Here is a 483044-nt window from a genome sequence, read left to right as displayed (position 1 = left end):
TAAAGAGTCTAATAATTGTGAACAACTACATCAACTTAGGTCAGATTGCAATATCAAGTCATCGGTCTTTATTTTCTTGATTGTTTTTCCCCACTTAGTTATAAGAGGAATTTAAATTGCTTACAGTAAGAAGGTACAATAATACCTCAAATAATGAACTCAAAACAAAAACGGAGAGACCAAATAACAAAAAAGCAAGAAAGGGGGAAAATAACAACCAAGACAGAAACACAAGTTAGGTAGTTGGTCCAGAATGATGCCTAAAGCAACCCCGGTCCACCCAGGTATGGCCATTTCCAGACAGAACGAGACTGAACAGTCTGAACTGCTCACCTCAGCCTTTCTAGAGTAACACTTCTCAGTCTGTTGCTAGTCAATTTGACGCTTGTCCCCCTGACTGGTTTCCTGTTTATTGCCTCAGTGATAAGGTTGCATGTGTGTCCCCTCCAAATCTCATATTGAAATGTGATCCCCAATGTTGCAAGTGGGACCTAGTGAGAGGTGTTTGGGTCATGGGGGCAGATTCTTCATGAGGGGCTTGGTGCCCTCCTCAGAGTAATGGGTGAGTTTTCGCTCTGAGTTCATTCAAGAGCTGGTTGTTTAAGAGTGTGCATAGGGGCCAGGCACAGTGATTCGTGCCTGTAATCCTAGCACTTGGGGAGGCCAAGGCAGGTGGATCACTCAAGCCTAAGAGTCTGAGACCAGCCTGGCCAACATGGCAAAACCCTGTCTCTACAAAAAATACAAAAATTAGCCAGGCATGGTGGCTGATGCCTGTCATCCCAGCTACTTGGGAGGCTGAGGCAGGAGGATTACTGGATCCTGGGAGGCAGAGGTTGCAGTGAGCCAAGATCGGGCCACTATACTCCAGCCTGGATAACAGTCTCAAATCAAAAAAAAAAAAAAAAAAGGAAGAAGAAGCAGAAAAAGAAGAAGAGTGTGTGGCAACTCTCCCTAGCTCTTTCTTGCTACCTCTCTCGCCACTCACTCTGTGGGCTCTCCCTTTGCCCTCCACAGTGAGTGTAGACTTTCTGAAACCCTTACCAGAAGCTGGGCAGATGTTGGTGCCATGCATGTACAGCTGCAGAACTGTGAGCAAAAGTAAACCTCCTTTCTTTATAAATTATCCAGCTTCAGGTAGTTCTTTATAGCAATGGGAAAAATTCACTAAGCTTACTCCTCAGACCTAAAAACACTTGGTATGCATTCTGAAACATAATGTCCAGGTTATTCACACAAATAGATAAGCACATGGGAAAGTTTTACTCCACTCATTAATGAAGGAACTAGCAGAAAGACAAAGCCAGTTCCATGAGGATGAAAGAAACCTGGTTTATATGGTCAGTGGAAAAAGCACGCTGAAATAAGAGTTACAAGTCAGATACAATACTAATTAATTTCCTACAAGGCAACAAAATGAGAATCTTTGGGATTATCTTCTCTGCTGGACAAAAAAAAAAAAAGTCCCTTTTCAATTTAATGCAACTTAATCTTTAACTTTTCAGAGCTGTAAAACAAATGGGCGCGAATTAATTCTGAGTACTCAGTCAAAGAAAATTACATTCCGTAAGAGTCAGAATACCCTGAGACAGGCTTATTAGAAAGTGCTCTAGCATGGTATTAAAATGTCAGGTAATGATCTTTTTGCTTCGTTCCCAAGTTTTAGAGAATTTTCCTAAACCGTTTCTATTTTTTAACTTCAGTCACATGACCCACTTTGCCTCCGACACCACCACCATGGGTAAAACCCCAGAAACATCTTCCCACAAACACGCATTGCAACTGGGACATATCCATGAGGTTTTCTCTGGCCATCCTGATGAACTCTCTCTTTGATGGCCTAGCTTTCTTTGATGAATAGTAGGATACCAGTTCATGGATGAAGGAGAAATGTTTGGATTCTGCAGACCAAAGGATAGCAAACCTTAGTATGCATAAAATCCTCTGGGGAATTCTGATTCCTTAAACTTGGAGTGGGATTCTGTCTGCAGAGTACCTTCAAAACTCAGCTGTTCCAGCTGGTGCCAACCTGTGAACTTTCCACCTTGTGCCAGAATCTGCTATTGCCCAAACCACTTACCAGTTTTCTTTCAGTAATCTTTCTGAAGGAGCCAGGACAATGGGGCCTGCTGTTTAGTTCATTTCTTTATTATTTTCAGCCTTTAAAATACATTTTCCGCCCGGGCGCCGTGGCTCACGCCTGTAATCCCAGCACTTTGGGAGGCCAAGGTGGGCGGATCACAAGATCAGGAGATTGAGACCATCCTGGCTAACATGGTGAAACCCCGTCTCTACTAAAAATGCAAAAAATTAGCCAGGCGTGGTGGTGGGTGCCTGTAGTCCCAGTTACTCGGGAGGCTGAGGCAGGAGAATGGCGTGAACCCGGGAGGCAGAGTTTGCAGTGAGCCGAGATCACGCCACTGCACTCCGGCCTGGGCGACAGGGCGCGACTCCGTCTCAAAAAAAAAAAAATATATATATATATACACACACACACACACACACACACACACACACACACACACGCACACATTTATTTATTTATTTTTGTTTTCCATCTCTTGCAATGAATTTGTTTCCCTTTTACTTTTTGCTTCTTTTTGTTTAAATTTTCAGGTATTTAGCTCCCCTTTTATATTATTTTTAAATTTTTTATTACCTGTTTCAGGGTGTTCCTCCAGAAGCAAAGAGCAAAATTTTACTGTTGTGATGTACTGATTCTAACTAATTGTAATTTTTCATTTCATGCATTTAATAATTGTCTCTTCATTTTAAGACTTTTAGTAAAAATGTCATTTTTAAAGAAAAAAAATCACCCCCAAGTGATTCTAGGTCTTGTCTTTTTTACTTTCTAGTCCATAAATTCCCCAACTTCTGCTTCCTTTCACTACTGATTCATTTCACATGTTGGTTCATGAGAATTGGCAATAGGATAATGGATTTATAAACACATATATGACATGAGTATGTTCTTCCCCAACCCCACCCTGCTAGGAGGGCTCACCACTAAGATGCCTTTACCTCCCTTCCAGTCAACTCCAGGAACTAAGTAGGAATCCTTCGTTTTGGCACAGCAGAGGAGGATGCAATTGGGGGTTCACAGGAAGAGGCGACAAAGCCTGATACCTGGGGCTGGGAAGGGAGATGGAAATGTCCTGAGACTCTACCCCTGCAGTGGGGTTTGGGGTCTACATATGGCACACAGTCAAGGCCCTACATGCCCACTGAGTCCCCAGTGGACTGGGGGGCCTGGGGAGGGTGAGTCTGTCGCACAATGCAGCTGCAGAGAGGGCATGCTTCTCTGGAGGGCTGGGAGCCAGCGGCGAGAAACAGCTCTGAGTGTGGCCACCATTATGGAACCAGGAAGCCACAGCCCAGGTGGGAACATCTTGGACTCAGAACCACCTCCTTGAACCAAGCTGAAAATTCTTATTTGACCCTGTGGAGATGAGGAAAGAACCCCAAAAATGCCTGGGGTTGAATACCCTACTGCCAGGTAGGGGAAATCTTAAAAGAAGTCATCACATGGAGAGAAAAAATTTACAGAGAGGAAATTTAAAATATATATCATTGACAGCAGGGGCTCTGGGGCTAGATAGCTCTGAGATGAAATCCTGGATTTTTAGCTGTGTGACCTTGGGCCAGTTACTTGATCTAACTATACCTCAGTTTTCTCATCTCTAAAATGAGAATAGTGATAGTCCTGATCTCAGAAGATTGCTGTGAAGTTTGAATAACTTAACCTCAGCAAAGCATTAAAATCAGCCCTGGCACATATCAACTGCTACATAGGTTTTTGCTAATGTTATCATTCTAAAACCCGAATGATGATATAGGCTGGATGTGGTGACTAACATCCTGTAATCCTAGCACTTTGGGAGGCCAAGGCAGGAAGATTGCTTGAACTCAGGAGTTCGAGACTAGCCTGGATAACATGGCAACACCCTGTCCCTAAAATTAAAAAAAAAAAAAAAAAAAGAAGAAGAAGAAGAAAAGAAAAGAAAATTAATGCTGACGTAGTTTGGATATTTATCCCACCCAGATACCATGTCAAATTGTAATCCCCAGTGTTGGAGGTAGGGTCTGGTGAGAGGAGATTGGATCGTGGGAGCGGGTTTCTCCTGAATGGTTTAGCACCATCCACTTGATGCTACCTTCCAGACAGTGATGAGTTCTCTCAAGATCCAGTTGTTTAAAAGCGTGTGGTGCCTCCCTCCACCTTGCTACTGCTTTCGCCATGTGATGTGCTTGCTCCTCTTTGGCTTTCCACCATGGCTGTAAACTTCCTGAAGCCTCCCCAGAAGCCGAGCAGACATCGGCACATGCTTCCTAGAAAGCCTGCAGAACCGTGAGCCAATTAAACCTCTTTTCCTTATCAATTACCCAGCCTCAGGTATTTCTTTACAGCCATGCAAGAATGGCCTAATACAAAAACTCAGCGGTAAAAGTCACAGCTGCTACATTTACAGGGTTCACCGATGAACGACTTCCTCAAGAACAATTTTACCCATCAGCAAAGGCATTTTACTTCCTGTTTCTGAATTTGTTCTTTGAAAGAAAGTTGAGATCCTAAGATTAAAGCTTGTTTCCGTAAAGTTGCTGTGGGGTCAGTGGTAGAGGTTGGGGTTGGCAGAGGGATTTAGACCAAGTATGCCGCGTCCTAGGAACTTAAGAACTGAGAAATGAAATAAGAATATGACGATATGCAATCATATATAATAAATATATGTCCCACTGTCTCTGTCATCATTGTATTGATGATTCATTTATTTATTTAAAGTACCTGTGCAGTTTAATTCATTTTTTAACATTTTATATTGTGCAAAAAAATACATGTTCCAGGGTATTAATAGAAAATGTAAAAAATTCAGAGAAGCCTGAAGGAGGTTGGGCACAGTGGCTCACACCTGTAATCCCAGCACTTTGGGAGGTCGAGGCAGGTGGATCACCTGAGTTCAGGAGTTCGAGACCAGCCTGACCAGCATGGTGAAACCCCGTCTCTACCAAAAATACAAAGAAAAATGCCAGGCGTGAAGGTGTGTGCCTGTAGTCCCAGCTACTCGGGAGGCTGATGGAGGAGAATTGCTTGAACTTGGGAGGCAGAGGCTGCAGTGAACCAAGATGAGGTCACTGTACTCTGGGGGACAGAGTGAGACTCTGTCTTAAAAAAGAGAGAGAGAAGGAGAGAGAGAAGCCTGAAGGAGAAAGAAATACCAACCACAACCCCACCACCTGGAAATAACCTCCAAAGTCCTTTTGTTTTGTTTTGCTTTGTTTTCTTTTTTTTTTTGAGATGGAGTCTTGCTCTGTTGCCCAGGCTAGAGTGCAGTGGTGCGATCTCGGCTCACTGCAAGCTCTGCCTCCTGGGTCCACACCATTCTCCTGCCTCAGCCTCCCAAGTAGCTGGGACTACAGGTAGGCCACCATGCCCAGCTAATTTTTTGTATTTTTAGTAGAGACGGGGTTTCACCATGTCAGCCAGGATGGTCTTGATCTCCTGACCTCATGATCCACCCACCTCAGCCTCCCAAAGTGCTGGGATTACAGGCGTGAGCCACCGTGCCCAGCTCAAAGTCCATTTTTACAAAGGAAGTATTCCTTCCTTTGCTCTTTGAAGACTGTTTTCCTTCTACTGTGTTCAAGAGTGGTGTGAGATAGGCGGGTGCTGCTGAGAGAAAGATAAAGGACTCCTGCCCAGTGGGCAGAGATGAAGAGATGAGATGGCCACATGACCTGTCAGTAGCTGAGCTTATCTCTCTGATCTACATTGTGTGGGCCACAGACAGCATTTTCTGGACATGTCTTTGCTAAATCTGAAGGATAAAGATTGAATTTCCAACGAATTTTAGCCTCTGGCCCAGGTTTCTGAACATAAAAACTGGAGATAGAGATATCAGGCCCTCTGCAAAGCTCATTCAAAACCTGGAATGGATGAGCTGATCACCAGAAGAAAGGAAAAAACACTCTTGAGTTTCCCTATCCAATTAGAGTTTGGATCAGAATTCAGACTTCTGGGCACAGTTACAGCCCAAGAACATGGATCCAGCTCACCCTCCATTGGCCCAGATGTGCACCCTTGAGGCTGCATCCTTTCTAAGAAGTAACTTTTTTTCTAATTGGGAAAAAGATGAGTGTCTTAATTGAAGCCATATCTTAGACACAGGGAGTTGGAGGCAGGTAATTTATTTGGAAGATGATCCCAGGAAGCAGGAGTGAGGGTGTGTGGAATGTGAGACAAGAGGGAAAAAAGGCTAACTCGAGGCTGTGTTATGGAGATTATTGCTGCTGTAAGCAAGCAGGGCTTGATCCTACGATGACCTCCAGAGAAGTATACAAATGCCTCCTAGGACCATCCATCTAAAAGACTGGAGGCTAGGATCTTTACTGCACCTTCCTGTTCCTGTTAATTGAGGGTGGTTCCTAAGGCTCAACTTCAGGCCAAGCTTACAAGAAAGCCCAGTGGACTCCCTGAGCATTAGAGAAAGCCCTAGATTATAAAGAGGGAAGACATAGGGGACATACTTGTAAACCAAAAGTAAAACTGTAAGCCTCCAGTCAGGCACAATAGCTCATGTCTGTAATCCCAGCACTTTGGGAGGCCAAGGCAGGCAGATCACTTGAGGTCAGGAGTTCAAGACCAGCCTGGCCAACATGGAAAAAACCTGTCTCTACTAAAAATACAAAAAGTAGCCGGGTGTGTTGGCTTACACCTGTAGTCCCAGTTATTCTAGAGGCTGAGTCAGGAGAATTCCTCGAACCTAGGAGGCAGAGGTTGCAGTGAGCCCAGATTACACTACTGCACTCCAGCCTGGGTGACAAAGTGAGATTCAAAAAAAAAAAAAAAAATGTAAGCCCTTCAACCACCTGAATGGATCCCTCCTCTTGGTCAAGGGCATTCTAAAGTTAACCTGAAACACTAGTTCAGGCCATGATGAGAAATAGGGGTCAGATATGCCTTATTATACCCTCCTCCTTTGGAATTCAGGCACAGCTGACTAGAATTAACATTAAAACAGAGACCTTAAGACTGATAGAACACACTCCTTAATTCTGATAAGAAACATTTACAATCTATTCTCTCTGAAGCCTGCTACATGAAGGCTTCAACTGCATAATAAGAGCCTTGGTGTCCACAGCCCCTTCTCTTAGCCCAGACACTCCATTTTATGGATTCCAGGTCTTGAGATAAACTCTTTCAATCAATTACCAATCAGAAAATCTTTGACTCTATCTATGACCTGGAAGCTCCCCCATCCAGCCTGCCCTGCTTCACATTGTCCCACCTTTCCGGACTGAACCAATGTATATCTTACGTGTATTGATTAATGTCTTATGTCTCCCTATAATGTATAAAATCAAGCTGTAGCGTGACCGCCTTGGGCATATGTTCTCAGAACCTCCTGAGGCTGTCATAGGCATGTCCTTAACTTTGGCAAAATAAACTTCTAAATTGATTGAGACTTGTCTCGGATACTTTTTGGTTTACACTCTTAAAGTGACAAGGTGTCAGGGTGGAGGGTTCTGGACCCTTTCAGGGCTCTCCGTGGCAGCTGCAGCTGAAGGTGGGGAGGGGCTGAGGGGATGTGATGTGGGGCACCAACCATGCCTGCTTCAGGCTGACTGCAGCCCTGTCCTGTTCTGAAGTTTCTGACCCCAGCTTCAGGCCCATTTCACATATAAGGCAATCAGGTCCAGAGAATTTGAAAAGTTTGCCAATTTTGTACCACCAGGAAGTGAGATAAAAGACTAAACCTGTATCTTCTGCTGCCTGGCACAGGACAGCGAACCTTTGGCTCCAAGCCCTACTCATGATAGGAGTACACCAAGATCATCCCCTCTTTTTCCTATAAAAACTTCTACTTTCTTGACAGCCTGGGGCAGCCTGACACTTCCACTGTGGATCCCTGGTGCTGCTGAGAGGCAGTGTGTGCAGTCTGGGTTAAGCACCTGAGCTCTAGTTCCTGGCTTCTTCACTGCCTAGACATGGGACCTTGGGCTAGTCTTTCTGTCTCAGGTTCTTCAACTATAAAATGAGGTAATCATAGTACCTAATTCATAGCACTGATTGAGGATTAAATGAGTCAATGCTTGTAAAGCACTTAAAATGCTGTCCTGTATTTATAAAGCACTCAACAAATTCATTCAGTTCCCATTCAACACATATTTATTGAGCACCTACTTTATAACAGGCATTATTCTAAGTTCTCGAGATGCAGCAAATGAACAGACAAAGCCCTTTCTCATTCCTTTCTTAGACCAGTGTTTCTCCAACTTGAGTGTTCATCAGAATTACCTCAAGGGCTTATTAAAACACTGGTTAATAAGTCCTGCCTCCAGGGCTGAGCTTCTGATTCCATAGGTATGTGAGACTGAGAATTTGCATTTCTTACAAGTTTCCAGGCAATGCTGATGTTGCTGGCCCAGCTACGACACTTCAAGAATCGTTGTATAGATTTAGTTTCCAGAGTGGGGAAAGCAAAAATAAGCAAATATAGCACTTGTCAGATAGCAGTTAGTGATGTGGAGGAAAACACAGACGAAAAAAGGAGGGTGTGGGTTCGTGCTTCTATAGGGGTAAGGGAAGATTTCTCTGACAAGGTAGCATTTGAGGGAGGCCAAAAGGAAGTTAATGAACAAGTCAGGCACTCCAAAGGGAGGGAATCCGAGGCAGAGGCAAAGGAAAAGCAAGAGCAAAGGCCCTGAGGCAGGAGCCTGCATTGGGAAGTCAGGGCCACTGCCAGCCAAGAAGACACCTTGATGTCAACCATGCTAGCAGCACAACATGGTAAGTACAGCCCGGGGAGAATTTCAGCTCTCCCTGCTCCTTGTCCGAGCACTTCCTGCAGGGCACAATCTACACAACAGAGTGTAGTTGCTTTGGGAGGGTTCAGAGAACAGCAAGGAGGTCTAAGTGGCTGGAGCTGAGTCAGGTGAAGAGTAATAGGACATGAGGTGAATCTGTAGGGTCTGTTAGGGTGGATGAAATGGGAGCCATGAGAGGGCTGTGAGCAGAGAAGGTACATGACCCAACTCCAAGTCATTCAGCCTGCTAGGTGGAAAACGGACTATTGGAAGGCAAAGGTGGGAGCAGACCAATCACTGAGGAGGCTGTAAATACTAGTTTGGTAGAAGTATTACTGCAAGGAGTGGCTTTCCATAATAAGCCTCGTAGTGCCCAGCTTAGTAGGGTGGCAGTTGTAAGAAATTCTTGTTTCTCTTCCCTCATCTAACTACTACGCATTGCGTCAACCACTATACATTGCATTTTTCCATTATATTATTTAAAGTTTCAAGAACCCTATGAGCTAAGTATCATCAATAGAGAGGAAGAAACTGTGGCCCAGAGAGATGAAGTACATTTCTCAAATTCTCACATCGAGGTCTCTTGGTCCCCAAAGATGGGCTTACAAGTCCTCGTACTGCCTCTTAGGTAATAGCTGAAGCATTGCAATTAACTAATAAATAATTTTTTTTTTTTTTTTTTTTGAGACAGAGTCTTGCTCTGTCACCCAGGCTGGAGTACAGTGGCGCGATCTCAGCTCACTGCAAGCTCCGCCTCCCGGGTTCACGCCATTCTCCTGCCTCAGCCTCCCGAGTAGCTGGGACTACAGGTGCCCACCACCACGCCCGGCTAATTTTTTGTATTTTCAGTAGAAACAGGGTTTCACCGTGTTAGTCAGGATGGTCTCGATCTCCTGACCTCGTGATCTGCCCGCCTTGGCCTCCCAAAGTGCTGGGATTACAGGCATGAGCCACCGAGCCTGGCCTGAATAATTTTTATTAATATGAATTGGATCCAATTCAAGGTTGTCCCTACAATAATGCCATTCTTACTCACTTTCTCCTATGTTTTGGGGAGCTAGAGAGGACTGGAGTTGAGCCAATGAGCTAGAAATTTCATCTACCCCTGGTAAACTGAGGGAACCTTCATTTGCGAGGTTTTCTGGGGAGACTGAAAATGAAGTTTAAGAAGCACTGTAGAGAAGTGTCCAGGTTACTACTGATGAATAATAAACCACTCCACAATGTAAATGCTTAAAATAACCATTTTATTTTGCTCATGATTCTGTGGATCCAAAATTCAGGAAGGGCTTAACTGTCAGTTTTCTCTCTCAGAATCTCTGATGCAATTACAGTCAGATGTTAGGGGTGGTCACTGAAGGGCTCCACCAGGCTGGGCATCCAAAATGCCTCACTCCTCCCATGGCCAGCAGTGAATCTTCCTTGTTGCTGGGAGCTCGGCTCGGTGTTTACTGGAGTGCCTACACATGGTCTCTCCAGCTTGATGATCTCAGGATGGTGGAACTTTCATAGTAGCAGCTTTCCATAGAGTGAGCGTCCTGAGAGAATCATCCAATGACCTTTTGTGATGTACCCTCAGAAATCATAGGGTATTACTTCTGCCACATTATCTGTCAAACATGAGCCAACATTCTTAGAGTCACAGGGGAGATAGACCCCATCTTCTACTGGAGGGTGTGTCAAAGAATTTGCAGATATGTCCTAAAACCTCCACCAAGAAGCTGTCATCTGGCCTTATTCATCAAGCATCTGCCTAACTCATTCCCCTTACTAGCAAGAGGGTAAATTGCTACAATGCCCATAGGGGCCAACTGGAAATATTTATCAAAATTACAAATGCATATATTCTTAGACTGAGCAAGTCCACTTCTGGTAATTTATCCTACAGATATAGTCAACCCAAATCACTACAGGTTATCTTCAACACTGTAGAAATGTTCAGATGTAGGGCCAATATTTTCAATAAAAAAAGATAGGGCCATTTTCACAATTTAGGGAGACCACAAAATTACTAAGTATATTATATAATGCTAATAATTATTACTCATCCAGAATTATTATAATGCACCCAGCATGCTATCTCCTTTACATTGATTATGTCTAATCCTTCTACAATTCTCTAGGAGTAATTGTTTCTGTTTCTCTGGAGGTTTGGTGACTTGCCCTAGGCCATACAGCTGATACATAGGAGGCCCAAAATTCAAATTCAGTTCTTCTTGATTCTTTGTCCTGCTGTAGCTCATAGTAGCATCATCAGTCTTTAACGTTGTCTGCTTTTACTTGAGAATCTCTAATCTCTCTGCATTTCCAAACCACTACACAATATAAGAGACTACTTCATTACAAGTTGTTTCCTGTCTGAAGTAACAGGTAAAGATGTAAAGATGATTCCACACAATTCTTTGAACGAGAAAGACTTTGAGATTTATATTTGTACTGAACATTTCCGTAGAAATGGAAATTATCCTTGCAGTGTGTAAATAGAAAAAGCTTCAGTTTACATATCTTGTCAATAAATTCCCAGAAGTTGAATCTCAGCACAGTTTTTCCTCATCACTACACTTGACAACATTGTTCAAGGACACCTGGAAGATTTGAGAAGAATAGAGGTTAATATTTATCAGGAATTGCCCTTTCCTGTCCTAAAAAAGGGGATGGGAGAGTGGACATAGATGATGAGCAAAAATATTTTGTCTTATCAAGTTAGCCAACATCCTAGCCACTCCCTGATTCTTCACATATGCCATTGGAGGGAGTTGTCCATGGAAGAGGCTGCTCCATCCCAGTACTTTACACACACATATACACACACATGCACACGTAGGCAAATACATACTCTTTGCATCTGAAAGTTACCTCTGCTTTTTTCACTGAAATATAAGTGCTCAGAAAATCCTCCATCTTAGCAAACTCTCTCCTTTTTTCTAAAGCTAAATGGATTGCTCACCTGCTCAGACCTTTCTCATTACTCCACAGTGCTCATTGAAACAAATTCAAACTCCTTCCATGAATAAAAGAAATAAATAACTTCCTTATTTGGAAGTTCTTATTAGGAAGCATCACTCACTCTCCTCAACTTTCTTTCCCTCTGCCTCAGCCCAGTCTCTGATACTTTTTCGTAAACCAGATCCACTCCTCTTACTGTGCTTTTTGTGTGCTGCTCCCCGCAGATTCTGTTCTCTTTACTCTCCTCCACCTTTCCTAGGTCTACCTATCCTTCCGGGTCTAAGTCTAAAGGCAGCTCTTCCAAGAGACTGCCTGTAGCACTCTAGCCTATTATACGTCTCCCTTCCCCAGTGACCTGTAGCACTTAGGGGCTTTATGATCCAACTTCATATTTGATTGCCTAGGACCAACAGTTCTAAAATGTTAGTATGCATCAGAATCACTTGGAGCCCTTTAAACAGATTGTTTAGATCCCTGTCAGTGTTTCTCATTCAGCAGATCTGAGATGGGGCCCAAGAAATTGCATTTCTTTTTTTTTTTTTTTAATTATACTTTAAGTTCTAGGGTACATGTGCACAACGTGCAGGTTTGCGTTTCTTACAAGTTCCCACGTGCCGCCGATGCTGCGGTCTGGGGTCTAGAGTGTGAGAAGGACGGGTGCAGCAGAACAAGCACACTGCTTGCTAGCTCTTTGAACCTGGGCAAGTTCCTTAACTTCTCTGTGCCTCGGCTTCTTCATCTGCAGTAATATTGCTTCAAAGGACTGTTGTAAGAAACTGAAATAATGTATTTCAAAGCTTAGTACAGTTCTGAGTGCATAGTAGAAAACCAATAGATGGCAGTTTTTTTTTCTAGCAGAGAAAAAACAGAACTTCCTGGGGGTTACATATACAACAAAAGTAACACCCAGACTATGGCTTCACAAAGCTCTGGGCTGGGTTTATTGGCAGGACTGCCACATCTTTTACCAGGGAGGGCCGGGGAGAAAGCCACACAAATCTTTATTCACATATTTAAGTCTTAATCTGGGAGGGGCGAATGAGAATAACATTTCCCATGCTTATAAGGCCCCTCCCAACCCTAAACAGCTGTGATTGATTCAACTTTCAGCTCAGAATAGCTAAATTTCCCAGCTGATTATTCTGTAGAAATACTATTTTTACTTTACTGTAAATTCTAATAACTATTACAAAAGACAAAATATCCTATCGTTTTTCCCAAATTGTCTTACCTTGGCTCTTCATAAGAAAAAAAAAAAAAGGAAAACCAAAAAGAGAATCTTAATAAAACCTTAAAGAATAATTTATAATTGCAAAGCCAGTTCAGACTACCTTTGTTGGAAAGAATATGTGAAAAGAATGCCAGCGTTTGTAAAATTCTGACCTGTGAGGAGATGCAGCGTCTGTGCACCTAGTCCAATCAGAGGAAAGGGAGCAAGAAGGACAGAGGAGTTGGCATCCAGCTTGGTCAGACTCTGCCTTACTTGCCCCCAGCATGCACAGAATTGAAGGCTGTCCTCTGGTTCCACAGAGCCAATGCTTGGTCAATACCCTAGCTTTGGCAGCTGCCATCCTGAGCCTGAACTTTTCCTGGGATCCTCTGGGAACCCAGGAGCCAACAGGAGCAAAACCAGAAAGTCTGTTATGTCCTCCAAAGCCCTCTCTTCACTGCTTCCTCTGCCAATCCAGATCTGAGTCTCACACTTCTTTGTAGACTTAGTATCTCATACATGGCACTTGGGGCATGACAGGTGCTCAAGAAGTGCTGATGTGGTTAGTCAGGGCATTAAACAAAGTAATTGTTGAAAGCTCTTTCTATCTGATATGATGGTCATAGTAAATTCAGGCAACACTTTTAGTCATAAGAAATCAGTGTGTCAATACTGCAGAATGAACATTCTAATACAGTTGTGTATTCAATGATTGCTTCTTTGTTGTGTAATGCATATTATAATTTCAAAATATATCTGAGATATTTGATTTTAATTGTATAATGTTAATTTATAGTCCGTGAATGCATTTGTCTAAGAATCTGTGAATGAAAGGGGCTCATCTCAAGGAAAGAACAGAATATTTCATTCTTCAAATTCTATCTGAATCAAAATGGCAAAAATATGAAATTTTTAAATGCATACTTTGTACCCTGAATATATACAAAACATAAAAATATAAAGAGTGAAAATAATTTTTTAAAAAGTGTGTAAATAGGCATCAAATTTGCCTGGTTGTGTTGTTTTTCTTCATACCTGTATCAGTTAGGTGTGATGATCAGAGAAGCAGAACCACTAGGAAAAATATAAATAATAAAGACTTTAATAATAATAAAGGCTTTACACAATCATGAGAGCTGGTTACACATTTATACAATCATGAGAGCTGGTTACACATTTATGTAAGACTGTTGTATCTGCATCTGGTACTGCAGACCAAGTCAGCAGGGCTGGACGTGGTGAAGGAAAGATGGACGTGAGGTGGGAGAGAGCAGGACCAGCTGGAACATGTGAGGCTGAGCCAGAACCCAGGAGGATGGATGGAGCCAGGTCAGCCTCTTACCATCTCCCAGTCTTCAATGATGCAAGTGACCTGCAGGCGAAGCTGGTGCCCTCCATCACAGAGGCAAACACACACCTGACCCAGGAGTTGAAGAAGCCAAAGAAAGAGATTCAGTAGAATGAAGGAACTGTGGGCCCTGTTGCTGCCCAGCAAACGATCAACAGCAAACATGAGCTGCCAGTGTCCCACAACAACCTTCCAAGTGTTAAAGACCTCAGTCACAGGCTCACTCCTGCTTGCCAGTTCTCACGCAAAATGTCTCACGAGGCCCACACTGGAGGAAGAGCACGCAGGGAAGGGAATTCTGGAAAACATAGTTCCGACTTAGATGAGTTGACACGATATGAATCCACCACAACATCAGGGTAGCTAAAACCCCTCTAGCTGTATGGCCAGAAGTCAGATTCTCCTGCACTGGGTGAGCTGCCTTGCTCTAGCTCAGAGAGGTTCTAGGCTTGAGAATCAGGCGGACAAGCTGGCAATCAACCCTGACTCTCAGTTCATTTTTCTCCACTGAGGAGAAGAGGAGCGGAGTTCAAATGGCAGCCTTATATATTTTGGCACCCATAACTCAATTCAGAGGGTTTTAGTGCCAATTAGAAAAGTGAGATGACTAAGGATAGATTTCTGATGACTAGTGCTTCAGAGCAAATTGAGGAATACAACCTAGAGACGAAATTTAGAGATGGAAATAAGACTGCTTAAACACCCCCTGGTGTGTGTGAAAAGATGTAGATTCCGTCCTATCATGGAGGGTCTGGGAAAAATCCCAAAATTTTACATTTCAGCTAATACCCAAAGACATTCTCATGCAGGTGGGCCTTGGGTTCACACTCAAGAAAGACTTCTCTAGAGGCCTGTACATAAGATAAATTCCCGAATCAACCCTGTCTGCAAAAGCTGGCAACTGTGGGCTATTTAATTCAGCTGAGGGAACATCAGAGAACATCTTTGTAGGAAGACAGCAGTGGGAAATAAAAATCTGCTATTTATTTCATCATGATGTTCTACAGGTTATTTTCGAATTCTGTTTATTAAGGGTTCATAAATGTTGCTCTGTTAATAAAAATCTTGATGGTAGCCAAATCGCATCCTTCACTGCCTCAGCTCACACACCTGTGCCGCCTCAAAGCCGCCCAAAATGTGCTAGCGCCACCTAGAGGCCTCAGGAGCACAGGCTGGGTACAGAGCCGGGCGTCCCAAATGCGCACCTGTGGATGCCAGAACGTGATGAGAGCAGAGACAGTGGCAAGTAAGAAACTAAACTGGGAACAGACAGTGGTTTGAATTTCATTTTTTTTAGTCATGACTAACTATCAGAACTTCCTGTGGTCCCTTCCCTGACTGCTTGCGAGAACAGACAGATCGTGGACTTTGGGATTTGGCCGACTTGGTCTAAAGCTCTGCTCTACCACCTAAAAGCTAAACGGATTAGGCTCATTTTGTGCCTGACCTCACATCTTGTTGGCTCACCGGCTTCAGGCAGGGCTCATCTCAGCTGCGGTGTTTCCACCCCAAGGCTTCTCTTCTCCAAGACGGGGAGGCTTGGGACAACTGTGGGAACCTATGAGTCATTCACACCCAGGCACACACCCCCGTGGTAAGGTTAGCCATGGGGACCCAGCCCCAGTCACAAATCCTTCACCCTCCTCTCCCAGGTGGACAATTCTGAGGAACATTCTACCCAGCTCCTTAGACGTTTCCAGGAGAAAGCAGAGGAAGCTCTTATTGCCCACAGCAACGACCAATTCAAGACAGTCCCCCCCACCACCGTGTTAGTTTGTCCTCTCTCCATTTGCATTCCCTGAGATCCCGTGCCAAAGTAAACCACCTGCACGTAGCCCTTGTCTCAGGTTCTGCTTTCTCAGGGAACTCAGGCTGAGACAAGGTATAACCTTAGGCAATTCATTTATCCTTGCAAGTCTGTTTTCTTAGTTGCAATATGTTTCTCACAGGGATATTGTTAAAATTAAGCTAAATCCTGTACATAAGGCACTTTTCCTGGTGCCTGATCCATGACAGAATCCCCTTTTATGGGAGTCTGTCTTCTATCTGGTAGGGGCAATCTCTTTTTAAAGCTTAGCCATCATCAGCAGCATCACCTTCTCCACCATCATCATTACTACCATCACAACCATCACCTCCTCCCCCCATGCCATGTCACCGTTACCACTACCTCCAAGACTAACACTAACACTTCTTCACCACCACCACCATAACCATCACCATCACTACCACCCCACAACATTGTAACTATTACTGTCATCACAATCACTACCATCACTACCACTGTCACCTCCACCACCACCACTCCCATATTCACCACTGCTACCAACACCATCCTTACCACACCACTCCTCATGCCACCATTACCTCCATTACCACCATCACCGACCACCACTTCCATCACCATCACCACCTCCATCACCATGATCTCCACCACACCACAGTTATCTTCGCCATCACTATCATCATCTAACTAACTAGTCATTGGACAGGACTGCTCTAGCCCAGGTTGAGTCAATTCTCTTTAGCTAGAGAAAATACTAGACATATCTCACTCTGTTGCAACTGTATGTTAGGCCATTCTTGCATTGCTATAAAGTACCTGAAGCTGAGTAATTTATAAAGAAAAGAGGTTTAATTGACTCACAGTTATGCAGGCTCTACAAGCATGATGCCAGCATCTTCTCAGCTTCTGGGAAGCCTCAGGGATCTTTTACTCAGAGCAGAAAGTGAAGAGGGAGCAGGCACATCACATGGCCAGAGAAGAGCAAGAGAGAGAAAGAGTAGGTAGTAGTGCCACACACTTCTAAACAATCAGATATCATGTGAACTCACTCATCACCAAGGCGACTGTGCTAAGCCATTCATGAGTGACCCACTTCCATGATCTGCCTTTCACCAGGCCCCACCTCCAACACTGGGGATTACATTCCAACATGAGATTTGGCAGTGACACACATCCAAGCCATATCAATCTGCCTCCGCGAAATCTAAACACTAATGTCAAATGTCTCCGGCTAAACTTAACATTGATCAGAATGCTTTGACTAATTAAAATCTTGCAACGAAGTTATCGTTTTCTATAATATGTCTATAATACATTCCTGTACCTTTCTAGGAGTCAAAGTACAAGTATATGTTAAATAATGATAACAAATAACAAATAAAATAAATAACAAATAAAAAATAACAAATAAAAATAAACATATAAGCTGTAGAAACCTTACAAATAAGTTTCTTTTTTCATTTAATGAATACTTTAGGACTACTATGTGGTAAGCATCTTCTAGGCACTAAAAAATAATGACAAGGCCTTTCTCTTTGCAGGCCTTTCTCTCAGAGAATTTTCTGGCAAATAAATAGAGAATTACAATGAAGTGTGGCCAGTTCCGTCATCGGGGAGTGCAAGGAGACCCTCATGCAGTCGGAGATGAGGAGTGCTCTAGGAAGCTTCCTGAAAGAGCTGACTAAAGAAAGAGAAGTCAGCCAAGTGGAATTGGGAAGAGGCATTAACAAACACTCCAAGGAGCAGAAACAGCATAGGCAGAGTCCCCAGTATGAGAGAATGCATGGCTTCCTAGAACCACAAGTAACTGACTACAGCTGCACTATGGCACACAAGGGGGCAAGTCAGGAGAGATGGCAGAAGAGAAACAAGCTGCGAACAGATCCTGAAGGGAGTGTATGAAACATCAAGGAGTTTAGACTCAGTTTTTCTACATAAATAGGCTCCCTAAAAACTTTTTTTTTTCCTTGAGAAGACAGCCTTGGAACAAAGCTAACTCAAATCAAATAAATGCTCCACAAAGGGAGGAAATGTTTTCTGGGAGATTTTTATCCACAACAGAGTGTGGGGTTTGAAGGGTGTTAATATCTATTGTAGGGCTCCTTCCCACATATCTGGGGCTGAAACATGCTGAAGTCACCCCCTTATGTGGGCAGGCAGGTGCGTGAATTCCTATAAATGTCTGACCACCGTGTCCAGGGTTTCCTGACAACCTCCTTCCTCCGCATGCCCCGAAGCAAAGGCAGCCAGACCTTTGGCCCTTACTGCCTCCTGGATAAATATCAAGGCTCATCAGCCCTGACTTTGAAATCATCTAAGGAAAGCAGTACTGCTAAGACTAAACCCAACCAGTGTTTCCAGGCCACTAATGTGAAAGCTCCTTACACACAAGAGTAGCAACTCTTTTTTGGATCTGCCGTGTTTAACCCAGCGTACAGCTGGTAGTAAACAGTCAATAAATGTATATTCAATGACCGAATTTAACACTAATATAGTGTCAAAGTCAGCACGGCTGTACTTGATAAATAAATGCTTCAGTATCTGTAAGCCAAAAGAAAGCCTCTCTGATATTAGCCTTTTCCACTCATCAGGAATTAGTGGCTCAAAAGAATAATTTTTTAAAATACTCTCCTAAATCTTCTCCTTCACCTTTTATCTTCTTTAGATAAACAGGTCATGATAGAGTAGAAATGTTCTTCTCAGTAAACGGAAAAAGAGAAACTAGGAAATACAAAGAGCCTGGGAGGACTGAGCCTTCCTAGGAGCCCTGGATGCCAATATATACTTTTTCCTTTTTATAAAAAGACTCCTTAGTACAAAACTAACACAAAATCAATGCTTCATAGACTACATTTGTCATCCTTTCCTGGAATGAAGGCTCTGAACTGTTTTATTAGAAACTAATTTACAGGAAGATATTAGTCACCACAAAGATTAAAGAGAGAAAAAACTAAAATGTTGGTGTCTACCTGAAAGTTCTGAACTTTGCCCCCCTGTAAGAATGAATGATGATAACAACTTTGGTAGATGGTGTTTTCCAAAGATGGCTGCAGCAAAAAAATCTCTCATTCCACCCGCTCTTTTACCTTGCCACACCCCCATCTAGATGGGGTGTCTATGTCCCCTTGCCTTTTAACTTACTTATAACCAATAGAATGTGGTGGAACCAACATAATGTGACTTTCCAGGCTAGATCATAAAAGGCCATGTGTCTTCTACCTTGTTCTCTGGGACACTTCCACACCATCAAACCAGAAGCCCAAGTCAGGCTGCCAGGCTCTGTCACAAAGCCAGACCACATGGAGAGACCATGTGGCACTCTGGTCAGTGGTCTTGGTCTGTGAGTCTTCCCAGCCCCGGTACCATGCACAGGAGAAAACAAGCTTCAGATGATTCTAGCTGCCAGCTGTTGTACCACCCCCAGCCTTTATTTAGTCTTCTAAGTTGAGGCTTCAGACTGTGTGGTGCGTGGACGCACTCCCTCTGCTGTGCCCTTTCCAAAGTGCTGGCCCACGGAATCCATGAGCATAATGAAATAGTGGTTGTTTTATGCCACTAACTTTGGGGTGGTTGGTTTGTTTGTTTGGAGACAGGGTCTGGTTCTGTCAAGGCTGGAGTGCAGTGGCACAATCTCAGCTCACTTCAACTCGACCTCCTGGGCTCAAGCAATCCTCTTACCTCAGCCGCCTGAGTAACCGGGACTACAAGCAGACACCATTGTGCCTGGCTAATTTTTTTGTACTTCTTTTAGAGACAGGGTTTCACCACATTGCACATTTTAGAGTAGAAAGTTTTTAACTGGCAGCTGGCTAAGAAGCCAGTGGGGGAATTCTGTCCTTGCATAGGCTGACCAAGCCTGTGGAGGAACACAATTTCAGTAGTATCTTAATCAGCTCCGGCTGCCATAACAAAATACCAAAGACCAAGGGACCTAAACAACATAATTCATTTCCTCATAGTTCTGGAGGCTGGAAATCTAAAATAAGAGTGCCAGCATTTCCAGGTTCTGGCGAGGGCTCTCTTCCTGGTCTGTGGATGACTGTCTTCTTACCATGCCCTCCCATGGCAGAGACCAGAGAGAGGAAGCAAGCTCTCTGGTATCTTTTCTTAGAAGGGCACTAATCCCATCGATAAGGGACCCACACCCACGGCCTCATCTAAATCTAATTGCCTCCTATAGGCTTATCTCCAAATAGCATCACATTGGGGGTTAGGGCTTCAAAATATGAATTTTGTTGGGACACAATTCAGTAATCCATGAACAATCCATAAACACAGCAAGTAGTTTAAGGATTATTCATAAAATCTTGAAAGTCTGATTGTGGATGCTCAAGACAGGTGTCTCTGTGGAAGGTCTACCAGAGTATCCAGTAGCACCTCCAACCTTAGGCCAGCTCTGTGACATTTACCACAACAGAATCTGTCCATTGTTAAGCACTCAGAGCTGCTTGTCAACATGTCCTCTTTCTGCAGCCTGGGAACCCTCCCCTGCCAAGAGCTGAGACACACCAGGAGAGGGACGAGTTTGAGAAGACACTGGTCTGCACACACCCTTGCTCAGGAATCCCCTTGCTGTTGATTGTTAAAATACTTGGCCCTTCCTACAAATGGATTTATAGTTGGAAGCAGGAAGCATAGTTTGGAAATTCAGGCTTGGAGAAGACTTAATGGGAACAGCACTGTCTCGGTATCCTCCCTGGTAAGTGGGAGGGAGATCTGCAGGCTTCTCTCCTCCTCAACTCCCTTAGAATTTCAGCCACTCAATCTCCATCAGACTGCGGGGTCCCCGAGCCATTTCCTACAAGTTGGTGAAAAAACAGTGATGTTCAAATTGATTGGGCACACAGATGACATATACACATATATATGTTTGTATACTCACACACATATACACACACAGAAAGAGGCAACATTCATTCTGCAGAATGATGTGGAAGGACCAGGAAAGAAAACAAGCCTAGCCCCATGCCCAACTTCCCACTATTTAGGTATCAGGGCCACACTCTGCCCAACCCCAGGAAGCACAATTACTATCAGAGTTCAGGGCTTCTCAAACTCGAACATGTCCACAAATCACCTGGAGATACTAATTGTAATTAAAGGCTGATTGTGATTCAGTAGGTCTGGGGTGGAGCCAGCAAGTCTGCAGTTCTGACAAGCTCCCAGGTGATGCTAAGGGGCCACACACAAGTAGCCAGATCATAATGCGCATGCCTGGTGCCCCTGGAATTGGGCAGTGCACAGCCTCAGAGGCTGTGGTCAGCAGCCCTGGAAGGCATGTATATCTGCGCCTCCAATCTGTCTGCACCAGCTATGACTGCCTTGCCATCCTTTCCCTCTCCTCCCTACAGGCCGCAGCAATAAGACCTTCACTCCAGCTATCCAAAACATTAGGCCCAGGATTTTCATTCCATTGCATCAATCCCCAGGGAAGCTCTAGGCTGAGTCCTAGTCGTAAACAATCCATCACAAACTAACCATGTAACTTGGACAAGTCACTAAACTTATTGGAGAAGTGTTCTCATCTTTCAATGAATAGGAATACATATGTATACATGTCCATCCATTCAATAAATATTTATTGAGACCCACATATGCCAGGCCCTTAACTGATAGATATCCCAGGTTTTGTAAAGCTCAGAGTACATGAAACTACCTAAAAAGCAGAAAGTACTTCCCATAGAAAGACTTGGTCATAAATGTTCATAGCAGCTTTATTGCTTTTTATTTGTTAAGTGACAAAAAATTATATGCGTAACGTACAACATGATATTTCAATATATGTATAAATTACAGAATGGCTAAGTCAAGGTAATAAATATATGCAGCTTTATTCTCAATAGCCAAAAACTAGAAAAAATCCGAATGTCCAAAGACAAGTGAATGGATAAATAAACTGTGGTATAGCCATACAATGAAAGACTACTCAGCAAAAAGAGAATTCATTACTGATACATACAACAACATGACTAAATCGCAAAAATATTCTGAGCAAAAGAAGTCAGACACTAGAGAGTAAATACTGTGACTCTGCATTTCTAACTTTAGGAAATACAAAACTAACATATAATGACAAAAAGCAGGTTCATGCTTACCTCGAGTTGAGAGGGCACAGACATTGATTTTGAAGGGGCACAGAGTTTTCAGAGTAATGGTGCTCACATGGGTGCATAAATTTGTCAAAACTCGTTGAACTGTATGCTTAAAACGTGTACATTTCATTGTTTGTACATTTTACTTTAACAAAATTGATATTTTAATATTAAAAAGTCACAGGAAGGACTGCATAAATATTACTTATTATTCATATCGCTATTCTTATTCTTTTTTAAATTGCTGCCCGAGCGCTGGTAATTTATTATTTCATTCAACAAATATTCAAAATTTAATGGGCCAGGCACTGGGGATTAAAACAAAATGTCCAAGACAGGTCACACTGTGGTGAGCAAGACATTCAGCAGCCAACAGTTAAAAGCATCATTTGATGATTGCTAAGAGACAGAAGGCAGAGGCTGGGAGGAGCACTATCTAAATCAGCTTGGGGAGTCTAACACAGTGTTCCAGAAGAAGGGAGGCTTGAGTTGAGTCCCAGAGGCAGAATAAGAGCAAAGCAGCAGAGGAAGAGATGGACGTTTCAGACTCACTAGAGGCAGGAGTGTTGAGGTCCGTGTATCGGGAGGATTGGAATTCACCGGGTGTGGCTGTGGAAAGAGATGGAAAATAAGACTTTAGAGTGGGGGTCCTCACATTTAGCTGCTTTAGAACTACCGAGGAATCTGGTCATACATAAGTTTCTGGGCTCCATCCCAGAGTGTCTGGGTCAGTAGGGTTGGGCAGGGCCTGGAAATCTGCATTTCTGAGGTTCTGACAGATGATGCCGATGCTGCTGGTGCAGAGACCACTTTGAGAACTCCTGCACTAGATTTAGAAGAGGGTCACAGGAAGCTCAAGGCCCATTCCCAGCCAAGCCTCTTCACGGCCTTGAAATTCAGCACTCAGGGGAAGAGTGGATCATGCTAATGACAGTAAGACAGGGGTGAGTTTAGTTCCCTCCCTGTGGTTCCCATCTCTGCTGCACTGGGCCCCTGGCCTTGAAGCTTTCTTCCTTCTTAATCTCTCTTCTGTGACCCTTCAGGCCATTCTTTGGTCCAGCCGTGTGTGTGAGCACTGCCTCTCCAGGCTTTGCCATTGCTCGCAGCTTGGAAGGAGACAAGGCTTTTACGAGTTGTCTCATCCCAGGTGGATAATCCTCGAGGTCTCCCACGCTCCCTTCCAGACTCCATTCCTGACTTCTCATAAAAACTGTTAACTCCCAGTGGCCTTTTTTCCTTCTCATATAACAAAACCATGAAACAATCTCCCCATCACAAACACTGCCCTGTAACCCCCTACATGTGAAGAGGAAAAAATAACTGTTGGTCCTTGGTTTCTTGGTTATATTGGCTCACTTACTCTGATAAGGGACCAATTTTTTATGTCATTGACAGATTTGGGACATTAGAATTAGAAATGAGAGAGAATGGAGTCATAGGTTTTAGGAAAGAGAAAAAAAATAAAGAGAAATGAGAGAGAAGATCCTAGTAAAAGAGAACACAAGATAAGCTTTGTTTCTAACAGATACAATAACCTTGGCCCATTTGAAATTTAAGTTCAACCACATAAAACTGCCATTTTTGTAGATTAAAAACAGTGGAATATTTGCAAATTCATATGATTCAATGTAACTATATATTCTAATTATATTAAATATGTCCAATTTTACATGTATCTCAATTATTTAGAATATCTTAATTATATTTTAAATTACATATCTTAATTTTATATACTAATTGTATATTTTTATAGATATTGATTATATATATATATATATTTTTTTTTTTGAGACAGTTTCATTCTTGTTGCCCAGGCTAGAGTGCATGGCGTGATCTCAGCTCACCACAACCTCTGCTTCCCGGGTTCAAGCGATTCTCCTCCCTCAGCCTCCTGAGCAACTGGGATTACAAGCATGCGCCACCACCCCGGCTAATTTTTGTATTTTTAGTTGAGACGGGGTTTCTCCATGGTCTTGAACTCCTGACCTCCAGTGATTCGCCCACCTCGGCCTCCCCAAGTTATGGGATTACAGGTGTGAGCCCCCGCACCTGGTCGATTATATATCTTAATAGTATTATCCTCTGATTTTAAATACATTTTGACTATATATTTTATTTTATATCCTATACAATCATATAGGATATACATATCAATATATTAGGATATATTAGCTATATTGAGGGTTTTATATATACAAAATCTTCAAATTATGCATCTCGTAATTAAATAAGCTAATTATATATATATAAACCCAATGATAGATCTTCTAATTTGAAACCTATTTTAATTATATGTGTATACATCTGTATATGTATAGATAGATACACATTAGGATATATGTAAAATTACAGTATATTAGAAGATATGTGCACACATTTGTGCCCACTGAATTCAAACACTGGCCTGTAATAAAATCAGGATTATTATTGTTGGTCTTTTGTGGTTGCAATGCAGAAGTATGTGAATTTCTAAGAGCATACCACCACCTTGTGTGTTTTTGTGGAAATACATGTGAGCATTATAACATCTTGCCTTCAAAGGGATTTGCAGTCATTTATGTATTTATGTATATGTATGTTCTTAAATTTTTTTCAGAGACAGGGTCTTGCTCTGTTACCCAGGCTGGAGTGCAGTGACACAGTCATAGCTCACTGCAGCTTCCAAGTCCTGGGCTCAAGTGATCCTCTTGCCTTAGTCTCTGAGTAGCTAGGACTACAGGTGCATGCCACCATGCCCAGCTAAGTTTTTTAAATTTTTTTTTGAGAGATGGGATCTTGCTATGTTGCCCAGGCTAGTCTCAAACTCCTGGCCTCACAATTCTCCTACCTCAACCTCTGAAAGTGCTGGGACTACAGGTGCAAGCCACTGCATCCAGTCTACAGTCACTCATTTAATAAATATTTAGTTAAGATCTACTGTGATCCTTGCACTGGGATAGATGCAGGGCACAATGATTTCCAGTCTGGGAACTTTTCATGGCAAATTATCTCCACCCTCCAGGCAAAGAATGTAAACGTAAGAAGTAGGCTGGAGATAGGAACTGAGTTGAAGAGTAAATGTCTCACATATCTGGGCCAACCACTGCTCAGTTCTAGATAGTTGCTCCAAGAAGGGAGTATGGGCCCTGTACTTGTTTCCAAGAGAAACCAAAAATTCAAACATTAATGTGAAAATCCCTGATTTTTAAATAACAACTTATTCTAATTATTTCTAAATGGCATGAGCCAATGTCATGCATCTGTGGGCTACATTTAGCTCACATCCTGCCAAATTTGAACCCATGGGTTGCATTTTTTATAGTCTGTACTATAGCCTGTACTGCACAAACTTTTTATAGTTTGTACATATACAGACATATACACTTATAATTAAAACCCATGGATTCCCTTTCTATCATTTTAGTGTGGCTTCACAAATGAGAAGAGGTATATGCTGACACCTGGATATCCAATGGTGAGCAAGAACTCAAAAACAGACAGTCTTCTCATAAGGCCAATTTGACCTACAAAAATGGCAATTTCCTAATGCATACATTCAACCTAATATTTAGAAAGAGAATGTTTTAGACACATAATAAGCATGTCACTATAGCATACCCACTCTGGAATACTTCTGAGAGTCTGCCAGTCTTGACTGACAGATTTTTGCAAACCATCTCTATTTTTGCAATTCATTGCAAGAATAGAGATTGGGTGATAAAGAGGAACTAAAACAAGTCAAGCAGTCATAATAATCCCCTTACCAAAGAGTTCAGCATCTCCTTAATCACATGTCAGCATTCAAGGTAGATGTTTAATTGTTAGAGGGAAAAAGTGCTCTAACATAGAGATCAACTACATCCCACACAGTGTTGATGACTGGTTTACCTATTCACTGTGACAGGATAATTTAGAACTAACAAAACCAAATTAGAACCCACAAGATGACTAAAATTAGTAAGATTGACAGTATGAAGTGTTGGTGAGGATGTGGAGCACCTGGAATGCTCATACATTGCTGATGGGTGTGTAAACTAGTTAAACCACTTGGGAAAAATCGTTTGGTAGTATCTTATAAAGCTGAACGTTCCCAAAGCTTCCTATTCAGCAATTCCACCCCAAGAAAAATGAGGACATATTTCCACTAAAAGACATGCATAAAAATGTTCTTAGCAACTTTATTCATAGTAGCACAAAACCGGAAACAATCAAATGTTCATCAAGAATAGAATAAATAGCTGGGCACGGTGGCTCACACCTGTAATCCCAGCACTTTGGGAGGCCGAGGCAGGCAGATCACCTGAAGCTGGGAGTTCAGCCTAGCCAATATGGTGAAACTCCATCTCTACTAAAAAATACAAAAAATAGCTGGGGGTTGTGGCATACGCTTGTATTCCCGGCTACTTGGGAGGCTGAGGTAGGAGAATCACTTGAACCCAGGAGGCGGAGGTTGTGGTGAGCTGAGATCACACCACTGAACTCCAGCCTAGGCAACAGGGTGAGACTCTGTCTGTAAAAAAAAAAAAAAAAAAAAAAAAAAAGAATAGAATAAATTATGCCATACTTATATGCAATGGAATATCATACAGCAATTTTTTAAAAGGAGTGAAACATTGACAGTTAATACATTCAAAAACATGGATAAATCTCAAAGATACATTTTAAAAGTCAGACTAATATAGTACATATTATAACTGTGTGATTCTAACTGTATGAAATTTAAGACTAGGTAAAACTAATCTACGGTGACAGAAGTTAGAATTGTGGTTATTTCTGGTTAGAGGGTGGTATTGCATAGGAGGTGACCCAAAGGAGCCTTCTGGAATGTTGGAAATACTTTCTAATTTAGGTATGGTTAAATACATGTACACAAATGTAAAAATGTATTGAGATATACAAGTGAGACTTGTGTACTTTGCTGAATGATTACTATAATTAATTTTTTAAAGATTAAACAGCTCTCTCCTCCCGCCGCCCAAGATGCCGAAAGGAAAGAAGGCCAAGGGAAAGAAGGTGGCTCCGGCCCCTGCTGTCGTGAAAAAGCAGGAGGCCAAGAAAGTGGTGAATCCCCTGTTTGAGAAAAGACCTAAGAATTTTGGCATTGGACAGGACATCCAGCCCAAAAGAGACCTCACCCGCTTTGTGAAATGGCCTCGCTATATCAGGTTGCAGTGGCAGAGAGCCATCCTCTATAAGCGGCTGAAAGTGCCTCCTGCTATTAACCAGTTCACCCAGGCCCTGGACCGCCAAACAGCTACTCAGCTGCTTAAGCTGGCCCACAAGTACAGACCAGAGACAAAACAAGAGAAGAAGCAGAGGCTGTTGGCCCAGGCCAAGAAGAAAGCTGCTGGCAAAGGGGATGTCCCCACTAAAAGACCACCTGTCCTTCAAGCAGGAGTTAACACCGTCACCACCTTGGTGGAGAACAAGAAGGCTCAGCTGGTGGTGATTGCACATGACGTGGATCCCATCGAGCTGGTTGTCTTCTTGCCTGCCCTGTGTCGTAAAATGGGGGTCCCTTACTGCATTATCAAGGGGAAGGCCAGACTGGGCCGTCTAGTCCACAGGAAGACCTGCACCACTGTCGCCTTCACACAGGTGAACTCGGAAGACAAAGGCGCTTTGGCTAAGCTGGTGGAAGCTATCAGGACCAATTACAACGACAGATATGATGAGATCCGCCGTCACTGGGGCGGCAATGTCCTGGGTCCCAAGTCTGTGGCTCGTATCGCCAAGCTCGAAAAGGCAAAGGCTAAAGAACTTGCCACTAAGCTGGGTTAAACGTACACTGTTGAGTTTTCTGTACATAAAAATAATTAAAATTCAAATTTTCCTTCAAAAAAAAATAAAGTACAAATATAAAAAATGTAAAAAGCTTAAGAACAACAACAACCAAAAAAAAAACCATAATGTGGAAATTCGGGATTGCATCCAGAGACTGTGTAGATGGAATGGAAGTCTGAGCTGGTGGAACTGCTCTCAAGACAGGCCTAGTTTTATTTTGAGCTGAAAAGGTTCCTGCCTAAGTAGTAGCCATCCTGTTGATGTTTTAAATTCTACTCACACTAATATGGTTCCGTGCCTGGGAAAAATTGTGTATGAACCAACACAATTTCCACTTGTGTAACAGGAATATCTGCTGCAGCAAAATTTCTTTTGAAAAGGGAGAAAACAATCTTATTTTCTATTTCTACTGAATAAACCAGCTTGCAATCATCCGAAGAGAATAAACTTCCTTAATTTGATGTCATTATACATTGAATCTTTGGGAATTTGTGAAGTGGAAGCACTTTCAAGCTGCTGCTCTGGAAGAGGACTATGAGTACTATTTTAGCCATCAGCCATGCAAAAATACATTCAAATCACACCCCTAGAATTCCCAAGTCTCAAACTATTAAAGCATCAGCTTGAAGTCCAGGAGCTTGTCATCTAAATCAGATTCAGGTGAAGATGAGATGCCTTGGTGTGGTTCATTTGGGTGCAGCTCCTTAAATATTACTCCTTTTGATTAGAGCACTGTTAAAGAGACAATCTGCACGCTCCCCCACCCACCCACACACACACCTAACACACAGTGATAAGACGCATAAGATGATCCCCATAGGAAAATCGTACTCAAAAGGTAGGAAGAAGCAAGCACACTGCAATAATTTAGAAAAATTCTGAAATACAGTTTGGTATATGCTTCCAGTTCCTTATCAAGATTCAGTCCTACTGTCTGGGAGTTGTTCTCTGTGAATTTCAAATTCCAAAACACATCTGGCTTAAGGATGCAGTAAAGGATTGTGAAGCTGCAGAGACTGTAAGAAAAAGATGTGATAAACACTCCCATTGCCTATCAATGACTGAGCTCTTCAGAGGATGCTATTGTTGCTTCTGTTTCCCAAGATGATCAGAGTTCAGGAAGTGGAATTCCAAGCAGCTCAGAGGTAAATGAGATAAAGGCTAAATGGTTCTGTAACCATTTCTTCTGCCCCTGCCCTGACAGATTATCCCAAAAGAACACAGTCATGAAGAGTAAAGTGCACAGTTAAGTGTTGTAGGACATAACTTTGTCAAATACTTCATATGTGCCGGGTGTTGTGCTAAAGGCTTTACTGGCATTATCTCATTCAATCCTTCTAAAACCTTATGAGGTAGTTACTAATCTACCTATTTTACAGATGAGAAAATTGAGGCTTAGAGAAGTTAATCAGTGTGCTGAACGTTTGCAAAGTTAGAAAATGGTAACAAAATTGTGAAATGACTTTCTCCATCAATTTGCTTGTTTTCACCATTATAGTGGACATGAAAAAATTTTAATCTCTATGTCAGCAGTCCCCAACCTTTTTAGCATCAGGGACCAGTTCCATGAGAGACCATTTTTCCACAGACTGTGGGGATGGGGAGGGGATGATTCGAGCACATTACATTCATTGTGCACTTTCTTACTACTATTATTACATTGTAATATATGATGAAATAATTATATAATTCACATAATGCAGAATATGTGGGAGCCCTGAGCTTGTTTTCCTGCAACTAGATGGTCCCATCTGGGGGTGATGGAAGACAGTAACACCCGAAGTGTGTTATTTATGTCCAGACTTCTCCATAATCTCATCATGGTTTCTGTCACTACAAAAAAACCTGCTTCACAAAGATAGGACGTTGGAAATGGAAGCAGGCTTTTCAGTGCTTTTGTGGCAATCTCAGGCTACCACTTTGACTTTAATCCAGAACATAGGAAGACTTGAAGTTGTTTCAAACATACTTTTAAGGCCACCATCATTTGCAATCTCAAGCAGTTGATCCTCTTTTAGCACAAAGTTGATTTACCTGGCTTATTCACTAATGGGTTGCAGATCCACTCCTCCCTAGTTTGGGGCTCTTTTGTGGTTGGGAAGTAATGCTCAAACTCTTTTGAAAACTGAAATGGGTGATCACGCACCAGCTGGGAGAAAGAAGACCCTGGCTCAGTCTCTTTCAAAATCTCTGCTAATGTTTGAAACATGTCAAAAATCCCAGTGTTCACTTGTCACCCCCATAATTCCAGCTTGGCTTTGAATGCAGCCACTTTATCTGCTGACTTGAACACAGTTGTTGTTCTCCTGTGAAGTGACAGGTTGAGTTCGTTGAGCAGGTTGAATACGTCACACAAGGAAGCAAGTTTTGAGACCCATTCTGTGTCACCGAAATGCGCTGCCAATGGTGACCGTTTTTCTAAAAGAAATCTCTGGAGCGGCTCGTAACTCAAAAACTCTGGCCAGTGATCTACCTTTAGAAAGCCATCCCACTTCTGTGTATAAGAGAAGACGTGTGTGCTCTGTGTCCATCTTCTCACAGAGCTGAGTGAACAGATGTGAGTTAAGGGTATGTACTTCAATGTGGTTGATAATTTTAATCACATTCTGCAAAACGTTAAGTTCAGGTGACATTTTTCAGCTAGCCAGCATTTTTCTATGGATGACACACTGCATAGACTCACATTCACAAGAGACCTCTTTGACCCAAGCAGTGAAACCAGAAAGCCGTCTAGTCATGGCAGCCACTATATCCTTGCATAAACTGATACAAAATGACCAATTCAGTTTCCTGATATGTAATCATTCAAAGACTTGAATAGTTCTGCAGTTGTGGTATTGGCTGGCAACAAAAGTACCCAAAACATATCCTTATGCACATCCTCTTAAAAAATATATCACACGAAAACAAATATTGTTGCCTTGTTGTCAACATCAGTAGACTTGTCAACCTGGATTGTGTACTACAGTGACTCATTAATCCTCTCTAACAATCGTGCCTCAATACCCTCTGCTATTTCACCAATGCCTCTAGTTATGGAACCAAACAAAAGAAGAACACATGCCAGCTTTTAAACTGCAGCCCCTCCTAAAAGTTCATGACAAATGTCCTTAGCAGCAGGCAGGATCAGCCCTTTTCAACAGTAAGGGGCTTCTTAGCTTTAGCAATGTGGTTAGCCACTAAGAATGACGCTCTGTCTCAGTGCAGACACATTTGATGAAGTGTGGCCTTCAATAATTGCTTCTGTTCTTCAGGTTCGCTTTTTTTTCTTTGGAAAAACTCGAAAGGCTTGTGTTTTAATGCAGGGTGCTTGGTCTCCATGTGGCAAAGCAGTTTTGAAGGTTTTATGTCTTCACTGGATAACCGGTCGCCATACAATATACAACGTGGGCTTGGAGAACGTGAATTACCTGTTGCAATGAACTCATAATTTAAGTAGGACTCGTGGTATTTTTTAAATGCAGCTTTCTTTCTGTTTGCAGTCTTAGAGTATTCCGTTGTGTCATCATTGGGTCTTTCCCCTTTTCAAGTAAGTTTTCCAGTGACATTTGTTTTTTACTCATTTTGGTTTGGGTTAACTTGTGGGCTTACCAAAACTGTGACTGAGACAAGTGTGTAGTGTGGGAAAGAGGACTGCAGGCCACGCACTCCACGTGAGGACTAAAGTAAGTACGGGATTCTGACTTAAAGCCTGCCACCAGATGCAACTGTACAATTGAAGTACATCAACTCAGTTACTACTATAAAGCCTGCCACAAGATGCAACTGTACAATTGAAGTACATCAACTCAGTTATCACTATAAAGCCTGCCACCAGATGCAACTGTACAATTGAAGTACATCAACTCAGTTATCACTATAAAGCCTGCCACCAGATGCAGCTTAATTGGCACTTGCCGCTCACTGATAGGGTTTTGATATGAGTCTACAAGCAATGTATTATGGTCTCTGTGCAGTCAAACCTCTCTGCTAGTGTTAATCTGTATTTGCAGTCCCAGCATTAGCATCACTGCCTCAGGTCCACCTCAGATCATCAGGCATTAGATTCTCATAAGGAGCACGCAGCCTAGATCCCTCGCATGCACAGTTCACAGCCGGTTTTGCACTACTATGAGAATCTAATGCCATGGCTGATCTGACTGGAGGCAGAGCCCAGGCAGTAATATGAGTGATGGGGAGCAGCTGTAAATAGAGATGAAGCTTCGCTCACTTGCCCACCACTCACCTCCTGCTGTGCAACCTTGTTTCTAACAGGACAGAGACAATATCAGTCTATAGCCCAGGGATTGGGGACCCCTGATCTACTTTGTCCAGTGAAAACTGAAAGTGTAAAATTGGCGAACTGTATCAATGTCAATTTTCTGGTCATGATGTTGTACTAGAGTTATGCAAGATATTGCTACTGAGAGAAACTAAAGGGCATTTGAGATTTCTGTATTATTTCTTACAATAGCATGTTAAGTTACAATGATCTCAAAATAGAAAGTTTAATCAGAAAGAAAACTAAAACCGTCCTCCAAAGATAGTATCTCCAGACTTATTTTATACCTTTTTGAGGGACAATGCAATACTTTGGACAATGCAACAAGAAAACTGAAGGCTAAATTAATAATTATTATTTCACAATTACTTTATCCATTTAGGCATTTCATCTTTCTTCTGTTGTCCTGTTATTTTTGTATTTTTTAATTGTAGCTTGGAATTATTGAGTAATGATGAAATAATTCACAGAATGATAAAATAGCAAAATATTTTAACATGTACAGAAAGATCCGAAAAGATAGCTTAGATTATAAAGGGATCCAATGGGCTCATATGGTAATCGTAAGATAGAATGAGCCTTATTACACATATATGAAAATTTATAAATATATAATTTATACATTTAATACATAAATACATTTATAAATATATATAATTTATAAATAAAAATTTTATCTTGATCCTTTGAAAGATCTCTAATAAAGAACAAAAGTCATTGAAATACCAATCCTTACAAATATTTAGAACCCCTCTACAAAGAAACTCAAATTAAAATTGAGAGTAGCAGTCCACAGTGGTGTACTGAGAATTAAGATAGAAATCCAAACCGTTAGCAGAGCCTACAAGGCCCTACATGGTCTCATGCCTGACACCCCCACCTTCTAAGCCTCTTCCTGCATTTCACTGTCTCTGCTCCAGCCACACTGGCCTCTGTTCCACGTTCAGTATTGCCACGGACCACTGCACAAGCAGGGGAAATCTTTGCTGAGCCCCTAGTTCAGGTCAGTTTCCTTTTCATAAGCTCTTACAAAACTGTTGATTACCTTTGGAGTACTCATCTACATTTGTAATGATTCACTCACTAGTGGCCTTTATTGATTGATTAATGCCTGTGTCCTCTCAGTAGGCCAAAAGCCCCATGAGAGGTGGGCCTGTTTTCACACCACCGTATCCACAAATGTCAGCATTTACCTTCTCTCCTTCTTGAGACTGCTCTAAAATTATGTAAAGGAATTAAAGCACCAAGAAGGGATCAAAATAACAGGATGTGAGCCCAACATAGCCTGTAGATGTGCAATGTTGTCGCTTAGAACTTAGAAAAACATTTCACTGGCTGGGCACCGTGGCTTACAATTGTAATCCCAGCACTTTGGGAGGCCGAGGTGGGTGGATCACCTGAGGTCCGGAGTTTGAGACCAGCCTGACCAACATGGTGAAACCCCATCTCTACTAAATAAAAAATAAAAAAAAAAATTAGCTGGGTGTGGTGCTGCATGCCTGTAATCCCAGCTACTTGGGAGGCTGAGGTAGGAGAATTGCTTGAACCCAGGAGGTGGAGGTTTCAGTGAGCCAAGATTTTGCCATTGCACCCCAGCCTGGACAATAAGAGTGAAAACTCCATCTAAAAAAAAAAAGAAAAGAAAAAAAGGAAAATATTTCACTTTACTTAAAAATCAGTAATTTTTACACCAAGATTTAAATTTCTGGCTTCTCTTGATTTTATATATATATATATAATTTATATATATATATATTGGACCCACGTTCCCTTGAACTGTCTAGAGCTAGCAGTAACTGCCCCAACTCACTTCTTCCTAAAATTTGCTTCTCAAATTTGCTCCATACCTTGCCTCAGGGATGGTGCTGTTATCTCCAAAGAGCCCCACAGAGGCCTGGACCTGAAAATTACTGTGCTCTTCAGGGATTATGGTAGATATTTATTTATTTATTTGAGATGGAGTTTCGCTCTTGTTGCCCAGGCTGGAGTGCAATGGCATGATCTTGGCTCACTGCAACCTCCGCCTCCTGGGTTCAAGCAATTCTCCTGCCTCAGACTCCTGAGTAGCTGGGATTACAGGTGCCCACCACCATGCCCGGCTAATTTTTTGTGTTTTTAGTAGAGACGAGGTTTCACCATGTTGGCCAGGCTGGTCTCAAACTCCTGACTTTAGGTGATCCACACGCCTCAGCCTCCCAAAGTGTTGGAATTACAACCTCTGCCTCCCTGGTTCAAGCAATTCTCCTGCCTTAGCCTCCCAAGCAACCGGGATTACAGGCATCCACCACCACATCTGGCTAATATTTTGGATTTTTAGTAGAGTTGAGGTTTCGCCATGTTGGCCAGGCTGAACTCCTGACCTCAGATGATCCACCCGCCTCGGCCTCCCAAAGTGCTGGGATCACAGCTGTGAGCCACCATGCCCAGCCATGGTAGATATCTTAAATGTTTGCTGAAAGGATAAAGTTGTGAAGACAAGCCCCTATGAGGTAACACCTAGCTGCAGTGCCACATACGAACACAAGGTGACAGTGTGCTCTCAGGAATCGGCAGAAACCCAGCACAGCTGGTGATGATCTGTAGTAAAAAGGATGACTTGTCCCACCCAACTGCCAGAGAGGGCAACTACCAAAGACTAACAGCAACATAGCATGTGTCCTAGAGGGTCACCGGGGAAAAACTAAGAAGGAAGGAAGCTTCAAGGCCAGGTACCCAGCACAGCAGAGACGGGACTGCTGGGAGGGAACTAAATTTACCCCGGTCTTTGCTGTTCTTAGCATGATCCACTCTTACCCTGATCGCTGAATTTCAAGGCCATGAAGCCATGGTCAAGAGACTTGACTGGGAATGGGCCTTGAGCTTTCAGTGACTCCCTTCTAAATCTAGAGCAGTGGTTCTCAAAGTGTGGTCTCTGCACCAGCAGCATCAGCATCACTTGTCAGAATCTGCAGAAATGCAGATTCCCAGGCCCCGCCCACCCCTACTGACCCAGACACTCTGGGACGGAGCCCAGAAACTTATGTATGACCGGATCCCTGGGTGGTTCCAAAGCAGCTAAATGTGAGGACCACTGCTCTAAAGTCTCATTTTCCATCTCTTCCCACAGCCATACCCGGTGAATTCCAATCCTCCCAATACACAGACCTCAACACTCCTGCCTCTAGTGAGTCTGAAAAGTCCATCTCTTCCTCTGCTGCTTTGCTCTTATTCTGCCTTTGGGACTCAACTCAAGCCTCCCTTCTTCTGGAACACTGTGTTAGACTCCCCAAGCTGATTTAGATAGTGCTCCTCCCAGCCTCTGCCTTCTCTCTCTTAGCAATCATCAAATGATGCTTTTAACTGTTGGCTGCTGAATGCCTTGCTCACCACAGTGTGAGCTGTCTTGGACATTCCAGTGCCTGGCCAACAGAATTTCGCATATTTATTTAATGAAATAATAAACTACCATCATTTGGTTGGCAGCTTTAAAAAGGGTAATAACATCTTTTTCACCTACAGTAGAATTTTATATACACACATATCCTAACTTAACTTTATATACATATTTAAAATATATAGAATTAAATATAATATTAATAGGTTCTATATATAATTACATGCAGATTATAAGCTCCCTGCAAGTCTAAATTTCAAAACTATGCTCTGCTGTTTCTGACATTTGTAGGACGGGCCAAGGAATTCAACAATCAATAGCAAGAGCCATTTAACCGAATGGAAAAAAAAAAAAACCAACAAGGAGCTTCCTGAGCAGGGGTGCCCTCTCAATGTCTGTCTCCAGGTCTCATCCCTCTCTATGTCTGTCTCAGCTCTCAGTGGGGGAGGGCTCCCAAGCTGCAGGATGATGACATGTTGACTATGCAGCTCTGAGTGCTTAACACTGGATAAATTCCACTGTCACAGAGCTGGCCTAAGGCGAAGGTGGTACTGCACATTCTGGCAGGCATTCCACAAAGGCACCTGTAGTGAGTCTCCACCACCAAGTTCTCAGAGTTTTTTGGATAATTCATGATCACAGAATACAAGGTCAATATATAAATGTCAATGCTATTTGCATATACTAGCAACAGTTGGAAATTAAATAAGCAATACCATTTACAACAGCATCAAAAATATCAACTGCTTAGAAATAAATCTGTCCAAAGATATGCAAGGCTTGTGCATGTGAAAACTACAAAACTGCTGAGAGAAATTAAAGAAGTTCTGAAGAAATGGAGAAATTGACTGTGCTCATGGATTGGAAGACTCAATTTTGTTGAGACTGCAAATATTAATACTTTGAAGTTTCAATTTGCTTTACCCCTGCCTTGTCTTACTGTCTTCTATTTGTCTTTGTATTGTCAATGTCTAGCTCTGTGCCAGGTACAAAGTAGTCTGGTGTTCACTGAATACATGAACAAGGAATAAGGATTCAATTCCTTATACAGAATATATTAATAAATATAGGAAGAGATCTCAAGTACCTGAGAGTGCAATAAAAGGCTTCCTTCAAGATACATTAGGAATTCTATAAGCTGTGATGGGAGCAGAAACAGAAGTCCTGTGATGAGTAAAACTGTATTTATCTGCTATAGCTTGGGGGTCAGTTTGTGCAAAACAGTGATTGAAACACATATGGTCTGAACTCATGTACTGAAGGACTTTCTCACATTAGATATATTTAAGTAGCGGAGTTGACTTGTTCAACATTTTAAAATATTTGTTGAACACCTGCTCTGGAACAAGGCTTGCACTCAACGCTGGGATCAAAGTGGTAAAGACAGGAACCATCCCTGCTTCAGCTATAAAACTGTAGTTGCTAACTTTGAGAACCATCTTTATTCTAGGCACAAAATCAAATTCTGTGTGTCTTTGTAACAGCCTGATGAGATCGTTGTTATTAAGAAATTCACTAAATGTGAAGAAACAGACTTAAAGAAACTAAGAAATTAGAGTCCCATTTTAAATGCAGGCCAAATGACTGAAAAAAATAGTATAATTAACAAAAAATTAAAAGTACACACTTAAAATGTAGTTTGATGAGTTTTGACAAACGTATACATTTTGACACCACCATTGAGATATAAAACATTCTCATCCTTCGAAACGATTCCTTTAATTCCCTTCCCAACCACTGATCTGCTTTCTAACATCGTAGTGTTTTCTAGTGTTTCTTATAGATGGAATTATACATTGTGTACTCAATTCTTCTTTGACTCAGCATGAATTTGGTGGTGCCCATCACTAATTCATTTTTATTACTGCTGAATTCAGACCTTTAGGGGAGAGAAGACATAAATCAAATAATCACCTAATTAAGTAATTACATCATCATAAAGTTAACCTAAGTACAACTGAAAATACATTACCTTGTTTGTTAACAATGCAATCAATATGACCTTGGTGTACAGTGTGGGGGGGCTATAGGGTCATGATTGAGCTTGTGGGAAATAAATGAAAATAAATGTTAGCGAAGAGTGACTCGAAAGAACCTCTGTCCTCACAGTAATTTTTTTAATGTGTCAGACGCTGGTGGGAGGCACTCTTCCTTAGCTCTTTACGCCCATCCCTTACACTTAACAGAGGAAAGGATCTGTGAGGCTGGTAACCCTTTCCTGCCCACTGTCGACGGCAACACCCTCTCCCTGCACCGCCACCGCCACACAGACGGCGGTGTGTGGGCAGCTCGGACGTGGCACCTGCCCTCAGCCGCCCAATCCCGGGCGCCGCGACGGTCATGTGCACAGCCACAGGCCTTTTTGCCCCGCCCCCGCGGCCCCGCTCTTGCGCGGGCCCGGCCCCGCCCACACCCCGCGCAGTCCCGCGAGCCTGGCCTCGGCCGCCCCAGCTTCTAAGGAGCTCGCGAGGGCCAGGCTGCGCCTGCGTGGGGCGGCTGGTGGGCGGGGCGAGGGCCGCTAGGGCCGCGAAGGGCTGCGACCGGGTCTGCACTGAGGGGCGCGGCGTCGCGGTGGGCCCCAGCCCGGCAACGGGAAGGCGAGCTCTCCTCCCCTCACCGCCCAAAGTAAACTTTGTCGCTCCTTCCGCGGCGCTCCCGAGTCCTCGCCGCCGCCGGGCCGCCGCGGTCCGCGAAGAGCTGTCCTGCGTCAGGGCCTCGTTCCCGGCCCCGGCGCGGGGTCTCTGCGCCATGGACGCCACGGCGCTGGAGCGGGACGCCGTGCAGTTCGCCCGTCTAGCGGTGCAGCGCGACCACGAAGGCCGCTACTCCGAGGCGGTGTTTTACTACAAGGTAGGGCCGGGCCCACCGCTTTGGTCGGAGTTGCTCAGTCCGGAGTCCGGCTTGGGCCTGCGGCCGAGGGGCGGGGTCCAGGTGCCGAGGGAGCGGTCCCGGCTTTCCTTATCCCTCATTCGCTTCCCGGCCCTCCTCTTGTTGGGAGCGGCGAGCCAGACTGCAGAGGCCCACGCTGAGGCTGCGGAGTGGGGGGACTGGGTCGCGGCTTGCAGCCACCGCTTCTCCAGCTGTAGTCCTGACTGGCAGATGCCCACGGTTGAGCCGCTTTGGGGGGCAGGTGTTAGATGTGGGTAGTTAGTAGCCAATTCTTTCTGTCACGTGGCTTTGATTTACAGCTAGCGGGAAATGGCCTGTGATATATATCAAAATAATGCATGCTTGTTAAATTTAAAAAGAAAAACCATTTATCATATCATTTGATATACAGTCTTGCGTCCTTAGTGATCTGATATTTTCTGAGAAATCTGTTCTTAGGCCGTTTTGTTCAGTGCTAACACCATAGAATGCGCTTACACTATCCTGAATGGTACAGCCTACTCCACACCCAGGCTGTATGGCGTAGCCTGTTGCTCCTAGGTTACAGGCCTGCGCAGCATGTTACTGTACTCAATGGTGTGTGCAGTTACATGCAATGGTATTTGTGCATCTAAACATAGAAAAGGTACAGTAAACATGCAGCATAAAAGATAAAAAATACTACACCAGTTGTGGGGCACTTCCCCACGAAAGGAGCTTGCAAGACTGGAAGTTGCTCTGAGTTGGTGAGTAGTGGTGAGTGAATATGAAGGCCTAGGACATTCCCTGCTCTACTCTACTGTAGCCTTTGTAAGCAGTGTACCCTTAGCCTACGCTAAATTTTTTAAAATTTTCTTTCTTCAATAAAAAAATTAACCTTAGCTTACTGTAACCATTTTACTTTATAAACTTTTGAATTTTCTTTTTAACTTTTTTGTAATAGCTTAAAACGAACTTATTGTACAGCAATAGAAACTTTTTTTATATATCTTTATTTGGTAAGTTTTTTGTTTCTTTTTTTTTTTTTTTAACTCTTTAGTTAAAAACTAAGGTACACATTAGCCTAGGCATACACCGGGTCAGGATCATCAATATTACTGTCTTCCATCTCCAATCTTGTCCCACTGTGAGATCTTCAGGGACAATAACAGGAATGAAACTGCCATATCCTATGATAACAGTGTCTCCTGAAATATCTCCTGAAGGACATGCCAGAGACTGTTTTATAGTTAACTTTTTTTATAATAGGAGTACACTAACAATACATAGTATAGCATAGTAAATACATAAACCAGTAACATAGTTGTTGATTATCAAGTATTATGTACTCTACATAGTTGTATGTGGTAGACTTTTACACCACTGGCACCCTAGTAGGTTTGTTTATACCAGCATCACCACAAACATCTGAGTAAAGTGTTGTGCTATGACGTTTTGACCGCTATGACATGACCAGGCAGTAGGAATTTTTCAACTCCGTTATAATCTTATGGGACCACTATCATATATTAAGTCTGTTGTTGACTGAAATGTTATTTGGTGGGTGACTGTATATTTTTGTGTGTGGTTTTTTTTGGGGTTTTTTTTTTTTTTTGCGTATGTGTATATACTTTTTTTTTTTTTTTACAAACTGGTTTATACTGTTTTTAGTAATAACTACACAGTAGTTCATTATGTGGGTGTACCATATTTTGTTTTTTTTAAGAGACAGGGTCTTGCCCTGTCACCCAGGCTGGAGGGCAGTGGCCCAGTAATAATAGCTCATTGCAGCCTCAAACTGCAAAACTCAAAATAATCCTCCTGCCTCAGTCTCCCAGTTAGTGGGACTACAGGTGGACACAACCACACCTGGCTAATTTTTTTTTTTTTTTTTTTTTTTTTTTTTTGTAGAAATGGAGTCTCTCTGTGTTGCCCAGGCTGGTTTCGAACTCCTGGGTAAAGCGTTCTTCCCGCCTTAGTTTCCCAAAATGCTGGGATTACAGGCGTGAGCCTCCGTGCCTGTCCAATTTACTATAATTAATTTACAGACTCTTGGGCATTCAGTTCATTTGTTTTTCAACATCATAAGTAACGATGTAGTTCATATCCTTATAATTAATTCTTATGACTAGTGCAAATTTTTGCCTGAATTTTCTTTTGGATAAATTACCGGGGGCAGAATTGCTAAATCAAAGGGTATGAGCTTCTACAGTCCACTCTCTTCTCTCCAATTCTGAGGATTTGCAAATATACCCCTCCAGCTCTAGCTAGATTTGGAGGGAGCTGTGTCCTCATGATATTGTCACCTCTTCTTTTAGAAAGCGTATCAGACTTTGATAATACTGTACAGTACTAGTAATTTTTTTCATAAGTGTATGTGCTGTCAATAAAGTATGGTTTCAGATTAATATTTTGTTGCTTTTATTTTATAATCTATTTTTTCCTTTTTTCTGAGACAGAGTTTTTGCTCTTGTTGCTCAGGCAGGAGTGCAGTAGCGCCATCTCAACTCACTGCAACCTCCACCTACCGGGTTCAAGCGATTCTCCTGCCTCAGCGTCCTGAGTAACTGAGATTAAAGGCATGCACCACCTAATTTTGTGTTTTTGGTAGAGACCGAGTTTCTCCATGTTGGTCAGGCTGATCTCGAACTCCTGACCTCAGGTGATCCGCCAGCCTCGGCCTCCCAAAGTGCTGGGATTATAGGCGTGAGCCACCGCCCCTGGCCTATTTTTTTCTTTTTTTATTGATATGTAACGTACATAGTTTCAGGGTACATGTAATTTAATACATTAATATAATTTTTAAGATAAATCAGCATACTTGGGATAGCCATCACCTTAACTACTTCGCAGCTGAACTGTGCAGCAATTATTACTGAATATTATCACTTTAATATTTATGCCAGGAACATTTGAATTTAGCTATTTTGAAATGTACAATCAAATATTAAAACTCTGGTCACTCTCCAATCTAACAGTAGGTCTCATTCTATTATAATCTGCTTTATATTTAAAGAGTTTTGGTGCATTTCAGAATCCTTTCTTTTAGACTTTTTTGACAATTTCACAAGGCATTGTTTAAGAGAAAAATTGTGTGTGTTTTGTGAAATAGCTTTGACAAATAACAGGTTAAAATAGTGCTATATAAAAACAGATCTTATTAAAGCAAAAGAAACTACTGTGCACTGCCCCTTGTTTTCCTGTAGGCTTACATATATGTCACTTAGGAAGAAGTTTTCATCCTTGAGAAAGCCAAAAAAAGTGTTTGTACTTCTAGAAATTATTTATATAAGCTTCATCAGTTTAGTATTTAGTGTTTTCTGCCCAGTCCTCTCTATAAGCTATTTCTTTCTTGTCACTTTTGAATGTAAATGAAATGAGTAAAATAAAATTGGCACCAGCAGTTTTTTAAATTGGCTTTATTTTTTTTTTTTTAGAGACAGGGTCTCATTATGTCACCCACGCTGGCGGGCAGTGGTGAGATCATAGCTTACTTTAGCCCATTCCTGGGCTAAAGCAATCCTCCATGCTTAGCCTCCTGAGGAGCTGGGACCACAGGTGTGCACCACCATACCAGGCTCTTTTTTTTTTTTCCAGAGATGGGGATTTCACTATGTTGCCCAGTTAGTCTTAAACTCCTGGCCTCAAGCAGTTCTCCTGCCTCAGACTCCTAAGTAAAAAAAGGCTTTTTTTTTTTTTAAAGCAAAATAATTATTTGGAAATTAATAATCACATACAAGATAACTGAAGGGGCAATATGTGTGTATTATCTACTTATATAATTTACATGTATCAAAAACATTCCATTTATTGGATTTAAGTATAGCTATAATGTATTTAGATAATGATGGCATTTAAGATATATTTAATATTTACATGTAAAGTTATACTTTCCTCCTCCGAAATATCTGAGTTACGGAATCTGAGGAAGTCATATCTTTTCTACCCCACTGCCTTTAGGCTGAATTTTCATTGTGGTTAAAACTGTACTTTTTTCTTCATTCCGTCTTTCCTTCCTTCCTTCCTTCCTTCCTTTTTTTTTTTTTTTTTTTTTTTTTGGACAGTGTCTTATTCTGTCGCCCATGCTGGAGTGCAGTGACTCAATCACAGCTCACTGCAGCCTCCACCTCCCGCCTCAGCCCCCTGAGTGGCTGGGACTACTTTGTAGAGACAGGGTTTCACCATGTTACCCAGGCTGAAAACTGCACTTTTCTTAACTTAATTTTGTTAGGTTCAGTTAAACAACTCCTGCTCAAATAACTGGATTCAAAAAGTGATGTTCAGTAGATGGCATCTTTGGAAACAGGCATGATGACCCATGAAGTGTACATGCTTGGGTTACTGCAGAGAAGGTGCTGTTACTTGTAGAAATTTCTCTTTGCTTTTTTAGGTGATAGCATTGGTAACCTTCCTGGAATGGTGATGAGGAGAATGGAAACACCTCCTTCTAGCCGTAGCATAACTGGCTATGGAAGTTATGGAATAACTGGAAGAAGAATCCAGATTTTCTTAATTAAAATAAGTTTAATTTACACAACTAAAATCTGCTTTAAAATGTGTCTGTCATCCTTTGTCAGTATTTTCTGTGGAGAAAACTGTTAACCTTTTACTGTGAGATAGTTAACCTTTATAATCTCTTGTAATGTTTTCTTGGTGATTTTGTTTTAGCAGTTATTACTCGTTTTAGTGCTTTGAATGCTCAATTCACATTTTTTTTTAGTGTGAATTACTTGCAATCAGTTCACGTTTTCAAGGTGTATGATTTTAAATCTAATCTATTGCATAAGGAAAAAGGAAAACAAAACATGTAAACTATAGCTATTCTAAAGAAGTGTTTATAATCAATTCCTCATGCGTGAATTCATAGATTTTCAATGACATGTTAAAATTGAGAGAGAGCCTGGATAGCTCCTACGGTAGAGCATCAGACTTTTAATGTGATGGTCCAGGGTTCAAGTTCCTGTTTGGACGTGTCCTGTGGCTTTTAGCACCTAATTCTGACTCCATCTTTGAAAAAGCAAAAAAAAAAAAAAAAAAAAAAAAAGTATCATTTGGACCAGGTGTGGTGGCTTGTGCCTGTAATCCCAGCACTTTGGGAGGCCGAGTTGGGCAGATCACTTAAGGCCAGGAGTTCAAGACCAGCCTGGTCAACATGGCAGAACCCAATCTCTACTAAAAATACAAAAATTAGCCAGATGTGGTGGTGTACACCTATAGTCCCAGCTACTCGGGAGGCTGAGGCACAAGAATCACTTCAACCTGGGAGGTGGAGGTTGCAGTGAGCTGATTGCGCCACTGCACTCCAGCCTGGGTGACAGAGTGAAACTCTATCTCAAAAAAGAAAAGAGAAAGAAAATCGAGAACATTGAATACTGAAGAAAACATTGGAAGATTGTATAACTATTTTATGAAAAAAATTACTGTTAATATTTTAAAGACTTTCTTGTTTTGTCATTCATGGAAACCAATATTGAATGAGAATGTGGTAAAGAAAATTCAAGTTGTAATACATCTATTGCATTCCTTTGAATTCTTTCATTTTTAGGAAGCTGCACAAGCCTTAATTTATGCTGAGATGGCAGGATCAAGCCTAGAAAATATTCAAGAAAAAATAACTGAGTATCTGGAAAGAGTTCAAGCTCTACACTCTGCAGGTTAGTAAAGGACTAAAATTGTCACTCTTTCTTTTTCTTTTCTCCCATCATGTCTTTCCCCCTATGTTTGTTTCTCTTCATTTTTATCTTTGAATCTTGATGCTCACTCTGTTGCTGCTTACTCCACTTTTGGTAATCACCTCTTTAAAAATCATTTAGAAATAAGTCATAGATCTTTGAAGAGGAACCTTATAGATAATATAGTCCAGTTTCCTAATTTCCCAGAGTGCAGAGATGGTGAATTATCTATGTTCAAACAATTTATCATTGGCAAAGTTAGGATTAGAATTCAGTTAAAGTCTGCTTTTAAAATATCTGTCTCCTGTCTCTTCTTTATAAAATTAAGTGACTGTTCCTCTTCAGTGTTTGCAGACTTCAGCAGGAGGTTCACAGTGTCTTCTCTGTCGGTGTCTTCTACTTTCAAACCTTTGCTAAACTCTTTTAAAGCATATTTTGGAAAAGTCACATGTAAGCAGAGACTTGGAACTACTTGTATTTGTTTTTGTAAACGGCACAACAGGTACAATAATAGAAGTATACATAGTCTTAATGGCCACAGTTTTGTTAGAGGTAACTGATGTTGACATTGTATTTACAAATACATTGATTTCTCTAGGGGCTCTTTTTAACCCTCTTTTTCTGTTGCTGCATGATAAAGCCACAAGCAGAAGAATATTTATTCTCATGGACTTTGTGCTACTTTTTACCTCTCATTCTGAGTAGATATGAGCAATTACAACAACATCATTGGGATAAAGTAGATTTAATCATTGGATTCCTTGTTACGACAGTTCCCTTAAAAACAAGGCAGTTTACTTTAATACAGTGCCCGGAAATTGCATGTATTGAAAAGTGTACTGCCTGTGTTATTGGAACCTCACTTGAAACAAAGTGTTGATTCATGTATTCAAAATACCATACAAAATTCAAAGGAACTTTCTTTTCCCAGCCAAGTAAATGAAGTTCTTAAATTTAACTGCCCAATAATTAGGAACTTTGTTTCAAAACCAGTGTTTTCAAATAAAATTATCTTTGAAGTAGGGAAGGTAGTCTTTCATGTTTACTTCCATGATCTCCCTGTTTTTTCATAGATAGTTTTCTTCATTTCAACAACTATGTATTGAATACATGTTTTGGCTATATGGTAAGTACAGGGTAATAGATGAGTGACAGTCCATGCCCTACTTCATCAGGTGTGGAGAGAGAACAGTATCAGCATTGCACTATCATGGAAACCCCTTTCTGAAGCATGCTAAACTAAATGTTAAAGCAGAATGCTCTAGAAAGGGGAGATCGTATGGTGATATTATTCCAGGAGTAGAATCTCTGGCAGCCAAAGGTGTATTTCCATCTTTCTCTTCCGTATGTACACACAGTCAAGCGCATTTATGCCATAGGCTCTTGATTCCAGTAAGATTGCTCTTTAAACCGTTGAAATCCTTGTGACAATTGGAAAAAATAAATATGAATCATTTTTTTCTAAGGAATTTTAAAAGTTATTCTTACTTTGTATTAAATACAGCTAAGCCTAAAAACTTACATGTGATTTTTGGGAAATAAATTCTAAACATTGATATATATGTGATATTCAGACATCAAATGAGACACCCCAATCTTTTGAAGAATAAAGACTTGCCAGTGAAATAAAATTCAAAAAGGATTTTTTTTTTTTTTTTTTTTTTGAGATGGAGTGTCGCTCTGTCACCCAGGCTGGAGTGCAGTGGCGTGATCTCAGCTCACTGCCAAGTTCTGCCTCCAGGGTTCATGCCATTCTCCTGCCTCAGCCTCCCCAGTAGCTGGGACTTCAGGTGCCTGCCACCACACCCAGCTAATTTTTTGTATTTTTAGTGGAGATAGGGTTTCACCATGTTAGCCAGGATGGTCTTGATCTGACCTCATGAGCCACCCGTCTTAGCCTCCCAAAGTGCTGGGATTACTGGTGTGAGCCACCGTGCCTGGCCTTAAAAAGGACTTTTAAAACATAACATAGCTTGTTTTACTAACTTCTTTCTGCTTTTGTTGAAGAAATGGAGTATAATCTCTAGACAATTAAAGGATTTTCTTATTTAATTATTATTTTAAGCAGAAAAGTCCTTTTTCAAATAAAAATCCTGTTAGGAGCCCTAAGTTTTAAAACAAGGTAGTCTGCTGACAGTTAAGAGACTCCTGAGAGAGAGTTGATTTTGGGGTGGGGAAAGGTAATTTCCCCGTAATTTTAAACATAATTTAAAATTAACCAGTGTAGGCCGGCACAGTGGCTTATGCCTGTAATCCCAACACTTTGGGAAGCTGAGGCAGGAGAATCACTTGAATCTAGGAGTTCAAGATCAGCCTAGACAACATAGACCTCATCCCTACAAAAAATCAAAAATTAGCTGGGCATGGTGGTGTGTGCCTGTAGTCCCAGCTCCTCGGAGGCTGAGGCAGGAAGACTGCTTGAGCCCAGGAGGTCAAGGCTGCACTGACCCATGATTGCACCCCTGCCCTCAGCCTGGATGACAGAGTAAGACCCTGTCTCGAAAAATAAAAAGTAAAATTAACCATCGTAGTACAGAGTTCAAGAGTTGGAATTAAAAGATCCATGTTGAGTCTTTACCCTTTCACTTGTAGCTGTGAAATCTTAGACCAGATCAGTGCTTCTCAGTAGGAAGCGATTTGCCCCCCAGGGGACATTTGGCAATTTCTGGAGAAGTTTTTGGTTTTCACGCTGCTGGGTGGCAAGGAATATGCTTCTGGGATTTAGTCGGGTAGAGGCCGGGGATGTTGCTAAAAAGTCTCCACAACAAAGAATTATCCAGCCCAAAATGTCAATAATGCCAGGCTGAGAAACACTGGGATAGATATTTCAACATTTTTGAGCTTTGGTATCTTTTTCATGAATGGAATTAGTATATACTTCAGAGAGGCATTTAAGAAGGCTAAAGTTTTGAAAACATCAGCACAAACTGGGCACAGTGGTGAGTGCCTGTAGTTCCAGCTACTTGGGAGGCTAAGGCAGAAGGGTCACTTGAGCCCAGGAGTTTAAGAGTTTAAGACCAGCCTGGGCCACCTAGTGAGACCATGTATCTTTTAAAAAAAAAAAAAAAAATCATGTACCTTTAAAGAACTAACAAAATCTCAGACTTTTCTTAAATAGCAAGTTTAGCAAGATATAATTTCCATACCATAAAATTCACCCGCTTAAAGTATATAATTCAGGTGTTTTTAGCCTATTCCCAGAGTTGTGCAGTCATCCCCGCTATCTAATTTTAGAATGTTTTCATCGCCCCGAGAGAAACCTCTTAACCGTTAGCAGTCAATCCCCATTCCTCCCTCCCCCTTGCCACCACTAATCTTGCTGTTTCTATGGATTTGCCTCTTCTGGATATTTCATACAAATGGAATCATCCAATGTATGGCCCTTTTGCCATCTGGCTTCTTTCACTGAGTTTGATGTTTGCAGGATTTATCCATGTCGTAGGTTGTATCAGTACTTCGTTGCTTTTTATGGCTGAGAAATATTTCATTGTATTGATGTGCTGCATTTTTTTATCCATTCATTAGTTCTTGGAGACATTTGGGTTGTTAACACCTTTTGGCTATTGTAAATAATGCAGTTAAGAACATTCATGTGCATGCAGTGGCTCATGCCTGTAATCCCAGCACTTTGGGAGGCCGAGGCAGACAGATCAGTTGAGGCCAGCAGTTTGAGACTAGCCTGACCAACAGGGTGAAACCCCGTATCTACTAAAAATACAAAAATTAGCCGGGCGTGGTGGTGCACACATGTAGTCCCAACTACTTGGGAGGCTGAGGCACAAGAATTGCTTGAAAACCCAGGAAGTAGAGCCGAGATGGCTCCACTGCACTCTAGCCTGGGTGACAGAGTGAGATTCTGCCTAAAAAAAAAAAAAAAAAAAAAAATTCATGTACAGATTTTTGCATAGACATGTTTTCTCAGTTATTTTTGGAATTCCACCCGGAAGTGGAACTGCTGTGTCATAGGATGTACCTCCATGTTTAACTTTTTTAAGAACTGCCAAATTGTTTTTCAGAATGGCTACACTATTTTACAATTAGCTACACCATTTTACAGTTCCACCGGTGGTGTATCTGGGTTCCAAGTCCTTCACATTCTCATTAACACTTGTTATTGTCTTTTTTTATTTTAGCCATCCTATTGGGCATAAGATGTCATCTCAGTGTAGTTGTGTTTTGCATTTTTTGATGACTAACGTTCAGCAATTTCTTATGTGCCGTTTGACCTTTTGAATGCCGTCTTTGGAGAAATGTCTATTCAGATCCTTTGCCCATTTTTTAACTGGGTTGTCTTTATTGTTGAGTTGTAAGAGATCTTTATATATTCTGGATTCATGTTTCTTATAGATACGATTTTTTTTAATTAAAAACAAATGAAAATATTATTGCAAAGAGAAGTGAAAATATATAACTTATTCTAGGCTCAGGGTAAATAGAAAAACCAGGAACTTTATCATCAGAGCCTAGTATATTACACAGTTTTGTCTGTACAGAAAAAATGTTTTAATTGCCTTAAAATAGATTTCTTACTATTTAGCAATTTCCAAATTTTTGTTTTGTCTTTTGAGGTAGAGGAGCATATGAGGAGAACTCTTACGTTTTAATTTTTAAGTGAAGAGAGTGCCAGTGGGAGAGAGAAATTCAAGCAAATAATTTTTTAAATAAGTAGTGTATTTTTTAATATTCTTTGTCTCTGATGTCTATTGTGTGATAAATAATTGCAGAGTTTTTTTCTTAGACCTTGAGATTAAAAAGAGAAGGGAGGAAGGCTGGGCATGGTGTCTCACACCTGTAATCCCATGACTTTGGGAGGCCGAAATTGGCAGATTGTTTGAACTTAGGAGTTCAAGACCAACCTGGGCAACATGGCAAAACTCCATCTCTACAAAAAAAAAAAAGAAAAGAAAAATTAGCCAGGCATGGTGGTATGCACCTGTAGTCCCAGCTACTCAGGAGGCTGAAGTGGGAGAATCTCTTGAGCCCGAGGAGGTAGAGGCTGCAGTAAGCTGTGAATTGTGCCACCACACTCTAGCCTGGGCAACAGAGCAAGATCCTGTCTCAAAAAAAAAAAAAAAAAAAAAGGAGGAAATTTGTCCTTTTTTAAGGATTTTATTTTAACCTTGCTAAGTTTTTTAAATGAAGAATTACAGAGTTTTGTAAATAATATCTTAAATAGTGAAAATAGTGTGTTTTCTGGCTGTGTTTAGATAATAATCCTTCTGTGTATGCTTTTTTTCTATTCTAGTTCAGTCAAAGAGTGCTGATCCTTTGAAGTCAAAGCATCAGTTGGACTTAGAGCGTGCTCATTTCCTTGTTACACAAGCTTTTGATGAAGATGAAAAAGAGAATGTTGAAGATGCTATAGAATTGTACACAGAAGCTGTGGATCTCTGTCTGAAAACAGTATGTATAGCTATAGATTACATTTGATGAGTTATGTGAAGACATTTCTTCTCTTGCTAGTGAATTTTACATAACACCTTGAATAAAACAATTTTAACAGAATAAAAAAAATTTTATTATAAATGTAACTAAACTACTCAATAAAAGATGATGAGTAGAAAGTTAATAATGGGTTTTTACATCTTATTAAAATTTTGACAGTATTGAGTCTTAAATTACAAGAACTATTTTTAACCTTTCTATTCTAACAACTAAGATAAACTTACAGAAAGAGTTCACTGTCACAAATCTATTAATTTAGAATAAACTTCCCCTTTTTTCAGTTTGATGCACTTTTTAAAAAATAAGCTAGTGGTTTGGATGAGCCTTATTTATTTGCAGTGTAAAATCTGTATGCTGAGTGGTTTTTACTGCTCCCTGCTGAGCCTTGGTTGGGACTCTTAGCTTCAAGGGACATCTAGTGCATAAAAGAGCAGTGTATTTGACAGGAGGAGGAGGTAAAGTAGTTGAGACTGGTGTCCCCAGTGTCTTTCAGAGGACTGGCTTTTTGGCAGAGTCTTTTGCTCAGAGAAACCATCTGGCCTGATTTCTGTAGGTGCCTTGAGACTGTAAATAAGTGCTAGTCTTCCGAGGTTCCTGCCACTCAGCCTTCCACAGCACTATGGTCAAACAGTTCTGGTCCAGTTAGCACTTGTCCACATTAAGTGGTTTTAAAGTTCACCTCAGTGACAGATTTTCAACACATTTTTAAATGATACCTTTAAGGATGAAAATTAATGTCATCTTTGTTTATTCTCAATTTCAACAAGTGTAATATGCCTTGTAAATTTTTTGCTTAGAAATACAGATCAAGCAAATTGAAAAATATGCTTTAAAATGTCTGTCTCTTTCTCTTAAGTCTTATGAAACTGCTGATAAAGCCCTGCAAAATAAACTGAAACAGTTGGCTCGACAGGCACTAGACAGGTGGGTTTGATCACTCAAGTTCTAATCCATGGATGGCACTTAGTATTATTTAAACAGATTTATCTAAATGTATTGTAAAGGTTGCAGTAACAAACCTCCATCTTTTAACTGTCATCTGAAACAAATCTACTTTCTACTTCTTAGTGAATTTACCTCCTCTCTCTAGTTCCCTGCTTTAAACTCAAGAAATAAATCAATAAATGTTTTTAGTTTTAGTTTAGAACAGAAAAAACTGTGATATTTGAAATGGAGGACCTCCTTTCTGTTATGTAATATCAGACTTTCAAAGAGAACTTCCAGAGAGCCTTCCATGTCTGCTAAAAATAGAAAACATGAGCATGAACTTGCTTTCAGCCATGTACATACGTCAGGTTATACAATGTGTGTAGTTTTTTTCACCTCTTAGCTGAGAGGTCAACTTTTCAATGAAGCCTGCCCTAACCATTGTTTAAAATTGAATCTCCCCCAGCAGTTGCAACCTGACTATTGTAGTATTTTTCCCATAGCTCTTATTTTCTAAGGTCTGTGAGATTTACTAGCTTATTATGTTTGTTGTTAATGTGTGTGTCACCTCCAGCCTTCATCCCCCAATTGTTAAGCTCTATGAGGGCAGAGATTTTTGTCTGTTTTAAACAGGTGTCTGTTGTAACCAAGTACCTAGCAGAGTGCCTGATATGTAATATGTGCTCAGTAGATATTTGCTAAAAAATGAATGAGTTTGCGTAAGCAAATTATATATCTTGAAAAAGTGTTGTAGACACACAAAAAATAAAAGGGTGGAAATTGCTTTTATACCTGTAGCATGAATTGTCTCCTTTTGAGGCTCTGACCTGATAGATAACTGTACCACCCCAAGCCCTTCTTTTTTTAACTGAAGTAAAATAGTCATCCCTCCTTTTCATTATCATCTACTAACCTTGAGTTTGTTTCCTCAGATTCATGAAGATATGAGCACTTGACACACAATTGTCTTCTCTATCTTGACTTCTTTCATCTGTCAGAATCATAAGTGACTTTATTACCTGTGTGGCTAACCCATCCAATATTCTCGAGTGCACCCTAAGCAAAGGGTGGGTGAGATAGCCATGGGCTCCTATGAGGATCTTTTGAAACTTACGGATCCACTTTCTAGGAAAATGCATATGAAATTTTTTCGCATATAATTTCAGAGTGTTCTCAAGAATCCTGAAGCTCATATATGCACCTCAGGTTAAGAACTTCTATTTTTTAGCTTGTTCTTTGACAGAACAAAGTCAAAATTCTGTTGCATATCATGTAAGGCTGTCTGTGATCTAGCCCCTGGTTTCCTCTCTAGTCTCATCTCCTGCTGCCTCTCATTTGCACTTCTCACAGGGGCAACATTCATTCTTTTGAAATTACCTGGCTGGGCACGGTGGCTTACGCGTGTAATCCCAGCACTTTGGGAGGCCAAGGTGGGCAAATCACCTGAGGTCAGGTGTTCGAGACCAGCCTGGCCAACATGGCAAAACCGTGTCTCTACTAAAAACACAAAAATTAGCCAGGTGTGGTGGTGGGCACCTATAATCCCAGCTACTCAGAAGGCTGAGGCAGGAGAATCACTTGACTTGGGAGGCAGAGGTTGCAGTGAGCCAAGATGGTGCCACTACACTCCAGCCTGGGCAACAGGGTGAGACTCCATCTCAAAAAAAAAAAATTTAAAAAAGAAATTACCTTAACTCATTATGCTGTTTCATACTTCTGCACATTTGTACATGTTCTTCTGTCTACTTAGAATGCTTCCTCACTGCCCAGGTGAACAACTCTGCAGCTCACGCATCGCTTCAGAGAACCCTTCTCCAACTCCTCCCCACTTGGCAGTTCATTAAGTGAATAACTTCTGTTGTACTTTGATTTGCATGTAATACTTTCATCCTCACATCTTTTATTTTTGATGCAATTGTCTGTCTTTCTCTACAAAACTATGAGTACCTTAAGGGTAGGGATTGTTTTATACATTCTTTTATACCACTTACCTTACCTTGTATAGTGTCTGATTATATAATAACTGCTCAATTAATGTTGTCAGTAGAATATTGTTTGTAAAAAATGCTTCTCTTTGGAAGTAGCTAAAGTGGTGAAATGTTGATTAGTATGTAAGAATTTTATGTACTAATTTTACGTTAGGGATGCTTGACTGGTTCTTCAAGTAAATGTTGTGTCCTGAAAAGCTTAAATGTGAGTAGAAAAGCTAGAACAGTTGTTTGTTCCTCTCTGTTATAGAGCAGAAGCACTGAGTGAGCCTTTGACCAAGCCAGTTTGCAAAATCAGGTCAACAAATGTTAAGCCAAAGCCACCTCCAGTGAGAGCACATTTTCCCCTGGGAGCTAATCCCTTCCTCGAAAGACCTCAGTCATTCATAAGTCCACAGTCATGTGATGCACAAGGACAGAGATACACAGCAGAAGAAATAGAAGTACTCAGGTAAATAAGTTTACAATTATTTGTAATGAAGAATTTTATTAACGTCTGCAGAATTTTATTTTCATTAGGTTTGCTGAATTGTATTCAGATTTTTCCTATAGTGTATTGTGCTATTATTATGTAATTATACCATCATGTAGTCACAACTTGAAATAGTTAAAATTTTAGTTCTGATATATTTTATTTTCATTTGTATTTTTTGAGACGGAGTCTCACTCTGTTGTTCAGGCTGGAGTGCGGTGGTGTGATCTCGGCGCACTGCAACCTCTGCCTCCTGGGCTCAAGCAATTCTCCTGCCTCAGCCTCCCAAGTAGCTGGGACTACAGGTGTGTGCCACCACACCTGACTAATTTTTTTTTTTTTTTTTTTGTAGAGACAGGGTTTTATCATGTTGGCCAGGCTGCTGTCGAACTCCTGACCTCAGGTGATTCGCCTCCCTCAGCCTCCCAAAGTGCTGGGATTACAGGCGTGAGCCATGTGCCCAACTTTAGTTCCAATATATTTTCATATTAACGTTTTTGCTAAACATAATACACTTTGCTGAAAATCCTAGCATTCTGTGAAATTGAGCCACTAGAGGTTAAGGAGCAAAATGTGCTATAGCAGACCACTCTTAATCTAAGGAACTTTGTAACCAGAGTCCTAATGGGGGAAAGATGTTACTTTGAAATAGGAGTCTAGGTGGTGTGCTGGCAGCTCACTCCTGCAATCCCAGCATTTTGGGAGGCAGAGGGAGCAGATCACTTGAGCTCAGGAGTTCGAGACCAGCCTGGGCAACATGCCAAAACCCCATCTCTACTAAAAATACAAAAAATAGCTGGGTATGATGGTGTGCGCCTGTAATCCCAGCTACTTGCGAGGGTCACTTGAGCCCAGGGGGTGGAGATTGCAAAGCTGAGATCACGCCACTGCGCTCCAGCCTGGGCAACAGAGGGCGATCCTGTCTCAAAGAAAAAAAAATGCATATATATGTGTGTGTTTGTGTGTGTGTATATAAAGTTTTGCTTTAAAAGGTTTTACATGCACCAAAAAGAAAAAAAGAATATATGACAGAAACCTCATTGCAAAGCCTAAACTATGTACCATATGGCTCTTTACAGAAAACATTTGCCAACCCCTCATCTAGGCAGCCAGCTTAGTGTGTCTGAAAGCAGTCTCAGAGGATATTAAAAATGTAAAACACGGCTACTCTGGGCACACTGCCTATGGGGTAGCCCTGCTCCACAAGGAGCAGTACAAAAAAAAATGAAATGTAAAACACAATAATGTGGAAATTCTTGATTGCTCTCTGAACCAGTGTAGATAGGGTAAGTCTCTGAGCCAGGGTGACTTTTTTAAAGTGAGCACTGCAGAAAGTTCAGTCTGCTTAGGGCTGTGTAAGTCACGTAGGTGTTCATCTTTTTATTTTCTAACATTGAGCTGAAAGGGCTTCTGCCTAGGTAGCAGCCATCTGAGAGCATTCTTCTTTCCTTTCCTGCTGAAGATTTTAATTGTACTCCTGCTAATCTGTCCCTTTGTCTACGAAAAATTGCCTGTGCACCAATACAACAGTGCAGGACAAAGAAGCATAGTTTTGAAGCTAAAAACTAAATTAATAACAGTCCAACACTTTTCCATATGCCACCTTCACGTTTGAAATTCCGTACTACACCAAAACAACTCTGTATTCCACCTAACAAAATGCAGCTAGCCTTCATGCGAGTGAAAAGTTTTCATCATCTTTCCAAAATAAGGCTGTACATAGTCTCAACAACCATTTCATCTATTCCTGGCTATATTAAGTAGTCCTCAGATTTCCTGACTATTGTTACCTAAAGACTAAATTCTGAAGTTACTCTCTGCAACTTCTTGTAAATAGAATAAGGGAGAGAAATAAATACAAAAAGGAAATAGTTAATATAGATAAACAAGAATATACACAAAACAAGGAGAATGCAAAGCTACTACAAACCTTATTTCTTTAATTTGTCAGTAGACCATAGCTGATATCTATGACACTTCCTTCTTCCGCTACCCATTTCATATCCTCCTAATCAGAAAATGTGAAGAGCATATATTTCAGAATTGTAAATGTCATGTTTTTTTATTCCAAAATAACTTAAGCAATTTATTCCTCCCTTTAGGCTTAGGATAGAATTGGTTTTGTGTCTTGGTGTCAAGGACACTTTCATTACCTCTTGAATAGTCTTGTCTTCTTGTGGGTATTAGCCTTAAAAGAATATTCTTACTGATTTGAATTATTTTCTGATATTCAATTGTGTTATGAAAATATTGTCCAAAGATATATCAACAACATGAAGTTGTCAGTTTAATTTTAATATAGTATCATACCTTGTCATTTGAATTTTAAAGAGTTGAAATAAGATTGGCAATTAAGGTAAACTTGAACATTTAGGGGTTTTTTTCTCGTGTTTGATAGGACAACATCAAAAATAAATGGTATAGAATATGTTCCTTTCATGAATGTTGACCTGAGAGAACGTTTTGCCTATCCAATGCCTTTCTGGTAAGTAAGCACTGTTGCAGTTTTTAATTCCAATATTTTGACTTTTCAGTACTTTGACGTTCAATTTAATAGCCTTGAAATTAAAAATTTTAATTAACAAATTTGTTGGAATAGAGGAGTGGCTGTGGGAAAGGGGTAGGGCAACATAGCAAGAGCAGTTTTGATAATTATCCAGTCATGAGGACATGAGGATCTCCTTTTGCCTAATATTATTTCTGTAGTGTCTAGCACAGTACCTGCTGTAAAGTAAGCACTCAGTAAATATTTGTCCAAGCAGTGGTTGAATCACAACAGAAATTCTAACACTCAGTAAAGAAACTGAATGGAAAAGGGAAATGGAATGACATCATTGTTTACTAAGAAGATCCAATTCAAGCAAAGGCTATTTATGAGAGGATTAGTTAGCACAGCCTTCCAGGACAACGGCAGCTTATGTCTACAACCTTAAAAATATTACTTGGTTCAGGACTCCGAGCTTCTAGTCATCATAAGGAAATCAACAGTCAAAGATGTACATAATAAGGACACTCGTCAAAGCATCTGTTATAGCAAAAAATTATTGAAATAGACTAGCAATATGGGAATGATTAAATAATGGTACATCTATACAGTCAAATATTATACTACTCAAAATAAGTCTTTAAAACTGTAGGAAAAAATGTTCCCATTACAGAAATTAAAAAGAAAATTATATAATATCCCAATTTTTTTTCTTTTTTTTTTTTCTTTTTTTTTGAGATAGGGTCTTACTCCCGTTGCCTAGGCTGGAGTGCAAAGATGTGATCATGACTCACTGCAGCCTTGACTTCTCAGGCTCAGATGATTCTCCCACCTCATCCTCCTAAATAGCTGGGACCACGGGCACACACCACCACGCCCTGCTAATTTTTGTATTTTTGGTAGAAACGAGATTTCACCATTCAGCTAGGCTGGTCTTGAACTCCTGACTTCAAGTGATCCATCTGCCTCGGCCTCCCAAAGTGCTGGGATTACAGATTTGAGCCACTGTGCCTGACCCTTATTTTTCTTTTCGTGTATTTATAGATGCATAGAAAAAAATGATATGGAGAAATATACCCAAATATTTACAGTGGTTATGTCTAGGTAACAAAATTGTATGATTTAACTTCTTTTAGTACTTTTTTATTTTTCAGAATTTCTCCAATGAGCGTGTTTATTATTAGAAAAAAAAAAAAAGCTGGATGCTTACTATATAGAATATGAAGGCTCTGTGAAGAACAAAAGGGCTGCTGTTTATTTTCTACTGTTTTGCTGTTCTTGAATGACCAAGGGTTAGGTATCACAAAGCCAGTTAACATATTTTTTTCACTCAGGCAGCTGTGTGATGCTAGTAACTGATTGGGATCAAAGGAATTTTTATATCGGAGAAACTTTGCAGCATTAATGTTCAGGGCAAGATTCTAGAGCCAGACATTCTAGTCTCAAATCTTGTGTAACACTGGGCAATTTGTTAAATCTGTCTCAGTTTCTTGCCTGTAAAATGGGGATAATAATAGAAACTGCCTCATAATGGTACTGTGAGTTAATAAAATGTAAAACCCTGAGAATGGTGCTGTTATGTAGCAAGCACTATATAATAAAGGTTAACTGCTAGAAAAATCATTTTGTTACTTAGTTATGTAACAATTTGGCTGTATATTTCAAATACTTTAATGTTTTTTATACCTCTTTGACCAGTAATTTTACTTCAGGAATCCAGTTGTAAGGAGCTATTTAGAGATATACTCAAAAATTCGTATGAAAGTGATTTATCATTGTTGTTACAATTGTGAAAATGAATCAGTTGTTCTAGTATCTCCTTGACAATATTCAAATAGAGATGTAAACTTATCATTTCTTTTTGCAACAAATTAAGGTAAATCATATTTGTAATGCTTATACAATGCAGTGTCCGTAAGAAAAATGTTATGTAGCCATAAACAATCAAGTTTTCAAGGAATGTGATAATACAGGAAAATGCATATAATTGGAAAAGTAAAATATGTAGCCATACAGACTGCCTTAATTTAGGTAGAGCACTTGTCACAGTTGGAATTTTTCTTTTTTTTCTTTAAGGTGTTTACTTGCTTAATGCTTGTCTACTATTCTGGCATATAAACTTCATAAGAACAGAGACCATGTCTGTTTTAATTAAGTTGCACCCCAGTGCCTACCACAGTATCTGGTGTATAGTAGATACTCAATAAATAGTTCTTGAAGTAGTTAAATTGGGAGAAAAACAAGAATAAATACTAAAATTACTATTCTAAGTGGCAAGATATTTTCTTATTTTTTAGATTATTTTACTGTAGGAATAATCAGAAGAAAAAGCAACAGTAAATGTTTTTAAGTTGGGATAACAGATTGTCAGGAAAAGGCTCCAGAATTTATTAATGGTTTTCTTGCACTAGAGAGATTGAATTATTTTTTTAAAATTGTTTCTATTCTGGTCATGGATTTTAAAATTATAAAATAATCATTATTGAATAAATATTTTAATTGTAAAATTTTTTTATTTTTTGAGATGGAGTCTCACTCTGTCACTCAGGCTAGAGTGCAGTGGTGCAATCTCAGCTCACTGCAACCTCTGCCTCCCAGGTTCAAGAGATTATCCTGCCTCAGCCTCCCAAGGAACTGGGATTACAGGCGCCCACCACACACCTGACTAATTTTGTATTTTTGGTAGAGAATGGGTTTCACCATGTTGTCTAGACTGGTCTCGAACTCCTCACCTCAAGTGATCTGCCCACCTCAGCCTCCCTAAGTGCTGGGATTACAGGCATGAGCCACCGCACCTGGCTGTAAAATATTTTAATATCTTTAAGTTCTAAGGTAAAAAAACCTTGAATTTAATAATCCTCTGGTGACTTGAGAGAACAAATATTATGGAATCTTGGATTTATGCTGAAATATGATTCATATGACAGGTTAATAATAGATTATGAATTTGAATTTGCCTTAATTTTTTCTCCTCAAAATTTTTGACAGCTGTCTTCAAACTCTTCTGAATTCAGTTAGCTCACTTTCTGTTTACGGTTAGCTCCTGATATACAGGTACCAAAATGTTACCTGGAATACTAGTGGTTCTGTGAGATGATAATAAAAAATGTTTGAGATATGTTATATGCCATATTCTACTCTAAGACATTACAATAAACATTGGCTTATTAAAAGTCTAGAGGTGCCCTTCAATGAAAAAACTAATACTTTAACCAGGAGTTTGTAGGTCATACTTGACCACAAAATCCTCTTTTCTCCCAGTATCTGTCAGCATTCTTTGAAGAAAAAAAAAGTTATGTCTATGCCAGTTTGCATATTATATGCTTTCTATTACTAAGAGATCTTTTGAAAACCAAGGATTTGTTGCTCCTGCTCTAGAAAGGGTTTGGGGATGGTTGGGCCTGGTGGCTCATGTCTGTAATACCAGGACTCTGGTATTTACTTCAGAAAGGCTGGTATCAGCTTTGGCTGGAGGATCGTTTAAGCACAGAAGTCGTAGACCAGCCTGGGCAACATATGGAGACCTCAACTGTTTAAAAAAAAAAAAAAAAAAAAAAAGATTTAGGGAAGGGGGGAAAGGTAGATGTTTCCCCTTGGTGTACACGTCAGTTTTAGAGAAATACTGTAACACACAGTGAGTAGAGGGTAATGGGTAAGAATGGTGGATTTGGCACCAGAGACCTGGATTCAGATGCCAGTTCTGCTATTTCTTAGGTGTCTGACCTTGGTAAGTCATTAATCACTTTAAGCTATTTCCAAAAATAATTCCTTTAATAGAATTGTTTTAAGAATTAAGTAGATTGTGTATATCTGGCATGTGGTTAGTATTCATTCACTAAATTAGCTGCACTCATTATTAGCCTTGCCAATTGGAGTTTGTAAAGAACCAGCTTTGAATCTTTAGCTTCCTAGGTCCTTTTGAATGAATCAGCTTGTACTGTTGTTAATGGTTTCATTTTATTGCTGAATTTCTTAAATACAGTTATGCTAAATTTAAAAAATTACATTCTTAAATATAAATGAATATAAGATGTTCTTCTGTTTTCAATTATTTAGGTATATTTTTTGATTGGAGGAGATGATCAGGTTGACTGGACTCTATAAAGAGCCAGATTTGACCAGAAGGTTATTTTAGGATGATATAGTACTGCTATAATCACTAGACCAAAAAAAAAAAAAATCTCTAGGAAATTTAATTTTGACTTTGAGTCATCTTTTAAGATTAATTTTTTTATTTTAATTTTTATTATTACCTCAGTGATAGATGGGGCAAGCTACCGTTATCACCTAAACAGAAAACTACATTTTCCAAGTGGGTACGACCAGAAGACCTCACCAACAATCCTACAATGATATATACTGTGTCCAGTTTTAGCATAAAGCAGGTGAGCATTTATTTTGTATGATTTTATAGAAAAGTCAGCATTTTAAAGTAATTTGTGTATAGATTTGAGTTTTTTCTTAGATTTTTATTATATATTCAGGCACACAAGTGTAATTGGAAAAATTGTTCATTCTACACATTTTGACTGAAACATGCTGAGATAATATAAGTATAAATCACTGTTTTGAGTGATTACAGATTTTTATGTGGACCCTGTTTATCATTGTGTACCTGTAAATGCAAAACTTGAGAATCTGAATTTCACCTTTGATAAAGGATAGCAATAGAAGGATATTTAATTATTTGAGTAATTATTCAAAATCAATTTTTTTGAAATACATTATTTAATTTTTTGTAGGATTTATTAGAATAAAATGTATGAGTCGGCAGTATCGTGTTTCTATTTGTTACTTTCCTGTTCAAATAATAGCCAAGAAAATATTTAGTACACATTGTAACACTATTCAAAATAACAAAAACATGGAATCAACCTAAATGCCCATCAGTGACAAATTGGATGAAGAAAATGTGGTACATATACACCATGGAATACTATGCAGCCATAAGAGAACGAGATGTCTTTTGTAGGAACATGGATGGAGCTGGAGGCCATTATCCTTAGCACACTAACGCAGAACAGAAAACCAAATACTGAATGTTCTCACTTATAAGTGGGAGCTAAATTATGAGAACAGCTTAAAAGAAAGGAACAGCAGACTGGGTTCTACTTGAGCGTGGAGGATAGGAGGAGGGAGAGGAGCAGAAAAAATAACTGTTGGGTACTGGGCTAATAGCTGGGTGTTGAGATAATATGTACAACAAACACCTGTGACACAAGTTCACCTGTTACCTTCTACGTGTACTCTGAACCTAAAGTAAAAGTTTTAAAAAAAGATATTTAGTATAAAAAGTAGGTACTTGGGGCAATGTACATATATTGCGGTAATGTCAAAATCACATGAATGAATATGAATATGTTAATTATTATTAACAGACAATAGTATCGGATTGCTCCTTTGTGGCATCACTGGCCATCAGTGCTGCTTATGAAAGACGTTTTAATAAGAAGTTAATTACCAGGTAAAAATGTGTCTCTACCTCTTTTTGTGTTGTAATTGTCCCTTAACTAGAAATTTAAAACTTAAGCCTTATCTGTATAGAAAGGGGAGAGGGCATATTGTTCAGAATATGGCCCTTCTGTAGAAATTAAGCAGATGATTTATGAATGTGGAAAGATAGGCTAAAACAGTCTAAGAACCTATACACATGTAGTTAATATATATGGAATTAATATGTTTTGAAATGAAATTGATCAGAGTAAAATCATGTCATATTCATAATACTTTATAGTTGGACTGTTAAGTGAAGTAGTCACTAGCCACATGTGGCTATAGACATTTGAAATGGATTAGTCTGAATTAAGATGAGATGTACTGCAAGTGTAAAATGCATGAGATTTTGAAAACTTAGAACAAAAAAATGCAAAATTGCAAAATATCTCAAATTTTTGTGTTGATTATATGTTAAAATCATATTTTGATTTGTGATTAAATAAAACATTAAAATTGGTTTTACTTTTTTTTTTCTTTTTCTTTTTTTTTTTGAGACGGAGTTTCGCTCTCGTTGCCCAGGCTGGAGTGCAATGGCACGATCTCGGCTCACCACAACCTCCGCCTACTGGGTTCAAGCGATTCTCCTACCTCAGCCTCCTGAGTAGCCGGGACTACGTTTTACCTTTTTAACTTTTAATGTGGTTACTGGAAAATATAACATATTTCTGTTGGCTTGAACTGCTTTAGAATGTATTAAAATGTTTCAGAAATAATTTTTCAGTTTTTAAAAGATACATTAACTTAAAATCGTTCATTGCAAAAATTAAGCATTATAATTTTTTCATTCAACTTTTCCTGAGTGGTTTTTGTGTGTTAAGTGCTAAGAGTACAAAGATGAATTAGATGCAGTCCTTAGTTTCAACTATTTGCCATATAAGTGGTCCAAATGTATTTTAAAAGAAAATTGATACTGATAGTTATTGAAGTATGTTATTGTATAATTTTATGTAACTTTATGTCAAGTTGTATCTACTTGTCTTAGTTGTGGTTAATTGAAGCCGTGTTTACTTCTTAGGGCCAGTGATAAAAGATTATTTTAACTGGCTTAAATATATACACTTAATAGATGATTTATTAGGGTATATAAGTTAACATTGAGCACTTTTCAGAATATTTTGAAATTTATGTCCACTTTGTGATCTCAGAAAATTATTTACTAACAGTAAATAAGCACTTTGATTAGGGTGTAGTTCATTTTCTAGGCCTATTGTAGGAAAATATTCTCCTGTTTGTTTTTATGAAATTGCCAAGATGGTAGTATATGCCTGAATGAAATGTCCTGTATAGTAGTTGATATTGAATGCTAATGTTGGTATTTTAATATTTATTTTTCTTACAAAAGCATAATTTACCCTCAAAACAAGGATGGCGAACCAGAGTACAATCCATGTGGGAAGTACATGGTAAAACTTCACCTCAATGGTGTCCCAAGAAAGGTGAATAATTTCTCTCCCCACTCCCATCCCTTGTCTCTATCCCTTCCCTACCTTTTAATCTTGAGTGAAATCATTAAGAAATGTCATCTATTTAAACACTTTAAAAGTTAGAGTCTGTCATATTATATATTACGACCAGTAGCATCATGTGTTAATAATTAAAAATTAATTAAAACCATGGCAAGTATAAACTTGTTTTTTAAATGGTTTCGAGAAAATGTATACAGTTTCAAAAAGTAACATTGAACTAAGGATTGCTAATGCTTAAAATAAATTTTCATCTGATAGTTCATGTGATTGTTATCAGACAAACTAAATCTGTTAGATCAGAAGAGTGTATATGTAGTCATAACTTGAGATGTAACAAGCCTTTGAAATTATTTCCTTTTAAATATATATGCATAATTTTAATTTACACTAATTCCTTTAAGGAAGGACTCTGAACTCTGTTACAAGGGCCTTGCATTGTTAAGGTTCTCCACTACCTGTCCATGCTGAGATCCGTGCAGCAACATCAGCATCACCTGGGAGCTTGTTAGTTTTTCAGAATTTCAGGCTTCGCCCCAGACTTACTGAATCAGAATCTGCATTTCACCTAGATCCCCTGGTGATCCAGTCTGAAAATCATTGCTCTGTAGTTCAGTAATACTCAAATTTTAGTATGCACAGAATCACCTGGCAGGTGATTATCTGTTATTAAAACACAGGTTTCTGGACCTCATGCCCAGAGTTTCTGATTCAGGAGGTCTGAGATGAGATCAAAATTTGCATTTCTAACAAGATCCCAGGTGATGCTGATGTTGTTGACTAGAACACTCTCTGAGAGCCATTTTACCTGATTACTTAAAAAGTAAAGAAAATTATTGAGAATAATTTTACTGAACTATAATTCTTGAACTCTAGTTTAAAGAATCTTTAAAGATGTATTGCATAATCTTCCTATTGGTATTAAATCAAAATTCTTCTTATCCTCATATCTCATAGGTCACTTTTTTTTTTTTTTGAGACGGGGTCTCACTCTGTCACCCAGGCTGGAGTGCGGTGGCACAATCTTAGCTCATTGCAGCCTCTGCCTCCTGGGTTCCAGTGATTCTCCTGCCTCAGCCTCCCGAGTAGCTGGGATTACAGGCACCCACCACCACTCCCAGCTAATTTTTTGTCTTTTTAGTAGAGACGGGGTTTCACCATGTTAGGCAGGATGATCTTGATCTCCTGGCCTCGTGATCCACCCACCTCGGCCTCCCAAAGTGCTGGGATTACAGGCGTGAGCCACCGCGCCCAGCCTCAGATCACTTTTTAATATGAATTAGATACTGTATCCGTGATTACTTCCTCTGTTATTTATGTGTATTTTCTAGCGGTAATGTTCTACTTTTACAACTACACATGAGTCTTTTTACAGGTTTAGGATAAAATGATAATAGTACTGTTATTTAATAGTGAGGCCCTTTTGTAATTATTTTAAATGTACATTTCTAGAATATCTCATATAGGTTGAGTATCCCTTATCCGAAATGCTTGGGACCAGAAGTGTTTTGCATTTTGGATTTTAACAGATTTTTGAATATTTGCAGAATACCTACAGGTTGAACATCTCTAATCTGAAAATCCAAAACACTCCAGTAAATATTTCCTTTGAGCATCATGTCAGTGATCAAGAAGTTTTGGATTTTGGAGCATTTCAAATTTTAGATTTTTTATTTCAGATGCTCAACCTTTTAATTTCAGTGACAGTTACATGACATTTAATCAGTTGATTCAAGGTTATCTGACAGATCAGCTTATAAAATTGAAGAAAGATATCATATTAAAAAGAACATTTTATAATTGGTATGATTCTAGAAACATTACCTTAATAGCTGTCGGCATATTGTGCCTTATATTTTATCAGTATGAAAGATGTGTTCTTGTTTCTTGATAGAAAGGATTTTAAGATATTTTGTGCACCTAACAAGGTTAATGTTCTTTTTCTCCAGGTGATAATTGATGACCAGTTACCTGTTGATCACAAGGGAGAATTGCTCTGTTCTTATTCCAACAACAAAAGTGAATTATGGGTTTCTCTCATAGAAAAAGCATACATGAAAGTCATGGGAGGATATGATTTTCCAGGATCTAACTCCGTAAGTAATAGATAAGACAATCCAGACATAGATTTATGCTATCTAACGTAACTATTTTAAATTTGAAAAATTCTAGATGGTCTTTTTGTTCGTAGGGAAAGAGATCAGATTATCAGCCCCTGAAGAAGGATGACCAGTCCCCATATTATGGGGATATATGTATATTTTCTTGTGTATCTGGGAAAGCCTAAACCGTGTCTGCTTTTATGTTGGGATACAAGGCCAATTATAGATACAGTGTACCTTTCCATTGCAGTCTGTTTAGATCAAATGGATGTGTCATATTGTCATGTATATTTTTATTTGTAATTCAGATTCAAAGAGTTACTTGTTTTATCCAACCTTAACAGAACTTAACCTGTAAGATTGAGATGTCTGCCAGTGACCTTTTGTTGCATGAGGTCAACTAGACTTGAGCCAGAAGGAAATTAGTCAGATTGGCATGACTTTAAATTCTTACAATAACCAGCCTGTGGCCTTAGAAAATGTATTTAACCTTTCTTAGCCTCTTCATGTATCCATAATATAAGGATAATATCCACCTCTTGTCTTAAAGTCGTAAAGATGAAAATTGCATCTTTATTCCAACAGTAAAATGAAGTAACGTATGCAAATCACCCATCATTTGTAAGTGATTAGTTTCCCTGCCAAACCAGGTGTCCTTGACTTGTCCGGTTCTTTTTTTTATGCCCAGTTCTAATGCTAGGCAAAGAATATGTAGGTCATAATTAAATGCAATAGGATGTTACAGTTTTTCTCTTCCCAGCCTATACTTTGAGTTGCTCTATCCTTCACATACTTTTAGTTTAGCTTTCTAATCGTTGCTTACTCAGTGAAGTTTAGATAGAGAAAGAATGGGAATGTATGTAAAACATGAGAAGCATCATTGCAAGAACTCACTAAAGGACTCGTGACTGCATCATTGAAGGAGTTTTTTCTGTTACGTGTCTTTTTATCATATTCACCTGTAAAATAGTTTTTTATGCAGGAAAAGCAACAAAGATTGTAGGGAAAAATACATATGTTCAAATTCAGGTAGGAATTTGAGTTAAATAAGAAATATATTACTGGTCGAAAACATCTACCTTCTGATTTATTTCTACCAAAATCATCGTGCCAAATCAGCGAGATATAATAGCTGCTCTGGGGATTTAAGAACTTGAAAATGACACTGGCAGTCCTGAAATGTGTTTCTGTTGCAGAATATTGATCTTCATGCACTGACTGGCTGGATACCAGAAAGAATTGCTATGCATTCAGATAGCCAAACTTTCAGTAAGGATAATTCTTTCAGAATGCTTTATCAAAGGTAAACATTTTTCTTTGTTTTATGTGTGTGGTAAATGTGGCGGTTTAAAAACATCGTGCCAGCTGGGCGTGGTGGGTCACACCTGTAATCCCAGCACTTTGAGAGGCCAAGGCGGGCGGATCACCTGAAGTCGGGAGTTTGAGACCAGACTGACCAACATGGAGAAACCCCATCTCTACTAAAAATATAAAATTAGCCAGGTTTGGTGGTGGCACCTGTAATCCCAGCTACTCAGGAGGCTGAGGCAGGAGAATCGCTTGAACCCAGGAGGCAGAGGTTGTGGTGAGCAGAGATCGCGCCATTGCACCCCAGCCTGGGCAATAAGAGCAAAATTCCATCTGAAAAATAAATAAAAATTTAAAAAATAAAAACATCACGGCTTATTTAGAATAGAGATTGCAGAAGCTGCTGTTTTTAGTTATTAAGGAAATTGTTTTTAAAATAGACTTCACATTTTGTACTTCCTATAGTCAGTCCTCAGTTATCTTCCCTTAATAGTTATAGTTAATCCAAATTGTAGATAGTCCAAAATATTTGGATATGTAATATGGAAAAATTATTTTAGATTTACTAATTAGTTACCAAGTTGAGGGAAAGTGAGAAAAGAGAAGTCTGAGAAGTTAAGCCTTAAATGGATAATCCGTATCCATTTAAGGGACTGGAAATTTGTCTAAACAGTAATACCCGTTCGGTTGCAAAACTAGAAAGCTCAGTACCTTATTGGGAAATGCCTTTGGTATTTCATGTCTTTATTTTTTATTGTAAACCACTTGAAATTTAGCATTTGTTTTCCTTCTTTGGTAGGTTTCTACTTTGGAATTAAGTTGCCAGAAACTTAAAAAAAAGAGAAATGTGATCATTTATTTTACATACTGTGCATTAGAAATGTACTTTTTGAAAATTCTTTGGGGGTGGGAACAGCCCATTTTCATGTAAGCCATTAGACTAAAAGATAAAATGGTGTGATCTTAGTATTACAAACATGTTTTACTTTAATTAATTGTCTTTGGGGTTCATTCCAGATTTCACAAAGGAGATGTCCTCATCACTGCGTCAACTGGAATGATGACAGAAGCTGAAGGAGAGAAGTGGGGTCTGGTTCCCACACATGCATATGCTGTTTTGGACATTAGAGAGTTCAAGGTTTTGCCTTAAATTTTTTTCTTTTATTTTTCCTGTTGGACAAGACATTGCAGGGATCCCAGATAATTTATCAGACTTTTGAATACTGACAAATCAAGGTTAAAGTGGAGTTTATAAACCATTTCACCTACTACATTAAACAACTTGATCTCTACCATTGGGAATTATGAAATTAAAAGGTGGGAAAGGAAATCACAGGGATGGCACAGATACTGATGACAGAACAGAAACGCTGTTACACCTCTTTGTCTTTTCCATAAAACCAGCAGTTTTGAGGTGGAATATATAGCTCCCAAGATTCCACACTGCGTCTTGGTGTTTGGATCAATCACATTGTTAAGCTCTAAAGCAGTGGTCGCCAACCTTTTTGACATCAGGGATCCGTTTTGTGGAAGACAGTTTTTCCACAGACGGAGGGGTGGGTGGGAGCATGGTTTTAGGATAAAACTGTTTATCTCAGATCATCAGGCATTAGATTCTCATAAGGAGAACACAGCCTAGCTCCCTCACATGCACAGTTCACAATAGGGTTCACACTCCTGTGAGAATCTAATGCCACACTGATCTGACAGGAGGCAGAGCTCAGGCTGTAATGCTCACTTGCCCACTGCTCACCTCCTGCTGTGCGGCCCAGTTCCTAAGAGGCCATGGACCAGTACCCATAGTAGACACTAAATAAATACTTATGAAAGTGGGCCAGGCATGGTGGCTTATATTTGTAATCCCAATACTTTGGTAAGCTGATACAGAAGGATTTCTTGAGGCCAGGAGTTGAAGACCAGCCTGGGCAACATAGTAAGACCCCATCTCTCCAAAAAATTTAAAAATTAGCTGGGCATGGTGGCATATGTCTGTAATTCCAGCTGCTGAAGAGACTGAGGTGGGAAGATTGCTTGAGCACAGAAGATCAAGGCTGTGTTGAGCCTTGATCACACCACTGCACTTCAGCCAGAGTGATAGAGACCCTGTCTGAAAAAATAAAAAAATTGTGAAAGAGGAAGAAAATAGGAAGATAGCTGGGCATAAGATACATGCCATTGTGTTTGTGTGAGCAGGTATTTTTCTTCCTAGAAGCCCTTGCATGCTGTCAGGCCTTTCAGACAGACCCTGTTTCTGCAATATCTGGTTAGAATATTTGACTTCATTACTTCTGAGGTTGTTGTTATTTTTAACTGAAAAATGGATTGGTTCTATGGATTAGAAAATACAAAGATTATTAAAGAAATACTATTTCTTAATGAAGGACCCTTAATACCAGAACGAATAGAAGTAGTGATCAGTCAGCAATAACAGAACACTACTATGTGTTAATTAGAGTTGTTTGCTTATGTATGGCACATGGAATTACAGTCACGTGTTGCTTAATGATGAGTATACATTCTTTTTTTTTTTTTTTTTTTTTTTTTGGAGACGGAGTCTCGCTCTGTCGCCCGGGCTGGAGTGCAGTGGCCGGATCTCAGCTCACTGCAAGCTCCGCCTCCCGGGTTCACGCCATTCTCCTGCCTCAGCCTCCCGAGTAGATGGGACTACAGGCGCCCGCCACCTCGCCCGGCTAGTTTTTTGTATTTTTTAGTAGAGACGGGGTTTCACGGTGTTAGCCAGGATGGTCTCGATCTCCTGCCCTCGTGATCCGCCCGTCTCGGCCTCCCAAAGTGCTGGGATTACAGGCTTGAGCCACCGTGCCCGGCCGCAATGATGAGTATACATTCTAAGGAATGCATCGTTAGGTGATTTTGTTGTGGCATGAATTTCATAAAATGTGCTTACACAAACCTAGATGGTACAGCCTGCTCTACACCCAAGCTCTGTGGTATAGCCTAGTACTCCTAGACTGCAAACCTGTACAGCATGTTATTGTATTGAATGGTGTAGACAATTGTAACAGCTTGGTATTTGTATATCTAAACATAGAAAAATCACAGTAAAAAGACAGTATATAAGATTTTGTTAAATGATACACCTGTATAGGGCACTTACATGAATGGAGCTTGCAGGACTGGAAGTTGCTTTGGGTGAGTGAGTGACTGGTGAGTGAATGGGAAAGCCTAGGACATTGTTGTACACTCCTGTAGACTTTATGAACACTGGACATGTAGACTTTATAAAAATATTTTTTTCTTCAATAATGAATTGTTCTAAGCCAAATTCATCAGTGGTGGTTGTATACCAACTTTAGTGATACAAATGTTATTAATAAGTTCTGATTAACCCACTACCATCGGAGCAGCCCAATAAATTAACCTTGGCTTACTGTAATTTTTTACTTTATAAACTTTAAATTTTTTTTAACTTTCTGGCTCTGTAATAACAACTAGCTGAAAACACAATCACATTGTAGAGCTGTACACAAATACTTCACATGAGCTTTTTTCTGTTAATTTTTTTTTTAAGGCTGTTTTGTTAAAATCTGAAACATAAACACAGACATTAGCCTAGGCCCACATGGGGGCAGGATCATCAGGATGTCACTTGGCAATAGAAGTTTTTCAGCTCCATTATAATCTTATGGAACCACTATGATATATGTAGTTCATCATTGTCTAACATTTCATTATATGGTGCATGACTGTATATGAATTATGAGGACGGTAGGGATGTATTGCACCATTATAAAATTTATAGTCTTGGAACTTTACAAATTAGCTGGTCAGTGTTGGACCCCCCAGCCATACTCTGTAGAATTGTTTCTTTAAAAGTGGCATAAAAATTGACCACTTAAAGCAAAAAATATAAACATTATATGAAATTAGGTACACCAGTAAGGTTGGGTTTTTTTAGAATTGTAATTTGCCACAAATACCAGTCAAAACATTTTAAGTGGCTGGGCACCATGTCTCACCACCTGTAATCCTAGCACTTTGGGAGGCTGAGGCGAGAGGATTGCTTGAGGCCACGAGTTCAAGACCAGCCTGAGCAACATAGCAAGACCCCATCTCTGTAATAAATAATTTTTTAAAAATTAGCTGGGCATGGTGGTACATGCCTGTAGTCCCAGCTACTTGGGAGGCTGAGGTAGGAGGATCACTTGAGCCAAAGGCTGCAGTGAGCCAAGATCACACCATTGCACTCCAGCCTGGTTGGCACAGTGACACCCTGCCTCAAAAAATGTATATTTAAAGGTTTTCTCCAGTACTGTTTTATTTAGATATATATTCAAGGAGTTTCCTAGGTGCATTATTTTTGTTTTTTAGTTTTTGCTACTTACCTTTTGAAGTGTTTGTTTAATTCTGACTTCTTTTTTTTTGTTTTTTTTTTGTTTTTTTTTTTAAAGATGGAGTCTCGCTCTGTTGCCCAGGCTGGAGTGCAGTGGCGTGGTCTCGGCTCATTGCAAGCTCCGCCTCCCAGTTTCATGCCATTCTCCTGCCTCAGCCTCCCGAGTAGCTGGGACTACAGGCACCCGCCACCATGCCCGGCCAATTTTTTGTGTTTTTAGTAGAGACAGGGTTTCACCATGTTAGCCAGGATAGTCTCGATCTCCTGACCTTGTGATCCTCCCGCCTCAGCCTCCCAAAGTGCTGGGATTACAGGTGGGAGCCACCGTGCCTGGCCAGTTCCGACTTCTGTTTTAAAATATTTCCATATTTGATTCAAGCATTTATCTCTAGGACCTCTTTTTTGCAGAAAGACCTAATCTTGTACTATGACAGCTCTGCTTAGTATTATATCATTGGTGACTTTCTTCACTTAAGAGATTTTCAATATTTATTAATATTTGCATAAAAGTGCTATCATTTTTGTTTGACTACCTCTAACCTGCTTGTGTATTCCAAGGCCTTCATTTTAGTCTCAGCAATTCTCTCTTTGGGTCATTTTTGTGTCTTTGAGGTGATGTTTCATAAATAGTCTACTATGGAAGTACAGCTCCACATCAGGGTGCTGACTTCAGTTCAGACAAGTGTTATAGAATTTCTGAAGCTGTCCAAGTCTTTTCCTTTGCTGCCACTTGGAAATAACTTTAGAAATTGGATGTTTCAGCAAAATCAAATTCTTTTTTTTTTTTTTTAAGTTCTCTAGCATTCCTTCTTTTTAGGGCTGGTTCTCTACCGATCCCAACAAAATCTACAGCCATATCTTGGTGTCCTTGAATATCACTGATGCTGGGAGTCTGTCTCTGAAAAGCTTAGCAGCAATTTGCTCTCCTTTGTGCTCCTCTTTTAGGAAGTGTTAAGAGTCCTGAAATGAAGCAGATTACCTGCTTATGGAGAATTAAATTTTTTGAAAAGAAAGGAATTAGAGTTAACGTGTGGTGAGACACATATGGTGTAGAAGATATTGATGAAAGAAATTGTATTAATGAAGCTTCTAGGGAATATAGCCTAAGAGGAATGAGTCTTATGTCCAGAAATCACGTACATCTACCCCCAGCCACAATTTGTCACCATTTAAAATAGCAAAAGGAATGTGTTGTGGTGGTTGTTTAGATGTCTCCCAAACAGTTTGATTTATGATATCATTTTAAAAAGTACACAATTTCCTAAGGTGACTGCTTTTAGTAAGACAAATACTATTTTTGATTTACCACCTCTTTTGTTTTCCTGAATCAATGTATTCAATTCTGTAGACATGCCTGGTATTGACTGAGCATTTACCTTTACACTCTGTTCCATAAATCAGTGGAAAATCTGAAGAGGGATGATAGTGTTACCATTTCAAGGAGTTAATTATTTCATTGGGGAGACAAGATGACTACATTTGTAGGAAACAATATAAGATAGGATACTATTTGTTTTAAACTAATGTAATACAGATTGTTAGCACTATGAAGTTTGGAGAAGAGAAAAAAGAAATTACTAAATGCTAGGTACTTTATGTTAATTCCATTTGATCTTCACAGCCATCTTCTAGGGACACATCATAATCTTCATTTTACATATGAGTCAATCAGTGTTCAGAGAGGGTAAATGACCCACCCAAATAACTGAAATTTGGTCCCATTTTATTCTGACCCCAAAGTCCATGTTCTTTTCTCTTTTCTTCACCGTATCTATCTGCACTGAGAAGAAAGGATAGCTAAAGGGATCAAAGAGGGCCTTTCAGAAAAAGGGAACAGCATGAGCAAATGCCTCTAGAGGCAAAATTGAATAAAGATTTTATTGCATTCTGAAAGGAAAAACTAGATTAGAGCCAAAGATACATGGAGTATACATACTGGAAAATAAAGTCGGGCCAGAGTAGAGTGAGCTTTGAAAAGGCAGAAAATACTTCATGCTCTAAGGCAGTACTGTCTATTAGAACTCCTGCAATGATGGAAATGTTCTTCATCTGGGCTGCCCAATGAATTTGCTATTAGCTACCTGTGGTCATTTAACATTTGAAATGTGGCTGCTGTGACTAAGAAACTGATTTATGAATTTTATATAATTTTAACTACATGCAGTGAAAGACTACACTATTAGCTCTAGGGAGTCGGTAGCCATTTACAGTTTTTGATTGATGTATGACCTGGTAAAAGTGTTAAAAATACTAATTTCAAGTTGATTTGAAGGGAAAAGAATTGATAAGTACTCAGTTCATCCTCTAATAAGAGAACTAATACGATAAAAACTGTTTTGCAACTTAATGTTATCTCCTGTTTCTTTTGTACATAGGGGCTGCGATTTATCCAGTTGAAAAATCCTTGGAGTCATTTACGTTGGAAAGGAAGATACAGTGAAAATGATATAAAAAACTGGACTCCAGAGTTGCAAAAGTATTTAAACTTTGATCCCCGAACAGCTCAGAAAATAGACAACGGTAAATATATCTTTTTAATTTTAATACCATTTATTCTTCAAAAAACAAAAAAAATATGTTTCAACAAGGTGAAAGATATGTAACTGACTTAAAATCATTTAGCATTAAGATTTTTTTAGATTAACAAAGATATTAATTTTCAGGAATATTTTGGATTTCCTGGGATGATCTGTGCCAGTATTATGATGTGATTTATTTGAGTTGGAATCCAGGTCTTTTTAAAGAATCAACGTGTATTCACAGGTAACTTTTTGCGCATTGCAGAGTATGCTTTAAAATAGCATCCACTTTCTTCACGTAAAAACATAATGGTGCCAGGCGCGGTGGCTCATTCCTGTAATCCCAGCACTTTGGGAGGCCAAGGTGGGCGGATTGGTTGAGCTCAGGAGTTCTAGACCAGGTTGGGCAACATGGCAAAACCTCATCTCTACAAAAAATACAAGAACTAGCCGGGCATTGTGGTGCACACCTGTAGTCCCAGCTATTCAGGAGGCTGAGGTCAGCAGGTCGCTCAAGCCTGGGAGGTGGAGGTTGCAGTGAGCCAAGATCACGCCACTGCGCTCCAGCCTGGACAACAGAGCAAGACTCTGTCTCAAAAAAATAAATAAAAAACGGAATGGTTAATTTAGGAAGACTAGCATTCCATCTCTTTTTGTCATGCCCACACTGACTATCTTGTTAATAGTTGTTTTCTTTCCATGCTTCCTGGTTGTGCCAAAAAATTTAAAAACAGTAAAACAAAACCAAAAACTCAGATAGCTTAATTCACTTTTTGAAATAGTGTTATATTTTAGCTCTATGAGAAATTTAATTACAACCTTCTTTGTTGACTTTATCTTTTAGTACTTGGGATGCTAAGCAAGGACCTGTGAAAGATGCCTATAGCCTGGCCAACAACCCCCAGTACAAACTGGAGGTGCAGTGTCCACAGGGGGGCGCTGCAGTTTGGGTTTTGCTTAGTAGACACATAACAGACAAGGTACTGATACCCTTCTAATGATATCCCATACAGAAATTTTTTAAATATAGTTAGAACATTGTGAAAGACATACGTAAACACCAGCCTGTTTAATTAGGTGCCCAGAGAATAGTGTTTTCTCCGACAAATGAATATTTTCCTCTAAGGAAATTTGTATTTTATAATTATACACTTAAATCTTGTTCAAAAGTCATCTCTGAAGAAAACTATGAGGGAGTTTGTGCTTTTTAAAAGTGAGGGTTTGGGGGTTGATCATGTATAGTTTACATCTTAATATTAACATTGAAATATGCTGAAGGGAGTTTGGAAATGTTAAATCATTAGTCTTGATTCTGTAAAGGTTAACCATAATCTTAATAGCCTCCGAATCTTATTTACTATATTACTTCATACATTGTGGTCATCTGTTAAAATGACAATTTAATTCAGAAAAACAATGTTTCTTATAGCACTAAATAGCTGAGAAAAATGCTCTTAAAATTAGAGGTATTTTAACTTTAAAGAGCATTTTTTGTGGAGAGATTTAAAAAGAAAATAAATAGCATTTTCAACCCATTTTCTAACCACATTGGATTCTTTGTGATTTTAGGATGATTTTGCGAATAATCGAGAATTTATCACAATGGTTGTCTACAAGACTGATGGGAAAAAAGTTTATTACCCAGGTATGTTTAGTAGCCCAGCAAACATTAAAATAAACATACATAAGATTTTATTTATATGATTAAGTTGAAAAATGACACATTTTATGTAGATAATATAGAGAAATAATTATGTTGATAGACTCATAGAAACCACTCAAGCAGATGAGTATTTACACTGTTCTGTGTTTTGTTTTGATTTAATTTAGAGACTCCAAGGGGGGGATTTCCATATTCTCACACATGGCTGTCAGAATTTTATTTCTGAAACTTAAGTGATGTCTTTAATCAAAAGTATTCTGTAGTTTTCCCTGAACTCCTGGATAAAATCTAAGCTCTTTAGCATGATATATAAGGCTTTTTATATTCCAGCCTTAATCTACCTGCCCGCCTTTATTTCATGCCCCAGCTTCTCACAGTTGAGATAGTTGCTACTCCAGAATACACCGTGCCCTTGTTACCTTTTTTCACATGGTTTCTTCTCTCAGGAATCTCTCCTCCCACCTTTTACCCACATATTCCTGTCTCCCTATTTGGCTTCATGCGCGTAGTTAAGGTCCAGCCCAAATACCATTCCTTCCACTGGGCACCTGAGATATTTAACACATTGTATTGAAACCACTTTGCTTTCACATTTTTAAAAAATGTGTATCACTTAGTGAGATAAACTGTCCTAAGGCTGTGGAGAATAGTGATGAACTAAACAGGATTGTTTTCATAGAGCTTATGTTCTAGTTGGGGAGACAGTTAGTAAGCAAAACATCAAGTATTGATACACATATGTAAAAAAGGGGTATGTGAGTGAGTGGGTTGGTTGCTTTTGGTGGGTGGTCATAGAAGACCTCTTTGAGCGGGATTGAGAAGAGCTATGAATAACAAAAAAAGGAACCAGTTGTGCAAAGAAATCAAGGGAAAAGCACTACAGGCAGAGGGAACAGCAAGTACAAGGACCTTACAGTGAGAAAAGATGGTGTCTTTTTGGAACAGAGAACAGGCCAATTGCCTGGGTAGGTGTGGTATCAAAAGAAGTCAGATTTGCAGAGGTCAGATCACATGAGGTTCTGTACACCACTGGCAGGGGTTCGGAGGGTCTTTGGCTTGTCATAATCAGGAAAATGGCGTTTCCTGGCTCCAAATGGAGATGCCAGTTAGGCTGTTGGATTTTTGAATCAAGTTCTGGAGTAAGGGTAGAGATACAGATAGGGGAGTCAGGAGCATATAGATGGAATTTGAAGATGGGACTGTATAAATCACCTGTGAAGAGACTGGTGGGTACAGAGATTAACACGCAGGATCTGACCTTGGACTCTCAGACACCTTGAGGTTGAGCAGAGGAAAAGGTACCACAAAAGAATTCGAACAGAGGGCCTGATGAAACAGTGAGGTTTCACATAACCAAAGCAAAGAACATTTTTCAGGAGAGAAAGAAAGGAAAACTGCATCTATTGATGTTTGAGAAATCAAATGAGATTAGGTGAGAGAAGAAACTATTGTGGGAACTAGATGATAAGAACTTATGAACACAAAGAAAGAAACAACAGACACTGAGGTCTACTTGAAGTAGGGGGAGGGTGGGAGGAAGGAGAAGAATAGAAAAGATAACTATTGGGTCCTGGCTTAATACCCAGGTGATGAAATAATATGTACAACAAACCCCCATGACACGTGTTTACCTTTGTAACAAACATTCACATGTACCCCTAAACCTAAAATAAAAATTAAAGAGAAGAAACTATTGGACTTAGCATTGTGGCAGTCATTGTTGACCTTGATAAGAACAGGCTTAGTGGAGAGGTGGAGATAGAAGACCAATTGGATTGGTTTTAAAAGAGACTATGATGTAAGGAAGCAATTGTTGACAGTTCTTGCAAGAAAGTTGTGCAGAGAAATGGGCAGTGATAGGAAGATGTGATCAGAAGTGGTTTAAGCCTTACTTTGTTTAATCATAGAGAAGTATGGCATTCTTCCCTATTACACTGTGTTGGTGGCAGGCACTGAGTCATACTAGTCAATATCCCTAGGTACTGGAATGGGCATGGCACATAGTCGGTCCAGTGACAACTGTCAAGTTACACTAGCCAAGCTTTCCTTTTTTTAAAATAATGCTCCATCTTATGTAGAGTGATTGTGCCTTTTCAGAATACTTTCATGTTTATCATTTTATTTTAATTAGAACACTCTGCAGTAAATAGGACAGGCCTTGTTCCCCATTTGACAGAAGAGTAAACTGAAACATGAAAAGATTAAAAACCTTGTTCAAGATCCACATATGTGCCAATTCTTTACTCTTCTCACTAGATCACACCACCCCTAATCATTAGAGACTTATGACTTATTTGAGATACTAAAATGTTTAGTTTTTCTGATAGGTCCCATTATAAATATTCAGCATTCCATCGATCTTAACATATAGTAATTGACATGCATAAAATTTTATTGTATCAGGCTTGACTGATGGGACTATCAAAGAAAAATAGGCAGCATTCTTTGTAATAACAAAATATTGAAAACAATCTGAATATCCAGATTTTCTTTTTTTTTTTTTTTTTTTTTTTTTGAATATCCAGATTTTCTAAACCAGTTGGGGTGTAGATAAAATGTCATATTCATGTGATGGAATATTATACAGGCAGTTATAAGAAATAAACTATCTGTGTAGAACAACATAGCTCTTTTTAAAATGTTGAGTGAAAAATGAAAGATATAAGACATACACTATTTTTTGATATATACACTTATACCAGAAACAGTTATTTGTTCATTCACTTTTAGGAGTGGGTACATTTGTATTCAAGTCTAAAAAGATGTTCACCAAATCCATCAGTAGAGGGGAATAAGATAAGGGTCATAGTTAAAAGAGACATTGTTTTATGAAAAAGCTAGAATGACCAAAAAAAAAGTTAATTTAAACCTGAGTAGTGGGGAATATATATTTTTACATACTTCTTTGTATTATTTTTAATTTCATCTCAAAAGAAAAAAAAATCCTGAGTTTAAAATCCTCTATGGGAGAAAAATGCAACATAGAACAAATAGTAGGAATTACTGAAATGCAACACAGAGCAAATAGCAAGTACTGTTATATCTCATTGAAAGTATTCAAAAAGATTATTTTTGCTTATTAGGAACTGTTTAATTTTAAAGGTTTTAAGTGAAATTATAATTCACTAATATCATTATGTTTTAAGGAGAGAATCAGTTAAGGAGATGTCCATCCAAGTAATTATTTTTCCTACATCAACCATAAAACTTCAAAAACTAAAGAAAGAAAAGTCTCCTTTTCTCTAAGCCTACTTGTTTGTTTGCAGCTGACCCACCTCCATACATTGATGGAATTCGAATTAACAGCCCTCATTATTTGACTAAGATAAAGCTGACCACACCTGGCACCCATACCTTTACATTAGTGGTTTCTCAATATGAAAAACAGAACACAATCCATTACACAGTTCGGGTAAGTAAAACCAACACACAGTGACAAAACACAGTAATATAAAGACGTAATGTGCTCCGCTTTGTAAGTGGGATTATCTGGAGAAAATTTATTTCTGAAAATGTATTGCTCTCTATTTTTGTGCTTATTTTAATAGTAAATTACGCCTTCTGTAGAAAATAATACATTTGAAAAGAAATGTTTTTATTCTGAAAGAACATTTTTATTTTCATAGTAATAGTTTAGCCCCACGGTAATATAGTATGTTGGACTAATACATTTCTTTTTCTTTCTTTTTTATTTTATTTTTTTTTTTTTTTGAGACAGAGTCTTGCTCTGTCACCCAGGCTGGAGTGAGTGCATTAGTGCAATCTCAGCTCACTGCAGCCTCCACCTCCCGGGCTCAAGTAATTCTCCTGCCTCAGCCTCCTGGGTAGCTGGGACTACAGGTGCTGCCACCACGCCCAACTATTGTATTTTTTGTAGAGATGGGATGTCACCATGTTGGCCAGGCTGATCTCGAACTCCTAACCTCAAGTGATTCACCCACCTTGGCCTCCCAAAGTGCTGGGATTACTGGTGTCAGCCACTGCACCCAGCCAATACATTTCATTTTAAAGCAAGCAATAAAAACTTATTTAGCCTGTTTAATATTTGTATTGACTTGAAGAAGACTTTGAACTTAGTGAAAGAGAATCAGTCACTAGAAACATACTGCTCTGATCTAGTTGGGAAGGTCATTGTAATTTTCTTCTATATAGATTTGTTTGCTCTAGATAAGCAGCTCAATTTGAGTAGATTTTTAGTGATGAAAGGGACATTGGGAGCTGCTGCCACTGCTTCATTTTTCAGATGCAGAAACCACGGCCTGGAAAAATTGTAATTTGTCCTGAGTCATACACAGTTAGTAGCAAAGAAAGCCAAGACCACACCCCTAGCTTCTCAGTTCCCAGCTCATTAAACCTGACCTGATACTAGGCTGCCTGTAGAATCATGACTTGTATATGCCAACTGATTTTTTTAGTCTTCCAGTATATTCATGTATCACTTTGATGTTCTTGTAAGTGTAAAATTTATCAATACAGTCTTTTTTTTAATCTAGGTATATTCAGCATGCAGTTTTACTTTTTCAAAGATTCCTTCACCATACACCTTATCAAAACGGGTGAGAAGATTCATTTGGTTGTAATCTCAGCATTCTTTTAGAATTTTTAAATTCGCTTTCCCATTTCTCTCATTTTATTCTTTATATTTAGCAATTTATTATGAAATAAAGACATTCTAAGGCTTCACAGGAATATATGGGAAACGTAAGTGGCCTTCAATTTGGGTCGGAATACAAGATCTTCAGTGAGCAACGTCTGTGAAAAGAAAATTCAGAGAAAGAAGATGAATGCAAACTTTGGTTGTTAGAGAAGGCTGTGTGGATGAACCTTAAAAGTAGAATTTGAGATTAACTGCAGGGTAGGCTAGATGTGTAGAGGAAGATTCTATGGAAAATGCCTTGTAGAAAGAACAACTTGATTAGCGGCTAAGAGATGAAAATAGGGATTAGTGTAACAAAGCAGCCTGGCTGTCACCAGCAAATAAAGATGGGGGAGAGGAGTTGGAGCCACAGAGTAGGAAATTGCCCTTTTTTTTTTTTTTTTTGGAGATGGAGTTTTGTCTTCAAGTGGAATTGAAGAATGAAATTTTGTTAACACTGAAACTTTGTTTTTATTAGATTAATGGAAAGTGGAGTGGTCAGAGTGCTGGGGGATGTGGAAATTTCCAAGAGACTCACAAAAATAACCCCATCTACCAATTCCATATAGAAAAGACTGGGCCATTACTGATTGAGCTACGAGGACCAAGGTTTGTGATGAGTAACTTTCTTAAATTAATGATGTTCTATTAAAAATGAACATAGTGTAACAAAAAAGTTTAAAAACCTAAGCATATATGGACATTGGATTTATAACAATGGCGTTATAATGGAGTGAGGAAAGGACAGTCTTTTCAATAAATGGTATGGAATAATTGAGTATCCATGTGTAAAAAGGGCAATTAGAACCCTGTTTCACATAAAATTCCAGGTGGATTACAAACCTAAATGTGAAAGGCAAAACAATACAGCATCTAGACAATAATGCAGGAAATGTTTTAACCTCAAGAAAGGAAAGATTTCTTAAGACAAAGAGCATGTTAAAATATTTGTAAATATGCTACTTTGATAAGAAAAAAATCTGCAGTTTTTAAAAAATAAAAACATGTCATAAAGGGGGCAATCCAGATGGCCAGTAAACCATTGTAATAGCCAGAAATTGGAAACAAATGTTCATTGACATTTACGATTATAATATAGTCATACAATAGAGTCCTGATATAACAATGGAAATAAATTACAGCTATACACAACATAACGGATAAGTCATAATGGATACGTCTTAAAAGCCATATGTACAGAATATATACCATGTGATTCTACTTCCGTGAAGTCAAGAACAGGCAAAACTAAAAGACTGTCATTTAAGGATGCACACTAAGGTTGTAAAACTATAAAGCAGAGTGAGAGAGTTAGTACTATAAAAGCTCTGTGAGGGGACAGGAGTTGCAGTTAGGAATATACAGGGAATTCTGTGGTGCTGAGAGGATTTGTTGATCTGGGTGGTGGTTACCCAGGAAAGGACAGTCTTTTCAATAAATGGTATGGACAGCCAACAGACACATGAAAAAATGCTCATCATCACTGGCCATCAGAGAAATGCAAATCAAAACCACAATGAGATACCATCTCACACCAGTTAGAATGGCGATCATTAAAAAGTCAGGAAACAACAGGTGCTGGAGAGGATGTGGAGAAATAGGAACACTTTTACACTGTTGGTGGGATTGTAAACTAGTTCAACCATTATGGAAAACAGTATGGCGATACCTCAAGGATCTAGAACTAGATATACCATATGACCCAGCCATCCCATTACTGGGTATATACCCAAAGGATTATAAATTATGCTGCTATAAAGACACATGCACACGTATGTTTATTGCGGCACTATTCACAATAGCAAAGACTTGGAATCAACCCAAATGTCCATCAGTGACAGATTGGATTAAGAAAATGTGGCACATATATACCATGGAATACTATGCAGCCATAAAAAAGGATGAGTTTGTGTCCTTTGTAGGGACATGGATGCAGCTGGAAACCATCATTCTTAGCAAACTATCACAAGAACAGAAAACCAAACACCACATGTTCTCACTCATAGGTGGGAACTGAACAATGAGATCACTTGGACTCAGGAAGGGGAACATCACACACCGGGGCCTATCATGGGGAGGGGGGAGGGGGGAGGGATTGCATTGGGAGTTATACCTGATGTAAATGACGAGTTGATGGGTGCTGACGAGTTGATGGGTGCAGCACACCAACATGGCACAAGTATACATATGTAACAAACCTGCACGTTATGCACATGTACCCTAGAACTTAAAGTATAATAATAATAAATTTAAAAAAAAAAAAGGGAAGTAGATGGACATACATCATAATGCTATCATTGACTTTTTACTTAATTATACTATATACATCAAAAAAATAAATAAATAAATGGTATGTAATAATTGAGTATCCACGTGTAAAAAGGGTAATTAGAACCCTGTTTCACATCAATTTGCAGGGAGGAGACAGATGGGGAAGCTGAGGCGTTTATTCACTTTGCAAATGATTTATTAAGCTGTATACATGTTTTACTTAAGTGTTATATTTCATAGTTTTAAAAGGTTTAAAAAACATAGAGAATACAGCCTGGGCATGGTGGCTCACACCTGTAATCCCAGCACTTTGGAAGGCCAAGACAGGAGGATTGAGTTCAGGAGTTCAAGACCAGCCTGAGCAACATGGCAAGACCTCATTTCTGCAAAAATTTTTTGAAAAATTTAGCCAGGCATGGTGGCATGTGCTTGTATAATCCCAGCTACTTGAGAGGCTGAGGTGGAAGGATGGCTTGAGCCCAGGAGGCAGAGGTTGCAGTGATCCCAGATGATGCGATGCCACTGCACTCCAGCCTGGTTGACAGAGCAAGACCCTGTCTCATACAACAACCACCAAAAAAAAAAAAAAAAACCAATACAAATAAAAACAAAACTACCTTCTAAATAGGATTGGGCTTAATTTTGCTTTTCTTACAAACTAATCCAGCAGCAGTTAATAACCCAAAATATGAAGATAGAATTAAACTGTTTTTCCACAAGAAAGTCATTTTAAAAACCCCTACCAGTTTGATAGGTGAAATAGGTAAATAAACCTACTTGCTCTTTTGTACTTAATTTCTAGATGGATTGAACATGTAACAATGTTTGTTACAATATTGTTTATTTATTGCCTATTCATGTTTCTTGCCCATAGAGTTATCTTTTTTTTTAATTGTAAGCATGAATAAGATAAGGGTATTAACTCCTTCACATATTTGCAGATATTTTTCTCAGATTGTCATTTTTCTCCCACATAGAAAAGCATTTCATTTTAAAATAATGAAATCTGTCTTCTGGTTTCCTTTTGCTGTGGACAGGAACTTTCACCACATTATCAAATTAATTTTCACCATATTCTGATTATTTTATGGTTTAATTTTTTTGCATTTAAAAAATTCATATGAATATATTTTTATATTTGGTATAAAATACAATTTAACAGTTTTTTTCTAAATTTTGTGTTACCTCATCACCATCTAAATGAATCTTTCTTTACTGATTTGGGATGCCATGTTTATCGTATGCTAAATACTTCTGTAAATTCAGATTTTGTTTCAGGGCTTCCTTTCCCATAGGCCTTCCCATTTGTTACAATAACAATTTTTTTCTTTCTTTTTTTTTTTTTTTTGAGACAGAGTCTCACTCTGTCACCAGGCTGGAGTGCAGTGGTGCAATCTTGGCTCACTGCAACGTCCGCCTGCTGGGTTCAAGCGATTCTCCTGCCTCAGCCTCCCAAGTAGCTGAGACTACAGGTGCGCACCACCATGCCCAGCTAATTTTTGTATTTTTGGTAGAGATGGGATTTCACTGTGTTGGCCAGGATGGTCTTGATCTCTTGACCTTGTGATCCACCCACCTCTGCCTCCCAAAGTGCTGGGATTACAGGCGTGAGCCACCACGCCCAGCCAATGACAATATTTTTAATTATTCCCTGTGGCCAGGCACAGTGGCTCAAGGCTGTAATCCCAGCACTTTGGGAGGCCAAGGCAGGAGGATAGCTTGAGCCCAGAAATTCCAGACCAGCCTGGGCAGCATAAGGCGACCCCCTGTCTCCAAAAAAAAAAATTTAAGAAATTAGCCAGATATGGTGGTACATACCCATAGTCCCAGGTCCTGAGGAGGCTAAGGTGGGAGAATCGCAAGTCCAGGAGGGCAAGGCTGCAGTGAGCCATGATTGCTCCACTGTACTCCAGCGTGGGTGACAGTGAGACCCTGTCTCAGGAAAAAAAAAAAAAAAAAGGTCGGGTGCAGTGGCTCACGCCTGTAAACCCAGTATTTTGGAAGGCTGAGGCTGGCGGATCAACTGAGGTCAAGTTTGAGACCAGCCTGGCCAACATGATGAAACTCTGTCACTATTAAAAATACAAAAAAATTTAGCCAGGTGCAGTGGCATACCCCTGTAGTCCCAGCTACTCAGAAGGCTGAGGCAGGAGAATCACTTGAACCCAGGAGGCGGAGGTTGCAGTGAGCCAAGATCGCGCCTCTGCACTCCAGCCTGGGCAGCAGAGCGAGACTCCGTCTCAAAAAAATAAAATATTTCCCGGGGAGCCCATGGTAAAAATACAGTCTCTCTTAAAGTAAGTTTAATCCAGTGTTAATTTTTAAGGCTTCAACTGAAATATATAAATGGTGTGTTACATGATCACAAATAGAGTGCATGTGTTTCTACTGAAACTTCAGAAACATAATATGACATCGACACTTCAGATATAGTTATTTTAAATCACATGCTTGAGACTATATATTAATACAGTAATTCTGTTCATTTTAAATGCTAGGCAATATAGCGTTGGATTTGAGGTTGTAACCGTTTCTACTGTAGGAGATCCTGGTCCCCATGGCTTTCTGAGGAAATCTAGTGGTGACTATAGGTAATGTTGGCATTTTTGTTGTATCTATTTTATACTTTACTTTTTGTGGCATCATCTTCTATAAACTTTATTCTCATTTTCTCTAAATATAGGTGTGGGTTTTGCTACCTGGAATTAGAAAATATACCTTCTGGGATCTTCAATATCATTCCTAGCACCTTTTTGCCTAAACAAGAAGGACCTTTCTTCTTGGACTTTAATAGCATTATCCCCATCAAGATCACACAACTTCAGTGATGGAGAAATCTCGTTACTGGCTTTTATACTTAACCAAACATCAGTTCTTCAAATAAGGACACAAATCTTCAGGACAGTAAGCAGAACAATCAGAATGAAATTAAATATCTAAAAACACATTACAGTGGTATCTGGTGCTTGTCAGGGTGTTTGGTAAGAACTGTATATAGTCAGAATTACCTAAATCACCTAGAGGTACCGTTTACATGGTTTTGTGTATATAGAGTTGGCTAGCATTTTAGGGGCCATTTTGTATAAAAAGTGCATATGATTAAGATTAGACTTAGTCATCACTGTGAGATGCCTTTGCTAAGAGGATAAAGGAACTGAGACCAGATGAGAAAAAGGATATAGATTCCTTGAGTGGAATAGTGGGCTAGATTAATATACTGAAATATTTCCATTGTTTCCCTTTTTTGCAGAGCATGTGGACATTAAACCTGCTTGATTCTACTATACATCTTGGGCAACTAATTACCAAATGAATTGTGCCACCATAATTGATTTTAATTTTGCATTATTATTTTAAAATGTTGCCCAGTTATGAAAGAATAAAGCTTTTAAATATAGACTACCTTAGCATGAAGATGCTCATGCCTAAGAACAAAAATTGTTGAGATTATCTCCCATTCAATCATGTAGCAAGAACTTAGAGAAATTCGCTACTGCGGTTTTTATTTTTAAAAAATAGTAATTGAGATATTGAAGACATTACAATTTAGTTTGTATCGTCTTTTTTTAAATGGCTGTATCGTTCAGTGCTCTTGTGGCAGTGGCACTTTGAAGAAAATAGAGAATTTAATATATGGTGATTGGGATGTGTAGCATTCAGAAAAAGTGAATTGCCAAGATACTGGTGTCATGTAAATTCCCAGTTTACATAAAAACCCATCAGGATAGAATGATGCTCAATATTTTAAAATTCTAAAAATAGGGTGGGATTTTTCATTGTCTCTACTTTATAATTGTCAGAACTTATTTTGTATTGCTACTACCTTAAATTGAAATAAAATGTTTATACTTATGGATATTGCATAGTTTAACTTAGATTTATTCAAAGATTTCATCTGTCATGTTTCATGTAAATGACGATAGATTATTTGCATGAAAATATATATTTCAACAAAAATCTGTTCTTTTACAGAATAGTGGTAGATTATTACACTAATGAGATTTCATTTTGGTAAATACTTCATGCTTTCAGTTTTAGCCTATTAATTTTAGGTGGACTAATTTAACTAGTTTTCTGTTACTCTTTAAAAAGAAAAAATCCAGAACATAAGAACTATATTATAAACACATGATTTGAACCTGTTGTGGTAAAGATCTTGTACAGGATGCAAACTGAAAACCTAATCCATCAAATGTATTAGAAGAGACCTATATATGAACAACTTAACTGTGGCACTGATATTTCTATGATAGAGCTCTAAAACATGCCACCAGTGTTTGAATAAGGGAAAGATTAATTTTGGCTGGACCAATATAAAAAATTGTACTTGAAGAATTGATACTTTAACTTGGACCTTGAAGGAAAGGCTTCAAAAGACAGACTACTGACCATTATTGAGTGTTTACTATGTACCCAATGTGTATATTTTCCTTTTTACTCTTCCCAATAGCTGAATAAAGTATAGATACTATTATTTGTACTTCTTACAATTGAGGAAAGAAGCCTAAGAGATTAAGGTATTTGCCCCAGGTTTACAAGCCTTCTTCCCTGAGCCCTGATTGACCTGCTGTGTGTGTCTAATGACACCCACAGACACAGCCATCTAGTCGAGGGAGGGACAAGATCCAGACCTGTTATAGAGGGAGGAAAAACAATCCAGGCCCTTCAGAGGTTCTAAGTAACAGACAGACTAGTCAGGAGTTGTTAGAGAGGATGACTCAGGTTTCTAATTCAGCACATGGACAGATGCTCATAGCTTCACCGAAGGTAAGTTTTGACACATTAAATTGCCCAGAAAATCCAGATCTGGAATCAACGTGGCGTAGTAAGCAAGATCACCCAAAAAGTCAGGAGTCACATGTGAACTAAAGATGGTTAAGAACTGATTTGGGGGAAGCTTTTTAGAAAGTATTTCTAATTTTTAGAAAAAAATACATAGACTAACAGGAGATACAAGAAAACAAGGGGGTTGGAGGGGGATTTAAGAAGCCTAATGAACAGAATTCCCAGAAGAGTATAATTAAATGTCAAATGTGGTGGAGATAAAGAGGCCACAGTGACAGCAGTGGGGGCAGACTACGTAAAACTAGAGATTTGACTAGGTGATAGTGTGACAAGGGAGCCCTGGTCAAAAGGTGGTCTGCATCCCTTTCTGGTGTAGGAGACAGGTAGGCTGATGGGAAAGGGGATTGAGGCAGGAAACAAGAGAGAGTTTTAATGCCCAAATAAGGAATACTCTAGTGCTACTGACTGCCTAGGCTTTGTCTTTTGTAAAGACAAGGGAAAGAAAGCCCCAATGTTAGAAAATTCCATCCCACTTTCCTTCTCTGCAAGTACTTAGAAATTTCTAGTTATTAGATTGTATAACTTGACTCTGCCGTAAAAACTTTATCCTAGTTTGGGCTATTTTCCAGATGGTGTTTTTTCTAGGCGGAAAAAGAATTGCCTCAGTTGCAGGGAAGTTTTTGCTAATGGTAAGTCAAGCAAGTCTCAGTGTCTTTACTACAGGTTAAAGGGTGTGAGGAGATTTTATGAGAACTGAATGAACCCTGAAGGTCACTAGTCAAATTCAGGTATGCTGTTAAGTGTTCTTGTTTGAGACCAAATTACAAGACTGGCCAATTTTTGTATTCTTGGTAGAAACTGGGTTTCACCATGTTGCCCAGGCTGGTCTCAAACTCCTGGGCTCAAGTGATCCACCAACCTCAGCCTCCCAAAGTACTGTGATTACAGGCATGAACCCTCGGGCCTGGCCGGCTGTTTAATGTTCTTAAATAGCACAAGGGACTTCTATGAACTTTCCTAGATGAAATATTAACTTCTAGGTAAAACACCTTTTGATACTGCAAAGGGTTATTTCTGAAACTTAAACCTTATGATTGGCCAACCAAGAATTTTTCTCCACAGCATGCTTTAATAATGAAACGCAGATTAAGAGTCCAGCATTGTAACATTTCCACAGAGAAAGGATCCATCTGATTCTCAACTCTGAATGCACATTTGAATTCCCTCGGGGAGCTTTTAAAAGTAATGCCCAAGTGTACCCCCCAGTTAATTAAATAATTCTCTGGGGATGAGAGCTGACAGCAACACTTAAGCTTCCTAGGAGACTGCATGCAGTGTGCAGCCGAGGCCCACTCCTCCAGCTTCACCACCTCGTCTTTATTTTACTTATCTGCCACTGTGTTTCCTCACTGCCCGCAGCTTTAGTAGCAGCAAAAGTAGAATTCAAACCTTGGTAATCAAGGCTTAAATTATTACTATTCATGACCTTAATTGAAAATGATGACTGGTGAGCACAGCACTCCATGCTCTTCCTTATGGCAGAAGGGTTGCCTAGAAGATTTGGGCAATACTGGGAGTTATTTAAAGTCACAGAAAGTAGAAACTTTTCTCAAGCTGTTTTTATTACACTCAGTGTATTAAGACAAGTACAAAATAACCTTGTAATTAAGATACTGTATCAGTCAAAAAAGAAGTCACTATTGTATGAAGAGATTTACAAATGACTAAAATATACAGGCTGTGACAGAATTAACAGTTTGAAAGAGGGTTACTTTTTTCTTTTAGAAATGCTAAATTTTCTTAACAAGACAAAAATACAGTGCTCTAAATATGCATTACCATGAAAACATTAAAGAAAAGCAGTCTTAACACTTACTACTATTAACAGCCTTTGCCAACACATGCCTGCCTACTCCCTTTCCTAACTTTAAAGAACAGTTTCCTCTAAGGAATACTAGTGCAGCATAACCCTTAAATAATTTCATTTATTTTTAACGTTACAACCTACAGAGAAATTAACATCTTGTCAATCTAATAACAGTGGCAACCATTCTTCACATGCACTTCTCTTAGAATAAATCCCCTTGGCTGGCAGGATAAGGCTTATGCTGTAGAACCTTCTCCCCCACAGCCACAAATCCCCTTCTGTAAGTCCCTCCTACCCTCATCCCCCCCGGCATTCACCTTTCCCACCCCAAAAAGTGCAGCTCATGGTAGCCTTTCTCGAAAATGGTTTCAATGGGTATCCCAGAATACACGCTTTTTTAAAAGCCCCCCTCTGAACACCAGAGGCAGTGAACATGAATTGTGTTCTTGGATTTTTTTTTTTTTTAAGCCTCCACTGGGTCAAAAATATGTGCTCTTAATGCTTGAGTTTTTGCTTTGTGTGTGGGTTTTCTTTTTCGTTTAGATATCATGGAATAAAGTGGAGAGGACATCTCCATTTTCCCATACAAATTGAAGGGTGAGAAGAGAAAGAGAAGCAAGCTGTTGCCCCCACTTTGGCCTGGCTTCCCAGCCATCTTCCCAGCTCTGGTTCTCTCATAGGAACTAGTTATTGCTTCCACAATGCCATTACACGGAATGTTCCACAAAGGCTGTGAACCTGGTCACAGTCTACCCGCAGCAACAACTCTGCTCTGAAAAACCAGCCCAAGAGCTCTTACCCAGAAGAACAATCTTTAGCCCTCAAGGTCACTGAAACTTCATTAGAGCAGTTTAGAGTAGACGTGTAAGATTTGGCATATATTAAATGATTATTGGCACAATGTTCTCCAGTTCCATGTATAAATGTTGATATGCACATGGGCCAGGGCCCAGGATGAATCAGCCAATCTGCACCATTTTTATGTCAGCAATAATTCCATCTCTTCCCTTTGAGCACTGGAGGGAGAGCTGCTTCATCCGGTTCTCCAAGGCCTGGCCCTCGGGGGAGGTGTTGCTTTGGCTCTTACTGCTGCCACCACCGCCACTGCTATTGCTGAGGCCCCGGTTGTTGTTGGCTTTGTCACTTGTTTTATTCTCTGCCCCTTCTGCCCTGTCTCCTGTAGAAATACAAAGATTATCAAAAGTGAGTATTAACAATTCTAAGTCACTTGAGCGCAAACCAATCAGCTAACAGCCCTGTAGAATTCCCACTGTTGCCTACCGTGCCTATCAGAGAGGTTCTCAGTACATAGTCATTTACTGCTTTTATTGCTTGTGATGTTTTATATATTCCTTAGCTATAGAGATGAAATTTGCCACATGGACTTTATAGCTGAGAAACAAACCTCTCTGCTATGTGCTTGCCAAGGAGACTGTTCTGATGTGAGACACAGGACCTAAGCTCTACTTTATAGAAGCTGAGTGGAGCCAGGAGCTCCCCAGAACAGCACTTGGAAACAACCTCAGTGATCAATACTGACAACGCAACCACAGAGACCTGGTAATGCAGCATGGGGTCCCTGAGACCTGGCAGAGGTATGGAACGGCACAACAGTCAGGCTACAGAGGCAGTGCGGCATCTGGGACAGGGTGAGAAGGCTGCTACTCACCTCGTTCTACTTCACATTCAGGGGAGGAGGCCCCGCTGCATTCACTTCGAGGGCCCAACACTGGGAACATCATCCCAAACTCTGACAGGGACACAGGGCTGGGCAGATCCAGGCTGCCAGGCCTCACAACCGCAGGGAACTGGTCAGGCATCTCAGACGGGCTTGTTGGTCCTGAACTAAAGCTGGACACAGACTGGGTTTCCGAGTCATCTTCAGACACAAAGTTGCTACAGCTGTCATCTTCAAAGGCCTCCGAGGCCACTAAGTTGAGAGAGAACACCAGTCACATGGGTTCTGTCACCTCCTCAAATACCACAAGTGCTTGCTGCTGGCAGGCAGCTAGACACAGTATGGGGACTGCAGAATCTCTACCTCTGCCTAATGAAGGAATGTGACTTCCCAAGCCTGAATGGCCAGCCTCTAAAGCAGCTGGAAGAGAAGCAGCTGGCAGCTGGATCCCATGGATATTAAGCGCCCTTCCAATAACCTTATAACCCTGCCAAGACATCAGTGTCACCAGACATTACCTAAAAATGGAAAATTAATTCAGCCACAAATTAGGACCTTTACTCCACCTCCGTCCCCCAAACAGATCCTCATGTGCACAGGAAGAGGTTCTGGTCCTCTGTAACATATCCCAAACAAAGCCAGCTGGACTCAGGCTTCTTTCTTAGGGCAATAGAAGCAAGAGCTGCTAGAAGAAACAGGCCAGCATGGAGTATCTGCTGGGACCTTTGTTATCTTCCAGGTAACTTCTGATCTCATAAAGAACACACTCACAGTCTACCCACATCACCATTTTCTGCAAAAGAACAGAAATCCTTTACAATGCTCCGTAGCCACATTATTTGGTAGACCAAAATAACAAGGCGCAGACACATGTTATTCCCATGGTTTCAAAGCCTCTTTGGCCTTTAGCGGTTTTCCCTCAGCCTGCCCACAATCCCACTCCTTATTAGAACTTTCCCCTCTTCTCTTTAAAAACAGCCTTGTAGCATTCCGTAAAGGTTTCTTACAAATGATAAGTACTGTAATGTTGGGGACAGAAAATAGGCTCAGACCTGAATTGAATCCCTAACTCCAAGACTTGCTGTGTGACCTTGATCAAGTTACTTTAACCTCTGTAAGCGTCATGATCCTCTCCATGCAGGGTTTGAGATGATGTATATGTTAAAGTAACTCATACATAATAGTTGTTCAAATGATAGTTTCCTTTCCTTTACCTTGAACCTAGCACTTAAATAGTTGTTGAAGGAATTAAAGAACTCCTGAGGAAGGAGCTTGGGAAAGAGCCAACAGGGATTATTCCACAGGTAAGGAAAAGAAAGGAAGTGTGCAAAGACAGTGTTGGGTGGGTTTTCTTGATGAGCATGACAGACTTCAACCAAGTCAAACTTCTATCAGTTTTCCAGGGGGTGGCCCTGGGAAAAGAGGTCTCTATGATCAGATGCCAGTGAGAGCCACCATTTACTGAGTGCCTCTTGGGTGTCAGGATCTGAACCACCACCCTACACAATGCATAGTATACAGTAGATACCATCATGCTCTCCATTTTACAGGTGAAGAAACTGAAATACAGAGTTGGGCCCTTGCCCACATTATGCACTAGTAATGATGTAAAGGCAGATTTGAATCAAATCTGATTCCAGAGGTCCCTATCTTAGACAGCTCTTCTTTCCTGCAGGACTTCTCAGCCTTGAATGTTCTAATGTGTACTTTGACTTTCAAAGAGGAGTGAAGGTGTAATGTTCCCAATTTATTTGACCACAGAATCCTGACTTCGAGGAACACTTAGTACCATCTTGATGAACACAGTGTTCCATAAAACATGGGAAGCCACCAGAAACAGCCCTCAGGCCTGCCCAACTCTGAGACCTTTCAGTGATGGCCAGAGAAAGTGAGGACTCTGGGAAACAAATCACACAGTCTGGTATCTCCCCATGTACCCAGTGGAGCCCCTGACTTACCAGAAATGGCATCAGGCTCAGGTTTGCTCCCTGGCAGATCCTCCACAGATGTGCTGCTGCCCTCAGCCCCAACACCGCATCCCCGAGGCCCCATGGCACTGGAGCGCCGCCGCTCGTGGATCTCATCTGAGATCATCTCCAGGTTCTTCAGGGCCATCTTGTATTCGCCTTTTGCCAAGGTCAATTTGGCCTGCAGGTCGTCCACAGTCTTTTTCAGTTGCTGGTCGAGAGAACAGGAGACTAAGTGAAGACTACCCTGTTAGCCTTAAGATGCTTTCTGAATGACAGGTTCAAGTACATTTTCTGCCCATCATTCTACTTCAAGGAATGTTCGAAGACATGACTGAAGACCTGATTACCATTATAACTGCTATTCATTCACCAGACAAAATCAGCCACTACCATCCCCAGATACCATCCAGGTGACAAGCTCTGATACCCCACAACTCTCACTGGTGGAATAAACCCCCATCAGGGAAGCAAAAATGGGCAAACACACCCAAGTCCCACAGTCTAGACATCTGGTTCCCAGTACAGTGGTTCTCGAACTTGCATCAAAATCCCCTTGAGTGTTAAGACTCAGCTCACTGGACTCCAACCTCTGAGTTTCTGATTCAATCTGTCTAGAGTGGGACCTGGTCTATCAGGTCTCCAGGTGATAGTGATGCTGCTAGTCCTAAGAGCATGCTGTGAGAACCACTGGCCTCGTACAACAGAGAAAGTGACTGAACAGCAGTTACAGAGGTTCAGAGACGAATGAAGACCCAACCAAGACAATTTTGAGGTCTGAAAACTCAGTAAAGCATGTGTCTCTCCACTTTCCCCTTATAGCAAGTGGCCCATTTGATATTCTGCTGCCCCAGAAAAGTGAAGCTTTGAGTGTAGAAAAATCCCATCAGTGACAAAAGCCCAAAGCTACACATACCTCAAGCTGCACGTAGTACTTTGCCTTGAGTTCAAAATAAGGCCTGCAGAAGACAGGAAGGAAAACCATCAGAGTAATATAATACAGTAACCACAGTCAACTCCACAAGATGAAAAAGAGGCATCAGCTACCACTGGCCAGGTCATCCTTCCAATATTTAGTAAATTCTAACAAGGCCATGACATGTGAGTGATGCTCCTAGCTTTGGAGACTGATTGACAGACACCAGATAGAACAACTGGGCTCACCCAGTGCTATACTGACAGGAGGCCCATCTCAAGACACGGGGAAGCCACACACACATATCTTGGGGACTCTGCAACCTAGGTCATATTCCTCCTGTGTGGGAAGGCTGTTCAGGGCCACACGGGTTATACCCAGCAGTAAGGGTGGCCTGGATCTACTCTCCTAACGAAGTTGATTCCCCAGGGATGAAAAGCAGATGAGGCTGGAGAAGGGCTGCTTAAACCTTCTCCTCTACTGAAGTCAACTGGGGAAGAGAGAGAAGCACCACACCTCCCTCACAGCACAGCAAGGCCACCACTAGGAGGGGGTCTCAGGTTGGTCCTCCTGAACCTGTCCAAAGACTGGAGTTGTTAGTTGGCCAACTCAGCCACATAATGGGCACAAGAAATGCCAGTATTCTAGCAGTTCCCTTGGTTCTGGATCAGCCAAAAGAGCTTGGCTCTTTTTTAGGAACTTTGGTGCCTGAACATTAAGAGTAGATCATTGCTTTATTCTTGAGCTGTTCAGCCTCCATGAAGCTCTCAAGTCCTGCATCCTGAGGATCCAGATGGATGACAAGGACACAGGACTGCCATTGGTAGGTATGAAAATCCTGAAACTTGGGGAGAGAGTGGGGTGTATAAGTTCTCTCGTGACCAAAAGGAGCAGACAGGAGCACAAGGTGAGGAGTATGTGTGTGAATGGGCATCGGAGGGCACAGGGAAGATGTCCCAGCAAAAGCAACACGAGCATCCATGCAAGGGAGTGTGGCTGGAAACTCAGGGTGGGCATGGAGGTGGCCTGGAAGCCACTCCATGGAATGCACAGATGTATATTTTATCCTTTGGGCAGACAGGAGCCGCCCAAGACTATGATCTGTCCCTATACTCTTCTTGGAGTCTGAGAAGGCTGGCAAAGTACAATCACAAGATTTATTTTCTTAAACAGGTTAATGGATGATATGTGATGTGTGTGCAGTGGGAGTTAGTGGTCTTTTGAGAAAAGACCCACCATATTCACAACAAAGGAAGCAGCATCAAAGGCTGCTCCTCAACCTTCTTGGGTGTTGCCATATGGATGATGCCTGGGCTTGCCCAGAGCAGGCACAGGTCCTACAGCAACCCTTACCACCTCGTGCCTCCCCTGCAGAAAAATGCCGTATACACGTCTGCTACTTAGCTCTCAAGAGATCAGCCCCTGACACACCAAAAACCAAACCAAAACAAAAACACACTAGTCAATTAAGTGCAATAATAAATGGTTAAATGCTATTCCTCTGCACGTATGTGTACATATGTATGTTGGAAGAGTGTGAGCAGAAACCAAAGAAAAGTCAAGCCTGGAAGAAGGTACTGGGGAGTAGTACAGAGCCTAGGAGGACCAGACTCTTCCTTGCCCCCCTCTCTTCCTCACTGAATTGTCACCATTCCCTCACTTGCATGAGAACTGGGCATCTGCCAAGCTTCCAACTGCCCGGCCCCTCCTGGCTGGGGCTGTGACCATGCCTGGAAGACAGGCCTTCAGTAGCCCTGCACAGCCCGCTCTGGGTCTACCTTTGGCTGTTAAGTCTAGGTCATCATAAGTCGTCCTCCTTTTGCTAGGAGGCCCAGGAACTGGGAATGAAGCGGGGGCTTGTCCCCAAGAGAGGGTACACAGTTGTGCCTGCCCACCATTATCAATGTTGTATAAAAACATACAGGGCTGTAGTGAGAAGAGATTGGGGGGAAAAAAAAATACTAAAGCCAGTCTTATAGCATTTTATCAGCTCTTGATCACAGGAAACATGCATTGTGAACACAGCTCATCCCTATTACACTGACAGATAAATTGAGGGATAGGGCCTTGTCCACACTATCAACCACAGACCCAAGGGTACAGCGTGAATTTACCAAATCCCAGCCAGTGGGCCATTTAATAATGTGCCTTTGAAATTCCTTTTTCTGTGTTTCCTAACTCAATCATATCTAGAGCAGCCCACCCCTTAGCATCCTCTGCCTCGGGGGGTCATAGAATATTAGGGGGCAAGAGAGCCTGAGCAGGGGCTCTGGTGAGGCCCCAGGGTCTACATCAAAGGACTACTCAGGGTGGTCCTTGAGTGCGTGACATACAAAAGGCTGAGCAGATGCAGACGGATAGCCGCACGGCCCAGGGAAGGCCGTGTCCAGACTTACTTGGACTTGTTGATGGCTCTTTTGAGTTTCTTCTCCAATTGTCGCATGCGGCCCATGGCGGCGTTGTACCTGGCTGCTGTCTCCTTATGCACCAGCTCGCTCCTGGTCTTGGTCTGCTCCGCCTCCATGACCTTCAAACAACAGCAGAGTTCAGCCCAGTCCAGCCCAGAACAGCCCCTGCTTGGAATATTACATCATTTTTCAAAAAATGTTCTTTGGCCGGGTGTGGTGACTCACACGTGTAATCCCAGCACTTTGGGAGGCCAAGGTGGGTGGATCACGAGGTCAGGAGATCAGGACCATCCTAGTCAACCTGGTGAAACCCATCGCTACTAAAAATACAAAAATCAGCTAGGCCTGGTGGAGTGCTCCTGTAGTCCCTGCTACTCAGGAGGCTAAGGCAGAAGAATCACTTGAACCCGGAGGCGGAGGGTGCAGTGAGCTATCATGCCACTGCACCTGGGCGACAGAGACTGTCTCAAAAATAAAAATACTCTGGGCAGTGCGCAGTGGCTCACGCCTGTAATCATAGCCCTTTGGCAGGCTGAGGCGGGTGGATCACCTGAGGTCAGGAGTTTGAGACCAGCCTGGCCAACATGGTGAAACCCCGTCTCTACTAAAAATACAAAAATTAGCTGGGCATGGTGGCGTGTGCCTGTAGTCCCAGCTCCTTGAAAGGCTGAGGCAGGAGAATCACTTGAACCCAGGAGATGAAGGTTGCAGTGAGCCGAGATGGCGCCACTGCACTCCATCCTGGGCGACAGAGCAAGACTCTTATCTCAAAATATATATATACATATAAATATCGATATCTATATCTAGATATATATTTGAGCAAATCAGTGGTCAGACTAAGAATAAACCAGCTTCCCAATAGTGGTTTTCTTTTCCTAGTGATCTATTTTGAAAAGATCTTGTGAGGCAAGATTAAATAGCTAAATTGGCTGTGGCAATGACTGAGAAAATGGAAAAACAAAAAAAATTTTGAACTATTTTCTTTTCTTTCTTTTTTTTTTTTTTTTTTTGAGACAGAGTCTCGCTTAGTCGCCCAGGCTGGAGTGCAATGGCGCGATCTCGGCTCACTGCAAGCTCCGCCTCCCGGGTTCACGCCATTCTCCTGCCTCAGCCTCCCGAGTAGCTGGGACTACAGGCGCCCGCCGCCTCGCCCGGCTAGTTTTTTGCATTTTTAGTAGAGACGGGGTTTCACCGTGTTAGCCAGGATGTTCTCGATCTCCTGACCTCGTGATCCGCCCGCCTCGGCCTCCCAAAGTGCTGGGATTACAGGCGTGAGCCACCGCGCCCGGCCTGAACTATTTTCTGATTCAACAGATGTCCACTTTCTTAGGTTCCTGGATCTAAGTAGCCACCTAGAGCTCCTCCCGTTCACACCTTGGGGCAGGGGCCTGATGGGCAGGCAAATGGCCAGACAGCAGCAGTGGGAACCTGAGACGGGGAACCTAATGAGGAGACCACCAAAACCAAGAACTAGCAAACCAGGCACGACGGCACTCAAGCCAGCAAAGCAGCCATGACTTCCGTTGTTTGGTCCTTTCCCAAATATTCTAAACTAGTTGGCTGTGCACAGAAGAACTCAGGATCCAGAAGGGGCAAACTTTACATTTAAGCAATTAAAACCCAGTCATTCACATCAGATTTTGAGGTACACAAACATTTGTGAGCAGAAGACGAGTCAGAGTTCTGGTGGGAAATTCTGGTGGGAACACTGTTAAGTCTGTTGAAAAAAATGAGTTACAAAACCAATACTCAAGGGCCCTCAATGGCCAAAAAAAAAAAAAAAAAAAAAAAAAAGCAGCTCACAGGCCCAGTCCCACAGACATGGGCAATGTTAGTTCTCTCCTTGCTTACCTAAAGAAAAACACCAGAACAAGGCCTGCCTTGAAGAAAGGAGGGAAACAAACCGCAGTTCAGGCCACATAAGCAGCTTGCGATTTCTTTCCCGGTCTTCTTCCTACCACTCCCAGTGTTATAAAATAAACCAGAGAGACAGTAGAGGTTAGGCTAAAGGATTCCTCTCTATTCTCTGGTGAGCGTCCGAGAGGAGCCCAGAGGGCTCATGGTCACTAGTCGACCCCGTAGAACAATTTTAGGAAGGTACCACCACGTCTTTAGTTCACAGTTAAAAGAGAAGGCCACAGAAGAAAGCTGCCAGTGTTCTACCACCTCCTCCAGTCAACAGCCACAATCAGCCCTAGGATAGTTTACTTATAATAAGGATTTTTAAAGGTACCATGAAAAATTATGAAAGACTTTTATATGGGCATTAAAAATTACAGGGTGTCCTGTCTAGGGCACCCTTCCAGGCTATCTCTGACTTTGTCTCGAAGCTATTTTACAACCCTGTAAGTTGTAGAAAACTGACAGTAATACAAATGGGTTTTTTTCCCCAGAGAAATGAAGATAAACTGTGTCCCAGATGCACTGGATTACTGACTGCCCTGTAATAGTCCATTTTGTATCTGTTGGTAATTCATTTCAGCATTCTTGGTTTTCTATGAGTTTGTATTTTTTTGAATTCAAGAATTATAACATCTCATTAGATCCCTCCTTATTTAATAGAAAATATTTGACACGAGAACATTTTATATTTGTATCCCAATTATGCTTTTACCTTCTTAAAAATATCTTTTAACAAAGGCTTCAGTGCTTCAGATAATTTTTAAAAACCACAGAATAAAAGAGAAGAAAAATAGGAGGGAACTGAGCTAAACTGGCATGAGGTGACATGCTTGCTCACATGACTTCTAGACCAAGACCAAAGGGCTAAGAGAATCCTTTCCCTTTGCTTCCAAAACCAGATATTTCACAAGGAAACAAAATGCACTAAAAATATCTCATGCTTGATACTTGGGGAAACAGCGGTAAACTTAAGGATTTACTGGTATAACCTTTATGAAAACTCAAACCTTCAGGTTCATCAAAGACAACATGTTGGGGGTGACTGTTTTATTACAAAAGGATCCAATGAAAGGTTCACCTTTAAGGAGCTGTCAGAATGCATTTTCAATAGACTTGTAGAAGCTGTAATTTGAGGCTCCTGTACAGAAAGAGTCCCCTGTGAGAAGCAAGGTTCTTGCCATCTGCACACAGGCCCTCATTCTGTCTTGGCCTCTAGGCTGCAAGCAGAAGCACAGGCTTTCTACGATAAAACACTCGGAAAGCTCCGAGCACACGGCAGTATTGGCAGTGAAAACTGAAGAAGTGGCCAGCATGTCACTCTCCCCCGCTTCACCCTACTACCACATCCTGCCCCTATCGCCCCACTTCTCATGTATATACAAAACCTCCAGTGAAGCCAGGTGTGATGGGGCTCATGCCTGGAATCCCAGCACTTTGGGAGGCCAGGGCGGGCAGATCACTTGAGGTCAGGAGTTCGAGACCAGCCTGGCCAACGTGGTGAAACCCCGTCTCTACTAAAAATACAAAAATTAGCTGGGTGTGGTGGTGGGTGCCTGTAGTCCCAGCTCCTCAGAAGGCTGAGGCAGGAGAAAAGCTTGAACCTGGGAGGCGGAGGATGCAATCAGTCAAGATGGTGCCGCTGCACTCCAGCCTGAGCGACAGGGCGAGACTCCATCCCTCTCTCTCACACACACCCTCCAGCTCTTGGAAGAGACCTCCACACAACTCAGCTTCCCGCCTTGAGGAAGAAGGTCACTGAGCATGTCGCCTTGGTTACCTCTCCTAGGTAATCAAGGAGTTTCTCCATCTACAGCCTAGCATCAGGCATAAGCTGTGTGCAGTGATGTGGGTCGGGTGTGGTGGGATAAGGAAGGAGGAGGGCAGCTGAGGGGTAGGAGTGGCAAACTGCACCCCGCACTCCGGAGCAGTCAGATGCTGAAGATCAACGGACCACAGAGATACTGCTCAGCCCCGGACCCTGCTCATGTCAGTTCACAGAAGATAGCAAACAGCCAGCACCTTCCTGCATGGGCACCACTGGGCACTGAATGGGTGTTTCAGTCTGGCTTAGCACAGCCTCTGTGGGGTCCCACACCAGCAGAATGGCCCAACCTGCTTAGTAGACATTCATCAGGCACAGCTCCTCAGCCTCCCATTATGGCTTTCTCGACTCTCCAATCTCCAAGACCTTTGTACCCTCAGTTACACTCCCAACATGTCTTCCAACATCATAGAGCTGCAGTCAGGGGCCTCCTTGCCCAGGGAGGCAATCTCACTGTCTGCTCAGAACCTCCATTCTGACTGTTTCAGACTGTTTTCTGATTCTTACTGCGTCCTTGGGCAATGAGACCTAAGAAGGCGCTGCTTCCCACTGTGTGGAAGGGAGGTGGTTCATACCCACCACCGTCAGGGAGGCTGTCCTGAGCAGCTCCTCACCTGCCATCCCAGGCTCATATCCACTGTGGACCAGAAGAAGGGCTGGCCCTGCGTCGTGTCCTCTCCAGCAACTGCCTGCCGCCAGTTCAGAAACAGTTCGTACCTCTCATTTCCAAGTCACATTTCCCGCTTCCACTGTCTGAGCTCTTTCAGCAGACATCAGAAAAGCCAGTTTCTCCCTCCCAGAATGCCAGCCCTCCTCTCTCAGAGGATGAAAAGCTATCACCTTCCCCTAAAGGCTACTTCAAGGCCAAAACAGCCATGGCTGAAGGGGCCTATGCGGCCCAAGCTCCCTAGCTGGGGAGCAGCAGGGACCCCGGGCCCTGTGCCCCAAGGAAGGCTGCTCAACTGCAGGCTTGGCAGCTCTGCCACAGGCTACTTGTACTTTCCAGAGTCCTCATCAACCCCAGCACAGAGCAGAAAACTGATCCTTTGTCTCTGTCTGTGGCACTGCATGTGGCCTAACAGAGCACATCAGGGCTCCTGCCACCTCCTAGTACATCTGCTTCAGCCACGGCTCCAAGTGTGGCTGCCTCATGTCACCCCAGGAAATGTGAGAGGCCGCACAGATAGTCTTGGGCACGTTACGTGGGAACCCCAGTGTCCCACTGTGCCTGGAGGGATCGTGTAGTCCAAGCCACTGCCATTTCTTCAAAGACAGTCCTGGGCCTTTCTGAGCACAGAATTTTCCTTTAGTAGACCCTAAAGCAATACTTTGGAAGAAGAGGGTGAGATGAAGCTCCCTTGCTCTAAAGAAACAAGCATCCTAGAGTACCCAGAAGGCAGACAAGGGAGGAGACATTCTCTAGCCCTTTCATCATACAGCTTTCAGCTGGCTGAGCATGCCAGGCCTGTGAAGCTCTAGGAGGGGTCAACACGAGCACCACTGGGGGAAATGCTAAGTCCAGAGAGTTCCCAGTTACTCGACACTGTTTCAAAGCCAACCATGCAAGTGTGTGTCCTGGAGAAAGAATTATGTTCTGCATCATCCATCACAGTCGGAAAGCCTGCTCTGTATTCTGAACTTCTGAGTGGCACAGGGACATGATGGGGGAAAGCTTCGCCACAGGCTTTGTCTCTTGCTGGTGTCTGTTTTTAACTGTTCAATGAGGGGCATTTCCAGCCTATGCAACTGTGAAGGGATCTGGGAAAAGGAACATCAGCTCCAAGGTGGAAATCCTGGCATGTGACCCAAAACACCTGCCAATCTGCAGAGGTTGCCCCCAAGCCCAAGAAAACCAAAAGGGCCCTTTCCTTCAGTGGCCACAGAGAAGGCACGTATCAGCTGACCCTCCCGGGGCCCTATGGAGTCCTCATGACCTCAGGAGTACAGGGCCATCTTGTACAGTCCCACAGGTCTTACACTGCACAACTCCAAAAAGCGCTATTCCCGAAGTCTGTGGTGTGAACGGATGCCCTGAGTTACACACTGTGGAGGCCTTGGGGACACCACTCCTTGGGAGGCCACCCACCATCTTTTGGGGCCTTAGCACTTAAAAATGAGAGATACACAAAGCAGAAGCATGGTTTATCTTTAAAGAACAGATTAAATGACTTCTGAAATGCTTGCTTATAGGCTGACATGGGTCTCCAGCTGGGGTGGACGAAGGGCGAAAAGGAAAAGTGACCGTTCAGCTAATTTCTTGGAAGACACTACCTTACATTTTGTCCTTTTCATATCATTTGGACTTTGGCTTGTGAACTTCCAATATTTCCAGCCACCCCTTCCATTTTTCTCAAGATGACCCAAAAAAGCTGTTTCCAGCCCATGTCTAGCTCCGTGAGCATTACACCCACTAGGGGGCAGGAGGCACGCAAAGCAAAGCACAGCCAAGAGTCTCAGGCTGCAGACAGAGGTGCATAAAGTCAATGTGGATTTGACTCTTGAAGTCATTTGTGTGTCAAGCTTTCTATTTAAGGAAGCACAAGGCCACCTTTAATTATCAGATCCCCCAGGACTTGAGCCACTGCGACAGGTGACATTTAAAAGGGAAATCCTGTTGGCATTAACCTGCTGACTTTTCTATTCCAGCCCCCTAGACGGCTTTCTTAAGGAGTCACCAAGACCTCTTGCAACCCCCTGTCTGCTCTGTACAGGGTCTTATTGGAGCTGCTGAAGCCACAGGTCAGCTCACCCACCCTGCAGCAAACCAGTCCTACACTGGTTTTCCAGGCACTGGGGATCTAGACAGAGAATGCAGAGGGGCACAATGGACCCAGGCTGGTGTGGGGGGGACACCAGGAACAGGAGCCTGGGCAGCCCAGGAGCCAAGCCTGGAAGGGCAAAGAGGTATCCAGGAACAGGCTGCATGACTTGTAAGAAACCCGATAGAGTTAGGCAGGGGTAAGCAAGTACTGCTGAGCCAAGACTGTCCCTAGCTGCTATGGTCTGAACATTTGTGTCCTCTCAAAATTCTTACGTTGAAACTGATCCCCAGTGTGAGGGTATTTGGAGGTAGGGCCTTTGGGAAGTGATGAGGTAATGAGGGTGGAACCCTCATGAATGAGATGAGTGACCTTATAAGCTCATGTACCCCTTCCACCGTGTTAGGACATGGAAAAGACGGTCATCTGTGAACCAAGAAACAGGCCCTCATGAGACACTGAATCTACCAATGTCGTGATCTTGCACTTCTCATCCTCCAGAACTGTGAAAAATAAATTTCTATTGTTTACAAACCACCCTGCTTATGGTATTTTGTTTAGTATTTTGTCTTGGCCTGAGCAGACTAAGGCACTGCCATTTTTGGCTCTGAGTAATGCAGCCAGAGAGGTGGTCATGGGAGCCGGTAAAGAACCCAATATAATGGCATAAAACCCAGCCAGCCAAGCCGCGGGTAAGGATCTCACGCCGTCCGCTTCCTTCGTGCCTGTCAACTCCCTGAATCCCAGCCCAGAAGGCCTGTCCTGAGTACACACCTGATTCTGGTCTAATCTGCCATGACCCCTGCCTTCCTCCGACAGCACATACCCGAAGTGCAGCCCCCGTGTAGGGCTGTTCATCAAGGTCTCCCCATCACAGATTCTAAACCCCGCCAGTATGCTGGGGTTCCGTGGGAGCAGACCCCGGAAAACAACCAGGTCCCTCTGGAAGCCCGAGTCCACAGTCAACACCCTTTGGGGATGACCCAAACCAGACAAACCTCAGGCAACATAAGGGAAAGAACAGCTCTTGCTGTCACGGAGAGACACTGTGACTCATTCTGGAGCACTGGCTTCGTACCAAGTGCAGCCAAGAGACCACACGAAGATGACAACCTGTGATGTTCAGAGTGTTTTCAGGCAGCACGCCTGGGAGTCGAGTCTGTTACCTCCGTTCGGGGGAAGCCAGCGCGCATGCACGTGCACACCCCCACAGCACACCCGGCCATGACTCATACCCTCTGAGTGGCGTGATTCAGCATCTCCTGCCAGGCGGAGTCGAACTGCCGCTTGTCATCCTCCAGCAGCCGCTGCTCGGCCAGGGAGATGGTCTCCTTGGCAGCACGGAGCACCTCGGTGGCCCTCTGGAAGTCCTGAGTGGCTTTCTGAGCTTCCAGCTGAGCCTGTGTGAGAAAGAATCCTCATGAGGCCTCAGGAAATGGCGGGGACTCCCCACGGTCCATTTTACCTTTCAAAAAATAAGCATCCCAAGGACCAGGACAAGCTCATCTCTGCCTCTTCACTCCCGGCACCCACAGGTCCTCAGAGATGCCAGACAGGGCAATGGACCCCTGATGGGGGAGTGAGCGCCAAATCAGTGAGCGGACAGTTTCCACAGTTCTGGGCCCAATGGATGAGATACACACGTCAGCCCTTGGCCAGAATCGGACATGGCAAACCAGCCCATGGTGGGACAGGTACAGCCAACCCCACGGCCTTTCTCAGAAGCTCTGCCTCACTAATGAGGTCAAGGTGGATACAGTAGTCCTGTCACCGTCCCTGCCCAGATCTGTGGCTCAATTCATGGCAAGTCAGAACCAGAACCCCGGAGATCATGGTCCAAAGACTTCACTCTGTAGCTGAGAGGACACGGCCTTTCCTGAGATCACACAGCTGACTAGAAGCAGAACTGTGCCAGACTCCGGGCAGTAGGAGCTCCAGCCCAGCACTGCCCCTCTGCCAGAGAGGCCCCCACTCAACTCACACCCACTGACTCCAGCGACAGGCCAAGTGTGGCACCAGGCAGGCAAAGAGAAGGACCTCATTAATTAAAACAACATGGTCCCTGCTTTCAAGGAGCATCAGGTGGGAGAAGCAATACCACCTGTCGCTGACCACATGTCTAGAGCTGCCACCACGACATGCGTCTACTGATTGTTCAAAATGTGATTAATCCCGGCCGGTTGCAGTGGCTCACACCTGTAATCCCCAGCACTGTGGGAGGCGGGCAGATCACTTGAGGTCAGGAATTGAAGACCAGCCTGGCCAACATGGTGAAACCCTGTCTCTACTAAAAATACAAAAATTAGCCAGGCATGGTGGCAGGTGCCTATAATCCCAGCTACTTGGGAGGCTGAGGCAGAAGAATCACTTGAACTTAGGAGAAGGAGACTGCACTGAGCTGAGATTGCACCACTGCACTCCAGCCTGGGTGACAAGAGTGAGACTCCATCTCAAAAAAGTGATTAATCCCAATTGAATGTAAGACATCCCTAATCTTAAAGACTTAGGACACACACAAAAAAAAGAATGTTAAATATCTCAATAATTTTTATTACATGATGAAATATTTTGGATATACTAAATTAAATAAAATATATTATTAAAATTAATTTCAAGTGGGTGCAATGGATCCCACCTATATCCCAGCCAAGGCAGGAGGACCACTTGAGGCCAGGTATTCAAGACCAGCCTGGGAAACACAGCAAGACCCCACTTCTGGAAAAAATTAAAAACTTATCCGAGCATGGTGGCACATGGCTGCATTCCCTGTTCCTTGGGAGGCTGAGGCAGGAGGATCACTTGAGGTTACAGTGAACTATGATTATGCCGCTGCACTCCAGCCCGGGTAACACAATGAGACCCTGCTTCTTAAATAAATAAAATTTAAAAATTAAATTCACAGGCTGGGCACACTGGCTCAAACCTGTAACCCCAGCACTTTGGGAGGCCAAGGCAGGAGGATCACAAGGTCAGGAGTTTGAAACCAGCCTGGCCAACATGGCAAAACCCTATCTCTACTAAAGATACAAAACTTAGCCGGGTGTGGTGGCACACGCCTGTAGTCCCAGCTACTCGGAAGGCTGAGGCAGAAGAATCGTTTGAACCTGAGGGTGGAGGTTGCAGTGAGCTGAGATCGCGCCATTGCACTCCAGCCTGGGTGACAAGAGCGAAACTCTGACTCAAAAAAAAAAAAAAAACAAATTTAACTTCACCATTTCATCTTTCCTCATTTTTCCTTTTTTACTGTGACCACTGGGAAACTTACAATTATATAGGTGATTCCAATTCTATTTCTTGTGGACAGTGGATACCTTTACCCCAAGATGGGCCAGGTGATGGCAATTGTGTGACTGCATGAGAAATCAGCACTGAAACATCACAGTCACCACTCTACAGGCTCCCCTTGAATTCCCCAGCAGAGCACAAGCCACAAGCCCACTTCTGCCAAAAGCTGGCCTCTGCAGCGTCCCACCACTCTCCCTTGGTTAACCACGACCCCAAGTCAGTTACATAAGCCCTGGTGGGACATCCCTAGGGCAGCCCCTGGGACATGGGAAGAGGGAAACTACAGGGACCCCACCCTTCCCCAAGCAATTCTCACATGACTTTGAGGAAGTCTTCAGAAACCACAGGCTCGGGACGCTTTGTGAAAAAGGTTAAAGGAGGGGGAACAAAAAAATCATAGACTCAGAGAACGCCAGCCGCCCAGGAAAAGAACCGCTTTCCGGAGCACTCCATGATTGTGTACTGCATACCAGACCCAGACCCAGCCCTCCAAGCAATGACAATCAGATGGGGAGCTGAACCAAGCATGGAGTGGATGCTCAGAAGTCCGTAATACAACACTATATGTGAGAGTGCCACAGCAGCGGGGGAAGTATGGTAAGGGAATGTGAAGGAGAAATTATTTCCAGTACAGAGAACCGAGGAAGGCCTCTTAAAGGAAGATGATCCTGAACTGAGGACTGAAGGACAAAGATGATTTGAAAACACGGGCTGATGGGGTGGGAGGCAGAAGGAAGGATTTGAGACTCTAAAGACATATTACAAAACAGAGTGCCTGTAGGAGATTTGATGATACCTCAGATCAAATTTTTTAAAAGGACTCGAGTGAAGACCTTGAATGAATGCCAGGCAAGAGAGGAGAGGGGAGGGGAGGGGAGGGGAGAGGAGAAAGAAAGAAAAGGAAAAGAAAAGAGAAAGAAAAGGAAAAGAAAAGAAAGAAAGAGAAAGAAAAGGAAGGAAGGAAGGAAAGAAAGAAAGAAAAAAGAAAGGAAAGAGGAAAGGAAGGAAAGAAAGGAAAGGAAAAAAGCAATGAAAAAGGAAAAAGGAAAGGGAAGAAAGGAAAGGGAAGGGAAGGAAAAAGGGAAGTGGGAAGGGAAGGGAAGGGAGAAAGACAGACCTGGGACTGGGTAATTTATAAAGAAAAGAGGTTTAATTGGCTCACGGTTCAGCAGGCTGTACAGGAAGCGTGATGCTGGTATCTGCTCGGTTTCTGGGGAGGCCTCAGGACACTTACAATCATGGCAGAAGGCAAAGTGGGAGCAAAGCATCTCACACAGTGCCTGGACTTGGGTCCAGGGTCGGGGGAAAAGTGCTACACACTTTTTTTTTTTGAGATTGAATCTCACTCTATCACCCAGGCTGGAGTGTAGTGGTGCGATCTTGGCTCAATGAAACCTCTGCCTCCTGGGTTCAGATAATTCTCCTGCCTCAGCCTCCTGAATAGCTGGGACTACAGGTCCACGCCACCACCACTGGACAGTCACCCTGCCAGGAATACATGGCAAGAGCAGCTAAGACACCAATAATATTTTTTGTATTTTTGGTAGAGTCAGGGTTTTGCCATGTTGGCCAAGCTGATCTCAAACTCCTGACCTCAGATGATCTATCTGCCTCGGCCTCCCAAAGTGCTGGGATTACAGGATTACAAGTGTGAGCCACCGCACCCAGTCGCTACACACTTTTAAACCCGATCTGATGAGAACTCACTGTCAAAACAACAGTACCAAGGAGGGTGGTGCTAAACCATTCATGAGAAACAGCCTCCATGATTAAATCACCTCCCACCAAGCCCCACCTCCAACATCGGTGATTACAATTCGACATGAGATTTGGGAGGGGGCACAGACCCAAACCATATCAGGAGGTAATTAGGGTTAGATGAGGTCCTGAGGGTGGGACCCTCATGAGGGGATCAGTGACCTTGTAAGAAGGGGGAAGAGAGAGAGAGATCTCGCTCTGGTTCACTGAGGAAGCACCATGCTGTCAAAGGTCTCCTAGGGAAGATTCTGCAAAGGAGGAGGGTATCAGGCAGCAGGCCAGGCCAAGACAGGAAGCACCGAAGAGTTTACACACTTATCTAACTGAGGAAAGTTTAACTGTGACATTGCTTCTCAGTGTCATCACAAAACACAGGACTTCTAAAGTCAGAAACCAACTGTATTTACAAAATTTACTAAATTTAGAAACCAATTTTGTATGATGGTGAGAACCAGATAGCCAGAGAGAGCTGGCTATCTGGTTCTCACCATCATACAAAAGATGACACCTAGAAATCTTTGGTGCAACTGATAACAGTTTACCTTCAAATAGTAACAAAGGCCCCAGGCCCTGGTATTTAATACACTGTTTGAATAGGGCTGTATGCTCCCAGGTCCTGTGATGTGCACAAGTCATGCAGTGATTCACTCACAGCTCACAGAGAAACCCAATGAGCCAGCAGAAGAAGTGAGGCCCTGCTTATGATAGTACTAAAGAGGAAAATGTTAGCAGAGCTTGGTTTGAGGTATAAGATGCAACACAGAAACAAATGTTAAATACCTTCATGACTTACAGACACTAACAGCTTTCATGGGAAGAGCTCCATGGAGAGAATTTTAAAAGGCAGCTTATGGGCTGGGCGCGGTAACTCACACCTGTAATCCCACCACTTTGGAAGGCCAAGGCGGGTGGATCACTTGAGGCCAGGAGTTCAAGACCAGCCCGGCCAACATGGTGAAACCCCGTCTCTACCTAAATACAAAAATTAGCTGGGCATGGTGGTGGATGCCTGTACTCCTAGTGACTTGGGAGACTGACGCAAGGGAATCACTTGAACCCAGGAGGTGGAGGTTGCAGTGAGCTGAGATCATGCCACTGCACTACAGCCTGGGCGACAGAGTAAGACTCTGTCTCCAAAAAAAAAAAAAAAAAAAAAAGGCTGCTATGAATGAATGTAGACACTGGCCCAGGCCAACTGTGACTGTGAAGCACTCAGAAATGTGGAAATGTATTGAGCATTCCACAAAGGGTCATCAGCAAAGGAGGTGGCGGGTGGAGAAGCCTGGCATTGTTGAGAAGGGAGAGAGGCTGCGGTCACGCCCCTCTGACTCAACTTCCACTGTTGCCCACAATGGCTCTCAGGGAGGAACAAGAGCATCTGCACATTCGCATTGGCTACAACAAAGGTCCAAGACAGGAGGAAGTTTACAGACCTCCCAGTTCAAGCCCCTCATTTTTCAAAGGAGAGCCCAGAATAGGTGATGTCACACAGCTGTTTAGTGGCCCCCCAGAGCCAGGAAGTCAAAGCCCCTGACCCCTAGTCTGGAGCTATTTCAGCTCAACCATGCAGTGTCCACCCCCCGGAGTAACTCATTAACACAGTCGCTGGACAGTTGGACAGTCTCCCTGCCAGCAATACATGACAAGAGCAGCTGCTGGGGCACCAAAGACAAGATGGAAACTCCACTGTGCACAGGATTGCTACCTCCTGCCTGCGGCTCCCATCCTGAAGCCTCACGCGGGTCCAACTGACAGGCCCGTGGTTAGCTCCAGCAACTGCAAAGGAGGCGACTGCCCAAAGTCATACTCTAGCAGGTGGTAGCTCCAAGTCAGGGAGAGAGCCCTCAAGACCAGACCAACCTAGTACCTAACTACTAACTAACCTGTAAGTCTGGATACAGATAATTACAAAGGAGAAAATAATCACAGCAGTTACTGCTTTAGCATTTATTCTGAATCAGATAATGTGTATAAGGTGTTCTGAATATAGTACATCATTAGCAAAGTCTCAAAATATATAGCATATATAGTACATATATATTATATAGTATATAGATATAGTACATCATTTAAGTCTCCAAATAACCCTACAGGCCTAACCCAGAGCTTTCATTCTAATTTTTTTTTTTTTTTTTTTTTTTTTTTTTTTTTTTTCCTGGAGATGGAGTTTTCCTCTTGCCACCCAGGCTGGAGTGCAACAGTGCAATCTCGGCTCACTGCAATCTCTGCCTCCTGGGTTCAAATGATTCCCCTGCCTCAATCTCCCGAGTAGCTTAGATTACAGGTGCCCGCCACCATGCCCGGCTAATTTTTGTATTTTTAGCAGAGATGGGGTTTCCATGTTGGCCAGGCTGGTCTCGAACTCCTGACCTCAGGTGATCCACCCGCCTTGGCCTCTCAAAGTGCTGGGATTACAGGCGTGAGCCACCGCGCCCAGCCTCATTCTAACTTTGATTAAACACCACTTGCTGGTGCTGCAAACTCCTGACAAAGAAGTACTAGTCAAGGAAGCACAGCCTTAGCTCTCCACACAAATCAAGGACACAGTGGCCACTGTCACACATGTCGGAACAGGCAGGGAGGTTTGCAGGGTATAAGATTTGCAGAGACCGCCAAGGAGGAGCAGAGGAGAAGCGAGGAGAAGCGAGGGGGAGAAGGCCCGCTGCTGTAGGAGCTGGACTCATCCACAACCAGAGTCCGGAAAATGGGGTCCTGAGAAGCTGATCCTGAAAACCCTCACGCCTGCCTGAGCTTAGCCTCCTACCCCCACCACACATTCTCACCTGCTCTGAGGAACAACTTGGACCCCATTCACAGGGGAGCCAGGAGGATGAATGAGATGCAGAGAGGCACGGGACAGGCAAAATTTCCCCACCCAGAGGCACAGGCATCCGACTGCCTTCCCCACTCCCCTTTCTAAATGCCTTTAGTACTTAAAATCCAAAAGGACTCTGGGGTTTACTTGGGAATGGTTGGGCTCAGTATGCATATACCCCCCAGCACTTGGCCAAAGCAATGATGGAGCAAAAGAAGCTTCTGGAACCCCCTGGACACCTGGGCGTGGATTGGGAAGAAGGAGTGCCCCACTTTCTTCTAGAGAAAGTTGGAAAGATACCAGCCCGGGGCAAAGCAGGTGCTGTGTGAGATGAGCAGTGACCCTGGAGGCACCGGGCGGCAGAACCCGCAGGAGAGGGAAGCCCCAGCCAAATGACAGGTGGGCCAGCTTCTACCCCTCGTGCTTCGTGCTGCTTCGTGCTTCGCTGGAGGAATCTCACCCCCACAGGCCCCGGGGCAAGGCCCCTGCTGGATGTGGGCAACTACTTGGTAGGAAGTCTCTGTCCTTTTTAACTTGATACTGTTTTGTCCTTGCCTCTTTACAGTGAATGTCACAGGCACTGCTGGAAAGAACCCCTCCCCCGGCTAGGAGCTTATGAAGAAAAGCATCAGAGGCCTTTCCAACCCAACCAAGGAAGATCAAAAACCTTTGAAAACATGGTCAGTAACCCCTGGGGGGTCTCAGTGAGGGAGGGATGGGCAGGACAAACATGAAAATGGACAAGAGACAAGGATGTCTGCTCTCAGCTGTATTAAAGCCATGGTTTCCTGCCTATATTCTGAGGAATCCCAGGGACCTGGCAGTTCATGGACTGCCTGAGTCCTTCCAGCCTGCAAGCTGCCCATCCTGAACTCCTCCTTCAACTCCTGAATGATGCTTCGTTGAAGAGGACCAGAGATAGAATCTGGCCATTCTGATAGCACCGTTTTACCTCTGAGGATGTCTGGCATATATTTTAATCCAAATTATCCCAGAACAAAGTTTCATTTGAAAACATTTTCTGGGGAGAATTCCATTAAGCCCATTTAGTTCCTTGATTTTTTTCACACCCAGGTGCTTCTAATTTTTCAGCTTATTTAGTCAAAATTATTCTCCTGAAGATTGGTTCCTTTCTATTTCAAATAAACAGATTTGATTGAATAAACAGTTTCATCCATATCAAATTTTACTAAATGTAGCTTGTGGCATGGAGTTTTTCATTGTTTCTATCAAAATTTTGCTGAGTCAGTTTCTTAAAGATCTAAACATTTGGCTGGGCGTGGTGGCTCATGCCTGTAATCCCAGCACTTTGGGAGGCTGAGGCGGGCAGATCACCTGAGGTCGGGAGTTCAAGACCAGCTTGGCCAACATGGCGAAACCCCATCTCTACTAAAAATAGAAAAAATTAGCTGGGCCTGGTGGCAGGTGCCTATAATCCCAGCTACTCAGGGGGCTGAGGCAGGAGAATCATTTGAACCTGGGAGGTGGAGGTTGCAGTGAGCTGAGATCGCACCACTGCACTCCAGCCTAGGCGACAAGAGCAAAACTCTGTCTCAGGGGGAAAAAAAAAAATCTAAAAGTTTGTCAAACATAGGGGACATCATTTTTTCTCAGTCCCAAAAGTTACCATGTACATTGAGTCACTATCAGTTTAATCGTGTTATTTCTCCCAACAATGTATATTACAAAGAAAACAAGAAATCCATGGTATGTATCTACCCTTAGAGAGATGAGAAAACCGTGGGCAGTCTTAAGAGAGACAGTGCCTGCAGCCGTACCGTGGACAGACTACAGAGCCCTTTAATATGTCAGAGCAGCAAGAGAGCTTTGCAGGGCTAGAAACATTGAGGTCAAACGGTTTTGTTCTGGCCTGAGCTTAAAGGTGAACTTTAAAAATGTAAAAGCTTCTACTTGCTTCAAAATACAGCAAGGAGTAACAAGGGAGAGCTGGGGGTGGGGAAAAAGATGAAATAGGATTGCCCCAAGGTAGGTAATTGTAGAAGCTCGATGATGAACATCGGAGGTTCCATCACTTTGTTCTCTATTTTGCATATATTTGAAAGTTTTGACCCCAGCTTCCGGCAGGACAGTCCCTACTGCCAACAGTCATCCAGACTAACCAGGGGTGAGTCTGACACAAGCGTTTCAGTTGGGGGCATCAGGGAAGGTTCTTCAAGCACTGAGCCCACCTCTGCTTATCTTCAGTACTAGATACCAGCCTGCAGTTCGCATCCAGACACAGCGTGTTCATACACACCACCCAAAGGGCTTCCCATTGCACTCATGCAGCACGATTCCTCTGCCTTAAGCTGGCACTGTTTATTACCCTACAGAATCTCCCTAATTCATGTAAAAGCTGGCAGGAGGAGGGTCTCAGACCTTCTGTTTTCACCGGGCACTACTTAGCCTGAGTCAGTGTGCCTAGGCTAGTCAGCCGGCTGATGTCTATCGCCCGTCCTCACACTTCCATCCTTTCACAATGAACAAGCAGCTTACAGGGCCTGCCAGCTACACGCAGCAGGCCTCCAGGAACGACACATCCCAAATCAAATCCTTCCTGTTGCTGCAGCAACACCACAGATGCCAGGCTCTTCCTGCCCACCCTAGCCAGAAGGGCACACCCACATTCCTCCTCATCCTCCTCCCGCTTTCACCTCCTTCACGCTGTAGCAGTGTGCCACCACTGGCTAGAGCACCGGCTGGCCAGGTGTGAGGTAGGGGCCTGAGCCGGGGGGAGACAGCAGTACCCCCGGAAAAAAGCAGAGAAAGGAAAAAAACCCCACAACAGCACCCCAGGGTACCACCACCAAACCTAGACTCCTAACCCACAGAACCAAATAACAGGGTTTTTGTGCTCAGGGAGATGGAGACAATGTAGACCAATTGTTTTATTTTCTAGGAGAAAATGTAAGAGTCTCACAAATAAATTGGCCTGCTCAAAGCATGGAGCCTGGATATTCTACCAACCCCAATCCAAGCTGCCCTCCCTGCCAGCCAGCCACACAGCCATCCCCCACATCACACTCTCACACTCTCTCTGTCCCCAAAACACACACGCAGCATGCCCCGCCTCTTAATTCTTCAAATGTGTGCAAACTCAGAGAGCTCCTTCGTTGCGGTGGGTTTCCCTGAGGTCAGCAGGGCTGTATCTTCCTCCCTGCACGTCCACTCACAATTATCTTCCATCTCTGCCTTTGTCTCCCACCTATACTGTCATTCCCAGGACCCACGAAACACTAGCGTATCTTAGACACACACACACCAATCAGGGAAGTTATTTCATCTTCCACTGGGACGCGCAGTGCAGACCCAGGCCACGAACATGGTCATTGCCTGATATTGTGAGGGAGTGGAGAGCCCTGCTTTACGCCGCAGGGCAGCAGAGAACTGGAATACAGAATGCGGGGAAAGTCCATGTGCTCTGTAATTATGCCTCAGGACATTCCTTTGCAGTGAATGAGTAGCTGCTGGTTTCCAATCACAAGGGCGGAGCATAGGAGTAGAGAGGTGGGTGTATAAAGAACTGGGATGCCAGAAGAGGAAAGAGCACCTCCCTCCCGTAAGCTATAGCTATAGTTAATTTTTGTATTTTTAGTAGAAACAGGGTTTCACCATGTTGGCCAGGCTGGTCAGGAGTGAAACACGGTGCCCCAAAAACAAAACACACACTTTGATGCTGTGCACAAAACTGGCATTGATTTGACCACGACAATTGGACCAGTGACAACGGGGCCACTATGAGGCTGTGGTCTGTGTCAAGAGAACCAGGAAGAACAGAGTATATCCCTGGCACCAACAATAACCATCGTCTCGGGCCTACAACCTTGAACAAGGACCTGAAGGCATCGGATTCCTTTGGCAGAGCTCTGATCCCCCGACTCCTACCTCTCTCCGTCCTCTCCGGTGAAAGAACCAGGTGGTCAGTTGCTCCCTCCCTCAGTCCTGCCTCTACAGGTACACGCTTCTCTGCCTGGGGGTTGCTAGCAGAACACCAGCTCTTCCAGTGACTGCTCCCCAGAGATGGTTCCACCCGCACCTTGTGGACAAACAAGTCCCTTGTAGCTCTCCAATCTTCACACACCGTAATGGCAACAAAAGAAACATTTTGGGCAGGGCGCAGCAGCTCACGCCTGTAATCCCAGCACCTTGGGAGGCTGAGGCGGGTGGACTACCTGAGATCAGGAGGTTGAGATCAGCCTGGCCAACATGGTGAAACCCTGTTTCTATTAAAAATACAAAAATTAGCCAGGCGTGGCGGTACGCCCCTGTAATCCCAGCTACTCGGGAAGTTGAGGCTGGAGAATCGCTTGAACTCGGGAGGCGGAGGTTGCAGTGAGCCGAGATTGTGCCATTGCACTCCAGCCTGAGGTGACAAGAGCGAAACAGGGTCCCCTCCCCCCCAAAAAAACACATTTTGATGCCTTGCACAATACTGGCATTGATTTGACCAGGACAATTGGGCCACTATGAGGCCATATTCTGTGTCGAGAGAACCAGGAAGAACAGAATACATCCCTGGTACCAACAATAACCACTGTCTTGGGTCTACAACCTTGAACAAGTCACTAAACTTTTCAGATTGGAACGCCAAGGCCTCTGCTAACTCCAAGGAAGCCTCAGTTACAGTACTGAAAATATATAACTACAGCAGGGACCCACGAGGAAAGTTCTGTAATGCAGTATCTGGCTTAAACAACATATGCAAATTGTGAGCCAGCAGGTTAGTTAACCACAAGCTATTTTGCTTTTACTATGTTCTTTAGTGCTGTGCAAGTCTGCAAATTTTCCATAATAAAAAAGTTTACGAAATTGCCTCTCAATACATTTCTTAATCAGCTGTTGCTTTGCTATTTATCTACCACACAGTTCTTTCTTTAAACTCGAAATTATGTCACCAGGTTAAGCAAAAGCATAATTTGAGGGAAAGGGGGAGGTCCACACTATTTATCAAGACAAAAAATAACCATGGTTTCTAGTCAAATGTTTTAAACCAATCACAACAAAACTTTTTTAAAACAGCTGGGGAAATCTGAAAAAGGCCTGGATACTAGATGATATTTAAAAACTAATTTTGTTAGGTGTAAAAACGTGACCTTTCAAAGGTTCTTATCTGTTGGAGATAAATATCTAAATATTTAGGTGTGCAGTGATAAATCTATGAACAGCTTTAAAAGAATCAAGGAAAAAACTAGAGGGGGAGGGTGGACGAAACCTGACTGGCAAGAGGTTAACAATTGTTGATGCTGGTGATGGGCACGTGTGGTCCACTGATGATTCTACTTTTGCAGAAATTCCATAATAAAAAGTTGTAAAGAAATATTTTTTGAAGGCATTGGTTCATCAGTTATCACTTTTGCTCTTTACCTTCCACATAATCACAAAACTCAAGAAAATGCTTACTAAAAGAATAGGGAAAACCCAAAATGTTTGTCAATGGTTGTCCTCATTAAAGGCAACGTTTCAAATAAACAAGCAAACAAATAGAACTAAAACAAGACTGGGTGCGGTGACTCACGCCTGTCATCTCAGCACTTTGGGAGGCTGAGGTGGGTGGATCACATGAGGCCAGAAGTTCGAGACCAGCCCAGCCACCATGGCAAAACCCCGTCTCTACTAAAAAATACAAAAATTAGCTGTGTGTGGTCCGAGCTACTCAGGTGACTGAGGCACGACAATCCCTTGAACTCAGGAGAGGGAGGTTGCAGTAAGCTGAGACTGCACCACTGCACTCCAGCCTGAGCAACAGAGCAAGACCCTGTCCCAAAAAAAGAAAAAGAAGTATCTAAGATTGGCAATGAGAGGAGGTAAAGAGTCAAAATGTTACCCAAACAAGAGACAGGTTTACAAGACTGAGCTGCTCATGGTCCCTCAAAGCCCACATTACCCACACACAATCTTTTAAGATGTAAAGGAAACGAAGGGGCCCAGCAATATCCCCAGTGGCCTGTTAGTGGCCACACCACTCCAGTTATCCAAAAGTTCTCATCTCTAATCTCAGTCTCTTCTGCAATGATTTAAAGCTCTCAACTCTTTGTCCCTGGCAGAGACAGAAAAACAACAAAACGTGCCCACTTACAATTACAAAGCACTACATCAGAAGAGAGCACTTTCAAGGAGAGCTGACCCCAAACTGCAGGCACCTGGATAAGCCCTGTCCCTCCCCACACTCCACCTCTACTGCCCTGATGGAGGGAGGATAAAGGAGCCAGGACAGGGGTGTTTATGAAATTCCTACTATATGCCAGGTGTGAACCCATGGAGTCTAGCCCATAGCCCTGCTGGAAGTATTGTCAGACCCATTTTACACCCAAAGAAACTGGTGAAGGCACTGGTCCAAGGTCATAAGGCTAGAAAGGAAGGAGACTAGGACTCATACCCAGGTCTCCCACTCTGACCACCCAGAGAGAAGCAGCACCAATGCAGGGCCCCATATTATCTCCCCTCTCCGGTGGTGTATTATCTATTAAGCTTGACATTTCAGTGAACCAGCTGCTCCTTTGGCCGTGCTTAAGTAAGCTTCACTGAAGCTGACAAGACTGACTCTGTAGACTGCAGATCCTGATAAGAAGCCACAGTTTGATAAACTCTCTCCATGCCACCATCTGCACACCCACTTTGCCAAGCCCTCTCTCCATAGGGCATCCAAAGGCCTCACAATCCCTGTTCAACCCCTCCTTACCCCCCTAGTTCTGGAAGCCTCTGCAGATGTATCCAGCGTGGGTTCTTACCTGGATTATTTGCAAAGCTTTCTCGCCACCTGTGCACTTGGCTGGAAGTGCCACATGTCAAACTTTCATAAGCTAATCCTGGGCTCTGCTCATCTCTATTTGGAGACTGCTTTCCAACACACTTGAAATAAATGGGTTCAAAGTCATTAACATTCCTCATGCCTCAGACAAAAATACTCAAAACAAATGATGGAGGGGAGTTTTCTGTCAATGGCCCCTTCCCTCCCAGCTAGGATCTACAAAAGGAGCCTCTTAATTGGAGAGCTTCTCCATATTGGCCAGGATCGGTGTTTCGCCAGCCAGTACCTCACACAAACCACTTGGCCTCAGTCCCAAGGGATGCCATTTAACAGAAGCAGAGGACACACCCACTCTAGACAAAGTGACTTCGGTTAAGACCAACTCACTCTGCAACTCAGAAGCCCAGAGCTTTCTACTCTTGGCCTATAAGCCTGGAAGAGACCCAAAAAAGGTATGTGAATGGAGAGGAGAGAAGGACAACTCAAACCCAGCGACACCAGCACACACTGGACGGCCAAATGCCTGGTGAGTCCCCAGACCCAGGACCTTTGGAGTTAAGATGCTGCAGCAAAAAATCTGGTAACCCACAGCGCCCTCCTTTATGCATAGTACATAGAATTTCTATGATCTCGTCACAGCAGCATCGCCCCTTGGGTCCTGGAAAGTCTTATGAGAGCCAAAACTGTGTTACTGAATTTAATTCTCATATTCTAGCATAGTGGCTGGTATACTGCAAATGTTTAAGAAATATCTGTATAATTAAGGTACCTAGCTGTGGTAGAAATGATAATCCACAAACAACTCCCTTATGAGCAATCGTTATTCATGCATTTGTGACTTTTTTTTCTCCTGTGACTCCTGCAATTAGATAAATGTCTATCTGGACATGTTTATCCTTGAAAATGGCCATTTGGGGTGACGGAAAAACTCACCTGAATAATCAAACTGTATACAGTAAGTCGTGTCATATGAACGCCATTCTCTCAAGATCTAACTGATTCCCCCTCTTCGCTCAACCTCACCCCTTCCAAGCTGGGTGATACATAACCCAGATCCCAATGGGGCGTCAGGAAATTAAGCCTGGGAAAAAATTCACCCTCTCTGACTTCATAGGACCAAGTTTCTGTACTTCTTTTGTCAGTTTGCCATGTTATAAAATAGTATATGTAAAAAAGTACTTTGAAACCTGCCCAACACTATGAACATATCAGGAACACATCTCATGAATTACTTTACTATTCACTTGGTCTTCTCAACAAGACCGCAAACTCTTTGAAGGCACCGTGAGTCCCCACCACCAGTATGGTGGAGAAGTCACACTTAGAAACAGGTGCTCTGCCAAGCCCTCCAGTAGCCAGGAACATTGGCTCTCCTCTTTCCACCTCAGCATTTCAGACTTCCCTGGGTCATTCAGTACTGTTTGTTGCCTGGTACACTTAAGCACAGCCAAAGGAGTAACTGGTTCACTGAAACGTCAAACCCCTACCTCCAATCTAACTTTGCTTCTGGATCTGCATAACTTGGCTTAATTTTAACTATTGCCTGCAAGATCTGCAAAGGAATTCAAGGTCAGAGGGACACAGGTGAAAATGAGGGCCTAATATAAACATGAGTTAGCACAACATACCTTTCTGGTAAGCATAGCATACGAAAATCTGAGGGATCTATTATCATGCAAGTGCAAAGACACTCAGCATATGGCCTCAGCCGGAGCAGGCTGTCAGAAACAGCATCAGAGCACAAGGGCACACACAGCCAGGGGCCCCTCTGGCTGCCAGAGGCCAGACCACTTCAGGCCACCCAGGGGTCTGTGGAAGGATGGGAATGGCCAAGAGATGGGGCCAAGACAGCAGCTCCGCCCCCACCTGGGGAGGCAGAATTGGCACAATCTGGTGTGGCAGGGGCTCTCCATGTGAGCCCAGGTTCCTGGCAGCTCTCCTTTCCACCTGGTATTGCCAAGCAAAGCAGGTCTGAGGAACTCAGGGGCCTTCTCCCAGCTCTAAATGGCTGGGAACAAACTGCAGCCAATGGAACTGAGAATGAAAACGGATAAGATATCCACACAGAGGAATCCAAATGTCTCAGGGCTGAATGACTACACCTTAAGTCTTTGTAATTCTGTCAATTCCAAACATTCCTTTATTTGTTTTGTTTCTGAGACAAGGCCTCACTCTGTCGCCCAGGCTGGAGTACAGTGGCACAATCACGGCTACGTGCAGCTTCAACCTCCCAGGCTCCGGAGATTCTACCACCTTAGCCTCCCAGGTAGCTGGGACTACAGGAGCACACCACCATGTCCAGTTAATTTTTTGTATAGATGGGGTTTTGCCACGTTGCCCAGGCTGGTCTTGAACTCCTAGGCTCAGCTTCCCAAAGTGCTGAGATCACAGGCATGAGCCACCATGCCGGGCCTCAAGCATTCCTCTTTATAGCAAGTACTCATTTTTCACCTTTACTTTGCACCACACAACATGAAGATGCGGAAAGGATAAGATGCAATTTCTGCTCTCAAGGAGCTCACAGTTCCAGGGCAGGCTTCTTAACCCATGGTTTAAAGGTTAGGAACACAGATCAAGACTCAGGCTTCTAGACTCATTAGCTGTGTGACCCTGAGCACTTTCTTACTTCTCTGTGCCTCAGTTTCCTCACCTGTAAAACACAGATAATAACAGAACCTAGCTCATGGGGTTGCTGCGAGGAATAAGTGAGTTGATACATATAAAGTGCTGAGAAAAGGCACGCAGTAAGCAGTACAGAGTGTCAACTGTCATAAGAAAGCATTATGTAGCATGAGCTTGTGCATATTAACCCACATGACATGCATATTTAAAGGAACGCGATATATACCGTGAAGTTATAATTTACACACCCATGCACGTGTCTGTTTTCAGAGGATGACATCCGTAACGTTCAAGTTCTCAAAGAAGCAGAGCTGACAAAAAGCTGAAGGAGTGGGGCTACAGGAAGGGTTCATAAAAGTTACATTGACTTGTGCCTTCTTTTTAATCCAGCAAAGGGTAAAAGCTAAGCGGTGCTGTCCAACAGAACTTTCTGCAGTAATGGAAATATTCTCTATCTGCACTGTCCCAAAATAGTAGCCAGCCTCCACGTGTGGCTATTGAGCACTTGAAATGTGGCCTGCCAGGGTGAATCAATGAATTTTTGGCTTCATTTTAATTAATTTACATTTAAGCAGCTATGTGTGGCTAATGGCTATTATTTTGAACATCGCAGAGCTAGTCAGTCTAGGAAGAAAGAAGTCACAGGCAAAGACTAGATTATGCAATGATGCAAAACATTCCCTGATGTAATCAGAAATCATAAGTAGAACACCACAATGTACCCTGCAATTGTGAGTAGTGACGTGCACATACACTGAACCACAGCACAGAGAAGTCCAGATGCCGAAAGACAAGAGGGGCCAGGCCAGGCCGTGAAAAGCTTTGTGCGCTGTGGTCAGATTTGGGCTTGACACTGGAGACAGAAGAAATGTTCCGTACTAGCCAGGGTTCTCCAAAGAAACAGAACTGATAGGATGTTTATATAAACATTTATTATAAGGAATTGGCTCATGCAATTATGGAGGCTGGCAAGTTCAAAATCTGCAGAGTTCAAAATCTCCAAGTAGGCTGGAGACCCGGGAAAGAACTTCTCTTGCAGTTCAAGACCAAAGGTCGTCTGCTGCAGAATTCTCTCTTGCTGGTGGGAGGGTCCCTCTTCTGCTCTATTCAGACCTTTAACTGATTGCATGAGGACCACCCACACTGGGGAGGGCAATCGACTTTACTGAAAGTCCACTGATTTAAATGTTTATGTCATCCAAAAACACCCTCACGGTAACAATCAGAATTATATTTGACCACATACCTGGACACTGTAGCCCAGTCAAGTTGACACATAAAATTAACTATCACATGTACTAAAGTTTTTGAGCAGGGCTATCAGCAGAACTGACTTTGGTAAGATAATTCAACTGAGAGGCAGTGGGGAGGAATGGAGGTTCCAGGAGGCAGGAAGACCAGTTGAAAGGCTATTTCAGGCCGGGGGCAGTGGCTAACGCCTGTAATCCCAACACCTGGGGAGGCTGAAGTGAGTGGATCGCTTCAGCTCAGGAGTTCGAGACCAGCCTATGGAACATGGTGAAAACCTGTCTCTACTAAAAATACAAAATTAGCCAGATATGGTGGTGCACACCTGTAAGGTAAGGTGGGAGGACTGTTTGAGTCTGGAAGGCAGAGGTTGCAGTGAGCCGGGATTGCACCACTGCACTCCAGCCTGGGTGACAGAGTGACAGAGTGAGACACCCTGTCGCAAAAAAAAAAAAAAAAAAAAAAAAAAAAAGACTATTTCAATGCTCTGGGTAAGACATGAGGGACTGCACCAAAAAAGTGACAATGAGAAATGACTCATTTAGTATCTGTTAAAGTATGAATGAATGGATTCTGTGACTTTACAAAACACACACTTTATGAGAAGCTAGCATTTCCTTACAAATCTCCAACATAATGTAGAATGGGTAAGGAGGTTTTCCATACAACATAAAGGGAGGGAAGTGATGTAGCAGAGAGATACAGGTAGTTACTATAGATACGGAGATACAGGTAGATACGGAGATACAGGTAGTTACTGTATTCCCACGCTCAACAGAGTCTTATGCCTGCTCTGTGCGTAACATATGCCCACCTTTTACTCCTTCTAACTCACAGCCTTTCTAGAAGATAAACTATAGTACCAACATGGCAGTCTGTTAGCTGCTCCCAATATCCATTCCCCGCTTCGCCCTTAAAACAACCTTGCCTGGCTAGCTAAAAGACTCCAAGTCAAGCCTCCCTTGCAGCTACCTGTGACTACCTGACCAAGTTCTAGCAATGAATGGAAAATGTGTTGTCTGGGACTCCCAAGTAGACTCTTTAAAATAGAAGGGACATATATCCCTTCCTCATTTCCTCCTTCTGTCTTGAAATGCAGATGTGATGGCTGGAGTTCCTGGAGCCATCTTCAACCACAAGGTGACGTGGAAGATTGGACTCAAATACCAGGATGTGAGCAGCAAACAGAACACTAGGTTTCAGATGACCATGAAATCACAGCACTAATTCCGGACTGCCTAATTTAGGTCTTCGGTTAGTTGAGAGACGGAATCCTTGTGTGTTTAGGCCACATTTTTGAGTTCTGTTGCTTACAATCAAACATAATTCCTAATTGATAGATGATACAGCTATTATTTTGTGCACAAAAAATGTAGATTTCAAAATTTCAGGCCACATACCTTCGTCCATATATTTTCCTATGGCATTGGGTGTTGATATGTGGCTAGGCAGAAGAGGAGCCCACATAAACTAATACAGCACCTTACACCTCATGATTTCCTTCCAACAGCTGCTCTCAATAAAGAGCCCACTGCAAATACTTTCTACCACCTTGGATGAGTGCCCAGGTCAGTGTGAAAACAGACACCTCCCCTTCTCTATATAAGGAGAACCTTCACTAAGCTGGCCTTACCCTGAAATCAAGAGACTTAAACTCAAAGAATGCGAAAATCTCAAAAGATTTTGATGTGCCACTGCTTTTAGAAATAACACAAAGCACTTTCTCTGGGGTGTGGTGCTTTGACAAAGGGTTGGGGCATACACTTGGGGCTTACAGTGAATTGATGAGCAGAGGGCATCTTTTTGCTACTTCCATTTAAACCACTTCCTCAGGCCGGGCAGGATGGCTCATGCCTGTAATCCCAGCACTTTGGGATGCCAAGGCAGGCAGATCACTTGAGGTCAGGAGCTTGAGACCAGCCTGGCCAACATGACAAAATCCCGTCTCTACAAAAATACAAAAATTAGGCTGGGCGCAGTGGCTCACATCTGTAATCCCAGCACTTTCAGAGGCCAAGGCGGGCAGATCACGAGGTCAGGAGATGGAGACCATCCTGGCTAACACAGTGAAACCCCATCTCTACCAAAAATACAAAAAATTAGCCGGGCATGGTGGCTCACATCTGTAATCCCAGCTACTTGGGAGGCTGAGGCAGGAGAATCACTTGAACCTGGGAGGTGGAGCTTGCAGGTGTTCACTGTGTTCTTAAACTCCACAAGGTCATCCCACTGTGTAGAAATGAAAACTCCACCTACAGCCTGCACTTCCAAGCATTTCCCACTTGGTGTAAAGGGTGGTGTCCTGTCTCTCACATGTGGAGAGGTTCCTGCAGCATGACGAACCCCGAGTTGGGAATACGCAGTCCCACCAGGTTGGACGCAGGGTATTCTAAGCTATGGGAATATTTGTAAGTCAGAACCATTTGAAGGCCCAGAGACCATAAATCTCTAAGTCTTATCCGTCATTTACTTCTCAGCATGAATAATTTCACCGCACTCCAGCCTGGGTGACAGAGCGAGACTCCGTTTCTAAAAGAAAAGTAAAAATAAACCACTTCCCCAAAATGAAACCTACGAAGTAGGGCTTCCTAACCAGAGCCCATCATTGCCTTAACTGAAGCAAACAGGTGCTCCATCCTGTACGAGAAGGTAAACTCCCCAATGCCCACGAAAGTTTTAAATGGAAGAAACTAACAAATATCAAACTAATAAAGGCCATCAAGAATGGAGAAGGGGAAAGAACTGGTGGGAGGCAGAAACAGGAGGTGGCTGGAGGAGACAGGGGAAGACATAGCTGAGGAACCCACATTCTAGAAGATTCTTCAGAAGAGACCCAGTTGATGTGGCCTCCCATGAAGCCCTTCAGAATTCTACCGGGAGCTGACTAGCTCTCAGCAAAACCAAGCTAGTGAGGGTTGGTGGGGGACAGAAAAAAATCCTAGACCCAGCTCCTTATCTTAGAAACTCAATTTCGTCCCAGAACCACCAGGCTTGGGAGTAGCTAGAACAGCAGCGCGAGCATTTGCATGTTTTTAATATCACTCAGCTTTCCTGGCTGTTTTCACTTGTGCCCGCTCAAGGCTACAGGCTAAGGAATGACAAAGTGGGAGCCAGGGTCCCTGCACAGCTCCACATGCCGTGGATTCAGGAACCCCAAGACAGGGCAGCTGACCCCAAAACTACTTTCTCCCTCTGGCGGATCAACACTACAAATTCCCTTTTGGTAGGGCTGCCAGATTTAGCAAATAAAAGTACAGGCCTTCCAGTTAAATCTGAATTTCAGGTACACAGTTTTTTTAGCTTATGTACCAAATACGGCATAGAACAAATTTATACTTTAAAACATAATCTGAAATTTAACTGAAATTCCTGTGTTCTATCTGCCAATCTTACTTCTGGCTTAAACTCCACAAGGTCATCCCACTGTGTAGAAATGAAAACTCCACCTACAGCCTGCACTTCCAAGCATTTCCCACTTGGTGTAAAGGGTGGTGTCCTGTCTCTCACATGTGGAGAGGTTCCTGCAGCATGACGAACCCCGAGTTGGGAATATGCAGTCCCACCAGGTTGGACGCAGGGTATTCTAAGCTATGGGAATATTTGTAAGTCAGAACCTCTTGAAGGCCCAGAGACTATAAATCTCTAAGTCTTATCTGTCATTTACTTCTCAGCATGAATAATTTCATCAGATTCTTCAGGGTAGATTTTCATAGAAGTCACAACTGGGAGGGCTCAGGAAGAAGTGGAAAAGAAAGGAAGGAAAGCAGGGGCATCCTCTGAGTCAGGAAAGGAACAGAAGGTGCACCAAGAGTGCACAGCCATCTGGCCAGGGGCCCAAACCTCGTTGCCAAGCAACATAAAAAGGCCAGCCTGTGTCGATGAAACTCGTAGCAGAAATACAACCTATGGTCTGATTTCCTTTAACTGAAAAATTCATCACTCTACCACTCTTGCCAGGGAATGCCTGTGGTTTACAGAGGGGAAGGGGCTAACCACGTCCATGTAATCATTTTACTGAAAGCAGGGTACAGTTGAGAAGAAGGAAACATCTGAAGAGCATCGTGGTTTCAGGGAACCCAACTCCACACCCTGCTTCCCCTCTAACCACTATGCTGCGGTGACAAACCACACCTGTTAGCTTCAGAAAGAACACTGCCTGCCCGGAAGCACCAACTGGGGCTCAGCCATGCCTCTGTGAATAGCAAAGGAGACAAGAAAAAGGGAGTTGCCCATGACAAACCTCCCAAATGACAAGGTGATAGAGAGCAGCTCCTCCAGCCCAATGCTTCCTGGCTGAGACCTGCCTGCAAACAGTCCCCCATGCGGGCTTCCTGCCACCTGCCAGACGGAATGGGGTGGAATGCAAGTGGCCCATGGCACCACCAGAAAAGAAAACCTAGGCCAGGCGTGGTGGCTCACACCTGTAATCCCAGCACTTTGGGAGGCCGAGGCGGGCAGATCACCTGAGGTCAAGAGTTTGAGACCAGCCTGACCAACGTGGAGAAACCCTGTCTCTACTAAAAATACAAAATTAGCTGGGCGTGGTGGCACATGCCTCTAATCCCAGCTACTCAGGAGGCTGAGGCAGGAGAATTGCTTGAACCCAGGAGGCGGAGGCTGCGGTGAGCCAAGATCGTGCCATCGCACTACAGCCTGCGCAACAACAGCAAAACTCTGTCTCAAAAAAAAAAAAAAAGGAAAAAAAGAAACAAAAAGAAAAACTCAAGATCAGCAACACTGTCCCTGCTCCAGCCCCAGACGCCTGAGGCAGAGCCAGCCAAGCAGGAGGTGCAACCCTTCTGGCAGAAGCCCAAAAATCTACTTCTCTGTGTCAGGAGCTTTGACCTGGGTCGAAAGCTGCCACTCATCTCCCTCCTGACCCCGTCCTAATTCAAGATTCCAAGCTTCCAAAGTGCAGCTGCTTCTTTCCCAGAATCTTCAGCCAAGACTGTCAGGCAGGATGCCGTCTTTCAGGCAAGAGAGAGTTAAGAGTCCACGCTCCGTTCTTGCCATAAATCTCCAGGAACTCTGCTTTGAGACAGATGCCCCGTCATTCCACTACGTGCCCTTACTTTGGGCAGCAGGAATGACGCAGTTCCCAGGAACTGGCCTGTGGCCACCCAGGGGGAATGTGACCAGGGCCACAGGGATGAACGTCACTGAGCCAGACCTCCTCACCCAAAGTCCCGTGGCAAGAAGTGCCCCCAGGCAGGCAAGTGGCTCTGTAGAAATGAAAGTGACTGGGAAGAAGGAAGGCATGACAAAGCCATGCTGAAGTCCTAGCAGGAACAGGGCAACATGAGGGGAAAGGTCCCAAGGATTCCAGATTCTTGGAACAAGAGCTTCTCAGTTACCCCAGCCCAGAAGAGGCAGAGGCACACAGGGAAATAACTGCATGAATGAGCTCAAAAACTGCCTTTAGTCCTAAAAGCCTCTCTTTCCAAGGCTCTGGCTTCCTTACCCACATTCATATCCACACCTCCACACCGACCCCTTCCCTCAGATCTCCACTCTTCTGTCTTTACCAGCCAGCCTCCCTCTTGTGCTTCGGAGTGTGCAGTGTGCCTTTCCCCTCAAGCCTTCCTAATGGGCAGCATCCCCCGCCAATAAACACACACAGTGACACACTCCCTGGCTTCTTCCCTTTGCCATCTACATCAGAGCCACGTGGTTCAGGGCACTAACAAATAAGCCTCTCCGTGTGGCTCTTGGCAAATACAGTCAGTCCTCTTATTCACAGCTTCATATTTTTTAATTTACCTCCTTACTAAGCTTTATTTGTAACCCCAAAATCAACACTCGCAGGGCTCTTGGGGCCATCCATCCACATGCACAGAGTGTGAAAAAATGAGCCACCTGATTACATACATTTCTGGCTGATGTCCAACAAGAAGCTACTCTGCCTTCTTGTTTCGGCTCTCATACTGAAAACAAGTGTCCTTTCCTCGGTCCTTTTAGTGCTGTGTCTTTGACATTTTTGTGCTTTTTGTTGATGATTTTTCTCTATAAACTGGCCTCCAAGTATAGCAATTAAGTGCTTTCTAGTGCTCCTAAGTACAAGAAGGCTGTGATGTGCCTTATGGAGAAAATACTTGCATTAGACGAGCTTCGTTCAGGCAGAAGTTATACCACTGTTGGCTGTGAGTTCAGTGTTAATGAGTCAACAAAACAACACATGCAGAAAAAGGAAGAGGAAATTTGCCAATCTGAACATTAGTTCACTCTAGTTAAGTGCTAAAGTAACATCCGTTGTGCATGATGAAGCTATGGAAAAGATTAAAGTGCGGCTGGATTTGTGGATTCCATCTGGCACTAAGCCTGCGAGGTCACGAGAGATTAAAAAAGCAGAGTGGACAGCATCATCATGAGGCTAAGAGCCAAAGAAGTTTACCGTCACATCACCCAGAGTCAGGAGAACATTCAACCCTTTGCAACTAGTGTTTTATTATCAAGACATATTGCATATAATTGATTATAAGAAACATACTAAATAAGGGGTCTTTAAACAGAAACACACATATAACAAAGTTATGTATTGATTGGCTGACAAAAATGTTGTGACCAGAGGCTCTTAGGAACCTATCCCTCTATTTCCCCTAGGAGCAACACCTTGGTACTTGCCAATTCAGTGTCTGTGGCAACTTTATAGAATATGACTACCACAGATAATGAGAATTGATTGTATCTACCTCTGCCTTAGCACCACCTTCATGTAGATGGAGTTCGTGGAGGATACAGACCAACTGTATACTACACAATGGCCAGCGCAGACAAAGAGGAGATGCTTTTCTTTGCCAATCCCCTGGCCTGCTATAATCCTCCCATAGTCTCACTCCATATCTCAAATGGAGAAGTCATATATATATATGTGTGTGTGTGTGTGTGTATACACACACCCCTACACACACACACACCCCTATCCAGGTCAGTAACAAAGATTCTACTTTTGCTCAAAACAGCCCATCCCACACCCTTTTATAAGACTGCCATGAGGGGAATGTCAGCTCCATAAGGACAGGATCTTTGTTCTATGCTTGATAAGTCAACAAGTGGCTACAACAACACCTGGCATACAATAGGTGCTCAGTCAATAGCTACTGAAGAAAAGAAAATAATAAATTTTTTAAAATCCCCACCCAGACACGTGAAGTAATAACCTACATTTGACATATCCTTGAGTTTATATCCCACCTTTGCAGAACATCAGCCTCTCCAGGCTCTCATCCTCTCATTCTCCACTTATGAAATGTTTTTCCTTTTTTTTTTTTTTTTTTTTTTGAGACAGGGTCTCACCCTTTCACCCAGACTGGAGTGCAGTGGTACAATCACAGCTCCATGCAGCCTTGACTTCTCAGGCTTACGCAATCCTTCTGCCTCAGCCTCCTAAGTAGCTAGGACCACAAGCAAGCACCACCATGTCTGCTTTTTTTTTTTTTTTTTTTTTTTTTTTTTAAAGAAATGGTGTCTCACCATGTTGCCCAGGGTGCTATTGAACTCCTGGGCTCAAGCAATCCTCCCACCTCAATCTCCCAAAGTGCCAGGATTACAGGCATGAGCTACCACTCCTGGTCATGGAAGGTTTTCTATAACCAAATGCCTAGAATTTCCCAATAAAGGACCACTATAATACTCTGTTCTTCTAGGATTAACATAATAGTTCAGAAGATTAATTGATACGCTTGACCCATTTCATTTCATTCGAAACACAATTCTCCATCCATTCAAGGCCCATACCACACTATACCTTTGAGCATAGAGTGCTTTTGATCAGTCAAAAGGTAAGTCAGCTACTCCCTCCCTCATCATTTTCGATCCTCCAGCACATTCTGTCCTCACAAATAACTCACTATGCACTCAACCTACCTGGGCTCACTCTTATACACCTGGCACAATCTATCTTCCATAGCCCCCTCCCAGCCAGGAGAGGCCTGTTTCCTCTTCTACCAATAGGTTCTTTGTGGTGGTGATCTTTTTTTTATTACGAGGCAGCACATTCACCAGATACTCAACATTTGGTAGAAAAATACATCTGGGATAATCTTACATTTGTTGGATCCAAATGCTTTACACGTACTAATTCAATCGCTGTAGTTAACTGCAAAAGTAGCTAGAATACTTTGCAGGTAGAGTTTATCGTTCCCAACTCTTGAATTTGGACTGGCTAAGATGTTAATAAACATGAAACAAGCAGAGGCTTGAAAAGAGTTCACCCTTTTTGTTCCTGGAATCTCAACACTGTATGAAAATGACCAGGCTAGCCTGGTGGATGAAAGATACATGTGGCCCAGTCACCCCTGCTACCCTAGCTGACCACCAACCAACTGCTTGATAGACAAGGCCAAGATCAGCCAGCCCTCCTGCTAAACCACCAACTGATTGTAAATGTGAGAGATCAGCTCTAAGCCCAAGATCAGAAAAACTGGCCAACAAAACCATAAGCTAAATAAATGTCTTAAGCCATTAAGTTTTAGGGTGGTTTGTTTCATAGCAAAAGCTAACTGATAATACAACTTTTCTTTCTTTTTAAGAGACAGGGTCTCACCCTGTCCTCCAGGATGGAATGCAGTGGCACAATCATAGCTCACTGCACTCTGGAATTCCTGGGCTCAAGCAACCCTCCTGCCTCTGCCTCCTGAGTAGCCAGGAATACAGGCATGCACCACCATGCCTGGCTACTTTTTGTAGAGATGGGGGTCTCACTACATTGCCTAGGCTGGCCTCGAACTCTTGGCTTCAAGCATTCCTCCTGCCTTGGCCTCCCAAAGTGCTGGGATTACAGGCCTGAGATCCCTCAACCAGCCAACTCCATTTTATGGATGAAAAAAAATTGAGGCACAGAGATTAGGTAACCTGCCAAAGGTCCCACAGCCTTTAAGAGGTGAGCCTACAAGTCACTCTACAAGTTTCAAATGCTTTTCCACTCCTTTAGAAAAGGACATCTCCTTTTCTAAAGGAGGTTATATGTAAGACATGGCCTTATATGGCCCCACAGGCACAAAACAGGTAACTTTCAGCACTAAATAACCCCCACTATTTTGCATTTATGCTGCCCATCAAGTTTGCAAAGTGCTCTGCTCTCTTCTGACACATTCTAACCATTCAAAAATAACAAGTGTTGCCCAACGTCCATGGATGAATAGATAAATAAAATGTGGTATATACATTCAGTGAAAGGAAATTCTGACACATGCTGTAACATGGATGAATGTTGAGGACATTATGCTAAGTGAAATAAGCCAGTAACGAAATGACAAATACTATATGATTCCTCAATACTTACATGAGGTACCTAGGGTAGTGAAATTCACAGAACTAGAAAACAGAAGTGGTGGTTGCCTGAGCTTGGGAGAGGCGGGGAATGGAGAGTTAGTGTTGAACGGGTACAGAGTTTCCGTCTGGGAAGATGCAAGGGTTCTAGAGGTGGATGGTGGTGAGCGCTGCACAGCAAGTGAATGTGCATCCACAGTGTGAATGTCTTAATGCCATTCTTAAGAACGGTTAAAATGGGGGAGAGGCAAAAAAGAAGAGTAAAAATGGTATATTTTGTGTTGTATGTACCTTACCACAATTTTCTTAAAGAGGAGAAAATAAGGGTTGGGACTGACAGCGATAAAATGACAGGTCCAAAGCCACTATTAGACCAGTCAGCACCCAGGGAGCCAGGTAAGCAAGATACACCCTGCTTTTCAGCGTCACTGAGTCAGACGGGCTCTGCCCTCATCAGACTGCTCCCCCATCACATGCTGAAGGCCAGATGGGCTGGCAGATATGTCAAAGCAGATATGCCAAAGCTTAAAAACAAGCTTGGGCTCAAGGACAAAAACTCTCAAATCAAAGCCAGTGCCCTGCCCCCAACCTGGCATAGAAAACACACATCATGTTCTACCTCTGCTTGGCAGAATTTGGACTTGGTTTTCAAGATCACAGAACTGGATCTGACTCATTGGCTGGAAAATGAGCTCATATCAGGAAAAGTAAAATTGATGCAAATTTTTAATGAACCGGTACAATTTCTACCAGCCCAACAATTAGATTTTTTTTTTTTTTTAAGTCAGGGTCTTGCTCTGTCACCCAGGCTGGAGGACAAGAGGCATCATGGCTCACTGCAGTCTTGAACTTCTGTGCTCAAGCAATCCCCCTGCTTCAGCCTCCTGAGGGCTGGGACCACAGGCACATATCACTATATCCAGCTAATTTCATAAATTTTTTTTATTTCATATAGAGACAAGATCTCACTATGTTTCTCAGGCTGAAATTACAAATCTTTGTAAACTCTTCACAGAAAATCAGGTGTAGGAGGTTTTTCCCTTTCAAGTACCCTCAATTGAGATGCTGAATAGACATGGATATTCCAGACATATAAAACCACCACTACACTATCTTATTTTTCTTCAAATAGCATACGTACTTTTATTTCAAAATATTCACAAAGTTAAGAAAAAGTGCAGTACAAATAACTTTTTGCATTCAACCATTTGAGTGAGGACCTGATGCTCCATCACCCCCCAAATACTTTTTGTAGTTGCTATTTCCTACAAATAAGGACTGTCTCTCACATCGTAATAATGTAACCATCAAAAGTAGAAAACGCATTGATACATGTGTAATTATCATGATTTCTTTTTTTAAAAAATGGGATATAAATAGTAAGAGAAGGTACTGGGACTTATTTTCTTCTTTTTTGTCTATTTTCTAAATTTTCTATAATAAATTCTACTTTTTTAATGAAGCCGAAACCCAAGCTCATGCTGGGATTCCGCTGTCAAACACACTATCTCACTTAAATCCTAAGGCCAACCTCATGAGATAGGCAGGGCTGTTCCCTTGACTGCCAGCATCTCATGAACGAGGACGCAGGGACCCTGAGGATGCAGAGCCTCCTGAGTCGAAGTAGAAGGAACTGCTATCTGAAGGAGTCTCTCAGGCACCATTCCCTGCTGTACATAGCCAGAGAGGTTTGTAAATATAAAAAGGAAGGGGGTGGGGACAAGAACAGAGGAAGAAAACAGGAAGCCCCACTTGGCAGCAGCTGGAGGTGGACATCGCCCCCCTTACCATCAGGAAGGTGAGAGGAACATTCGCACACAAACAAGCTCATCCATCTGGCCTGAGCAGCCCGTCCTCCACAGAGATGAAATGTGACATCCATGCCCCGCCTCAGCCTTTGAACATCCTTCCAGTTCCTTCGCTATTGACCAACAAGGTCCCTTGGGGTTGAGGGGTAGGAGTTAGGTTAGGAATCTAACCTTTTCTACCCTGCTTCTTCCTGCCCACCTGCAAGAAGGAAGGAGATTACGGGGAGGGCTTGCAGGCATAAAGCCAGGCAGGACGCTCTCAACATTCATCTTCATCTTCGGCTCTGCCCATTAAGAGTGACTCACTCATCCCCAGGACCTGGGCATCATCTGATTCGACCAGATGACTCAGTGCCTTGCCCAAGGGACTCAGTAATTGTCCTATTGTCCTCACTGGCCAAGAGAAGGGATGAAGAGATGGAGAGGTGCCACCATCCACTGCTTCCCAACAGACTAGGAGCCTCCCAGCCAGCTCCCTCCTACCTCTTTTGCCATCAAAGAAGATTTGGGGTGCAGAAGAACAGGGAGTGGTGTGAAATCTGCTTCAGGATGTGTCACAGCCAGCTGGGGACCCACCTGCTAAATGGGATTTGAATGAACCCAACCCAGACAAGGCTGGATTTGCCAGTCATGCCACTCTCCATCTGCTTACCTAGCTACCGGGTGGGAAAGAGGCTGTAAGTAAAGGAGCAACGGATAGGAAAAGCTCATGACTTCAAGGGAGGGCAGGGGAGGAACCTCTGGTCTGTTGGCGGCTCCCCAACATCATTCACTAGTTTGTTCATTTATTGATTTATACACTATTTGAGCACCTTCTGTATACTGGCATTGCAGACTTGGTAAGGAGCCAAACGAATGAAACTCTCTGCCCTTGTGGAGCTTCACTTACTGTAAACAAGTAAATTATAACAGGTCAGATGGGGAGAAGGCCCACAGGGAAAAAGGGAAGCAAGGCATGGGGGCTGGGGCTGGCAGGGATGGTGGGCTGGGAATTGCCATTTTAAATGTTAGCCTGAGAAGGCCTCATGGATAAAGGGACATTTGAGCAGAAACCTGAAGGAGATGAGGAATCACGCTATGAAAATACCAGGGTTAGGACACCACCAAACAGAGGAAAAGGCAAGTCCAAAGACCTGAGGCGGGAGCACGTTTCACATCAGCACAGCCAAGAGAGCGACCTGAATCAGAGGATCAGCCTCGAGAAACCCTGACACAAAGCCCCCTAGAGCCATCTCTGCCCCCACACCTGAACTCGGGGACCAGGCAAGGGAAACTTAAGGTAGAGAAGCCGCTTCTGCGACTCCAGCGGGATGTTTTAACAGAGCATCCTTCAATCATTCTGCAGCATGGGCACATGGCCTGCTTTTAATAGACACGCGTGGGTTAAATGGCATCACAGAACCATAAATCCCCGTGTTAAAGACTTTCAGGAAAGGAGGTTTTCTGAATTCCTCGATATTTATCCAATGTTTAAATTAAATCCTTAGAAGCTTCTCCTCAAACCTAACCTGAACCCTCCATACTTCTGTTTCAGGTCAAGAATGATACAACCTCGGCCTACAGTGGGTAGGACACATCCTCAACTTGGGGGGCATCTCAAAGATTGATGCAACATGGACACTTTGGAGGGGGAATGCCTCCGGGTGCTGGAATCTGTGGGAATTGGAAAGTCCTTTTTAGAGAAGGGTTTCTTCTCCCAGAACGCTAGAAGCCTGGGCGGGGCCCAGCTGGAAGTGGAGAAAGGGAGTGGCTGCTGCTCAAGGCTTGTACAGACCAACGAGCCATCAGAACTTTGAAGTGTACAGTCCAGTGCACCAGGCCAGGGAAGGAAGGAGGGTTTCAGGCAGCCACTCTGTCTAGGAATAAAGGCAACATATCTGGCAAGGTCCAACCAGAAACTTCAGCTCAGGGTTCGGAGCACAAAACCCAAACACACATACAGGATCCTGGTAGAACTCCCAAAGCAACAAGGGGCTCCCTTGAAGAGAAATTGGAGAGATGCATGGAGATAGGGAAAAGAAGAGGAATGGTTAAGTCCTGGCCTCATTCTCTATGGGTCTATCTTAATATATTCCTAGATTTCTGGGACTTAATTTCCAAAGGGTCCATCCTACTGATATCTCCCCTACAGTACACAACATGCTGTGCACATACACAGTAGGTGCTCAGAAACTGCGTTGCTGTTGCTAATTTTTTCTTTTTTTTTTTTTTTTTCTGAGACATACTTGTGCTCTGTTGCCCAGGCTGGAGTGCAGTGGCACAATCTCAGCTCACTGCAACCTCCACCTCCTAGGTTCAAGCGATTCTCATGCCTCTGCCTCCCGAGTAGCTGGGATTACAGGCACCCACCACCACACCTGGTTAATTGTTGTATGTTTAGAAGAGAGGGGCTTCAACATGTTGGCCAGGCTGATCCCAAACTTCTGACCTCAAGTGATCTGCCCACCAAGTGATCAGCTTCCAAGAGTGCTGGGATTACAGACGTGAGCCACCATGCCCAGCCTCACTAAACATCTTCTTACAAGTGGACACTTCTGAAGGCAGCATCCTCTATCGTGTCATAAACACACCACAGGGGCAGCACTGGGTCATTCGCTAGTGAACTACAATTTGGACGAACTGCTTAGATCTTCTTGGGAAATCTGAACTCTCATCTCAAGAGGTATCACAGGGTTGGTGATTCACATTAGCTCTCTAATTGGGAAGTCCAAGCGGGCTGAGGAAGGTGAATACAGGCCCCCAGCCCAGGGCCTGCCACACGGCAGGTACCAGTAACTATTGGGGGCTCTTTACCTTCCCCGTTCACAGGGCGTGGCTATCAGGGGATGCAGGTGACACAAGTGGCACATCACGTCACACAGCAGCCAAAGGAAGACCAACTCCTAAATCAGAACCCATTTCCACGCAGCCCCTAGCAATCGCCTGATCACAGCTCCCCTCCGCCACTCCCTTTCCAGTCTGTTTCACCGCTTCTTATTTGGGCTCTCAGGACAAAGAACCAAAGTTTCAGCAGGACAATGGCCACGGAAGTCAGAATCCGCTAAGGAGTGTATAAGAACTCACCTAGCTAAACACTCCCAAGAGTGAGGCGAACACGAGGGAGGAAGCACATCTTCCTACCGCTGCCTGACAGGTTGTCATTAGGAGCGGAGGAGGAACACGTTCTGGACATGTCCCCGTAAGCACACCCAGCCCCAGCTCAAGGAGCACCCACTTGCAGGGTCATCCAAATGCCAGCACTCACATCCTATTAATAGTGTCGAGCACTGAAATGAAGCAGACTGCGGTGGGGTGGGTCACTGCAGATAAGACATATAGGACTCAAGCTCCTAGCCTTCAGCAGGAGATACAGAGTCAAAGGCACCCTCAAAACTGAGGGGTAGGGAGGCTTGAGGGAGTGGAGACATCTATGGGGCTATCTTACCTGCCTCGCCACCCTCCGTGCCTCCCAGTAGGGCTTGGAGTCTTCCACAGCTTTGCCAATTTTCTTCACCAGTTCGTCCAGTTTCACCGTTGCTTCAACCAGAACAGAGCGGAACTTCTGACGAGCATCCTGCAGCCAGGGGAAACCGAGGAAACACAGTTCAGGCTTAAGAAGGGATCTGCAAACACCTACTGGACCTAGACAAAAACACCAACAAAGGACTTTACCCAACATACAGACCTCTAAAGTAGCACCTTTGTAAGACAGTGTCTAGAGCAGCACCGCCCAAAAGAGCTTCCTGCCACGGCGGAAACGTCCCGTGCTCTGCACTGTGCAGTGCGGCGGCCACCAACCACGTGTGGCTACCGAGTGCTTGGAACTGGCTGGTGTGACTGAGGAAAGGAGTTTTTAGTTTATTTAATTTTAATCAGGCCGGGCGTGTTAGCTCAAGCCTGTAATCCCAGCACTTTGGGAGGCCTAGGCAGGCGGATCACTTGAGGTCAGGAGTTGGATACCAGCCTGGTCAACATGGCAAAACCCCATCTCTACTAAAAATACAAAAATTAGCCAGGCGTGGTGTCAGGCACCTGTAGTCCCAACCACTCAGGAGGCTGGGGCACAAGCATCTCTTGAACCCAGGAGACAGAGCTTGTGGTGAGCAGAGATCATGCCCCTGCACTCCAGCCTGGGTGACAAAGCACAACTCTGTCTCAAAAAAAAACAAAGTTTAGTGAGCAACAACGCAAAGTTTCTGAGCACCTACTGTGTATGTGCACAGCATGTTGTGCACTGTGGGGAGATATCGGTAGGATGGACCCTTTAGAAATTAAGCCTGTCTCTGCTAAAAATACAAAAATTAGTCGGGCACGGTGGGGGGCACCTGTAATCTCAGCTACTCAGGAGGCTGAGGCAGGACAATCATTTGAATCAGGAGGCAGAGCTTGCAGTGAGCCGAGATCATGCCACCGCACTCCAGCCTGGGTGACAGAGTGAGACACTGTCTCAAAAAAAAAAAAATAATTCATTCACTATATTTAAAATTTTTTAATTAACATGGCTAACAACTACTATATTGGATAGCATGGTATAGATTAAAAAGCTTTGTCCAGGACCTCTGGACAGCATGTTGTCAAAGCTCAGGATTTTAATCAGAGACATGGATTCAACGCTGACTAAACATCTTTCTGGGGAAGAATGTCCAGCCACCTCTGGCAGCTTCAGTCCAAATGATGCTGTCAATGTTAAACACTGAGTGCAAATTTATTTATTTATTTACCACATGCCAGACCTGGTCCTGGGCCTTAGGCGTGGCCCTGTCTCCAGGGCACTTATAGCCTGGTGGGTGAGGTAGGTACTACAGCCCATTCCAGAAAAGTCAGCGACAAGGTAGGAATGGTCCAGGCGCCATGGAATTCAGCAGGGAAGAATGGCACCAGACCATGTATCAGAGGGAGAGTCACAGGAAACTTCCAGAGGAGTACAAAAGTCCAAAGCATGAATAGGAATTCGGGGGAGGGAAAGAAAATACTGAGTCCCAAGCAGGCAGCAGAGCCTGTGTCCAGATAAGAGGGGGAATGGGAACAGCATGGTGTTTGCAAGAAACCAAAGGAGGCCGGAGGTCTGGAATGTGGAGAATGGCAAGAGATAAGGGGTGGCCATCCATCCTGGCGACAGCAACTAGTAACTTGGATCTTGACAGGAGTTAGGAAGGCAAAGGAGGACTGTGTAAGGCTTAATCATGTTGTAAAAGTCAAGAAACCAGATCCAAGAGGTATGAGAGAAAAAAAAAAAAAGTTAAATAAGTTAGTCCCAGGTCTAGGAAGACCTATTAGGAGGGATCAGGTCAGTGACTCAAACCCCACATCCCCCCTACCTCTCCCTCAGTCATCTGCCTGACAAAGCCACACCTAGGGGAGGGAGGGACACATGCGTAAGTTTTTAAAAAATGGGAAACGGAGGCCAGGCACGGTGGATCACGCCTGTAATCCCAGCACTTTGGGAGGCCAAGGCGGCTGGATCACCTGAGGTCAAGAGTTCGAGACCAGCCTGACCAACACTGAGAAACCCTGTCTCTACTAAAAATACAAAATTAGCTGGGCGTGGTGGCACATGCCTGAAATCCTTAGCCTCAGGAGACTGAGGCAGGAGAATCACTTGAACCTGGGAGGCAGAGGTTGCAGTGAGCCGAGATTGCTCCATTGCACTCCATCCTGGAAAACAAGAGCTAAACTCTGTCTCAAAAAAAAAAAAAGGAAAATGGCCAGGCACAGTGGCTCACACGTGTATTCCCAACACTTTGGGAGGCCCAGGTGGGAGGATCGCTTGAGCCCAGGAGTTCAAGACCAGGCTGGAGGATATAGTAAGACCCTGTCTCTATAAAACACAAAACTAGTGGCCAGGTGCGGTGGCTCACACCTGTAATCCCAGCACTTTGGGAGGCCGACACGGGCAGTTCACGAGGTCAGGAGATCGAGACCATCCTGGCTAACAAGGTGAAACCCCATCTCCACTAAAAATACAAAAAAATTAGCCGGGCGTGGTGGCCGACGCCTGTCGTTCCAGCTCCTTGGGAGGCTGAAGCAGGAGAATGGCATGAACCCAGGAGGCAGAGCTTGCAAGTGAGCCAAGATGGCGCCACTGCACTCCAGCCTGGGCAACAGAGTGAGACTCTATCTCAAAAAAAAAAAAAAAAAAAAAACACTAGCTGGGCATGGTGGCCTGTGCCTACAGCCAGGGCGGGAAGATCGCTTAAGCCCAGAAGGTTGAGGCCACAGTGAGCCGAAATCACACCACTGCATTCCAGCCTGGACGACAGACCCCGTCTCAAAAGAAAAGAAAAGAAAAGAAGAAAAGAAAAGAAAAGAAAAGAAGAAAAGAAAAGAAAAGAAAAGGAAAAGAAAGGAAAGGAAAAGAAAAGAAAAAAGAAAAAAAAAGAAAAGGGGAAGTGGATACTCCAAAGGAACAACACATGATCATCAGCTATGGGGCTGGAGACTCAACACCCACCTGCTGGTAAAACACGTGTTCTATTGGCTAGAGGGGCCTGCCTCACAAGTAACTATTGGAAAAATGTTATTTTATTTTTTTTGAGACAGAGTCTCGCTCTGTTACCCAGGCTGGAATGCAGTGGTGTGATCTCGGCTCACTGTAACCTCTGCCTCCCGGGTACAAGCAATTCTTGTGCCTCAGCCTCCCAAGTAGCTGGAACTACAGGCGTGTGCCACCATGCCCAGCTCATTTTTTTTCCGTATTTTTAGTAGAGATGAGGTGTCACATGTTGTCCAGGCTGGTCTCAAACTCCTGGCCTCAAGTAATCTACCTGCCTGGGCCTCCCAAGGTGCTGGGATTACAGGCGTAAGCCACTGCATCTAGCCAAAATTTACATGCAATTGCAGGGGTCTCATGGGGGTAGAGGAGGCTCTGATCAGTTCTAATGCATCCCGTCATCCCAAGCTGCGGGCTTGCTAGATGGGTTTGAACATGCCGCCGGCATTCCAAAATATGAGGGTAAAAGCTCTACCTCCCATGGGAGCGCCTCAGCTCCCGAGGCTGGATCCCACATCCAACACAGGCTTTGCCCCCTTTCCCCTGGTTCTGTGCCATCATCATCATCCTGATTTCTTCTGCCTTCTCCCTTATCAGACCAGGCTTAGGGTCATCCGCTGCGGCCTCTACAGGCAGAAAACAAGACTAGCCTTGTTCTCGGGGGAAGTGCCCAGGGAATAGAGAAGCCCCACAGAGCTTCTACAGGACTTGGTTTCCAGCAAGTGGGAAGCAGCATGCTGTCAAAGCCCAGGATTTTAATCAGAAACACAGATTCGATGCTGACTAAAGTTCCTTCTGCAAGGCCCTAAGCAGGGCCTTCTCTATGAACCATTTGTATTACCTATAAAATTGTTACTTTCCATCCCATAGGGAGGGCTCTTAGAAGGAATCAAGAATACAAATGTAAAACATTTAACAATTTCTGGGCACACAGTCAGTGCTCAATAAATGTATACAATTTTTCCTCCTGGTATAAAAAGAGACCCCGAGACCCTATTAAAAACTACCCAGGGAGTTTCCCGGAGACAAGGGCACGGCGGACATAATAACCTGTTACACTGTGCAGGCAGCCGCTTTGCAAGATGCACTCGCATGCATGACCGCATCCTCACGGTCACCTCCCTGGTGGTGGGCAGTGCCAGTGCTATCCACATTCACACCACTAAGAAAACTGAGGGCCAGATTGGTCAGCGTGTGGCCTGTGGCAGGTCACATCATCCCCTACGCCCACTCTGTTAAATGAGAACTGGGCCCCAAAGCAGTGGCCTATGGGCCAGTAAGCTTAGTGCATTTGCTGTGCAGTAAATGTCAGGGAAAATTCACATTAAAAAAAAAAAAGTGAATTCTCAAATTTTTAGTTTAAAGAAAGAAAAATAGCTAGGAGTAGAGCAGAAGGTGCCCCCTTAGGCAGGGGTTACCCTCCTCTCCAGTCCCTATCACCCTGGTGCCTGAATCACTCATTCAGGTTCCCTGCCCCGCGGCTAAAGACATCTGATCCGCCAAGAGCTCTTTAGGGCACTGGTGAATACAACCCACCAACACTGCCTTTGTGGAGAAAGAAGGATGGATACAGGGCACAGACTGACTGACTGCTATGTGGCAGGCACTACTGTCAGGGCTTTAGCCCCACCAATTTGTGCAGTCGCTAACAATCCTAACAGGTAGGTGCCATTGTTGTTATCCGCATTTTACAAATGAGGAAATAGAGGCAAGGAGAAGAAAGGTAACTTGCCCAAGGTCACAGAGCTGGGAAATGACAGAGCAACAATTAAAGTCAAGCAGTGCTAAGACTACTTATACACACTGAGCAACAGACACACGGCTGAGAAGGCCACCCAACCCAAGTCAGACGTGAAGAAAGGGGATTCCAACAGACAGAGAAGGGGGTCATTCGACCCTCCAGCATGGACAGGCTGGCCTGGTAGGGGCTGGAGCCAGGAAGCCTCCTGGGCCATATAAAGGCATCTGAACTTCATCCCATGAGCAATGGGAGACCATGGCATGGTGGGGGGAAGGGGAGATTATTTCTTGTTTCTTTCTTTGCAGAAGATTTTCTGGCGCTAGTTCATCACTGAAATCCTGTGTCCCTCTGCTATTCTCTATTTGCCATTTCTCTTCCTTTGGCCATCAATCGTATCTCAAAATTGAACCTTTTAACCTGGTTCTGTGTGGTGGCTTTTCTTCCCATAGGGTTACTTAAGTCTCAAGTAATTTATTTCCAATGCACCCTTTGTCAGAAATAATTAAAGAATGCATTCTACCACAAAAAGGAAACATAATCATAGTTTACTAGATGTCTCAACTGTGAATAGCACTTACCTAGCTGCAATAAGGTACTCAAATACTGACCACCATGGATTCTGTTGAGAGGACAGGAGATAGGAAAAGTACGAGACAGAGGGTGAAAAGAGACAAAACCTCATCTTCCACAGCAGGATGTCAACAGATAGTCACCCAAACGAAAAAAATCAAGAAGTCGTCACACAGTACATACTACTTGGTCATAGAAGTAAATACCTCCATCAGCTAAAATATATTAAACTAATATAGTTAACTGTCTAGGGGAGGAAAAACAGGGGTAGGGTGGGCGAATGGGATAGTATAGGGCTTTTTGTTTGCTTTATTTTGTGTTTTTGTTTTTTGGGGGGTTTTGGGGTTTTCATTTTCACTTGCTCTTAGCCGAAAGACTGAGAAGCATTGGGGTTTTTGTTTTCTTAAGAGACAGAGTCCTGCTATGAGGCCCAGGCTGGAGTGTGGTGGCTATTCACAGGCATGACCATATCACACTGTGGCTTCAAACTCCCAGGCTCAAGGGATCCTCCTGCCCCTCCCAAGTAGTTGGGACTACAGGTGTAGAACACCCTGCCTGGATTTTTGTTTCCAACTGTAAAATACCATAGATTTTTCTAAGCAAGGGCATGACCTGATCAAATTTAGGTTTTACAACATTGTTACCTGGGTGCAGAGTATGTTAAAAGACCCCTCGGGTGATTCTGATGGGCAGGTTCAGGGCCCGCCAGTCTGACTGATGCCCTTTTTGTGACTATCTGTGTTAAGTGTGTGAACATCAAAGGGTATTAAACTCAGAAGACTCGATTTGACATCAGCGTTTCCTTCTATAAATGAGGTTGTGCTGCCAGGAATGATGCATGACTGGCTGACATCCAACCACCAACAAGCCTATTCATCAAAGATGCATTGAAACTAAACACAAAGCCAGTTCCCGCCCCCGCCCCCCATCCCCGTAAGAAAAAGCCCACCCAGCTGTTACCATTCCACTGAGGGTCACAGCTACTTGGGTAACAGTTCCCAAAAGTACTGAGGTATGAGAGGCCACAGACCAAAATCTTTCCTATCCCCAGCATTACAGCCCTAATATTCCTTGGTCCTCACCCCCACCTCTCAGTCCCTAGTGATGTGACAGGGCCTGGCCACAGTCATACTCCTAGCCACAGTGACTGTTCTGTGAGCAGGGGCAATAGACGTGACCCATCACAACCAATGAGACTTCATTTTGGGACCTTTCTGAAACTGTCAGAGGAACTTTCTTCCACTGAGATGTTTAAGAGGATGGAATGAAAGCCTACAGCAGACAGCAGCCATCTTGGCACCATGAGGGGAGAGCCTGACAAAGAAGAAAGAAGGGAAGGAGACCCCTAGGAGGTCCCAGTGGCACTTGGAGCCTCTGGACCCAGCAATGCCTTACAACCTACCCCTATACTCCTCTTCCCTGAGCCAAGACAGGCCCCCTTCCACTATCATTCTATTTTGTTCAAGCTAGCTAAAATTGTATTGCTGTCACTTGTAGTTGAATTAAGCTTTAAACATGCGATTGAAAGATACACCTTATGGAAGCCATATTAGCATAGCATAGGAAAGCAAGGGCCAACCAACCCACAGTCTTTTTTTTTTTTTTTTTTTTTTTTTTTGAGATGGAATCTGCTCTGTCGCCCAGACTGGAGTGCAGTGGCCAGATCTCAGCTCACTGCAAGCTCCGCCTCCCGGGTTCACGCCATTCTCCTGCCTCAGCCTCCCGAGTAGCTAGGACTACAGGCGCCCGCCACCTTGCCGGGCTAGTTTTTTGTATTTTTTAGTAGAGACGGGGTTTCACCATGTTAGCCAGGATGGTCTCGATCTCCTGACCTCGTGATCCGCCCGTCTCGGCCTCCCAAAGTGCTGGGATTACAGGCATGAGCCACTGCGCCCGACCCCAACCCACATTCTGTAGCATGGCAAAGCACTGTAATTAAATACAGTTTGCTGGAGGGCTTCTGCCCCTGACAATAAAGCCATGTGTATAAGGAGCAGAGTCTGTAGAATTTAGTTCAACCTAGCTTTTATGAAGCATTTCTTTAGATACATCTGAAAGCTACCTTGCCACAATTGAACTTGGGCTTTTTGTCTTGTTTCTTAGTTAAAGAAAAGACTTGACCGTGATTCTTTGTCTCCTGCAATTACAAGCAAATGTGTTTTCCAAGATCAAAGTGGGGGTGGCTTCGGGAATGTCCAGGGAGGAGAGTAAGCTGACTGCTTTCCCTGCAGGAAATGAGCCATGGAGAGGAATAGCTCAAAAGTACAAGCTTATCTGAGAGAGCGAGCAGATCTTCCACCAGTCAAGAAAAAGAATCCATTTACCATCCCAGGGCTGTTTACCAGGGGAATTTTTAGATCAGCACTTGAAAGATTTCTCCAACAGTTTCCTCTGCTTGGAGGAGGCCTCAGCTCTTCAAATCTGAAAAGTGTGTTTCATCCATTAGGTGACTCAGACTGAAGGTAATTTATTCAAGCAAAGAATTGCTGGGGGTGGCAGAGTCTCCCTGTTTGACTGTGTCAGTGTGTCAGACACACAGCCCTGTGTCAGATAAGAGCTCAAGCTAGAGCACACCAGCCAGCACCAGTATACACTGGAAGCAGCATGCAGGTTGAACATGCAGCACACAGGATGAGTCCCTGTTTTCTGGCCAATCGCTCACCTGCTCACCTCAATTACCTTGCCTGGAAACTGAGAATCGTGGCTTTTCCTCTTCACAGGTGTCCCCAGAATTAAGCGAGATAAAGATGGGATGGTGGTGTTTAAAAAATAACTGTCCTACATGTTAGAGACAACACCACATACTTCAAAAGATCCTTACTAATGCCATTTACAAGTATACCACTTTCAGTTGGCAGAAAGAGGTTTCACAGGCATTATCTGAGACACACAACAACCCTGTAAAACAGCCTCAGCCAGAATTTCCATCCCGAGTTTACAGATAAGAAAACTAGGCCGGGCGCGGTGGCTCAAGCCTGTAATCCCAGCACTTTGGGAGGCCGAGACGGGTGGATCACAAGGTCAGGAGATTGAGACCATCCTGGCTAACCCGGTGAAACCCCGTCTCTACTAAAAAATACAAAAAACTAGCCGGGCGAGGTGGCGGGCGCCTGTAGTCCCAGCTACTCGGGAGGCTGAGGCAGGAGAATGGCATGAACCCGGGAGGCGGAGCTTGCAGTGAGCTGAGATCCGGCCACTGCACTCCAGCCTGGGTGACAGAGCGAGACCCTGTCTCAAAAAAAAAAAAAAAAAAAAAAAAAGAAAACTAGAAGCCAGGTACGGTGGCTCACTCCTGTAATCCCAGCACTTTGGGAGGCTGCAGGCACATCACCTAAGGTCAGGAGTTCGAGACCAGCCTGGCCAACATGGCAAAACCCCATCTCTACTAAAAACACAAAAATTAGTCGGGCATGGTGGGTGCCTGTAATCCCAGCTACTTGGGAGGCTGAGGCAGGAGAATTGCTTGAACCCAGGAGGTGGAGTTTGCAGTGAGCTGAGATCACGCCACTGCACTCCAGCCTGGTGACAGGCACTCTGTCTCAAAAAAAGAAAAACAAAAGAAAACTGGAGCCCTGGAATTCCAGGTGACCTAATCTCTTTGCATAAGGTCACAGGACTAGTAAGTGTCAAGTGTTAGATGAAAGCAGACATCTTCAGTACTTTTTGTTCTTTGTTTTTTGAGACAGGATCCCTCTCTGTTACCCAAGCTGGATGCAGTGTCGCAATCACGGCTCACTGCAGCCTCCACCTCCTGGGCTCAAGCAATGCCCCTATCTCAGCCTCCCAAGTCGCTGGGACTACAGGCACGTACGACCACACCTGGCTAATTTTTAAATTTTTTGTAGAGCTGAGGTCTCACTGTGTTGCCCAGGTTGGTCTCAGACTCCTGGGCTCAAGCAATTCTCCTGCCTCGGCCTCCCAAACTGTTGTGATTACAGGCGTGAGCCACTGCGACCGGCCATCTTCAGTTTTCTAGTCCAGTGTGCCAGTCACTTCACCAGTGGTTCTCAGAGTGTGGTCTGGGAAAACCACTGGTGAGGGTGGGGCACCTGGAAACCTTTTCAAGGAGTCTGCAAGATGGAAGCCATTTTCATTAATAAAGACTTGCCATTTTCACTGTCATTCTCTTATGAGTGTTCAGTAGAGTTTTCCAGAAGCTACCTGACAGTGACACGGCAAGAAATGACACGAAATGCAGAAGGAGGTGAGAGAATCAGCTCTTCTATTAAAGCCAGACATTAAAGAGATTTGCCAAAGTACATAAAACAATTACTCTTTCGTTGAATTTTTTGTTTGGAAAAATAGTCCTTTTTCATAAAATATATTATTTTTGTTAACATATAATAGGCTGATTGTCCTTTTAATGAATATAGACCTTTGAAATAAATGTCTTTTGATTTCTATATGGCAAATATTAATACTATCCACAAAAATGAAGCTCTCTGGGGTACTCAATGATTACCAAGAACGTGAAGGGGGACCTGTAGCCAAAAAGTTTCCAGTGTGCTGCATGGACCTGCCCTCGGGCCTGCTCTACATAGACCCCTCTCGAACCAAAGACAAGAGTGTACTTTCAATAAGAATGAAGCAGTTGTTCCTTCTCAGATCTTGTTTAAATGCTTCTGATTCTGTCAGAGAGAAAGACTCCATTAGGGACCACGATGTCTTCAGCACCTGAATACATTTGCTAATCTCTTTCTTAAAGAAAAGGGAAGCTAATCCAGGCTCAGAGCCTTCCATAAAGAGGGGAATCTGCTAGAATTTGATAAGGAGAACTATAAATCCACCGGAAACAACGTAACATTACTCTGAAAGTCATAAGCTGTACCCTGACAAGGTGGGCACTCCCTATGTATATATTATTCTTTAAAAAAACACCTGCTTAAAAAATGTATTTTCCTTTGATGGTTTTCCATGTATAGTAAGGATATTTCCTTTTCAAACTGAAGTAAGGCTGGGCGCGGTGGCTCATGCCTGTAATCCCAGCACTTTGGGTGGCCAAGGCGGGTGGATCACCTGAGGTCAGGAGTTTAAGACCAGGCTGGCCAACATGGTGAAAGCCTGTCTCTACTAAAAATACAAAAAAAAATACAAAAAAAAAAAATAGCCAGGCGTGGTGGCGGGCACCTGTAATCCCAGCTGCTCGTGAGGCTGAAGCAGGAGAATCGTATGAACCTGGGAAGCAGAGGCTGCAGTGAGCTGAGATCATGCCATTGCACTCCAGCCTAGGCAACAAGAGTGAAACTCCATCTCAAAAAAAAAAAAAAAAAAAAAACCTAAAGTAAAAACATGAACCAATTTAAAAGACAACATGGAATAAATAGCACACGCAGTCCCAGAATATGGCAAAAATGATGGCAGCAGCAGTAGAATAAGTGGAGTTAGGGAAATCCAGCCCTAGAATGATGGGAAAGTCTCCATTAGCAGGAACATACTAGAATTCTATGATAAAAGGCACTATGAAACCATCTGACTTACTGGCCAGTAGTAAAGGTACCTGAAATGTTCCATTCACTACCACTTTTAACGGCAAAACCACAGTTACTTTTGCACCAACCTAATACAAATCATGCTTTCTTTTTACCCATCCAATCTATTCTCTAAGAGCACTTGTGGCAGCTACTAGAACACACAAAGAAACCACTTTAAATAGCGCTTGGGTGAAAAGGGAGCAAGTGCTCTCCAGCACTGGCTGATGGAACTTCTGTGATGATGACATGTGCTACATCTATGCCATCCAACACAGAAGCCACAGCCACTTGTGGCCAAGCAAACACTCGAAATGTGGCTGGCGCAACTAAGTGTTGTATTTTATTTAACTTCAAGGGGCCAGGCACGGTGGCTTACACCTGTAATCCCAGCACTTTGGGAGGCCACAGTGGGAGGATCTCCTGAGTCCAGGAGTTTGAGACCAGGCTGGGCAACACAACGAAACCCCATCTCAACTAAAAATACATAAATGAACCTGGTGTGGCAGTGCATGCCTAGAGTCCCAATTACACGGGAGGCTGAGGCAGGGGGACTGCTTGAGCCCGGGTAGTCAAGGCTGCAGTGAGCCAGGATCGTGCTACTGCACTCCAGCCTGGGTGACAGAGCGAGACTCTATCTCAAAAAATAAAAACTCAATTAACTTAGTGATTTTTTAAAAAATTGTTTTCTGGGATGGAGTCTCACTCTGTCACCAGGGCCAGAGTGCAGTGGCGCGATCTCGGCTCACTGCAACCTCCGCCTCCCAGGTTCAATAGACTTAATGATAAGTTAAACAGCTGCGTGTGGCTAGTGGCTGCCCTACTGCATAGCACAGGCCTAGCTATAGACCGTTCTCTGCTTTGTGAGATCCTGCCATGCTTTTTGGGGGCCTCAGGATGCCTTCCCTCCTGCCTCTGTCTGGTTTTTCTTCTTAGTCCCAGCTCCCGCTGTGAGGGGCTTTCATAGCCCTGAGGGCCAGAGCAAGCTGATTCTACCTTAAGAATTCTGCAGCAGAGACAGAAGCACAAAGACTGCACCAGGGCAGAGTGGGGGCCCAAGGGAGCCAAACCAGAAAGGCCGAGACAGGAGGGTACAGGAGCCAGGAAGCAGCAGAGGTAGAGAGCAGGGGTACGGATGAAGACCGCCAGGGAGCTGGAGCCAGCCACAACCCTCCTGCTCACAGCACAGGCCCAATTCCACAGCAGTCGGTGTCATCCAACTAGAAGACCCAGGTGAAACAGCCCCAAGGTAACACATACAAATGGAATAGGAAGAACACACTAGGATTTTCAAGTTGGGGAGAACTTCAAGATCACTGCTGGAAACCAGGTACTTAATTCCCCTTCCCCTGAGTCCTTTTCTTTTCCCATCTCAGGCCCTGATCGACTTCAGGAGTAGGGGCCCCTTAGCGTGTCGGCCAGACCTGCTACTTCCTTCTGTGAGGACTTGCCACCGTGTTTCCAATACAATACTCCCTCTCTCAGTAATCAGAACAGAGGAAACCAGAGGAGGGAGAGACAGACAAAAACAGAGGTGAGAGACAGACAAAAACAGAGGTGAGAGACAGACAAAAACAGAGGTGAGAGACAGACAAAAACAGAGGTGAGAGACAGACAAAAATAGAGGTGAGAGAGAAAAACAGAGGTGAGAGACAGACAAAAACAGAGGTGAGAGACAGAGAAAAACAGAGGTGAGAGACAGACAAAAACAGAGGTGAGAGACAGACAAAAACAGAGGTGAGAGACAGAGAAAAACAGAGGTGAGAGAAAGAGAAAAACAGAGGTGAGAGACAGAGAAAAACAGAGGTGAGAGACAGACAAAAATAGAGGTGAGAGAAAAACAGAGGTGAGAGACAGAGAAAAACAGAGGTGAGAGACAGAGAAAAACAGAGGTGAAAGACAGACAAAAACAGAGGTGAGAGACAGAGAAAAACAGAGGTGAGAGACAGAGAAAAACAGAGGTGAGAGAGAAAAACAGAGGTGAGAAACAGAGAAAAACAGAGGTGAGAGACAGAGAAAAGCAAATGTGGAGAGAACCATGAGGTGGCACAGGAGGGGTGGTGAGAGGTGACCTGGGCTCCTGATTCCAATCCTGTGACAACACACTCATATGATGTATCAATCAAACAGGACACTTTTGAGAATAAGGAGAGGCACTATTAATAACTGTGCTGGGACCATAGGCATCCACCAAGACTGCCAGGGCCAACTGAGACATGTGGTTTCCCTACGCATCAGAGCCAGTGACACTTCCCCTCCCTTGAGTTCCATGAGACTCCTACAACCTTTCAGAAAATCCTCCCTTTAATGTAAGCTATTTGAGTGGGTTGTGGAACAAAACGCAGGATAGTCTAACCCCAGCTTGGGCATCACCCAGCTCCACACCCCTGTGCATTCAACAACTTTGACAAGGCCAGATCCTATTTCTTCACTCCAACCCTTTCCAAGGCATCACACTGCCTGTCCTTATCTGAACCACCAAGGGGTTCCTTTCACTAAGAGGACAGAGACGAAGAAAATATAGGGGTCATCATGGTTTTCTCCTTCCAGTTTCCCTCCTCTGAGGTTAACAAGAGTCTTGGACCCTTTTAAGGCCTAAGCAGAACCAGTTCCCTCCTAGACAGAAAGTGTCTGGTTTAGAGCCCTGATCTAACTATAAAGTGTTTCTAAACAAGCAGGTGAGCACCCAGTTCCACCTCCCAGAACATCGCAGGCCTCCTTTCAATCCTTGGCCTGTGTCGTGATTCCATAACCAAAGGAAAGTGCTGCCATTTGGAGGCTGAGTTAAGGCAAATGGCTCTTTAACTTTTTAGTTTAAAATAATTTCAAACTTGGAAAAAATGAGGGTAAGATGCAGATGCCATGCCCCTTTACCCTGGAATATTTTGGGTGCGTATTTCCACTTATATAACCAGAGTACAATAATCAAAGTCAGAAAATTAACATTGGTACAATGCTATTAATCTGGTCTACAACTGTCTCCAAATTGCATCAACTGTCCCACCAATGTCTTTTATAATAAAGGGCAAAAATTGTTTTCCTGGTCCAAGATCCAATCTAAGAGTCACACATGGCATTTTGTTATCTAACATTCTTTCATCTGGAACAGTTCTTCAGTCTTTGTCTTTCATAGCCTCGATTTTTAAATAATATGAGCCAGATATTTTGTAGAACGTCATTTGGAAAAGACTCCCTTTTTTTTTTTTTTTTTTTTTTTTTTTTTTGAGACAGAGTCTCACTTTGTCACCCAGGCTGCAGTACAGTGGCGCAATCTGGGCTCACTACAACCTCCGCCTCCAGGGTTCAAGTGATTCTCCTGCCTCAGCCTCCTGAGTAGCTGGGACTACAGGCACCCACCACCACAACTGGCTAATTTCTGTATTTTTAGTAGAGATGGGGTTTCTTTTTTTTTTTTTTTTGAGACGGAGTCTTGCTCTGTCACCCAGGCTGGAGTGCAGTGGCCGGATCTCAGCTCACTGCAAGCTCCGCCTCCCGGGTTCACGCCATTCTCCTGCCTCAGCCTCCCGAGTAGCTGGGACTACAGGCGCCCGCCACCTCGCCCAGCTAGTTTTTTTGTATTTTTTAGTAGAGACGGGGTTTCACCGTGTTAGCCGGGATCGTCTCTCGATCTCCTGGCCTCGTGATCCGCCCGTCTCGGCCTCCCAAAGTGCTGGGATTACAGGCTTGAGCCACCGCGCCCGGCCTAGAGATGGGGTTTCACCAAGTTGGTCAAGCTGGTCTCAAATTCCTGACCTCATGATCCGCCAGCCTCGGCCTCCCAAAGTGCTGGGATTACAGGTGTGAACCACCATGCCCAGCCAAGACTTGCTTTCAATTCATCTTTTTTATTGATGTTACTTAGGCACCAGAATGGAATTGAACCAATTACCAAAAAATGTTTAAAATAGCCCAAGGTAGATCCTTTTGGAGTTCGTAAGTGTGCTGATTGGGTGTTCACGTGCACGTGTCAGATATGCCATCTTCGAATTTTGTTATGATATGATGTGAGCACATTACTCATCTGATATGAGATGGGAAATAAAAAAATTGCCCAAGGTACAAATCTCCACGAACAAAGGAAAAAACTCATGAGCCCTTTAAACGTGCAAGCAAGCACAGGGGTCAGTACTACAAGGCCCGGGAGGATGAACCAAAGCTACATGACAACCCTGCACGCACGTAAGCAAGGAAGCTCTCATGCACACAGCTAGAAAGACTGGTGGAATCCCAGTAATTTTTCATTTATGGCCAAACACATGTTCTTAAATCCACAGGATTCTTTGAGTAAGAGGATGCAGAAATGCTGAAACAGCAGTGTTTTACCGAATTCAACCACAAAAGCACTATTTCCATGTTGACGCCAGGAGGCTTCACATATTTCCTCAACTGCAAGACCCACCAGGTTCTTCAAAAATTCACAATCATTAGATTTAAGACAGATTACACCATTGATTTGCATGTTTACTGGGGCTGATGTGTCAACCACCACCCAAGCTGTTATGAAATACAAGGTCCACTTTATAATTAGCACAAGTCTTAGAATCAGGGCGATATGGTGAGTTCACGGCCCCGCCTCGGAGAGCTCTGGAGAACAGTTAGTATAGCCTACACAGGAATCACACATCCACCCACCACAGCATTCCAGGCAGGCTGGCTGCCTGGCTGACTTCTGCTGGCTTTTAGATAACCTCCTCCTGCCTTCAGCTAATCAAAACGTTAAGAAAGGAGAGCACAGGATGCAAAGAGCCAAAGTCAAAGTCGACGGCTGTAACTTTAGAGACACAGGAGAAACGACCAGAAGGAACAGCTAAAAACATCATTTCATCAGAATAGAACTAGGGGTGCGGGGGAGTGAGGTAGAGGACTTTCATTTTGCATTATAACTTATCAGGGACTCTTTTAAAAAAACTATGTCCAAGTATCGTTTCAACAAAAATGAAATTTGAAGTCTATGACAGCATAGATTGACTACAGAGCTTTTGTATTTCCCCAACTGTCAAGACCGAAGGTGGTTCATAATTTATTCAACATGTGGCTAGATCAGAATGGAGATCCCAGTCAAACAATATCGAGGCTGGAAAAAAGTTTGCCCATCTTTTAGTTTAGATGCTCCCATTTCACTGATGAAGTGACTGAAATCTCAGGAGATAAAGATCCTCTCCCAAGGATCTATACCTGATTAATATCAAGGTGAAGATTGAAAACCTGGTCCCCTAAGTCCTAGACTCTAGCATTCTTTCATCTATGCAGCCTCAGTGGGGATCTCAGAATATGCATCCACTATGCCTCCAAACACAAACTACTTAAGGGCATGGGCTTCAGCCTCAGATCCCTGGATTCATTATACATCCTGGCTCCACCACTCCTTGGCTGTGTGACCTGGGAGAACTGACTTAGTCACTCAGTGCCTCCCTTTCTCATCAACATTCTGAAGGACTGTCGTGAGAATGAATAGGATAAAATATAGAAGCCACTTAGCACAAAACTTAGCATATAATAGCCTTTCACAAAATAGTGGTTATTTTTACTTAGGTGCCATTATTTAATAAATGGCGAAGGGGCTGGAGGAGGAAACGACCAACATTTGTTGGCCATATATGCCCGGCACCATGCCGGACGCTTTACAAACATCACCATATTTAACCCTTAACAGCCCTGGTAAGATCCGTATTGCCCTTCACATTTTGGAAGGAAATTAAACCCAGATAAGCTAATATAACTTACCAAGACTGTACAGCACATTAAGAGGCAGAGAATTCAAATCCAGCGCTGAGCTCTAAAGCCCACACTTTCCACCATCATATGCTATGGAGCTATGTAGTTTAGTTTCTATCAGTTCCAAGAAAAAAGTTTTCCTATGCATTTTTTTTTTTAAGACAGAGTCTCGCTTTGTCACCCAGGCTGGAGTGCAGTGGCGTGACCTTGGCTCACTACAACCTCCGCCTCCCAGGTTCAAATGATTCTGTGCCTCAGCCTCCCAGGTAGCTGGAATTACAGGCATGCACTGCAATACCTGGCTACTACTTTTTCTTTTTTGTATTTTAGTAGAGATAGGGTTTCATCATGTTGGCCAAGCTAGTCCTGAACTCCTGGCCTCAAGAGATCTGCTGGCCCTGCCCTGGCCTCCCAAAGTACTGGGATTACAGAAGTGAGCCACTGCACCCAGCCTCCTATGCTTTTTTTGACCCTAAGTTTCACAACATTGAAGTGTGGTTTTAACAAGTTCCAAGTGGGGAAGTAGATGTAATTTCTATCAAATAAGTGCAATACCAGGACTCTTTCCCCAGAGAAGACCCAGCAAAACCAGTGGCAGGGAAAGAAAACAGTATATCTATCTGGAATTGCCCAAGGGGCTTTAGAACCCTACCACCCTGAATTATAAAGCATCTGTCTAATTATTGTAGTACCTCTGGCTCTAGGCTCCACTAATTTTTTCTAATAGACATTGAAGCCATGCCATAATTTTTTTCTCAGGCAAAATTTTTAAGAAATGGGCAAAGTGGCAAAGAATTTCCTATGGCAAGACCCACAGCATTACTAAAAACTGTCCATCTTGCCTTTATCGTTGCTGGCTTGAGGTCACCGGGAATACTAACCAAAGTCCTTGCTTTGCTGGCTGGTTAACCATTAAAGCACCTCAAGAAGACACTGAAACATGGTTGTTTATGAAGTCTCCCCACAGAAAGAAAGGGAGGAAAGGAAGAAAGTATATGTCCCACGGGCCTCAAAATAAGCCACTGTCTCTACATCACCATGAGGGTGGCAGTTTTCAAATACGGCGAACAATTCTTTAGCACTGCCCCAGGATCAAGAAGAATTAGAATCCAGGTGGGCTCATGACTGCTTGGATCAACAGATTAGAATAGAAGAGCTACTCTGGAGGTTCCAAGGCTGTCAGAAAAAGCCATGAAGCTCCCACCTGGTCATCTTAGGACACTCACTCTGGAAGGAGCCAGAAACCAAAAGGAAGCGAAAGTACCACACGAGAAAGGTCACACGTAGGCATGCTGGTTGCAACTCCAGCTGAGCTCTCAGCATAAGCTTTCAGAGCCAGCATCCTCTGTCTAACACAAGCGTAGGCCATCTCAGACATCCAACCAAGCCCTCAAATGACTACAACCCAGGCTGACATCTGACTGCACAAAACTCCTCAAGCAAGGACCACCCAGCTGAGCCCTCTCAAAACCCTCTCCAAATTCCTAACCCACAGATTACAGGCAAAATAAAACAGTTGTTTTAAGCTACTAAGGCTTGGGATAATTAGGGAGAAACAGTAACCAGAACAATGAAGAAGAAGCACACCCCATTTCTTCTTCCAATAAAGCCAAAAATCAAGTAAGAGAACATTAAATCTCTGGGCTTCAAATCTAGCAAAACGAAGCTGAATCCTTTCGCACGCTGGAAACAAAAGGGTGTGGTGAATGAAGACAACCAAACCCCATTCATCATGTTTTGGTTGGGTTTAATGCCAAACAATAAAAGATTTATATTAAGAGGGCTGAGCTGCAGTTATAATAAACAGCGGATATTCCTCTCATTGTCTCCCTGATAGCAGTTTCTTTCTGTCAGAACAAACACTAACATCTCTTAGATAATCCAGCAAAACACAGCAAAGGAAAAAAAAATCAGGCAAGAATAGAACAAAATTTTTTCCATCTTCCTTTAAGGAAATGAAAGGGGCTGACTTGCCGAGCTCTCCAAGAGCTGCTTTGCAAATTCTGTGATACTCTTGGTTAAAATGCACTACAAAAAAGCAGTATAGTCTTTAATGCTGGAAACATCTACGTGGCAATCGGCAGACTAAGTAACTCTCATAGAGAAAGGCTGGGCAAAGATACCTGGGCTGCCTGCCAAAGGATGAGGTTCAATAGATGTTTAATTCATCCAGCCAAAACACACACACACACACACACACAACACTATGTTAAAGTCCCTACAACAAATGCTGACAAAGAAAAATAACAGCACAAAATTAAAAGGCTACAGTCCACAGGGACCAGATCTCTGTCAACTTGGGGATTTGAAGATTCTCATTAACCACAGGGATAGCAATGAATCCATCAACCCCATAGCCTGTCTTCTTTTGCGATGACACTCAGAGTCAGAGGGAAGGCACCTTGAACACAGCTGGGGATACAGTCACATGATTTGTAGGAAAGTCAGCAGGTACTGCAATAGCAAGCGCTTATGACCCTGCCATAGGTTTCAGCTGAGGGGCCAGGAGAGTTTGTGTATTATCTTGTTGATCTTTGCAGGTTAAAAGGAAGACATGCCTAGTTTTTTTAAGGCAATACAGTCTATGTCAATATTAGATAGCTATTTCTATGTTCTAGCCAATGGCCAGAACATGTTTTGGCCACTAACAGCATTTTGCTAATGTGGATCCATGAATGAAGTTGTGCAAGAGAACCTATATGTGCCCGCATTTATCCATTTAGAAATGATGCTAACAGTCAAATACATAGAGTAACTAAGTTCAAATATCTAAATATTCTTAATATTTGTAATGTTTTCCATTATATCTTGATTTATTGTGTTCTCTAAATAAGCATATATACGAGGGTTTCTTGGCTGTAGAAGACCCTAAAGTGCCTTTAAAGCACTTTTCACCCTTCCATGAATTACAACTACAATAGCTGAACAATACGCTAATTCATCAAGCAAACCCACAACATCGGGGTTTATCTACAATTAAGGCAGGAACAACCAGTCCGAAGTTTTTCCCATCAGCCTTCATAGTTCCTGAAATTCCTTCCAGAGAAATTCATTTCTTTGGCTTATAAAGACTTTTTTTTTTTTTTTTTTTTTTTTTACAACAGGCTTCATTCCCCACCCCCATCCCCTGAAAATTATAACATATGGTCATTGTAAATATTTCACAAAACACCAAGAAACGAAAACTACAAACCACCAGCATCCTCAGAAGCTAGCAACAACAACTGGTAACATCTGAGGGTACATTTTTCTAGAGCCAGGCTTCTCAAACAATGTGGTGATGGATTTTCCCTCATCCAATCTACCGTAAATCAATACTTCTGTAGAATAAAAACAAACTAGGAAAGTAAAATGCCACCTGGATGTCACAACATCAAATTGCCAAAAAAAAAAAAAAAAAAACATTCTAAAGTCTTACTCTCAATTTCTGCATTTATTTCACGATAATTGGTAACAAGCAGTTCACATTCTTTGACCCACACAAGAATAAATATGTTAGGGCCGGGCATGGTGGCTCACGCCTGTAATCCCAGCACTTTGGGAGGCCAAGGCAGGCGGATTTGAGGTCAGGAGTTCGAGACCAGCTTGACCTACATGGTGAAACCCCATTTCTACTAAAATACAAAACTTAGCTGGGCATGGTGGTGGGCACCTGTAATCCAGCTACTTGGGAGGCTGAGGCAGGAGAATCACCTGAACCTGGGAGGCAGAGGTTGCAATGAGCCAAGATCACACCACTGCACTCCAGCCTGGGGAACAAAGTGAGACTCCGTTTCCAAAAAAAAAAAAAAAAAGAATAACTATGTTAGGCCTGTCTTCTCATATGCATATATTCTTTTACTATATATATGGTTTTATATATGCTCTATATAGTTTTATATATATATTATGTATAGTTTTTTTTTTTTCCCCACTAAGTAGACCATGGCCATTTGTCCATATTCACACATCATCTTTTTTTAAAGTGAAAGGCCACTCTTAAAATGCTAACGCCCCCAAGCAAGGCAGAATCTTTGTTCATGAGCCAACATGTGCATAAGTGGACAGGTGCTGGGGAGGGAAAGGAGAACACAAGGTTGCGATTTACCAGTGTCACAACTGTCCTCACGGTCAGTCTGTCCAAGAACAGACTGGGAGGCCGGGCACGGTGGCTCATGCCTGTAATCCCAACACTCTGGGAAGCCGAGGCAGGAGGACTGCTTGAGCCCAGGGGTTCGAGACCAGCCTGGGCAACATAGAGAGACCCCATCTCTACAAAAACAAAAATTAGCCAGGCATGGTGGCGCGCTCCTGTAGTCCCAGCTACTTAAGAAGACTGAGATGGGAGGATAACTTGAGCCCAGGAGTTCGAGGCTCCAGTGAGCTATGATTGTGCCACTGCACCCCAGCCTGAGCAACAGAGACCAAGACTGTCTCAGGAAAAAACAAAAACAAAGCAGGAGGCTGGGCATGGTAGCTCACACCTGTAATCCCAGCACTTTGGGAGGCTGCAGTGGGTGAATCATTTGAGGTCAGGAGTTGACCAGCCTGGCCAAAATGGCAAAACCCCGTCCCTACCAAAAACACAAAAATTAGCCGGGTGTGGTGGCACATGCCTGTAATCCCAGCTACTCAGGAGGCTAAGGCACGAAAATCGCTTGAACCTAGGAGGCCGTGGTGGCAGTGAGCTGAGATCAAACCATTGCACTCCAGTTTTTGAGACCCTGTCTCAAAAAATAAAATTAATTAATTAAATAAATCAAGCAGGGCTCACACAGGGAAACTAATTGTCACATCATAGCAGACAGGCCACAGCGCAATGCCCTGCTGATCCAGTGACGACAAAGTCCATCTCACTGCAATCCTGGCCTGTACGAGCCCTCCCTCTGGCCCCTTTCCCAGGGCCAATCTGACAAAGAAAGGTCATGGCAGGACCTGGGGGAAGAGAACGGAGCTACTGCCAGGCCCCATGGCCAGTTTGGCCCCAGTGGACATCTCATTGGAACCTTCTCTGTTTGCAGCGCTCAGCGGGTCTCAGCCCTCCCTGCCAGCCAAGCAACAGGCTGGGGAGCTCTCAAACAGCATCCCTTACCATCCTCCAGGTCACCCAGGGATGTAGGCAAGAATCACAGCCCCCAGATCCAAAGATGAGAAGACTGCGGCTTCCATGTGCCAAGTATCCCTAGAAGTCAGCAGACCTCTGATTTCAACCTGTATCACCTGATGTCAAGACCGCTGTCTTCCCTCCACCTGCCCTTCCCCATGGCTTTGGGCTTTGGTTATTTCACAGCAAAAACTGAGACACGATCCTATTTTAAAGAAGAAGAAACTGAGGCACAGACATTACATAACCTGCCAGAGGTCCCACAGCTATGACAAGGGGAGCTGGGATTCAGCGTCAGACAGTCTGGCTCCAGAGGCCAAGCTTTGCCAGCTGTCCTATAGCTAGGTCACTCTTCAAGTTTCAAATGTTTCCCCACTCACCTCCTTCCCCAAAGGGAAATAAGCAGTCTGGGGGGATCACTGAAGCCCAAGACCTTAAGTACCACCATTCTGATGGCCAAACTTCAAGTCAGAGCCGTGGGGGCAGCGCAGCAGCCCTGGCTCAGGCTACCCTGAAGAGACGCAAAGACCACACACGTTTTTTCTTTACAATCAGTCAATCACCAAAGGTCCTGTTAACACTCCACCTCTCCCCACCCCAGCCTTCCTCAACCTGCAGACGACGTCTGTACCATCAGCTCTCTTCCTCTTCCACTTTAAGGCTGCTCTGGATGTTATCTTCAGACTATTTGGGGTCTGCAGACCTCAACTCTGATGCCCCCTATTTCAACAAAGCTTTGGCCTCCCAAAGGGCCCTGAGTGACTCTCCCAGAATCCCCCTCCCCCCACTGCAATTGCTCGCTTGGATCCAGGAGATGGCAAGCTCCATGAGGCAGGAACATGCCTGATTATCTGTTGACCACCCTGGTCCCCAGCGCCCCACACAGTATTTGCTGCAGGAAGGCCTCCAGGCCAATGTTTACTTCAACCAGATCTCACCTGTGTACAAGAAGGTCGGGGATGCAGGGACTCTGCCAGCCCAGACCAGGCAGTCTGCCACCAGGCCTGGAATCTGGTGCAGCTTCAAGAAACAGTTACTCCTCCCTCCCCCGGTCTATCTATTGCTTCAAACATTCCCTAGCAGTTTCTTCAAAGCAAAACTTAGTCTTGCAGAACCTAGTCCCTAGTGCATTCCACCCACACATGTTTTAATGGAGAAAGTGCTGGGACGTATCACTGTCCTTTGATAGAGGAATTTTTCTCCTGATTTGTGCTAATAATTCATGAGAGAGGGGCCAGGTGGCTTCCAGTTCACCCTCACCTCCAAGTTTCTAAGCTCAAAACAGAGATTTTGGTTCTACCATTGCTCCTTGGGTCCAAAAAAAAAAGTTTTAGGTTTTGTTTTTAAGAGAAAGCATTTGCTGGTTTTTGGAGGGAGGAAAGGCAGAGATAATGAGTGCTGGCTTAAGCGAGTTTGAGGAACACAGACACTCAGAAACAAAGATTTTTCAAACCACCCTGCCAGTATAAGCAGAAACTATTCCCACCTGACGTGACCAACGAGGAAAAGAAAGGACCCCTTCACAGTCCTGGAACAGCCCACTTTCAGAGCAAGCACGGGAAATGATGAAAACACTACATGTTGTGCTTAAAACCACATATATATGGGCATGAAATATTACAAATCTTTATTCTGATTAGACTTAGAAATTCTCAGTGTGGCATCTGTTTTAACAAACATTTGAAAAGAGACCTATATACTAGGCATTTTAAAATTACATCAGCATATTGAGTTTTATTACCTCACCTGGCAGGGCTGTCACACACCTGAATGACCCATTTATCTCTGACTCATCACCTCCTCTTCCATCCATTACTCACCCAAGCCTGGCACAAGGCCCCCTTGCTGGTCCTCAGCTAGGCCAGGCCCACTCCCATCTTAGCACAGATGCGCCCTCCAGCTGGAATGTTCTTCCCCCACATGGCCTGAGGCTTGCTCACTCTCTCTAGATAATACCGCATTCCTCTCCCTCCCCTTGCCTCCAAACACCCACCAGCTGAGTCCCCTTCCAGCTCTTTGCCTCCTTCGCATACATCAGATAACCTACTGTGCATACTTTAACTCTTTATTGCATTTTCCACCCCCTCTGCAATGTAAGCCTCGGAAGAGCAGGGACTTCAGTCCAGTCTCTTCACTGCTCTGTCCCCATCACCGAAAACTGCCCCATCACATAGTAGGTGCTCAATAAATACTTAGTGAATTAAAAAGCCGGTCAGGCGCAGTGGTTCACGCCTGTAATCCCAGCATTTTGGAAGGCCAAGGGAGGCAGATTGCTTTCAGCTCAGGAGTTTGAAACCTGCCCGGCCAACATTGCAAAACCCATCTCTACTAAAAATACAAAAATTAGCCAGGCGTGGTGGTGTGCGCCTTTGGTCCCAGCTACTTGGGAGGCTGAAGCTAGAGAATCACTTGAACCCGGGAGGCAGAGTCTGCAGTGAGCCGAGGGTGTGCCACTGCACTCCAGCCTGAGTGACAGAACGAGACCCTGTCTCATTAATAAATAAATAAAGCTGACGGATCACTGGATCTGTGGGAAAATGTTTATTTTCCTAACTTAAAACATCAGGCTTATATCCAAGGCCTCTCTGGTTAAAAGGTTCCTCCTTTAACAGCTTAAAAAGGTTGGCTTTCGCTGATATAAATCAGAGTGCAAAGGAGACCCAACACTGTTCAAAATAAGGTCAGAGGCAAACCCAGGTTGCAGGAGGAGACAGACATCCAAGTGACACGGCAGGTGGCCGCCAGAGGCCCCTTTGCAATCTGGAATTTAAACGGCCAAGACAAGAAATGGGGTGTTAAATGTGGACCTCAGGAGCAACACCCTGGTCTACAGCTACCCACGGACAACTGCGGCACAGTGTGTGAGCACATTCGCAGCTACCACAAGCCTGGTCACCAATTCAGCTTCATCAGACAAAAACCATGAGAGGTGCTGAATGCCCCAGATCGCAATCAAAAGGCAAAGGGAAAGGAAATGGGGACAGCAAAATACCTTCCCCTGGGGTCCCTGAAAGTAGACTATTTCATTATTTGCCAATTCCATACTTGTGAATTCATCTACTCACTAAAATTGTTACGTAACCCCAAAATCAATACACGCAGCCCTTTCAGGTTCACTCACCGACACGCGCAGGAGCGACACTCCACCTCCTCCTTTCAGTGCTCAGCCTGTAAACAAGTGTCCTTTTCATGGTCTACTTAGTGCCATGTCTTTCACACTTCTGTGCTGTCTTTGGTGATTTTGCTGTTAAAAATGGCCCAGAAGGGGAGTGCCGAAGTGCTGTCTGTGAGCACTCCTGAGCATAAGCAGGCTGTGATATGGCTTACAGGGAAAATACATGTTAGGTAAGCGGCCCTGAGTTCAATGCTAATGAATCAATAGTATATAGTAAATAAAGTGACTTTTAATGGAAACTGAAAAGATTAATATTGATCAGTTGATGAAAATGATGTGACCACAGGCCTGCTCCGAGCCCTGCATTTTCCCTACAACAGTGGTTCCGTATTCACTAATTCAGTGTTCACAACTTTATGGAATACAAGTACTGCAAAAACAAGACGGGGCACGGTGGCTCACACCTGTAATCCCAGCACTTTGGGAGGCTGAGATGGGTGGGGCGGGGCAGCGGGGGGGGGGGGGCGGGGGGCGGTGATGACCATATGAGGTCAGGAGTTCAAGATCAGCCAGTTCAAGACCAGCCTGGCCAACATGGTGAAACCCTGTCTCTACTAAAAATACAAAAATTAGCTGGGCATGGTGGCGGGCGCCTATAATCCCAGCTACTACTCAGGAGGCTGAGGCAAGAGAATCGCTTGAACCCGGGAGGCAGAGGTTGCAGTGAGCCGAGATCGCGCCACTGCACTCCAGCCTGGGTGACAGAGTGAGACTCCGTCGCAGGAAAAAAACAAAAGACTCGACTGTATATTAAAATGGCTCATTTTCCTGCCCCCTATCCTTGGGCATACTCCCCTTGACCACCCCAGTGGCTCACTCCACCTGTTCCTCTGCAGGGGCTCTCCTGCAGGCATCTGCTCAGATGTCCTCCCGCAGCGCCCCTCCAGTGTCTGTCACATTTCTTACTGTAGCTATTACCACCAGTAATTATTACCCCCTCTCTGCTCCTCACTCCAATCAAAAACGTAAACTCCTGGAGGGCAAGGTCTTTGTCTCGTTCACCCACATAAATGCAGTGGTCAACAGTATCTGACAAGCAGCTGGTGCCCATCGTGAAGGGTGAAATCCCACCTGGCTCCTTTGTGACAGAAACACCTATTAAACCTGTGCCTCCCAGTGCCACATGTAGCTACTAACACTTGAAACATGTCTAGTCTCAAGTGAAATGTGCCCTAAGTGTAAAATATGCCAAAGATCTTAAAGACTTAGTATAAAAATATATGTAAAATATCAGTAATTGTTTAATAGCAAGTCCATGTTGAAATTGTACTGTCTTGGATATTCCGGGTTACACAAACTATTTAAATTCATTTCAGCTGTTTATTTTTCATTTTTAATGTGTCTACTAGGGAGTTTTTCATTGCTTATGTAGCCCGTATTATATTTCTATGAGTCAGTCTTGGTTATAATACCGTGAAAAGGCCAGCCAGCAACCCAGCCCAGCCCTGGCCACCCCCCCTCACACCCTCCAGTTGGCCTCTCACACGGCTCCAAATGCTCTCCAGAGTCAAGCAGGAAACACCTGTCCGGTGGCTTCCTGTGACACACAAATACCTAAGTGTATTCAGAAATAGGATTCAAAAGTCAGGCTAAAAAGAATTTAACAGATTAACCAAACTCACCCCAAGAAGGTAAGCACCCTAGGGGCTGAGATGTGGGCCATCTTGTTCATTACCCAGAACAGTGGCCAGCACATAGTAGGCGAGCAATTAGAATCAATCAATGCCTTGGTGTGGGGGGTGGGGAGAGTGGGGGAGGGTAGGAAGAAGAATATTTCCAGGATGGGTATGGCAACTCATGCCTGTGATCCCAGCACTTTGGGAGGTCAAGGTGGGAGGATCACTTTGAGGCCTGGAGTTCAAGAACAGCCTGGTCAACAGAGCAAGATCCCATCTTTACAAAAAAGTTTAAAAATATGAAAAATTAGCCGGGTATAGTGGCATGCACCTGTAGTCTCAGCTACCAGGGAGGATGATGCAGGAGGATTGCCTGAACCCAGGAGTTTGAGGTTGCAGTGAGCTGTGATTGCACCACTGCACTGGGATAATAGAATGCAGGAACTGGAGGAGATCTGGAAAATGCCTGTGACTATAAGATGGGAGCCCTGCCTCTGAGGCATCATCACAAAATGCTAAGCCTCTGAGTCCTTATCTGGAAAGCAAACAGTCCCTCCCCTCCTGGTTCTCCAGGCCAGAACATTCTATGATGATAGTAGTTTAATACAGTGGCAACTAGACTGTTTAATATAGTGGCAACTGGGCTCTTGAAACGTGGCTATTATGATTGAGGAACAGAATTTTGTCTTACTTAATTTTAATTAAACTCATTAGCCAGGCATGGTGGTACACACCTGTTATCCCAACTACTCAGGAAGCTGAGGAAAGAGAATCACTTGAGCCCAGGAGGTGGAGGTTGCAGAGAGCAGACATCGCACCACTGCACCCCAACCTGGGCGACAGAGTTAGACTCTGTGTCAAAAAAAAAAAAAATTAATTAAATTCAAATAGCCATACGTTGCACATGGCTACCATATGGGACAGCATAGCTCTAGGCTGGTGTGACAGGATGGAATGAGATAAAACGTGTAAAAAACAGTCTGTAAATGCTAAAGCCCTATAGGAATGGTAAGGGTTTTGTTGTTTAATGCATTAGAAATCTGAGATCCTAAGAGGTTTCGGTTACCGCACATCACAGACAGACTCAATTCATAAGTGAAAGAAATGTAAATAAACTAGAATTTACTTCATTTAGGGAGAAGGACAGCCCGTGTTCTTGTACACCTACGATGGAAATGGAGGTGGTGAGCGATAACCCTTCACACAGCTCAGAGCAACAGACTTTTTAATCCACATTGCTACATCCAGATTTGGTAACTCCAGGGCCTACGCATGCAGCAGAAATCAAGGCTGCCTGTGAATCCTGGCAGATTATATTCCTGTCTCCTACACCCTCACTCTTAGGGACCATGTGCTTCTTGTCCCTTCCACTGACTTTTGCTATTTCTCCTGCTACAGAAACAGACTTTGCCAACAGCTCCCTGCACTGGGAAGCTGCGCTGAGAGTCCCTTCCAGGCTCTGACAGTCAATTCACAGTCTCCTGAATACATACAGTGGTTGTTCAAATTTGCTGATGGGTGGTAAAAGCAACCACTACTGGAAAGGGGTGGAAACTAATCAGAGGCTGTGATGAATGCTAACTTGTCTACACTCCGGTTGGAAAATGCACATGAAACCTAAATCAAGTTTTAGTCTTCCAAGATTTTTCCCAGTAGGAAAGGCCTTTCCAGTCTAAACAGCTTTTTGTTACCATTATAATTATATTCTATGCACAAGCAGACAATAAAGAAATGAGCAGGAAAGCAGAAGGCGGGGGTGAGTTATTAGGACAGGAAAGTCAAGAAATGGTCGAAGTCAGAGGAAACAACACAACCTTTCCAGGACAAATGGCAGGAACCGCCCTGAACATGTAAGAGATTTTGTGAGCTCATTCATTATTCTTCATTAAAGAGTTCAGCTAATTTTCCTCTCTATCCTTTCAGTCACATGAAAACTTGGGGCTTAGGCGTTGTGTAACGCTCTGCACAGGCTTGATTTAGGCCCCATGGAGCTTCCATAATGAAAAACAACATGTGAAATTGGATCCACATGCGTTCCGCCCACAGGTTGAGCTCAGTGGTGTATTTTATTCTGTCAGGGAGCTGTTGCTCAACTCCCAAGGAGGGGGGTCCAGCAATAACCCTCCAGCTATGAAGACAAAATTAACCAGCCTTGTGCCGGTGTGAGTGACATCACTTCACCAAGAACAGGAACTCAGCTCTCTGTACCTCGAGTTCAGTCTCCCGTCTGTTGATATCATCCGTGGACTGATTTAACTTCTCCAGTTCTCCCTGGTGAAGAAAAGAGGGAGAGAAAAAGACTTACGGGATCCGTCTTTTGTTTCCAATATAACTCAGTCCATAACCTGAAAAATTATCCCAGCCCAGTTTGCAGGAAAAGGGAAGAATTGGTATTAATTCTTAAGGCAAACAGTTGAGGCTTAGCTAGAAAAGCAAATGAATGTCAGCATTTCTGAAACCATTTTCTTGAGGGTATCCTTTTTGACAATGTCTTCAGAGACATTTGGAATTTGTCAGAGGTCAAATATTCCAGGTATGTGCCTTCAGGTAAATCCCACCTGTTACAAATGGTTTAATGGCCTCATCAAAACAGCACCATCTGCCTTGAGCAAGAACTTTGCTTAGAAAACAATAAAAGACAATAAGCAAGGCCAGGCCAAAAATATAAACCCAGTGAAATCATCAAGGGCAGAATTCTGGTATTAACTCACCAGAATTATTTTTCTGTAAAGGGTGAAAATCTTTTCACACTGCCAATTATTCAACCTACTTAGCTGGATGTTTTAAACTAGCTTTAATCCCATTCATTTCAATAAACATTTACAAACTGACATTTTGTAAAAAGCATCCAACATGAACTTAACTCATCTTTACTATGCAAACAAAGGATCTTGCTAACATAATCCCATACCAATAACACACGATTTATTCCAAACCAATTATTTTAATTAATAGCATTCCTAATGCAAGGTTTTTCCACCTGATCTTTATCTTGCTAACCTGACAAAACAATTCATTTAAACCCTAACCACTGAGTTAAGTGAGCTTTTAAATTGATCTGTGCACTAAAAAACCAATTAGGGATCCAGAAATTACAGAGCATGCTTAAAAGCAATTTTTTAAAAATGATTTACTGAAAAGGTAGAATAAAACGGGTCTTAGAAAGGGATTTGCTCTGCTTTTTGCTTCGGGGTGAAGAGGTTAAACTGTCACTCCTAGATCTCGGCTTGGAAATTGTTTTTTAATCATCTCTCTTGGAAATGGAGGCACAGTCAGCCAGCCCAATCCCCTCGCCGCCTCCACGCGTCAGCTTTGCGCATCAGTTGTCCCTGATTTCTGTTCATGCCCAGCCTCACAACAAGGAAAAGCAGGGTTTTAAGCAATTTCAGGCCAGGCGGAACGTTGAGCCGGTGGTGACAATAAGACGCTCAGTTCTCTAACAATGAATCAGAGAAGGAAAACGGCTCAGGCCGGGCACCTTGGCAGGTGAGGACTCTGCACCCGGGGCACCAGTGCCAGCCCGCGCTGCAGGGGCGGGCAACGCCCACCCGCCTACGGTGCCCGGCGCCCACGCGGGCGACCCCTCCTCGCAGAGCCTGGAGGCCATGCCTTGCCCGCGGTGCCGTGGTGGCCGGGCGGGGGGTACCCCCGAGGATACCATGGCGCCCCCGCCCCCTTTTTCCCTTTGTTGCACATCCGCCCGAACCACCAGGCACTCTGCGGCGACCCCGATCCTGCTAGGGGTCTGCGGGGGGCTCCCCGCAATAGAGTCAGGCCGCATCCACGCGGGCACTGTAGCCTCCTCATTGTGGAGACGATGAAACAGAGCATACAGATCGTCTCCTGCCACCGTATGTGGCCGCCAGTCCCCAGACCACAGTCACTGGGGGCTGCGAAGTGGATGTCCGCGTAGACGCCGACCTCCGCAGCAGCCCTCGCGAAGCCCGGATGCGGGGTGACCCCGCGCGCCCTACCTGGATTCGGGGATCCACCTCTTCTTCCTCCTCCAGCCCCTGCTCCATCCCCTTTTCCTCCTCCTCCTCCTCGTCCCGTGCAGGCGGCAGGAGCTCGGCTGGCTCCTCCGAGCGGCTCCGCTTCAGTGCCGCGTCCATGCGGGCAGTCGCCACGCGCGCCGCGCAGTGGGCTCCGGAGCGCCCTGGAGGTAGCGGCCGCCACAGGCTGGGCTGGAGCCGCCTCGCCACAGCCAGGCACGATCAGGGAGCCGCCGGGGCCGACACCCGGGAGGCACAGCTCGGCGATGCGGATCCCTCTGGCCGCGGCGGAGCAGAGGAAATGGGCGCGGCCGCCCCCTTTCTGCCGCGGCAGTCAGCGCAGCGCCCGCTCCGCCCCCGTCCCGCCCCGGCCGCGCGCTCCTCGGCCAGTCCCAGCTACCCAGGTCTCCGTCACAAAACCCCAGCTCCCTCCACATCTCCAAGGTGGCAAAATAGGAGAGCCCCCACCCCCTTGTAACTTAGCAGCCCGGATATATCTCAACTGCGTAACGCAAGCCTCCCGCTTTCGGGAGTCCCCTTCTCCCGCCCTCCTCCGAAGCGCGTTGTGTGTGGTAGGAGGCGTGGGGTGTTTTCACGCTGAAGTCGCCTTCCGAAGCCTGGGCTTAGTGACCCTGGACCTCAGGACCAAGACTTGCCGAAACCCTGTACCCAAAGGCACATTCCTCCCCTTGAGCGAACCTTGGGAATGGCACCTACTCAAAGATTTCCCCAGAAAAGCAAACTAAAATGTGCGCTTATATAGACACAGGAGTGTAGAGAGGAGAGCCAGCTGCAGCTCCGTGCACGGATGCATCGCCGAAGGCTGCGGCCTCTCTGGGCGAGCCCCGTACCAAACACAGAGGTGCGGCGGTCCTACCTGAATAGCCAGGAAGCATGGAGAATGCATTGAGCTGGGATGCCTGTGGGCAGACACAGCCTTTTTAAGGAGGTGGCAAGTGTAACCCCTGTTGATGGGCACACTCTGGCCAAGAATTTATGAATTAGTGAGACTTCCTGCCCACCATCAACAAGTAGGGAGACAGAGTTGGCTTGGCAGACACAGCATCCGAAAAGACCAAACTGAAGAGGCATGTGTGTGCTTTTATGTCAGGGCCACTGTGATGTCAGGGGAACCCAAAGGATGACCTTGGCAAAGCAGGTGAGCACATAGCTGCTCACATCTCCTTCCTTTGAGAAATGCAGAACGTGCACATGTTCTACACGGAGGCCTGTAGCCCATCTGCTCTGAGTTTGGTGGACAAATTTGCTTGAGAATGGAGCTTCTTTCTGAGAACCTATCATCAAAACCACCTTACAAAACCTGTGTCTGGCACGACATGGTAGCTCATATCTGTAATCCCAGCTCTTTGAGATGCCAGGATACAAGGATCACTTGAGGCCAGGAGTTCAAGACCAGCCTGGGCAATACAGCCAGACACCTTCTCAAATAAATAAATAGTCCTGCTTCTGGTGGTTTTATCAAAAAGTAGGCTAGAGGGTTACTCCTAGGGAAAGGCACCACCCCATATACGCTGGCACTATAGTCCACTATCAAAGGAAAATTGTCCTATTTTCTGGAGGTAGTGCCATGGTTTGTTTCTAAAAAGGTCAGACCTGCTCATTGCTCTTTAAATCAAGGATGAGTCAGCAATTCTGTGAGAGGTGTTTCAAAGTTCCTTGCTAAAGACATAGTTGCTTTTGGTTTTCCAATGATAGACGAAGCCAGGGACAAGATAGCCATAGGGGTCACTTTGGAACACAGGAGCCACCAATCTTCCCTGGTGGCTTGGAATTGAGCCTCCAACTTTGCAGGTACATCCTAGCTCTGAATAAACTGAGAGACAGAGTTTGAAATAAACAGAGGCCTCTGGGGTCAGCCCTGACTATGATAAATGCTTCTTAGCTAGCAGAACCCCATCCTCTCCATCGCAAATGACAAACTCCAAATTACATTCCTGCTTCAGCTTAGGTCAAGAGCAAAATGTATCTGTGAGACATAGGCCAACTGCTCAAGAACATCAGTTCAGACTTTTGTTGTCTTATTTTTTGGAGATCTGGACCAGCTATAGTGTTAATCCCAATAGTGTTTCTAAAGCTAAAATAAGAAAAACAAATAAAACACAGGCAGTACTATATACAGTCAACCCTCCACAGCCTCTCAGGTTCCACATGTGTAAATTCGACTAACCACAGATAGAAAATATTTGGGGGAAAAAAAACACAACAATTAAAAAAATACATATTTAAAAATACATGGCCAGGAGTGGTGGCTTACACCTGTAATCCTAGCATTTTGGGAGGCTGAGGCAGGAGGATCACTTGAGGCCAGGAGTTCCAGACCAGCCTGGGCAACAAAGCAAGACTGGCTCTCTCTCTAGAAAAGAAAAAAAAAAATACAGTATATGAGAACTATGTACATATTTGTATTGTATTAGGTATTGCAGGTAAGAAATGTGGAGATGATTTAAAGTATACAGGAGGGGCTGCTCATGGTGGTTCATGCCTGTAATCTCAACACTTTGGGAAGCCGAGGCAGGTGGGCTGCTTGAGCTCAGGAGTTCAAGACCAGCCTGGACAACATGGTAAAACACCATCTCTACAAAAAATCAGCCAAGTGTGGTAGCTCATGCCTGTAGTTGCAGCTATTTGGGAGGCTGAGATGGGAAGATTGCTTAAGCCCAGGAGGCGGAGGTTGCGGTGAGCTGAGATTGCACCACTGCCCTCCAGCTTAGGTGACAGCAAGACCTGTCTCAAAATAAATAAATATATAAATAATAAAGTATACAGGAGGGGCCAGATGTGGTGGCTCATGCCTGTAATCTCAGTCCTTTGGGAGGCCAAGGCAGGAGGGAGGATCACTTGAGGCCAGGCGTTTGAGACCAGCCTGGGCAACAAAGCAAGACCTCGTCTCTAGGCCAGGTGTAGTGGCTCACGTCTGTAATCCTAGCACTTTGGGAGGCCGAGGCAGGAGTTTGAGACCAGCCAGGGCAACACGGTGAAACCCCGTCTTACTAAAAATACAAAACTTAGCCGGGTATGGTGGTGCACGCCTGTAATCCCAGCTACTCGGGAGGCTGAGGCAGAAGAATCACTTGAACCTGGGAGGCAGAGGTTGCAGTGAACCGAGATGGTGCCACTGCACTCCAGCCTGGATGACAGAGTAAGACTTTCTCTCAAAAAAAAAAAAAAAGAAAAGAAAAAAAAAACACCTCATCTCTAATAAAAATTGTTTTAAATTAGCAAGGCATGGTAGCACATGCCTGTAGTTCCAGCTACTCTGGAGGCTGAGGTAGATCACTTGAGCCCGGGAAGTCAAAGCTGCAGTGACCCCTGATCATGCCACTGCACTCCAGCCCAGGTGACAGAGGGATACCCTATCTCAAAAAACAAAAAACAAACAAACAAAAAAACCATGTTTTTAATGAAAAAATAAATAAAGTATACAGGAGGTTGTATGTAGGTTACATGTAAAGACTGCCATTTTCTACAGGGGATGTAAGCATTTCAGATTTTAGCATTACAGGGGTCCAGAAACTAATCCCCAGGGAAATCAAGGGACAACTGTATATATTCCCTATTGGCACATATGTAGTGCACATAAATGCATAGCAAAAGGCCTGGAAGGATTTATACCCAGTAAAGAGTGGCTACCTCTGGGAAAAAGGGAGCAGGGGAGTGGCCTAGGATTGGCTGGGATGGAGGCAGGGGATCAAAGGAAACTTCGTTTCTCAGTAATGCTTTTATTTTTCACAAAAAGGATATGTTTATTATTGTTTTGTGGAATTTAAAGATAAATTTAAAATAATGCATACTGGTCAGGTGTGGTGGCTCATGCCTGTAATCCCTGCTACTCTGGAGGTTGAGGCAGGAGAATCACCTGAACCCAGGAGGCAGAGGTTGTAATGAGCCGAGATCGCACCATTGCACTCCAGCGTGGGTGATAAGAGTGAAACTCCGTCTCAGAAAAAAAAGAGAAAGAAATGAGAAAGCATACCACATATACTTTTGGGGAAAGAACACTCCAGAGACTGAAGCAGCATGTGCAAAGGTCCTGAGGTGGGAATATGTCTTGGGTGTTGGCAAAAAAAGCAAGGAGATCCATGTGGATAGGACGGACACAGCCAGGGAGACAGGGAGGGAGATGAAATCAGAGGCAGGCATGTGGGTAGACCATGGAGATGCTTTAGGTCATGGTAAGGAATTTGGATTTTGTTCTGAGTGAGTGCTCATATAATAACTCTGGCTAGTGTATGAGAAATTGACTCGGTGGACATTGAGGAGCTAGGGTCAGAAGAGACAAAGGAGATCCATTAGCCTGATGATCAGCCTTTTCTGATTGCTTCTGTTTTTTCAGCAAAATAATGAGCCACGTCATCAGCTGAGAATGAGGGGATGGAGGGCAAAGGGCATTGGAGGTTGGAGGAGAGAGGCTTTGTGAAAGAGCTGGCCAGGAGAGTTGGTGACTGAGTTGACCATGGGAATATATTATAATTGCAAGGCTGTGCTGACGACCCACCTGTGGTTTGAGAGTCCCAATGAACCCAGTCAGGAAGGACGAGTGGATTTTCCTACAGTACAGTCTCCAAATCATTTCCATCTTTCTAACCCTTGATTCAGGGCTTCATCATGGCTCCCTAGACTCTTTTATAGTCCCTCACCCTCTTATGTCCACACTTCCCATTTGATCTAGCTTAGATTCCATTGTCCATCATTAAAATCACCACAGCTGCAGCCAACCACAACTCCCTCACGCTTCTCCATGACCACGGTAAGCACTTGACATAATCCCAACCCTGGTTCAATCCCACGGTCTTACTACTTTGCACCTGTACTCAGTAGCTAAGATAAAGTGCTGGGATTACAGGCGTGAGCCACCATGCTCAGCCAAAGAGTTGGGGTTTTTTTAGTTTTGTTTGTTTTTTGCGGGGGACAGAGTCTCACTATGTCACCCAGGCTGGAGTGCAGTGGCATGATCTCAGCTCACTGCAACCTCTGCCTCCTGGGTTCAAGCCATTCTCCTGCCTCAGCCTCCTGTGTAGCTGGGATTACAGGTGCCTGCCACCACATCCAGCTAATTTTTATATTTTTAGTAGAGATGAAGTTTCACCATGTTGGCTAGGCTGATCTTGAACTCCTGATCCACCTGCCTCAGTCTCCCAAAGTGCTGGGATTACAGGCGTGAGCCATCGCACCTGGCCAAGAGTTTTTATTTAATGTTTTTAAAGTGAAGTTTGCAAGTGAAAGTGGTCAGCAACATTAATTCATTTGTATTTTTGTTTTGTTTTTTGTTTTTAGATCTAGATCTGCAGAAAGCAACATTAATTCAGTACACTTTTCAGCCCCTACTATATGCATGCACTATTTCCAGGGCCAGTTTGAGGGTCCCAAACATGTAGATGACAAATTCCTAGTCTTTTACTTGGGGAGACAGGCCCTCATGAAACCTGGGCCCCAGGCCAGGTGTAGTGTCTCACACCTGTAATCCCAGCACTTTGAGAGGCAAAGGGAGGAGGATGGCTTGAGGCCAGGAATTCAAGACCAGCCTGAGCAACATAGTAAGAGCCTCCCCACACCTCTACCAAAAAATTTTTAAAAATCAGCGGAGTGTGGTGGTGCGTGCCTATAGTCCTAACTACCCAGGAGGGTGAGGAAGGAGGATCACTTGAGATCAGGAGCTCGAGGCAGAAGTGAGCTAAGAAAGTGCCATGGTACTGTAGCCTGGGTGACAGAGTGAAACCCTATCTCAAAAAAAAAAAAAAAAAAAAAAAAAGGTGCCCCAAAGCAGCAGCCACATGAATCCCTCATTGTGAAGTTAAGACTCTTTCTGTCAAACTTCAATGCCATTTAAATCAAGATTCCCTGCAACACCTTTTTTTTAATGCTTTGTGAGCTAGGTGTGCTGGCTCACATCTGCAGTCTCAGCACTTTGGGAGGCCAAAGTGGGAGGATCACTTGAAGCTGGAGTTCAACACCAGCCTGGACAACATAGCAAGACCCCATCTCTGCAAAAAAATACAAAAATTAGTTAGGGGGTGTGGTGGTGTGCACCTGTAGTCCTAACTACTCCAGAGCCTGAGATGGGAGGATTGCTTGCACCCAGGAGGTTGAGGCTGAAGTGAACCAAGACTGCACTACTGCATTCCAGCCTGGACAACAGATAGGGACCCTGTTTCTAAATAAATAAAGTAAAGTAAAGTAAAAATGCTTTGTAACTACCTGTTAACTCCTAGAACAGAAACTGCTGTCTGGACTAAGAATGAATCTGCATTCACATCACACTCTGGTGTCAATGTCAGAAGAAACTGACAACCAGCATACCCTCTTTCTCCACCAGTGATATTTACGTGGCGCCTTAGGTCAGAGGTTGCAAACTGGAAGCGACTGATGGGATCAGGCCTGGGGCATGTGCTGCCTGGCTGACATAGCCTTTATAAATTTGAGCCAGCAGTTAAAACTAACATGAAGGAGGCTTGCAGCAGCGTGGGGTGGGGAGGGACTCATGCATGGGCGCACAGCCACCACACCCCACCCCCATCCCCTGCACTAGCAAGGTCCCCTGGAAAAAAAAAAAAAAAAAAAAAAAAACACTAAACATGAAAACAGTGATCTAACATGAAAATGCAGACATCTCTGATTGGCAAGAGTATGGAGGAGATGGGAGGAGTGGCTGGCTGGCCCCTTTAGGATGGTATGTAATCACAAATAACCTCAGAATCCTATTGGCAGACCACTTACACACGGCAGGCCACGCACGGGTAAATGTCTGACCTCTCCCCAGAGCCCCCCATGGTACGGTGTTGCCGGAATGCTGGCTCCGTAGGTCTTCCTGCCGACTCTCCTCTTCCCAGCGACCCCTAAGGATGATGGCATACAGCAAGGTGGAAGAGGATTTTAAGGTAGACCATAAACCCTTCAACAATATTTTTTGACCCCAAATGATTGGTTCTAAGAATTCAAGGGTCTATAGAAGCCAGTTCTTTGAAAGGGAGCAGAGCCTTCACATTAAAGAGGCATCTGTTTAATTCTGTGATTCAGTGACATCAGTGTGTTGCCAAATTGTCTTCCAATGTGGCCACTTCCCTCTAATGAGAACCTTTATTTGTGTCTAAATTGAATTAAACTTGTCTCTTGACTCAGATGAATTACAGGCCACAGCACACAGAGAACCCAGGGAAGAGATTTTCGGTGTCTATCTGTAGTCTTAGAGGACCTACAGATATTTAGGATGGTGCTGGAATCCTGGAGATGGAAAGTGTTCCATTAAAAAGAGAGCCCGAGTGTGGTGGCTCACACCTGTAATCCCAGCACTTTGGGAGGCTGAGGCAGGTGGATCACCTGAGGTCAGGAGTTTGAGACCAGACTGACCAGTATGGTAAAACCATCTCTACTAAAAATACAAAAATTAGCCGGGCACTGTGGCATGCAACTGTAGTCCCAGCTACTAGGGAGGCTGAGAAAGGAGAATTGCTTGAACCTAGGAGGCGGAGGTTGCAATGAGCCAAGATGGCGCCACTGCACTCCAGCCTGGGCAGCAGAGCAAGATTCCATCTCAAAAATAAATAAATAAATAAATAAATAAATAAATAATAAAAAGAAGAAAGAGTGCTTGTTTCAGCAGCACGTATACTAAAATTGGAATTATACTGAGAAGACTAGCATGGCCCCTGCACAACCATGACATGCAAATTTGTGAAGTGTTCCATTAAAAATTTAAAAAAAAAAAAAAAAAAGAAGAAAGATCCTGTTGAAGTGATGGCCCTTGCTAAAAAAAGGGGGGGAAACAGAAGAAAGAAAGTTCTATACTCTGCAAACCAATGAGCATAACATTTTGCAGACACTATTCTAGAATGGATTTTAAGGAGGAGAGGGTACTTCTGTGTCCCAAGAAGAAAAATGACTCATCACCATGACCCAGCTCGGGTTAACCAAGAACAAATCATGTCAGCACAGCCCTCACTTCCTTATTCCATGGTTTATTAGTCTAAGAAATCTAAGGAAGGAAAGAAGCAAGATAGATCCAGATAAATGGTCCAGGAAAAGGCCACTTAAATAAATTCACTTATAAAGGAAGCCAAAATTCCCTATTAAATGGTGAAAAAAGGTATTTATCAGGACTTTACTCTGGAAGATAAAACTTAAAATAATGTTAAGAAATTTTTCTTGTATTTTAAAAATATAAGAAATTATATTTATTTGAAATTAATTTCAAATAAATTAATTTCAATTATATTATTTCTTATATATAATATAAGAAATTATATTATTTATTTGACAAGTATTTATTGGCCATGTATTATGTGCCAGCCTCTGGCAAGTGAAAATGTGACAGTGAACAAAGGAGACAAAGCCTCGGCTCTAGTGGAGCTTATAGTCCAAGGGAAGACAGACCAATGGTTAAATACATAAAAAAGCAACATAGGCCAGCATGGTGGCTCACACCCTGGAATCCCGACACTTTGGAATCACCTGAGGTCAGGAGTTTGAGACCAACCTGGCCAAAATGGTGAAACCCCATCTCTACTAAAAATACAAAAATTAGCCAGGCATGGTGGCGGGCACCTGTAATCCCAGCTGCTCAGGAGGCTGAAGTGGGAGAATCACTTGAACCCACTTCAAGTGGGTAGGCAGAGGTTGCAGTAAGCCAAGATCGCACCACTGCACTCCAGCCTGGGCGACAGAGCGAGACTCCGTCTCAAAAAAAAAAAAAAGAAAAATAGGCCGGGTGTGGTGGCTCAAGCCTGTAATCCTAGCACTTTGGGAGGCTGAGGCGGGCAGATCACCTGAGGTTGGGAGTTCAAAACCAGCCTGGCCAACATGGAGAAATCTCGTCTCTATTAAAAATACAAAATTAGCCAGGTGTGGTGGCGCATGTCTGTAATCCCAGCTACTCAGGAGGCTGAGGCAGGAGAATCACTGGAACCCACAAGACAGAGGTTGCGATGAGCCGAGATCACGCCACTGCCCTCCCGCCTGGGCAACAAGAGCGAAACTCCGCCTCAAAAAATAATAAATAAATAAATAAATAAATAAATAAGCAAACAAACAATAAAATAAAACCTATTATAAAAAGGCTACTATAAAAGCACTTTTATAAACCTAAACTCTTCTCTGCAGCCTTCCAGGCCCTACCTCATCTGACTTGTGCCCACACCTCACACTTCCTCTCACCACCTCTCCTCCTGGCTCACTCTGACCACCACATGGGCTGTCAGCTGGCTCTGTCCTCAGAGATTCTGCTGTCTGCATCGCTCTCTCCTCCAGGGCACAGCTGCCTGACTCCTTCTCATCATCCACATCTCAGCCCAAATGTCACACCCATAGCGAGACCTTCTCCAACTCCCATCTGGAGCAGTTTCTCCTCCAGCCCTCTCTCTATAGTTTGGCTGTATCCCCACCCAAATCTCATCTTGAATTGTGTCATGGGAGGGACCTGGTGGGAAGTGATTGGATCATGGGGGCAGTTTCCTCCATCCTGTTCTCGTGATAATGAATGAGTTCTCACAAGATCTGATAGTTTTATAAGTGTCTGGCATTTCCCCTGCTTGCACTCACTCTGTCCTGCCACCCTGTGAAGAAGGTGCCTGCTTCTCCTTTGCCTTCCAGCATGACTGTAAGTCTCCTGAGGCCTCCCCAGGCAATGCAGAACTGTCAGTCAATTCAGCTTCTGTCCTTTAATTACCCAGGTTCAGGTATTTCTTCCTAACAGTGTGAGAATGGATTAATATACCTCTCTATCTCATTACCCTGTTTTGTTTTCTTCACAGCAATTATCTTTATCACTAGCTAGTCTATTTTGGTTTTTAATTTGTATTTTTTATTTTTTAAAAATAGAGATGGGTCTTACTGTGTTGTCCAGACTGGTCTTGAACTCCTGGGCTCAAGTGATCCACCTGCCTTGGCCTCCCAACGTGCTGGGATTATAGGCATGAGTCACCACGTCCAGCCTTTATAATAGGTTTTATAATAACTTTTTACAGTTATTATAAAAGTGATGGGAAGCATTGAAGGGACTGAATTCGAAGAATGACACAGTCGATGTATTTGCTTCAGTGATCACTGGGGCTGCTGTGTGGACATGAAATGGCCATGAAGGCAAGAGCAGGAGCAGGGATACAGGTCAGGAGGCTGTCCCAGGGCCCTAGTGAGAGATGTGGCTGCCTGGGCTTGGGGTCCGATGGTAGTGGAGAGATGGACTGGAGTTGATTTAGGTTATAGTTGGAAATTAGCCCCAACAAAACTTGCAATTCCAACTGATGTGGGGGCAGGGGAGGGCAGAGGCAGAGACATCAAGAATAACTCAAGATTTTGGCTTGAGCAAGCAGCTGACTAAAGCTGCCATTTACAGAATGAGGTAGGGGAGACTTAAGAAACAGTTTCGCAATCAAGAAGCCTGTTTTCAGGCACCCAAGTCTGAAGGCTATTAAACACTCAAGAAGAGATGTCAAGTAGACAGTAGGATAGACATCTGAAACTCAGGGGACAGGCCAAGACTGCAGATATAAATTTAGGCGTCAACTGCATGTAGATGACATTTAAAGCCAAGGGACTGAATGAGATCAAGGGACCGAAATCACTTAGAAGGGGGAAGATGTGGAGGAAAAGAGGACCAGGACACAGCTCTGGGGCATCCCAACATTTAGAGATTGAGTCTTGGAGGGGAAGCCAGGCAAGAGGACTCCAGCCAGCTGGTTCTTAAAATAACAATAATCACAAAAATGAATCAATCAGCTGTTGAGGAATTTTTGCATACGTTTTTCTGGTTAAATTATATGATCATATAATAAAAAATTGGTCGATTCAGATTTGACTTTCACAGCACAATCATAAACAGTGTAATTTTGGCAAAAATAGCTGAGGTCTTTGTTAATTTTCCCAGGTGTCTCTCTTACCTCTTTGATATTCAAATCATTCTCATTTGAAGTATCTTTTTGGTCCTTATCCTCATAGATTTTTCTCTCATCTAATGCTGCTATTCCCTCATATGTCAATGGCTTAGCAAATGATTAGGGCAGTTCCCCAAAATTGCTTTCCTAATTTTTAAAAAATCTTTCTTATTTTGCAAGACTGACAGTTTCACTTTGCCATCAATATTTATGTAATTTATGTTGCATTGTGCTGTTGTAACCTGACAACTATAGAGAAAATAATGAACAAAGACTGTGACACAATGGGCAGTGGTGGAAGCTTGGTTTTGAAAGGAATGCATGTGTAGTCAGTTTATGAGTGATTAATTTTGTATCATAATGATGTTAGCTGTCTATGGTGGAGATAACTAGCTGTCCACCAAATCCATTCTCCCCTTCTTTATGCAACAAAGTCAACAGCATTTCCCTACCTACCATTTGGCTAGGTGTGGCTTTGTGACAAAGTGAACAGCAGTGACATGCCACTTTCATGCCTGTCTGACAAAAATCACTCACATGTGCTCCTTTGTGTGTTTTCCTCTTCTTTGACTGGATGCAGATGACAGTGGGGCCCTGGAGAATGACAGATTTACAAGATGGAGACAACCTAGATCCCTGAGTGACTGCATGGAGGATAGCACCCCCACCAACTTGAGCACCCTGATTTCTTGTTACCTGTACTAGAAATAACATTTCATCATGTAGAATCATTAAACATCTGAGTCTATTTGCTACGGTGGCTCAGTCTGTCCTAAATGACACACTGCTCTACTTAACTTCAGGAACGGGATAATGAATACTCAATAATGAGGAGCCCCTTATAGATTTCAGCAAGATATTGATTACTTCATGTAGGCTACACTATTACTTTGTGTAGACAAGGCTGAGAAACAAGGATGTTGCTGACCCAGGTCAGAGAAGTAGTACTGACTGAACAACCAAACCTAAAGGTTAGTGAATCACTGTCCAACCATATACTTTCCTTTGGGCTTAATTATCAGTTCTGTCCTTTTCAACATTTGTAGTAGTGACTTGGATGAATATAAAGACTGCTCACTTCCCAAGCTTGCAAAATCCACCCTGGATTGGACAGTCATGATCCACAAATATCTTGGCATTTTATTTGCATTGTGTTGTTGTATCCTAACAACTTTGGAGAGAATAATGAATACAAACTTTGACCCAGTGGGCAAAAAGAGGAAAGGTGGTACACTAAACTGAATATGGTAAAAATCACTGAAGTTAACTGTAAGGTCCTTAACTTAGTTTGGAATAAACTAGAACAAGATAGAGAAGACATGGCTTAAAGCAGCACATTTTTTAAAAGTTAGACATCTTAGAATGCATTTCTACAAGCACTGTGCCTATAATAAAAAGGTGATAATCTCATGCTTTTCTGCCTGGGTGGGGGGACCTCCCTCTTGGCATTTTTGTTGTCAAATGCTACACAATACAGGAAATGTGCTCAGAGGAGAGTGCTCAGAACTGAGAAGCATCAGGAAGATGGATTTATGGTGTGTGTATGTGTGTTTTAATAGAGACAGGGTCTTACTCTGTTGCTCAGGCTGGAGTCCAGTGGTGTGACCACAGTTCACTGTAAACTCTAATTCTTGAACTCAAGTGATCCTCCTGACTCAACCTCCTGAGTAGGCAGGACTACAGGAATGCGCCACCAACTTTTTTTTTGTAGGGACAAGGGTCTTACTATGTTGCCTAGACTGGTCTTGAACTCTTGGCTTCAAATGATGCTCCTGTTTCAGCCTCCAAAAGCATTGGGCTTACAGGCGTGAGCCACTGTACCTGGACAATTTTTTTTAAAACATTCTATTGGATAAATCTGTTCAATTATTAATTGGGCTGCCTCAATAGCAGTGAATCCCTCATCTCTGGAAGTGTCTGAATAAATTTGCATATAAAATTACTGTTATTCAGTCATTTTAATCTACAAGAATGGCAATTTCATATGGTTCAACCTAATATTTGGTGGAAAGGGTAGAGGATGAGTCAAGCAATTGATATTTTAGGAGCAAGTGACAGAAGCTCATCTCAAACTGACTTCACCAAAGGAAAGGAGAGGTAATAGTGGAGTGGAAAGTGTATTGGCTCGTGTAACTGAAAAGCCCAAGTAAATTTAGCTTCAGGTATGGTTACATCCAGCATTCTCTCTCTGTCTCTGCCCTGTCCTCCTCTGTGTTGCCTCCCTTCCCAGACACACCTGCCCCTTGTGCTAAGCAGCTGGGCACTAGCAGCTCCAGGCTTATGTTAAAGCAGCTTAACAACCCCAGCTAAGAGTCTCTCCTCACCAGTAACTCCTGGGACTAACTCTTATTGCACTGATTTGGCTCATACACTCTTCCCTGAATCAATAACTAAGCCCTCAGTTATTGACTCAGGGGCAGGGAGTAAAGTTACTCATTGGCTTGGCCTCAATTACAAGTTGCCCTGGAGTCCAGAGGAGGGTGGGGTGAGAAAAGAGGGTGTTCAGCCACAGGGGCTGAAAGTAAAGAAAGGGTGACTTTCCAATGGAAAACTGAGGTGCTACAGGTTGGCCTGAAAATGAAATGGTGTGTTGGTTCTGAATCTATTTGAAAAATATGTAAGGAATAGAAAGATGAAGTGAACCAACCAAGTGAATCACCGGGGGAAAATGTGTTCTGAGCAGAGAGAGCAGCTGCTGCTCATGCGGGAATGAGCTAGGTAGGTTTGAGGAACAGAAACCAGGTCAGTGTTCCATTATCTGTTGCTGCAAAACAAAACATCAAAACGTAATGGCTAAAAGTAATAACTGTTTTATCTCTTCAATTCTGTAAGATGACTAGACTCAGCTAGAAAGTTCTGTTCCGTGTGATGCTAGCTGGCTGCCATCACGTGGAAAGTTGACTAGGCTGGAACATCCAAGATGGCTTAGTCACATGGCCGGCAGTCAATGCTGCTGGCTGGGGGCTCATCTGAGGTTATGGCCCAGGGCTCCTCAGTTCTCCTCCATGCGTCTTATCTGTGAGGCTTTTGGTTTCTTACAACATGGTAGCTGGATTCCAAGAGAGACAGCAGAAGCTGCTAATCTTAAAGCCTCAGCTCAGAAGTCCCAGAACATTAATTTAATCGCACACAATCATGGAGCCAGCATATTCAAAGGATGTGACATTAGCCTACAGGAAGGGAAGAAACTGGTGGCCACCATCTTGGCTTCCAGCCTTGGGGAGTAGGACTGGGCCATAGTGAAGGGCAGAGTGGTGTGCAATGGAATTGGAAAGGTAGGAAGGGGCTGGATCAGGGATGTGGCAACTATAATCCACAGGCCAAACCCAGCCCATTGGCTGTTTTTATAAACAAACTTTTGTTGGAACATAGCCACATTCATTTGTTTACCATATTGTCTATGGTAGAGTCTAATAGCAGAATCGAGCAGTTGCAACAGAGACCACATAGGTTCCCAAAACCTGAAATATGTTCTATCTGGTCCTTTACAGAAAAATCTACTGATGCCTGGGCTAAGTGCCTTGTAAGTATTGTTGAGGAATTTGAATTTTATTCTAAGTGTGGTGGGAAGCCACCAGAGGGTTTTAAAGCAGTGAGCCACAATATCCCACCTACATATTTAAAAAATTCTCTCTGGGAATGGATTATTGGAGGAAAAACATGAAAGCAGGGAAACCAGTTAGCAGACTATGACAGTAATCCAGATGAGAGATGATAGAGTCAAAAACACAAGTGTGTGAATTTTGCACATGTATTCAGGAGAAGCGGCCTGCAGGACTTATTAAGCCTTTGGCTATGGGGATGAGAAAAAGAGAGGAAGAAAGGATGACCTACATTTTTGGCTTGAGCAACTGGGTAAAGGGTGGTATTATTACCAAGCAGAGGAAGATCAGGGGAAGAGCTTATTGGGAGAAAAAGCACCAAGAGTTGTTTTTTTTTTCTGAAGACAGTCTCACTCTGTCATCCAGGCTGGAGTGCAGTGGTGGGATCTCGGCTCATTGCAGCCTCCGTCTCCTGGGTTCAAGCAATTCTCATGCCACGGCCTCCTGAGTAGCTGGAATTACAGGTATGCACCACCACACCCAGTTAATTTTTGTATTTTTAGTGGAGACCAGGTTTCACCATGTTGGCCAGACTGGTCTCAAACTCCTGGCCTCAAGTGATCCCCCAAACTCTGCCTGCCAAAGTGCTGCGATTACAGGTGTGAGCTACCACACGCGGTCAAGAGTTCTTTTTTGAACATACTAACTTTGAGGTTTTTGTCAGATATCCAAGACACCTGACAAAAACCTCAAAGTGAATATGTTCAAAAGAAGCTGAACACTTGAGACTGGAGATCAAGGCATAAGTTTGAGAATCATCAGTAAACAGATAGTATTTAAAGCCAGAGGCCTGGAAGGAATATTTCCAGAGAAAAAAATGGAGACAGCCTAGGGCCTGGGAAAATTAGAAGCCAACAGCAGCAGAAAGTCAGTAAAAGAGAAGAAGTAGGAGTGGAGAGGAGAAAACCAGGAGACTGTGGTTTCATGAAAGTCCTGGAAAAAACATTTCAAGCGGGAGGGAGTGGTCCACTGTGTCTAATGCTACTGGGTAGTGGAAGAACGGGTGGACAGAGAAGTGACCACAAAACTCTGTGACACGGGCCTTTCTGAAACCTTGACCACAGCGATTTCAGCGGACGGGACCACACCCTGATTGACACCATGAAATGTGGACAAATGGAGACAGCAAATATAGAAAGACCTATTTTGAGAAGTTTTGCTATCAAATGAACAGGTCAGAGTCACAGATGTTCACTGCAGGCTCATGAGCTTGAAAGTCTCTTTCACTACTAAAGAACATTGACTCCGTGGAGCACCTACTATGTGCCAGCACATTGCTTGTCCAGGATCCCAAGGAGGAATTTCTTTCTAATGGCTTATTGGGAAATTGGATGAAACACAACAAAAATACATATCTATAGCTTCAAAAAAAAAAAGGAGAAGAAAATTTCAGCCCTTGAGAGGCAAGTGAAGATTTTCAAACAGGTTTCTCCACGTTGTAAGGAGACCTGCAAACCCATAAAACCAGCAGTTTCATTTCTGCTGGGTATGAACTCAAGCTCTTCCTTCCACACTTTCTCAAGGAAGCTTGTTCACGCAAACTTCTGAAATTTGCTACCAAATATAAATGTGCAATCTGATGAATAAGCAGATTTTTATAATCAGAACAAAATGCATCTTGTAGAAGGATACAAAGTATTATTTGTGCTCGAATATTTTGTTATTTGTTTCTGGAAAACATTTAGTTTCTCATGACTAACTTCCAGGACAAAAGCACACACTCAACACACAGAGCAAGTACAGACTGTAAGAAAGACATGGACACAATTTTGTATCTAATTTCACTTCCTGGTAATCTTCAGGGAGATTCACGTGATCTGAATCTGAATCTCCACCTGATCATCTTCAGGTGGAGATTATCACACTTTGGGAGGCCGAGGCAGGCAGATCGATTGAGCCCAGGAGTTTGACACCAGCCTGGGCAACGTGGCAAAACCCTGTCTCTACAAAAAATACAAAAATTGTCTGGGCATGGTGGCACATACCTGTAGTTCCAGCTACTAAAGAGGCTGATGTGGGAGGATCATCTAATCCCGGGAGGTCAAGGCTGCAGGAAGCTGAGATCATGCCACTGCACTCCAGCCTGGGCAACAGAGTGAGACCCTGTCTCAAAAAATTAAAATAAAAAAAAAGAAATCACCTGACCCCAAAGTCTGAGCTCTGAACCATTTGCTATACTACTTTATAGAGGTGCAAGCTGACTCATTAGGTTGCCTGTCTTCCTGGATCTATAAAATACGTAATCAGCAAAGACATGGAATCAGCCTAAATGCCCATCAACAGTAGAGTGGATTTAAAAAATGTCCAGGTTCGGCAGCTCACACCTGTAATCCCAACAGTTTGGGAGGACGAGGCGGGTGGATCACCTGAAGTCAGGAGTTCAAGACCAGCCTGGCCAACATAGTGAAACCCTGTGTCTACTAAAAATACAAAAATTAGCCAGTCATGGTGGCAGAAACCTGTAATCCCAGCTACTCAGGAGGCTGAGGCATAAGAATCGCTTGAACTCGGGAGGCAGAGGTTGCAGTGAGCCAAGATCACACCATTGCACTCCAGCCTGGGTGACAGAGTGAGACTCTGTCTCCAAAAAAAAAAAAAAGAAAAGAAAATGTGGTACATATTCGCCATGGAATTCTATGCAGCCATGAAAAAGAATGAGATCATGTCCTTTGCAGCAACATGGATGGAGCTGGAGGCCATTATCCTAAGTGAACTAACACAGGGACAGAAAACCAAATATCACATGTTCTCACTTATATGTGGGAGCTAAACACTGAGTACCCATGAACACAAAAAAGGCAACAACAGACACCGGGGCCCACTTGAGGGTGGAAGTTGGGAGGAAGGTGAGAATTGAAAAACTACCTATCAGGTACTGTGTTTCCTACCTGATGAAATAATCTGTACACCACACCCCTGCGACAGGAAATTTACATATGTAACAAACCTGCACACACACCCCTGAATGTAAAATAAAAGGTTTTTTTAAAAAATTTTTTCAAGTTTTTCACGCGCTGGCTCAAGCCTGTAATCCCAGCACTTTGGGAGGCCGAGACGGGCAGATCACGAGGTCAGGAGATCGAGACCATCCTGACTAACACGGTGAAACCCCGTCTCTACTAAAAAAATACAAAAATCTAGCCGGGCGAGGTGGCGGGCGCCTGTAGTCCCAGCTACTCAGGAGGCTGAGGCAGGAGAATGGCCCGAACCCGGGAGGCGGAGCTTGCAGTGAGCTGAGATCCGGCCACTGCACTCCAGCCTGGGCGACAGAGCGAAACTCCGTCTCAAAAAAAAAAAAAAAAAAAAGAATAAAAGAAACAGAAGAATGACTACTGCATAGAGCAGCCAGTTGTTTTTTTTTTAAAGGCATATATGGAATCGTGACAGGAGCCATATTTCTGTCCTTGCCCATGAACTTGTTTAGAATCACAGCTGATATAACTTAGTTATTTGTCCCTGCACAAATCTCATGTTGAATTATAATACCCAATGCTGGAGATCGGGCCTATTGGGAGGTGTTTGGACCATAGGGCAGATGCTTCATGGCTTGGTGCTATCTTCATGATAGTGACTTCTCACAAGATCTAGTCATTTAAAAGTGCATGGCACCTCCCCCACACATACTTTCTCTCTCTTGCTCCTGCTTTCACCATGTGACATGCCTGCTCTCTCTTTGCCTTCCACCATGATTGGAAGCTCCATGAGACCTCCCCAGAAGCAGATGCCACTATGTTTCCTGTAGAACCTGCAGAACCATGAGCCAATTCAACCTCTTCTTTTTTTTTAATAAATTACCCTTCTCAGGTATTTCTTCATAGCAATGAAAGAATGGCCTAATACAGAAAATTGGTACTGAAGAGTGGGTCATTGCTCTACAGATACCTGAAAATGTGGAAGAGACTTTGGAACTGGCTAACAGGCAGAGGTTGGAAGAGTTTGAAGTGCTCAGAAGAAAACAGAAAAATGAGGGAAATTTTGGAATTCCTTAGAGACTGGTTAAATAGTTGTAACCAAAATGCCGATAGGGATATGGACAGTGGAGACCAGGCTGACAAGGTCTCAGATGGAAATGAGGAACTTATTGGGAACTGGAGCAAAGGTCACACATGTTATGCTTTAGCAATGAGCGTTGCTGCAGTCTGCTCATGTCCTAGGGATCTGTGGAAGTTTGAACTAAAGAGTGATGACCGAAGCTGGGCACCGTGGCTTATGCCTGTAATCCCATCACTTTGGGAGGCTGAGGCAGGCAAATCACAAAGTCAGGAGTTCAAGACCAGCCTGGCCAACATGGTGAAACCCCGTCTCTACTAAAAATACAAAAAATTAGTGGGGCATAGTGGCGGGCGCCAGTAATCTCAGCTACTTGGGAGGCTGAGGCAGGAGAATAGCTTGAACCTGGGATGTGGAGGTTGCAGTGAACCGAGATCACTCCACTGCACTCCAGACGGGGCAACAGAGCAAGACTCCGTCTCAAAAAAAAAGAAAAGAGTGATGACGTAGGGCATCTGGCAGAATAAATTTCTAAGCAGCAAAGAATTCAAGAAGTGGCTTGGCTGCTTCTAACAACCTATGCTCAGATGAGGGAGCAAATAAATGACCTAAAGTTGGAATTTATATTTAAACAGGAAATGGAGTATAAAAAATTGGAAAATTTGTAGCATGGCCATGTGGCAGAGAAAGAAAAAGCTTTTTTGGAAAAGGAATTCAAGCAGACTATGGAGCAACTGTTTGCTAGATAAATCTGCACAACTGAAAGGGAGCCAAGTGTTAATAGCCACAACAGTGGGGAAAAGGCCTCAAAGGTATTTCAGAGACCTTCTTGGTGACCCCTCTTATCACAGGCCCAGAGGCCTGAGAAGAATGGTGTCATGGGTCTAGGCCCCACTGCACAGCCTTGGGACACTGCTCCCACATCCAGGTGCTCCAGCTCCAGCTGCGGCTCAAAGTGGCCCACATATAGCTCAGGCCACTGCTCCGGACAATGCAAACTGTAAGCCTTGGTGGATTTCATGTGGTGTTAAGCCTGCAGGTGCACAGAGTGCAAGAGTGGTGGTTCCTTGGCAGCCTCTGCCTAGATTTCACAGAATGTATGGAAAAGGTTGGATGTCCAGGCTAAAGCCTGCTGCAGGGGCAGGGCCCTCACAGATAAACTCTGCTAGGGCAACGTGGAGATAAAATGTGGGGTTGGAGGCCCCAGAGTTCCAACCAGGACACTGCTTAGCGGAGCTGTGAGAAGAGGCCACCATCCTCCAGACCCCAAAATGGTAGATACACTGGCAGCTTGCACCCTGTACCTGGAAAAGCCACAGGTACTCAACTCCAGCCCATGAGAGCAATCTCAGAGATTGCACCCTGCAAAGCCACAGGGGCAGAGCTGCCCAAAGCCTGAGCAGCCCACTCCTCACACCAGTATGCCCTGGATGGTGAACATGGAGTCAAAGGAGATTATTTTGGAGCTTTAAGATTTAATGACTGCCCTGCTGGGTTTCCAACTTGTGTGAAACCTGTAGCCTCTTTCTTTTGGCCAATGTCTCCCTTTTGGAATAGGAAGGCTTACCCAATACCCCCACTGTATCTTGGGAGTAACTAACTTGTTTTTTATTTTACAGGCTCATAGGTGGGAGGGATTTGGTTTGTCTCAGATGAGACTTTGGACTTTTGAGTTAATGCTAGAATGAGTGAAGACTTTGGGGGACTGCTGGGAGGGCATGATTATATTTTGCAGTGTGAAAAGGATATGAGATTTGGGAGGAACCAAGGGCAGAATGATATAGTTTGGATATTTGTCCCCACTCAAATCTCATGTTGAATTGTAATCTCCAGTGCTGGAGGTGAGACCTGCTGGAGGGAAGTGTTTGGATCATGGGGGCAGATCCATAATGGCTTGGTGCTGTCTGTGTGATAGTGAGTGCTTGCGAGGTCTGGTCATTTAAAAGTGTATGGCACCCCTGCCTCCCCAACTCTCTCTCTCTCTCGCTCCTTCTTTCACCATGTGACACCTGCTACCCCTTTGCATTCCGCCATGATTGAAAGCTTCCTGAGGCTACCCCCAAAGCAGATGCCTCTATGCTCACTGTACAGCCTGAAGAACCATGAGCCAATTAAACCTCTTTTTTAAAAAATATAAATTACCCAGTCTCTGGTACTTCTCTTTTCTCTTTTCATTTCTTTTCTTTTTTCTTTCTTTTGATGGAGTCTCACTCTGTCACCCAAGCTAGAGTGCAATGGAGCAATCTCAGGTCACTGCAACCTCTACCTCCAGGTTCAAGCAATTGTCGAGCCTCAGCCTTCTGAGTAGCTGGGATTACAGGTGTGCACCACCATGCCTGGCTAATTTTTGTATTTTTAGTAGAGATGGAGTTTCATCATGTTAGCCAGGCTGGTCTCGAACTCCTGACCTCATGATCCACCCACCTCAGCCTTTCAAAGTGCTGAGATTACAAGCCTGAGCCACGTCACCCAGCAAGGTATTTCTTTATAGGAATGCAAGAATGGCCTAATACACCAGCTCTGCTCTTTATGAAGCTATACGACTCTAAATCACTTAATCTCAGTGAGCCACAGTTGCCTCATTTGTCAACTAGTGATAATAGATCTACTGGACATTTGTGTATCAAATTAGCAAATGTAGATAAAGGTCTGTGTTCATGCTCTGAGTATAATACATGGTAGTTATCATAAAGAATAATATCTATGAGTAGAGTACACCCAGCCTTTCTCAAAAAGATAAAGCTATGTTATCAACTATTAAGAAGGGTCTCAAAAAAAAAAAAAAAAAAAGAAGAAAAATAAGAAGGGTCTCATATCTCCTGAGTTATCCTACCTCATAGTCAGGATTGCCTGTCTATCCATTTTAAGAATAATCTTGGCTGGGTGCGGTGGCTCACACCTGTAATCCCAGCACTCTGGGAGGCCGAGGCAGGCAGATCACAAGGCCAGGAGTTCAAGACCAGCCTGGCCAATGTGGTGAAACCCCATCTCTACTAAAAATGCAAAAATTAGCTGAGTGTAGTGGCGGACACCTGTAGTCCCAGCTACTCGGGAGACTGAGGCAGGAGAATTGCTAGAACTCTGGAGGCGGAGGTTGCAGTGAGCCAAGATTGTGCCACTGCACTCCAGCCTGGGCAACAGAGTAAGACTCCGTCTCAAAAAAACAAAACAAAACAAAAGAATAATCTTGGCTGGGTGTAGCCATATATGTCTGTAATCCCAGCAATTTGGGAGGCTAAGGTAGGAGAAGCACTTGAGTTCAGGAGTTCAAGACCAGCCTGGGCAATATAGCAAGACCTCATCTCTTGCTAAAAATTAAAAAAAAAAAAATAGCCAGGCATGGTGGCACATACCTGTAGTCCCAGCTACTTGGGAGGCTGAGGTGGGAGGCTCACTTAAGCCTGGGAGATCGATGCTGAAGTGAGTTATGATCATGCCACTACACTCTAGCCTGGGTGACAGAACGAAATCTTGTTTCTAAAAAAAGAAAGAATAATCTTGCTGTCTGAGGAATCCTATAGTAGGCAGTGTAATTTTAAGCAAGTACCCTCGAGGGTCACAGACTTTAGTTATTTTGTTATTTATTTATTATTAAGAAAGGATCTTGCTCTGTCGCCCAGGCTGGACTGCAGTAGTGTGATCATAGCTCACTGCAGCTTTGAACTTATGGGATCAAGCAATCCTTCCACCTCACCCTCTTAAGTAGTTGGGATTACAAGCACACACCACCATGTCCAGCCATTTAAAAAAATTTTTATAGAGACAGGATTTCACTATGTCACCCAGGCTGATCTCAAACCCCTGGCTTCAAGCAATCCTTCTGCCTTGGCCTCTCAAAGTACTAGGATTACCAGATGTGAATCACCACACCCAGCTGAGAGTCACAGGCTTCAGAAGGTCATCTGTTGGCATAGTAAAGTGTCTCCCATAAATGGCACCACAAGGCCTTCCTGCTAAGCAACCCCAACCTCTCCTCTACCCAGTCCCAAACCTCGCAGCAGTCATCCAGACTCGCATTGGTTGCCCCATAAGTCCTTCCCAATGAGCCATTTCCGATTAGGAAGAACTTCTCTCATCTTCTCTATCTTTGAAGACACTGGGAACTGCTCTACTGTGGAAATAACTGCAGTCCCGATTTGAACCAGTTTGCAGCTTGGCTTTGAATGTTTTCAAAACCTCAGCTTAGACAAGAGGAAAAAATTCTGTCTCCAAGCCTTGCCCACCTCAACTTCCTTAAAGACTCTGACGAAGAGTGACAACAGGGCTAGGAAGGAACATCTCTTTGGTCTGACTTTAGCTGGTGAAATTCACTGTACATAGAAACGCAAGAGCTGGAAGAGGAGGAACTCCAGTGGAAAGGGTCTTTCCATTGGCCCTGACAGTGCACAAGCTGGCTTTGAGCATCCCATCTTCTTAATGTGAAGAAACAGCAGCAGAAGTTCTATCAGGTCATGGGGCTGTTTCCATTTTAAAATGTTTGGGGTTTTTTGCGTTGGGTAAAGAAGATAGCTTTAAATTCCTGTTCGTGAATAGCAGCAGATGCTGTTTGGAGTGTATTCCCCTTCCCCTCAGCCTGACTAGGGTTTCAGCTGCAGCCAGAGTGGCCATTCTCCATGCACACTGGCAGCTCCCACCTCAGGCAGCTGTGGAGTCCCTCAACTTTTCCACCTCGGGTTTTGTTGGAAGCTTCGGTAGTTCACTTAGTCCATACACAGAGAAGCCCTAAGTGCCCGGGCGTGTCAACACTTCCAATCATTGGAGGAACAAGAAACCAGTGGGGGAAGGCCCCAGCCTCTGGCCCTTCAGAGGCACAATTCTGAGGTGTATTCTCAACAGAAGGTCTCCAGTAACAGTGAGCCCTGGCTGCCCGCAACAGGAACCAGTGGAATCCTACATCCTTGCCTGGCCTATTTCTCCTCTTACTCTCCCTACTTCTGCACTCCTACTTCCTAGGGTCCCCTTTCAAAAAGCTATCTATACCCAAGACCCGGGTCTTCCTCTGAGATTTCGTCTTTGGGATAACCTAAGCTAAGATATGCATCAATGCACATGTTAGCAGGTGAGTTTTTAATTTATTTTTTCTTTTTTAACTTTTTTCCTCTTTTTTTTTTTCTTTTTTTAATCACGGGAGACTCACTGGAATCTTTGTTTCTGAATAAAAAAGGAAGTGTTTGGATTTTTTTTTTTTTAACATTCAGAAATAAAGTTGCTCCTGGAGAAGGGAAGCTGTCACTATGAAGAAGAGCTGTCCTCATGCGGAAGAAGTGGGAATTCAGTTCTGACTATTGGTAACAAAGTTAAGCCTTCAGGCTGACTGTTGTCTAGGCCGGGGCCTAGGCTGGAGAGGAGCGGGCTGGCTGATTGTGGTGTGGAGGTATTTCTTCTTCCCAGTCCTAGCACTGGGAGCTGGAAGTAGAATGTGTGATGGGAAAAGGTTGTGAGTTGAGACTGAGACAAACGTTCAAAACAAATCATAGAGACCTGGGAAACCTGAACCAAAGTTACAGAGTAAGAGAACAAAGCAGACAAGACAAGCTTATGAAGTGGGAGGTGGTCTGGATTAATTTCAGGAGCCAAGGGTGAAGGCCAAGGGAAGGCCTTCTCCCCCTCCTGACATTTGGGTGAGGGTCCTGCCATGGAACAATGCCCCTAATAATCCCAGCAGACCTAAAAACAACACTTCCCCCAACTGTGGATCTATTTGTATGACAGGGGGAAAACAAGGAAATGAAGAGGAGGAGATGGGGAGACAGGGAAACAAGCATTTGCGCCCAGTAGGAACACCTGCATTCCAAGGGCATAATTTTAACCCAGGGAAAGGAAGAGTAAAACAAAGGCTCACCGTTACCAAAGGGGATTTCCAAGAACAACCAACAATAACTGAAAAATCAAACAATCACCTGCCTTCCTTCCTGCTGATTTTTTTTTTTTTTTTTTTTTTTTTTTGACAAGGTTTTACTCTTGTCGCTCAGGCTGGAGTGCAATGGTGCGATCTCAGCTCACTGCAAACTCTGCCTCCCAGGATCAAGTGATTCTCCTGCCTCAGCCTCCCGAGTAGCTGGGATTACAGGCATGCACCACCACGCCCGGCTAATTTTGTATTTTTAATACAGACAGGATTTCTCCCTGTCGGTCAGGCTGGTCTCGAACTCCCGACCTCAGGTGATCTGCCCACCTCGGCCTCCCAAAGTGCTGGGATTACAGGCATGAGCCCCCGCGCCCAGCCTCCGCTGATTTTATGAGGCTGTTTTTCACTATTTTACTTAGATTTGTGGGTCTACAGAGGAGATGTAGTTATAGTGTTTCTGGGGAAGTAATATTTTTCCAGATCCTACAGCCAAAGACCAATTTTTATAATAAACTTTACTTTATGGAGGAGTTTTAGGTTCACAGCAAAATTGAGTGGAAAGCATAGAGCATTCCAAGTATAGAGGCTTAGGGTGTAGAGACACACCCCTGTCCCCAAACATGGACAGCCTCCACCCCATCAACATCCTGCAGCGCACTGTTGCCTTTGCTACAATCCATGCTCCTACGCTGACACATCACTATCACCCAAAGTCCATAGTACCTTAGGGGTCACTCCTGGTGCTGTATGTTCTATGGGTTTTCACAAATGACTCATGTTACATATCCACCATTATAGTGTCATACAGAATAGTTTCACCACTTTAAAAATCCTCTGTGCTCCCACAGAGCAATTTTAATTCCACAAGAAAGCTGGGTGGTCAGCTACAAGTACAATTGTCAAAATCTGATGGTAAATATTTTGTAGACTGTATCAGACTCTCCTGGAATTGATAGCAGATTGGATCCCACCAATATAGCTGTAGAATAAGAATCCTGACTGGGACTGGGTGTGGTAGCTCATGCCTGCAATTCCAACATTTTGGGAGGCTGAGGTGGGAGGATCGCTTGAGCCCAGGAGTTCAAGACTAGCCTGGGCAACATACAGAGACCCCATCTTTACAAAAAGTACAAAAATTAGCCACGTGTGGTGGTGTGTGTCTGTAGTCCCAGCTACTTGGGAGGCCAAGGCAAGAGGATCATGTGAGCCCAGGAGTTGGAGGTTTCAGGAAGCTATGATTACACACACCTGTACTTCAGCCTGGGTGACAGAGTAAGACCCTGTCTCAACATAAAAATAATTTTTAAGAAAGAATCCTAACTGTACTTCAAATGGTCACATTATCCAAAAGTGGACAACCTCTATCCCACTCCCAAGCAAACCAAATCAAAAAAGCCCACCAAAGACCCCAAGATTCTCCCAAACTGTAGGTCTTTATCTGTGACATTCTAATTTCTATCATCTAATACTAGTAGCTTTAGTTCAATAATTATAATAATCAGATCAGGCTGGCGTGCTGGCCCACGCCTGTAATCCCAGCACTTTGGGAGGCCAAGGAGGGCAAATCAACTGAGGTCAGGAGTTCAAGCCTGGCCAACATAGTGAAACCCCATATCTACAAAAATACAAAAATTAGCTGGGCATGATGGAGGTGACCGTAATCTCAGCTACTCAGGAGGCTGAGGTGGGAGAATCACTTGAACCCAGGAGGCGGAGGTTGTAGTGAGCCGAGATCGCGCCACTGCACTCCAGCCTGGCCAACAGAGTAAGACTCCATCTCAAAAAAATAATCATCATCATCATCAGGTCAATTACTGTAGACTATCACAGCTGTCCTTGTGCAAGAATGGGATGCAGTTTCCTGATAAAGGACATAACCTTTAATCTTAGTTAAAATCCTTTCTTCGTAATTCTGAGTCTCTAAATGCTTTTCTGCAATGTTAATTTCCAACACCTGCTTTATGAGCAGACCATAGCAATTTAACTCTCAAGACCTGAAAATGAAACTCACTGAGTACATTAAAAAAATTCTCAGGATCATGTGAAAAATTAATTTTTTTTTTGGGACACAGTTTCATGCTATCACTCTGTCATCCAGACTGGAGTGCAGTGACACAATCATGGCTCACTGCAGCCTCAGCCTCCCAGGCTCAGGTAATCCTCCTGCCACAGCCTTCCAAGTAGCTGAGACTACAGGCATGTCCCACCACACCAAGCTAATTTTTAAAAAAAATTTTATAGAGACGAAGTTTCGCCATGTTGCCCAGGCTGGTCTTGAACTCCTGAGCTCATGTGATCTGTCTGCCTCCCAAAGTGCTGTGATTACAGGCATGAGCCACCACGCCCAGCCATGAAAAATTAATTCTTAAAAAAGCTGAGGATCAGCGTTGAGTGTGCATTTACAGAACAGAATTCAACAGATACCTTTGTTTCTTTTTTTCTTTTTTTTTTTTTTGGGGGGGGGAGAGTCTCACTCTCTTACCCAGGCTGGAGTGCAGTGGCGCGATGTCAGCTCACTGTACCCTCCAAGTTCAAGTGATTCTCCTGCCTCAGCCTCTCGAGTAGCTGGGACTACAGGCACATGCCACCACGCTCGGCTAATTTTTGTGTTTTTTGGTACAGACAGGGTTTCACCACATTGGCCAGGCGGGTCTTAGAATTCCTGGCCTCAAGTGATCTTCAAGCCTCAGCCTCCCAAAGTGCTGAGATTACAGGCACATGCCACCACACCTGCCTAATTTTTGTATTTTTAGTAGAGATGGGGTTTCACCACATTGACCAGGCTGGTCTCAAACTCCTGACCTCAAGTGATCCACCTGCCTCAACCTCCCAAAGTGCTGAGATTACAGGCGCAAGCCACATACCCAGTCTACAATTTTTGGCTGGGCACAGTGGTCACCTGTAATACGAGCACTTCAGGAGGCTGAGCCAGAAGGATCACTTGATCCTGGGAGGTCAACACTGCAATGAGCCGTGATGCTGCAAACTGCACTTCAGCCTGGGCAACAGAGCAAGACCCTGTCTCTGAAAAATAAAAATAAATAAAAAATTTAGGCCGGGCGCGGTGGCTCAAGCCTGTAATCCCAGCACTTTGGGAGGCCGAGACGGGTGGATCACGAGGTCAGGAGATCGAGAGACGATCCCGGCTAACACGGTGAAACCCCATCTCTACTAAAAAATACAAAAAAATAGCCAGGCGAGGTGGCGGGCGCCTGTAGTCCCAGCTGCTCGGGAGGCTGAGGCAGGAGAATGGCATAAACCCGGGAGGCGGAGCTTGCAGTGAGCTGAGATCCGGCCACTGCACTCCAGCCTGGGTGACAGAGCAAGACTCCGTCTCAAAAAAAAAAAAAAAAAAATTTAGGGGCATGATGGCATGCACCTGTAGTACCAGTTACTTAGAAGGCTAAAGTGGGAAGACCCCTGGAGCCCAGGAGTTTGAGGTTATGGTAAGCTATGATCACACTACTGTACTCCAGCCTGGGTAATAGAGCAAGACCCCATCTTTGGAAAGAAAAAAGTATATCTGTGGCTCCTATTGTATTTCTGTTGTACAGTGCTGCTATTTGTCTATATAGTAAGTAGGGAGACAATTTGTTGGAAGAAACATCAGGGGGCCATTTTATTTTTTTGAGACTGAGTCTCACTCTGTCATCCAAGTTGGGGTGCAGTGGCGTGATCTCAGGTCACTGTAACCTCCATCTCCCAGGTTTAAGTGATGCTCCTGCCTCAGCCTCCTGAGTAGCTGGCATTACAGGTGCCCACCACCACACCCAGGTAATTTTTGTATTTTTAGTAGAGACGGGGTTTCACCATGTTGGCCTGGTCTCGAAATCCTGATCTCAAGTGATCTGCCTGCCTCAGCCTCCCAAAGTGCTGGGATTACAAGTGTCAATCACCACACACAGCCTCAGTCTCTCTTTTAAACAGATTTATTTTATAATGTATATATCATAAAATCCAGTTTGGTGAGTTTTACTAAATTTATTGTCATGCAACCATCACCACACTTCAGTTTAAGACAATTTCATTACCCTAAAATCTTTCCTTGTGCCATTTGTGTTCTATCCCTGTTCTCAGCAATCACTTGGTAACTCCTGATCTGCTTTCTGTATCTATAGTTTTGTCTTTTCTAGAAATTTCATATAAATTAGATCATACAATATGTGGTCTTTTGTGGCTTCTTTCACTTTAGCATATTGTTTTTGAGGTTCGTTCTTACGCACTGTGCTTTCTTGGCAGTCCCAATTTTTCAGCCTACTTTTAAAGGAAACAAAAATGAGTGGTAGAAAATTTTGGGAAATTCCTCAGTAACTTGATCTGAGCCTAGAAAAGTTGCCAAGGTTAATGAAAAACACACTGAAAGTTCCATGTCCCACTAGGATTGATTTTAAGGATACTGCTCATCTCTCTTTCCTCCTTGTTTTTAAAAGAACATTGACTGTATTGGCAAAAGTACTCATTTCCTCATTTTACCTTCCTGGTCTTGTCTATAAGCTTACATAATTTATACATGATGTACTCATAGTGTAGATACAAATGTGGCATTCTGTACTTCACTTTCTTTACCATAAAATGTTTTTTTAAAATAATGATCATAAACTTGCTGACCAGCATGCACGCTCTTACCTGGAAAACGGAACAGAGGTAACTGCTTGTTATGGAATTTAACACCAAGACAGTCATTCATTTATTAACAAAGTGCAAGCTCTTATGGCTCTACTTTATACTGAACTCTAACCAGATGAATCTAACATCCCACGGTACTAAGATTTTGCATTGCAAGTCATGCTATTTGTTTAAATAACAGGAAAAAAAAAAAGACACACTCTAAGAAGCCAATTTTCCTTGCTAATGAGCAGATACTAAACAATGAGTATCTTCTGACTACCTTCCTCAAACCATTGAAAAGTTTACCCATTAATAACATGTGATTTGAAGAGTGGGTGGCTGGAGTTTCTCATAAGCACACCCTTAAAGATTCAACCACACATAAATCGCTGAAGGAATCACCCGGTGAAAGTCAGATTGCGACTAATAGGGATGGGGAGGAAGGAGAAGTTGAAAGAACCAGGCTGGGGTCAAACCTCTTTCAGTTACATTTTTAATCAAATTAAGTCAAAACTAATGTTTCATGTCTCTTTTGCTTATTATTGACAGCTGTGTTTAGCTCAGCCATCCCCACTGAAGCGAACTGTGTCAGTGCGCTGTCAGCTGCGGCTTTGGAAGACAATTGCTGTCCCCACTGGCTTTTTCCCTCACGTGCCTGTGTCTCAATGCCTCAGGGCTCCTCTGCCACAGTGTGCTGAGCCCACACACAGGACTAGCCAGAATTGCTGGGAGGTAACATCCCAGGACAGCCTCAACAGATGAGGGCTAGGAGCTGCTGAGTCCATCCGCCAGCCTCCTTACCACTGCACAGTCTCTCAGAGGGGCCTTAGCAGGACTGTGGCCCAGTTGTCCTCTGAGGTATTCTGCTCACCAACGTGCCTGATGTGGCTTTTCTCTCTTCCCTATCTTACTTCCTTACTCTGCCTCCTGGAATTACTTCTTAAGTAGATGATTTGCCCAAAATCCTTTGCCTCAGGGTCCACTTTCGGGCAACCCTACTAAGACATCTACAAAATTTTATATAGGAATAGACTTTAAAGGGATCCTTTGACTTTTTTTTTTTTTTTTTTTTTAAACAGCATCTCGCTCTGTCACCCGGGCTGGAGTGCAGTGGCACAATCTTGGCTCACTGTAACCTCTGCCTCCCAGGTTCAAGCAATTCTCCTGCCCCAGCCTCCCAAGTAGCTGAGATTCCAGGCACCCACCACCACGCCCGACTAACTTTTGTATTTTTAGTACAGACAGGGTTTCACCATGTTGGCCAGGTTGGTCTCGAACTCCAGACCTCAGGTAATCCGCCCGCCTTGGCCTCCCAAAGTGCTGGGATTACAGGCGTGAGCCACTGTGCCCAGCCTCCTATTGCTACTTTTTAACAGAAATCTCTGCGTCTGACTTAGACCCAGAGAAAACAAACCACAATGATGAGAGTCATACACAAGGGGCTATGCTCTCCAGCAGGTTTGCCCGAGGTTGTCCGCCTCCCGCCTCATGCTATTAATATTCCGTAAACACGCCATGGCAGAGAGCAGGTCGTTGCTGAAGGTTTACATGCGGTAGCTGATTTCATTCTCACAACAACCCCGTGAGATGAGTGCTGTTAGTGTCCTCAGTTTTATAGAGGAGAAACCGAGTGGTTAAACTAATTTGACCAAGGTCACAGGGCTAGAAAGGTGGTGTTTAAGAACATCCCAATGCTTTCTAGCCCTTTCTAATCCAAGCGCTAGAACGTTGGAATCATGATTCCAGCCCAGGCAGCCTGGGTCCAGATTCCAGGACGCAGCCCTGAGTATGTGAGAGGTATTTGAGAGCTGTCTGCTTGATTTGGGGGTTACCATGTGTAGAGAAAGGAAAGAAGATGGTCTATGCAATAACTTCAAACGCTTGAAGGCTTTGAGCAATGAACCTCCTTGGTGGTTGGGTGAAGAATTCTATAATGAGTGGATTCTTTCCCAGAATAGTACTTTTTTTTGCTTGTTTGTTTGAGACAACTTCTTGGCTCTGTCACCCAGGCTGGAGTGCAGTGGTACAAATACAGTTCAGTGCAGCCTCGACCTCCCAGGCTCAAACAGTCCTCCCACCACAGACTCCTGAGTAGCTGGGATCACAGGCACGCACAACCACAACCAGCGAATTTTTTCATTATTATTATTTTTAGTAGAGACAAGGTCTTGCTGTGTTGCCCAGGCTAGTCTCAAACTCCTGGGCTCAGGAGTCCCCCTGCCTTGGCCCCTTAAAGTGTTGGGATTACAGGCAAGAACCACCATGCCCAGCCAGAATAGTATTTTTAAGTGTACAAAAGAAAACGCATAGGATTACAAAGGAAACCGATTATACTGAAATGCACTTATCAAAATGTTCCCCCAAATTGTGACACAGGAATACAGTCCTCCTTTGGTATACACAGGGCACTGGTTCCAGGACCCCTCAGAATACCTACATCTGAGCATACTCAAGCTCTGCAGTCAGACCTGCAGAACCTGTGTATACAAATCCCTCCATTTACAGGGGTTTGCATCTCGTGAACACTGTATTTTCCATCCACAATGGATTGTAAAAACTCCACGGGTAAGTAGACCTGTGCAATTCAGCGCTGTTATCCAAGGATCCAACTGTATATACATCCATTCTGTGGGAGCGATTACACATGAGAATGGGCTCCATAAAAGTGTCAATTCTCTGTCATTAGACACTGACAGGAATAGGCTGAGTTGACCAAATGGCTGGCTGGATGCTTTCAAGATAGATGTCAGAGACAACCTCCACCTTCATTAACTTTCTTTTTTTTTTTTTTTTTTTCTTTCGAGACGGAGTCTTGCTGTTGGGAAAAGCTGAGTGTTGGGAGAAGCTGAGGCAGGGCTTGCACGTCTGACATAATGTAAAAGAGTCTTGGAACATGTCCGGGGTCCAGGGTCTAAACCCCCTTGTGACCTCTGGAACACCAAGCTCTGTGCTAAAGGGTGGAAGGCTACCTTGGCACACCATAATCTAAGTCCAGGGCATAAAATACCTCGTGGATAGACTCCAGAGCTCGTGGCTCTGGAATGGGTCTAGACTTGCTGACTCCTTGCTCCTTGCTCTCCCAGGATCGATTGTATCTTGAGTTAAAAGAACCTGCTCTCCATCATCTCAAGCAGCAGAGCAGATGCTAAACCATCACAGCTGTAAATCATGTGCTTAATGCAATGCACGCTTTTGACCTCCACATTCTCACTGTGTCTTTGTTGGATTACCAATAGCGTGGGCCCCCAGAGCTCAGGGTCTTCGCAGCCTCCACAATTGTGATGGTCCCCTGGTCCCACTTCTCTGTCTCAAACTGTCTTTTCTCAATCCTTTGACTCCGCCAGACTTCGTCCCCCCCAGGACCTGGTGTTGGGTCTGATCACCCTAACACTTTCTTTGTCGCCCAGGCTGGAGTGCAGTGGTGCCATCTTGGCTCACTGCAACCTCTGCCTCCCAAGTTCAAGTGAATCTCTTGCCTCAGCCTCCCAAGTAGCTGGGATAACAGGCACCTGCCAAAACACATGGCTAATTTTTGCATTTCTAGTAGAGATGGGTTTTTGCCATATTGGCCAGGCTGATATTGAACTCCTGATCGTAAGTGATCCACCCACCTCAGCCTCCCAAAGTGCTGGGATTACAGGCGTGAGCCACTGCCCCCAGCCTCACCTTCATTAACTTTCTAAAACAGCTTTGTGTTTCTCACCAATTCTAAGTCTGTCTGTGCCTGCCAGTTATTGTCCCTGATAGGAAGTTTAGGGTGTCCAAGATGACATCGAAGGCCCACGTGACTTGAACCCAATAATTTACCTTACTGTTGTGCCGAACTCCTATCCACTCCAATGGGGATAGCCCCAGGCTCAAGAGACCGAAGAGACCTGGAGCCAGCAAATGAGACATGGGGCTTTCCCGGAGCCTTACATACAGGGAAGAGAGCCCAGTGTGGCGGGCTGGACAGGAGAACCATCAATCACTTATGGAAAGCACATGGCTAATGTATCATTTTCACTTAGCACCCGCCCTCAACAACTTCCACCTGGCAACCTTCACGTATTCCCAAAACAAAGGGCTTTGAGCCCTGCACGTCCCAGATCTATGGGAGGGGCCGGGGCTCAGATGTTCCTTAGAGACAAGGAATGAATCTCTGGGTTGGCCACCCCTGGATTCCTTGGCTCGGAACTCCAAACTGCATTTAGGTGCATCTGCTATACAGGGTCATTCTCAGGGTTTGCTGACGTTATTGCCATCAGGTGAGTTTACCATGCACTTACCTCTGAGCAGTGCCTCCCATGTTCCCTACATTCTGGTCACAGCGAAAGTCCTGCTTCCCTGCATGTACTATGCACTTTGCATTTCAGCGGCTCACTGCCCCTTCTGCCTGCAGTGAGTGAGGCCTTCATGACAGAGTCCTTCCCTCGGCTGAAATGGTTTTCAAAGTTCCCCAAGAGCCCCTATCCCAGACAGAATTAATCACTCCTCCTCTGAGCTCCCATAACTCTTCCCACATGCCTCTACTCTAGTATACACATTCTAGTATCATTATTGTGAACATATATTAGGGCCTACAACCTGAGCAATATTTTATTCATCTTAAATAGGATAGAGCAGAATACTTAGCCCAGGACTTGGCTGGGCGCAGTGGCTCACGCCTGTAATCCCAATACTGTGAGGCCAAGGCCGGCGGGCGAATCACTTGAACTCAGGAGTTTGAGACCAGCCTGGGCAACATGGTGAAACCGCATCTCTACCAAAAATACAAAAATTATCTGGGTGTGGTGGCATGTGTCTGTGGTCCCAGCTACTCAGGAGGCTGAGGTGGGAGGATCACTTGAGCCTGGGAAGCAGCGGTTGCAGTGAGCTGAGATTGCACCACTGCACTCCAGCCTAGACAACAGAGAAAGACTCTCAAAAAAAAAAAAAAAAAAAAAAAAAAAAACTAGCCCTTGATTGGCATGTGGGAGCGAGTAGTTCATTGGATGGAAGTATGAGATTAGCTGCATGGAGTGTCTCAATAGTTATCCCAGGTCTTTGGGAGTCTGGTAACAGTCTTCACCAAAATGCAAGACTTGTGTTATTTTAAAATGTCATGTATAACTGGCTGTCTCTTTCATAATACATTTATGTTATTGAAATAATGTTATTGTTATTGGCTTTGCCCAAATTTTGAAGTAAAATGGATATGCCTTAATAACCTATCTGCTTTTTTCTGTGGCTTCTTATGCCCTCTGGCCTGCCAATAATCCCGTGGGTACAGGTACCCAGGCTGAGATGCAGGGAACTAGAGGGTTCTTCATCCTGACCCTGGAACTAAGAGCATCATCTGGTTGGCTTTAACTAAAAGTCCCAGGAGAAACCTCCTGATTACTTGAGCCCAGGAGTTCAAGATCAGCCTGGGCAACCAAAAAAAAATTATTTTTTATAAAATTAAAAAAAAAAAAAAGAGATGGCATCTCACTATATTGACCAGGCTGGTCTCAAACTCCTGGCCTCAAGCAATCCACCCATCTCGGCCTCTCAAAGTGCTGGGATTACAGGCATGAGCCACCGCATCCAGCCCATAAAATAATTTTTCTAAAAAATTATCCAGGCATAATGGCACATGCCTATAGTCCCAGCTACTCAGAAGGCTGAGGCGGGAGGATGGCTTGAGTCCAGGAGGTTGAGGCTGTAGTATGCTGTGATCCCAACACTGCACTCCAGCCTGGGCGTCAGAGTGAGACCCTGTCTCAAACAAACAACAAATTAAAAAAAAAAAAAATCAACAAATGTAAAATTTGAAGGAAAAAAAGAACCCTCCTACCTCCCCCAGGCAGCTGGATGCTAAATACAAAGCCTCTGGCAGGGCTCTGCCTCCCAGTAAACAGTTCAGATGCACAAGGATTCCAACGCCTATCCATTTTTCTCCCCCTCAGACACACTTTATCATCACGGAAAGCCTATTCTCTAATCTTTCTCCAAATTCTTCTGGGGATGACTCATTCTGTGAAGTGAGCTTGTTGGGGGTTTTCCATCATGTCCCTTTGTGTTTATTATTTTCATAAGTTTTTCATTGTTGTTGAGACTTTATCTTCCCTGACATGTGCTTTTCTTCTTGTCCTTACAGGACAGACCTCTCTCTTCTTTGCCCAAAGAGGGGCTGAGCAAGTGTCCAAGCTCTTCCCTTCTGTTTGTTTTTGTCTTTTTCCTTTTTGTGGAGAACAGGGTCTCACTGCAACCTTCACTTCCCGGGGCTTAACTGATCCTCCCACCTCAGCCTCCCAAGTAGCTGGGACTACAGGCACGCGCCTCTATGCCCAGCCAATTTTTGTATTTTTTTGTAGAGACAGCGTTTTGCCATGTTGCCCAGGCTGGTCTCAAACTCCTGGGCTCAAGCAAACCTCCTGCCTCTGCCTCCCTAAGTGTTGGGATTACAGGCATGAGCCACTGCACCCCGCCTTCTCTTCTGTTTGAGTTTGATATACCTCTGTAAATTTAAATTATGGTGCTGGGCAAAGAGCATGGATTTTTGAGTCAAGCAGGCTGCCTTCAGTCCTAGCTCTGTTACTGACTAGATAATACTAGGCAAACAATGTAACCTCTCCCAGTCTTAATATACTCATCAATGAAAATCAGAACCATCATCACCACTTCCCAGGCTGCCATGAAAACTGAAGGAGGTAGGGTATGTAGAAGCATCTTAATTAGTATCTGACGGAGTAAATACTCAATCAATGTAAATTTTTGCTTCCTTTCTTCTAAGAGAAAAGAAGTAGAGTTCTGTGGTCTACAAACTAAGGGTGGCATTGGTGCCCACTAAACAGCCATTCATGAGGAAATCTGCAGATAGCCACTCCCCACTGGAGGGTATGATCTTGACTTTTGCCTCAGTATCTCCAGCTCCTACCCATCATGGGATGTGGCACAAAGTGGGAATTCAACAATTGTGTCTATTGGATGGATAAATGGATCCATGAGTGAGTGAAAACACTTGTCTAGACTAGTAAAGGATTTGAGATAAGTTATGTGAAGAGGATCAAATAGGTTGTAGCACGTGAAACTTACCTCCAAGAATCTATCTGATCCCCACGCCTCTGATACTGTATAATAACAAGTTGGTAATGAAAGTCTACAATACTGGGGGAGGGAGTCACGCACAAGAGCAGCATTGGCCTTGAGAAATTCAAACATCCTGTAATGCAAGAGCAGGTGGGCTGAGCAGATCACTTGCTTGTAGGAGTTAATTGTTAGGGCAATCAGGAGTTAGCAAGGAAGGCATGAGAGGGGTTGCCCTGTAATTACTATTGTTTCAGCACAAATGTTTTTTTCTGGTAAGTAATTGCTATGTATCTGGGTTGCAGCAATAGGTTCTGACTGTGGAGATGTCTTTGAGGAATGACTTCGATGATTAAGCACAGCCTGGCATCACCAGATGGTTTTCTGTGGTCCATTGTCTCTGGCCTCAGCAGAACCTCCCAGCCAGACCCCTGCTTCCACAGTTGCTCCATCACAGTCCAGTTCAGAAGCAATGAAAATTGACGTTGGATATCTGAACAAAAAGGGAACTTACCAGAAAGATATTAGAGGCTCAGCATTCTGGAAGCAGAAACTGGCATGATTAAGCCAAGGAGGTAAGGAAATGCAGGGCAGAGTGGGTGAACCACGGGGGATCTAAAGGCACGCCAGGAACATTTGCAGGAACAGGAAACCCACCCCTGTGTTTCCCAGGCACACTAGGTGGGCCCCTGCCTTTCTCTTCCGTTCCTTTCAGAGTTGAGAAAGGGCAACCTTGTCTGAAGCAGTGTATCCATGGATTAAGGAAGTAGCACCGTTTCCTCTGCCAGCTCTGCCTGCTGAAAGATGAGGAAGTGACAATAACATCTTCATCATCTACCTACAAAGGACATGATCAAGTCTAGGCCTTGCCTGGAATACTAGGGGATAAGACTAGGTTAGATTTGACTTGGCAGTAAAGCAGGTGTCACAAACTCACATGCCATGGGGACCAGCGAGTCAGGGAATAGGTGCAGCCAGCTGGGTGAGAGATGATATAGCATGAGGATGTCTGTGCCAAAGTGGAGATCAAATCTACAGAAGGCCTCAAATCCTAAACATTTGTGATATGATAATGTGGTTTTACTTCCTTCTTTTTTTTTTTTTTTTTTTTGAGACAAGGTCTGGTTCTGTCACCCAGCCTGCAGTGCAATGCCACAATCACAGCTCACTGCAGCCTCAAACTCCCAGGCTCAAGTATCCCTCTGCCACAGCCTCCTGAGAAGCTGGGACTACAGGCATGCACTATTACACCTGGCTAATTTATTTTATTTTATTTTTTGTGGAGGTGAGGTCTCCCTTGCCTAGGTTGGTGTCAACCTCCTGGGCTCAAGTGATCCTCCCACTTAGCCTCCCAAAGTGTTGGGATTACAGGCACGACCCACCATGCCTGGCCTGGTTTTACTTCTTTAATGTATTAACAGAATGGATTCATCGGTGGATTTCCTAATTTTGAATCAGCCTCTAGTGGTGTGCTGTAGCTGGCTCTTACCAGGTGACAGTCAATTATTAAATTTTCAGGAATTTTTTAAAGTTGTTGAGGTCATGCTGGTAGCTTAAAATTGGCTGTGATGGGAGTATTTACACCATGGGAATTGGCAAATGCTATAAATTGGGGCTGTTTTCTTCTTTCTCAGATAGCTAGTTGTGAATCCAGCATGCTACTGCTTGTATTCCTGGAATAAACTGTGCTTGATCTTGTTGTATTATTTTTGTCATTACTGTATTTTACAGTAATGTGTTACTGTAATTACTATGTCACATTCTTTGTCAGCTTTATTTCTTAAAGCCTTTCATATTTTTGTATGGTCCAGTTTAAATCTCTGATTCTTAATTACGTACGGAGTATTGTAAAATGCAGATGCTAGGCCATGCACCTGAGCAATAATCAGAATCTCTGAGGGTGAAACCCAAATACTAGTACTTTTTAAAAACTCCATAGATTATTCCAATGTACAGCCAAGGTTGAGAACTAGCGGCCTAGTCCAGTGCTTGTCAAACATTAATGTGCACACAGATCATCTAGGGATCCTGTTAATATACAGAGTCTCATTTAGTAGGTCTGGGGCAAGCCTGAGATTCTGCATTTCCAACAAGCTCCCAGTGATACCACTGCTGCTGGTCTATGGACCACAATCTGAGTAGCAAGGACTTGATTTAACATTGTAATTATCCGTGCTTTAAAGGTTACATAAAATTCAGCTATTCAGTCATTTCATCTTGGTACTTTCTTCAGTATCCAATCTTACTACCTTTCCATCTCTTCTGTAGAACTTAGTCCATTGAAATTTTCCACTTTTTCCTCTGTCAATTTTGGTATTATATGTTTTGTGAGAAATCTGTTTCTCTTGGTTTTCAAATATGCTGTCAGAGGGACATTGAATAACCTCTTACTTTTTTAAAAATTGTCTCACATCTGCAATTATTAAGCATTCAAATTCAAAGTTTAAAAAATATTTGTCAAGTGCAGTGGCTCACATCTGTAATCCCAATACTTTGGGAGGCTGAGGTAGGCAGATTGCTTGAGCCCAGGAGTTGGAGACCATCCTGGACAATATTGCAAAACCTCATTTCTACAAAAAAAAAAAAAATACAAAAAATTAGCCAGGTGCAGTGGCACCTGCTTGCCAGTAGTCCCAGTCACTTGGGAGGCTGAGATGGGAGGATTGCTTGAGCCCAGAAAGTCAAGTTGCAGTGAGCCAAGATCATACCACTGCACTCCACCCTGAGTGACAGTGAGACTCTGTCTCTTAAAAAAAAAAAAAAAAAGAGAAAAGAAAAAGGAAAGAAAAAAAGAAATTGGCTGGGCACAGTGGCTCATGCCTGTAATCCCAGCACTTTGGGAGGCCAAGGTGGGTGGATCACCTGAGGTCGGGAGTTCGAGACCAACCTGACCAACATGGAGAAACCCCGTCTCTACTAAAAATACAAAATTAGCTGGGTGTGGTGGCGCATGCCTGTCATCCCAGCTACTCAGGAGGCTGAGGCAGGAGAATCACTTGAACTTGGGAGATGGAGGTTGTGGTGAACTGAGATCCGGACGCCAGCCTGGACAACAAGAGCGAAACTCCCTCTCAAAAGAAAAAAAAAAAAAAGAGAAGAAAAAGAAATTAAGTCAACCAAACCAAACATCTGTGGGCCGACTGTCTTTAAGCTTCCAGTTTGAGGCCTTGCCAAAGACCCCTGTTTGCTAGGACTGCCATAACAAAATGCCACAGGCTGAGTAGGCTTAAACAATAGACATTTATTTTCTACTGGTTCAAGGTTCCAGCAGTGTTCGGTTTCTGGTGAAGGCTCCCTTCCTGGCTTGCAGATGGCCACCTTCTCACTATTTCCTCACATGGTATTTCTTCTGAATGCGCACACAAGGAGAGAAAGATCTCATGTCTCTTCCACTTTTTGTTTTTGTTTGAGATGGAGTCTCACTCTGTTGCCCAGGCTGGAGTGCAGTGGTGCAATCTCGGCTCACTACAACCTCCGCCTCCCAGGTTCAAGTGATTCTCTTGCCTCAGCCTCCCAAGTACATGGGACTACAGGCGCCCACCACCATGCCCACCACCATGACTGCCTAATTTTTATATTTTTAGTAGAGACAGGGTTTTGCCATATCAGCCAGGCTGGTCTCAAACTCCTGACTTCAAGTGATCTGCTTGCCTTGGATTCCCGAAGTGCTGGGATTACAGGCATGAGCCACCATGCCTGGCCTCTTCCACTTTTTATAAGGATACTACTAGTATCAGATCAGGGTCCATCCTTGTGACCTCACTTCATTTCACCTTAACCACCTCTTTCAAAACCTTATTTCCAGAGACAGCCACACTGGGGGTTAGGCCTTCATCAGGTGAGTTTGGCGGGGAGGTGGGGTATGGAGGGGTGACAAACATTCAGTCAATGAGCTTCAATTACTCCAATTATTTCACCTATTTTGAGTTGTTGCTGACTCCAGAAGATTCTGTTAAAGTACGTCACTAAAGAGCTAATCCGAGAATAGTTTCAGAGCTGGACTATGCTTAACAACTATGTGATTCAATCACAGTATTTTACACACGGAGAAACTGAGGCCCAGAGAGGCACATCATTCACCTATGCAGAGTGGAGAGGTTAAGATTAGAACCAGGGCATCAGGGCATCCAATCAGGGATACAAGGCATGTCACCCCTTCGTTACTACCACACCCCCTGCACTTCAGTAATTCAAGCACAGTCACTGGATGTGAATGATGTGCAGACGTGGTGCTTACCTGGCATTCAAGGTCTTCTATATTCAGACCATTTTTGTGATGTTCACAGCTTTTCTCCGTGACCCTGGGGGAAAGTGATGCTATTAAAAAACCAATGATTGTAGGAAGCTTCTGGAACCCCCACTGGGCTGGAGGGACAAAAAGGAGAGAATAGTTTTTACCCAGAGTGCATGAGCTTACAACAAATGTATCTGTAGTGTTGCTGATGCTGCCACTCCCACGACAATCACTGCCTTTCCCATTGGGCAGGCAGCCAAGAGTCCACCTGTTCGTGCTATTGAAACAGCCACCAGAGCCACTGGGGCCCTTACTTACCCAGAGCCACCCCTGCTGCCCTCGCCCCAGTACCCTACTGTTGCAGGGCCCATGATTGCCTACAAACCTACTGATAAATGTCATACACAGAAAAAAAATGGCCTCTCCCTCCCACCTTCCAACCAACTTCATGTAAGTGCCTTCCACTAGCAGAACCTACCTCGCAAGGAACCCAGCTGACAAGGAAGTTTGGGATACAGGAGAGAATGTGGGCCGGGTGTGATGACCCACGTCTGTAATCTCAGCACTTTGGGAGGCCAAGGTGGGAGGATCGCCTTGAGCCTAGGAGTTTGAGACCAGCCTGGCCAACATAGTGAGACTCCATCTCCAAAAAAATAAGAGAATGTGGAAAGGCAGGAATAGCCATAGACAATACTGGGTATAGTTACTAGGAGGAAGTGAACAGGCAAGAATGCGGTACCTGAAGGTCAAGTTTTAAAATTCAGACATGTCCCACCAAGAATAATCAGCAGTGCTGGGGGTGTCACAAATTCCATCTGGAAGAGCCCTTTTTCTCTAGTCTTCCCAACGAAACTAGCCCAGAGGAGAATCTCCTCTCCTGCCTCAGAGGAACAGCTGAACGGAGCTGAGCACCCGCTCCAGGAGGTCAGAAAGTCTTCTGTTCAGGCAGAGAAGCCTAGACACCAGAGGCTCCCATTCCACTCTCAGGTCAGGAGCTGTATTAGTCAGCTGGAACTGCCATAACAAAATGCCATGGTCTAGGTGGCTTTAACAACAGAAATTTGTTTTCTCACACTTCCGGAGGCTGAAAATCCAAGATGAAGGCAGGTTTGGCTTCTCCTGAGGCCCCCTCCATGACCTGCACACAGTCTCCTTCCAGCTGTGTCCTCGTTCGGCCTTTTCCCTGTGCATGTGCATCCCAGGTGCATCTTCCTCTTTTACAAGAATGCCAGTCCTGGAGGATTAGGACTCCATCATCTCCAAATAGAGTCATGGGGGATAGGAGGTTAGGGCTTCAATTTATGAACAAGGGATACAATTTAGTCCATAACAGGAGCCGAGCTGATATCTCCAACTCTGAGAGTAAACAGAGACCTGACTTTTTTTTTTTTTTTTTGAGAGTCTTGCTCTGTTGCCCAGGCTGGAGTGCAGTGGCACTATCTCAGCTCACTGCAACCTCCACCTCCTGGGTTCAAGCGATTCTCGTGCCTCAGCCTCCCGAGTAGCTAGGACCAAAGGCATGCGCCACTACACCCGGCTAATTTTTATATTTTCAGTAGAGACGGTTTCACCATGTTGGCCAGGCTGATCTCAAACTCCTGATGTCAAGGGATCTGCCTGCCTTGGCCTCCCAAAGTACCGGGATTACAGGTGTGAGCCACCGTGCCCAGTCCAGAGATCTGACATTTTTAAGCCCTGGTCAGGAATATGCTGAGTCACCCCTGACTCCCACCTCTAGTTATAACTTACTTTGGTTTGTTATTCCATTTACTTATACCACAAATAATTATTGAGTTCCAATTATGTGCCCAGCACTGTAGTAGTACTGGGGACATGGGTGTTGACACTGGGCAGGTGACAACAGTGCAATATGACAGAGGCATGCTCACAGCGCTTAGGGTCAGGCTGTTGGTGGGACGCCCTGCAAGCAAAGACACCAGGCAAGGCTTTCTAGAGGACTAGAGGATGTGAGACAGGAATCCAGTTCTGAAACATGAGGCAGACTGATCCGGTTGGGGAGGGGATTTGTTTAATCAGTGGGCCTCCAGAGAGGTCCCTATTTGCCTAGACTTCTACAGGAGAGGAAGGTAGAGTTTATGTAAAACTTTTCTACTCCAGGTGTGGCCCACAGAGCGGGACTGCTAGAATCAGCTGGGAGCTTCTTAGATACACTCACTGACTCTCAGAGTCCATCCCAGACTTACTGAATCAAAACTACAGTTTAACAAGCTCCCCAGGGCACAGGTGAACATTAAAATTTGGGAAACACTGATGCGGTGCAATCCCATTGCTTCAAAGACGGACAAACCAAGGCCCAGAGAGAGCAAGTGATTCTTTTAAGATAATACAGATAACACAGCATTGACATTAAAATAAGAAAAGTCTTAAACCTAAATTCAACACTCCTCTCCAGTCCGATGGATTGACACATTGGCCAGTCCACCTATAACTTTCACATCACATTATGATGCCAGATCTTTGTACCCAACAAGCCCTTTGGCTATGCCTAGAGGACTCGTTATTAGCTCTTACTGATCAGGTGAGAATATGGGGCCCCAGTAACTGACCTCTGTTGACACTATTGTCTCTGATTTGGGAGCGTTTGAGCTGCTTTGTAAGTGTCTTTTATATTCTTCATTTATTTACTTATATGGCAGACATTGCTAATTGTTTGGGTCAGGGAATATCAAGCCTTGAACCTGGTTTAGGGTGCTTTGAGATTATTATACCCCTAGACGCCTCAAAGAAGCAAATGTAAAGACTTTCTGAAGGAAAGTACCTTCAACATAGGCCTCAAATAATTTCTACACATAGTTTTTCAAATGCAGTGTCTAGGCTGGGTGCGGTGGCTCACGCCTATAATCCCGGCACTTTGGGAGGCTGAGCGGGGGTGGATAACCTGAGGTCAGGAGTTCGAGAGCAGCCTGGCCAATAAGGCAAAACCCCGTCTCTACTAAAAATACAAAAAATTAGCCAGGTGCGGTGGTGGGCATCTGTAGTTCCAGCTACTTGGGAGGCTGAGGTGGGAGAGTATCTTGAACCCAGGAGGCAGAGGTTGCAGTGAACCGAGATCAAGCCATTGCACCCTAGTCTGGGCAACAGAAGGAGACTCCCAAACAAAACAAAACAAAAAACCTCAAAGCACTGTCCAACACACAGTCGTAGATAACTGATAAAGTACAAGACTGGCAATTGGCAGGGAAAAAAGACAAATAATAGAAAGAGATCCATAAAGAGTTCAAATATTGAATTATCAGATGTAGACTTTTTAAACAAATAGGCTGAATTTATTTTATTTCATTTTATTTTTATTTATAGATTACAGTTAACCCTGTGGAGCAGAGATAACTCATAGGCAGTGCACCCAGAGTCAGCCTGAATTTTTTTAAGGCAAACTTGTGGATATATTCAATGAATTGGAAACTATGAAAAGCAATGTAGTCTATTTATTATTATTATTTTTTTTTCTGGGACAGAGTCTCACTCTGTCATTCTGGCTGGAGTGCAGTAGCACGATCTCGGCTCACTGTAGCCTCCGCCTCCAGGGTTCAAGTGATTCTCCTGCCTCAGCCTCCTGAGTATCTGAGATTACAGGCACGTGCCACCACACCCAGCTAATTTTTGTATTTGTAGTGGAGATGGGGTTTCACTATATTGGTCAGGCTGATCCCGAACTCCTGACCAATCCGCCTGCCTTGGCCTCCCAAAGTGCTGGGATTACAGGCTTGAGCCACCACGCCTGGCCTACGTAGTCTATTTTTAAAATAACCAGACAGAACTTCTAGGGAAAAATGCAATAACAAACATACATACATGTGTACATACATATATAAATGCTTACAAGCTAACTTCAGCAGATAGGTTTAACGACAAAAAATATAAAACTGAAGAGGGAAGTAGGGAATTGGGAAACAGGACTGAAGAACATAATTCTGCTGCAGGACAGTGAGCCCCAAAATTGGGGCTTAGCTCTGAAGGGTTCTCAGCTTCAACCAGGAAAGAATTTAAGGACAAGCCTGTGGTGTTAAACAGCAATCTTATATGAATAGCACCTCTCCTTGCAGAGCAGGGGTAACTTGTAGGCAATGAGCCCAGAGTTTGCAATGTGTGGGCTGTTGACAACTCTATCTACTTGTACCCACTTTCAATTACTTGCAAATTAAGGGACAAGCTAATGTAAATTGAGGGCCAATTATTTAGAAAGATCTGGGAAGTTACTGCGCCTTTCCAAGGCAATGACCCAGAAAATTTGTTGTCATGGAAAGAGGCAGTAACTTCCGGGTCGTTGCCATGGCATTTGTAAACTGTCATGGATGGCGTTGTGGGCGTGTCCAATGCTAATGAGCAATGAGGGCGGCTAGGGATTGCTTTTGTCGCCATCTGCTGGTTTCCGCCGGTCTCTTCACTTCATCCTGTGTGGACCGTCTTCTTGGGTCAGCAGAGTTGTGACTAGAAGACAAGTCCTGCTGGTCTCCTACCTCCTTTCCAAGAGACAAAAAGATGGGATGTGCAGAGGAATAGAAAAGACTCAGAAAACATATTTTAAACATCTAATGAACATTTTGTCAGACACCCAGAAGGAGGAGTGAGAGAACGGGCAGTGACAACATTGAAGATGGAGTGGCTGGAAAGAGGGCCTTTACAGCACCACCCATGAGCCCATGAGCACGGGGCTGCTGTAAAGAGACAGGGTGGTCGCCATGCTCCTGCAGTCCAGTGGGTTCCTTTTTGGAATCAGAGAATAAAAATAAAAGGGCTGAATTCCACCTCCAGTCTCATTGTTGGCTTCAATGTTTCCCCTCCAGATGTCTTTTTATGTCTTTTTCATCTATTTCCAGTAGGTCCTTATTCTGTGGGAAAAAATTAAAAATCCGGTGTTTATTTTGGATTTCACAGACACAGCAGGCACAGTCCCTAGACAAAAATACATAACTCAGTGCTCAAGAAAGAGTTTTGTGTTTCCTGGCACTGTGGATGTTAGAGGCACCTGGGACAGGGAGCAGATCCCTCTGGAGTCTGAGTGGCAGGTCTGCTGCCTGCAATTGTGTGGTTTGTGCACTGTACGAAGGTGCCTGCTAAGAGAACAGGGTCCTGAATTCCAGCCGTGGCTCTGCTTGACGAGCTGTGTGCTCCAGCTAGGGCCTAACAGAAGGCTGCCTGCTACCAAAGGTGTTTCACCAAGCTATGAGGCCTGCATTTGCCCAGAGCAGGCCCCTTTTCTGTTTTGCACAAAAGCACTCATTGATTAATGGTGTTCCACCCAACTGTTCACTGGAGAAGTGTCTAACAAGAGACAAATCCATTCTCAGGTACTTTGCAAAGGTCAACCAAGGCTATGTAATGGTGTGTGTGGGTGGTACAGCATGGTTGTAGGGTGGCCAACTGTGGGAACCCCACACTAAGGGGCTTCCTGCCAAGTATGGCTGCCATGCTAAAGTCAAGACAGTGTCAGCAAACCCAGATGGTCGGTCATCTTACTCTCGGAGCTCCCTCAAGTTTGGGCAGCTCTTGACTGTCACTACAGAAACGACTGAATTATTGGTGTTGCCCTTTCCCTTCTCCTGTTGTTCCCTTGCCTTGTGCTGACACTTACGTTTGTAGGGCACAGACCATGTCGCAGCAGGAGGAATTCTCCCCATACAAAGTTCTATCTCTGACCTGGTTGTTGTACAGAAAAGTACTAATATTTTATGGCCAGGTGTGGCGGCTTATGCTTGTAATCACGGCACTTTGGGAGGCTGAGGCAGGTGGCTCACTTGAAGCCAAGAGTTTTTTTTTTTTTTTTTTGAGACAGTGTCATTCTGTCGCCCAGTGGAGTACAGTGACACAATCTTGACTTACTGTAACCTCGGCTTACTGCAACCTCCACCTCCTAGTTCAAACGATTCTCCTGCCTCAGCCTCCCAAGTAGCTGGGACTACAGGGATGCGCCACCATGCCTGGCTAATTTTTTTTATTTTTAGTAGAGACAGGGTTTTGACATGTTGGTCTGGAACTCCTGACCTCAGGTGATCCTCCCGCCTCAGCCTCCCAAAGTGCTGGGATTACAGGCGGAAGCCACCGCGCCTGGCAAAGCCAGGAGTTCTTTTTTTTTTTTAATCAGAAGTATGTGATGAAAGAAGCCAGAAGTTCAAGACCAGTCTGGGCAACATAATGAGACCCCATCTTACAAAAAACAGTAAAAATTAGCTGGTGTGTGCCTGTAGCCCTAGCTACTCAGGAGACTGAGGTGGGACAATTTCTTGAGTCCAGGAGTCAAGGCTTCAGTGCGAAATGATTGCACCACTGAAATCCAGCCTGAGTGCCAGAGCAAGACCCTGTCTCTCTAACAACAACAAAAAACTAAATGAAAATATTTTAGGCCAGGTGCAGTGGCTCACGCATGTAATCCCAACACTTTGGGAGGCCGAGGGGGAGTGGATCACCTGAGATCAGGAGTTTAAGACCTTGTCAATATGGTGAGATCCCCGTCTCTACTAAAAATACAAAAATTAGCTGGGCATGGTGATACGTGCCTGTAGTCCCAGCTACTCAGGAGGCTGAGGCAGGAGAATCGCTTGAACCTGGCGGGGCGGAGGTTGCAATGAGCCAAGATCACACCGCCGCATTCCAGCCTGGGGGACAGAGTGAGACTCTGTCTTGGGGAGAAAAAAAAAAGAAAAGAAATAAAAAGAAAATATTTTATGATACTAAATTTCTTGCCAGTGTATTTTTCTGTACATATTTTTATATAGTTCAGAACAGATTGTATAATTTTATATCTAGCTTTTTTTAACTTAACATTATAATGTGAACATTCTATTAAAATGTTGAAAGCATTTTTTTTCCTAGACACAATGTTCATTGACTACATTCTGTTCCATCATATGGCTATATCTTAGCTTGACCATTCCCGTACCAGTCATCTAAACTGGGGCCAACAAACTTCCTTAAAGGTCCAGATAGCCAGGCGCGGTAGCTCACACCTGTAATCCCAGCACTTTGGGAGGCCGAGGCAGGAGGATCACTTGAGTCCAGGAGTTTGAGACCGACCTGGGCAACATAGCAAGACCCCCTTTCTCTAAAAAAAAAAAAAAAAAAAAAAAGGTACAGATAGTAAATATTTTAGGCTTTATTGGCCATATAGTCTCTGCCCTTGTAGCATGAAAGAAGCCATAAGCTATAAACAATACATACACAGGTGTGCCGTATTTAACACAACTTTACCAAAATAAAAGGACTGCATGATTCTGTGGGTCATGTAACCGAGTCCAAAGTGTGTACCACTCACTGCATGACATCTAATACATCAAGAGACAAGGGGTTGAGGCAAGGAAAGTGACTTTGATTCAGAGAGCCAGCAAACCAAGAAAATGGAAGAGTAGTGTCCTAAAGAACCATTTTAAGTCAATACAAATTTCAGGCTCCTTTTATGTGAGGGGAAGAGGGAAGGAGTTGAGGTCAAGAAGTGGCCAGTGATCACAGACATCGGGGTGGCAGCAAGGGTCCAAGAAGGTGGTGAAACCTTGTCCTTGGTCAGGTCACAATGCTCTTGTGAATCTTTAACATAACATTATTACTTGCATACATCCTCCTTATCTCCTCAGGGGTTAGTTTTGGGGGAGGTACTATTACCATCCTTACTTTAAACTATAAACTAAATTCCTCCTATAGTTAGCTTGGCCTATGTGCAGAGATAAGCAAAAGCAATTAACCTAAAAGATACAGGTTATCACTGCAGGGGGGTTAGGAGCAAAATGGAGTTGGTCATGCTAGGCCTCCTTGTCACTGTTACAGCCATAGCTTGCTGATCTCTGGTTTAGACTATTTCTAATGTTTGGTACTATAAATAATGCAGCTAATGAACATCTTTGTGAAGAAGTCCTTGAACATGTCAGATTATCTCTTAGGAAACAATCCTACAAATTGAGTTACTACAACAACAAAAAAACTATGGCTATTTTTAAGGTCCTTGATCCATAATATGGGACACAAGTTGAAGTAGCTCTCTGAACAGCCACCTAACCTTAACTCAGCATCATTCTTGGACCCTGCCTATGTCCCTGGGAATCCCTGGAACTAACATTTCTTTGGTTCTGGGTTTTGTTTTTTTTTTTCCCTAAAGAGTTGGGGTCTCACTCTGCTGCCCAGGCAGAACAGTGGCACAATCATGGCTCACTGCAACCTTGACCTCCTGACCTCAAATTATACTCCCTCTCACCCTCCCAAAGTGCTGGGATTATAGGCATGAGCATCTGTGCCCGGCCACTTTTCATTAGTGCTAAGCACACATCACCAAGTTCAGTTTTCCTGAGTTGCCTCCATTTCTCCAGATCATTCAGCCCCTTTACAATGGACAATTATGCTAATCTATTTCTGCTTCAATAATCTATCAATATCTATGTGCTACCTTTTCCTTCCCAACCCAATTGTTTAAAGATGACAGGCTAGGCTAGACACCATGGCTCATGCCTGTAATCCCAGCACTTTGGGAGGCAGAGGCAGGAGGATCTTGAGCCCAGGAGTTTGAGACCAGCCTGGGCAATATAAGGAGACTCTGTCTTTACAAAAATAAAATTAGCCACACATGGTGGCACACACCTGCAGTCCCAGCTACTTGGAGGCTGAGGTAGGAGGATTGCTTGGGCCTGGGAGGCAGAGGTTGCAATGAGTCATGATCAGGCCACTGCACTCCAGCCTGGCAACAGAGGGAGACCTGTCTTCAAACAGGAAAAAAAAAAAAAAAAAAAAAGAGAGAGACTAAGCACATGTACCTATTTAGGCTCCTTCTGGAAACCCCACGAAAATGACAGCAGAAGGATTTTTTATCACGTAAACCCCATACAATTGATTAAATTTGAGGGAACATTACAAATAAGGAAATGCTATCATTTGCGACAACATGGATGAACCTGGAAGATATTATGCTAAGTGAAATAAGCCAGATTCAGAAAGACAAATATCACGATTTCACTTATATGTGGAATTTTAAAAAGTTGAGCTCATAGAAGCAGAAAGTAGAATGGTGGTTACCATTGTACTGGTAACCACCAGTGGGAGAAGGGGAGTAGGGGAGATGTTGACCAAAGGGCACACATTTCAGTTAGCCAGGAGGAATAAGTTTTTGAGATCTATTGTACATGGTGACCATAGTCAATAATAATGTACATTTTGAAGGAGCACCTGGAATTTTACCCCCAAATATGGCTCCCTGGTATAATGAGTATTTTGAACTAAATGTCCTTAGCAATCAACAGATGCCAGAAGAAACCTTTTCCCTATCTATATAAAGACCTGAGGGATCCAACAAGGAAAACAATTACTAAGTTTTTATGCCATTGCTCCTATTAATCTGCATTTTGTGAGTGATTTTTTTAGTGATTCTTCAGAGAATAAAGGGGAAATTTTTTCCTGGCCCCTACAGTTTCAAAATTGTAAAAATAATAACAATAATAATTTTTTAAAATTAAACATTTATTTTTACTTTTATTTTTTTCATCAGAGACAGGGTCTTGCTATGTTGCCCAGGCTGGTGTCTGGAATCCCTGAATTCCTGGGCTCAAGCAATCTTCCTGCCTTGGCCTCTCAAAGTGTTGGAATTACAGGTGTGAACCACCATGCTTGGCCAAGAATAGATTTTAAATGTCCTCAATACAAAGAAAAAGAAGTACGTGAGGAGAGGGATATGTTAATTAGCTTCATATAATCATTCCACAATGTATACATCTATTAATATCAAAACATCATATTTATCCCATAAATATATATAATTATTATTTGTCAATTAAAAATACAAATTTTCATTTAAAAAATTGAAGGGCTGGAAAACAGGATAAATAGCAACTGACTTAGCAGGCTTATGAAGCTGAGTTTTAAGCCAGCAGGGGTGAAAGTTAAGAAGCAACTCAACTTGCATTGAGACTCCCATAGAGTTTTGTGACCAGGCTTTGGTAGTACCAGCTACATCTAGTATAAGTGGGGGTGCATATAAGACTGAATACAGGAGGATTACTTGGAAGTCAGTAAGAAGTAGTTAGAACCCTAAATCTCTCCTGCAAGTCCACACAGCCAGACTGTACATCCCCCACCCCAGAATAAGACTGTAAGTTGAAAACAAAAGGTCTCTGGATAAAGGGATACCAGGCAAAATTGGGGTTGAGGTACTATATTGAAAACAATACCATACTGGAAGATTATTTTCTGTGGTTCATATAATACAAAAGCCCAGCCAAATAAGCTACGAAGAAGCCCACGTTCCAGATTTTTGTCTGAGACCTGAAAAAGAAACAAAACAGAGATCAAAGAAAACAAAATAAGTAAAAATAAATAAATAAAAGGAGGCCCATGTTGACAACTCCACCTCATGTGCTCAGAGCTTCCAAGCAGCCTTTTAGCTCCACATTAAAAAAAAATATGAATGGAAAACCAAGGGTCACCACACATCTGAGAAAAGCCCCTAATAAAGATAGAGATCAAAACAGGAAAGAAAGGAAAAAATAGAGGAAACGAGACTACGCAGAGAGAAATTAAATATTAATGGACAAGAAGTTGGGCGCAGTTGCTCACACCTGTAATTTCAGCACTTTGGGGGGCCAAGGCAGGAGGATCGCTGTAGGCCAGGAGTTCAGAACCAGCCTGGGCAACATAGCGAGACCACCTGTCTACAAGAAAAAAAAAAATTAGTTGGCTGTGATGGCACACACCTGTAGTCTCAGCTACTCGGGAAACTGAGGTAGGAGGACCACTTGAACCCAGGAGTTCCAGGCTGAGATGAGCTATGATCACGCCACTGCACTCCAGCCCAGGCAAAGACACTTCAACTCTAGAAGAATGAATATGATTTTGTTGGATAGGATTGAGTTTTTGAAGGCCACAGATCACTGTGATATAAAAGATTCTCTTGTCAATCCCAAAAGAACCAATTTTTGCCCCCTTGGGGGACAACTGCTGCCCCTCTTAAAGACCCCTTCTCTACTGTTATGCATGCTTTAGAGCAATAAGACATTGCATCTGTGAAATAATAGGTTACTATTTTTAAAATGAACACTGAAGTGAGAAAGAGAAGTAGCTCAGAGAAGTCTGAAAAATGTGTGGTATGCAAAATTTATCAGGCCCAGAGAGACAGAATCTTCAGAGAATGAATCTTCAGTCACACCCACCCCTCCCCAGAGAGCCGTGCCTAGGAACAATTGTTTAAAGACATTTTGTTCTTTCTTTCCTTCCATGTAGTTTCCAGACTGGCTGATAAATTACCTAAAATACTATCACAAGTTGCACAATATGACCCTCACCCATTATCTTCATGTTCCTGGAATTTGTGATACAAGGAACAATATATGCCAATTAGTAGTTTATGTTCAATTTAGGAACTGCCCCTTCTTTTTTCCTTTAAAAATCCACTTGTTGGCCAGGCGTGGTGGCTCAAGCCTGTAGTCCCAGCACTTTGGGAGGCCAAGACGGGCAGATCACAAGGTCAGGAGATCGAGACCATCCTGGCTAACATGGTGAAACCCCGTCTCTACTAAAAAAAAAAATACAAAAAACTAGCGGGGCGAGGTGGCGGGTGCCTGTAGTCCCAGCTACTTAGGAGGCTGAGGCAGGAGAATGGTATAAACCCAGGAGGCGGAGCTTGCAGTGAGCTGAGATCCGGCCACTGCACTCCAGCCTGGGCGACAGAGCGAGACTCTGTCTCAAAAAAAAAAAAAAAAACCCACTTATTGGCCAGGCGCGGTGGCTCACAACTGTAATCTCAGTGCTTTAGGAGGCTGAGGTGGGCGGATCATCTGAGGTCAGGAGTTTGAGACAAGCCTGACCAACATGGGGAAACCCTGTCTCTATTAAAAATACAAAACATAGCTGGGCGTGGTGGTGCACACCCGTAATTCCAGCTGCTAGGGAGGCTGAGGCAGGAGAATTGCTTGAACTTGGGAGGCAGAAGTTGCAGTGAGCCAAGATTGCACTACTGCATTCCAGCCTGGGTGACAAAACAAGATTCCATCTAAAAACAAAACAAAACAAAACAAAACAAAAAAACCCCACTTGTTGATTGCTTGAAGTCAAGAGTTCAAGACCAGCCTGGTCAACATAACAAGACCCTGTCTCCAAAAAAAAACAAAAACAAAAACAAAATCCACTTGTAAGTGCTGCTAATCACAGCATATATTCAGGGCAACTTAACTTGAATCTGTGTCTCCAGGGCTGTAGTCCTCAAATTTGGCCCAAATAAACTCTCTGCTTATATTAATTTTGCCTCAGTTTATTCCTATAGGTGAACCAATAAAAAAGAGCTCTTAGAATTGTAGTGTTACCAGAAAGGGGTCCCAATCCAGACCCCAAAAGAGGGTTCTTGGACCTTGCACAAGAAAGAATTTGGGGCAAGTCCAAGTGAAAGCAAGTTTATTAGAGAAGAAAAGAAACAAAAGAATGGCTCCTCCTTAGGCAGAGCAGAGGCATGGGCTGCTCTATGAGTATACTTATGGTTATTTCTTGCTTATATGCTACATATGGGGCGGATTATTCATGAGTTTTCTGGGAAAGCGGTGGCCAATTTCCAGAACTGAGGGTTCCTCCCCTTTTTAGACTATGTAGGTTAACTTCCAGGCATTGCCATGGCATTTATAAGTTGTCACGGTGCTGGTGGGAGTGTCTTTTAGCATGCTAATACATCATAACTAGTATATAATTGTTACCAGCAGCAAATCCACATGGGGCTGCAGCAACTAGATACTTGCTTCCTCGGAGGACAGAATTCAGCCAAGGGGCAGGAGTAGGTTTAAGGCAGAGGGAGAGACTGAGACAACTTTTAGAGCAGGAATGAGAGTTTATTAAAAAGTTTTAGAGCAGGAATGAAAGGAAGCAAAGTACACTTTGAAGAGGGCTAAGTGCGTGACTTGAGAGATCCAAGTGCCCTGTTCAGCCCTCGACTTGAGGTTTTATAAATGGGTATGGTTCCAGGGTTTCTACTTCTCTTCCTTTAACTCTCCCCTTGGGGTGGGCTGTCTGTATGTGCAGTGTGTTTACTGAAGTTGTACGCATGCTCAGCTGAGGCAGTTTTCCCTTACCAGTCAAGTGTTCCCAGAGGAAGGTCATATACCCTTAAACTCTGCTGTTTTGCCTCTTAGTGAACATGCCTTAGCCCACTTGTCCAGCTCCAAAGATCTTACCAGGAAGCTGCTGATTACCAGTTTTAGGTGTTTCCTTTCCCTTTTTTCTTTGAGATGGAGTCTCACTCTTGTTACCTAGGCTGGAGTGCAATGGTGCAATCTCAGTTCACTGAAACCTCTGCCCCCCAGGTTCAAGCGATTCTCCAGCCTTGCCTCCTGAGTAGCTGGGATTACAGGCATGCACCACTACACCTGGCTAATTTTGCATTTTTAGTAGAGATGGGGGGCAGGTCTCACCATGTTGCCCAGGCTGGTCTTGAACTTCTGACCTCAGGTGATCCACCTGCCTCAGCCTCCCAAAGTGCTGGGATTACAGGCGTGAGCCATGGTGCCCAGCTAGTTTCAGGTGTTTTCTATCTATTGGGAGATTGTCTTTCCCTAGCACTTGCTGCAACCAATTATTTTAGAGAGACAGTTTAACAACTGCCTGACCATCATCTGATGGTCACCTGACATTCCTGCAGAGGGGGCCCTCCCCTGCCCTGCTCATGGCTGCCTAACTGCTGACTCTAACATAATGAACAGTGAGGATGACCAGAGGTCACTTTCATTACCATCTTGGATTTGGCAGATTTTGGCCAGCTTCTTTACTGCATCATGTTTTCTCAGTAAGGTCTTTGTGACTTGTATCTTGTGCCAACCTCCTATCTCATCCTGTGACTAAGAATGTCTAACTTCCTAGGAATGCAGCCCAGTAGGTCTCAGCTTTATTTTACCCAGCGCCTATTCAAGATGGAGTCACTTTGGTTCAAATGCCTCTGACAGTAGGGGCCAAGGGAAAAACTTCCCCTTTGTCCTCTGAAGGTTTACTGAAAAATCAACTCACAAAATGCAGATTAGTAGGAAAAAGGCATTAAAACTTATTAATGTGTACACAGGGGAGAATCAGAGTGATCACTCAATATCCCAGTGGGGCCCAGATACTTACATGCCTTATTTGAGAGGGAAGTGAGTAGAAGGGAAATATAGGTAATTATGTTGAGGTACAATAAATGATTACTAGGGAGAATGAATGGATCAGGGAACAGAGATTAGCTTGTAAATGGTTCTCTTTGAAAAAAAGATTTTATTTATTTATTTTATTTTATTTTATTTTGAGACAGGATCTTGCTCTGTCCCAAAGGCTGGAGTGCAATGGTGTGGTCACAGCTCACTGCAGCCTTGACCTACTGGGCTCATGTGATCCTCCTGTAACCACCCAATGGGTTCACCTTGCCTGCTGCCTAGACAGAGCCAATTTATCAAGACAGGAGAACTGTAGTAGAGAAAGAGTAATTCACATAGACCCACTGTGTGGGAGACCAGAGTTTTATGATTACTCAAATAAGTCTCCTCAAGTATTTGGAAATAAGAGGTTTTATTGTTGTTGTTGTTGTTGAGATGGAGTTTCGCTCTTGTCACCCAGGCTGGAGTGCAATGGCACAATCTCCACTCACTGCAACCTCCGCCTCCTGGGTTCAAGTGATTCTCCTACCTCATCCCTCCCAGTAGCTGGGATTACAGGCACACGCCACCATGCCCAGCAAATTTTTGTATTTTTAGTAGAGATGGGATTTTGCCATGTTGGCCAGGCTGGTCTCGAACTCTTCTCAAGTGATCCCACCTCAGCCTCCCAAAGTGCTGGGATTACAAGTGTGAGCCACTGCACCTGGCCAGGAAATAAGAGTTTTTAAGGACAGCTTGGTGAGTAGGGGAAAGCCAGTGAACCAGGAGTGCTGATTGGTCAGGTCAGAGATAAAATCATAGGGAGGTGAAGCTGTCTTCTTGCACTGAGTCAGTTCCTGGGTGGGAGCCACAAGATCAGATGAGCCAGTTTATCCATCCGGGTGGTGCCAGCTGATCCCTCAGGTGCAGGGTCTGCAAAACATCTGAGCACTGATCTTAGGAGCAGTTTAAGGAGGGTTAAAACTTTGTGGCCTCTAGCTGTATGACTCCTAAACCATAATTTCTAATCTTGTGGCTAGTTTCTCAGTCCTACAAAGGCAGTCTAGTCCCCAGGCAAGAAGGGGGTTTGTTTTGGGAAAGGGCTGTTGTCATCTTTGTTTTAAACTATAAACTAAGTTTTAAATTATAAAAAAATAAATAAATAAATAAATTATAAACTACTTTTCTCCCAAAGTTAGTTCAGCCTACGCCCAGGAATGAACAAAGACAGCTTAGAGGTTAGAAGGAAGATAAGAGTTGGTTCGGTCAGATCTCCTTCACTGTCTCAGTTATAATTTTGCAATGGCAGTTTCACTCCCGCCTCAGCCTCCTAAGTAGCTGTGACTATAGGCACATGCCACCATGCCCAGCTAACTTTTTTTTTTAGAAAGACGGGGTCTCACTGTGTTGCCCAGGCTTGTCTCAAACTCTTAGGCTCAAACAATCCTCCCTGCTCAGCCTCCCAATGTGTTGGGATTACATGCATGAGGCACCACACCTGGCCTTTTTTTTTTCTAAGTTTTTTGTTGTAGGTTGTGCTACGTTTCCCAGGCTGGTCTCGAACTCCTGCCCTCAAGCAATTGTCCCACTTTGGCTCCCCAAAGTGCTCTCTGGAAATTGAGCCTGAGAGAAGAATATTATCTTGTGAATAAGTCTGTTTAGGTGTGGTTAATTTCTTGCTCTTCTTTTCTGCAATAGATGAGAAAGCAAGAAGCGGAAGGAAAAACAATCCTTGGTGGGTCCTTCAGGTCTTTATGTAGATAGAGAAAAAGTTCTTCTAGCATCTATTGATCTTTTAGGATCTTTAATTCAAAATACTCATTATACCAGGGAGCCATATATTGGGGTGAGGTTGCCTTGCCTGTACTCCTCCAGAATTTATTTTTTAATTTTAATTTTTTTTTTTTTTTTTTTTTTTGAGACGGAGTTTCGCTCTTATTTCCCAGGCTGGAGTGCAATGGCACAATCTCAGCTCAATGGCACAGCCTCTGCCTTCTGGGTTCAAGCAATTCTCCCGCCTCAGCCTCCTGAGTAGCTGGGATTACAGGCATGCGCCACCACGCCCAGCTAATTTTGTATTTTTAGTAGAGACGGGGTTTCTCCATGTTGGTCAGGCTGGTCTCAAACTCCTGACCTCAGTGGTCCACCTGCCTCGGCCTCCCAAAGTGTTGGGATTACAGGTATAAGCCACTACACCTGGCGTTTTTTTTGTTTGTTTGTTTGTTTGTTTTTTTAAGAGAAAGAATCTTACTCTGTCACCCAGGCTAGACAGCAGTGGAATTATCATAGCTCACTGCATCCTTGAACTCTTGGGCTCAAGGGATCCTCCCGACTCAGCCTCCTGAGTAGCTGGGACTACAGGTATACATCACTATGCCTGGCTAATTTTATTTTACTTTTTTTTTGGTAGCTATGGGGTCTCACTATGTTGCCAAGGCTGCTCTTGAACTCTTGGCCTCAGGTGATCTTCCCGCCTTGACCTCCCAAAGTGCTCGGATTACAGATGTGAGCCACTGTGCCTGGCCTCCTTCAGAATTTAAAAATATGAAAGCAGAAGTTAGGAACTCAAGGAAAAGACTATAAATTGGACTGAGTGCTGTGGCTCCTGCCTGTAATCCCAGCACTTTGGGAGGCAGAGGCAGGCAGATTACTTGAGGTCAGGAGTTTGAGACCAGCCTGGCCAACATGGCGAAATCCTATCTCTACTAAAAATACAAAAATTAGGTAGGAATAGTGGCATGCACCTGTAATCCTAGCTACTCGGGAGGCTGAGGCAGGAAAATCGCTTGAACCCAGGAGGTGGAGGTTGCAGTGAGCAGAGATCACACCACTGCACTACAGCCTGGGTGACAGAGTGAGAATCCATCTCAAGGGAAAAAAAAAAAAAAAAGATTGTAAGTTAAATATCCTAGAAAGCAAAACACTTGAGAGATAGTGAAAAAAGAAGAGCACAGATTGTAAATTTATAGCATCAGTTCAGTAGGTTCAACATTTTAATAATGAGGCTGGGGGGCACAGTGGGTCACGCCTTTAATCCCAGCACTTCAGGAGGCTGAGATGGGTGGATCACTTGAGGCCAGGAGTTTGAGACCAGTCTGGCCAACATGATGAAACCCCATTTCTACTAAAAATACAAAAACTAGCTGGGCGTGCTGGTACGCACCTGTAGTCCCAGCTACTTGGGAGGCTGAGGCAGGAGAATCGCTTGAACCTGGGAAGCAGAGGTTGCAGTGAGCCAAGATCATGCCACTACACTCCAGCCGGGGTGACAGAGCAAGACTCTGTCTCAAAAAAGAAGAAGAATAATAATGAAACCACCTTTGCAAAAATTGTAACAGAAAATTATGAGACAGGATCATTCTCTTGAGCCCCTTGCAGTACTTGCTATTGGGGTGTGGCTTGTTTACTTGGCCACCTCACGCTCAAACCCCTTGAGAGAGTGAGTGAGTGCAGGAACTGGAAAAAAAGAACGCTGGAACTAGCCAGTTGCTCCTCTCTGCCAGGAGCAGGCTCGGTGCAGGCCCCATAACAGCGTCCAAGCATGTTACAACCATGCTCTTTCAGCTCTGCCGTCCGAGGACAGCCAGCTCAGTGGAGGGTCAGGGTGGCAGCCCCTGCCCTCTCAACACCCAGGTTATTGTCCAGCATCCAGGAAGAATCAAGTCACATGAACAGATTGAAGGGTAGTGTATGCAGAGGATTTTGTTGGGCAATGGAAGTGGCTCTCAGCGGGTTGGGGAGTTGAAAAGGGGATGATGTGGGAAGAAGGTGATCTTTCCCTGAAGCTGAGCACCCTGAGGCCAGGCCCCTCTCCAAAGCCGCATCATCTGAAGTTAGCCACATCTACCCATAGTCTCCAACATTCAGTTGCTTCTCTGCTCACTGCTCAGTCACTTGTATCCTTGACAATCAGCTGTTTGTATCCCTGATGCTCAGCTGCTGTGTTACTCTGCCAGCTGAAATCCTCTTATGAGCACAGGATGGGGAAATGCCAGGCCAAAAAGGCAACATGTGGGTGGAAAAATGGAGCTCCTGTTTTCACTTACAGCTGAGGTTCCAGGCTTAAGGGTGGGGTTTAGCCAGGAGCCCAGCCCTTCTGTATCAATGGCAGTGGGGGAGATGTGATCTAGCCAATCTCCATCTTGCTTTTAGCCTTCAAGCTGCCAAACTAACTTTAGGAGACATTTAGTTTATAGTTTAAATTATAATAGCCCTTCCCCCAAACTCAACCACCTTTGTAAAGCTAATTAGAGACCACTAGGATAGAGGGCAAGGAGGAGCCTGAATTCTGCTAAGGTGTAGACATAAATGATTGCTAGCCATAATTCTGGAGGTCACAAGATACACAACTTCCCCAATTACTCCTTCAGATAACATCACTACTGTTTCAGAACCTAAGATTGACCTTTTGGGATACTGTCCCAGGTTTCTTGCATGTCCGACACCCATGCTTTACCTGGACCTACTGATCAACAGCTCCTGTGGCCCCACCCAGGAGTGATTCAGCATGCAAGAAGATCATTTCCCACATCCCTATGATTGCACCCCAACCAAGCACCCATTGTCTAGCCACCCCCACCCTTTCCCCCAAACGACCTTTGAAAAACTCCTAACCTATAAGCCTTCGATGAGACTGATTTGCATGATAACTCCATCTCCCACATGGCATGGCATCAATTGAACTCTCCACTGCAATGCTGAGATTTGTGTGTGTGTGTGTGACACAGAGTCTTGCTCTGCTGCCCAGACTGGAGTGCAGTGGGATGATCTTGGCTCACTGCAATCTCCGCCTCCTGGGTTCAAGTGATTCTCCTGTCTCAGCCTCCCAAGTAGCTGGGATTACAGGTGCTCACCACCACACTGGGCTAATTTTTGTATATTTAGTAGAGACAGGGTTTTACCATGTTAGCCAGGCTGGCCTTGATCTCGTGACCTCAAGTGATCTGCCTGCCTCAGCCTCCCAAAGTGCTGGGATTACAGGCATGAGCCACTGCACCTGGCCTAATGCTGAGAAATGATTTTCTTTGTGCAGTGGGTAGGAAGAACCTGTCAGGCAGTTACAGTAAGAGTTCCAGGCCAGGCACCATGGCTCACGCCTGTAATCCCAATACTTTGAAAGGCCAAGGTGGGCTGATCACTTGAGTCCAGGAGTTGCAGACCAGCCTGGGCAACATGGTGAAACTACATCTCTATTAAAAAGTACAAAAAATTAGCCAGGCATGGTCCCATGTACCTGTAGTCCTAGCTACTCAGGAGGCTGAGGTGGGAGGATCATCTGAGCCTGGGAAGTTGAGGCTGCAGGGAGCCATGATCATGTCAGAGGTGTTTGAACCACAGCGACTCCATCTTGAATAGGGGCTGGGTAAAATAAGGCTGAGACCTACTGAGCTGCATTCCCAGGAGGTTAGGTATTCTAAGTCAGAGGATGAGATAGGTCAGCACAATGTACAAGTCACAAAGACCTTGCTGATAAAAGGATGTGGTAAAGAAGTTGGCCAAAACCCACCAAAACAAAGATGGTGAGGAAAGTGACCTCTGGTGGTCCTACTGCTCATTATACGCTAATTAAATATATTAGCATGCAAAAAGACACGCCCACCAGTGCCATGACAGTTTACAAACGCCATGGCAATGTCAGGAAGTTACCCTATATGGTCTAAAAGGGGGAGGAACCCTCAGTTCCAGGAATTGCCCACCCTTTCCTCCCCCCTCCCCGCACCCCAAAAGAACTCATGAAAAATCCACCCCTTGTTTAGCATATACTCAAGAAATAACCATAAAAATGCCAACTAGCAGCCCTCGGGGCCACTATGCCTACAAAGTAGCCATTCTTTTATTCCTTTACTTTCCTAGCTTGCTTTCAGGTTACTCAAATTCTTTCTTTACCCAAATTCTTTCTTACTCGAGGTCCAAGAACCCTCTCTTGGGGTCTGCATTGGGACCCCTTTCCGGTAACAATCGTGCCACTGCACTCCAGCCTGGGTGACGGGAGTGACACGGTGTCTCACAGAAAAAAAAAGAGAGTTCGAGGAGAAACCGTCTGTGTGTGTGTGTGTGTGTGTGTGTGTGTGTGTGTGTGTGTGTGTGTGTGTGTTGGAGGTTGGGGCGGGGGGCAGTCGGGGGGGTAGTCCTGGAAGTGTTAGGTGTTAGGGACTCATTAAATAAATAATTCAAATAAGTAAATTTCCCCAAACTAAAAAATAAACATTTCCAAAATCATGGCAGCCATGGAGAGTCCAGCCCCTGAACAGGTAAAAATATCCCCATCCAAGGTACCTCACCATGACATTCAGGGACCAGGGGACTGGAATGTTGGCTCAGAACACCACCCCAAAATATGACTGTGGAAGATGAAAATTAATGCCACCTCCAAATATACTTTGGCATATTTTGGGATGGCTATTCCAAGAAACTGAAGATACAGGAATAGCTCTGAAAAGATCTCCTTTTGTGAAAGAAATGTACAAAAGAATTTTGTAAAAGGAAATCTACATTAGCAAACAGCAGATGCAAGCAGAGGCTTTCTCTGAGGCCCCGTTAGCTGCCTAGAGATGGAGCTAGGAAAAATCATATCACAGGAAGAAGAGATTGTGGGTCGACACGTCCCAGAAAGAGATTACCACAGGCGGCCACCCTTCTGAAGAGTGCTACCTGAGAGATTTTATCTGTGTAAGGCAACCTTTGTGGGCTGTGCATTTCCTCCCCCTCCCTTCTAGAATTTGTGCCATGACCTCCTCTCTTCACACCCCCACCAAGTGCAGCACCAGGTGTACCCTCTCCACACCCTCTCTGCACCCCTACCAAGCCCCAGGTCCCCTATTCCTTTCCATGGCCTCAAGATGGTACACACACTGGCTCTTCTGGGAGTTTCATATTTTGTGAGGCCTCCATGCATATTTGCACATAATACATTTGTATGTCTTTCCTCTTGTTAATCTGTCTACTGTCAAGTTTATTCCAGAGATTCAAATTATAGAACCTTTAGAGGGTGAACGAAAAGTTCCCCTTATCCCTACAGAAAAAAGAAAATATCCTAAAAAAACCCATTCTCTTATTTCTGGGAGGTTATCATTTAGCTCATGGTAGGTAAGAATCTTACAGGTTGAAATAGCGTTTCTAGTAGAATTGTCACAAGGATTTTAGTTCACTTAAGAAGTTCAGAAAGAAGTTCTAAGGTTGCTAGAGTACCTTTTTTTGGTAATGTAAAAGTAATAAAGGGTCATTACAGAAAACATGAATTTCAGAAAAGTATAAAGAAAAAGTAACAGCTATAATTGAACAACCCTGAAATAAATACTGTAACTGTTTTGGATTGCTTCCTTCTTGTGCGTGAAGTTTTTTTCCTCCATATAGCATCTCCCTATCCTTTAATAATATTTATCATTAAACATAACTGAAACTATACTTGTGAACAGTTTTGGAGTGCTGGAGTGCAGTGGCTGGATATCAGCTTACTGCAGCCTCAACCTACCCAGGCTCAGGTGATCCTCCAACCTCAGCTTCCTGAGTAGCTGGGACTACAGTCACACACCACCACACGCAGATCAGTTTTGTATTTTCTTTTCTTTTCTTTTTTTTTTTTTTTTTTTGAGATGGAGTCTCACTCTGTCGCCCAGGCTGGAGTGCAGTGGTACAATCTTGGCTCACTGCAAGCTCTACCTCCCAGGTTCATGCCATTCTCCTAAGGAAGGAGACCACTACTACTCCTGCTGCCCTCCTCCCCCTACCTTGCCTAGTTCAAAGACAGGAGGAAAGTGAGAAAGAAACAAAAGTAAGATAAATAGCCAGACAACCCTGGCACCACCACCCAGTCCTAGGAGTTAAACAAAGTAACAATAATAACATCAACCCCTGGCCTAAACTACTTGTGTTATCTGTAAATTCCAGACACTGTATGAAAAAAGCATTGTAAAACTTTTTGTTCTGTTAGCTGATGCATGTAGCCCCCAGTCACGTTTCCTACGCTTGCTCGATTTATCACAACCCTTTCACGTGGACCCCTTAAAGTTGTAAGCCTTTAAAAAGGCCGAGTATTTCTTTCTTGGGGAGCTCGGCTCTTAAGATGCGAGTCTGCCGACGCTCCCGGCCAAATAAAAAACCTCTTCCTTCTTTAATCTGGTGTCTGAGGAGTTTTGTCTGTGGCTCGTCCTGCTACGCTCCTGCCTCAGCCTCCTGAGTAGCTGGGACTAGAGGAGCCTGCCACAACGCCCGGCTAATTTTTTATATTTTTAGTAGAGACGGGGTTTCACCCCTTGAGACCATGTTAGCCAGGATGGTCTCAATATCCTGACCTCATGATCTGCCCACCTCAGCCTCCCAAAATACTGGGATTACAGGCGTGAGCCACCGTGCCCGGCCCAGTTTTGTATTTTCTATAGAAATGGGGTTTCACCATATTGTCCAGCTTGGTCTCGAATTCCTGGGTTCAGCTGATCCACCAATCTCAGCCTCCCAAAGAGATGGGAATACAGACATGAGCCATTATGTCTGGCCCAGTTTTATAATGTTATGTACAAAGCCTCAAAGGTGAAGGATGCAGTGAGCTATGTTCATGCCAAAAAAAAAAAAGAAAAAGAAAGAAAGAAAGAAAGAAAGAAAAAGAAACAAGTCACAAAGACCCTGCTAATAAGACTGGTTGTGGTAAAGAAGCCAGCCAAAAGCCACCAAAACCAAGATGGCGATGAAAGTCATCTCTGGTCATACTCACTGCTCAAAATACACTAATTATAATGTATTAGCATGGCAAAACACACGCCCACCAGTGCCATGACAGTTTACAAATGTCTGGAAGTTACCCTATATGGTCTAAAGCAGGGAGAAACTCTTAGTTCTGGAGATTGCCCACCCCTTTTCCAGAACATTCAGGAATAATCTACCCCTTATTTAGCATATGACCAAGAAATAACTATAAGTATACTCAGTTGGGCAGCCCATGCCACTACTGTGCCTACGGAGTAGCCATTCTTTTGTTTCTTTCTCTAATAAATTTGCTTTCACTTTCTGAACTCGCCCCGAATTCTTTCTTGTGCAAGGTCCAAGAAGCCTCTCTTGGGGTCTGGATTGGGACCCCTTTCCACTAACACAATGGGTTCATTTTGCTTGCTGCCCAGATACAGCCAATCTGTCAAGACAGAGAAACTGCAATGCGGAGAGACTTTCATTCACGGCTGAACGAGAGACTGTAGTTTTATTACTCAAAACAGTCTCTCTGAAAATTCAGACTAGGGTTTTTCAAGGATAGTTTGGTGGGCAGCAGGGCTAGGGAATGGGGAGTGCCCATTGGTTGGGTCAGAGATGAGATCTTATGGAGTTGAAGCTATCCTCTTGGGCTGAAGTGATTCCTGGGTGGGGACCACAGGAACAGCTGGCAGGTCTGAGTGGCAGTCATCAGAAATGCAAACACCGGGCCAGGCATGATGGCTTACACCAGTAATCCCAGCACTTTGGGAGGCTGAGGCATGCAGATCACCTGAGGTCAGGAGTTTGAGATTGGCCTGGCCAACATGGTGAAACCCCATCTCTACTAAAAATACAAAAATTAGCCAGGTGTGGTGGTGCACGCCTGTAATCCCAGCTATTAGGGAGTCTGAGGTAGGAGAATCGCTTGAACTGAGGAGGCGGAGGTTGCAGTGAGCAAAGATGATGCCACTGCACTCCAGCCTGGGTGACAGAGTGAGATTCCATCTCAAAAAAAAAAAAAAAAAAAAGCAAAAACCTGAAAAGACTCCTTAAAAGGCCAATTAAAAGGTTCTACAATAGTGATGTTACTGTAGGAGTAATTGGGAAATTACGAATCTTGTGGCTAATTTGTTCGTCCTAAAAAGACACTCTGGTCACCAGGCAAGAAGGGGATTTGTTTCAGGAAAGAGCTGTTATTATCTTCATTTCAAAGTTAAACTATAAACTAAGTTCCTCCCAAAGTTAGTTCAGCCAACACCCAGGAATGAACAAGGGCAGCTTGGAGGTCAGAAGCAAGATATAGTCCGTTAGGTCAGATTTATTTCACTGTTGTAATTTTCTCACTGTTATATTTTGCAAAGGTGGTTCCAGGACTTCAGGAACATGCCACCATGACTGGCTTTTAAAATTTTTTTGTAGGGGTCTCATTATGTATCCCACGCTGGTCTCCCAACTCGTGGTCTCAAGTGATCTTGTCTTCAGCCTCCCAAAGTGCTGGGATTGTAAGTATGAGCCACCGTGCCGGGTCTCCTTTGATTTATAATTATTTCTAATTAGGACTGACCATTTTGCCCATTTTGTTAGCAGTTTCTTTCTTTCAGGAGTTGTCTCATTTTGCCAGTCCTAATATTTTTCTTATAGATGTAGACATGTTTGGCAACATGCTCCGAGGAGCTACGTGCCATGTTCTCTTCTCCATGGCCATGCCCCAGACCACAGACTATAACGCCTCCATTGTGAAAATGTGGAAATATTCTTTCCAAATGACAGTGACAGTATGGCACTCACGTTTTCCACAGCGTTTCTTCCTCTTTTTTCTTCTGCTGGTTTTCTGAGTGTTTGTATTTGTTTTCCTAGTTTATCTTACTCTGGCTGAGTGAACATACGACTGGAGCTGTTTCCCTACCTTCCAGCACAGGCGCATGTTACTGGGAAGGGGTCCCAATCCAGATCCCAAGAGAGGGTTCTTGGATCTAGCATAATAAATAATTCAGAGTCCATCAAGTGAAAGCAAGTTTACTAGGAAAGTAAATGAATAAAGAACGGTTACTCCACAGACAGAGCAGCCGGAAGAGCTGCTGGTTGCCCATTTTTATGGTTATTTCTTGATTATATGCTAAACAAGGGGTGGATTATTCATGCCTCCCCTTTTTAGATCATAAAGGGCAACTTCCTGACATTGCCATGGCATTTGTAAACTGTGATGAGGCTAGTGGGATTGTAGCAGTGAGGATGACCAGAGGTCACTCTCGTCGCCATCTTGGTTTTGCTGGGATTTGGTTGGCTTATTTATTACAACTTGCTTTATAAGCATGGTCTTTATGACCTATATCTTATGCTGACCTCCTATCTCATCCTGTGACTAAGAATGCCTTAACCTCCTGGGAATGTGGCCCAGCAGGTCTCAGCCTCATTCTACTCAGCCCCTATTCAAAATGGAGTTGCTGTGGTTCAAATGCCTCTGATACCCACACTATCCCCTCACCCCTACCCTGCACTCCAGCCACAGTGACCCCAGAGTGCCCTGCACCCAGTTGGTACCCATTGAACACAATTTAATGAAATGCCACACATTTGAGAAGGACAGGAAGGAAAAGTGAAAAACTTCTAATTTATTTTACTTATTTGAGACGGAGTTTTGCTCTTCACCTAGGTTGGAGTACAGTGATGCGATCTCGGCTCACTGCAACCTCCGCCTCCCAGGTTCAAGCAATTCACCTGCCTCAGATTACAGGCACGCACCATCATGCTCAGCTATTTTATTTTATTATTATTATTTTTTTTAAGTAGAGACAGGGCTTCACTATGTTGGCCAGGCTGGTCTTGAACTCCTGACTTCAGGTGATCCGCCTGCCTCGCCTCCCAAAGTGCTGGGATTAAAGGCATAAGCCACCTTGCCCTGTCCTTATTTTAAAATGTTTATTTATTTATTTATTTTAAAGACAGGGTTCTGTTATGTTCTCAGGCTGGAATGCAGTGGCTGGTTTATTCCCAGGTGAGATCATAGTACACTATAGTCTTGAACATCTGGCCTCAAGTGATTCTCCTGCCTCAGCCTCCCAAGTAGCTGGGACTACAGGCATGTGCTACTGTGCCCTACTAATTTTTTTTTAAATAAAACATTTGGTTTCAGTAGCAGAACTTACTTAAATTTGTGAGAAATGTCTGCTCCCCAGTAGAGAACATGGCTCGGCAAAACACTCTTGGTTTACTCATTTCACAATTTTCCCTTCCTCGGTTGACAACTGTGAAATAGGGAATCAAATGCTATCAAAGATAGCTATAAATAATATCTGCGTGAGGCAGACAATTATCTGTACTGCAGTCTCTTCTCTGCTTTGGCCTTAATTCCAAACAACATTAAAAAGCAAATCCACAAAACCATTTGGGGATAGGAAAGTACAAAGGGGTATTTACTCATAGGAAAAAAAAATTAGGACCCTTGATTGGTGTCCAGCCCATATTCATGCTCCCCAGCATCCCGGGGACCTTGTAGACACCTTTTGAGCCCATCACACACATTACCTTAAAATGCTTCCCAGATTTAACTGAAAGCAAACACCTTCAGTAGGCAAAGTAGACTGAACATTGGGTAAAAGCACCCTTGCTTTCTAATCTCCAGTGAGGCCAAAACTGATCTTATGAGCTCACGAGTTGATCCAGAAAACACATTTGTAATAAATATTTTCTATGCTCTTCAATGACAATTAAAAAATGGACACTATATAACTAAGATGGGATTGATCTTATGAGCTTATAAATTGATCTAGAAAACACGTTTGTAATAAATATTTTCCATGCTCTTCAATAACAATAAAAAACGAACACTAGGTAACTAATTAAGATGGGAGTAGAAGGCCAATAAAAACATCTAGTGTCTAGCACCACCTTGTGGTACAACATTCAAATCCTGAGCCCTTGCAAGGACCCCCAAGATTAAACCTTCTTGAAAAAGAGTTGGCTCGTGAGCTGCTCTACCATTTTGATGTAACAATATACTTTCTGGAGAAATATGAAATAATAGAAATAACTAGCACTTGACTGGTACTTTATTGTAAACCAAGCGTTCCCATCTGACTGATCTCACTTAATCCTGGCAGTAGCCCTGCCAGGTACTAGGTACTAAGATCTCAGTCTTAGACATGTGAAGTCTGAAGTTCAAAGAAGTTGGTAGTTTGCACTGGGCAAGTCCTGCACTTGAACCCATTTATTCATATTCCCATTATTCATATTCCAAATCCTGTAATAAGATTGTATTAGCACTACTGTATGGAGTGTGTGTATATATATATAATCACTATACTACATGTATTAATATATGTGAAAAGTTCAAAAGAAACATATAGTACTATATAGGATATTTTAATATAATATAGTATTTATACTATTTTTTATAGTACTGTTAGCCAGCACTCATTACGTTTCTGGGGCTGTTTTCCGGCTGTGAAGACAAGGCAATATTGGTTGACTCTTTGTAGTCTATATGATTCCACAGAGCTTGCTACTAAACCAACCATGGTCTTGCTTTCCTGGTCCCTAAGCACCCAAACTGTGGGAGAACCTGATCCTCTGTTGTCTTAATTTAGGGTGCACTGATGGAAATGTGGCCAGGGAGAATGAACACAAGGACCTAGAGGCAGTGAGACTGAAGCCATTTTTATGTTTGGCCTTTAAAATGCTTATGAACCAATCTACTGACTCATAGTTAAAATACTGATGGACTGGGTCACCTCATTAATTTAATAAGAAGTACATTTTACAATCAATATATCTTAAAGTTGGCAGCTGCCTGGCCCACTTCCAACCCTGGCCCACCCATGAAAAAATAAATCTTAGTTATATATATACGTATATATACATAATCTAATATATATATGTATATATATACATACATAGAATTAGATTATAGAATTAGAATTTGGGGCCCTAATGACTCCTGTGGGCAGACACAACTCCAAGTTGTGTTGGGAGAAAACTGCTGGCCCCATTCACAGGTATACGCCCAGCCAACTACTGGCAAAGAGGCCTTCATCAACCTGTTTTGCTTTCTCTGAAGTCATTCTTGTCTCTTGGCCAGTCTGCCCAATAGCTACCCTTCTAAGGGACAATAACCTAGACCTCCTGGTTCCTAGATTCACAACAAACCCTCCACTGAGAATACTATTGATGGAAAACTGACAGAAGGACCAACAGCCTGTTAGTCTTCTAGGGATTCTAAAACCCACCTAGACCATCTCCTTTCAGTCCTCTTCATCTACTTATTTGATAGTCCCTTGGGGGTTATATCTATGTTAAGCTATATTATCAGAAACAATGCTTTGATACTTGTTTTTATTACTGGTAATGCTGTTAAGTTTGCTGTTGTGTCCTATTTATGGGAACTAGAGGGAAAGTTTCCTTAGATCTCCAGATTAGGAGTAGCTGCCTCAGGTTTATTGCATGGAGTCTGAACTTCATCTTGTTTCCTTCTTTACGCTGACCACTAGGAAGCAAAATCTGTTATTTATCCTTAAGTGTAAAAGACCTGTTGTAATGCAGTTTGTGTGGATAAGGTTATTTTCCTGGCCTCAACTTTTTTTTTCTGTTAGCCCAATTTCCCTACTTAAAATCCTGTAATTTTTGTATTTTTGTAAGTTGTCCTCAAACTCTTTTGGGGAGAATTTTTAAAATAGAAGAAAAACTACTCAAACTACTCTCTGGTGTTAGACTTCAGAATAGAGAATACCTTGCGGGGACAGTGACTAGAATGAGACACAGGGGTGGGGTGGGTTCTGGGGTGCCAATCATGCTGGACGTGTCATACATCACTGTGATGTCAGTGAGCTAAATACTTATGATTTGTGCACTTTTCTGTATGCATGTTAAACTTCTATGTTCAAAAAATGAAGACTGAGGGAAATACTTATGTGTCATATATATGTACTTCCTTTAATCCTCTGAACACTTTTAAGTTAGTAGTTATCCCCATCATAAAAATGAAGAATGGGAGGTTCAAACAGGTTAAGGAATGAGGCCAAAATTCCAAATGACTTCTGGTAACAAAAGCACAGGCTTATCCTACTACACTACACAGCTCCTTGCTTTTTTTTTTTTTTTTTTTTTCCCAGTTGGACACGGGGTCTCGCTCTGCACCCAGGCTGTAGTATGCAGTGGCATGACAATGGCTCACTCGATTGCTGCAGCCTCCAACTCCTGCGCTCATGCAATCCTTCAACCTCAGTCTCCCGAGTAGCTGGGACTACAGGCATATACCACCTCACCTGGCTAATTTTCTTATTTTTGCATAGAGATGGGGTCTTGCTACATCACCCAGGCTCTCACTTTTCTACTTTAAATGGCCTGTCTTTATCCAGCTTAGCCACTAAAATCCAAGAAACATTGGTCAGACCTAGTAGGGACACAACTGAAAGGACTTCCCTGAGGGGGCAGTGGGCAGCGTCTGGGGCTGTAGCTGGCTGTGGGATTCATTTGGTGGAGGGGGCTTTGGGAGAGAGCACTGGACTGAAAGTGGGGAGCCTGAGGCTGCTTCTGGACAGGGCTGGGCTCTCACTGGGAGAAGGCCCATGAGGACCCCTATAGGTCTACCTTCTTTACAAGTTCCATCAGCCCCTCCCAAGAAGTTGAGAACAGATGGCAGAATCACAACACCCAGCAAGCACAGATTGAGCCCTGCTGCCTGCCCCTCTTCTCTTCAGGAGCCAGGAGGATTTATTCTGATTGTACGGAACCACTATGACTATCATCCAACCTCTTCACACTGGGACCCCTCCTCCAGATGTGGTTGGAGTTGAAGGGCCCAGGCCTGCTGCATGTGCAGCCCAGTCACATACTCAAGACAGTGTTCTCACATTCTTCAGAAAGGCGAACAGAAAGGCTTACAGGCTTAACTCTTGGGAGCAGAACAAAATCACCTGGATTTTACTTCATAAAGGAAACGTCATTAAAAGGCAATGATTGGGAAACAGGTCAGCAGACCAATTTAGGGATTTCCCCATATTCCACAACCCTAGCTACGTGATTTTGAACTCATCATTTACCCCTTGCTACTGCTTCCTCATTTCCCAGTAGGGAGTTGGAACGTCCATTCTAAAGCCCCTCTCAACTCTGAAATTCTAACTCTAGACACCAGCCATCTTCTCAGAGAAACAGCACTGGACAAATGGGGCAGAGGGGAGGACAGGTGATGACCATCCCCTCTCTCTCCCAGGGCAAACAGTGTGACAAGAAACTGGCCCAGAGATAAAGGGTCTCAATAATCAGGTAGGGAGCCATGGAGGGTTCTTGAGCACAGACAGAGCAAAAGTGGTATTTGTGGAACACTGGTTTTGAAGAAATACGTAAATGAACTAAAGGGGAGACCAATGGGCAAATATGACACTGGAAAAAGAAAACAGAACAATCCTTTAGGCTAGAAATACATATGAGTGTCTTATTTTAGTCTACTTGGCCTCATTTTTACTCCATGGTTGTCTGACATGTTGCCTGGAGGAACACTGCAGTCACATGAGTAATGACAAGAATCTCTTTACGTGCTACAGGGTCCTTAGGCTTTTCTTTGCGGAATTTTACAGTGAACAATATGGCTGAATTATGTTATTCTATAAAACTTTCACTACTTTTCAGGCCTTGAAGTTTTATTTACATGTCTCTCACACACATACACTTTCTATTTTTTAACACAAAAAGTACATAGTAGTCCCCCCTTTTCTGCGGGTGGTATGTTTCAAGACCCCCAGTGGTTGCCTGAAACCAAGATGGTACCAAACCCTAAAAAAAAAGAACAATTTTAACAATATACTGTAATAAAAGTTATGTGAACGTGATCTGTCTTTCCAATTTTTTTTTTTTTTTTGAGACAGACTTTTGCTCTGTCGCCCAGGCTGGAGTGCAGTAGCGTGATCTCAACTTACTGCAACCTCCGCCTTCCAGGCTCAAGCCAACCTCCCACCCCAGCTGGGACTACAGGCACATGCCACCACACCTGGCTAATTTTTGTATTTCTGTAGAGACAGGGTTTCACCATGTTGCCCACACTGGTCTTGAACTCCTGGTCTCAAGGGATCTGCTGGCCTCGGCCTCCCAAATAAAAATATCTTATTTCTTAAGATATTTTCAAAATATCTTAAGGCATGATGGCTCACATCTGTAGTCCTAGCTACTCAGGAGGCTGAGGCAGGAAGATTGCTTAAGCCCAGGGGCGTGGAGGCTACAATCAGCTGTGATCACACCACTGCACTCCGACCTGCGTACCACAAGATCCTGCCTCAAAAAATATATAAAGTAAAAAGAGTGATTTTATTTATTTATGAAACATGGTCTCACTCTTGTCGCTCATGGAGTGCGATGGCATGATCTCGGCTCACTGCAAACCTCCGCCTCTTAGGTTCAAGTGATTCTCCTGCCTCAGCCTCCTGAGTAGCTGGGATTACAGGCACCCGCCACCATGCCCAGCTAATTTTTTTGTATTTTTAGTAGAGACGGGGTTTCACTATGTTGGTAAGGCTGGTCTCGAAGTCCTGACTTTAGGTGATCCCCCAACCTTGGCCTCCCGAAGTGCTGGGATTACAGGCATGAGCCACCACGCCCAGGCAAAAGAGTGATTTTAAATTATCCTCTTCAAGGGGAGGTATGAATGCCAATCTCATGAAAGGTCAGGACTTATGATCCAGGCCCAGGATCACAGGAGATGGGTTCTTAAGAGGCTTTAGAAATTTGCTCTGAAGGAAAACTCTCGGCACACACAGGCCTTCTTTTTTATTCACCGTCTCTCGAAACACATACTCGTTTACCACTTCTTCATAACCTGTGTCCATAAAGAGCTGAGCCAGGAATTCTGTAAGACAAGCATCGACAATGCTCAAAACTCTTCATAACATTACATTTGCTTTGCAGTCCTTGAGGAGGAGGGATAGGGGCTGAGGCTATGTTAATATTTTTTAAAATGAAAACCTCAATGCTAAAATTTAAAGGTTTTGATTTGGGAACTAATACACTCCTTCTCCTCTTCTACCCAAACAGAAACCTTCAATTAAACAATTTAATCAGAACAAGGTGAAGGACAACTCGGTGTGCGCATCTTGCCTTATTATGAATTCTCAAATACAAAAGCCCAAGTAAAAAGAAACAATTCCAAATTGACTATATTCCTTTTTTAAAAAATTAAATATATATATATATATTTTTGTTTTTTTTTTTTGTGAGAAAGAATATTGCTCTGTCACCTAGGCTAGAGCAGTGGTACGATCTCAGCTCACTGCAACCTCCGCTTCCTGGGCTTAAGAGATTCTCCTGCCTCAGCCTCTTAAGTAGCTGGGACTACAGGCACACACCACCATGCCTGGTTAATTTTTTTGTGTTTTTAGTAGAGACAGGGTTTTGCCATGTTGGCTAGGCTGGTCTCAAACCTCTGACCTCAAATGATCCACCCATTTTGGCCTCCCAAAGTGATGAGATTACAGGCGTGAGTCACTGCACCCAGCCAATTATATTCTTTTGTAAAATTTTTCTTATTGTTTCCCATCTCTGAACAAAAACATAAAAATTGGCGAAATTCCTACAAGGTCTGCATGTGTTCAATTTGTTTACATCAAACATCTTATTCATCCTAACACAAAGGAGGAAAATTTGTGATTGGAGTGGAGAAAAACACCCAATGGTGACCTAGCTCCGGGAAAATCTAACCCAAATAATACATCACTACACATGAAATGAAACAAGTAGAATAAATGGCTAGGCAGCAAAAATAAAGACTCTTACTAAGAGCATTGCTCCAGAGAACATGCTCTGAAGCACTTTGCAGATATCACTGCATCTTCTCAATATTTACAATTGGTTTAAATTTTATGAATTAAGAAATCTTTTAATTTTTAACCTATTTTGACAATTTTGCAGTTTTTTTGTTTTGTTTTGTTTTGTTTTGTTTTGAGATAGGCTTCTCGCCCTGTCACCCAGGCTGGAGTGCAGTGGTATGATCATAGCTCACTGCAGCCTCTGTCTTCTGGGGCCAAACGATCCTCTTGCCTCAGCCTCCTAAGCAGCTGGGACCACAAGTGCATGCCACCACTCCTGGCTAATATATATTTTTTTAATTTTTAGTAGAGATAAAGTTTCACTGTTGCCCAGGCTGGTCTCGAACTCCTAAGCTCAAGTGATCCTTCCGCCTCAGACTCCCAAATAATTTTGCAGCTTTAATAGTAATCACTCGATTTTAGTTCATTTTGGTATCTAAAAGAATATTTCGTTTCAAGAAGAAAAATGTTTGTTAAAATAGAGGTTAAGGTAATTATCTTCCTATCTAGATGATTAAGTAGACTTTGTTCAAGACACCTAAAAGACTGAAACAGTGTTCCACATTTTCTTATCAAAAATGACTTTTTAAATACATCTATAGGCTAGGCATGGTGGCTCACGCCTGCAGTCCCAGGATTTTGGGAGGCTGAAGTGGGCAGATCACTTGAGACCAGGAGTTTGAGACCAGCCTGGCCAACATGGCAAAACCCCATCTCTACTAAAAATACAAAAATTAGCTGGGCGTAGTGGCACACACTTATAATCCTTGCTACTTGGGAGGCTGAGGCATGAGAATCACTTGAGCCTGGGTGGTGGAGGTTACAATACGCCAAGATCATGCCACTGCACTCCAGCCTGGGCGACAGAGTAAAACTCTGTCTCAAAAATAAATAAATAAATAAACACCTCTTTACAGCAAATTTGCATATTTATTTAAAAACAGATCCAGGCCAGGCATGGTGACTCACACTTGTAATCCCATCACTTTTGGAGGCCGAGACAGACAGATCACTTGAGCTCAGGAGTTTTGAGACCAGCATGGGCAACATGGTAAAAACCCCGACTCTACCAAAAATACAAAAAATTAGCCAGCCATGGTGGCATGCGTCTGTGGTCCCAGCTACTCAGGAGGCTTTGGTGGATCACTTGAGTCTGGAAGGTGGAGATTGCAGTGAGCCGAGATCACACCACTGCATTCCAGCCTGGGTGACAGAATGAGACTCTGTCTCAAAAACAACAAAAAAACCAAACCCCAAAACAGATCCAATCATTTCTATAGAAAAAGGTTTCCTGACTTTGTGCCATGGGAAAGTAATCTCAAGGCACTATGTTGTCGAATTTGCTTTATTTTTAAGTGGACAAGGAGAAGTTTCTGACTTGCCTTCCCTCTTACTCCATCACAATTCCTAGTAGGGCATCCACATGGCATGTCAGAAGCTGTCCATTAACCCAAGCTCACTAGGAGAGTCACTGACACCAGAGAAGGCTTGTGAGCTCTTCAAGGGCAGAGGCCAGGTCTGTGCCTTCCAGGTGCTGTGTAAGTATTGTACAGTAGAGGGCTTGTTTCAGGGGCTCATGCACATGTCACAAGCCTTCTCCCAGTAGCCTTGCAGTGATAATGCAATCAAATAAACAGAAACAAAGAATAAAACATTTAAAGACTGGATTCCATTCATCTTACCATCAGTAAAAAAATATGATCTGGTCCCATCTTGTCTAACATAAAAGTTTTCTCCAAGTTTGCTGCCGGCTTTAAACCTAAGCATGGCATGATCATACAGCCCGTAGTCACGAAACAAGACACTTTTGCCTGGTTTTAATACCTATGAAACAAAAGCAGGCTGAATATGACTTTGGAGAACTCCATCAAAATAAAACCTGATTAAATTAGGACTTAAAATAAATTTGTGATAATTATTAAGGGGACAGACTGAAATGCCCATAATATGAAACCAAAATGGCCTACTAGTTAAACACATAGTAAGACTGGGCAGGGCTCCATAACACTAAGACTCTTTTTTTTTTTTTTTTTTTTGAGATAGAATCTTGCTCTGTCACCCAGGCTGGAGTGCAGTGGCATAACCTCAGCTCACTGCAACCTCCGCCTCCCATGTTCAAGTGATTCTCGTGTCTCAGTCTCCCGAGTAGCTGGGATTACAGGCACCCGCCACCATGCTCTGCTAATTTTTGTATTTTAGTAGAGATGAGATTTCACCATGTTGGCCAGGCTGGTCTCGAACTCCTGACCTCAAGTGATCTGCCCACCTCAGGCTCCCAAAGTGTTGGGATTACAGGCGTGAGCGACCTCGCCCGGCCCTGAAGACACTTCTTAAGTACCTCCAAGAGCACCCTGGAATGTCCAATGTCACAGGATTAAAATGTTAGAGACCAATCTGGGCAATATAGTGAGACCCCATCTCTATAAAAAATTAAAAATTAGCTCAATGTGGTGGTACATCCTGTAGTCCCAATTACTTTAGAGGCTGAGGTGGGAGAATTGCTTGAGCCCAGGAGGTTGAGGCTGCAGTGAGCCACATCCATGCCACTGCACTCCAGCCTGAGTGACACAGCAAGACTCTGTCTCAAAAATAAATAAATAAAGTGTTAGAGACAATAAATGAAAGTGTTATCCTCATCGAAGCACTTTCTTGCAACATTTTATTCACCATTTCCTAGTATTCAAACTGTATTCAACTGCCTCTTAAAAAAAAACAACAGAATGTTGTTTTGGCTTTTTACTGATTCAGGTTGGTTTTCCTTATTCTGAGTCTCAGCTCTCATTTCACTGTGCCACAATGTACATAGCTCAATCACAGTACCAATAACTGATCTATGCCTAGCATTTGACAGCTCAACCATACATTTTCTCATTGTATCATCACCCAATTGTGGGACAAAGAAATGTGATTATTATTCTTACTTGAGATAAGGAAACCAATACTCAAAAGGGTTAAGTGATCTGCCAATGATCAAACATTAGCCTTTATTTAGAGACAAGGTCTCGCTATGTTGGCCAGGCTGGTTTCGAACTCCTGACTTCAAGTGATTCACCTGCCTTGGCCTCCCAAAGTGCTGGGATTACAGGCATGAGCCACTGCACCTGGCCCAACTGTGTACTCTCGACCACTGAACCATAACTCCTCTCACCTTATGGCAGGACTCCATGGATCCCAGGTAACTGCAAAATCATCTTTGTCTCAGGGCTGGCAAAGCTCTGAAGAGCAGCCATGGCACTGCACAAATCAGAATTTAGGGTGGATGTTTTATGCCAGAGAACCCCTTTCTATACACTGACTACAGAGCCTACCTAGTGAGAATGGAGAGACTATGTGAATCTAGACAGTACATGAGCCTCATTAGGGAAGGTAAGTAAAAGAATCTGTACTGTCCAACCCTCAAGTACAGGCCCCAAATTACTAACCTTGTAAATGTTTTCTAAGACAAGGTGCATCTTCTCAGGATGAACAGCTGAGAGCACAAATATCAACATAACAACATCCACAGACCCTGGTGGTACGTGATCCAGAAGATCATCTTTGGTCAGATCACACTGGAATACCTTGCATCTTTCTGTGTCATATAAAGGATTTTGCTAGAGTGGAAAAAACACAAATGAATTTTAATGCGACCACTATGCTGATATATTTGGAAAAATACAACATCAAAAGGCGATCCTATTTCCTATACATAGAAATGATCACTTTGTTACCAGATAAAACTGATTAATAAATCACTGACATATAACACATGTAATAGTCACTACTGCTACAAGGGGCAAGACTTTAATAAATCATTTTTAGCTGAGGAGAGAATAAGAGTATTACGTATTCAAAACTGAGCATTTTAGTAGCACGTTATTTCCAGAGGGATGATGATTCAAAACTGGCCTCTGCTTGTTTCTTTCTTTTTGTTTTTTTAAAGGGACAGGGACTCACTCTGTCCGCTGGGCTAGAGTGCAGTAGCATGATCATGGCTCACTGCAGCCTTCACCTCTTGAGCCCAAGTCATCCTCCCACTTCAGCCTCCTGAGTAGCTGGAACTACAGGTGCGCACCCCTGCATCTGGCTAAATTTTTATTTTTATTTTTGTGAAGATGGGGTCTTGCTATGTTGTCCAGGCTAGTATTGAACTCCTGGCCTCAAGTGATCCTCCCACTTCAGACTTCCAAAGTGCTGGGATTACAGGCGCAAGCCACCATGTTCTGCTGGCCTCTGGCTTCCTTAATCCTCCTTTGAATAATCTATTACAAGCCTAAACCCTCTGAGAAGCCCTTCTAATTCCCCTTGTTGAGATGCTCCCACAGTTCTTCTGGGGTATAATTTCTCTTTATGCAGCAAGCTAAATAAACTTAACCTTTTTTCGACTACAAATGTGTTCCTGGTACATTTTGGTTGGTAGGCTTCAATACATGTTTAAGAGTATTATGAAGAAAAATATTAAACTTTTCTTTCATGTAAATGAGGACCTGAATAAATAGATATACAAAGTTACTGGAAGGGAAAATTAAATGCAAAATTAAAAAGATATCAATTCTATTCATAATTCCATTTGTAAATCCAATGCAATCTCAACTGATTCCCAATAGATTTCTAGAAACTTGACAGGGTGAATCTAATTAATCAGAAAGTAAAAATCTTTAAGAACAGCCAAGTCAATTTTTAAAATGATGAACAATGAAGTAGGTATGGTGACTCATGCCTGTAATCCCAGCAACTTGGGAGGCTGAAGTGAAAGGATCGCTTGAGTTCAAAGCTGCAGTGAGCTATGATTCGTGCCACTGCACGCCAGCCTGGGCAACAGAGCGAGATCTCATCTTTAAAAAATAGGCCAGGTGCAGTGGCTCACGCTTGTAATCCTAGCACTTTTCGAGGCCAAGGTGGGTGGATCATGACGTTAGGAGTTTGAGACAAGCCTGGCCAATATGGTGAAACTCCGTCTCTACTAAAAAAATTAGCCGGGTGTAGTGACCCATGCCTGTAGTCCCAGCTACTCGGGAGGCTGAGGCAGAAGAATTGCTTGAAACTGGGAGGCGGAGGTTGCAGCGAGCCCAGATCATGCCACTGCACTCCAGTCTGGGTGACAGAGTGAGACTCTGTCTCAAAATAAATAAATAAATAAATAAATAAATAAAATGGAATGAAGAATAATAAAGAAGATTCACTACTGGACATCAAAATATATTACAAAACGTAGTAATAACACGGTTTGAGAATGGAGACAAACATATCACCGAGACAAAATAGAGTCCCAAAACAGACCTGTGTATACTGTATATATAAACAGGAATTTTGTATGTTATATGATAAAAGATAGACAAAGGTGACAATTAGATAAAAAGGTAGACAATAAAGATGACAATTATGAATGAGGAAAAATTAATTTCTCATTCAATTTACTGTGTTCAGAAGAACTGGCTACCTATTTGAACTAAAGGACAAACGACTACCCTTGAGTCACAGGCACACAGTACCAGTTCAAATTTGGAGAAGCAGAACATTAGAGAACAACCCCTCTCCCACACGCCACCACCAAGTCTCCAAGAATAACAGTCCACTGCAGCTGGGGCTCCGAGCCGTAACAGGCCGTTTCTTTGGGAAACAGTACAAAGGGAAGACCCAAATCCAAGAGAGGAGACAAAAACAAGTTGCTAGAGGAGTCTGAAGTCTCTGGTGCCCACAGCAACAACAAATCTCACAGACAGCAACAGACTTCAAACAACAGCCCAATTCCTGACTAGACTGTTACAAATCCCTATCCTTCAGTATCTACTGGCCCTTATGTCTAGCTTTAACCAAAAAGTAGAAAACATCCCAGAAGGCAAGAAAAAACATAGTGTGAAGAGAATAAGCCATCACCCGAGCCAGACTCAAATATGACAGATGTTGGATCCAAAAGCTTGGGCATTTAAAATAATTATGATTAAAACGTTAAAGATTCTAATGGAAAAGACAGACAACATGCAAAATCAGACACATAATTTCAGGGACGGAAATTATAAAAAGACTCAAAGAGAAATGCTAAAAACCAAAAACATGGTAACAGAAATGAACACTTTCAATAGGTTCCTCAACAAAACATGTACTACCTAGGAATGAGTCAGTAAACTTGATGATAGGATAATAGAAATCACACAAACTGAAAATGCAAAAAGGAAAAAAGTGGGGGAAAAAACCCTAAAACAACAGCATATAAGGGCTGTGGGGCAATAGAAAATGTTACACACGTAACTGGAATCCCAGAGGGAGAAGAGAGAACAAGAGCTAAAGAAAGAATTCAAAGAAATAATGATCCTAATTTTTCCAGATTAAAAAACATAACCAAAATTATAAAATAACTATAACCAAAAATTATTAAGAGCAATATATAGGTGATTACGTCTAAATCCTAGGAATAGCTGGGCGCAGTGGCTCATACCTGCAATCCCAGCACTTTGGGAGGCTGAGGCAGGAGGATTGCTTGAGCCCAGGAGTTTGAAAGCAGCCTGGGCTAACGAGACCTCATCTCTAAGAAAAATAAAGTAAATCCTAGGAGTAAAGGACTCCTAAACAAGGCATAAAATAGAACTTCAAAAGGAAAATATTAGTATTTTGCCATGATAATTTAAATTCTGTGTAGCCTGGGCAACATAGCAGACCCTCATCTCTACAGAAATTTTTAAAAAATTAGCCAGGCATGGTGGTGCAAGCCTGTGGTCCCAGCTCAGGGGGCTGAGGATCGCCTGAGTCCGCAAGGTCGAGGTTGCAGTGAGCTGCGTTTGTACCACTATACTCCATCCTAGGTGACAGAGTGAGACCTTGTCTAAAAAAAAAAAAAATCCTTGTGTAAAAAAAAAAGAGATACTGTAAAGTGATGCTGAATACACTGGAAGAACTGTTTGCAACACATATACCAAAATATCTAGAATGTATCCTGAAAATAAGAAAGAAAATGACAAACCAATAGAAAAGTAGGCAGAGGTTATGAATAGACAGCTCCTACTATAAGCTCCATGTGGGTGGGAATTTTTGTCTGTCTGTTCACTGTTTAACTCCAGTGCTTAGAACAGTGATTGGCACACATTAAGCTCTCAGTAAACAAATGTGGACTAAAGGAACTCACAGCTAACTAATGCTATCAACCTTCCACAAGGCCTTCAACCTCTCTGGTGATAAGAAAAAAATAAATTAAAATATGGAGACATTATTTTTTGCCCAAAAGATTGGTAAATATAAAAAAGACGGATATCAAGTGTTGAGGCAATAAAAAAAAAAAAAGGTACCTTTATATTATTGGTGAAATTATAAATTAGTACGATCTTTTTGGAAGGAAACTTGGCATTGTCTATTAAAATATAAATGTACATGCTCATCTTCCAAGGAATTCTACTTCTTCCATTACTCTTCATAGAGACGAATGCATACACACATTTTGGGAACATATGTATGATGCTGATCATATTAACCCTATTGTAAGAGCAAAAAATTAGAAACAATCCAAATAAATATCAATAGGGTAACTGTTTCTTTTGTTGGTTTTTGTTTTTTTGTGATGGAGTCTCGCTCTGTCGCCCAGGCTGGAGTGCAGTGGCGCGATCTCGGCTCACTGCAAGCTCTGCCTCCCAGGTTCATGCCATTCTCCTGCCTCAGTTCTCCTGAGTAGCTGGGACTACAGGCGCCCACCACCACGTCCGGCTATTTTTTGTATTTTTAGTAGAGACGGGGTTTCACTGTTTTAACCAGGATGGTCTCGATCTCCTGACCTCGTGATCTGCCCACCTCGGCCTCTCAAAGTGCTGGGATTACAGGCATGAGCCACTACACCCGGTAGGGTAACTGTTAAATAAAGTATGGTATATCCATTCTATGGAATACTATAACAGGTAAATAAAATCTACATGTACTAACATGAAAACTCTGCAAAATAAAATAATGTAGAATGAGGAAAGCATGTTATAGTAAATATGATACCACCATTTTTAAAAATCTGTGTATATAGTGGGCTGACTTAAGTCCTTATTTAAAACGTCTAAACTTTCTAGATGTTTAGAAGTGCACAAAGTATGTTAAAAGCAGGGTAGTAAATAAAACATTTTGTATATATCCTTTTGTTAAAATTCACTGAAATATTACCTTTTGGAAATGGAATGATCAAACCACTTCTCTAATCAGTACATATCATTACATTTGTACTGGGTCAGGAGAAAAGGAGGAGAATAAAGTGCAAAGGGCCTTATACCAATGTGTTTATAGCGAGGCAAGATTGACCACTGTACCTGATGTCCATGCATTTTATTTTACTTTGCTATGTACACAGTGTATATGAAGGACAAATGAGTCCTCATTTACAACATCTAGTTCTAGATGTTAAAGAGGTTGACAGTGTATGATCAAAGTAGAGTCAGTAACCTAATACACTGAATACACTTTGTGTTCAAATTCACAGGAAAGACTGTTCTTAAAAACACTCAGGGAAGTGAAATTGTTAAAATCCCCTCTAAGCATTACAGATGCTTATACATATCCACTGAGTTGATAGAGGCAGGGTTCTATGCCAGAATGTTCCTATTTAGATGGCACTTTCAAATGACAGCTTATTATGTACGTGTACCATTTATTCAATGCTATGGTATATATAGTGGAAAACTTAAGTCCTATTTGAAACATGTAGTCTTTCTAGACATTTAAAAGTACACAACATACGTGTACTTCTGGCATCGTAGAGGGCTGAAGTAACAAAAGTAGAGGACTAATGTAACATCCTTTAAGCAGTTTCTGTTATTTCATAGGATTGGTTGCATTTTGGGAATGGAATTGTTAAAACTGATGTCTTAGAGGGTATGCTGACTGTTCACTGGGTGGTAGTGGGCGGGGGGGGAGGAGGAAGTATGCAGAGAGAAGGGTTCTGTGCCCTTAAGTCACATTAGTTCAGGTTGTCTAGCCATCGTTCTATATGTGCATTTCAGTTAATACTGCTGTGTATTAAAGGATAAACAAGTCCCTGATGCTCAATGTATGCTAAAAGTAGAGGTAGTAAAATAATCCCTTTTTCAGTTCTTAGGAAGGACTATCCTCTTGGAATGACCGTTGTTAATTGACTTCTTGGAACTAGATATAGTCCTGTACTTAGTCATTAGAATGGTAGAAGAGGATGAAGAAGAAGGGGTGGAGGGAAGGGATCCTTGCCAGAATCTCCATATCTAGAAGATGTTTTTAGATGATAACCACAGGTCTATAGGTGCATTTTGAGTAAAGTACCTATGTTTATTGTGGACAGAGTTCATTATTTTGAAAAACCTAAGCTTCATAGATGTCTTGATGTGACAACATATAATAAAAAGCAGAGCTACTCCATAACTATATACATCTACTATGCACCCACAAAATTATTTTAAAAATAGGGCTAGTGAATTTGCCAATTTGTAAATATCTTTTTGTTATAATTGATAGAAAAGATGCATGTTGGACATGGAATTGTTAAACCACCTCTGAGCAATGTATATATTGGGACTTGTTCATTAGTTTGGCAGCAGATGAGTAGAAGAAAATATAGAGAGACAGATGTATGCAGATATTCATATTTACATTTTGACAATAGCCACTAATGTATGTGAGTCTCTCTTGGCTGTACTATGGGAATACATGAAGCAATTCAATGGAAACATACCTTCTTGGTAATATTGTAGTGGCAAAGATCCCATAATAAATTTTCTTAGAAACATTACACTTAGTGTTGCTTTATTATAGAAACACTATAGAGTATGGAAACATTATACTTAGTGTTGCATTATACTCTGTTGCTTTATGTTTCATTTTAAATTGAGCATTAAGGCAATACAGTCCTCTAATGGGAACTCTGCCAATACTTCTAGCTAGAGGTTTGTTGCCATTTTTGTCTTCCATGAAATTTTTGTCCCAAGACAGGTGGCATTATATTTTCTTCTAACAGATTGAGTTGCTGCAGGGTGTTCTTGGTTATCAAAATACTCATATAGCTTTGGGGTTTTCAATTAGTAAATATCCATAATGTGTGATAAAACATGATACATATTGCATGATCTTAATCCCATAAAATTGGATACTGTGTATATGTACACACAGGACTTAGAAGGACAAGTCAAACTGTAAACTGCTTGTGATTGTGGATGACTGTTCTTTGCTTCTTGTGTTTCTCAGTTGCCTACAGTAAACATACTAACTTCTTAAAAATGAAGGGTGTGGGTTTTGTTATTTTGTTTTTTTGAGATAGGGTCCTGCTCTGTCACCCAGGCTAGAGTACAGTGGCATGATCATAGCTCATGCAGCCTCAAATTCCGGGCTCAAGTGATTTTCCTACCTCAGTCTCCCAAACAGCTGGGACTACAGGCACACACCACCACACCTGGCTAATTAAAAAAATGTTTTGGCCAGGTGTGGTGGCTTATGTCTGTAATCCCAACACTTTGGGAGGCTGGTAGATCACCTGAGGTCAGGAGTTCAAAAAGACCAGCCTGTCCAACGTAGTGAAACCCCGTCTCTACTAAAAATACAAAAAAATTAGCCAGGTGTGGTAGCGAGTACCTGTAATCCCAGCTACTCGGGAGGCTGAGGCAGAAGAACTGCTTGAACCTGGGAGGCCGAGGTTGCAGTGAGCTGAGATCGTGCCACTGCACTCCAACCTGGGCAATAAGAGTGAAACTCCATCTCAAGTTAAAAAATAAAATAAAATATTTTTTTTTTTTTTGTAGAGACAGATTCATACTTTGTTGCCTAGGCTGATAAGGTTACTTTTTTCAAAAGTCTAATGTGGCTGAGTGTGGTGGCTCACGCTTTTGATCCCAGCACTTTGGGAGGGAGAGGTGGGAGTTAATCCCAGCACTCTGGAAGGCAGAGATGGGAGGATCTCTTGAGCCCAGGAGTTTGAGAACAGCCTAGGCAAAGTAGTGAGACCCATCTCTACAAAAAAAATAAAACAATTAGCTGGGTGTGGTGGTGTGCATCTGTAGTCCCAGCTACTCAGGAGGCTGAGGTGGCAGGATCACCTGAGCCTGGGAAGTCAAGGCTGCAGTGAGCCATGACTGTGCAACTGCACTCCAGCCTGGGTGACAGAGTGAGACCCTATCTCAAAAAATAAATAAAAATAGGCTGGATGCGGTGGCTGATGCCTGTAATCCCAGCACTTTGGGAGGCCAAGGCAAGCAGATCACTTGAGTCCAGAGAGACCAGGCTGGGCAACATGGAGAAAACCTGTCTCTACAAAAATACAAAAATTAGCCAGGGGTGGTAGTATGTGCCTGTAGTTCCAGCTACTTGAGAGGCGGAGGCAGAAGGATCACTTCAGCCTAGGAGTTTGAGGCTGCAGTGAGCTCTAATACACACCACTGCACTCCAGCCTGGGTGACAAAGCGAGACCCTGTGTCAATTAAAAAAATAATAAGATTATTTTTTAAAAATTAAAAAAATAAGTTAAAATTTTAAAAAGTCTAACGAATGCTAAAACTATGAAAGGTTGATGGGGAACGAGATACTTGCAATGTCACCAAAGTGTCCCCCACATATTGGTTAACGGCAAAGGGAATTTTATAATAGGGGAATTAGGTAGTTACTATATTAACCCTATGATCAAAACCAGTAAGATCACCAGATATTATTGCCTCATGACAGGATGTAATATGCAAGACACAACATTACCTATCAAAGCATTTTTGCCAAAAATATTTTACCTGATTTAAATTTAACTTCTAGTTCACAGATAACATAGAACATAGAGGAATAAACTAAACAGTAATGTAAAGAAACAATCAGACCAATTTCGAAACTTACAGAAAATTGGCTTCATCTATCATCAATGGGGAAAGAGGCATGGGGTAGGGCAAGGGTATTTTAAGTTAAGGAGATTTAAAGGACATAAGTGAGCCAGGCATGGTGGCTCATGCCTGTAATCCCAGCACTTTGGGAAGCCAAGGCAGGTGGATCACTTGAGGCCAGGAGTTTGAGACCAGCCTGGCTAACATGGTGAAACCCCGTCTCTAGTAAAAATACAAAAATTAGCCAGGAGTGGTGGTGGGCACCTGTAATCCCAGCTACTCGGGAGGCTGAGGCAGCAGAATCACTTGAACCCAGGAGGTGGAGGCTGCAGTAAGCTGAGATTGCACCACTGCACTCCAGTCTAGGCAACAGAGCGAGACTCCATCTCAAAAAATAAAATAAAATAAAAAATAAAGGACTTAAGTGTAAGAGGTAGTGCTTGACTGGATTCTAAACAGCTATAGGCAGGGCGTAATCCCACACTCTAAGAGGCTGAGGAGGTAGAATTGCTTGAGCCCAGGAGTTTGAGACCAGCCTAGGCAACATAGGGAAACCTCATCTCTATAAAAATTTTAAAACTAGCCAGAGTCATCTGCCATGGCTTGCACCTGTAATCTCAGCACTTTGGAAGGCTGAGGTGGGAGGACTGCTTGAGCCCAGGAGTTCGAGACCAGCCTGGGCAACACAGTGAGACCTTATCTCTAAAATAAATAAATAAATAAAAAACACTAGCTGGGCATGGTGGCACATGCCTGTAGTCCCAGCTACTCAGGAGACTGAGGTGGGAAGACTGCTTGAGCCAGGGAGGTCAAGGCTGCAGTGAGTTGTGATTGTACCACTGCACTCCAGCCTGGGTGACAAAGTGAAACCATGTCTCAAACCAAAACCAGCTATAAAAGACACCTGGAAGTCAGGTGCAGTGGCTCATACCTGTAATCCCAGCACTTTGGGAGGCCGAAGCAGGTTGATCACTTGAGCCCAGGAGTTCGAGACCATCCTGGGCAACACAGTGAGACCCCATCTCTACAAAAAATTTAAAAAATTAGCCAGGCAAGTATACACATGTAACAAACCTGCATGTTATGCACATGTACCCTAGAACTTAAAGTATTAAAAAAAAAAAAAAAAATTAGCCAGGCATGGTGGCACACACCTGTAGTCTCTGCTACTCGGGAGGCTGAGGTGGAAGAATTGCGTAAGTCCAGGAGGTTGAGGCTGCAATGAGCCATGTTCATTCCACTGTACTTCAGACTGGGTGACAGAGAAAGACCCCGTCTCTTAAAAAAAAGTAAAAAATCAAAAGACACTGGCAACTATTTGGGGAAATCTGAATTTGGAATGGATGTTAATGACACTGGGGGATTATAGTTATTTTGTTTGTTTATTTTTAAGACAGTCTCGCTCTGTCACCTAGGCTGGAGTGCAGTGCTACAGTCTTTGGTCACTGCAACCTCCACTTCTCTGACTCAAGTGATCTTCCCACCTCAGCCTCCCAATTAGCTGGGATTACAGGCAAGCACCACCATGCCCAGCTAATTTTTGTATTTTTGGTAGAGAAAAGGTTTCACCGTGTTGCCCAGGCTGGTCTTGAACTACTGGGTGCAAGCTATCCACCAGCCTCAAGTGTGAACCAACATGGCAGGCCAGATTATAGTTATTTTTGTGAAATATGATAAACTTACTGTGGTTGTGTAGAAAAAGGACTTCTTTTTAGGGGCGATGTATGCAAACATTTAGGAGTGAAATGTCTTGACATTTGTAATATACTTTAAAATAGTAATTGTAAAGCAAAAGATGTTAATTATGGATGTTAATTACATGGATATTATGGCCTTTTTTCCTGCTTTTCTTGAATAAAGCTGTGTTTCTACATTCACTGTATATGTATGTAAGCAGGAAAACTACATGTATGGTGACTATAGCTGGTTAGCTCCAGGGAAGACTAGAATTGGACACATGGGTAAAAAAGGCAGATCAAACAAGATCGGCAAGAAAACAGAAACACAGCAGAATACGCAGATGGTGCACCAACCTTAACATATTCAACCGCTCTTGGAGAAAAATCACAGGCATAGGCAAAGATATTCGGATCTTCTTCTAAAAGTGGGAATAAACAGTTTCCAACCCCACAGCCAGCTTCAAGTATTGTTAACTTTTGATCTTCAAACTGGGGAAAGATAGCTCAAAGTTATAGCACATTACATTTGCATAATGAAGAAATAAACCAAACTAAAAGGTCCAGAATATGCGAGGTCTCTAACCCCATGAAGGAGACCATCAACAAGTGAACTAATAAGCAAAAGCTATTACTGGTACTTCATTTGTCATCCAACATTAACAGTTTGGTGTGGAGGAAAAAAACAGCACAATAGCTCCGGAATTAAACTGCCAGCACTCAAATCTCAACTCCTCCCCTGCATTCTATCCTTGGGCAAATCACTTAAACAGCTCTGTGCCTCAATTTTACCTTGGGGACAAATGAGTACAATACTAATACTTCACAGAGCCGGTATAAGGGTCAAATGATAGGACACGTAGAAAAGAGCCATGGTAAATAGTTCACTAACATGAACTATTATTATTATTGAGTATGTCACTGAAGTCACTCAGTATGAATTTATATTTTGGTTTTTAAATTTTTAATGTTTAAATTTTTAAAAATTCAGAACATATGGTCTCACTATGCTGCCTAGACGGCTAATTCACGTTGGCTATTCACAGGCACAAGCCGACTGCCTGAGCCTCTCGATTAGCTGGTGATAGCCACCATATCTGGCTCTTGAATTTAATATATAATGTTTACAACTATCAGATCAACTTAAAGAAATAGAAAACGTCCACTAAAGTTCTCTTTCCTATATGTTAACCAAATCAGAAACTGCTAAAACTTTGACGTTAAGACCGAACAGTGTATTTCTCTCCTAAAATGCAAAGCATTTTGATAGGCTTCTTTAATTCTCTGCTTCGCACTCTCCCTAGGAATGCAATACACAGCACACCTCTTCACATTTTTTTTTCCTTTTCTTTTTTTTTTTTTGAGACAGAGTCTCGCTCTGTCGCCAGGTTGGAGTGCAATGGCACGATCTCGGCTCACTGCCATCTCTGCCTCCCGGGTTCAAGCGATTCTCCTGCCTCAGCCTCCCAAGTAGCTGGGACGATAGGCGTGCACCACCACACCTATCTAATTTTTGTATTTTTAGTAAAGACAGGGTTTCATCATGTTGGCCAGGATAGTCTCAATCTCTTGACCTCATGATCCGCCTGCCTCGGCCTCCCCAGGTACTGGGATTACAGGCATGAGCCACCGCACTGGGCCCTCTTCACATTTTAAATTAAGTACAGCTCAGATAAGGCGTAATATTAGCTTACCTCTCTACATGATCTTAGCTCCTCAAACTCTCTGGTGGTCCAGTGTCTGTCTTTGAAGAAATTAGTGCTATTTCTTTTGTAAAAAAGATCCCAGTTTTTCTGAGCCTCTTGTTCCAATTTGTGCTGTTTAAAATCAGACACCAAAGTTTGGTCTCTTTTCAGTTTCTCCTCTTCTTCAGAGCTGAGAACCCTTGCCTGCAGCCTCTTCCTTGGCAAAGAAGTCATCTCAGAAACTGAAGGTAACACTTAACACAGCTGAAGATTCTCCATCCCCAAATAATATGAATCCATGCTAATGGATCAGATGCATTTCCTCAGGTGAGTTTCACGCCTCAAACAGCACAGGGGCTTCGCAGACAAAAGAATGAGATTCTGGTTAGTGGTTCTAGAACGGTTCAAGACGCCAGGTTCAATTCACCAAATGTTTATGAGATGCAGACTGTACAAAAAAAAAATCCTCCCCGCTATATGAGAGGTCACAAAGACGACAAAGACAACAGTCCCTAACTTCAGAGGGCTTAAATTCATTCAGTGGCCAGGACTATCTCATGCACCATACTTTTATTCAAACCAGATGAGTCAACTATTACAATAAATCGATTTAGTTTAGAAAAAAAAAGGACGCTCTCACGAACTGACTGGGAAACCTTGCGAAGAAAATATTACTCAATTTTCGGTGACCGCGAAAGGGGTGACTTAAAAACCACAATGGACTTAGCTGGAAGCGGGTGGTCAATTGCCAGATACAAGTGAGGTCACTGTTTCCCAAGGGTCGGAGCTCCGTTTTTTCGGGGGAAATGAAGCTAAGCCTGGGTGGGCTCATTTCCTGACCGCACTCACAAGAGGCTGTCGTAGGAACCAGAGGGAACGTCACTTTTCAGGGACTGAGGCCCTCGCACCGCCATCACTGCGCAAAGTGGAGAAAGAGACCCAGTGACGCGTGGCTGAGGTCCCGAGGATCCATCTCAGGACACTCAGGATAGACTAGGCCGCATGGGCCCCTGGACCCTGAGGAGGGCGTCCGTGATGGCTAGCCTACCCGCGTTAATCTAGTCAGCCACGCTCAGGGATCACCATCATCAGTTCCTAAATTCACCTGTAGGGGTAGGGCCAGGCGCACTCACCCTACAGCCAGCCCCAGATCTCGGAGGCAGAATATGGGAGGAACTGCGAAACAACCCTGAGCCAATTCTGAGAATCACAAATTGGGAATCTCCGGGAGGAGTTCTTTCGCCATGGCACCGCCCCCGCCACTTCCGCTAGGAACCCGGAAGTTCCTACCCGACGCCGGAAGTCCCGCGGCCTTGCCCCTTCAGATTCTTCCTTTATCCCCAGGCAGAGAACAGGACTTGCTTCTGGACCCGGGTGGGTGCCGGCTTTGCTCTCATTGCCCCCTAGAGCGGTGTCCCGGGAGCACAGTCCTCCCAGACGCCAGCGCCGGAAGCTCCGATCGCGGCTGCGCCAGGAGAGCGCCGATCTGGGTGCGAGGCCGGTGCGGGGCCATGAATGGGACCGTGAACCCGCTGCTGGACCGCGAGGAACATTGCCTGAGACTCGGGGAGAGCTTCGAGAAGCGACCGCGGGCCTCCTTTCACACTATTCGTTGTAAGTCAGCGCTCCCCACGGTTCCCTTCAGCCGCTCAAGCCGCCACATGTCAACCTTGACTCCTTCCTTTCTTCTCTCGGCCCTTCAGATTCCAGGGAACCCCCTGCCAGCGTCAGTTACTTTCTCTCGAACCCCCAATCCTTTGGGACCTCGAGTTGGCCCTTCTTTTACCCAGATTATTTCTCCCAAATCTTCGTCACTCCCTACTATTCTTCTACTTTATAGTCTCAAACACTAGTTCCAAAGGTCTTTGGCCTCGTTTTGGTTCCATCCCTCCCCTCCCCCGACGTCGCCCCTAAGGCAAACCTCTCGCCCCTAAGGCAAACCTCCCGCCCCTAAGGCAAACGTCCCTCCCCCAAGGCAAACCTCCCCCCTCTTATCCGGGTCCACTTCTTCCTCGAAACCCCTCCCCTCCTTTCCAATGCTCCCATCAGGGTTCTCCACAGTTAAAAGACGCTTCTTGTTTATTACGACCCTCATCCACTCCCTCCGAACCCCTTCTCTTCCCTGCTTTCCTCCTCCGACTTGGTTCTGGACTCCCAGATACTGCGCTTTGTCCCCTTTACAGCCAAAGAATTGGCATCCTCTCTGCGCCTCAGAGTTTTCTTCCATCTCCTTTCTGTGCTTCATTTGACATGGATGTCTTTTGAGGTCACCTATACCATACGGGCTTTTCCTCCAGACCAAGTTCCTTGTGGGTAAAGAGTCAAATCAGAGTTCGTGAGCCTGGGATAGGTTAAAGATTGGTCTATGTTTGGAAGCAGAAGAGAGGAGGCGTAAGGAATGGCGAAATAGTCATTATGCCGGACCTTTTTCTACATGATTATAGACTCTGTTGAGAGTGCACTTCCACCCTATGTCCTGGGTGAAGGTTTGGCAGTTAGGAATTGGCTGACAGAGCATCCCTCCGTGATTCATGAACTTCTGGTTTCCGTGGCGCTAACGCTGTTGTTAAGACTTGTTTTTGTCAGAGGACCTGATAGATGTGACTCAACACATGTGAAGAGGGCGTCTTAGATAATGAAATCCCATCTTTGTGTAGTCACTTGCCATGCCATTACTATGCTTCCTACTGACAGCAGATCCAGCTCTTTCAGAGAGGAGATTGGGAATGAGATAAGAACATCATTTCCTGAAGAGTTTACTAAGTTGATGTTCTCTTTTGGTGAAGGGCAATGTGGAATTTAAATCATACAGTTCATGTGTGCACCTGCCCTGCAGTTTGAGGCAGATGTGAATGTGAATTAAGATGGCTATTCATGTTATACTCTAACTGCAGTTTAGAAACACAAGCAGGATAACTTGTGGAGATACAGTTAAGTTGTCTGCTATGAACTACAGAATTGTCTTGGTTAAAGCTGCAGAACTGGCTGAGAGTGGTGGCTGACACGATAATCCCAGTACTTTGGGAGGCCGAGGCGGGCAGATAGCTTGAGCCCAGGAGTTTGAGACCAGCCTGGGCAGCGTAGGCCCATCACTATTTAAAAAGAAAGAAAGAAAGAAAAAAAACAGCTATGGAACTTGAGTATGGCAAATCCTAATTTTGACAGTTTCTATGCAGAGTGAAATCAGCTTTTGATGATGCTGTGGCCTTTCGTATTTCATAGAGTTTACAGTCACAGGATCTTTTTCATATGCTGTTACTTTTGATCCTCACAACCCTAAAAAAGCAACTTATTATGGATGATGAGATCTTCATTTTCATCTCTCCCTTGGGAGAAGGGAATATCTTTAATAAAATGGCCTGTAAATTCTTTTTTCCCCCTAGAATAATCCAAAGGGGGTCAGAGGAAAAGTTTGTAGAGGTGTAGATGAAACAGGATTGTCCCTGAGTTGGTAATAATAGAAACTGGATAATGGTACACCAGGGCTCATTGTACAATTTTCTCTACTTTTGTATATCTGAAGTTTTCCATAATGAAACCGGTTTTTAAGAATTCTGAATTATTTTTATTTTTCATTCATCTGAGTAATAACAAATTTAATTCTTAAATGGAGATGTCCAGGAGGCCCTTATTATAAGTAACCTGGTGGGTAAGTGTTTTCTTTCCTTTCCCTTTAGATGATTTTAAACCAGCATCTATAGACACTTCCTGTGAAGGAGAGCTTCAAGTTGGCAAAGGAGATGAAGTCACAATTACACTGCCACATATCCCTGTGAGTTTATTTCATTGTTTTTTTAAATGTAGGATCACAATGGATCTTCATCTTTTATGTTATTGCAATTTAAACTTCCTACTTTTAAAAATGTTTAGATTTCTAAAGTGGCAACATAAGGGAAAAAAGGAATTTTGGGGAGTGGGGTGGGGTGGACTTCATGCTAGGCAGGTGCTTGATTTAAAAATAATTCTTGTAATCTTAGCACTTTGGGAGGTGGAAGTGGGTAGATAGCTTGAGTTCAGGAGTTCAAGACCAGCCTGGGCAACATGGTGAAACCCCGTCTGTACCAAAAATACAAAAAAATTAGCTGGGGGTGATGGCGCATGTCTGTAGTCCCAGCTGCTTGGGAAGCTGAGGTGGGAGGATCACTTGAGCTGGGAGGTAGAGGTTGCAGTAAGCCAAGATCACGCCACTGCACTCCAGCCTGGGCGATGGAGTGAGACTCCCTCTCAAAAAAAAAAGATTATTCAAGATTCAAGATTATTCGTCATTTTCCCCAATCTTCCTTTTCCCCTATCTGCCACTAAGTAGACAAGGTTCCTGTCTGGACACACCTAGCCCCTCTTTGAGATACAGCTTTTCTCCCAAGCAACTCCAGAGAGAAAAGCCTTAGGTGCCCTGCTGATTATACGGCCACAACAGCTCAGGAGTGTGAGGCAACCAAGCCAGGAGTTAAGGCAGGCAAGAGCCAGAGATTGACACACTCAGCTGATTTAGGGATGAAGAACTAAATTGAAAGCTGGATTAAGAACCCTTGCAGAGAAAGACTTTTGTGAAGCCCTACCCAAGGCAGCACTAATGACAAAGCACCAAAGGGTCACATGATGCTCTTAGCGAACATGTTTTATTGCATGTCACACCCCTGTTCTGGAACATAAGTTCTTGGTAGCTGGTGATAGAATGAAAAGTCTCTGGACAGAGAGATCTGGAAAGTTTTGTGCTGAGGAAAAATTGCCCATCCAAACTGCTATTTGATTACTCGTTGCCTTTGGCAAGTTACATCATCTCCCTTTGGACCTTAGTTTCCCATATGTAAAATGAAAGGTTTAGATAAATGGTCCCTAAAGTCCTTTCTAGCTCTATATTTTTACTATATAAATAAGGAGTCAAAGAGCCAAGCGGTTTTTTTTTATTCTAAGCAAGGTATTAAATACTATATTCAACAAATATTAATCAAACGCCTCCCACACGCTGGCCCATTACTAGGCATGAAGAATACAACCTTGGACAAAACAAGCACATTTCTTGCCCTTGTGGAGCTTATGGTCTGGAGTTTAAATAAACACAAGAAAATATAGCTGTTATTCTACAAAATCTTACTTCCTTAAGGAAGTAAGCTGTGAGCAGATCTGGAGGTTTGGTCATTTAAAGAGAGGGGGCAGGATATAGCCGGCGGGAAGCCTTGTTAAAGCCCAGAGGCAGGAGAGAGTTTGAGGATCAGAGAGAAGCCAGTTGCCTTCTGCTCCGAAGCACATGTGCAGGGGAGTATGCCGCAGGGTGAGGTGGAGAGCCAGGGAAGGGCCTGGTAGTGCAAGGCCAAGTGGCTAGTTTAAAGATTTTATCCTTTGACTTGAGAGCAATTGAGGAGTGACTGAAAGGCTTAGGCAGATGAGTGACATGATTTATTTATTCTGAGCCAACCAGGATAATGATCTTCTCTTGGAAAATGCTCTGTTGGTTGCTTGACATGAGAAGGGGAAACCCTGGTCTCTCTAATGACAAAGAAGTAAAGAGATCACTCACAGTTTTACTATACAGAGATAACTCTGCTTAGTATAGTACAAGTAATGGTTAATTAATTTTTCTCTCTCAGAATGTATATAGTAATTTAAAATTTTTGTACTACCTTTTTGATTACTTAGAATGTGTTGCACATTCACAGATGCTTGCTATATTATTTCTCCTTTATTTTTGCCTGGGAAACCAGGAGTTAAAAATAGAAATCGGTTCAACCTATTCTTTTTGAATAGCTCTGATGAAAGATTTCATCAGGTAGAGTCATCTATAAATTCAGTTGATATTCATGACTGGTATGTTTAGTTTGATCATCTTATACTTTTGTGGCAAATAGGGATCCACACCACCCATGACTGTGTTCAAGGGGAACAAACGGCCTTACCAGAAAGACTGTGTGCTTATTATTAATCATGACACTGGTGAATATGTGCTGGAAAAACTCAGTAGCAGCATTCAGGTGAAGAAAACAAGGTATGTGAATAGCCAGATGCAGGTTTATGTCATGTTTCCAAACCTCTGTTATCTATTCAGTTTTTATAAGGTTGTGAACATCTGCTTGCTCATAGTGTTCTATCAGTAGTCTTAACTCTACCTGTGTCTTCTCAGACAAATCAGTAAAATATGTCTTCCTCAAATGCAATAAAAAGAAATAATGTTTTTAAGACCTAAAACATGGGAACCATTGGGGAAAGGGATATACTTTATAATTAAGCCAATTTTGTTAATCTCGTGATTGCTACAGTACCACCCAAGGGATAACTTATAAACTTACAATTATGAAGTAATAATATATACTATACTTAATTGGAGTGAAAACATTAATTTTTTTACAAGATACATTTGAGATCACTATAATACCAAAATAAAACTTTGCCTATTTTTAAATATAGTGAACTCTTTAATTCAACAGTTATTACATGTCTAAAATGAAGCCAGTTAAATAGTTTATTTGAAAATAAAAATTCATTCTATAAATAGAAATAACCTAGTGGTTCTATTTGTTACCATATAATACAGTTTTTTGTTTTTTTGGTGTTTTTTTTGTTAAGAGTTGAGGTCTCTTGCTCTGTCACCCAGGCTGGAGTGCAGTGGCATGATCATAGCTCACTTATAATATAGTAATTATTATTATACAGTCATTAAATTGTAAAGATTGTAACAACCTGATGTTTTTTGTTTATGCTTCATTAAGCCATTTTTTTCATTCACTCATTCCACAGAAAATAAAAATAGGTACCATTTATTGAGGGAGCATCATGTCCCGGGCACTCTGCTAGATGCTTTATATGCATTGTTTTATCTAACAAGTAATTTTTAGAAAGGTGCTATTATTATTATTTTGTTTTCTTTTGTTAAAAATACGGAATCCTTCATGAATTTGTGTGTCATGCTTGTGCAGGGGCCCTGCCAATCTTCTCTGAATCGTTCCAATTTTAGTATATGTGCTGCCGAAGCAAGTACGAAAGGTGCTACTATTATCTTTAAAAAAAAAAAAGATACGGAGACTGAGGGTTAGAAAGCTTGACCTACCCCAGAGAGTATGTTGCAGAATCCCTTGCTCCTGTCCTGCCACTCTATTTGTATTCATTACCTATAGTGAACCAGATACTACTGTTATTTCTCCAATATCTGATGGTTATGGTATATTCCCTTACTACGCAGTGTGATACGGGAACTAACAGTATCATATCACCTAGATGATATGCAGAATCTCATCACCTATTAGATCTGAATCTGCAGAGATCACCAAGTGATTTGTGCATATACAGAAGTTTTAGAAGCACCGGGCTAGTCCATTTACAAAAGAAATTGTTAACTGATAGAATATTCTCAGCTTGGGGTGGAATTCTGCTTGTCTGTGAGCAAGAGCTGGCATGTGATGAAATGAACAAGCAGTATATAGATAATGGAAAATTTGCAAGCTGGGCAGTATTTTAAGAGCTACTTTATTTAGGAGCTCATGCACTCATGATTATAACTACATAATGATGTTTCGGTCAATAGTGACCTCCATATATGACAGTGGTCCCTTAAGATTCTAATGGAGCATGTATGGAAACCTGATACATGGCACTTGATATTGGCATTGCAGATCAAGTAGGGGAAATGATTGATATTCAGTAATGGTGGTGGGACATTTGGGTTTTCATGTGAAAAAATTATATGCTATCTAGGTTTGTGTAAGTACACTCTGCTGTTTGCAGGATGAAATCACCTCATGATGCAATTCTCAGAACTTACCCTCATTGTTAAGGGATGCTGTGAATGTATTTTCTACTAGTAAAATGGATTCTCACAGTTGCATTGTATCCTACATTTGTTTGCTATACATTTGAGCTCATCGAGGGCAGTAAATATTCTATTCATCTATCTCTGATACATAACATAGTACTGGATTACAGTAGACACTCAAATGTTGAATGAATAGCTCACATGATAAAATTGCAAATATCAATATTTTGAAGTGGTCTGGAAAGAGTATGGGGTTCTACAGAGACTTACGAGTTTTCAGTCACCTGGACAAATTTGAGAACCACTGTTTTTGCCCTTCTAATTTAATGTCTGTATCTCCTTTCAGAGCTGAGGGCAGCAGTAAAATCCAGGCCCGAATGGAACAGCAGCCCACTCGTCCTCCACAGACGTCACAGCCACCACCACCTCCACCACCTATGCCATTCAGAGCTCCAACGAAGCCTCCAGTTGGACCCAAAACTTCTCCCTTGAAAGATAACCCCTCACCTGAACCTCAGTTGGATGACATCAAAAGAGGTAGAGAACGTTTTCTGGATCCACGATAGCAACTTGGAGTAGAGTGTTGATTTCCTTGTGGAGATCACATGGCTGCTGTATTGATACGGTGGCTGGGGCATTCAATGCCATCAAAAAAATGTCTGCAGAGCTCACTGTTGAGAAATGGGGAGGGTGGGGGCTTCTACCATTTATCTCATTTGACAAGGGTGAGTCCTGGAATAGTGACTTGAGTTTGTGGCTATCTTGGTAGCATTCTGCTTAGAGGCCTAGGATTTAAACAACCATGACTTCCATCTAAAGCTACATATGGCTCCATATGGCATATCCAAGGCTCCGGAGAAAGGAAGGATTCTAGGTGTTGGAGGTGAAAACTAAGCGTAGGTGGCAACATTTCTGAGCTTTACATTGGTATAGAGGCTGGAGGAGCTGACCATGGTGCTGCACACTTGTAGTTTCAGCTACCGTGAGACAGGAAGATCGCTTGAAATTGGGAGTTCGAGGCTACAGTGTGCTATGATCGTGCCTGTTGGTACTGTTGGTAGCTACTGAACTCCAGCCTGGGCAATAACATCTCTTTTTTGGGGAAAAAAAACAAGGATTAAAGTGCCGTTTAAAATACCATAAGCAAATGTTCTGTGCTAACAGGAAGTGTGTAAATATGAAAGAGGCCATGAGGACCAATAGAAACAGATACTCTCCCAGAAAGACTTAAAGGTCTGGTTTGGTTCTCTCCACTGCAAACCCGAGACAAAGAAGCTTACCTTGGCTATCTCCTTCACACGATGAATGGTTTTAGTCCTCCAGACTCTTTAGAAGTTGTGAGGCCAAGTGTCATATTTCATATTTATAAGTTTTATAAAACAGCTAAATCCATAATAATAGTAGGGAAAGGTAAAGAGTTGTCCCTGGGAAGTTTGCCTTTTCTACCCTGTAGAACGGCTGCAGACATCACTCTGCATTGTGCACAGTTGTTTTGTCCCTTGTTTTTTTTTTCCTCATGGATACTGGAATGCTGTTACAGAAGTTTTCACTTAGGTTGAATAGGAATCAGAGCATGAGTGGTTAGTTGTTGCCAATTACGCTTAAAGGAGCCATAGCCATTTAAGGCCACGTGGTGTGTGTGCTTGGACAGGAAAATCTGGCACCTTTTTTGAAATGGTTAGTTAACATTGAAATGGTTAGGTAAGGCTTGTTTTTCCTTCCCTAGTTTATATCTGTAAAAAATGCAGTACCTGACAGGCATGGCTGTCAGTCAGATATGTGAAGAGGAAGAATGTTGTTTTACTATTTGTCTTTAGTCACCGTGGTTCTTCCTGCAAGCCTCCGTTTATTTATGGGACATGAGAGCTGGAAAGGACCTTAGAGGCTGTCTGGCTTTCATTTTTCCAGAGTGGCTTAGAAAATTCATTGACTTTGGCCGGGCGCGGTGGCTCAAGCCTGTAATCCCAGCACTTTGGGAGGCCGAGGCGGGTGGATCACGAGGTCAGGAGATCGAGACCATCCTGGCTAGATGGTCTAGTAGAAACCCCGTCTCTACTAAAAATACAAAAAACTAGCCGGGCGTGGTGGCGGGCGCCTGTAGTCCCAGCTACTCGGAGGCTGAGGCGGGAGAATGGCGTGAACCCGGGAGGTGGAGCTTGCAGTGAGCCGATATCGTGCCACTGCACTCCAACCTGGGCGACAGAGCGAGACTCCGTCTCAAAAAAAAAAAAAAAAAAAAAAAAGAAAATTCATTGACTTCTACCTGGGTGTCACTGCTGGTTAGAGGTAAATCCAAAACAAGCATTCAGACCTTTCAACTCCTAGTCAGATATTTTTCAACCACTTTACATAATATTTGTCTTCTCTTATGTGGGAATTACACTTGTATCCCATAGTTCATAATATTCATAATTCTCCTTTTAGTAGATAAAGGCAAATGGACTTAATTAATTTCTTACACAGAACAGCCATTATTCTGAAACAGTCTTGCTTTTTGTTTATTTTGAGTGAATTTAATGTTTCCATTGTGTCTCTGGAAACAGGTTGTGTTTTGGTTTTGGTAATTTTGTTTGTATGTTTTTTAAGGAATTTTAAGGACTTTGTTTTAAATTATTTCTTATTGCTGTTGGTTTTGCTGATTTACTAGTTATAGAAGCTCCAATGCACTGCCTTGAAAACGGCTGCTGTGCTGATCCACATCATATCATTTATTCCAGAGCTAAGGGCTGAAGTTGACATTATCGAACAGATGAGCAGCAGCAGTGGGAGCAGCTCTTCAGACTCTGAGAGCTCTTCGGGAAGTGATGACGACAGCTCCAGCAGTGGAGGCGAGGACAATGGCCCAGCCTCTCCTCCGCAACCTTCACACCAGCAGCCCTACAACAGTAGGCCTGCCGTTGCCAACGGAACCAGCCGGCCACAAGGAAGCAACCAGCTCATGAACACCCTCAGTAAGTGTGTGCCCCCTTTTATGACTGAGAGAGGGCCATAGGTGCAGCTTCTATTTATCCTATGCCAGAACTTACAAACCTAAAGATGTTTAAGGCATAGGAGAGGATCTTGTTAAAAATAATTAGGAGCAGAAAGGTGTGAGTTACTAAACAGTAAAAAAGGGAAATGAGATGAAAAATCTGTTCTTTCTATTTCTATTCCCTACTGGCTCATACCGGTGTGTGTGAATTCTGGAAAACACTAAAACATGAACAGGTAGGCGTTTTTGCTTTTATACCAGGCTTTCGGGGAGCTACCTGCCACCATACTGCTCTCTGCCTGTTGGTTTTTCTTTTTTTTTGGAGACGGAGTCTCACTCTATCGCCCAGATTGGAGTGCAGTGGTGCAATCTTGGCTTACTGCAACCTCCACCTCTTGGGTTCAAGCGATTCTCCTGCTTCAGATTCCCAAGTAGCTGGGATTACAAGCATGTCCCACCACACCTGGCTAATTTTTGTATTTTTATTAGAGATGGGGTTTTGCCATGTTGGCCAGGCTGGTCTCCAACTCCTGGCCTCAAATATCTGCCTGCCTCGGCCTCCCAAAGTGCTGGGATTACAGGTGTAAACCACCACACCTGGCCTATCTTGAACTTTTATAAAAAAGAATCTGCTGTCCCCAGACAGTGTGGTGGCTTTTTTTTTCCTTTCCTTCAGACAGAGTCTTGCTGTGTTGTCCAGGCTGGAGTGCAGTGGCATGATCTTTTTATTTTTTTGTAGAGACAGGGTTTCGCCATGTTGCCGAGGCTGGTCTCAAACTCCTAGACTCAAGCGATCCACCTACCTTGGCTTCCCAAAGTGCCGAGATTATAGGCATGAGCCACCACACCCGGCCATTTTAAACATTTTCAGTGGAGACAAGGTCTTACTGTTTTGCCCAGGCTTGTCTTGAACTCCTCCTGAGTACAAGTAATCTCCCCAACTCCTGAAGTGCTGGGATTACAAGCATGAGCCACCATGCCCAGCCTCAGTGGCTTTTGATGCAGTTGATACTAAAGTAAAACAGGAAAACAAGAACAAAAATTTATTTGTTTTGAAGGTGAGCAGAGGGCTAATTTTCTATGCTTTTCTCTCTTTGGAACCCTGATGAATGTTCTCTCTTGGTACATCTTCCTTTGAGGAAGTTGGAAGGTCTAGAGGCAACAGTGGGGAAGTTAACCTAGTTAATCCAACTATTGTGGACCAGGCAGAGATAATCTCAACCTCAGCACTATGGACGGTTTGGACCAGATAAGTCTTCTTTATGGGAGGTTGTCCTGCACATTGTAGGATATTTAAGAGCATCCCTGACCTCTACCCCCTAGATGCCAGTACCAATCTCCTCCCACCTCCCCAGCCGCATGACAACCAAAAATATCTCAAGACATTGCCATATGTGCCCCATCTTTAACATAGACTGAAGTATATGAAGAAAATCTGGCATTGTAGGTAATTAGAAAAGGGGTGACCTCAGGATCAGACTCCCCAAAAGGGTTTCATGGACCCTAGAGTCCTCAAAATAGACTTTGAGGAGAACTGGCCTAGAGATTAGCAATTTGGAAATAAAGAAAATCCCTTTTGTTACAAGTAGTATCAACTGGGATTCTGTTATATGTATTCCTATTGTATTAGATTGAAATGTTGAGTAGTTATATTCTAAATTCTGCATAGTAAACAAGAATCTGGGCTTTGTAAAGCTCGTTAGTTCAGATTTGAAGTTTAAGATAACGTGACTATCCTGGACAGAGGTGTGCCGGAGCAGAAACTGCATTAGCATATTACTGGTGTTAACAGTATTCACCTTTCTTAATGAGAAGCCTACTGGATATTTTCTTAAGTTGCCTTTATAAAGCAACTTAATGTGATCAGTTCTACTGAATGGTGAATCAGTTATTTTAAATGTTTTCTTTTTTTTTTTTTTTTTGAGATGGAGTCTCGCTCTGTCGCCCAGGCTGGAGTGCAGTTGTGCAATCTCGGCTCACTACAAGCTCCGCCTCCCGGGTTCAGTTGATTTCTCCTGCCTCAGCCTCCCGAGTGGTTGGGACTATAGGCATGTGCCACCATGCCTGGCTAATTTTTGTATTTTTAGTCGAGACAGGGTTTGACCAGGCTGGTCTCCAACTCCTGGCCTCAAATGATCTGCCCGCCTCGGCCTCCCAAAGTGCTGGGATTACAGGCATGAGCCACTGCACTCAGCCATATTTTAAATATTTTCTTGCTATTTATTAAACCATTTAAAAGCTATCTAGCTTACTTCTCCTTTCCTCTACCCTAATAAGCAGTATTGTTGTGCGTTGCAGATAACCAAAAGCATCGTTTTGTTTCAGTGAGCCAAACTGGTTTTCTTCCCTAAGTTGAACTAACAAGGTTTTACTGTAGTGTGATAGCCAAGGCAATTAACCAAAAAAATTGTGAGGAAGTCATTTTCAAATTCTGTACTTTTGTTTGATTCTACAATTTTACTTTTTTTTTTTTTTTTTAAATAGGAAATGACTTGCAGTTGAGTGAGTCTGGCAGTGACAGTGATGACTAGTGCTGGATCTTTCGAAATCTACTTTTTGGTGCACAAACATGCCGCAAGACCGAGCTACTTTGGCGTGGTGTCCATTGCCAAGAGGAAAATGTTATGGATCAGTGACTGTAGTAGGAGTTTGAGGCTCTGGAGCTCTCACATATTCAAGTCTTTAACTTAGTGGTGATGGGTGATTTTCTTGTGTCATTTTTGAACAATCTCATCTTTCAAAGTTTAAGTAGACCTGTAGAAGAGCTAACAGAATTATATTTCTATTTAGTTAACATTGTTAATGAAAAACAGATAAATGTGCCCTGGTCTAGGTTACTCAAAGGCCATATCTTCACCAGGCCAGAGATTCAATTTTAAACCTCAGCAGCCATCCGTTTGGCCAAGTGGTTGGTACCAGTAAAATGAAAGTCTTTGAGGGGTAGGAGAGAGAGGGAAACCTCAAACTACATCATAGAAATATGTTAAAACCACTTTAAATTGTTGACACAAAGTGGTAAGGAAGTTTTGTCTGACTCAGCCTGACAAGCCTAGATAGAAATGGACCTCAGAATACAGAATGGAGTCCTTGAGTGTCAGCTGGTGAGGACCATGGAGTCCTGCGAGCTCAACCTGTCATTTACAGACTAAAAAAGGGAAGTACACACCCGGCTTGTGGCCAGTCTTCTGCCCCCTCTCCGGGCTTTCCTCACTGTTCTCTCCCTTGAGTCTCATTTGTAGGAATCAAGAGATTCCTATACATGGGACTTTTAGATGTACATGGGCACTTTGATTAGATTCCAAAAGACAAAAGTGTTGGGTGCTTCTAGCTTGAATTCAGTCCCTAAATACATGAGGCTGGGTGAGCAGATGAAACCGGTAGCCACTGTGCTAATGCATGTGACTCCATTCAGTTGGGGCTTTTGGTTCCATGTGGATCCATACTAAGTATTCTTCAGTCAGTGGATTTTAGCAGGGGGAGGTAGGAGTGGAAGAGAGATGTGAAGAAACCTCTCCGAACAAATGAACCAGCAGTGAGTTTCTAAAAATCAGAATCTAGATAGAAGTTCTGCAATATGAAGTGAGCACATTCTTTGATCAGGCATATCTGTTCATGCTTTTGTACCACTGTTTGTACCTGACTCCCCAACCGATTTGTATTTTTTATATACAACTAGAAGAAAGTCACAAGATTGCCTTCTACAGTGTGCCGTTTCCAAATGGATCTGTTGTTGGAGGAAACTGGTCACTAGTCAATGTTCTATATTTGATGAATGTGTGATAAATCATCCTGTAATCAGTATGGAGTAGCCTGTTTTTGTAGTTTGGATGAGTATGTCCTGAGAAATTTCCATCCACTTTGGTTCAGTGGACATCAAGATAGTAATAATAATTTTTCCTCCACAGGTCCCTCCACTCATATGGCCTCTCCCTCCCCAGCTAGTGGACGGGAAGCAGTCTGGACAAAGGAAATAGGTGGTCTGTGGTGGGGGCTTTGGTCACAGTGAAACCTCATAGAGTCAACTGTTTCATCGTGATAGTGAGCCCAGAGCCCAGGGAACCACTGCCCAGCAGCATGCTCACACCATCTACCCTAGTGTAGGTAACAGGTCTACACTAGGACCCCATGCTGGGCTCTCAGCCCATCATGAGATTTTGGTGGATTTAAAGGCAGGTAGGAACTTATTTATAGTGGATTGATAATTGCTTTATAATTCCTTGGTAATGACAGCTCAGGGAAGGTTTCGCAAGGTCACAATTAGGAGACTTGAATTGTTACTGGATGTAGGAATTGTTTCACTGCTCTTAACTTGCTCAAACTGGGGCAGGTTCTAGGAACTTGAACTAAAAATATCTATTTAAGCCTCTCTCTGTCTCTCTCCCCCACCAACTTTTCTCTGAAAGCCTTGATTTCCGTAGACAGAACTGTGGTTTTTGGCATGTTGAGTCAAGACATGTTTCTATAGGAAATGCTTGCATGGGGCACTGGCTTGGTGAGTCAAGCTTCCTGAGCTTCAGACCCTCTGTCCTGTCATCTGTCCTGCCCAACACCGTCTGGTTTTTCTCTAGCACGGCTTCAGTTTTGTTCTCTGCACAAAGCCTTTGGTGGTTCTGCCCTCTGCCCTCCAGCTTTACCCACCAGAGAAGGAATCTTTTCTTTTTGGAAGTCAAGAATTTGGCTTCACAGATGGCTTCTCACAGATGCCCTCCTGCCAGCCAAACCGGACTTGTTCTTCCTGCCTCTGTGCCTTATCTCATTCTCCGTCTCTCTCCCTCCAAACCCCACTTCTGAGGCTCTGTGGGTGCCATCTTTGTGGACTCTTGTCTTTTTTCAGCCCACATGGAGTGCCCTGTATGTACATACTGACTTTTTATTTTTTTTTTATTTTTTTTTTTTTCCTTGAACTCTGGTTGGTATGAGCTCCTGAAAAGCAGGGACTGGGCTGGGTGTGGTGACTCATGCCTGTAATCCCAGCACTTTGGGAGGCCGAGGTGGGAGGATTGCTTGAGTCTAGGAGTTTGAGACCAGCCTGGGCAACATTGTGAGACCCTGTTGCTACAAAAAGAAAAAAAAAAAAGCAGGGACTGTCATTCTCATCTCTTCCTTGGGGTATCTACAGGAATGGACATTCAAATGGTTGTAGCCTGGTTGGGGAGAAGGCAGAGAAAACTACCCAGCCAGTGAAGTGCAGTGGATAGACATAGGAAAACATTCCAGGCATTTGGAGACAGCTGAAAGTATCCATGCTGACTTTCATGATTTAGAAATCTTTAACTGAATTGTTAAAATTGCCTTTTCTTTGCGCTGTACAATGTCTACTGTACTGTGGGTCATTAGATGAGATGAAAGACTTAATTAAATCTGAAGTATCTGAGGTGCTTAGTAAGCCTTAGTAAAAGTTGTGATTGAGGAAACTTAATACAAATGAACTAGATGTTTGTAATCATGCCACTCATTAACGATTTTATTTCTGTAGCGGAACCATTTTTTCTGTGTAAGGTGTTAACGTGTGTGTATGTGCTTCGGTTGTAGGAAAACTTGAAAATTCCAAAATCCCTATTTTCCTATTTGAGAAGCTGGTTCAGCAGGGTGTGGGTGTGGGGGTCTGTGTGCGTGTGTGTGTGTGTGTGTGTGTGTGTGTGTATGAATGATGTATTTATTGCATTATTTTGAAAGAGAATTAGTGTGTTACGTGGATAATGTTATATACAGCCAAAGTGGATGTTTCTATTTGGCGAGGAAGGTAGGATTTCTGAAACTCAGGCCTTAACCAATAGGTTGGAAGACAAGACCAATTGAAGAGTTATGAAATGTGAGTTTTTGTTACTTCTGTTATTTCTGTCTTGGTTTCGTTGTCTCATTCTTTATTTTTAAAATCTTGTGCCTAAAAGTTTTTTTGCTTAATTGTGAAGTAGACATGCATGTTTACATTTATGTAAAATACTTGCTGTGTGAAGTATTTTTTGTTTGTTCTCTTAAAAGATCACTATATTTAAATAAAAGTGAAGGTCAGCAATACATTTAATATCTTGGTGGGTTTCATTTTCTTTTAGAAATCAGTGAGCAATATATGGTTCTTTTAAGAACCTTCTGTGCTTAAGGCTAAATAGCTAACTAAATGGATTCCTTTTTAATTTGGTGTTTATAATCGTTAGGAAGTATACCTCAGCTTTTAAAAGGTGTGACATTCAAAACTGAAGGATGAACTTCAGTTTTTAAAAGGTGTGAAGTTCACAACTGAATCATATCTGAGGCCATTTTACTTGGTCTGAAAAGGAAGGCTTAGTTTTGGGTCTGAGAACCATGCAACAGTTAAACTGAATCCCTAGACATATCCTGTTGTCACTTTAGTTTACCAGATTCCTTCCGCCTCGAATGCCGTGCTACACACACCTGTGACTCCCAGCTGACATTTGGCTGGAAGTGGCCCTGCCCTCCTGCTTCCATCCTCCACTTCTGCTTCCGCAGTGCTCACATTTACCTGTGCTCTTGGCTCCCCTGCTACACTGTATACACTTCTAGGTGGGCAGTGGCCATATTCCTTTTTAATTTGCTGTAGTGTCTCTAGTGGGTGCTGAATACATTTGGATTGAATTAAATTACATGTTAAGTCTAGAAATCCTCTGCTACTTATTCTGCAATGTGCTTGTTCCCTCAGATGGCAACAGTAGTTAGACTTGAACCTTCTTAGTGGGGAAGTGGTGGTGTCCATCACTGAAGGGAGTTTTATCTTCAGTTAACTATTGCCACCGTAATGTTCTATAGCAAACCATCCCAAAACTCAGTGACTAATAAGCATTTATTTTGCTCCCAAGTCTAGGTTGGCTTTAGACTGGCCTTGGCTGGACAGTTCTGGTCTTGATTGGCTCCCTCATACACCTGACAGTTGAGTGAGGTTCAGCTGATCTAGGATGGCCTTGGCCAGCACAGTGGGGGCGACAGAACTACTGCCACCGTAATGTTCTGTAGCAAACCATCCCAAAGCTCAATGACTAATAAGCATTTATTTTGCTCACAAGTCTGGGTTGGCTTTAGACTGGCCTTGGCTGGACAGTTCTGGTCTTGATTGGCTCCCTCATACACCTGGCAGTTGACTGAGGTTCAGCTAATCTAGGATGGCCTTGACAGTACAGTGGGGGCGACAGCTCTGCTCCATGTCATCTCCACCAGCCTAGCCTGGGCATGTTGTCATGGCAAAGGCAGAGGGGTGTAAGAATAAGAGAGGAAACAAAATGCTTCTGTCACAATTGCTAAGACGCCATTGGCCAAAGCAAGTTAGAAAGCTAAGTTCAGAATGAAGGAGTAAGTGGGGAAATCCATTCCCCAAAATTGATGGGAGGAGTTGCAAAAGAGATTGGAAAGGGTGTAGACACAGGGAGGTGGGAAGAATTGCGGCTATTAATGCCATCTATTACATTCACATGCCCTGTGACTGCCACGTTTGAGAACACTGGGCCACATGATCTCTAAGTCCCCTCCCAATTCTGGCATTGTCCCTGGCCAGATAAGAAAGTTCCAGTAGGAGTTAAGACATTTCTATTCATGGTTCATGCAGAGGGCACCAAAAGCCACCCAATGGCTTCTCTTGACTCGGCCCTCCCTCCTTTATTCACTGCATATAGTTTGCTTCCCTCCTGCCATTTCTTACCAAGAGCACTATTCCAGTTATCTGTTGCTAAGTAACAAGCTACTCCCCAGAACTTGGTGGTTTAAAACAATCACCATTTTATGTCATGGGATTTGTTGGTTAGGAATTGGGACAGAGCTAGGCAGGTGAGCTTCTTGTGGCTTTAACTGAGGTCACTCAGTGGTACTTAGCTGGCAGATGGGCTGGACTGCAGAGTCCAAGCTAGCTTCATTCACATGCCTGGCACCCTGGTGGAGGTGGCTGGAAGCAGGCTTCTGAAACCTCTGGGCCCATGGATTGTAATGTTGAATTGCTCAAATGTAACAGTCTCCTTGGTGAATTGCCAAGGTCCTTGACCTGTAAGCTGGTTATTATCACACAAGTGCTGAAGAACTGCTTCGCTGAAAATTTTAATTGGCTCACTCTACTGTGGGGGAAGGATGGGGCCGAACAACTCCAGTAAAGCGGGCATTAGGGAATAGGTCGGCCCATTAATTGTAATGAGCTTTGGAGATTATTTAGCAATTTGACCCACACATACCCTCCATGCCCCTAACGGAGCGATGGCCTGTGTGTCTGTCCCAGGAGACACTCAGAAATTGCCCCACCCCCTTCCCCAGCACTGGTTCCTAAGTGAAGTGCTGGTGACCAAGCTTCCATCAAAAACCTCACTTTGCTTTACAGATCTTACTAAAATGGCTTCGCAGTTGGATAGATAAGAGGCCCAGGGTCAAATCCCAACCCTACACTTCCCTGGTCATGGTAGGAGTTCTGGCCCAGAGACAGGCTGGATCCTTCGGGGTCAGCTGAGCAGAGCTTGAGCTTCTGTTATGCGTGAAAGCATCAAAACCAGTCCAGTCCTGAAAGTAAAAAAATCAGTCCAGATAGAGTAAGTCAGCTCTGTGCCCCTACCATGCCTCAGACTGTCATAGCCGACACTCAGAAAGCCAGCTGCAACATTAACAGGAGGAATATTTCTCCCACACTGCTGCAATTGAAAAATGTCATAACCATTCCTTTTTTTTTTCCGCCTTGAAAGGGAGTCTTGCTCTGTCACCCAGGCTGGAGTGCAATGCATGAGGCTTACTACAATCTCTGCCTGGCGGGTTCAAATGATTCTCCTGCCTCAGCCTCCCGAGTAGCTGGGATTACGGGTGCCTGCCACCACACCCAGCTAAGCTTTTTGTATTTTTAGTAGATATGAGGTTTCACCATGTTGGCCAGGCTAGTCTCAAACTCCTGACCTCAGGTGATCCACCCACCTTGGCCTCCCAAAGTGCTGGGATTACAGACATGAGCCACTGCGTCCGGCCAACCATTCCTTTTTTTGAGTGACTACTGCTTTCTTTCCAGTGACATCTCTAGCCTTGCTTTGTTACTCCTGCCACCTGAAAAAAATCACCGTGAAACTTCGTGAATACCCCTAAATCCCCAAAGAGGTGATTGATTTGGCCTGAGCCACTAAATAATGATAATGACAAATAAAATCCAACACTTCCTAAATAGCTTCTTTTTCTTTTCTTTTTTTTTTTTTTTTTTGAGACAGAGTCTCACTCTGTCACCCAGGCTGGAGTGCCGTGGCATGATCTCGGCTCCCTGCAACTTCTGACTCCTGGGTTCAAGCGATTCTCATGCTTCAGCCTCGCCAGTAGCTGGGATTACAGGCGTGCACCACTACACCTGGCTAAGTTTTATATTTTTAGTGGAGTTGGGTGTTTCACCATATTGGCCAGGCTGATCTTGAACTCCTGACCTCAGGTGATCTGCCCACCTTGGCCTCTCAAAGTGTTGGGATTCAGGCATGAGCCACCACACCCGGCCTTAAACCATGTTATCACTACAATTCACCACAACCTTGAAATAAGGTACTACTATTCTATTATTCCCCATTTAGAGGTGAGAAAACAGAGACTCAGAGAAGTTAAGTAAATTAAGCGGGTTAATTAAACAGCGAGTTTGTGGCAGAGCCAGGTTTCAAATTCAGATGTGTGAATCCAATCTTCTGCTTTTTTCACAAACTACACCACATCTTTCTTGACTCATGGCACGCCGTGAGAAGTCAGTCTCTGTGAGTGGACCTGTCAAAATCAACCAGGCCTGAAATCCCAGTACTTCGGGAGATGGAGGTGGGAGGATCGCTTGAGGCCAAGAGTTTGAGACCACCCTGGAAAACGTAGTGAGACTCAATCTCTAACAACAACAACAAAAATAATTAAAAGACTTGACCAGAAGGCCGGGCACGGTGGCTCATGTATGTAATCCCAGCACTTTGGGAGACCAAGGCAGGCGGATCATTTGAGGTCAGGAGTTCAATACCAACCTGGCCAACATGACAAAACCCCATCTCTACTAAAAATAAAAAATTAGCCAGACGTGGTGGCATGTACCTATAATTCCAGCTACTCAGGAGGCTGACGCAGGAGAATCGCTTGAACCTGGGAGGCAGAGGTTGCAGTGAGCCAAGATTGTGCCACTGCACTCCAGCCTGGGCAACAGAGTGAGACTCCATCTCAAAGAAAAAAAAAATCAACCAGTAGCCTTGTGGGTATTGTGTGAGCAGTCTTCCCAAGTGTTTGTCTCAAGCAACTCAGCACCTATTCCTGCCAAAAGGAGAAGCAAAACCAGATAACCAGTGGAATGGACATTATGTGTGCTCAGCACCCATTCCCCCAATTTGTACTCCCCAATATTTGGTCCAGAAGTCACTCCCATGTAGCCTCTGTGCTTCTGGAGAATCTCCAGGGGACAGGCTAAGAGTAATGTGTCTAACAGTGCTAAGCCAAGCCCATGGCCTGCGTCAGCAACATTCCAGAAGAAGAAGAGCACTGTAGCCAGTTGTTTAGCCGTATGGTAGTGATGGAGAACAGTTTCCCAGGTTGGGCATGTGGAAGGTTTTCCAGTACTTTGGATTAAGACAGGATGCAGTGGTCCTAAATTCTTATAACCTTTGTCTCCATGGGTTCAGAAACCCAGCCTTCATTCGTCAGCAAGTGCCATTCTCCTGACCAATAGAAATTGGTTCAGAAACAGGCTACGAGCCTCCTTGGTTTGCTGGGGAGTTCAAGAAAAGACGTTTTCTTTTCTTTTCTTTTTTTTTTTTTGAGAAAGGGTCTCACTCGGTCACCCAGGCTGGAGTCCAGTGGTGTGATCATGGCTCACTGTAGCCTCAACCTACTGGGCCCAAGTGATCCTCCTGCCTCAGCCTCCCAAGTAGGTGGGACTGCAGGTGCACGCCACCCCACCCAGCTGATTTTTTATAGAGATAGGGTTTCGCCATGTTGCTCAGGCTGATCTCGAACTCCTGGGCTCAAGCGATTCACCCACCTTAGCTTCTCAAAGTGCTGGGATTACAGGCATGAGCCACCATGCCTGCCTGGAAAGGAGTTTCTTGAGAGCCACTGGAATACGCATTGTCTCTTCCTCCAGATTTTGCAGGGTGCAGATGTAAGCTTCAAACTGCAGCAGTCAACACCCTAAGGATCCACCCTAAGGATCAAATTAATGGAAAGGTTCAAATAGTTGAGAGGATAGCAGAGGAATAGAATGACGACCTTAACTGAACCATGCCTGATCTCCACCCCACCACAGTGGACTTTTGGTTATATGAACCAATAAATACCACCTTGTGGTATTCAGATTGGATTTTCTGTTCTTGCCAATGAAAGCATATGGACTGGCATAGCCTTCTTTGGTGACCAACTGCATCTCTGAGCCCCTGTCTTACTCTAAGCCACCCCACGTGACAGCCTCAGGAGCAGCTAAGGGAATCCATTCTGCTCCTAGGGTATGTTCTGTCAAAGCTGAAGGGCAGGCATCACACCCACAATCTGTTAGAGTTGGAAGAAAACTCAGCCTTTATTCAAAGTCTTTTTCAGATGAGGAAATTGAGATCATGAGAAGTGATCAAGCAGATACCTGTACCCCCTGTTCAGTGTTCTTCCCTCCACATTCATAGTAGCACCCCAACTTCCTCCTGGACCAGCAGATTATCTCAGGACACATTTACTTGGCACAGATGAGCTCTTGGATACCAACTCTGTGGCTCCCTGGGCAGCACACCCACTTCTGAACCAGCTCCCTACCTCACAGTTAGGATTTCAAGGAAGGGCTGGGAGCTGCCCATCTTCCGCAATCTCTCATCTTTCAATTTCAAAATGCCAAAGGGCCCGAATTACTACTATTACACATATTCTTAAAACATGTGACTTTGAATCCTTTCATGTCCTGAGCCTTTCAGAACCGTCCCTTGAAATAGCTGGAGTCCAGTGGCGTGATCATGGCTCACTGTAGCCTCAACCTACTGGGCCGAAGTGATCCTCCTGCCTCAGCCTCCCAAGTAGGTGGGACTGCAGGTGCACGCCACCCCACCCTGCTGATTTTTATAGAGATGGGGTTTTGCCATGTTGCCCAGGCTGATCTCGAACTCCTGGGCTCAAGCGATTCACCCATCTTGGCCTATCAAAGTGCTGGCATGATCCCTAGGCCCATCCCTAATATTTCAGGGTCCAGGAAAGAGTATATATGGACACTCACATACCACATGTCTAGGTATTTACATTATAATCAAATAACAGACTATTTTTGTTGTTTTGCTTTTTTTTTTTAGAGGTGGAGTTGGGGGAGGGTCTCACTGTGTTGCCCAGGCTGGCCTTGAATTCCTGGACTCAAGTGATCCTCTCTCCACAGCCTCCCAAGTAGCTGGGCCTACAGGCACATGCCACCTAATATGGTTTGGCTGTGTCCCCACCCAAAACCTCATCTTGAATTCCCACATGTTGTGGGAGGGACCCGGTGGGAGGTAACTGAATCATGGGGACAAGTCTTTCCCATGCTATTCTTATGATAGTGAACAAGTCTCATGAGATCTGATGGTGTTAAAAGGAGGAGTTCCCCTGCACAAACTCTTTCTCATTCTCTCTCTTTGCTTGCTGCCATCCATGTAAGATGTGACTTCTGCCATGACTGTGAGGCTTCCCGAGCCACGTGGAACTGTAAATCCAATGAAACCTCTTTCTTTGGTAAATTGCCCAGTCTCAGGTATGTCAGCATCATGAAAACGGACGAATACAAATTCCTGGACTTAAGTGATGTCTCGCCACAGCTTCCCAAATAGCTGGGACTACAGGCACATACCACCACTCCCAACTAAATGATTCAATATGTTCTGCTTCCCTCAAAAAGGATACTTTCATAAAGAATGGAAGACCAGGTTTGAATTTGGAATTTTAGATTCCACAAAGTCCTGTGGTAGCAAGAGAAGAGGAGCGTCCAGCCCACAGCCAGATCCCCTTCTGTTTTTACCCCGGCCCATCCCACGCTAAGAAGGGCCTCATGTGTGTCCATGAGGAAACCCCAGCCCACATTCCAAGCCCCATCTATAATTCCTACAAACAACTTTTTGCTGGTCACCCCCAGGCCTGCATGTGTACAGGTCACACTCAGGAGGAGAGACATGGGCAAGAGGGCTGCAGGTCCAGGAAGCAGGCTCAAGACCACTTGGGTGGGGAACTGTGGTTTCCCAGGTACCTGGAGCATGGTCTAGGAGTGGGGCGTGCAAGCTCCAAAGGGTGTGTCACTTTGGCCACATAGACACCTCGCCCTGTGGAGAGAGTAATGGACAGAGGAGGGCCAGGGTGGGGCCCTCCAGCCTTGGGACCCAGGACAGGGCCTCTCTTGGCCAGGTCCAGGAGTAGTACTAGCCCTCCATTCCATCCTAAACAAGGTCCTAAAACTAGGGCTGAGGACAGGGCTGGCCTAGCAAGACTAGGTTTTGTGACCTCGGGCAAGTCCATGACCTCTCTGGATCTGTTTCCTCCCTTTTGCCTGAGGCAGCTGGAATGCTTCCACATTCCAGAACCCTCCACAGAGTTTGGGAAGCAGATTTGATTTTAGACTCCTCACTCCATCTGGCAATGCTGAGACACTGCCCCCCATAACCCCCAACGGAAGAGAGAGCCACAGCGGGGAAATGAACTGCCTTTATTTTATTTCCCCTCCGGAAACCCCAGTGTGATGGTAGAAGCAGCATGAAAACAACATCTCCCCAGGCCTTGCAGTAGCGGCGAAGGGAACAGGGCTGCCCATGTGCCTGCCTCTAAAGATGCCCCCCTCAGGTTGATATCACCTGTGGGAGACTGGGTCCACTTACAGACACCAGGTGATGGTCCACCAGGCCCCAAGCTCCAGCCTGCTGAGTCCCCAAGGCTCAGGCTCATCAAATAGCTTTGTACAAAAACCCAGGGGTGTCCCTCCAGCTGGTAACAAATGGGCAATTTCTACTTGAGATCTGCTGCTGTGGGGGTGGACCTCATCTTGGAGATATCTTTCCAAAATAAAATTAAGCCCCACTCAGGAAAAATGGTGATGAAAGGCAGCTCACAGACATGCAGGACTAATAATCTTATTGAAAAGGGAGGAGCTCAGGCACACAGGAGGACAAGGCTATGCAATATGCAGACAGGAAAGAAATGCCACGGGACGCTGTCGGGGTCAGCAGGAGGCAAGGAGGTAGAGCTCCGGCCAGGAACGCTCTGCCTAGAGAGAAGCCCTCTGCAGCTGGCCCTAGATGGGGGACCCAGGGAAGTATCTGCCTAAGGACCAAGGAGATAGCAACAGCCTGCCCAGGTGTGGCCTTGTGCAGGTCACACAGTCCTCGTGAGTCTTCTGGACAGGAAATGGACCTGAGGGACATTTTCGAGACAGGGCCAAAGTGCAGAGAGAGCCAAGAGGTCAAGATGGTGCCGGAGATTTTGAACCACAAGAGCCATCCCCTTGGGAAACACTGAGAAGAGGAGCGTCTTCTCTGTCCTCTGCTTGGGGCAAGCCTGGGTCAGGTGGGTTCTCAGTACTTTTTCACAGTTAAGTCTCTTCCTGGGCAGCCACATCCACGTCAGGCTGGGCTGGGGTCCTGTGGCAGGTTCAAAGCTGTGAGCCACCCTGAGAGAATGTGCCCACTTCCCTGCTTTGTGGTTCATAGGCCTAGAGAGACCCGACAGCGAGCTGCCCAGGGTGAGTGAGAGTGCCTGCTCATTTCGGAGGTCAGGGGTGGAGAGGCCTGTACTCCAGATTCCCCAAAGAGATCAAAACGTACTAAAACAGCCTGCAGGTCTCTGTGTGTCTAACAGTGCTCAGCGAAGTCCACGGCCTGGGTCAGCGACATTCCAGAAGAGGAAGAGCATGGTAGCCGGTTGTTCGGCCGGGTGGTAGCGATGGGGAACAGGTCTCAGGCTGGGCATGTGGAAGGTTTTCCAGTACCTTGGATTAAGACAGGATACAGTGGTCCTAAATTCTTCCAGTCAGACTGAGTTAACAGCATGTCTTAGTAGCAGGAATTTGTCCTTGTTTTTGTCACACAAAGGTGGGTGGAGACGGGGCCAGGACACGGCCAGTTTGATGACGGTGGAGAAGCTGCTGCCAGTTCTGTGGGGCGCAGGCCACCTCACGGCCCTCAGGTGAAGTAGCGGCAGGGCGTGGAGTCGATGTAGCAGTACTGGGTGCATCGCAGGTCTCCATATGACCTGAGGGAGGCAAAGACACGTTCTAAAAGGCCACCTCTTATATGCTGGTGATTCCCAGTCAAACCTCATCAAACAGTGGCCAAGGGTCAGTGGTTCTATAAAAACCTCCCATTCTCATTTGGAGTGAGAGGCCTGGGGGAGTTGAATCATGTCTCTGGGATTTCTGCCTTGAGCTCCAGCTAGGGGCCTGGGTGGAAGGAGGTGGTCGCCCTGCTCTTAGCACAGCATCTATGAGGGAATCACTCCCTTCTCAAGGCCTGAAAGGTTTCCAGTACTGTTGTTACAATGCACCCTACCAACAAAAATGTCCTGTATCTGTGAAGCCACTGGCCAGATATGACTATTGAGCTCCTGAAATATAGCTACTGTGACTGAATAACTGCATTTTTTTTTTTTGGAAATGGAGTGTTGCTCTGTCCCCAGGCTGGAGTGCAGTGGTATGATTTCGGCTCACTGAAACCTCCGCCTCCCAGGCCTGCCTCAGCTTCCTGAGTACCTGGGATTACAGGCGCGCGCCACCAAGCCCAGCTAATTTTTATATTTTTAGTAGAGGTGGGATTTCACCATGTTCGCCAGGGTGGTGCCGAACTCCCAACCTCAGGTGACCTGCCCACCTTGACCTCCCAAAGGTCTGGGATTACAGGCGTGAGTCACAGTACCTGGCCTGAGTAACCGCATTTTAAGTTTACTTATAATTACTTTACATTTGAACAGCGGCCTGTGAGTGGGGGCTACCATATTGGACAGTGCAGCTTATACCTCTGTAGCCCGGATGATCATCCGAGACAGGGTGTTAAACCTCACAGGCACAGTCACAAGCATCCCTGGGAGGCTTCTGGGGTGTAGCTGTGTAACCACAGTGAGCGTGGGGGAGCCCTGGGCTCTACTCGATCCTGCACTCCATATCTGATCGTCTATACTCATTTGTCTCTGTGGAGCCATGAAGAGCCAACTCTGGCAGAGGCCTGTCAGGGGCCTTCCTTCGTTCAGGGAGGGGAGCACTGCACACAGACACATGCATGGAGTGGGGGGCCAAGCCTAAACAGGCTTGGAGTCGGGGGAGACTACAGGTCTGTAGTTTTCGCAACCTGGTTGAACATACTAATATGTCAGTGTTAGGAGACCCCCTTGGAAGAGAGAGCAGAGAGCGGGCAATGGAAAGACAGGCATGGCTCCCCGGCCCTGCCAAGGGCCCGGGTCCGAGTCTACAAGAGGAAATGTGATGGGAGCAAACGCTGAAGAGACTGGACTCAAGGACAGAAGAGATCAGAGGCACCAGTAGATCCACTCTGGAACCCAGGGGAGAGCAGGGCATGGCCTGGGTGGGAAGGAACGGCCTCCTCATTTTCCTGAGAACTTTGTACAACTCTGGTTCTGTAAGGACTGGGGGGACATGTACCTTCTGCACCTTGGAAGGAGCCCAGCGGTTACAATCTGGGCATGGAATCAGCACCTCATGGGGCGGTGGCCCTCAGTTGATTTGGCAGGTGCCAGCGTGGAGCCAGGACACTAGAATACTTGTCCTGAGCAACATAAATAGCCGCTGAGGATTCTCAGAAATAACTAGAGGGGTCCTCGGAGGGAGTACTTTCCTGGAGGGGCCACGAGCTTGCAAAATTAGATATAAAGACTGATTTGATCTCACTTGCAGTCACAGGCATGCCTGAGGGTGTTCCAGGGAAGTCAGGTTAGGTAGACACGTTGATTCTTGGAAATGCCCTGAGACCTTTACTCTCCACTGGGCTTCCCACCTCGGCCCACAGCCCAGGAGACTAAGCAGTCGTGGTGACCACTGGGTTTGGGGGCTGCTCATACATGGCAGCAGCTGAGCACAGAGACCGCAGCTCCCCTCTGGGCCTCGGACAGAGCAGGTGGCTGTGGGTGCCGTGGCTCAGCCTCAGTGGCATGCAGGCAGTGCTGACCAAGAGGGCACGTGGTGGGCAGGGAGCACGTGCTGTGTCATTCGTCACCATACCTTAGTGTCTAGAAGGCACCACAAAGTGGAGAGGCACTCAAAATATTTGTGAAGGAAAGAAGGAAAGCAAAGAGGAGGGAGGGAGAAAGAGGGAGGAGAGGGAGAGGAGCCATCCCTACCCAGGGAGATAGGTCTCGCACGTCAGGTAGCCAAAGTCAGAGCCATCACAGTCCTCCACACCCTCATGCCGGTGACCATCTCCACAGTAGGCACGGTGACAGCCTGAGGGGACATAAGGAGGTGCAGTCCTGAGAAGGAGCAGAGGCGACAGGCTTGCCTCAGCTTGTAAGGACCATGCAGCCCAAGGGATCCACCCTAAGTGCTGCACCCCTTAAGGAACTGACCTCCATTAAGCTTCACACTCCTCCAGGGACTGCCCTCAGGCTCTGGTCCCACACTGATGTGCCATGGGACAAGAAGAAGGAGACCCTGGCTCTGGCCCCACCTGACCACTTACTAGCTGAGGGGTGGGGAGACTCCAGGTCGTTATCTGCAAAACTGGGACACTGACATGACCTCCACCTCATAAAGCCACTGTGGGGTCCCAGGAGTGAGGGCTGGGAGACTGCTGAGCCCCAGTGAGGGTGCGTGGTGACTCTCATCTGTCAACAGAGAGCTTCTGCGTGACACTGGTGAGCCCAGCCTTGTGTCCCTGGGGAGCCACATGATCTTCAGCAAAGACCTCTGCTCTCACACGATGGGAGGGTGTTGGAGTATGGACCCCAGCTTCGTTTTCACATGCCAGGCAGAGTCCATTAGTTCCTTCCCACTGTGAGAGCTCCTATTTGACACTGTACACCAGAGGCAGAAGGGACTCTGGGCAGGGCCAGCCTTCTCGGGGATGCCATCCCTGGAGCTGTCAGGAGACAGTTCGGCCACACTGAGACAGTCAGCAGTATCTCCCATCACTCACTTTGCCCTGTCATCCTTCCCCTGAACTTTTTTTTTGAGACAGGGTCTCGCTCTGTCTCCCAGCCTGGAGTGCAGTGGTGCAATCGCAGCTCACTGCAGCCTTGAACCCCTGGGCTCAAAAATCATCCTCTCACCTCAACATCCAACTGCACACCACCAGGCATGGCTAATTTTTTTAATTTTTAATTTTTTTGTAGAGATTGGGTCTTGCTCTGTTGCCCAGGCTGGTCTCGAACTCCTGGGCTCAAGTGATCCTCCAACCTCAGCTTCCCAAAGTGTTGAGACTACAGGCATAAGCCACCGTGCCCAGCCTCCCCTGAGCTTCTTAAGAACAAGGACCATGACTTTGCATCCACACACATACAGCCCTGAGCTCCAGCCTGGCTCTTTAGAGGAAGGGCTTAAACCACAAGCCCTACATGAATTCAGGGAGTGGTGGTTGAACCCTTATTATATCCAGATAATTCCTGCACATATTAGCTCACAGGATCTCTAGGGACTTGAGCAGCCAGCACATCATACCCATTTTACAGGCAAGGAAAGTGAGGCTCAGAGCTGTAAATTGCCCCCCATTACCCCACCCATCATGTGGCCTCTGCCTGGAGCCTGAGGGTGGTTGGTGTTTCTCAGGGCCTGCATTCAACGTCTGTTGACTCTAAAGCTCATGCTTTCCACCACACCTCCTGGTTTTGTTACTTGATTAAAAAACAACAACAACAACAAAAGCGAGTCCTCCAGAGCCTGCTGCCCACCAGTTAAGGCAGCAGCCCACAAGGCTGATGGCAGCTCTGGCTGGCCCAGCTCCCCCTGTGGAGGGCTTTGCTACTAGAGCTCTACCTGGTAAATGAGCCCTCATTCAGATTCTTGGCCTCTCCCTTTTGCCTTTCACTCCTCCATGCAAAGTGAGAGCCCATCACTTTTATCTTCTGCACCTGTAACATGGGTTTGCTAAGACGGAGGACTGGGAGGACCTGGTGGCTACATTTTGAGATAAAGAAGCCCTAACTGGGGGCAGGATCCTTGACATCCACCCCTGGTGAGGTGCTTGGGTGGTGGAAGAGTTAACATATGGGCTGAAATTGGGGCAGCAGGGGCTGGGGTGGGTGGCACAAGGCAGCCTGGGTACACCCTTCTCTGGCTCTAGAAAGGTCCCAAAGCACCACAGCTGGTGTCCAGGGCTGGCCCCAAGTCCCACCCCCCTGCTGTTCAGGCCTTAGGTCCTCCTGGGCTGGGCCTCACTCACGGATGCAGTCGTCACCCACATCGCTGTTACCATCGTCACACTCCTCCCCGGGCTGCAGGAGTCCATCCCCGCAGGTGCCGCGCTGGTCTGCAGTGTAATCCACAGGATAGAAAGGGGTCAGCTGGCCAAAGAAGCACACAGCATTAACTGGAGCATGGCATACCAAGGCAGCCGCAGGCAGGGAGGTCATTTGTTCTGGGTCCGATGGCACTGCTGGGGCATGCCTTGACTTCCTCCCAGGGGTGGGAAAGGTACTCCTTTCCTGTCGCCCAGAGCTCTGTAGCTGGTTAAATGCTGGGTCAGATCAAGACAGCAACCTGGCATGCAGGGATGTGGAGACCCGCTGGAACCCTGACTCAGAGAGGGGCTTCTATTTGGGGGTCAGGGTGGGGGAATGGAGGGCTGCTCAGAAACAGTTTGAGGGAGGATGCTCAGCCCTCCCATGCAGACAGACTACAGAAAGCCCTTCCCAGGCCCAGTGGGGTGGCCGTCCCTTCCTTTAATGGATGCATCTCTCTCCTGGGCAGGGAGTATGTCCTGAGGTGATGGCCTGGGGGTACCTGGATGGGGAGCCAGCCAAGGCTGTCCTTGAAGTACAGAGATCTCTGGTCTCTGCGAAAGGCAATGGCATTTTGGGTGTTCAGCCTCTCAAGCTCCTCCTGGTTGTTGACCACAAAAATCTGCCAGAGAACACACTGGTGAGGATTCCAGAAAACACTTCTGCAGGGGGCAGGGAAAAAGCTGGAGGAGGAAACAGACTATCCTCGGGCTGCTCAACAGTGGAAAGAGGAGTTTGCACACTACACTCTAGCATTCCTTCTGAAGTGAGAGCAGTGTCTTGATTGCCTCACCTTCTCAATTCAGTTCCTAATGTCTAAGTTTGAAACTAAAATATTCACTCGGATGTAACATTTTTTTTCTTTTTTCTTTTCTTTTGAGACGGAGTCTCGCACTGTTGCCCAGGCTGGAGTGAAGTGGCACGATCTTGGCTCACTGCAACCTCTGCCTCCCGGGTTCAAGCAATTCTCCTGCCTCAGCCTCCTGAGTAGGTGGGATTACAGGTGTGCACCACCATGCCTGGCCAAGTTTTGTATTTTTAGTAAAGACGGGGTTTCGCCATGTTGGCCAGGCTGGTTGCAAGCTCCTGACCTCAAGGTGATCCGCCCACCTTGGCCTCCCAAAGTTCTGGGATTACAGGCATGAGCCACCGTACCCAGCCTTGGATTTAACATTTTTAAATATTTAAAATGTTCCCAAGATTAAATTAAAAGACAATGTCATATAGTCAAATAATTTGACATCTGGAAGTGATTCTTAAAATTATCCTACTCAAAGATGTTCTTTACAGTATTATTTACATTAGTAAAAAGCTTGGGGGTGGCCAATAAGCAATAGGTTGGTTAAACACCAACACTGGTTAAGTAAATTGTAGCACAGCCACACTGGATGGATGATTATGATGAATTGATGTCCAAGGTTTACTTCAAAATAATCCAACAGAGGATGGGCAGTAGTGAGTGGGCATAAAGAGAAAACAAGGACACAGGCTCGCCATGAATTGATCATTATTAAAGTTGGGTGAAGGGTACATAGGGGTTCATTACACTATTTGCTTTGCTTTTATATGTATTTGAAATTTTCTCTAATAAAAAGTTTAAAATGTTACTTATAGAGTGTGAAAACATGGCAGGATTTCAACTAAGATAACAAAGTACAACTTTTTTTTTTTTTTTTTTGTGAGATGGAGTCTCGCTCTGTCACCCAGGCTGGAGTGCAGTGGTGCGATCTCAGCTCACTGTAACCTCTGCCTCCCGGGCTCAAGCGATTCTCTTGCCTCAGCCTCCCAAGTAGCTGAGACAACAGGTGTGCACCACCACACCCTGCTAATTTTTTATATATTTTTAAGTAGAGATGGGGTTTCACCATATTGGCCAGGCTGGTCTCGAACTCCTGACCTTGTTATCCGCCCGCCTTAGTATCGCAAAGTGCTGGGATTACAGGTGTGAGCCACCGTGCCTGGCCAAAAGTACAACGTTTGTATGCAATATAATCTCAACCATATAAAAGTTAGATTTTAATAAGACAAAGAAAATACCCCAAAATGAACTCATAATCAAATGGGCAATTTGGTTTTCCTCTTTTGATTTTCTCTTATTTTCCAATTTCCTATAATGAGCATGTACCCGGAGTCATGAAAAAAAGTAAGTTTTACTGAAAGGATTTCACAAAGCCCCCTAAGGATCAGGTGAGAGGTCCTCATGGATAACCACCCCAGACTTCTCCCAGAAAGCCTTACCACAGGAACTCGCGGGGAACTGGGCCCATACACGGATTCCCCGTAGGAAGGGTTATTCACATTCATAGTGGGTCCACAAAGACATCTTCCTGGAGGCCCGGGAAATCCTCTTTCCCCTTTGGGTCCCATTATAAGTTGTCCTAGGAAGCAACAGACTGCTGTGTTTAGAGCCAAGGAAGAGAAGACCAAACAACCCAGGGAGATGTGAGTGACCTTTGCAACAGAAAAAAGGTTAAAGTCCACAGCATTTCAGGGAATGCCTGAGGGAGAGGTTCAAAGAGATGCTTTTGATCCAAGACATGGAGGAGATAAGGGAAGAAAAATAGCTGGTAGGAGACAGTTTCCCCCTCCTTCCTGCCTTGAAGACAGGCAAGACGTCTGGTGTTGCAGCAGCCATGTTGCAACCAGGAAGTCACAAGCATGAGAAGATAAGCCAACATGCAGGAAAGGCTCATGGGGCCTGGGGCCCTGACAGTGACAGTCAGAGGCTGAATCAAAGCCAATTACTGTCTGCCTCTGGATTTCTTTATTGGATAAAAACAATGCCCTATTCATTTAGACCATTATTAACAGAGGGCTTCTTGCTGACAAATACATTATTGACTGTTAACATTTATTATTTTAAAAAACTTTTGTTTTTCATATATATAGAATCTTTTTTTTTTTTTTGAAATGGGGTCTTGCTCTGTTGCCCAGGCTGGAGTGCAGTGGTGCAATCTTGGCTCACTGCAACCTTTGCCTCCCAGGTTCAAGCGAGTCTCCTGCCTCAGCCTCCTGTGTAGCTGGGATTACAGATGTGTGCCACCACGCCTGGCTAATTTTTGTATTTTTAGTAGAGACAGGGTTTTGCCATGTTGGCCAGGCTGGTCTCGATCTCTTGACCTCAAGTGATCTGCCTGCCTCAGCCTCCCAAAGTGCTGGGATTACAGGCGTGAGCCACCTCGCCCGGCCAATGTAGGATCTTTACAGAGGAATTTCTGGGTGTGGGTTTCTTTCATTTCTTCTGGAAGAAAATAGAACGTTAGTATATGCCCAGTCCATTTACCCTCCCCTGGTGCTGAAGAAGTGAGGACATGTCTTGAAAAGACGTGATCAGAAGGTGTACTCCCTACCTATGCGGAAGAGCTGTGAGGGCAGTACCTTGGTTTTTAAAGGCTCTGATGATGCCCAAACCAATTCTGTCAAGACTTCTGAAAACTAAACTGAACCTGGGCAGCATCCATACTTTTACTTATTTATTTTTTTAAAAAGTTTTTTTTAACCACTTTAGTATAAGGCATCTTTTTTTTTTTTTTTTTTTTTTTTTGGAGACAAAGTCTCACTCTGTTGCCCAGGCTAGAGAGCAGTGGTGTAATCTCAGCTCACTGCAACCTCTGCCTCCGACTACAGGTACATGCCAACACGTTTGGATAATTTTTGTGTTTTTAGTAGAGACAGGGTTTCACTATGTTGGCCAGGCTGGTCTCGAACTCCTGAACTCAAGTGATCCACCTGCCCCAGCCTCCCAAAGTGCTGGGATTACAGGTGAGAGCCACCGCGCCTGGTCAGGCATCCATATTTTTAAAAGCTCTCAAGATGATTCCAGTTTGCACCAAGGTTGAGAACTGGGCCATTTCCCTGCCAGATCATCCTCCCTTCATCCTCCATCCCTCCCAGCTGCCTCTCAACTCCCTTCTGATCTGGGTCCAAACATCACTTCCTGAAGGAGGTCTTTTTGAATCCTCAGACTCTGTCATGTATATCTGGGATACAATTTCATGGTTTCCTATGCCTTTTCTTCACGGCACTTCTCTTTGTTTGTGATTCTATATACTGCGGAATTTTTCCATCAAGGTTGATCTCCAGTAGAATGTCACTCCACAAGGACAGGGCTAGTGCCTGTTTTCATCCACCAGGGCTTACACAAAGTAGGGGCATGGAAAGTGTTTGATGATTGAATGAATGAATGCAGACTAATTGGAAAGAAACAGTCTTTGGAAAAGGGCAAAAGTCACATTCTGGCTGGCAGAAAAGCACCAGAGCAAGAGCCATCCAACAGGAAGTGAGGAAAGAGAAGAAAAGATGGGGACTGAGAAGAAAAATAAGTGAGGATCCCTTCTTCTGGGAAAATAGCAGGGGGTGGGTTTGGAGGCCAGCCAGTCATTGGTGTCAGGTAGTATGACATCTGCGGCAGCCAGGGCCTGGGAACACAGTTCACAGATACAGAAGGGCAGGAAATGAAATGACCCCAGGGGAGAGATCCGGCCAGGACCCCGGGGAAACCACTGCAGCCAGAGAAGGAGACTGAACCTTCCCGAGCGGGTTGACACGTATGCCTACAATCAGAATGCTGACGGCACGAGGGGAATGGAGCTGTGCCAACATCTTATCCTAAGCTCTGCTTGTCTGTTCTAACAAGAAGTACAAATATAATTCTGTAGGAAGAGTTCCAGTGTGTGTTCTGATATCTTCAGAAGAGCCCAGAGAGACAGGGAGTCCACCAGCCTAGGAATAACCACTTGGGGAAACTGAAGTGGAAAAGCTCTGTGACCAAGAATATGAGGGTGGGATTGCAGCAGTCTTCCAGAAGGCTCTGTGACCCCAACAACTCCTCCAGAACCGTGGCCTGAGAGACAGTCAGGAGTTTGTCCCATTAGCTGCTGATGAATGGTGAGGCTGAGATTTGAATTCATGTTTGACTTAACACTATGCGTTCAAAAGACAAACGTCCAAGAATACTGATGCTCTCAGGAAGCCAGCAATTCCCAGGTACCACGCTGATTCACTTATACTCTGTCTGGGTACAGGAAGGACTCGGCCAAATGTGTAATTTGATTATTGCAAATTACATCCTAAAGGCATTTTGCCTTTATTCCCTTCCCACCTCTTAGCCCCTCTTTCCCTCTAACTCAGGTAAGTACAAAGCTTTCACCTTTTCCACCTCTCCCAGCACCATCCAGTCCCACAGAACTGGGCACCAGAAACTGAGGTCACCTCCTGACAGGACGCGGCAGGGAGCCTGCTGCCACCACTGCAGTGTCCCTGCAGCTTCCTCCCAGTTGCTGGAGGGTGTCCATTACCCCTGCCTGTTTTCTGCCAGGCTACACTGAAGGACACAGCAACCTGAACTTCCCCACCCTGACCTCTGGGGGATCATGTCTCGGCCGGGTTTCATCCCCACCCCCTGCAGCCAGAGGACCCGGCTCTCCATCTTTGCCCAGGCAGCCTCCCACTTCCATTGGCTGCCTCGGTGGGAAAAGATCAGCAGAGGGGAATCTAAGAGAAGGCAGAGAAACCAGCACAACAACCTCTAGAGGTCGCCTGGCTGACACTCACAGGAGTCATGGACCGATTCTGGACCAGGGTGGCCCCCAGTCAGTGCTGTGACCTTGCAGGCATCACTTCTCTTTGAGGTTCAAGATTCTTATCTCTAAGAGGAGGGTAGGACTAGACCAGGGGAGTTTTTATCTGTGGTCTGCAGAGGCTGAGGCTATCTCATGATGGCCTTGGGGCAGGGGTTCTGGAACCCGGGGAAACGGGGTGCAAAACCTTGGCTGTAGCTCTACAGAGTTGTTTTCCCCCTAGGAGTGAATTTGGGACTTTTATCAGACTGTCAAAGGTAATGTCAGGAGTGAATCTGGGGGGCCTAGTCCAACTCTGGATGATTATCCAGCTGGCCCCAAACACAGGGATATCTTATTTACTTATTGATTGATTTATTTATGAGACAGAGGCTCACTCTGTCGCCCAGGCTGGAGTGCAGTGGCCAGATCTTGGCTCACTGTAACCTCCGCCTCCCAGGTTCAAGCGATTCTCCTGCCTCAGCCTCCTGAGTAGCTGGGATTACAGGTGCCCGCCACCATGCCCGGCTAATTTTTGTATTTTAAGTAGAGATGGGGGTTTCACCATGTTGGCCAGGCTGGTCTCAAACTTTTGACCTCAAGTGATTCGCCCACCTCAGCCTCCCCAAGTGCTGGGATTACAGGTGTGAGCCACTGCACCTGTCCGGATAGCTCTTTTTAACTCCTTCCTCGCCCTCTCTCCCCACCCCTCCAAAATTTTCCAAAGAGCAGGATTATTTATTGCCCCATCTTCTCTTTTCTCTCTTCAGCCCCCTCACTCAGGAAGGCTCCTCAGAAAGGAAGTGACTCAAAGGATGGAATTGGGGGCAGGGGCATCAGTCCAAAGAGATGGCCCCATCCTGCTTGGCTCCTAAGGAGATGGACTGTGAACCCACAGAACCCCTGCCTGGGAGCCCCTGCAGGAAGCAGCCCTATCCACCCACATACCATGTGCCACTGGGGATGTGAAGCTGACTCAGCCGCTGACACTGCCCTCAAGGATCTAGCAAGAGGATGAAACACATCTGCAGAAACGTTACCAATGGAGAGGCCATAACAGAGAGGCAATATGTGACCAGGGCTCGGGGGGGGGTGTGGTGATCTATCCTGTTAGGGGCCAAAGAAGGCCTTACTGAAAAGAGAACTTCGAAGGAAGAGAGAATTTCGTTGGATGGACAGGAGGTGAGAGGAGTGCCATGTCAGGCCATGTGGACCCAGAGAGACCACAGGAATAGCTCCAGCTCCATAGATGGCATCCTCTGAAGGGTAGAGGGCAGGGTGTGATTGGGCAGAGGCTGGGGTAGTCGAGGGAGAGGGAGGTGGGCATACTAGGTGGAAGAGAGGGAGCTGGAAGGCCAGGGAGAAAAGGTATGACTCTGTGGGGCCTGCTGAGAGGACAGGATTGCAATACACAGAATACTGACAAGACAAGAGAAACAGCGGGCACCGAGGAGCTGCTGACAGCTCCAGCCTAGCCCTTCTCATCCATCCCCCAGCCCCAGGAGGGAACCAGAGTTCAGGTCAGGTGAGGGTTGGTCTTTACACAGAGATAAACACAGTGAGACCATTAAGATCCCAGTCCACTACAGACCTCCCACGCATCCACACATCACATGCCCCTGGACTACTCCTCAGTATTTTTTTGTTTTGTTTTGTTTTTGAGACACAGTCTCGCTCTGTCGCCCAGGCAGGAGTGCAGTGGCGCGATCTCGGCTCACTGCAAGCTCCGCCTCCCGGAGCGCCATTCTCCTGCCTCAGCCTCCTAAGTAGCTGGGACTACAGGCGCCCGCCACCACGCCTGGCTAATTTTTTGTATTTTTAGTAGAGACGGGGTTTCACCATGTTAACCAGGATGGTCTCGATCTCCTGACCTCGTGATCTGCCCACCTCGGCCTCCCAAAGTGCTGGGATTACAGGCGTGAGCCACCACGCCCGGCCTACTCCCCAGTTTTGTGAGCCCCTAGGTACCCCAGGGGCCAAGAGAGTCCCTTCTGAAGGCACAAACCAGACCTCAGGCCATGCTCTCAGTCTCTGGGGTTGGTAGCTCATAGTCATGGGACTCCAGGGGGACATCCCGCCTCCCAGGACCATGGAGGATGAGGACTAGTTGAAAGGACCCTGATTCAGAGCATCCAGCCAATTCCAAAACTGAATTATGGAGTGTGGGCACGTGGCCTGGGTTGCATCTCAGATCTGATTCCCCTAACAACATGGAAACAGGTGCCGCAAACATAAGTTATTACCCATACTAATCAATGTGTGTTCTCCCAGTATTTCCTTCCTCCTCTCCCTATTTCAAGGAGGTAGCAAGAGTTGGTGCTTTCTTGCCCTTGCTAAAAGCAGGTAATATTGGAAACAAACTTTTCTTTCTGCCTTCTGTTCTCTGAAGGACAAAGCTCCTAACTGGGGTGCTGGAATATGAGGAGTATCAGGAAGGAGGGAGTCAGGGATAGAAGACGAGAGACTTCCTAGACAGGGACAGGAGAGTATCCTGGGGAAGAGACGGGTCTCAGAAAGAATGGTTGTGGGGTGCTCCTTGGACAGTTGAACTGTGGGGACCAGGACTCCCAGCCTTGAAAATGTTCTGATACCCACGTATAGCATAGGAACAGCAGCCACCAGGTATCTGTGGACCACAGGGACTTGGGTGACAAGTCTATTTCTATTTCAACTCTATTTCAGAGGTGAATGGAGTAGACCAAAGGTTGGAGGGACCTTCCCTGACATTTTTCTGCCATAATTCACCAGGATCTTTGCCCAACCCATTAGTGGTTGTTGGAGGAGTAGTGACAAAATCCTAATAATGCCTGAATTAAATGTTTTGGCATCCTAGCAGGTTGGACTCTCAGAGCCAGATTTAACTTAGTTTAAAGGATCTAACAAAATATGACATTTCTTGCCCATCCCATGATGTGGCTGCAAATGTATTTCCATAAACACAGGAGGAGGGGGAATACACTATGGAATTATAAATGTCTTCGTTTTCTTAAGAAAAAAGTTGGAATAAAAATTGTTTGGATTCATTTTGTATAACTGAAGACAAAAAAATGTTGCAGTCAACAAATGATCTTCTTGATACTGTCTTTATACAGTTGATGTGCTGTGAAAGCCCCTACCATGAGCTGACAAGGGAAAGAAATAAAGGGCTTAGCTAATAAAATTGAATGAGGTAAAAGAAGGAAGCAGCGGCTGGGCATGGTGGCTCATACCTGTAATCCCAGCACTTTGGGAGGCCAAGGTGGGCAGATCACGAGGTCAGGAGTTTGAGACCAGCCTGACCAACATGGTGAAACCCCATCTCTACTAAAAATACAAGAATTAGCCAGGTGTGGTGGCGGGCACCTGTAATCCCATCTACTCAGGAGGCTGAGGCAGGAGAATCACCTGAACCCGGGAGGCAGAGGTTGCAGTGAGCCAAGATCGCACCACTGCACTCCAGCCTGGGTGACAGAGCAAGGCTCTGTCTCGAAAACAAACAAGGAAACAGCATATCTATGCCCTTCTCAATAGCAGACTTTTAATTTTTATTTATTTATTTATTATTAATTTATTTATTTAGAGTCTCGCTCTCTCGCCCAGGCTGGAGTGCAGTGGCGTGATCTTGTCTCACTGCAAGCTCTGCCTCCCAGGTTCACGCCACTCTCCTGCCTCAGCCTGCCGAGTAGCTGGGACTACAGGTGCCTGCCACCACACCTGGCTAATTTTTTGTGTTTTTAGTAGAGACGGGATTTCACCTTGTTAGCCAGGATGGTCTCGATCTCCTGACCTCGTGATCTGCCCACCTCGGCCTCCCAAAGTACTGGAATTACAGGCGTGAGTCACCGTGCCCGGCCAACTTTTTATTTTTCAATTTCATTTTAGTAATTTATTTCTGTATCTTTTTTTTTTTTTTTTTGAGACAGAGTTTCAAGATGGCACAATCTCAGCTCACTGCAACCTCCACCTCCCAGGTTCAAGCGATTCTTCTGCCTCAACCTCAGAGTAGCTGGGATTACAGCTGTGTGCCCCCACGCCAGGCTAATTTTTATATTTTTAGTAGAGAAGGGTTTTTGCCATGGTTGGCCAGGCTGGTCTCAAACTCCTGACCTCAAGTGGTCTGCCCATCTAGGCCTCCCAAAGTGCTGAAATAACAGGCGTGAGCCACAACGCCCGGCCTCTTTCTATATCCATTGCAAACAAATAAGGACTCTCGTATAACACTGTAAGATAGAAAAACCTGCAATGTCACCTTTACTTCTAGGTTTAAGAGAATTGCTTGGAGCCATGAAACTTTTATCTAGAAAAAGGTATTAGTTGATGAAATATGTTCCTGTTATTTTTCACTTAAGGTATAAATGACATCATTAATGTGCTTTTTTTCTTTCCTCTATTTGTTCTTCAGAATGCTAAAACAAATTCAGAATGGCATTTATCTCTCTTGCATAAAAGTTGAATGAGCTAAATTGTGGAGAAATTATAAAGATATTGGAGTGCCTCTGGCAGTTTCTAACTTGAAACACAAGGCATCTCTGCTGGCATCTCCTTGTGTTCTCTCCGGGAGGCTGGCCAGTACTGCAACAGTGGATCAAGTGAAGCAGTGTAGCTCTTACCTGCAGATGGGGGGCCTGGGGGCCCTGGGGGGCCTGGACGGCCAGGTTGACCAGAAGGCCCAGGCTTGCCGGGTGGGCCCATAACTCCACTATCCCCTTTCTGTCCCTGACAGAGAGAAAGGCAGAGCCTGTTATGAAAGCACGACATAGCAAGCTTCCTGCCCCATTTATCACTAAATCAGAGATCACCTTGTACTTAAGGAGCACTTAAACAGCAAGGTGCTGTTTAAGTACCTTGCACTTAACCAGCGGGGGATGCAGCTCCAGAGGTCTTGACCATCAAGCTCTTAATAAGCTTAGGGCAAGTGACATTTGAGATAGTGATGGTTACAAGTTTGCAGACCTTACTTCTTGCTCTGTCCTACAAATGTGGTACATGGCAGCTGAAAAGAATCAGACAAATCTACTCTAGGCCCCGGGCAGATGAGGAAATAGAGGCCTAGAAATGAGCTATTTTCACTCATTGGCTTCCCATTGCACTCAGGATAAAGACTTAGCTCTTTACCGCAGCCTGCGAAGCCTTGCATGGCCAGGCCTTCCAGCTTCATTCCAGCCTTTTGGCCTTTTTGGTCTTCAAGGGCACCATGTCTATTATCCCCCTTCTCAAGACCCTTCTCTCTGCCTCAAAATCTCCTCCTTCCCCCTAGCCTAGTTAACTGTCACTCACCCTTTGGCTCTCAGCTCAAACGCCCTATGGCAAAGCCTTCCCTGACCTTCCTGGACAGAGTCAGTTCACCCCACCATAAGCTCTCACAACTCAGTCTGTTTCCTTCATGGCATTTATCCCAGATCACAGCATATGGATTATTTGTGTGGTCATTTCACTGATGTCTCCCCATGAGACATACACATCCTACGGGCTGGAATCTGTCTAGCTCGCCTCCTTTCCCCAGATGAAATGAGGGAGGACAAAGATGCTAGAAACACAAAGGTAGGCAGCTTTGCTGATCTGTAAATCCAGAGGTTTCACCTTGACCTCGAGACTCTGGGTAACTCATGTCACTGCTTTGTACCTCAGTTTCGTCATCTTAAAAATGGGGCCAGTAAATTTACACCCACATAGGTTTGTTGTGAGAGTAACAAAGATCTCAGAGGTGAAAATGTGGTTTGCACAGAACGAAGAGCTATGTGGGGTAAGCCAATTATCACAGCAACTGGCCTGGTTCCATGTGTTTCACAGAGTTAAACAAGTCCTGGTTTATTAAAAAGGGCACACCTGTGGCTACAGCCGTTCCACATGGAGTGTCCTCTTTTCTGCCTATTCTGGGAGCATCAAGAGCAAAGACTGGGCTCTTCGTTCTCCCTCAGGGTTGCCCTTAGGAGTCACCCTGAAACCAAGGCTGGTGCATGCTATTGACTCTTCCCCTGAGCAATTTGCTAATTGTCTGCTCTTGCCTCAGGTCTAATCAGAGCAGTGATTGACACATGACGTTTTTGGCCTGGTTCTTCTTACGACACTTGTGCCTTGGCAGGCTTGCCCACCTGATGAAATGTAGTATTTCTCAAATCTGGGGAGCAGGCATGCTTGGGACTCCTTTTCAGCCACAGCGGTGACAGGTGACCTGCCGCCTTGTCCACATGGCACTGGGAGCCCTCTTGGTAATGTCCAAGGAGTTCTTGAACTCTGAATATGGGATCCGTGAGGTCAGAGTTTATTTCTGATTTCATGTTTATGGAGGGAGTTCTTAAGCCTCAGCCCAAGCTGAAGCATTCCCTGCAGTAACCAAGCTGGGTCCCAGCATGGCAAAGGAAGTCACACCATCTTAATATAGCCACAGTTCAGGCTTGTTTTTCTAACGGCCTTGTCAGCTGGCTCTGAGCACAGGAAGTGCCAAAGTTTGAAGGAGCTGGAAATGCTCCTTCATTCTGACACCAGCAGTATTCCTCTTATCGGCCATCGCTCAGAATGAGCCATATCTCTATCAGCAAGAATCACTGAGTAGAGCTTTCCAGGAAAGGCATTCTTTATTCCTTATTTGCCACAAAGTTGGGTGATCTCTCTCAAGGAAATTGTTTCTCAGTTACTGAAGGTTTTTGTTTTTTGTTTTTCATTTTAAACAGACATGGCAGGAGATTGTTTTTTTTTTTTTTTTTTTGAGAGATGGAGTCTTGCTCTGTCACCCTGGCTGGAGTGCAGTGGCGTGATCTTAGCTCACTGCAACATCTGCCTCCTGGGTTCAAGCGACTCCTGCCTCAGCTTCCCAAGTAGCTGGGACTAGACATGTGCACCACCATGCCCAGCTAATTTTTGTATTTTTTAGTAGAGGCGGGATTTCACTATATGTTGGCCAGGCTGGTCTCAAACTCCTGACCTCAGGTGATCCTCGTGCCTCAGCCTCCCAAAGTGCTGGGATTATAGGCGTGAGTCGCCACGCCCAACCGAGAAAATTTTTATAATAAAGTCAACAGCTGCTTTCCTGGGCTTGCCCGAAGGCAAGTCCTGAAGCATGAAGGTAGCTGAGAGAAGAAGTCATGTGGGGAAAGTTGGTCTCAACTCAACTCTCTGGATTCTAACCCTGGCTTTGAAGCTGACTTCGTGGAGGGGTCTTGGGCAAGCAGTTCCACCTCCCTGACCCTCAGCTTCCTTGTGAATAACCTGAGGAGACTGGATTAAGTGGTCTCTGTAATCCTTCGGGCACAGAAATTACTATCTGAGATCCCTTCTGAATTTCTGATTTTTGGCTTTGGATTGACTTAACAATAACTTTCAGAGACTCTCAGCACTGCTGGCCAACAAACAAAGGGTATGTAAGACTCTAAGCTGGGAGATTAATTCATGACAAAAACAAGTACCGCAGCAGGCTTCTAAGGCTAACAACTTGCTATCTGCCAACTGGAGCGACACCAACACGGAGGGTTTGCAGCATCCTCGGGTTGTTCACAATGTCTTGTCAAAAGCTTGGACTCATTTCTCTAACTTCTCTGAGCTCCCAGATGTGGTTTTGGTGTAGCTTTTACGATTCCAATGGAATCAGTCTCAGCAGGCTCAATAAATGGCCTTCCTGGCTTTGGTTATTACCGGGAACTAGGAAAAGACAAACACTGCCCAAGACAGAAGGAAGCCAGGAAGCTTCTGGAACCCCAAGCTTAAAATACTATGAATGGAATTCATTGGGACGGGATAAAGTGATACAAGAAAAGATTTCTCCCCCATTTTGTTTCCTTTTTTATCTGAGCCTACTTTTAAGAAACTGGTATCTGTGGCATTATTGTGAAACCATGACCCTGCTACCCATGATCAAAGTTTGGAAACTGGACTGGGAGACTGTAACTCTGAAAGTTACTGTGCAGTCTCCATTTTCCAGGTTGGAGCCTGTGTTCTTTCTAAATTGATTGGGAAAAGACCAGAATTGGCTTCATAGTGTTATTATGGTTCTGAACCCTGGCTGCACATTAAAATCACATGGAGCTTAAAAAAAATAACCAAACCCATGCTGAAAGTTCATTCCAGGTCAATTATATTATGGTCTTTGGAAAATAAGGCCTAGGCGAGGGACGAGGAGTGGCAAGCTTGGAACTACAACCATTGCACCTGATGTGGGGGAATCTGTACATCTGTATTTAATCACCGGCCCCACCCCCAGGTGATCTTGATGTAAGATTAAGTTTGTGGATCACAGATATAGCCTAAGGAAATAAGTAAAAGAATGGAAAAAGCTTCTGTCCAAAGATGTTTACCTCTCAGGATTATATATAAGACAGCCAAGGCTGTCTCTAGAGCAGTCATGTCACATCACATGGCTTAACACAAGAGCCTTCTGACCAGGGGGAGTTCAGAATGAACAATTGCCTTAAGCATGTTAATAAACCCAAGCAAAAAGGTCACTTACAAATTGGAGACCTGAGTAGGGAAAAACCACCCTATTGTTGAGACCCAGAAGACCTCTTAACAGCAGGAAAATATCTAGGCTTGTCTTTAAAACTTCATTTCTGTCTGGGACATTGAAGCATAAAATAGGTTTTCTGGGTAAATGACCATATCTGCCTTCCATTCCTAGCTGCTTTAGTTAAGACAGACTTGTTTTTATGAACCAAGTATCTACTCTTGCTTCTGGCCTTGGCACAGTTCTAATGGAGCATCCTATCCCATCCACTTCCAACTATGGCTAGCCTAGAGATGCCAGCAGCTTCTGGAAGTGGTGCTGCTCCTGTCTGCTAGCCCAGAGGACACTGGAGTCTAGGTCTACAGAATATCTCTGATTAACACCACCTGCCTGCCGCTCCACACACAGCCAGGTCAGGAAGTTCTGACCTCAGGCGCGTGGTAAGCCCTGGGATCCTTACCTGCTTGCCTCGTTTTCCTGGTCTTCCCGTGGGTCCTCGGTGTCCTGCTATCCCAGGTTCACCTTTTGGACCCATTTCACCCTGGAAAGAAGGAAAGAGAAGCAAGAGAGGACTTAGGGCATGTGGAGTGGGCACATCTACACAGGTCTAGCTAGTCAAGGGTATGAGGGCAGTCTCCTTGATCATTCCGAATCTATGCCAACTGGGCTGTCCTGGAAGGTTGGGAGAGTGATGAAGTCATGAGAAAGGCAGACATGTCTTTCAAGGAAGAGGAGGGAAGGAAGAAGGTAATTCTAAGTGGGTTATCTGTTACCTGAGAGGGTCAGGTGCGGAGCAGCACACATTTTGATGGCCAAATAGGAGAGACAAATCATCACCCAGAACAGGCAGTGAGAGGCTGGGGCATCCAGCACAGCATGCCTGTGCTACTTACTACAAGCTGTCTGGAAAAATGCTTTCTTTCTAGTTGCACTTTTATGTTGTGTTTTCTTATGTGTTGTTTTCAGCACAAAATTCAAATCTGGAAGCTTTTAAATGATTGGACACAGTTTTGCCAACTGTCATCTTTGGGAAGTTTCTACTCATTTAATGACTCTTACTTAGGATTATGTGCTGGCCCACTCTTAGTAAGCATTGGTTTGAGTTCCAGCTCACTGCCATTTGATTTAGATGAAAGCTCTTTTGTGGGCAGAGATGTTCCAAACGTATGTTCAGATATTCAATATAATTATTGAAAAAGGCATGGAGAACGATGGAAACAGTATTCCTGTTTGTAAAGCTCTATGTTGAACTATCAAAACCCAATGTACTCATTGCAGAATTTCATAGTTTAAGGCCAATATTTCACAAAACCCCTTTCTCCATCTTAGTTTCTCGCCTTCTTCCCCATTTTCTTCTACATGGATTCCGGCCCCACTTACTGTTTCTTTGGGTCATGAACCCACAGGGCACTTCATTCCTATCTCCAGTAATCCCCCAACGGCCCAGAATGCACCGCCAACAAGAAAAATTTAGCAATAGCAATCATGAGTGTTAGTCAGCAGCCAGTTCCCATGAAGAGCTGCCCAGCCACTCAGAGAGAACAAAAAACACCCAGGCACTTTTTCACGTGGCAGTCAGACGAGGTATAACACAATAGAAAATTCCAGGGAACACCTGTATATGGAAAGGATCAAGGGTAAAGCTCTGAAATTATCTGTCAACTCAGCCAGTGTGTCCCTACCCAAGCCACCAATGTCTTGTTTCACCAAGAATTGTCCTTAAATCTATTATTTCTTTCCAACCCACGCATCCTTCAACATTCTCCAGGGAATGGGAGAGTGTGAGAGGATAGGATGGATGCTACCTGGCCATGGAGATGTTTGCAGTTTTTCCCTGGCTGTTTAGAGAGGCTCAGGGATGTCTTTACGGCTGGAAGAAAACAGCAGCACAAGCAGCAATTTTTTTTTTTTTTTTTTTTTTTTTCAGGGATTGTCAGAAGGAAGTGTGGCCCTTCTCTACATTGGCTGGGAAGCAGTCAGGAATTTCTTGATCGAATTTCTCTCCCAAGACCTAACTGTGGTCATCACATCAGCTCTATCTTAAAACAGCCTGTCATAAAAGGGGAAGACAACTCTTCAGATGGGAAGTCTAGTAAATGGTGCAGAGGACAGAGAAGCTGCCATACTTAATTTTACGGTAATTTATTATTCTTTGACGTCCACTGTTGCCCTGAATGAAAAGCTAATCTAAACATTTTTAAGTAAAACTGTTTTTCCTCCTTTAACGTTTCCATTAATTTGCTTATATAATTAATTTTCTTTAAGTTACCTGAAACGGACTCCTTTTTTATTAAGCCTTGTCCCAAGCAAGATATCCGTTAAATATTTAACTATTTATTTATTTATTGAGACAGGGTCTGCCTCTGTGGCCCAGGCTGGAGTGCAGTGGTGCAATCATGGCTTACTGCAGCTTTGACTCCTGGGCTCAGGCCATCCTCCCGCCTCAGCTTCCTAAGTATCTGGCACTACAGGTGCACACTACCATGTCCAGCTAATGTTTTGTATATTTTTCTTGGTAGAAATGGGATTTCACCATGTTGCCCAGGCTAGTCTCAAACTCCTGGGCTCAAGCCATCTGCCCACCTCGGCCTCCCAAAGTGCTGGAATTATAGGCATGAGGCACCATGCCTGGCCAATATTTAACTATTTAAATACAAAATTTAACTATTAAAAAATGTTAGCAGTCTTCAGTTCAAATACTTTTGTGTCCTTCTGGCAGTATGTGCACCGCCCTTGAAGAAGGACTGCAATAAGGCACAGTGACCTTAAGCTAAAGACACCTGTGCCTTACACTGGGGCCTGTGTGCTGAGAGGGGCTTTGACCCTTGTGGCTCAGATCTGAGTGCATTACAGCCCTCTAACAGGTAGGAAAAGCAAAAAAGCAAAACCAAACAAAAAAACCAAACAAAAACCCAAAACCCAGATGGGTTGTCCTTTCCTTCCCACTGAGCTAGAGGGAGGCCCCAGACCATCCCGCCACCCTCTCCCCAGGGTGAAAAGCAACTTTCTTCCCATCCCAAACCAGAAGTTTCCATGGTTAAACCCACCATCCCTGCCTGACAGACAAGGAGGCAGAGCTCTTTTTGTTGTGCTTGGCTGACCTGATATTTTTACTGAGGTCTATTTTCACTACCTCAAGGTTACTTACTTTCTGCCCCAACATTCCAGGAAATCCTGGGAAACCCTGTAAAAAAGAGCAACAGATACTGTGATTGCCTCTGAAATAACACCTGAAACAGCTGTGGACAGGCTTGGTTGGTCATTTTCAAGATAGAGGCCTGTCCATCAGTCCATCATCAGTCCACAGATGGGGGTGGGTGGTGGCTGCTACTTGCATTGACATTTATCATTTCTATGGAAAGGTTTTCTCCATTACCTTTTCTCCTTTGGGACCCAAGTCACCCTTTTCACCTCTGGATCCCTAGGAAGAAACCACAGGACAAAGTCAATGAGTTAATATACTGGGAGGGAAATTCAAGCATTTCAAACTGAAAAGCTCCCTAAAGCAAAACCCTCATTTTACAAGTGAAGAAATAGGCTCAGAGATATCAGGTGACTTGTCCAGGGAAGGAATGCGTCGTGATCTACTTTTTGTTGAAACCCGAAGATCTCTTGCATTCATAAAGGAAAACTCACAGAAAATTCTGGGCCCCAAATCCTCTCTCATCCTGTAGGAAATTTGTCCACAGGTTGATGCTAGTTTTGATTTCGTTTTTGGCCAGGTCAGACGGTTGTATGGTGGAAGCTCGGCCTAAAGACATGCATCACCAATTTCCTCCAGCACTCCATGCAAACTGTGCTTGTTGTCCACCTGGCACGACCTTCATTTGCTTATGTGCTCCACATGAGGGGCCTCTGCCTCTATGGGGAGCCCTTCTCTTACCAGCTTGCCCTGCTTCAGGAGGTCCCTCACTTCTCTCTCAGTCCACTGACAAAGGGCGGGGAATAGCTAGGGATGGTGGCTTCAGTTGCAGACGTAAGAGAGACGTAGGCCCATCCTCTGCACATCTCTGATTCCAGAGCCAGTAGCCCAGACCAGGCTCTGGGACACCATCCCAGAAAAGCACTGACCTTTTCCCCTCTGGATCCAGGGTAGCCCTAAAAGAAAGCAGAAGGAACATTTACAATCAGCCCTGTAGAACTTTTGAGTTTGGTGCAAGAATAGGAGGAATCCCTGACTGTGGTGGTAAGGTGTGTCTCCACATTGCACTGTGAGTTTTAGTGGGGTTGCAGCACCAAACACAAAGATGTCCCAGAGGGTTGTGGTTATACCAGGCCTACAAGGAGCATTGCTCTTATCACCCTGCAAAGGCCTGATCAAAGGTTTCCATCTGCTCTGATGTCCAGAAGCTTGGTTCTTCCTGCCCAAGAGAACAGCAAGAATGGCATTCCTATGCCCCTGCATCCCAGGGCATGATGTTCTCCAAAGGACTGGTAAAGGCAGGCTCTCCAATATCCATGACATTCCCTAGTCCAGGACGGCAGCCCCACCCAGTCCCTATGTTTGTAGACAGCAGCTGCTCCAGAGTCTTACAGAAAAGATCTGGGAACGTCCATCCAGACCACACACTGACCTTGGAGCCCATTGGTCCTCTTGACCCTGGCAAGCCCATCATACCCAGGTCACCTTTTTCACCCTGTGCGAATTAGAAGATAAAGAAGAAAAGACCCATGATGATATTTTTTAGAGAAACTGAACTAGGAGAGTCACAGGCAAGATTGGGAAGGAACTGGGGATATTAGGGCTGGCTTGTAAATCTGAGGACCCCAGTTGCGCCCACTTTCTCCCTCCCGGGGTCTCAAAGCTTCATAGTCCACATTTCATTCTTGTGTTTAAGATTAAACATAAAATGAAAATGCCCAAGGTAAAGCAGATCTCCACACCAACTGCTCACTAAGATGTTGTATATGGTCATACTTGGTATTTTCCTAGCGAGGATAGTGAGAGAGTAGTGGAGGAGGCATGAGGGAACTGGGGCCTCAGAAAACAAGGTGTCAACACATGCAAAAAACATTGCCTGCTTTGCTCTTCACATAGGAAGGGTCCTCAGAATGACTTGTGGTTGGGACTTCCAGCACCCACCCTCCGTACTAAAAATACTCTATACCAGTACTAACCAATAGAAATATAAGGTGAGCCACATACTTAATTTTAAAACTTTTAAAAGAAGTCACCTTAAGTAAAACCAAACGAAGTTATTTTAATAGATCTCCTTTAATCTAATTAATCTAATCATCCCAACTTGTAATCTATATAAAATTATTGAGATATTTTACATTGTGTTTTTCGTAATAAGTACTTGAAATCTGCTGTGTAATTTACATTTACACATCTCCATTCAGGTGCTAAATTTTCATCCAAAATATTTGATCTGTATTTAGAGATCATAACATTTATAGTTGAAAAAGCAGATTCATACATTCAAGTTGCTCCAAAAATACTTTAATGTTTTCAAATAACTGAATTTAGTAAAGGTTTTAAACTTAAACAGTGAAAATTTAAAAATTCAGTTCCACAGGAGCACTAGCAACATTCCACAGACTTGAGGGTCACATGTGGCCACTGGCTGCTGTGCAGGACAGCTCAGCTCTATGCAGAGGATTTTGAAAACATCCTTGGGACTTTTCCTAAGAGGACTGGAAACACAGTTTTCCGCTGCCATAATATAGCCAATAAATGAATCAGAGCAGACGGTGAGATCCACCTGCCCAGCTCTGACTTCTGCAGATAAAACTCCGAGCCATGCCTCTGAACTCTCTAGTCTATGACTACCAGTGAGAAAAACAGAGGCGCAGATGGGGATGTGCTTGCTTTCCATAGCCTGACTGAGGAAGGAGATTTCATCAGCACTCAGCAATCCCTCTCTGAATGTAGGATTTCCATCCTTCAGCCAGCCGACACCACCCACTCAACTCTCCATTCCCTGCCAGGTCAGCATGACAGGCAAGAGCTTCCCAGACACAAACCCCTCTTAGGTCATCTCAGGGAAACCAGAGTGGGGTGCTAGTTCCTAGGACAAAGGAGAACCAGGGCCCCTGTAGAAAAGGGGATCAGCCCCCTATTTCTCCTCCCACAGGAGCACAGCTGTTGCACTGACCAAGGTCTTGCAGGCCAAGTGAAGGAGGAAATATTAGGGGCCCTGTGGCCAGTCCTTAAGCTCTCTTCTTCTTCCCCCTCTTGAAGAAGGGATTCCCTGACTATGTGCCAGGAGCCAGGAAAGCTGCCATCTTCCCCCCTCTTGTTTTGATACCACATGAGCCCTGACAGCATGCCACACTTACCCTGGGTCCTTCAGGGCCTGGCCAACCGATGGGCCCAGGCATGCCAGGAACACCTGGGGGGCCAGGTCTACCCTTCAAAGACCAAGAACAAAAGTCAGGGCAACTGGGTTTGTTTTCTTACTTCTGATAAATATGTCTTGTCTCTGGGGCCCAGAGGAGAGAGTGGAGCCTCTAAACATGGCTACTCTGACCTTCATCCCCACTCTCCAAAGACTGATGGCCTGACAAGCCCTTGGTGTCACACTGTATCACCAAACAAGACCTTATTCTTCTCAAGAAATGGAGAGTGGTGAGAAAGGGATTCTAAACTTGGTTTTTCAATTTTTATCACTTCTACCCATGCCCACCCAAAAGTCCCCTGCATTCCAATGGGTTCTTCCCAAGGATGTGCTATGGAACGAGATAGGATTACATTTGGGGAGCAGTAGCAGATGCTGTCAGCACTCTTTCAAGGTCTTTTTGACCTGCTCAGAGTGCCCATCGCCCAGAGGCTACCTTCCTTGCTGCTAACAGCTCATTTCTGCAACCTGTAACTGCGGTTTGCCCTTGAGCAGTTGGAGCTTCCCAGTAATTTATGTAACTCCCCTTCCTGCAGCCAATAGCCCAGCTCCCTTAACTTTGGGCAGTTCACACTCTCAAGCTCCCCCTAGGGAATCAGACTGCTAAAGCTGGACTTCACCTGATACCACACCCTTGCCTGGCTTCTCCCATTCCCTCTACAGGCTCCTCCCGAGTGGTCCCATAATAATGTATTCACTTGCACATGGTACATGTCACCTCTGCCTCTGCCTAAGCCAGGGCTATGGAAGGGCAAGCCCTGCAAGAGAGAGTGGGTGCAGGTGCTAACGGCCTATCTTGACCTTGTGCCCATTAGCTAATTTCACAGTTAGCTAGAGATGTGAAGGGCTCAGCCCCTAACCCAGACATGCCAAATGCTGGCATGTGTACTGGTTTCTACTGTTGCCTCCCACATCCATGGCACACATCACTAATCAATCATAGTCCTTGTTAGGCCTGAGCATGGACACCACAGCAGAATATCCTTTGACCATTGCCATGGAGACCACCCCAGCACTTCAGACAGCCGCTGTGCCTTGGCTATAGTTTTCATCTGTGCCCTAAAGAGTTGTAACTTTGTCTTGCAAAACTCTGTTTAAGGAATTTGTGGACAATGAAACCATTTAATAAACCATTTAACAAGAAATACAGTAATTTATATTTAGAGCCATGGATATCTTTCTTGGCCAAAGTTTTGCACCCCTGTCTATAATCAAGACCTAGAAATTCAGTGCCAGTATCCACTGACCTCAGCAAATACAATAGGCTGCTGATTTACTCCCTCTTGACACTAATGAGAGCCTTGATAACATGTGTTTGGTTCACTCAGCATCACTGTGACCTTAAGTAACCTCCATTTATTTCAGCTGAGCCAAAAAGCAAAAGCCATTTGTTTCTGTCTGCTCTGGCACTTTACTCAAATTTAATCAAATAGACAGTGAGAGTCATTCTGTGTCACTGGTTGCAGCTATGAAGGGTTTCTCTGATGGGTAGCAGAATGAGATGGTCTGGGGTTGGGGTGGGAAGTGAGAGGGGTGGAATTTGGCCAGGCTTGGCAGCCCCTGGAAGAAGTCTGAATGCCTGGCAGTAGCAGGCTCCTGCTCCTGAACAAAGAAGTTGACAGAAAGGGCGAGGTTACTGCTGTCACCATCGAGACGGCAGCACCCTCACTGTCCACCTGCATTGAGATGGCAGCACCCTTGCTGTCCACCTGGGTATCAGTGGCCACTGAAGTGCACTGCTGGTCCCCCGTCCCTAGGAGCGCATGCACACACATGCATGTGGAGCACAGACGCCCATGTGACACTCACAGAACAGTGCGGACCATACCTTCCTTCCTGGTCGGCCAAGCTCCCCCTATGGACGGAGAAGACAGGTAAGGAGAGGCTGCTTTGGAAGAGATGTTCTGGAAGCAGAAGGCTTAGTAGAGTTGATGACTGGGCATGGCCATGTGGTTCAGCTGCTTGGCTGCTGCTCACGGCCCCACTGCCATGTCAGTGGGCTACGTCAAAATACACCAGTGGTATCTCATAGGTGCTGCAGCAGCTCAGCCATCATGACGCCCAGCCTCCCACACCAAGGCACATGTTTGGAAATCTCAACTAGGAAATTCTCAGTGGGACGCCCAGAAAACAGGCTGGAATTACCAAGAAAAGAAGGGTTGAAGAAAGTAGTGGTTCAGTTCATACCTTTTCTCCCTTTGGTCCTGTCTTGCCAGGAAGCCCCGGTGGACCCTAATCAATCAAGATAAAAAAGTGAAGAAAGTATATATCAGTCCGAAACTGTATGGGTGGGGAGGCTCTTGGTGCACTGGGCTCCTACAGCAGCAACCTCATTCTCTGGGAAAATGTAGGATTCCAGGGACCCATGGAGGCTCTTCCTGTGCCCTCCAGCCCAGTCCCCTCCTCTGTTCTTCCTCCTGTTTAGCTTTTTCTGAGCTGTGTTTCCAGTGGCTCCATGGTTGCAATGCTCACATATCTACTCTATGTGGTTTTAATTTTCTCCCTGTAACTCTTTGTTTGCCTAAAACATCCCAAGTGCTTGTTGAGAGCAACCAAAGTGTCTTGAATAAATCCCACTTGCTAAAAACAAGAGGCTTCATCACCTCTCATGTCTTTTCAGTTACTCTTGCCAAACTTTCCTGGGGGCCTGACAAGAGACAAGTTAAGTTTTGCACATAGCAGCAGCTGCCACCTTGGAAATTCCCATGGTCAATTTGTGGGTACTAGGTGCCAAATAATTTTTGCCTTTCTTCAGCAGGAAAAAAATCTTCTTTTTTAAGACACTAAGAATGTTGGCAAGTAAAGAGTGCATTTTTGTCCATTGGAGAGGAGCCGACTCCAGCTCAGGGACCCTACAACTCACTGCATCAAAGCTTTGCACATCCACAGCCAGAATGTGCCTGCAAAATGCTCAGTCAGCTATTTTCCATATTCTCCAAAACAGCAGAGAAGAAATTCATCAAAATTCCCCAGGCTCCCACAGCACCCCCAGGATCTGCAGGTGAACATGCAAAATGCAAAGCCTGTTTGAAACATGATTTCTTTTTTATTTTATTTTTCATTATACTTTAAGTTCTAGGGTACACGTGCACAATGTGCAGGTTTGTGACATATGTATACATGTGCCATGCTGGTGTGCTGCACCTATTAACCCATCATTTACATTAGGTATATCTCCTAATGCTATCCTTCCCCCCTCCCCCAACCCCACGACAGGCCCCAGTGTGTGATGTTCCCCTTCCTGTGTCCAAGTGTTCTCATTGTTCAATTCCCACCTATGAGCGAGAACATACGGTGTTTGGTTTTCTGTCCTTGCGATAGTTTGCTCAGAATATAGGTTTCCAGCTTCGTCCATGTCCCTACAAAGGACACGAACTCATCCTTTTTTATGGCTGCATAGTATTCCGTGGTGTATATGTGCCACATTTTCTTAAACCAGTCTATCATTGATGGACATTTGGATTGGTTCCAAGTCTTTGCTATTATGAATAGTGCTGCAATAAACATATGTGTGCATGTGTCTTTATAGCAGCATGATTTATAGTCCTTTGGGTGTATACCCAGTAATGGGATGGCTGGGTTGAATGGTATTTCTAGTTCTAGATCCTTGAGGAATCGCCACACTGTCTTCCACAATGGTTGAACTAGTTTACAGTCCCACCAACAGTGTAAAAGTGTTCCTATTTCTCCACATCCTCTCCAGTACCTGTTGTTTCCTGACTTTTTAATGATTGCCATTCTAACTGGTGTGAGATGGTATCTCATTGTGGTTTTGATTTGCATTTGTCTGATGGCCAGTGATGAGCATTTTTTCACGTGGCTGTTGGCTGCACAAATGTCTTCTTTTGAGAAGTGTCTGTTCATATCCTTCACTACTTTTTGATGGGGTTGTTTGATTTTTTTCTTGCAAATTTGTTTAAGTTCTTTGTAGATTATGGATATTAGCCCTTTGTCTGATAGGTAGATTGTAAAATTTTCTCCCATTCTGTAGGTTGCCTGTTCACTCTGATGGTAGTTTCTTTTGCTGTGCAGAAGCTCTTTAGTTTAATTAGATCCCATTTGTCAATTTTGGCTTTTGTTGCCATTGCTTTTGGTTTTTAGACATGAAGTCCTTGCCTATGCCTATGTCCTGAATGGTATTGCCTAGGTTTTCTTCTTGAAAAGAAGGGCTTTTATGGTTTCAGGTATAACATTTAAGTCTTTAATCTATCTTGAATTAATTTTTGTATAAGGTGTAAGGAAGGGATCATTTCAGCTTTCTACATACGGCTAGCCAGTTTTCCCAGCACCATTTATTAAATAGGGAATCCTTTCCCCATTTCTTGTTTTTGTCAGGTTTGTCAAAGATGAGATGGTTGTAGATGTGTGGTATTATTTTTGAGGGCTCTGTTCTTTTCCATTGGTCTATATATCTGTTTTGGTACCACACCATGCTGTTTTGGTTACTGCAGCCTTGTAGTATAGTTTGAAGTCAGGTAGTGCGATGCCTCCAGCTTTGTTCTTTTGGCTTAGGATTGTCTTGGCAATGTGGGCTCTTTTTTGGTTCCATATGAACTTTAAAGTAGTTTTTTCCAACTCTGTGAAGAAAGTCATTGGTAGCTTGATGGGGATGGCATTGAATCTATAAATCACCTTGGGCAGTATGACCATTTTCATGATATTGATTCTTCCTATCCATGAGCATGGAATGTTCTTCAATTTGTTTGTGACCTCTTTTATTTCGTTGAGCAGTGGTTTGTAGTTCTCCTTGAAGAGGTCCTTCTCATCCCTTGTAAGGTGGATTCCTAGGTATTTTATTCTCTTTGAAGCAATTGTGAACGGGAGTTTACTCATAATTTGGCTCTCTGCTTGTCTGTTATTGGTGTATAGGAATGCTTGTAATTTTTGCACATTGATTTTGTATCCTGAGACTTTGCTGAAGTCGCTTACCAGCTTAAGGAGATTTTGGGCTGAGATGATGGGGTTTTCTAAATATAAAATAATGTCATCTGCAAACAGGGACAATTTGACTTCCTGTCTTCCTAATTGAATGCCCTTTATTTCTTTCTCCTGCCTGATTGCCCTGGCCAGAACTTCCAACACTATGTTGAATAGGAGTAGTGAGAGAGGGCATCCCTGTCTTGCACCAGTTTTCAAAGGGAATGCTTCCAGTTTTGGCCCATTCAGTATGATATTGGCTGTGAGTTTGTCATTAATAGTTCTTATTATTTTGAGATACATCCCCTCAATACCTAGTTTACTGAGAGTTTTTAGCATGAAGGGCTGTTCAATTTTGTCAAAGGATTTTTCTGCATCTATTGAGATAATCATGTGGTTTTTGTCTTTGGTTCTGTTTATACGACGGATTATGATTATTGATTTGCATATGTTGAACCAGCATTGCATCCCAGGGATGAAGCCCACGTGACCATGGTAGATAAGCTTTTCGATGTGCTGCTGGATTCGGTTTGCCAGTATTTCATTGAGGATTTTTGCATCGATGTTCATCAGGGATATTGGTCTAAAATTCTCTTTTTTTGTTGTGTCTCTGCCAGGCTTTGGTATCAGGATGATGCTGGCCTCATAAAATGAGTTAGGGAGGATTCTCTCTTTTTCTATTGATTGGAATAGTTTCAGAAGAAATGGTACCAGGTCCTCTTTGTAACTCTGGTAGAATTTGGCTATGAATCCGTCTGGTCCTGGACTTTTTTTGGTTGGTAGGCTATTAATTATTGCCTCAATTTCAGAGCCTGTTATTGTTCTTTTCAGGGATTCAACTTCTTCCTGGTTTAGTCTTGGGAGGGTGTATGTGTCCAGGAATTTATCCATTTCTTCTAGATTTTCTAGTTTATTTGCATAGAGGTGTTTATAGTATTCTCTAATGGTAGTTTGTATTTTTGTGGGATTGGTGGTGATATCCCCTTTATCGTTCTTTATTGCATCTATTTGATTCTTCTCTCTATTCTTCTTTATTAGTCTTGCTAGTGCTCTATCAATTTTGTTGATCTTTTCAAAAAACCAGCTCCTGATTCGCTGATTTTTTGAAGGTTGTTTTTTTGTGTCTCTATCTCCTTCAGTTCTGCTCTGATCTTACTTATTTCTTGCCTTCTGCTAGCTTTTGAATGTGTTTGCTCTTGCTCCTCTACTTTCATGATGTTAGGGTGTCAGTTTTAGATCTTTCCTGCTTTCTCTTGTGGGCATTTAGTGCTATAAATTTCCCTCTACACACTGCTTTAAATGTGTCCCAGAGATTCTGGTATGTTGTGTCTTTGTTCTCAGTGGTTTCAAAGAACATCATTATTTCTGCCTTCATTTCATTATGTACCCAGTAGTCATTCAGGAGCAGGTTGTTCAGTTGCCATGCAGTTGAGTGGTTTTGATTGAGTTTCTTAATCCTGAGTTCTAGTTTGATTGTACTGTGGTCTCAGAGACAGTTTGTTATAATTTCTGTTCTTTTACATTTGCTGAGGAGTGCTTTACTTCAAACTATGTGGTCAATTTTGGAATAAGTGCAATGTGGAGCTGAGAATGTATATTCTGTTGATTTGGGGTGGAGAGTTCTGTAGATGTCTATTAAGTCTGCTTGGTGCAGAGCTGAGTTCAATTCCTGGATATTCTTGTTAACTTTCTGTCTCGTTGATCTGTCTAATGTTGACAGTGGGGTGTTAAAGTCTTCTGTTATTATTGTGTGGGAGTCTAAGTCTCTTTGTAGGTCTCTAAGGACACTTTATGAATCTCGGTGCTCCTGTATTGGGTGCATATATATTTAGGATAGTTAGCTCTTCTTGTTGAATTGATCCCTTTACCATTATGTAACGGCCTTCTTTGTCTGTTTTGATATTTGTTGGTTTAAAGTCTGTTTTATCAGAGACTAGGATTGCAATCCCTGCTTTTTTTTTGGTTTGTTTTCCATTTGCTTGGTAGATCTTCCTCCATCCCTTTATTTTGAGCCTATGTGTGTCTCTGCATGTGAGATGGGTCTCCTGAATACAGCAAACTGATGGGTCTTGACTCTTTATCCAATTTGCCAGTCTGTGTCTTTTAATTGGAGCATTTAGCCCATTTACATTTAAGGTTAATATTGTTATTAACCTTAATATTAATATTAATATGTGTGAATTTGATCCTCTCATTATGATGTTAGCTGGTTATTTTGCTCATTAGTTGATGCGGTTTATTCATAGTGTTGATGGTCTTTACAGTTTGGTATGATTTTGTGGTGGCTGATACCAGTTGTTCCTTTCCATGTTTAGTGCTTCCTTCAGGAGCTCTTGTAAGGCAGGCCTGGTGGTGACAAAATCTCTCAGCATTTGTTTGTCTGTAAAGGATTTTATTTCTCCTTCACTGATGAAGCTTAGTTTGGCTGGATATGAAATTCTGGGTTGAAAATTCTTTTCTTTAAGATTGTTGAATATTGGCTCCCACTCTCTTCTGGCTTGTAGAGTTTCTGCCAAGAGATCTGCTGTTAGTCTGATGGGCTTTCCTTTGTGGGTAACCTGACCTTTCTCTCTGGCTGCCCTTAACATTTTTTTCTTGATTTCAACTTTGGTGAATCTGACAATTAAGTGTCTTGGAGTTGCTCTTCTCAAGGAGCATCTTTGTGGCATTCTCTGTATTTCCTGAATTTGAATGTTGGCCTGCCTTGCTAGGATGGAGAAGTTCTCCTGGATAATATCCTGAAGTGTATTTTCCAACTTGATTCCATTCTCCCTGTCACTTTCAGGTACACCAATCAGACATAGATTTGGTCTTTTCACATAGTCCCATATTTCTTGGAGGCTTTGTTCATTTCTTTTTACTCTTTTTCTCTAAACTTCTCTTCTCGCTTCATTTCATTCATTTGACTTCAATCACTGATACCCTTTCTTCCACTTGATTGAATTGGCTACTGAAGCTTGTGCATGCGTCATGTAGTTCTCGTGTCATGGTTTTCAGCTCCATCAGGTCATTTAAGGTCTTCTCTATGCTGTTTATTCTAGTTAGCCATTCATCTAATCTTTTTTCAAGGTTTTTAGCATCTTTGCGATGGGTTCGAACATCCTCCTTTAGCTCAGAGTAGTTTATTATTACCAGTCGTCTGAAGCCTTCTTCTCTCAACTCGTCAAAGTCATTCTCTGTCAGGCTTTGTCCCATTGCTAGCGAGGAACTGCATTCCTTTGGAGGAGAAGAGGTGCTCTGATTTTTAGAATGTTCAGCTTTTCTGCTCTGGTTTCTCCCCATCTTTGTGGTTTTATCTACCTTTGGTCTTTGATGACGGTGATGTACAGATGGGATTTTGGTGTGGATGTCCTTTCTGTTTGTTAGTTTTCCTTCTAACAGTCAGGACCCTCAGCTGCAGGTCTGTTGGAGTTTGCTGGAGGTCCACTCCAGATCCTGTTTGCCTGGGTATCACCAGCAGAGGCTGCAAAACAGCAGAATGGCAAATGTTGCTGCCTGATCCTTCCTCTGGAAGCTTCATTTCAGAGGGGCACCCAGCTGTATGAGGTGTCAGTCAGCCCCTACTGGGAGGTGTCTCCCAGTTAGGCTACTTGGAGGTCAGGGACCCACTCGAGGAGGTAGTCTGTCCGTTCTCAGATCTCAAACTCCATGCTGGGAGAACCACTACTCTCTTCAAAACTCAGTTGGAAATGCAGAAATCACCCATCTTCTGCATCACTCATGCTGGGAGCTGTAGACTGGAGCTGTTCCTATTTAGCCATCTTGGAACCTCCCTCCCTGAAATATGATTTCTATAAAACTTGTCCAAATAACAACAGCTCCCCTCAGCCAGTGGTTCCCAAGTCTATCAGCATATTACAATTCTCTGGAGATGTTTGAAAAATCCCAAAGCCCAGGCCCCAACCCAGCCCAATTAAATAACAACCTCAGGCTGGGTGGGGTGGCTTATGCCTATAATCTCAGCACTGTGGGAGGCCAATGTGGGAGGATTGCTTGAGCCCAGGAGTTTGAGACCAACCTGGTCAATGTGGTGAGACCCTGTCTCTACAAAATATTAAGAAATTAGCCAGGCATGATGGCATGTGCACCTGTGGTCCCACCTCCTGTGGGAGGCTGATATAGGAGGCTCACTTAAGCCTGGGAAGTGGAGGCTGCAGTTAGCTGCGATCAAGTCACTGCACTCTAACCTAGGTGGCACAGTGAGACCCTCTCTCTAATAATAATAATGATAATAATAATAAATACCAATCTCAGGGGAGGAGGAACAAGCATTGGTAATTTTTGAAGCTCCCCCAGGGAATTGTAATGTGTAGATAAGTTTGAGAACCACTATCTTTGGTTTCTTCACCTTCTATTTTTGGATAGGGAAGAGGAGGGTTTTCATTCCATTCTCTTGATTCTTCCAAACCTTAGTCCTTTCTGTTTCTTGAAGTGGACTAGAACTATTTCACAAGGTCATTGTACACTAGCTCATTGCCTCTCCAACTTTAATGTGCAGATGACTCACTCCGTTCACTTGGTGGAGGGGTGGTATCTTGTTAGAATGCAGATTCTGATAGAATGAATTTGTCAGGGGGATGAGATTCTGCATTTCTAACCAGCTTCCTATATGATACCAATGTTGCTGGTTCACAGACCTCACTTTGAGTAGGGACAGCATCCACACTGTGTTCTAAGGACATGAAGGTGGCTACACAGGACCCTGCAGTTGGGCAACACAGCCTCCAGGTGCTTCAAAGGGGATTGCACGAGGTTACAGATGTGTGTGACCAGAGAGCCACTGTCCTGAGGTCAGCAGAAAGTCCCCCTTTTCTTTTCTATATTCCATGGGTTCTAGCATGCCTGAGACCTGTTAGAGTAGACTGGCTGAAGGTGGGAAGATAGAAATGCACCTCGAAAGATTCTCATCTTGCTTTTCTGCAGGCTTCCCAGCTTCTCTGTGTCAGCCTCTGGCCAACTCTGGGTTCAAAGTCCTGTTTTCTTTCTTGTATCCAGCAAGTAATTATGGAGAACCTATCCCGACCCCGTGCACTGTTGTAGACGGGCAATATAATAGTGAGCGAGATGGACAATGTCTCTGTTCCCACAGACCAAGGCTTGACACACGTTTTCTTTAGAAGGTTACATTGTCAGTATCTTCGGCTTTGTGGGTCACATTTGGTCTCTGTCACAACTACTCAACTCTGCCTTTGTCGTGCAAAAGCAGCCACAGACAATAAAACTTCAACATTTTATTGAAACTTTGCTGCAGGATTTGATCCACAGATATAGTTTGCCAACCCCTGCCACTGAGCTTACGTTTTACAGAGGGGAGACCAGGAACAGAAAAACAAATAAGAACATCATAATAGGATGATAAAATCATGCAGAGAATTAAAATAGGTCATTGTGGCAGAGAGTGATTGTGGTGGTGGGTGCGGGCAGGAGACTACTTTAGACTAAGTGGTTGAGTGGGTGGTAGAAGAAGGCACTTCTAAGGAGGTGGCATGGAAGCTGAGTACTGAGTGGCCAACAGGAGCTGGCCATGATCAAAACCAGAAAGAAGAACATTCCAAACAGCAGGGACCACAAGTGCAAAGGCCCTGTGGCTAAAGCAAGTTTGGAGTGTTTGAGAACGTGAGAGATGGTCACTGTGGCTGAGTCAAGGAGACAATGGAGGTAGGAAGTGACGTAGGAGATACAGGCTGGAGTCCCCTCCTGTGGAGCTTTGTAATCCAGGTGAGCCTTCAAGTGTCCGGAAGCCACACGAGGGTTTACCCAGGTGGGTGATGTCATTTTTATGCCCCCTGCATGGGAAGGCACCTGGGGAACTAACTGCTCCTTACACCCTCTTTCTCCTCCCCATGGAAGGCTCAGGCCCAGCTGTCCCTCACCGATGGAGCACCCTCTTGGAGGTAGGCCACAGGGCCAGGAGTCTGTGGGGTGGGGTTTCTGGAGGGTACCCTTGTGTGTCTAGAAATCCTTTCTCCAGCATTTTGCCTATTTCTCACTCTCCCCTTTAGCTTTGGTGGGCAGGGGCGGGCTACTTGGTAGCAACACCTGGGGGCCCAGTGAGGCAGGAAACAATCTCCTCTGCGCCTCCACTTCCCTGTGCTGAACACAGGCAGCTCTGGTCCACAGGACGGGTCAATGGTTACAAAAGGGGCACCATCATCAAGTGTTTGTCTGATTGTAACTAATAAAAACCATATCCATAGAGGTAGCATCCTCATTTGATTCCCCCAAAATTCAGTACTGTAGGGACAATTATTATCCCCATTGCATAGATGAGGAAATCAAGGTCGGGAGGCCAGAATTTACCTAGCAAAGAGCCAGTGTTCTAACCATGTGGCTATGGAGCAGGAAGTTAGCGAGAGAAGGAAAAACAGCTTTGTATCACATGAGAAGGAGCAGACACTAAGAGGCTCTGTGCAGTGGGCTTTCCTGCTCTAAACAGAAGACAGCAAGAGAGGTCCGGTAGAGTGTACCAACCTGGGGGCCGGGAGGCCCAGGGGAGCCTAGCGAGCCTCGCATGCACGGGGACTGCGAGGTCTCCAGTTCCAGGATGAGATTCTTCATGTCTGGGGAGAGAAGCTTCAGTACAAAGCAACACAGAGTTAGAGGTCAGGCGTAGGGGACAGAGGAAGGGTCACCATCCTGGACACAGACCTGCTCTGGGTTCAGGTCTCTAAGCCTGGCAGTTCCCTGACACCCCAGTGACTGCCCCAAGAAGATGACATCTTGGGCTACCAGTTTCTGTTCTCTCATCTGCTCTTGAGACAAACCTGGCTTGTGTGAATTACAGACAAATTGCAGCCACTTTGGATAGAGTTAGGAAGCTCATTTCAGGGGCCTCTATCCAATGTCTAGGTTGGCATGTCCAGTGGAAACATAACTAACGTGAGCCACCAGTAAGAGCAACATTGTAATTTTAAATTGTCTAGTAGTCACATTTTTACCTTTCAAGAAGCTAAAAAGAAAAAAGTGAAATTAATTTTAATAATATACTTTATTTAACCCAACAAAACCCAAATATTATCATTTTAACATATATTCAATATTAGAAAGTGAACTAATGAGATAGTTTACATTCTTTTTTCATACTAATTCTTTCAAAATCCAGTGTGTATTTTACACTTACAGCACATCTCAACTTGAACTAGCCACAGTGCAAGTGCCAGATAGCTACATACGGCCAGTGGCTCCTGAATTGGACAGCACAGGAGAAGCAGTGTTGGGAAAGAGCTGAGAATCCCAAGTTCTCAGAATGCTCTGGCTGCTGCCTTCTAGGCCAGTTTCCCGAATCTTGTTGTTTTCCTCACCTTGTCCTTTCTTTCCAAATTCTGCTCCCTGTCACACCTCAGTGTGGCTACAGGAGAACTATTTCCTGAGTCACCTCATGGAAATGGTCTGTGTTAGACACGGACTGCAGAAGGGAATTTCATAAACACTTGGGAAGAAGAAAAACAGAAGGGGAAATTCCATATCTGAGCAGCTGATGGGAACCCAGGAAGTTATATTATAAATTCACCTCCTGGTTTTTGAGAAGATGAGAAACTTTGCCAAATCCAATTCCTGCCGAGAAGAATCTCCCTCCCTCCATCATTTATTTAAGATATTTGGAGAATGGACACACCCCAGGAACTGCAAAATGTCCATTCCAGGGCTCAACCTCTGGGTGACCGTGGAGGGTTGAGGCTCTCACAAGATTCCGGAGGCAGCTCAGGTGGAGTGGGGCAGGCAGGCGGGGCTGTGTGGTGTGCAAATGAGTAGCCTGCACTTTTTTTTTCCTCTCAGAAATCCCAAAGTACTCACCGGACTTCGGCCACCTCTGAAGAATGGTGGTGGGAACAGTGGTGGTGGAGGGGGTGTCAGCAGGCAGCATGCTTTGTGGCCACCACGCTTCTTCTGATCCAGGCCAGGAAGGGCTGTTCAGAGAAAACTGCTGCTCGTTAGCATGTGGTCAGTGCTGGGGCCTCTGTCACACCCACCTTGCCCAGGGAAGACCCATCCTGCCACCCCAGACTTCCAAATCCTAATTTCTAGCCTGTTGGATGTGGGTGGGCCTCCTGTCGGCTACTTGACATAGCAATTATGCCCTTGCCCTTGCCTTTGCTGGATTAAAATGGTTCATAAAGAAGCAGATAACTTGTCTGGACACTGTGACCATTATAAGGTTCATTTCTCCTTCCTCAGATACTGACTTGTTACTTTGTAGATGTAGCAGGAAATGTAAAGTTCAAACAGACTCATCATATGCCCTCAGAAGTTGAGGAGAAGAAAGTGCTTGCTAATGACTTTAATATTGTACTCAGAAGGAAATTGTTCAGACAGGGAGGCAGCCAGGGCCAGTGGCAGCATTACTTACAGGACACCCGCACCCATGATTTAAAACACATATATTGACTCTAGACTTTACAAACACATTCACGTGTCACTCATGTCACTGGAGAATTACGGTTTAATGTTTCAGTATATGGGTAGCCTAATCCACAGTGTCGGGAAATGAAGGGAGGGCCCTGAACCTTTGTAGCTTTATTTCTACAAAAAGTCTCATCCATGTTCAATGTTAGTAAATGTTCAATGTTGAAGTATGCCTTACAAAAAGCACACAGATCAATAAGTTACAGCCCAATAAATCTCCACAAGGTGGACGAATCCTAGAAACCAGCACCCAGGTCAACAAACAGCATCCCCCAGCACCCAGAAGCTCCTTCAAGCTCCAATCTCTGCACCCCTTCCCATCCTGAATTTCAACACCAGAGATTCATTTTGACTAACCTTGCACTTTATGTAAATGGAATCATACAATATGAACTCCTGTCTTTGGTTTCTCTTTCTTAACATGTTGTCTATGGGAATCATCTAGGTTGTTGTTTATCATTGTTACTGCTGAATAGAGTCCCACTGAGCGACTATATCACAACCTGCTCATCCATTCTGCTGAACACTGCTGATGTTCATTGGGTTGATACAACTATACATCCACCAGAATGGCTAAAATGAAAAGGACAGAATATAAGAAATGTGGCAAGGATGTGGAACAACCACAACTATCACACATTAGCTGGCCAGAATGTAAACCGATGCAACCTCTTTGGAAAATTGCTTGTTATCTTCTATTAAAGCTGAACATAGACATACACTTTAGCCCAGCAATTTCACTCCTAGGTTTCTACCAATAGAAAAGTGGGTGTATCCGGAATCATGATTGCAAGTGATCTTTAAAATTTCAGGTTCTGACTCCAAGCTTGAATCTCCTCCCCAGTATCTCTAAATGATGTGCATTGGCCAGGACCATATATGTGTTCTCTGGTGTTTGCCCTGAGACAGCCCTGATTTGTGTCCCTAACTAATGAATCCAGTGGGAGTTACTGCAAATGTTTCAAGATAAACTTTTTAGTTAAGAGCCAGCTTGAATGGTTATAGTTTTATTTTTATACCAACAAGTAAAAATTTCTCTTGAAATGGCCCTGAAAAAAAAAAATGGGTGTGTTTTCGCCAAAATGTATGCACTAAAATGTTCATAGCAGCAATATCCATAATAACCCAAAGCTATGCTTTTTCAGTTCTCAGTTTTGGTGTCACGATGTACCTTCGCTTCCACCCCTTCACAATACCTCTGACCTCACAGAACACGCGCGCCAGGTTGACCACCACATGCTCTCAGCCTTGAACCCACTTTTCTGTCTTATCTCCCAGGGGCCAGCATCTGCCAACCATCTCCACTTTGTGCTCCAGGACCTGCCTCAGACACTAGACAAGGGCTGAGTGCTCCCCAGAAGTCGCCAGGTCACGCGGTGTCCACAGGAATGGTGGCTCTGTGCACACACACTTCCTAGCACCCTTGATGATGGAGCATTCCACTGGCCTGTGCCAAAGGCCCTCAGCCCTCTCAGGCCCAATGCGACCTTTTATGGGAAATATTGTGTAAAGACACCTTTATTATCTGGAAATGAAATTCATAAATAATACAGCACACTGACACACGATTTAAAAAATCAATATCGTGCTCTTAATTCTACATAAAAGAAAAATATAAGAAAGTGATTTATGGGCCAGGCGTGGTGGCTAATGCCTGTAATCCCAGTACTTTGGGAGGCCGAGGCGGGCAGATCACGAGGTCAAGAGATGGAGACCATCCTGGTCAACATGGTGAAACCCCATCTCTACTAAAAATACAAAAATTAGCTGAGCATGGTGGCGTGTGCCTGTAGTCCTAGCTACTCAGGAGGCTGAGGCAGGAGAATTGCTTGAACCTGGGAGGTGGAGGTTGCAGTGAGCTGAGATTACTCCAACCTGGCAACAGAGCGAGACTCCATCTCAAAAAATAAAAGAAAGAAAGAAAGAAAAAAAAAAGTGACTCATGATATAAAAGTAAACATTTTGATTATAAGTGGTCAGACACAATATTAGAATACATAATGCTGTAGTTTGATGCTTGCACTTATGTGAAATCACAGTGAATGCAACAGCTCAAATACAGATTATGGTATTGGCAACTCCCATGCTACAAGGAATGTGTCCACCATGTGATGTGATTTTCTGAAATAATAAATAACACTGGGTAAAATTCCCAACTAGACAAAGCACAACCATTACTCTGTAATTGTAGTCTTAGAAAACTCAATTTATATTACAACAGTGCTTTAAAAATGCTGTGTAAAAGAGAATTCAGTTATAGAATGAGGTAATTATATATAGGTATGAATGTTCCTTGGGACATTTCAAAGTCATGTAGGATGTGGGACAATTCTGTCTCACCCTTTGCAAGATAGCTCTCACTCCTGACCCAGCTCAACAAACACAGTGGTGCTACCCATCCCGGCCTTTGAAACAACTAAAAATACCTTGAAAATTTCCAAAACGGCCCCAATGAAAACTGTTGGCCTATCTAATGCTTGGTGCTTAGCTTGGTCACAAAAAGTTCCATAGAACCCAACACCCAACACCAAAGCAACATCCATTCTAGGTCATACAAGTTAACGAGGGACTGAAGGAATTCACAAAAACAGGAACAACAGGTGGCCACCAGCTGGGATGGACCTGGCCATCTTTTGGGAAAGATGGAACTCGTGCTAATTCTGGAAGAGCAAGGAGAATTCAGACAGGAAGTCTTCCAGACCACAAAAATATCTGGGGAAGTCACGGGTACTTGAGCGAGGCCTTGAAGGGCCAGCTGGGGAGGTGGATGATGGAAGGAGGGGAGGCTCCCCGGGGAGCGGGAGGAATGGCAGGAGAGAGACCGTGTTCCATTCAGGGCTACTTGGATTGTGAGAAGCAGAGCTTCCCTCACGTGGGCTCTGGGGAAAAAGGAGATTTATCGTAAAGTTAACAACTGTCAGAAAGAGCTGGAGCCAGTGAGTCAATGGAGCATGACACTGTCCTGGTATTTCTCTTACCTTCCTCCATCCCCCGCCCCCCCATCTCCCTTTTTATGCTTCTTTCTGCGCATCTGATCCATTCCATCTTCTCTGGCGTCTTCACGCCCATCTTCCCATGACGGCTGACCCAGTCTTGCCTCACCTCTTTTACCTCCCCCATTTGTTTTGTCTGGAACATCCCCTTGTGGGTCTTAGTTCAAACATCCACCACAGGGAATCTGTTTGCCCAGCCAGGTGACAGGTCATGGGGGGAGCTGAGCAGAGCCTGCCCTGGACCAGGCTCAGATCCAGTCGTTAGCAGGATCTCAGGGTCTGTCACCAGCTCAACAGAGGCTATGGGAGGAGTTTCTCCTGAAGAAGGCAAGGCAGACAGGTGCTCCAAAATATGTCAAACAGGGCAGGCGTAGTGGCTCACGCCTGTAATCCCAACACTTTGGGAGGCTGAGGTGGGCAGATCACTTAAGGTCAGGAGTTCAAGAACAGCCTGACCAAATGGTGAAACCCCATCTCTACTGAAAATACAAAAATTTGCTGGGCGTGGTGGCACACGCTTGTAATCCCAGCTACTCGGGAGGCTGAGGCAGGAGAATCGCTTGAACTTGGGAGGCAGAGGTTGCAGTGAGCTGAGATTGTGCTATTGCACTCCAGCCCAGGCAAGAGTGAAACTCCATCTCAAACAAACAAACAAACAAACAAACAAAAAACATTAAACACAGCACAGAGGCAAGACACTTTAAGGTGGTCGCCTAATGAAGAGGAGGAACAGTGGGTGTTGGGGTCAGGATGCAGGGAAAGCTGGAAAGTTAATTTGGGGCTAGATCATGCCGTTTTGGATACCCCACAAAGGGGTTTAATATTTTTTTTGAGACCGAGTCTTGCTCTATCGCCCAGGCTGGAGTGCAGTGGTGCGATCTCGGCTCATTGCAAACTCAGCCTCCTGGGTTCATTGCCATTCTCCTGCCTCAGCCTCCTGAGTGGCTGGGACTACAGGCGCCCACCGCCACGCCCGGCTAATTTTATGTATTTTTAGTAGAGACAGGGTTTCCCCGTGTTAGCCAGGATGGTCTCCATCTCCCGACGTCGTGATCCGCCCGCCTCGGCCTCCCAAAGTGCTGGGATTACAGATGTGAGCCACCGCACCCGGCTGGGTTTAAGCTTTAATCGGAAAGTCGTAGGAAGCCACGGCAGGTGCAGGGTAAAGGAGTAACAGGATCAAAATGGTGCTGGAGAACACTGTGTGCAGGGAAGGTGCAGGTGTGTGGAGGACAGTCTTGGAGAATGGGAGCGTACAGCAGGGCACGGGAAAGGAAGGGAGGGACTGATGCAGAGAAACTGGGGACCAACGTGTTGCAGGAGGGAAAGAGCAGGGAGAATCAAGGGTGGTTTTGAAGTTGCAGGGGACCCGGGGCAACAATGGTCAGAGTTTGAGAAAGAAAAGTCACAGCAGGCACTAGTTTATGAGTATTAGACATTTATTCATTTGAGCACACTCTGCCAGGCACTGGGCCAGGCCTTGTGGGACGCAGAAAGTACCTAAATGGCATCTGTAGTTGGAAAGGCTTGCAGAGCCCAGAGGCCTGCTGCTTATACCCCACTCCTTACCCTTCCATAAGCAGTCCATCAAGAAGTATTCATGTGTTGCCTCTAACAGGAAGCTTTCCTTGACTTCCCAGGCCAAGATTGAGTGGCCCTGCTATATTTTTCTGTGGTTTTACCCCTATGCTAGGTTTTCTCCAAGGGGAAAAACTATTTCCTTGTATCCCTCTGACCAAACTGTGCTTTCTGGGAGAGCAGGAGCCAGCTTTTATCCTCAGGGTCTAGCACTGTATCTCACATACACTAGACACTCCACAAACATTTGCTGAATTAATAGTGACAAACACCACATGCAAGGCACCATTTAAGTGATTCACACATATAAATTCACCTAATCCTCACAGCAACCCTAAAAGCTAGGTACTACTTTTGTTATCATCATCTCCATTTTACAGATCTATTAACTGAGGCAAAGAGGTTAAGCAATTTGTCCGAAGTCATATAGCTAGTAAGTGACAGAGCCAGGCAGTCTAGTTCCAGAGCCCTTTCTCTTGAGCTCTACACCATGACTGCATGTGGTAGAAATGAAGGTCCCATAACAACAACTTGGGGCTAAAGCATCAGTGACCTCCAAGCAAAGGCTTCAGGGAACCAAGCTGGGTTTACTGACTCACTGCAAAGAGGTAGAACACACACGAGAAGGAACCGTGGGGCATCTCAGTTAGAGGATGCTGGGAAGGACTGATCCTAGGGTTGGGCTCTTGCTAGGTGATTGAGCGGACACTATGAGGAAATGAAGTATGGCTTCACTCTGAATTGGATGCCATCAGGAAGAAAGGGTCATTCTATAATTGAGTATCTTAATTCACATCTAGAAGAAGAGTGGAGCAAGACTAAAGCTGTGATTGGTTTTTTAAACAGCAGTAATCACTCATATTAGCAAGGACAGGAGAATGTTTAGTCATTTTTGTGGTTGGATGATAGTCCTGTTTTCGTCTATGTTCAGTTGTGATTGAGTGATTCTTATTTTCGTCTCGATCCATCACAGGGTGACCCTGTCTGATGATGGTGTTCTGTGACATCGCTTCTGTGTTGCAAAACACCAGGCTGAGCTCTGAGTGTCAGGGCAGCTCCAGCTGCCATGGGCTACTTTTCTCAGTGGTAAAATAATACGGATACATTGTTCCAGAACTTGACATTAATGCCAATGTATTCCTCTTCAACTTCTCCAAGTTTCCTAGAGGGTTGAGTAGCTAGGAGTGGGCAGCTTCAGTTGTAGGGTGGAGGAGGCTGGCAGGCTCACACCAATCCCAGAATGTTTTTAAGGTCCCCTGGCTACAGTTTCTCCTTTGCTTGTCTTTTGCCTCAGCACACAGCTAAGGGCTGAGGCTGCAGTGTTCCAAAAGCACCTGGGAAGCTGGCAGGCCCACACTGCTAATATGCATTCATCACCATTATTTTTCCAGACCATATATGGCCTCCAGTGCCTTCCTTCACCCAGCACCCTGTGTGGTCTTCCACTGATGAAGGACCTTGTATCATTTAAAGCAATCACTTCTCTCCTTTCTTCCTGGAAACTGGAGACCTCTTCAGTGACCACAAATTATCAGCTGCATTTCTGGCTGAGGCCTCTGCATTGTTCAGCTCCCCCACCCCATTCCCCTCACCCTTTCCCCCTTGACCCACTTTCTTCCCAGCAGGGGAAGGCCATCTATTTCTGCCCTCCCCTGACTCCCTGGAGCTGTTTGTTTTTAGGAGCCTAGTTTATTCACAGCTCATTCCTGCTCAGAATATTTCCATCAGGTGGACGTGTAGGGAGCAGCTTCCCCCTCCCTCCTCCCTCCCAGTCAACTAAGCCAGGACTTCACATGTCTATTTTGGTGTCATCCGAGTGGCCTGTGGGTCTGTATCATGGACCATCTCTGTAGAATCGTGTCTGAGCTCAGGCTCCAGTCTGGAAAAGCCCCGGAAGGCTCCGTTGTATTGAAAGCAATCCTGTGCGTACCTCCGTGGAGCCGCAGAAACCCGGGTGCAGTACGTGGCTCAGCACCAGGCAGCTGCCTTGGAAACGTCAACCACCACGGAACTTCAGGACCTCATGCCCCAACTTAAAGACATCAAGGTCGCCGGGCGCGGTGGCTCAAGCCTGTAATCCCAGCACTTTGGGAGGCCGAGACGGGCGGATCACGAGGTCAGGAGATCGAGACCATCCTGGCTAACACGGCGAAACCCCGTCTCTACTAAAAACACAAAAAATTAGCCGGGCGAGGTGGCGGCGCCTGTGGTCCCAGCTACTCGGGAGGCTGAGGCAGGAGAATGGCGGGAACCCGGGAGGCGGAGCTTGCAGTGAGCTGAGATCTGGCCACTGCACTCCAGCCTGGGTGACAGAGCGAGACTCCGTCTCAAAAAAAAAAAAAAAAAAAAAAAGACATCAAGGTCATGTTGTATGTGGCCAGTGCATTGCCAAATTCTGCGTAACTGTTTAATGCAGGCTTTGGGCAAGTGTTTGGGGCTTCTGCTGTTGATGATGCTGATTTTACCCTTTGGACTCAATACCCGTTCTTGAAAAGGAGACTTTCTCCTGTTTCATTTCAAGAAACTGAGGCACATCTTTGGAAAGAGATTCTCTCCAATTTACTCTTGGAAAGACATGAATTTGAATCAAAGAGTGTTAAGTCCGGGTGCAAGTGGCCATGTGAGCCAGTACAACTGACTTACTCAATCTGAAACTTAGTTTCCTCATCTGTACCACAAGGAGTTTTGTCCGAATCATCTCCAAAGTCCTTTAGTCTTTTTTGTTGTTTTTTTTTTTTTGAGACGAAGTCTCACAATGTTGCTCAGGCTCGAGTGCAGTGGTGCGTTCTCGGCCCACTGAAACCTCCGCCTCCCGGGTTCAAGCCACTCTCGTACCTCAGTCTCCTGAGTAGCTGGGATTATAGGCGTGTGCCACCATGCCTGGCTAATTTTTGTATTTTTAGTAGACACAGAGTTTTGTCATGTTGGCCAGGCTGGTCTCGAACTCCTGACCTCAGGTGATCCGCCTGCCTTAGCCTCTTAAAGTGTTGGGATTACAGGCGTGAGCCACTGCACCTGGCCTCCTTTAGTCCCTTTTTAAGATAAGTATGACACCAGAACCACCACTGTGTCCATCTTCATCTCCCCTCTTGCAAGGCCAGCCCTACAATAGGTTACTGGAAACAGCATTTTCCATTTCCGCCTTCTGTTTTTCCATCAAGTAGCCTTCCCTCCCACCCCCTCAACCCAACAAATGTGTCATTAGAAACTGCCAAAGGAAAGAACTGACATAAGCATCCTGCCTCAGCAGGTTGGGAGAATTACAAGTGCAGTCACATAACTGTTCCGCACCTGCCTGTCCAGTTGGTGGACTAGTCAGCTTTTTACTTCCTCCTCCTCCTTTGGGGCCTTTCCCTGCCTGTGGGAACTTGCATGAGAGAGAGAGACCCAAGAGAAGAGAGAAAGCCAAGGGTATATGCTTTATGACATCTTGGAGTGCTTTGACTTTATTGTAGTGAGTTGAGTCTCAGCTACAGTAAAGTTCTTACATTAACTGAATACAATTTGCCCAAAATTCCCCCCGATTCACTTGTTCCAGAGAAGGCTGAACCCTACAATTTTCCTTCAATCCCCACAACAAACCTTGAGAAACAAATTCTGATCCTAAAAGTTGCACATAATTTGAACTTCTCTGAAAGAACATGGTAGAGTTTGCCTTCTGCTGTATGCCCCCGAGCAGGCAAAGATGCAGCCTGCAAAGAACAATTTGGTGGTTTGGTGGCTGTGCCTCTGAGCCACATTACCCAAGGCAGTCCACTCAAGAGTGATGCAGAGTGTCTCAGCCACCCAACGCCAGCGGGGGCCCAGACCACAGAGCACAATTTTACTTCCAAGCCAAGGTACCAGCTGCCAGCCCGCCAGCCTGAAGTCAAGGTCACAAGAGGGACACAGACAAGTGCACACACCCGTGAGCAAGTACGCCAGGTCCCCACCAACTCTACTGTGAAACGCCTTTGCATTGCAATTTCAACACTGGCCGAGCAGTTTAAAATTTAAAGGCTTTCACAATGAGAAACAGCCCTGTGAAAGAAAAAAAAACTTAAAAAAATTTAAAGGCTACTGAAACCTCCTAGTACAGTCTGCTTTCCAAGAGTCTTTTTTCCAAAACAATGCATGTGCATCTGCGTGCACACCCACATGCACACACAACTCACCCAAGCAGCCTGCCGAGTAACAGAGCAGTCCTGAAATGATGAGCAGATGAGCGAGGCTGAATGATGAGCCCGTCATTGTGAGGCAAGGCCCAAAGCGGACTGGCCAGGGAACACTAGCCGGAGACAGGCTGAGATTCGTCACGCCTCCGAGTGCTCCCAGTGCCTGGCCTGTTTGGCATTAGGGGTGGGAGTTGGCCAATCCCTGCTCTGATGTTGTTTCTGCCCCAGATGCCAGGGGTCTGGGGCCAGCTCCTGGGAGCAGCAATGGGTAGGCAGCCCTGCTCCAGCTGCCCATGAACACTGCTGTAGGGGAGGCCTGGAGTACAAAAGTGCCTTCAGCCCAGGGGAGGACATAAGGTTGGGAGCCTGGGGATACTTAGCCCCTGCAAGCCAAGAGGAAATGGAGAGCAGTCAGTCAAACAGGCTGCTTTTCATTTGGCTCAAAAACCGCCTTGTCAATACTGCTCTGGTAAGCCTCAAAGTCAACCCCCACCGAGACTGTCCAAAGGGAGCCTGCCCTCCTCTGCTTCAGGGAAGACCTTCGTGGCCAGGGGTCTCAGCTCTCATCCCATCTGGGCCAAAGTGTTGCTGACAAAGCTAAACATAACCAAAACAACAACAACAACAACGAAACCACAAACAAACAAAATATATAGATTTCCAGAGGGCATGTGGGCAAGTCTTTTTGCATGAAGCCTGCCTATAACATAATAAGGTGGCATATACCAGTTACACATTTAAATCTATCTGGTTCTTTATAGGCACACCCAGTGCACAAGCATGGACACACAATATTTTAGATTATAAAAGACAAGATCATTATTATACTACTTAGCAATAAGCAGTGTTGTTTTAATCAGCTTAGTAAAGACCATAAGCTATAGCAGGAGTCAGCAAAGTTTTGCTATAAAGGGCCACACAGTAAATATTTAGGCTTTGTGGGTCACACAGTCTCTGTTACAACCTCACTTTGCCATTGTACAGGAAAGCAGCCATCGACAATACATAAAGGAATGAGTGTGGCCATGTTTTATAAAAGTTTATACAAAAATAGGAGGCAGGCTGGATTTGGCCCACAGGCTGTAGCTTGCCAAGCCCTACACTATAAACTTCGAAAGAAAGGACACTTACGTCCATTCATTCATTCATTTACTGTTTTAGTCATTCAGAAACACAGTAAGTACCAAATTGTGGAAGATACAATGACTAGACACAGTTCCTGCCCTTGGAATGTGTTGTTCAGTTTCATGGGAAGAGTACTGGCCCTGGAGTCATCCAAGTTGGGCTTAAGTCCTGGTTTTGCCACTTAGTAGCTGAGTGACCTTGAGGAAGTTATTCATTCTTTTGGAGTCTAAGCTTTCTTACTTGTAAAGTGGGCATGCAAAGCCAACTTTAATAATTTGTTGTGAGAATTAGAGCTACAGCTTTTGGAATTCCTGGCACAGAATAAGGGCTCTCTTATCGACATATTCTTGGATAACTGTTGTATAAGGCAAAAAAGAAGAGTGGCTAACATAGGGCAGGGATGCCTGAAGGGCTTTATAGAAGGAAGAAATGGGTAACAGTTGAGGGGGAGCGGGTCCAAGTGAGATATCAAGGAAGGATTCCTGGAAGAGGTGGCATTTCAGCTGATACTTGAAAGCAGAGGTTTGCTGTGTCAAGATGGGAGGAGTGGGAGCTGAGGCTTAGGCTGTGTTCCTTCTCTGGGGAATTCCCCTTTGTCCTTCTCAGAAACTGGGTCTGAGACCTCAGAGAAAGTAGCAATAAGGTCAGGGAGTCCTCAGTCCTGAGTCCTAGAGAGTTGCAGAAATATCTGCATCACATTTTCCCAACTTTCTCTATTCTCAGTCATATTCTTACAGCCCTTCATTTTTCAAATTTCATTTCACAAACCTTCAGAGATGGAAGTTTTGCCACTTTTCACACCAAAAGCACTTTTTTCTTTAACCACATGGCATCAAACTTTTTCTAAAAAGGTTGACATATGTAAACCACTCAGCTGTACTTTGTTTCATTATTGTAAAAACAAAAGTAGCTGGACTAGATGATTGCTGGGGTCCTGTCCAACTTAGCAGGTGTTGAATCTCTATTTGAACCTAATGGTTCAGGCTCACGAATATCTTCTGCCGCTTCTCTGTGTTTCTCTCCTTCTGCCGCTCTCTTTTCTGTCTCTGTCTTACTCTCTCTGTCTCTGTGTCTGTCTGTCTATAACTTTGTCTCATCCTCTGGCATCGTCTGTCTTCCCAAGCACGTACCATTGAATTTAAGTCAGATTTCTGGATGTATGCTCAACTACTTTTAACTGCTCTCCAGCCAAGTGTGCCAGACCGGGATTAAGAGCCCTGGTCTTTAGCCCTGGCACTAACTCACCGTGTGACCTAAGTCAACCCATTTCCCCTGTGGGTCTGGATTTTTCTAGATGTACAATGAAAGCCTTGGACCAGATGAGCTCTAACCCCTTCCCAGCTTTGGCATCTACCACGGTCTGTGATTCCTGAGACATCGATGGTTCCCAGACAGGGGTGAAGGATCTCCCCTCTTCCCCCTTAGTGAGCAATCTTTGCCCTCAAGTTCCCTCAGGTGCCTTAGCCTGGCACCAGTTCACCATGGCAGAGCTGCCTGCAAAATCTAATTCACAATACAAGTTTCCGGGGCCTTCCTGCAGCTGTCAGCAGGTGTCACATTCACAGTATTTTGTCTTAATTACAGCTCTGGGATTTATCAGCCAGGCTAGAGACCTCTTCTGGAATACGACATCCCTGGGAGCTGTTCCAGGCGCTCCTGTCCCTGCTGCTGCCACACAGAGGCCCGTTCCCTGCTGATGGGGCCAAAATTGATTCTGCTTTGCGTGCTCCTCATGCTGTGTCTCCCACCACTACCGCACAGAGAGCCTGTGCAGCACAGATAACTCCCACACCCTTCCCAGGGACCCAGAGGCAAAGACTGTCTGAGGCAGTGCCAAGGCTCCCACCAGCGTGGAGCACTTCACGTCTGCTGTCCCATCCCAGAACCCCGGTGGACAGAGAAATAGGTAGGAGGACCCAAGTTCTACCTTCCCACCGACAACCATTCCCTCCTTGGCCAAGCTTTGGTCAGGTTCCCCTGAGCCCTCTTCTTGACTAGGCCTTGAACGTGGGCTTCCGTGTCCATCCTTGCAGAGTCCAGTTACAGCCAGAATCTTGATAAGTCAGTTTAGAGAGAATCCCCCACCCTTGAGAACTGATCATCCTGGTCTGCCTTCAGCAAGAATCCTGTTAAGTTGGTTCAGTCAAAATCCCCCTATCATGATGTCTCCTCTTAGTAGTTTTTAATCCACTGACCCACCCAACCTGCTTTTTGGCTATAAATCCCCACTTGTCCTTGTAATGGAGCTAAGGTTGGTCTCTGTGTCCTATTACAATAGTCTTTAAACCTATTGCAATGGTCTTGGATAAAGTCTTCCTTACCATTTTAACCAGTGTCAGAATAATTTTTTCTTTAATCTCACCTCTAGATCCAATGGTTTTGTTTACTCAGGAGAGTCTTGTAAAAGACTGACCTCTGGGGGACAAACAGTCTTCATCTCATCTGCTAACTTGGACTGATTTTTTTTTTTTTTTTTTGAGATGGAGTTTTGCTCTTGTTGCTTAGGCTGGAGTGCAATGACATGATCTTGGTTCACTGCAACCTCTGCCTCTTGGATTCAAGCGATTCTCCTGCCTCAGCCTCCCGAGTAGCTGGGATTACAGGCACCTGCCACCACACCTGGCTAATTTTTTGTATTTTTAGTAGAGACAAGGTTTCACCATGTTGCCCAGGCTGGGCTTGAACTCATGACCTCAGGTTATCCACCTCCCTCAGCCTCCCAAAGTGCTGGGATTACAGACATGAGCCACCATGCCCAGCCTTTTATAAATTTTTTTTTTTAAATAAAGTCCCCCTCTGTCACCCAGGCTGCAGTGCCGCAGCGCGATCCTGGCTCGCTGCAACCTCCACCTTCTGGGTTCAAGAGATTCTAGTGCCTCAGACTCTGGAGTACCCAGAATTACAGGAAAAACACCATGCCTGGCTGTTTTTTGCATTTTTAGTAGAGACGGGGTTTCGCCATACTGCCCAGGCTGGTCTTGAACTCCTGGCCTCCTGTGATCTGCCCACCTTGGCCTCCCAAACTGCCAAGATTACAGGCGTGAGCCACCACGCCCAGCCTAACTTGCGCTGATTAATACAGGTTTCCTGGAATGCTGTGTTAAGAAGGACTCTGAGGAAAGAGGGCCATGACTTGTTAGTATCATCCTCCCCGAGATGAGAGGAAGGAGCATTGCCTGCGCTGCATACTTGCAGACTCTTGTTTGGCAAAACCCACATCATGAAATGACAATGACCCAGGCTCAGCATTTCCCAGGCATTATTGCATTTAACCCTCACAGCTGATTATCCCCATTTTACAGAGGAGAAAATGACTCTTGGAGAAGCTAAGTCACTTGATCTGGACCACATAGCTAGTACAGAATTGGAGTTAGAGTTCCAAAGGCACCTTGCACACAGCCCTAGGAGGAGGTGCCTTCCTGTGGTCATCTGACCCTGACCCTTGGTGATGGCTCACTGGTTCCCAACCACTTCCAACCTTCCTCCTGTCCTCACTGCTCTGGTCAAGGGGGGTGAGTTTCCCGGGCTAGCTGGCTGCCTCTTCTACTAACTCCCAGCCACTGATTTCCCATCAGAGGACCTCCTCTGAGTTGGGGCTGTGTGGAAAGGCTAACATTCCCCCCAAAATGTGTGCTCCCTCTTCCATAGGCCAGAGTGATCCCTGTGAAGTAGCTGCATTTCCCAGCCCTCTGCAGTTTAGAAAGGTGGGGGCATGTCATTATTCTTGCCAATGATTCTGCCTGGGTATACAGACTCAATTCCTGGGGGACAGTGGAGCCATGGGATGGAAAGGGCCTGCACCCCTGAATGCCAGAATGGAGGTGCACTGCCCCCAACCAGGGACACTGGTCAGTTAGGTGAGCAAAAAATAAATTTTGATTAGGATAAGCCACTAAAATGCTACATGTTATAGCAGATAGCATTGCCCTAACTCAGTTGTGAGGTGCCAACAATGGGAGACATTCCTTGATGTTCCCCACTCAATTCTTTGATCCCCGCAACAGCCCCACAAGGTACATATTAGTACTGTCATCCTCTTTTTCAGGTAAGGCTCAGGGAGATTAAGGGATGCACCCAAGGTCAAACGCAACAGTTACCAGCACACAGTGGAGATCCTCCACCGCCACCACCACCTAGAGAGAATGAGCAGGAAACCTCAGAAGAAATGGCACCCAAAGGAGTCAGAAGCGTTGCCTCAGCCAGCTAAGGTTGGAACCACTTACCAATGCCCAGAATCATGTCTTTCTAATCAAACCCAATGACTGTTCATCTCTGGGTTTCAGTTTCCTGGTTTGTAAACTCCCATGAGTAAATAATCTCTGCTTATCCCAAACACAGACAGGGTTCAATCAGGTGTGCCGGTGGTCTTCAATCAAACATGGGTTTACCTCCCCTATTCTGTTCTCCAAAGTGGGTGACAAATCTGCAACTCACTTGAAGTCCATCAATAAAAAGATGAATAAACAGATATATGATAGAGCAGTCACAGCAAAATGATAGCCAGTGCAGATTTGATGCGGTGCATGATTCGTTTTCTAGGGCTGGGGTAACAAAGTACCACAGACTGGATGGCTTAAACAACAGAGACTTGTTTCTCATAGGTCTTGAGGCTGGAAGGCCAAAACCCAGGTGTGGCAAGTTTGTTTTCCCCTGAGGCCTCTCTCCTTGGCTTGGGCATGGCCACCTGCTTGCCATGTCCTCACATGGCCTCTCTTCTGCCCGCATCCCTCGTGTCTCTTTGTGTGTTCAGATTTCCTCTTCTTATAAGAACACCAGTCAAGTTGGATTAGTGCCCACTCTAATGGCCTTATCTTAATCACTTTTATAAAGATCTCATCTCCAAATACAGTCATATTCTGGCTGGGCATGGTGGCTCACGCCTATAATCCCAGCACTTTGGGAGGCCGAGGCAGGTAGATCACTTGAGGTCAGGAGATGGAGACCAGCCTGGCCAACATGGTGAAACCCCTTCTCTACTAAAAAATACAAAAATTAGCCAGGTGTGATGGTGGGTGCCTGTAATCCAAGCTACTCAGGAGGCTGAGGCAGGAGAATCATTTGAACCCGGGAAGTGAAAGTTGCAGTGAGCCGAGATCGCACCACTGCACTCCAGCCTGGGCAACAGGGCGAGACTCAGTTTCAAAAAACAAACAAAACCAAAACCAAAAACAAATACAGTCACATTCTAAGATACTGGGTATTATTGGGGCTTCAACATGAATTTGGGGAAGACACAATTCAGCCCCAAACAGTGGACATATTGGTGTTCCCTGAACAATTATCTTTTACTTTCTCTGAATGTTTGAAATTGTTCCTGATTTTAAAAAGAATACAATTAAAAAATTTTAGGTAGGCAACAGAGAACCAGAAGATACGTTCACAAGGATGAGGGTTGGGAGCAGGTCAGCCCAACTCCCTTGTTAGCAAACGTCTCGGGGCCCCTGGAGCTGCACAGAGCTAAGGCACCAGCGCCTCCTGGAGGAACCTGAAGCCGCTCATTGAGAGGCCTTGAGCAGGTTGTTGAATCACTGCAAACAATATAAGAAGGTTACTCTCTTCTGTCTCCCACCCCTAACCCACAGAGATGTCTTGAGGAGGAAAAGTCTACCCTCACTACGAGGATGAAAGAAAATCAGTCATCTCATATCGGTCATTATTTTATATAAGTCATATATCAAAAATATCTCCTTTGCACACATAGTCAAGAAAACAAATCCATCCCCCTTTCTTTCCCCTGACCAGGAAATTATTTTGGACCTTATCTAAAGAAAGGCATCTGCTTTTTGAGTTCAAGTTCTAATCTGACCAAATGGCATGTGGTAAGTAGAGAGGAAGGAGGAGACAATGCTATTAGGAGCCAAGGGAACATAAAGAAACCTCTCCATGGCTGGCTGCGCCTTGATTCTGAATTTGATTACAGCGGCCAACATAAATCAGCCGGTGCTATTAAATCTTCTGCCAGGGCTTGACAGGGGAGGACAAGTTTGTAAAAATTATTCGGGAGATCTGGCCATAGGTCAGAGACAAAAGCTTCCAGCTGCATCGAGCCCAAAGGGTGGGTTATTTCCAACACCTGCTGACAACTGTGACTGCGTGGAAAGACCCTGTGCTTCCAGCCGCTACGTTTCCATGCCTTCATTTTTCCATGGTGACAGTTTAGCTCTACAGGCATTTGTAATTCAAAACCACCTGGCTCACTTATTCCTTTCCCCATATCCATCCCTGCACCCCCCCCACCCCACCTCCAGGATCTATTGTCCAAGGGTCCACAACAGGTGGGGAGGAGGGAGGCTGGGTTCCTGGGAGCCCCATGGCTGCCCACTGGCACAGACTGGCATCTCTACCTATTGGTCTCAAAGTCACTACAACTCCTGGATTCCAGAAATTGGGGAACCGAGGGCAGATCCCTCTGGACTCAGTTGAGCACTAGCACTTATCATCTGAGCAAGCTGGCAAGATAAACCTTAGGCTTTCTGTAGCACTATAATCCTGTGATTCTACCAATCTGGAAACTCTCTGAGATCTCAATTTTCCTTGCTGCTTTGGATCTAAGGACTTTTAAAGACAAAAAATCCCATCCTGTGCTCCAGATGAAAGGTGGTACTTTATATGTACAGATAGTATTTTGTTTAATTGTTTAGAATAGGTAATACACGCATATGATTCAAAATTCAAAACATATAAACAAGTATACATTAAAATTCTTTCTCCTACCCCTCTCCCTCAGCTACCCAGTTCCAATTATTTATTATCGATCATTACTTAGTTTTCTATGTATACTTCTGGGACTATTTTATGCACATACAAGCAAATAGGTAGGTATAATATTTTCCCCCTTTTACTCAAAGGGTTACTTGTAACATTCTGTTATACATATGGTACTTCCTCTCGGTTTCTTCACAGTATTTTTGTTTAAGAGACGGCATCTCATCATGCTGCCCAGGCTGGAGTGCAGGCATAATTCCACTAATGATCAGCACAGGAGTTGTGACCTGCTGTTTCTAACCTGAGCAGGTTCACCCCTCCCGGAGCAGTGTGGCATCCCGCTCTTGGAAGGACACTGTAGTGATGCCAAACTTGGTGTGGCTATCCCATCACCATAGTGCACTATAGCCCAGAACTTCTAGATTCAAGTGATCCTCCAGCCTCAGTCTCCTGAGTAACTGGGACTACAGGCACACACCAGTGCACCAGGGTCTTCACAGTATTTCTAAGAAATTATTCTGTAACTACATAAAATGCATGCACATTGTTTTCTTTTCTTTTTTTTTTCTCTTAGAGATGAGGTCTTGCTATGTTGCCCAGGCTGGTCTCATATTCCTGGCCTCAAGTGATCCTCCCAACTCACCCTCCCAAAGTGCTAGGATTACAGGCGTGAGCCACTGTGCCCACCCCACTTTCTTTTCTATGGCTGCATAATATCCCTTTCTTTGGAAGAACCATAATTTGTTCACTCTGCCCCCTACTGATGTGCATTTGGATGATTTGCAAAATTTGCTGATGCAAACAATGCAACTAAATAACCTTCCACATGCATCTTTGTGTATGCTGGTAAGACTATCCATTACATGAATTCTTAGAAATAAAAATACTGGGTCAAAAACTATGGGCACTTGTAATTTTTATACATACTGCCTAATTCATCTCCAGAAAGCCCCTGTCAATTCACATCCCCTCCTAGAAGCAGTGGATGAGAGCGCCTGTTTCCACACACCTTCACCAACAGTCTGATGTTCGACCTTTTGAATTTTGCCTACTTGATAGGTGAAAAGTGGGTCTCACTCTGTTGCCCAGGCTGGACTACAGTGGTGCATTCACGGTTCACTGCAGCCTTGACCTCCCAAGCTTAAGCAGTCCTCCCACCTCAGCCTCCCAAGAAGCTGGGACTACAGGTGTGTGCCACCACGCCCAGCTAATTTTTCATATGTCTTAGTAAGATGGGGTTTTGCCATGTTGGCCAGCTGGTCTCAAACACTTGGGCTCAAGTGATGTGCTAGCCTCAGCCTCCCAACGTGCTGGGAACACAGACGTGAGCCACTGCACCCAGCCTTCAGTGTGGTTTTAATTTTCATTTCTCATATAGTGAATGAGACTGAGAATATGTTCAAACATTTTGAAGCCATTTATACTTTTTCCATTTTTTTCATTGGGTTGTCAATTTTTCTCTTACATTATTTTTCTTACACATAGGAAAGAAACACTTTATTACATGACTTGCAAATATTTTTCCTAGTTTGTTTGGCCTTTTGAGTTTGTTTTTGCCACACATAATTTTTTTATGTAGCAGAATTTAATGTATAATTATTTTCTTTTATGGTTTCTGGGTTTTTCCACACACCAAAGTTACTCAAAAAAACTCCCAAGGTTTTTTCTAGTAATTTTAGTTTCATATTTTATATTTAAATCTTAATTCATTTGTAACTTATTCTGGTGTTTTCCTGTGGCCTAAAGCAGAAGACAAAAACAGTCTTTAAACTACCGTAGGTAGCCTGCCAACACCAGCTGTCACAACTCTCAGCAACACGTATTGAGCATTCACTACGTGCTAAGCATCGGCCTACAACAGTCCGAATGTGGCCTTCATTTGAAACATTACTTATCTGAGATAAGTAAACTGAAGCTCAAAGAAGTAGAGTCTGACTTGAACACAGGTGGGCTGTCTCCTTGTCTTGATTGCTTTGCTCTCACACAAACTCCAACCACTTGTATAACAAGCATATTGTAGGCGGTACAATAAATACTGGTCATCTGATTGAGGGGAAATATCTCAAATGCTATGTATCTTAAGTAATGGTCGTAATGAATCTAGAGACTGAAAGCCAGGTTTGACGAATGAATAATTCATCAAATTGTCCATCAAATAATTCCACAAAGCCCCCATCAATCCACATCCCCTCCTGGGAGCAGTGGATGAGAGTGTCTGTTTCCACACACCTTCACCAACAGTCTGATGTTGCACCTTTTGAATTTTGCCCATCCTGTAGATGAAAAATGGGTAAATTTTGAGTCTCATTCATTACATAAGAATTAAATTATATATTATAAATTGTATATAATTTTCATTATATGAAAATTAAGGCCGGGCGCGGTGGCTCAAGCCTGTAATCCCAGCACTTTGGGAGGCCGAGGCGGGCGGATCACAAGGTCAGGAGATCGAGACCACAGTGAAACCCCGTCTCTACTAAAAATACAAAAAATTAGCCGGGCGCGGTGGCGGGCGCCTGTAGTCCCAGCTACTCAGGAGGCTGAGGCAGGAGAATGGCGGGAACCCGGGAGGCGGAGCTTGCAGTGAGCCGAGATCGCGCCACTGCACTCCAGCCTGGGCAACAGCGTGAGACTCCGTCTCAAAAAAAAAAAAAAAAAAGAAAATTAAAAACACACTGCAGGCCAGGTGTAGTGGTTCACGCCTGTAATCCCAACACTTTGGGAGACTGAGGCAGGCAGATCGCTTGAGCTCAGGAGTTCAAGACCAGCCTGGGCAACATGGCGAGACCCTGTCTTTACTAAAAATAAAAAACTTACATACATAATAACTATAAGAAGAAGGAGGATCTTAATTCAAAGGGATTTTATTATTTTAATTAGAAAAAAAACATTGAGCAAAATGCAAAGCAGCAGCGGATGGGTATATGGCCAGAAAGTTGGGCATCTATGTTAAATTAGCCACTGTTTGCTGGCATTCCACTTGAAAATCTCATATTTAATCATTTTCCTCTGATTGCCCAGGAGGACCTGCACTAGGCAGGCCTGCTGACTTAATGGCCATTGTCACCTCAAAGGAAGCATACAAGACAGATGCCATGTGGACAGAGGACCTGCTCTGATACGGATGAATTGGATACAGTAAGTGGCTTGTCTTCTTGCTAGGTTTTGCATAGAGTTGCACAGTTTCCAAAAAGTGGACACTCTCCGGATTGCAGTGCCTTGTGGGGTTTCCTCGTAAGATCACCCCGTCTTAGAAGGGGAGACGCTTTCTCCCTCACAGCCACAGGAAGAGCTCCTGCCTGTGAACTCTGCCGGTTAGTAGGCCTTTCTGCTGAGAACTCAGAATGGCTAAGGTGTTGTTCTCAGGTGTGAGCATACCATGTCCTGAAAGTCAAATGTTGCCCCTCAAAGTACAATAGTAATTCCTGACTACATACTCTGACCTGGGCCCAGAGCTGGGCCCTTCCCAGGCTCTCTCCTTGGATCCTCCCAATAATGTTATGGGTTGTATATTCCCCTTTTCCAGGTGAGGAAAACTGATTCTATGACATCCAAGGTCCTGTGGAGCTGGGATTCTGAACCCAGACCTCCGGTTCCATAGCCTGTGCACTGGGATGTCCCCAACTCAGCCTCAGGCTTTAGATGGAGACTCTCGATTCTGAAACTGGAATCTTCAGCCTCGATTAAGAGCAGATGGGGCCGGGTGCGGTGGCTCACGCCTGTAATCCCAGCACTTTGGGAGTCCAAGGTGGGCAGATCACGAGGTCAGGAGATCAAGACCATCCTGGCTAACACAGTGAAACTCCATCTCTACTAAAAATACAAAAAAAAAAATTAGCCGGGTGTGGTGGCGGGCGCCTGTAGTCCCAGCTACTCAGGAGGCTGAGGCAGGAGAATGGCATGAACCCGGGAGGCGGAGCTTGCAGTGAACCCGGGAGGCAGAGCTTGCAGTGAGCCGAGATCGCGCCACTGCACTCCAGCCTGGGCGAAAAAGCGAGACTCTGTCTTAAAAAAAAAAAAAGCAGATGGGATGATAGTGGAATGAAGCATCCCAGGAGGAGGCAAGTGGCTGAATTCCAGTTTCTCTCCACCATTTGGAATAATGGTTGCAACCAGTAATTGAGAGCAAACTGCATGTCAGGTGCAGTGCAAAGCTCTGTATGTATTAGTTCATTTTATCCCCATCACAATCTAAAATGGAGACTCTTATTATCTCCATTTTACAGATGTTTAAACTGAAATATTAAGAAATTAAACCGTGGCTGGGCACAGTGGCTCCTGCCTATAATCCCAGCACTTTGGGAAGCCAAGGCAGGTGGATCACTTGAGCCCAGGAGTTCAAGATGAGCCTGGGCAACATGGCAAAACCCTGTCCCTACAAAAAATACAAAAATTGGCTGGGCATGGTGGCATGTGCCTGTAATCCCAGTTACTGGAAGAAGCGCTGAGGTGGGAGGATCCCTTGAACCCAGAAGGTGGAGACTGCAGTGAGCCGTGATTGCCACAGCACTCCAGCCTGGTGACAGAGTGAGACAAGGAGGGAAGGGAACAGGAGGGGAGGGAACAGGAGAGGAAGAGAAGGGAGGGGAGGGGAGGGGAGGGGAATGGAGCAGAGGGGAGGGGAACGGAGGGGAGAAAGAGAGCAAGAGTGAGAGGAAGGAAGGAAGGAAGGAAGGAAGGAGGGAAGGAGGGAGGGAGGGAGGGAGGGAGGGAAGGAAGGAAGGAAGGAAGGAAGGAAGGAAGGAAGGAAGGAAGGAAGGAAGGAAGGAAGGAAGGAAGGAGACCAAAACAAAGATCACATGGCCAAGATCTCTCAGCTAATGGGTTACAGAGACTCACTGAAGTCCAGAGCCGTGTAAATGGGAACTCCAGGCCTTTTACTCTCACATCAAGGGTTCTCAGTGACAATGCTTAGAAGAGAAACACACGCCAAGACCCCTTCTTTGTGTGGGTGCTAATTCTGTAAATTTGCAAACAGCATGTTAGCCACAAAGTCAGGGAAAGTCTAAGTCTAAAAGGATATTTAAAGTCTGGTCCCCCCCTTAATTTTACAGATGAGGAAACTGGGTCCTATAGGAGAGCAAATGACTTGTCCAACACTACAGATGTGTCCTAATTTTACCTGAACTCCTAAGGACTGCGCTGCAAGTCTGTCTAAAAACACAAGTAAACAGGCAAATGACCAACCCTCTGCCTACATATCTCCATATGACTTTCTACTGAACATGAACAAAATCATCTTGGCAGTCATGCCCAGGGCAGCCGGCTTCTAAGCCTGTCCAGTCAATGCACTCTTATTCTCAGGACTCCAGAGCAGAGAGAAGTAAGGGCCAGAGCAGCGGACTCAGATAACGGAAGAAAAGAAAAGAAAGGCAAATAAACCATTTCCCTTAGATACTCTGGGGAGGGCATTTCTGGGGCCCAAATTGTTCCTAAAGTCACCTCGGTCCTTCAATCCTCACTTTCTACTGGCAGACAGGAAGAGTGAGGGGACAAACCACCCAACCAACGCTGCTCCTGCGGGGCCTGCTGCTCTCTAGAGACAGGGGACACCTGTGTTTTCCACCATGATGGTTCCCTACCAGGACCTTGTTCCACGCAGCTCTCAAGAAGATCGACAGAAGGAAAACAGATTGTTTCCTCACCTGGAGACTCCCTAAGTCCTGGACATTGTGCTCAATGATTGAGAATTTCATTTCTAGATGACCACAGAGAATCTGGAAACATTCTGGGGGCCACTCCATGAGGTCCATCCCAGTAAGGATGGTCTCAGAAGCCAAGTTGGCCCTGTTGGACACAATGGGCAGTCCAATTTCAACTCTCCATGATCATAACCCACCCGACAGGCCCCTCAGGCAGGGGACAAGTCCAAACACTGGAACAAACCCAGAATCCTAGTGAAGTAAGAAAAGCAGGTGGGCAGGAAGGTCTCTCCAAGTAGGATGGCTAATGTTGCCCCATTCCTTGTCCTTCTGGATCCCCAAGAAGCCCCATGCCAGGCCCGAAACCCCTGGAAAGTCCTCTGTGGAGCACCATCCTAGGAGAGAACTCCCAGCAGCAGCAGGAATGCTCCTGGTGCCTTCTCCAAACCTCTCAAAGACACCCATAGGAAGAGGAGAGTGGTACAGAAGGATGAGTGAGGAAAGTGCGGGATGCCTGGGAGGGAGGAACCTGCCCGACTCACACTGATGCTTCCTTCTTTTCTTTCCTCTTTTTTCATTTGCAACCCCCAGCTGGTTGATGGTGCAAAGCCTGTAGCAGCCACGAGGCCTCTTCTTCAGCTGTTGCCAGCTCCCAAACACGCGCCCCATGCCTGTGTTTATGCTGGTTGCCATGAGAGATAAGTGCGGGCTTGAATGGAGCTAAATGCTCCTGGGCTGGGAGATGGAAGAGGGCCAGGTGTATTTTTAAAGCATCTGGGAAAGCCGGTCACCACGAGAAGAGCCTCCTTCTCTGGGCAACGTGTTCCTTCTTTAGGGGCTGGTTTACAAATGCAAAGTGGGTGGAAGCTGAGTCTCTTCTTTTTTGCCGTGACTCACTGGATATTTTAAGCAAAAAGTTCTTTGGGTTGTATTTGGGATTTCTGCCTTTTGACACAGTCAATTATAGAAAAAGATCATGACCTCTTGCCATGTGTAGACACACCATGAGGTTCTGGAAAGAATGACAGAAAACATGTATATATCGCACATTGTATGCCAGGCACTATTGAAAGTACTTTATGTTCACAATTAGACCACTTAATCCTTACAACTTCTCTGGGAGTTAAATCCTACTTTTAGAGCCATTACATAGACGAGGAAGCTGAGGCACCAACAGGGTAATTTGCCAAGGTCACAAAGCTAAGGGAACACAGGATTTGAACTCCCGCAGTGTGGCACCAGAGGCCCTACTCCTAACCACTCTGCGATTCTGCCTTTGTCACGGTTTGGGGTCTGAAGTCCTGATGTGGAATGTTGACCCAGGCACTGCGTGACTGCACCTCTACGAATGTTCCTTTCCTCTTTGGTAAAATAGGGGTACTAATGGCTATCTTGTGACACTGTTGTGAAGATTAAAAATAGTATGTGTCAATAGTCTGGCAACCAGAAAGCACTCAATGAAAGGTAACTTTAGTGTTTTTAGTGGTGGTTCCATGGCCCGCTGGATCCCAACTTCCGCATCCCGGCAGGGAAGGGCTGCTGAGCTGTAACTGTTACTGTCCAGAGGGGTGATGGAGGCAAGGAACTGTGTAAGGGCCAGCAGGATACAGCTGGTCTCTCACACTGTCTACAGCAGAGGACACTTCCCTGTCCGTATTCATTAGTCCCACCCATTCGTTAATCCTGCTCATGCTTTCAGCTTCCCATCACAGGGTCTTCTGTCTATGCCAGAGCGCTTCTCCAACCATGGGAAGTTGTTTGGGGTAAGCAGGAAGAATAGAGTGGTGAAAATCCCCAGGAGTTGATGGATAAATATCCCAGTCTCCCTAAGGCTTGTCTCCCTAAGGCCCCCAGTAGAATTGAGCCCCAGTTGCTCATAGCAGTAATCTGTTCCCAAACACACTCCATACTGACTGCCTTCTCTTCCCTGTCTCACTTCCCCACTGCCCCTCTGGGATCACCTCCCAAATAAACTACTTGCACTCAAATCCTTGTCTCAGGCTCCGCATCTGAGAAGGAACCCAAATGAAGACAGTACACATCCCTGTGTCTTTGATTCTGATGTCACTTTAACAAAACACTCATGGGTCTGTTTACCTAGTGGAAAAACTAGGTAACCTGTGGCGGCCCCCACAGATATCCAGATCCTGATCCTTGGAACCTATAACTGTTACCTTATATGGAAAATGGGACATTGTAGATGTGATTAAATTAAGAAGTTTAAAATGAGGGGCTTATCTTGGATTACCTGGGTGGACCCTAAATACAACCACAAGGGTCATTATAAGAGACAGGCAGAGTACATTTGACACAGAATGAGGTAAAGTGACCACTGAAGCGAGATGCTATGCTGCTTGCTTTGAAGGTGGAGAAAGCGGCCAGGAACCAAAGAATGAAAGAAATGCAGTTCTAGAGCTGGACAAGGCAGGAAACGGATGCTTCTCGAGAACCTTCTGAGGGAGATTGGCCTTGCCAACACCTTGATTTCTGCCCAATGAAATGGATTTCAGACTTCTGACCTCCAGAATCATAAGATAATAGATGTGTGCTGTTTTAAGCCACTAAGTTTGTGATGATTTATTACAGTAGCCATAGGAAACTAACATACGAACTCAGAAGTGAGCTAGAGCAGAGGCTTTTACACTGTGGTCCACCAACCAGCAGCATCACACTCTTGGGCCTCACACTAGAACTACTAAAGTAGAAATTCCTAGGTGGGTCTCAGTGGTCTGCTGTTTAACAAGCCCTCCAGGTGATTTCCTTGCCGGCCGTAGTTCAGTGATTAGCCCTGGCCAGAGATTAGAATCACCTAGAAGACTTTAAGCATTCCCGATGCCTGATTCAACACCCCAGAGATTCTGATTTAATTCGTCTGCTCAGCTTGGACTCTGGACTTTTATAATGCAACCTGGGTGCATATTCTTTTGTCTAACCAGGGCTGGGAACCAATGCTGTAGTTTGAGACTCTTTGATCTAGAACACTGACTTTCAAACTGAGCTGTGCAGAGCTTCGGGATTCTAGACAGATGCTGAAGAATGGGAAGGCAGAGGCCAAGCCAGTTAGGCTCCTGGTCCCAGAGACCAGCGTCACATGCCCAGAGGGGGCCAGAGAGGTAGATGTAGTAAGGGAGGTGGATGGGGGTTAAAAGCAGACTTAGCGAGCTGCAGAATCTCCATTCCAGTGATGGCCAGAATGTGCGTCCAGCAGTTTGTCCTGCTTTTCAAGAGGTTTGCTTCTTTATTTTATTTTATTTTTTTGCTAAATAGATATCAGAAATCCTTTTTTTTTTTTTTTTTTTTTTTTTTTTTTTTTTTTTTTAGACAGAGCCTATATCTGTCACCCAGGCTGGAGTGCAGTGGTGCAATCTCGACTCACTGCAAGCTCCGCCTCCCGGGTTCACTCCAATCTCCTGCACAGTAGCTGGGACTACAGGCGCCCGCCACAACGCCCGGATAATTTTTTGTGTTTTTGGTAGAGACAGGGTTTCACCAGGTTAGCCAGGATGGTCTCCATCTCCTGATCTCGTGATCCGCCCGCCTCGGCCTCCCAAAGTGCTGGGATTACAGGAGTGAGCCAGTGCGCCCGGCCCAGAAATACTTTTTTAAAAAAATGTTAAAGCATTCAATTTTTAAATGTTAGCCACTAAGGCAATTTTTAGAAATCACCAACTCCCGCCTTTTGTACTCTAAGGGCTAAGCATAAAGGCTGGATTTAGTCTTTGGGTAGCTGGTTCACGAACTCCGTCTCGCCCCACGTGTCTTTCATTCATCTTTTAGGACCGGATAAGTTATTCTCAGAGAGACGACAGAAACTCCATGTGGGTGGGATATTTTGTCTGCTTGCTCACTGCTGCATCCCCAGGCATATAGCTGGCACTCACGGAATGTTTGTTGAATTAATAAATCCTCATAGCAATTCTGTGAGACAGAGACTACTGTATCCATTCTTCGGATGAGAAACTTGGGGCTCACTGCATGAAGTGAGCTCTCTACCATCACACGGTTCATAACCAAGGGAGGCACAAACCCAGGACCCCTCACAGCAGGGGCTACTGTGAAGAGCAAGACAACTGTAGTTGTGAAAGTGATTTGTAAAACAAGAGGCTTGTGGGATCATTGGTGCCAGTCCATAGGAGAAATACAAGTGGTACTTATGACTGGATTGCATTTAAAGAAGATGGGGGCCGGGTGCGGTGGCTCATGCCTGTAATCCCAGCACTTTGGGAGGCCGAGGCAGGCAGATCACGAGGTCAGGAGTTGGAGATCAGCCTGGCCAACAAGGTGAAACCCCGTCTCTACTAAAAATACAAATTAACTGGGTGTGGTGGCAGGTGCCTGTAATCCCAGCTACTCAGGAGACTGAGGCAGGAGAATTGTTTAAACCCAGGAGGCGGAGGTTGCAGTAAACTGAGATCGCGCCACTGAACTCCAGCCTGGGTGACAGGGCGAGACTCCGTCTCAAAAAAATCAAAATCAAAAATAAAATAAAATAAAGAAAATGGGACATGAGGTTATTTGGTGTCTCATCAAAGCCAGAGCGGCTCTCTGTTCACTCTGAAGCTGTGTTGTTTTTGTATGGATGTGGCAGTGGTGGCTGTGGATCTGAAAAACGAGGTGTAAGTGTGGCAAATGGTAAGGTGGGGGGTTGGCCCAACTTATCAGAAGGGAAAGTCTCCCTCTCACACCCACCTCTCTCTGTGTCTGAATGGAACATGAGCCCACTGCTGCATGCAGAGGCTTGGGATGGGGTTGGCAGGAAGCCTGGGACCCCTTAGAGAGTTCTTTAATTTAAGAACCCTCTCTGATTTTATTATCCATAGGAAATATGGGGCGGTAAATCAGAGGAGATGGCTGGCAAGTGCATTACGGAGCATTAAACAATAGCTGATCAGCATCAGACACAAATAAATGGTCCATAATCTAGTGCCAAGAACATGGATAGTTCCCAAGTGGTGGCCTGGCTGGCTTCCAGGCAGGGGAGCACGAGGCTGGACATCAGGCCCTATAGGCCACAAAATGCCTGCTCTGGGTTACGTCCCAGCAGGCAACGGGAGAAGATTATAGTACCCCGACAGAAATCACATCCTTCCATCTGATCTCACTCTGCAGGACTGGATTTGGGTGTTCTAACCATCTTGTTTCTGACACCCAGACCCAAACATCACCTGGAGTATCCTGCCCTCCTGGAAAATCCTGTATTCGATGAGGGAAACCACATGTGTCTGCAGGGGCCTCCATGGGTCAGCTCACCATGCCTAAAGAGAAGGCTTGGGAAGTGGATTCCCCTGGCTCCCCACCCCCAAACACCCTGGCTGACACCATTTCACTAGAGTATTGTTTAGCTTAGATCCTTAACCTCCATTAAAATGCAAGAACCATCAAAGGAGAGATAAATCAGTATCCTGGTAAGTCATGCACACTTTAATATAAAGCAATATTCAATCTTTTGCTAGAGCTTTGGGCATTGATATCCTGAGGAAAAAGTAGGAAGGAATGGAAAATAAAGAATCCAGGCCAGGCATGGTGGCTGTAGTCCCAGCACTTTGGGAGGCCAAGGCCAGCGGATCACTTGAGGTCAGGAGTTCGAGACCAGCCTGGCCAACATGGCAAAACCCCGTCTCTACTAAAAATACAAAAATTTGCCGGGCTTGGTGGCACATACCTGTACTCCTAGCTACTCAGGAGGCAGAGGTATGACAATCGCTTGAATCTGGAAGGCAGAGGGTTGCAGTGAGCCGAGATCGCGCCACTGTACTCCAGCCTGGGCAACAGAGTGAGACCTGGTCTCAAAAAAACAAACAAAAAAGAATCCAGAGGAGAGTTTCCAGAGGATAGGAGGGTAGCCTACAGGACTTTAAAAGCCAATATCACTATTTATCCAAAACCATAAGCAGATTTGGTCCGTATTGGTGAAAGCCCTGAACCTAGAGTAAACAAGCAGATTCCAGTCTGCAGCTCTCCCACATACCAGCTGCATGACCCTGGGCAAGTCACTCAACCTTTCTGAGCTGCCATTTCCTCATCTGAAAGGGGAAGTGGTGCTGCCCCCATTCAGGAGTGCTGTGAGAATTACACAAATTAAACTGTGTGGAAGGCCTGTCCTCCTGTAAATACTATTGTCTTTGTGTCTGTGCCTCCACATTCTGGAAATTGTACTACTACTAAGCTACAGCTGTGGGTGGATACTGGAGCCAAGTCAATCCACAAACCCATAATTGAGTCCAGCCAGGGCCAGCCAAACCCAGGCTAGATTAGCTGACCCTTAGTTTACCCACAAACACAGGAACTTCAACAATAAATGATTGTTGTTTTAATCTACCAAGTGTCACGATGGTTTATTACCCACCAGTGGTTAAGGCAATACACCAAACGTGGGGCTTTTGGCATTTTTAATAATTGCCATGTCAATAGAAATCATTCTAATATATAAATGGCATTTATCTACCTTCTTAAGCAAGATAAAGCAGGCACAATCCAGTCATCATTCATGCTCATCATAATGAAAACCAGTTAATGTGCTGTAGTCAATGATGCCTTCAGGGGTTACGGATAGAGCAGAGTCTCTAGAGTTAGTTCTAGTCTACTATTTTTTGTTCATTTTTTGAAAAGAAGTTTCGCTCTTGTTGCCCAGGCTGGAGTGCAGTGGCGCGATTTCGGCTCACTGTGACCTCTGCCTCCCAGGTTCAAGCAATTCTCCTGCCTCAGCCTCCTGAGTAGCTGGGATTACAGGCATGCGCCACTATGCCCGGCTAAATTTGTATTTTTAGTAGAGATGGGGTTTCTCCATATTGGTCAGGCTGCTCAAACTCCTGACCTCAGATGATCCACCCACCTCGGCCTCCCAAAGTGCTGGGATTACAGGCGTGAGCCACCGCATCTGACCTACTATTCTTTTTGAAATCTCAGACCCATTTCCTAATTCTCTATTGTTTTTCTTGAAATCATTCTTATCATCTGTCATTGTGTCTATCTTCAGCAGCAACTCCTCCATCCCCAATTTAATATGCTACATGGAATTCACCACCTTTCAAGTCACGTACTATCTACGTCTATTAGAGTGGTGTCCAAAGTAAGAGTTAATAGGCGTAGAGTAAAGGCCTGAAATAGTTTTGTGTATATCAAACATTATGTGCTTTAGCACTGGCATTTCTATTATCAGTTCTGGCCTCTGATGTTTCTTGCTCCATTCCTGGTTCTCCTCTGGGACCCAGCGGTGGAGGTTGCCAGGTAATGAACCTCAGATCCAGATAGCTGGTGCTGTGCATGGCACTGCTGGAATAGTCTTTCCTGAAGACAGTGAAGGAGTGGATTATCTATGAAGGTAAGTACTGGCCTACAGGCCCGTGACAGCTCTTCCTCCATCGCAACCCCTTTCCGGGGCATTTACCACATGCCACCTGTGTTTCAAAAGCAGGTGATCATGGAATCCCCCAGAGCAGAAGCCACATCCTACTTGTCTCTGTGTCCCCTGAAGCACACACTAGAGTGCCAGGCACACAGTAGGCACTCACTAAGTTATATGCATAGAATGAAAAGATTTTCCTGGTTGCCCTTATTTTCTGTGTATACACAGCCTATCTATAGAAGAATACGAGTCTATAAGCTTCTGAATATAGAATATTTTATATCAAACTGCTGGAAAGTATTTTCAAAGAATTAAAGTTGTCTTTTCAAGGAACAGTTTCCATTCTTTTTAAGCTTGAGTTTATTTCTGAACTGTGCTTTCATAAAGTCATGGTGACTAAATTAGGGGGACAAAGCCAAGTGACCACCAGAGAAAACATATCTTTGTGATACTGAGCTGGTTACCATAGTGATTCCCCCAGGTCTATTCCATTGTTTTACCAAATGTCTAATGACCACATTCCCAGCCAGAAGTGTCTGTGGATGTGCACACTGGTTGTTCTCCATCCCAACCCTCCCCTTGGCTCTCTGCCCTCAGTGTTCTGGTCCCTGATCTCCATGCTCTGCCCTCTGCCTTCAAGTTGGGATGGCCAATGAGAGGCGCTGCCAATAGGTGCTTGGATGGGAGGAGAGAGAAGATGGTGTATTTCTCCTTCACTTTCTCCCTGCTTTAGGTCCCTCCATGACCAATGCTCCTGCTTGATGGCCTCTCCTCCAAAGCTCCAAATCTCCCTGGGATCCATTTTCCTGTTTTCCCCTCTTGCCTCTTCAAGCACAGGGTGGTAAAGGCGTATTGCAGTTGCTAATTTCTAGGTGCCTCAGCATTCCTTGTTGGTTCCCTTAACCCCACCCACACCTCTCAAAGTGATCTCTTCATTCAAATCTTTTTATCTTAACCATCTGAGTTGCTTCTTTATTCTGCTGTTGCCCTGATTGGTACAGTCTGCAAAAACCTTACCTAAGAGATAGCTATGCTGTGCCAGGGCGCTCTCCAAGACAAAGAGTTCAAAAGAAAACCAGAGGTTCTTTTCTCTCTAGTTTTCCGAACTCCTTAACCACTTTGGTGCTATTTACATTAAGTAATGCAAAATGTTGGTAAACCCCAGTTTGTAGATGAGACGCTTTTATTTATTCATTCATCAAATATTTATTGATTACTATGTGCCAGGCACTGTTCTGACCCTGGAAAAACAGTAAAGTACAAGAGAGACACATGCCCTGCCCACATGGTGCTTATAGTGTAAGGCCACTGTCTCTCAGAAGTCAGGGAGCTCATCAGAGGCAGGGCTGGAACCAGAAAACTGAGTTTCCTTAACTCCTAACCTTCAGCAGATTATCAAAGGAATCTATGACCCAAACATGATTAAGAACCACCAAATTAGGCCAAATTAACTCTCAAGCTTCTCCCTTCAACTGGGGAATAATGACTACTCACTCCTAGAAGAGGCTTGATGCTCTTAACTTGAATTTGCAGGGGTATGTGGGCACACACCCATGGTGACACCACCATGCCACCTTGCCTGCCCACCCTCCTGAATTCTCCACAAATCCGCCCCCGCCTCCTTCTGTTTCTCACACTTTTATAATTAGCCCCACACCAGTCTCTGAGTCACTCCCTCACGGCCCACAAACGTTGGCTACACAACTTGCTGATGAGCTGTTTTTATCAATGGACAGCAGTTGGGAGCTGGATTCAGAGATGTGCCCTCTCCGAGAGCCTGGCATTTCTGGCCCTCCCTGTGTTTCCAGCAAAGGCAGTGACGTGAAATTTCTATCTCAGTTGAAGTATTTATGAGACTCATGTTGGAGGGCATAACTAAAACTTCGCTGGGGAGAGTCGGGAGCCACTGAGGTGAATTGAGGGGGGCTGTGAGGGTCTGCCTGCCTCCTTCAAGCCTCCGGAAACATCTGAGTTTCCTCAGAAAGGTTTAAATAGGCCATCCTAGTAATCCAATACTTCCCCTGCTCTGGGCCAGACAGGACAAGGGCAACAGCCTGGTGACCTCAGAAAAGGTTGCAGGCTGGCAGAACAGCCCCTTCCCCAAATCTCCCAGCCTCATACCCGGGAGACACACTCCGCTCCAGACCTGGCTGTCTCTGTGGAACCCCCTCCACTTCTCCTTTCTCTCTCTCACTTTCTCCTGAGAGAAAGCTCGCTTCTCTCAGGACCTCCAGCTGCCGTGTCTGAGGCTGAAGGGAGGTCGCACCCAGGAAGACAGGGCTGAAGAAAGGGAAAACCTAGTCCTGAGGCTGCAACTGCTCCCCGCTGTCCACCCCCGACCCCACTGTCCCCTGCCATCTGCATTTTCCCTTTGAGGGACTATTGTGGCCATGGATGCTGCCTGGGTCTGGAAAGAGGTTTGTTTACTCCACAACAGCCCCTGTGAGGCAAGCCCCCTTCGAAGAAGAGGTCAGAGATGTATTTATAGAAACATCTGAGACCCACTTCTCTATCACTTGCACTCCTCTGGCTCTTTGAAGCTCTCCCAAATTCCTGACCAAGATGAAATCATGCAGCAAATGGGGAGAAGTAGGGGAGGCAGAAACCATTTTTCAAAGCGTCTCTGCTTTGAGCAGCCAGGTAGGAGCCGGTTGGAACAAGGACAGAAAGGGCTTCCGAGACTAGCTCGGGTGTCAGGAAGCTGCTGGGGCAGCCGTCTCCCTTCCAACCTCCCTCCACCGGGAGTTGAATGGCAAAAACATCAGGACACATTGCAAAACAATCTTCCTTCCTCCCACATCCCCTGACAGATGGAAGAGAGGAAAGTTGTGGCCATCGTTTACCTGCTGAGATTGGGAGGACGCTGTTGATGAAAGTCGGCTGAGACACGATAGACAGGAAGAAAAGCTGAAGATAAATTCCCAAAGTCATTGGATTCAGGACAACCATGCTGGCCAGGGTCTGGTGAGTGTCAAGTTAGAAAGGAGGCTGCTGCGGAGCCTTGCTTATCTCTGCTTTTCTCTTCCTCACTGCTGTGTGTGTGTGTGTGTGTGTGTGTGTGTGTGTGTGTGTGTGTGTCTTTCCCTCTTTCTCTCTCTCTCCCTCCTCCTCACCCCCTCCCTTTCTCTCCCTCCCCCACCTCTCCTGTCCCCCATGCCTTTAAGAATGCCAACCATTTCCCATTAAACCGTCTCCATACTACATAGAGTTATATTTATCTCAAGCACCATATCAAATGCCCACATTAAAATTAAGATGTCAAAATTTTCTTTTTTGGAGACTGAGGTAAGTGGCTAGTGAAGAGGTGATGAGAAGGCAGCCAAGTCTCAGATGTTCACTGGAGGCCGTCCTCAAGGGCAGAGAGGTTCCTAATTGGTTATGCACCACCATCTACCTGCTTGGAACTGGGCAGAAACAACTCTCCTGATTCAAACCCAATTTCATGAAGAAAAACCCCTCCGCTGTCAGCCTGGGACATTTTTACCCACTGTGTAACAAATGTAAAGTTGACGTTTAATTTTTTTCTTTAATCATCCAATAAAAAGGAGGAAGGAAGTAGTTTATATTTTCAAACAGCTTTCTCTGTGAAAAAGTGTTTCTCTCTCCAAAAGCTGCAACCTTTTGATTCAATGCAAGGCAAAATAAAAGAAAACAGTAAAAGGATAGAAAAGTGAATGATATTTATCAAACTATATTCAGAAAAATAACATCATTAACTTAATCTTTGGCTAGACAAAATTCTTCAAATAAAAATTATCACACTCTTAATACCTTTTATGAGTTTATAAAAGCCTGTTATAGAGATGATTAGATTACTAAACCAAAACAATAATTCACAGAGTTGTTCATTTTGCTTTAATTTACATACTACATGCCTCATAGGAGTTAACTCAGAAACAGTCTGGTAGCTACTGGACGCTGGGGTGGGCATCCTGCCCCCGTGCTCATTGTGGGGAAGGTGGAGTTGGGTCAGGGCATGGTGTAAAGCGATACTTTACAGCTGTACCACCACATTTAGGCTTGACTCTCAGCTCTGAGTGGCAGTGGACAAGCTCACCTCCCTAAGCCTCAGTTTTCTCATCCATAAAATGGAGACAATGTTCCCTTTACAGGTTTGTTGGAAAGTTAAGTGAGGTAACGGGATTGAATCCTACACGGATTAGAACTTGCATATAGAGACAGCACAAAGGAGACCCAGGGAGCCATGGTAGCCTGGGTGCAAAGATGGCCTCCAAAAATCCTCCCATCCCCGTATGTGCATGCCACTCTTCCCAGCAAAAAGCAGGGTTAGTTCCCCTCCCTTAAATCTGAGGTGGCTCTGTGACTTACTTTGACCAATAGAATGTGGCTAAAGGAACACTGTGCCATGTCCCGGCCTAGGCCTTAAAAGGCCTGGCAGCTCCTGCTTTTTGCCTTTTCTTGAAAATCAGCTGCCACTTTAAAAAGTCTGGACTACTGAAGAGGCCACATGGAGGGGGAAGCAGCCAGCCTCCAGCTGTTCTGACTATCCCAGATGCAGCATCAACAGGTGAGTGAGGCCATTTTGGAACATCTAGCCCTGTCCTTCAGATGATGCCAGCCACAGGAGTGACCCCAAATGAGACCCTCTAACGAACTGTCCAACCCAGATTACAGAGTCATGAGTTAAAATGGCTATTGTTTGAAACCAACAAGTTTTAGGATGACTTGTTATGTAGCAATAGCTAACTGACACAGAGTTGATAAGGAAAGCTTTTGAAAGCATGAAAAATATACTTGAACTACATTCAAAATTTATAGGACACATTAAAGAGAGGGTACCCCCATTTAGCTGCTCCCAAAATTTTTACCAGAAGCAGCTGTGACTGTTGGCCAAACCCAATCAGGACATTCTCAGGCTCACTCTTGTTAACTCTTGGAGCCCCAGCAGCCAGCTTCTGGTGGCTTGGAGAAGGTACAGTCTACCTGGGAGGAAGGTATCTCTTGAGTGACTTGGTGTCAGAATATGAACTTTCACTATCTAGCTCAGATTCCTCCTCTGCAAAGCCAGTATGACTTCCTCCTTCTCTCAGCACAAAGAGTTCACCACTCACCATATTCTTGGAATGAATTCTGTCAATATGTCTTACCAGTGACACCTGCTGCTATTGTTTTTGAACACCACCTTGTGTTGCTATTTAGCTGGCATTAACATCCCTTAAGATAGGGGAATATCCCACAGCTCTGTGTACTCTTAAGGCCCCCAGGACAGTCCTTGTCACCTAACAGATCCTCAACAATGTAAGTTACTTTGATCAAATCACACCACTGAATAGAATGAAAAGAGAATAATGTACAAAAGTAGCATAACTTTACGCTCCAGCTTCCTGCACAACTTGCATTTCCCCAGCACCCCTTGGGGCCTCTGCACATACAGCTGGCTGACCTGGGCCTGGTACAATGGAGGGCTTTGGTGAGTACGGTGAGAGTGTGAGAGGGACTACGGACGGCCACCCTGAGTTAGGACCCGCAGACAGAGAGGCTAAATTTATAATTCAAATCACTGGAGAATGAGTCACTGCTGATCTAAAGTTACTACAGGAGCCTCTATCCTTTGGGGAGGCCCCATCACAGAGTTATTTATAAGGCCCCAATACTTATTAAACAATTTTTAGTAAATTTCCATTTCCTCAGGTATCTTATATTTTATGAGCCTACTTCTTATAAGATTACCCTAACGGACCAAGACAGAAATTATCATCTTTCTTCAAATCCTCCTGGAAGGGCTCTGATGCTTCCAGAATCTAATAACATAGACTATTAGATTTGTCCAAAAGGAAACTATTTGAGATTTGAGAAAAGCTCACACCAATAAAGCCATTCAAAGTCAGAGTCTTCCCTCTCAGACCTTGTAGGCAGACCTGGTGTATACTGGAAAACAATCTGTTGGCCCCATCAAACTTAAAATGCACATGCCATCTGACCCAGAAGGTCTCAGAAATACTCATTCAACTGCACAGTGGTTTAGGTGCAAGGATGTGCATTGTTGCCTCAAGTTGGAAACAGCCTAACTGTCCATTAATAAAACATTGGTGGAATAAATCACGGGACATCCATTCAAAATGTTATGCAGTGACTAGAAAGAATAAGGAAGCCTTTGCAACAAATGGTGCTGGGAAAATCTGACTCCCATATGCAAAACAAACAAATAAAAACAAAGCTTAACCCTTACCTTGCCCCATGCATAAAAATTATTTAAAAATAGACCATAGACCTAATTGTAAATGCTAAAATATTAAACTTCTGGCAGAAAACAGGAGAAAATCTTAATGACCCTAGGTTAGGCAGAGATTTCTTAAATAAGATGCAGATACAAATCTTAAATTTAAAAAGGTTAAATTGGACTTTATAAAAACTTTAATGCTTCTGCGCTTCAAAATATAATGCTAAATTAGAAAGCCAAGCCAAAAACTAGGACATAATATTTGCCAAACACATACATGATAAATGATTTGTAGCTAGAATATATTAAAACTTTCACAGCTCAATAATAATAAGATTAAAAACTCAATTAAAAGAAATGGCAGGCCAGACATGGCTCACACCTGTAATCTCAGCACCTTGGGAAGCCAAGGTGGGTGGATCACTTGAGGTCAGGAGTTTGAGACCAGCCTGGCCAACATGGTGAAACCCCATCTCAACACAAAATACAAAAATTAGCTGGGTGTGGTGGCACACACCAGTAATCCTAAGTACTCAAGAAGCTGAGGCACAAGAATCGCTTGAATGTGGGAAGCAGAGGTTGCAGTGAGCTGGGATCCCACCACAGCCCTCCACCCTGGGTGACAGAGCGAGACTGTTTCAAAAAAAAAAAAAAAAAAAATGAAATGAAATAAAGAAATGGACACAGTCTGGACAACATGGCAAAACCCCATATCTATGAAAAAAAAACTAGCTGGATGTGGTGGTGCACGCCTGTAGTCCTAGCTACCTGGGAGGCTGAAGATGAGGGATCACCTGAGCCCAGGAGGTGAAGGCTGCGGTGAGCCATTACTGCACCACTCCAGCCTGGGCAACAGAGTGAGACCCTGTCTCAAAAAAGGGAGGGAAGAAAGGAAGGAGAAAGATGCAAATATATATTTCACCAAAGAAGATACATTAATGACAAACATTTGTAAAAGATTCCCAACATCTTTAGTCATTAGGGAAATGCAAATTAAGACCACAGTGAGATACCACTACACATCTACTAGAATAGCTAAAATTTAAAAGACTGACGGATATGGAGCAACTGGAATTCTCAAACATTGCTAGTGGGAATGCAAAATGGTGTAACCACTTTGGAAAGTCAGTTTCTTAAAAAGTCAAATATATACTTATTATACATCCAACAATTCTAGTCTTCAGTATTTATCCAAGAGAAATGAAACACATGTCCACAGAAAGACTGTACATGAAAGTTCATAACCACTTCATCTGTAATAGCTAAAACTAGAAACAACCCAAATGGCCATCAACCAGTGAATGGATAAACAAACTGCATGTGTACAAACAATGCAAAACTACTCAGCAATAAAATGGAATAAACTAAGTAACATGGAAGAATCTCAAGTGCATTATGCTAAGTGAAGGATGCCAGACACAACAGGCTACATACTGTATAATTCCATTAGTAGGACATTCTGGAAAAGGCAAAACTATAGAGCTGGAGAACAGATCCATGGTGCTAAGGGTTAGAGTTGTGAGAAGAGAAGGGAGCCCAAGAGAACTAGTGGTGATGAAAATATTCTTTATGCTGATTAGAGTGGTTATATATTTTGTCAAAATTCATCAAACCATACTCTCAAAAAGGGTGAGTTTTATTATATGTACATTTTCCATCAGTATACTTGACTTTAAAAAGTAAGAAAAATGTCACATGTGTGCACTGAAATGGAAGACTGTCAGTGGAACATTGTCGAGTGAAATAGGAAAGTGGCAGTATATCTGACCAAATTTCTGAACCAACAAGCAAATCTGTTTATCAGTTTTTATATGTGCATAGAGAAAGATCTAGAATGATGTACATCCCACAGTATATGGGATGAGGGAAGATAAAAGGAGAATTCCCTTTTCAAGCTTATACATATTTGTATTAAAATTTTTACAATGAGCTTTATTTAATTTGTAATTGAAAAACAAAATTCTATTTTTACAAAATCAAGTTATGGCATACTTAGGAGTAAAAAAAACAGCAGAAAGGAAAAAGGCGCCAATCCTGCATGCCCGAGGTCCAACAACTCTTTCGCAGACGTGTTGTGAAGAGCAGACAGAGTTATTGATTGGTCCTGGCAGAGGAACAGAGCTCTAAGCCTGGTCTCTCTGGCCCAGAATGGATGACACTTCAGTTATGCAGAGGTCATAGCCAGGCAAGCCTGGGCAACTGAGAAGCCCCAGGAAAGCCCCTCCTCACAGCTCACTGTTCCCTGGCAACTCAGGCTTAAATCAAAGCCAGAACTGATGGGGCCTGGAAATGCAAAGCATAGCTTCGTCAGAGGGCCAGAAGAGCTAACGAATCTGATAAGACCCATTAGACTTATCCAGGCATCTCGCCCATAGTTACATCTCCAGGGCCAGGATCTTGGTTTTCCTCACTTTCAGGGCACAGATAGTAGGCTGGCCTTGAGCCATCTGGAGTGCAATCACAACACTAGTGACAGTAATCTTATCCAATACAGTGTTTTTCATACCATGCTGGGAGGTGTGCTCATTCTGAGATGTGCGGTTTTTGAAAAGTAGAGGAGTTCATGGACATTAGGAAACCCTGCCTGTTTTATGTCACTGTTGGAAACTTACAACATATATTGGCATATCAAAAACACTGAGAAGTCCTGCAGTAAAGAAATGCATTGACTTTGCTTTTACCCCAAACATACTTGACCCTCAAACCCATTTTTATTTAATTCTTATTATTTAGCTCCCCACTTTTCTCTTATCTACATGTTGTACACTAAACACGTTACTGGTATGATAAACACTTTTTATATAGGGCCTTATTTTGTATAAAATCCTTATCTTCTTTTTCATTTGATACTCATAAGTGAGGCAGCAATACTAGAATTATAATTCCCATTTTACAAATGAGAAAACTGAGGCTTATGTGAAGTTCTGGAGATGGCAGCAGAGGTTCAGGTCATTGGCTGGCTGGAACAATGACTAGCAAGACTAGATATGAGCCATGCAGGCTGCTGAATGACACATCGAATCAGATGTCACCAGTGCTCTAGCCTTTAGGGCTAGACATGTTCTCCATGGAGCACCAATCAACCTTGTCTTTACCTGAAACCAGACTCAGAAAGGCTGTTGAGTCCAAGAATCACTCAACTCTGAGGATGCAAAACCACATTCTTGGTAGGGAGATAGGAAGTCAGGGAAGGTCAGGGACTTCCAAGGAGACCCCAAAATGCTTTATGACAACCGGAGGATTGACGGTTCTTCAACTAAAGCCTGCAGGAAGGAAAAATATCCTGAATCCTGAACAAATAAATCCTACTGTCATTTATTTCAATAATGATAGGAATATATAAGCTCATAATATTTAGTAAGCCACCAAAGGGCAAAACAAATCTGCCTCACTCTGTCAGGTGGAGCTTGTCCCAGATTTCCCCTACGGTGAATCCTGAGAAACTTAGGTGACATTCACTACAAACTCTTCTAGCCAGTTCAAATGCATATTCCTAGTACACTATTTGTACTTAACACAAGTTAATTGCAAATTTTTATTTTTATATACTTATTGAAATAATATTACCACCCACAATCCCATCACCTCCCCCAACACCTCAGCCCATCACCGGCCCCTTCCTCAGTCCCACTCCCCCACCCCACCACCTTGCCTCCTGGAGAGATGGTTCCTCTTGCAATCTGAGGAGATTGGATGGGGTGGGGAGGAAGGCCCAACTAACAACTTCATTTGGCCCAAAGCCCTTTTCAAAGCTTGGATCTTGTCTCTGCCCAGCTAAAGGTGGAGATCGAGGGCATGTGGCTATGTCTGGCAAAACCTTTAACAACAATAGGCTAATGCTGACCAAGACTGAGAAGTAAAGGGTAAGAAAGGGAACCACTCTTAGTGCATATAATTATGCATCCTGCACCCCAGTTATGAGAAGAGAGATCTTAGCCAATGTGTGCAATTATCAGGCACTGCTGGGAGTATTGCAGAGTCACCTACTAGCTGAGGCTGGATACGGAGGAAATAATCTCCTCAGAGATGGACCAGAACATCCATAGGCACCCACGCTGCTCCAGTGAAGCTTTACAATCCCTGTGACAAGGAGGTTCTTCCCATCCTGCAGGTTGTAGTACCAGTCGCACAAACCTGAGGTCTCAGTATGTTCTGGATGTTCTGGATTTAATCCACTTAAGGCCTTAAAGTGCTTTAAAAATACGCAGCCACAGGGAAAGGGTTGTCTCCAAGGCCAAATGTAAACATACGAGGAACGGGTGATTTTTTTTTTTTTTAAGCACAAGAGAGATTAAACATTTTCCACCCAGTTATCATGGATTAGGTGGCAATCTGTTTCATTATATAAAGAGTTACCAAATGTAACTGTGATGTCTTAAAACCACAAGAGTGTCCTCAGGAAGTATGAACAAGGTGAAACTGGAGAAAACAGAAACAGAAAAGCAATGATTCAGGAAGGTAAGAGAGAGGTCAGAGAATTCATTCATTCATTATTTTTCTTTTTTTCCCGTTATTTATTTATTTATTTATTTATCTATCTATTTTTGGAGACAGAGTCTCACTCTGCCACCCAGGTTGGAGTGCAGTGATACTATCTTGACTCACCGCAACCTCCGCCTCTCATGTTCAAGCGATTCTCGTGCCTCACCTCCCGAGTAGCTGGGATTACAAATGTGCACCACCACGCCCAGCAAATTTTTTTGTGTATTTAGTGGAGATGGGGTTTCACCATGTTGGCCAGGCTGGTGTTGAACTCCTGGCCTCATGTGATCCACCTGCCTTGGCCTCCCAAAGTGCTGGGATTACAGGTGTGAGCCACCGCACCTGGCCCATTACTTTTTCATTCAATAAATATTTACTGTGTTCTTATCACAACACAGGCCAAGATCTACAAGTTGGAGACTCAGCATGCACAGAATGTACAAAAGTCCTTGCCCTTGGGAAGTTACATTCTGAGGAGGTCTGAAGACAGAAGCACACTGGTGTTTAGTGTAACGCAGAATAATGGAGGGAAATAATTGATCAGGGAGAGCCTCCCTGAGGAGGTGACATCGGAGCAGAGACCTGAGAAAATGAGCCATGCAGATATCTGGGAGGAAAGCACTCTAAGGCATCAGGTGCAAACATCCTAAGGCACCAACAAGCTTGTTTTTTCCAGGAGGAGCAGAATGGAGTTACGTGTGGCTGGAGCAGAGTAAGCAAGAGGGAGAGTAAAGGAAATAGGATCCAAGAAGCCGCTGGGGCCAGGTCATGTGGCGTTTGTAGACCACGCATGGAGTTTGGACTTTGTTTTAAGATGGAAGTCAGTGGAGGGTTTTGAACAGGAGAGTGGCAGCTCTGATTTGTGTTGTAACAGGATCACCTCTGGCTTCACCACAGTAGATTGTAGGGGGAAGTAGGAGACCTAATAGGAGGACACTGAAGGTGGAGATGATGGTTGGTTTTCCAAGAAGTGACAATGGGGGTGGTGAGTAATGATCAGATTGGATAGATATTTAAGGTAGTGTAGCAGATTGTATTTTCCAAAGTCTGCAGCGCCACCAAATACCCCACCCTCCACTGTCTTCTCCTGATGGAATGTTGCTACTTTTCCTTGAGAGGTGGTGTGTGTTTTCCTTCTCTGAACTCTGGCTCCTTCCCCTCCCAACTCTCTGCACCTCTATTGTTTTCCAGGTCCCACTCACCCCAACCTGATGCCTCCTTCTCCTCAGCCTCCAGGCCTTTATTAAAGTTACCAGAACCCAGAAAGGGCTTGCAGTGAGCAGCCTTCTCACAGACACAGGTGCAGGAGCCAGGCTTGGCTTCTAGGCTAGTGTAGGACAAAGTAGGGATGGGACGGGCAGAAAAGTCTTTCCCGAGACCCTGTGGAAATCTGGAGGGGACTTAGTGTGATCAGAGCTATGGAACTGGGGTCATTGGTGATCTGGGAGGCTTCACTGCCATCTGAGTTACAGGAATTTGGAAGGAGGAGTGCCAGAGTCGATGAGGAAGGTAAGAGATGAATTTTAATTGTAGTTCTCTGGCAAGAATTCATGGAAGAGTCATTTCTGACCTTCAGGGATGAAAATGCCAACTACAACCACCAATCATTAAATACCTATGATGTTCCTACAGATGTGATTTCTTGAAAGCCTCTAGGCTTTTGAGTTAACTCTATGAGGTAGGTATTACTATCTCTAGGGATAGAGGTTGACAATGGTAGCTTAGGTAATCTGCTCAAGGTCACACAGCTAGAACGCAAAGCCAGCCCACATACCTCAAAGCCTGTATTCTTTACACCTCACTACCCAGCTCCAGGATCAGACACAGTAAGGGAAATGGGGAGGCAGGTGAGTGAACTGCCCCATCCCAGGGCACAGTGTGGGCGCGATCATGTCCCTTTGGGGGCCAGTGGCAGGGTCTCTTGGCTGGGAGCCCTTGAAGAGAAATAGAATGAGCTATGCTGGGATGATAGACTGCTGGCAGATTCTGGTGGCTCAGCATAGCAGAAGGCCACTTCCAAATCTGGACGGCTGGACAGTGGGGGAACATTTTATTTGGGCTCATTGCACTCCAGCTCCTGCTCCTGCTGGGAACTGCCAGCAAGGACAGCTTGCCCTGTGTTTTCCCTGGCCTGACATGCTATTCCAGAATCCCTGCATTTCCTCCACCTGGAAAGCCTCCTGCCCCATCCCTTCATGTCCAAATCCTCCCAACTCCCAAATTTATATGTTTCCCCCTCAACAAAGCCTTTGCCAGGAGGAATGTGTTCCCTCTGGGAACTTCCCTAGTTCATGCTCTGCTTTTCTTCCTTGGCACTCGTAGGGCAGTGTGCTTGAGGGCAAGAGCAAAATGGTTTAAAGCGGACAGTACCTGGTTTGATTCCTGGCTCTGCCACTCAATAGCTAGGAAACTCTTCAGAGTTCCTCTGAAAAATCCTTCTGGGGTTTCAATAGCGTCAGAGATTACTGCTGAGGCTCCTTGGACAACGACTATCCAGATCTCAGGACTCAGTTCTCCTCCCTCCTTCCTTCAGGACTCCTAACTAGGGAAGCTCCATGTAAGCCTTAGCAGCCAAATGGAAATGGGAGTTCACCTTAATAATTGTGGTAACAACCAAACAGGTTCTGCTAAAGTTGGGGAATGTGGGTTAAGCCTGGAGACCACAAAGAATTACCTGCTTCCTCCCCATGGAATCTCAGATGGCCAGCTCCTCTTTGGGCTCCTGTCTGCCTCCCCTCCAGGGATAGGAAGGAGAGAGGTGGCACACAGAGTCCAGATCTGAGTAAGCAGCTGCTAGGAGGACTCCTGACCATAAGCATGGGACAAAGGTAGCCCGTGCCACGGTGCTGATAATTACAGTAGGGTGACACCCACCCATGAGTAAAATGACCCACAGAGTATCCTTGGTTCTGATCAAATTGATAACTCCTTTTTTTCTTGTAGGGCATAGGAGCATGGATTTAGATGGCAGTAGCCCAGGTAGAAATGTGGGGAAAGGGTTCTCCTCTTCAACAGTATGGATTAGACATACAGCATGTAAAATACCTTATAAAGGCCAGGCACGGTGGCTCACGACTGTAATCCCAGTATGTTGGGAGGCAAATGTGGGCGGATCACCTGAGGTCAAGAGTTCAAGACCAGCCTGGCCAACATGGCGAAATCCCGTCTCTAACAATAATATAAAAATTAGCCGGGTGTGGTGGCACGTGCCTGTAACCCCAGCTACTTGGGAGGCTGAGGCCAGAGAATCGCTTGAACCTGGGAGGCGGAATTTGCAGTGAACTGAGATCATGCCACTGCCCTCCAGACTGGGCAACAGAGTGAGACTTCGTCTCAAAAAAACAAACAAACAAAAAACCTTATAGAATGCCTTGCCATGTGGCAAGAGTGATCTAAACTATTCCAAAATATGAATACTGAGGTTTGTGTGTATGTATACGTGTAAATGTAAATGAAGCTCTAGTCGGTTCTTTCAACCTTGCAATATAATTGTCTTGGTCTGTTTGGGATGCTATAACAGAATATATTTTCCTGGGTGGCTTATAAACAACAGAGATTTATTTATCACAGCTCTGGGAAGTCCAAGATCAAGGTGGTGGCAGATTTGGTGTCTGCAGAGAGCTCATTTCCTGGTTCATAGATGGCAGTCTTCTCACTGTGTCCTCAACATGGCAGAAGGGACAAGGGGTCTCTCTGAGACTTCTATTTTAAAGGCACTCATCCTATTCATAAAGGCTCTAAACTCATGACTTAATCACGTCCCAAAGGTACTATCTCCTAATACCATCACTTGGGGATTAAGTTTCAACATATGAATTTGGGGAGGACACAAATGTTTGGTCTACAGCCATAACTATTTAGGCATGTGATTTATTTCTCTAAGTAGATTATTAATTCTTGAGCACAAGGCCCTTGCTGCTTTATCTTTTTATTCCTCCAGGTGCCAAATCTGATTCATAGTGGGCATTTGATAGTGTTGAATTAATTAATGAGTTGATTTGCATGATGCATGCAAGATAGACAAACTACACTGCATATATCTAGAACCTTAAAAGTAATTCAGGCCAAACGTGGTGGCTCATGCCTATAATCCCAGCACTTTGGGAGGCGGAGGCAGGCAGATCATTTGAGATCAGGAGTTTGAAACCAGCCTGGCCAACATAGTGAAATCCCATCTGTACTAAAAATACAGAAATTAGCTGGGCATGGTGATGGACGCCTGTAATCCCAGCTACTCGGGAGGCTAAGGCAGGAGAATTGCTTGAGCCTGGGAGGCAGAGGTTGCAGCGAGCAGAGATCCATTGTACTCCAGACTGGGTGACAGAGCGAGACTACATCTCAAAAAAAAAAAAAAAAAAGTAATTCAGCCTGGATCAAGCTTCCCTTTATAAAGTCTCAGAACAGATGGCCTCTTGCCAAGAGAACCCACGGGCCTTTGCTTTAAATGGGATGACACATGGAAGGCACCTTGCACAAGTCTGGCCCAGGAATGTGAGGTTCCAGGGCCCTCTGTTTGAGCTGGCAGCGGGGTGAGTGCCTTGATGCCCACCTGCCTCCCCCAGTCTCTCTCCACGATATGCCAGACATCTCCCATATCAGGGATGCCACCTAGCCTGGGACAAAAGAACCAGCTCTCCTCAGCTCTGGCTTCAGGAAGTGCCAGGTCATTGATCCGAAAAAAATAGTCTTCAGATGGGAAGATGCTGACATGATGACATAACCTCAGTGACAGCTTGTGATTCTCAGTCTGTGATTCTCCACACACTGCCTGGAAAATGCATTAGTCAAGTGTATTAGTTTGCTAGGGCTGCCATAATAAAAAGTACCCCCTGCTGGGCGGCTTAAACAACAGAAATTTATTTCTCCCAGTTTAGGGGGCCAGAAGTCCAAGATCAACACGCAGACAGAGTTGGTTTCTTCTCTGACTTCTCTCCTTGACTGGCAGATGGTCACATTCTTGCTGTGTCCTCACGTGGTCTTACCTCTGTGTACACACCCCTGGTGTCTCATGTGTCCAAATTGCCTCCTCTTATAAGGACACCAATTGGATTGGATTGGGGCCCACTCTCATTACCTCATTTTATCCTAACCACGTCTTTTTTTTTTTTTTTTTTTTTTTGAGACGGAGTTTCATTCTGTCGCCCAGGCTGGAGTGCAGTGGCGTTATCTCGGCTCACTGCAACCTCCACCTCCCAGGTTCAAGTGATTCTCTTGCCTCAGCCTCCTGAGTAGCTGGGATTACAGGCACGCGCCACCACTCCTGGCGAATTTTCTTTGTATTTTTAGCAGAGACAGGGTTTCACCATATTGGTCAGGCTGGTGTCGAACTCCTGACCTCACGATCTGCTTGCCTCGGCCTCCCAAATTGCTGGGATTACAGGAGTGAGCCACCGTGCCCAGCCTATCCCAACCACTTCTTAAAGACCCAATCTCCAGATACAGTCATATCTGAAGTACTAGAGGTTAGGGCTTCAACATATGAATTTGGAGAAGACACATTTCAGCCTGTAACACTCAGCTTAATTGGTTTCAGCTGTGGAAGAAAGCACACATCTTTGGGGTCAGAAGGACCTGAATTTAAGTCCATTTATTTCCCAGCTATATGATCATGGGCAAGTTGTTAAACCTCTCTGAGTTTTTGCTTCCTCATTTGCAAACTGGGGTTCCTGGGTTTGTGAGAATCAAAGGAATGGTCATGTGGAAAGTTTCCCCCTTAGCCTACATATGGGAATGTTTGTCCTCTTGAATACACAGGGCAACTTGCTGATGGAGCCCTGGGGAAGAGAGGGGAAGAGGGAGGAGTGCTCATGGCTCCCTTTAGCCCAGTCCTACCCTAAGGAGAAAGAAGGCCTCTATGGAGCAGATGCATTAGGACATCTTCCCTACCCCTGTGCTGGTGGGGAGCATCACTGTGCCAGCCACAGGAAACAGATCAGGTTGTAGGCTACCTAGTATCAGGCACGTAGAGACGGCCAGTACCTCTCTTTAGGTAGAGACCTCCCTTCCTATTTGAATTGAATGAGAAGTTTTGATATAGACAAGACTGAACTTTCTAAAGCTTGAAAATGAGATATCTGGTTAATAGCTGAAACTAACAGCGAAAGTTATGATTCCTGCTTAAACTATAACCCAAAATCTGGAAAAGGGAGAAGTGATAGTGCTCTTTTAAGAGCCCCAAACTTTCAATAAACTAGTTATCAGTACTTACTATTTCTTGTCTCTTTGGTATCTTATATCCCTAACACTTCTTCAAAGCACCAGAAGTTCAGATCTTCCAACTTTTGCCACAATACAAGAGTCAAGTCAAAGCACTCTCCTAATTGAGTTATCCCCTTTGAATACAATCTTACATCTCACTTGATTTTTACCATTTGTCCCACAAAAAATCCCAAACCTCTTACAAAGTGCTCTTTAAAAAGCATGTTAAAATGTAATACAGACTGAAACTGAGGGTTCCAATGCAAGTGTGGGTGGGAGAGACAGCAGAGGGTGGAGACAGGCAATATGAGTCAGGCTGCAGGAGGATGCAATGAGCTCAGTCTCTGCAGTTACCTGAAGAGTTAGCTGGGGCTGGAAGATTTCAGAAACCTATACTTCTCCATAGGGCTTCATGAGCATCTTCAGGATATGTCAAGTGGCTTCCTCAAGAGCAAGTGATCCAAGAGCAATATAAAGGAAAATGCCTCCATACCTTTTGATGACCTACTCCCAGAAGTGACACACTACCACTAGAGCCAAGTCACTAAGTCCAGGCCACACTCAAGGAGAGAATTAAGCTTCACCACTTGAAGGAAGGAGTACCAACAAATCTGTAGACATATTTCAAAACCATCACTTTCTCTCACTCATCTACTTTTCTTGAGTCAAACTTGTGCACACCAAGGATCTCCTTTCTTAGAGTGACTTCCTTCTCATAAGGCTCGCCGGTTTGTTATGCAAATGAATCCTAGCATCCTCTCTGCCATCTCCTCGAATCTGCAAGGGCACACAGCCTTTATCCTGAGCCCAGCACACTTGCCTCCCATTTGTATGCCATCGTGGCCCAGAACAAACTTATACCCAAACTCCACTTCCCTACCCTTTTGACATCCTGTGCCTCAGGAATGAGGCCAAACATCCACGTACACCTGGATAGAAGAAAAATGGGCCAATTTTTCTTCTTAGATACTACAACTAAAAACATGTCACCTTGTGGGTAAGCCGAGAGGTCGAATCTTAGCATGCATCAGGTCACCCAGAGAATGTGTTAAAACAAAGATTTTCTGACTCAGAAAGTCTTGGGAGTTGGGTGCTCCCAACTCTTCTTATGTTTTATGATGCTCCTGATGCTGGTCCATGAGCCACACTGTGAGAACCACTGGTATAAGGATTAATTGAGCAAAATGAATGCACCTACAGTGATTGAATAATTGGGGCACACTTATCCAGGTGGCCATTTTCAGCAGGGTAATCTGGACAAACTTACAACTTCCCTGAAAATTATGTTTTGTGGCTGGTCTCTTATCTCCTTCCTATGTTCTTCTCCTTCCATTAAATATATCCACCCTAAAAGCATATATAACCTATTTTTTTCTTTTAGATTTTTGTTTATAACTGCCTTTCACTTTATTGGTACACAAATTCTAAGAATTGAGGCCTTGGAGGAGGCCCTGTGGTTTGCAAATTCAAAAACACATTTTGAATTGAGGCCAACTTAAAAGTTGGACTTTCTTACATGCTCCAACTTTCCATTACATTTCTCCCCTTCCGTATCAGTTTGAATCTGCCAAGTACTTGACTTAGGAACTTCACAAACTCAAAGCAGCTAACAAATGGTAGCATCTAATGTGCAAATGACCTTCTAAAGTAATTTTCTATTTTTATTCTGCTCTATTTCAGTCAGTCTGGGAAATTTCTGGAAAGAGCATGCTCTAAAAGCATTTCCATTTATATTAGTAATTAGCTCCATAAATAGCCAATTTGTTTTACTTTTCTCTGGATCATTCTCAACCCTATTTGTTCCAGTTGAGTCAAATTGTCAAAGAAAGTTGAAATGGTTTATATTCCTGATGTAGAATTTTAAACATATTTGCAAGAAAAGGAAAAAGAAAACTACACCAGCATATAACATTGTTTTTATTAATAACCTCTCTCTCCAGCCAGCTAGTAATCTATTTCTATTAAAAATGGAATCTGGCTTTTAAAAAGAATGAATGCTGGCCAGGCATGGTGGCTTATTCCTGTAATCCCAACACTTTGGGAGGCTGAGAAGGGTGGATCGTTTGAGGCCAGGAGTTCAAGACCAGCCTGGCCAAATGGCAAAACCCCATCTCTACTAAAAATACAAAAATCAGATGGGTGTGGTGGTGCACACCGGTAGTCCCAGCTACTCAGGAGGGTTAGGCAAAAGAATCACTTGAACCCGGGAGGTGGAGGCTGCAGTGAGTTGATCGTGCTACTGTACTCCAGCCTGGGCAACAGAGCAAGACTCTGTCTCAATAATAATGATGATAATAATAATAATAATAATAAATAAATAATGAATGCTTTTGATAGTGGGCAAGGCTATGCCTGTGTGGAAACCAGAGGTGTATGAGATATCTCCATACCTTCCTCTCAATTTTGCTGTGAACCTAAAATTGCTCTTTAAAAAATAAAGTCTTTTAAAAAATGAATGTAAAGTGTTTATTGCATAATGACTTGATGGCAGGATGAAGATATATTAAAATATCCATTGGGAAGAAATTTTCAAAATTAAGACCCCAATACCAATACCAAAGTCTTTGGTGAGCACTTTCCCACACTGGCGGGGACTCATCAAAACTCCCTCCTGTTGTGTTGAGTTCCATGTTGCCATGACTTTGAGGAGCAGATTCAGATGCACATCGCCAGGCACACTGCCACATGTTATTGTTGCTTAGGGGCTAGATGTCTCCCCTAGGTGGTCACTGCTCAGTGCCCTGAAGCGTGCGTCCCTGGAGAAGCCTACCTCACGTCTCCTGCAATTTGAGGAGCACCATCTCCCCTGCTTTCTCTTTTTTATCAATCTCACTGAATCAAATCTCAGCCAACAGTTTGTCTGGTCACCCCGTTAGCTGTTCTGTGGGAACTGTGTCTAGTGTCTTCTCAGATGAGCAATCTAGAGGCTCACATCTTGCTATACACAAGGTTAGCAAAGTGCACGGCACACAATGGTGACTCAGTAGAAGCTGAATGACATAGAGGAGTTATGATCTATTTCTTTACCACTTTATCACCGCTCCTCCTTGTACTTTGCCACTGCTTGTTCTTTGGGTCATCCTGAGTTTTGTCACCTAAATATTAAGCCCAGAATTTTACAAGAAGATCAAAATGGAAAAATTCAAAAGTTCTCAATTTAAAACCACAGCCCCATTTATTCTCTTTTGAATCTTTTGTCTTTTAAAATTGCACTCTTCAAGATAAAACCACACGATACGCGACCTTGAAAAAGCCACTTAATTTCCCTGGGCCTCTTTCCTGACCTGGGGATAATACCACTCCCTCCAAAAGATTTCTGTGAAGACTGAAATAAAATTATGTGTATGAATGCTCCTAAGAGTTATATAAACTTATCATTATTCCCTCAAATCTAGATCAAAACTATACCAGTAATCAACATTGATAGTTACCTAAAACAGAACATTAGCCATTTTCTCTTCCATGTTTTCTTCTTATTTTCCCAAAGTCCTCCATTCCTTGGGTCATCTCAGGGAGTGGATGGGTCAGCCAAGTCTGGGGAAGCCCTGAGCAGAAGAGACCATTGCCTGACTCTCCAGAGTGTGGACCCCAAGGAGAAGCCCATGCCCAACATGGCATCCAGTGGCAGCATCCCAGTGTCTGAGGGAGAAGTCCAGGCAGACGGGCCTGAGACCTGCAGAGATCTGTACATCCCAGCATAGTATGAAGAAGGTTGCCAGAAACTTCCCATGTCCCCACAAGGATGTGGAAAGGGGCTGAGCAGATGGCAAACTGGAATAGTCCTGTTTGCAAAGAGTAGATCCATTAGCAAATTAGAAGTGGAGCCTCAGGATGGGAACTCCATGAGGAGAGGGGACAATTATAGTAGCTGGTCTCCAAAGATGGCCCCCAGTCAACCACACCTCCCAGTGGTCACATTCCTGTGTAGTCCCCTCGCACACTGAACCTGGCTTGGTCCTGTCATTTGTTGTAACCATTAGAATGCAGCAGAAGTGACACTGTGCCAGTTTCAGGCCTGGCAGCTTTTACTTTTGCCCTCATGAGAAAAACCAGGTACCCTACTGGAGAGAGACCACGTGGAGGAGTACCAAGGGGCCACAGTTGTCCTGGACCAATCAGTTTAAGGCTGTCAGAAACAAATCAGAAGTCTGACAAAATCAGGTTTATTCACCACTGCAATGAGGGAGACAGCAGCCCAGAGGAACTGTGGGGCAGCTTGCCAAACAAACGTAATGTGGAGTTAGTACAGGATTTGGGGGAAAGGTGGAATTTAAATGAAGTCGATCTTTTTCTGCTTGTTTTTGAACTGAAAAATTGTTCTATAAATTGAAGTCATCAACGAAACTCAAAAGTGACATTAAGAGTCAAACAATTTTCACACAAAGCGTTTGAAGAATATATATGCCTTATATATATATATGAGAAGGGGACTCAAGAAAAATGAGTGGGGGGCAGCCACAGTGGCTCACGCCTGTAATCTCAGAAATCTGAGAGACTGAGGCAGGCGGATCACTTGAGACCAGGAGTTTGAGACCAGCCTGGACAACATGGTGAAACCCAGTCTCTACAAAAAATACAAAAATTGTCTGGGCATGGTGGCACATGCCTGTAGTTCCAGCTGCTAAAGAGGCTGATGTGGGTCACTTGAGCCTGGGAGGTGGAGGTTGCAGTGAGCTGAGATCGTGCCACTGCACTCCAGCCTGGGCAACAGAGCGAGACCCAATCTCGACAAAAAAAAATAATAAAAGAAGAATGAGGTGGGTATAGACCAGAAGGTGAGGGATGAGGGGCATGAGGGAACCTTAGTATACTAGCCCGGGTACACACTGAAGCAATGGAGATCTACTGGGAGTCAAGTAATAAGACAATACTGGCCCTGGAAGTGCCAACAGATGCAAAGCCATATACAACATTCCAAGTCTTTTAATGTATGTCATTTTAACGAATTGAGATGCCATATTCCACAGACCATAAATTCACGTAAGTCATCATTTTAGACTACACGATTCACTGATTTTTCGTATTAAATTTGAGTGTTGATGGTCTCAAAGTAAAGCAGGCTCTGTGTAAAGGTTTCAACATCAGGTGTGGACTATGAAGGAGATGCCAGGGTCCTCCTGCTTCCTCATATATTAGAAAGCTGTGGTAGATGTAGAATGCTGTGTCCAGAAAACCCTCTGCATCTGAGTTGCAAATTAAAACTGTTTCTCTGTTCCAAAGCGACTGAGCTCCTCCAGGCAAAAGTGGAGTATGTCATTCGCACTTATAAAAGTTTCTAATGATCTATGATTTTAGAAAACAAAGCTTCTCACTGAATAAGAAAGGCAGGTGTTGGCCACTTATAGCTGCAGTGTGCCTCTGAATAAAAATTTCCTCCTGTTAACTTCACATCTGGCTTTATCCATGTATTAGTCCACTCTCACACTGCTATAAAGAAATACCTGAGACTGGGTCATTTATAAAGAAAAGAGGTTCAGTTGGCTGACGGTTCTGCAGGCTATAGAGGAAGCGTAGATGCTGCCATCTTCTTGGCTTCCGGGAAGGCCTAAGGAAACCTATTATGGCAGAAGGTGAAGGGGAAGTAGACATGTCTTACATGGCCGGAGCAGGAGGAAGAGAGAGTGGGGCACCACACACTTTTAAACAACCAGATCTCACAATAATTCACTCACTCACCATCATGAGAACAGCACCAAGGGGATGGTGCTAACCCATTTAAGAGAACCCCGCCCCCATGAGCCAATCACCTCCCACCATCTCCAACAGGGGGGATTACAATTCGACATGAGATTTGGTGGAGACACAGATTCAAACCATGTTAATCTGCATCTGTTATTCCAGCCTGATGCCTATTTAGGCAGATTTATTTATTTTTTTTTACATTCTTAGCCTAAGCTCATTTTCATTTTCTCAAAGTGAAGAAGGCAAGCAACTCAGGCCTTCCAGCCCACTGCTGTCCTCAAGAGGACCCGGCTTTAGCTGCCATCTGCCCACAGCTGCATAAGATGGCTCAAGCAGGATAAGCAGAACCACTGAATCCAGTCAACCCACAAAATGTGAGAGAATAATTTCTTGGATTTAGTCCCTCTGGTTTGGGATAGTTTGTTGCGTATACATGGATTGCTGAATCAGTCATTCTTGAAGAAGAACTCTACCCTGATGGCAGGATGGTAATAAGACCCCTGAAAATTAGGTCATCCCCAAAGAAGAAGAAAACAAGGGAGAGGAATGAGACTAAATTAAACACTTACTCAAAAGAGACTTGAGTTTTAACCCCTAGTGATAGAAGTCAGAAGAGTAATAGTTCGGGGGATGGATGGGTTGGCTGGAGAGGACATGAGGGAGCCTTCTGGATTGCTGGCAGTGCCCTATACCTTGATCTGGGTGGTGGTTACATGGGCACATACCTATGAAAAATTCACTGAGCTGTACACTTAAATACTAAGTGGGAATGGAGTTGAGGAGCTAATTTCTATTACAGAGTAATAAAGAAAAGTTTACCAATTCTGTGAAATGTACACCTGCAACAAACATAAGTGAAAACAAAGAATGGCAGACACATGAAGTAAACAAATGTATATAGAAAAAAGTATTATTTATGGATCTAAACACTGAGTGACCAAGATGCCAAACAGAAACATGATTAAGAACAAGGAACCTGAGAATATAAAATTATAACATTGCTGGAATACTCATTCTTGTAACTCCTATTTCAATGAGTTAAATTAGAAGTAGACTATACCCTTTTCAAGATCATCATCCCTGGAATTCGAGATGGAAGGAAGCTTTGAAATCCTCCTTCGCTGGTTCTCAAACTGGGCTGCACACTGGAATCACCTGGAGAGCTTTAAAAAATACTGATGCCTGGGGCCCACTCTAGAGATTCTGAGGTAATTGATCTGAGGTGTGACTTGGGAATCAGGATTTTTTTAAAGCTCCCCAGGTGATTTCAATGTGCCGCCAGGGTTGAGAACTGTGGGTCAATTTCAACCACTCTTCTCACAAATGAGAACACAGAGGCCCAGGACTGGCAAATGGTTTGCTAAATATCCATTAATTGGCTGCAGCCAATTTTCTCTGATGTGCTGTAATAGGAGGGAGCTGTGGTATGGACAATACCAAACAGTGAATAATCTAAAAATAATTTCTATTTGGTTCGGGAAAGCAGCACATGACTTCCTGGCTGCCGACTGGCCTGGCTAATTCAGTTGGGTCGAAATGAATGTGCTCTTTCCTGCACTGACACTGACAACCCAGCTCTGTGCTGAGATGTGGAAGGAAGGTGGCTGAATTAAACGCCAGCTGCAGCCAGTTCTCCAGTGGGCAACAGACAAGGTGTCAATGGCACATGGTAACCATATGGATGAAGGGACTTGCCTAACAGAGGATTCCACGACGGAGCAAAGCTAGCTTTCTCCTCATCCTGTACTCTATGAGGGTTGGGGACTAGAGGCATAAAGAAGGAACAAAGGAAGAGGGGCTTATGTTTTTCAAGGAGCTATTTGGTGCCAGGTTTCATAGTAAGCATTTCTATAAACAGCATATGGTCTTAGTTCTATAGAGTTAGGCATTCCGGAACCCACATTATAGAGATGAGGAAACTAAGGTTCAGCGAGGTTGTATAACCCAAAGCAGAGCCAGAATAGAAACTCCGGCTTATCACACTCAACACTTTCTGACATACCATCTGTCCGTCGAAGAGGGAGAAATGCAGATGGACTTGGGTCAGATCCTTAGATTTTAAGTGCTGCTAAGCAAACTTCACCTCCCAATTTTTTCAGTTCTAACAGTCTAAAGGCTGCAGCAAAGAGACCTCCAGAAAGTACCTGTGCAGCCACGAGAATCTGTCTCCAACCACAGGAGCATGACTGACCAAGAGCCCCAGCTGCCACTCTCTGAAATCTGTCACCCACATTTATGCTGAGGCCACATTTCCTAGGCATTGTGCTGCTCCTCTCCAATCTCCAGTAGAAATACGAAGGTGGGCCTGTTCCTGGGAGGCATGGGACTCCTCTGATAGAAGCCTTGCCAAATTCTCCTCAGATGGCACCCAGCCAGGATGCTTCTGCCCATCCTTGCTACCCTCTCTTCTCACTGGGGTGTGACCTGCATTGCAGCCTGATGGCTCTCAGCCTTTCCCAGCTCTTCTGTTTTCTCTCACAGAGGCATTTCCCTTAATAAAGTCCCTCATGTATTGAATCCCACCTTGGCATCTACTTTGCAGAGGACCTGGATGACAGAAATGCCCCTCCCTAATGGTGCCCCCAAGCATACACACATCACAGTGGGGAAGGTCACAGTGCGGGAAGAGAAAAGGTCAAAAGCTGACTCATCAAGGGGAAGCTGGTCTGAAATTTTTTTAAAAATTGTAGGCACATAGGTGTCTAAATTTATGGAGTACATGAGATATTTTGATACAGGCATACAATGCATAATAATCACATCAGGGTAAATGGGGCATCCATCACCTCACACATTTATCCTTTTTGTTACAAACAATCAAAGTATACTCTTCCGGTTACTGTAAAATGTACAATTGTTGACTACAGTCATCCTGTTGTGCTATCAAATACTAGGTCTTATTCATTCTTTTTATTTTTTTGTACCCATTAACCATCTCCACTGCCCCTCTCCTGACTACTGTTGCCAGCCTCTGGTAACCATCCTTCTACTGTCTATGTCCATGAGTTCGATTGTTTTAATTTTTAGCTCCCACCAATAAGTGAGAACATGTGAAGTTTGCCTTTCTGTGCCTGGCTTATTTCACTTAACATAATGACCTCCAATTCCATCCATGTTATTGCAAATGACAGGTTCTCATTCTTTTTATGACTGAATAGTACTCCACTGTGTATATGTACCACATTTTCTTTATCCATCCATCTGCTGATGGACACTTAGGTTGTTCCCAGAACTTGGCTACTGTGAACAGTGCTACAATAAACATGGGAGTGCAGATACCACTTCAATGTACTGATTTCCTTTCTTTTGGGTATAAGCCTAGGAGTGGGTTGCTGGATCATATTGTAGCTCTATTTTTAGTGGTTTTCTTTTTTTTTTTTTTTTTTTTTTTGAGACAGGGTCTTGCTCTGTCACCTAGGCAGGAGAGCAGTGGCACAGTCTCGGCTCACCGTAGCCTCGACCTCTTGGGCTCAAGCAATACCTCATCCTTAGTCTCCTGAGTAGTTGGGACTACAGGCATGTACCACCATGCCTGGCTAATTTTTTTTTTTTTTTTTTTTTTTTTTTTGTATTTTTGTAGAGACAGGGTTTTACCATATTTCCCAGCTGGTCTCAAATGCCTGAGCTAAAGCGATCTCCCCTCCTCAGCCTCCCAAAGTGCTGAGATTATAGGCATGAGCCACCGTGCCCGGCCCTCTATTTTCAGTTTTTTGAGGAACCTCCAAACTGCTCTCCATAGTATGACTGTACTAATTTATATTCCACCAACAGTGTACAAGGGTTTCCTTTTCTCCACATCCTCTCCAGCATTTGTTATTGCCTATCTTTTGAATAAAAGCCATTTTAACTGGGGTGAGATAACATATCATTGCAGTTTTCATATGCATTTCTCTGATGACCATAATATTGAGCACCTTTTCACATACCTGTTTCCCTTTTGTATGACTTATTTTGAGAAATGTCTGTTCAGATCTCTTGCCCATTTTTTAATTGTATTAGATTTTTTTCCCTATAGAGCTGTTTGAGCTCCTTATATATTCTGATGGGTAGTTTGCAAATATTTTCTCCCAGTCTGTGGGTTGTCTCTTCACTTTGTTTCCTTTGCTGTGCAGAAGCTTTTTAACTTGATGTGACTCTATTTGTCTATTTTTGCTTTGGTTGCCTGTGCTCGTGGGGTGTTACTTATGGTTCAATCTTGGTAGGTTGTATGTGCCTAGGAATTTATCCATTTCTTCTGGGTTTTCCAATTTCTTGTCATATAGTTGCTCATAGTAGCCTCTAATGATCCCTTGAATTTCTGTGCTATCAGTTGTAATGTCTCCTTTTTCATCTCTGATTTATTTGGGTCTGCTCTTCTTTTTTAATCTGGTGAAAGGATTTTATCTTTTAAAAAACTGTCTTGTTGATCTTTTGCATTGTTTTATTTCAATTACATTTATTTCTGCTCTGATATTTATTATTTCTTCTACTAATCTTAAGTTTGGTTTGCTCTTGCTTTGCTAAATCTTTAAGATGTATTGTTAGGTTGTTTATTTTAAGTTTTTCTATTTTCTCTTTTTTCTTTTTTTTTTTTTTTTTGAGATGGAGTCTTGCTCTGTCACCCAGGCTAGAGTACAGTGGTGCGATATTGGCTCACTGCAACCTCCATCTCCTGGGTTTAAGCGATTCTCCTGCCTCAGCCTCCCGAGTAGTTGGGATTACAGCACGTGTCACCACACCCAGCTTTTTTTTTTTTTTTTTTCTTTGTGTATTTTTAGTAGAGACAGGGTTTCATCATGTTGGCCAGGTGATCTGCCCACTTCAGCCTCCCAGAGTGCTGGGATTACAGGTGTGAGCCACTGCGCCCAGCCAGTTTTTCTACTTTGTTGATGTAGGCACTTATAGCTATAAACTTCCCTCTTGGCACTGCTTTTGCTGTATTCGGTAGGTTTTGGTGTGCTGTGTTTCCATTATCACATTAGCTGTGTTTCAATAATTTTTGCAGTTTCCTTCTTTATTTCCTCATTGACCCATTGGTTACTCAGGCACATATTATTTAATTTCCATGTGTTTGTATAGTTTCCAAAATTCCTCATTATTGATTTCTAGTTTTGTTCCACTGAGATCAGGGAAGACACCTGATATTATTTCAGTTTTTTTTAATGTTTTAAGACTTGTTTTGTGGCCTAACATATATATGGTCTATGCTTGAGAATAATCTATGTGCTGAGGAGAAGAATGTGTATTCTGCAGCCATTGCATGAAATGTTTTGTAAGTATCTATTAGGTCCGTTTGGCCTGTAGTGCAGATTAAGTCCAATGTTACTTTGTTTTCTGTCTGGATGATCTGTCCAATGCTGAAAGTGGGGTGTTGAAGTCTCCCACTATTATTATATTGGGGTCTATCTCTCTCTTTAACTCTAATAATATTTGCGTTATATATCTGGGTGCTCCAGTATTGGCTGCATATATACTTATATCCTCTTGCTGAATTGATTCCTCTATAATTATATAATAATCTGGTATCTTTTTACAGTTTTTGTCTTGAACTCTATTTTGTCTGATATAGGTATAGCTACTCCTGCTCTTTTTTGATTTCCATTTGCATGGAATATCTCTTTCCATCCCTTTATTTTGTCTATCAGTGTCTTTATAGGTTAAATGTGTTTCTCGTAGGCAACAGATCATTGGGTCTTTTTTTTTTTAATCCATTCAACCACTCTACACTTTTTTATTGGAAAGTTTAGTCCATTTACATTCAATTTATTATTGATAAGTAATGACTTATTTTCTGGTGGTTTTGTGATTTTCTCTTCCTTCTTTCCTTCCTTCCTGTCTTCCTTTTAGTGAAGGTGATTTTCTCTGGTGGTACGTTTTAATTTCTTGCTTTTCATTGTTTGTGTTATCTATTGTATGTTTTTTGATTTGAGGTGACCATGAAGCTTGCAAATAATATCTTATAACCCATTTCTTTAAACTGATGACAACTTAACACTTGTATAAACAAGCAAAGAGAAAACTAATTAAAATGCTACACTTCTTAAATGAGTGTAGTGTGGGAAATAAAAATAAAAAATCTCTACACTTTAACTTCTTCTCCCTAGTTTTCATTTTTTGTTGTTTTAATTTATAACTTATTTTACTCTCTCTGTCTTGAAAAGTTGTTGCAGTTACTGTTTTGTTTTGAGGTAGGGTCTCACTCAACACCCAGGCTGGCTGTAGCCTCAACCTCCAGGGCTCAGGTGACTCCCACCTCAGCCTCCTGAGTAGCTGAAACTGCAGGCACATGCCACTACATCCGACTAATCTTTTTGTACTTTTTTGTAGTGACAGGGTTTCACTATGTTGCCCAGAATGGTCTTGAACCCTTGGGCTCAAGCGACCTGTCTACCTTGGCCTCCCAAAGTGCTGGGATTATAGGAAAGAGCCACTGTGCCTGGCTATTTTTGACTTGTCCGTCGTTTAGTCTTTCTCCTTAAGATATTTTATTTTATTTTATTTTTTTGAGAGATGGAGTCTCGCTTTGTCACCCAGGTTGGAGTGCAGTGGTGCAAATCTTGGCTCACTGCAAGCTCCGTCTCCTGGGTTCACGCCATTCTCCTGCCTCAGCCTCCCAAGCAGCTAGGACTACAGAGGCCTGCCACCACGCCCAGCTAAATTTTTTTTGTTAGTTTTAGTAGAGACGGGGTTTCACCGTGTTAGCCAGGATTGTCTCAATCTTCTGAACTCGTGATCCGCCTGCCTCAGCCTACCAAAGTGCTGGGATTACAAGCGTGAGCCACTGCGCCTGGCTAGCTTCAGATAATTTCTTATTGCTCATTAAAGTCTTTTTCTTTCAGACTGAAGAACTCCCTTTAGCATTTCTTGTAGGACAGGTCTGGTGTTGACGAATACCCTCAGCTTTTGTTTGGGAAAGTATTTCTTCTTCATAGTTGAAGGAAATTTATGATGGTTATATTATTCTATAGTAAAAGTTTTTTCCTTCTGCACTTGAAATGTGTCATGTCACTCTTTTTCCTGGCCTGTAAGGTTTCCACTGCAAAGTCTGCTGCCAGACATATTGGAGCAGCATTGTATACTGTTTCTTCTCTCTTGCTTTTAGGATGATTTCCTTATCCTTGATGTTTGGGAGTTTAATTATTAAATGCCTTGAGGTAGCCTTCCTTAGGTTAAATCTGCTTGGTATTCTATAACCGTCTTGTATTTGAGTATTAATATCTTTCTCTAGGTTTGGGAAGCTCTCTGCTATTATCCTCTTGAATAAAATTTCTACCCTCATCTCTCTCTCTACCTCCTCTTTAGGGCCAATAACTTTTTTTTTTTTAATTTTTTTTTTTTTTTTGGGACGGAGTCTCACTTTGTCACCCAGGTTGGAGTGCAGTGGCGCAATCTCGGCTCACTGCAACCTCTACCTCCTGGGTTCAAGGGATTTTCCTGCCTCAGTCTCCCGAGTAGCTGGGACTACAGGCATGTGCCACCACGCCCGGCCAATTTTTTGTATTTTTTTTTTTTTTTTTTTGTAGAGACAGGGTTTCACTGTGTTAGCCAGGATGGTCTCGATCTCCTGACCTCATCATCCACCTGCGTCAGCCTCCTGAAGTGCTGGGATTACAGACGTGAGCCACCCACGCCTGGACTTTAAGGCCAACAACTCTTAGATTTGCACTTTTGATGCTATTTTCTAGATTTTGTAGGCATGCTTCATTCTTTATTTATTTTTTGTCTCCTCTGACCATATATTTTCAAATAGCTTGTCTTCAAGCTTACTTTCTTCTTCTTCATCAACTTTGCTATTAAGAGACTTGTACATCCTTCAGCATGTCAACAGCATTTTTCAAATCCAGAATTTCTGCTTGATTCTATTTAATCATTTCAATCTCTTTGCTAAATTTATCTGAAAAGATTCTGAATTCTTTCTCTGTGTTATCTTGAATTTCTTTGACTTTCCTCAAAACAGCTATTTTGAATTCTGTCTGAAAGGTCACATATCTCTCTCTCTTTGGGATTGGTCCCTAGTGCATTAGTCATGTTTTCCTGGATGGTCTTGATGCTTGTGGATGTTCATCAGGGCATTCACATTGAAGAATTAGGTACTGATATGGTTTGGCTGTATCCCCACCCAAATCTCAACTTGAATTGTATCTCCCAGAATTCCCACATGCTGTGGGAGGGACCCAGGGCAAGGTAATTGAATCATGGGGGCCGGTCTTTCCCATGCTATTCTCGTGATAGTGAATAAGTCTCACAAGATCTGATGGGTTTATCAGGGGTTTCTGCTTTTTCTTCTTCCTCATTTTCTCTTGCTGCCACCATGTAAGAAGTGCCTTTTCACCTCCCACCATGATTCTGAGGCCTCCCCCACCATGTGGAACTGTAAGTCCAATTAAACCTGTTCTTCTTCCCAGACTCGGGTATGTCTTTACAAGCAGCATGAAAATGAACTAATACAGTAACTTCGTACCAGTAGAGTGGGGCGTTGCTGAAAAGATACCCGAATATGCGAAAGTGACTTTGGAACTGGGTAACAGGCAGAGATCGGAATAGTTTGAAGGGCTCAGAAGGCAATAAAATGCGGTAAAGTCTGGAACTTCCTAGAGACTTGTAGAATAGCTTTGTCCAAAATGCTGACAGCGATATGGACAATAAAATTCAGGTTGAGGTGGTCTCAGATGGAGAGGATTAACTTGTTGGAGCAAAGGTGACTCTTGTTAAGTTTTAAAAAAGAGAGTGGCAACATTTTGCCCCTGCCCTAGAGATTTGTGGAACTTTGAATTTGAGAGAGATGATTTAGGGTACCTGGCAGAAGAAATTTCTAAGCAACAAAGCATTCAAGAGGTGACTTGGGTGCTGTTAAAGCCATTCACTTTTATAAGGGAAGCAGAGCATAAAAGTTTGGAAAATGTGCAGCCTGGCTGTGCAATAGAAAAGAAAACCCCATTTTCTGGGGAGAAAGAAATCAAGTCAACTGCAGAAATGTGCACAATTTGGAAGAAGCCTAACGTTAATCCCCAAGACCATGGGGAAAGTGTCTCCAGGCAATGTCAGAGGACTTCGCAGCAGCCCCTCCCATCACATGCCTGAAGGGCCAAGGAGGAAAAAGTGGTTTCGTGGGCCAGGTCCGGGATCCCTGTGCTGCATGCAACCTAGGGACTTTGTGCCCTGTGCCCCAGCGGCTCCAGCCATGGATTAAAGGGGCCAACATACAGCTCAGGCTGTGGCTTCAGAGGGTGGAAGCCTCAAGCCTAGGCAGCTTCCACATGGTGTTGAGCCTGTGGGTGCACATAAGTCGAGAACTGAGGTTTGGGAACCTCTGCCTAGATTTCAGAAGATGTACGGAAATGCCTGGATGCCCGGGCAAAAATTTGCTGCGGGGCGGGGCCCTCATGGAGAACCTCCGCTAGGGCAGTGCGGAAGGGAAATGTGTGGTCAGAGCCCCCACACAGAGTCCCTACTGGGGCACTGCCTAGTGGAGCTGTGAGAAGAGGGCCACCATCCTGCAGACCCCAGAACAGTAGATCCACTGACAGCTTGCACCATGTACCTGGAAAAGCCGCAGACACTGAACACCAGCCCATGAAAACAACCAGGAGGGAGGCTGTACCCTGCAAAGCCACAGGAGCAGAGCTGCCCAAGACCATGGGAACTCACCTCTTGCATCAGTGTGACCTGGGTGTGAAACCTGGAGTCAAAGAAGATCATTTTGGAGCTTTAACATTTGATGGCCCCACTAGATTTAGGACTTGCATAGGCCCTGTAGCCCCTTTGTTTTGGCCAATTTATCCCATTTGGAATGGCTGTATTTACCCAATGCCTCTACCCTCATTGTATCTAGGAAGTACCCAGCTTGCTTTGGATTTTACAGGTTCATAGGCAGAAGGGACTTGCCTTGTCTCAGATGAGACTTTGGACTGTGGACTTTTGGGTTAATGCTGAAACGAGTTAAGACTTTGGGGGACTCTTGGGAAGGCATGGTTTTGAAATGTGAGGACATGAGATTTGGAGGGGCCAGGGGCAGAATGATATGGTTTAGTTGTGTCCCCCCACCAAATCTCAACTTGAATTGTATCTCCCAGAATTTCCACGTTTGGGGGGGACCCCAGGAGGAGGTGATTTAATCACGGGGGCCGGTCTTTCCTGTGTTATTCTCGTGATAGTAAGTCTCAGGAGATCTGATGGGTTTATCAGGGGTTTCCGTTTTGTTTCTTCCTCATTTTCTCTTGCCGCCTCCCACGATTCTGAGGCCTCCCTGGCCATGTGGAGCTGTAAGTCCAATTAAACCTCTTTTTCTTCCCAGTCTCCAGTATGTCTTTACTAGCAGCATGAAAATGAACTAATACAGTTATTTATTGTAGTCTTCACAGTCTGGGCTTGTTTGTACCTATCTTTCTTGGGAAGGCTTTCCAGGCATTTGAAGGAAATTGGGTGTTGTGATCCAAATTTTTGGCTGCTGCAGCCATATCTGCATTAGGGGGTACCCCACGCCCAGTAATGCTGTGTAATCCCAAGACCTTGGTGCTCTTGGATAAGATCCAGAAGAATTATCTGAATTGCCAGGCCTAGACTCTTGTTCTCTTACCTTACTTTCTCCCAAACAAACGTAATCTTTCTGTGCTGAGCTGCCTGGTGCTGGGGGAGAGATGACACAAGCACACCTATGGCCACCACCACTGGGATTGCACTGGCTCAGACCTGAAGCCAGCACAGCACTGGGTCTTGCCCAAGGCCCACGGTAACCACTACCTGGCTACTGTGTATGTTCACTCAAGGCTCTAGGGCTCTACAATCAGCTGGACAAAGTCAGCCAGGCTTGTGTCCTTCCCTTTAGGGCAGTGAGTTCCCCTCTGCCTTGACTAGGTACAGAGATGCCATCCGGGAACAGGGTCTAGAGTCAGAAACTTTGGAATTTACCTGGTTCACTATTTTACTGAGGCAGAGCTGGCACCCAAGTCACAAGACAAAGTCCTTCCCACTCTTCCCTCCCATTTCCACAAGGAGAGGAGTCTCTTCATTGTCACCACCACCCCAGGCACACAGCAACTACTGCCTGGCCACTGTCAATGTTCACCCAAGGTTGAAGTCCTCTTTAGTCAGCTTGTGATGAACGCTGCTAGGCCTGGGACTCTCCCTCCAGGTCACTGGGCTCCCCTCTGGCCCAGGGCAGGACCAGGATTGCCATCTAAGAGCCAAGGCCTGATACTGGGAACTCCAAGAGCCTGCTTGGTGCTCTATTCACTGTGGCTGAATTGGTACCTAAGCTACAAGACAAAGTCACCTTTACTTTTTCCTCTCCTTTTCTCAAGAAGGAATCTCCCCCCATAGCCACCATAGCTGGGAATGTGCTGGATCATACCAGAAGCCAGCACATCTGAGTCTCACCCAAGGCCCATGACATGTACCACCTGGCTCCTACTGCTGATTATTCAGGGCCCAAGGGCTCTTTCGTCAGCAGGTGATGAATCCTGCCAGGATTGGGTCCTTTCCTTCAAGGCAGTGGGTTCTCTTCTGGCTCAGGTATGTCTAGAAATGTCATCAAGGACCTAGGGCCTAGAATGGGTGCCCTACCCCACTGTGGCTAAGCTGGTATCCAAGTTGCAAGACAAAGTCCTCTTTACTCTTCCCTCTCGTTAGACAGAAGGAATGAGTCTCTCCTAGAGCTATGAGCTGTGCTGCCCGGGGCAGGGGAAGGGGTGGTATAAGCACTCCTTTGGCCACCCTGGCTGATGTCTCACTGGACTGTGTGCCCCTGAAGTCTACTGGCTCCAAGCCCAGCACAGCATCAAGACTTGCCCAGGAATTGAAGCCCTTCTGGTTTAGACTGCCTTTCAAGTTTATTTAGGACCCCAAAGCACTTTGGCCCTTCTGGCTAGGACTGGTCTAAATGCTCCCTCCATGGACACCAGCTGAATTCTTCCTCATGATGCTTTCTGCTGTGACACAGCAGCACTAAGTTCCAATACAAAGTCCCACAATTACTGCACTCTTCCTCCCCTAAATGCAGATTCTCTCCACGCCACACAACCACTGCTGGGGCATGGGGGAGGGGTGGCATCGGCAATTCAAGACTATCTTTCCTACTCTCTTCAGTGCCTCTTTCAGTGATAGGAAGTTAAAAATAGGTACTGTGATTTCTCACCTTATTTTTGGTTCTTATAAAGGTGCTTTCTCGTGTGGATAGTTAAACTTGGTGTTTCTGCAAGGAGGACAATTGGTGGAAGCTCCTATTCAGTCATCTTGTGCCACCTCCTCCCTCTTTTCTGGTCTGAGATTTTGAAGGTGAAGACTACAGAGAAGCAGCTTTCTCAATATGTTTGCCTTTGTCATTGGTCTCGATGCTATAAAGGAAGGTGGTTTAGGCAACAAATAATTGACTAGCTTTCAACTAGCCCTGACTGAGGATTAATTGCCAATAAGTCACTTGTCATTGCAGGTGACCACAAGCCCCAACTTGGAAATGGTAGTAGGTATTCTTTTTTGACCTTGTCATGTATTTTTGGGAAAGACATTCAAACTCTGCAGCCTCACTAACTCCTAATAGGGAGGTTTTCTTGTCATCTTTTACTCCTCCTGAAGGAGGAAAGTAGATAAATGACATGCTGATTCTAAAACACCTAGAAGGAAAGTGGTGCATGCCCACCAATGCCATTTAGCATTGTTTTGGAAGTACTTGCCAATGCCACTAAATAGCAACAAAACAGATTAATATCTAGAGACAAATTTAACAAAAATTGTGTAAGATCAATATAATGAAAACTTTAAAATCCCACTGACAACTGGGCCTCAATGATCCTGAAAGAACTGCCCAGCACAGGGTTAGACAATTCCCAGTTATAGTAAACGATTCACCTGCTTGAGCCTTACTGACCGTGGAGAGGTCAAACAACTTTCCTTTCATACACAAGCCAACCAATCCAGAGCTCATAACCCCAGCTTCCTTCTTCATGGCCCTCTTTATGGTGCTCTCACATTCTGGGAGACCATCTCCCTGCCCAATCACCCCATATCCAGACAGCTAGGGACAGCCTCTACACCATCCCTGAGCATATCAACATTGTTCAAACAAACCAATCCTAAACGTGTTTACCCTGCCTCACTTCTTTCTTCCTGCAGTAATCACGATAGGGCTTTAGCCCACTAGTTCTCATTCTCTTTCTACCTGAGACCTCTTCTTGGGAACTCTTGAGTAACAACTATTTTTTCAATGGCAACAGTCTCCTGATATGTTGGCCTTACTGAATGTTAAGATTTTCTGTTAACACACTCTATTTTAAAAAACACACTCTAATTGAAATATCAGATTTTTTTGCTACTAAAGTTAATATGGAAAAATAATCAAGTGAAAATAACCACCAGGCGCGGTGGCTCATGTCTGTAATCACAGCACTTTGGGAAGCCGAGGCGGGTGGATCACTGAGGTCAGGAGTTCGAGACGGCCTGACCACATAGTGACACCCCGTCTCTACTAAAAATACAAAAATTAGCTGGGCGTGGTTGCGGGCGCCTATTATCTCAGCTACTAGGGAGGCTGAGGCAGGAGAAACGCTTGAACCTGGGAGGAGGAGGTTGCAGTGAGCTGAGATTATGCCATTGCACTCCAGCCTGGGTGACAGAGGGAAACTTGGTCTCAAAATAAATAAATAAATAAATAAAATAGCCATAAAAATTCTGAAATGCACGAGTAATGTAGGGTGGTGGGGAGAGGGGACAGATGGAGTGGCTGATGGAGGGTAGGGAGCCAGGGATGGCACTACGAACCATTAAATGGTTTGATGAATGTAGTGAGTATAAATCTCAGTCCACAACAGTGTGAAAGAAATATTTATTTTCAGTAATTCTACCTAATTTTAATTTTGACCTTCATTTCGCCAGGTGGAAATAAAACTTCAGTCATTTCAGGGCCTCACGCCCACCAGCCCCCATCCCCAGCATTGCTCTAAGAACTACTGGGCTTACTTAATACCTAGGTATCAGGGTGGGCTTCTGATCCCTGGTAGCTCATCTATCCACCCTGCATCCTTGTTGAACATTGTCTGCTATAGCTTTTGTGATATAAACCCTTCCTGGATTACTTCCTTCCCAAGACAAGATGGTGAGGGAGATGGGAATTTAGCTCACCATGAACACTGTGAGTTTGTGACAGTGGTGCACCCCAGGTGCTGCAGGAGCATCCAGAGAAAGGAAGGCTTCATGGAAGAGGGGACTGTTGACCTGGGCCTTGAAGCATATAGCCAATTTCACATGGCAAAAATGGGTGGGTGAGTACAGAGCATCACAGCAGAAACAGCACAAGCAAAGCTGGGGCTAAGGCGAAACCAGGTCTGACTTCTTGAGCCCAACTTGACCATGCAATGGGGAGGCAATTCCTGGAAATATGGAGGGACCAGGGAAGTGAGCCTTGGCAGTGAACTACATGGCTGTAGATTAGCCACTCCACAGAGCAGGCTCCAGCAACCACTGCAGAGAAGGAAAATCATGGATCTTGCCATCTCTGCAGGTATTTCTAGGCCGTAAATCAAAATTTAAAGTGGTCCCTTCAAACTTTGAAACAGGAGATCCAGGAGTTTCTATGTGTTCCTTTCATAGCTCCCTAACTGAAAGAGTGACCACACAACCTGAATGTGTCAAGGGTTCACTGGCCAGCTAGCCCCCTTCTGAAAGAGAGGGTCCTGGAAGGGAGGGAAGAGTCAAGACATCTAGTGAAAGCCATAGGCAATCCTGTCAGTTAGATCAGAATCCAAGGCATATGCTTTTATCTCCACCTCTTCCAAAAGTAAAATTTACAGGATTGTCAATTTCTCCTTTCCACATTATTCCATTTATTCACATTAGCAGCAGCAAATGCAACCAAACACACACCAGATAATTCACACTTCGTCTGTATTTTACTCTCTGTAATAGTCAGTAGTTAGTTTTCTCGGGGTTTCTCAGTCACAATTCCCAACCAGTCACAAAAGTAACTGGTTTCCTACTTTCTTAAAACAGTCATATGATGTTCTACGGTAATCACTTTACATTTGCATTATTTCAGAGTCATGGGCTACTTCTTCATTCACATGCACTGCTTCCCCACTGCCTAGCTGTCTTGAAAATAATACAGGAACAAAAATGTTTTGGGATTCAATATAATTTTCCTTTTCATTTTCTTTTTCCTTCAGTGTCCAAAAGTCCTATCATTTTCTTGCAATGGATTTGAGACTTTTTTTCCCTATGGCATACACACTCACTTCACAAAAAAGCTGAGCTACTTCAAAGTAGCATGTATGAAATAACTGTAGAACATCTCCACTGAGCTATTATTAACCATCGTGAGTTCCCACTCAACTAGTAGTTAGTGAACTCTTACAGAGCACTATGGCTATATAGAGAAGTGAAAATACACAACCCCTGATTTCCAGGAAATGTCTAATTTACTTGAAGACCCACTCACTTGAGAAAAGGGAAACCACAATGTATACTTTTACATTCACTGCTAAGCTGAGACTCCAGGTGGTGTTCTCTTCTCTAAATTCTCACCTTCCTAAAACACAGTGGCACTTATTGAGTGCCTTTTATATGACAGGCATTGGGCTAGGAGCTTCTGGGTGGCTTTTTGAATCCCCAGATAACCCCACGAAATATGAAAGATTTTTGGAAAGACTATTAGCAGAGAAAGTAACCTAAGAAACCATTTCACTTTGGGAGGTTGAAGTGGGAGGACCGCTTGAGCCCAAGAGTTTGAGACCAGCCTCACCAACAGACACATCTCTCCAAAAAAATTTTAAAAATTAGCCAGGTGTTGTGGCATGTACCTGTAGTCCTAGCTACTTGGGAGGGTGAGGTGGGAGAATTACTTGAGCCCAGGAGTTCAAGGCTGCAGTGAGCTATGACTATGCCACTGTACTCCAGTCTGGGCAACAGAGGAATACCCTGTCTCAAAAAAATAATAAAAAAATTCATTTCCCATTGATCTCCTCAACCCTAGATTCTAGGTTTTCCTTAATTAAGAAAACTGCCATAATCTTTTGAAGCTCAGTTTTTGTGAGGCAATTGGGTATTATTAATACGTATACTAGGCTCACATAAGAAATTCATTATTAAACTAGGGGCTGCAAAATATTCTATCAAGTATCTATCAACCAATAGATCCATTTTAGAGGGGTATTTTCAGTATCTTATCCAAGGAAAATCTGCTGTGAGGAGACTAATTTCAAGATCATTTTTACTAAATAAACTAAATAAACCTGGACTAATGTGGTCTTTACACATTTAGACTGACCTCTGCTGGACAGTCTAATAACCTGTCTGAATTTTTTTTTTTCTCTGAGAGAATATGATTAGGAAAGGGGCATTTTCCCCGAATTTTATCTAGTATTTAGTAACAGATTTACAAGTTCAATTTATAAATATTAATCAAGCCCTCTACACCACCTAATGGCAAAATCTTATATTGCATTTGGCTGCCAGCGGTGTGTCCAGAGGCAGAGTGGGAGGAGGCTGGTGAGGTTACAGGAGCTATCCAGTCCAAATGCTCCTCTTCATAGTGTCTTCCTCCTGTGCAGGACATAAGAATACCTGCAAAATGGGGCTGCTTCTATGAGTCCGTCAGGGGCCCAATCACAGTATCTTCTGGGTTCACCCCTAAAACTGAAGTCTACCACTTCACGGTGGTCACTTGTGCCTAAACTAACCAGTGTAGACAAGTCTGATCTGGGTGGTGCAAACAAGCTGAATTTTGATATAAAGTCTTATGCTTCAATGTATGTAAAACTGCAGATAAAAAATATGAATGACCCTGAAAATAAGTGATGTTTTTCAATTTCAAATATTCTTTTAAAATAATGCCTGCTTCTGATAATAAAAATTACATATTTATAAAATTGTATAAAGGAAAAAATTAAAGAAATAGAAACTGCCTACAATTCCATCTACCAAGTTGTATTACAGTTTTAGTTAATTTTGTGCCCATCTCTGTTCTGTAAGCAAGCATGTATGCATGAGTATGCGTATTTCCTTACTTCACTCCATTTCATTTTGTAGCTTGCTGCTCTTTTCACATGTTGTATCGTGATTATTTCTCAATCAATCAATAACACAATTTTTATTTTATGATGATAGATCATCATTTATGTAACCAATGTCCTCCTATTAAACGTTGGGGTTGTTCCTAAATAAAACTATGTAAAATGGCCTTTCATATAAATATTTGACCAAATATTTTATTATTTCTTTAGGATATATTCCCTAAATAAGATCACTGGGGCCTGGCACGGTGGCTCATGACTGTACTCCCAGCACCCTGGGAGGCAGGGGCAAGAGGATAGCGTAAGCCCACGAGTTTGAGACCAACCTAGGCAACATATTGAGACCCTGTCTCTACAAAAACAGAATAAAAAAATTAGTCGCGCATGGTGGCATGCACTTGTAGTGCCAGTTACTTGGGAGACTGAGGTGGGAGGATCACTTGAGCCCAAGGAGGTCAAAGATGCAGTGAGCCGTGATCACGTCATTGCACTCTAGCCTGAGCAACAGAGCAATACCCTGTCTTGAGAAAAAAAAAAAAAACAAAAAAAAACTTCATGGGGTCAAAACTTACAGGGTATGAACATTTTTAAGATTCCAAATACAAGCAATGCTAGAATTACTCTGTGGAAATGTACCAACTTCAACTTCCATCAGCAGCGTAGGGAGTCTCATTTTCACTTCCACTTCACCACAATTCAGATTAATTTAGAAAGTTCTTTGCCAGGTGGATAGGCCAGGGGGAAAAAAGGGATTTTCAATATAACTTACATATTCATATTTATTTATATTCATACTTTCATTGAGCATTTATATTTTTTCTATGAATTGTACATTCATGCCCTCTGCCCATTTTTCTACTGGCACCTTAATATTTTTCTTATATATAAGAGTTCTTTTTATTTTATTTATTTATTTTTTTTTTGAGAGGGAGTCACACTAAGTCTGTTGCCCAGGCTCAAGAGCAGTGGCGGGATCTTGGTTCATTGCAGCCTCTGCCTCCCGGGTTCAAGTGATTCTCGAGCCTCAGCTCCCTGAGTAGCTGGGATTACAGGAGTGTGCCACCACGCCGGGCTAATTTTTTTATTTTTAGTAGAGATGGGGTTTCACCATGTTGGCCAGGCTAGTCTTGAACTCCTGATCTCAAGTGATCCACCCGCCTTGGCCTCCCAAAGTGCTAGGATTACAGGTGTGAGCCACTGCCTCCGGTCTGAGTTCTTTATATATTGTTAACTTCATTGGTCTAAATGTGGTATGCTTGAACTTAGGTCGCTAGTCCAAATATATCCTGAAATTATTAGTTTGGGTGTGGTGTGACTTTGCCTTTGGCTCAATAAATTCTTTCCAGAAAAAAAAAAAAAAACCAAATTCATAAAATATAGGACAAGCCCCACTAAACACTGGGGACACTTAGGTACTGAGTAGTCAAAAAATAAAATAGGAAGCAGAAAGAGCCTATGTATCTCAACTAATTGAACATGTCTCTACATTAGATAATTCTTACAGCTTTTTTCTTCAATTCTTAAAAGATAGGTAACTGCCTTAGTCTGTTTAGTGTTGCTATAAAGGAATATTTACTACAGCTAAGTAACTTGTTTTACAAAGCGGTCTATTTAGCTCACAGTTCTGATAGCTAGAAGGTTCAAGACTGGGCATCTGGTGAGGGCTCAGGTTGCCTCCATTCATGGCAGAAGTGAAGGGGAGCCAGTGTGTGCAGAGTCCACATGAGGAGAGAGGAAGCAGGAGAGAGGTGGGGAAGGTGATAGGTTCCCTGCAGGGAAGGTGCTGGGTTCCTTTCCTTTTTTTTTTTTTTTTTTTTTTGAGACAGAGTTTCGCTCTTGTTGCCCAGGCTGGAGTGCAGTGGTACAATCTCAGCTCACCGCAACCTCCACCTCTTGGGTTCAAGCGATTCTCCTGCCTCAGCCTCCTGAGTAGCTGGGACTACAGGCATGCACCACCATGCCCAGCTAATTTTGTATTTTTAGTAGAGATGGGGTTTCTCCATGTTGGTCAGGCTGGTCTCGAACTCCCGACCTCAGGTGATCTGCCCGCCTCAACTTCCCAAAATTCTGGTATTATAGGCATGAGTCACTGTGCCTGGCTGCTAGGTTCCTTTTAACAACCAGCTCTAGTGGTAACTAATAGAGGGAGAGCTCATTACCCTGAGAACTCACCAAACCTTTCATGTGGGATCCATCCCCATGACCCAAACACCTCCCATTAGGCCCTACCTCCACCACTGGAGATCAAATTTCTACATGAGGTTCTGGGGAACAAACATGCACACTATGGCAGTAAAAGAATATTGATATGTAAATCAACATTTAGGCAGTTACAACGCTATTATTTAATAAAAGCTCTCCATTCATCTGTAAGTAGTTTTGTGGCAGAATAACTTTTTCTGTTACTTTTTCTAACTTTTTCTGTTCTTAATCAATTCCTTTACTGTAAAATGTCATTTTAAAATGTTTATTTTATTTTGCACAATTTTAACAGTAGAGTAATTTTGCTCTGGAAAATAAAATTTCATCTTGCAAGAAAGAGAAAACTCAAGACCACCAACTGGCGTCTTTATTTACATATTAGAGCGGGTCAGCCAATGAAAATCCTAGAAAAAGAAGACAACAAACATTCAGTAAAAAGAAATGATTGTCTCAAATTATATCCTCATTGTTTCACTTGTTCTAAAACCTAAAAGTCCTACACAATGGTGGCAAAATGAGGTTTGTCTTTGTTCTGGTGCTTTTCCCAAAAAGGACTTAAAACCTACTAGTGAATCTTCCTGCTGTGTCCTATAAAACAATCTAAAATGGCATTCTGGGTCCTCTTCCATTAACAGTAATCAGAGCACAAAAACTATAGTCTAAAAGAACCACAAGTACACTCAGAAGGAGAAGGGAGATAAAGGAGGCCCACAGAGGGCTGAGCTCCTGGGTCTGAGAACAAAAGTAGGAAGAACTGTGCACGGAAGCCTCTTACAGAACAAACACCATCCTACACATACGGCCTGGACACAGACACAGATACAGGCATTCCCATATTGAGGCAGAAAGTGGCCAGCCAACACTGAGAATCAATGACAAATGGCAGAGGGACAGACAGACAAAAATCAATAGTTTGGAAAGTATAATGTCTGTAAATTCCACTGGAATGAAAATAAATAATTTCAAAGTGATAAATGTAAGAAATATAAAGATAATCCTCATAGAATTATAAAAGAGGAAGACGAGAACTTATATTTCTCCGGCAATATCCAAACAAAATTCATAGAGAAATTGTAGAACAGATCATTGGAAGCAAATCAATAGAAGCGCGAACTCACTGGCAGAGAATTTGTTAGGGCTTTTCTGTGATTAACATAGGTCTCAAGATTATGATGATGATGATTTTGAGACAGAGTCTCACTGTCACCCAGGTTGGAGTGCAGTGGCACAATCTTAGCTCACTGCAACCTCCACCTCCTGGGTTCAAGCGATTCTCGTGCCTCTGCCTCCTGAGTAGCCGGGATTACAGACATGCACCACCATGCCCAGTTAATTTTTGTATTTTTTGTATTTTGTATTTTTAGTAGACACCATGTTGGCCAGGCAGGTCTCAAACTCCCGGCCTCAAGTGATCCGCCCACCTCGGCATCCCAAAGGGCTGGGATTACAGGCATGAGCCACTGGGCCCAGCCATCAAGATTATATGTATTCATTAGGCTTCTTACAGTGGCTTTAGTTTCCCCAGTGCTCTGACGGCCTGATGCCCAGAGGAGGGTGTTTTTGGTTACCAAACTAACATCCCAGTCACTGGAAAGTATAAACCCCGTTATAAATCCATAAAGTGGCATGAGATGAAAAAGCCTGTCTATTGAGTGTCTGACTGGCATAAATCATTTTAAATAGAACTTAAAAAGAGAAGACAATCCACAAACCCGCAGCAGTACAGACAGATTCTGAAAGTTGTTGACCCTCCCTTAAAACAGTCTGCCTGCTTGCTCCACAGAAATCCCTGCTAATGCCCCCTGCCCTTCAGCTAACTGGCCTACTTTTTCGGCATTTATCTTCCTCATCACTAGGCTTCTTGAGTGTCTCCTCTCTCTGCTAGGAAGTAAATGCCAAAGTCGCTGAAATCTATTTTCACACAAATAGAATTTCAGTAGAATTCTATATATTTTAGTGTCTAAATTAGTTAATTTATATTTCAGTGACTATCCAGGTATCTGTTTGCCCATTCATCCTCTGCTTTGTTCACAAAAGAAAGAGATCCCATATGTTTAAGAACCAAGACAGAAAGTACTTGAAAAAAATACCTGCTCTGAAAACAGTGGCTGATATGCAAAGTGTTCGCATGGATCACAGGTTACAAGAGGAGGCAAGTGGCAGAACCAGGATGGCAGTAGAAAATTAAGTATGAAATGCAACTTAATCTGGGATAGGAGAGGTTCATGCTATGAACTTTGTCATTCACTTTACTGCTATAATCAACACTGTAGTTTCACTTTAGAGGTCAAAGTAACTAATTTTGAATGTACCTGCACAAATCCTCGTATTACAGTTGCATCTCCCTCTTCCTCAGACTTGCCATGCTTTCTCTTTCCTCTTGCTACAGAGCCTTTTGCACATCTCTTCCCTCTCCCCTTTGCCGAGTTAGTCTCTGCTTATCCTTCTGATCTCCGTTTAAGAATCATCTCCCCTGAGAAGCCTTCCCTGTAACCCCAACATAAATCGATTCCTTTGTGGTATGTTTGCTTAGAACTGGGTTCTTTTCCTTCCAAGCAATTGCTTCACTCTGTCGTAGTGTGTTCAGTTGTGAGGTTACCAGACTGTCCCTCTCCCCTACCAGACCATAAAAGCTCCATGAAGGTGAGGACTGAGCCTGGTTTGGCTCGCCATGCTATTCGTAGCACCTAACACATATCTCAATATTCACTGAACAAATAAATGAAACTGCCAAACTCAGAAAAGGTTTAGAAAGACCTCTGTGCACGATAGAGGGTGTTCTGTTTGGTAGATACTTTTTGGAGGGGGATGGGGAAGCAAATGCATTTCTTGCTTTCTGCTTAGCAACTGTATTTACCTGGGTCTTCCGTGTGGCTTGTGGCTCAATCATGATGTTGATAAGAGAGGGTTTAGCTGTGTCTGCTAGGCTCTGCCTCAGGGACTTTTGGAGTTCTTCTGGTGTTTGTACAAAATACCCTTTTCCTCCAAATGCAGTCATGACTTGCTCATAATGTGAATTTGGCAGCAAACACATTGGAGGGACCCTGAAAAACAAGGTCATGAGTCAATGAAATTTAAATCTTAAACCTTGTAGAAAAAAAAACAAAAAGTCATTCTCTGAAATACTTCATTAAAAAAATTTAGGCTGAACTGAAAGGCATAATTTTAACTTCAACACTTAAGCTGAGATGCCAGTACACTGAGTTTTTCCTATGTTTATAATTGTCTATAAAGCAATGTCCAACAGAACTTTCTGTGATGATAGAAATGTTTTAAACCTGTGTGATCCAAAATAGTAGCCACTATCTACCTGTTGCTGTGAGCACTTGAAACGTGACTAAACTGAGGAACTAAATTTTTAACTTCATTTAATTTGAAGTAATTTAAATCTAAATTGCAACAGTTGCAACATGCCTAGTGGCTACCATACTAGATAGTACAGGCTACACTACCAACTATTATGAATCCAGAAGAAAAATATGAAAAAAAAAAAAAAAGATTAGTGCAAAACAACAAATAACAAGAAAACAACAAATAAAGTTGGCGAGGCATAAATAGACACGCCCATATCCTGTTCCACCCCAAGGCTGGCTCACAAATTCACATCTATCTCACATTCCACGGCCAGCTACAATACCGTCTTAATTTGGCTCTGCCATCAGATGATCAAGATTTAGCTAAGTGGTAAAAGGAAGGTAGGCCTCTGGAACATACATAATATGTACACATCCACATTTCTACATGGTGTTTCTACATGGTCCTACTATTGCTCCCAGTCCTGGCAGCATTTTGCAATAAGCCTTCTCATTAACAAGGCTCAGACATCACACTCATTTATCTGAGTCTTCAGCTGTTCCCTGATTATAAACTATTTATTGAAGCACCTAATCATGGATATTTGTGCAAAGAGGAACTAAGACAGGATTCCTGCTCTTTAGAAGGGCTGACAATCAAAACAGACAATACTCATACCACGTAGGCACACTATTGCCAATATAGAAGACTTTTTAAGAGATTAAAACGGGTGAGAGGAAGTAAATAGACATTGGTCTTGGTTACTTACACTGAAGCAGCATCTTGGAATTTTAACATTTCTTTCCAAGTATCGGTATCAAAACCTTGGTAAATTCCATTGTTATTCACTACCAAGAGTATGATTGGCAAGTTGTACCTAAAGTGAGAGTAAAATATGAAGGAAATTATTCTTCATTCTAAAGTAATTTCTTTTCTTTGGGCTGAAATTTTAACTTAAAAATGAATAGTTTTCTATAAGCTTTTTGTGATATTAGAGGAAGACTAAAAGTCAAGCATTTATTATCCTAAGAAAGAATATCAAATCATTAACAGAAACATCATGGAAAGGCAGAAAGATTGCAAGATTAAGAGTTGTTAGTCCTGGCTGGGCGTGGTGGCTCATGCCTGTAATCCCAGCACTTTGGGAGGCTGAGGCAGGCAGATCACAAGGTCAGGAGTTCAAGATGAGCCTGGCCAATATGGTGAAACCCCGTCTCTACTAAAAATACAAAGATTAGCTGGGCATGGTAGCACGGGCCTGTAGTCCCAGCTACTCGGGAGGCTGAGGCAGAAGAATCGCTTGAACCCAGCAGGTGGAGGTTGCAGTGAACCGAGATCACACTACTGCACTCCAGCCTAGGTGACAGAGTGCGACTCCATCTCAGAAAAAAAAAAAAAAAACAGTTGATAGTCCTTTAGCTATTAGCTATGAACCTCAGACAAATCACTGAGCTTTTCTGAATCTAGGTTTTCATAAGTCTAGATGGTATACGAAGAACACCTTCCCTATTTAATACTCTCTAAAGGACCACTTCTAGTTGGTTCCTAGGAACAATGTTTGAAAAGTACCTTTCTATTTACTGAGCTCGCCACAGACACCCAGCCCTTGCTAGATGCTGTAGGAGATACACAAGTGACTAGCACACACAATCTGCACTCAAACTACCACACCCATAATCAGAAACACATTACATGGTGTAATCGTTACAGAAAAGGCGTATTTAACAATGTGCTAAACAGTACAGCAAAGACAAAAAAGAAAAGGTTGATTAAATGTTATTGACTGAAAAGAATGTAGGTTTTATTTTCTAACATAATTTCCAAGGGCAAGTAGTAAAAACGAAACTAAACTGCATACCGTTAAATAACAGGACTGTGGTAATTATTTGCTCTCCATGCTCAAAAGGAATCATTATTCACTAAAAGGCTGACTTCCCCATAAGTCATCTTTTTTATGTAGATCACTTTGTTGTCAATAAAGACACTCTAACAGACACATATAGTTAGACCTCATTATCTGAGTTCTGCATCCGTGGATTTAACCAACTGCAGGTCAAAAATATTTGGAAAAAAAATTTGGGTCTGTACTCAACACACACAGACTTTGTTCTTGTCATTATTCCCTAAGCAATACAGCACAACAATTTTTTATATAGCATTTATATTGTATTCAGCATTTTAAGGTAATCTAGAGATCATTAAAAATATACGGGGTGATATGCATAGGTTATTTGCAAATACTGTACCATTTTATATCAGGGACTCACTTGAGCATCCTTGGATTTTGGTATTTGAGGAAGGTCCTGGAACCAATCCCCCATGGATATGGAGGGACAACTATACCTTCCCAAATCTTGAACGTTTCATCTACCAAAGCTTTGCCAGCCCAAAAACATGAGTCACAAAAGCCCTAATAAGAACCCTGGCTAAGAATAGAATAGTTTTACTACAGTTTAAATATAGCTGGAAAAATAAAACCCCCATCCTTCTATAGTTAGGATCTACAATTCATGAGTTTCTCCATGAATTCTCATAACTACACACATGATCCAAATGGCTCATGTTCACTGAGCATCACCTCAGAGTTTAGCTGGGGCCAAGCACGGTGGCTCACACCTGTAATTCTAGCACTTAGGGAGGCCAAGGTGGGTGGACTGCTTGAGCTTACAAATGCGAGACCAGTGTGGCCAACATGGCAAAACCCTGTCTCTACAAAAAAAAATACAAAAAATTAGCTGAGCATGGTGGTGCATGCCTGTGATCCCAGCTACTCAGAAGGCTAAGGAAGCACGATCACTTGAACTTCAGTGGTTGAGGCTACGGTGAGCCGCAATTGCACCATTCCACTCCAGCCTGGGTGACAAAGCGAGACCCCCATCTTGAAAAAAAAAAAATTGCTTGGATTATCTCATTTGTTCCTCATAATCATCTTTCTAAGGTAGGAACTATGACTAATCCTACTTTTTTTTTTTTTTCAAGGAATTTCTGCCTAAAGGATACTATTCCTACTTTTGAAGAGATGAGACTAAGGCTTGGTTAAGTGACTTTTTTGTTTGTTTGTTTGAGACAGAGTCTTGCTCTGTCGCCCAGGCTGGAGTACAGTGGTGCGATCTTGGCTCACTGCAACCTACGCCTCCCAGGTTCAAGCGATTCTCCTGCCTCGGCCTCCCAAATAGCTGGGACTATAGGCATGTACCACCACACCTGGCTCTTTTTTATATTTTTAGTACAGACAGGGTTTCACCATGTTGGCCAGACTGGTCTCTAACTCTTGACCTCAGGTGATCTGCCCACCTCGGCCACCCAAAGTGTTGGGATTACAGGTGTAAGCTACCATGCCCAACCTTGGTTAAGTGACTTAAAGTCACATGGCTCTGACTTGATAGAACCAGTTTTTAAATCCAGGCCATTTGCCCCAAATTGAGACGGGGTCTCACTCTGTTGCCCAGGCTGGAGTGCAGTGGTGTGACTTCAGCTCACTACAACCTCCACCTCCCAGTTCAAGCAATTCTTCTGCCTCAGCTTCCTGAATAGCTGGGATTACAGGCATGCTTCACCACATCTGGCTAATTTTTTTTTTTTTTTTTGTATATTTAGTAGAGATGGGGTTTCACCATGCTGGCCAGGCTGGTCTTGAACTCCTGACCTAAAGTGATCTGCCTGCCTTGGCTTCCCAAAGGGCTGGGATTACAGGTGTGAGCCAAGGCACTGGCAGAAGCCATGCCCTTAACCACCACACTCGCTATTTCCCATAGGAAACAAGCTTCTTTCAGTCCCCAACATTTTTTTCTCAGTGACCTCAAAACCACTCCCCACAGTTTTATAGGTTTTTACCACACAGTGAGGAGGCCAGAAAGATACTGTTCTGGAAGAGAAAGACCGTGGGTTACTGCCACTAGCATCCTCAGGACAGAGCACAGTGCTATTCACAGGGCAGCTGGTGAACACCTGGTAAGTATTTGTCAGATGACTGTGTCATTTTTCATATTCTAGAGAATCAAATGCTCTGATTCAGGATGATGTTTTACCTGCAGATGGTTTCCACCTCCATGCCAGAAAACCCAAATGCACTGTCTCCTTCCACACAGATGACCCGTTGCCCAGGGCTTCTATCTTTAGCCACCATGGCAGCTGCAATAGCAAATCCTAAACCAACTCCCATTGTTCCGAAAGTACCAGCATCAAGCCTGTTGGAGAACAAAGCTAAAATGAAACCCTCTGGGGCATGTCATAGAGGATGGGGTTGGCACAAACCTTCTAGTCCTATTTACATGGTTGATGGAAAAATAAAGAACCATAAAAACATTCTCTTTCTTCAATATAAAATCCTTAGACTGTTAGGAACTAATTTGTCAAGGACAGAAAAAAGCCACTCATGTTTGCTTGGGAGACTATAAACATATTCCTATAACACTAAGTAAATAATTATCACAGGATACCAAGAACACATCAAGCATAAAAACTCTACAAAACCTCACCTAACAATACTTTTATGAAATATGCCCTTACATACTGAACATGTATTAATTCTCAAATGTCTTCTTAATCTGCACTATTGTAGTTTCATATTAAACACATCATAATGAATTATGACTTCTTTCTTCTTTAGAAGTCTTACCTGTGGCGAGGAAGGTAGTTCTGAAGCACAGTCCGTCCAATGTCCATAGTATTTGCTCCTTCGCTTACCACAAAGCAGTCTCTAGGTAGTTGCTCTTGAACATGGTAGAATACTGTGTAATAATTCATAGGCAGAGATTCTCTGGAAGCTAGTTCCTGAAAAGTAGATGGGAATGTAATCAAATTAAATTGGGATACAATGAAAATAACCAATGTTAATAAGCTGTTATCAAACTTATTTGGAAATATGCAACAACTACAAAAGCTACAAGGTTCCCAAATGGCTATAAAATGGCCACTCTGAGAAGCTGGCTGACCTGTGAACAGCCCTGGGGGACATGTGTCCCACAGTCCCAGTTTGGAACACAATTAAATAAGCTTGGGAATATCCCTCCTCTTGGAGATCTGCAATGCACAGGAGTGTATTAAAGACTCTGAGAAGTCCTATAGTAAAGAGAGCTGGGAAGCACTGGGTTATATAAAACTAAACATTCTTATTTGAGCACTCTTAGGAAAATGGTGCCTTAGAAAAAGTAAAATTTATTTCAGAATATTTTCATCTGAAATATGACCCTAAACTTAAACTGTCACGATTTTAGAACACAATCTGAAAATCTAGTTTTTCCCCCAACACACTTGAGAGTAAAGGAGATACGTTACCCCCACTATTCTAAAGAGTCCCTGAATGGAGAGAAAAACAGCAAAGTAAATGCCTTTGTTTAGCCACATGCCTTTTAGGGCTGAGAGAAAGCCATAGAGAGTTTTAGCAGCAACAGTCCCATCTGGTCCCGGCACTGCCTCTTCACTTATGCTACTTTGTTCTGCTGGACATTATACCCATGATAAATGAGGGACCCTCCTATACTCTGGCACCAAGGAAGAGAGGCAAGTCCCTTCTATCTTAAACCAATATCATTCCTATGTGAAAGAAAAGATTAGTCATGATACGACTCAGGAAATAAAATTGAGACTGGTGGCTGGGTGCAGTGGCTCACGCCTGTAATCCCAACACTTTAGGAGGCTGAGGCGGGTGGATCACGATGTTAGGAGTTCAAGACCATCCTGGCCAACATGGTGAAACCCTGTCTCTACTTAAAAAAAAAAATACAAAAATTGCCTGGGTGTGGTGGCTCACACCTATAATCCCAGCACTTTGGGAGGCTGAGGTGGGCAGATCACCTGAGGTCGAGAGTTTGAGACCAGCCTGACCAACATGGAGAAGCTCCGCCTCTACTAAACATACAAAATTAGCCAGGCATGGTGGCGCATGCCTGTAATCCAGTTACTTGGGAGGCTGAGGCCGGAGAATCACATGAACCCAGGAGGCAGAGGTTGCAGTGAGCCAAGATCGCGCCACTGTACTCCAGCCTGGGCAACAAAAGCAAGACTCCATCTCAAAAAAGAAAAAAAAAAAAATTAGCCGGACGTGGTGCCAGGTACCTGTAATCCCAGCTACTCAGGAGGCTGAAGCAGGAGAATCGCTTGAAACTGGAAGGCAGAGGTTGCAGTGAGCTGAGATCACGCCACTGCACTCTAGCCTGGGCAACAAGAGTGAAACTCCATCTCAGAAAAAAAAAAAAAAAAAATGAGACTGGCTCCGGATAGAAACAGTCGTTGATTAAAATTCCAATGTAGGCCAGGCACAGTGGCTCATGCCTATAATCCCAGCACTTTGGCAAGCTGAGTAGGGGGAACATGAGGTCAAGAGATGGAGACCATCCTGGCCAACATGGTGAAACCCGTCTTTACTAAAAATACAAAAACTAGCTGGGCATGGTAGTATGTATCTGTAATCCCAGCTACTTGGGAGGCTGAGGCAGGAGAATCACTTGAACCCGGGAGGCGGAGGTTGCAGTGAGCTGAGATCAGGCCATTGCACTCTAGCCTGGTGACAGAGCAAGACTCCGTCTCAAAAAAAAAAAAAAAAAAAATTCCAATGTAAGATAGATTCATGCATAATCAATTCTGCTATAATGCTTGATGCAAAAACGTGAATTTATTCTAAGACAATTGATATATTAGGGAACCAAGTGAGCATAACTCAAATTTTATATTTGCTTATGCATGATTCTACCAGAAATCTGCACCCAGTTGAACAAAGATACATAGGAATACACAAAACAATTTTTAAAAATCACCTTTCTCACATAGGGAAAGCACAATACACACACACATGCACACACACACATGCACACAGGTGCATGTACATACACACATACAGACTTTACTGTAAATTGCCAAATCCTACAGCACTGATTCATTTCAGTGCTAGTAGTAGACAGTTTGATGGTTTCTAGCATCACTACAATTTCCAAAACCTTAGCTACCAGGCAAAGCCAAGAGTGCAAATGAGAGCGCCGCAAAAAAATTTCCAGCAGTGATACAAAAGTTAAATAGAAAAGAAGGCTATACATTGGATCAAAATTTCAATTTTTATGAAACAGCTATTATAATAGCACGCCCTGAAGGACTTAAATCTTAAAAGCAGAAAAACATCTCAAACATCCCAAAATTTAAGGATTCCCAAAACAAAAAAATCACTTAATAGTTAATTTTTCCTTTAGAGACAGGGTCTCACTCTGCCACCCAGGCTTGAGTGCAGTGGCATGACCTACTGCACTGCCACCTCAACTCCTAGACTCAAGCAATCCTCCAATATCAGCCTCCTGAGGAGACAGGACAACAGGTGTGTCCCACCACATCTGGCTAATTTTTTTTTTTTTTGTAGAGACAAGGTCTTGCTATACCCAGGCTGGTCTCAAACTCCAGGCCTCAACTGATCTTACTGCCTTGGCCTCCAAAAGCACTCAGATTACAGGTGTTTAAATATGATGTTCTATGCCAACATCAAACTGAAAACACACCCATCCACTTCTACTATTATCACTTTCCATCTGACGTCTGATCACCTTTCTTCCACCAGCTCACAGTAACTCACAAGCTACAACCTTTCAGAAACTTCAGGTCTTTTTCAAAGTAAAATGCTATATTCATTGGCATATATTTCTTAACCATTTAACATGTTTAAAACATTAGGCTCTTATCTTATTTTTATGTTACACAAAGTTTTTGAGAATTGTGCCACTACACCCCTTTTTCCATGAGCCCTGGGGTTTTTATTGCACAATTTTGCACAGCAAGGTGATTTTTAGGAATGCACATGTCACGTTACGGCAGAAGTAACTGAATCATGCGCCTGACCTGTTCTTGAGCTTCAGTAGGTCCCATTTTACCTTGGATGCAGCTTCATTGCTCTTCATTTTTTCTCTCAGAGTTTTCCACCACTTGCTCTCTGGAGGATACTGCCATGGTGTTTTATCAAGTTCCTCTAAAAGCTAAAAAAACACACACACACACACACACACACACAAAACCATATAAACTTTTTCTTTGCCTTTTTTTTTTGAAATGAAGTCTCGTTCTGTCACTGAGGCTGGAGTACAGTGGCGCAGTCTCAGCTCACTGCAACCTCCACCTCCCAGGTTCAAGCGATTCTTCTGCCTCAACCTCCTGGGACTACAGGTGCCTGCCACCACACTCGACTAATTTTTGTATTTTCAGTAGAGACGGAGTTTCACCATGTTGGCCAGGCTGGTCTCAAACTCCTAACCTCAGGTGATCTACCTGTCTTGGCCTCCCAAAGTGCTGGGATTACAGGGATGAGCCACCATGCCCAGTCTGCTTTAAAAAAATAAATTTAAATCATATTAACATGGAAATATCTTCTTAAGGAAGACAGTATGGCCATACTACTCTTCATATTACTCAGACTCTTTTTTTCCTCTAGTTAGTAAACACCTGATAGAATATCAATGGATAACATGGAAGGCTTCCGTTTGGGTCAGTGTGGGTTTCTGCTAGATGCTGGAATGCCCTTAGGACAGACTGGAGTACTGTTACCTCCTCCACACCTCAAGCAGGGGCTCTGAGACCCTCCTTGGTCTTTGACACTAGAAGGAAAATCACTCCTTCCACAGAACTCTTATAGGAAAACCAAAAAATAACCATGGACTTCTATGATACAGACCATTTGCTCCAGAGTGATTTAATATGTGATTCGGGATTACATCCTATACTGTGTAATCGTGACGACAATACCAAATTGTATCATCCAAAATCAAGTGATAAATGTGTCTATATTTTATCTCCTGTCACAGTGAAGTGTACAAACTACGTACAAATAATAAGAACCTGAAAAGTCACTGATTAAAGAGTAAAAAGCTCTTTTTTACCTAAAAAAATACTGTTAGACTTTTCCAGTGCTAAGCCATTTCTTGGCAGTAAGTTCAGTTCCTTTGGAAGGTATACTTTTTCAGATAGCTGGATCCTATTTAGTAAATTACGGTTTGCCTACTGAAAGATGTTACATTTTCGATCACCTTCCAAAAATGCTTAACTTACATAAAAATGAGCTATGTACCAGAAGTTGGACTTATCAAGTTCCAAAGTTGTATTTAAGAATAGTTTTCAATCACACATTTTGTTTAAAACAGATATGAATAGTAGACCTGTTACCAAGTGAATCAAGATTAAAACATTTTCAAGAATTGACTATTCCCTAAAGAGCACTCCACACAAACTAAAACAAAAGTTCTCACCTGCTTAGTGACAGCATTTATGTCTCCTAGTAAAGTAACAGCCGGCTTCACATTATTACCCAATTCTTCTGCACAGATATCAACCTAAAAAAGAGACAAGGCTAAAGAACAATCCATGTTTATTCTGAAAAATATGTCAGAAATCAATTAAGACTGAATAAATGAACTGTGTATATAGAACACATGATAAAGAAGATTTGATATTTCGAAGTTCCTTAATAAAAAAAGTAAAAGTCCATAGAACTATATTAGTATCATAGCTAGTATAGAGAGCCTCATTTAAAAATCTACTCTACGGAATTTTGGTATTGCTTCATTATACCCATAGCGAATGCATTTGACCTGATCAATTATGGTTTTGCATCTAATCAGTAAGTTTTATTGAATCACACTTGGAATTCCTATCTAGAGTGTAGGTTCTCAAATTTGAGCATATATCAGAGTCACCTGGTGTATTCTGGGCTTGATAAACCATAGACTGTAGGAGTCTACCTCAGAGTTTTTTATTTTAATAAGTCTGGGGTAGGGTCCAGAAATGTGCTTTTCTAACAGGTTTCACAGGTGGTGCTGATGTAGCTGGCCCAGGGAATCACATTTAGAGAATCACTCCAAGAACATGGTGTGATTACTTCTCCATTTACTCAGAAGTTCCATGTCTGGATGGCCATGGACAAACGAAAATGGCTTCTGCAAAGAGGAATAATGTAGCCACCCCAAAGGGGATGTATCTTATTCTATAATCAAGAGGGGTAATCAAGAGGTATCAGTATCTTCCAGTTAACTCAGTCTTGCTTGTCTGCGGTTTTAGTTCTCAATGCGTTCAGCTGGGAAAGGAGCAATTAGACGTTGACTCCTTAAGTAGCAAAAGGTAGACTGGGAAAAGGGCAACTGTAGCTGGCTCATCAAACATTAAAATAACCCAAGCACAGTGGCTCAAGTCTGTACTCCAGCATTTTGGGAGACTGAGGTAGGAGAATTGCTCGAGGTCAGGAGTTTGAGACCAGCCTGGGCAACACGGTGAGACTGTGTCTTTACAAAAAAATAAAAAATTAGCCAGGCATTGTTGTACGTGTCTATAGTCCCAGCATGTCAGGAAGCTGAGGTGGGAGGATCACTTGAGCTCGAGAGATTTAGGTTGAAGTGAGCCATTATCATGCCACTGCACTCCTGCCTGGGTGACAGAGCAAGATGCTGTCTCAAAAACAACCACCAAGCAAAAACATCAAGCAAAATGGGGCCAATCAGTGTAGAGCAAAAAGGTTTGCATGCCACTATGCAGGTAGTATTTTCCACATCAGTAAAGAAACTGGCTTATAAGGTGGGTCATAACGATAGAAGAATCATCAAAGACAGGTCAGAATACATTCCGGATACTGTTTAATGACATATAAAACAGTGTCATTTAGAAATTCCCATTGGAAAGGTAAAAGTTTTGGCATCTGAAAGAAAACCTCACTCCCTAACAAGGCCAAATGTTTTGTTCTAGTCTACCATCCTACAGTCTCTTTTCTCTACCTTTAAATATACTTGAATTGTGAAGAAAAGACAAATTATGCTTTTAAAACTGTTTGAAAGTTAATTTTGAAAGGTTTTCTGGCTAGAAGTAAAGCGGCCCATTACGTTTCATAGGCTAGAAAAGGAAGCTTATTTTGGTACCTGTAATTATGTTAGACAATTTATAAAATTCTACTTACGTAAAAAGAGAACAGTTTTTTTAATAGAAATCAAGAAGAAAACAGAGCTGATTATGGCTGATAGGGAGAACAATGAACACAGACATTTCTGATTTTAAGTTCCTCCTAAGTACCTGGATAAACTTCACATCTGGCTGGTATCTTGGAGGCAGTCCAAAATGTAAAATCCAATTTAGTCTGGCACCAAATAACACAATTACATCAGCAAATTGCAAAGCCCTATTAAAAAAATTGATATAAAAGTATAACTATATTTCTTATTTGAATCATTCTTAAATTTATCTCTAAAGTATTTGAAAAGTCTAAATCATTTGGAGCTTACATCAGACTTCAGAATCAGCTTCTAGGGTATATTTTATCTTTCAAGCTAAAATAATTTATAAAACCATTCTATATAAATAGTTATCTAAAATATAAATTAAGTTTAAAAAATTACCATAAGCTGTATCTATACTTTTATTACTTTTTTATAATTAGAAAAATTAGTACAAGTCCACCGTAGACAATCCAGAAAAAAACAGAAAAAGTATAAGGCTAAAAACAAAATCACCCCATAATACTTTCAACTTATAAACTATTATGAATATCCTGGCATATTTTCATCCACTCTTTTTTTGTATGCAAATATATTTTTACATAGTTGACTTTATATACTATAATACTGTCTCATACACTTTTTTTTGTTTTGTTTTGAGACACGGTCTCTCTCTTTCGCCTGGGCTGAAATGCAGTGGTGCAATCATGGCTCACTGCATTCTCTACCTCTCAGGCTTAAGCAATCCTCCTACCTCAGCCTCCTGAGCAGTTGGGACTACAGGCACGTGCCACTGCACCTGGCTAATTTTTAATTTTTTGTAGACTGGTCTCGAACTCCTGGGCTCAAGCGATTCACCCGCGTTGGCCTCCCAAATTGTTTGGATTACAGGCATGAACCATTGTGCCTGGCTGTCTCATATACTTTTGCTTACATAAATGTTTTCCTGGCCTGGTGCAGTGGCTCACGCCTGCAATCCCAACACTTTGGGAGGCCAAGATAGGCAGATCACGAGGTCAACAGATGGCGACTACCCTGGCCAACATGGTGAAACCCAGTCTATACTAAAAATACAAAAATTAGCCGTGCTTGGTGGTGTGCACCTGTAGTCCCAGCTACTTGGGAGGCTGAGGCAGAAGAATCGCTTGAACCCAAGAGGCAGAGGTTGCAGTGAGCCGAGATCACACCACTGCACTCCAGCCTAGCGACAGAGCGAGACTATGTCTCAAAAAAAAAAAGTTTTCCTTTGTCATTAAGTTCTTAAATACAACTTTTAAAGTCTACATATTTTGCTGAACACATATACCAAAATTTATTTAATGTTTTCTCAATTTCTGGATATTCTGTTATTAATAGTGCTGGGTTGCACATCTTCATACTTAAGTCTTAATGCACTCTTCACGTTGGTCCCTAGAAAGAAGTATTTTTAAGACTATTGATCCATATTCCAGAATTGCTTTCTAAAATATTGTATCAACTAGATTTCTAAGTTTTATTTATTTTAATACTTTTGTCAATATAACTTCTAATCTTTTAATGATTTTTACTTTCATAACACAACCACCCTTGCTTGCTTTTTCTTTACTTCACTTATCTTTGCCCAGTCTTGTTTTAAAGCTGTATCATTATGTTTCAGATGTGGCTCTTATAACACATATAGTTGCTGTTATTACTAATCTAATCTGAATGTCTGCCTTTTTCCAAGAGAGTTTATTATCATCATCGCTGTGGGTTTTGTTTTGCTTTTCACTTCTCATTTTTCTGCGTCTTTTATCTAGTTCCCATTTTTCTTGTCTTTTGCCATACAGGATCTGTATTTACTGCTTTTGTCTTCTTCGGTGATAAATGCAATTTTTCGCAGAAATTGTATACTCAAAAATTAAGCACATACTCAAAAATCATCTTCAATATTGTAATAGTCCTATGAGACCCAATTTAACAAACAGATAACTGCAATCAGCAGGACAGACTTGCTTACTGATACTCTAAAACTCTTGAAATCATTGATTTGATTATTTATAGCCCCTTGCAACCTTTTTTACACTGGCAATGTCATTAATATTATCCTCTTAAAATCTGGCTAGATTGAAGATAAACTTCATTTTAACCTAAGTATAAAAAAAATTAACAGTGTAAGAATTAACTTGGTTACTGTATATAGTAATATAAATAAAAAGATGATATATTAAGGTAGCATTAAGTGAGGAACAATTAAAGATCTAGCAGCAAATATTACATTTACAAAGCCCTCAGAAGTCAAGTGTTCACGCCTGTATTCCCAGGACTTTGGGAGGCCAAGGTGGAAGGATCACTTGAGCCTAGGGGTCTGAGTACAGGCTGGGGAACACAGTGAGGCCCTGTCTCTACAAAATAAAAATTAAAAACCTTCAGAATTAATTTTAACCCATGAATGAAAATATGAAGAACACCAAATACGTGACAATAATAAACTATGGAAAGGGAAGGAAAAAATGGGATCAAAAAAGATATTTAGGGGACTGCAAATGAATCCATAATTTTTTGCTTCCTAAAAAGAAAAAAAACCAACCCTAGGCCAGGCATGGTGGCTCATGCCTGTAATCCCAGCGCTTTGGGAGGCTTAGATGGGTGGATTCCTTGAGCCCAGGAGATCAAGACCAGCATGGGCAACATGGTGAAACCTCGTTTGTACAAAAAATACAAAAATTAGCCAGGTTGTAATGGCACACGCCTGTAGTTCCAGCTATTAATACTTGGGAGGCTGAGGTGGGAGGATTGCTTTAGCTCAGTAGGCAGAGGTTGCAATCAGGTGTGATTGCGCCACTGCACTCCAGTCTGGGCAACAGAGCAAGACCCCCTCTCCAAAAAACCCAAAAACCCTAAAGCAATATAAAATAATGTTAATAACTGATGCAATCCTACTTATTATATATTATTCCCAAATGAAACCTTTTTTACTTAGAGATTCATCTGTCTGTACTTTTTATGTTGACACTGAGTGGTGGTTATGTAAGTGTTCGTTACATTATTCTCTCTTCCTGTGTGTATAGTTAGAATATTTCATGATAAAGACATTTCAAGAAATTAAAAAGAAAAAAGTTATAGTACATTAAAAAGCATGTCTTAAAAATCTAAAAAGAGGAAGCTTCCAATGCCAGCCAAGATTGGGTAAGTCTGAAGAAGCAACCCACACAGAGGGTGAGTTTCCAAGGTATTTCTCCCCCGTGTTTTGTCTCCTGGCTTTCACTCAAAGACAGCCCTAGTTGCAGAACTGCAAGCAGCGAAAACTCGCAGAGAAACTGTTTTTTTGGCCAAAGGATCAGGAAAAGGGCCACTGCAAGCTGGACAGTCTAGGGGAAAATGGTCAGATTTTTCTTCTTTTTTTCTTTATCTCCCAGCTCTGCTCTGAGGGCAGCCCTACTGCAGAGCTGCATTGTGGTGGCTCCCAAGCAGCTGAAATTCCAAGAGAAACGTCATCTCTCAGGCAAGAGGGATTGGAAAAAAGGGTTCCTGTGGTCTGAAGAGCATGGGGACAATCCCCATTATTTTTTTCTTCTGCAGCTTGTTCAGAGGGCAGCTTTAGTTATATGATACTATAAGGGAGCAGCAAGAGCCAGGAAAAGGGGCACCTGAGAATGGGAGAGTGGGGGTGGGGAGCCTACGGAGGAGAGAAAATAAATCTCTAATTTGGGTATGAACCAGTACATGTCTGGGGCTCACCCCTGAGCTGAGCATGTGCAGACAGCCTGAAAACAGCACAGCAAAGGCTCTGAAACTTACGTGACCCTGGAACTACTTACTTATGGTAAGTTCACACTTCAATTTGTAGTCAAGCTAATCTAATCATGTTGATTGATTGCTAAGAGAAACCAACAAAAATCAACATTCTACAGAGGATTTAATATGACCCAGAATCTCAAAATATAATATTCAAAAATCCAGGATACAATCCAAAATTACTCAGTACAAAAAGAGCCAGAAAAATGTGATCAACTCTCAAAATAAAAGATAATGAATAGATGCCAATCTGAGATGACTCAGATGTTGGAATTAATAAACAAAGACTGCAGAAACTATTGTAACTTACTCCATCATGAAGTATAGAAAAATATTCTTGAAAGAAATGTGAAAATAGAAGATCTGAGCAGAGAAACAAAATATAAAATAAAAGAATTAAAAAGAAATGAATAGATACTCAGGGACATATCAGACAATATCAAAATGGATGAAGGTTGACATAGAAAACAATATTTGAAGAAAGAATGATGAAAACTTTCCAAATCTAGAGAAAGACAAATTTAGAGAAAGAAATAAATTTTCAGATTCAAGACTTGAGAATCCCAAACAGGCTAAATTAAAATAAACCATGTACAGACACATCATAATTAAACTGCTGGAAACGAAAGATAAAAGAAAATATCGGGAGCAGCCATGGAAAAACAACATATTACATACAGAGCAACAATAATTTGAATAACTGCAGATTTCTCATATGAAACCAGGAAAGCCAGAAGATAGTCCAAAAATAAACAGGTATGCTTAAAATTCCACGATTCTTTCAGAACTCCATCCTAGATGAAGATCACAAAATAATTTAAATTAGCCTAAAATCTACCAAGCCATTGTATTTAAAATCTGGAACGCCACACACCTGGATCTGGCTGCACCTACACAGTATGGATGGTTGTCAGGGACAACACCCTTCCCCATAGGGGTGGGCAAAAATGGCAGTTTATATTGCTCCACCAATTTCTGGATACTCTCTTCTGCATGAGCATAAGCAGCACCTACAAGAAATACAAATGCATTGGACAATTCAGTTAAGCTCTAGGCACTGTGACCCTTAAAAAAGTTCATGTGGGCCGGGCGCGGTGGCTCAAGTCTGTAATCCCAGCACTTTGGGAGGTCGAGGCGGGCGGATCACGAGGTCAGGAGATCGAGACCATCCTGGCTAACACAGTGAAACCCCGTCTCTACTAAAAATACAAAAAACTAGCCGGGCAAGGTGGCGGGCACCTGTAGTCCCAGCTACTCGGGAGGCTGAGGCAGGAGAATGGCGTAAACCCAGGAGGCGGAGCTTGCAGTGAGCCGAGATCGGGCCACTGCACTCCAGCCTGGGTGACAGAGCAAGACTCCGTCTCAAAAAAAAAGTTCATGTGAAATTGCTTTTTATTTATTTATTTTTTGAGACAGGGACTTACTCTATCACCCAGGCTGGAGTGCAGCGGCATAATTTTGGCTCACTGTAACCTCTGCTCCCCTGGCTCAAGTAATCTTCCCTCCTCAGCTTCCCGAGTTGCTGGGACTACAGGCACACACCACCACCGCACTCAGCTACTTTTAAAATTTTCTGAAGAGGCGAGGTCTCCCTATATTGCCCAGGCAAGTCTGCTGGTCTTGAACTCATGGGCTCAAGCAATCCTCCTTCCTTGACCTCCTACGAAATTGCTTGTAGATCAATACTCAAATACTCTCCTTCTGCCTATATCTGAGCTTAAACTCAAAACAAATTGTGACTACAGTTTTTATTGCTGTTATTTTTAAATGCTTACCAAAGTAAGAGTTCTAATCTTCCACCAATAATACTCTCAATTATTCTGAAGGATGTCTATCTCAAAACAAAAGTCACATCTCACAGCTCTTGCTACTGTCACTTACCCATTCTATGCTACGGTCCTACTGAACTACACTCCACTCTACAATTCCCTGAACACACTATCTTCATTGGGAGGCCCAGGTGGCCTGGGAAGAATGTTGCCCCGAAAGAGAAAAGCCCTCTCTACCCTCACATGTTGGTCCTCATCTCCAGCAAACCTCCTCTACACAAGGTCTCCTAGTCCAGGCATGGAAATTCTAAGGTGCATTAAGTTTCTAAAGATATGCAGATCTTTCTACAGGCTCTATAATTCTGTGATTGTAACAGAGCTAACCCCAGTGGGACACATTATCTTTTTTTTTTTTTTGAGGCAAAGTCTCACTCTTGTCATCCAGGCTGGAGTGCAATGGCGCAATCTCAGCTCACTGCAACCTCCGCCTCCCGGGTTCAAGCGATTCTCCTTCCTCAGCTTCCCAAGTAGCTGCGATTACAGGCGCCTGCCACCACGCCTGGCTAATTTTTGTATTTTTAGTAGAGACGGGGTTTCACCATGTTGGCCAGGCTGGTCTTGATCTCCTGACCTCAGGGGATCCACCCACCTCAGCCTCCCAGAGTGCTGGGACTACAGGCATGAGCCACCCCGCTCGGCCCACATTATCATTTGTTTTCACAGTTGTGTGCCTGGGAATAACCCTATACCCTATTCCCTTGATGGCACGAAAAATACCTTATTGTTCAAATATTCCATTTCTAATGTCATCAAGACCACTATATTTTTTTGCTATTTTATACTTTTTCAAGGCTAGTATATTATTCCATATTCTGTATTTATAATTCTCTACTGAATCCTAGTAAATAGTATCATGCACTTGCAGATTCAATATAATGCTCCATTCTACAAAACTACCTTGAAATCCCTTCTTATACATGTATGATGAAAATCAGTTCCTTTTTTTATCCAGAAAGTGTTCTTGTATTCTCCTTCCTGTCTCAATGTCTTTGTACACTCAGTTCTCTCTTCCTGCTTTGCCTTTGGTCTCTATCCACTTGGTAAACCACTGTCTGCTTTTTCAAGATACAGCTGTTGTGTCACCTCTTCTGGATAGTCCTTCCGTTATTACCTACACAAGCAAATTGTTTCTGCTTTCCTTGAAAACCCACCTCAGCCTCTCTGTACCCATCGCACAAGAGTATACCGCACTTACTTGTTACCAGGTCTATCTCCCCTCCCCAACAGGTAGGAACTACTATTTCTCTGTATCCCTCATGAATGTTTTGTGTAATCCCTGCCTTATCATAAGCACTCATCAAATGTTTGTTAAAAGAAGAATGAAAACTAGCATCCACTGAGTGCTTTCCACATATTTTGCTATTTAATTGTATCCCACTGAGGCAGTTAATATCCCTATTTTACAAGTGAGGTAATCTGAGACTCAAAGCAGTTGTTTCCCAAAGTCACCGAGCTAATACATCATATAACACGTTCAACTCAATTCTGACCTCAATTTTTTTGTCGTACACTATCAAACTATTTTTAGTTTCTACGTATTTAGTTCCTAAGCAGTTGATAATTGATTAGCATGGTCATAGGTGATCCCAGCAGCCTCCGTTCTAGAACACGAAATGGATACTATAATCAGTTGCTGACAGGAGTATAAGTTGGTTGGTACACCACCTCTGGAGAAAGCAATATGACAATATGTACAAAACTCTTAAAAATATTAATACCCTCTAACTTTTCTTTCTAGGAATCTTAAATCCTAAATACAGAAAAAGCTTTAGGCACAAACATGTTTGCCACAGCTACTCTAAACAAACAAATAGTAATTGGCAAAGATTTAAATATTTGCCAGGAAAGTAAGTGTTAATGTACACATGAAGACACATTAAAAAATATATTTAGGAAATACTTCTAAGATGAAAAATATTATAATCTTAAATGAATAAGGTAGAATACAAAACTGTCTATATAGTATGAGCACAGTATGTAATATATATGTCAAAAGGAATAGAAATGTACTAAATGTTAAAAATAGCTACCTTAGATGAAGGAACTTCTACTTTTCTTGGTTTTCCAAAATGTTTTATAATAGAATAAACACATTTCACTAATAAGACCAAAGAAATTAAATAGGTAGTATTTCCTTAAAAGGGTGAAATCTCTGGGCATTAATGTCTATAATTTCAAAACAAATAATGCTAAATGGATGATGAGAATTCTTACTCCAATTTCAAACATTAGAACAGACATTAATAAACAACAAAAGTTTATAAAAAGAATTGGCACTTTCAAAAGCCTAGCAAGATTTAGAGTTCTATTCATGTTACCTTTCCCGATGATAAGAAGGGGCTGTTTGGCATTCTTAATAACAGAAGCTGCCGTGCACACAGCAGAGGTTTCTGCCATGCTAATAGGAGGTGACATGCAGCGCTCCACGTGCCTGGAAAAAAAGAGCCCTATTAATTAAAAGAGGCCAGCTCTGATCTTTTTATTGTGAAAATTTCAAATATATAGAAAGGTAGAAAAAATAGTACAATAAGTCCCCACATACCCCCATATAGATCTAACAACTTAATATCATTTTACCACATTTGTTTCATATATACACACATAAACATGCATTTATTTTTCCTGAACTATTCTAAAGTAAATAATAGGCATCAAGACACTTTACCCTTAAAAATTTCTCCGTGCAGCTGTGAATAATAAGGACCTTCTCCTATATTCAACTATCACATCATTATCACATCTGGTAAATTAAGAGTTATTCCCTGATATCATCTAATAGCCAGTGAAATGGTCAATTCATTGACAGAAAATCTGAGTTAATGGCTTTGTACTGCAGTAGCAGTAGCAGCTGTCTTAACAGTAAAAACATAATAAAATCTAATGTTTGCTATGTGCCATTTATTCTCATTTATCTGTCAAAACAATGAGGTTAGGTATTAACATCATCTCCACTTCACCACTGAGGAAAAAAAAGGACTCAGAGAAAGTAACTTATCCAAGATCTCCAGATGGCACATGGCAGAAACTGGATTGAACCAGTCATTCTGTCTCCAAAGTCCATGCTTTTAAACACCTTACCACATTTCTTTTTTTTTTTTTTTTTTGGAGACAGAGTCTTACTCTGTCACCCAGGCTGGAGTACAGTGGTGCGAACTTAGCTCACTGCAACTTCCATTTCCCGAGTTCAAGTGATTCTCCTGCCTCAGCCTCCTGAGTAGCTGGGACTACAGGCACATGTCACCAAGCCTGGCTAATTTTTGTATTTTTCGTAGAGATGGGGTTTCACCATGTTGGCCAGGCTGGTCTCAAACTCCTACCTCAGGTGATCCACCCACCTCGGCCTCCCAAAGTGCTGGGATTACAGATGTGAGCCACCACACCTGGCCTCACTACATTTCCACTCACTGGGTGTTAATATTTTAGTATCACAATATGCATTAGTAAAATAAATATTCAAACTGTCACAGTCAAGTATTTCTGGACACCAAGTCCTGTGACATTTCATTTATTCTAATTAATATGAATTATACTGTATAAAATTTAGACATATTGTCAAAATATTCAGACATATAATAGAAAAGGACAATCTGTATAAAATCTAAAAGAAGGCTTACAGAGTTAACTTACCTGAGCTTGCCCTCCTCCCCTTAGTATTATTTTGATTATCATGTTCAGCTATTAGGCAGAATAAACAGATGTCTTTTTTATCCAGCTCTCTCAAATAAAAATCACTCCTGGCCAGGCACGGTGGCTCATGCCTGTAATCCCAGCACTTTGTGAGGCCAAGGTTGGCAGATCATGAGGTCAGGAGTTCGAGACCAGCCTGGCCAACATGGTGAAACCCTGTTTCTACTAAAAATACAAAAATTAGCCGAGCATGGTGGCAGGCGCCTGTAATCCCAGCTACTTGGGAGGCTGAGGCAGAAGAATCGCTTGAACCTGGGAGGCAGAGGTTGCAGTGAGCTGAGATTGTGCCACTGCACTCCAGCCTGGGCAACAGGGAGAGACTCGGTCTCAAAAAAAAAAACAAAAAAAATCACTCTTTGGTACACAGAGTAAACAGTAAGACCCACTGTCTCTCTGTAGTCACTAAAGATCCATTTGGTCCACAACAGCAGAAATGCACTAAACGGTACCCATGATGCTTTAACCCCAAGTACCTATCCTTATCAGGGGATGACTTAGATATCAGTGAAAAATGATTTTTGTACTTCTTTTCACTTAGTGTTTATTTAAGAAATATGAGAATATGAGAAATCATAGAAACCTCTATATTGGAATATTTGTTAACCACAGAGAGAGACAGCTAGATGTTTTTTATCCTGAGTCTTAATAATTTTTAATAATCACCGAACCTCTTGGCTTACATTATAAAGATTCTCAAGGACCCATACTACATTAACAAGGGATGTATATTTATGGTTAATGGAGGAATAATTTCAACGAGGAGTTCAGGACGTTCTAAGTATTTGGTTTAGTAATTAAATCCAGAAATACCTACTAATATCATTTTAATTAAGAGAATTAAGCCCTTTGGCTAGGATTCAGTTTAATTACTAAATCATCAAGTTAAGACAAAAGGAAATTAACTTATAAACTGCTGGGTAAATTCTTCTAGAAAGGTAGGCATTATGATAATACATGTACATTGAAGAAAGAATTCCAGCATAACTATTACTCACTTTATAGAACTCACATTCACCTGAAGGTTCACAAAATCTGCTGGTATGTCAACATAGCAAGCACCTGGACGACCATAGATACTGCTTCTCACTGCCTACGTTCATTACAAGTAGAAGAAAAGATTTGTAAAATCTCAGTCTTATCATATTCTACTCAAAGATAATTTAAAACTGTAATTATGAACACTATTTTCATCTTTCTGATGATCACAATTGAAATGTCTTCTATTGACTACAGTTTTAAAGATTTTTTGTTTAAAAGGGAGACAGATAAGAAAGTATTCATTTAGGGCTTTAAAATTCATGTTCTATTACACTTTAGTTTTGGAAATTATTCACCAGGCTCTGCCTGCCAAGTTTTTGCACTGTAATATGTACTTTCACCTGCTCCCTAATCTTAATAATCTGTCAGTGTTTTCAGAAACTGTGATGTTGTTACATGTATCAAACGGTTTCTGTAACTCCTGGTTTTGAAACAGCTCAAACATAATTTCATGTATAAATGCTGATTATAATTTATAATACAGATTATCTGTAATCCAAAAATCCAAAATCTCCCAAAATGTGAAACTTTGTGTGTGCCAACATGATGATACAAGTGGAGAATTCCACATCTGACCTCATGTGACAGCTCACAGTCAAAATGCAGGTGTCTAAACAGTTTATTCAGCGTCCCCAAGGGAAAAATAAAGTTATCATCAGACTATGTATATAAGGCACATATAAAACATAAATGAATTTCATATTTAGACTTGGGTCGTATCCCCAAGATGTCTCATTATATATATGCAAATATTCTAAAATCTGAAAAAATCTGCAGTCAGAAACCCTTCTGAAAAGCATTTCAGGTAAGGAATAATCAACCTGTATGCTGTTTAATTAACGAACAGAGGGTCTTAGAGGGTTTTGGTTTAGTCCCAATTTTCAAAAATAATCTTTTGCAAAAGCACAAGAGAAAAGGTACTCAGGGGTTCATTATAAACCTTTCTCTTTACTTTTGTATAATTAAAAAGGTAATTTTAAAAACTAAAACACAGGAGAAACTTTTTCCAAAAATAACTTATTTTACCTCTCTATAATTAAATGTAATGACAGTGAACATTAAAATGTAAATAGTTTTCTAACAATGCCATTTTTAACTGCCTGAGTATATTCCAATTTGTCACTCATTCTTCTGAGAATAAGAATAACATTAAATATAAGCAACTGAGAAAAATCAGTTGACTTGGAGAGCTTGTTACTAAATACCATACCTTTTCAATAACAAAAGGAACAGCTTCTATGCTGCTTGGACGGGCAGAGAACTTGGTATATAATCTACAAGCTTCAACCTACGGGGAAAATGAAAATCACTTAAAATTCAGCTCACAATCATATTACTCTCCTGAAAGAAGACAAAATGTTAATTAGTTTCTTTTATGTTTAGAGGCAAGATGGAGAAAATGCATTACCTAGACTGTCCCTTAAAAGCCTATTCAAAGCACAAAGTTTTGCCTTGGTATGATTCAGGAAGCATATCATACCAAAGATGCAAAATCTTTTGGCAAAGATGCAAAAGTTTGATAATACCCACCATCCAACACAACACAGGAAAATTCTACAAACTGCTGGTGAGACTATAAATGGGAAAGGAAGTTAACACAATCTACAAAAAATTTAAATCAGCGTATCTTTGGATCCAGCAATTTCACAGATAAGAATATGTAACTTCATCTGTTATATTTTGTTATAATAATAATCTATTCTTACATTTCTGCCAGTGTTCCTTTTATGTGCCTTCTTGCTATGGTGTTTAGAACATATGAATTCAGTAGTGATAATTTTTCACTGCTTAATATATCTTGAGGCATTATATAGAAACTGTCTCTCTTGAAACAGTTTTACAATTTCAGTATAAAATCTATGAAAAACTGATAGTCCCAGGCATGACAAAATTAAGATCACCCCATGATTTTCAGTCTATGTTCATGTCCTTTAGTTTTAAGGACTTCCACAAAAAACAGATATTTGGATTCTTCCTCTTCTGTTTTTAAATTTGATCTAATAAACTATTATTTTCCATTTCAGGAAAAAAATATATAGTGGACATTTATCCTGTTTTCTTTTTCACCTATATAGTTTCTACAGTAACTTTAGATTTCCTCTTAATTAACTTATCTGCTCTACTTATTTTCCAAACACATCAGCATCTTTTAAATAACTGTTATCGTCTACCATTAACTAAATAAAACTTCAATTCATTTCTAAGAGTATAAAAATATAATTTCTGCATTAACCTATACTACAGTTCAGTATTTTAGTTTATCATATATGAAAGTTTATGTTTTGAAGTTCTCAACAATGATTCCCGATTTACAAATAGACTTTGTCTAATGATTTTATTTATGTATTTATTTTTGAGACAGAGTGTCGCTCTTGTCACCCAGACTGGAGTATAGTGGTGCAATCTCGGCTCACTGCAACCTCTGCCTCCTGGGTTCAAGGGATACTCCTGCCTCAGCCTCCCAAGTAGCTGGGATTACAGGCACCTGCCACCAAGCCCGGCTAATTTTTGTATTTTTTAGTAGAAACAGGGTTTCAACATGTTAGCCAGGCTGGTGTCAAATTCCTGACCTCAAGTGATCTATCCGCTTGGGCCTCCCAAAGTAGTGCTGTGATTACAGGGATGAGACACTGTGCCCGGCTGTCTAATGATTTTAACTTTGTCCCTGTAAATGCTCAAATATATTTGCATCTTAAGTGTCAATCATTCACTTTCATCTATTTGTTTCCTACAACTGTTCCTTTTTTTAAAAAAAAAAAGACAAGGTCTCTTGGATGGGTGTGGTGGCTCATGCCTGTAATCCCAGCACTCTGGGAGGCCAAGGTGGGTGGGTCACTTGAGGTCAGTAGTTCAAGACCAGCCTGGGCAACATGGCAAAACACTGTCTCTGCAAAAAGTACAAAAATTATCTGGGCATGGTGGTGTGTGCCTATCTATAGTCCCAGCCACTCGGGAGGCTGAGGTGGGAGGATGGCTTAAGCCCAGGAGGTTGTAGTGGGCCAAGATCGCACCACTGCACTCCAGACTGGGCAACACAGTCATACCCTGTCTCAAAAAAGAGAGAGAAAAAAAAGAAAGAGACAAGACCTGAATATGTTACACAGACTGGTCTCAAACGTTTGGGCTCCAGCAATTCTCCCGCCTCAGCCTAGCAGCTGAGTAGCTAGGAATACAGTTATGAAACACCTTGTCTAGCTTTATTTTTATTTATTTATTTATTTATTTGAGACAGAGTCTCGCTCTTTCGCCCAGACTGGAGTGCAGTGGCTCGATCTCGGCTCGCTGCAAGCTCTGCCTCCCAGGTTCATGCCATTCTCCTGCCTCAGCCTCCCGAGTAGCTGGGATTACGGGTGCCCACCACCAAGCCCGGCTAATTTTTTTGTATTTTTAGTAGAGATGGAGTTTCACCGTGTTAGCCAGGATGGTCTTGATCTCCTGACCTCATGATCTGCCCACCTTGGCCTCCCAAAGTGCTAGGATTACAGGCGTGAGAGCTTTATTCTTAAAACTGTAGCATTTTGTTGATACATTCTTTCAAGTTTCTTTTAATTTTGAAATGCTTTCTTTCCTCCTTCTAAAACAAAAATATGCTTACCCAGAGTCTACTGACAATCATTTTGAGTAAGATTTTTCCTCTCATTTATTTCCCTAAAGTCTGGGAGGCATAGTCCAAAATCATTTTTATTCCTACCTCTTCTTGACTCTTTTAAGAGCCTATTTTCAGAGCTTAAAATCCTGTCACAAAGGTGTATTTCTTTTTTTTTTTTTTTTTTTTTGAGACGGAGTCTCGTGCTGTGTCACCCAGGCTGGAGTGCAGTGGCGCGATCCCGGCTCACTGCAAGCTCCGCCTCCCAGGTTCACGCCATTCTCCTGCCTCAGCCTCCGAGTAGCTGGGACTACAGGCGCCCACCACCACGCCCAGCTAGTTTTTTGTATTTTTAGTCGAGACGGGGTTTCACTGTGTTAGCCAGGATGGTCTCGATCTCCTGACCTCGTGATCCACCCGCCTCGGCCTCCCAAAGTGCTGGGATTACAGGCTTGAGCCACCGCGCCCGGCCACAAAGGTGTATTTCTTAAAAGCTTGTTTCTAAGCAGGGCCTAAGCTCACCCTTAATACCCACCCTGAGGTTGTCTTATAGTAGCTCAAGATAATTACCTTTAAGTTACTTCAGGTACTTCTAATTTATTTATTTTATTTTGCAAACAGGAGGGTTTTTTTAATCTTCTCCCTAACTCTTAATGGTGTGTATGTATCGTGTTACCAAAATCTTAAGAGTTGCAGGCCAGGTGCGGTGGCTCATGCCTGTAATCCCAGCACTTTGGAAAGCTAAGGCGGGCAGATCGCTTGAGCTCAGGAGTTCAAGACCAGCCTGGGCAACATGGTGAAACCTCGTCTCTACAAAAAATTCAAAAATTAGCCAGGCATGGTGGTGCGAATCTGTAGTCCCAGCTGCTTGGGAGGCCAAAGTGGGAGGATTGCTTGAGGTCAGGAGGTCAAGACTGCAGTGAGCTGAGATCGTACCATCACACTCCAGCCTGGGCAACAAAGCAAGATCCTGTTTCAAAAATTAAAAATAAAAAAAATAACATCTTAAAGTTGGATACCTGAGGAAACTCCTGGAAAGCTCCCATCGTTTCTTGGTTTCTTTCAGGGGAACCACCAATCACAAGCAAGGGCCTGAAACAGTCATTTTTTTAACAAGATAATTACAAATGAGATCATCATGTGAAACACTAAACAGAATGTCTAATTCATAACAAATAATAAATGTTAAAGGGAGAGAATATTATATTTTTCTCTTAGAAACTGTAGATTAAGGCTGGGCAAGGTGGCTCATGCCTGTAATCCAGCACTCTAGGAGGCCGAGGCAGGTGGATCACTTGAAGTCAGGAGTTCAAGACCAGCCTGGCCAACATGGTGAAACCCTAGCTCTATACAAAATACAAAAATTAGCTGGGGATGGTGGCAGGCACCTGTAATCCCAGTCACTCAGGAGGCTGAGGTAGGAGAATTGCTTGAACCTGGGAGGTAGAGGTTACAGAGAGCCAAGATTGTGCCACTGCACTCCAGCCTGGGTGACAGAGCAAGACTCTGTCGAAAGAACGAAAGAACGAAAAGAAAGAAAAAAAAGAAACTGTTGATTAAAAAATAGCTAGGAAGCAACCTGATATGACAGAACTTCCCTCAATATCAGAAAAAGACAAAATGTATAGTTTTTCTTCCCTTCTTCCCCTTTTGGATGCTGATGCTAAACTTCCCTGTATACTGACATAAAATAAATTTTTATGCCTTTCTTATTACTTTTGGGACAAGGGGAAGAAAAATTTTACACTTTCCTAAGTGAATATATTTGGAAATTACAAAATAAGTGACATTCCTCAGCAATGAAATTCTTACCCTTCAATGTGGAAAAAAAAAAGATATGGCAAACCCTAAGGTACTTAAAAAATGTAACACCTTTAAGTAGATAAAGAAGAGAAAGATCAAAAGGAAAGTAAAGAAGAAACTATAAGAAACACAGGGCAAGAAAGAAAACAATGTCCTTTCCACTAGAAAGATTAAATATGTTCCAAATTGATTAGAACCTAACCCCCTTCAACCTGATCTCATTGGTAACGTGCCAGAGATGGAGTTAAGGGCAAGATCAGAGAATAAGTACTAAGTAGTTTATATATAAAGCAAACTAAATGAATATAAGAATTTTAAATATCTTCCTACCTATGCCAAACAAGGTGAAAAATTGGCCACATTTTTACACACTGAGCTGGGATCTTTAAAAAAACAATTCATCACTTAAAGTAAATAGAACTACATACACATTCACACATACACACACATATTAGGAAACTCTAAAATGTTAAAAGTGTTTATCTCAGCTGGGTGCGGTGGCTCATGCCTGTAATCCCAGCACTTTGGGAGGCCGAAGCAGGTGGATCACCTGAGGTCAGGAGTTTGAGACCAGCCTGGCCAGCATGACGAAACCTCGTCTCTACTAAAAATACAAAAATTAGCCGGGCGTGGTGGCGGGGGCCTGTAATCCCAGCTACTTGGGAGGCTGAGGTAGGAGAATCACTTGAACCTGGGAGGCAGAGGTTGTGGTGAGCCAAGATTGCACCACTGCAGTCCAGCCTAGGTGACAGAGTGAGACTCCGCGTCAAAAAAGAAAAAAAAGAAAAAGTGTTCGTCTCTAAGTAAATAAATTGCTGGTGCTTTGAACTTTCGTCCTAATATTCTTTTGTTAGTTATATATATTTAAGGAATACCATATGATGTTTTGACACACATATAGTGAAATGATTACTACAGTCAAGCAAATTAACACATTCATGGTACTTTTTTCCTAAGATACTGTAGAAATAGTCACTTTTTTTGGTAAAAGTACCTAAAATTTACTCTCTTTGCAAATTTACAATACACAATATTATTAACTACAGCTTTCATGTTGTACATTAGATCTCCAGGCTTTGTTCTACTTGACTGAAACTTTGTACCCTTTGACCTAGCTCCCTATTCCCCCTCCTCCTCCTCCTCATTCCCTCCCCAGTAACTTTCCACTTTCGGTTTCTAAGAATTGAAGGGTTTTTTTTCCAAGTCTTTCTACCCTAGATCAGTATTAGCTCTACTCAGTAAAATCCTGCAGTGACCTTTTTAAGAAAATGTTTTCAGTAATAATAGCATGATTACCAGCAGTTCACGTTTGCATTTGCCATACCACCCAAGGCGTGGATGAGACCTGGGCCAGAAACAACAAGGCAGACTCCTGGCCTAAAAGCAAAACAGAATTTATTTTATTAAAATCAAGTCAAATGTTAACAACTGATTCATAACACTTTAGTGTGAAACACGGCAATCTTGGACTTCAAAAGAAAGACCTACAGGTCTATAGTATAACTGGTAAAATAATTATTAGAATATTCTTAATAAAAAATTTATATATGTGTGTGTGTGTGTATATATATACATATATATATACATATATATATACACACATATATATACATATATATATATACACACACACATACTTTTTTTTTTTTTTTGAGATAGCATCTCACTCTGTCGCCCAGGTTGGAGTGCAGTGGCACGATCAGGGCTCACTGCAGCCTCAACCTCCTAGGCTCAGGTAATCTTCCCACCACAGTCTCCCAAGTAACTGGGACTACAGGCAGATGCCACCACGCCTGGCTAATTTTTTGTATTTTTTTTTGGTAGAGACAGGATTTCACCATGTTGCCCAGGCTGCTCTTGAACTCCTGGGCTCAAGCGATCCGCCTGCCTTGGCTTCCCAAAGTGCTGGGATTACAAGCATAAGCCAGCATGCCTGGCCCAAAAAAAGAAAGATTATATTTATCGGATTTCTTGCAAGAAATAAGGTACCTATCATTTTCACACCTTATATCACTAACCACTTATTTTGATCCTACATCTGGGCTAAATCAAGTTAATGGCCTACAAAAACAAATTTTTGACTGCTGAGTTCACTTTTGTATGAAAAACAGGTTTTTTTCATTTCTTAACAAATAAATATAATATCAACTGATCTTTGATAGGAAAGTAATTCTGAATGCAGTGCTTTGCCCAAAATCTTTTTTTTTTTTTTTTTTTTTTTTTTTTTTGAGACGAAGTCTAGTTCTTGTCCCCCAGGCTGGAGTGCAATGGCTCGATCTCAGCTCACTGCAACCTCCACCTCCTGGATTCAAGTGATTCTCCTGCCTCAGCCTCCCAAGTAGCTGGGATTACAGGCGCCTGCCACTATGCCTGGCTAATTTTTGTATTTTTTAGTAGAGATGGGGGTTTCACCATGTTGGTCAGGCTGGTCTCAAACTCCTGACCTCAGGTGATCCGCCCGCCTCAGCCTCCCAAAGTGCTGGGATTACAGGAATGAGCCATCACGCCCGGCCCCCAAAATCTTTTAAAACTGAACTTGAGGCTGAGGGCAGTGGCTGATGTCTGTAATCCCAGCATGTTGAGAGGCTGAGGTAGATGGATCACTGAAGCCCAGGAGTTCAAGACCAGCCTGGGAAATATGGTGAAACCCTGTCTCTATAAAAAATATAAAAGCTAGCTGAGTGTGGTAGTGTGCACCTGTAGTCCCAGCTACTTGGGAGGCTGAGGCAGGAGAATTGCTGGAACCTGGGAGGTGGAGGTTGCAGCAAGCCGAGATGGTGCCACTGCACGCCAGCCTGGGGGGGAGAGTGAGACTCCAAATAAATATTCAACTTGAATGTTTTACCCTTCGGTGTGACTTTCTAAGCTTAAAGCACTCAGGGAAAAGGTATCTTAATATAATTCAGTTTGCCACTTTACATTTATAAAATAATTTCTTAAAAATTTCTGTTCAAGACAGACTTGAAAATAAGTAATTATCACCAAGTAAACTAAACTTCTAGAACAGTGCTATCCAACAGAACTTTGTATAGTAATAGAAATGTTCTGCATTTGCAGTATGATACGGTAGCCACTACTGACATGGTTGCTGAGCACCTGAAATGTGGCTACTACAAACTGATAAACTATGATTTAAATATTATTTAATTTTAATGAATTTAAATGTAAACAGGTACATATCGCTCGTGGCTACTATACTTGCCAGTGCAGTTCCAGAAGTTCATTCAAATAGCAAAAAATGTTTAAATACAAACTTCTACGCCAGGCACGGTGGCTCACACCTATAATCCCAGCACTTTGGGAGGCCGAGGCCGGCGGAACACAAGGTCAAGAGATAAAGACCATCCTGGCCAACATGGTGAGACCCCATCTCTACTAAATTACAAAAATTAGCTGGGCATGGTGGCGCACTCCTGTAGTCCTAGCTACTCAGGAGGCTGAGGCAGGAGGATTGCTAGAATCCAGGAGGCAGAGGTTGCAGTGAGCTGAGATCACGCACCACTGCACTGTCCAGCCGGGCGACAGAGTAAGACTCCATCTCAAAAGAAAAAACGAAAAAGAAAAAAAAAAAGTATGAACTTTTAACCATTGTCTTAATCATTGTTCTAGCATTTTTTACATTAAGGCATCAATTAATAACTATACTTTAAATGCTTTCCAAGCTAAACGAAAAGATTAAAAATATTTGTCATACGTAAATAAAGTGGCAGAAAATGCTGACAATAGTGTTACTTGATGGCCTATTTTCTTCAGGCTCAAATTCACAAGTTTCTTATCACAGGAAAAAAAACTGTTCTGGTGAGGTCTAGACTTTGAGATCTTATTAGTTTACATTTCTTAGCAACTAAATTACTAGTTTCATTTTTGGAAATTAGAAAGTGTATTAAAAGTAATATAGGCCGGGCACGGTGGCTCAAGCCTGTAATCCCAGCACTTTGGGAGGCCGAGACGGGTGGATCACGAGGTCAGGAGATCGAGACCATCCTGGCTAACACGGTGAAACCCCGTCTCTACTAAAAAAATACAAAAAGCTAGCCGGGTGAGGTGGTGGGCGCCTGTAGTCCCAGCTACTCGGGAGGCTGAGGCAGGAGAATGGCGGGAACCCGGGAGGCGGAGCTTGTAGTGAGCTGAGATCTGGCCACTGCACTCCAGCCCGGGCGACAGAGCGAGACTCCGTCTCAAAAAAATAAAAAATAAAAAATAAAATAAAATAAAATAAAAGTAATATAAATGAAAAAAGTATGATACATATTACCGTGAGAGTCCAAATTCTGTTTAAAAAATACAACTGTAGGGGAAAAAAATCGGAAGAAAATGACCAATTCTTAACAGTTGTGAGATCATAGGTGATTTTCATTCTCTTCATCTTGTTCTCCTTTTTTTTTTTTTTGAGACGGAGTCTCGCTCTATCGCCCAGGCTGGAGCGCAGTGGCGCAATCTCAGCTCACTGCAACCTCCGCCTCCCAGGTTCAAGCCGATTCTCCTGCCTCAGCCTTCTGAGTAGCTGGGATTACAGGCGCATGCCACCACATGAGGCTGATTTTTGTATTTTTAGTAGAGATGGGGTTTCACCATGTTGGCCAGGCTGGTCTCAAACTCCTGACCTCAGGGGATCCACCCGCCTCAACCACCCAAAGTGCTGGTATTACAGGTGTGAGCCACCGTGCCCAGTCGATTTTCATTTTTTCTTGATGCTTTCTATATTTTCCAAGTTTTCCAAAATGAACATTTTTAAAATGTATTAATTTTTAATAATAAAAAGGGAGTAATAGTTAGGTAACATGGATACACACTAAAAAATCAGAATGCATGAAACAGGTCCCAACAGCCACATTTTGAACCAAGCATTTTTGTATTAAGTGTGCTGGGGTGTAGTTGTGAGATCCAACACAAGGTATCACACATCAACTCACTATCTGATCACCAGTGATTCACCTGCAAAATGGCAATGTGTTCCACTCTAAAACACTTCTGGTATCATTATTCTTTTGATGTGGCTCTCAGAGAGTTTTCAATTTTTTTATCTTGTTATTTAATATATTCTTCAGGCCGGGCGCGGTGGCTCAAGCCTGTAATCCCAGCACTTTGGGAGGCCGAGACGGGCGGATCACGAGGTCAGGAGATCGAGACCATCCTGGCTAACACGGTGAAACCCCGTCTCTACTAAAAATACAAAAAAAACTAGCCGGGCGAGGTGGCGGGCGCCTGTAGTCCCAGCTACTCAGGAGGCTGAGGCAGGAGAATGGCGCAAACCCGGGAGGCGGAGCTTGCAGTGAGCTGAGATCCGGCCACTGCACTCCAGTCCGGGCTACAGAGCAAGACTCCGCCTCAAAAAAAAAAAAAAAAAAAAAAAAAAAAATATATATATATATATATATATATTCTTCTATAATCTTTCCAAATGAACTCACCCTTCAGCTGAAAGACATAATAGCTCTACCCCAAAATATTAAATTGAAGTGAAACAGATTTTAGTTTACCTGCCTGTCAGATATCCAATCGCGGAGGCAGCATAACAAGCCTATGAAGAAAGAACACTGGGACTTGAGCATATTGGGATCCTTATAGTACATTTACGAGAGCAACTTACTATTACATTAAGAGACAAAAATGTAATGGTAAAGGCAGAATTAAAACACTTTCCATCTTAGTAATAAATGTTCTATGCAAAAATTTCAAATAATGGTTAAAGTTATCTAATTTTCAGTTTTTCAGGAAATTTGTTCATATGTGTGTTATTCGAAACATCCTCTTACGATTGCTTAAGTATCTGCAGGATCAACAGGAATGTCCTATTTTATTAATGATATTGGTAATTTGTTTTCATTCTTTTATTCTTCATCGGTCTCATGAGGCGTTTATCAAATTTATCCATCTTTTCAAAGAACATATTTGTGCCTTTGTTGGTATTTCTCTATTGTTTTCTATTTCATTGATTTCTGTTCTCGTATTTATTATTTCAGTCATTTTGAATTTGATTTGCTTTTCTTTTTCCAGCTTCTTAAAATACAAATTTAGAACACTGGTTTTTAATTTTCTTTACTAATAGATTTGTTTAAAATGATTCCCTCTAAGAACTGCTTTAGTTATAGGTTACAAGTTTGAGATTGCATCTTTTTATTATCATTCCATTCAAAATATTTTCTACTTTCCATTGTGATTTCTTCTTCAACCTACTGGCTAATTAGGATCTGTAGTGATATCTCCTTTTTTATTCCTGACATTGGTAATCTGTTTTCTCTTTTATTCTCAATCAGTCTATCTTGAAGTTTATTCATCTTGTTAATCTTTTCAAATATTTACACAATACCAAAAACTATGTTGCTTAATTTCCAAATGTTTGAGATTCTTCTCAGTGATCTGTTACCGAGTTCCACTTTACTTCCACATGGTCAGGTCACACATACTGCAAGCTTTCAATCCTTGGCAATTTATTGAGATTTCCTTTATGGCCTGCATATGGATAGTTTTTACCTTGTAACTCTACTTTAGCTCATAATCAGGAAGAGAGGGGGCACTAAATTAAATGCACACAAGATAACCTGGGAAAATGCTGAGTGCTCTCTCAAATTCTTCTTCTTAGTTTGTGACATCATTTTTTTTTCCAGTATTATTTCTTCTCATTTCTTTAGAAATAACAATAGATTGTGTATTTCCTAGCCTTCACTCAGCTTTAAATGAAGTAGTATACTGTCTTAAAGAAATCCACATTAAGAACATAAATGTAAAAAAAAAAACAGAAAGGAAATGTTTATGGATCACAATCTCAACTGTCTCTACTATCATATACCCACTGAGAACCTGCACAAAAGGCATTGCTCTTTTCCTGTGTTGCTATTCTCTACTGGTCCTGTCTCTCTTCCCTTTTGCACATAAGGCCAAATTCACATTAGAAGAATAAGACAACTCCTAAGAAATGCAGGCATGTAAATACCTGCTGCAATAAGAACACTTTATTTAGACACCCAAAAGAATTGCCCACTTATGATAGCTAGGTAAGAAATGTTGCTAGGCAATGCAAAACATACAACATGTAACAAAAAGTATATTCCTCTGGTAGGAAATGTCAAAAGTTGAGAGGTAACAGTTTTGTTTTTCTTTTTTGAGACGCAGTTTCGCTCTTGTTGCCCAGGCTGGAGTGCAATGGCACAATATTGGCTCACAGCAACCTCCACCTCCCAGGTTCAAGCAATTCTCCTGCCTCAGCTTCCCGAGTAGCTGGTATTACAAACATGCGTCACCACAGCCAGCTAATTTTGTATTTTTAGTAGAAACAGGGTTTCTCCATGTTGGTCAGGCTGGTCTCAAACTCCTGACCTCAGGTGATCCGCCCACCTTGGCCTCCCAAAGTGCTGAGATTACAGGCATGAGCCACCGCGCCTGGCCGTAACCGGTTTTATGACCATAAAAGATCTGTTCCTCTACTAAACTACCTCCATTCACAGGCAGAGCAGTGTACATGGTACTTAGAGAGCTGACTCTGGAGCCAATCTGTTTTTATTTAAATCCCAGCTTCCCTACTTTCTACTGTGTAATTTTGGCAAGTTGCTCTACATCTCTGTTTCCTCATCCATAAAATGAAAATAATTCAAAGCACTGCTGTGAGGATGAAATCAGTTCATATGTGTAAAACACTCAGAATAGTGCCCACACACAGTAAGCTCTCAAGAACAATGAACCTGCTGACAATCTGCCTACTTGCTGACCAATTGGTCAGTATGTCTTGATTACTCTATGGATCTAATCAAAGACAATCAAGTCACCCCCAACTACATCTTTCTCTTTAGCACAAACATGCTCCTGAATGCCTTAGCCTGTTTTCATGTTCCCTCTGAATCATTCTGTCACTACCCTTAGTTCAGGCACCATTTAAGTTTTCCTCTGACTACCACAGAGTCAGGCTGCTTGAGGGACACATCTACTGGGATGTTCCACCAACATCTCAAATGCATGTGTTCAAAACTGAACATCACCTTTCTCCTCCAAACTGGCTCTTCCCTCTATATTCCCAGTCTCAGTCACAGACAGTAAGATCCACACAATCAAGCAAGCCCAAAATCTAGGAATCATGTCCAGAGGAGCCTGCCTCCTCCTTCCTAACTGGTTAATGACTACTTATCCTTCTGGACAGCACAGATATCATCTCCTGTGGGAAGCTGAGCCTGGGTACTCCTTCCCTGGGCTTTATAGCACCCTAGGTATTTCTCTATCACAGCACTTACCACCTTATAACACAATTGTTCGTGTCTGTCTCCATAGCTTGGCTGTAAGCCCCTTAAAGCCAGGAACTATCATTCATCTCTGTATCCAACACCCAACACAGCACATGGGACCTAAAGAACCCTCAATTAAGCTTATAGGGGCTGAAATAAAACTTAGAGACAGAGGTCATGCTATGTTGCCCAGGCAGCCTCTAATTCCTGGACTTGAGTAATCCTCCTGCCTCAGCCTCCTAAGTAGCTGGGATTACTGGCATGTACAACCATGCCTGGCATCATCTTTCTGAAATACAAGCCTAATTACATCTCCCACCTGTTTAGAAAAACCTTTAGTCTCCCCCATTGCCTATTGTTAAAAAAAAAAAAGTTCAAATTCTTTTTAGATTCTCCACAACATAACCTCAACCTACCTACCCGTCTCACAGCTCACCATGCCTTTACCTACCTCGATGGAACCACATGAACTAACATTACCTCTACAGGCAATCTTCTCTGTCCTCAAAGAGAACCAGTCATCCCTTCTGTGCTACTACATCTATTGTGAGAGTTATAATAGATGAGTTTTTTTCTGTAAGTCTTACCCTAACCTTCCAAGACTGATCAACTTGAAGATCAAGACTAAACCTCACTCCTCCTTTACATCCCCCTCCCCTACAGGTTATGTAGCACAATCCTTAGTATACAATATTTAGTCAATAAATGTTTGCTGTATAAAGAAATCAGTAGCAGATATGTCATCTCTACAAAAAGAGTTAAATATAGGTTCCATTCATAGGTCAATAGTTTCATTTTTTCACACAGATGAAAGAACAGAATGTTGTTCTAACAAAGACAAGTAAAATGTAGAAGCAACAGAAACTCAAGACTTGCTAGTTTTAAGATAAAAAATACAAATCTCAAACCTTATAAAGAATGTCATTCAATTAATAAATAATGCATAATATTAAGCATCCACACCATGTGAAAGCACCAACCAAGCCAGGCACTGTGGTGATATAACAAATGAACCACAACTTCTGCCCTCCATGCACTCACGTATGATGGCAAAAGGCACCATTTAGGGCGGCCAGGCAGTTGTTTGGGCAACAGGAGGCAAGAATCTAAATTAGAAAGCAACAGTGGGAGTGTAGAGCAGGAATACTTAGCCTCAGCTGGACTGACAGTATGTGATATCACAGAATTGGATTCTTGATCTTTTAAGCCAGCACTACTGAGAGAAGGGCAAGGTTGGATTGATGCACTTAAAAGTGGATTGACAAAATGCCGTACCTTCCTTATCCTGCTTCCAAGTAAGCCTCTAAGAAAGGTGGCAGCATGATGTGGTGGAAAGAGCGTCAGGCTAGGATCTGCGACATCTGAGTTTCCATTAAGGCTTTACCATTTGTGATATCCTCCACCCTGCCCCGAACCGATCATACAACAAAGACTTGGCCTTCACTCATTTATCCCACAGGTAACCTCTGAACACCTTGCTTATGCAGGCATCACACTAAGCACTGGGGGTACCAGACGTGTCATGAAGAAATAATATCCCCGCTCTAATGGAGCTTGTAGCCTAATAAGGAAATCAGACTTTACTCATAAACTGTCTCTTCCAATCATGACATATAGTATGGTAGTAAGAGCATGGACTCAGACCCAGAATACGTAGGTTCAAATCCTGGCTCTGCTACTACCAGCTGTGTCACCAAAGGCAAGTTTTACTTAACCTGTGTCTTTTCTCAACTGTCAACTAGGTATAACAACAGTTAATATTCAACAGTGATTGATATATGTGTAAAGCAGCAGAAGAGTGGTAAGCGCTGAGTGTTTGCAATGCATACCTACCGCTATTATTGATCATTCCCAGTAACGGATTCAGACACCTGCGTCCATACTCACCGCTTGCTCATTCCTCATCCCGATGTACTTGATGCCTAGCTGCTGGGCAGCAATGGCAATTTCGGTCACTGGGATGCCTACGATTCCAAATACGTACTCCACATCCTGAGGGACGAAGAACAAGAGAGTAATCTCCCACGGCCCCACCACATCGCCACATCCTTCCCTCCCTCCTGGACGCTAAAAAGAAAACCCCCGACTCCCATCGCCCATTTCTACTCGTCTCCGAGACAACACTGCGGTCTCCGCCAGCTTCCGTAGGAGCGTTTCATTCCAGGAAGGTCCATCGTACTTGCGTTTTCAGGGCCTGGGCGATGACTTTAGCACCAGACACCTGTTCCTCGCTGCGCTCTGCGAAGTTACCGTCCGGCATCTTCCACCGAAAACCTCTAGGCACTCATGCAGCCGACAAACAAGCGGAGTCACCCAGCGAGGCACGCCCCCTGTGGGACTGCACCTCTGACGGACAGGAGGGCAACCAATTCTCTTAAAGAACGGGAAGGAAGAGGCGGTCTAAATTCGTCCACTCCCCGGGAGAGGTGAGAATGTAAACACGAGCGTTCTCCAATCAGAACTGCGCTCTCTTCCCGGCTCCTCCATTTGCGCGCCAGAGTGCCAGAGGAAGGCGGGACTAGCAGGAGACTGCTGCCTATGCAAAGCAGTAAGAAGCCGCGCTGTGAGGCCTCTCGCCATTGTCTTGGAGTCGGCCAGCCGGAGCGTTTTCGGGGCTGTAAAGGGAGAGTAGCGCATGCGCATATTCGGGGCGGAAGGCGCGCTAAGAGCAGGTGCGGAGAGGGCGCGGTGCGGCGCGGCGTGGAATGGGCGTGGTGCCGGCGTGCGGCCCAGACCCCGCCCCCGGCCGACCAGGGGGCTGCGGGAGGGCTGCGCAAAGGCTGCCGGGAGCCGGAAAGCGCGGCGCGCTTGTGTGGTTGGGGTTCTTTGTTCCTTGCTGCTGTGCTACCGCGTTGCGTTTTCTGCACATTTACTTACACGCTTTGTGGTTTACGCTCTCATAATCTTGTGGTTTTATAGTCCTTAAATGATTGTAACACACGTTACTAAAATCCAGAAGCAGGTGTGTACCCCAGCGAGAGTTAAAATGACGGTGAGAGTCGGTAGATCCAGACCGTGCTTGAGACCCTGAATCTTGTTTCCTACCCACTATTCAGCCGTTGGGTCCCAAGCGATGAAGTAGGGCACCTTGAAGGTAGTAGAGAGCACTGTTTTCTCCAGCCGTTGCTACTAATCCATATTACTTTCCGCTCGTCTCTTTCCAAAGTTAGGAACTATGGCGTTTCATAATTCTAGGTTGGGTCCCTACCTACAACCAGCCCTGCACCCGGTAGCCTTTTAAAACATTTTTGTGTGAAAATCGTTTGCAATGTGCAATATCTGAAACTACTGCCTTAGTGTCATTAGACCCTCTGCTCAATGACAATAAACATAAAATTCCCAATTATAATAAACAGTGAAACTTTAATTTTTTGAGGATTTGGAGTCATTTTAAGCAAAAAGACCAGTGGTAAGTGGACAGTAAAGAAATGAGAGGGGGGTGGGTCATGGGTAGTGAAATGAATGAGAAGCACTGGAAGTGAAAGGATTTCTAAACCCGGACATTTTCAAACTCTAGTCCTGGGTATTTTCAAAAGCTCTTCCCCTCTTTTTCTCAACCCCTCAACCCCACCCCAAGCAGAGGAGAGTGAAGTGGTTGCCTCCCTGCATATGGGGACTGTGTTAGTTCATTTTCATACTGCTATAAAGAAATACCCCAAACTGGGTAATTTATAAAGAAAAAGAGATTTAATGGTCTCACAGTTCCAAATGGCTGCGGAGGCCTCAAAATCATGGCAGAAGGTGAAGGAGGAGCAAAGGCATGTCTTACATGGTGGCAGGCAAGACAGCGTGTGCAGGGGAACTGCCCTTTATAAAACCATCAGATCTCATGAGACTTACTATCGTAAGAACAGCATGGGAAAAACCCCCTCCCCATGATTCAGTTACTTCCCACTGGGTCCCTCTCACCACATGTGGGGATAATGGGAGCTATAATTCAAGATGAGATTTGGGTGAGGACACAGCCAAACCATTCTGCCCCAGTCCCTCCCAAATATCATATCCTCACATTTCAAAACCAATCTTGCCTTCCCAACAGTCCCCCAAAGTCTTAACTCATTTCAGCATTAACTCAAAAGTCCACAGTCCAGAGTCTCATCTGAGACAAGGCAAGTCCCTTCCGCCTATGAGCCTATAAAATCAAAAGCAAGGTAGTTACTTCCTAGATACAATGGGGTACAGGTGTGGGGTAAATATACCTGTTCCAAATGGGAGAAATTGGCCAAACAAAGGGGCTAAAGGCCCCATGCAAGTCCAAAATCTAGCAGGGCAGTCAAATATTAAAGCTCTATGATGATCTCCTTTGACCTCGTGTCTCACATCCAGATCATGCTGATGCAAGAGCTGGGCTCCCACGGCCTTGGGCAGCTCTGCCCCTGTGGCTTTACAGGCTACAACTCCCGCTCGCAGCTGCTTTCAAAAGCTGATATTGAGTGCCTGCACCTCTAGGCACATGATGCAAGCAGTCAGTGGATCTACCATTCTGGGGTCTGGAGTATGGTGGCCCCCTTCTCACAGTTCCACTAGGCAGTGCAGCAGTAGGGACTCTGTATGGGGGCTCCCACCCCACATTTCCCTCCCACACTGCCCTAGCAGAGATTCTCTATGAGGTCTCTACCCCTGCAGCAAGCTTCTACCTGGACATCCAAGCATTTCCATACATCCTCTGAAATCTAGGCAGAGGTTCCCAAACCTCAATTTTTGACTTCTGTGCACCTGCAGGCTCAACACCATGTGGAAGCTGCCAAGGCTTCAGGTTTGCACCCTCTGAAGCCAGGCCTGAGCTGTACATTGACCCCTTTTAGCCATGGCTGGCATGGCTGGGATGCAGGACACCAAGTTCCTAGGCTACACACAGCAGGGGGACCCTGGACCTGACCCATGAAACCATTTTTCCTTCTAGGTTTCTGGGCCTGTGATGGGAGGGCCTGCTGTGAAGGTCTCTGACATGCCTTGGAGACATTTTCCCCATTGTCTTGGTGATTAATAGTTGGCTCCTTATTACTTATGCAAATTTCTGCTGCCAGCTTGAATTTCTCCCTAGAAAATGGGTTTTTATTTTCTACTGCATCATTAGTCTGCAAATTTTTCAAATTTGTATGCTCTGCTTCCTCTGGAACACTTTGCCATTTAGAAATTTCTTCTGCCAGACACCCTAAATCATCTCTCTCAAGTTCAAAGTTCCACAGATCTCTAGGGCAGGGGCAAAATGCCACTAGTCTCTTTGCATAGCAAGAGTAACCTTTACTCCAATTCTGAATAAGTTCCTCATCTCCATCAGAAACCACCTCAGCCTGAATTTTATTGTCCATATCACTATCAGCATTTTGGTCAAAGCCATTCAATAAGTCTCTAGGAGGTTCCAAACTTTCCCACATTTTCCTGTCTTCTGAGCTCTCCAAGTCTCTAGGAAGTTCCAGACTTTCCCACATTTTCCTGTCTTCTGAGCCCTCCAATCTGTTCCAACCTCTGCCAGTTACCCAGTTCCAAAGTTGTTTCCACAGTTTCGGCTGTCTTTACAGCAGTGCCCCACTCTCTGCATTACCAATTTTCTGTGTTAGTCCATTTTCATACTGCTATGAAGAAATATCCCAAACTGGGTAATTTATAAAGAAAAAGAGGTTTAATAGATTCACAGTTCCACATGGCTGGAGAGACGTCACAATCATGGTGGAAAATGAAGGAGCAAAGGCACGTCTTACATGGCAACAGGCAAGGGTGTGTGCAGGGAAATTCCCATTTATAAAACCATCACAACTTGATCACAAGAACAGCATGGGAAAAACAGTCCCCCATGATTCAGTTACCTCCCACCAGGTACCACTCATATGTGGGGATTATGGGAGCTATAATTCAAGATGAGATTTGAGTGGGGACACAACCAAACTATATCAGGGACCCATCTAAGAGGGTGACTTCTTTCAAGTCTCAAAGTATATCTAAAAAGAAAATGCAGATTTTGCACTCTATCTAGAATGTATCCATATTTTAACTTTAAAATGACATTTTTTAAGTTATAATAAGGATAAAATTCAATGCCCAGATCTTAAATGTTAGTCAGATGAGTTTTGACAGTTTTATATATATATCTATACATACCTATGAAATCACTACCCAAAATAAAAATGACGTTTTAAACTGCTTACCTGTCAAGTAAAATTGACATTCCAGAAAGATGTGAAATGGGCTGGGCACAATAGCTCATGCCTGTAATCCCAGCACTTTGAGAGGCCAAGCTGGGCAGATCATTTGAGATCAGGAGTTCGAGACCAGCCTGGCCAACATGGTGAAACCCCATCTCTACTAAAATACAAAAATTATCCGGGTGTGGTGGCACATGCCTGTAATCCCAGCTCTTCAGGAGGCTGAGGTGGGAGGATCACTTGAGCCAGGGAGGTAGAGGTTGCAGTAAACCAAGATTGCACCACTGCACTCCAGCCTGAGTGACAGAGCGAGATCCTATCTCAAAAAGAAAAAAGAAGAAAGATGTGAAATCATCTTTGCACTTTGAATAGTCCTTGACACAATGCCTCCTGTCCTTGTTGGAGAAGTACGGACCCCACCCCCTTCCATCATGTATTATTTATATCAGTACCTTCTGTGACAGTCTCTGCCCCTGTTGCATCAGAGTCACTTGGAAAGCTTTTTCCAAATAGTTACTTGGGCCCTACCCCAGATCTCCTGAATCAGCATCTTAGGACAAGTTAGGCACCTGTATTTTTAAAAAGCTGCTACCTGATTTTGCTTTGCAGCCCAGAGTTAAGAACCCTAGCTCTATATTCGTGCCAGAAGCATGACTTACTAATTAAACATATAATTGCCTGTCACCAAAGTAATACTGTTGATTAATTTGGATTGACAGATTCAAGGCTGATTTGACATTGGCAGAACAAGCTGTATCGATGGCAGATAGTCAGTTCACCGGCCCTACTTCTGTGTCAGAAGAAACACTGACAGAACCACTCAGTATGAAGTGCAATGAAAACAACTCTGAATTGGAACAAATACCTGGTGTTGGGGGCCGCACCGGGGGTGGTGGAGAATGAAAGAACACACACAAAGACAAAGACACACAGAGAACATGGCGGCCGCACTCAGAGCCTCCGCCTCACTTTATTTATACTCCATAAACCTCATGTCAGCAGAAAGAATGCAATGCAAAACAAACTTTCTTTTCCCACATGTAACCTTCTACTCAGTACCTTGTTTCTATATTCTTTCTTCTCTACCCGCCTTCTTGGCGCCTACGGGAGTTCATTAAAAGTTCAGTTGGAGATACTGTCCTTGAGCCCTATCTATTCTCAGCATACTGTTTTCAAAGGCCCCTGCATTTCCCCCCCCTTTTTTTTTGTTTTGCCTCAATCCTAAAAAGGTAGCCCATATTTGTTCCTGTGTTTTCTTTTGTTTTTGGTGGTGACGGAGGGAGCATCGAATCACCAAAAGAAGTAGATCCAAACCAAGTGCCCAAAGCAATATACTTCCAGAGATTGTAGAAATCCATGTCTTCATCTGGGTCCATGAGTTAAAGGCAGCAAGGCGCTGACCCAGCTCCTGAAGGGTTACAGTTCCGGACAACACATGTAATTGTTGTCGAAATGCTTCGGAAATGTTCTGAGTGAGCTCTTGGATGTCCAAACTAATATTTTTATGGCCTACTAATAATTTTCGGATTACAGTCCAATTTTGAGAGATGTTAAAAGGCACAGGCATTACACAAAATTGAGTGGAATTCCAATCACATTGTAATGTTACCCGAGTACTGAGTACAGTGAGCTGATCTCCAAGCCATGTCAACGCTTGTTCCATGTTGTCCAATCTTTCAGCAAGTTGAGAATCAATGTTTCGCTGTTGAAGCCATAACCGGTGAGATTGCTCGTGCCATTGCTGCATAAATTCAGCATTTTGTATGCTTTGACGAAGAGCGAGTCCTGCTATGGCTGCAGTGGAGACGATGGTGACAAGGCTCATCACCAAGGCAATTATAAGTCCAAGGGCACGGAGGGTTCGCTGGAGAGAAGTCCAAATATAAGTCTCAAGAGGTGATGCCCCCCATGATCGCGTAAGGTTAACAGGTAGCCAAATTTCCTTACGAGCCCTGAGGATATAAATATCCTCAGTAAAGTTGTGCCACCAGGAATGATTGAGGCAGGACAAAAATGTACACGTATCTGTACAATTAACAATCCCCGTATCATTATCCCATGTCAAATTCCCTGCTAATAATAGGTAGGGCTTACAGACACAAGCAATAATATATCAGGAGGTATTTCGATATAACTGAATATGAAAGGAGTTATTCGGGTTAGAAAGATTAAGGGGCATATTCCCCACAAAAGTGCTAATGGCATCGCCTGCAACTAACAACTTCTAAAAATAACTCTGTACTTCAGGCCTCCTTCACGCCATACCAAGGTTTCATTACTGTTAGCAGCAATACTTTTATTTACCCGGTGCCATTTCAAAGGTACGTGACTAAATTTTATTTGAAAATCACCGTGCACACTTCAATCAGTTATTTGCATCCCATTGTATTCTAATAAAATCCGGGGTTTAGTTCCCCGACATTGTTGTCACTCCAGCACCTCAATATTAGGAGAAACCTCTAGAATAGGACAAAAAAGTAAAGAACTAGGAATAGTTTCATTACTATATACAGTATGATTATATTAAAAACTTCTAGTTACAATAATAACAGTATTAGCAGCCACATGACTATGATTATAACGAACAGCCCAAGCTTCATGCGATTTTCGGAGACAATGAGGACTATTTCCCATACATATTGGAAGTGCTTCCACTCCAAATTGGTATGTGCTGATTATAATTCCTGTTTCCCGTTCTATGTCATCCTTGTCCATATAGGGGGATGGCATCCAAGTAATGTTATTGGTGAAAACCTTAATTTCCGCCTCCTCCCAGGCGACTCCCTGATACAAGGGTGGAAAGGGAATATAAGTCCAATATTCATACAAAGCCTCACTAAGAGAAATAAGTCCCCCGCCGAGGCACATCTAACAAAGGAAGAAATGCATGCTGAATCCAGTTTTCTTTTCAACAGGGTTTCAATCATCTTGTAGGAAACCACTCAGGTCCACTCCCTGTAAGGACAAGAGCATAGCCCCGTCCCTGTTTTAGAACTTGCCCTTGAACATACTTACCTTCTTCATTAGGATACCAAACCTTTAAACTGTCAGCAGGGACTATCACCGAGGGAGTTGAGGAAAGATGGGTTACGACAGCAGAGTCTTGCAATTGTCTCCATTGATTCAAAAAATAATTAAGGTAAAAAGAACCTTCAAAATCAAAAAAATTAAGGTAGAAAGGTTAACCTTCAAAAAAATCTGGGTTTTTTTGGGGGGGGCTCATTTCCCCCTTTTTTTTTTAATAGTTGAGTTTTTAAAGTTAAATTTGCGCGCTCAATGATGGCTTGACCTTGACTGTTGCCCGGGATCCCGGTGATATGTTGAATATTGTATTGCTGTAAGAAAACTTGTAATTTATGAGAGACATAGGCAGGGGCATTATCAGTTTTAAGTATAAAAGGAATGCCCATAATGGCAAAACAAGCTAAGAGATGTGTAATAACAGAATCAGCTTTCTCAGATGGCAACGGAGTGGCCCATTGAAAATGAGAAAAAGTATCAATGGTATGATGAACATACTTTAATCGTCCAAAAGAAGGAATATGTATAACATCCATTTGTCAAATTTGATTAACTTGAGTACCTCTCAGGTTAACTCCAGGATGGAAGGATGGAATGCTCAAAGGAGCACAGAAAGGACAAGCTCGAATGAGAGAACGAGCTTATTTACGAGTTAAATGAAACCGTCGTTGAAGGCCAGAACTGTTAGTGTGATGTAGAGCATGTTCTTGTTCTGCAGCCTGCAAGTGGCCAATTAGAAGTGAATCAATCTGAGTATTTCCATGAACTAATGGTCCAGGCAGTTGAGAATGAGAACGAAGATGAGTGATGAATAAAGGAGCTCGACGTTGGCTCAAAGTAAAGGATAACAAAGAAAAGAATTTCTGAAGAGAAGAAGTAGCACAAAGAGGTAAAGTGGCCTGAGAAATATAAGAAGTAACATAAACGGTGTATTGAGAATCACTAACAATGTTACAACCAGTAGTAGGGAAATCAAGTAAGATCATCAGAACAACAAACAGTTCTCCCTGTTGCACCGAGGGATAAGGATAAACTGTAACTCAAGATTGATGAAGCTTCTTGCCAAGAATCAGAAGTTGCAAGAAGATAAGTGATCTGACTATGAGTGAATTGAGAGATAATTAAGGAAGGATCTCCTCCCCAAAGTTGTCGACAGTGATACCGTCCTTTGATGATCAGTTCAGCTAAACGATCGATATAAGTAGCCAAGTGTTTCGATGTTTTATTGGACAAAAAGATCCATTTTAGCGGCTGATTGGTCTGATGAATCATTCCTGTAGGAGAATGTAAAGTATGAAATAAACAAAGGGAAAGGGGAACATCGGGAAGGATATAATGTAAATGAGCCTTTTGAAGTTGCTCTTCCACAAGCTGGAGTTCCTGTAAAGCCAAAGGAGTTAAATGACGTGAGCTGTCCAAGTGACTGTCTCCTTCTAGAATAGAAAAAAGATGTTGTAACTGAATAGAGAAAAAACAATTTTTGAGATCTATGACCATTAATTTTTAACTTTGTGGGATAAGGGCAGGATTAGGAAGACCAGGCTGTAAACTTTCCCTAGGTTTAATGTAAACATTTATAGTTTTAAGACAAGACAAAGACGGGAATTCCATGCAGAAATACGTGGCTTTATATTCCTCTCGGCCATTTGTTTTTTGACTTACTCTTTTAGAGTCCTAAGTATTTCTTTAAATAATGGTCACTGTTTCACATAAATAGGAGTGGTGGCTATGAGTTTAAAGGATTGTAGCCCATTTTGAACATCTTATTTTTGGCAGCTGAGGAAATATGAGGAATGTTTAAAAAAGCAGCAAATTGTTGTGAAAGATCTTGTTCCCAAAAATTAATATTGATAGGAACAATATAAAAATAAAAAAAAAAACACTTGACCTTGTTGACCTTTAGGACCGACACAGGTTAAAGGTTCTACGTCTTGATAAACCACAGAAGCAGCACCCAAGCCAGTGAGTATAACTGCAACTTGTCTTTTTTCCTATTGTATAGGCCTCTAATTTAAACAAATAATAGACATATTCACCCCCATATCAATTAACCCTTTAAAAACTATTCTATTAATATACAATGAACACAAGGGCTTTTGATTAGAAACTAAAGTTTCCCAAAAAACAGTTTTTTCTGTGCTACCAAATCCTCCCTATTGAGAATATATTCCCCTGCCTCTAGGCATATAAATTGTGAGACTTGAACCATAATAAGACTTTTATTAGTAACATCATGTCCTTTTGGCAAAGGGCCACACTCTCTAATAGCTAATTTATATACTCCTCTATTAGGAGACAAAGTATAAGGCTGAGTAATAACTAAGTCAGCAGCGGCGCTCTGCTTAGTTGCCACATAAAACTGAGAAACTGGGGTAAGGTGTGGGATCCTTAAGGAGGACTTGAATTTATTCCTTAATGTTGTAGGCCATTGCTCACTGGGTATTGTATGCAGATTTAGTCAATAACAAATATTTGTAAACAAATAAGGTGATTACAGGTACAGAAATTCAGTTCGTAGCTTACTATTCAATAGAGTATCTGCTTTGTAAAAGATGGTGGACCACAAAATACTCAACGGATTTTGGTTTTCAAAACACAGTGATGCTATCCAAGGCTAAATGGATACTTGAAATTGGGATTGGATCTGGTGCTGAGATACAACTTTTACTTAGTTATTGATTTTTCTTTCCTCCGATTATTCCAAGGAGGGTGACTACCATTTTTGTACTTTATAGAGCAGTCTAGAGGAAAGGGTTAAGCATGTAAGCTCTGGGGACAGAAAGTCATATTTTCAAAATATAATAGCTATATGACCTTGGATACATTTATAAAACTGTCTTAACTCTGTTTTCCTGTCTACAAAATGGTAATAATTATAAAATTTGTCAGTCTTAAAGGGATGTTGGAAGAACTAAATGCAAGTGAAGATTTTTTCACAGTAGTAGACACATAGTAAGTACTCAGTATACTATGGCTATTATTACTGTTATTATTGTTAATATTACATCTATTAATTTTAGCTCTTTAATGTAACAAGTGCAGAACCATAATCTCACATCCTTCAGAGTCATGCTGATCTTGTATTTTTTGGTCCTTTGACTAGTTTAGTCATTTATTACAAGAAACCTAGTTAGTTTGTGCATTCTTTTCCTTTCTTATATTTCTCATTTGTAAAGACTGATAAACCAACTACACTTTCAGACCTGGTGACATAAATTGTTGGGGCCCCAAGCCTGTGGGCCCCGGCTCCCATTTCCCAGGAGAGGAGACAGTAAATTTCCACTTTTATCAGTTTTGAAATGACATTTATTTGTCCAATGTCGACCTTTACCACAACATTTGTACACCTCTGAAGGCAGCTTTCTGCCTTGAGGGATAAAAGTGTTCAATTTTTATGACATTCTTTTTTTTTTTTTTGAAATGTCTAGGTTTACCACACTGCAAACAAACACCTTGTTTGTTATTTCCTTTTAAGGCTTTAGACAAAGCTCCAGCAAATAATTGAGCATCATAAATAGCCCCTCCAACACTAACATAAGTTTTAATATATTTCTCTAAATTGGCCCCATTGGCCTTTAACGATTTTAACAATTTTTAACAGTCAGCATAAGCATTTTAAAAAGACAATGTTTATAACAAAATTTTTGAAGCAAGGCCAACACCCACAATTTTGAAGACAGCATCCTGAAGACGGGCTACAAAATCTGAATATTGTTCATTTGTGCCCTATAAAATCTTCACAGAGGAAAGGGAAGATTTTCCTGTTATCTCTACCTTATTTTAGGCCCTTAAAAACAAAGTCTTGATTTGAGTAAAGGCAACATCATCTAAACCAGCCTGAGCATTAAGAGTAGCATATTGGCCCGTGCCTGTGAGTTGTTCCTCAGTGGGTCCAGGGGGATCACACATAATATTTTTCCTAGCCTATACATGTGCCTTGTTCATTTACCAGCTGTGCAATTGTAACCACTGAGAACGATCAAGAAAAGCCTTCCCGAAAGTCTTCCAGTCTATAGGAATCATCAAATTTTCTGATGAAAAAACATCAAGAAGACCAAGGATAAAAGGAGATTGAGATCCATAGTTAGAAATGGCAGCTTTCATTTCTTTTTAAAAATTTAATTTGTAAGGCATTAAATTGGACATTATTGCCACCATTTGAAAACTAAGCATTAGGAGCAAAAGAAGCACAAATAATTGGAAACAGATCCAGCTCCTTAAATTTTTTTTTTTAAATTAAAAGTATATATAATATATAATAATACTCATATCCCCAAATATAAAGAATCTCAACATATTAATAAGAAAAGGCAAATAACCCAACCAAAAGTAGCAGAACAAAGAAATGACAATAAACCTATATGTCTAACATCATTACTCACTAGGAAATATGTATATTAATACCAAATTGAGAATCATTACATACACAATACAATGGTTAAAATTTAAAAACACAGGCCGGGCGCGGTGGCTCAAGCCTGTAATCCCAGCACTTTGGGAGGCCGAGACGGGTGGATCACGAGGTCAGAAGATCGAGACCATCCTGGCGAACACGGTGAAACCCCGTCTCTACTAAAAAATACAAAAACTAGCCGGGCGAGATGGCGGGCGCCTGTAGTCCCAGTTACTTGGGAGGCTGAGGCAGGAGAATGGCGTAAACCCGGGAGGCGGAGCTTGCAGTGAGCTGAGATCCGGCCACTGCACTCCAGCCCGGGCGACAGAGCAAGACTCCGTCTCAAAAAAAAAAAAAAAAAATTTAAAAACACAGAAAATATCAAGAGGTAGTTAATGTGTTAAGCAACTCGAATACTCAACTTCTGTTTGGAGTGTAAATTGGTGGAACCTATGCACCCCTATAACATAACAATTTCCTAGCTGGGGTTATTAATACTATATTAATATTAATAGTTAATATTAATGTGTTTATTGACTATTGAAATACTCATAATATTTTAACAAACAAGATATACATATACACTGGTTTTAACATATTAAACAGGTGTTTAGTATAAATTTAAAGTATGTCTGATGTGAACAGGGCTTCAACTTTGCCAAACAAAGGCAAAGATACGGAAGCCGGGGGATTGGAGGCTCTGGAAAATCGTCTTTTAACAGGGCAGAAGGAAAAGAAACAGGGAAAGCTCGCAAAGGTGAATTAGAAGAATATATCTGTAATATTTGTTGAAGCATTTCCATAATACACTGCATGTCAGAATTTCCCTTAGAAGAAGGAAGAGCTGGCTTTTTCTCTTCTCCCCCTTTTGCTACCCTGGCACAAATGGGCTCCATTTCAGATTTATTTTATTTTATTTTATTTTTCCAAATCCTCAGATACCTTTCCTCCTATGGCTACATTACCACACTCCGAATCAGTCTTAAGTAACTCTAATGTCTGAGTGATAGAGTTACACAAGGTCCACAATTTTAGAGGCATAATATCCCCTACCTGGAGAGCTCTAAGCAGAGTTTTTACTACCTGTAACCATTCTCTGCGATTCAGCTGCACTTTAGTCTGATACTGAAACCAGTAACAATGTTGTTCAACATGGGCAAACAATCACTTCAAAGTCTTTTTCTTTCACTTCTACTCCCATAGACAGCAACAGTCCTTGAAACAGCCATAAATATTCTGAGGCCAGAGAGATGGAATTCCCATAATGAAAGCTTAAGAAGGTTCCCCTTAACAATATCTGAGCCTTACCCGCTCCTAGGGGGTTCCCCTTCTTGTTCTCCCCTACTCACCCGTACTGACCCTGCTCGCTGCGCCACTTGTTGGGGGCCGCACCGGGGGTGGTGGAGAATGAAAGAACACACACAAAGACAAAGACACACAGAGAACATGGCGGCCGCACTCAGAGCCTCCGCCTCACTTTATTTATACTCCATAAACCTCACGTCAGCAGAAAGAATGCAATGCAAAACAAATTTTCTTTTCCCACATGTAACCTTCTACTCAGTACCTTGTTTCTATATTCTTTCTTCTCTACCCGCCTTCTTGGCGCCTACGGGAGTTCATTAAAAGTTCAGTTGGAGATACTGTCCTTGAGCCCTATCTATTCTCAGCATACTGTTTTCAAAGGCCCCTGCACCTGGAATTCAGTTAACTGGTTTTGCAAAAGGATAAATACTCAACTGGCTGGATTCTGCCATTTAACAAAGAAAAATCATTGGGATTGTTTAAACTTGCTTTCACCTTTACACCTTTCAGTTCAGAATGCAGTGTTCAATTGTTAACTTGGGCTTGATGATTCAGCAGAAGGAAGTGATTTGAGTTCTGGCTCCCTGAATTAACGGGGCCAAGGAGCAACTCCTTTGCAATCCAGTTGTAATTACAGCCAGCTTGTCCAACCCTTGGCCCAGGACGGCTTTGAATGCGGCCCAACACAAATTCATAAACTGTCTTAAAACATTATGAGATGTATGCAACGACCCTTTTTTTTTTTTTTTTTTTAGCTCATCAGCTATCATTCGTGTTAGTGTATTTTATGTGTGGCCCAAGACGATTATTCTTCTTCCAGTATGGCCCAGGGAATCCAAAAGATTGGATACCCCTGACAGAATCCCAGGATTCTTCTGTAATTTCTCAGAGGCCCTTTGTGCATTCTCTGTAAACACTATCCACATTCTTTATTACTTTCATTGGCAATAGGTATAACACTTTATTTGTTGGATATTTTACTGAAATTTTATTTGCTTTTGCTTATTTACTGATTGGTGGGAGGAAGTCAAAGGAGGAATAAAGCTAACCTGTTTAAAAGAAAAGGCTAAAATATTCATAACACGCTCTCCAAAGAGCAGAGCTAGTCATCAAAGAATCTGCATACCAATTACTCTATTTGTGGGTTCTGGATTTAAGATTATGAAAAAGAGCAAATTGTTGGTTTTCTTCTATCTGGGCCAAGGAGATATCCAGGCAACCAGGTAATTTAGTAAGAGTTGCAAATATAGTGCCTGGAGAAAATTAATTCTCTAAAGACTGCAGCTTCTACAGGCAGTAACTCTTAAAGCCCCCAAATTGGGATAGTGCATTTTAATTTCAATACACTAACAAGGACACTAAAAATCCTTGTGATTATTTTAAGGCATAACACTAGCTGAACTTGTGATTAAATATTCTCACAAACGTGTTATCAAAATGTGAAATGTTTACTTATCAAATGAGGAAATGAATCAAGGTCATTTGTGATACATTATAGAAGCCTAAAATGAAATTGCCTGACATAAAGATGATGAAACTGAAACTGAATATCTCAAAAACAAAAAAGGCAGAAACAACAAAAAAAGGAATCTATATAGAACACTATTTTTTATAGCAATGCGAAAACTGTACAGCAGGAAATGTGCTGTAGGAAATATGTCAACATAGGAAGTAAAATAATGTAATGAAAAGGTTCTTTGAATAAAGTGGGTTAAATTGATTTTCTTTGCTTCTTATTAAATTTGTGGACTTCAAAGTACCAAAGCTCAGCAATAGGCTTGAAACAAACCCAGTGAAAAGCAACTTTATTATTGAGCTGAGGATTGATATCAATAATAACTCACTAATAAAAAAGCTTGATAATGAAACTCCCAGTGCCTGATGTCGGTTGACAGACACTGAGAGTTTTCCCCAGGTACTCTGTGACCTAGAGAAAGCTTGGATTCCTGCCTTTGGCTTGAGCTGGCAAGCCCTGTGTCTTTACTCTACATTTTAATGCCAGGGAGACCCAGGACTGAAGCAGGGAGTGCCGTGAGAAGAAAACAGAAGGAATGTTGTTCCCTTGTTTTAGCTTTGTATTCATCCATTATGAGTTTGGTTTTTTTTTAAAGAGCATTTGAGATAGTTTGACAGCAGCAGTCATTACATCACTGATGAGGACGTTTACTTGTGTAAAATGCACCAGAAAATAGTGACAACTGTATGTTGTGCTATGAGGGTGTAAGAGATTTATCTCAAATAGCTTAGAAATCATAATATAGGCCAGCGTGGTGGCTCACGCCTGTAATCTCAACACTTTGGGAGGCCGAGGTGGGCAGATCATGAGTTCAGGAGATTGACACCATCCTGGCCAACATGGTGAAACCCTGTTTCTACTAAAAATACAAAGATTAGCTGGGTATGGTGATGCGCGCCTGTAATCCTAGCTACTGGGGAAGCTGAGGCAGGAGAATCGCTTGAACCCAGGAGTCGGAGGTTGCAGTGAGCCGAGATTGCGCTACTGCACTCCAGCCTGGTGACAGAGCGAGACTCCGTCTCAAAAAAAAAAAAAAAAAAAGAAAAGAAAAGAAATCATAATATTTCTCCGTATGATGGAACTCCACACTCGGGGGAGTGTCCCACAGGGTAGCGGGGCAGCTATCACCCATGAAATATGGTACTAGTGTTGAAATATTTTGTTTTCACTTGCTTCCTCTGCCATTAGCATTCATTACAGCCCTTTCCTTTAACTTTTTAATTTGTACTTTATTGCTTTGTTTTGAGCTTAATCTATTCTCCATGTCAGCAAAACAAAGACTTATCTCTAGGGAAGAATCTCTGAGTGATTCCCAGGGTTTGGGGGTTGAAATGGGGACATCTTCATGATGAACTTAAGCCCTTAAACTTCTTTTTGCATCATAACCTTTGAGTTCTTCTTTGGAGCTTAGCTGTGATTTATTGTTTACACTTTAAAAAAATACATTTAACATGTATGACATCTTTCAGACACATGAATAGGATCAGAGATTAATATACACCCATGTACCCAGCCGCTGGCTTAAGAAATACATCACAAATATAATGAAGCCCCTGGGTATCCTTTCCCCATTACACCTCTTTTCCTGTCCTGCAGAGGTAACCACTGTCTTGAATTTGGTGTTTATAATTCCCACATTATCCATTCTTTAGATGATGGATATTTGGGTCATTTTTAGTTTTTTTGGTGTAAAAACAGTGTGCTCTGAAATTCTTGCATGTTTCCTTGTTGTGCACATGTGTGAGAGTTTCTACATATATATCAAGGTGGAGGTCATCATCATTTGATCTCCAAAGTATTGTACCAATTTATACTCCCAAGATCTGTGTATTAGAGCTACCCTTTCTCCATAGTCTCAATTGTGGAGCTTTAAACATTTTTAGATGTGAAATGGCTTCTCAGTTCCATTTCGCTGACTACTAATAAGGTTAAGTTATATTTGTATATATATATTGGCCATGCGTGTTTCTTTTTCTGTGAATTACCTGTTTACATCTGTTGCCCATTTCCTTATTTGATTATTTTTTGCTTTTTGATTTGTAGATGCCCTTTATGTATTCTGAACGCTAATTATTTGTCTTTTAACTTTGTTAATAGTGATGGTAGAGGTATAAAGGGTTTTTTTGTAGTCACATTTGACAATTCTTTTTCCTTATTTTTTTTTTTTGTAACTTGCTAAAGAAAACTTTTCTAACCTGAGGTTATGAGGATTTTTTTGGATATCAAAAAGTGTGAAGTTTAATTTTTTATATTTAAGTCTCTACCTGGAATTGATTTTTGTATGTTGAGAAGTAGGAATCCATATAATATATGTCAATTAGATTTGCTGTGTAATTAACCACCCCAAAACTTAGTGGGTTAAAAGAACCACCATTTATTTAACATATATTCCTATGAGGCTGGGCTCTACTTGGCTCACTGTGTGTCTGGTGGTCAGTTGCCAGTGAGCTGAGTCACTCAGCCCCTGGAGGTTAGCTGGTTGTCCACTGGGGTAGCAGGCATATTGCCAATGAGCCACAAAGCTCTCACCACTCAGCAGACTAGCTGGACTTCTTCATTTGATGGCAGCAGGTTGCAAAAGGGAATAAGCCTCATTGTGCAAGCCTCTATGTGCAGTGTTTGCTAACATCTCATTAGCCAAAGCAAGTTATGTGACTGGGCTCAGACTCTGAGTTAAAGGCATTAAAGTTACATGATAATGGAACATGGATACAGAGAGGGGAGCAGTTGCTGGCCTTTTTTATAGTCAATTTACCATAACATCCAGTTGTCCAAGCACCATTCATAATATAGTTGATTCTCATCCCAGTGATACATAATTTCCCCTCTGTGGAATGTCATGCTCACACATTTATGATGTATTTCTGTACTCTGTTCTTTTCCTATCCTAACACCAATCCCACACTATCTTAATTTCTCTATTTTTAAAATAAGTCTTGATGTTGGTAGGACAAGTAGTCCCTGGACTTCATTCTTTTGAAGCCATCTAGTTTATTATATTAGTTTTAAGGAACTAGAAGGGGTGGAAGAGGAAACTTTAGATTAAAAGAGATTTAAAAGATACAGAGTTTTTTTAGTGGGCAAGACTAAACTACCGTGTCTAGGGATGCACACTGGGTGATAAAGCTATTTTAAAAGACAAAGAAGTGATGACTATAAAAGTCAGCGTTATGGTTGCTTGATGCCTCATGGGTAATGTTGTCAGATTTAGAAAAAAAAAAAAAAAACAGGACACCAAGACTCCCAGGTGAATTTGAACTTTAGATGAACAATGCATAATTTTTTGTAGTATAAGTATGTTTACTTATTTATCTGAAAGTTAAATTTAACTGGGCCACCTGTATTTTTACCTGAAAAAATCCTGATTTTATTCAGGGTGATAATGTGGTTTACATTGCCCAGCCTTCCTTGTAGCTAGGAGTGGTCACATGTCCACACATGGGCCAAAGCAATTTAAATAGGAGTCACTGGGCAGGGCTTTTAGGAAAGCTGATGAAGCTGGCAAGTACCCTCTGTACTCTTCCCCTGTACAGCATGATAACTGGAGTTGCAGAAGGCATTTTGGAACCGTAAGATGACTTTGAAGGTGGAAGCTACATGCCAAGAAGTTAGGCCCAGAAAGAGAGGGATCCTGGGTCCTATATGACTCTTGCCTTTGTCAGTTTTATTATCAGATTTGTATCACTTCATAAGAAAAAATGCCTTCTTTTACTATATTCTCGCACACATTGAGTAGCATTAGGATTATTTGATTATCCTTTATGGTTAGAAAGAATTCTTCTAGAAACTATTTGGGCCTGTTTTGAGGGTGGAGAATGGGAGGGAATGATTGTTTGAAAACTGTTTCTTCTATGATTGTTGGCAAGGTTTAGTGTTTTCTTTTATCTGAAGTTTTGATAAAAATATATTTTTCAATCCCATCTACTTTGGAGGCTGAGGCACAAGAATTGCTTGAACCCAGGAGGCAGAGGTTGCAATGAGCTGAGATTGCACCACTGTACTCCAGCCTGGATGATGGAGCGAGACTGCCTCCAAAAAAAAAAAAAGAAAGAAAGAAAAAGAAAAAACAAATATATATATTTTTTCTAGGAAATTACCCATCTAAATTTTCAAGCTTATCAATATAGGATTGAATGAGGTGATTATTCTTTATTTTGAAAACTTCTTCTGCATTTATAGATTTCTCTTTATTATTATTTATTTTGTATATTTGTTTCTCTTTTTTTCTTAATTCGGTTAGCTGATCATTGTCTTTACCTTTTTTTTCCTCTAAACAACAAGTCCTTAGACATACTTATTCATTCTCTCATTTTTCTGTTTTCTAATTTAATTTCCAGTCTTTTTTTTTTTTTTTTTTTTTTTGAGACGGAGTCTCGCTCTGTCGCCCGGGCTGGAGTGCATTGGCCGGATCTCAGCTCACTGCAAGCTCCGCCTCCCGGGTTTACGCCATTCTCCTGCCTCAGCCTCCCGAATAGCTGGGACTACAGGCGCCCGCCACCTCGCCCGGCTAGTTTTTTGTATTTTTTTTAGTAGAGACGGGGTTTCACCGTGTTGGCCAGGATGGTCTCGATCTCCTGACCTCGTGATCCGCCCGCCTCGGCCTCCCAGAGTGCTGGGCAGTCTTATTTTTATTTCCTTCCTTTTGCTTTCTTGAGCATGCCATTACTCTTTTCCTCACTCTTACCACCTTTTGTTAGTTTTACAATCTCTACACTGCCAGAGTTAATAACATTTGCACTGTGTTCTATAAACATAATCCTTATGTTTATTTTATATTCAAGGCTCTTGCCAGTTTTTCCATTCACCTCTTACTTAGCCGAAGATTACCCTCTATGCATTTTTTCAAAGGCTGATGAGGCCGATGAGAATAATATTCCCTGAGTTCTTACATTTTCATACCTATTATCTGGCTTTTTTTCTTTACTTCAACCATAGGTTGGCATAATATATAATTTCTGGCTTATGTTTTACTTTCCAGAAGGATTCTATAGGCTTTTACTGGCATTGGTGTTATTGTAGTAAAGTCTGAGGACAGCCTGATTTTTTGCCCCTAATAAATGCCCTTGATCTTTTTATTTAGCTTCCCAAATGATTCTTACTTTATCTTTGAAGATCAGGAATTTTACTAGGCCATCTGCTGATGTTGACCTTCTGTTCCTTTCTTTCTTGAGTTTTGCTATCTCTTTTCAGTCTATAAATTGAAATATGCTTTTATTTCTGGTGAGTTTTCTTCAATTACATCTTTAAATATTTTGTTTGCTCCATTATATGTTGTCTATTGTTGTATAAAAATTTACCCTACGACCTATTTAGCAGCTTAAAACAAGACCCATTTATTATCTCAAAGTCTCTATGTGTCAGGAGTCTGTGCATAGTTTTACTGGATCCTCTGGTCACCATCTCACAAGGCTGCAGTGAAGTTGTCAGCTGGCCTCATGGTCTCATCTGAGGCTGAGTTTTCTTCCAAATTCAACTGATTGTCGAAAGAATGAATTTCCTTGCAGTTGTATTCATGGTGGCTTGCTTCTTCAAGGTCAGCAGGGGAGAGAGTATATCTGAAATCTTGCAGCACCCCAGTTCTTTTTTTAAAGACCTGATTAAGTCAGACCCAGCAGGATCATCTCTTTTGATTAACTAGATTAACTGGCTTGGGATTTTAACTACATATGTGAAAGCCCTTCACCTTTGTCAGATTCTGTTGGTTAGAACAGAGCACAATTTCCACCTGCACTCAAGAAAAGAGGATTATACAAGGAGTCACCTTAGGGTGTGTCCACCACATATTATTTTTTTTTCTTTTATGTATTTTCCAATTATGCATAGATGGATCTCGTTCACCTGTTCTCCCTGTCTGTCATTTCCTGTGGACTCCTTTTCAATTCTGTATTTCCATTCATATTGCTTATTTATTTACAGCATCTTCTGATTGCTTTTGCTGCTTCTGTCTTTGCCCTAATTTCTTGACATTTTAATTTTTTCTTCTGTTTCTTTCCTAAGCTCTGCCAGATAATATTTCATCTGTCTCCCCGCTTTCTATTCCCCACTCCCTTCTTCCCTCTTCCCCTCCTCACCTTCTCCTCTTCCCCTCCTTTCCTCCCCTTCTCCCCTTTTTCCCTTTCATCTTTTAATTCTCTCGTCTTGGTCTATTTTGTGCTTTTATTTAATATAAGCAGTGTTTTTTTTCACTCATGGCAGAATGTTTTGTCACACTTTTTATTTGCATTGTGGCAATTTTGGGGGGTATAACCTTTGTTATGGTATCTTTCAAAAGATCTTGAGCTTTTTATTTACTCATTTTTGAGTGAGTTTTTCCTCTACTGTTTATTTGTAGGAGATTTATGTGTGAACAAGGCCATTCTGGTTCACAGTTATTTTTTCTTAGCACATTGAAGATTTTGTTTTCTTACTTCTACTGTTACTCTTGAAAAGTCTGCTGTTTTCAAGTCACTGTGTCTTTAAAGGTAATCTCTCTTCCCTCTGGTTACGTCTAAGATTTTTTTCTTCTTAAAGTATTTGGTGTTCTGGTTTCTTTATGTTGTGTGTAGATTTCTTTTTGGTTGTCCTGAATCTATGGATTTCTGTATTTTATTGGTAAAATTCTCACCTATTTTACCTTCAAACATGTGTAATGTGTCATGTGTCATTTTATGTATTTTCTCCCTCTTTCTCTCTTTTTTTTTTTTTTTTTTTTTTTTAAAGTCAAGGTCTTGCTCTGTCACCCAAGCTGGAGTACAGTGGCACACCCATAGCCCAATGCAGCCTTGAACTCCTGGGCTCAAAATCCTACCACCTCAGCCTCTTGAGATCCTGGGACCACAGGTGCACACCACCATGCCCAGCTAATACTTTTTTACTTTTTGTAGAGATTATATTGCCCAGGCTGATCTTGAACTCCTGGCCTCAAGCGATTCTCTCATCTTGACCTCCAAAGTGTTGGGATTACAAGCATGAGCCTTTGCACACAGCCTGTATTTTCCCCTTCTGAAATTCCAATAAGAAATATCATGGAACAGACCGGGCGCGGTGGCTCAAGCCTGTAATCCCAGCACTTTGGGAGGCCGAGACGGGCGGATCATGAGGTCAGGAGATCGAGACCATCCTGGCTAACATGGTGAAACCCCGTCTCTACTAAAAAAATACAAAAAAACTAGCCGGGCGCGGTGGCGGGCGCTTGTAGTCCCAGCTACTCGGGAAGCTGAGGCAGGAGAATGGCGTGAACCCGGGAGGCGGAGCTTGCGGTGAGCTGAGATCCGGCCACTGCACTCCAGCCTGGGCAACAGAGCGAGACTCCGTCTCAAAAAAAAAAAAAAAGAAAAGAAATATCATGGAACATTATGTATGTCTTTCATGTCTCATCTTCTTTTTTTCGCTTTTGTCATCTCTGGTACATTATAAACAATTTTTTTAACAATTCTAACTCCCATGCCACAAAAGAGAAGTTTTAGGCTCACAGTAAAATTGAGCACAAAGTTTACATATACTCCCTGTCCCAATACATGCATAGCCTTCCCTATTATCAATATCCCAGACTAGAATGGTGTGTTTGTTATAATCACTGAACCTGCATTGACACATTGTTATAACGTTAAGTCCATAGTTTACATTAGGATTCACTTCTTTCTCCCTTAACCCTTGGCAACCACTGATCATTTTACTATCTCTGCAATTTTGCTTTTTCCACCCCTGGAAATGTTACATATTGGAATCATACAGTATGTAGCCTTTTCAGATTGGTTTCTTTCCTTTAATAGTGTACATCTAAGGTTCCTCCATATCTTTTCATGGCTTGATAGTTCATTTCTTTTTAGCACTGAATAATATTCCATTGTCTGAATGTACCATACTTTATAAATCCATTCACCTACTGAAGAATATCTTGATTGTTTCCAAGTTTTGGTAACTATGAAAAACACTGCTGTAAACACTCCTGTGCAGTTTTTTGTGGAGACATAAGTTTTCTACTCCTTTGGGTAAATACAGAGAATATGATTGCTGAATCATATGATAAGAGTATTTTTCATTTTGTAAGAAAATGCCAAGCTGCCTCCCAAAGTGGCTGTATCATTTTGTGTTCCCATCAGCGATGAACCAGACTTCCTGTTGCTCTATATTCTCAACAGCATTTAGTCTTTTTAAAAATTGTTTTGGGCCAGGAGTAGTGGCTCACACCTGTAATCCCAGCAATTTTGGGAGGCCTGAGGTCAGGAGTTCGAGACAGGTCTGACCAACATAGAGAAACCCTGTCTCTACTAAAAATACAAAAATTAGCCGGGTGTGGTGGCAGGTGCCTGTAATCCCAGCTACTCGGGAGGCTGAGGCAGGAGAATCGCTTGAACCCGGGAGGCGGAGGTTGCAGTGAGCCGAGATCGCACCATTGTACTCCAGCCTGGGGGACAAGAGCGAGACTTCATCTCAAAAAAAAAAAATTGTTTTGTTTTTTCCTTCTACCAAACTAAGCATTTAGTCTTGTCAGTGTTTTGGATTTTGGCTATTCTAATAGGTGCATAGTGGTGTCTGATTTTTTAAATTTGCAATTCCCTAAGGACATATGATGCTGAGCATCTTTTCATAAGTTTATTGCCATTTGTATATCTTCCTTGGTGAGATGTCTATACAGATCTTTCGCCTATTTTATTTAATTAATTAATTAATTAATTTTTTTTTTTTGAGTCCAACTCTGTCACCCAGGCTAGAGTGCAGTGGTGCAATCTCGGCTCACTGCAACCTCTGCCTCCCGGGTTCAAGTGATTCTCCTGCCTCAGCCTCCCGAGTAGGTGGGACTACAGGCACGAGCCACCACACTCAGCTCATGTTTTGTATTTTTAGTAGAGACGAGGTTTCACCATGTTGGCCAGGATGGTTCCGACCTCTTGACCTCGTGGTCCGCCTGCCTTGGCCTCCCAAAGTGCTGGGATTACAGGCGTGAACCACCACGCTTGGCCTTTTGCCTATTTTATAATCAAGTTGTTTACTTTCTTATTGTTGAGTTTTAAGAGTTCTTTGATATTTTGGATAACATTCCTTTAACTGATAAATCTTTTTTTTTTTTTTTTGAGACGGAGTCTTGCTCTGTCACCCAGGCTGGAGTGCAGTGGCTGGATCTCAGCTCACTGCAAGCTCCGCCTCCCGGGTTCACACCATTCTCCTGCCTCAGCCTCCCGAGTAGCTGGGACTACAGGCGCCCGCCACCTCACCCAGATAGTTTTTTGTATTTTTTAGTAGAGACGGGGTTTCACCGTGTTAGCCAGGATGGTCTCGATCTCCTGACCTCGTGATCCGCCCGTCTCGGCCTCCCAAAGTGCTGGGATTACAGGCTTGAGCCACCGCGCCCGGCCTTAACTGATAAATCTTTTGCAAATATTTTCTCTCAGTCTGTAGCTTATCTTCTTCTTTTCTTGACAGTTTCATTGGCAGAGCAAAAGTTTTACATTTAGTGAAGTCCAGTGTATCAATTCTTTCTTTTTTGCCCAATGCAAGGTCATCTAGATATTCTCCCATGTTATCTTCTAAGAGTTTTATAGTTTTGTACTTTACATTTAGATCTATGATCTGTTTGAGTTACTTCTTGTAAAGGGTATAAGATCTTTATCTAGATTTATTTTTTATGTGTGGGTGTCCGTTTGTTCCAGCACCATTTGTTGAAAAGACTGTCTTTGCTCCATCACATTGCCTTTGCTCCTTTGTCAAAGATGACTCCAGCCTGGTGTGCAGTGGTGCACACTTGTAGTCCCAGCTGCTCAGTAGAGTTCCATAGTTTTCTTTAGGAGGCTGAGGTGGAAGAATTGCTTCAGCCTAGGAATGTGAGTCCAACCTAGGCAACATAGCGAGACCTCATCTGTAAAATAAATAAATACATAAATACACACATAAATAAATAAGACCAGTTGACTGTATTTATGTGGGTCTATTTCTGGATTCTCTATTCTGTTCCATCTATTTGTCTGTTCTTTGGCCAATAGGTAAAATATCATATTGTCTGGATTACTACAGTTTTATAATGTCTTGAAGTTGGTAGTGTGTGTTCTGACTTCATTCTTCTTCGATATTGTGTTGGCCATTCTTGGTCTTTTTACCTCTCCATATGCAATTTATTTTTATGTATTTCTTTAGAGACAGGTCTTGCTCTGTCACCCAAGCTGGAATGCAGTGGCGTGATCATAGCTCACTATAACCTTGAACTCCTGGGATCAAGTGATCCTCCCACTTCTGTCTGCTGAGTAGCCAGGACTGCAGGTACACACTGCCTTGCACAGCTAACTTAAATTTTTTTTTTAATTTTGTAGAGAATACGGTCTCTCTATTTTGCCCAGGCTGGTGGTCTCAAATTCCTGGCCTCACATGATCCTCCTGCCTTGCCTCTTAAAGTGCTGAGCTTACAGGCATAAGCCACTGCTCCATATACAGTTTAGAATCAGTTTGTTGATACCTACAAAATAACTTGTTGGGATTTCAGTTGGGATTGTGTTGAATCTATAGATCAAGTTGTTGTCAAGAACTGACATCTTGACAATATTGAGTCTCTGCATTTATTTAGTGCTGCTTTGATTTCTTTCAACAGAGTTTTGTAGTTTTTTTCACGCAGGCCTTACACATTTTTAAAAAATTTATGCCTAAATATTTCATATGTAGAGTACAAATATAAATAATGTTATCGTTTTATTTATTTACTTGTGGGATGGAGTCTCGCTCTGTCGCCCAGGCTGGAGTGCAGTGGCATGATCTCGGCTCACTGCAAGCTCCGCCTCCCGGGTTCATGCCATTCTCCTGCCTCAGCCCTCCTGAGTAGCTGGGACTACAGATGTCCACCACCACACCTGGTTAATGTTTTGTATTTTTCATAGAGATGGGGTTTCACCGTGTAAGCCAGGATGGTCTTGATCTCCTGACCTTGTGATCCACCTGCCTCGGCCTCCCAAAGTGCTGGGATTACAGGCGTGAGCTACTGCGCCCAGCCAATAGTATTATGTTTTAAATTTAAAAGTCCACTGTTCTTCACTGGTATATGAGAAATAAATTGATGTTTGCATATGAACCTTGTATCCTACAAGAATGGTATAATAACTTATTACAGAGATTTTTTATTAATTCATTCCAATTTTCTACATCAATGACAATTTCATCTGAGAACAAAGGCAGTTTTATTTCTTCTTGCCCAGTCTGTATCTTTTCTTTGCTTTTTGCATTAGCTAGGACTTACGGTATGATGTTGAAAAGCAGTGGTGAGAGGGGGCATCATTACCTTGTTCCTAATGTTAGTATAAAGGCTCTAGTTTCTTACCACTAACTATGATGTTAGCTGTAGGTGGTTTTTTTAAATCAAGTTGAGGAAGTTCCCCTCTATTTGTAGTTTACTGAGAGTTATTGTCATTCCAAATGGGTATTGTATTTTGTCAAATACATCTATTTGACATCTATTTTTTTGCATCTATTGATATGATCATGTGATTTTTCTTTTCTTTTTTTGAGACAGGGTCTCACTCTGTCGCACCAGCTGGAGTGCAGTGGTGCGAACACAGCTCACTGCAGCCTCCACCTCCTGAGCCATGTGATCTTTCTTATTTAGCCTGTTAATGTGATAGATTACATAAATTGATTTTCAAATATTGAACCCACCTTTCATACCTGAGATAAATTTCACTTAGTCATGGTATATAATTTCTTCTATGGATTATGAGATTCAATTTGCTAATATTTGTTGGTGCAAAAGTCATTGTGGTTTTTGCCATTGAAAGTAATGGCAAATGACTTTTGCACCAACCCAAGGATTTTGCTAAAGATTATTGCATCTATATTCATGAGAGATACTTCTCTGTAGTTGTATTAGTCAGAATTCTCTAGGGAGATATTGGGAGAACCCACCCCCAATATTTCAACATAGGTTCTATTTTCCATAAGTGTTGGCTGGCTGAGAAATAAAGAGAGACTGTACAAAGAGAGGAATTTTACAGCTGGGCCGCCAGGGGTGACATCACATATTGGTAGGACTGTGATACCCGCCTGAGTCTCAGACCAGCAAGTTTTTATTAATGGTTTCAAAAGGGGAGGGGGTGTAAGAACAGAGAGTAGGTACAAAGATCACATGCTTTAAAGGACAAAAAGCAGAACCACTGATAAGGGTCTAACAAAGATCACATGCTTCTGTGGGAACAAGGCAAAGGGCAAAAGCAGAACCACTGATAAGGGTCCAACAAAGATCACAGGGCAAAGGGCAAAAGCAGAACCACTGATAAGGGTCTATGTTCAGCGGTGCACATATTGTCTTGATAAACATCTTAAACAACAGAAAACAGTGTTCAAGAGCAGAGAACCTGTCTGACCACAAATTTACTAGGGCTGAGTTTTCGCAACCCTAGTAATCCTGAGGGTTCTGCAGGAGTCCATAAAAATTGCTATTATTCTGTTCTTTTACAAGGTGCACTGATTGCATATTGTTCAAACACACATGTTTTACAATCAATTTGTACAGTTAACACAATTATCACAGTGGTCCTAAGGTGACGTATATCCTCAGCTTATGAAGATAACAGGATTAAGAGATTAAAGACAGGCATAAGAAATTATGAAAGTATTATTTGAGAACTGATAAATGTCCATATAAAGATGAAATCTTCACAATTTATGTTCCTCTGCCACGGCTCCAGCCGGTCCCTATGTTCGGGGTCCCTGACTTCCTGTAATAGGGAGACAGTGCCAAAGGGATATATATAGAGAGATATACGAAAGAGATTTATTAGAGGAATTGGCTCACACAATTATGGAGGCTGAAAAGTCCAATGACAGGCCATCTGCAAGCTGGAGACCCTGGAATGTTAATGGCATAACTAAATCCAAGGCCGAAGGCCTGAGAACCCAGGGGGCTGCTAGTGCAAGTCCTGGAGTCCACAGGCCAGGGCAGGAGAGGATGGGTATATCCCAGCTCCTGCAGATAAATCAACACACTTGCTTTTTCTGTTTTTTTTCCTCTCTTAGCTCTTGGCTTATTAGATGGTGCCTGCTCACATTGAGGGTGGCTCATCTTTACCTAATCCACTTAGACTCACACACTCACCTTCTCATGCTGATCACAAGCACATCCAAAAGTAATGCTTTACCAGGTTTCTACAGTGTTCCTTAATCCATTCAAGTTGACATCTAAAATTAATCCTCACAGTAGTTTTCTTTTGTTGTAATGTTTTTGTCTGTTTCAGTATTGGGGTAATGCTGCCCTCATGGAATGAGTTAAGAAGTATTCCCTCTGATTCTGTCTTCTGGAAGAGATAGTAGAGAATTGGTATGGTTTATTTCTGAATGTTTGGTAGAATTCACCAGTGAACCCACCTGGACTTGGTGATCTCTGTTTTAAAAGATTATGAATTATTGACTCAATTTGTCTAATACATATAGGCCTCTTCAGATTGTCTGTTTTTCTTATGTGAGTTTTAGCAAATTCTGTCTTTTAAGGAATTTGTTATCGTTTTCCTTTTTTTTTTCTTTACTTTGAGATGGAGTTTTGCTCTTGTCGCCCAGGCTGGAGTGCAGTGGTGCAATCTCGGCTCACTGCAACCTCTGCCTCCCTGGTTCAAGCAATTTTCCTGCCTCGGCCTCCTGAATAGCTGGGATTACAGGTGCCCACCACCACACCCGGCTAATTTTTGTATGTTTAGTAGAGATGAGGTTTCACCATGTTGGCCAGGCTGGTCTCCAACTCCTAACCTCAGGTGATCCACCTGCCTCAGCCTCCCACAGTGCTGGGATTACAGGCGTGAGTCACCATGCCTGGACATCAGTTTCTTAAATTGACATCTAGGTTATCAAATTTTGGGGAATAAAGTTGTTTATAATATTCCTTTATTATTCTTTCAGTGTCCATGGGATCTGTAGTTATGTGCCTTCTTTCATTGCTCTTGTCAGTAATATGTGTCTTCTCTATTTTTTTTTCTTAGCCTGGCTAGAGGCTTATTGATTTTTCTTGATCTTTTCAAAGAACCAGAATTTAGTTTCATTTTTCTCTATTGGTCTCCTGCTTTACATTTCATTGATTTCTACTCTAGTGTTTATAATTTCTTTTTTTTTTTTTTTTTTTTTTTTTGAGACGGAGTCTCACTCTCATTCTTCTTGCTTTAGAATTAAGTTGCTCTTCTTTTTCTAGTTTCTTGAAGTAAAACTTTAGACTACTAATCTTGTATCTTAATTCTTTTGTACATTTCTCTTGAGATTTCTTTTCTGACCCATTTGTTATTTAGAACTGTGTGGTTTTATTTCTAAGTATTTTGGGTATTTCCTGCTAAATTTATGTTATTGATTTTTAGTTTAATTCTACTGTGGTCTGAGAGCAGACACTGTATTATTTCTACTCTTTTAAATCTGTTAAGGTGCATTTTATGGCTCACAGTGTGTCTTGTCGTGGTAAATGTTCCATGTGAGCTTGAGAAGAATCTGTATTTTGCTGTTATTAGATGAAGTAGTCTATAGATGTCTCTTGTATACAGTTGATTGATGGTGCTATTGAATTCAACTATGTCCTTGCTGATTTTCTGCCTTCTGGATTTTATCCATTACTGATAGATGAGTGTTGAAGTTTACAATTATAATAGTGGATACATCTGTTTCTCCTTGCAGTTCTGTCCATTTTTGCCTCATGTATTCTGATGCTCCATTGTTGGCACGTGTACATTAAGGATTTTTATTTTTTATTAAATTGATCCCTTTTATGATCCACTTTTTTTTTTTTTTTTTTTTTTTTTTTTTTTTTTTTTGAGACGGAGTCTCGCTCTGTCGCCCAGGCTGGAGTGCAGTGGCCGGATCTCAGCTCACTGCAAGCTCCGCCTCCCGGGTTCCCGCCATTCTCCTGCCTCAGCCTCCCAAGTAGCTGGGACTACAGGCGCCCACCACCTCGCCCGGCTAGTTTTTTTTGTAGCTTTAGTAGAGACGGGGTTTCACTGTGTTCGCCAGGATGGTCTCGATCTCCTGACCTCGTGATCCACCCGTCTCGGCCTCCCAAAGTATGATCCGCTTTTTAATCCTGATAACTTTCCTTGGTCTAAAGTCAGCTGTGTCTGAAATTTATATAGCTATTCCTGCTTTCTCTTGATGACTGTTAGTCCGTTTTCATGCTGTTAATAACGACATACCTGACACTGGGTAATTTATAAAGGAAAGAGGTTTAATGGACTCACAGTTCCATATGGCTGGGTAGGCATCACAATCATGGCAGAAGGCAAATGAGGAGCAAAGTCACGTCTTACATGGCAGCAGGCAAGAGAGTTTGTGCAGAGGAACTTCTGTTTATAAAACCATCAGATTTCATGAGACTTACTCACTACCACAAGAACAGTATGCGGGAAACCACCCCCATGATTCAATTATCTCCACGTGGCTCCACCTTTGACACGTGGGGATTACTACAATTCAAGGTGAGATTTGGGTGGGGACACAGCCAAACCATATCAGTTACTATTAGGATGGTATATCCATCCATTTACTACACAATCTACATGTGTCTTTATATTTAAAGTGGGTTTCTTGTAGACAACATATAGTTGAGTCATGTTTTTTATCTACTGTAACAATCTCTTGTTTTGATTTGATATATTTAGACCATTGACTTTTAAAGTGATTATTGATATAATTGGATTATTATCTACTATATTTGTTACTTTTTTCTACTTGCCGCCTTTGTTCATTGTTCCTGTTTTTGTCTTCCACTCTTTTTCCAAGTTTTGGTGTTTTAATTGAACATTTTATGTGATATTGTCGCATGGTTTTGTCTGAAAGTATCTTATTTCTCTGCTTTTGAAGGTTAATTTTGTAGGATGTTGATATGGTTTAGCTCTGTGTTCCCACCCAAATCTCATGTTGAACTGTGATCCCGAGTATTGAAGGTGTGGCCTGGTGGGAGGTGATTGGATCATGTGGATGGTTTCTAACAGTTTAGCACTATCCCCCTAGTGCTGTCTCATGACAGAGTTCTCATGAGATCTGGTTGTTTAAAAGTGTGTAGCACTTCCCACTTAGCTCTCTCTGTCTTCTGCCACCATGTGAAGATGCGCTTGCTTCCCCTTTGCCCTTCTGCCATGATTCTGAGTTTCCTGAGGCCTCCCAGCCATGCCTCTTGTACAGCCTGTGGAACCTCTTTTCTTCATAAATTACCCAGCTTCAGGTAGTTCTTTATAGCAGTGTGAGAATGGGCTAATACAGACATACAATGCTAGGTAGGTACTTTTTTCCTCTCAACACTTTAAATATTTCACATCACTATCTTATTGTTTGCATGATTTCTGACAAGTCAGATATCTTTCTTATCTTTGCTTCTCTATATATAAGATGTTTTTTTCCCCTCTGGCTTCTTTCAGGATTTTTTTCTTTATCTTTGCTTTTCTGCAATTTGAATATGATTTGCCTGCGTGCATTTTTTTTATTTTTTATTTTCATTTTTGGAAGTTAACCTGCTTGGTGTTCTCTGAGCTTCCTGGGTCTGATGTCTGATGGTTTGGTGGATTGGTGTCTGATATTAATCTGGGGAAATTCTCAGTCATTATTGCCTCAGATGTTGCTTCTATTCTTTCTCCTTCTGGTATTCCCATTGTACATATTTATAACCTTTGTAGTTCCACTGTTTGTTGATTTTTTTCCTTTTTTTCCGTCTTTTTTCTCTTTGCTTTTCAGTTTTGGGCATTTCTCTTGTCATATTCTCAAGCTCAGGGATTCCTTCCTCAGCCATGTCCAATCTACTAATGAATCCATTAAAGCGATTCTTCATTTCTGTTAGTGTTTTTTAATCTCAAGCATTTCTTTTTTGATTCTTTCTTAGAATTTCCATCTACCTGCTTAGATTACCTATTTGTTCTTGCATGTTGTCTGTTTTGTTTTGTTTTGTTTTTTTCCAGTAGAGCCTTTGGCATATTCATCATATATATTTTAAATTGCTAGTCTGATAATTACAACATCCCTGCCATATCTGACTCTGGTTCTTCTGGTTTTTTTGTTTTGTTTTGTTTGTTTGTTTTTAGATAAAGTCTTGCTCTGTCACCCAGGCTGGAGTGCAGTGGTATGATATCAGCTCAGTGCAACCTCCAGCTCCTGGGTTCCAGCAATTTTTGTGCCTCAGCCTCCCAAGTAGCTGGGACTACAGGCATGTGCCACCATGCCTGGACAATTTTTATATTTTTAGTGAAGACAGGGTTTCACCATGTTGGTCAGGCTGGTCTTGAACTCCTGGCCTTGAACTCGTAGCCTCAAGCTATCCACCTACCTTGACCTTCCAAAGTGCTGGGATTACAGACATGAGTTACTGCACCTGGCCTGACTCTGGTTCTGATGCCTGCTCTGTTTTCAAACTCAATTTTTTTTACCTTTAAGTATACCTTGTAATTTTTTGTTGGAAGTTGGACACGATGTATTGAGTAAAGGCACTGCAGTAAAAAGGCATTTAATTGAAATGTGGTGGGAGGGAAAGTGTTCTGTTGTCTTATAATTAGGCCTCAGTCTTTAGGGAGCCAGTGTTTCTGGACTGTGAACTTTATAAGTGCTTCTCAGCCCCCAGCTCCACTCACGTGGGACAGAATGGGGCTAGAGTTCGGTATTTCCCTTCCCCCAGGTCAGTTAAGCTTTGATAAAACCCCAATAAGTTAGGCTCAGGTAAAAACAGTTTCTCTCGAGGAGAGGCCTGCTAAAGACCAGAATGCTTTTTTACTTTCCTTCTTCCTGTGGCAGAAGCATGGGAGGATTTTTACTCCAGTCTTCGTTGTGAGAACCTGGTAGAGCTCCTACAGGTAAAACTTACAAAAGTGTGGGTGTCTCCATCTAAGTCTGGGCCCCTCTGGAGTTTTTTTTATTTTTTATTTTTATTTTTATTTTTTATCTGTCTGTTTTGAGACGGAGTCCCGCTCTCTTGCCAGACTGGAGTGCAGTGGCATGATCTTGGCTCACTGCAATCTCCGCCTCCCAGGTTCAAGCAATTCTCCTGCCTCAGGCTCCTGAGTAGCTGGGACTACAGGCACACACCACCACGCCCAGCTAATTTTTGTATTTTTAGTAGAGACAGGGTTTCACCAGGTTGGCCAGGATGGTCTCGATCTCTTGACCTCATGATCTGCCCGCGTCAGCCTCCCAAAGTTCTGGGATTATAGGCGTAAGCCACCGTGCTTGGCCCCCTCTGGACTTTTTAACTGACTCATCCTGAGCGTCCAGCAATTCATCAGTTGCATTTTAGGTTTTCCTGTGGAGGTTCTGCTTGTGGGTTTGTGCTTTGGTAACTTGTGACTCTGAATTCACTTGTGTGTTTCTCTAATACTGGGGACAGCAGTTTGCCCTGTGACCTCAATTCTCTGATATATCTAGGAAGAGTTGTTGGTTTTCAGCTTGTTTAGTGTTCCTCCTGTTAGGATGGAGTGGCAACTTCCAAGCTCCTTACAGGCTGGACTGAAAACCTGAAGTCAGCCAGTAATTTATTTTTTTTCCTTATGGTTTTCATTTATTAGAAAAACAGTGTAACATTGAAGAAGACATTTTAAATCCTTGTAAAATAACCTTCATGTTTTCATTTATTCACATTGATTTTCAATCTTTGTTTACATGCATACATTTTAACTTAGCTATTATCACAGTAAATGTATAAAAATTTTCATTAAGTGTTTAGCACACCTTAAGCATATTTTATTTTCAGAATCTTCACAATTATTTTTTAAATTTTTGTTTAATATTCCACCTGACTGATATTCATTCATTTTCCTAATTTTCTTCCTATTGGATATTGTTTGTTTCTAGCTGTCTTCTGTTGGGATTCATTCTTCAGTTTCAGCTAGCCTCAACTTACTAAACATGAGGCATTTTATATCGGATTTTAACTTTTTTTTGGTAGAGATGGGGGTCTCACTATGTTGCCCAGGTTGGAGTGCAGTTGTGCAGTTATGGCTCACTGCAGTCTTGAACTCCTGGACTCAGGTGATCCTCCCACCTGAACCTCCCAAGTAGCTGGGACTACAGGTGTGTGCCACCATGTTCTGCTAATGTTTTTCACATTTTTATAGAGAGGGTCTCACTATGTTTTCCAGGCTAGTCTTGAACTCCTAGCCTCAAGCAGTCCTCCCACCTTGCCCTCCCAAAGCGCTGGGATTACAGATGTGAGCCACCACACCCAGCCACATCAGATGTTTTTATTTCAACTTACTGAGGAAGGAATTTAAGTTTAGTTATGTTAAATATAACAAGATTATGTAACAAGTAAGCATCAGAGCAGGATTTCAACTCAGATATGCGGAAGATCAAAAGCCTGTATTCTTTACCTCCATGGTATGCCATTACTTCAGCAAACACCTTTTTTCCTTCTTTTGAATGACTTCCTAAGATAAAATCCCAGAAATACACTGTTTGTGATTCATAATATGAGTTTTCAAGCTTGTTTATACTAGGAAGACATTGCTATTCTTTATCACTATACTAGTTTATCCCTTAGTATACTCAAAATTAATATTTTGAGTAGTACCAGTTTTAATTTTTTATTTTGTACATAAATTCAAAGCCTTCCAAAGTGTTTGTTTATGATTTATTTTCTTGTTAAAATCTGTTCTTGTTCATTGCCTGTTTATAAGTGTTGTCTTGATGTTTATATTTGACATGTAAATTTTAATTTGTCAATCTGTTTCTTCTTTTAATTGTTCCAAATTTTAGAAAGTTGTTTCAAGTATCTGATACCTAATTCTAATTTATGCTAGTTTTTCTAACATTTGATATTCAGCTTCTGATTTTGAGTATATTTTTGTGTATGGCCTAAGATGCTATTATTCCTATTGTTATTTAGTCATCCTAGTATCATATTCAATCAACCTCCCCCACCACCACCACTGTTTTGAGTGTGGTTGCATTAAAAAGCATGTGGGCTTTTGGTCAGAACAGATTTGGGTAAAATCCTGGCTATGAGTATCAGTCCCCTCCTACTTTAAGAGTAACTTCTTCACAAAAGGCGCTGGAAGATCCTCTGCTTTGCCTCTAGTGCTGAGGAATGTTGCACCTACAACTATCATGGAAGACGCTGAAGCCTCTGGTATGCAACCCTGTACTCCCAACACCCTCAGGGAGCCCCAGCTCTGCAGGCCTCGGACTTTCATGCCAGGTAAAGCTGTAGGACAGAGGCCAGGCATGGTGGCTCACAGCCATAATCCCAGCACTTTAGGTGAGAGGATTGCTTGAGGCCTGGAGTTCAAGACTAGCCTGAGCCACATAGCAAGACCCCATCTCTACAAAAAATTTAAAAATTAGTCACACATGGTAGCGTGCACCTGTAGTCCCAGCTACTTGAGAGGCTCTTGGGGAGGGATCACTTGAACCTAGGAGTTTGAGGCTGCTGCGAGCTATGATCACGCCACTGTACTCCAGCCTGGGTGACAGAGCAAGACCCTGTCTCAAAAAAGAAAAAAAAAAAAAGAAGCTATAGGACATAGGGGAGCTAGTCATATGTCTGTCCTACTAAGAGTCTAGATGGCACAGGGCCAGAATGCAGAAATGTGTTAGAACCAGAATGCAGCTATGGCTGACTTGGAACCATCTGTCAGAGGAAAAAAAGCATGCAAATAGTTACTCATTTGACCAAAGCAGAAGAAAACCAAAATATCCAATGCCTCCAGGAAGAGAGGCAAAGATAGAGATACTAATCATTTCTCTGCGCATCTGGCATGCCGTGGGTGAAGAAGAGAGCCAGGTTGGTGAATAGATCTGGGAAGGTTACCATCATTCTGGATTGAGCTCTGCCCTCCAACCAAACACCCCTGAGCAGCCGCTGCACGCCTCACCGTGCTTCCTACCACACATGGATCAAGAGCACCTCCACAGGTTCTCAGAAGCTACAGCACCAGGATCCCCTGCTTTTTGCCTGCTTTTTGCTGTTCTTCTTAAGACAGGGTCTTGCAATCACAGCTTACTGCAACCCCTGCCTCCCAGGCTCAAGCGATCCTCCCACCTCAGCCTTCCAAGTAGCTGGGACTACAAGTGCATGCCACCATGCCCAGCTAATTAAAATTTTCTTTTTGGTAGAGACAGTGTTTCTCCATGTTGCCCAGGCTAGTTTCAAACTCCTGGGCTCAAGCAATCCTCCTGTCTCAGCCTCCCAAAGTGTTGGGATGACAGGCATGAGCTACCATGCCTGGCCTCTCTTGGTAATTTTGACTATGCCTCTCCCAAATATATACCTCTTGGCCTCAGCACGAGCAAAGCTGGCCTTTGGCATGTTATTTCCAGCACTGTGGTTTACTTCAGCTTTTTAATTTGTTTCCTTCATAATTTCTACTGTCATCCAGTGTTGGCGTTTCTAGCTATCCTGTTAAGGGTTGTTCTTTTGTTTTGTTTTGTTTTTTGAGATGGAGTTTCGCTCTTATTGCCCAGGCTGGAGTGCGATGGCATGATCATGGCTCACTGCAACCTCTGCCTCCCAGGTTCAAGCTATTCCCCTGCCTCCCATGTAGCTAGGATTACAGCGCCCACCACCATGCCTAGCTAATTTTTTTGTACTTTTAGTAGAGTTGGGGTTTCACCATGTTGGCCAGGCTGGTCCTGAACTCCTGACCTCAGCTGATCCACCCACCTTGGCCTCCCAAAGTGCTGGGATTACAGGTGTGAGTCACCATGCCTGGCCTCAAGGATTATTCTTTTGATTCGGGGGAACAGGGTTCCTTGGCCCTATTACCCACCACATTGTTCTCCACACTGCATCCTGACCATCTTCATCTGCATTTTTCACTCCTGAGTACTGGCGGAGATGAGCACAAGGGTAATGGGACTTGATGTAGTGACACTGTATCCACCACAGGCTTAGAGAGGTTACATCCACCACAGGCTTAGAGATTCTGTATCCATCACAGGCTTAGTGAGGTTGCATCCATCATACAGTTATGTTGCACCCATCATACATCTAGAGATGTTGTATGCACTATACAATCAGCAATATTGTGTCCATCATATGTTTAATAATCACAAAAAGCCATTACATTGCCCACATTTCTGAGCACATCTTCCCTGAAAATTTTGACATGTGGTTCTAGGACGTCACATTTTCCACGCACTGGTTTTTTTTCTTCTGGATGTCAAGCCCTCAGGTCCACATTATCTAGAAGGTGGTTCTTTCAGGTAGTCCAAGAAGGAAATGGGGGAGAAATTTCCCAAAGGCTTTTAAAAGCAATACCTTGCTGACACTCATTGAAACTCATTTCAGAGAATTCGATGATGGTTTTTGGAAACCATAAGCATTCCAGAAGAACAGAGTAGCTAGAAGTGCCCCCACCATTCATGTGTCCCAGGACTGACTGACGGTGGAAAAGCTTTATGTGTGTGTATTTTCCTTGCTGCCTGGTCAAGGTCTCCAATCAATAGTTTAAAACTTTTTCACAGTTCATTTTCGACCACTCAGGATTTCCTTTAACTTTCCTGCAAACTCAAATATGTATTTAAAAATAATCTGTTCCATTTTTGCAGGATATGGTTGAAAGATATTTCAGATTATCTAGTCTACCATATTGCCCCCCACCTTTTTTAAAATCAGGAACTTTAAGCAAAAACCAATAACAACCGGGTTCTTCAATGGTATTCCTGCCATGGCTAAGACAAGCACTGAGTCCTTTAACTGACCTGCATCAAGTTGCTTAGGGAGATTTTTCCCTCTAGTTTTGAGTGTTTAATGCTTTCTTTGCTGCTTATTTTCACTCAATATGGTAGAAACACTTTGAAATCTGCCCAAATTCCATCAGCCCTATTGGAGAGGCACCTGAGAAATGAAGATGATGTTTCTGACTCATATCTTTCTTTGACATAAGGCAAAGATAGGAGTCAGAATAGAGGATAAGGCCGGGCGCGGTGGCTCAAGCCTGTAATCCCAGCACTTTGGGAGGCCGAGACGGGCGGATCACGAGGTCAGGAGATCGAGACCATCCTGGCTAACCCGGTGAAACCCCGTCTCTACTAAAAAATACAAAAAACTAGCCGGGCGAGGTGGCGGGCACCTGTAGTCCCAGCTACTCGAGAGGCTGAGGCAGGAGAATGGCGTGAACCCGGGGGGCGGAGCTTGCAGTGAGCTGAGATCCGGCCACTGCACTCCAGCCTGGGCGGCAGAGCGAGACTCTGTCTCAAAAAAACAAAAAAACAAAAACAAAAACAAAAAAAACAAAAAACAAACAAACAAAAAAAACAAACAGAATAGAGGATATACATTCCTTTATCTTCTCCTCAAGTGCTTCTCCAAGTGTGACTCAGACCAGGAGCATCAGCATCACCTGGGAATTTGCCATAAAATGCAGATTCTCAGACCCTATTCCATACCTACTCAATCAAAACTTTCAGGCATGGGCTCCAGAGACCTGTGTGTTCAAGTCCTCGGGTGACTCTGATGGCATGCTCACATTTGAGACCCTCTGCTCTGGTCTGATCACCCAGAATCTCCCTTGGGAGAGCTACCTTGAAATTTCTGCTTACTTCCCCCACAGCATATTGAAGACTCTGCAGTGGTTGTTTTGTTTTGTTTTGTTTTGTTTTGAGACAGAGTCTCACTCTGTCGCCCAGGCTGGAGTGCAATGGTGCGATCTAGGCTCACTGCAACCTCCACCTCCCGGGTTCAAGCGATTCTCCTGCCTCAGCCTCCTGAGTAGCTGGGATTACAGGCACGTGCCACCACGCCCGTCTAACTTTTTGTATTTTTAGTACAGACAGGGTTTCACCTCCGCAGTGGTCGTTAAAGCTTGACCACTAAATTGCCCTGGTTCTTCAGCATGCACTAGGCAGGCTGGACCAGAAGCCGGGAGACCTGGCTCCCAGTCTCATTCTCATTACTAACCAGTCCTGGAGTTTTCCCTCACCATGAAAATGGGATATTTACCATCTGCTTTCTCTGCTTTGTGTTGCAGGAAGATAAAAAAAATAATAATAATGGATATTCAAACGGCTTATGTTGCATGTAAAATGCAATGTGGCATTGATTGTAGATCCCTTAATTCAGACAGATTTCCCCAGGCAGACGCTGTGTGTCACAGGGGAATGGACAGCATCACTTTTTACATCCAGTCATATTCTATGAAATTGCAACGAATTCGAACTTGTGACTATAAAAGATGCCATTGTGGGAGTGTGGTGAATAAAAAACAGCTTTCATGAAACTCAAATCTTGAAAATCAATGCTTTCTGGGTCTTCTTTAACTGTAAAAGAGATAGATTAAGTATTAGAAATGGAGAAGGAAAGGAGGGAAAAAGCCATCCATTTACTGCTTAAGAATGTCTCTGCTATCGCGATACCTAAGGTCACATGCGTAGCCACTTGGGTTAATGATACTCAGTTTGTCCACAGAGTGGCAGTAGCAACTGTCTGAGAATCCGTCTCCGCTGGGTTCCTTCTGTCTACAGAAAGTGAAAGACAGACTGTTATTCAAATTCCACATGCAAAAAAAGCCTTCTTACATTAAATACCTAGGTATTTCAGGAAGAAGTTTTATTTGACTTAAATTGTGAAGGCAGTTTCTCATTTGAGGAAAAGAAAGATAACATGTTTCGGTTGAAATGTGAAGATCCTTTGATTGCACATTTAGTTTCCTAGGATAAATTATTCTAGCCAGTGGAGCAGAAACTGGCTAATCAAAGGAACAGTGCACAGTTACACTTCTGTATATCATTCTCTTTTTTGAAAATAACAGCTGGAATTTTTTAAAAAGTGAAATTACAATTTACCACCTCAACTCAGAGGACATATTAGCTTGATAACTTATTCACGGTTGCTGGTGAGTTCAGGCTTAAATATCAGCTGCCACTCACAAGTGTTTACACTTGACCTTTCCGAATGAGACATCAAACGTCTTGGTAGTGGGTGGGTTTAAACAAAGCTGCCCACGCGAGAACCATTGTGGAGCTTCTTGTTCCGGGGCCAGTCATGGACAAGCTCATGACCAGCACGCTCAGATGCAACAATCAGATAACAAGAGGCAAGAGAAGATTTTCTGGGAAATAAAAGATCATTTTTGTGATTTCTTTAAATTCAGATCATATTAATTAGGTGGAGATAGACATTATTTCTCCTGTTTATGTAAAATAATTTAGACAATGAAGTCACGAAATTCATGAGAATAATTTAAAAACTGTTGGAACTTCCCAATGTTTTTCTTGGCATTTAGTCACTACACATAGAAATGTATACTATGCCGACTCCTAATGACTTAGCAGGTCCCTCAGGCTTTGTTCCACAGGATGTGACATTTCCTCTGCCAACTTTTCCTGCCTCCTTTCCCAATCATAGGACTGCTGTTCTCCCTGACAAGTAAAGAATGACAAGAACTTTTATTTTAAAAGATGTTTTATGTATCTTTTAAATATTTTTAATGTATATATCTGCCTCTGAAATTATTAAGAATGGCTTAATAATAATCCCTTTCATCTTATTGCAGAAGGCACTATTGTAATAGCATGACTAGGAAGGAAACATAGCTAAGTATTAAGATGAATCATTTAGCAAGGTGGGGAAAAATCCCTTGTGTGTAAAAATATCTAGTGATTGACATGTTACCAAATTTATACAAAATAAATTTCCATGTAATTGAGACTGATTTTTCCTCTTAGATGGAAAGAACCTTCCTGATCAGGAGTGGTGTTGGGGGAATGTTTTCCTTATGAAATGAGAAACAGAGCTTCTGTAGGGCCATCTGAGATCAGGATGCTTGCTTCAAGATACCACTCTGCCGCTCTCCCCACCTGCCAAGTGTTTCCTGTCTCGCGGCTGCTTCCTATTGGCTTATTGTAAGGATTTTGACTTCTATGCTGCATGAACCGGGGAGTCACTGGAAGAGTTTCAGAGGTGCACCTTGGTAGACTCATGCTTTCTCTGGATCTCATTGGCTGCTCTTATGAGTCCAGAATGGAAGAGGATGAGGACAAATGCAGGGGGATGTTAGGAGACCACTGGGCAGGTCCCTGTCATTTCTCTCTCTCTGATTCCTTTTGCTGCCACTTTCTCCTTGTCCCCTTGGCTCCAGCCCCCTGTCGTCCTTGCTGTTTCTTGCACCTGTGAGGCATGTTCCTGCCTCAGGCTCTCTGCCTGCTGTGCTGTCACTCCGCAGACCCACGTGACTTCCTCCTGAAGCCCCTTCAGGCCTCTGTTCAAACATCACCCTCTCATCGAGGCCTTCCTTGACCACACTGCTTAAAATTGTCCCCCTTGCTTCACCCTACCACCTTCACTGCCTCATTTCTCCTTTGCACTTACTCACCATCTGACATGGTTATCCAGAGCACGGGCCCCACGAGGAAGGGTCTGTCTTGTCCACTGCTGGACCCCTGACACCTACCCCTGGGGCTGGCCCACAGTTGGGAATTGCATGGCTGTCTGAAGCCAGCACCCTCCTGGTTCTGTTGTTCCCTGGAAGGGGGTTCAGTGTACCCCACGAACCAAGGCCCTCATCTCAGAGGGCATGCACATGGTCGCCGCCTCAACTGTGCATTCACACTGGGCCCTTCCTGCAGTTTACTCTCCTATGTCAGATGCCCTTCAATGAAAGCAAGTACATTGCCACCATGTCACACCTCTAGTTACCATTTTCTTTATGGTCCAGGTCCTGACCAGCTCTAAAGATGGGCCAGCTGCTGTATTTCCAAGAACCCCATGACTTCCAGGGCCCCTTGTTCCCAGGGAAGCCCCACACCCCAGTCGTCCTGTGCATAACCTCATGGGCCAGCACCTGGTAGCTGCTGGAAGGCTGGGCCCCTCCAGTCCTACCTCTAGTCCTGCCACTTTACAACTGAGCACCTCCCGCTGCAGCCTGCTGAGTCCTTCAGAGTCCTTGCCGCTGGCCCTGTTTACTTTTTTCTGAGAAGGTATCTGTGATGCCAAAGAGAGAAAAGCAGCATTTGCTAATTTGGATAAAATGTTTCCTTGGGAAGGGCAAATTGATGTTCAGTTGTCCCTCAGTATCTGTTGGGACTGGTTCCAGGACCCCTGTGGATACCAAAACCCTCAGATGCTCAAGTTCCTTATATCAAATAGTGTAAAATTTACGTATAACCTAAACACTTCCTCCTGTACACTTCAAATCATCTCTAGATCCCTTACACTACCTAATACAATCTAAATGCTATATAAATAATTGTTGTACTGTATTTTTTAAATTGCTTTTTTTTTTAATTGTTGTGCTATTATTTTATTGGACTCCCCTCTCCCCCTCCTGCCCCAGTAATTTCAATCCAAGGTTGGTAGAATCCATGGATGCAGAAACAATGGATACTGAGGGCCGGCTGACTAGACCTATTTTTGTTGTAATTACTCATTCTCTTCTACCTCATTAAGCTTGGTTCTTTCAAGCATGAATACCTGGTTGAATCTGCATAACCTCTTATTATCGACCTACCTTTGTTCACACACAAATGATTGCTGCTTAGAGCTCTCCTACTAGGCTCCTTTGGTAAAATAAATTTTATTTTCTCAAGATAGAAAGAAATGTGATACCTTGCAGGTTCTGTGGTTTCCTTGTTTTGCTGGATTGCAAGTTCTTCAGGCTTAAACAAATACTCTGTACCCCAACATCGGTAGTACCCAGCTCTCAGTTGAGAAAGAGATGTAATTAATGTGAATGCCACTCTTGGCCCCAGGCACTCCTGACCTGCCTCCACTGGGGACTGGTTCATACCCTCCTCTCCTGGCCTCAGTTTCCACACCTCTTAGTGAGGCCTTTACCTTATACTTCAGAAATATTGTCAGTATGATTTTGAAGATGAAAGTTCACCCCAAAAACCGCTCTCTGTTATCACTGTGAAACCAGAGATGGAATGGAAAAATGGATTTCTGAGACATTTTAAATTATTCCTTGCTTGTCTTTAGAGGCAAAATTCAGATAAGAAAGCTTATCAATTATACTTTTGTTTCTACTCAAAAACTCATGACTACTCACTCAAAAGCTCCTTGTTCTTATCTTAAAACATTGTTTACAGTGTCCCAGATGAATGGCAACAAATCCTGGGGTTTGCTGTTTGGATGGTACATTTATTCCCTGGGGAAAGAAGTAACAGTTTGAGATGGAGCAGGGTTGGGGTGGGAGAATACTTCTCATTCTGAGGAATATCTAATTTTGCCAAGATGAGCATTCCTGGTTCTTAGTCTATTGATGAAAATAACTGGTTTGTTTCTGGAACTTTTGACAAAAAAATAAATAAATTTGTAGCTGAGGGAGTTTGGTTTTAAAATGCAAACACAGGAGTTATGAGTCAAGACTTGGACAGGGTGTCATTTTCTTTTTAAAGGGCAGCAGTATGATTCTTGGATTTGTCTTTGTTATCTTGACTTTTAATCCAGATTCCTGGGCAGTTGGTCAGCCCCAGGACATCTCCAGGGGCAGGTGGCCTGGCTTTGGCACACTACCCAGTAAATCTCTGCCTGAGAGGATGCTTCAGCTGGGAGGCCAGCCTGATTTTTAAAGGCAGAATTGGACTATTTACTCTCGAACACTCAGTAACACACACTGTTTAGAAAGACACATTCCTATTCTGGGAGGTAGGAGGAGACACACAGAAGTGTCATTTACTTCTAGTCTTTTCTGGTGGAAGCTATGAAACTGAGTTTACTTTCTGGAAATTTGTAGTTTATTTTCTAGAAAATTGCATTTGATCACTGCAAAAAGGCTTTTATTTCCAAATGAGTAGGCTTTGGAGCAAGAGTTTTGGAGTCACAGAGACAGAGTTAAGAAAGTGACAGTGTGCAGTGGCGATTCTCAAGTTCAAGGAGGAAAAATAACATGCTTTTATTGGGAGACTTTGCTTGTCTATAAAAGAAAGGAGCTATTGGCATTTATGTAGAAGTCAGCAGTTTCTTGGCACCAAATAAATAATTTTGTTGTGAATCGAGGGAGAATTATCCATAGTATTTTTTACTAACCAAAGAAATGCAAGGAGAATTGTAATTCATCAGGTTTTGATGGTCAGGAAAGTCAAGCTGTGTTATTAGGGTCATGACAATCACAGACATTACGGATGGCTGACCTGTCGTGTGTTTGTGTGGATAGAGGGCAGAGGGTGGAGTGTGAAATATATCACAGAATTATGTCAAATAATCTGGATAATTACTATTGCTTAAAATTGAAGTGCACAGCTAGAAAAGTGGGTAGTGATGCACTACGGTCTTGCTGAACACTGGGTAAGAAAATCATGGCAAACGTTGAGTCTGTTTTGGAAATGTTCTAAAACCAGACTATTAACACAGTGAGCCATTTTAAATGTGGCTTGCTACGTGTTTGGAGAGAAACACATACTCTTTTATTAGGAACATGAAACAAACTCTTTGAGCCGCAGTATCACTGCGAGTGAGTTTAATTGCTGGGATTAATAAATCACAGCTGCGAACGTTAAATTCTTGGCAGGATTCTTTATTCAGCTGTTTTCCCCTTGCCCCATTACATTCCAGATTTATGGTCTGCATTATGTCTGGAGCCAGAAGTAAGCTTGCTCTTTTCCTCTGCGGCTGTTACGTGGTTGCCCTGGGAGCCCACACCGGGGAGGAGACCATGGCTGAACATCACGAGGCTGAATATTACGTGGCTGCCGTGTACGAGCATCCATCCATCTTGAGTCCGAACCCTCTGGCTCTCATCAGCCGCCAGGAGGCCTTGGAGCTCATGAACCAGAACCTTGACATCTATGAACAGCAAGTGATGACTGCAGCCCAAAAGGCAAGAATGCTTCTCAGAACCTGAGTTTCTCTCGTAGAACAGAGCAAATTGCTCTTTATCCCTTGAGTAAATCCCTTTACCCCTTGGGTAATCCTAGGCTTCCTACCAGCCTCTGAAAAATCATCCAACGACTGGGCGCGGTGGCTCAAGCCTGTAATCCCAGCACTTTGGGAGGCGGAGGCGGGCGGATCACGAGGTCAGGAGATCGAGACCATCCTGGCTAACACGGTGAAACCCTGTCTCTACTAAAAATACAAAACATTAGCCGGGCGAGGTGGCGGGCGCCTGTAGTCCCAGCTACACGGGAGGCTGAGGCAGGAGAATGGCGTGAACCCGCGAGGCGGAGCTTGCAGTGAGTCGAGACTGCGCCACTGCCCTCCAGCCTGGGCGACTGAGCGAGACTCCGTCTCAAAACAAAAACAAAAACAAAACCAATCATCCAGCTAGTTAACCTGAGTTGAATTAGTCAGTTGGATTAGGAGCCTTACCCCTCAGAGAGTGGTCCGTGGACTGGCAGCATCAGCATCCCCTGGGAGCTTGTTAGAAATGTAGAATCCTTTGGGAGGCCGAGACGGGCGGATCACGAAGTCGGGAGATCGAGACCATCTGGCTAACACGGTGAAACCCCGTCTCTACTAAAAAATACAAAAAACTAGCCGGGCGAGGTGGCGGGCGCCTGTAGTCCCAGCTACTCGGGAGGCTGAGGCAGGAGGATGGCGTGAACCCGGGAGGCGGAGCTTGCAGTGAGTCGAGACTGCGCCACTGCACTCCAGCCTGGGCGACTGAGCGAGACTCCGTCTCAAAAAAAAAAAAAAAAAAAAAAAAAAAAAAGAAAAGAAAAAGAAATGCAGAATCTTGGAGCGCACCCCAGACCTACCGAATCAGAATGTGCGTTTTAGCGGGATCCCCAGGTGATGCTTTCAAACACGGCAAGTATGAGAAGCCCAGAACTAGATCTCCGGTTCGCAAGTGTGGTTGTACATAAGAATCACCAGACAAGTGGTAAACAGTATGCTGCCTGGGTCCCAGAGAGTCCGTTGTAATTGGTGTGGAAGGGGTGTGGACTGGGCATTGGGATTGTTTTCCGGCTCCCCAGGGCAGTCTAATGTGCAGAAAAATTTGAAGATGACTGGGCGTGACGACCTCTCTGAGTCATTCAAAGCCTCACTGAAGTAGTAAACATCTGCAAGAATGCCTTTTGCTCCCTTCAGACTGTTTGGGGCTCGTTTCCGGTCTCTGTGTCGGACTGTGAACAGTCTGAGACCTTTGCCCAGACAGAACAGACCCCAAGCTGACAAAGGGAAGGTCAGTGCCAGCCTTTGTGAAGGCTTCCTGGTTGACCTGAATTTCTTGCTCCCTCCAGGAAGGGTGGGGACAAAGGAGAGGCCCCCCGGGGGCAAAGAGGGAAATGTGGTGCCAGAGGTTGCCTAAGAAAATGCCCTGCTGGAAAACACAAACCCAAAGGAAGTTTGGGCTGTAACTGGTGCAGGGTGACCAAGCGCAGCTGCTTGAGGAAGCTCTGCTGTGCCTCAACAGGATGTAAACTCATTGTGAGCAACGCTTTCCTGCTCTCTGGGAACGTACAGGGCAGAACCAGCAGGTCCTGCCCTGCCGGCAGGTCCTGCCCCAAACAGTCCCTGCCTTAGAGCAGGGCGGTCAGGATGGCCTGGACAGCCACAGCAATTAAAAAAGTGCTACGTTTTAAAAGTTTAGTCTATAATACATGTACGAAGGCTATGTGTGCGGGGTTGGGGGTGATTTTGGGGGGTATGTATGTGTGTATAACATGATGTTGAAAGGCAACTTGAAGACTTGGTCCAGCTTCTGATGGGTGACACTTCTTTTTTTTTCAACCAAGATCAACTTTTGCAAGGGTGACACTTTTCTTTAGTTCCAACCTGACGTACGGTTTCTCCTTGAACACCTTCAGTGGCTCAGAACTCTCAGTCTCACAGGCCCATTTGTTCCAATGGTGGGAACTTCTGGACAGATCTTCCTTTCAATGAGCAGCAGTCAGCCTCCCCGTAACTGCCACCACGATTCCGTCCTCACAGCTAAAGGGAGCAGGCCGTGTCCCTTACCGCGGCATGCCATCTTCTCCACCTTTGAGGGCAGCTGTCATGACCCCCAGCATCTGTCCCCCAGGCTATATCCTCAGTCTCTTCCACAGTTCCTTAGGAGACTCAGTTTCCAAACCTTCTACTAAAGACTTCCACGTGTTCTCTGTGCTCAGAACTGTATGTAGCTCTCCCGATTCTAACAGGGGCAGGATGGAGAATTCTCACCTGTCTCATTCTAGATGTTGTCCCCAGCAAACCGCTGGCAGCCACACATCTCACTGTGGGTTATGTATAAGGCACTTGCTGTCAACTAAAACACCTTTTCACACGAGCAGACACACATGCTGCCGTTGCCATCCTGTACTTATAAAGGTGATTGATTTAAGCTGAGGGCAAGACTTCACATTTATGCTGTGAAATTTCATCATTCCAGCCTGTTGGGCTATTTAGGGATCTTTACTGACATCCCAAGTATCAGTTACCTTTACGTCATTCACACATTTGATACACACCTCATTTATGTCTATGCTGAAGTCAGTGTAAAAAAAACCCAGGCTATGCCCTCAGACCTCCTGATGACACTGATCTCCTAGAGGGCAGGCATTCTCTTGATAGAGATGTTTGCCTGCATGGCACTGAGTCCAGCACCTGAAATGTCATCTGCCTCTTGCTTCCCTCCCCTGTCCACCGGACCATTCTGAGACATTTGGCAAATGACACACTGAAACCCAGACTGTGACTGTAGAATTCTCCTGCATTCACCTTTCCATAACCTGCCCCCAAAGGAAGCACTTAACACGGTTTTGTTGAACCCACGCCAGCTGCACAGCATCACTCCGTCTCTATTTGTTTTCCAGGACCAGGATGAAGCTGTTGATATGATCACTTTTAGAATTTACAGATATCTCAGTTCCCATACCTGGTTCTATGTTTTGTGTTGGTTTGTTTTCCAGCAGCACTTTTATTTTTCCTTACACGATGATGTGTTGCTGGGGCCTAATGTTCTCACATAACAGTAGAAAACCGTAATTTGTTGTCCTCTCTTTAAAGAATCGAGAATTGCATACAGAAAAACCTTACATAAATTTAAAAGGATGAATACATTTACAGGAGTAAATGCAAACAACTTTCAATTCAGACAAGTAACAACCCATGGTGTTCTGGCAAAAAACATCAGCTAACAAAGGAAGCTGGGTCCTAAGTCTTGGACTTTCCAACCCTTACAGACCAGCAGCACAGAAACTACTGGTTCAGGAGCCCTTGCCAGTCTCTAGAGAAATCCCAGAACACGCAACCCTGACACATTAATACCCTGCACAGATCAGAGACTGCTGGCCACGCAGGCTCACCAAGCCGCAGACTTGTCTTCCATAAGCACTTTCTTACCTTAGCCACAAAGTGACCAAGCCACATGTACTGAGGGTTGAAAATCAAAGATATGTACAGGGTATTAAGCAAATCTGGTTATATGTTTTAAAGCAACTTCTAAGACAAATTGATAGCAAGTTTGTGTGAAAGTTTTATATCAAAGTTGTTATAAGAGGTTCCTGAGCAAACCAATTGAAATACAGTCATGCATTGCTTAATGACAGGGATATGTTCTGAAAGGATGCATCATTAGGCCATTGTGTCATTGTGCATGCCTCATAGCATATACTTACACAAACCTACATGGTAGGGCCTACTATGCACCTGGGCTATATGGTATGGCCCATTGTTCCTAGGTTATAAACCTTTACAGCATGTTACACTGAACACTGTAGAGTTGTAGCAAATGGTAAGCATTTGTGTATGTAAACATAGAAAAGGTACAATAAAAATTCAGTACTATAATCTTATGGAACCACCATCACATATGTGGTCTGTCATTGACCAAACTGTCATTATGCAGTGCATGACTATATTTCTGTCTCAGTAGAGGCATTCATAGGGGAAAAACAGAGTCCAGTTTCAAGGTGATTCAGCTGGGCAGTCACTTGGGTTTGTAACCTTCATTCCTCAGAAGGAAGGGGTTCTTGATCTCATTGAGGTCTACCAGAAAGTTGCTGAAGCCATTTATCAGCAATGCAAATTACTTCCTAGATATCCTCATCACATCAGACCCAAAGTTTTGCCCCAGCTCAGGTTTGGTTCCTCTCCTCATTCCTGGTTGATAATAATCTAGTATGTATACATAATTTCAATGTTCTTCTCCGTGAAGAATCATTCGGTGCTCTCAAAGTTTTGTTTTTAATAAAGAAAAATGTCTATCCAACTATAATTTTCAAAAATCTGAAAAGATGACTCATGCAAATATAGAATGAATAAAGCTTTTATTTAATTCATTAATTAAGGAACCAGTAAGATGGTAAAGCTGGTTCAAAGGAAAATTTGAGGAATGGAAATGTGTATATCAGTCAGTCCACTGATTGTTGAAATGAATTTCCTAATAGATGCAAAACTGGGTAATGTCCTATAGGGCAATACAATTGTAATCTTTGAGGTGATCTTTTAAATAACAAAGTCAAACAGTGGTACATTCTGTAGCTAATTAAAGAATAATGGAGTGAGCCTGTTAAACAATACCCTAGTATAATTTGGAAAGCCTGCATCTCCATCTTTGCCTTATTTTTAGGTTTGTGATAATTTTTCTTTACACGTTCATTGCTAAGTGTGCAATGAGATGATACTGTACTGGAAGGAACATACATTGGTATAATATTTCTGGAAAGCAGTTTGGCGGTGTGTGTTAAGAACTTAAAAGTTTAATTTTTAGGCCAGGTGCTGTGGCGTATGCCTGTAATCCCAGCACTTTGTGAGGCCAAAGCGGGCGGATCACTTGAATTCAGGAGTTTGAGACCAGCCTGATGGTCTCAAACCATCTCTACTAAAAATCTCTACTAAAAATACAAAATTTAGCCAGGTGTGGTGGCGCATGTCTGTAATCCCAGCTACTCAGGAGGCTAAGGCACGAGAATTACTTGAACCCAGGAGGCGGAGGTTGCAGTGAGCCGAGATCACAACACTGCACTCCAGCCTGGGCGACAGACCAAGACCGTCTCTCAGAAAACAAAACAAAACTTAAAACTCTAATTTTTATACCCTTTGACCCAGTAATTTCACTTGTAAGACTTTCTTCCAAAGAAATAATCAGAGATGCAATCAAAGATTTGTGTGAAGTATATAATTATGCAATAAGTGTTTTAGGCACACTATGCAGATGGTTACCACAGTTTTCTTTTTATTACAAAAAGTTGGGGACACTTCAAATTCCAATAATAGAGGGTAAACTATGGCATCCTCTTAAATATGATGTGGCCCTATTACAAATGTATTTTTGAAAGCGTGTGTGTGTGTGTGTGTGTGTGTGTGTGTGTGACTGAGTTTCACTCTATCACCCAGTCTGGAATGCAATGGAGTGATCTCACCTCACCACAACCTCCACCTCCCAGGTTCCAGTGATTCTCCTGCCTCAGCCTCCCGAGTAGCTGGGATTACAGGTGCACACCACCATGCCTGGCTAATTTTTGTAGTTTTAATAGAGATGGGGTTTCATCATGTTGGCCAGGCTGGTCTCGAACTCCTGAGCTCAGGTGATCTGCCCACCTGGGCCTCCCAAAGTGTTGGGATTACAGGCATGAGCCACCATGCTTGGTCGTATTTTTAAAGGTCGTATTTTTAATGAGGAAAGTCAAGATGTAAAACCATGTATTTATTATTATGTCCATTATATACACATATACAGGTATACAGAGAGAGAAAAAATAATGAAAATATCCAAAATAGGCCGGGCGCGGTGGCTCAAGCCTGTAATCCCAGCACTTTGGGAGGCCGAGACGGGTGGATCTCAAGGTCAGGAGATCGAGACCATCCTGGCTAACCCGGTGAAACCCCGTCTCTACTAAAAAATACAAAAAACTAGCCGGGCGAGGTGACGGGTGCCTGTAGTCCCAGCTACTCGGGAGGCTGAGGCAGGAGAATGGCGTGAACCCGGGAGGCGGAGCTTGCAGTGAGCTGAGATCTGGCCACTGCACTCCAGCCTGGGTGACAGAGCGAGACCCCATCTCAAAAAAAAAAAAAAAAAAAAAAAAAGAAAATATCCAAAATATTAACAATAAGTATCTGTTATAGAATTATGATTTTTTTCCCCCTGTTTTCCAAATTTTCTACATTTAAAGTTTTGAAGCTTTTATAACCAGGAAAAAAATTTAAAAGTTTGCAATGTATTCCAGAAATAAGTGTCTCAAACTTTGCTAATTTGAATTATTCATGCCTTCTCTGCCTGCCTTCTCCACCTTCCTCCCTGGGGCTGGTGTTCCCGACTTGACATTTTAAACCCTGTAAGTGGAGAGCAGTGGAAGAATGACGCCCCAGCCCTGAGAGCTGAGGGCTGCCCTGTTTGTATTTTTTTAGCTTGCTGTAAATGTCACAGGGAGCCCCAGGCCATCACAGCCAGGAAGCACAGGATGTTACCAGGTGTGGGAAAAGGCCTTTAGGGTGGCCAGAGTCCCAAAGGGAGCCTCCTAATTCCCAGCTGGGGAATGGAGATTTCAAGTGAGTTCTTGTTTCCAGGCTGAGATCAACACACTTGCGTCTTACCCACTGGCCCAGTGGGTCCTAACCTTGGCTACAAATGAGACTCACCCAGGGGGCCTTTAAACAAACACTGTTGCCAGTATCCCACCCACAGTCAATTAAATCAGACTTCGCAGGGGAGGGCCCCAGCATCAGTGCTTTTCAGGAGTTCCCCACCTGATTTAGATGCACAATGAAAGTTGACAACCACCAGACCGAAGATGCCACATGTGTTAATGGGCCCAGTGTATTCAAGGCCCTGTAGTCAGCCCCATCTCCCCTGGTGCCCTAAGAACTCTAAATCCTTTCTAGCTATTTGCTTGTCAAACTCCTGAGCTTACTTTCATTCCCTCCTTCCCTCACATGACCCCAGGCACAGGTAATGGTTGTTCCTAGAGGACTTTGTCTTTGTTCCTTGGGGATCAGGTGAAGCGAGACAGTATCCCGAAGACTAAGGTCTCTGAGGACAGTAAAGACACTATGTCTGAGCCTCCGGTTCTGGTACAGAGTAGCTTCGTGATGGTTGCCGAGTGAATGAACAGAAGAATGAACGAATGCAGCGGTCTTCCCATCGTCTCATAACAGACTATTCTTCGATGTTTTCCTTTTCAGGGTGTACAGATTATAGTGTTTCCAGAAGATGGCATTCATGGATTCAACTTTACAAGAACATCCATTTATCCATTTTTGGACTTCATGCCGTCTCCCCAGGTGGTCGGGTGGAACCCATGCCTGGAGCCTCGCCGTTTCAATGACACGGAGGTGATTTTGGCCTTTTTCCTCCATAGGCTGAGGGTACACAGAGATGAACTAAGTCAGGGACCAGAAGCTATGACATGTTAACTGAGATCAAAAGGAGCCCTTAGGATCCCAAAAATCCAACCCAGACTCCCAAAGATCCACGTGCCACATGTTCATTCCATTAAAGAATGTCTGACGTTACAAGGCACTTATTCATCTACGGATCTTTCCATTTATTAATTATCTTATTCATCTACGGATCTTTCCCTTTATTAATTATACAAGAAATACAGGAATGTATACTTAAGCCAAACCAAAACAAACCAAAAGTTAAAAAAGAAAAGTTCATCTTCACCACAGCCTGCCCCTCGTCCTATGCCCTTGCTTAGAGAAACTGCCATCAACAATTTGATGTGCATTCAGCTGTATTCTTTTCCATGCATTTCATAGTTATTGACATCCTCTTTTTTTGTTTGTTTGTTTGTTTTTGTTTTTGTTTTTGTTTTTTGAGACAGTCTTGCTCTGTCCCCGAGGCTGGAGTGGCGCAATCTTGGCTCACTGCAAGCTCCGCCTCCCAGGTTCACGCCATTCTCCTGCCTCAACCTCCCGAGTAGCTGGGACTACAGGTGCCTGCCACCACGCCCAGCTAATTTTTTTTTTTTTTTTTGTATTTTAGTAGAGACGGGATTTCACCGTGTTAGCCAGGATGGTCTCAATCTCCTGACCTCGTGATCCATCCACCTCGGCCTTACAAAGTGCTGGGATTACAGGCGTGAGCCACCGCACCCGGCCTTGACATCCTCTTTTTAAGCCTACTATATGCTTATTCACTTTTAAATGTTTGCTATTATATTTTTGTAAACATGTTCAAGTTTTTCTGTAAAATAAAATTTTTAGAAATGAAATCCCTCAGGCCAGGTACGGTGACTCACTCCTGTAATCCCAGCACTTTGGGAGGCTAAAGTGGGCAGATCACCTGAGGCTGGGAGTTTGCGACCAGCCTGACCAACATAGAGAAACCCCATCTCTACTAAAAATACAAAATTAGCCAGGGGTGGTGGTGCATGCCTGCAATCCAGCTACTCGGGAGGCTGAGGTAGGAGAATCACTTGAACCCAGGAGGCAGGGGTTGCGGTGAGCCAAGATCGCGCCCCTGTACTCCAGCCTGGGCAACAGGAGCAAAACTCCGCCTCAAAAAAAAATGGAATCCCTCAAAGGATATATACATTTTTAAATGATATTAAAGAGTACCAAATTTCCCCTTAAAAACTTTGATTTCACTTTACAACCCCAGTAATACAGTATGAGTGCCTCTTTTTTCATCCTTTGGTCAATGCAAGATAGAATAATCTTTTGAGCCTGGGCACGTTGGTTCACATCTGTAATCCCAGCATTTTAGGAGGCCGAGGCTGGCGGATAGGTTGAGCTTATGAGTTCGAGACCTGCCTGGCCAACATGGTGAAACCTCGTCTCTACAAAAAATACAAAAATTAGCTGGATGTGGTGATGCATGCCTGTAGTCCCAGCCACTCGGGGGGCTGAGGTGGGAGGATGGCTTGAGCCTGGGAGGCAGAGGTTGCAGTGAGCCAAGATTGTGCCACTGCACTCCAGCCTGGGCAACAGAGCCAGACTCTGCCTCAAAAAAAAAGAAAAGAAAAGAAAAAGAATAATCTTTTGAATTGTTGCCAGTCTTATGCAGGTGAGAAATGATAGCTATCTCGTTGCTTTAGTTTGCATTTCTCTCTCACTAATGAGACTGAGCATGTTTTGAGATGTTCGCAGGCCATTTTTCTTTGTTCTTCTGTGAATCACCTATCTATATCCTTTGCACATTTTCAGTAGTGATTGCTTTTTTCTTATTGATATACGATAGCTGTTTATTATGGATACAATATAAGTAGTTTTGTATTTAAAAATTGTGAGAGCCAAGTACAATGGTGCACACCTGTAGTCCCAGCTTCTTAGGAGGCTGAGACGAGAGGATTGCTTGAGGCCAAGAGTTTGAGTCCAGCCTGGGCAATATAACAAGACCCTGTCTCTTGAAAAAAAAATAAAACAAGCAAAAGGAAGGATTTTAAAAGCTCATGTATTGATACCTTTTTTTCCTCTAGGTGCTCCAGCGCCTGAGTTGTATGGCCATCAAGGGAGATATGTTCTTGGTGGCCAATCTTGGGACAAAGCAGCCTTGTCATAGCAGTGACCCAGGGTGCCCAAATGATGGGAGATACCAGTTCAACACAAATGTCGTGTTCAGCAATAAGGGAACCCTTGTTGACCGCTACCGTAAACACAACCTGTACTTTGAGGCAGCGTTTGATGTTCCTCTTAACGTGGATCACATCACCTTTGATACCCCCTTTGCTGGCAGGTTTGGCATCTTCACGTGCTTTGATATATTGTTCTTTGACCCTGCCGTCAGACTCCTCAGAGACTACAAGGTGAAGCATGTTGTGTACCCGACTGCCTGGATGAACCAGCTCCCACTCTTGGCAGCAATTGAGATTCAGAAAGCTTTTGCTGTTGCCTTTGGCATCAACGTTCTGGCAGCTAATGTCCACCACCCAGTTCTGGGGATGACAGGGAGTGGCATACACACCCCTCTGGAGTCCTTTTGGTACCATGACATGGAGAATCCCGAAAGTCACCTTATAATTGCCCAGGTGGCCAAAAATCCAGTGGGTCTCATTGGTGCAGAGAATGCAACAGGCGAAACGGACCCATCCCATAGTAAGTTTTTAAAAATTTTGTCAGGCGATCCGTACTGTGAGAAGGATGCTCAGGAAGTCCACTGTGATGAAGCCACCAAGTGGAACATGAATGCTCCTCCCACATTTCACTCTGAGATGATGTATGACAATTTCACCCTGGTCCCTGTCTGGGGAAAGGAAGGCTATCTCCACGTCTGTTCAAATGGCCTCTGCTGTTATTTACTTTACGAGAGGCCCACCTTATCCGAAGAGCTGTATGCCCTGGGGGTCTTTGATGGGCTTCACACAGTACATGGCACTTACTACATCCAAGTGTGTGCCTTGGTCAGGTGTGGGGGTCTTGGCTTCGGCACCTGTGGACAGGAGATCACAGAGGCCACAGGGATATTCGAGTTTCACCTGTGGGGCAACTTCAGTACTTCCTATATCTTTCCTTTGTTTCTGACCTCGGGGATGACCCTAGAAGTCCCTGACCAGCTTGGCTGGGAGAAGGACCACTATTTCCTGAGGAAGAGTGGGCTGTCCTCCGGGTTGGTGACGGCAGCTCTCTATGGGCGCTTGTATGAGAGGGACTAGGAAAAGTATGTGGTCTGTGGGGCGGACTCTGGCCATCATGGTGACAGCCTTGCACTTCCACAGGCTACAAGCCCTGGGACCACCTTTCTGCCTTAAGGGCAGGAGCCCACTTCTGTGGCACCAGATTCCACCCTGGGGACTGTGGAACAAGTAGGAGAGGCAGATTCCCTCAGTGTCTTCCTCTTAAACCTCAATCATCGAGACATTAGCTGGTATTTTCTATTCACATTTATCTTTTTCAAGCCACATCTTCCTCTAACAAATCTCTCAGTATGCAATTGGTCTCAAGCTAAAACAAAAATAAATGTCAGTTTCTATTTTACACATCCACAAGGTAGTGGCTTGGGTTTTTGTTGTTGTTGTTGTTGTTGTTGTTTTTAATCTTGTTGATCAAGTGACTTACCCAGGACATGTAAATATTTCATAAGCCTTAAACATTTTCTGAGGTAAGAAACAAGCTCTCAAAGCAAAAGCTCGATTAGAAATGGCCCCTGTGGGGAACTTTCCCATTCTGGCCAACCGGAACTCTATCCAGATGAAATGGCAATGCTAGCTCCACCGGCAGCGTCAGAAATGTAGACCTTAAAGCGGCTTTTAAAAATAGAAAAGAAGTGTTCCTCACATCTGCCAGTAATGGAATTTTCTGTCAGTAAATGGAATGTGTAGGCAGGACCTGGAATAACTGGAGAGAGTGCAGCGCTTCGGGGTGAAGGGCGGGTGGGGAC

The 483044-nt window shown here is 43.4% G+C and overlaps 7 protein-coding genes, 2 long non-coding RNA genes, 3 other non-coding genes and 1 pseudogene across 55 annotated transcripts; 7 read left to right on the top strand and 6 right to left on the bottom strand.

The window, feature by feature from the left end:
• The first annotated feature begins 27124 nt into the window (after positions 1-27124).
• Positions 27125-27965, top strand: LOC105490398 (large ribosomal subunit protein eL8 pseudogene; annotated as a pseudogene).
• A 10125-nt stretch (positions 27966-38090) lies between these two features.
• Positions 38091-85082, top strand: LOC105490399 (calpain 7). 2 transcript variants are annotated; one of them, XM_011755954.3, is made up of 21 exons: positions 38091-38431; positions 43974-44082; positions 49346-49503; positions 50402-50469; positions 52711-52911; positions 55331-55417; positions 59676-59802; positions 60796-60881; positions 62256-62349; positions 64326-64472; positions 65675-65781; positions 66804-66924; positions 72513-72657; positions 72801-72900; positions 73501-73636; positions 74226-74301; positions 77586-77731; positions 78813-78875; positions 79434-79564; positions 83725-83817; positions 83910-85082. In XM_011755954.3, the coding sequence occupies exons 1-21, from the start codon at positions 38330-38332 to the stop codon at positions 84052-84054; spliced, it is 2442 nt and encodes an 813-aa protein (XP_011754256.1). In that variant the 5' UTR covers positions 38091-38329; the 3' UTR covers positions 84055-85082. The 2 variants fall into 2 exon arrangements, with proteins under 2 accessions (XP_011754256.1, XP_011754257.1); XM_011755955.3 differs by lacking the exons at positions 73501-73636; positions 77586-77731.
• Positions 85083-87615: 2533 nt separating this feature from the next.
• LOC105490400 (SH3 domain binding protein 5) lies at positions 87616-165729 on the bottom strand. 3 transcript variants are annotated; one of them, XM_011755958.3, is made up of 9 exons: positions 165591-165729; positions 162930-162992; positions 134309-134437; positions 102569-102733; positions 94836-94966; positions 92440-92482; positions 91515-91734; positions 89548-89808; positions 87616-89055 (listed from the first exon to the last, which is right to left on the bottom strand). In XM_011755958.3, the coding sequence occupies exons 1-9, from the start codon at positions 165618-165620 to the stop codon at positions 88838-88840; spliced, it is 1260 nt and encodes a 419-aa protein (XP_011754260.1). In that variant the 5' UTR covers positions 165621-165729; the 3' UTR covers positions 87616-88837. The 3 variants fall into 3 exon arrangements, with proteins under 3 accessions (XP_011754260.1, XP_011754259.1, XP_011754261.1); XM_011755957.3 differs by lacking the exon at positions 165591-165729 and adding an exon at positions 164696-165045; XM_011755959.3 differs by lacking the exons at positions 89548-89808; positions 165591-165729 and adding an exon at positions 164696-165049.
• LOC112428129 (small nucleolar RNA U13) lies at positions 149051-149159 on the top strand. Its single transcript, XR_003020031.2, has one exon. It is a non-coding gene; the product is annotated as a small nucleolar RNA U13 (small nucleolar RNA).
• Positions 165730-172315: 6586 nt separating the features above from the next.
• LOC112428134 (U6 spliceosomal RNA) lies at positions 172316-172422 on the top strand. The gene has a single exon (XR_003020035.2). It is a non-coding gene; the product is annotated as a U6 spliceosomal RNA (small nuclear RNA).
• A 1848-nt stretch (positions 172423-174270) lies between these two features.
• On the top strand, positions 174271-201056 carry LOC105490401 (uncharacterized). The gene is made up of 3 exons (XR_011618390.1): positions 174271-174323; positions 176177-176567; positions 200979-201056. It is a non-coding gene; the product is annotated as an uncharacterized lncRNA (long non-coding RNA).
• A 705-nt stretch (positions 201057-201761) lies between these two features.
• LOC105490403 (methyltransferase 6, tRNA N3-cytidine) lies at positions 201762-253987 on the bottom strand. 26 transcript variants are annotated; one of them, XR_011619670.1, is made up of 8 exons: positions 253697-253832; positions 252573-252920; positions 251236-251370; positions 240863-241033; positions 239123-239264; positions 215455-215547; positions 215068-215161; positions 207229-209757 (listed from the first exon to the last, which is right to left on the bottom strand). XR_011619670.1 is itself a non-coding variant. In XM_011755963.3 (8 exons), the coding sequence occupies exons 2-8, from the start codon at positions 252795-252797 to the stop codon at positions 209736-209738; spliced, it is 870 nt and encodes a 289-aa protein (XP_011754265.2). In that variant the 5' UTR covers positions 252798-252920; positions 253854-253987; the 3' UTR covers positions 207229-209735. The 26 variants fall into 26 exon arrangements, 21 of the variants coding, with proteins under 21 accessions (XP_011754274.1, XP_011754265.2, XP_070946985.1 ...); XR_011619671.1 differs by having other exon boundaries at positions 215073-215161; XM_011755963.3 differs by lacking the exons at positions 215068-215161; positions 215455-215547; positions 253697-253832 and adding exons at positions 211423-211545; positions 236434-236485; positions 253854-253987.
• Positions 253808-269296, top strand: LOC105490402 (ELL associated factor 1). Its single transcript, XM_011755960.3, has 6 exons — positions 253808-254177; positions 256241-256335; positions 258410-258546; positions 260654-260844; positions 263025-263258; positions 265763-269296. Exons 1-6 carry the CDS (start codon positions 253808-253810, stop codon positions 265807-265809), a joined length of 1074 nt encoding a protein of 357 aa, XP_011754262.1. The 3' UTR covers positions 265810-269296.
• On the bottom strand, positions 259430-259536 carry LOC112428132 (U6 spliceosomal RNA). The gene has a single exon (XR_003020033.2). It is a non-coding gene; the product is annotated as a U6 spliceosomal RNA (small nuclear RNA).
• A 7572-nt stretch (positions 269297-276868) lies between the features above and the next one.
• LOC105490408 (collagen like tail subunit of asymmetric acetylcholinesterase) lies at positions 276869-348839 on the bottom strand. 13 transcript variants are annotated; one of them, XM_011755980.2, is made up of 17 exons: positions 348628-348839; positions 315634-315746; positions 314311-314412; positions 305110-305154; positions 304751-304777; positions 302864-302935; positions 301156-301218; positions 300653-300679; positions 299958-300002; positions 299730-299765; positions 297042-297122; positions 292758-292863; positions 284849-284988; positions 283113-283232; positions 282553-282673; positions 280517-280619; positions 276869-278422 (listed from the first exon to the last, which is right to left on the bottom strand). In XM_011755980.2, exons 1-17 carry the CDS (start codon positions 348731-348733, stop codon positions 278353-278355), a joined length of 1377 nt encoding a protein of 458 aa, XP_011754282.1. In that variant the 5' UTR covers positions 348734-348839; the 3' UTR covers positions 276869-278352. The 13 variants fall into 13 exon arrangements, with proteins under 13 accessions (XP_011754282.1, XP_070946975.1, XP_011754284.1 ...); XM_071090874.1 differs by lacking the exon at positions 348628-348839 and adding an exon at positions 338982-341690; XM_011755982.3 differs by lacking the exon at positions 348628-348839 and adding an exon at positions 324968-326952.
• Positions 348840-354329: 5490 nt separating this feature from the next.
• Positions 354330-428009, bottom strand: LOC105490407 (2-hydroxyacyl-CoA lyase 1). Of its 3 annotated transcripts, none has more exons than XM_071090872.1 (17): positions 427834-428009; positions 427542-427646; positions 422922-422962; positions 418738-418818; positions 416658-416730; positions 413263-413340; positions 412010-412104; positions 409646-409758; positions 406373-406508; positions 401822-401927; positions 400015-400098; positions 398650-398751; positions 395418-395572; positions 394828-394986; positions 391569-391676; positions 390363-390549; positions 354336-355228 (listed from the first exon to the last, which is right to left on the bottom strand). In XM_071090872.1, exons 1-17 carry the CDS (start codon positions 427912-427914, stop codon positions 355190-355192), a joined length of 1743 nt encoding a protein of 580 aa, XP_070946973.1. In that variant the 5' UTR covers positions 427915-428009; the 3' UTR covers positions 354336-355189. The 3 variants fall into 3 exon arrangements, with proteins under 3 accessions (XP_070946974.1, XP_070946973.1, XP_011754281.2); XM_011755979.2 differs by lacking the exon at positions 354336-355228 and adding an exon at positions 365795-387909 and having other exon boundaries at positions 427834-428008; XM_071090873.1 differs by lacking the exons at positions 422922-422962; positions 427834-428009 and having other exon boundaries at positions 354330-355228.
• A 157-nt stretch (positions 428010-428166) lies between these two features.
• On the top strand, positions 428167-482664 carry LOC105490406 (biotinidase). 2 transcript variants are annotated; one of them, XM_011755977.3, is made up of 4 exons: positions 428167-428326; positions 471416-471680; positions 478907-479056; positions 481147-482664. In XM_011755977.3, exons 1-4 carry the CDS (start codon positions 428193-428195, stop codon positions 482317-482319), a joined length of 1722 nt encoding a protein of 573 aa, XP_011754279.2. In that variant the 5' UTR covers positions 428167-428192; the 3' UTR covers positions 482320-482664. The 2 variants fall into 2 exon arrangements, with proteins under 2 accessions (XP_011754279.2, XP_011754280.2); XM_011755978.3 differs by lacking the exon at positions 428167-428326 and adding an exon at positions 459653-459782.
• On the bottom strand, positions 432726-440971 carry LOC139361868 (uncharacterized). Its single transcript, XR_011619674.1, has 2 exons — positions 440561-440971; positions 432726-436251 (listed from the first exon to the last, which is right to left on the bottom strand). It is a non-coding gene; the product is annotated as an uncharacterized lncRNA (long non-coding RNA).
• Positions 482665-483044: the final 380 nt, after the last annotated feature.

Source organism: Macaca nemestrina, chromosome 2 (genome assembly GCF_043159975.1).
Source record: "Macaca nemestrina isolate mMacNem1 chromosome 2, mMacNem.hap1, whole genome shotgun sequence".
NCBI lineage: Eukaryota > Metazoa > Chordata > Mammalia > Primates > Cercopithecidae > Macaca > Macaca nemestrina.
This window is presented reverse-complemented; position numbering and strand designations above follow the sequence as displayed.

Coding starts and splice junctions, on each gene's coding strand:
- LOC105490400 (XM_011755957.3), bottom strand. CDS start 164,833: ATGGACGCGGCACTGAAGCGGAGCCGCTCGGAGGAGCCAGCCGAGCTC. Junction 94,967..102,568: donor TGAATCACGCCACTCAGAGG/GTATGAGTCATG, acceptor TGTTGTTTGAAG/GTCATGGAGGCGGAGCAGAC. Junction 92,483..94,835: donor AGAGCCATCAACAAGTCCAA/GTAAGTCTGGAC, acceptor TGTCTTCTGCAG/GCCTTATTTTGAACTCAAGG.
- LOC105490406 (XM_011755977.3), top strand. CDS start 428,193: ATGCAAAGCAGTAAGAAGCCGCGCTGTGAGGCCTCTCGCCATTGTCTT. Junction 428,327..471,415: donor GGAAGGCGCGCTAAGAGCAG/GTGCGGAGAGGG, acceptor ATTACATTCCAG/ATTTATGGTCTGCATTATGT. Junction 471,681..478,906: donor TGATGACTGCAGCCCAAAAG/GCAAGAATGCTT, acceptor TTTCCTTTTCAG/GGTGTACAGATTATAGTGTT.
- LOC105490407 (XM_071090872.1), bottom strand. CDS start 427,914: ATGCCGGACGGTAACTTCGCAGAGCGCAGCGAGGAACAGGTGTCTGGT. Junction 395,573..398,649: donor GCAATGAAGCTGCATCCAAG/GTAAAATGGGAC, acceptor TCTACTTTTCAG/GAACTAGCTTCCAGAGAATC. Junction 355,229..390,362: donor AAGCCACACGGAAGACCCAG/GTAAATACAGTT, acceptor TCCTTCCTGCAG/GCTTTAGTTGAAGAACCGTC.
- LOC105490399 (XM_011755954.3), top strand. CDS start 38,330: ATGGACGCCACGGCGCTGGAGCGGGACGCCGTGCAGTTCGCCCGTCTA. Junction 66,925..72,512: donor TGGACATTAGAGAGTTCAAG/GTTTTGCCTTAA, acceptor TTTTGTACATAG/GGGCTGCGATTTATCCAGTT. Junction 73,637..74,225: donor GTAGACACATAACAGACAAG/GTACTGATACCC, acceptor TTGTGATTTTAG/GATGATTTTGCGAATAATCG.
- LOC105490403 (XM_011755963.3), bottom strand. CDS start 252,797: ATGACTTCTTTGCCAAGGAAGAGGCTGCAGGCAAGGGTTCTCAGCTCT. Junction 241,034..251,235: donor GAGCGGTTGAATATGTTAAG/GTTGGTGCACCA, acceptor TTTCCACTCTAG/CAAAATCCTTTATATGACAC. Junction 239,265..240,862: donor TCTTAGAAAACATTTACAAG/GTTAGTAATTTG, acceptor TTTGTTTCATAG/GTATTAAAACCAGGCAAAAG.
- LOC105490408 (XM_071090874.1), bottom strand. CDS start 339,132: ATGGCAACCAGCATAAACACAGGCATGGGGCGCGTGTTTGGGAGCTGG. Junction 305,155..314,310: donor CTGGGCCTCCCGGCCCCCAG/GTTGGTACACTC, acceptor TTGATTGATTAG/GGTCCACCGGGGCTTCCTGG. Junction 282,674..283,112: donor TTGGCTGGCTCCCCATCCAG/GTACCCCCAGGC, acceptor TTCTTTGGCCAG/CTGACCCCTTTCTATCCTGT.
- LOC105490402 (XM_011755960.3), top strand. CDS start 253,808: ATGGCACCGCCCCCGCCACTTCCGCTAGGAACCCGGAAGTTCCTACCC. Junction 258,547..260,653: donor ATTCAGGTGAAGAAAACAAG/GTATGTGAATAG, acceptor ATCTCCTTTCAG/AGCTGAGGGCAGCAGTAAAA. Junction 263,259..265,762: donor CCAGCTCATGAACACCCTCA/GTAAGTGTGTGC, acceptor TTTTTTAAATAG/GAAATGACTTGCAGTTGAGT.